Source organism: Tenebrio molitor, chromosome 9, assembly GCF_963966145.1.
Source record: "Tenebrio molitor chromosome 9, icTenMoli1.1, whole genome shotgun sequence".
NCBI classification, from domain to species: domain Eukaryota; kingdom Metazoa; phylum Arthropoda; class Insecta; order Coleoptera; family Tenebrionidae; genus Tenebrio; species Tenebrio molitor.
In genome coordinates, this window is record NC_091054.1 from 2921430 (window position 1) to 3353195 (window position 431766).

Sequence of the window (431766 nt, forward strand, 5' to 3'; positions counted from 1 at the left end):
ATCGAGAAGGTTGTGATTAATACGCTTCAGTTGGCAACACGTAAAAATGTAATTCAAATGCCAATGGCAATTGTCATTATTAATTATTGACTATTAAAATTTGCTATTACAATATGTTCACTTTAGAGCAAAAAATTTTCATTGTGACTTGAGAACGGCGAATGGTCCTATTCGGCACTTCGAGTTTTTGAGGAATTTCAACTAAAGTTTCCGGATTTTCAAGGCACTTACCAAAAACTTGCCCAGAAAGTCTACAAATGCGTAAACATGTTTTTGGAAACAGGTAATGTTCTGCGCAAAAAAGGCAGTGGACGACCGACAAAAAGAACACCTGAAAATATCCATCCGGAGATTAACTCAAGGAAGTAACCTCTCATTTGGTACAATTCAGCTTATCCTTAAAAAAGATTTGCACTTTTTTCCCCATCGTGTGTCTGTTGTGTATGAAATTAAACCCCTTGATAATAAGAGTCCCCACAAGATAACCTCTCTGAATATTGATCGTTGGATCGATTTATAAACAAGCGGCGTGCTCACCGTTGAATAAACGCGCGGGAGTTTTAAATCTCATTGTTTTATTGCACTAGCCGAGGAAAGTCTTTTACAACCGACAGACAGGTCACACATAATTCACACCTTTATGAAAATCAAAATTTCGACGTTCTCAAAATCACTAACCCAACTTTTAAACGAGCATTCAAAAATTGTGTGATTCTTTCCCTTTTTTTTGTACCAACGTCATCTTTTTAGATTTTGTGGTTTCCTTCAGGCATACCCCATTGCTTCATCGCTGAATAAGTGACGTCTGACATCCAGGATTCGGTAGCTGATTAAGCTACACCACAAGATGACAAAAACAAGCAACAGCCTGCTTAACCACGAATTTTAAACACTCTTTATGAGATGCCGCTTTCCATTTAATTTTATGTGCTTTTTCCCGGTATGATAAATGGAGAAATTCCAGTTGTGGAGGGAATTCCGAAAACTGGACTGAGAAATCTAGAAAATCTAGAGTCATGGAAACACATCTCTAAAGGTCACATTACTAAACACTAAACAGTAATGTGACCTTCAGTGACACATCTTCACGATGGATCGCAATATGCAGAGTTTTATCTTTTTGTAACACAAGATCAAAAAAGTAAAAAATTACTCAAAGTCAACTATGGATCAAGGTTTGTATTTCTTTCTTAATATGCAGTTATTTTCATATGAGTAGCGCTGTCAGATTATTACTGTTTTGCAACACTCGGCTGACGCCTCGTATTTCAAATTTCGGCCTCATACCTAAAAAGTGACAGCGCACGAATATTGAATAATGTTTTTCATGTTCGTTTGGGCAAATTCTTAAAAAACATTAATTAACTGAAAATTTTGAGGTTATCTTTGACAGATGTCAAGTTAGGTATATAACCGAGAAAGTTTATACATATATTTAGTTAAGTATATACCACCCGGTTATGTATCTCAAGAAACGAACATGGAATAGTTATTTACATTACAAATACGGTAGGCTATATTTTACAGCGCCAGGTTTTTAGATTGAAACACGACCGCGCAGCAACAAAAACCGAGCGATGTAAAATGCCTACCGCATTAGTAATGTATTAATCTTTTTGGCCGACGACCCATTACTTGTTTTCTCAAATTTGAAATTTCTTGTAACCAAAAATTTTGCAAAACCTGTCAAAGACTGACATTTAATTGATGAAATGGCAGAAAGTTATCTATTATACCGATAACTGACACACTTACGATTTACACCACAAAATGGCGCCATCAGACTTTAGACTCTGTTCATTTTTGAAAACTGAGCGGATTAATGGTAACGGTATCTTGTCTTAGTATAAATGGACTTTAGCTGTAATACACTAAACATTTTTTTGGAAGTTCCAGAAAATTTAAAATTTTCTTGTTATTTTACACACTCCGTGCGGTAAAATGACAGATAGTTTGGTTAGTGTGTAAAAATCAAGATACCGTAGCTGTTCACAATGTGTAAACATGTCATTTAGAGTTGAGGAGGCCAAAAATTTAATTGGGCGCTGCCCAAAATGACTTACGGCAATTTGAATTTTGTTGAAGAGGAAAGCGTTAGAACATTCTCGACTTAGTTCCCAAAATAGTTGTGTATTTTGCCCCGATCTCACGAACTCTCACCCCCCAACTGGTTAATAGTAACATTGTATAGATAAAAATCAGCGTAAATTTCTGAAACCAGGGCAAATTATCTCCCCCGTGTTCCATTTTCTTCACGGCAGGTCCCGGAATGAAGTGTCAGAATCACGAAGGAGCAATCTAACGCTACCCGGAAATTCACGGCGCTCCGGGCGCGGTGCGGCCCGGAACGTGTGCGTGTTCCACCTATCAACATCATTGATGAACGTGAGTACAGCAAAGATATCCACCGAATGGGTCTGGTGGTGATTTATGGACGTATTTTGTGTTCGTTCCGTCTGTGCGAATATCGCAATAATATAAATAAGATAGGAGGCACTTTTTATCGGCTAATATGGCCCACGTGGTGCATTTTAAAAACGCATTTACGACCGCCATTAAATCAGATAGCGTCGCCAATAAAACGTTTTATATTAAATCGGAAGCGCACACGATAAACCGCTCTCAAAACACACTATATTATGTTTATTGGCGCGAATTGGTGGCTCGTCGCCGGCATCTTTCCTTCTTTTTGGGGGCGGCGAGGAAGGCAGCCGCTGTTCGATTTCAAATTGTGGGCTAATATGCCAACGTAAATATTTGCTTAATCAATATCCAATTAATTGCAATACATACGTGTTGCCCGAACCGGTGCATTCAACGGCCTTTAGCTCCCGCGTCAATTATTTCGAAATTTTATTATGTTTGGTTAGTTAAAATGCAGAAGCCTGGCAAAAATTTCTAACGCTGATTTGACTTCACACCGTGTATTCTAACAATTATTACACTGATTAATGCGATATGCACAAAGCTCACCCCCTATTGATGACGGTGACATTTTTGCATTGTATCAAATAGTACGTTGCTATGCTGCTGCAACACTGGAACATTTCAATTAGTCGTCACAACAGCTCCTGCCAGTTTTTACTATTTTATTTTACTGTTAATTAATGCAGTTGCCTCGAAAAAAAAACAACAAAAGAGCTTTGAGTTACTAAATTTCATAATTGACACATGCATCGACAGAGAGATGCATTGTATTTATTTATACATTTAATACTTAATCGTAATTATTGCAGGGTTAAATCAAGCCAATTGAGATATTAAAATAAAAGTACATCTAACAGAAAATTTAATACGGGGTGTTTAAAAATGATTTAGGTGCATCTAGTAGGTAGTCTATGAATTTCCTTTGTAGAAATAGAAAAAGCCGCTCGATCGCAGGCGGTAGAGCTATTTGTCATATTGGATCACTTATCATGAACATAACCTCAAAATCCATTTGACACTCTGTCAAATACTGTTATATGTAAGCATTACACAAATGAGTCATGGTTTATGAAACTATTTATTTCTACCAACTGTAATATGTGCAGGGTGATCAAAAAGGAGTGTTTAAGTTGGCAGTATTGATTTTTACTTTCAAATGGTATAACTGGAGTAAGTTCCGGTTGTTGACGACTTCACACTGACATTGACAGTTCAAGTTGTTTCTTTGTACCGTTGATTTTTATACATACATAACCTACAATTTTTGTCGCTGTTGATTTCACGTAAAATATCTGTCAAAAGACGTATCTGGTTGCAGTATTACAAACAGCCGAACAACAAAATGCTCTTAATTGTATTGCCAACTTAAACAGTCCTTTTCGATCACCCGGTATTTAAATTTATCCTCAAAGTTGGTGTTGAAGAGACGATTGTGAACGCACCACGGATTACAGATTACGGATCACCACAATACGGCACTTTTCTCTATGTGGTTGTTTTTTACCAATCAATTTAAAAACCATTAATAACAGTTTTGACAGATGCATAAAACTTAATGTGTTTCTATAAGCTATTCGATTGATTCAGATTACTCCGGTTCAACTCTTGTTTAACAAGCTTTTAATTTTTTTGTATTCGCATTAGTTTCTGGGACCAATTAAACTTGAACATTTTTTTTTTACAAAAAACATTCGCTCTAAGCACTCGGTTTTTTTCGTCAATTTGTTCTCGTTTAGTTGCCAAGCAACCAGTGCTCATATTAAAATTAAAATCTTTCCGTGAAGAGCTGAGCTTTCGTGATCTTAAAATGTTGAAAATATACCTTTTCTGTTTCTATTGTTCAACAGAATTCACCAGCTCGTTGTTGTGTCAACAGCTAGGATAATTATTAAAATATTAAATATTTTTTCAAAAATTAGAATTCGTATTCCAAAGGACTTTTAGTATGAAAATTAGTTTTCAGTTGAAATAGACCATTTTTAGAGTATCGAGCTTCCCTTCAAATTAAAAAATGTGAGAGAAAAAGTAATATCCTAAGCGTTTTTTTACCATGTAGGTGAAGCTGAGGAATACGAAAAAGAATAAAAACAACTACTACATCGAGGAAATTGAAAAAAAAGGGTATTTCTCCTCTCTCAACAAACTACGACTTAATAACAATAATAAGCAACACAATGAATGCTTTGTAAACTGTATTTTGGGTTGCATTTTTACCTGTTCAGTCTCGTCATCTTACCTGAATAATCCTGAATATAATATACCGTGCGATCAACAATTTAGATGAAAGAAAGTTTTGAGATTTTGGCCGTACGTCGACAGATGTCTGTAATGTATTGATGTATTTTTGGTTGCATATACTTAAGTATTTCAATTTAAATTTCGAAATTTTTGTCGAAACACGGCCTCAAGCAACAATCCATTCTACGTTATTGAAAACACCATAACGAAAGAAAGATGGAATCTTTCATGTTTTGAAGCAAAAACAATTTTTGCCTTAAAATTTGATTCATAATGACAGTTATTTGACGTTTATTAGCTGAGCTGACAAAGATACGAAAAATCTGACACTGTCAAAGTCATGGCCGCCCCTTATCTAAGTAATTGTTTGGGGAGCAATCGATCGTGATTAAAAAATAAACATAAAATGATGACAACTGTCAAGAGGCACCAGGCAACTTGATAATTTTTTGTTGTCAGTACAAGGAGCACAATGCCTATGATGGTAAAAATAAGCTACCACAAAACATAATTGTTACAAAAAATTGTTCCAAGTTAATTGAAGAATCCGGGGAAAAAATAATTCATTGATTGATTATAGTAAATATGTACATATTAAATGTGATTATTTCCTTCACCTGTCAAATTTTAGTTTTTAACCAATAACGAATTAAAAGAGTCTTGAAAGTTACTGATCAAGACATGATGGTATCGAGAAATAGTCGCGTCCGGCGATAAATGCCCTCTTCCTGTTTTGCTACCAACTGAGGTTAGTCGGTCGACTGGATTTTACCGTGCGGTTAGCAATTAGTTCTGGTTTTGTTTCTAAGTAATAAAGCTTTTGTGTAAAATACAAACATATTGATAAAATTATAAGGTATTGGGATAAATACATACTAAGCAATGTTAATAAAAGTAGGATGAAAGGTAATTAGTAGACATACATTCACTAAGTAGGCGGTAGTGAAAACGTCAGAAGCTTAGGTACTTACTTACTTACTTATGTAAGTACTATTCCGGACACGGAATCTTGGTCACAACTGACATTTAACTGACAAATATGTGTGAACTGGCCTTTATTGAATATAACCCAACTTTTGACTCGATAATGCTATTTCCCTGCTTTTTTATGTCACAATAAAAACTTCAAAGTGATTTTTAATAATTGTCATTTATTAATGACACTAATGATTGGTTTACATAATTTTTTTTAGAAATGTCAAAAAAATATTGGCCAAGATTCCGTGTCCGGAATAGTACAATGGCGGACAAAAAATGTTGTCCACAACTGTCATTCCACTCACGTATGCTGTAAAACAGCCTTTGGGAACGCATAACCTCACTTCACATGTTGACATGTGTCAATCAAATTGTGTCTATGTTCTTATGGGTGACCCTAAATTTCAAATTTTAATTTGCAAACGTCAATCATAATGACAATAAAGGTTAAACTACACGCAATTTTTGTGAAATGACAGGAAAAGGGCGGACAAATTTTTTGGCTGGAATAGTATGTACCGGGTAAATAAAAAGGACTGTTTGAGTTGGCAATACAATTAAGAGCATTTTGTTATTCGGCTATTCGCTATAATGCAACCGGATACGTCTTTTGACAGATATTTGACGTGAAATCAACAACGACAAAGTTGTAGGCTATGTATGTAAAAAAATCAACGGTACAAAGAAACAACTTGAACTTTTAACTGTCAGTGTGAAGTCAACAACTGGAAATTACTCCAGTTGTACCATTTAATCACGCTGACAAGTGACTATTATTGTGTAATTCATAACAATTAGGTATTACACCAAATAAAGTTTCCTGTATTACTTCTTTTCTTAATTAAAAACGGTTGTATATTTTGACGTTAATATTGTTACTACAAGAATCTTTCACTTAAATGTTGCCCAAACAAGTAACAATTAAAGGCGGCCATGGGTTGACTGTCTGTACAGAAATGCAAACATTTGATTGGTGCTTTATTTTGAGTTAGGTTGTAGCTGTAAAGCCATATGGGTTCCTCGAATGCCGAGATTTGGTCGTCAAGGTCATTCTTTGACGCAACGGAAACTACTTTAATGTGAAACGGGCATAACCTCTAATAAATTCTATTTGTCTTGTCAAGATCTTGTCAACTTTTGGAAATCCCAACGGGGTTGCCATCCTAGATTCTGACAGATCCGTCTCCAACAACGAAATAATTTTTACTCTGTTAAAATACGATATTGGGGCCATAATTAAGAATAAAACTTGGACAATTTTTTTTATTGACGTTTAATTGACATTGGACCTAATTAAGCAGGCAAAATTTTTAATTTGTGACAGTAGTGACCTTGAAGACCAAGATTTAATGCTCGCGACTGTACATATTATGTTACAACATGACACATAATAAATATTAATTCTTGTTTAGTCGTGAAGAACCCCTCCAAAATCAGAATGGAAGAAATTCTGCAAAGCAGTGCAGCTACAGGACAAATGACATCGACTTCTTTTCATGTAAGGTACACAGGACTGGTAGAGTGGGTTACGTAGGAGGTGCACAAGAAACTCGAGTTCACTGCGGTGACTTTTGAACCACAACCCATGACAACAACAAATAAATAAAAACAAAAACTATAACTGCAGCAAAACAAATCATCTGAAAGAAAATGTTTCTAGGAATTCTAATAGTCATAGTGAGCATGACTCCTCAAATGTTTTTTTGTATGCACAGATCTCATATAAAGTTGTCAATTTTTTTATAAACTGACAGCAGTAAATTCCTAGTATGTATTCCAAGAAAGTCAACACGTGTCTTGCAGTGATTCAAAATGTGTCATAGAAAATACACGGGGAAATACCAACAAAACAAAATGATTTATACAAACCTCAAACCTGTTCTTCTTTTTAACGTGAACACGCAAGAAAAATCACACCGAGAACTTCTTCTCTAAGATCATTGTCCTCTGATAACTACTAATAGTTAATTGAATACCACGAAATATGACATACTCACATAGATTCTATTATTCATTTTATTTCTTCATTCCCACCATTGATATGATATGACAGTTAATGAGCATTCAAGCTGCACTACTTCTGGTATTACACAATGTTAGATTATATCATTAAGAGTAGAAGTGAGTCTTTTTGTGCTAAGCCCAGAGATTGAAGACCGAGACGAAGTCGGGGTCGGCACAAAAAGACCTACTCTGAATGATATATACAGGGTGTTATTGAAAGTTGTACAGATATTTTAACCACGAGCTACTGGCTTCGTGTAGAACTCGGAAAAAATATTTTAAAAATTCTATGTTAAAAAAATAAATGACGTTTATTTTTTGAGCTACAATTTTTTTAAATTGCTGTTAGTTTTCTACGTTGTCCTACAACCTCGTAGGTAAAATTTCGGCAAATTTTAAAAATACACCCTGTATATCATGTTGGTATCATAGATTGGTAAGAAAAATGAGTAGACCAAAATATGAAAACAAGAATACGATATTAAAATTAATTGACAACAACAACAGTACCAACAAAAAGATATTTTTATATGTGCATTGACAAACAACATATTGTTATCACGACGCAATTAGCTTCTTGAGATTGAATCCTTCTTGACCGTCAGTGTATCAGTTGCTGTTCGATTGTAGAGTGTCAATTAAAATTTAGAACGATCAGCACACAATGTACAGTTGGTTGCATTTTTGTTTTGTTTGCGCAATTGTAGTAGCTGTCGTGCGTACTTCACCTGTAGATCTAAATGGTAATTACTGTTCATTAAGCCAAGGAGTTTCCCATCAAGAAAAACCCTAATTTATCAAAGTTAGACTAACACAGAGCGCTCTGCGAATTTTGTGATAACTAAGGTTATCGCAAATTACGAAAGTGGGAAAAACCATCCTGGAATAAAACCATCACCACCTCAGTTTTGTACATCTGCGTCAAAATATTTTCATCTTTTTCAGAAAAGTGCAACGAGTATACGAGACAATTCCCCGGGTCTGCATCTTCGTTCCAATGGACCAACGACACCGAGGCTCATCTTACAGAGTTTCCTCACATAGCCGCTCTAGCTTACCCATCCGATAAGAAATACAGATTTAGATGCGGCGGCACTCTCATCTCCAACAAATACGTAATCTTACCAGCTCACTGCGTGGTCACTGCAGACAGAATCCAACCAAAATTTGTGAGACTGGGCGCAGTACGTTTTCCCATTGAGATCACAAGGATCGACCCACAAACAGACTACCACATCAAAACAATTAAAGTACATCCAAATTACAACATCAGAGAAAAAACCAACAACATCGCTTTGGCGGAACTCAAGGAGGAAGTTATTTTTACCAGTTCAATTCGCCCCGCGTGTCTGCACACAAGTACGGACCCTGAAGATGACCAGGATTTTGATTCGAAACTTATCCTAACCGAATGGACGCAACGAGATCCAAGTAACGTTCTTTTTCGATTTTTGCGTGTTGTTGTTTAGTATTGTGGTTACAGATAAAGGCAGCGAGTGTCAGCTGGTTCTCAACAAGACCAGGGCGATTTATGTTCCATCCATGGAGTGCTCTCTGGAGTATACTCTTAAGTACAACAAGACTCTTGGGGAAAATCAAATCTGTGCAAAATCTACACAAAACAGTGTTATAGCGGTGAGTATATTTGGTGTTTTTACATAGATGATGCTTTTGGTGGGTTTCTAGAGTGAGATTGGAGGACCTTTGCAAATTTATAATGGTAGATTGTTCACGGTGGTTGGGGTCCAGTCCCATGGTGGTCTAGCCGCCAATGCTATACCAACAGTGTATTCCTCGGTCCAGCGTTATTTTAAATGGATCAAGAATACAGTCTGGAATTAAAATCTTGTAAAATATTCATTGTTTTGACATTTTTTTTATTTCGGTTTTCTAAATTAGAAAGACTTGCAGGAAGATAATTCGCTAATTTTATTCTTAGATGTGAGAAAAAATTATATACCGTAATATTTTGTAAAACAAGTGAAAATATAGTTTTTGAAAAATTATTTTCTAGTAAATCAAATACATATCTGGTTTTATTACCTTTTTAATTTTTAATTAAATACTTCTGCTTAAAAAATACTGTCAATCATTTTTTGCAATACTGAAAAAATGTAGATGGTTCACTTGGACTTTTTTTTAATTAAATATTTCATTTTTTCTGAATGTAACTGTTGGAACGATTACACAAAAAAAAATATATAATATTTAATCAATGCACTTAGATTATTTACACATTTCTTTTCTTATCATAACTGTTATGCGACAAGTTGGAAATTCCAGTCGTTTTCTCCAAAATAATACATGAAGCAAAACAGAGTTTTTAAGAAATTATACAGGGTGATTTTGAAATGCGTGTACAAATTTTAACCACGAGCTACTGGCTTCATGTAAAACTCGGAAAAAATGTTTAAAAAATTCTATGTCAAAAAAATAAAATGACATTTATTTTTTGAGCTACAATTTTTAATTGCTTTTAGTCTTCTACGTTGTCAAATAACCTCGTAGGTAAAATTTCGGAACATTTTAAAAATACATCCTATTTATCATGTTTGTTTTAAAGCATATTTCCTAGAGGTTACTTCTCATTGGCGTACATTTTATAAAACATGATATACCAGTACAAGGGTGTATTTTTAAAATATAGAAGACTAAAAGCAATTAAAAAAATTGTACTAGAAATATCATTTTATTTTTTGACAGAATTTTTAAAATATTTTTTCCGAGTTCTAGATGAAGCCAGTAGCTCGTGGTTAAAATTTACACACGCATTTCAAAATCACCCTGTATATCACCTTAATTCATATTACCCAACATTTATGTTATTAAATGCATTTTAAACTGATCCCTGTATTTTTTGTTATAAATCGTAATTATGGAAAAATGAATGAAATGTTAGTGGAAAAAACCAGTTTGAGACCAAATTACTACCATTTCATTTTTTTTAGTTTTCTTTTTCAGAAGAACCAATTTCCTATCTCTTCTTATGAATGAAGAAATGACATTACCGCATATGTTGGGAAATTTTCTCACGTGGGAAGTAATCATTTCCTTGCTTCTACGAGATATGCAAATTTAGACGTACCGGCAATCTAATCTCAAAGAAATTCGTACACTTGCCAGCTCATTGCAAATTCGTGCAACTGGGTGCACCAATTAAAATGCACCAAAACCTCGATATTAAGCAATGTGGCAACAACATCCTGACAAAGAAGTCACTGTCACCAACGCAGTTTGCTCTGCATTTTAACAACCAAGGGAATCGTACTTTTCAATCTGATCGGGAAATTTATGCTCAGCAGGGCTAAGGCTGAATGTCCTTCATGCCCAGTGTTCAAAGGACTTCTCTTCTCTAGCGACAAGAAAAACATTGGTGTTGATCAAATTTTTTTATATTTATGCAAATACATAATATGTATAATAATTAATACAATTTCAAAATATAAATCAGCTGTTATGGTGTTCATTTTCTACTGTCATTGCATAACACAGCTAACCCGCTAATGCTCAAAAACTGTCGCCATGTTGAAATGTCCACATTTACATTATTTCCATAAAACTATTTAATACGATGGTGAAAGTGATAACTGATAAGTGATAATGAAGCACTACCAGATATTTTACCAGAAAATCGTTTTGTATTTTCTTTATTTACGTAGCAAATTAAGCAAAATTTGGTTAAGCGTGGGTGTACCAGGGTGCGAAACGAAGTTTCCCAAACTGTAAAATAATAGTATGTGTATTATTAAACTAGTTTGATAAGAAGGTCATTGTCGCACCAGAATATTTAGGGCAATAGAACGAATGCTACAATGCCTCTTATTAAACGAGTATAATAATTGGAATACGAAAATGATTTTTTTAAATGAACCCCTTAATATCTAGGGAATTTTGATTGCAATATGTGATAACACTGCCAAGCCATTGTGACTATCAATATTCACAAGAACTGCAATACTAGTCAAGCTTCCAAGGACACTTAAATTTTTTGTTTTCTTTACCGTTTCTTGAGAAAGCTTTATTTTCAAGATTGTTTTCATTTTTCCATTCAAATAATAGTTCAGGTGATGACCCAGTACTGTTGTCAAGTGCTTAGCTCGCCGCTTTGCTTCGGAAGTTGTCAGATTCGATTCTCAGGGCCACCTGACCTGCTCTGGGTTTTTCCGGGGATATTCCCACACCTTTACAAGGAAATATGTGCAGAAAAAAACGGATATCATGGATAATCCTAATGCTAATTCACTATCCCACAGTACCCTCCAGTGCCCTTTCGAACCCATCCCTAACCAGACCAGATTCCTTTCCAATGTGGCTGAAAAAAGAAGGAATGAAAAAATTGGTCTTTATCCTTTATTCATTTTGATCACGTTTGGTAATTTGACACATGAATAGATGCTGCCAAAAAGTCTAATAGAAATGTCGTACGGTAGGTATTTTACAGCGCTCCAACTAATCAGGCACTCGGCTTCGCCTCGTACATGAATTCTAGTTTTCGCGCTGTAAAATACCCCTACGGTACTCTAATGTAAATAACAATTTTGGTATTTTATGTGCAGAGTTACACAAGTTAGATGTTTTTATACTTTATGTTAAAAGTCACGTGTTAAAAAAATTTACAAGGTATCTGCATATATTAACAAGTTTCTCTTTATTGATTCTTATTTCCAGAAATTTTCTTTACGTAATTTCGTATTTTAATAATGAATTTAACTCAATCGAAACTTGTATTTTTAATACGATTCGTAATATCTTCGAATCAGAATATTACTATATTACCATGATTGGCACAAAACCTGTCTAAAGAATCTCACCTAAATAGTAAATTGATTGATACAAATTTTTTCACACCAAGCTGATTTATCATCAAAAATCCCATTTTATATAATGGATTATAATCAATTATAAATTGTTACTATGAACTGGTGACTACTACATACCGCAAATATTTGACAGTTAAGATCTTTTATTTAGTTTGAGTATTTTTTGCTCAAAAGTACGTAGGTCAGAATTGGAATATAAAAAGTTAAAAATATTCTGTTTCGGAGCAAATATAAAAAACATTAACAAGAAATTTTATTTTAAAGGATTCGCTCATAATTGTTCGTTTTCCAATAAATTAATTTACATTCTAAATATTTCTAACAATAAGATAGCAGACTTCCCATTATTATTATTTTTCTTTAATATTATGCAAAACACACATTTTTTTTAGAAATTTCCATTATTCCAAGTGTACTTATCTAAAATTTTCTAGATCTGAATTTTTATGTTTTTTGTATTTTTTGTCGAAAAGTAGGTTTACAATTTTCAAAAATAATAAATGTTTCAATACAGCCCATTTCTGAACCTTCAATAATTTTAGTAATTTATGACGGCCGACAGCAATCGGCTGTCCCAACAGTTCCAACCCTCATAAAAGTATTAGTACGCTATAAAGAGAAAGACCTGCATAAGTCATTCCCAATATTGTTTGGTACTGCTGTAAATTCTACTGGAATTGTAATCTAGAACGTTAAAAAAATGTGAAAAGAAAATTTTCTTTTAAAGGATTCGCTTATAACCAATGAGGGTTCCTTGTTTTAAAGCATATTTCCAATAGGTTACTTCGCATTGGCGTACATTTTATAAAACATGATATACAGAGCTCAAAAAATAAATGTCATTTTATTTTTTGACATGGAATTTTTTAGATATTTTTTCCGAGTTTTACATGAAGCCAGTAGCTCGTGGTTAAAATAATTTCAATAACACCCTGTATATACGTTAAAAGACGCAGAATTTTAAAAACTGCTTGACGTGTTTTTGAATTTTTTTCAAAAATTAATACTGTGCGTTTTATGAATTTTGTGTATTATGTACGTAATTTTTCGAAAAGTCTTTATTTAAGTCTGAATTTCAGATTTTAAGAAAAAAAATCCAATTTTATTTCATATTAACTTACATTAGACTAAAATAAAAGATTTACCGTTTTATGAAAGACACCTAGCAATTTAGAATAGTTTAATGACTGCTTGTTGCAATTGCATTTTTTTCACGAAGTGATTCATAACAACAGAAATGAATTAATTATAATAAATTGTCCCTCACCATCATTTTATCAAAACCAGTCGACAAATTATAAAATGTGGAAGAATCAACAATCGCAGTTCAGTCGAACCGCAACTCACGATCATTTCTGATATCAGTGTTAAAAAGACTAAGAGTGCGAAATGAAGACGTATTTTTATCTGTGTTTCGTCTTTGGTGAACTAATTGCTGGTCTATACTGCTCACCCTTATTTGGTAAATATACTTTTATTTTACTAACATTTACAACATTCTGGGTATTGTAGTAAGATAATTAATAGAAATACATTTTCGTCAAATCAACGATTCATGACCTTCCCTCTTGAACCATCGATGCGAAAAGGGATGGTCTTTAATCTCCGATCGGTTGTTTGCCTCGAAATTAATTAGTATCGAGATCGTGAAGAAGTTGAGACAAAAAGAATTGAAAAAGTGCTATAAATTCCATTAAGTTCCAGAACGAACATCTTAATGAAAGTAGCAAACATCAATTTCCATCGTCGTCAGTGCAGAAGACTGATAAAAATGTTTAATCTATTCCTTGTTCACCCCTCCTCTTATTTATTAATCGTTGAACCCGGCGAAGATAATCTCGTCGAGCTGGAATTGTACACTTTTGTTCTATTCCGAAAGGGCTAAAACCCTTTTGTTAAAATTGCGCCGCCCAATCGATAACACCACACTAATACGTAGATTGATAGTGACTTCATATGACACAACCACGTGTGTTAAATCCGGTCCTGTGTCAGCGTTCGCCCAATCATCGACGATTCGACCTATATCACACAATACGTTAATACGAGAATTATCATCAATTATAATCCGCTATAATGTATAGTGACAGTTTCAGCCGGTTCCATCTTCAATAATAATAATCACCAACGAGCACGAGTAATGTCTGGAAAATACATAGTTGATAATATTTTGATGTTTTACAAAGATATATTTATGTTTAGAAAATATTTAATAGCACTTGTGATAAACTCTATTCCTATTAAAAACATAGGAGTAAGTTGTAAACAAAATTTGTTTGTAATAAGTGCATCAAGATATTTGTTATCAGACGACGGCCAAATTTGAATTTTAGCGAGAATAAAATGCACTAGTGCAATACGCATTTGATTCTCAATCAGTGAAGACGTATTTTTTGGGCTCATGATAACACTAGTTGTCCGCGATAAGAGAGCGCCGTGATATCAGTGCAGTGATAAGATAACAAAAACAAAAGTAACGAAATAAAGGGAAAATGAACTTGGATGCAACATGCAGCAAAATGCTCGGACCGAAACGCGCGATTTCAGATTTTGACATCACATCTGACAGCATGGACACGCCCACGATAAATGACTTGTTAAATAGCACAGTGGCAACGGTTAAATACTGGATAATAATTTCGTTATTTGGGTTTTTTAGAGGCTCTATAGAGAGATGTTGACGGGGTTGGCAGAAACTAGGAAGGGAGAAATGATGATACAAAACAATAATCGCGCTGCTACTTTGAAAGTTTGAAAGGAGAGTTTGGCATTTTCAGAACATTATTATTTCACATCAGTCTTTATTAAAAACCTGTCATTAATTGCTTTACATGACCTCTGTTTTTCTTGATATACTAATACGTTCTTTTATAGACACTTTGCATATCTGTCAAGAAGTGTTGAATCACATTATCTTTTGAATTATTAATAACATAAGACAAATTGTCAATTTACAAAAGGTGTTGAAAAATGCTTAACAACTTTTGAAATAACGCGCTTACAAAACAATTTTTTTATTTCAGAATTTCCGTAGTTTTTTTGATTTGAAATAAATATTTTCTTGGCTAAAATCAAAGGCAACAATTATTAAAACGTATCTCTCACTACTTCACAATAATAATAATTTACACATTTAGAGAATTCCACCTGCTTTAATAACGGTGACAAAGAGGGCATCTGTAGACGAAAATCAAAATGTTTGAAGATCCACTACATCAACGAATACCACCACCACAACCTAACCCGGTGTGGTTTCCTTGGTAAGATGGAAGTCGTGTGCTGTCCTGTGGAAACCGACATACGACAGTTACCCTCGACCAGAAAGAGCGAAAAGGCTTGCGATTTTTACGCGAAAAAATTCCCCCCTAATTTGGGCCCCCAGATATGGGGAGGCGAGGACGCCGAGCAGGGAGAGTTTCCCTACATGGCTGCTCTAGGTCGGTACGACGTGAGACACGAGGAGTACAGTTTCGATTGTGGTGGAGTGCTCATCTCGGACTCGTACATACTGACAGCCGCCCATTGCCAAGTCACCTATGGGAACCTACCCATCAAAATTGCCAGACTAGGAACCGTCGATGTACCAAAAACTATCGATACAGTCAACTCCCAGTTCGACCACGCTGTCAAAAAAGTCTTCGTCCATCCGAAGTACCGACTTGCAAACAAGACCAACGACATTGCCTTGGTTCAATTGGAAAAACCTGTTACCTTTGGGCCATATGTACAACCAGCTTGTCTCTACACGAATGTCTTGACCTACCCCCAGGACTACTTGGTGGCTGGATGGGGTGAAGTCAACAGGCGTAATTGACTTGTAAACAACCTGATGAACAGAGACGCTACTGTAAATATTTTCAGATGGATCAAGGAAAGAGAGACTCCAGAAAGGTTACGTCAGGTTTGAATCTCTGGAACGGTGCGCAGAGAATCTACCTAGGGATGAGACGCAGCCCCCTCTTCGAAATACACAACTGTGCGCCGTGCACAAAAAAACTGACACCTGTCAAGTACGTGTAGAGAATTGTTTGTACTTCTTTTTAATGAGCTCAAATTTTAGGGAGATTCGGGAGGACCTCTACAAAAAAGATTCACTGCAACTACTGATCTTGCGGTCATTGTTGGTATCACTTCTTACGGATCGCCAACTTGTGGAAGCAATAATCCTACCGTTTATACAAGCGTTTCCATGTACTTAAACTGGATAGAGGGTATTGTCTGGCCTCAAGATTCGTTTCTTTAGGACGCGGTTTAATTGGGGAAGAATTGTACAAAAATTATTATAAACATACAGGGTGTCTTAAAATTATCGTATTCCGAGGTCGGGGACATCCTGTTGACCAAGTAAAAATGTTTTAAAAAAAATTGCTGTCACTTTGACAAAAAAATAACAAAGTTGCCAATATTTGTTGAACAAAAATTGGAAAAATAAAACTTTTATTTTTTCGAGATAAAGCTGTCTTTTCAAGAAATGTCTTTTCATTTATGTCAACCATTTATATTTTTTATTTGAAGAAAACATGATGAAAAGTTTGAACCTTCAGACTCATATATCTTTGTAAAGATCCCCCTATATTTTTTATTTTATTTTTTCGAGATTCCTGACATTTTTCCCTACAAGACCCTCGACTTGGAATACGTTAATTTTGTGACACCCTGTATTTGCTAATTTATGACGTAACTTAATTGAAGAAATATTTTGTAGATTACACAAGAAATAAAATATTTATATATGTATTTATAATGAATTTCTCATTTTTTGGGTTTGCGTAAAGTAATCGTTGCCATTTTGAAAAACCTTCTGCTGCCTGATTTGTTTAACAGCTAAGAAATCATTCTTAAAGTGTCATCCCTTATTTCGTAAAACATACATTTTCCATAAATTTAAAGATCTGTTAATTATTACGTAAAGCATTATTTTTGAAGTGTGAAGCATTTTTCAGCATTGCATGACATTTTACAGACAAATATTTTTTGTAATATTAAGATGGTAGATCAACATTTGTCCTGCCTACTAATAATATTTTTATAATAATACAAAATGTTCCAAAATGATTGGGGTATTGGAAAAATAGTTTGCCACCTTTCGATGATAAGGCCCCGCACTACACTACATCCAACATAACCTCTAAATCTCCGCAAAGTGTCACATATCATTTTACTTTTTGATTAACAAACCTAACCTCTCTTATACTTGTCATTTTGACGGCTCTTGACAGTATCATTTTTCTAGCATGCGTCAAAATTATAAACACTCAAACTGTCAAAAGCTACTACCATACCACACGCGTTTTGGTATTTGTATTTTTTTAAATAACTGTTTGCCCAAAAAAGACAAAAATCCCAAATCAAAACAAAATGTTATTAGTGACTATGATTCATCTTCTTTAATTGATTACTAATAATCTTCAACATTTTCTTTCTTTTCCATGAAAGCCAAAACAGAACCGTTTTGCAAAAGATTATTTTAGATTATTTCGAACGACTCTAAAGAGGCAATTGTTTAATGTGATAAGACTGAACTTTGGCAATGATTGGAATAAATGAACACATTTCAACAGAAATCTGTATGTTAATTTTTTTTAACGCTATCGACTAATCAAAAGGAAATGATGTAAACATCGCACTATTTTTGGATCTACAGAGAGTGTGGATTTAACACGATAGATACCCAAGCTTACAAGGTCAAAACATAATTATTATGTGTAATCTTTTTCTCACGATAGCGTTCAAATGAAAATCTGGGCTGAGTAGGCGTTGAAAAAAGAAAACCATTTGGAAGAGTGTAAAGTTTGAATTTCCCGCCATTTGACGTGAATGACATTTGTTTTATATTTTATATTAAATCCGTTTTTTATAATCAATTCTCAATGTCAAAATACAGTAAAAGACCAAACTGTATATTAAAAAAGCACTGACATTCGATCCAGTTCTATCTCAGACTTACCCTAAATTTCCCCTAGATCATTATTGAGGTTATGTTGCATATGTTTATGAGTTTGAGACATGTGTTTAATTTAAATTGAAATTGTCAAATGTGGGAATCGGTGACAATTTCAAAAATCAATGTTCCAAACGTGATTTATAAAATTCACTGTTTCGAATTATAGTGTTGCCGTTATAACTTTTTATCTGCTCCGCCCACATAAATTAACCAATGAGAATCTGTATAATTTTTCATCACATTTGCCACGTAAAAAAGTTAAGGTTAGAATTTTGCTGTCACGTCCACAATTATTGTTTTAGGCTTTAAAAAACAAAATGTCATTAAGACAATTCGAATGTCAGAATATTTTTTCTGTGTAAATCATATCGTTTTAATAACCTATTTGATTGGTAACTAAGAAAATGTAATGGGCGGAGCAGATAAAATGTTACGTTGTCCTTAGTAAAAAAAACAGGCTTAGATATTTGCCTCGAAAATGGGAATCGTTAGTTATTCTATTTTTAATGTAAAAAATGCAAAAAAGAAAAAAATTGAAAACATTTCCTTTACAAATTTTAGAAGATTAGTGGGGTATCATAATGAGCAGAATACACGTTGATTTTTTATTAAAAAATATTTAAAAATCTATGGGAAAAGTCAATTGAAATACTTAAATGATGTTATCTCTATTTAAAACATGATTTACTTCCTGTAAAGTCAGGGATCCAACGCGTGTGCTTTGAAATGATCGGCAAATTAATTTGTGAGCCAAACTCAAGCGTAAAACATCGTTTCACGGTCTCTTAAATCCCTTAATTGGTTTAAAAAACCGTAAACTTGACCGTGGCTGACAGTCCCCTACTTTTAATATCGTTTATCCTGCGAAACTCCGTAACAAGCCGACAAATGTATCGTTTAAAAGAGACAAAATGCAAGTTTACTCCAGAGAGAACTTTATCCCAACTCTAACTAAGAGAGCTTGTAAACTTTCCGAGATATTTGAATCTTAATTCCAAACTTCCAATTGAAGAGGACTAACAGGCTTCAGAGTTGTTCTTTGTTGAAAGATATGGGAACGCATCTGAAGTCCCTCCACAATCGCTTTTATGGGCCTCTCCCTGATTTAATGGGCCGCGATAAGCACCTGAATTGCCAAACAACAGCCATCGGGAAAAAGACCATCCCGTGCCGCATCTGAGCGGCGGCGGCGGCGCCACTTGTCGGCACCTCCACCACAACATCTGGTTACACCGCGAGGTGTCGCCCGTCTGATGAGCCACGCCAGTAACCGCAAGCCCGATGATGACGCATTCCTGTACGAAACCGGTCCCTCTTTCTCCCAAACAGCAGAAGGGGATTTACTACTACGCTCTTTCGTAGAAACACACCGAAAAGCAGAAGAGCTTGCGCGTTTTGTTGCAACAATCAACAGTTCCACAAGCCAGTTAGTGTCGAGTTGTTGTCATGACATCATCGACGATCACAACACCACGTGATTGTGTCCTGTGCTAGAAAATGCAGCAGATCCGCATCCTTCGCTTCTTCCTAACGGCAGGATTTTTCTTTGTAACGGTGCAGAGTCGAGAACTGTTCGGTAATTATTTTCCTTCTTTCACTACAAGTAGGTAAATAGCTAATCGCTTCTTGACCGATTTCTCTACATCCCAAGAAGGTAAACAATAAACACTACGGTACTCGTGCGTGCTCGTGTCATTGACAATCTCCGCTCAACCTTCTTCGCCTTGACCCCTCGACATTGATCATCACAAAGAGCCGTTCGTTGCGCACCGATCTGTAATTTTTTAACCGTTGTTGATGTTCACCGCACCGACCTTAATTAGGTAGACGGAGATAAAGGAAAAAGAAACATCAAAACAAGAAGTATCTCGAAAGCCATGAATCTAATACCGCAAGATCTCTTTATTGTTTACACGCCGTTAATCATTGAACTTTATGACCCGAACCACGAAGAGAACTGATAATTATTTTTGATAAACCTCAATTACACGGAATTCCTTATCAACTTTTCGACACTACTAAGTTACGGAAAAACCGAGCGGCGATTATTTGTTCGTAGAAAAACAATCCAAGTTGTCACTTTCTACTACTTAGGTGATGGCTTGTTTGCTAACGTGACTTACGGGAATAATCCGATGAAAACTCTTGGAAAGTTTCCGTTTCAGGCTGGTATTCTCTATCAAATATTTGCTTCCTTTGCTTTTTTCAATTCTCTCTCATATTTGCTATTTTTTCTTCTGTTTCTACACAGCAAAAAGAAATATCAACAATTGGATAAACTAAATCAGTATTCAGGGTGTCGCAAAATTAGCGTATTCCAAGTCTGGGGTGTGGTAGGGAAAAATCCCAGGAATCTCGAAAAAATAAAATAAAAAATATCATACCATAACCATAGACCATACCATATATCTTTACAAAGATATATGGGTCTGAAGGTTCAAACTTTTCATGTTTTCTCCAAATAAAAAATATAAATGGTTGACATTCATTTTGAAATATGGTGGGGATGATTATGTAAAATATTAAAGTAAAAATGTAGACATTTCTTGAAAAAACAAAAGTTTGATTTTTTCAATTTTTGTTCAAAAGGGAAGTACAACATGGCTAGAATATTAATCAGGTGCTTTTGAACAAATATTGGCAACTTTGATATTTTTTTCAAAGTGACAGCAATTTTTTTTAAACATTTTTACTTGGTCAACAGAATGTCCCCTACTAAGCCCCGAACTCGGAATACGCTAATTTTGCGACACCCTGTAGAATTACTTCGTAATAAAACATTCTTCCCAATATATTAATTTTAATAGATTCGTCATTAATTATACCTCTGGTAAGCACAAACATATTCATAATTACGTGGAAAAGATATTTAACAAAACATCGTTTCCGGTGGTATGACTTCGCTAATAATAAAGCATCACAGGCATAAAATAAAGTCCATTTTTTAATTATAGTCCATAATGTAAACAAACTATTAAATTCTTGTACGTATTGTATTAAGCGTGTCCCACTAGGCATCTCGCTTTAGCATGTGTGATTCGAGCAAGACACGAGTTGTACGTTTATTACATTAGCGACGTCAAATTTTTAGGTTATGTTTTAACCACATTATTTGTGATAATTTTGTTTAATTTTGCTTGAAATGTCCTCCGTATGATGTCAACGAAAAGCATGTGGACAGATTCATTTACAGAATCTGTAAATTGCAAAAATAATATTGGAATTGCGCGGAAACTTGCAAGACTAGAAGTTAACAGGTAAGGGGGTAAACTAATTCATGGCGTTGCCGAAACAAAATCTAGGAAGAAAGAAAGATAGTCTAAACGTGGTTGTTTAGTGCTGTTTTCAACAATTTTTAATATATTTGACCTATTAGTTGATAAGTATGTAAATACAGTGTGGAATAAAATGATTTACTTCTAGTTACCTTTGCATTACCCTTGTAAAAATACGAAATGCCGCTCTACAAAAAAATTAAAGCCTAACCTCGAAATATTCCAAAATTCCTAATGTAATTTATTGCGAAAGGATGATATGAATACAAAGTAGAGATTGAAATTAAAAAGGAGCTAACAAAAGCAAGTCACAGCTAGTGTTGAAAGTGGCCACCAACGTTTGTTAATTCAATTTAGTAAATTGTAACAATTGTCAATTCGATTGATGACATTTATTGACAGAACTAATAGTTCGGCACTTCAAAAAAAAAAGTAGAGCGGTACAGGAAAATTTACATGTGCAAAAATTCCAAAGGTAACTAGATGTAAATCATTTTATTCCACACTGTAGTTATCAAAAGAGTTCTGAAGGGAGCGGTTTTTTGAAAGACAAAATTAAAACGGAGGAATGAATTTGCAGAAAAACCAAGAAAGCACGAAAGAACACAACTCAAAATCTTAAAAACTGAAATTTGTAATGATATCTGTCTCATGTTGCCTAAATAAATTTTCAAATATTGGTAGAACCATGCACTGCTGTCAAATGTCGAAAGCAGACGCAGGTCATGTCGACTTCTTGATTCGGGTTAAGCTCATCGGACTATAATAAAAAAATAGACATATAATTTGTTTCAAAATCAAAAATCCACCAACACTGCATTCTACCTCGAAAATACAACCGACAACATCGCCAACTTTTGTTTTTAGTGTGTTTGAAAGTGTCAGAAAAACGTGGGGTTATGAAATAAAACTGTTGACAGTCGTTTTGGTCGTAGTTCATCGTGTTTTTTAAATTCTTCGAAGCGGTTAAAAGATTCCTTGGTTGGGTTGGGCCAATCCAGAAAAATGAAACTTATTCTAGGGATTTCTTTTTTCTGCCAACATAATTCAACAGGTGGTGGATTTTTGATTTTGAAACAGATTATATCTACAATGTTTGAAATAGTATAGTATATCATTGAGAGTGGAAGTGAGTCTTTTTGTGGTGAGACGAAGTTGAGGTTGCCAACTGGTTACCTTGTCCGATGAAGGCTTTTTCTTTTATTGTGTCCTTCTGTAAACCTTGTGTTTGATGTTGCTTCCACTTCGTTTCATCAATATGTCCAGGAAAATCAATTTTCCATTTTCTTCTCTTCCATAGTGAATTTTGTTGACTGATGAAAGACATGTAGATTTTCAAAAATTCATTATCTCCTGTCGATGCTATCAAAGGATGAAAGCGTCATCAACGAACTGTCTGAGTCCAGGCGTCATCTTTGAAGGCTTCCTTGAAAGTGAGCCTGATGGCTGTTGAAAACGGACATCTCAATGCTGCTCCATTTTACTTTTTGCAGGAGTTTGTGCGTGCCAAAGGAAATATGCTAATGTCAACATGCTGTTTCTTGCTGACCACATTTTGTTCTTCCCTTTCAGCTGGCTCCAAGTGCCACAACTCCAACGCACGTGGAGTATGCACCCCCATCACTGACTGTCCCACCGCTTTGTCTTCAGTCCGCAACGAAGGTTTCCACACCTTGAAACGTTGCGGTTTCGACCGCTTCACCGAAATCGTCTGCTGTCCCGACAAGGACACCATCGACCCCACCACGTCGTTACCATCACACAAGGAAGATGAACCCGGCGAAGACTACGACCCCGAGACCAGAACCACCGGTGTGAGCAAGAGCAAAAAAGCCTGCGACAAATACACCGCGAACTTACCCATCGTCCTCACTTACCACATAGTGGGTGGCGAGAATGCCGACGTAGGGGAATTTCCTCACATGGCGGCACTGGGCTTCTACAACGTGCGGGAGGAAGAGTACCGGTTTGATTGCGGCGGTACTCTCATCTCGGAGTATTATATTGTGACAGCTGCACACTGCGTTGTCAATATACAACAGAACGAACTGAAGATAGCGAGACTCGGGGTGATAGACATACCGGAAACCATCAAGAAGCCAGATTCGAAATTGGACTTCAATGTGGTCAATGTTACTGTCCACAAGAAGTATAACTGGACAGAGAAGTTCAATGATATTGCTTTGGTCAAACTGGAGAAGAAAGTCACTTTCACGGACAAGATACGGCCGGCGTGTTTGTATACAAAGAACGACGACCCCGAGAAGCTCATTGTAACGGGCTGGGGAGCCACCAATCTAGGTGAGTCATCGCAGATGAGGTTTGCAAAATCTACTCTCAGTTTTTTTGCATTCCGGTAGAACAGTTAAACCTATGTTTAGAATGTCCTTGATGCAGAAAACGTTTACCAAAAAGGTTCATATCAAAACATAGATACTCTTCAGCTCTACAACTTTTCCGCTTCCTTCTTAGAAGAAAGCAATTTGTAAATAAGCTGCAAAAAACTCTAACCTTGCAGAAGATATTATTAGATATTTGTTATTGGACATCGCCACGAGTCATGGAAAAGTAACGAAATTCCACTTATTCTTCAAGATTTTTTTTCATTAATTAAAACGTCAATCTTACAGTCGCGACTTGATGACCTCGAATTTTTGTTAATTTCAAAAAAGAGGATGTTATGAGTTCAAGAAGGTGTGGAGAAATATTTTGTAAGTTTGTCAATGTATTTTTGAAGGAGGAAACAATCCGTTAACAATTTAGAATGTGGTAAAAAAAAGTAATGCAAAAAAGGAGGTCAAGTCTTAGTCTTTATTTCTACTGATTTCTACTAAGCATGATGGAACACTCGCTCTTGGGTTGCAATAGCGGCAAAAAGGTCATTTCGGCAAACTAGGTTTTTGTCCAGGAGCAAAAAGATTAGATTACCAAATAGCAAAAGAAATCGCTATTCCGTGCTACGCTTCCATAACAACGGGAATTGTAAATGCATTTATCTTAAAACGTGTCTTTTACCGTTGTGGTATTATTACAGCCAATGAGAGATATCTGCTGGGGTTCAATGACAAGCCACAGACTACCTACATTAAGTTTTTACAACAGACAAGAGTGGCTTGCAGAATACAGACACATTATTTAATAGCAACAACGTAATCTTTCAAAGCAATTTTTTCAGAATTTCAAAAAATCATTATTCTTTTCACTTAATTTTTTTCACACATGGTGAACCGAATGACATGTCTTAGATTTTCAACAGAGAAATAGAATCTTTTGGTAAAATACACTGGCTAACTCTGTAATAACTCAATGTCACTTTTTATTGGTTTTCTTAAAAGATGCATTGTGTTTACTAAAAGGCCACAAAAAAATTCTTGGCTTTTATCCAATTGACCTCCAACATTTTCTTCCTCCCTTGGCATGACTTGTTGGTTAGACTATAGCTTCTTGCGACTTTTCCCTTAAGTATAAATATCTAGCGCATTCGTGATAGAAAGTGTTTTAGAATATTCGATCTGTTTTTGAAGTGAAAACTTCGAGTTTTTTAGCGTAGCGAGCGAAAAACAATCAACTGTGCGTCACTTGTCAATTTTAAATTTCCATTGTCCTATTCCGGACACGGAATCTTGGCCAACATTTTTTTGACATGTCTAAAAAAATTATGTAAACCAACCATTAGTGTCATTAAAAATTGACAATTATTAAAAATCACTTTGAAGTTTTTCTTGTGACATCAAAAAAGCATGGAAATGGTATTATCGAGTCAAAAGTTGGGTTATATTCAATAAAGACCAGTTTACACATATTTGACAGTTAAATGTCAGTTGTGGCCAAGATTCCATGTCCGGAATAGTACGTTGTACTGACCTCAGTGCAGATCTGCAGGAGTAATGGGATATACCAACATACAGGATATTTCACGAGTGATAATGAGCCTGACGTAATTTAAAATCCAACCTACATTCTATTTCCGAAAAAGCTGGCTACTGTCATTAAAATGCCCGGCTTTTTTTGAAAATGTATTGTGGGTTGAATTTATTATTCCGTCAGGCTCATTATCACTCGTGAAACACCCTGTATAGTTTTATATAATATAAACGATAAAGACACGACAAATATTGTAAGTTTACAGATGAATGTAGGATTTAATACGTAATTCTCAATTATATGGCTTTTCAACAATTCATCTATTGGAAATATTTGTGTAACAAAATGTGAAGAGGAAAATGGACAAATTATCATAATACAGGGTATTGGTATTGCTAGGAAAACTTGTGTTGTATTCAAAATCATCGTCAAGAAAATAAAACTTAAAAATCCAAACCTAACCTCACAAATTTTGCTAGAGTGTACCTCTAAAAGCGGACGTATTTGCAGTTTCTATTGAAAAATACAGATTTTTGATGTTTATTTAAAAACAGCATTGGATTTAAATAATATTAATTATTTATGCCTTGCTCCTTATTCCTCCAAGTCATTCATAATGACTAGAATAGGTACCTACATATTTTACTTAAAATCAGTAACGAGCATCATACCGAGTGACTATAAATGATTGAAAATTATTTTGTTATGTTGGTAACACATTTGAAATCTTTAGTTGGCAACATCGTTGGCATGACACACTTAATTTTTAAAATTGAAACAAACGTCAAAAAAATCTAAATCGACAATGTACTATTGCGGGCAAAAAAAGTGGGACATCAACGTCATTGTCTTGACTTTTAATGTGAAATAACCCTTACCTGATTCTAACCCTACTTTGAATTGATTGACGTTGTCATTAAGTATTGTAGGTTGTAGGGAATGATTGTAAGTAAGCACGTAGTGAATATTTATTTAAAGCAAAGTTCCAATCAAGATCTACCTTTATCAAAAGAAGAGGGCATTTGGAAAGGGAAAATAGGAGTATAAAATAAATTTTTAAACTGTCAGCTGGAATAGTGTCAAAAAAAATGACAATAAAGCTTAAACTACATCGAATTTTTCAAAACTGAGAGAAATTTGATGTCCCACTTTTTTTGCCCGCAATAGTACTTCGTGACTTAACCTAACCTAAATAGAAATGATTGACAGATGATGCACGAGAAGACTTGCACTACCAACTGCATCAGTGTTGCCAATCCACTATTTTCCTTCAATCATTTATAGTCACTCGGTAGAAGTTTTCACTTCTGTCGTGCGGTCTTACGCACACACTCCTTTTTTTTTGTTTGTTCTTCAATTTCCTTTTGCGTATTTGCAGGAGGAGATAGGAGCAGCATTCTTCAGAAAGCCACCCTGAACGCCGTCTCTCTGAACGAGTGCCAGAAGTCTTATCGAAACAGGACTCAAAAGACCGTGACAAAGCGTCAAATATGCGCTTCTCATAACAGGAGCGACGCTTGCCAAGGAGACTCTGGTGGCCCTCTACAGACCGAAGGCAACAGCACCATTTTCTCCATTGTCGGGATAACGTCGTATGGTATCGGCTGCGGCAGCAAGTACCCAGGGATTTACACCAGGATCAGCAGTTATCTAAACTGGATCGAAGGAATAGTTTGGTCTTGAGTTTCAAGTATTCGCCGAGATGTGCCAGTACTGACAGCTATTGTGATAATTCTCTTCCTACGAAAGCCATTTCTTCGTAGTCAAACGACTTCATTATTTATTGTAATTACTTGAACACATAGTAAATGATTTCTAACAAAAATCGATTCATTTTATTTACGAAAATTGATGCGAAGAGCTTTTTCCTAGTCCTAAAATGAATTGCAACCAGATATGAGGTGGTGATAATACAAAATAGAACAAAAAATAAAACAAGAAATTGATATAAAATGAGTTCTTAGATAATAGGTAAGTCTGGTAAATGTACAAAGTGATAAAAAAGAAAACAAATCAAGAGCTTTATCGAAACGTTTGTCTTACGTTGTTCGTACGCAGAATTAGACTTGCACGGTGGTTTTATTGGTTGCCTATTCGCCCCTTTTCGAAATTAGCATTCGAACAAAAATGCTTTGTCTTCAATTGTAAAACCCATTTTACCAGTTATTCTGGGATAATTCTTGCTTACAATTAGAGTAAACGTCTGTAAACTTTGCCGAAATCAAAACATTATTTTCTAGGTTAGCACAGCACACCGTTGCTTTAAAATTGACGTTTCTTTGATATGTCACCGTGGCGTCACGTTTGGCAATAAACCTGGTAAATTACCCAGTCTTACAAATTAAAAATGTTACTTTTCTCATTGCACGCTTATTTGCATAGAATCCGCTACGACATGAAGCATGTAGAAAAGCCTTGACTTCAGCCACTAACGGAAAGTATTCGCGTAATTCACTTTTACTGGTTGGGTAATAGTGAAAATTTATTGAGTAGTTTGAGCCAGATGACACGAAAAGAATTATTTGCTCAATATTTTTAAAAAGCAATTTAAATGTAAAATTAATTTTTGTTTGACCGATACAGATTTCTGAAACATGAAATACATACTTTGCCGCGGCGTCCTGCTGCAGCAGGAAACGATAAAACATTCGCTATTGTAATAAAAGATGTCGCTAAGTGTTCTAATTTTGCGATGTCGTAATACAATAAAAAGTATCATTTAAAAGTTAAATTCAAAGTTTACTCCCCTTTTAGAAATGATTAAAAGCGAAAGTGTTTTCAATTGTCAAAAGTCTGAATATACGGGGTGATCAAGAAGGACTGTTTAAGTTGGCAATACAATTATGAAAATTTTTTTTATTTGACTATTTGCAACACTGAAACCAAATATGTTTTGTTGGTTTATTTGACAGATATCTGACGTAATAGCGATAAAATGGTAGGTTACGAAAGTAAAAACTACCGGTAAAAAGAAATTAAATTTGAAATGGAGAGCAATAATGATCTAAAAATTAAATAAAAGAAATGCGCGAAGTGCCCCCATTTGCCTTTAAACATAAATTAACACTTTTTTTAGGCTTTTGAGCAGATTCACCAGGATGTTAACCTCAATCGGAAATGTCAAACGGTACTTGTCAATGATGGGGCTGTCAGTGTTAAGCCGTCAACAACCGGAAGTTACTCCAATTGTACCATTTATAAATTAAATTTAGTATTACCAACTCAAACAGTCCTTCTTGATTAAAATTAGTATAATTGATTTCATATAAATGTTCATCAAGTGAGCTGTGCATTTGTAAAAGCACCTTTAATTTAGTTACATTACAAAAGTCACATTTATGAAGGTCATGTCCAATAAATCTTTATTTGGTAAAAATACAAAGACAAAAACAAATAAGGATTACTTTAATTTAATCAGTAAAAAGACGTAACACTGCTTTTGAAATCAGCAGTGTTAAAATGGACAAAAACTGAAAAATTAGTCAAATCGAGTTCGCGCAGAGCAAGCAACTTTGAAAGTCAAAGTCACTAGCTTTAGCTTTAATACCAACAGAAAATCAGATTTTCATGGCTTGCTTAGATGCACATTTATATGAAACTGAGTATATATTAAATAGAGTTAATTGCGCATACTTTCTTCATTTTTTAGTGCATATAATCCGAGCTTTATCGAAGACAATTGAAAAAAATTAATACACAGAGTTGCGAAAAAGCTCCATAACTTGTTTGTTATTAAAGATATCAACTTTTTATTTTATCTAGAATAGATGATAGCTACGCTTCTACTGCATATTCGGAAAATATTGCGGTATATACATATATACAGGGTGTTCCAATATTATAAAAACACTAAAGTTATGTTTTTTTAAATGGAACCTACCCAGTTTGATTTCATTTTTGGATTCTATGCTAAATTATTAATCAAATCAACAGAGGTCGTTTTTACTTAAAGTCTGTCTCAATTCTAAAGTTCCACCAACAATGCGTTCTGCCTTAGAAATACAACCGGCAACACTGTTTGGTGAAAAATGTGTCAGGTTGTATTTGTGAGAATGTCATTCTCTGTGTCGTTTTTACAACTCAAGATTTTAGAATAAAGAAAAAGAAAGGTGCCAACGTTTTTACCTCTTCGAAACATTTTACTAGAGCATTTTTCATTTTAGCGTAAATTACGTTGTTTTCGAATCATGTTTATAAAATAATTATAAATTATTATAATTATATTGCCAACTTTGGTTATAACAATCCCCAATTTAGAAATATTTTTATTTTGCCAACATAATTCAACAGGTGGTGGAAATTTAGAATTTAGACAGACTATATCTGCCATCGTTTTTGATCAGTGGCGCTTTTTTACCAGAATTCCGAATTGCAGGGGTCCCTGTTGGAAAGCTTGTCAAAAAAGCTTTCGACCAGTGTAATAATAAATGCGGGGTGACATTTGAAAAAAATGAGTTTTTGACATTTTTAGTTTGTTATATCTAAAAAATCGCAGTAGACATATGCGACTAAGCACGTTATTGAGTAAACACTTAACAGATGCTGCAAACATTCAGGAATCAAACAGCGTCAATTATTTTAATTTATTTGCAACTATTTGGAAAGTACGAATTTTCGAAGGAACCCCTGCAATTCGAAATTCTGGTAAAAAAAGCGTCACTGATCAAAAACGATAGCAGATAAGTAAAAACGACTTGTATAAATATAAATTTGATCCATAATTTAGCATAGAATTCAAAAATAAAATCAAACTGGGTAGGTTCCGTTTAAAAAAGCATGACTTTAGTGTTTTTATAATATTGAGACACGCTGTATATATACCACAATATTTTCCGAATGTGCAGTAGAAGCGTAGCTATCATCTAGAAAAAAGTAAAACTTGATATTTTTAATAACAAACAAGTTATGGAGCTTTTTCGCAACTCTGGCACACCTGTATACCTACCTATTAGAGATGACCACAACAGGAAGTTGTAGTAGAAAAAAAAATGGAAACTCATTTAGCAGCATTTTTATTTTTGAAAAAATAAAGATTACTTATTTATGTGTCTAAACTTAACATTTACTTGTTGTACTAATTACGTATCCATAGCCTGAGGGACCTGAGAGATGGAAAATCCTAAATTGTTTATACCAGTTTTCTTATGCTTTTACCTTGAACGTTCCTCGGCGGCGGCAGTATAAACAAAAGTGCGTAATGCGTAAATCAGTTGGCTTTAGTAGTCTGACGGTAGTGCACCCCATGACCATGGAAAACTATTATAGCAAAGATAACGATCGCGAAGAAGACAAAGTAAGTGATGAACCAAAACAAATGTACTTGTTGCATGTTTTTTTCAGATGTTATTAGAGCCCCTTTTAAATTTCTATCAAATTGGTCACGCGCGTGCAAAATATGCCGCAAAAATAGCTTGGTGTTTTAACCATTGGCTCAAAGTTCCCGAAGAAAAAGTTAATAAAATGATAAGTCTCATTGAACCACTGTACGACAGTTTTATGATGTACGTATGAGATTTGCTAGCTTTGTTAGATTGAGAAAATCGAGCTTTAGGATTGATGATATCTACGACGATTCAGTAACAAGAGGTGGTATTCCCGTTATGCATTCGATTTATGGCTTTGCTCACACAATTAATTCGATCAATTATACAATGGCCAATTGTATTGAAAAAATGCTCGACATGGAAGAGCCTCGGGTATTGTTTTATCAGATCACCCAGATGAAACTTTGTTGTAAGCTCAGTTTTACAGATTATTGATATTTACATTGAACTTGGTCTGGACATGCATGGTGGTAACGGCATGGAAATCTACTGGAGAAATAATTCCATATGTCCTACTGAAAAAGAATATCTTGATGTAATTGTCCCAAGTAAGCCTGCCGGAAATAACATTTCTTTCTTGAATTTTCCATAATTCATTTCTAAATGTAATGTTTTTATTTATTTCAGAAACAAGTAGTGCCGTTTTGTTGGGAGTAAGAGTACTGCAATTGTACAGTGACTTTTCCGAAAACCTAGACAGGCTGGCGATATTACTGGGCCAGATTTTTCAACTTTGGAACGACTTCGTGAATCTCAAATCGGACAAGGTAAATGTTAAATATTTTTATTCGACAACAATTTTCTCACCTTATTGTAGCAAGCTCAAGCCAAAGGCTATTGTCAAGACATTAGCGAAGGAAAATTTAATTTTCCTATTATTCATGCCATTCAGACCCATCCAAATGACGATCAAATTATGAGTATCCTTTCCAGGAATATTTACACAATTTTGAAATTATACAGGGTGTTTTTTAAATAAGTGCAGAGATTTCAACCACGAGCTACTGGCTTCATGTAGAACGCGGAAAAAATATCCAAAAAATTCTATGTCAAAAAATAAATGTGATTTATTTTATACATATTTTTATACAATTTTTTTTAATTGCTTTTAGTCTTCTACGTTATCAAACAACCTCGTAGGTAAAATTTCGGCACATTTTAAAAATACACCTGTATATCATATTTTATAAAACGAACACCAATGCGGTTTCCTTGTTTTAAAGCATATTTTCTATAGGTTATTTCGCATTATTGGCGTACATTTTATAAAACATGATATACAGGGTGTATTTTTAAAATGTACCGAAATTTTACCTACCTACGAGGTTGCAGGGCAACGTAGAAAACTAAAAGCAATTTAATAAAAATTTCATTTTATTTTTTGATATAGAATATTTTAAAAATTCTACATGAAGCCAGTAGCTCGTGATTAAAATTTGTGGACGCATTTCAAAAACATATATATTAATTAATTCAAAATTGACATCTTATTATTAAAATCATTTTCTTCGCAAGCTAAAATATGCACGTATTTAACCTTAACCAATAATCTCAGACATACTGAAACAGAGAACTACTAATAATGAATTGAAAAAGTATTGCGTTTCCTTGATGGAAGAATACGGAAGTTTTGATTATACCTTGCAGACACTGGATAGACTGAGAAATGAAGCATTTGAAGAAATCGAAAGACTTGGTGGAAATCCCTATATTGATCATCTCATCGAATATTTTTTTGATAAAATTGAAATTTCTTAAGTTCTATTTTACTAAAAGGTATATGTATACGGATCACAATAAAATATTTAAACTTTTATTAGCATTTTTTAAATTTTACTTAATTGTATTTTATATACAGGGTGTGTCAGAATTCCATCCACAAACTTTCAGGGCGGTTTCTATGATCAAAAATAAGCATAATAGTGTTGTCAAAAATGATTATTTTCTCGATAAATGACTATATCTTTTGTGGTCTTGGTACATTATTTTGTGTTTTTTATAATCTAGATAATATTATCTCGTCGACTAATTAAATAATTACACTCTATAATATGTTTTTCTCTAGATAATTTCCTGTTTTAACCACCTAATCTTGCTTGCAAAAAATTAGTTAGAAAAACGATCTGCTGGCAAAATCGCTAGACCTTCGGTCTTGCGATTTAGTGACAGTTCTTCTCCCTAGATTTCTAAATTCCATTTTGTTGAAAACAGAATATTATCCGATTAAAACTAAACCCCTGTGAGGCAATAACATTTCAATTACTGCTGCTTTAAAATGTGAAAATTGTAAATAACTGCAAGAAAAAAATTAATGAGTTCATGTTGTTCGATTGTTTTTTGTGATCCGCACGAAGATAAAATAATATGTATATCATTCAGAGCAGAAGGTCTTTTTGTGCCTCGCCCAGTGCCGCAACTGCGTCTCGGTCTTCAATCTCTGGGCTTGCCACAAAAAGACTCACTTTCACTCTTTATGGTATAATATACTATTACCTGTGTTTTGCTTCAATGGGTGATACAGACAAAAAAGGTGTGTCCTTGGACATTCAGCCATTGACACTTGTGCGATGACATAATCTCAGACATACTGAAACAAAGAACTACTAATATGTAATGAATTGAAAAAGTATTGCGTTTCCTTGATGGAAGAATACGGAAGATTTGAAGAAATCGAAAAACTTGGTAGGTAGGTATATACGGTTGACAATAAAGTATGTAGGCTTTTATTAGCATTTTTTTCTTATTGTACTTAATTGTAGGAGATAATTATTATTTTTTATATAAAACCGATTATCTTTTTAATAGTATATTATTCAATTAGCCGATAATGATGGCTATTACTCGTGAGGATGATTTTGAGTCACGAGCCGCAGGCGAGTGCCGTAATTTATCCCAGCGAGTAACAGCAATTATCCGCGAATGAATACTATACTTTTTCTACGAGATCTTGGAATGAGCGCGAACCGCTATCTTGAATGAAAAGTGTAAAAAACAAAACACGTTTTCAAAGAATAATTCGATAACTGTTATTGTTCTTGAAAGGTTTATACAGGCACGTGTACACAAAAGATGTGGTAACAGTTTTCTCGAATTTTGATGACACAAGACCTTCGAGTTCATGGTTACTATGAAATCAATTAAAAACATTTCAACAGTTCTTACTCAACAGATCAAAGCCCTAGTAATTACTGCTTTTTCCCAATGTCAACTAGACGCACGCACTCGCACCGGCAATTAAGAAATAATGAATAGCTTGAGGCCAAATAATTTTTTTCACGAACATTTTTTCACTTCAGCTTCCTTACAGTGAATGTGTTGTGTTTTAGTTGACCATACACTTTTTTTTCAGTTAATAACACTCATGTGACTACGTGAAAATTAATGTAATTCTATCGAGAATCCGCGCAAAAAGTTACGGTGGGTTTATGGGTTCTGGTGTTTTTAAAGTAACAAATTTGAAATTTAAGGAAATTTAGTACAATTCTTACTAGCTTGCTCTCAGCCAACCCCACTTTTTAATAAAAATATAAAGCAGCATAATATGAGATAAATTACTAAAGTGGTGCTCTTCTAAAAAAGATTAAATTAATACATATTCGTATAAAATATAAAGTCGTTGTGTGTCCTTGTGTTTAAGATAATTGACTAAACGTAAAATTATTTGACGTCAACAATTAAAATGACGTAAGTGAATCATAAAAAAATTTACCGGCCTAGGGCGTAAAAGCTGTTTTTTTGGTTTGAGAATTAGATCTAAAATATGCCCATTATTGACATATCGTACGTAAACATTTTCATCTTTATCACGGTTTTGCGTCAATGGATGATACAGAAGAAAAACAAAAATTGAGTACGCCACTGATATCACGTTAGAAAAAATAGTAAGATTAAAAGGTTATCGAGTGCAACGCAAAAAAGGTGCAGAAGGTTTTCCTTTCATTTGGTTTTCATGCATTGTATTCTTACACGTTTTTGCGGGTATTCAAGTTTCGATTTATTAGAGCTTCCAGAAGCGTCTCTTTGGGATGGCACTAAGTTAAATCGGACTTTATTTATTTCAAATGTTTAACAACATTTTCGGTTTATTCACTTATTGAAGATACTATAGTGTACACATTATGATGCATTTCAATTTCACCCTGTAAAAACGGTAAAACCGACATGGAACAGAAAAAAAGATATAGTATTCCAGAAAATAAATTAGTTAAAGAATAGTAAAAAAAAATAGATCGTACTATGGAAACGGATGGAACGTGAAGGGAACATATGTGGCTGGAGGGCTCAATGCTAGAAGAGTGGAAGGAGCGTTTTGATTAATTACTAAACGAGGGAGAGATAGAAGAAGAAGAGAAACGACTCTCAGTGCTCAAACTAATCAGGTACTCGACTTCACCTCGTGCCTGAAACCTAGTTTTTGCGCCGTAAAATACCACACCCTAATGTAAATAACTATTTAATGGTTTGAAATTAAATTAAACTTAAAAACTTACTTAACTATCATGTTCATTTATATCATACTTTACTTGGTAAGATAAGGAAACACGAAAATAGCTTGTTAAAATGAAGAAATATTTTAAGAAAAACAGATAATATGCCTATTGTACAATCAAGATCTACTAGTGATAGATGCTGCGAGTTTTAAAAAAGGTACTGAAGTATCTTAATTAAAAACAAAAAAATCAAAAATTTGTGCAGCCGAAATATGGTGTTTGATATTCCAAATGCAAAAAAAAACTACGCAACGTTTTTATTTTGATTTTTGGAAGAATGAATTTGTGTTAACTGGATGACTTGGTTAACTGGACTTTCTGAGTTATTTTTTCAATGTACAGGGTGAGCGAAACTCGATGTCTCAGCTCTATTCATCGATTTTTTTTCCCAAAAACATACCTATATTTTGGCATATTTAATTATTATTTAATTTTTCTGAACAAATTTTTTAAAGAAAAAAATTTGCTATCTTTTTCCGTTAAAAAATTATAAGCAAGTTTGTAAAAAAAAAGTATTATCAAAAATTCTCGATCGTCACGATTTAAACACGATAGCGAATTTTTTTCGTTACAAAATTTGTTCAGAAAAATTAGCTCTTTTTAAATATACCAAAATATAGGTATGTTTCTGGGAAAAAAAATCGATGACGTCATTACTTCAGTTTCCAAATACATATGGAAAAATATGCAAATTTGATTTAAAATGGACATTACTTAATCCCACTTAAGAACCTCTTTTCAGATTTTTTCTATTGTCTTTCTTTTTTTTTATAGAGCTGAGGCATCGAGTTTCGCTCACCCTGTACAAACAGTAGTTAAAAACATTTTTCTAACACTAATATCTTATACTGTTTCTATGGTGCATTTGAGCTCACACCTTATGTTTCCCATAAAATACGTAGAGCAATTGACTTTCGAGCAGCTGATTTCGAGCAATTCGTTTTCGAGCAATTGCATTCGAGCAATTTACCTAGATTAAGGACAGTAAATAACAAATCGTTAAATTTTAAACGAAGAATGAACGAACTCACGCAACTGTAGTCCCGTCTGATGATTTTAATTTCATCTTAAAATTAAATTTAAATTATTACAGTTTACGTAAGTAACACAACTGACCTAATTTACGACAACATTTTTGTCTCATTAATGATGACCACCAAATCGGACCACCTGATTGGCTCTTCATTTCCCTTTTTCCACGTAGCGTGTAGCCCCTCTCCAAATTTTCCCTATATTTGTAAACAATGTTGAGGTATATTAGTAACCTAGCAGCCGAACCAACTCTACAAATCTTCAAGATGTCGAAAACTGAAGAAGAGGTATACTTGACTCAAGTTGCAAAAAAACACTTTGCATTTGCAGCAGCACTTTTAGGGCATTAGTCATTTGAAATTACTTTAAAACTGTAGTTATATGGAAAATATTCAATCCAAACTATGATTTTCTGGTCCCTTTGTGTCTTTATTTGGTTCAAAAATATTGAAAAAATGCTGTTGCAAATAACAAGTGGTTTTTTGCAACTTGAGTCAACTATACAAGTGTGTAGGTATGTGCTTTTCTATTATTTTTGATGATTCATTTTTAGATATTATTTATACCCTACACTCACATAAAGGAAGCTCCAAAAATAAACGCCATCAGCATGACGAAGTTAATGCAAGCTTTTAATTTCTGGTTGAAAATTCCCAAAGACAAATTTCAAATAATAAAGGAAATATCGGAGTTGACAAACACGGGATGTTTTATGTATTTCCCTATTACAATTTATTTATTCTTTTTAATATTTGCTGTTCTTAGGCTAGACGAGTTGCAAAATCTAGGCGAACCCCGAAAGGCAATCGGAATGCATCAAGCTGACAGCATTGCCAGTACAATAAATGCGGCTAATTACGCCGGCTGCAACGCTTTGGAGAAGTGTCTCGAGCTGGACCATTCAAAGGTAATTATTTTTTTATCTTGCGCAACAGTTTTAAATTAATATTTCAGGCTGGTTCTATCTACATTGAACAAATGATGCAATTTTATAGAGGCCAAGGGTCAGAAATTTACTGGAGAGATAATTATGTGTGTCCCACCGAAGAAGAATATAAGAAAATGTGTATTCGCAGTAGGTCTTGTATTTATTGTCTTTAATTTGTTAAAGAGTCTCTGTCGTAGAAAAAGGGAGTAACTATCAAATCGCAGTTCAACTGATGCAGTTATTTAGCAGCAATACATGTGATTTTACCAAATTAACAGATATTCTGGCCCAATTTTTCCAAATATATGAAGATTATGTCCTTTTGTGCACAAAGGAGGTAATCGGATAATAATAGTAATAAGCAGTATTACATTTTTTTATTTACTTTGTTATTAGCAAGTATGGGGTGGCAATTGTTTTGAAGAAGGAACTTTTAGTTTTCCAATTATCCACGCGATACGAGGTCACCCTGGTGACAACCAAATTGTCAGTATCCTTAGGTGAAAATATCGCGCGTTCAAATGAAATCCTGAGCTGGGAAGGCGTTGGAAACCGTCAATTGTTGTGCTTTTTTAAAGCGTAGATTAATTGGAGCATGTTGACAGCTAACCTAAAATTATAGCCAAGAAAATCTTTCTTTTTTTCTTTCTCTGCAATGTTTTACATTAAAAATAGAATAACCTAACAATTCCTATTCTCGAAGCAAATATCTAAGGACACCCTTTGCTGAAAACAAACATGTTCAGTTATGTCCCGATTAAACATAAACAAATCTCATTCTTGTCAAACGGCGGGAAATTCAAACTTTACACTGTTCTAAACGCTTTAAATTTTCCAACGCCTACTCAGCCCAGGATTTCATTTGAACACTCGATATTTTTTCCTTGGTAAGCAGTAATGCAACCTTAACTTAAATATAGATATCTTGAAACAAAAACCCAAAGGAAATGAGATGAAACTGTATATAAAAACTCTCTTGGAAAAATTTGGTAGTTTTGAATATACCAAGCAAGAAATACTCCGACTTAGAGATGAAATTGAAGAGGAAATGAGAAAGTTTGACGAAAACCCTTACATGATTCAACTTATTGAAAGTGTTATTTCTGAATTAGATAAAGTTCTGTAAAATGTATGAAACGTGACAGCTTATATGATAAATAACAATCCCACTAACGATTGTTTTTTTATTTTTATGTGACATAACAAATCATTCAAAGTACAAAGTCTTTTTGTGCTTCGCCCAGTTGTCGACCTCAACTGCGTTTCGGCCTTCAATCTCAGTTATTTGTTGATTTCGCATCTGCAATCTGCTACAAAATCCCTAATTGTGTGGAAACTGATGGCATGTACACTTACTTAACATGCCAGATTTAACGTAGTTTAAACGTACTTAGTAGAAATCCATCTAGAAAATCAAATTTAATTAAGTATGTGGCGCAATTGCGACAAGTGAATATTAATTGAGCGCTCCCTAATACTCGTAAACCACAAAAAATATTTACATGAAATTAACGATATAAGAACCAGTTATACATTCACTAACGTGAAAAGTGGAAAATTTTAAATAATTTATAGTAGTTCCGTTGTAAATTGTCCTTGAAAACGCTCGCGCTTTAATCAGATCACATCAACAAAAGTCAATTAGTTGGTCTTGGTTGCTGGATGGTAGTGGATAGATAACCATGGAAAACTGTTACAGCAATGACAACGATCGCGAAGAAGACAAAGTAAGTAAGAACAACAAAGACAAATGTATTTGTTACTTTTTTTTCAGATGTTGTTAAAACCGTTATTACACTATCATCAAATTAGCCACGCGCGTTCCAAAACTATGCCAAAATTATTTCGCAGCTTTAACTATTGGCTCAAAGTGCCTGAAGAAAAACTCAGTAAAATATTAAACATCATTGAACCAATGTACAACGGTTTTGTAATGTACGAGTATTTATGAATTTTGATAGTTTTGCTGGATTATGAAAATTGTGCTTCAGGGTGGATGATATCTATGACGACTCAGTAACAAGAAGTGGTGTCCCTGTTATGCATTCCATTTATGGTGTTGCTCACACAGTTAATTCGCTGAACTACACAATGGCCAATACTTTGGAAAAATTTCTCGACTTGGAAGAGCCTCGGGTATTGTTTTATCACCCAGATAAAGTTTTGTTCTAAGCTCATTGTTACAGATTATCGAACCTTACATAAAGTATAGTCTGGAAATGCATAGTGGTAACGGCATGGAAATCTATTGGAGAGATAATTTCATATGTCCTACTGAAAAAGAATACCTAGATGTAATTTGCCCAAGTAAGCTTGATGATATTGTTTGCAAAAATCTCTTTAACATTTTTATCTACTTTAGAAACTAGCAGCGCCATTTTGTTTGGAGTAAAAGTAATGCAATTGTTCAGTAATTATACGGAAAATCTGGATACGTTGGTAATATTGCTGGGTCAGATTTGTCAGATTCAGAACGACTTCTCAAGTCTTCAGTTAAACAAGGTAAATGTCAAAACATTTTACTGACAAAAATGTTCTCAATGTATTGCAGCAAGTCAAAGTGAAAACTTTCTGTGAAGACATCGGCGAAGGAAAATTTAGTTTTCCGATCATTCATGCCATTCAGAGCCACCCAGATGATAATGAAATAATGGGTATCCTTTCCAGCATTTACAAAATTTGTTTTTAATTTTTTATTAATATTTACGCTTAACCAATAATCTTAGACATACTGAAGCAAAGAACTACCAACAATGATTTGAAAAAATATTGTGTCTCCTTATTGGAAAAATATGGAAGCTTTGCTTATACCTTGCAAACAATGGACAGACTGAAAAATGAAATCTTCAGAGAAGTTTGTAGGCTCGGTGGAAATCCATATTTCGAGGAGGTCATGAAGCATGTTCTTGATATAATTGGCGTTGAAGGATAAAAAAATAGTGTTGTAATTACAGTTGGTTATATTTTTTTGAAAGTGTGACAATAAAGTTTGGAAACTTCTATTAGCATTTTTTCCTCACTCCAGTTAATTGCAAGAGATAAATATTTGACATACATAAAGTAAAGCGCTTTTCAAAATAATTCTCAATTTTTTTTCTTGTCTCGTAACCCTAGCAGAGACTTTTCACGGCTGGTTTATAGTTATCAGATTGTACTAGTTTTGAATAACTCAAACTTGCCAAATAAATCCATAAAAAAGGCTTGTCTTAACACGTTATTTTAATTTGAATAAATTGATAAATAAGCGGAGAATTTATTCATTTATGGTTTCTATTACATATTTTTTATTGACTATCATTGATTTATTCATTTATTTATTATCTGGGACACCGTAAACGGTAGACAAATAACGATTATGTGTGTACTGTTTCCTCAATTTGGTTGTAGGTCGTAAAATTGTATGGTACTTTAAGTTAAAGATCTTGCAGGGCTTATAAATCCTAGTAGGTAATATTTTAAGCAGGGTTGTATTGTACCTTTTGCATGTTTACATTGTACGGCAAATGGCACACGCCGGTTCCCAACCATTGTGCCCGTTAATCGCTCATAATATGCAATAAAATTTTACGACCCACAATTAAATTGCGAAAACAAATTACATTACATAATAAAAAGTAAACAACTGGTTCCGATTTTATTGGAAATATGCAAATACATACATAAAACCGGATTCGAAAAGATGACGTCTCTTGTAAATTGGAGACATTAAAACTTAATCACATTTTGATTTAGTGGGTAGTATCTTGTTGGTCTGCAATGACGGACGAAGTTTTATCAAAAATTTTCGAAAGCAAGTATATCGAAAAAGAAAGAAATGAGGTCTGTAATTAAAGCAACAACAATAGTTAATTGCAGTTTTGTGGATTTACTGTTTTGTAGATTTTACTTCAATCGATCATTTATGTGGCAAAAATACCTGACAAAAGCATTCGTCCACAATTTATGCGAGCACTAAATTATTGGTTCAAAACGCCGAAAGATAAATTTGATGTCATAAACAACATAATGCTAATAAAGCAGTCAAGACGCGCTGTGTACGTTAGTTCACATATTTTGGAATTATTTAGAAAGTGTTATTTTTTTAGTTGTGTTGATTTAGAAGAGAAGCGCCAGTTTCGACAAAATATAGCCACAGCTAATGCCACGTATAGTGTTGCAGATGCGCTTGGTGCATGTGTGTATGGCACATATATTGAAATGGAAAACATGGCGAAAATTTGGCCCTTTGAAGATTTCAATGTGAGTTTGACAAATAAGGAATCGCCGAAATGATGTATTGTGTGTTTTTTAGAAAACTAAATTAATTGTAAAACCTGAAGTAGAATTTTATAGAGGAAGAGGAATGGAAATTGATTGGATGAATAATGCAGAATGTCCCACCGAAGAAGAGTATTTTAAAGCTGCAGTTCGCAGTAAATAATACAGAGTTACTATAAATGATTGTCCTATCGCAGGTGGCGTTGGTGGCGTAGGTAAAATGGTTAAATGTACCGCAAACCTCATAACATGGGTCAGACTAATATCGCCGATAGGTGGGGATACTCGCCGTAGATTTTACCGCCGGAAATCTGTCTACTAGTCTGTCTCATGTTGCGAGGCTGGCGGCACATTCAAAATTTATGCCAACTGCGATGGGACAATCATTTATGATAACCCTGTATTTGTTCAAAACAGAATACAGTGTAAAGAAATGAATTAGTTTTTCGTTTGGCCGTTGGCGCTGTACAATCTCTGCTTTAGTCATTTGCCACTTGAAAACTGCCACATTATAGAGACTTATCTTAGTGCCATTTACTTCTTTGTGTTTGCTTTTAGTTATGGAACTTTTCAAAGATCTGTTTGTATTTTTGTTCATAAAATACTAAAAATTTAAAAAAAGAAGTTTGCTTAACACCAACAAAAGCAAAATTGGACCCTTATTCTATGTGCGCTGGGCCCCACGTATAAATTTTTCGAATTAAGTTTTTATTTCAGAAACTGGTAGCACCATCGAATTTATAATACAAATGATGCAACTCTTCAGCACTAACCAAGCAGACTTCACGCGTTTGGCTCAAATATTAGGCAAATTCTTTCATGTTTATGATGATTACATAAATTTAAAATCCATGGATGGGGTGAGCATTTTTGGAATTGCTTAAACTAAGTAACATGTGATAACAAAATAATCGATTTTTTTATTGCAGTATCTGATGACAGAAAATAACTGCAACACCATCAGTCAGGGAAAATTTAGTTTTCCAGTGATTCATGCTATTCGCAGTCATCAAGATGATGTCCAAATGATTAGTATCCTTTGTTATTATTATTAAAATTATTATCTCCAGAAAAATGTTTTGCAATAAAGCCTTCACACAACATTTAGATATTTTACGACAAAAACCAACAAATGAGGAAATTTTAAAGTACTCCTTACATTTATTAGAACAATTTGGAAGTTTTGAATACACGAAGCAAACTTTGAGAATGTTGAAAAATGAAGCCGAAGAAGAAATGAACAAATTTGAAGAGAATCCATATATTTTGCAACTTTTTGAAGATATCTTTTTCAAACTTAAAATAGACTAATCCGTGCCATATTTTATTGTTTATATTTTGGTTACCACATTCGGTTCGTCCAAAAGACAAATTATAATTAAAATACTCATGTAAATTACTCGTAGCATGGTTGTTCGGAATGTTTGTTTTAATTATAAGGAAAACATGTTTTCATTAAGAAACTTGTATTATGTAATTCTTTGATTCATTATTTTCTCGAATATATCTTTTTTTCTGTTCTAGTCGAGTCAATGAAAGTTTTTACTTCTTAATCCTCAAGAACAGGTCCGATTTTGATGATTTTTTTTTTGAATATTTGTTTTCATATATTATTTGAAATTAGAAACATTTTGGTAGGGGCCCATAAATATTTCTATTGTTTAAACAATAATTTTGATTTTGCTATTTATGAAAAAAATTCAGTTTTTCACGATATTTATTCCAAAGGGAATATTTTATATAAAAAGTAGTTGTTAAGTTAACATTTCTAGTAAAAATTCAATTTTTACAACATAAAAATGCGGATAGAGAATTGTACTATTTAAAACTACGAAGAAATAATGTCTTACAGCGAGTTTAATCAATGAAAACAAATTTAAACCAGTTTTTAAATATCAATAAGGAGTATTTTCGGAAACAATTATAAATAAAGACAACAGAAAGAGTGAAGTAATACGAGTAGTTTATGATCGATATAATAAACAATGGACCTTTCCTATAGGTACAAATATTCAGAGATTAGATTTTCTCTTCCTTCTTGTCGCGGGACGTTATAACGCGCTGTTGCCAAATGGTCACCTCCGTGATTGCCACATCTGCAACGCTACGTATCATAAAATTCTCGTTTCGAAATGAAATGACAAAATATTCGCTGGCTTTCCGACTTACAGAACTCTGATTTTTAAAAAGTTCGTGGCAAAAAGCTGACACCTTGCTAAATCGATTGTTCATGTATAGGTGAACTTCCAAAAAAAAAATTTCAAAAATTGTGGTGTGCAAAAGGGCGTTATTCAAAAATTTCGACTTACGTAGCGTGTCCGATAGCCGATGTTCAAAATATCTTTTTGGTGGAAACTTTGTAATATTTTCTGTAGCCGTTTGGTTGTAAAAAAATAAACAATTTTCAAAGAAGCATTGCGTTTTATGGGAAGAACAAAATTGAAATGGCTGTATCTCTGTTCGACGCTCGCCAAAAATTCGTTCATTTTGCCGTATTTTTACGTTTCTCACTGCATTGCTCGAGAACTAAGCCTCAAATCGAAAAAAATTGTTCTTTAAGAACTAAAGACCGATATTCTCTGATTACGACGGTGTTATTATAATTTTGACGGAATATTAGTCAAGTTATGATTAAAAAACTAACGTAACAACAAAATCTCTAAGCGATTAGAAATGCAAACGTCGATCACCCTCCCGAACCCCCCTACTCCCGGGGTGACCTGATCCACCAACCAAAACAAACTATCATCACTTCATCACGATAATAATAATTAATAAATAATTTCCACCGCTTGTAATTGCATAAATAATATTATAATTTTCCAGAGTTCTGAAAAGAACAGCTTTTTGAAAGACAAAATGAAAACGGAGAAATGAATTCGCAGAAAAACCAAGAAAGCACGAAAGAAGACAGCTCAAAACTTAAAAATTGAAATTTGTAATGACATTTGTGCTAAGTTGCCAACATAAGTTTTCAAATATTGGTAGGGCAATGCACTACTGTTAAAGCAGTCCCAGGTCATATCGAATTCTTGATTCGGACTATAATCGTGTCAAAAATAAATTACTCCCTAGTATTTAGGATATTCGTTACTAGGTTGCCATAAATTGGGTTAGGTTGGAGGTTATGTGGTTTCTGGTGACAAACAAAAGATATCGTAACCATATCAAAAATGTAAGGCTGCGAATTCCTTGTAACAGTTGCAAATGCCTAATTTCTCGCTAAGTGATGTTTTTTCGTTTTACAATTAATTGTAGTTTCTGGCGGCATATCTGGTTGGACTTAATCTCTTAATTCATAGTAACCAACCTTCAAAATTACTTTTGACAATTGTCAAATTGTTGCGCTTCATTGACTCGACTATAATATTCGATGTCCAACTTTCATCCTTAATTATTAGCTTAAATCTTAAATCTTTAACCCTTTCTTGGCCTTTTTTCTTATTTTCCCTGTATCTCCCCGTTCCTCCTTGCCATCATTTACAAATACTTTCGTATTTCTCAGTCTGTTTTGCCTTTTCCTGTTCTTGGAATGTTGGAAGACTGTAGAACTCACATCAACATATCTTTTGCACTTTGTTTCGAAGATAACAAGAAGTCATCAATCTCTGAATATATTATTAATAAAAAAACTACATCGTAAAAGTAAATTGAGCACGACACAGACAGAAGAAGAAAACGAAATTAATGTTGCAGAATGAAAGATAGGCAACCAATAAAACGACCGTGCATAATAAGTATAATTATCGGACCGCTCAAACCAAGAACAACGTTACAAAAGATGAGGTAGCACTCTTGATTTGTTTTCTTTTTTATCGCTTTGTATTAGCAAAAGGAGTCATTCTTTTACAAGCACTTAACTAACTTTCACACTAATAATGCATTGACACAATTAAGTATCGTATTAATTTATATCATATTTTATTTGGTAAGATAAGGAAACACGTAAATAGCTTGCTTCACCCAATCTCCACAAAGTGAAGAAATATTTTAAGAAAAACACATAATATACCTAGTATACAATCAATATCTACTAGTAATACAGGGTTATTCACATAAGAGTACGAGCTGTACTATCCTAACATGCAACCCAAATTACATTTACATTACAAAAACCATGGTGCCGGTAGTGTAATGTGGGTTGCATGCATGTTAGGCTCGTACTCTTATGTGAATAACCTGTAGATGCTGCGAATTTAAAAAAAGGTCCTGACATTTTTTCAAAATTTAAAGTATGTATCTTAATTAAGAACAAAAAAATCAAAAATGTGTAAAGCCGACATAAGGTGTTTGATATTCCAAATGCAAAATGCAATACAAGAATTAATACAAAAAAGTAGGTTAACTGAGCTTTCTGAGTTATTTTTACAATGTACAATCAATAGTTAAAAACATTTTATTAGCTTGCTTAAATGCAAAATGGCTTTTTTAAAAGATAGGTATTATAGATTCTTAACGTACTAGTTCCCAAATCAAGCAAATTGAGGGTATGGTGTCATTAACGTCAGTAAACGACAAATTCTTGTCAAATTTTAAATGTTATCCTTGAATGAACAAACTGACGCAAATGTAGCCCAGTTTAATGATTTTAATTTCATCTTAAAATTAAATTTAATTATTAGAGGTTACGTAAGTAACACAATTAACGTCATTTACAACAACATTTTTGTCTCATTAAGGGAAACCACCTTAAAAAACCTAATTAAATAATCTAATCATCTTAGAACAAGGACTAATAAAGTGCGTTACCTACTTTTAAATGTTATAAAGCTTGTGAAAATACTTTTTGAAAACTATAAGTTATAAGTGCAGTCTACTTGTCAAACATTTGCTGATTAATTTGTTTTGTACTGTTTAAAAAAATCTCAACAGTAGTAAATCATATTAGCAAAAGTCAATTTTAAATTTAAGTTTGTCGTAAGGAAAATTGTCGAATTATTTTTGCTCATAACTTACCTTGACACAAAAATTTTATTTCGTCTGTAAATCTGTTAATTTGTTCGATCGCAAGACTAGTTTTTATATTTAGAGATCAACTATGAAATACCCTCATTCAGGTTCGGAATTACAAAATGTCAATATAAAAATTGAATTTTAAATCTGACGATACGTACCTTTCTCCAATCGGACCACCTGATTGGCTCTTAAATTCCCTTTCATCGCGTAGAGGGTGGCCCCTCTACAATTTTTTCATTATCGACATTTGTAAAGAATTTTTAGTTATATTAGTAACCTAGCAGCCGAAGCCAACTATGCAAACTTCGAAGATGTCGAAAACTGAAGAAGAGGTACAAGTGTGTATGTACTATTTTATTCTTTTTAATGTTTCATTTTTAGATATTATTTATACCCTACACTCACATAAAGGAAGCTCCAAAAATAAACGTCATCAGCATGGCGAAGTTAATGCAAGCTTACAACTTCTGGTTGAGAATTCCCAAAGACAAATTTCAGATAATAAAGGAAATATCGGAGTTGACAGACACGGGATGTTTTATGTATTCTCTTATTACAATTATTAATTTATTGTTTTTTCATATTTGCTGGTTTTAGGTTAGACGAGTTGCAAAGTCTATGCGAACCCCGCAAAGCAATCGGAATGCATCAAGCTGTTGACAGCATTGCCAGTACAATAAATGCGGCTAATTACGCCGGCTGCAACGCCTTGGAGAAGTGCCTCGAGCTGGATCATTCAAAGGTAATTATTTTTTATCTTGCGCAACAGTTTTAAATTAATATTTCAGGCTGGTTCTATCTACATTGAACAAATGATGCAATTTTATAGAGGCCTAGGGTCAGAAATTTACTGGAGAGATAATTATGTGTGTCCCACCGAAGAAGAATATAGGAAAATGTGTATTCGCAGTACGTCTTGTAATTGTTGTCTTTAATTTGTTAAGAGTTTCTGTCGTAGAAAAAGGGAGTAACTATCAAATCGCAGTTCAACTGATGCAGTTATTTAGCACCAATACATGCGATTTTACCAAATTAACAGATATTCTGGCCCAATTTTTCCAAATATATGAAGATTATATCCATTTGTGTACAAAGGAGGTAATAGGATAATAATAGTAATAAAGCGGTATAAATTTTTTTTAAATTTTCTTTGTTATTAGCAAGTATGGGGTGGCAATTGTTTTGAAGAAGGAACTTTTAGTTTTCCAATTATCCACGCGATACGAAGTCACCCTGGTGACAACCACATTGTCAGTATCCTTAGGTGAAAATATTTTTTTAAAGGTTTTTTCCTTGGTAAGCAGTAAGTAGTGCAACCTTAACTTAAATATAGATGTCTTGAAACAAAAACCCAAAGGAAATCAGATGAAACTGTATGTTACAACTCTCTTGGAAAATTTTGGTAGTTTTGAATATACCAAGCAAGAAATACTTCGACTTAGAGATGAAATTGAAGAGGAAATGGGAAAGTTTGACGAAAACCCCTACATGATACAACTTACTGAAAGTGTTATTTCTCAATTAGTTAAAGTTTTGTAAAATGTAGGAGACATGAAAGCTATAAAAAATGTAATAAAAATCCCAAGAAAACGATTTGTTTCGTCTCTTTATAATAGATTGAAATTTATTAGATTATGTAATTTTTTTGTTCGATACCTCCCTAGAAAGTAAGTCTGTATCCATAATTACCAGTGGGTGAAGGTTTGTCTTTCGTTCACTTCACTTTCGCTCATGGTTTTTCGCTCACTGGTAAATTTTTCCAATTCTTTCTGATAACGTAATTTTAATTTTTAGGCAACATTTGATACCTCGCGGCACTTGCCTCTTCCACAACGTGCACACAATCACTTTATTGACGTTACACAACTTTCTTTATTTTGTATTTAATTTTTTAAATGTGATTTATTTTTATTTAAAATTTTGAATACAAAATTAATGACTCACCTTCTAAGGAGGAACCGAACAAAACCAAATACAGCACTCGCTTTCGTTCACTGCATCGTCCATTCAGCTCCACTTCCTGGACGAACACCAACGAAAACTTTGCTTTCCTCACTCTTACTATAAATAACTATTGTTTTTCCAAATGGCACGGAAATATTAGCTCCAGAAATTGAAAATGTACAACAGCGAAAATAAAATTGTAAAATTTGTAAATAGAAAAACATTTTTAACAGAATTAACATTGACTCTTGATAGAATCCTGATAACACATACCAAACGAAACCAATGGCAACTCAAAATCCCTATTTTTTGCCGGACTAGGCAGGTTCTGGACAATTTCGAGATCAACAAACTATCAAATTCCAGCCGGGGGCACAAAAATATATAGTTATTTTTTTTATTCGTTTTGATTTCGCGAGGATTAATAGTGACGTCAATGCGTAAATTATTTTTTTGTTGTGACACAGAACTGATTATTATCAAACTGGTAGAATGTGTGACGTCAATGTAGTGTTTTATTAAAAAAAAATCACTTACACCTATATTTGCATGCGTAATTTTGTTTTTCTGGCATTTATCAATGTCATATTGTAACACTTAACTTATTCAAAAATGCTAATAGGAACCAAAAGTTTCTGAACAAGAAAAATCCTTTAAGACAAACTCCTTTTTGAATGCGGCTTTCATACCCATTTTCCTGGATCCCAGCCAATGGTATCACGTAGAATTAAAGAATCGGAGCTAAGAATTGCATCAGGCGAAAAAAAAAAACAATTTTAACAGCTCAACAAAAACAAGGGCGAATAATTTTTTGTCTCAATTACATTTATCACCCCTTAGAATTTTGGTAACGAGTTGTTTTTTCAGACGAAAACATTTTTCAATCTTAACTTTAGAAATGTATTGTTGGTTGCATTTTCAATTCTGCCGAGTTCATTTTCGCTCGGGAAATACCCTGTACTGTAATAGTTATTTACCTACCGTATGCGGGAAGAGAAGTTTCCCTTGTTCCCTGTGGTCGTGCTGCATTTGTCTGAAGCCTTGCAGCCCTTGGGGCGAAACGTGATTTTATTAGGTCACTTTGTAGCCAATTCCCAACCATTTGTGTATAGATAATTAAAATATTCCGATAAATATGGGAGGTCGGACTCGTCTTTTTTTTTACACTGTTTGTATATTCATAATTTTAATAATTTATATTGAGTTATAAACAATTTTTTCATATGAACGATTCTGGGTTTTCCAAAATCCTTGATCACCTGAAACTTAAATTTTTCAATTTTTTATAACATGTGTTGACATGGTATCAAGGCCGCATTTTAAATATCATTACAGATATTTTTATGTTATTCCCAATACTGTTGTTTCTCCACCGACTCTTCTGAACTAATTCCACCACCATTTTTATACGATTTAAAAATTCAAAGTGATTCCCCACATTTATACCTCACATTTACGTCCTTCCAAGGTCCAAAAGTACAGAACGCCACTCGCTCAGTAACAACTTGATTCCGATCCGGTTAGTTGAGACGAATAACATCACCGCAAAGTATCCACACTTTATTTTTCATTAGTTCACGAAAGCAACCACTGACAGCCATGGTGGGCCTAAATAATCGAAGTAAATATTACAGCAAACACAATGACGAAGCAGAAGACGAGGTGGGCTTGTACTAATTGCATTGCAATTACTTTAATTTGTGGTAAAATTGCAGTCACTGCTTCAGCCCTTTGTCCACATTGCCAGGATCCCTGGAAAGAAGGTCAGATCGAAGTTGTGCCAAGCTCTCAACAACTGGATGCACATCTCTGAAGAAAAACTGCGACAAATCGAAGATGTTTTAGAGATGCTCCACAACGCCAGCCTCCTGTGAGTGCAATTTTATTAGTATTTTTTATTATTGCAAAGCTTTTGGGTTTTAGACTAGACGACATCCAAGACGACTCTATTCTTCGTCGAAGTGTCCCAACAGCTCATTCGATTTACGGAGTTTCTCGCACTGTTAATTCCGCGAATTACGCAGCTTTCGTAACTTTTGAGAAAGTCCTTGATATTGGCGATCCCAAGGTACGACGGAATTTGTGTGCGAGAAGAACCTAAAACCTTGACAATTTTAGGGCATCCAAATTACAATTGAAAAATGCCTTGACCTGTACAGAGGTCAAGGTATGGAGCTTTACTGGAGAGACAATTTCATTTGTCCTACTTTGGACGAATACAAACTGATGTGCATTCGAAGTAAGTTGTTTCAATTTCAATAAAACAATCAAACAAAAATCGTACCTTAGAAACCGGCGGTTTATTCTTATTGGCAATCCAATTAATTCAATTGTTCAGCGATGTCAAAGACGATTTTACCAAATTTGGCGAATCGGTTGGACTTTTCTTCCAAATACGCGACGACTACATGAATTTGTGTTCCAAGGAAGTAAGTACTACACTTTATTTTGATTTTTTCATTATTCTATAATTATACAGGGTGATTTATAATAGGTGTAAAAAACAATCACATCGTGTTCGGGACGTCATTTTAAGAAAAAAATGTTATATAAATATAGGTCCTAATTTTTTTATTTACAGAATAAATAAACAATATCTGCATATCTAGCTACACTAAACTTATTCATTTTGACAATTATAACTGTTTACAAATTATGTTGTTTATTTCCATGGCTATTAGATTTTAAAGTTGTACTTGAATAATTTATTTCAATCAACTTTAAATCTGTTGTAGTTCTGTAAATAAACAAAATAGCACCTATATTAATATAACATTTTTTTCTTAAAATGACCTCCCGGACACGTTGACAAAGTTTTTTACACTTATTATAAATCACCCTGTATTTTAGTACACCATAAGCAAAACGTTCTGTGATGACCTGACCGAAGGCAAGTTCAGTTTTCCTGTTATTCACGCCATCCAGACCCACCCGGAGGATAAGCGAGTAATTAGTATCCTTTCCTAAGAGCAATGTACAGTTTTGTACCAGAATTATCATGACCTTAACACCTTGCACAGATATATTAAAGCAGAAAACGAGAGATGTTGCAGTGAAGAAGCAGTGTTTGTCAATTTTGAAGAAGTTCGGAAGTTTGGATTATACTAAAGAAGTACTTCTGAAACTGAAGGAAGAAATAATCCATGAAGTGAGCTTGTTGCCAGAAAATCCCATGATAATACATCTTTTAGATCACGTTCTTAAGTTAGACTAGCTCTAATTTCTTTATCATATATTTTGTATGTAAGTGGATATTAAATAAATAATTAATTAGCTAATTTAAATTTTTCCTTAGATGTCCTTATACAATTTTTAAATTATACAGGGTGTCTTAAAATTATCGTATTACGAGTTCGGGGCTTAGTAGGGGACATCCTGTCCAAGTAAAAATGTTAAAAAAAAATTGCTGTCACTTTGAAAAAAAATATCAAAGTTGCTAATTTGTTCAAAAATACCTGATTAATATTCTAGCTATGTTGGACTTCCCTTTTGAATAAAACTTATTTTTTTGAGATAAAGCTGCTTTTTCAAGAAATGTCTTTTCATTTATATTTTAATATTTTACATAATCATCCTCACCATATTTCAAAATGAATATCAACCATTTATATTTTTTATTTGAAGAAAAGTTTGAACCTTCAGACCCATATATCTTTGTAAAGACCCCCCCTATATTTTTTATTTTATTTTTTCGAGATTCCTGAGATCTTTCCCTACAAAACCCCAGACTTGGAACACATTAATTTTTCGACACCCTGTATAATCGTTTTTTTTTTTAATTATTTGACAGTTATTGGTGCAGTTCAATCGGGATTATTGAGTCGAATAAATGAATAATTTTAAAGGATAAAACACTGGTGATGACACATTTTAGCAAAAATTTGAATGTGTAAACAGGTTCAGAATATTTCAAGAGCAACATTACGTTAGTGACCATGACTTCCACATTAAATATTTGGTAGGATTTCTGTCAAGAATGAGATCAATGTTATTGACTTAATTAAAAACTGACTGGATCAAATTGTTAACAAAATTTATACAATTTCTAATCAACAATAGAAATGATTAAGGTTTCTTTCTGGCAAGGTTAATACAATTTCAAACTATCTATAATTACTCGTCTCTAGATTCTTGTTACTCTTACAGTCAAAACTTGCAGACCCTGAACCACAATTTCTCACGTAGGTCTGACTTCCTAAATTAGTTTCTAAATAGCCTTATGAAAAACTCTACATCTTATGAAACACAAAGTAGTAGTTTCCTCCTTGGCGTTGAGAATAAATTGAAGATGATTTTTTTAATTTTTTTTGTGTACCAGATTCCTTTAATGTTTCGTTTATGTTCTAGTCGGTGGCTGGTTTTAGACCAAGGGCAGTAAACATGAACCACTCTCGCGATAAAGATAAAATTCTGAAAAAAAAATTGCAGTATGTCACGGACAACTAAACTAGTTTGTCGTCTATTTTTTATTTTGGAAATTTCCAGAAAAGGTAAATGCTAATCAGGAGGTGCTTCTTACTTTTCGTCCTTTCGGCAAATAATAATTCTTACTATACATTCGAGGTCCAATTTAATAATGATCTCGGTAAGCAATCTCTAATCATATGAAATTTAAACTAATCAAAAAAATTAATAATCTTCAAAAAAAACACAGTTTTCTAAACCTTGAAAAGTGTTTATTCTAAATGCGTCAAATTTTGCACTTTTTTGTCTTCGGTGAAACATACTTTGGGTTTTATTCGTTGTAATTATCACCTTCAAAATGTGTGCAATATTTTTAAATAATCGAATGCATTCGAAAATGTTTTCGGGTTTTTAGATGAAGCTTTTACTACTTGTTTTGTTATACAAGAATTTGCATAAACAAACACTTAATAACGTACTTCTAAGCTGTTCCGCCAATTACAAGTTTTTTTTATGTTTGTTTTGATTGTTTACAAGATTTTATTATCCAAACGCTTTACATTGTTAAAATTTAAAAAAAAAATCTAAAAAAGTTTTATACAGGGTGTCTTAAAATTATCGTATTTCGAGTTCGGGGCTTAGTAGGGGACATCCTGTTGACCAAGTAAAAATGATTAAAAAAAAGGCTCACTTTGAAAAAAATATCAAAGTTGCCAATATTTGTTCAAAACTACCTGATTAATATTCTAGCTATGTTATACTTCCCTTTTGAACAAAAATTGGAAATATAAAACTTTTATTTTTTCGAGATAAAGCTGTTTTTTCAAGAAATGTCTTTTCATTTATATTTCAATATTTTACATAATCATCCTCACCATATTTCAAAATGAATGTCAACCATTTATATTTTTATTTTATTTTTTCGGTCAAAAGCTTTAATTTGTTTTCGTTTAGTCTTACTAAATTGAAAAAAATATTGAAGATATTAAGTTGTTATTATGAAATTATAAACGGTTGTGCAGTCGTTAAAGTGACGCAACACCGGATTAGGAAGGACGACCGCTTTATATTTTCTCCACACGAAAAATTGAACGAACTCTTTTGATCCAGTGGTTTAGTTAGTTGTTGACTATGACGGACGCAGCTTTACGCCATATTTTCGAAAGCAAGTATGTTGACAAGGAAAAAAATGAGGTCTGTATTTAAAGCACCAATAACAATGAATTACGATGTAATTGTTTTGTAGATTTTACTCCAGTCGATCATCCATACGGCAAAAACACTCGAGAAAAGTATCCGTCTGAAATTTATGAGAGCTTTGAATTATTGGTTCAAAGTGCCAAAAGATAAATTTGAGGTTATAAACGATGTCATGCTGATAAAGCAGTCGAGAGTGGCTCTGTATGTCGTTTTTATATATCGAGATGATTTCTAAAAATGATTTTTAGTTGTGCCGATGTAGACGAGAATTGCCAGTTTCGCCAAAATTTGGCCACAGCTAATGCAGTTTATGGTCCTGCAGATGCCCTTAACGCCTGTACCTACAGCTCTTTTATCGACATGGAAAAAATTTGGAGCTTTAAAAATATCGAAGTAGGTTTGAGATTTTTGAAACTGTCAAAATTGTGTATTGTTTGTGTTTTAGATGGTGAAACTAGCGGCAAAATCTGGCGTACAATTCTACAGAGGCAAAGGAATGGAAATTTCTTGGACGAATAGTCTAAAATGTCCCACGGAGGAAGAATACTTTAAAGTAGCAGTGCGCAGTAAGTAGAATACACACAGTAGAATATACAGGGTGTTTTTTAAATGTTAGTAGAAAAAAGGCTGGTAATAGGTGAGGATGAGTAGAACTCATACACAAAATATTATCTAAAAAAGTCTTTTCGTTTTCGAGATAAAAATAAATTAAATTTTGGTTGAAATTGTCAGTATGCTACTGAATTAACGGTAGTTAGAGTTGTCAAGCAACAATAATCATTTTGTTGTATTTTTGTTCATAGTATTGTGGAGTTGCAATGGTTTAACTTATTATTTACTATTCAGAACACCCTGTATTTTAGTCTTAGTTATAAAAAATGTCAAGATATAACTTTTTTTCAGAAACTGGCAGCGCTATTCAATTTATGATGCGAATGATGCAGCTCTCCAGTTCGAATCAAGCAGATTTTACGCATTTAGCAGAAATATTCGGCAAATTCTTTCATGTTTATGACGACTACATCAATTTACAATCCATGGATGAGGTGAGAACTTTTGAAACTAGTTAAAGGTTTAATATATCGCGTTGAAGAGTCGATTGTGAACGCACCACCGGTTCTCTGATGAGCTGTGTAAATCTGACTTCACTTTTTGCGCGTTTTTAATATGAAGCTTGAAAATCAGTGTATAAATCAGTGGTATAATTGTTTTTCTTTGCTGCAGTATCTAATAGCAGAGAATAGCTCCAACAATATTAGCCAGGGGAAATTTAGTTTCCCAGTAATACACGCTGTTCGCAGTCATCCAGAAGACATCCAGCTGATTAGTATCCTTTTACAACGTAACACATTATTATCTTTTACAATTAGTAACAAATACAACCTTGACCCCACATTTAGATATTTTACGTCAAAAAACAACCAACAAGGAAGTTTTAAAGTATTGCGTACATTTGTTAGAACAATTTGGAAGTTTTGAATACACAAAGCAAACTTTAGCAAAGTTAAGGGATGAAGCTGAAGAGGAAATGGAGAAGTTTGAAGAGAATCCGTATATGTTGCAACTTTTTGAAGATATCTTTTCCAAGCTAAAAATTAATTAATCTTTGTTATTGTTTACAGATTTCTTCCTGCATTTGTTTTCTGTTTAGATATAAATAAAATTTTAATGCCTGTCTCATTGTTTTTAATTATCTAAAAAATTAGTGCTTCCTTAAAATTTTAAGTTTTCTTTTTGGAACTCCCTTCTTTCACTTTTTGTAAAAAACTGATAGATAATACTCAGAGCTGCAGCGACATTTTACGATATAATTCTCATTGAGGGATACCCTAATAATAAAACTGTCTATACAGGGTGTTATTGAAATGCGTGGACAAATTTTAACCACGAGCTACTGGCTTCATGTATAACTCGGAAAAAATATTTAAAAAATTCTTTGGCGAAAAATAAAATGACATTTATTTTTAATTGCTTTTAGTCTTCTACGTTGTCCCACAACCGCGTAGGTAAAATTTCGGCACATTTTAAAAATACACCCTGTACATTATATTTTATAAAACGTACACCAATGCGGTTTCCTTGTTTTAAAGCATATTTCCTAGAGGTTACTTACAATTAGTATAGTGAAAAATAATGAGTAAATGAGCAAAAAAATACGTAAAAGAAAGTAACAGACTGGAGACATTTTTTCACTTCCGCCACCAGAAAAATCAAGAAAGTATTTTCTCGGAGATGAAGATTGCAGTAAATGTTTCTGTTGCAATTCTGTTACCAATGAAATCACGACAAAGTTACAAAAATTGTACCCTGCACTTTACTACACGAGTACAGTTCCACCCTAATACCATACGTGCGGTAAAGTAAGTATTTCGACATTCTAAAGAAGATTATAAAGTTTGACTGTACGTATTGATAATAGATAGGTAATTGACATTTATCAATGCATAAAGTCAAATTTCATAACATTAACCTGAATGTTGTAATGGCACTAGTGTGGTAGTAGATGGGAAAGAATATTAAACATATTAATATGAAATATTTACTGTAATATTAAATAAGAGAAATAACAATAAGAAGAGCCATCCGAAAATGATGACATTAGGTCTCAATAAGCGGGTACCGTTTTTTTTTTGGTACCAGATCAATTTTGAATTTTATCTTCTAAAGCAAGACTTCTTCAAAAAATTGTTAAGTTAAGAAAAGTTACTCAAATTGGTGAATTCGATTACCGATTAAAATATTCGCATTGATTTGTAAAAAACCTGTATAGTCGACTTTCATTCTTATTCCACAACTTGTTCTGAATTTAAAGTAGGGTAAGTTCAAGACTTTGTTATTGAAATAAATATAAAAATATTTATGGCATAAAATTGAAAACATCAGTGTGTCAAATCAGTTGAATTTAGCAAGTGAACAGTGATGGACCTAATAACCACGGGGAGCTGTTACAGCAAGGACAACGATCGTGAAGAAGACGAAGTAAATAAGAGTATAACACCCGCCAATACACTCGTTAAAAAAATCTCTTGCAGGTGTTGTTGCAACCCTACTTACAATTCACTCAAGTCGGCCATGCACGTGCGCAATATATGTCAAACATGTTTCACTGCTTCAACTATTGGCTCAAAGTTCCTCAAGAGAAATTCAAGCAAATTATTAATATCTTTGAAACACTATACAACAGTTTCGTAATGTATGTACGAGCTCTGGTGAGTTTGTAAGATTATGGGAGTTGTACTTTAGGTTGGATGATATGTGCGATGACTCAGTGGTGAGAAGTGGTGTTCCTGTTGTGCATTCCATCTATGGCCTTCCTCACACGCTCAATTCTGTCAACTATGCAAATTCCAATGCTCTGGAAAAACTTCTCGATTTGGGAGACCCACGAGTATTTTCTTTCGTCCACGCAAAATATTGTTTTAAACTTGTTTTTGCAGATTATGTCTCTGTACATAGAACATGGTCAGAAAACGCATGGTGGTAATGGTATGGAAATCTATTGGAGAGATAATGTTATATGTCCGACCGAAGAAGAATATTTGGAACTGGCTGTCGCAAGTGAGTTTGAAAATCAAGCAATATCTTTCCATATTTTTCTAATTTGGGAAAGTCTCTCTTTTCTAAATCAATTTTAATCTGTTTTAGAAACCAGCAGTGCTTTTTGCTTCGGAATAAAAGTGTTGCAATTGTTCAGCGATAATACCGAAAACCTGGATAAATTGGTGACAGCACTAGGTCAGCTTTTTCAGATTTGGAATGACCTTGTCAATCTTAAGTCGGATAAGGTGAATATCAAATGTTTTTGGATTGATGGATATTTTCTTCTCTTATTGTAGCAAACTCTTGTCAGGTCTTATTGTGCCGACATTACAGAAGGAAAATTTACTTTTCCGATCATTCACGCCATTCAAACCCACCCAGATGACGATCAAATTATAAGTATCCTTTTTAACATTTATGAAATTAATAAAATATATATTTGATATTTTATAAAAATCGGCCAAAGTGCAAAATAGCACATTTGGTCAGCCGAAAAGTCTGATACAAATGTCGCTTAAACTAATCTGGTACTCGGCCTCGCCTCGTGCCTGAAACCCAGTTTTCGCACTGTAAAATATCCCTACCGTACTCTAATGTGAATAACTATTTACTTTACAACCATTATTAAAGCAGCGCTCTGAGAAACAACATACGTAGTTACTTTTTGGAACGGTTGTTCAAAAAAACATTTTTTTATATATTTTTTTGCAGTGTAAATACCTATTAACGTACATGACCTTAATCAATTATCTCAGACATACTGAAGCAACGAACGACTAGTTATGAATTAAAAAAGTATTTTGTGTCCATATTGGAAAAATACGGAAGTTTTGATTATACACTAGAGGTACTCAACAAACTGAAAAATGAAGCTGTACAGGAAGTAGAGAGACTTGGCGGAAATCCGTACATTGATAATGTTGTGGAGTATATTCTCGATAAACTTGAAACTGTAGGATAGGTTTGTTCTGTAATTAATCTGTTAATAAAAAAAATTAAAAATAATTGTTTTTATTTGTTTTAATATAACACACCATATTATTCCATCGTTTTTACAACAATTGAGAGGGCATAGATTTAATAATAATTGATAAAAATAATTTGTGTTAGAAAACATAAAACAATTTTTCCGTAGTACAATCGAAGAAAATTAAGTGAATAATTTTAGGTATTTTTAACAAACTTGGACAACTATTATGATTTGATTGGAATAGTAACAATAATGACAACTCAATTTTCCAACTACTTTTTTCAAAAGTAAACTACCTAGTAAAATATCTTCTTCAAAACGTTAACATTTTAAGAGGTTTTTATTGTTTAAATAATGTTTAATCTTCTCAACTCTTGACCACATTAAAATGTTTTCTTAATTTTTTTTATTCTTTAATTTATAAATGGTTAAAATACTGCATGATGTGTCAAGGTAGTATTATTATTTTATTCACGATCTCAGAGAATTTCGGAACAAAACTGATTTCTTATCGAGCATTTAAATATCAACAAAGTTTTAAAAATTGAGTTAATGTTTGTGTCATTTAATTGCCAAAATTTTTTATATTTTTGGTAAGTTTTGTGCAATAAAATGGCACTACTAACTATAATTCTTGTCAATTTTGTATTTTAACATTGCAAACGCGGTTACATTGTATTTACACTAGATTTATCGCGGGGTGAACCATTTGCAACTAACTAACCAATTCGGCAACAACAATAACTAAGCATAGTGATTTCTGGATGCATATCCCAAAAAAAAAAACCAGTTTTTGGGCACCCTAATGAAAATGGCAATTTTACGTATTCACAAGCGGACGAAAAGTAACTCTTTTTCGGACGCACTTTTTCGAACGCTGACCGTGACGCCATCTGTTGGACTGTTTAGTAAGTTAGCAATGATAATTGTCGTGTCACCATAAATTATGTAAATAAGTAATTATGTATATCGCAAATATGTTGTAAATTTCTAGTTTTGTTGGCAAGCTGATAACAAATACTATAAAAAAATTGTTAATATGTAGGTATGTAGTACTTAATAAATGTATCTATTTGAAAAAGGTAGATACAAAATAAATTTGTAATTTTTCCAATGACTTAATGTGCACCTCTGCCAAAAAGTGCTGCTTATTGTAGCAAAAGTTTTTTCACCAAAACATATATATATTTCATTGCAATAAAGACATGTGAAACGTGTTTTTGTCATAAATTTCACGACAACGCGATGGCTCCAAGGTTAGACAAATGTCTGGTTTCGTTTTTGTACAAAAATGAAATATAAATATTCAAATACAAAAAAATTATGTTGTTTATAAGTATCGTTATGTTTCAGTTAGCCGAAAAACCTTGACTTTGATTAAAAAAAAATGTATAGGTAATTCCACTTGTAAAAAATGGGTTTAATTATAGCAGAATGTTTTTGGACTCTGATTATATTATTTTATTTTTAATATACTCGTACTGCTCACCAAAGTCATCTTCAAATGATCATAAACCATTGATATCCTTTAAAAAAATAAAAGGATAACTAAATCAATGTGTGCAAATGAAGTAGACTGTTATAAAGCCCTAATATTTTCGATACTTACAATGCTGTAATGCTGTCTTTTTACTAAAAATAATAACTAACAGACTTCGAAATTCTCAACATATTTTATGTCTTTTTTAGAAATTCCTGCTGTCTACCTGCTCTTTCTTCCACCTATACCTTGATGCTGAGCTAGTAACTGTGTTTGTGTTTTCCTTCTTTTGTATTAAAAAATCTTAAAATTTCCTAGTCTACGTTTAAAGCGGAAATGTAAAAAATTATTAAAAATTTTTTTTTCAAGTTTTATTACTATATTTACTGTTTAATTTGTTGCCTTCCATTATGGTGCTTACAATATGTTAGACATATACATAAAAAAAATTGTACAAACGATCATACGATATTAAATTGTGAAAGAGCATCATCCAAAAGCTCAATTATGAATGGGTTATATTCGAATTTCTTCATCTCTTCTTCTGCTTCATTTCTTAAGATTATCAAGGTTTCCTTGGTATATTCCAAGCTTCCAAATTGCTCCAATAAAGACATCATATACTTGTGGATTTTCTTATCTGCTGATCTCTGCTTTATGAGATCTGTTCGTTATGTTAAGGATTTATACATCAAGTAAATAAATTTAAAAAATACATATTTTTGAAAAGATACTCATCAGTTGAACATCTTCAGGGTACTTGTTAATAGCATGGACCACTGCAAAATTAAATTTTCCCAGGCTAAAGTTTTTGCAATACTGAAAGTAGAATCAGAAATACTTAACATGGAAGGATGCAGATGCCTAAGAAGATGTCCCTAAGTGTGGTATTAGATTAGAAATAGATTAGAATTAGATCAGCAGACTACGACAAATTCCCATTTTATTAAATGATATTGAATATTTTTTTCAAGGGGAATTTATTTTTTGCTGGTTTTGATTCCCGAAGAAGTCTTAAGCACTTACTAGATTACCTATGCAGGGTTATTATAAATGATTGTCCCATCGCAGTTGGCCCTGAAAACCATACAAATGTTGGATGTGCCGTCAGCCTCGTAACATGAGACAGACTAGTAGACAGATTTCCGGCGGTAAAAGCTACCGCTAGTAACGGCACTCACCGGCGATACTAGTCTGACTCGTGTTATGAGGCTTGCGGCACATTCAACGACACACTGCGATGGGACAATCATTTATAATAATTAATAACTCTGTACATATGATAAGCAGAAAGAACTAAATATAAGGTAAAGTACTTACCTCGCTGCTACTTTGTGTTAGATCGATATAATCTTCATATATTCGGAAAAATTGCGCTAGAATTTCCGTTATTTTAACAAAGTTAGATTTATCGTTGCTAAACAGTTGCATCAAACGAACTGAATTGTAATAAAAACTTCCAGTCTCTTAAATTAAAAACGTACAGTTATTGTTACTGAGAAAATATTCAGTATTTACTGCGAATACACATTCTTCTATATTCATCTTCAGTTGGACATTTGAGATTCTCTCTCCAATCATATTCCATAGCCTGACCCCTGTAAGACTCCAACATTTGTTCAACATAAATCCCAATTGCCTAAAAGTATCATTTGATATGTTTCAATAATTGTTAAATCTTTAACGACCTCTGGATGATCCAACTCAAAAGATTTGTTTACAGCGATGCATCCTGCAAAGTTGGCAGCATTGAGAGTGGCAGCGAGGCCATCGTTTCGATATCCTGAACAATTTGTTGTATTGGACCAAATAGGTTTGCTGTCCAAATCATCTAACCTAAAACAATCATGTTCACAAGAATTTACACACTTTTTTGCAAACGTACATAACAACTGAAGTGTCCAGTAATTTGTGCGCATCTTTAATTATTTTCAATTTGTTTTTTGGAATTCTCAACCAAAAATCAAAACCGTCAATTAATTTAAGAATAACTCTGACCTTCAGATCGAGTGTTTGGCTTTGATCGGTATGCGGTCCAAGTATTATCTAAAAAAAATAACTGATAGACCCTTAAAACAGAACTACTTACATTTCTTCACCTCGTCTTCCGCTTTTGAAATCTTCAACTGCTGCAAAGACACCATTTTTAGATTTACTCGAATTTCTCACAACGCGGAAGTTTAAAATTATGGTTTCAATTGTAGACTGGCTTCGGATTGAATGTTTTTTTTCTTTTAAGGCAGCTTAACATCGCAAAATTAGTACATTAAAGTTAATAGGCTTGACTATAAAAAACTTGCTTCTAATCGCAAAAAAACAGGTTTTTGTTGATGAATAATTTGTCTACTTATAAAAAAAAGAGTAACAACATGTAAGGTTCCTCCATTGAGGAAATAAGGAGGTCAAGTTGGTATGACCTTTTTGGTGAAACAAGTGCTTTTACAACATATACTCATATAGAATTTACCGTGTATATTTTTTTCTAGTGCCTTAAACGTTCCGTGATAAATCTGAATCCAATATAATTGAAAACAGCAAATTAATTTTTTTGACACACGACCAAATGCGATTTCCACAACGATTTAGAAAAATAATAACGAATAATAATCAATAGATCCCTGTAAAGAGCCTCAAATGATTTTAATTATTTTATTCCTCAGCGAATCAAATGTGTTTGGTCAGTAAACACATAGTGCTAAACCAGTATTTAAGGCTGATTTTTTCAAGGTCTTTGTGTTTTTTGAACACATTGTGTTTGCATCTCATTTAGCTTCTTTCCAGAACCCTAGACTTAGAAGATGTGTCTGATAAAACTTTTTTTTGTCATTTTAAAGTGATTAATTCCCGCGTACATCAAACATGTGTGTTCAGCCAATCAGAGCGCTTGCTTCATCCAATCAAAAATGTTTATCGCGGTAAAAACGTCCTACTACTCTGTCATCTGTCAAAAGTGTATAAAATTCCATGCTACTCCTATCAGATTCTCAAATTGTTTTTAATAATTGTGCTTTTAATAACTGTATTATAAATAAATAATTACCTAATGTTTTCATATTTCACATAGGTATTCTGCAGAAATAGGCCCAAGAAAAATGTTCAAGAGAATTTTGTTCTCTTCAATTTTAATTTAATCTTAAATTCCTAACATGAAATTTATCGAAATTATTTTTTATCATTTTTTGCCAACATAATACATACAAGATATTTCACGAGTGATAATGAGCCCGACGGAATTAAAAATGCAACCCGCAATACATTTGCAGAGCAGACCTGGATGTTGTCTGCGTCCATATCCAGCTTTGCTTTGCAAATGTATTGTATACAGGGTTTGTCAAAAATGATGCATAATAATTATGTCACGCTAATCTACATTAAATAGCAGACAAAATATTCTAATGTGAATTTGGTCTTAGACGAATAATACATATTTAAATTATTATTACATATTATCAAAAATGACATTTATGACAGCCCTTGTTACTTTCTGACTTTACTCAAGTTCGAAACATCACTCTTGCTTAGTTTATTAATACACCCTGTATATTTAACAATTAATAATCGGACTAATTAATTTTAATCACCCACAAAAATCCTTTGAGGACGTAGTAGGTAAACACAGAAAGCAATTATTTATGTTTTGTAGTAACTTAGGTACCTGTTTAATGAATTATTTGTGAGTTATGATTCTCCATATGACACAGTCAAAATTAATTTTATATAGTATAGATTTTTAATTGGTCTTGATTGATATCAACGTAGTTAGTAAAACGAAATTAACCAAAATCGAGCCAGATGGTCCCATTAAGTAAGCATTTTTAATAATGCTGCAATTGTCTTTTATCTATGCCAGTACCGCCACCGCGTCTTTCGTGTACCAACCGTACGCAATCAAATGTACCAACCGAAAACAATTAAAATTAAAAAGACCTGTTCTCTCGCTGTCTTGATCTTTACGGTGGGCAAGTGCGCCTTTTCCTGGTTTCTTTTGGTGTTTGTTTCTGCGGCGGCAGTTTGAATTCAAACTGGGTTTCACAACCCTTATATTTTTAGTCATTTTTATTATTCACAATATTTCTAACTTACTTTTCAGAACATTAAGGGCCGGTTGCACTAACGCCAGTTAAAGTTAACTGTAGATTAAAATGCTTGGTTACTTCAGTTGTTTATAGTTTTCTGTTTTCTCGGCACAATGTACTGAGCTAGTAACTGTGTTTGTGTTTTCCTTCTTTTGTATTTAAAAATCTTAAAATTTCCGAGTCTACATTTAAAACGGAAATGTCAAAATTTATTTTAAAATTTTCTTTTTCAAGTTTTATTACAATATTTACTGTTTTATTGTTGCATTACATCATGTTGGTTACAATATGTTAGACAGATACATAAGAATTTTTGTACAAACCATCATACGCTATTAAATTTTGAAAGAGCATCATCCAAAAATTTTATTATGAATGGGTTATATTCGAATTTCTTCATCTCTTCTTCTGCTTCATTTCTCAAGATTATCAAGGTTTCCTTCGTATGTTCCAAGCTTCCAAATTGCTCCAATAAAGACATCATATACTTGTAGATTTTCTTATCTGTTGATTTCTGCTTTATGAGATCTGTTCGTTATATTAAGGATTTATACATCAAGTAAATAAATTTAAAAAATACATATTTTTGAAAAGATACTCATCAGTTGAACATCTTCAGGGTACTTGTTAATAGCATGGACCACTGCAAAATTAAATTTTCCCAGGCTAAAGCTTTTGCAATACTGAAAGTAGAATCAGAAACACTTAACATGGAAGGATGCAGATGCCTAAGAAGATGTTCCTAAGTGTCATATTAGATTAGAATTAGATTAGCAGACTGTCAAAACTAGAAAGTAGTTTCTCACTAATGTCACTTATCGTCTACGACAAATTCTCATTTTATTAAATGAGATGGAACATTTTTTTGGGGGGGAATTTATTTTTTGCTGGTTTTGATTCCCGAAGAAGTCTTAAGCACTTACTAGATTACCTATACAGGCTTATTATAACTGGTTGTCCCATCGCAACATGAGACAGACTAGTAGATGAATTTCCGGCGGTAAAAACTACCGCCAGTATCGCCACCTACCGGCGATACTAATCTGACTCATGTTATGAGGCTTGCGGCACAACGCCAACTGCGATGGGACAATTATTTGTAATAACTCTGTACATATGATAAGCAGAAAGAAGTAAATAAAAGGTAAAGTACTTACCTCGCTGCTATTTTGTGTTAGATCGATATAATCTTCATATATTCGGAAAAATTGCGCTAGAATTTCCGTTATTTTAACAAAGTTAGATTTATCGTCACTAAATAGTTGCATCAAACGAACTGAATTGTAATAAAAACTTCCAGTCTCTTAAATTAAAAACGTACAGTTATTGTTACTGAGAAAATATTCCGTATTTACTGCGAATACACATTCTTCTATATTCATCTTCAGTTGGACATTTGAGATTCTCTCTCCAATCATATTCCATAGCCTGACCCCTGTAAGACTCCAACGTTTGTTCAACACAAATCCCAATTGCCTAAAAGTATCATTAGATATGTTTCAATAATTGTTAAATCTTTAACGACCTCTGGGTGATCCAACTCAAAAGATTTGTTTACAGCGATGCATCCTGCAAAGTTGGCAGCATTGAGTGTGGCAGCGAGGCTATCGTTTCGATATCCTGAACAATTTGTTGTGTTGGAGCAAATAGGTTTGCTGTCCAAATCATCTAACCTAAAACAATCACATTCACAAGAATTTACTCACTTCGTTGCAAACATACATAACACTTGTGTCCATTATTTTATGCGCATCTTTAATTATTTTCAGTTTGTTTTTTGGAATTCTCAACCAAAAATCAAAACCGTCAATTAATTTCAGAATAACTCTGACCTTCTGATCGAGTATTTGGCTTTGATTGGTATGGGGTTCAAGTATTATCTAAAAAAAATTACTGATACACCCTTAAAACAGAACTACTTACATTTCTTCACCTCGTCTTCAGTTTTTGAAATCTTCAACTGCTGCAAAGACACCATTTTTAGATTTTACTCGAAGTTTAAAATTATGGTTTCAACTGTAGACTGGCTTCGGATTGAATGCTTTTTCTTTTAAGGCAGCTTAACATCGCAAAATTAGTACATCAAACTTAATTGACGAGACTAGGAAAAACATGCTCCTAACCGCAAGAAACAGGTTTTACTTGATGAAGAACTTGTCTATTTATACAAAAGAGTAACAATATGTAATTTTCCTCCATTGATGAAGTATGGAGGTGAACTTGGTATGACCTTTTTGGTGAAACAAGTGCTTTTACAACATATACTCGTTCTCATCAATTTTAATTTAATCTTAAATTCCTAACATGAAATTTATCGAAAATATTTTTGATAATTTTTTGCCAACATAATACAGGGTGATTTTGAAAGTTGTGCAGATATTTTACTCACGAGCTACTGGCTTCATGTAGAACTCGGAAAAAATACGCCAATGCGAAGTAACCTACAGGAAATATGCTTTAAAACAAGGAAACCGCATTGGTGTACGTTTTATAAAATATGATATACAGGGTGTATTTTTAAAATGTGCCGAAATTTTACCTACGAGGTTGTTTGACAACGTAGAAGACTAAAAGCAATTAAAAAAAATTATAGCTCAAAAAATAAATGTCATTTTATTTTTTGACATAATTTTTTAAACATTTTTTCCCAGTTATACATGAAGCCAGTAGCTCGTTATTAAAATATCTGCACAACTTTCAAAATCACCCTTTATGTACAAGGTATTTCACGAGTGATAATGAGCCTGACGCAATTGAAAATGCAACCCACAATACTTTGCAGAGCAGACCTGGATGTTGTCAGCGTCCATATCCAGCTTTGCTTTGCAAATGTATCGTATACAGGGTGTATCAGAAATGGTGCACAATAATTATGTCACGCTAATCTACATTGAATAGTAAACAAAAAATTCTAATGTGAATTTGGTCTTAGACGAGTAATATTTAAATCATATTACATATAATCAAAAATGACATTAATGACAGCCCTTGTTACTTTCGGACTTTACTCAAGTTCGAAACATCACTCTAGCTTAGTTTTTTAATACACCCTGTATAACTAACAATTAATCATCATACTACTTAATTTTAATCACCCACAAAAAATCCTTTAAGGACGTAGTTGGTAAACACAGAAAGCAATTATTTATGTTTTGTAGTAACTTAGGTACATGTTTAATAAATGTTATGATTCTTCATTTTACAGTCAAAATTAATTTTAGATAGGTAGTATAAATGTTTAATTGGTCTTGATTGATATCAACGTAGTTAGTAAAATGAAATTAACCAAAATATCCCATGGAGCCAGATGGTCCCATTGAGTAAGCATTTCTAATAATGCTGCAAGTGAGAGTGAAGTTAAGAATAGTTACTCAAATTGGTGAATTCGATTACCGAATAGAATATTCGCATTGATTTGCAAAAAACCTGTAGAGTCGACTTTGATTCTTGTTGCACAATTTGTTCTGAAGTTCCAGACATTGTTATTGTAATAAATATCAGATGTCCTAGAACTCGCGCGTCAGCCGCAAACCACAACCTACCTTCAGAAAGGCGTGTGTGATTGGTGATCTTAAAATCATTTTCATTTCAAAATATGCTTTTGGAGTTTTTTGTAGTCAAATCCTTGTCCTTGACGCGCGAGTTCTGAGACATCTGTATAAAAAAAATTAATGGAATGAAATTGAAAACATCAGTGTGTCAAATCAGTTGAATTTAGCAAGTGAACAGTGATGGACCTAGTAACCACGGAGAGCTGTTACAGCAAGGACAACGATCGTGAAGAAGATGAAGTAAGAGTATAACACCCGCGAATACACTCGTTATTTTTTTTCTCTTGCAGGTGTTGTTGCAACCCTACTTACAGTTCACTCAAATCGGCCATGCACGTGCGAAATATATCTCAAGCATGTTTCATTGCTTCAACTATTGGCTAAAAGTTCCTCAAGAGCAACTCAAGCAAATTATAAATATCTTTGAAACACAGTACAACAGTTTCGTAATGTATGTATGAGCTCTGCTGAGGTTGTAAGATTATGGAAGTTGTACTTTAGGTTGGATGATATCTACGATGGCTCAGTGGCGAGAAGTGGTGTTCCTGTTATGCATTCCATCTATGGCCTTCCTCACACACTCAATTCCGTCAACTATGCAACTTCCAATGCTTTGGAAAAACTCCTCGATTTGGGAGACCCACGAGTATTTTTCTTTCGCTCACGCAAAATATTGTTTTAAGCTAATTTTTGCAGATTATGCCTCTGTACATAGAACATGGTCAGAAAATGCATGCTGGTAATGGTATGGAAATCTATTGGAGAGATAATATTATATGTCCAACCGAAAAAGAATATTTGGAAATAGCTGTCCCAAGTGAGTTTGAAAATCAAGCAATATCTTTCCATAGTTTTCTAATTTTGAAAAGTCTCTCTTTTCTAAATCAATTTTAATCTGTTTTAGAAACCAGCAGTGCCTTTTGCTTCGGAATAAAAGTGATGCAATTGTTCAGCGATAATTCCGAAAACCTGGATAAATTGGTGACAACACTAGGTCAGCTTTTTCAGATTTGGAATGACCTTGTCACTCTTAAGTCGGAGAAGGTGAATATCAAATGTTTTTGGATTGATGGATTTTTTCTTCTCTTATTGTAGCAAACTCTTGTCAGGTCTTATTGTGCCGACATTACAGAAGGAAAATTTACTTTTCCGATCATTCACGCCATTCAAACCCACCCACATGACGATAAAATTATAAGTATCCTTTTTAACATTTATAAAATTTAAAAAATATATATTTTTTAATTGTTCGAGAGATCTCCTGGTACGCGAGACTAATAATATTTTCTATTTTACAAAAATCTGCCAAAATGCAAAATAGAACATTTGATCAGCCGAAAAGTCTGATAAGAATGTCGCTTAAACTAATCTGGTACTCGGCCTCGTCTCGTGCCTGCAACCTAGTTTTCGCAATGTAAAATAGCCCTACCGTACTCTAATGTGAATAACTAAGTATTTACTTTACAACCATTATTAAAGCAGCGCTCTGAGAAACAACATACGTAGTTGTTACTTTTGGAAAGGTTGTTAAAAAAAAAACCAAATTTTAATTATTTTTTTGCAGTGTACGTACATGACCTTAATCAATTATCTCAGACATACTGAAGCAACGAACGACTAGTTATGAATTAAAAAAGTATTTTGTGTCCATATTGGAAAAATACGGAAGTTTTGATTATACACTAGAGGTACTCAACAAACTGAAAAATGAAGCTGTACAGGAAGTAGAGAGACTTGGCGGAAATCCGTACATTGATAATGTTGTGGAGTATATTCTCGATAAACTTGAAACTGTAGGATAGGTTTGTTCTGTAATTAATCTGTTAATAAAAAAAAAATTAAAAATAATTGTTTTTATTTATTTTAATATAACACACCATATTATTCCATCGTTTCTACAACAATTGAGAGGGCATAGATTTAATAATAATTAATAAAAATAATTTGTGTTAGAAAACCTAAAACAATTTTTCAGTAGTAAAATCGAAGAAAATTAAGTGAATAATTTTAGGTATTTTTAACAAACTGGGACAACTATTATGATTTGATTGGAATAATAACAATAATGACAACTCAATTTTCCAACTACTTTTTTCAAAAGTAAACTACCTAGTAAAATATCCTCTTCAAAACGTTGACATTTTAAGAGGTTTTTATTGTTTAAATAATGTTTAATCTTCTCACCTCTTGACCACATTAAAATGTTTTCTTAATTTTTTTGATTCTTTAATTTATAAATGGTTAAAATACTGCATAATGTGTCAAGATAATATTATTGATTTCGGAACAAAACTGATTTCTTATCGAGTACAAAAATAAAATATTCAAATACAAAAAATCTATGTTGTTTCTAAGTATCGTTATGTTTCAGTTAGCCGAAAAACCTTGACTTTAATTTAAAAAAATTGTATTAATTCCAGTTGTAAAAAATGGGTTTAATTAAATCAGAATGTTTTTGGACTTTGATTATATTATTTTATTTTTAATATACTCGTACTGCTCACCAAAATCATCTTCAAATGATCATAAACCATTGAAATCCTTTAAAAAAATAAAAGGATAACTAAATTAATGTATGCAAATGAAGTAGACTGTTATAAAGTCCTAATACTTTCGATACTTACAACGCTGTAATGCTGTTTTAGAGTCTTTCTACTAAAAATAATAACTAACAACTTCAAAATTCTCAACATATTTTATGTCTTTTTTAGAAATTCCTGCTGTCTATCTGCTCTTTCTTCTACCTATATCTTGATGCTTAAGTTTTTTTTTGTTACACATTTTTATTTCTTACCTTCTGGCATTGGTACCTATTTTTCTCTTTTTAACAGATCTTATTTAAATAATATTTCTTTTTCAATAAACTTTATTTTTGTCATATTTTCTTTCCTCAGGACAATACAAGTCATACAACAATTTTTTGAACCAGCTAGGAATTATTTTGCTAGTTTACTTTACAGCCGCTCATCAGCGGAGATAATAACTTCACGGACGCCCTCAGCGGAGATAATAACTTCACGGACGCTGGTCAGCTCGTTAGATGCCATGACAATGAAGTGACACTTAAGCATTATCAATGCAGCAGTGCAATGACATATTTTACGGACGTTTGAGGAAAAAATTTAAAAAAATAATATTTTTTTCTACTTTTATTACTATATTTACTGTTTTATTGTTGCCTTCCATTATGGTGCTTGCAATATGTTAGACAGATACATAAGAATTTTTGTACAAACCATCATACGATATTAAATTTTGAAAGAGCATCATCCAAAAGCTCAATTATGAATGGGTTATATTCGAATTTCTTCATCTCTTCTTCTGCTTCATTTCTTAAGATTATCAAGGTTTCCTTCGTATATTCCAAGCTTCCAAATTGCTCCAATAAAGACATCATATACTTGTGGATTGTCTTATCTGCTGATTTCTGCTTTATGAGATCTGTTCGTTATGTTAAGGATTTATACATCAAGTAAATAAATTTAAAAAATACATATTTTTGAAAAGATACTCATCAGTTGAACATCCTCAGGGTACTTGTTAATAGCATGGACCACTGCAAAATTAAATTTTCCCAGGCTAAAGTTTTTGCAATACTGAAAGTAGAATCAGAAACACTTAACATGGAAGGATGCAGATGCCTAAGAAGATGTTCCTAAGTGTCGTATTAGATTAGAATTAGATTGGCAGACTGTCAAAATTCTAGGGGAATTTATTTTTGCTGGTTTTGATTCCCGAAGCACTTTCTAGATTACCTATACAGGGTTATTATAAATGATTGTCTCATCGCAATTGGCCCTGAAAACCATACAAATGTTGGATGTGCCGCCAGCTTCGCAACATGAGACAGACTAGTAGATAGATTTCCGGCGGTAAAACCTACCGCCAGTATTGCCACCTATCGGCGATACTAATCTGACTCATGTTATGAGGCTTGCGGCACAACGCCAACTGCGATGGGACAATCATTTATAATAACCCTGTACATATGATAATCAGAAAGAAGTAAATAGAAGGTAAAGTACTTACCTCGCTGCTATTTTGTGTTAGATCGATATAATCTTCATATATTCGGAAAAACTGCGCTAGAATTTCCGTTATTTTAACAAAGTTAGATTTATCGTCACTAAATAGTTGCATCAAACGAACTGAATTGTAATAAAAACTTCCGGTCTCTTAAATTAAAAACGTACAGTTATTGTTACTGAGAAAATATTCAGTATTTACTGCGAATACACATTCTTCTATATTCATCTTCAGTTGGACATTTGACATTCTCTTTCCAATCATATTCCATACCTTGACCCCTGTAAGACTCCAACACTTGTTCAATACAAATCCCAATTGCCTAAAAGTATCATTTGATATGTTTCAATAATTGTTAAATCTTTAACGACCTCTGGATGATCCAACTCAAAAGATTTGTTTACAGCGATGCATCTTGTAAAGTTAGCAGCATTGAGAGTGGCAGCGAAGCCATCGTTTCGATATCCTGAACAATTTGTTGTATTGGACCAAATAGGTTTGCTGTCCAAATCATCTAACCTAAAACAATCATGCTCACAAGAATTTACTCACTTCTTTGCAAACGTACATAACAACTGAAGTGTCCATTATTTTGTGGGCATCTTTAATTATTTTCAATTTGTTTTTTGGAATTCTCAACCAAAAATCAAAACCGTCAATTAATTTCAGAATAACTCTCACCTTCTGATCGAGTATTTGGCTTTGATTGGTAAAGGGTTCAAGTACTATCTAAAAAAATTAACTGATAAACCCTTAAAACAGAACTGCTTAAATTTCTTCACCTCGTCTTCCGCTTTTGAAATCTTCATGTGCTGCAAAGACACCATTTTTAGATTTTACTTGGATTTCTCACAACGCGGAAGTTTAAAATTATGGTTTCAATTGTAGACTGGCTTCGGATTGGATGTTTTTTTTCTTTTAAGGCAGCTAACATCGCAAAATTAATACATTAAATTTAATTGGCAAGACTATAAAAATCATGCTCCTAACGGCGGGAAACAGGTTTTACTTGATGAACAGCTTGTCTACTTATTAAAAAAAAAATACAATATGTAAAGTTTCTGCATTGAGGAAGTATTTAAAGCTGTTTTTTTCAAGGTCTTTGTGTTTTTTGAACAATTGTGTTTTCATCCCATTTAGCTTCTTTCCAGATAATCAACATAGTCTATGACCCTAGACTTGCAAGATGTGTCTGATAAAACTTTTTTTTGTCATTTTCAAGTGATTAATTCCCGCGTACATCAAACATGTGTGTTCAGCCAATCAGAGCGCTTGCTTCATCCAATCAAAAATATTTATAGCCGTAAAAGCGTCCTATTACTCTGTCATCTGTCAAAAGTGATTAAAATTCCATGCTACTCCTGTCAGATTCTCAAATTGTTTTTAATAATTGTGTTTTTAATAACTGTATTATAAAAAAATAATTACCTAATGTTTTCATATTTCACATATTCAACAGCATGTCTTATTTTGCAGAATTAGGCCTAAGAAAAATTGTATAATCTTAGCAATTCTACGTTTATACCTGAAAGGGTCGTTACCTCTCTCCCTTGCAATTGTAAGCTTAGTTATTTAGGCCTCTCCACCTTTTTAACCAGAATTCGACATCTGTACCTCAACCTTCAACAAAGTGAGCTGGTCAAACATTTAATAAACTGTTATTATTGTTAACAAGTTTTTATTCACATACATTCGACCTACCTCACCGGGTCAAACATTGGTCCTTCGAGCCGGATCTAGTGCGAACAAGTAGTATCATTCACGAAATCAAACCGCGAGTTCTATCGATAAACGTGATTGGAAACTCCAACTTACGGTTCAAAACAACAACAACTATTACATGGACGACCTGTTGACAGGAGCCGATTCTTTAGAGGAATTAATGGTCACTGTTCACTTTAGCTACTTCTGGAATTTTCCCGTTTTTTCTGGCTCAGGGCGTCCTCCTACATCGTTTTCCACCACTCAAACCTTGTGCAAATGAATGTTCCTTGCCCTTTAGTTATGCGTCCTTGACGCGACCTTGAAACACAACAAGAGAGAAAAAAGGCATTTGCACAAGGTTTGAATGGTGGGAAACGATCTAGGAGGACGCCCTGAAGCTATCTAGCCAGAAAAAACGCCAAAATTCTAGAAGTAGCGAAAGAAAACAATTATTACCAAATCAATAGAACTCAGAGATCAAATCATAAAAATAGATACTTAAACAAGGTCAAATTGAATTGCATAAATTTCAATCAAATAATATCACAGCTTTACCCACGAATCAAAACGACGAACCAAATTAAAACAGAAACGAGCAAACCAAAACGTTAGGCTTATATTGGAACCCTAAATTACATGTATAATCTTAGCAATTCTATGTTTATACCTGAAAGGGTCGTTACCTCCCTCCCTTGCAACTGTAAGCTTAGTTAGGCCTTTCCAACTTTTTAACCAGAACTGTTATTATTGTTAACAAGTTTTTATTCCCAAACATTCGACCTCACCGGCTCAAACAAAAATGTTCAAGAGAATTTTATTCTCTTCAATTTTAATTTAATCTTAAATTCCTAACATGAAATTTATCGAAATTAATTTTAATAATTTTTTGCCAACATAATACATATGTACAAGGTATTTCACGAGTGATAATGAGCCTGACGCAATTAAAAATGCAACCCACAATACATTTGCAGAGCAGACCTGGTTGTTGTCCGCGTCCATATCCAGCTTTGCTTTGCAAATCTATTGTATACAGGGTGTATAAAAAATGGTGCACAATAATTATGTCACGCTAATCTACATTGAATAACAAACAAAAAATTCTAATGTGAATTTGGTCTTAGACGAATAATATTTAAATTATTATTACATATTATCAAAAATGACATTAATGACAGCCCTTGTTACTTTCTGACTTTACTCAAGTTCGAAACATCACTCTAGCTTAGTTTATTAATACACCCTGTATAATTAATAATTCATCATCGGACTAATTAATTTTAATCACCCACAAAAAATCCTTTAAGGACGTAGTTGGTAAACACAGAAAGCAATTATATATGTTTTGTAGTAACTTAGGTACATGTTTAATAAATTATTTGTGGGTTATGTTATGATTCTTCATTTTACAGTCAAAATTAATTTTAGATAGCTAGTATAAATTTTTAATTGGTCTTGAGTGCTATCAACGTAGTTAGTAAAATGGAATTAACCAAAATATCTCATTGAGCCAGATGGTCCCATTAACTAAGCATTTCTAATAATGCTGCAAGTGAGAATTTAGTAATAATGATAATAATAATTTTTCGTTTTTCAAATTAATTACAATAATTAGGTATATTAATTATCTGACGTAAATACCTAACAACTCATCAAGACTACTTAGGTTAGTTACGTTATTCTTTAGCCAGCAATGGCCGATACATCGTCAGATCAGATCTTTTACAGCAATCATGCTGACAAAAAAAGAGAGCAGGTTAGTAGACTTGGTTAAAATAAAACTAAGACTTTATCTGTTGTGTTTGCAGATTTTATTACAATCAATTGTACATACCGCAAAAATGCCCGACAAGAATATTTGGTCATCGCTGATGCAAGCTCTAAATTATTGGTTCAAAATCCCAAATGAAAAATTCGAGGCGATCAGCAACATAATCAAGTTATGGCGAGTTACCAATTATGTGTATGACGATTGTAACAAATGGTGAATACCTCATAACAGTTAGTTTCAGCCTCATTGATGTGGAAGAAAATGCACTTCTTCGTGACGGTGCAGCTACAGCGAATTCATTGTATGGTAATTCGCATGCTATTAATTCTGCTTACTATGGCTTGTTCATCATATTGGAAAAAATTCACGATCTTGGAAAATATGATGTAGATTTTATAATATTTGGGTCAACTCTTATAACAACTTCTTTTCCAGGCTGTGAAACTGGCCACTGAGAATTTTCTTGATTTCCACAAAGGGAAAGGTATGGAATTTAACTGGAGAGACTTTTTGAAATGTCCCACTGAAGAGGAATACGTCAAAATGGCGATACGCAGTAAGTGTATTAATTATGTAATTGGTTATCGTAAACAAATTTGTTTTAGAAACTGGAAGCATCGTACTTCTAACCATTCAATTAATGCAGTTGTTCAGTGAAAATAAGTCAGACTTTTCTGCATTTGCAAAAATTTTGGGAAAATTCTTCCACATATATGATGACTATGCAAATCTATATTCCATAGATGAGGTAAGAACTTCACGTCATAACTAATGAAACCCGTTATTTATAAATTTTAGCACTTGATTAACAAAAATGGCTGTGACAATCTTACTGAAGGCAAGTTTAGCTTCCCAATCGTTCACGCTGTTCAAAATCACTTAAAGGATCATCAGTTAATGAGTATCCTTTTTAAATAAAATATTGAACACCATGGGAATTTAAAAAAAAAATCAGTATTGATATGGTATTATTTGTTAACAATATGCAGATATTTTACGCAGAAAGGTAAGAAATCCAGAGCACTTCAAATACTGTCGGAAATTGTTGGAACAGGTCGGAAGTATTGAATATACGAAACAAACCTTAAGGAATCTAAGAAGTGAAGCTGAAGAAGAAATGAAGAAATTTGAAGAGAATCCGTGCATGATACAGCTTTTAGATGATATTTTTTCAAAACTGGACATTAACTGAAAATGTAGATATCTATTTTACGCTGAAAACATATTATTTATGAAATGTAGGTACAATGGTTCAAAGGTACAAAGGTTTTCCGCAAATTAAATTATCTAAAGGGGAAAATGTTTGTGTGCCTCAAATAATGCGCTCAAGCGCGAAAAAAGTATTGTCACACTCGGTTCGTAAATAACTGTTTCATCACGAGTTGCGAAATTTTTTATTTCTTAACCAGTTAAATTACGAAATAACAGAAATAAACTAAAAAATATTAATTTAATACTATCTAATAAATCTTTGCACTCCTACTTTATTTTCATGGATATTACACAACCCTAGTGCATCATAAACCCTGTGCCCTATAACCAGCTGTCAAAATATTACAGTTTCCAAGAAAATGATTTTGCAATTGGTTACAATTGTATATTTGTGGATCAGCAATCACAATAAACTTCACTTTCCAAGTCATTCAAAACGATTTTGAAAATTTCCTCCATCCGTGGATTCTTACCAATCTTATTCATTTCGTCAATGGCTTCATCTCTCAGTTTTTCTAACGTTTTTCTTGTGTATTCGAAACTTCCAAATTTTTCAAGTAGACTTACAAAACGCTTTTTAATCTCAATATCTGTAGTTTTTTGCCTCAGTATATCTAAATTTGTTAGTTAAGGATACATATACAGGGTTATTGATACAAGAGTACGAGCCTAACATGCACGCAACCCAAATTACATTTCAGGCGCCATGATTTTTGTAACGTAAATGTAATTTGAGTTAGGTACTCTTTCGTGAATAACTCTGCATGATGTAATTTTAGAAAAAATAAGAACAATTACTTAATTACTAGAATGCGTCAAAAACTATACAGGGTATTTCACGAGTGGTAATAAGCCCGGCGGAATAAAAAATGCAACCCACAATACATTGGACATGGACACGATAAATATCCGGCTTTTCCGCCTGATGTATTGTGGGTTGCATTTTCTATCACTCGTGAAATAGCCTGTATAAAGTTGTTACAACCTTAAGGATACTCAGGATCTGGTCGTCGTTGGGTTGACTCTGAATGGCGTGGATTATCGGGAAGCTGAATTTTCCTTCAGTAACATCGTCGCAAAATGTCTTAAGTGTTGAATACTAAGTAAAATGCGAAGGTCAAGAAACTTTGACTATAAAAAGTTGTAGATTTTACCTTCTTGGAGTGAAGACTTAAGTAGTCGTTGTAAATTTGACAAAATAGAGATAGTTTCTGTATTAGTAGACTAAAATCTGTTGCTTTGTTGTCGCTAAATAATTGCAATAATTGTACTGAAAATGTAAAAATACTAATAAATTCTGAAAATAAATGACATAAATCACAATAGCACGGTGGAATGTTGTTTTATCTTACTTCCCCCAGCAAATTCAATATAATCGTTTTCTGTCGGACAGATAAACTGATCCCTGTAATAGATGTCCATTCCTTGGCTTCGAAACAATTCAAGTCCTACTTCTACAAAATAATCAATAACCTGAAACAGTTTGACTGTGAAACCTGACGAACAATTACCCTAGTACCTTTGGTTCTTGAAGATCAAGAAGCTTCTTCACTTCAATAAATGTAACATAATTAGCGGCGTTAAAGGTCCTTGCCGTACCATATATTAAATGGGCAGTTGGAATTCCTCCACGAAGTTCTGAATCATCCTCCGCATCATCCGTTCTGGAATTTGGTAAAAATAATTATGTGTTCTATCATTTGATAAATACTTTTGTGTACAAAAGAGCAGCACTGAACATTCTCTCCAAAACACTTGCTATTTGTTTGAATTTATCTCTTGGAACGTTTAACCAGTGGTTAAAAGCGCGCCACATTCTTGCCGATACACTTTTTCTTTCGAATCCTTTTTGGGTGATGTGTGAAAATGGCAACAACAAAACCTGTAAAAAGCATTGATGTAAGTACTTCCAGGAAAAGAAAATTATCTTTATAGCTACTTCATATTCATCTCGGTAAATTTTCTTCTTATGGAAACTTTCATCTGCTTCTTGTTCAATCATTTTGTAAGAACTGAGATACAATAACCCAAATGTGCAACAGTACTAACTGAATGTGGAAAATTTAAAGAGAACTGGAATTATATAGGAGAATTTAGAACCGGTTGGTTACTTAAGCGATGACTTCGTGAAATTACTCTAAATTATTACAAGGATCAGATATGCGTCCTTTACCTTTATACATCCGTTTAAAGCGTTTTTGGGCACGGTTTTATAGAAGAAGGTATATATTATTCAATTATTTTTAAGTATAGTCGACTCAAGTTGCAAAAAACCACTTGTCATTTGCAACAGCATTTTTTCAATATTTTTGAACCAAATAAAGCCACAAAGGGACCTGAAAATCATAGTTTGGATTGAATATTTTCCATATAAGTACAGTTTTAAAGTAATTTCAAACGACTAATGCCATAAAATTGCTGTTGCAAATCCAATTTGGTTTTTTGCAACTTGAGTCAACTTTGGATCATTGTGAGTGTAATAATGCAATTAAATTAAACAAACATAAAAGCACTTATGCTTGGAACATTGTTGTCTTATAATTGTATACATGACACAATGCGGTAATAGATTTTTTGCTATAATACATTAAATTGTTGTTCCTCTAAACTGTGAAACATTATATCGTGTGATCAAAAAAATCTACAATAGAGTTAGAAACAATATCACTAATCAGTATCTGTATCTTTCCGTTATGAAGTATCAGAAAAGGTTAATTTATCATTTCAGTCAATTAAAAACAATGTGCTGAACCTTTACAAACTCTTCAATAGCTCAGAATTTTTTTTGTATATTTCACCCTGTATGTGCAGAAATTACATTCTATATAATTTTTTTGGCGTTAATTTATTATTTTTGTAGGATTCTTGATGTAACTTGAACCACAACTGCCAACATGATTACAAGAAACGTTAGCAAACATCTTTATAACCTCACTTTGTCACTTTGTTTGCCACAGGAAGAAAGAAAGTTTTTGAAAGTTCTGCCACAATTTTACAGAAACACAATAATGATGGACAGATTATAATGAATGACATTTTGAGCATGAAAAATGTTGTTTAACTTGACAAAACTTCTATTTAAAGATACATTTTTTGCAGAATAAATGATAGCATTTGTCTTCCCTTGTCATAAAAACTACAGATTTACTAAATAAGTTTAACAATTTGAGGGATTTGGTGAAACCAATACAAATTGACCAATACTACCAGTTTTTACATTTTAGGTTAGATAAAAACTAGTTTCTAATTTTTTTTGTCAGATAACAACAAAATAAAAAACTTGTTTGTTTCATAATTTGAAATACCGCCTGCTTAATATGAGAGATTTGAAATAACAATCCTTGTGAATATAAAAAATAGGATTACGGTAGGTACTATTGGGGACACGGAAAACTGGGCAAATGTGTCATTCACTTGTCAAAATTTCTAAACCATACCTTAGCTACTCATAACCAAGTTTAAGTTAATTTGACAGTTTTTTTGAAAATATCAATCATAATGACAGTAAAGGTGCATTTACATTGACACTTTTTAAAATGACAATAGCAGACTGCCCAGGATTCCATGTCCCTCATTGTACCAGTAGTGAAAAAAATTGAGTTTAGTATAGTCCAATTTTTAGCCTTTTGCGATGACGTCATTATCTAGTAACTTTACGTATGTTTGAGCTAGGATCAGAAACAAATTTGAATTGATCGTAAACAACTATAAATGTGTCAAATTTGTTGACAATTGCTTCGAAAGGTTATGTTTGTAATCAATGTAATAAGTGAAAGAAATTAAAAATTGTCAAATTGACAGGAGCATAAAATAACCTCAAAGGACCATCAATAAATAAACATGGCTTTTTTTTTGTTTTTTTCTGTTTCTGTCGTTTCAATAAAGACAAAGCGAGGAAGGAAATCGTGACGTCACCTTAAAAGGGTAAAAATTGGACTATAGGTACAATATTTTTTTAATAAATTCTTTAACTATCGATTATTTCTAGTTATAAGCGTTGAACAAAAAACGAATGCAAGAAAACTTCTACTTTTTTTTACTTTAGATGTGTAGTATATTTTTTCCTGGTAGGCGGTTCCGCGCGCCATTTACGAAATCCTGCAACGAAATGCGACCTCCCTATTGGTTAGTGGAATAGAGTAACCAATAGGGAGGTCGCAGTTCGTTGCAAGATTCTGTAAATGGCGCGCGCAACTGCCTACCAGGAAAAAATATACTATAGCAGATAATTGTTGCCGCCATTATTGTTATGATATGATGCTAAATTTGGAAGAGTAAAATGGAAACAAAGGTAGTAAATGAAAAGAGTTTCGGTACTGCAGGTGTCACTACAAAAAAAAAAGCAAAAACGTCACTTGTAACTACATTTCTTTATTGGTTATTAACTTATTACAATAATTTACAAATTCGAAGAAGATTTGAACAAAAGGCTCGATAGTGCAAGTGGTTCTTATTGGCTTCACTGATCGGATTATGATTTATATTTAAATTATTATAATTTTATTTAAATTTCCGTAAAAAAATAATAATAAATTATTTCTTATTGTTAATAAGGCAACATTAACTCAGTTTGAATTATTCCATAATGAGTTTAAGTAATTACTATAAGTGTTTTGTTATGGCGTTGTATTATTTAATTTAAAAACTGTTATTAATTTAAAGCGATGATTTTGTAAAAATATAATAATTTAATGTAGGCATCAGCCATGTGTTCTTGGTGGCATTATAAAATACAGAAAACACGCCTTTATTGAAGATATTATTTATGAGATTGTTCTTACATACATTCGGCAACAATTAATCGAAAACAACCACAGTTACGCTATTAGGAAAATTTTGAACCAATAATAAGTAGGTACATGGAATTTCCTAAACTATTATTATTTTAAAACTGTGTTAAAGTCCAAGACTCGGACCGACCATCGTGGCCAAGCGCCTAGCGCGCCACTTTGCACTGGGGAGGTCCCGGGTTCTAATCCGGGGGCCGCCGCCTGACTTGGTGTGGGTTTTTTCAGGAGTTTTCCCACATCACATCGTGGTATGAGCACAGGTCAGGTCAGGTCAGGTCAGGTCTCATATCACAGACAAAGGCGAGAAAAACCTACTACCATCTTCCTTCCCACCCATCCTCACTGTACCATCCCGAAGCTTCCCGTCAGTGTCGCGGAAAACGCTCTGGAAAGCCTCAGCAGCCAGCTCTCCCTCGGAGATGCTTTTTTTTTCTTTCAAGACTAGAGAAACTAATGATAATTTTGTCCAAGCCTTCCCCAAAAACTAAAAGCGTCACTCTGGTTAGATCTCTGGAGTGAAATTTTCAAAAACAGAAAAATTTCAACTAGATACGGATTTATGTCTTTTTTTTTACTTTTTTTAGTTTTTTTTTTAAGGAAAACATTATTTTGCTATCACGTACTATTTGCCTAGGTGTCACTTTCTCACTTCCCGCATATCAAAATTTGTCATTGTAACATTTCCATGTATTTCCATGTTAAGAGAATTCAATTGCTTTACAAAAAACACAACATTAAAACAATTTTGTTTACATTTATTTTACATTTGCGGAAAACCTTTGCACCTTTAAGATATTGCACATTTGATAAACAACATGTTTACTTTGTACCTAATCAGCGTACAATTCACATTTTCACTTAATGTCCAATTTCAAAAAAATATTATGTAAAAGCTGCAACATGTACGGATTCTCTTCAAATTTCTTCATTTCTTCTTCAGCTTCATTTATTAGATTCTTTAAGGTTTGTTTGGTATATTCAGCACTACCGACCTGTTCCAACAATGCCAGGCAGTATTTGAAGACCTCTGGATTTGTCACGTTTCTGCGTAAAATATCTGCATATTGTTAAGACTTAATACCATATCTAACAATGCCAACAGTTTTTTTATATTTCCATTTGATTTAAAAAGGATACTCATTAACTGATGATCCTTCAAGTGATTTTGAATAGCGTGAACAATTGGGAAGCTAAACTTGCCTTCAGTAAGATTGTCACAGCCATTTTTGTTAATCAAGTGCTAAAATTGATAAATAACTGGTTTCATTAGTTATGACGTGAAGTTCTTACCTCATCTATGGAATATAGATTTGCATAGTCATCATATATGTGGAAGAATTTTCCCAAAATTTTTGCAAATTCAGAAAAGTCTGACTTATTTTCACTGAACAACTGCATTAATTGAATGGTTAGAAGTACGATGCTTCCAGTTTCTAAAACAAATTGGTGTATGATAACCAATTAATTAATACACTTTAGCTTACTGCGTATCGCCATTTTGAGATATTCCTCTTCAGTTGGACATTTCAAAAAATCTCTCCAATTAAGTTCCATACCTTTACCTTTGTGGAATTCTATAAGATGTTCAGTGGCCAGTTTTATAGCCTGAAAATATGAAGTTGTTACAAGAGTTAACCCAAGTTGCCAAATCTACATCATATTTTCCAAGATCACGAATTTTTTCCAATATGATGAACAAGCTGTAGTAGATGGAATTGATCGCATCCGAATTACCATACAACGAATTAGCTGTAGCTGCACCATCACGAAGAAGTGCATTTTCTTCGACATCGATTTGGCTAAAATTAACCGTTAGGCAATATTTTCATCATTTGTCAAAATCATCATACACATAATTGGTAACTCGCCATAACTTGATTATGTTGTTGATCGCCTCGAATTTTTCATTTGGGATTTTGAACCAATAATTCAGAGCTTGCAGTAGCGACGGCCAAATATTCTTGTCGGGCATTTTTGCGGTATGTACAATTGATTGTAGTAAAATCTGCAAACACAACAGATAAAGTCTGACTCTTATTTTAACCAAGTGTACTCACCTGGTCCCTTTTTTTGTCAGCATGATTGCTGTAAAAGATCTGATCTGACGTTACATCAGCCATCGCTTGCTAAAGAATAATACAACTAAATCTGATAAGTTGTTAAATGAATTGCATCAAGCAATAAATACACATATTATTACTAAGTTGGAAGACGTCACTTTCAACAAAAGAACAAAACAAGTCAAAAATCAACGAAAATAAATAATATTCAAAGTGAATCTTGGTCTAAAATATTTTTTTTATTTATACTTTATTTTAGAAAAGTCACTTTTTGTCTACTACTTCCTTTGGTTCGTTTGTTTTAAAACAGACTGTATTAAATTTAACACAAAATAGACAAAAATTAATAAAAAAAGTACCTGGTAAAGTAAAGCTCGCGGATTCTCTGTGATGGTTTTAACACTTATGATACCGAAAGTGTACTAATTATGTGATCCTGATTGTCATGCCAATGCCTTGAGACACCCCACTCTTCCTATCCTTTCACAGCTTGACCAATGGGTGTTGGTTAGCAGCGCCAGGCGATTCTGCTAAGGGTCTAACGCCCAATCAACAATATAGTGTTTTCATGTGACTCTGAGGGTCCACTCACAAAACTACAATATTCTCCAAATTAACAAAGCGGCATTTTGAATTATTTTAAACAAAATGGCCCTTCTGTTTAGATATATTTCAGATAAATTTACTAAGCATATAAAAATCAACGAAACCTACCCAGTTTGATTTTATTTTTTAATTCCATGCTAAATAATGAATCAAATTTATACAGGTCGTTTTTACTTATCTGTCATCGTTTTTGATCAGTGACGCTTCTTTTACCAAAATTCCGAATTACAGCGGTCCTTTCGAAAATTCGTACCTTCCAAATCGTTGCACATAAATTCAAATGATTGACGGTGTTTGATTTCTCAATGTTTGCCGCCTCTGCTGAGTGTTTACTCAACAACCTGCTCAGTCGCATATGCCTACTACGATTTTTTAAACATAACGAAATAAAAATGTCAAAAACTCATTTTTTTCAAATGGCACCCCGTATTTATTATTGCACTGGTCGAAAGCTTTTTTGACAAGCTTTTGAACAATATCAGGTTTGTATAGTCGAATCTGAAAATCTAGGGTGCTATCGCTAAATTTGGTGCAATTTTTCCGTTAAAAAGACAATACAAAAATCTAGTAGGCCTAACAAAAGATAATCACACAATATGGTCACTCCATAAAGATGAATCAACCAACAAAACAATGTTTAACAATTAAACATTTAATTATTTTAGTCATTTTTAGTGATTTTAAGATAGCACCCTAGATTTTCACATTCACTATACAAACCCCATACCGTTGGAAAGCTTGTCAAAAAAGCTTTCAACGAGTGCAATAATAAATGCGGAGTGCCATTTGAAAAAAATGAATTTTTGACATTTTTAATTTGTTATATTTAAAAAATCGCAGTAGGCATATGCGACTAAGTACGTTATTGAGTAAACACTTAAAAGATGCTGCAAACATTCAGGAATCAAACAGCGTCAATTATTTTAACTTATGTGCAACTATTTGGAAGGTACGAATTTTCGAAAGGACCCCTGAAATTCGGAATTCTGGTAAAAAAGCGCCACTGATCAAAAACAATGGCAGATAAGTAAAAACGACTCGTGTAGATTTGATTCACAATTTAGCATAGAATCCAAAAATGAAATCAAACTGGGTAGGTTCCATTTAAAAAAACATAACTTTAGTGTTTTTGTAATATTGGGACAGCCTGTATATATACCGCAATATTTTCCGAATGTGCAGTAGAAGCGTAGCTGTCATCTAGAAAAAAGAAAAAGTTGATATCTTTAATAACAAACAAGTTATGGAGCTTTTTCGCAGCTCTGGGACACCCTTTATAAAGGGATTTTTATTTTTTTTATTTTTCACACTCTGTTGGTGTCACAGAAAAGCACATAAATACTTACGTAAACTTAGTAAATAATCTGTTCAAACAGAATTGTTGAATATATGGTACAGGCTGTTTGATAAAAAACACCTCAACCCATAACTTTTTTATTTATTATCCTAGTTCAATGAACAAAAAAACCAAAGATATGGTTTTTCATGCGCTACGAAGCAGCCATAAAATATTTGTTTTTTGGCGTTATTTTCAATAGCTAACGATAGTCAACTTTTTTTTTTTAAATGGGCACCTGTAGTTTTTTAGGCTTAGTCTAGTAAAGTATTTTTTTCTGAATCTAATGATGTATTAAAAGTTATCGTTTGGTTCATAGCTGACTGAAAAAAAAATTAAATAATTTGTAATTGTGGTTCAGCTTATTATGAAATTTTCGAGTGTGCCGTGAAAAACAACTGGAATACAAATAGCAACAAATGTCAAGTGTGAGTTTGAAAAATTTCAGATGCAATCTTGAAGAGTTTTATTATTATTTTCTTGGAAAACATGAATAATAATAATCATTATTATTATTTTTTCTATTAAATTTTTGTTTTTGACTAATTACGATTTTTATTACACTCGAACATAAAATAATAGTCAAATGCATGACTGACAACGTTGTTATTTTATACTTAAATAAAAAAAGTTTAAAAAAGCAGATGAAAATTTCTAAGTTGACGTTTAGATGACATTTATCGTACTTTGTATTCCAATTGTTTTTCACGGCACTCTTAAAAATTTTATAATAAGCTGAACCACAAAAAATTGTTTTATTTTTTTTTCAGTTAGCTATGAACCAAATGATAACTTTCAATACATCATTAGATTCAGAAAAAAATACCTTGCCAGACCAAGCCTAAAAAACTACATATGTCCATTAAAAAAAAAAGTTGACTATCGTTAGCTATTGAAGATAACGCCAAAAAAAAATATATTTTATAGCTGTTTTATAGCGCTTGAAAAACCATATCTTTGATTTTTTTGTTCATTGAAATCGGGTAATAAATAAAAAAGTTATGAGTTGAGGCGTTTTTCATCAAACAGCCTGTATATCTTATAAGAAAAGGAAAGGTTTGACCTCCGAAAATGTATGTCATCATATACCACAAACGGGTTATTAAATAAAATATGGAATTCAAGCTGTTGTATTTTAAGAAGTGAAGACGCATTGGTACAGTCAGTTCTAACAGAATGGTCGACCAAACTGTACACGCATCTTCACATAGTGAAACCAAACATAACCTAGATGAAGATGAAGTACGAAATAGTTATGTATGTATCAAGGGCATTATGAAGATGTTTATGTTCGAGGGCAACCAGTGTAAAAGGTCGAGGGCCGCCAGGCCCGAGAGTTTTTAAGGTGCCCAAGAGCATAAACATCGAATAATGCCCGTGGTGCATACAACGTTTTATGTTTCACTGCATTTGAATTTGTAAATTGTGAACTTGATTTTGCTAAATTTCCTAGTTTGCGGTGGCTCGTATCTATGACGACTTGTTTGAGCGGGCGTAATAAGCGGGCATTATGATTTATACGCCCTAGGGCATTATAGCCTACTTAATATATTTCGATGTCAAGGTATAAAAAACAAATAATGATTCAGTGAAACATAAATAATTTTCTTGTCTTGAAACTTACATCTAATTTTGTTTGTAGATTGTATTATTGCCCTTTTCCTACATCAAACAAGAAAAATTCGAAAATAAAAGTATATTAGCAAAAATATGGTGTGCTTTTGACCACTGGTTCAACGTCCCTAAGAATAAATTTATTAAAATAACAGGTGTATCGGAGAAAATCTACACTGTGGGCCTTTTGTACAATAAGTTATTACACAGTTGTATACATAATAATTTTTATCAAATTTCAGAACGGACGATGTGACGGATGATTCAGAACTTCGTGGAGGAATTCCAACCGCCCATTTAATATATGGTGTCGCAAGAACATGTAACGTCACGAATTATGTTTTATTGACTGAAATGGACAAGCTTCTTGATCTTCAAGAACCAAAGGTACTACAACAGTAATTGTTCGTGAAGTCTCACATTCAGTCTGTTTTAGGTTATTGACTATTTTATAGAAATGGGACTTGAGCTTGTTAGAAGTCAAGGACTTGACATTTATTACAGGAATAAATGTATCTGTCCAACTGAAAGCGAATATGTTGAATTTGCACGTGGCAGTAAATTACAACAACTTTGCATCATTATAAAATAATTTGTGGCATTCTTTTACAGAATTTACTCCTTTGGTTACATTTGTAGTTCGTCTACTGCAACTATTTAGCAATAATAAAACGACAGACTTCAGCGTACTGATTGAGAAATTATCTCTATTTTGCCAAATCTATAACGACTACTTGAGTCTTCACTCCAAGAAGGTAAACTCTACAACTTTTTATATTTGGTCAAAGTTTCTTGAGCTTCATCTTTTGCTTAGTATTCAACACTTAAAACGTTTTGCGATGATGTCAGTGAAGGAAAATTCAGCTTTCCAATAATCCACGCTATTCGGAGCCAACCCAATGATGTACGAATACTGAGTATCCTTTACATAGTTGAAGATATTGGTAATTCATGTAATTTAAATAGCTTCTCTACGTGTTTTCAAAAATTGCAAACTTAACTGATAAAATTAGATATTCTGAAGCAGAAAACCAGAGATATTGAAATTAAGAAACATTTTGTGTGCTTACTTGAAAAATTTGGAAGCTTCGAATACACAAGAAAGAAATTAGAAAAACTGAGGGACGAAGCCATCGAAGAAATGAATAGGATAGGTAAGAATCCAAGAATGGAAGAAATTTTCAAAATCATGTTGAACAATTTGGAAAATGAAGTTAATTGCGATTGAAAAGATCAAGAAAAATATACTTTTGGTAAATTGTAAATTGACATTTTTAGATTATCTTATAACAAGAGTTTTTTTCCAATTAATAACCATTTGTAACTATGAAATTTATATTTAAGATTAAATAAATTAAAAAATAATTAAAAAAAAATAAATAAATAAATAAATTAAAAATTCATTTTTTTTTAAATCTTTTTAATTTATTTAATATTTACCTGTTAATTACATACAAATTGAGGAAAAAGAAAAGGAATCAGAGCAGGCGTTGAGGCGTTGCAAATTATCGGTCATGTCGCAGCGGAATTTTGTGCAAATAAGCGTTCAGTGCATGTGCGTAGACAATTTGTGGTCTCTTTATAATAAATTTTTATAATGAATTTTAGGCGTCGGAATTATAATTGTGCATTTTATTATTATTATCTGATGATGGAGAAAATTTATAAAATAAACATGAGCAACATTTTACATTCGTAAAAATGGATAGGCTGTGATATGACATTTGGTGGGGGTGTGCATAGATGGAAAATAGTCAGTCGAGTCCATTCTTCGCAAAATAGGGGTGTTCAAAAAAATTAACAATCAGCTGATTGTAATTTGTCACGCCACTGGAATATTTTGTCCGCGCAGATTTCCACACCAAATGTCATATCTCAGACCGGCGTTACTCTAATTTACCAGCTTTATTGTCAAACGCGACGCCACTGCTAAGCAGATTTTTCAGTGTGTAAACGATTTATAAGACAAATAAAACCACATGTCTGACCTCAACAATTAATTAATTTCAAAATGTATGTCATCATGTCAATAACAACAACCACAGGTTTATACAGGGTGGTCCCGATATAACCTGCCAAAAAAATTTTGGGTCATTAGAAGGATCTAACAAGTCCAAAAAACCCCTTTTCATTAGGTCCAAAATTATGGGGATAAATTAACCCCTATCGACACCCATTCGACGCAGCTGACCATAAAAATACGTACCTGAATCGTTTATGACAAATCTGACAAACTAAATCAAATTAATGATATTTATTGAAAACGCTGTACACTGTGTGCGTTAATTCACCAGCTTATTTAGGTACAAAAGCTGATTTTGTAGACTGAGATGAATGAGTAATAAATAAAGTGGTGTTCTTCAATGTGTAAATAAATGTAGAGGTAGAGTGTGCAAGATTGTGGAAAAACTGTGTAATAAGAGTATCGTCTTAATTGTGATTAAATAGCCAAAATAATGTATTCAATAAATTTATTTTCCGACGACCACTATGAAAAATGCGTAAATTCGCACAAATGACTATTATTGAAAGTTGGCTATTGCATGCAAATAGCGAACCCGTGTGCAATGAAACTGGTTAGGCAATCAGATACCTTCTAGCCTGTGCACAATGAAATTATTGCACACAGTTGTAGTAACCATGGCCACCAATGTATGTTTTGTCCGCAGCTCTGTCGAATAATATTTGAAGTTTGAAGGAATACCGAATATTAGCGTTTTTTTTTCGTGATCGTCGGAAAAATATCGTGTATACCACGTGTTGAAAATTTTTCGAAAAAAAACATGTACCCCTTCTATATATATATATAGCTCCCTTATTAAGCAACATATGGCAATGAATTTCGCACTGTTGGATTGCCCTTGTCAAGGCGCTTCTTCTGAGTCGAAAAAAATTTACCTGGATTTTTTCATTTTAGAGAAAATCGCAAAAAACCAAAAAATGCATATTTTTGGCTCCCACAGCAAAAAATGGGTTCAATGGCCGGAACTTTTACTATACCTGAATTCAACTGACCCTATACAATAACTGACAGCAATTTGGTTCGAATCGGCAACAAAAAATTTTTCGAAAAAAACCATGTACTCCCCCCCTCCCCTTCTATATAATTTTCACTTCAGAAAATCATTTAAACGCCCATAGCTCCCTTATTAAGCAACATATGGCAATGAATTTTGCACCGTTGGATTGCCCTTGTCAAGGCGCTTCTTCTGAGTCGAAAAAAATTGACCTGGATTTTTTCATTTTAGAGAAAATCGCAAAAAACAAAAAAATGCATATTTTTGGCTCCGACAGCAAAAAATGGGTTCAATGGCCGGAACTTTTACTATACCTGAATTCAACTGACCCTATACAATAACTGACAGCAATTTGGTTCGAATCGGCGACAAAAAAATTTTCGAAAAAAACCATGTACTCCCGCCTTCTATATAATTTTCACTTCGGAAAATCATTTAAACGCCCATAGCTCCCTTATTAAGCAACATATGGCAATGAATTTTGCACCGTTGGATTGCCCTTGTCAAAGCGCTTCTTCTGAGTCGAAAAAAGTTTACCTGGATTTTTTCATTTTAGAGAAAATCGCAAAAAACCAAAAAATGCATATTTTTGGCTCCCACAGCAAAAAATGGGTTCAATGGCCGGAACTTTTACTATACCTGAATTCAACTTACCCTATACAATAACTGACAGCAATTTGGTTCGAATCGGCGACAAAAAATTTTTCGAAAAACATCATTACTCCCCCCTTCTATATAATTTTCACTTCGGAAAATCATTTAAACGCCCATAGCTCCCTTATTAAGCAACATATGGCAATGAATTTTGCACCGTTGGATTGCCCTTGTCAAGGCGCTTCTTCTGAGTCGAAAAAAATTGACCTGGATTTTTTCATTTTAGAGAAAATCGCAAAAAACCAAAAAATGCATATTTTTGGCTCCGACAGCAAAAAATGGGTTCAATGGCCGGAACTTTTACTATACCTGAATTCAACTGACCCTATACAATAACTGACAGCAATTTGGTTCGAATCGGCGACAAAAAAATTTTCGAAAAAAACCATGTACTCCCCCCTTCTATATAATTTTCACTTCGGAAAATCATTTAAACGCCCATAGCTCCCTTATTAAGCAACATATGGCAATGAATTTTGCACCGTTGGATTGCCCTTGTCAAAGCGCTTCTTCTGAGTCGAAAAAAGTTTACCTGGATTTTTTCATTTTAGAGAAAATCGCAAAAAACCAAAAAATGCATATTTTTGGCTCCCACAGCAAAAAATGGGTTCAATGGCCGGAACTTTTACTATACCTGAATTCAACTGACCCTATACTATAACTGACAGCAATTTGGTTCGAATCGGCGACAAAAAATTTTTCGAAAAAAACCATGTACTCCCCCCTTCTATATAATTTTTACTTCGGAAAATCATTTAAATGCCCATAGCTCCCTTATTAAGCAACATATGGCAATGAATTTTGCACCGTTGGATTGCCCTTGTCAAGGCGCTTCTTCTGAGTCGAAAAAAATTGACCTGGATTTTTTCATTTTAGAGAAAATCGCAAAAAACCAAAAAATGCATATTTTTGGCTCCGACAGCAAAAAATGGGTTCAATGGCCGGAACTTTTACTATACCTGAATTCAACTTACCCCATACAATAACTGACAGCAATTTGGTTCGAATCGGCGACAAAAAATTTTTCGAAAAAAACCATGTACTCCCCCCTTCTATATAATTTTCACTTCGGAAAATCATTTAAACGCCCATAGCTCCCTTATTAAGCAACATATGGCAATGAATTTTGCACCGTTGGATTGCCCTTGTCAAGGCGCTTTTTCTGAGTCGAAAAAAATTGACCTGGATTTTTTCATTTTAGAGAAAATCGCCAAAAACCAAAAAATGCATATTTTTGGCTCCGACAGCAAAAAATGGGTTCAATGGCCGGAACTTTTACTATACCTGAATTCAACTTACCCCATACAATAACTGACAGCAATTTGGTTCGAATCGGCGACAAAAAATTTTTCGAAAAAAACCATGTACTCCCCCCTTCTATATAATTTTTACTTCGGAAAATCATTTAAACGCTCATAGCTCCCTTATTAAGCCACATATGGCAATGAATTTTGCACCGTTGGATTGCCCTTGTCAAAGCGCTTCTTCTGAGTCGAAAAAAGTTTACCTGGATTTTTTCATTTTAGAGAAAATCGCAAAAAACCAAAAAATGCATATTTTTGGCTCCCACAGCAAAAAATGGGTTCAATGGCCGGAACTTTTACTATACCTGAATTCAACTTACCCTATACAATAACTGACAGCAATTTGGTTCGAATCGGCGACAAAAAATTTTTCGAAAAAAATCATGTACTCCCCCCTTCTATATAATTTTCACTTCGGAAAATCATTTAAACGCCCATAGCTCCCTTATTAAGCAACATATGGCAATGAATTTTGCACCGTTGGATTGCCCTTGTCAAAGCGCTTCTTCTGAGTCGAAAAAAGTTTACCTGGATTTTTTCATTTTAGAGAAAATCGCAAAAAACCAAAAAATGCATATTTTTGCCTCCCACAGCAAAAAATGGGTTCAATGGCCGGAACTTTTACTATACCTGAATTCAACTTACCCTATACAATAACTGACAGCAATTTGGTTCGAATCGGCGACAAAAAATTTTTCGAAAAAAACCATGTACTCCCCCCTTCTATATAATTTTTACTTCGGAAAATCATTTAAACGCTCATAGCTCCCTTATTAAGCCACATATGGCAATGAATTTTGCACCGTTGGATTGCCCTTGTCAAAGCGCTTCTTCTGAGTCGAAAAAAGTTTACCTGGATTTTTTCATTTTAGAGAAAATCGCAAAAAACCAAAAAATGCATATTTTTGGCTCCCACAGCAAAAAATGGGTTCAATGGCCGGAACTTTTACTATACCTGAATTCAACTGACCCTATACTATAACTGACAGCAATTTGGTTCGAATCGGCAACAAAAAATTTTTCGAAAAAAACCATGTACTCCCCCCTTCTATATAATTTTCACTTCGGAAAATCATTTAAATGCCCATAGCTCCCTTATTAAGCAACATATGGCAATGAATTTTGCACCGTTGGATTGCCCTTGTCAAGGCGCTTCTTCTGAGTCGAAAAAAATTGACCTGGATTTTTTCATTTTAGAGAAAATCGCAAAAAACCAAAAAATGCATATTTTTGGCTCCGACAGCAAAAAATGGGTTCAATGGCCGGAACTTTTACTATACCTGAATTCAACTTACCCCATACAATAACTGACAGCAATTTGGTTCGAATCGGCGACAAAAAATTTTTCGAAAAAAACCATGTACTCCCCCCTTCTATATAATTTTCACTTCGGAAAATCATTTAAACGCCCATAGCTCCCTTATTAAGCAACATATGGCAATGAATTTTGCACCGTTGGATTGCCCTTGTCAAGGCGCTTCTTCTGAGTCGAAAAAAATTGACCTGGATTTTTTCATTTTAGAGAAAATCGCAAAAAACCAAAAAATGCATATTTTTGGCTCCGACAGCAAAAAATGGGTTCAATGGCCGGAACTTTTACTATACCTGAATTCAACTTACCCCATACAATAACTGACAGCAATTTGGTTCGAATCGGCGACAAAAAATTTTTCGAAAAAAACCATGTACTCCCCCCTTCTATATAATTTTTACTTCGGAAAATCATTTAAACGCTCATAGCTCCCTTATTAAGCCACATATGGCAATGAATTTTGCACCGTTGGATTGCCCTTGTCAAAGCGCTTCTTCTGAGTCGAAAAAAGTTTACCTGGATTTTTTCATTTTAGAGAAAATCGCAAAAAACCAAAAAATGCATATTTTTGGCTCCCACAGCAAAAAATGGGTTCAATGGCCGGAACTTTTACTATACCTGAATTCAACTTACCCTATACAATAACTGACAGCAATTTGGTTCGAATCGGCGACAAAAAATTTTTCGAAAAAAATCATGTACTCCCCCCTTCTATATAATTTTCACTTCGGAAAATCATTTAAACGCCCATAGCTCCCTTATTAAGCAACATATGGCAATGAATTTTGCACCGTTGGATTGCCCTTGTCAAGGCGCTTCTTCTGAGTCGAAAAAAATTGACCTGGATTTTTTCATTTTAGAGAAAATCGCAAAAAACCAAAAAATGCATATTTTTGGCTCCGACAGCAAAAAATGGGTTCAATGGCCGGAACTTTTACTATACCTGAATTCAACTTACCCCATACAATAACTGACAGCAATTTGGTTCGAATCGGCGACAAAAAATTTTTCGAAAAAAACCATGTACTCCCCCCTTCTATATAATTTTTACTTCGGAAAATCATTTAAACGCTCATAGCTCCCTTATTAAGCCACATATGGCAATGAATTTTGCACCGTTGGATTGCCCTTGTCAAAGCGCTTCTTCTGAGTCGAAAAAAGTTTACCTGGATTTTTTCATTTTAGAGAAAATCGCAAAAAACCAAAAAATGCATATTTTTGGCTCCCACAGCAAAAAATGGGTTCAATGACCGGAACTTTTACTATACCTGAATTCAACTGACCCTATACTATAACTGACAGCAATTTGGTTCGAATCGGCGACAAAAAATTTTTCGAAAAAAACCATGTACTCCCCCCTTCTATATAATTTTCACTTCGGAAAATCATTTAAATGCCCATAGCTCCCTTATTAAGCAACATATGGCAATGAATTTTGCACCGTTGGATTGCCCTTGTCTAGGCGCTTCTTCTGAGTCGAAAAAAATTGACCTGGATTTTTTCATTTTAGAGAAAATCGCAAAAAACCAAAAAATGCATATTTTTGGCTCCGACAGCAAAAAATGGGTTCAATGGCCGGAACTTTTACTATACCTGAATTCAACTTACCCCATACAATAACTGACAGCAATTTGGTTCGAATCGGCGACAAAAAATTTTTCGAAAAAAACCATGTACTCCCCCCTTCTATATAATTTTCACTTCGGAAAATCATTTAAATGCCCATAGCTCCCTTATTAAGCCACATATGGCAATGAATTTTGCACCGTTGGATTGCCCTTGTCAAAGCGCTTCTTCTGAGTCGAAAAAAGTTTACCTGGATTTTTTCATTTTAGAGAAAATCGCAAAAAACCAAAAAATGCATATTTTTGGCTCCGACAGCAAAAAATGGGTTCAATGGCCGGAACTTTTACTATACCTGAATTCAACTTACCCCATACAATAACTGACAGCAATTTGGTTCGAATCGGCGACAAAAAATTTTTCGAAAAAAACCATGTACTCCCCCCCTTCTATATAATTTTCACTTCGGAAAATCATTTAAATGCCCATAGCTCCCTTATTAAGCAACATATGGCAATGAATTTTGCACCGTTGGATTGCCCTTGTCAAGGCGCTTCTTCTGAGTCGAAAAAAATTGACCTGGATTTTTTCATTTTAGAGAAAATCGCAAAAAACCAAAAACTGCATATTTTTGGCTCCGACAGCAAAAAATGGGTTCAATGGCCGGAACTTTTACTATACCTGAATTCAACTTACCCCATACAATAACTGACAGCAATTTGGTTCGAATCGGCGACAAAAAATTTTTCGAAAAAAATCATGTACTCCCCCCTTCTATATAATTTTCACTTCGGAAAATCATTTAAACGCCCATAGCTCCCTTATTAAGCAACATATGGCAATGAATTTTGCACCGTTGGATTGCCCTTGTCAAGGCGCTTCTTCTGAGTCGAAGAAAATTGACCTGGATTTTTTCATTTTAGAGAAAATCGCAAAAAACCAAAAAATGCATATTTTTGGCTCCGACAGCAAAAAATGGGTTCAATGGCCGGAACTTTTACTATACCTGAATTCAACTGACCCTATACTATAACTGACAGCAATTTGGTTCGAATCGGCGACAAAAAATTTTTCGAAAAAAACCATATACTCCCCCCTTCTATATAATTTTCACTTCGGAAAATCATTTAAATGCCCATAGCTCCCTTATTAAGCAACATATGGCAATGAATTTTGCACCGTTGGATTGCCCTTGTCAAGGCGCTTTTTCTGAGTCGAAAAAAATTGACCTGGATTTTTTCATTTTAGAGAAAATCGCAAAAAACCAAAAAATGCATATTTTTGGCTCCGACAGCAAAAAATGGGTTCAATGGCCGGAACTTTTACTATACCTGAATTCAACTTACCCCATACAATAACTGACAGCAATTTGGTTCGAATCGGCGACAAAAAATTTTTTCCCCCCTTCTATATAATTTTCACTTCGGAAAATCATTTAAACGCTCATAGCTCCCTTATTAAGCCACATATGGCAATGAATTTTGCACCGTTGGATTGCCCTTGTCAAAGCGCTTCTTCTGAGTCGAAAAAAGTTTACCTGGATTTTTTCATTTTAGAGAAAATCGCAAAAAACCAAAAAATGCATATTTTTGGCTCCGACAGCAAAAAATGGGTTCAATGGCCGGAACTTTTACTATACCTGAATTCAACTGACCCTATACTATAACTGACAGCAATTTGGTTCGAATCGGCGACAAAAAATTTTTCGAAAAAAACCATGTACTCCCCCCTTCTATATAATTTTCACTTCGGAAAATCATTTAAATGCCCATAGCTCCCTTATTAAGCAACATATGGCAATGAATTTTGCACCGTTGGATTGCCCTTGTCAAAGCGCTTCTTCTGAGTCGAAGAAAATTGACCTGGATTTTTTCATTTTAGAGAAAATCGCAAAAAACCAAAAAATGCATATTTTTGGCTCCGACAGCAAAAAATGGGTTCAATGGCCGGAACTTTTACTATACCTGAATTCAACTGACCCTATACTATAACTGACAGCAATTTGGTTCGAATCGGCGACAAAAAATTTTTCGAAAAAAACCATATACTCCCCCCTTCTATATAATTTTCACTTCGGAAAATCATTTAAATGCCCATAGCTCCCTTATTAAGCAACATATGGCAATGAATTTTGCACCGTTGGATTGCCCTTGTCTAGGCGCTTCTTCTGAGTCGAAAAAAATTGACCTGGATTTTTTCATTTTAGAGAAAATCGCAAAAAACCAAAAAATGCATATTTTTGGCTCCGACAGCAAAAAATGGGTTCAATGGCCGGAACTTTTACTATACCTGAATTCAACTTACCCCATACAATAACTGACAGCAATTTGGTTCGAATCGGCGACAAAAAATTTTTCGAAAAAAACCATGTACTCCCCCCTTCTATATAATTTTTACTTCGGAAAATCATTTAAACGCTCATAGCTCCCTTATTAAGCCACATATGGCAATGAATTTTGCACCGTTGGATTGCCCTTGTCAAAGCGCTTCTTCTGAGTCGAAAAAAGTTTACCTGGATTTTTTCATTTTAGAGAAAATCGCAAAAAACCAAAAAATGCATATTTTTGGCTCCGACAGCAAAAAATGGGTTCAATGGCCGGAACTTTTACTATACCTGAATTCAACTGACCCTATACTATAACTGACAGCAATTTGGTTCGAATCGGCGACAAAAAATTTTTCGAAAAAAACCATGTACTCCCCCCTTCTATATAATTTTCACTTCGGAAAATCATTTAAATGCCCATAGCTCCCTTATTAAGCAACATATGGCAATGAATTTTGCACCGTTGGATTGCCCTTGTCTAGGCGCTTCTTCTGAGTCGAAAAAAATTGACCTGGATTTTTTCATTTTAGAGAAAATCGCAAAAAACCAAAAAATGCATATTTTTGGCTCCCACAGCAAAAAATGGGTTCAATGGCCGGAACTTTTACTATACCTGAATTCAACTGACCCTATACTATAACTGACAGCAATTTGGTTCGAATCGGCGACAAAAAATTTTTCGAAAAAAACCATGTACTCCCCCCTTCTATATAATTTTCACTTCGGAAAATCATTTAAATGCCCATAGCTCCCTTATTAAGCAACATATGGCAATGAATTTTGCACCGTTGGATTGCCCTTGTCAAGGCGCTTCTTCTGAGTCGAAAAAAATTGACCTGGATTTTTTCATTTTAGAGAAAATCTCAAAAAACCAAAAAATGCATATTTTTGGCTCCGACAGCAAAAAAATGGGTTCAATGGCCGGAACTTTTACTATACCTGAATTCAACTTACCCCATACAATAACTGACAGCAATTTGGTTCGAATCGGCGACAAAAAATTTTTTCCCCCCTTCTATATAATTTTCACTTCGGAAAATCATTTAAACGCCCATAGCTCCCTTATTAAGCAACATATGGCAATGAATTTTGCACCGTTGGATTGCCCTTGTCAAGGCGCTTCTTCTGAGTCGAAAAAAATTGACCTGGATTTTTTCATTTTAGAGAAAATCGCAAAAAACCAAAAAATGCATATTTTTGGCTCCGACAGCAAAAAATGGGTTCAATGGCCGGAACTTTTACTATACCTGAATTCAACTTACCCCATACAATAACTGACAGCAATTTGGTTCGAATCGGCGACAAAAAATTTTTCGAAAAAAACCATGTACTCCCCCCTTCTATATAATTTTTACTTCGGAAAATCATTTAAACGCTCATAGCTCCCTTATTAAGCCACATATGGCAATGAATTTTGCACCGTTGGATTGCCCTTGTCAAAGCGCTTCTTCTGAGTCGAAAAAAGTTTACCTGGATTTTTTCATTTTAGAGAAAATCGCAAAAAACCAAAAAATGCATATTTTTGGCTCCCACAGCAAAAAATGGGTTCAATGGCCGGAACTTTTACTATACCTGAATTCAACTTACCCTATACAATAACTGACAGCAATTTGGTTCGAATCGGCGACAAAAAATTTTTCGAAAAAAATCATGTACTCCCCCCTTCTATATAATTTTCACTTCGGAAAATCATTTAAACGCCCATAGCTCCCTTATTAAGCAACATATGGCAATGAATTTTGCACCGTTGGATTGCCCTTGTCAAGGCGCTTCTTCTGAGTCGAAAAAAATTGACCTGGATTTTTTCATTTTAGAGAAAATCGCAAAAAACCAAAAAATGCATATTTTTGGCTCCGACAGCAAAAAATGGGTTCAATGGCCGGAACTTTTACTATACCTGAATTCAACTTACCCCATACAATAACTGACAGCAATTTGGTTCGAATCGGCGACAAAAAATTTTTCGAAAAAAACCATGTACTCCCCCCTTCTATATAATTTTTACTTCGGAAAATCATTTAAACGCTCATAGCTCCCTTATTAAGCCACATATGGCAATGAATTTTGCACCGTTGGATTGCCCTTGTCAAAGCGCTTCTTCTGAGTCGAAAAAAGTTTACCTGGATTTTTTCATTTTAGAGAAAATCGCAAAAAACCAAAAAATGCATATTTTTGGCTCCCACAGCAAAAAATGGGTTCAATGGCCGGAACTTTTACTATACCTGAATTCAACTTACCCTATACAATAACTGACAGCAATTTGGTTCGAATCGGCGACAAAAAATTTTTCGAAAAAAACCATGTACTCCCCCCTTCTATATAATTTTTACTTCGGAAAATCATTTAAACGCTCATAGCTCCCTTATTAAGCCACATATGGCAATGAATTTTGCACCGTTGGATTGCCCTTGTCAAAGCGCTTCTTCTGAGTCGAAAAAAGTTTACCTGGATTTTTTCATTTTAGAGAAAATCGCAAAAAACCAAAAAATGCATATTTTTGGCTCCCACAGCAAAAAATGGGTTCAATGGCCGGAACTTTTACTATACCTGAATTCAACTTACCCTATACAATAACTGACAGCAATTTGGTTCGAATCGGCGACAAAAAATTTTTCGAAAAAAACCATGTACTCCCCCCTTCTATATAATTTTTACTTCGGAAAATCATTTAAACGCTCATAGCTCCCTTATTAAGCCACATATGGCAATGAATTTTGCACCGTTGGATTGCCCTTGTCAAAGCGCTTCTTCTGAGTCGAAAAAAGTTTACCTGGATTTTTTCATTTTAGAGAAAATCGCAAAAAACCAAAAAATGCATATTTTTGGCTCCCACAGCAAAAAATGGGTTCAATGGCCGACTGACCCTATACTATAACTGACAGCAATTTGGTTCGAATCGGCAACAAAAAATTTTTCGAAAAAAACCATGTACTCCCCCCTTCTATATAATTTTCACTTCGGAAAATCATTTAAATGCCCATAGCTCCCTTATTAAGCAACATATGGCAATGAATTTTGCACCGTTGGATTGCCCTTGTCAAGGCGCTTCTTCTGAGTCGAAAAAAATTGACCTGGATTTTTTCATTTTAGAGAAAATCGCAAAAAACCAAAAAATGCATATTTTTGGCTCCGACAGCAAAAAATGGGTTCAATGGCCGGAACTTTTACTATACCTGAATTCAACTTACCCCATACAATAACTGACAGCAATTTGGTTCGAATCGGCGACAAAAAATTTTTCGAAAAAAACCATGTACTCCCCCCTTCTATATAATTTTCACTTCGGAAAATCATTTAAACGCCCATAGCTCCCTTATTAAGCAACATATGGCAATGAATTTTGCACCGTTGGATTGCCCTTGTCAAGGCGCTTCTTCTGAGTCGAAAAAAATTGACCTGGATTTTTTCATTTTAGAGAAAATCGCAAAAAACCAAAAAATGCATATTTTTGGCTCCGACAGCAAAAAATGGGTTCAATGGCCGGAACTTTTACTATACCTGAATTCAACTTACCCCATACAATAACTGACAGCAATTTGGTTCGAATCGGCGACAAAAAATTTTTCGAAAAAAACCATGTACTCCCCCCTTCTATATAATTTTTACTTCGGAAAATCATTTAAACGCTCATAGCTCCCTTATTAAGCCACATATGGCAATGAATTTTGCACCGTTGGATTGCCCTTGTCAAAGCGCTTCTTCTGAGTCGAAAAAAGTTTACCTGGATTTTTTCATTTTAGAGAAAATCGCAAAAAACCAAAAAATGCATATTTTTGGCTCCCACAGCAAAAAATGGGTTCAATGGCCGGAACTTTTACTATACCTGAATTCAACTTACCCTATACAATAACTGACAGCAATTTGGTTCGAATCGGCGACAAAAAATTTTTCGAAAAAAACCATGTACTCCCCCCTTCTATATAATTTTTACTTCGGAAAATCATTTAAACGCTCATAGCTCCCTTATTAAGCCACATATGGCAATGAATTTTGCACCGTTGGATTGCCCTTGTCAAAGCGCTTCTTCTGAGTCGAAAAAAGTTTACCTGGATTTTTTCATTTTAGAGAAAATCGCAAAAAACCAAAAAATGCATATTTTTGGCTCCCACAGCAAAAAATGGGTTCAATGGCCGGAACTTTTACTATACCTGAATTCAACTGACCCTATACTATAACTGACAGCAATTTGGTTCGAATCGGCAACAAAAAATTTTTCGAAAAAAACCATGTACTCCCCCCTTCTATATAATTTTCACTTCGGAAAATCATTTAAATGCCCATAGCTCCCTTATTAAGCAACATATGGCAATGAATTTTGCACCGTTGAATTGCCCTTGTCAAGGCGCTTCTTCTGAGTCGAAAAAAATTGACCTGGATTTTTTCATTTTAGAGAAAATCGCAAAAAACCAAAAAATGCATATTTTTGGCTCCGACAGCAAAAAATGGGTTCAATGGCCGGAACTTTTACTATACCTGAATTCAACTTACCCCATACAATAACTGACAGCAATTTGGTTCGAATCGGCGACAAAAAATTTTTCGAAAAAAACCATGTACTCCCCCCTTCTATATAATTTTCACTTCGGAAAATCATTTAAACGCCCATAGCTCCCTTATTAAGCAACATATGGCAATGAATTTTGCACCGTTGGATTGCCCTTGTCAAGGCGCTTCTTCTGAGTCGAAAAAAATTGACCTGGATTTTTTCATTTTAGAGAAAATCGCAAAAAACCAAAAAATGCATATTTTTGGCTCCGACAGCAAAAAATGGGTTCAATGGCAGGAACTTTTACTATACCTGAATTCAACTTACCCCATACAATAACTGACAGCAATTTGGTTCGAATCGGCGACAAAAAATTTTTCGAAAAAAACCATGTACTCCCCCCTTCTATATAATTTTTACTTCGGAAAATCATTTAAACGCTCATAGCTCCCTTATTAAGCCACATATGGCAATGAATTTTGGACCGTTGGATTGCCCTTGTCAAGGCGCTTCTTCTGAGTCGAAAAAAATTGACCTGGATTTTTTCATTTTAGAGAAAATCGCAAAAAACCAAAAAATGCATATTTTTGGCTCCGACAGCAAAAAATGGGTTCAATGGCCGGAACTTTTACTATACCTGAATTCAACTTACCCCATACAATAACTGACAGCAATTTGGTTCGAATCGGCGACAAAAAATTTTTCGAAAAAAACCATGTACTCCCCCCTTCTATATAATTTTTACTTCGGAAAATCATTTAAACGCTCATAGCTCCCTTATTAAGCCACATATGGCAATGAATTTTGCACCGTTGGATTGCCCTTGTCAAAGCGCTTCTTCTGAGTCGAAAAAAGTTTACCTGGATTTTTTCATTTTAGAGAAAATCGCAAAAAACCAAAAAATGCATATTTTTGGCTCCCACAGCAAAAAATGGGTTCAATGGCCGGAACTTTTACTATACCTGAATTCAACTTACCCCATACAATAACTGACAGCAATTTGGTTCGAATCGGCGACAAAAAATTTTTCGAAAAAAACCATGTACTCCCCCCTTCTATATAATTTTCACTTCGGAAAATCATTTAAATGCCCATAGCTCCCTTATTAAGCAACATATGGCAATGAATTTTGGACCGTTGGATTGCCCTTGTCAAGGCGCTTCTTCTGAGTCGAAAAAAATTGACCTGGATTTTTTCATTTTAGAGAAAATCGCAAAAAACCAAAAAATGCATATTTTTGGCTCCGACAGCAAAAAATGGGTTCAATGGCCGGAACTTTTACTATACCTGAATTCAACTTACCCCATACAATAACTGACAGCAATTTGGTTCGAATCGGCGACAAAAAATTTTTCGAAAAAAACCATGTACTCCCCCCTTCTATATAATTTTCACTTCGGAAAATCATTTAAATGCCCATAGCTCCCTTATTAACCAACATATGGCAATGAATTTTGCACCGTTGGATTGCCCTTGTCAAGGCGCTTCTTCTGAGTCGAAAAAAATTGACCTGGATTTTTTCATTTTAGAGAAAATCGCAAAAAACCAAAAAATGCATATTTTTGGCTCCGACAGCAAAAAATGGGTTCAATGGCCGGAACTTTTACTATACCTGAATTCAACTTACCCCATACAATAACTGACAGCAATTTGGTTCGAATCGGCGACAAAAAATTTTTCGAAAAAAACCATGTACTCCCCCCTTCTATATAATTTTCACTTCGGAAAATCATTTAAACGCCCATAGCTCCCTTATTAAGCAACATATGGCAATGAATTTTGCACCGTTGGATTGCCCTTGTCAAGGCGCTTCTTCTGAGTCGAAAAAAATTGACCTGGATTTTTTCATTTTAGAGAAAATCGCAAAAAACCAAAAAATGCATATTTTTGGCTCCGACAGCAAAAAATGGGTTCAATGGCAGGAACTTTTACTATACCTGAATTCAACTTACCCCATACAATAACTGACAGCAATTTGGTTCGAATCGGCGACAAAAAATTTTTCGAAAAAAACCATGTACTCCCCCCTTCTATATAATTTTTACTTCGGAAAATCATTTAAACGCTCATAGCTCCCTTATTAAGCCACATATGGCAATGAATTTTGGACCGTTGGATTGCCCTTGTCAAGGCGCTTCTTCTGAGTCGAAAAAAATTGACCTGGATTTTTTCATTTTAGAGAAAATCGCAAAAAACCAAAAAATGCATATTTTTGGCTCCGACAGCAAAAAATGGGTTCAATGGCCGGAACTTTTACTATACCTGAATTCAACTTACCCCATACAATAACTGACAGCAATTTGGTTCGAATCGGCGACAAAAAATTTTTCGAAAAAAACCATGTACTCCCCCCTTCTATATAATTTTTACTTCGGAAAATCATTTAAACGCTCATAGCTCCCTTATTAAGCCACATATGGCAATGAATTTTGCACCGTTGGATTGCCCTTGTCAAAGCGCTTCTTCTGAGTCGAAAAAAGTTTACCTGGATTTTTTCATTTTAGAGAAAATCGCAAAAAACCAAAAAATGCATATTTTTGGCTCCCACAGCAAAAAATGGGTTCAATGGCCGGAACTTTTACTATACCTGAATTCAACTTACCCCATACAATAACTGACAGCAATTTGGTTCGAATCGGCGACAAAAAATTTTTCGAAAAAAACCATGTACTCCCCCCTTCTATATAATTTTCACTTCGGAAAATCATTTAAATGCCCATAGCTCCCTTATTAAGCAACATATGGCAATGAATTTTGGACCGTTGGATTGCCCTTGTCAAGGCGCTTCTTCTGAGTCGAAAAAAATTGACCTGGATTTTTTCATTTTAGAGAAAATCGCAAAAAACCAAAAAATGCATATTTTTGGCTCCGACAGCAAAAAATGGGTTCAATGGCCGGAACTTTTACTATACCTGAATTCAACTTACCCCATACAATAACTGACAGCAATTTGGTTCGAATCGGCGACAAAAAATTTTTCGAAAAAAACCATGTACTCCCCCCTTCTATATAATTTTCACTTCGGAAAATCATTTAAATGCCCATAGCTCCCTTATTAACCAACATATGGCAATGAATTTTGCACCGTTGGATTGCCCTTGTCAAGGCGCTTCTTCTGAGTCGAAAAAAATTGACCTGGATTTTTTCATTTTAGAGAAAATCGCAAAAAACCAAAAAATGCATATTTTTGGCTCCGACAGCAAAAAATGGGTTCAATGGCCGGAACTTTTACTATACCTGAATTCAACTTACCCCATACAATAACTGACAGCAATTTGGTTCGAATCGGCGACAAAAAATTTTTCGAAAAAAACCATGTACTCCCCCCTTCTATATAATTTTTACTTCGGAAAATCATTTAAACGCTCATAGCTCCCTTATTAAGCCACATATGGCAATGAATTTTGCACCGTTGGATTGCCCTTGTCAAAGCGCTTCTTCTGAGTCGAAAAAAGTTTACCTGGATTTTTTCATTTTAGAGAAAATCGCAAAAAACCAAAAAATGCATATTTTTGGCTCCCACAGCAAAAAATGGGTTCAATGGCCGGAACTTTTACTATACCTGAATTCAACTTACCCTATACAATAACTGACAGCAATTTGGTTCGAATCGGCGACAAAAAATTTTTCGAAAAAAATCATGTACTCCCCCCTTCTATATAATTTTCACTTCGGAAAATCATTTAAACGCCCATAGCTCCCTTATTAAGCAACATATGGCAATGAATTTTGCACCGTTGGATTGCCCTTGTCAAGGCGCTTCTTCTGAGTCGAAAAAAATTGACCTGGATTTTTTCATTTTAGAGAAAATCGCAAAAAACCAAAAAATGCATATTTTTGGCTCCCACAGCAAAAAATGGGTTCAATGGCCGGAACTTTTACTATACCTGAATTCAACTGACCCTATACAATAACTGACAGCAATTTGGTTCGAATCGGCGACAAAAAATTTTTAGAAAAAAACCATGTACTCCCCCCTTCTATATAATTGTTACTTCGGAAAATCATTTAAACGCCCATAGCTCCCTTATTAAGCAACATATGGCAATGAATTTTGCACCGTTGGATTGCCCTTGTCAAGGCGCTTCTTCTGAGTCGAAAAAAATTGACCTGGATTTTTTCATTTTAGAGAAAATCGCAAAAAACCAAAAAATGCATATTTTTGGCTCCGACAGCAAAAAATGGGTTCAATGGCCGGAACTTTTACTATACCTGAATTCAACTGACCCTATACTATAACTGACAGCAATTTGGTTCGAATCGGCGACAAAAAATTTTTCGAAAAACATCATGTACTCCCCCCTTCTATATAATTTTCACTTCGGAAAATCATTTAAACGCCCATAGCTCCCTTATTAAGCAACATATGGCAATGAATTTTGCACCGTTGGATTGCCCTTGTCAAAGCGCTTCTTCTGAGTCGAAAAAAGTTTACCTGGATTTTTTCATTTTAGAGAAAATCGCAAAAAAACAAAAAATGCATATTTTTGGCTCCCACAGCAAAAAATGGGTTCAATGGCCGGAACTTTTACTATACCTGAATTCAACTGACCCTATACAATAACTGACAGCAATTTGGTTCGAATCGGCGACAAAAAATTTTTCGAAAAAAACCATGTACTCCCCCCTTCTATATAATTTTTACTTCGGAAAATCATTTAAACGCTCATAGCTCCCTTATTAAGCCACATATGGCAATGAATTTTGCACCGTTGGATTGCCCTTGTCAAAGCGCTTCTTCTGAGTCGAAAAAAGTTTACCTGGATTTTTTCATTTTAGAGAAAATCGCAAAAAACCAAAAAATGCATATTTTTGGCTCCCACAGCAAAAAATGGGTTCAATGGCCGGAACTTTTACTATACCTGAATTCAACTGACCCTATACAATAACTGACAGCAATTTGGTTCGAATCGGCGACAAAAAATTTTTAGAAAAAAACCATGTACTCCCCCCTTCTATATAATTTTTACTTCGGAAAATCATTTAAACGCCCATAGCTCCCTTATTAAGCAACATATGGCAATGAATTTTGCACCGTTGGATTGCCCTTGTCAAGGCGCTTCTTCTGAGTCGAAAAAAATTGACCTGGATTTTTTCATTTTAGAGAAAATCGCAAAAAACCAAAAAATGCATATTTTTGGCTCCGACAGCAAAAAATGGGTTCAATGGCCGGAACTTTTACTATACCTGAATTCAACTTACCCCATACAATAACTGACAGCAATTTGGTTCGAATCGGCGACAAAAAATTTTTCGAAAAAAACCATGTACCTACTCCCCCCTTCTATATAATTTTCACTTCGGAAAATCATTTAAACTCCCATAGCTCCCTTATTAAGCAACATATGGCAATGAATTTTGCACCGTTGGATTGCCCTTGTCAAGGTGCTTTTTCTGAGTCGAAAAAAATTGACCTGGATTTTTTCATTTTAGAGAAAATCGCCAAAAACCAAAAAATGCATATTTTTGGCTCCGACAGCAAAAAATGGGTTCAATGGCCGGAACTTTTACTATACCTGAATTCAACTTACCCTATACAATAACTGACAGCAATTTGGTTCGAATCGGCGACAAAAAATTTTTCGAAAAAAATCATGTACTCCCCCCTTCTATATAATTTTCACTTCGGAAAATCATTTAAATGCCCATAGCTCCCTTATTAAGCAACATATGGCAATGAATTTTGCACCGTTGGATTGCCCTTGTCAAGGCGCTTCTTCTGAGTCGAAAAAGGTTTACCTGGATTTTTTCATTTTAGAGAAAATCGCAAAAAACCAAAAAATGCATATTTTTGGCTCCCACAGCAAAAAATGGGTTCAATGGCCGGAACTTTTACTATACCTGAATTCAACTGACCCTATACAATAACTGACAGCAATTTGGTTCGAATCGGCGACAAAAAAATTTTCCAAAAAAACCATGTACTCCCCCCTTCTATATAATTTTTACTTCGGAAAATCATTTAAACGCCCATAGCTCCCTTATTAAGCAACATATGGCAATGAATTTTACACCGTTGGATTGCCCTTGTCAAGGCGCTTCTTCTGAGTCGAAAAAAATTGACCTGGATTTTTTCATTTTAGAGAAAATCGCAAAAAACCAAAAAATGCATATTTTTGGCTCCCACAGCAAAAAATGGGTTCAATGGCCGGAACTTTTACTATCCCTGAATTCAACTGACCTTATACAATAACTGACAGCAATTTGGTTCGAATCGGCGACAAAAAATTTTTCGAAAAAAACCATGTACTCCCCCCTTCTATATAATTTTCACTTCGGAAAATCATTTAAACGCCCATAGCTCCCTTATTAAGCAACATATGGCAATCAATTTTGCACCGTTGGATTGACCTTGTCAAGGCGCTACTTCTGAGTGGAAAATAATTGACCTGGATTTTTTCATTTTAGAGAAAATCGCAAAAAACCAAAAAATGCATATTTTTGGCTCCCACAGCAAAAAATGGGTTCAATGGCCGGAACTTTTACTATACCTGAATTCAACTGACCCTATACAATAACTGACAGCAATTTGGTTCGAATCGGCGACAAAAAATTTTTAGAAAAAAACCATGTACTCCCCCCTTCTATATAATTTTTACTTCGGAAAATCATTTAAACGCCCATAGCTCCCTTATTAAGCAACATATGGCAATGAATTTTGCACCGTTGGATTGCCCTTGTCAAGGCGCTTCTTCTGAGTCGAAAAAAATTGACCTGGATTTTTTCATTTTAGAGAAAATCGCAAAAAACCAAAAAATGCATATTTTTGGCTCCCACAGCAAAAAATGGGTTCAATGGCCGGAACTTTTACTATACCTGAATTCAACTGACCCTATACAATAACTGACAGCAATTTGGTTCGAATCGGCGACAAAAAATTTTTCGAAAAAAACCATGTACTCCCCATGACCAACTTCATTCATATTCGCTTCGCTTCTATATGGCCGTCTCAATTTAGCAAAAATTTGTTCCTGCAAAGTAGTCCATGAAACGTGCATCATGTGTCGCCATCTTCCGTCAAGTTGACAACTTATTCATTCTAAAGTTTAAATAAATTCGGGACTGTTAAGTTGTTTTTTTAACAAAATGGGCAGAAAGTGTTTTATTTGTGGAAATTTGAAACCTTTTTTCCAATTTCCAAGCGATCCCGATCAGAGAAACAAATTGTTAGTCTCTTAAAAGATTTTGTAGTATTTTTTGAATAATAAAATTTCTTATAGAAGGTAATTTATTAAATGGTATTATAAATCTCAACAAAATTACAGATCATCTTCAAAAAAAGTGACACTCACTAAAGATGCTGTCCCATTCGTATTTGTAGGAATTCAGATCTCAAATGTACAACATGCAAAATGTTTTCTTTAGTTATTTTAGAACCTTGTTGTTGTTTGTACGAATTCATATCCTGACCTTCCCTCGATGAAAATGAACCTGCTTCTTCCCTGCAAAACAATACATATACAATACATATTTGTCAAAGTGATCTTTTATGTCACTTTTATCCACCACCATATTAGGATCTTTGTTAAGATTAATAGCCCTTCAAAATCGGAGTCAATTGCTGTATCCCAGTGATTCATTTGTAGGCATTATTGAGAATTGCGAATATAGTACAAAAACTGTTAGGTACCATTTCTACAATATCAGAAACCATGTATTCATTTGCATGACTTGCTGTATGATCACCTCCTTCAAAATTCAGAGTTTTCCTGTGCAGACCATAAAGCTGCAGTATGCAATGTTATTATTAAAATGGCTGCGAAAGCAGTCCTTAGTAATATTTGTGTAGAATAAATGGATTCTTTGAAGACTAAGCTTGAACTATTACACAAATTCTTCATTGTGGAATTGTAAAAGCATCTTCATCAGCAAATACTGCTCAAAACATTAATTTCATTAGTCAAGCAAAGATTCCTTCTAAAACTTACGGAGAATGTGTGACTACAAATATTGAAGAACTAATATTGCTTATTGATGTTAGAACCAGCATACACAGTCTCAGCCAAAATATTACACCTGCAAGTAATATTTTTTCTGCATCAGTAGCATTTCTCTCAGGATACATAAGAAGTTAGAAGATCAATTTCACTGTGATGAATGTCTTGTTCCACTCTTATCTACCACCATACCAGGACCATTATTAAGATTAATAGCCCTTCAAGATCGGGGTCGATTGATATATCCCAATAATGCATTTGTGGGCATTATTCAAAGAATTGCAAATATAGCACAAAAACTGTTACCATTTTTACAGTATGAGAAACCATATCTTCAGTTGCATGACTTGCTATATGATCACCTCTTTCAAAATTCTGTGTTTTCCTGTTCACAACACTAAGCTGCAGTCTGCAAGATTATTATTAAAACGGCTGTGAAACCAGTCCTCAATAATATTTGTGTAGAAAAAACGGATTCTTTGAAGACTGAGCTTAAACAGTAAACCACTGAGCCGAAAAGTGTTGAAGTTATAAATGGTTATAAATTTTGCTCTTACCTTTAAAAATGTGTTTTGTTAGTGTTGTCATCTAGGTAGTTAAATTAAACCAAACATTTTCGTCTTCGTGTTTTCGTTAAATGGGCTAATAACAGTAATAACATAAAAATGAGGTCATTGACCTTGATGTTAATGTCAAATTCATAATTTGTAGTTTGGTTGTTTGTTGAGTGGAGGTCGCTAGTAGATGTCCATCAAACGGGAACATTTGATTGCATGTAAAATTCAAAATTGAGACGGCCATATAGAAGCGAAGCGGATATGAATGAAGTTGGTCATGGTACTCCCCCCTTCTATATAATTTTCACTTCGGAAAATCATTTAAACGCCCATAGCTCCCTTATTAAGCAACATATGGCAATCAATTTTGCACCGTTGGATTGACCTTGTCAAGGCGCTACTTCTGAGTGGAAAAAAATTGACCTGGATTTTTTCATTTTAGAGAAAATCGCAAAAAACCAAAAAATGCATATTTTTGGCTCCCACAGCAAAAAATGGGTTCAATGGCCGGAACTTTTACTATACCTGAATTCAACTGACCCTATACAATAACTGACAGCAATTTGGTTCGAATCGGCAACAAAAAATTTTTCGAAAAAAACCATGTACTCCCCCCTTCTATATAATTTTTACTTCGGAAAATCATTTAAACGCCCATAGCTCCCTTATTAAGCAACATATGGCAATGAATTTTGCACCGTTGGATTGCCCTTGTCAAGGCGCTTTTTCTGAGTCGAAAAAGGTTTACCTGGATTTTTTCATTTTAGAGAAAATCGCAAAAAACCAAAAAATGCATATTTTTGGCTCCCACAGCAAAAAATGGGTTCAATGGCCGGAACTTTTACTATACCTGAATTCAACTTACCCCATACAATCACTGACAGCAATTTGGTTCGAATCGGCGACAAAAAATTTTTCGAAAAAAACCATGTACTCCCCCCTTCTATATAATTTTCACTTCAGAAAATCATTTAAACGCCCATAGCTCCCTTATTAAGCAACATATGGCAATCAATTTTGCACCGTTGGATTGACCTTGTCAAGGCGCTACTTCTGAGTGGAAAAAAATTGACCTGGATTTTTTCATTTTAGAGAAAATCGCAAAAAACCAAAAAATGCATATTTTTGGCTCCCACAGCAAAAAATGGGTTCAATGGCCGGAACTTTTACTATACCTGAATTCAACTGACCCTATACAATAACTGACAGCAATTTGGTTCGAATCGGCAACAAAAAATTTTTCGAAAAAAACCATGTACTCCCCCCTTCTATATAATTTTTACTTCGGAAAATCATTTAAACGCCCATAGCTCCCTTATTAAGCAACATATGGCAATGAATTTTGCACCGTTGGATTGCCCTTGTCAAGGCGCTTTTTCTGAGTCGAAAAAGGTTTACCTGGATTTTTTCATTTTAGAGAAAATCGCAAAAAACCAAAAAATGCATATTTTTGGCTCCCACAGCAAAAAATGGGTTCAATGGCCGGAACTTTTACTATACCTGAATTCAACTTACCCCATACAATCACTGACAGCAATTTGGTTCGAATCGGCGACAAAAAATTTTTCGAAAAAAACCATGTACTCCCCCCTTCTATATAATTTTCACTTCAGAAAATCATTTAAACGCCCATAGCTCCCTTATTAAGCAACATATGGCAATGAATTTTGCACCGTTGGATTGCCCTTGTCAAGGCGCTTTTTCTGAGTCGAAAAAGGTTTACCTGGATTTTTTCATTTTAGAGAAAATCGCAAAAAACCAAAAAATGCATATTTTTGGCTCCCACAGCAAAAAATGGGTTCAATGGCCGGAACTTTTACTATACCTGAATTCAACTGACCCTATACAATAACTGACAGCAATTTGGTTCGAATCGGCGACAAAAAATTTTTCGAAAAAAACCATGTACTCCCCCCTTCTATATAATTTTTACTTCGGAAAATCATTTAAACGCCCATAGCTCCCTTATTAAGCAACATATGGCAATGAATTTTGCACCGTTGGATTGCCCTTGTCAAGGCGCTTCTTCTGAGTCGAAAAAAATTGACCTGGATTTTTTCATTTTAGAGAAAATCGCAAAAAACCAAAAAATGCATATTTTTGGCTCCGACAGCAAAAAATGGGTTCAATGGCCGGAACTTTTACTATACCTGAATTCAACTGACCCTATACAATAACTGACAGCAATTTGGTTCGAATCGGCGACAAAACATTTTTCGAAAAAAACCATGTACTCCCCCCTTCTATATAATTTTCACTTCAGAAAATCATTTAAACGCCCATAGCTCCCTTATTAAGCAACATATGGCAATGAATTTTGCACCGTTGGATTGCCCTTGTCAAGGCGCTTTTTCTGAGTCGAAAAAGGTTTACCTGGATTTTTTCATTTTAGAGAAAATCGCAAAAAACCAAAAAATGCATATTTTTGGCTCCCACAGCAAAAAATGGGTTCAATGGCCGGAACTTTTACTATACCTGAATTCAACTTACCCCATACAATCACTGACAGCAATTTGGTTCGAATCGGCGACAAAAAATTTTTCGAAAAAAACCATGTACTCCCCCCTTCTATATAATTTTTACTTCGGAAAATCATTTAAACGCCCATAGCTCCCTTATTAAGCAACATATGGCAATGAATTTTGCACCGTTGGATTGCCCTTGTCAAGGCGCTTCTTCTGAGTCGAAAAAAATTGACCTGGATTTTTTCATTTTAGAGAAAATCGCAAAAAACCAAAAAATGCATATTTTTGGCTCCGACAGCAAAAAATGGGTTCAATGGCCGGAACTTTTACTATACCTGAATTCAACTGACCCTATACAATAACTGACAGCAATTTGGTTCGAATCGGCGACAAAAAATTTTTCGAAAAAAACCATGTACTCCCCCCTTCTATATAATTTTCACTTCAGAAAATCATTTAAACGCCCATAGCTCCCTTATTAAGCAACATATGGCAATGAATTTTGCACCGTTGGATTGCCCTTGTCAAGGCGCTTCTTCTGAGTCGAAAAAAATTGACCTGGATTTTTTCATTTTAGAGAAAATCGCAAAAAACCAAAAAATGCATATTTTTGGCTCCGACAGCAAAAAATGGGTTCAATGGCCGGAACTTTTACTATACCTGAATTCAACTGACCCTATACAATAACTGACAGCAATTTGGTTCGAATCGGCGACAAAACATTTTTCGAAAAAAACCATGTACTCCCCCCTTCTATATAATTTTCACTTCAGAAAATCATTTAAACGCCCATAGCTCCCTTATTAAGCAACATATGGCAATGAATTTTGCACCGTTGGATTGCCCTTGTCAAGGCGCTTTTTCTGAGTCGAAAAAGGTTTACCTGGATTTTTTCATTTTAGAGAAAATCGCAAAAAACCAAAAAATGCATATTTTTGGCTCCGACAGCAAAAAATGGGTTCAATGGCCGGAACTTTTACTATACCTGAATTCAACTGACCCTATACAATAACTGACAGCAATTTGGTTCGAATCGGCGACAAAACATTTTTCGAAAAAAACCATGTACTCCCCCCTTCTATATAATTTTCACTTCAGAAAATCATTTAAACGCCCATAGCTCCCTTATTAAGCAACATATGGCAATGAATTTTGCACCGTTGGATTGCCCTTGTCAAGGCGCTTTTTCTGAGTCGAAAAAGGTTTACCTGGATTTTTTCATTTTAGAGAAAATCGCAAAAAACCAAAAAATGCATATTTTTGGCTCCCACAGCAAAAAATGGGTTCAATGGCCGGAACTTTTACTATACCTGAATTCAACTTACCCCATACAATCACTGACAGCAATTTGGTTCGAATCGGCGACAAAAAATTTTTCGAAAAAAACCATGTACTCCCCCCTTCTATATAATTTTTACTTCGGAAAATCATTTAAACGCCCATAGCTCCCTTATTAAGCAACATATGGCAATGAATTTTGCACCGTTGGATTGCCCTTGTCAAGGCGCTTCTTCTGAGTCGAAAAAAATTGACCTGGATTTTTTCATTTTAGAGAAAATCGCAAAAAACCAAAAAATGCATATTTTTGGCTCCCACAGCAAAAAATGGGTTCAATGGCCGGAACTTTTACTATCCCTGAATTCAACCGACCTTATACAATAACTGACAGCAATTTGGTTCGAATCGGCGACAAAAAATTTTTCGAAAAAAACCATGTACTCTCCCCCCTTCTATATAATTTTTACTTCGGAAAATCATTTAAACGCCCATAGCTCCCTTATTAAGCAACATATGGCAATCAATTTTGCACCGTTGGATTGACCTTGTCAAGGCGCTACTTCTGAGTGGAAAAAAATTGACCTGGATTTTTTCATTTTAGAGAAAATCGCAAAAAACCAAAAAATGCATATTTTTGGCTCCCACAGCAAAAAATGGGTTCAATGGCCGGAACTTTTACTATACCTGAATTCAACTGACCCTATACAATAACTGACAGCAATTTGGTTCGAATCGGCGACAAAAAAATTTTCGAAAAAAACCATGTACTCCCCCCTTCTATATAATTTTTACTTCGGAAAATCATTTAAACGCCCATAGCTCCCTTATTAAGCAACATATGGCAATGAATTTTGCACCGTTGGATTGCCCTTGTCAAGGCGCTTCGTCTGAGTCGAAAAAAATTGACCTGGATTTTTTCATTTTAGAGAAAATCGCAAAAAACCAAAAAATGCATATTTTTGGCTCCGACAGCAAAAAATGGGTTCAATGGCCGGAACTTTTACTATACCTGAATTCAACTGACCCTATACAATAACTGACAGCAATTTGGTTCGAATCGGCGACAAAACATTTTTCGAAAAAAACCATGTACTCCCCCCTTCTATAAAATTTTCACTTCAGAAAATCATTTAAACGCCCATAGCTCCCTTATTAAGCAACATATGGCAATGAATTTTGCACCGTTGGATTGCCCTTGTCAAGGCGCTTTTTCTGAGTCGAAAAAGGTTTACCTGGATTTTTTCATTTTAGAGAAAATCGCAAAAAACCAAAAAATGCATATTTTTGGCTCCCACAGCAAAAAATGGGTTCAATGGCCGGAACTTTTACTATCCCTGAATTCAACTGACCTTATACAATAACTGACAGCAATTTGGTTCGAATCGGCGACAAAATTTTTTTCGAAAAAAACCATGTACTCCCCCCTTCTATATAATTTTCACTTCAGAAAATCATTTAAACGCCCATAGCTCCCTTATTAAGCAACATATGGCAATCAATTTTGCACCGTTGGATTGACCTTGTCAAGGCGCTACTTCTGAGTGGAAAAAAATTGACCTGGATTTTTTCATTTTAGAGAAAATCGCAAAAAACCAAAAAATGCATATTTTTGGCTCCCACAGCAAAAAATGGGTTCAATGGCCGGAACTTTTACTATACCTGAATTCAACTGACCCTATACAATAACTGACAGCAATTTGGTTCGAATCGGCGACAAAAAATTTTTCGAAAAAAACCATGTACTCCCTTCTATATAATTTTTACTTCGGAAAATCATTTAAACGCCCATAGCTCCCTTATTAAGCAACATATGGCAATGAATTTTGCACCGTTGGATTGCCCTTGTCAAGGCGCTTCTTCTGAGTCGAAAAAAATTGACCTGGATTTTTTCATTTTAGAGAAAATCGCAAAAAACCAAAAAATGCATATTTTTGGCCCCGACAGCAAAAAATGGGTTCAATGGCCGGAACTTTTACTATACCTGAATTCAACTGACCCTATACAATAACTGACAGCAATTTGGTTCGAATCGGCGACAAAAAATTTTTCGAAAAAAAACATGTACTCCCCCCTTCTATATAATTTTTACTTAGGAAAATCATTTAAACGCCCATAGCTCCGTTATTAAGCAACATATGGCAATGAATTTTGCACCGTTGGATTGCCCTTGTCAAGGCGCTTTTTCTGAGTCGAAAAAAATTGACCTGGATTTTTTCATTTTAGAGAAAATCGCAAAAAACCAAAAAATGCATATTTTTGGCTCCCACAGCAAAAAATGGGTTCAATGGCCGGAACTTTTACTATCCCTGAATTCAACTGACCTTATACAATAACTGACAGCAATTTGGTTCGAATCGGCGACAAAAAAATTTTCGAAAAAAACCATGTACTCCCCCCTTCTATATAATTTTCACTTCAGAAAATCATTTAAACGCCCATAGCTCCCTTATTAAGCAACATATGGCAATGAATTTTGCACCGTTGGATTGCCCTTGTCAAGGCGCTTTTTCTGAGTCGAAAAAGGTTTACCTGGATTTTTTCATTTTAGAGAAAATCGCAAAAAACCAAAAAATGCATATTTTTGGCTCCCACAGCAAAAAATGGGTTCAATGGCCGGAACTTTTACTATCCCTGAATTCAACTGACCTTATACAATCACTGACAGCAATTTGGTTCGAATCGGCGACAAAAATTTTTTCGAAAAAAACCATGTACTCCCTTCTATATAATTTTCACTTCAGAAAATCATTTAAACGCCCATAGCTCCCTTATTAAGCAACATATGGCAATGAATTTTGCACCGTTGGATTGCCCTTGTCAAGGCGCTTCTTCTGAGTCGAAAAAAATTGACCTGAATTTTTTCATTTTAGAGAAAATCGCAAAAAAACAAAAAATGCATATTTTTGGCTCCCATAGCAAAAAATGGGTTCAATGGCCGGAACTTTTACTATCCCTGAATTCAACTGACCCTATACAATAACTGACAGCAATTTGGTTCGAATCGGCGACAAAAAATTTTTCGAAAAAAACCATGTACTCCCCCCTTCTATATAATTTTTACTTCGGAAAATCATTTAAACGCCCATAGCTCCCTTATTAAGCAACATATGGCAATGAATTTTGCACCGTTGGATTGCCCTTGTCAAGGCGCTTTTTCTGAGTCGAAAAAGGTTTACCTGGATTTTTTCATTTTAGAGAAAATCGCAAAAAACCAAAAAATGCATATTTTTGGCTCCCACAGCAAAAAATGGGTTCAATGGCCGGAACTTTTACTATCCCTGAATTCAACTGACCTTATACAATCACTGACAGCAATTTGGTTCGAATCGGCGACAAAAATTTTTTCGAAAAAAACCATGTACTCCCTTCTATATAATTTTCACTTCAGAAAATCATTTAAACGCCCATAGCTCCCTTATTAAGCAACATATGGCAATGAATTTTGCACCGTTGGATTGCCCTTGTCAAGGCGCTTCTTCTGAGTCGAAAAAAATTGACCTGAATTTTTTCATTTTAGAGAAAATCGCAAAAAACCAAAAAATGCATATTTTTGGCTCCCACAGCAAAAAATGGGTTCAATGGCCGGAACTTTTACTATCCCTGAATTCAACTGACCTTATACAATCACTGACAGCAATTTGGTTCGAATCGGCGACAAAAATTTTTTTGAAAAAAACCATGTACTCCCCCCTTCTATATAATTTTCACTTCAGAAAATCATTTAAACGCCCATAGCTCCCTTATTAAGCAACATATGGCAATGAATTTTGCACCGTTGGATTGCCCTTGTCAAGGCGCTTCTTCTGAGTCGAAAAAAATTGACCTGAATTTTTTCATTTTAGAGAAAATCGCAAAAAACCAAAAAATGCATATTTTTGGCTCCCACAGCAAAAAATGGGTTCAATGGCCGGAACTTTTACTATCCCTGAATTCAACTGACCTTATACAATAACTGACAGCAATTTGGTTCGAATCGGCGACAAAAAATTTTTCGAAAAAAACCATGTACTCCCTTCTATATAATTTTTACTTCGGAAAATCATTTAAACGCCCATAGCTCCCTTATTAAGCAACATATGGCAATGAATTTTGCACCGTTGGATTGCCCTTGTCAAGGCGCTTTTTCTGAGTCGAAAAAGGTTTACCTGGATTTTTTCATTTTAGAGAAAATCGCAAAAAACCAAAAAATGCATATTTTTGGCTCCCACAGCAAAAAATGGGTTCAATGGCCGGAACTTTTACTATCCCTGAATTCAACTGACCTTATACAATCACTGACAGCAATTTGGTTCGAATCGGCGACAAAAATTTTTTCGAAAAAAACCATGTACTCCCTTCTATATAATTTTCACTTCAGAAAATCATTTAAACGCCCATAGCTCCCTTATTAAGCAACATATGGCAATGAATTTTGCACCGTTGGATTGCCCTTGTCAAGGCGCTTCTTCTGAGTCGAAAAAAATTGACCTGAATTTTTTCATTTTAGAGAAAATCGCAAAAAAACAAAAAATGCATATTTTTGGCTCCCACAGCAAAAAATGGGTTCAATGGCCGGAACTTTTACTATCCCTGAATTCAACTGACCCTATACAATAACTGACAGCAATTTGGTTCGAATCGGCGACAAAAAAATTTTCGAAAAAAACCATGTACTTCCCCCCTTCTATATAATTTTTACTTCGGAAAATCATTTAAACGCCCATAGCTCCCTTATTAAGCAACATATGGCAATGAATTTTGCACCGTTGGATTGCCCTTGTCAAGGCGCTTTTTCTGAGTCGAAAAAGGTTTACCTGGATTTTTTCATTTTAGAGAAAATCGCAAAAAACCAAAAAATGCATATTTTTGGCTCCCACAGCAAAAAATGGGTTCAATGGCCGGAACTTTTACTATACCTGAATTCAACTTACCCCATACAATCACTGACAGCAATTTGGTTCGAATCGGCGACAAAAATTTTTTCGAAAAAAACCATGTACTCCCCCCTTCTATATAATTTTCACTTCAGAAAATCATTTAAACGCCCATAGCTCCCTTATTAAGCAACATATGGCAATGAATTTTGCACCGTTGGATTGCCCTTGTCAAGGCGCTTCTTCTGAGTCGAAAAAAATTGACCTGGATTTTTTCATTTTAGAGAAAATCGCAAAAAACCAAAAAATGCATATTTTTGGCTCCCACAGCAAAAAATGGGTTCAATGGCCGGAACTTTTACTATCCCTGAATTCAACTGACCTTATACAATAACTGACAGCAATTTGGTTCGAATCGGCGACAAAAATTTTTTCGAAAAAAACCATGTACTATATAATTATAATACTATATAATTTTCACTTCGGAAAATCATTTAAACGCCCATAGCTCCCTTATTAAGCAACATATGGCAATCAATTTTGCACCGTTGGATTGACCTTGTCAAGGCGCTACTTCTGAGTGGAAAAAAATTGACCTGGATTTTTTCATTTTAGAGAAAATCGCAAAAAAACAAAAAATGCATATTTTTGGCTCCCACAGCAAAAAATGGGTTAAATGGCCGAAACTTTTACTATACCTGAATTCAACTGACCGTATACAATAACTGACAGCAATTTGGTTCGAATCGGCGACAAAAAATTTTTCGAAAAAAACCATACCTTCTATTAAATTTGCACCCCGAAAAAACATTTAAACGGCCATAGCTCCCTTATTAAACATAATATGACAATGAATTCTACACCGCTGGCTTCCATTTTTCAATGCGCTTCTTTTGAGTCGAGAAAATTTTACATCGCTTTTTTCGTTTAAGAGAAATTCTCAAAAAACTAAAAAACTCATATTTTTGGCTATTTTTGGCTCCCACACTAACAAATGGGGTCTATGACCGGAACTCTCCCTATGGCTGAACACAATAAGTGACAGCAATTTAGTTCGAATCGGCGACATGAAATTTTTTCGTAAAAACCATATTTGATCTATTAAAATGAACCTTCAGTTTTAAATAAACCTATAGAATCAAAATATTTGCTTTGCGTAAATATTTTATAAGAAAATTGTGGCCTCTGAAGTGTATTGATAATAAAATAGAAGTGATCGTGTTAACAACGAAACTTACGGCCGGTTTCATAATCCGACCCTAAAGACTCCTTTAATAAAATGCGCCTTTAAGGTAAATGCGACTTTAAATCTAAAATAAAGGAGACTGCATTTCATAAACACGGACTATCGAAACATTAGTTAAAATTTGCATTAGTTCGAAAACGAATCATTCACCGTGTGTACGTAGTCATTTTCCTAGGGAATTCTAGGGAATTTTACAGTAAACGTTTGAAAGTTTTGGTAACTCGCAACTGTTTCCCTCGGACTTTGAATTGTATTTCGAGTAGGTATTTTAATTTTTGTTTACATTCTGCATTTTACATTTTTCTAGTGGAGCAGCGCCAAATTAAAACATCCGATTAATAAATGATTGGGACCAAAAATGCCAAATCCAACCTTTCAAGTGAAGGAGCAATTTTATAAATCTAAAACAAAACTTGTATAAAATAAGATCCTACACTTAAAGAGAAGAGAGGAAAGAGAAGAACATGAAAGGAAAAAACTGTTACCTATTAGACTTAGATTGAATTAGCAAGAAAACAATTGAGCAATAAAAACTAATGAATTCATGGAATATCTTTATTTTCTGAATACCTATAAGTTTCCGAAATGTTGATTTAATTATTCGGTAAGTACCTACTAATTCACAAAAAAAAAAACAGCAATTTGTGGCAATGCACTAGCCTAGCGAAATGTCACTTGTCATGTAATTGAGGTTATGTTCCCCATTTAAATCCACCTTTAACGAGATAAAAGGCCGACAACGAGCTTTTAAAGTTAAAGGGGGTTTTAAGGATTTAAAGACGCCTTTAATGAATATGAAACACAATTTTTAGTTAAAGGTGGTTTTAAATTTAAAACCGCTTTTAAAATACATTATGAAACCGGCCGTTACTTTAACAAGTACCTGCAGTAATGCATCATTTACGTAAATTTATTTCAAATCGGTGCGAACAGAATGGTTGAACAAGAAGCACATAAATCTTTTCGCGACAAGAACCTTGATCCAGATGAAGACGAAGTCGATAATAAAGTTAAATCTCTTATCATGAGAAATTCAATCAACTTGGTTTCAGATTTTGGTACTCCCATTTTCGTACCTCACACAAAAAGGATTCAATTCTAAAAATATTGCGTCACAATTGTGGCGCTCTTTTAACCAGTGGTTAAATGTTCCAAAGGATAAACTAAGACCTGTAGCCAGCATTTTGGATAGATTGTACAGTGCTGCCCTTTTGTACAAGTCTTTGATAAATTGTAATTTGTGCAATTATCTTTGTTAAATTTTAGAGTGGACGACGTGGAAGATGATTCAGAACTTCGTGGTGGTATTCCAACTGCCCATTTAATACATAGTACTGCAAGGACGTTTAACGCCGCGAATTATGTTCTACTGAATGAAATGAAGAATCTTCTTGATATTCAAGAACAAAAGGTACTGCGCTAATTCCTCATAAATATTTTTAATGAATCTGTTTAAGGTTATTGACTATTTCATAGAACTGGGACTTGAATTGTTTAGAGGGCAAGGAATAGAGATTTATTACAGGGATCAATTTATCTGTCCCACAGAAAGCGAGTACATTGAATTTATTGGTGGAAGTACGTTGCAGGAACATCCTTTTATTTCAATGACACTTAAACTATTCTTTTGCAGAATCTACCAGTACCTTAATATTTGCTGTTCGACTCTTGCAACTATTTAGCAACAATAAAACAGATTTCAGCGTTCTGATACAAAAATTGTCAGTATTTTGTCAAGTTTACAACGACTACTTAAGTCTCCATTCCAAGAAGGTAAAATCTACAACACTCTATAATCTATGTTTCTTCACCTTTCCATTTTATTTAGTATTCAACACTTAAAACTTTTTGCGACGATGTCACCGAAGGAAAATTCAGCTTCCCAGTAATCCACGCCATTCAGAGTCAACCCGACGATGATGAAGTACTAAGTATCCTTCAAGCTGTTGAGAATTTCTGGAGCTTTAGAATAATTGTAAAAATTGTGTGATTGTTCTTCTGCATGTTTCTAAAAATTGTGTTATTCTTGTAAACTTAACTAACAAAATTAGATATACTGAAGCAGAGACCTACAGATATTGAGATTAAAAAGCGTTTTGTAAGTCTACTTGAAAAATTTGAAAGCTTCAAATATACCAGAAAAACATTAGAAAAACTGAGGGATGAAGCCGTCGAAGAAATGAATAAGTTTGGAGGAAACTCACGCATGGAAGACATTTTAACAATTGTTCTGAATAATTTGGAAACCGAAATTTATTACGAATGCTTTTAATTCGAATTGTGGATATTGTTGTTTTGGATATTATATGTATTTTCTTTTATAAGAACATTATATTGTTAGATTGGGATTAATTACATGAGAAAGGAGTCTCTTGTACATAATCTGCTAAAAATATGTCTTTATACGTCATCAAGATAGATTTGATAGATTCTGTAGATTCCCTTCATGAAAGATTACTTTATATCATCGACGACAACAATCAGAAGCGTAAGGTTAATAACATTTGGCACTCACTGACACTTTGTACACTCCGCTCAATAATGTCAGGGTTTACTTGTTCCATTTCAGCGCGAATTCTCTGCCATAAATCTTCTAAATTGTTTGGTCTATTAAATTGAACCTTCGATTTTAAATAAACGCCAAAAAAAATATTTGCTTTGCGTAAATAAAGTGTATTGATAATAAAATAGAAGTCATCGTGTTAACAACGAAACTTACTTTAACAAGTACCTGCGTAATGCGTCATTTACGTAAATTTATTTCAAATCAGTGCCAACAGAATGGTTGAACAAGAAGTACATACATCTTTTCCTGCCAAAAACGTTGATCCAGATGAAGACGAAGTCGTTAATAAAGTTAATTCTTTTATTTTAACAACTTCATACAACTTTTTTTCAGATTTTGGTACACCCATTTTCGCACCTCACGCAAAAAGGATTCGATTCTAAAAATGTATTGTCAAAATTGTGGCGCGCTTTTAACCAGTGGTTAAATGTACCAAAGGATAAATTAAGACCTGTAGCCAACATTTTGGATAGATTGTACTGTGCTTCCCTTTTGTATAAGTCTTTGATAAACGGTAATTTGTATAATTATCTTTGTTAAATTTTAGAGGGGACGACGTGGAGGATGATTCAGAACTTCGTGGTGGTATTCCAACTGCCCATTTAATATATGGTACCGCAAAGACGCTTAACACCGCAAATTACATTGCATTAGTTGAAATGAAAAAGCTTCTTGGTGTTCAAGAACCAAAGGTACTAGTGTAATTGTTCATAAATATTTCTAACGAATCTGTTTTAGGTTATTGATTATATTATAGAACTAGGACTTGAATTGTTTAGAAGCCAAGGAATGGAGGTTTATTACAAGGATCGATTTATCTGTCCCACAGAAAGCGAGTATATTGAGTTTACTGGTGGAAGTAGGTTACAGAAACATCATCACATTATTGCAATATCACTTATACCACTCTTTTGCAGAATTTGGTAGTCTTTTAACATTTTCAGTGCGACTCCTGCAACTATTTAGCAACAATAAAACAGATTTCAGCGTACTGATACAGAAATTGTCACTCTTTTGTCAAATTTACAACGACTACTTAAGTCTCCATTCCAAGAAGGTAAAATCTACGACACTCTATAATCTTTGTTTCTTCACCTTTCCATTTTATTTAGTATTCAACACTTAAAACTTTTTGCGACGATGTTACTGAAGGAAAATTCAGCTTCCCAATTGTCCACGCCATTCAGAGTCAACCCGACGATGATGAAGTACTGAGTATCCTTCAAACTGTTGAAAATTTCTGTAGCTTTAGATTAATTGTAAAAATTGAGTGATTGTTCTTCTGCATGTTTCTGAAAATTGTCTTATTCTTGTAAACTTAACTAACAAAATTAGATATACTGAAGCAGAGGACTACAGATATTGAGATTAAAAAGCGTTTTGTAAGTCTACTTGAAAAATTTGGAAGCTTCAGATATACCAGAAAAACATTAGAAAAACTGAGGGATGAAGCCGTCGAAGAAATGAATAAGTTTGGAGGAAACTCACGCATTGAAGACATTTTAAGAATCGTTTTGAATAATTTGGAAACTGAAGTTTATTACGAATGCTTTTAATTCGAATTGGGGATATTGTTGTTTTGGATATTATATTTTGTTTGAAGGTGTAGTACATATCATGTACAGGGTGTTTTTTAGATGCTTGTACAAAAAAAGACTGGTAATAGGTGAGGATGAGTAGAACTCGTACACAAAAAAATGATCTAACAAAAGTCTTCGTTTTCGAGATAAAAATTAAAAAAATTAAATTTTGATTAAAATTATCAGTACGCTACTGAATTAAAAGTAATTAAACAATTTTGTTGAATTTTTTTCATAGCATTGTTGGGTTGCTATGTTTTACCTTATTGGTTACAATTGTTGTATCTGTGGCGTAGAATGTGCATGGACAGGGTTAGTTTATCGGTTTTATATTAAAAAAAAATGGTTTTCTGAACTCTTTAGAATCTCCTGATGGTCCAGGTTTTTTTTTGTACTAACATTTAAAAAACACCCTGTATATTGTTAGATTGGGATTAGTTACATTGGGAAGAATATAAAAACTTGTTCCGGACATTTTGTTGATTTTCTCTTGTCTGTATTTTTTCTATTATTGTCCTATTTTACACCACACCACAAGAAACATTACTTTTTAATACTATTATAATGATGGTTTGGTAAGAAATCGATATAATTATTTATACAAGACAAAATAAATGATTAGTGAGATTTTTATTAAACAAGTCATTAAATTTATACATTTTACAAAAATGTATCCATTTGAGAAAGGGCACTTTCGATGAGTTGCAACATGTAGGGATTTTCGTCAAACTTCTTCATTTCTTCATAAATTTCATCTCTAAGTTGCAATATCTTTTGCTTGGTATATTCAAAACTACCGAATTCTTCCAACAAAGTTATTACATACATTCTCATCTCTTTTCCAACACATTTTTGTTTCAATATATCTAAATTTATGTCAAGGCTGAATTATTATTCACTCAGAGAAAATTAACCAAAGGATACTGATAATTTGGGTGTCACCAGGATGACTTTGAATAGCATGGATAATTGGAAATGTGAAATTTAGTGGCTTGCTGCTCAATACGTTCTAAAAACGAAAAAAAAAAAAAGTTATTTAACAGCTTATTATACTTTTTGTCTAAACACCGTTCACGTTGTTTTGGCATAATGGGAGGCCATGAGTTATTTTTTTAACGTTGGACACACTGTTTGATTTCCGTCACTAAAGTGCCTGACATGCGGACTGATCAAAATGAACATAATATGTTGCGCGATGTCTTCTATTGCAAACTAGTAAAACTGACAACAATGCGCTAGATATGGACGCTATTTATAACCTCAAACTTGGAAAAACATAACATAATTAAACAGACAGCTTCTTTACTACCAAATTAAATGCAGAATGCCAAAACAACGTGAATGCATTTTAATTACCTCATTTGTAGACAGTACAACATAATCTTCATATATTTGAAAAAACTGAGCAAGAATATCTGATAATTTGCTAAAATTCCATGTAATACTGCTAAATAACTGCATTAATTGAACTGTAAGTTGATAGATACTTCCTCTTTCTACGATCCAAACTCTTAAAGAATTAAAAACAGCACTTACCATACTTACTGCGAACACACATTTGTTTATATTCTTCTTCTGTAGGACACTGACAAAAGTCTCTCCAGTAAATCTCCAACCCTTGACCTCTATGAAACTGCAGCGTTTGTTTTATGTAAATGGGGGCAGCCTAAAACCTGAACTGAACAAGATTCTTTACAAAATAACATAATTAATTACCTTGGAATAATCCAGGTCAAAACACTTCTCCAAGGCGGTGCAAATTGCATAATTGGCTGCATTTATGTCAGCAGCAACAGTGTCGTCTTGATGTATTTTAGTTCTGGAGGACCCGGACAAATTTTGTAACTCGTCTAACCTAGATCCAAATATTTGTAAATAATAAATAAATACATTCTAATGAAAGAATACATGAAGCGAGACGTATCTACCAACTTCCATATTTCTTCAGTTGCGATACATTTTTCTTTGGGAATTTTCATCCAGAAATTGTAAGCTTGGATCACTTTTCTCATGACGTTGGTGACGTTTACTCTTGGGACTTCATTTGCGCGAGTATAGGATAAGAACAGTATCTAAAGAATAATAATAGAGAATAATCGAAACATTTTTACTTGTACCTCTTCTTCGGTTTTCGACATCGTGCGAGTTTTCACAGTGGTTTTGACTGCTAAGTGAATTATTTTATAAATATGTAAGTGTTGTAGAGGGGAAAAACAAATCAGAGCAGGCGTTGCAAATTATTATCAGTCATGACGTAGCGTCTTGTTCGGGATGAAATTAAATTAAACTGGGTGAATTTAAAATGTTTAACCACATCTTCGGTTTCTTCACTTATTGAAGATACTATGGCTTAGATTTTATGATGCATTTCAATTTCACCCTGTATAAACGCCATGAATAATTGTGTTTATTTGTTGTTTCAGAATTGAATTTTGGTAAAAAAGTAGATGTCCGTGGTGTCTGCACCTCGTTGTAACAAGTTATTAAATATTGATAAAAAATTGTTTGCAACATCAAATGTCATTTAATAATTATTCGTCGAGACCAAATTCACATTAAAATTTTTTGCTTTCTTTTCAACGTAGATTGGCCTGACATAAATATTATGGGTCCTAGGTACTTAGGTACCTAGAAGGACTCGGAAAATCCAATAATCCATTTGTTATTGAATGAGTAAAAATTCCTGGTACACATTACAAAATTTTCACTAGGGACCATCAAGCTGCAAACGTTAGGAACGTGACCAACAGACCAAAATCAGGTATTTTATTTACGGCATCTTCACGGACAAGACATAAACGGTCATAAACCGTTGTAAGGGGCAATCGGCATCTAATGACCTTCTCATTTGGTCATTATGTTTTTGAGCAGTTTAAAAATCGCGGTGAAATTTGCAGCGCTGCCAATACCATCAACCTTAAAAACGCAAATAACACTAAAGTAGTTCAAGTAGTTCCAGGGGGGTATAACTGAGATACATGACCTTGAACATTAATTGACGCAAGCTCCATCTATACCTAGTCCACGAAACTTACGTATTGTTTAGTCAAGATACAGTTTGGCCTTGCAGTTTTGGTTCAGCAAACAAAAGCTGGCTCAAGGGTCATGCGCACGGGTTATGCGTCCCACGCCTAGATGTCCAACGTCCGTGATAAATAGCCAGTCGTCATTATTTGTGTAATTTTATTATAATATTAAAACAGTGTTTGTAATAATCATTATTTCAAAAATCATAGGCGTTGTTAGTTAATAGTCCTAATACACATTGTTGCTACATTATTACCACATGAACCTTGGTACTTTATAATTAATCGTTAGAAAAATAATTCTTATGATTTTATAAGGAATATAGGTATATATGCCTTAAGATCATAAGATTTTTTTAAGGATTAGTTATTAAGTATCAAGATTTATGTGGTAATAATTAGTAAATTGAACTTAAAATTTTACTTTTATTCGAAAAAGGTACCTACAGGGTTCGGTGTGTTTCCTAACTAATTATTTCTCGGGACTAAAAATAGATGGCGTCGCAAACGCAGTTTTTATTTCAAGTAAAGAGTGGGACATCCGTATCATCCGTGAGTAGTTCACTTGCAAATGTCAATATTATGCTAGAATTCGAACACAAACATCGAATTTACGTATTGCAACTTTGTCTTAAATAACGATTAGGAAAAGCGTTTTTTCGAATCGGACAATGTACTCCAATAACGTCGTCACCGAAAGCGGTACATTTATCTAGTTAAAGTCAACATAACCTCAATGTTTTCTTTGTAGGCGACACTTTTATTCCCGCTTCTCAAAGACCTGACGGCACTTGGCGAAAAGCCCGTCGAGTCAAAGAGGGCTACGTGCCTCAGGAGGAAGTTCCCCTGTACGAAAGTAAAGGCAAACAGTTTATGAGCAGAAATACCAAACCTGAACCTGTGAGGCTATCGACAGGAGAAACAGCGCATCGCCCCATTCCTGGTCTTATTATCATTGACGACAAAGAAAAAAAACAAGCGAAAAAGAAGAATAAAAACAGTAAATTGCTGAAGTATGTATGTTTTTGCAACTAATTATGTTGTAATTGTAGAAGTGGAAGAAGTTACAAAACAAATACAAAATGTCACAATATGTGAAAAAGCTAAAGAGGCACCTGTACAGACAGATCCTGCTAAAAAATTAAAGAACCTGAAAAAAAGGTTGAGAGAAGTTGAGACATTAGAGGAGAAATTGAAAAGTGGGTTGATACCAAAACCTGAACCTGAACAACTTGCCAAAATACAAAGAAAAAATGACTTGTTGATGCAGATTAGAGAATTAGAAAAACAGATTGTGTAACTTAAGTTGAAAAGTACAAGTCATGTAATTCTTAAATTATGACATTTTACCCTGTTTATTGAGTGAGGGCGTCAGTTTGTAATGATAGTGTCACACTGCCCACAAAACTCTATTTAGAACCTTTTCAAGCCTTGCAATGCCATAACTTCAGTGCAATATGTACAGCAGGGCTTCAAACGGTTGAAAATCCACCCACTGTGATAGTCACGTTCTATCCTCTCATTTAAACACGAAAATAAATGTCGATTTTATTTAACACTTTATTCTCTACCAAAGTTTACAAGACTGGGCAGAACCACAATTGTACGCGCGCCTAAAGTCCTGGTTGTTGCTCAAACTCTGGACCCGATCCCAAACCGGCGGGTGCTCCTCTCCATTAAAAATGTCCGTGTTTCCGGAAGTTTCACACCACATCTAAAAAATCTGTTATGAAAAAACGAGTCGAACCAACTGTTATGTATACTTGGGCAAAAGACATAAAAAATCTGCGTAGTTTTTCCCTGGGGGCAACTTTTTTAACAGCAGTTACGCTAATTCGCAGTCCGTTACTGTCCGAGATCATTTCCGCAAGTGTGTTGGCCCCGGTAAAGCACCGAATGCGATTTTTATAGAGGTCAAGGTCTCGGTCCGGCCACCATTTGGTGATTTTTCCGGTCGGATCGGCCAAAATGCCCGCAGGGTCGAGAGAGTGAGATAATTCGTGACCGATCAGAGAACCCAAAGCTCCGTAGTTGAGAGTGTCGTCTCCAAACAAATGAAAAAACGGGGGTTCCAACAATCCTAAAGGGATAACTACAAGGAAATATTGATTTTAGCGTGTTCTCTACTCACAGATCGAGTTTTGGAGAATACTGTAGAAAGCATTGACTTCAAAAGGAGTCGAAGGCCATCTGAAACGAATCATGACTTTGGAGCAACTGAAATCAAAGCACTCACCTCGTCCTCGGTTGTTTCTCAGCGAGCCGGAACAACTCCTGAGTCGTCTTAAAATATCTCAGCTTGATCACGTTCATGAAGTGGTCGTCGGTCATTTCCAACTGAAATCAGACTTGTAAGCGTCAACTTAACGACTCGTGCTGAGTTCTTACTTTATGATAAAGGCGTAGAGGAGCTCCCGTTAAGTGCCACTTCGAGTACCCCAAATACAGTTGAACATTCTTCACTTTCTCAACACTCAAAAGTTTCGCCTCTTTGCTCAGCCAGTCGCTCCTGAGTAACGTCTCGATAAAAGCAGTTTTGATAGAGGCAACCATTGCAGTCACTTTCGGAAAAACTTTAGGGCTGACGTAAGAGTTGAGGTACTGAGGCACTAACGAGGGGCTAAAGTACTCGATGATTTTATTGAGGCACTCGTGCTCTCGAGAGAGATCGTCCTGAACACCTAGAACCGCTTGGTCGATTAAAAAATTTAAATTCCTCATGTGGGGAGTGGTGTCCCTCGACAAATCTTTAATTACGGCCCATGTGATGTAATCATTGGCTACCCTGCGTCCCTTTTTGTCTATCAAAAGAAACAGATTTTTCAGATAGTCGTAATTTCTAATCGTAATTACTGTGTTGGGGGTTATTTTAGCAAAACCTTTGAAAATCAAGTCGAAAACTCGAGACCAGTCTGTGGAGAATTTCTTGGAGAGCTTTAAGACCGTAGTTCGTTCATTTTTTGGCTTGTTTTCCATCAGTTTGGCCAAATGCATTTCAAATTTGACTATTTCCTTGACCACATCTTCGTCCACGTGACTCTTGTTGTACATGTGCTTGGCTGTCCCCAGAATCCACTGCTCGTACGCTTCCAATTCAGTATTATAACCAGAACTGGTCAAGACGTGTTGAGGGAAAATCAGGTTTCCTGGTTCCACATATATCATGAAACGTTTGGGGTTTTTGTAGTCCAAGTCGGCGTGGATCCTAAGGATCGGGTGGGTTCCCAGAGCTCGAGTGACCTTGGATATGTGTCGCAACCAATCATTGGTGTTCGCTTCGTTGTCGATCAGAGGCCAGCCCCCCAAATCATCGACCAATGAGGTCAGTTCGTTCAAATACTTGTTCGCGTCATTATCTGTCAAGCAGGATCGATAGAAGATTTGCGCTTTTGTTAGTGTGGGGTCGTGCCGAGACAAGATCTTCGATAAGCGGTGCTTGATTTCGTGACTGACTGCAATCCAGGGGCTCCATGTCGGTTCGTAAGGGGGCCTTTTCGAGCGAGTAATCCATGTGGAGCAACTGTAGCCGTAAAAATCGGTGCAGGGGTTGGAGGTGGTGTTGACCGGGGCGAGATTATCTGAAGGGACACAAACCAATGGAAATAAGTGTAGTGGGCAACTGTTCTCTAACAATGCGCAGATCTCCTGCGCATATTTTCAATCTCTTATAAATGTAAAAATGTTAAAACGACCTTTATGTATTCATAACCTTAATTTGGATTGTTGTGTCAATTTTGAAAATGTCAATGTCAGATTTACCGACAAAACATTCAAGAAGTTTTAAAAATCAGACACATGGAATAGAACGTGGTTTTAATTAATAAAAAATGGAAAATAAAGAAATAAAGTTAATATTTTGTAATGACTCATATTGACATATTGTAGATAAATTTGACAATTTCATCAATCATGTGTCACAATTTCAATAAAGCATGATTTAGAGTAATTTTTCTTATGACAGAAAAATGATGTCCAAAATTTAATGATCGCAATAGAGGTTTACATTATGTGACGTCACACCTGACGTCGTAAGGTTTCACAAATTCAGTAAACTGGTCACCGAGGTGTTTACTCTGTGTGTTTACTGGTGGAGTAAAAAAATTGCAAAGAAAATAAAATTAGGAAAGTGATTTTATAACATAATTATGTCATCCGGGCGCCATTGCGTCGCGGTTTTGTTCTGGGAGCTCTGCTCTCTCATTGGCCGACCAATGAATGGACTCCGTTGGTTCCTACCACCCAATTTTCTGATAAATAGGCGACGCCGGCCGAAACTCGTTCAGTTTCGTTCACACGCTAGACGTGTTCGTTTCTACAAAAAAGACTGCTGCTCCGTAAAAGCGAGCTGGACAAAAAGAGCACTCCATCGACACAAATTTTAGGCCACGTTTCATGAGCGCATCACACAATAATTTCTCAAAGCGTTTTACCACGTTATGACTCCATAACATAAGGAAAATAAAGCCTTTATGAAATCGTATGGAAAATTGTTGCGCGTTTAATATTTTTTTAGAACCGCTGCTAAATGATTTGCTTTTAACTGTTGCGTAAGTGGAGCCACTAGCTAATCAGAATGTTATTGCCTTAAAATTAAATATTATATCGCGAATGCCAAGGAATATTATCCCTAAATAAATAAATTTATCTTCTGCTATTGATTATTCCTAATCCTTTTGCCAGACCCATCGAGTGACATTTCGGTAGATCAACTCGGAACTTTTCGGTAGGTTTCGTAAAAAATCGGTAGATTTTTTTATTTCTCGGCACTGGACGTATTTCTTGTAATAAGACGATTGAATTTTACATAAATAAAAGCTACGCTCTTTCACACCCTCATCATGGCGTAATTTAAACAGAACACAAAAAAAAAATAACGGCACATCAACCAGTCCAAAACAAAACGCCTTCCAGATTGAAAAAACTAAAAAGCAATATTTCTGTGAAGTATAACGTTGGAAAAACTTGCAAGAACTTCACGGTTTTTACGTAAACAAAATCGCTGTTTTCCATTTAACGCGAAAATTCCAGAAGTAGTTAAAGTGAACAATTACCAATCCTAGAAATATTGTCATAAAACAATACATATACAGTGTGGAATAAAATGATTTACATCTAAAATAAATTTATAAATTGTGAAACACAATTGGCAAAAGGAGAAAAACAAAAAAAAGAACAACAAAACAGCTACAGTCATATAATTCTAAAGAAATACGTTCAAGTCCGTAACATGTAGAAAATAACTAAACATAAAAGCTTTGCCATTTCTATTGAAACACCACCTGTTGATTGTCAGTTTGGCAATGCTGCAAATATGTTTAGTAATTTTTTGACTATTATTGCCAATCTTGATTTTTGTTGAATGTCATGTCATATTTGACTTAACGCGTCTTTCATTCAATTATAAACCAATAATTATCAAGAATTTATTGTTTTTTCGCGAAAATAGAGCAAAATAGAAAAAAAAAACACGAGTCCTTATGGGTGCTGACATGAAGAGAGCTCTTATTAAATTATATGATAAACTGCATTTAAGTCACCCAATGTGGTCAGTCAGAAAAATTTGTGTTGAAATTTCAGAAATCTTTTCCGTAAGTTAAAAAAAAGCGTCTTTCTATCATTCTAAAAAGCGTCAGCTTAGAACGTATTTACATTTGCTAACATTTAGGTATAACATCAAAATTAAATCCCGCACTTTTTATCACACGCCACTTGGCACATGCGCCTTGAGGGGACATCTTAAATTATTGTTCTAAAATCTAAATTGTAACTTTGATTGTCATCTCTTCAGCTAAGCTTTCAGCGAGTGCAGTTTTATTCGTTATTAATTATTATAACTCATTTAACTTTAACAGCAGAAAAGCGAGGTTACGTGTAAGTTTGGTTCATCCTCTGTGGTTTCACCATATTTTAAGAAAAATTCAATAAAAAAAAGCATTTCAGCAAGTGTAGTTTATTAAAATACTTAATACATATAAGTACATTGAAATAAACCAAAATAATTATTTTAAATTTTTCCCCAAGTTATTCAATATTCAATTATGAGTTTTGAGTTCCTCAAACTCCTGATTTTTTTTAATCCTTACAATCTTACCCCACATTACCAACATACCCCCATAACACCAATTTCTTTTTCCAGATATCTGATATTACTGTCTACAGAATTATCCAATCACACCTGAGAGGCGAAATCCTTCAAGATTCCAAAACTGGCGCCAATCCTTTGATTTTGTAATTTCCTTATTCATTGATTAAAATTCTTTGAGTTTCCCTTGGGTTTTACCTTCCAGCAGGAACACTAACAACGACAGATAACCACGCTAAAAACCACTCACTCACATTTGTAGTGGTAGGATTCGCAGGCGTAAAATTTTTAGATTTCTATTAACATTTATATTAAATTATATGCACGATGCGTCGACGAGATCAATAATTGCTCAATGTGTAGTTAGATCATTGATTTATCAATTTATCACACTTATTTTGACCGTGATTTGCTTTGACATTTTAGGAACTAGAAAATGTCAAAATTTCAAATTTCTCACTAAAAGCCGTTTTACAACCAACCGAACCTGTTACACATTGCTAAATTTTAGGAAAAATCCAACAGGTGGTGTTTCAATAGAAATGGCAGAGCCTATAAATAAAAGCTAGACACTTTCACACCCTCTACAACAGAACACAAAGAAAGCGGGGTAATTAACGGGATCACCCTTTCGACTCCAGGAATGACGGCACATCAACCAGTCCAAAACAAAACGCCTTAGATGTTCTCTTATGCAAATGAAGTAAAAATGTTAGATTATGAAAATTTTTTGAGTAACTTTTCGGTAGATTTGAAGTTTAAATCGGTAGATCGGTAGATTTTATGCGAATTCGATAGATCTACCGAAAATTCGGTAGATCTGGCAACACTGGTCGGATTGACCGACGACGAACGCCGATAATTTTCATATCGAGAACGGTTAAATTTAAGAATCGATGTGTACGGCTTACACATTTACATTTCGCAACATAAGATCGTGAGATTTGGACATGAATGCTTGACGAAGATTCTGAATCTGAATGACAGCGATGACAGTTAATATTTGATTTACACGACACACAAATTTGGTGGAAAAAGTAAAACTTACAAAGCTACCCATGGCTTGCTTGATCGCATCGACCACTCACCAAGATAAAGAATGGAGTATACAAAATTGTGAACCATTATAATACAGGGTGAGCAACAATAACTGTTTCAGTTGGCAATACAAAATTTTACATAAAATTTTCAAGACTGAATTGTACCTATTTCGGTTTGTTTTATTGACATTATTGACAGCTGCTATACATTTCAATCATTTTGTAATCTTTTATTAATAAAATGGTTTTCTATTTGGAACATGACATAAAAGTCACCAAAAATCACCAGAATTTATTGCCAACTCAACCAGTACTTGTTGCTCTCACGGTACATTGTTTACATGAAATGTTTTCAGCTATATTAATCAGTTCCATGCCTTCACAATAGGTACTATGCCGGCCAAAAAATTTTGGCCGTCATTGTCTGTCAATTCAAAAAAAAATAATTGTAATCCGTACTTTATTGTCATCATAATTACCGTCTTGATTATGAACGTTATTTTTTGGGTGATAAATTTCAAAACTCAAAATTATTTTGTCATTTCTACTACACAGAACGTTTACCTCACGTTGTCTATGTACGATTGCTCTAATTTTGTTTATTCATGTCGGATTTTTGGAATATCTGAGCTTCAAACAGTTTAAATTGATTGTCAAAATGACAAGAATCGAAAGTGAGGTTACGATTCCTAAAGGTCTATTTACACTTTACTTGAATGTCAAGAAAGTGACGGCCAAAATTTTTTGGCCGCCATAGTACAGCTAAAATGTCTCATATAACATAAATAAATATGCTACAATGTGTCTCACAAAATAAGTAGGTACATTAATTTTAACCCGTGCCAGATCTCGTCAAGAACAACAAAATTGTTATGTACCATTTTTTCGAAATCTAATTTTCTTTTCAGTATTTTACCCGCCCACAAATTAACGAGCTGTCTATTCTAGTTATATGAGCAATGACAGTGACCGTGAAATAATAGTTTTTGTAAAATCAGCGCAAAACATTGTGTTTTTAGAATGAAGTTTTTTCGCTCTGCGGCCGAGGTAGAGGATTACATTTTCAGTTAGTTTTATCCGACCGCGAAAGGCAGATGTTTACGTGTTGATTCTGTGATTTGTGCTAAATTTTTGTGAAAATGGTGCGTTTATTTTCGAGTAGTGAATACATAGATATTGTGTTGGTGTGTGGTGAAGCGTGCGGGAGTGCTCCTCGAGCCCGGAGAGTTTCCGTGCGACTTCTTCACGTGGGGGTACATGAAGGATTTGGAACGGGTGGAAAATGCTGCCACAACAATTCCCAATAACAGAGGTGTGTTGGAAAGAGTGGAAAAATCATTTCGTCGGTGCCTTCATTATTGTATCGACAGTAACGGCGGTCACTTTGAAAATTTCGTGTAATGATTAGTGATTACTCTGATTACTTCGTGAGAATATTTACGGATTAATACACTAATTTTAGGTGACGGGCGATTCATTAGTGTCGGTTTATAGTAGTTTATTTGACGAGTTTGTGTGTAAATTGGGCCTTTTTTGGCACGCGTGGGCCATTTTAAAACGCGAGTGAAACGAGCGAGTGCCAAAAAAGGCCAAATTTACACACGAACGAGTTGAATACAACGTTTTTTTGTTCGACGAGCCCCTTACAGGCTTCAAATCGCTTAAAACCTTTATAATAATAATAATAATAATTTTTATTCGTACACCACCCAATAGGTATCGCACACGTCAAACATATACAAGAACAAAATATGTACAACAAAATATGTACAACAAAATAGCAAAACACAATACACGATGCTTCAACAACTTAACACACAATAAAAGTAGGTCAAACCAATCCAATTATATCTATTTTAATTTAATGTATCAATCGTGTCCCTCAGAAAATCCTCGAAATTGTAGTAGGCTTTCTTTAGAAGAAATTTTTTAATGTTTATTTTAAAATTGTCTACACTAGCATTCCTGACCACCTCTGGCAATTTGTTGTAAAACTTAATACCATAGAACAAGACTCCAGTTTGAGACTTATTAAGTCTAAGTTCTTTTAAACATAGATTTGATTTTTTTCGGGTTCCATAAGTATGAATCTCGCGATGAGAAGTGTATTCATCCAGGTGAGTTTTAATATAAATTAAACAGACCAATATATAAAGTGATGGTAAGGTAAGTATGTTTAATGATGTAAAATAAACTTTGCAGTCGTCAGTATAGCCTAAACCTGCTAAGATGCGTATCGCTTTTCTCTGCAAGCCAAATAGCCGATGGCGAATAGTAGTGTGTCCCCATACTAAGAGGCCATATACTAGGTGTGATTCGCAAATTCCGAAATAGATACTTCTCAGATATTCAGGAGAAAGTTGATTTTTGAGATTTCTTAGGAGAAAGATATTTTTACTTACTTTTTCTGCAACTGAATCTCCATGTATACTCCAACAAAGCTTAGGGTCAATATGAAGACCCAGGAAGTTTGCTGAGGTTTGAAAATTTTCTGGCGTCTCAGTTTTTCGTAGAGAGAATAACATGTTTTGTGTTTTGTGCACATTAAGGCACAGTTTGTTAGCCTGAAACCATTCCAAGGCTTCATTTAAGGCTGACTCATGAATTATTGGTATCGACTCGTAGGTCGTTACTTTATTTTTAACAGTTGTATCGTCTGCGTATAACCCACTTGACGATTTCAGAGATAGTGGTAAGTCGTTTATAAATATAATGAAAAGTAATGGACCCAGTATTGACCCTTGCGGAACCCCTTGATTAATTGGTAAGCAATTTGATGTTTTGTTTTTAAACTTTACGACTTGGCTTCGATCTGCTAAATATGACTTCAGCATTTTACAGCTATTTGGGTGTAGGTTATACGATGGGAGTTTCTTTGCTAAAATACTGTGAGAAACACAGTCGAATGCCTTGGAGAGGTCAAGGAAAGAAACAAGAGCCATATCACCGCTCTCAAAGCATGAAGTTACAAAGCTATAAAGATTTAACACAGCATCCACTGTTGACTTTTTTTTTCTAAAACCAAATTGATATTTTGATATTAAATTGTTTGATTCTAAGTACTCTGAGAGCTGCATAGACAGTACTTTTTCCAGAAGTTTCGAAAATATCGGTAAAAGCGCAATGGGTCTAAAGTTTGACGGGTTGTTTTTATCCCCTTTTTTATAGATAGGTATCACTTTCGCTCTTTTCAAGCACTCTGGAAAAGTACTATCGCGAATACATAGATTAACTAGCTTAGTTAATGGGGAGATTATTACATTTTTGATGGTTTTAATTAGATTAACATTAAGATCGTAGATGTCGTTGCAATTACTATTTTTTAGACCGTCAATTAAATCCCTTACAATCACACATGACACCTCTCTAAATTGAAAATTAGTCGAATTTGGTGGATTCAGTTGCTCCCTGATAAAACTCATAGGATTTTTAGTGTTAGCATTAGAATTAGAATAGCAGGAGGTAGTCTGAGAAGCAATGCTCGTAAAAAAAGTATTAAAAGAATTAGATGTTATGTCACAGGTTTCATCACAAGTGTTTGAATATGTATTTCGATTTTGATTTACTATATTCCACATTGCCTTTGTTTTATTTTTGGCTGTTTCAATGCTTTTCTTATTGTAGTTCATTTTTTTGAGCTTGATTTTTTCTCTATATAATTTACGAAAACTATTTCTTGCTTCTCTTGAGTGATCAGATTTAGAGGCTTTATATACAACATCTAAAGACTGCAAAGTCTTCCTCATAGATTTTAATTCATGGTCAAACCATTTAATTTTGTTCACTTTATAGCAGTTGTTGGTTTTTACTACTACTTCGGGAAAATTTATACAAGCATGATGGCTTATTAGATCAATGAAAGAAGAAAATTTAGGGGAGAGAGGGGTAAAATGATCCTATCAGGTGAAATGATCCCTCTCAATGACGACAGAATGGTTAGCGCAATCTAGCGGAAATTGATTACAACATCACTTACAGATGCAGTTGCAGTCAGGGCACCCAGTATTGTTCCAAAGCTAGCACGCATAGCGTCAGCAGAGTGAAGTATTTATTTTTTGTGACATTGATATAAGGCCAACCGGCTTTTGTTACCATTGTAAGTACACTTACTGCGACGTAGTTGTAAAATTGCATTCATTTGTGATTAGAGCATTTTGTAAACTTTCGATATACTGCAATATCATCACATTTTTTCGCAAATTTAACCTAAAAAAAAATAAGTAAATGTGAGACATGCGGTGTGGGGTAAAATGATCCTGCATAGTAGGGTGTAAAATGATCCCGGGGATCATTTTACCCTCCTCAACGATTTCTAAGTAAATAAGTTTTGTTTCAGTCTACACAATGCCTCGTACGTATATACGAAAGACCACAAGGCAAAATTGGTCAGAGCGGAGCATGGAAAGTGCAATTAACGCAGTCAAGAACCAAGGAATGCCAATAAAAACCGCTAGCAGAAATTTTGGAGTTCCTGTAATGTCCTTAAAACGTCGAGTGAGGAGTAGGAATGTTATTACTAACACTCACAAAAAAATATTGGGCAGCAGAAAGACAGTCTTCTCTGCTGAACAGGAAGAAGAATTGGTAAATTACATTTTGGACATGGAAGTGAGAATGTATGGTTTAACTACCCATGATGTTCGAAGTTTAGCATATCAACTTGCTGAACGAAATGGTATTGCTAATCACCCATTTTCACTTGAAAATAAAATTGCTGGTCGAGACTGGTTATTTGGTTTCCAAAAGAGACATCCTGGATTATCACTGCGTGTCCCAGAAGCAACATCGGTTGCTCGAGCAAAAGCTTTTAATAAACCGGTTGTTTCAAAATTCTTTGATTTATTAAAAGCTGAATACCAAAAGCACAACTATCCAGCTCATAGAATATACAATGTGGACGAAACTTCATTGTCCACCGTTCCCGGACGCAATTCGAAAACTTTTGCAAAAAAAGGTCGCAAGCAAGTTGGCCGTGTTACTTCCGCAGAACGTGGACAATCATCAACTGCAGTGATATGTATGTCAGCTGGTGGCATGTTTCTTCCACCAATGATTATTTTTAGTAGAAAGAGAATGAAACCTGAATTAAAAGATGGAGCTCCTCCAGGTACCATCTTTGCATGCAATGAATCTGGCTGGATGAAAGAAGAAGTGTTTTCCTTATGGTTTGAACATTTTTTGTCTTTTGCAAAACCTTCGCCAGAAGATCCAGTTCTTCTAATTTTAGATGGGCATCTGTCCCATACAAAAAATTTAAATGTCATCGTTAAAGCAAAGGACAATTTTGTTTCTATCTTATGTTTACCTCCACACTGTACGCACAAGCTCCAGCCACTAGATGTAGGAATTATGTTTCCACTTAGTACAGCTGTAGATCATGCACTTGAAAGATGGCTAAACAACAACCCTGGCAGGACTATAACAACCTTTCAAATAAGTAAAATTTTTTGTGAGGGATATCTAAAGGCTTGCACTCCAGCCAATGCGATTAATGCATTTAAAAAAACAGGGATTGTGCCTTACAACAGTGGTATTTTTAATGATTTAGATTTTATAGCGGCTGAAACCACGGATGAAAAAGAAACAACTGAGATTGAGTTATCTGAAAATGTTGAAGCAAATGCCACTGATTTAGGTGAAGCCAGTACAAGTAACACTAGTCCAAATAAGACTGAGGATGTTGAAATTGATAAGACTCACGATACGTCGTTTACCAAAGCCGGTCCTATCACACTTAGGCCCTTACCTAAAATAAGTGGACCCCGAGCACAGAGGAAAAGGAAATCTGTAGGTACCGTATTGTTAACCAGTACGCCTTACAAAGATAATTTAACAGAAGAAAAAAAACAAAAAGCTGCTAAGGAAGAAACAAGAAAAAACAAGAAAGGAAAATGCAACCCAAAAAAATCAAAAAAAGGGCCTCCCAAAAAGCTTGCAGAAAGTAGCAGCGAAGAATCAGAACAGGAAAATGGTGCACTCTGTATTTATTGTTCTGAACCCTATGGAAATTCTATCGAAGGCGAAGGGTGGATACAATGCTCACGGTGTCGTCAATGGGCTCATGACGCTTGTGCAGGAATAGATGAAAACGCCTGGGATGACTTCATCTGCGACCTTTGTCTAACAAATTCATCTCATAATGCTAATTCATCCAAACGCCTATTAAAATTTTGAAGATTTGGTATTTTTTTAACTTTTGTTCATCCAATATAACTTTTTTGTGCATTTATTAGTGTGGGATCATTTTACCCAAACCTGTGTACAAAATGATCCTTTTGCAACTACCCAATTATTTATACATATATATAAATTCAGAAGCTTGAAGGCGCCAATAAAAATATTTTTGAGTAGCTAAATGATGGATAAAAGCGATGTATATAGTTACGCACAAATTCACTCAACACGTTAAGAAAAATCAATTTTTCTTTCTTAGAGGGATTATTTTACCCCTCTCTCCCTAGTATTTGCATCACAAGACTCACCTATGAAACTCCAGTTTATGTTACTTAATGAGTTATAAAATAAAAATTTACCAATGTTGGTAATAGGTTTAAAATTCTGGAGTCCAGTCGAGTGGTTAAGTTTAGATTTGGGTAGTTTTAATTGAAGCTTAATGGCCAGGTGGTCAGATAAATGCGTATCGAATTGATTTACTGAACAACACGATGAGTGAAATTAAAATTAGCTTGACGTTTCGTTTTGACATGTTGTGACATTTATTAAAATCCGTTCACATAGGAGAAAATTCTCAAATTCTGACAGTGTCGAACAAAAAAAATATTTATTATTAAAATTGTTTTCATTTAATATCGATCATATATTTCTCATTTTTCTCTTCCACCCTTATCATTATAGGTCAAGGTCACAGTAACAGGCCCAGCAATTAGCCGCTGTGCAAAAGTTAGCAAAAATCAAGTGCAAGTTTTCTTGCATTTGTTTTTTCTTTTTCGCTTATCAGCATCGACGAAGCAAATAATCCCCATAGGCGGGTAACGAAATGTGTGCCAAATCTTACAATAATTTTAATTGGATAACTTCAAGGCCAAAAAATGACGTTAAGAAATGTCACAATGTATTTATTATTCGATTACAAAGAACCAAATAATTCAAAGAATTTTATCGTATTATGAAAATCCATGGAAAAATAAAGTAATGAGCTTACCTAAAAAAGCAATTAACAAAGGTCTTATGATTGGTGAGCGAAAATCGCTTGCGGCATAGACACTATAGGACCCTCGACATTTTTTCATTCCAGAATACGCTATTAAAATATCATGCGGCAGTTCTGGGACACCCGGTATATGTATTAATAAATGTATTTATTGGAAAAATGTAGATACAAAATAAATTTGTTATTTTTTCAATAATGTCTTTTGCTTTGTAGTTCGTGCGGTCGCCAAAAAAATTTAATGTGCACCTCTGCCAAAAAGTGCCTTTTATCCTCGCCTGTTTCAAGCCTCGGCTGCGCCTCGGCCAAAAAACTCAGACTCGAACGAAAAAAATGCACTTTGTGTCCTTGATACACACATAACTATTTTTTAACAGTTTAAGAAAACACCCCTCTTTCGAGCGTTCCCGCTGACGTTCCCCTTAACACAATATCTCACCTGAGTAATTTTGCGCCCTCAAAAACGGAGGTAGTTTCACCCCTGCCTCCGCACGCAGGGTTAGTAAAAGGAGACCCAACAGCCGACTCACCAACATGTTAATAAACTCAACTGGACGGTTTATTAACCTTTTAGCGACAAATGTTATCTAACTAGACAAAATGTGGGTGCTTGTGATAGGACACCGGTCGAGATTCGGTCAGAATTGAAACATTCCTGGATTAAATCGATTTATTCCTGTGTAACACTAGTAACAAATTCAAACGTAGTTATTCATGCACAAAGAACCAAAAAAAAGGCTTCGAAAATTTCAACGAGTCGATCTAATTGCATCATATTGTTTGATAAATTACAAAAAATTCATATACACTTATAATATTAAAAGATTTGAACGAATACTATACATGCTGAGACTGAGTCCCTCACTGCCACCTGCTCTTCTTCCTCGTCGACGCCGAGGGCTGATGCGCTTGTTGCGTGGGCTCAGAACTCGCCGTGAACTGAAATATCTTTGGATCAAATCAAACTCCAACCGAGAACCTCGACGTACCTGATTCATGTATTGAGTCTTGAACGCCGCCTTCATCGCCGACAACCTGTCCGTTGCCGGTCCCCTCGATTGTTGGCTCTGCTGAGTCGGGGCTTCCCCCGAGACGAACCCTTTCGGCGCGCTCCCCACCTTCTCCTTAAAACCTAACCCCACGCCTCCCACATTTGGATTGCCGCCTTTACTCTTGTACCGCTGCTTCCGGTACCAGGAGCTCTGCAACGCCAGATCGAGCACTTCTTGCGGCACTTCTTGATGCGCAGCTTCCAGATTCTTGACGATGTGCCCGACGAACTCCTTATCTCGGGGGGTGATCAACGTGAAAGCTGTACCCTGGTTGCCGGCGCGCCCCGTCCGACCGATCCTGTGGGTGTGAGTGTCGATGTCTCTGGCTATGTCGTAGTTCACCACTGTGCGAATGTGGGGGATGTCCAGGCCTCGAGCTGCCACGTCCGTGGCCACCAACAAACCGCACTCCTTCTTCTTGAACGCGGTTATGACTTTGTTCCTCTCCGCCTGCTCGATGTCGCCGTGCAGCAGCAAACAGTCGAATTCTTTCACTTTGAGGTCGGCGGCGAGCTGCTCCGCATCCACTTTTTTTGTCACGAAGACTAGCACCGAGCCCGCGGACAACATCTCCACCAGATTGTTCACCAACCAGTCCCTCTTCAACTGTTGATTCTCCATCAGCAACACCTTCTGGGTGACGTCTTCGTTGGCTTGGCCCGTGATCCCCTGCGAAATCCTCACCGGATCGATCAACGCGTCTTTCGCGAGCTTCTCGATTCTCTTCCTGAAGGTGGCGCTGAACAACAGCGTCTGTCTGTCGGGTCTGACGTGATTGCAGACGGACCTGACCTGGGGCTCGAACCCCAATTCGAACATCCTGTCGGCCTCGTCCAACACAAGAAACGTGACTCGTTGCAAATTAGTCGCGCCCCCTTTCACGTGATCGATTATCCTCCCCGGAGTTGCCACCACGATGTCCGCTCCTTCCTTCAAGGCCAGGCTTTGCTCCCACTTAGAGCCCCCACCGTAGGCGCATACCACCGTCAGGTCGTACACTCTCGCGAATTTCTTGGCCTCGTTGTATATCTGAATCGCCAATTCTCTCGTGGGGGCTAAAATCAGTGCCGCGGGACCCTCCCCTTCGACCACGGGAGGCTGCGCCGACACGTGTTTGAGAAGAGGCCACAAGAAAGCGGCAGTTTTGCCGCTTCCGGTCTGAGCAATACCCAAAACATCGCGACCTTGAATAGAACAAGGGACAGCTTGCGCTTGAATCGGGGTAGGCGAAATGTACTCGGCTTTAATTATCGCTTTTAAAAGTTTATCGTCGAAATTAAAATGAGCAAAAGACGAGACCGGTTTCGGCGGATTCGTCCCCGAAACTGTGAGATCAAAAGTCTTCCTCAACTCCGCGACTTGCTTGTTAGTCAGACTTGTAATCTCGGGGTGCTCCTTGTAAAAATTCTTTTCAAACGGTTTGTATTCTATAGTGGAGTGGTCGATCGGGGGTAACGGATCGATAATTTTTTTCTTATCAGGTGGAATCGGATTTCCGTCTTCGTCATATTCCAAATCGGGATTCTCGTCTTCAACTGGTGCTAAACCCGCAGTCGGATTCTCCTCCATGTAACGATAATACGACTCTTCAACGTCCTCCTCTTCCAAATCGTTACGCACGCCCCCTTGCGACGAACTACCTGGTTTCTCTGTTTCCATCTACAACACTTTGTTGACAAACTGAGTCTTTTAAATTTCAATACCGACCTGTTTCTCGATCCCCGCCATGTAAGCGTCGAGAGGATCATCGTCGTCATCAGCAGTCACTGGTTGTTGCTTTTTCGTCATTTCCACTCGAGTCGGACTCCCGGGGGCCGGTATGTACGCTAAATCTGGTACCGCTTCTTCTTCGTCGTCTTCAAAATACCTATAAAACACAAATTCAGGCCGTCCTTCACTTCATACTCCGCTCGCGTACTCATCCTCGGTAGCGGCTCGTTTGCGACTGCCACCCCACGCGGCAGACAACGCGTTTTGACTGATGGCGTTCATCGTCGAGTAACCCTGCTTGCTGACGCCGCTTAACGGGGGCGGAGGCACCGCGTTGTGCCTCTTTTGGTTCATCTGGAACCCCGAGTAGTTAAAACCGCTCATGATGGCCGAAGAGTGCGGTTAGAAAGTCCGACGTCACTTGAACAACCACATGGAAACTTTATCACTAACGGAGTAATTTCACAAGCGCACGACACTGAACTCAAATAACTCGTGCCAGGACTAAATTGGCAAAGACGTAAACACGAACTTTCAAGAAGAAGACGTATGAAACCACATTAGTGATTGCTGACAGCCGCTGTCGCCAACCGTTCACTAACACATTCCCTACATCGCACAATTTTGATATGAGTTTAAACACTTCAAATGATAAAATTTATCGTGCAAGTTGCGTTATTTAGATTTTTCTTTCCTTATATGCGCGATATGCGAGAGTAAACAACAATAAATCACACAAGAACCTGCTGATTTCCATTGACACAAGTTCAAATTTGTCGCCCATAATACAAATCGCCCGCAGTTTCTCCACAAATTCAACAAATAAAATAAATAAACAATCGTGCCATTGCAACAATCGGGTGCCTCGAATTTACTCCTCCCATTTTATTTCAAGTTTTCCACGCCGATGATTCATTTCAATCTTTAAATACAACAGGTTTGACACACTAGTCTATTTGTATTTAGTTTGTCACTTGACTTGATAACGTTATCACATTTTTATTTTTTTTGGTGCCCCGTACATGTATTCAGGTATAATATATAGCGGTGTGATGAAAACAAATCTATGGATTCCGACGAATTGTTATTTCTGCGTCCAAGGGTGTACCGCTGCGGCTGCAGACGTCGGGTATTTACCATTTCACTTTCCTAAATATACTAAAACAAATCTAAAGTTTCCCTTGCAGCGTGAATCCAACCCCCTTTTCCGCGCCGTCTTGTCGAGCAATTTAAAGGACTTGATGAACTTGGTAGAATCAGGCTCCCCCATCAACATACAGAATGAGAAGGGCAGTTCACTCTTAAATTTTACAATGCGGCGCAAAAGGTAATTCAAACCCCACTTGTCCCCCAAGTTTTATGGTATTTCTTTCGCAGAGTCGAGATTTTCGATTACTTGCTAAGCTTGGATCAACTCGACGTCAATTTTCGCGACCGCCTCGAACAAACTCCCTTGCTTTACCTGGCAGGAGTATGTTTTGATGAATATTTCGCCTTGAAGTTGCTCAGGAAAGGTGCCGACGTACACTTGACCGACGATTCCGGCAACTCGTTTTTACATTTAGCTGCCAGGTGCGACACTGACGATAACGTGAAGGTGGGACAGATGATTATAGAAAAGGGCGCGGATATTAACGCTCGAGGATCTTATGGAATAACACCTCTCTATGCTGCATGCGAAATAGGCAACGTTGATTGGATCCATATGCTACTGTATTATGGAGCTGATGTTACAATTCCCAGCCATAAAGGAATCCTGCCCTTAGCTATCCTGGCCCAAGATATTGAACAAAAAGAACTGATTCCCCTGCAAGAAATTCTTTTCAATTATACTTTCAGTGATGGAAGAATTCCGATTAGGCTTCCAACGCTAGTCTCTGCGATGACGCTGGATCCAGCATTATTCGAAAGAATTCTCCAACAATCTGACGTTTCTTACAATTTATCTGACTTACAATACATGATAAGTTATTTGATACATTTGAGGCCAGAAAATTTAAAATTGTTTATTAACAAGTTTGGCCACATCGTGAAGGAAATGATTGAAAATTTTTCGCCGTTAGACGTGATGAACAAAATTCCAGTGGATGGAATATTTTCTGGAATGGAAGGAATTATCGACATTTTTTTAAATAGTGAATACGTCTCTGAATTCATTCAAGTTGCCGATCCTACATTTCCAACAATTTCTCGCCTTCTTAAACTCTATAATAATCGATACCATTTCGTAAAAGAGGAACAAGTAACTGAAATCATCTGTCTCATGCTTTCCTATGGCCTTGGCGTCACCTCATGTGATTTAGAGATGGTGTACAGTTACTACAACTACTGCGAATTATTTAGAATATTGCTTCGAATGGAGATAACAATGATAGATAGTAATACTGACTGTCGGTCGATGGCTGTTTTATACTACGATGTAAACTCCACTATTGACGATTTTCTTAATGATGTTTCAGTACCTCCAAACTTATTGTATTATTACAACCATCCAAAGCTTAAAGAGATTTGTGTAGCTAATCATCACCATGACGAGGAAATCATTGAACAAGTAAAAAACATGCCTGAAGTAGCCTCTTTAGTTGAACTAAGCAGAAACGCTGCTCGAAAGTTTATCGTAAAAAGCTACAACATTAAGAATTCTTCGCAATTTTATACCGCGCTGGACGAGCTTCCAATTGGGAAAATGAACAAAAATATTATTGCCTTAGAGAAGAAACTGTACTAGGCAAGTTTCACGAACTGAACTGATTACAAATTTTGAGACTTAGTGGCCAATCATGCTAAGCCTTTGGTTTGAAGTAGGAATTTAATTTGGGCCGAAGACACATTTGTGCCTTTACCATGTTACCAATTAGGTCGTAAGAGTATGACAAATTTAGATGTGGCAACATCTACAAAAGTGTATTTTAATCAATAAATAATATCTGTGATGTAATCGATCGTTTTCAATTGAAATTCCCACTTCGGGCAACAACCGATTCTTATCGGTCAATGCGAAAAAAATAGGCAATTTTGTTTTGTAAACAGACGCTCTCTCTACTTTCGGCTGTCGAACCTCACGATTGTTTTTCTAACCAGTTGGTTCAGTTGAAAAAATTGAATGTGTAATACCCCAATTTGGATTCAAATTGCCGCCGCCGAAACAAAAGAAACGGAACTAGGAAAAAACGCGAAGACGTACTAAAATCACCGAAGAGTTCCGACCTCTAGGTGGTGGGGGTCATTTTTTACATTTTTGTCTCTCTAGTCAGTCTAGTCTGCTTTCGGGTCTCGTATCTCGAATTTAACGGTTGTGTTTTTCTAACCAGTTGGTTTAGTTGAAAATTGAGTACGATTCTTTTAGTGGTTCATTTTGTGTACTTACTGTCAAAATAAAATCAAAATCAAAGGCGCGACTCGATTTTAACGAATCGCACACAGCCACGTGTCTGCCGCGTATAAGTGTAAAACCACGTGTGACGCTAACGTATTGCGCAGTTTAATCCAGATAGTACGGCGTCATAAATGATTGTACCATCGTAGGATTTGGAGGTTGCTGTGCGCTATGCTTTAGCTTTAGGTGCGCCGCTACGCCCACTAGTTGTTACAAACATTTATAATAACCCCGTATTAACTACCTACGGTACGTGTTCACAGGTAAGGTTTTTTTACACGCGACGATGAATAAAGTAGGGTCTATTTCGGGAACGGCTACTCATTTGCCACAAGGAAAACCATGAGCACGTGTTTGGGCCGAAATTAGGTTGTTGTTGTCGACGAGGGGGTAAACTAACACTAAGAATCGGGAAGGAAAAGAAGGGGACACGCTACGGGACCCGACGTGTTCTCAACCAACGTGGGGAGTTAGGTTAGGTCTCTTAGGGCCAAATACGCCACGAGTGCAAGAAATAACGAACAGGGGGGCGAAAGCTAGAATAACGTCGCGTTCGCGGACCACGTGTTATCCAGAAGAAAGTGCAGAAATTATGGTGTGCCATCGTTTGTGGATGATTTTTGGAATAATACCTGTGATTACTACGGAAATCTACAGTGTGGAAACCACTTATGGAATAAATTCAGTAATTTCAAAACTAATGACATGTGGCAAAAACGCTGAAACAGGTCGATTTTTATTTCTCATGGTGCTTATTTTAAATTGCTTCACTTGTTCATGACGTCATCCATTTTTGAGGTATGACGTCATCACCACTTTTTTTAAATGACAATACTGACTTTTTTATTCTTTTTCTGATTGACCTTACTACTACCTAAACGATTAATGAAAAAAATTGGTACCTTAGAGAACAATTTTTTTGAGAAAATGACAAATTTTACTTCAAAAATGTAATTTAATTTTTAATGTAAAAATTTTAATTGACCTTAAACAGAAACAAACATCTAAGGTTAACAATAAAATGTAACGCAAATGTTGAAAATATCCCCCACCAACTTTTGGCACTGTACACCGCGCTCAATAATGTCAGGGCTAATTTGTTCCATTTCAGCGCGAATTCTCTGTCACAAATCTTCTAAATTGTTTGGTCTGTTAAAGTAAACCCTCAATTTTAAATAACCACATAGAAAAAAAATAAGTGCATTAAAAATTAAATTTAATTTTTGAAATAAAAATTTATTATTTTCTCAAAAAAATTGTTATGTAAGGTACCAATTTTTTTCATTCATCGTTTAGGGAGTAGGAAGCTCTATCAGAAAGAGAAGAAAAAAGTGGGGGTTGTCATTTAAAAAAATTGGTGATGACGTCTTAGCTCAAAAATGGATGACGTCATGAATAAGTGAAGTAACTTAAAATAAGCATTATTAAAAACAAAAATTGACCTGTTTCAGCGTTTTCAGCAAATGTCATTAGTTTTGACATTACTGAATTTATTCCATAAGTAATTTCCACACTGTATAATAATTTGTTTGTCACACGTCGAGTTGTGTACCTTTTTAAACTTGGCGCCGTTCGAAAAGCAACCAAAATCCCCTAAACACTGCGGGGTTTCCGACAAAACACCGACAACTGTCATTTAAATTTAGGTTATGAATGAGTTGATTGTTTGAGTTGAGTTTACTGTTTTTCGAGGTGCAACGTTAGTTATTATTTGTTAAGTGCCTTTTCTTTAAGAATCTCAGCTAATGACGTAAGCGACATAATTTTATTTTCCCTAATAGTAAAAGTCTTCCTGTGGTGACTAATAACCCTAACGTGCCTGAAGCGTGACTAAAATCATTAATTGTTCCAGACCAGTAACAAAAATGCCAACATTAGACAACGCCAACGAAATTCGGGCAAAAATCGCGTACAACGGCGAAGTCTTGATCACGTACATTGACCACAATGTACAATTCCATGAGTTTATATGTGAAATTATGGGGATATGTCGCTTTGGCCCCAACCAGTTGTTCACAGTGAAATGGATTGATGAAGAAGGAGATCCATGCATACTATCATCAGAAGCTGAATTTAATGAAGCGCTAAGATTATACGCGCTAAATCAAGACAACGAACTGATTATTCATGGTAAGTGTAATTGTCCCAATTTTATTATGCACTGGGAGAATATTGCATAGTTGATGTGCATCAGTGCATTAAAGTATAACTATTAGTGTTTACTTTTGTTGGGAAAAGTCAAGTAGAGGGCGCTGAATCCTAAAGAGGTCACCATATAAAACAGTATTGTTAAACTACACATAGGAAAATTGTTTATTTTTACTGCAAAGTACATGAAAATTTACAATCTCTCTAAATCAACAGGGTGCACAAGAAAACATAATGTTTTGGCCTTATCACCATAAACATTTTAGTAAACACTAAAATGTTTTTTTCTTCAAGTTTTACGACGCATTTTCTTATCAACCGTCGACTTTCCAATATTATGTAAAATGTGGCTTGCAATGACATTCAGTTTTTTTAAGTTGTTCTTACCTTCAATACCATTTATTTCTGGTTCTGGTTCAAAAAATTGAATGACTTAACTAATCGTAATACCAAACAATAAGAGTTTTACTTGAGAGTTTTTTTTTTCAAGTTAGGTGACAAATTTTCCTTGAGACTCAGTGTCAATGTAGACAGGGGCGTATTTTATGGAAAGATTTATTTCCCGCCGCTAACCATTTACAACAAGTAATCATACTTACGTAATGAAAAAGTCTCTAAATTTTAATGGAAAATTTGAGTTTACTGCTTCATAAAAAAATTTTACTTGGCCGTAAAAGTGTTACGACTGACTTATCGGGGCAGACCTTGAAGAACAACGGTGGAAACATCTGTCGATAGGTTTGTTTAACATTTTTCCCCGCATAATTTCGATGGAACTCGATATGATATGTGTGTAATTTTTTATCAAATCACCGTGTCCTTCCGATCGAGGGGCCATCTAGCTTTGGCAGCGTGTAGTGTCCTGTGCGTTCGGGCTGGACCGTATCGATTCGACGGCGCCACCGTAGCGTCCCGGCCTGACGGCGGCGTCATTGCCACATCGACGTCGTCTCGTCGGTGTTGAGCAAACGGCGGCGTCGCGACGTCCGTCTTATCGTCGACGTAGCGGCAACACTGTCGCACGTCTCCCGTCGTTAGTTTTCAGTACCTGTCCGCTTATTCGCAAAATCAACCCAAGAACCGGACCCTCGATTAATTTAAAAAACGAACGAAACAGTCCGGTGGCGTCGCGCCGCGTTCTTCCGCAACGATCGACCGTCGCCTCTTCGGATTTCCTCCCCTTTAGCTGGTCTTTATTTAACCCCAATCGCCAGTAGGTGAGTTGTTCGGCAGGCGGGGTGAGGGCGAATTGTTTTTCAGGCGGGTCCTACATGATTTAATAACCTCTCTAATAATAGCCCACCGACAATTACGTCATTTACGATTAAAGATCATTAAGGAGATCGGTCGAGGGATTTAATGAGTGGAGGGTGGCCTGAATTGTCGTCGTTTTTTTCCGGGAGCGGAGTTTGAGCGCGGCTGTCGCTTGCAGAGTGCGATGCTCCTGTTGTAAGTCCGGTGGTGGAGGTTTCCCGTCATGGCCTGGGGTTACTGGAGCGCCACGACGGTGTCGGACCGCGGGCGCAGCCCCCGACGCAACCAAAACGGCACCGCCAACCACCAGCAGACGATGCCGGTGACGATAGAGGACCGCCCGTCCGTCTCCCAGACCTACGCCGGGGCCCCAGTCAACTCCAACAATAACACGACGTCGAACACGTCGCTCCAGGGCGACTTCGAGGAGGTGGCGACCTTCTCGAGGAGGCCGTCGCTGGATTTGACGCTGGTCGGTCCCCAGGGTGCCCTGGCTGGGATACTGTGTGCGGCACACAGCAGCAAACAAGGCGGCACCCTCTCGGCGGGCAACACGTTGACGAGGGTGGGCAGCAAGCACACGGCGGTGGAGTATGCGGTGCCGCATCATCTCTACCACCATCATCCTACCTACATAGAGTACCATCACAAGCAGTTGTCGTTCTCCGACGATGACAGCAGCTCGGAACCGGGATATGCTACAGGTAAAGGGAGGCGCTGGCGAGGTGCCTTCCCCTCTACGTAAAAACATTTTAAACGAATTGACCCAGTTTATTAAATACTCGCATATTATTTTGCTCAAATCTGGAAGGATATTGAAGATCTGGATAATTCAGTAATTCTTCCTTGTTATGTCGCAAATAATTTCCCCTTATTTTTCTGATCCTGGGTCAAATCAGTTCTTTAAGAAAAAAAAATGTGTTCTATCAATTCCGTGATATGGTTAATACATAATTCTTTTAAACATGACGTCGGTTCATTTATTCGAATACAATAAGTGATAGGGAAAAATATTTACATGCGAAATATACAAAATGTTTCACGTTTTGATTCAAAAACCCTTTTACTGAAGAGCTTCGATCCCAAGTTCTTGTTAGTTCGTATTTTATATTTCAAAAACTCAAAAAATATTTACCGAAATTATAAATTCAGCTGAGGAGTTAAAAGAATTCTGGTCCGTCGTTTGGCTTGTTCTTTGCGAACGTTTAGCCCCAGGATAAGCGGAACGGGTGGATGTAAATTATAAATTTAAATGTTGGAAGTTTTAAGTACGGTCCCTTTCTTGCTTTAATTTATAACTTGAAGAATTCTTAACAATTTTTAATGTACTTATTATACGCGGTTTTAAAACGTAACATTTCAATTACGTTGCGTTCTGACAAGCCCAAATCGCTTCGAGTTATGAAGACTAACTGAAAAAATGCAATTAATTCATTTTTCTCATGTAGGCAGCTGTGAAATAGTTATTTTCATATGAGTAGCGCTGTCAGATCACTTTTCAGGTATGAGGCCGAAATTTGAAGCACGAGGCGTTAGCCGAGTGCTGAAAAACCGGCCGAATACCTGATAACTGACAGCTCACGAATATTGAATAACATTTTTCGTGTTTGTTTGGGCAAAGTTTTAAAAAATATTAATTAATTGTAAATTTTGGGGTTATCTTTGACAGATGTCAAGTTAGGTATATAACCGGGAAAGTTTATATATTTAGTTATATACCACTTTCCCGGTTATGTATTTCTGGAAACGAACACGAAAACTACATTTTTCCGTTGTGTCGGTTTAGACGAAAGTTTCGACTGATAAGGCTAAAATTTTAAAAAATTGTTACTCTGTTTTGTAACAAGAAAATTAAAAAAAAATCGACTTTATATTAACAAACACAATACAGACCTTTTAGATACATATTTTAAGACGTAACTCAAAGGAAAGTCGTTATTAAATCTTATTTCAGTTGAAGAAAAAAACATTATTAGGTAACATTTAATGCATATTTACCAGAAAAGGTTGAATTGGCAGTACAACCCCTTGGGATTTTATTCATTATAATATATGTACTTGTTTTTTTAAAGGAAAATTTCTCAGTAGATATTTTTATTTATTATTGCAAGATATTTCAGAGACTCCAGTTTAGATGCTTTTTAAGACTGAATTGTTTCTAGTTTATTTTGTTACAGTTTGTTTTTTTCCACTACTACGTTATGGAATACACAATAAAAAAGCATACCTTTTTTACCAAAAGCTATAAAAACAACGCGTACTATTCTAGTATAAACCAAGCACCAAACATTGTGTTTTTTAGAATAAAGTTTTTTCTCTGTGCGGCCGAGGTAGACACATATTCAGTTAGTTTTATCCGACCACAAAAGGCAGGTGTTTACGTGTTGATTCGGTGATTGAAGCTAAAATTTTGTGAAAATAGCGCGTTTATTTTCGAATAGTGAATACATAGATGTTGTGTTGGCGTGTGGTGAAGCGTGCGGGAGTGCTCCTCGAGCCTGTAGGGTTTGCGTGCGACTTCTTCATGTGCGGGTACATGAAGGATTTGGTATATTCGTTCCCAATTGAAGTTTTAAGAGAACGCAGTAACAGAGGTGTGTTGGAAAGAGTGGAAGAATCATTTCGTGGGTGCCTTCGTTATGTACTTATTCCTGAGACACGTTATATATTTGGCAATAGAATTACGTACACATTAAATTATTTGGGAAATTACTACTTGCATCTAATTCGGTTTAAATTTTCAGCCACATAAATGCAACATGTATTGTGCCTTTTTAATTTACATTAATTAAACTTCATGAAAAGGTACACATTTTGTGTTTATCTAACCCATCGACTTGTTTATCAAATAACATTGTATTGTTATGTCATAACTTGCCGATAACTGCGTACAATTTCAAATCAAGACAAATGAACTAAACAATATTGTTAAACATCGTTTCAAATAACTTTCCTGTAAACACTCGTTGTTTTTTATTTATATTTCCATTAACGACGGCTTTTTGTTAGTGGTGATTTGTTAACTGCGAAACGTGCAAAGTATTTTTTTATTGAATGGTTTAACTGAATATATTACTAAATATAGCGTTGTAATGCACAAATGTCCAAAACGACATATATTTTTTGATATTATCACAAATATTTGCAATTTTGAGTTTTTATCATCACCTATGTAATAACCAAAATGTTTTTCACTGTATAACTTTAGATCCAGTTTAAAAATTGATTTCTTTGCTCTTCAAAAACTGCAAAAGGGTTGACATTTGATGTCATTAAAAAGTTTCGTAACAAAATGAATTCAAAAGAAATTGCAATGAAGGAACGTTACGTTCACCGAGAAAGTTTTTAATAAATTTTATTACACATTTATGAAGAAATATTTTTACACTTTTATAATATTTTATACGTAGGCTTTATGCGTGAAAAGTTAGGATGCATTTATTTCTAGTACATATTATGAACATTTTCTCCTCAAAGTTGGCGTTGAAGAGTCGATTGTGAACGCACCACTCATGGAGGTAGGCACCACTCTTCAGTCTGCAGAATAAAAACGCAAACAACGCAAAAAGTGGGGTTAGTTTTAAACAGGTTATCCGTAATCCGTGGTGCGTTCACAATCGACTCTTTAATGCCAACTTTGAGGATTTAATTTTTGTTTTATGACATTTCACACCATCATAAATTTAATATGAATGAAAATGTCAAAAACCCTGAAAATCTGGCAACTTTTTTTGTATTTAATGGTTTGTAAGTTTATGTCGGCTTTTTCAGCCAAATCAAAAAAGAGCAATTTTTAATAATTCACCATCGAAATAATTGATGAATTATCGATTTACAAGAAAACCCGACACATTATGGTATTAGAATCGGCGATTTGACAGGGCATTACCCAAATTAAAAAATAACATTTTTCCAAATTATCAATTATTTAAATTTCATTAAGCACTTCCATTAAGGCTGGTTTTGCAAATTTACATTTGATTTCTAGATCCCATTAATTCATTGTTTCATTTGTGCTAATGGGGCAGAATAAAAATGTGTTAGTTTAAAAAAAAAATAATAATTAACAATTAATCGGAATGTTACTCTCATGTGACCAAAAAAATTGCAAATGAACTGATTTACCTACGTCTAGCTTGTCTTAGTTGTTAGGACGTGAGATCGTTGCAAGGAACTCGTTGAGTTGCTCTCTAACTCTTCCATTTTGTTCGCAGACATTTTTGTATTTATTTTTGGTAGGGGTTAATTATTTTAATCGACATTTACGAATTGCCGTTTCAAACATGTCTACAATTCACTGACGAGGGATGAAACCTCAGAATACCGTTGTAGGTTTTTTTTTTGCGACCCAATCCTTCCTCCTAGCTCTGCTTTATCGAACATCGTGCCCCGATAGGACTGTGTAATTAGTGCGGGCTCCTAATGGAGCTATTAATAATCCAGAAAATTCCGACAATATCTAATGGATATCGGTACTTCCTCAATCTGATATTGTGAAATTTTAATCGACTCGAGAGGGTTCAAATTCCAAGCGTCCGCCACGGGTAACTACACATTGTTCACGTCTCCCTTTGGTGGAGGAGCATGTTTTCGCTAGTTGTGGGTCCTTAGATTTAATTTCAGATTAGACGGCACCGCGACGTCGGAATTATTGCGATTAAGGGACGAAATTAGGCAGTAAAATGTCGAACAGACGTCGCGGTTAAATCGACTAGCGAGAGTCGGCTCCTGTTCGAAAGCAATTTCCGTTTTTTGACGACGGCCACGCCATTAATAGTGAACTTGTTCAGGTTAATAAAATTGCACTAATTGGCGACGCGAAAAGGAGATTCGAAAGCAGTTCACAATTTATCTGGAGGGTGAGACGTGTTGTCAAATAAGGGTGCCCATCGTCTTAAAGAGGACCTGTTTGTTGTTTCTCTGTTCGGAATGCGGAGGCATTTGCAGTTACCACGAAGCAAATTGCATTTCGTAGGTGTTGACATGTTTGTCTTGTAATGTGCTGTTGAATAAACGCGAATCAGTGGATAGAGTTGCCATTTTAAGATTGTGTACAGTGCGTTCAAATTCAAATATGTACATACAGGGTGTTATTGAAAGTTGTACAGATATTTTAACCACGAGCTACTGGCTTCATGCAGAACTCGGAAAAAATATTTAAAAAATTCATTGTCAAAAAATAAAATGACATTTATTTTTTGAGCTACAATTTTTTTTAAATTGCTTTTAGTTTTCTACGTTGTCCTACAACCTCGGAGGTAAAATTTCGGCACATTTTAAAAAATACACCCTGTATATCATGTTTGTTCAAGCAATTAAAAAAAATTGTAACTCAAAAAATAAATGTCATTTTATTTTTTGACATAGAATTTTTTAGATATTTTTTCCGAGTTCTACATGAAGCCAGTAGCTCGTGGTTAAAATATCTGTACAACTTTCAATGACACCCTGTGTAACAAATAAGAAAAAGTACTAAAATAATAATTTAAAGAAAATAAAATTTCGACAGTATGCTGAGGCTTTCACGGTCGGTGTTTCTGGGTTGATGGGCCGTGAAATTGCTTCCCGACGTTTCGCCGGCTGGTGTGGCATCATCAGGGGCGCGGTGGTCTCGGTCGAAGCTGCCTTCTCGGTGACGCGACAGTCGCGGTGATTCAAAAAAAATGCTTTCACTGTTGCGTAGAGGACACCTTTCAAAAAATGTAACATTTGACCCCTGTTGCCATTAACTTTTTTTTATTTAACGTCTTTAAAATGACGTAACTTTAGATCCCACAATTAAGCATACCTATCAAGACATACGGATTCAAATCCATGGATAACTCGATTGCAAATTAATTTGTTCGCTCGATATAATAGATATTAGCAACCATCATCAATTGTTTTTTTATTTTTTACGCCTACAGGTTTTTTTTATCAAATCTGAAGAGTTCTGTGTTTAATGATGTAATACTTCACTCTAAAATAATCAAAAAAATCAATATTGATAGTGATGAAACTACTTTGATGATTTCGCAATTGTGTACTTGCGCAGGTGGCTTTGGCTTCGTAAACGTTACACCTGTCAGTGCATTTTTTTTTTAGGTTAAGCTTATTAGGATCAAATTTGCTTCGAAGAGGTTCGTTTCAAAATACTAAAACAAATCTTGATCTAGATACCTATTCTGGCTGTAGCTCATTTGATTTGTCTTATTTTTCATGGTGCAGTCACATAATGATTAACACAAATTTTGGATAAAACTGGATAGCAACGTACAGACCGACCCGTTGGCCTGCAGAATCACCAGATCTAACCCTGTGCGACTTTTTATGGGGTTAGTTAAAAGTCAAAGTTTACATAACTCCATCAGAAACTGTTAAGATTTGCATTAATCGAATCTCAACCGCATGTCGACAAATTCCTTCCGACGTAATTCCCAATGCAACAACGAGCGTTCAGCGAAGAACTGCAATACTCGTAATGTGCCTTGAAAGTAGTGAACGGCAGTTTGAACATTCCAGGAACGTATACATTTTTATCAATAATTCAATATTAAATATAAATTGAACCTTTTCTGTATGTTTTTATAACTTATTGTTTTACCATGCATGAGTGAGTCACAAAGTATTGCATTTAATGTGCGAGGTAAGTTATTCAAATTTAACTGACACTGACAATTTAATTTACATAGAAGTGTCACGTTGACACACTTAAAATTTATGAACTTAGCCTACTGTTTCAGTTAACTGAAAAATAATTATTTAAACTGTGTGGTTTTTTAAATAGGTACTGTTACGATTTAAATCGCCGCGCGATTGTAAATCTTCGCGATTTTTCTAGAATGTTCTAGAATCCATCGCGACGGAAACGTACTCGGACTTCCGCCGAAAAATCTGCGCACAGAGGGGGTGGAAGCTATAAATCGGGGGAACCAGAGACAGAACGGGGATTTTTTCACGACCTTTTGCCGGGAGTGTTGTCAGTGCCTGGGGAGAGTCAAGGGGACAGTGATCGAGTGAATTTGCAGGGCCGACGAGACGACGTAGTGGAGTTCACGAGGGCCGTTGGAGACGATTCGTCTAAGTACCACCGCCCACATCGCCAAGCGGATCACGGACTTCACTACGGAAGGTTCCAGACCGAACGCTTTTGCGGATCAGGATCTCGTCGAGTTCTGTCAGTCCAGGTCGTCCCCGGACTCACCGGAAGGTGCCGGATCTACCCACCAGCAAGTCGGGAGCAGTGGTGACACCCCAATTTTTACAGGCCGTAGCTTCTCAAAGTTTTCGGTTGTATTTTGTCACTCCGTCGAACTAATTGAGCGTTTGTATTTAACTATAGTCAAATTTCCATTGTCACTCATTATTTCGACGGGTGAAAAGTTCCATCAAATTCATTAATTTGTATATCGCGTTTAGGATTATAATTTGTTCCACTGTTAAAGTTGCAGTTTTATAATAAGGCGCGTCATTTCATTAATCGTACTAACTTAAGAAAAAAATTTCCTTATCAAGTCCGTCGGGTTTTTATATTCACGAACGATTATCAATCGGTGAGTGACCTCGCCAGGAATTGTGTATCGCGCTCACCGAACATTTTTTTGCGCGTGGTTCTTCACCGGTCCGTACCGGAGAAAAACATCTTAACTTCAATTTTTTTTTGGAGCGAAGGAAGACTTGGAGGACCTCCCCGCTTATGCGGGCGGCGTAGCCGAATAGCGACGTTACGTAGGACGAGTCGGCCTTCCTCCTTCGCTAAAGAAGGGAATTTTTTTTTACTGTTTCGCCGGTACTCGTTCGTTGAATATCTGGGACCCGGAGGACCCTCCGAGGAGTTAGGGTTATTCAATTTTGTACACGCCATAGGGCTAGTCAGGCTTCGTTGTTTTTCTCTTTCATTATATCATTATTTTCATTGTTGACATCTGAATAAACGATTAGTTGGAAGATTGTGTATCATTTCCCGTACTCCGGGCTGTTCTCACCAATTTTTCAGCTTCAGTCGGCGTTTCTCGTGGTTCGCATTGTAAACCGAGTCGAAGCCACGACTTGTTCGTTATACCCCTGAACATTCCGGATTCGTAACCGGTAACAGGGTTGCCCAGTTTCGGGAGCGTAATTTATAACGTAACAGTACATACTTCTGTTTTTCTAAAAAAAAAAAAAACGAATTTTGAATTTTTACTCTTTAATTATTATTATTATAACAAGCGTTCAAATAAATGTGTGATCAACAGACTGTACTTTTTTCTCTTTTTAGTTGCAACGTTTAAAAAAAAATCAGCAGATCCATCACTTTGTGATCACACTTTCATTTGTTGCGATAAATGACGCATTGAAGATTGCAGCGTATTTTGTTACGCCCCTAACTCTTTCAACGATTTTTGAAATAACTTTTGATGATCGCCCATTTCCACTTTTTCCTCTTACACGCCTTGTTTCACAGCTGATGACGTCATGCGTTAACGGAAACAAAAGCAATTACAAGGCCACTCGATGACATATTTTTTTTTTTTGAAGACACGGTAGTAATTATTTATTGCTCATAGATATTTTTTATATGTCAATACATTATTAAGTACATATCTAGTTCACCGAACTTTGAAATCTTATCCATCTGTGAAAATAAGAGAGATAAGATTATCTTTTTTTTTGCGTGAAATAATCAGTGAATATCAGTTGACCCACCGGTGCTTTTTTAACATTACGTAATTCAGTACTGGCTTCACATAATACTTTTTAATTCGCCGACTACGTATATTAAATTTTGTAAGACCTTTTTTACCTAATTGGCAGTATTGTTTTCTTTGTTTTAAATGGGATTTAAAACTTTTTAACTCTGGAACTGCAAATCTCTTCCGACATTTTTACGATTACATATTTACAAAATAAATTGTTTTATTTATGTCATTTCTATAGCAACATTAAATCTTGATCGTCAAGGTCATTTTGACATTTCCCGCTAATGTCACAAATGACAAATTTTGCCTGCTTAATTAGGGCCAATGTCAATAAAACATCAATAAAAAAAATTTTGCCAAAGTTTTATTCTAAACATTCAAAATTATGGCCCCAATATCGTATTTTAACAGAGTAAAAATTATTTCGCTGATAGAGACGGATGTGTCAGAAGTTAGGGTGGCAACCCAGTTGGGATTTCCAAAAAATTTATAAGATCTTGACAAGACAAAAGACAAATAGAATTTATTAGAGGTTATGTCCGTTTCACATTAGAGTACTTTCCATTGTATCAAAGAATGACCTTGACGACCAAAATTTATTGCTCACAACAGTACATATTTATTGACAGTGAAGTAAATTTTACTTGTTCATTTTATAATAATTACAAATTTTCGGTTGCACAAAAAATGTTGTGTAAGTAAAGTACACCTTTGCCGCAAGCAGCCTCGGCGACAATTTTTCTCTCGGTAGGTACATTAAAGAACGATTTCGCGGCCTTGATATACAAATTACTACTATTTTTTGTCTTATCTTTTGATCCTAACGAAAAATATGAGACATCGAATCTAATCCCATCAAATTAAGAAAATGTATTTCAGAGGAAAACAATGACAAATATGTGATTGTAGTAATACAAATCCATCATTGTGTAATTTCCATTTCCAGTGATAAAAATGCTTGGTTTAACCTTAATCACTTTGGATATTTCTAAATTTGGCAAGGCGTGTTGAAAAAAATTTTGAAAGCCATTTAAAGTTTCTTGTTTTGTGTTGTGTTACGTTGAGCCGATTTGTAATTTTCGACGTGTCCGCACCATTAGCTGTCCAATTATTACGATTTTGCTTCTTCTTCTCCAAGGATTTTGAGTGTGTTGATGTTAGACGACCGTTTCGATGGAATTATAGATTTTCTAATCAAGGTATTGTAACGTCGGTCTGATTAAGAAACAAGAGCAGTCCGGGGCGGCGACGGAGCGTCAATCACCGCCCCGACGATTCCGGGACGCGCTTGAAAAGCACCTGTCCGTCCGTTCCGGTCGACAAAAAGACGATAGAATCCGGGACAATGCGCCAGACCGCATTCGAGCACGTCGCCCCGCCGTCAGGATTCCGGGTTACATCGTCCGGAAAGATAAGAAAAACGAAACGGTTTTTTCGAAGGGAGACGTGCATGTGGCTTCGGAGGAAAGCTGAAAAGGGGAAAATCGCCACCGGTCGTGGCATCTTATCGGCAGTTTGACCTCGATCCTGACGTCACCTCCGACAATCGATAAGCCCATATGACGATGGGTGGTTTTTTCTCATTGTTTTTAATAATATTCGCGTAATCGCGATAATCGATCTCGCCAGTCGGCGCTAATGAGACATTCCATTCACAAAAAAATCTCGATACCTCCCACCAAACAGATTTCAAACATTGTTATCACGTTCGTTCGAGATAACGTTTTATCAGGTTTCACCTGTGATGTTTCTTAATTGTAACGTGCGTGTGGTGAAGATGGACCGTGTTACGTGACCATTCGCCCCCGTCATAATAATGGGTGATGGTAAACAGTGGTGGAGCAACATCAGAGTGTGGAAGGACATGTGTGAGGCCGCTATCCTTTACTCATTATATCCGACGTTAAGTTACGATGCCTCTTCGGTAGTGTCTGCAACGTACACCGGAGGTTGGTTGTTCAAAAAGCATCCCGCGTTTCGGACCGATTGTTGTTTCCATTTTTAATATTTTCATGCATGGCGAGTCGGACAAACGCGAGGCGCCCAAATGCGATTGCGTTATTTAAAGAATTTTCATTATTTTCGTTTCGCCACAGCCACGGTATACCTGTCGGGCCTGATAAGGTATTTTTATTTTATCTTATCAGCTCGTATTGGTTAATTCTTGCGATTCGATTTTTCTCCAATTAGAACTGTCATGGACGAGACGAATTATTTATTTGCATCTATTCTGTCCGCAGTTTTCCCAAATGTGCCGCCGCAGCCGGGAATGCCCTGCCAAGGGGAGGACCGTGAGTATTTTCCTTTTTTAGAACAAATTGTGGGGGCGCAAACCACGCTCGCCAATTTAACAAAAAATACGTTGGCAACAACAAAGGTGTCACTTCAATTACTGAACAACGTGCACGACGTAAACTAGATTTTTTTACCAATTTCCAAGAGCATTTAATGTTTTGTGAAGGTAATTGATAGTCATTAACTCCTGGCACCGTTGTGTTGGCAACAGTTCCGATCCAAATTCAATGGCGCGACTTTCAAACGATATCACCGACCGCGCACCCGATAACTTTTTTGGCGATTATATTTTTGCAATGAATTTAAAATGGCGTTGCCGCAACGACGATGCTGCCACTCTTGCAATGCATACTGTTGTGCAAAAGACAGCACAAACAAAAATTTGGTAATTTGAACCACCAGTGATTTGTTGAAAACTGAAATTGTCGTGTTTGTATGTCCGCAGGGAGTATATATAGAAGAGGTGCCAGACGTTGGAGGAAACTCTACCGCGTCAACGGACACATCTTTCAGGCCAAACGATTCAATCGAGTGAGTACATAAAGTGGTGGCATTCAAGTGGAAATTTCTTGTGTGTGTTTTGTAGAGAGCCTTTTGCGCTTTCTGCAATGACAGGATCTGGGGCTTGGGCCGTCAAGGTTTCAAGTGCATACAATGCAAACTCCTCGTCCATAAAAAATGCCACAAATTAGTACAAATTCCCTGCGCGGTAGAATTAGTTGAACCGTCTATCAGAGAAGAACATAACGGTGAATCACCTTTAGTAACTCAAACCTCCAATAATGAACTTATATCGGAAATACGCGATAGAGAATATCCGGAACCGCCTCCAGACGTGACAGGTAAACAAGTCCCCAAGAACATTATATAACATAACCTCACTCCTAACCTTGATTTTTACCTCTTCTCAATTATATGTACTTATTTACGGCAGAATGTTTTCAAATTAGGTTAATTTAACACGAATTACTTGTAAATGTAAACATTTTTATTGTTGCTTTATCTTAAAACATAACCTCATTTCGCTTTTTTAATATTTTTCATCTGTAACCGTCAGTCTGCGAAAAGTGCAGATCAAGTGATTTGTTATCTGGAATTTATTTAAATTTTTCGCATTTCACGCATAATTAACTTCGATATTTGCAGTTTTTTTGTAAATTCCAACGCGACATAACCTCAAATTTGTGTTTTTCTTTGATGTGAATTTTATGTTGGATGCAGGTGAATCGGTGCCTGTTGAGGATCCGAATCGACAATCGGACGACCTGGAGGCCGGTTCTCAGCGTCAGTATTCCTTGAACGACTTCGATTTGATTCGAGTGATCGGTCGAGGTTCCTACGCTAAAGTGCTGATGGTGGAATTGAAAAAAACCAAACGCATTTACGCCATGAAAGTGATCAAGAAAGCTTTAGTGACCGACGACGAGGACATCGATTGGGTGCAGACGGAGAAACACGTGTTCGAAACGGCCTCAAACCACCCGTTCCTGGTCGGTTTGCATTCATGCTTCCAAACCCCGTCGAGGTTGTTTTTTGTCATCGAATTCGTGAGAGGTGGCGATTTGATGTTCCACATGCAAAGACAGAGACGTCTGCCCGAGGAGCACGCTCGTTTCTACGCGGCAGAGATTTCGTTAGCGTTAAATTTTTTGCACTGTAAAGGGATCATTTATAGAGATTTGAAATTGGATAACGTCCTTCTGGATCACGAGGGACACATCAAACTGACTGATTATGGTATGTGTAAGGAGGGAATCAGGCCGGGCGACACGACCTCGACATTCTGCGGGACGCCTAACTACATAGCACCGGAAATTCTAAGAGGGGAAGATTACGGATTCTCCGTGGATTGGTGGGCATTAGGGGTGCTGTTATACGAGATGCTGGCAGGCCGATCACCTTTTGATATTGCGGGAGCTTCTGAGAATCCCGATCAAAATACTGAAGACTACTTATTCCAAGTTATATTAGAGAAAACAATCCGTATCCCGAGATCACTCAGTGTCAAAGCCGCCAATGTCCTAAAAGGGTTCCTCAACAAGAATCCCGCCGATAGATTGGGGTGTACCAGTCACGACTCCTTCGTGGAAATCACCAGTCATCCATTCTTTAAAAGCATCGACTGGGACATGGTAAGTTGGAGGGGTGGTTATTGTTACAACTCCAACAGAGCTGTTGAAGTTGAAACAGGAACAAATGAATTATTGTTTTTTTGTTGTTGGGAGTCTGTGTTAACTTGACGAAACGATAGTTGACACGGAGGTGCCTCAGTCCGCCGTTTTTGTCAGAAACGGAAGACGTTTTGCAGAATTTCGACCCTCGGTTCACTCTGGAGGCACTCTCTTTCACACCGTGCGATCCGTAAGTCGTAAGCTGGCTAATCTAGTTTTGTCGCTTTTAGCTAGAGCAGAAACAGATCCCGCCCCCGTACCGACCCCGTCTCGATTCCGACAGAGACCTGGCCAACTTCCCTCCAGAATTTACCGACGAACCCGTACATCTCACCCCCGACGATCCGTAAGCAGCCGATCAGACCTGCCGATAAAAAAACAATCTTTACGTATCTGATTTTTAGGCACGTGATCGAGAAGATCGACCAATCAGAATTCGAAGGTTTTGAATACGTGAATCCCCTACTGATGTCGCTGGAGGATTGCGTGTGACATAACGTCCTTTGCGCTTTACACCCCAACAATTTACCCCCACCCCCGTTACATCGCCATCCTCCACCACTGTTCCCGCCGCCGCCGCCTCCTCCCGATATCGACGATTATGACGACGCCGGGTTTTTGCAAGTTGATATGAGGCCAAGTAAGTCCATCTTGCAAAATATTTTCTGCCTTCCTCTCAATTAAATCACACGCTATAAATGAATAAAACAATTGTAACAAGGAGCAGCAGCAACGGCAGCGCTACCATTCGTTGGTTCTTCCATATTTAAAACAAATAAATGAGAGTGGGGGTAGAAAATGTTCCTCCACCATATTTTTTTTGTTGCTAGCACAGAATGCAGTAGGTATTGAAGCCTCTAAAAGAGTTAATATTGTTGCAAAAAAAAAATCATAAGTTTGTATTACAGTACTAGAAAAATAATTGCCAACGAAGCTTTATAATTATAATCATAGGGAAATTTTCTGCACTCAGACTTGATAGTTGTAAATACAGAGAAAGATTTGATGGGAGACTAGGTACGTTGGAATTGATTGTTTTCTTTGTTTTTCTTTTTTTTCCGATTGAAGTTATTACTACTGTTCGTGTTTCGTAAAGTTTTTTGAGATTTTCGGAGGTTGAAAAATAGGCAATTGTTTTTATTAAGATAATTTGTTTTAGAGACGATTCCGTTGACAACTTGCACATTCCTCTAATGTATTATTGAATTTAGTATTAAAAATTGAAATAAATCATTGACTGATGACGTCACAGCTAACCATTTGTGGTGGTTACTAGAATTTTGTATAATATATACAGATTGAGAATGACTATATAATATTTAGAGTAGCCACAAAGTATATATCTCGCTTTACAACTTTATTATAACCATTGGTATTCCTTCCATTATTATTACTTTTTTTAAGAATACAGCGTTAAGTATTAATTTATATGGAGTTTAAGTATTATTTTTTACATTCCGCAGTACTTGGGAACTGTCCAACAGATCATATGTTAGCGTTATTTTTTAGGTTCCATAATGATTCTTGTTTGTATAATTTAATAAAGAACTATTCAAAAAGGTCCGTAGTATGACTGCCAACCTCTCAATTCAAAAATAATTTATTGAGCACAGTTACATTTATCACAACTTTGACTAGACCGGTTAAAATTTGAGCAAATCAATCAGTTTTGGTCTTCAAATTCTTCATGTAGTCTTGGACCGAAGCCGACTTAAATATGAGCACGGACAAGACCGATCCGATCGTCGCTCCAATCCAGTAGACGATCAGGTGCTCCACGAACGTGTTGCCTTCACATCCCAGCTTCAACGAGGTGGCCAAGGCCGGATTGTAATAACCCCCCGAAAAATTGAACGCTAGACAAAATCAAATGTTTACACTGTGTCATCGGCACAATGATTTCTTTCAGGGATGAACTGTCGGTCCTCGACCACTTCCGTGGCCGATTACTCTTTAATTTGAGCCGACAAATGCTCTCATCCAGCTAACATTTGCCGCTGGACGAGTCTCAAGCGGCTACTCGAGAAACGTTGACTCAAGTTCGACTTAAGTCAGTGTTTCTTGAGATTGTGAAATTTACTCACCAGCAACCACCATCATTGTAGCGAAGAAAGCGTCCAATATGTTTGCGAATTTGGCGTTAGTGTCGCTCAGGAATTTGGAAGTGAGACGGCAAAGACAAGTGCCGGTGGCCTCGATGATAGCCCCCGCGATCACGTGGACCTGCAGATCGGCGACGCACTCTTCGAACGCCTTGCTCCGGTGCGTTTCCACCAGTTCCATGGCCCACAAAATTTGGACGTACCGAAAGGTAACCAGAGCTCCCAGGATTTGGGAAAAAATCAACAAAGCAGCATTGCTAACGTCTTGCGCCCCCTCGAGAATCTCTTCGACGGGACTGTAAGGACACGCCGTGGCGGTGTCCCAGTTTTTGCTCCACCATATCGTGAGCAGGAAGAGGTAAAGGGCGTAAGCCCAGATTCCCCAATTGTCCGCAACTGTTGAACGGTACTGTTTTATAAACGCAACGTGGGTGTGGTGTTGTTAAATTTCTTAATCGAGCAACGACGTGCGTTGCACGATTCTTACGTTTAACGTTGATCTAGGCCCGAGTACTCAGGACCGGAATCACGATCGGACTCTGGTCCAGTCTGGACAGGCCGAAAACTTTGCAAAGCTTACCTACGATTAATTCGAAACAGGCGGCGCACAATTCCAAGGTCGCGATGAACTCCAGTATCATCCGCTTGAAGATGTTGTCGCCCAGAAGCGCGTTCACGATTTTGCGGGTCAGCGTGGCCCAGAACAGGGCCAGGAGGATGTAAGTGGTGGAGACCAGGAGAGGGTGGACGCCGAATATGTTCCGACGTTTGCTGAGAGAAAGAAGTGATATCACAACAGCCGAAGATTACCGGTTACATAATCGGGTTTGTTTCGGCTGGCGTCTTTGCGTAAGCAGCTTTATTTTGTCCTCACCTGTAGCCCACCAAACCCATTCTCTTGAAGAACCGGGAGACCTTCCGGGCGAAACTCGCCGCCATTATTGAGGGCTTTTGGCGATTAATTACCGGGAAATATTAATTTATTCACTCGGATAATACTATGGACTTCGCGACATCTCGGACCACATAATAATCAAACCCAGCTGTTCACCGAATGGTGTTATAATTAGTACAATTTCTAGGCTTGGGGTCTAATTTTAAGCCATACGCACGCACATGCCCTACACTCAAAAAGACAGAGCGTTATGGAGGAAATAGAAAAAATTAATCGTCGTCGCTAACATCTGTTTATAAATAGAAGTGGGGTCTGTAACGAAAGACCTTGATTGCTCGAATTACCATCAACGCTGTTACTGTCAAATGAGAGACATCGGTTTGGGTCTTACTTGGAGTTTTCCGCCGCCATGCAGTCTTCAGTTGCCCCCACATTAACAAAAATTTTGGCACCGAGCCGTCAATGTTGACACTTATAATTTAATTGTTTTGACCCACGTGACCTACTCGATCGGAAAATAAAAAACGTGTCAAGCCTTCAATGGTTTTATTTTTTTACGTTTCATTTTTATAAAAGCAGGTACCAGTTTGGTTTTAATCAAAACAATCGCCGCTTCGATCAAGAAGAAGAGAAAACCGAAACTGTACCCCATGAACAAAATGGAAAAAGCCCCCTGGAGGTGGTCCAGCGACAACGGTTGCACAAAATTGTCATCGTCTCTCATTGCGTTTATTTTATCCAGAGCGCGTGTGTACTTGAGTGCCATGGCTTTCACCAGGCCGAAAGTGCTCATCAAGCCTATGACGTGGTTGATCCGGTCCAAGAAGGGGAATCCTGATTTGGTAACGATCACCACAGAGTACGAGAAGATTTTGTCTTCCAGGATGTAGATCTTGGGTTTGCCGTTGTCGTCGGTCAAAACCTCGTCCTGTTGGGCTAGCATGTAGTTGATGAAGAAGTCGCTGCTGATGGTGCAGGTGTCGCGGTCGTTGGCCACGCTCGTCATCCAAACGTGCAGCGACGTGTTCGACTGGAAAATCTCGAAAATTCGCATCGACCTCTCGTCCTCCGTCACGTTGAAGATGCTTTCGTACACCGGTAAACCCCCGATGTCCCAGCCTTTGTTCAACACGCCCTCTATCGAGTCGACTTGGTGCTCCCTCTGGGGCCTCGTCAGGAAGTTGATGAGGGAGCTGGTGTACACCGAGCTGATCACAATGCTGAAAACGGCCAACGCCACGAAAACCACTCTGGTCCAGTCGGAGCGAGGGGGTTTAGCCGCCACGACGGTTATGATCACCTGGAAGGCCACCAGAAGGTCGTCTCCGAAGTGTTTGTACGAACGACTTTCTTTCGTTGATAACGACGAAGTGAACTTGAGAAGGCCGGCGCATGTTAGGATGAGGACAAGGCACAGGATCCACAAGTACCAGCTGAAGATGACGGTGAGGACCCGCCACTTGGGCACGTACTGGGCCACGGGGACGACCCAGACCAGATCGGAGACAAAGTGAGGATTGGTGAAGCTGAAGTCTTTGCCGTATTCCGGGACGACGTAGAAGTTTCCAACACCGAGACAGTCGTCGTCGTAGACTCGTCCCAAGCCGTCGGTCCAGCGACCGTCTTCGTCTTTCATCCCCCACGAGTCCTCCCCGGTGAGGGTGACGTTGAAGAAGACGTTGAGAGTCTCTCCGATTTGCTTGATCAGGCTAATCTCGAAACCGTCGCTCTCGCTTATCACAAAAGGGTCAATCTTGTTAGCGACTACATCGAGCGTACAGTTCTTAAAACTCTTCCCAGCTTTGATTTCGTAGTACTTTTTGGAGGTTTTCATCACCCCATCGATGCATCGGTCCAAGTTTCGCACCCCCGCGCTGTCGAGACAGTGGTGAGAAGGTTTCAGATCGAATCTCATCGAGTAAAGATCGAACTCTCGGAGACTCACCGGAACAAGCACGATCGCGTTGTTTATAGATTTTTCCCAAAGTTCTTCCAAGATGAGCGACGCCGCACTCTTAGGGTCCTTCTCCAAGTTGGAGTAGTAGACCAAGAACAAGGCGTTGGAGTTGTAACTGTTCAACTGCGTCAGCACTTCGAGTTTTCTTTCGAACGCTGCAACGCCATCCACGACGAGCAGATAAAAACTCGTCACCAGCTCCACACCAAACTCTCTTCTGTCGTCGTCGATGACTTCGATGTTGAATCTGAGCAGAGTGTTTAGTCTTTTAATGAGATTCCTCTGGATCTCGTACGCCGGTGAGGTCATATTGGCTGTTGTCATGATGGTCAGGAGTTGGACGTCGACGTCGATGGTGCTTTGCAAGCCCTGGACGTCGATGTATTTGAATTGTTTGGTGGCTAATTCTTGCAAACAGTTGACGGCGTAGCTCTCGTGGACGGGACCTGTCGGGTTTAAGTCAGGGCGACTTAAGCTAATTACCGATATGGCGAATATGAAGCGATTAATCATGGTGTCTGGACGATCATCGTCGAACTAATGGTCTTTTCTGTTGTAGATGCCCTAATTGATGCTTGGCATGTGTTGTTATGTGGCAAGATACCCGTTTGTTGCGTGCCACAGGTGATGATTCCTACTAGAAGATAGGAGAACACGAATAACATTTTAAATGAGACGGTTTGAGGTTCACGAAATCACGTTCCTTTCAAATGAAAGGGGACACTAATGGGGAAGACGTGTGACGGTGCCCGTTCCAGGAACTCATTAATTTGTCTGGACAAAAAACCCAATTACTTTCCACTTGCCGTTCATTCGCTGAAGTAAATTATTTTGTATCCACTCTTCAGTTTTCAAGTTCCTTAAATACATATTTAATTGTGCAAAAAATGTCATTGTTGGTATAGTTTTCATAAAGGAAAAAACAGAACAATGCCACAATAAAACACAGATTTTTTTGTTGAAGGTGATTAGATTAAACGAGGCGACTGTTCTCAATTTTGCACATTTATTATAATAATCGTTTGAATATTAGATAAAAATACACAGTACATTTAAATCATCGGAAAAGAAATTTTTGTGGGTCTTACACATCTAGACTAGTCTTCATTTTTGTAATGACTCTTAAACCCACTTATGCAGTCTAATAATCCGGGATCTACTTAAGCTGCATCTTTGGAGGCGATATACTTGATCAAATCAACGACTCTGCTGGAATAGCCGTACTCGTTGTCGTACCAAGAAATCAACTTGACGAAAGTGGGACTGAGCTGAATGCCGGCTGCGGCGTCAAAAATAGACGAGTGAGTGTCCCCGACGAAGTCCGTCGACACGACCTCCTCCTCTGTGTATCCCAAAATGCCTTTCAATGGTCCCTCGGAAGCGGCCTTGATCTTGGCCTTGATGTCCTCGTACGAGGCCGGTTTGCCCAGACGAACGGTCAAGTCGACGACCGACACGTTAGGAACAGGAACTCGGAACGCCATCCCTGTCAGTTTCCCGTTCAGAGAGGGAATGACCTTGCCGACAGCTTTGGCGGCTCCGGTGGCCGCCGGGATGATGTTTTGTCCGGCACCGCGACCGTCGCGCCACAGTTTCCCTGACGGACCGTCGACGGTCTTCTGCGTGGCCGTCGTGGCGTGGACTGTGGTCATCAAACCTTCGACGATCTCGAAATTGTCATGGATGACTTTGGCCAACGGGGCCAAGCAGTTTGTGGTACAGGAAGCGTTGGAGATGACTTTGGCAGAGGGGTCGTAGGCGTCGAGGTTCACGCCGCACACGTACATCGGAGCGTCGGCCGAAGGGGCGGAGATGATGACCTTTTTAGCCCCGCCTTCGATGTGAGCGGAGGCTTTCTCGATGGTGGTGAAGACACCGGTCGATTCGACCACGTAATCGGCGCCGACTTTGCCCCACGGGATAATCTGCAACCAAAACAGGAGATATAGCTACATTTGCGCTGTGTGTGTCCAGTCTTACCTTGGGGTCGCGTTCGCAGAACACGCTGATTTTGTGACCGTTCACGACTAATTGTCCTCCTTCGGCTTTGACTTCGCCCTTAAAACGTCCGTGGGTGGAGTCGTACTTGAAGAGGTACACCATGTAATCGAGCCCGATGAAAGGGTCATTTACGGCCACGACGCTGGCTCCACGCTCGAGGGAAGTACGAAGGACGAGACGGCCAATGCGTCCGAAACCGTTAATACCAATTTTAGCCATTTTCGCTGAAAATAATTCGGAAATGTAAATGACGTTTAAAAAATGACATTCTGTGAAACAATTGAAAAAAATTGTGCAGGTTTCTGTAATCGCATTTGACAGGGCATAATCTCTGTGGTTTTTTTTTGAAAAAAGTAATTGATGATGGTGAAGGTCAAGGAGGTCACCAATACGCCGGCATCGACTAGAGCACGCTCATCAAACCGGATAATTTTGATCTTATCGACGTTCGTATAATTTCGTAATTCCAGAACGCGGTGAATTTAGTCAAAACCGGCATTTTTCAATGTTACGTGACATGCCATACGATTTAAGATACGATCCAAATTCCATAAAAACTGCTCCCAGTACGGTTGCAGGAATTCAAGAAAATTAGCCAAAAGTTCGCGTAAAGTGTCCAAATTCAACTCCACATTATTCAAGCTCATTTCCTCTATGGAATTAGTGATTCATAAGTACGAAGGTATTTGTAATTCAGAATACTTACAGTTGTAAGAACGACCTGCGATTTTCACACGACAACCGACAATATCAAAATGTCATTTGAAGGGCGAACGTCACGTATAAAAATCGAACTGTTACATCACGTGACCAATGACTCATGCGCACTCTACACGTCGCCATCAACAACGCCTTTTAGTTGCTTTTGAATTGAATTCACATCTACAGCGTGGACAAGTAAAGTGAAACAAGCCAAACTGAAATTTTTCAATTTATTCAAAATTGTTCATAGATGCGCAATGTTATGAAACGTTGCGTAACAAAAAAATTCTAGTTTTCAATAAAATACATTTTATAAAATATTTGTATTGCAAATGTGTGGACAAAATTAATTAACACAACAATAATAACAAAAATTCTTCATAAAAATATAAAAACTATAAAAAGCGACGAAAATCACAAATTATTACAGTATAAACGATAAATCTGAAAATTGCAGTAAAAAGGAAATATAAAAAAATACAATGTGTGACATGATAAATTATACAATGGGAACAAAAAAAAAGATGAGGAGTGGCTATGGAAAATATTTCTGAAAGCGTGTGGCTTTGATCACACAAACAGCAGTGATGAAGGGAGGTTTTGGCGAAATGTCAAAATGGACAACTGACAGTTTCGGCACACGTTTTCAGAGATTTTGTTTTGCACAACAGTCTCTTACTCTTGTTTAACCGATCACATTGTACAAATAATTTAATCACATTAAAAATGTCGACTAAGAAAAACTTTTCACAAAATTAAACATTTTTTAGGAGAGCATAGAATAACAATTATTTGCTTAACGTCTACTGACTTTTCCACTTAATTTAAATTTAAAATGACATGATTTATCAACTTAAAATTAACGAGATCTTTGTAACTTTCTGATGCGCTGCAGAAGAATCTGTCCCACATCCTTGTACTTATCATTTTCGTTCTTATCTAGAAAAAAATGTCTGTAACGTGAACATCTGCCAACAAATCAATATTTACCGTCATAGAAAATCAGTTCACAAAAATCCGTACAGTTTTCATGCTCCTTGAGTACTTTCTGCAGAGTCAAATAAAAATGTAATACAATCTCATTTTTATGTTTTTTGTAGTACTCTAAAAAAAAAATTGTTTTAATGGATACATTAAATAAATACAAATGATACCGACTTGAATGTTCTCCGTTGAAGTTGACCACATCTTTAAATGTTTTTAATGGAGTGGCGTATTCAGCACAGACGTACACCTTCCTGCCGTCATCAGATTTGATCTTGTAGACGGAATTTTTGTAGACTCGATTCTGTACCCCAGCTACTGTCATCACTTTTTCTTCTAAAGACTAAAGTTGGTAACATTGCGTGAAAAGTTCAACTCAAATGTGGAATATACATACTGTACTCTCCTCAATACTTGGAGAAATCTCGTCGTTTTTCAAACTAACGGGACAATATAAAGATTTAGGTATTAGGATAAAAAGTTTGTGAAAAACTAGTTTTACACCATGTGTATCTTCATAATCCTTCATGACTTCCTCTAAATGTTTCTCTTTGGTTCCTGTTTTGGGAATTATCAGTTTCAAGTAACCATGGAAAAAGGAGTGGGCCATTCCAGAACCATAGTCAAGACCATTTGAATTTTCTATCCACAAAGAGTTGTACAAAGGTCCACATTTCTGAATTGAGAAACTTGATGATTGTTGTTACAATTTTTTTGATGATCTTACCAAATTTGCGTTGCGTTGAAGAACAAGAGCGCTTAATAGCGACGACGTTAGAGAAACAACTCCCAAATCATACCACAATCTGTGTGGCACTTCACCATGTTTCATGTACATAAAGAGACAAGTAAAAAGTGAAACTATGAAAATAAAACCGATAGTGGGGGAAAAGTAAAACGTATCTTTAAATAGAGTCCAGTAACTATTTTCATAACGTGTGACCAGATGATGGTACTCTTCTGCAATGTACAAGGTACGAAAAACCAACTCCAAAAGAAATAAGAGTGGGATAAGAACACTTATTAAAACAACTGGAAAGGGATAAAAAATAAACTAAAATATTATTAAAGAAAATACTTACAGATTACATCTGTGTAAGGCAAGTCAGTTTTACTGGTTGCTAGACTCACTGAGATATGCAAAAGAAAAATGTACAGAATGAAGAAATAACATTTTATGAATAATTACCAATGAAGAAAAATAAACCGACAAAATAAATTAAGATTTGGCTAAGGCTTGAGCGTAATTTGGGGAGGGTTTTTCTTCGTCTGGTACGGCCCTGCGTCACAAAAATAGAAGATTTTTTGGTAAAATATTTTACAAAACTTACGGGCGCAGATGTGTTCGTGTTTGGCATCATCTTCTTTGGTCAATTATTTATAATGGCACTGTTGCATTCATTGCATTTATCACATTTGGACTTTGCTGATATTTCGATCACAGAACAACTCAACAACTCTTTCGATAATCTCGAAGGAACAAGCTGTGATGCCAAATTGTGCAGCGATTACATTCTTCATTTCATATCACGTTTTTGCTCGAATTTGAGAATTATAGTTGATACCAGAAATCCAAATAATCCACTGTTTGTTACGTGGTCCTCGTTTCGCAAGCGAGTTTTCTTCTTTTGAATTTTGAAAAATGCCGGAGCTGGCAACGTCTACGATGAGTCATATGGAAAATCGTCAACAAATATTACAAATGTCAAAATTTTCGTGTAGTTGTAAACTGTCAAAATCATGGATGATGTGGTGAAACGAAGAGAGGCCAGAAGACGCAAAATTTTGGAAAACACGCAAAACCGCTTAAACAGAATCATAGGAATAGAACAGAAGACAATTCGTACGTGGCTGTTTGGGTAAAGAGTGAGGTTATGTCATATCTGCGTTGTAGGAGCCCCAACATGCGAAATTCACACAGACAAAGAAGTAGAATATCCCTCCAGTAATACGGTCACTGAGCCGAATGCAATCGAGCAGCAACCGCCGGTGGTGACGCAACAACAGGTGCCGCAGCAACAACAAGAACAACCTGTACAAAAACAGTACAGGTCGACGGTCATTAGCGGTTTGGCCGTTTTCATAAATATATTGTTGCTCATCCTGGATAAGTTTTTAAAGTTCGATTCAAATTCCTCACATATTAATAAGATTTTTCTTCCATTGTTAGTATATGAAGTTACGGAGTTCATGGCCTTGAGTAAGCACAGAACAGAGAATAAGAGTTTTATCTATCTGCTTATAATTGCAAACGCCAAAAACAATCACATAGTCAATATAATTAAACATCTTGAAATTATTACAAGCATATTGCATGACGTGATGATTTATTTTTTTGCTTATGTGTGTTGTGATTTTGTTAAGTATTTAATGTGGACGCTGAGTTGACTGTTATCTTAGTTGGGAAGTGCCTTACATTAATTTGCATTCCTTATTGTGGGTATGGGAGTTGTACATAAAACGTTTACATAACAAAGATCTCATTTTTTGCGGGTTTTTTTTTAACCCAATATTTATTATGGAAATCAAACAACAGATACCTAAATATTTTAAAAGTAAAATTCCGAAAAACTAATAGTAAAAAAAAGTTTAACCCTTAAAAAAATTTTTCAGTTTGGTAAAAATTGTTTTAGCAGTGTCCTTGTCTTCTTTTTTACTATTACTTTTATCCACCTCTTCTACAAAATAATCCTCCTTTTGAGATTCTCCACTGCTTAATGTGCCTTCACCTGAACAGGTGGAAGGTGAAGGTTGAAGACACACGTATCCCTATTCTATTTTAGAACTGTTGTTCAATAATGTACTTTGGCGAACAACATCCAGGTTACCCTCTTCTATCATTTTCAATTCCCACTCTACCAGCTCCTTATCATACTTTGCTTTAGCTATTGCTGCAGCTTCTGTATATTTTGCCTTTTCAGATTTTGACATATCAGCCCATTTGCCCTTTAAATCTGCCAATAATTGGCTATACATTTTATCAGGATTAGATTTTGCCTGATCCATCACAAACAACATGTAGGCTCCTATTGGTCTCTTTGGTTTGTGAGTGTCACGCAACTTTTTCCTCTTTTGGCGCTTCACTCTTGATCTCTTCACTTCATTACTGTATTCCTCCAAAGCTACTTTCTGTTCATCTGTTAAATTTTTTAAATACTGCACATGCTTAGCTGCATACTTTTCCATTTCTGCTTTGTAGTCTTTTTCATATTTTTCTTTAGCACTTGAGTCAATCATTTTCCAGTCTGAGGCGCACTGTACACTAATTTGGGTAACTTTCCAGTTAGGATGTTGTTTAATTAGTGACTCCCTGTGGTCTTGAATAAATCGAAAATAAGGAGTCAATGGCCTCTTTGGTTTGTCTGGAACTTTCAACTCCTTCAACCTGTCTTTAATTCTCTGCTTCAAGCCTGACACTTGGCTCACTTGAGGTAATCTGGAAGTTACTGATTCAATACTGATTAGGACCCCCTTCAAGCTCTGACGCTACATTACCTAGTAGTGTTAAATAACAAACGGCAGTTAGATACTAAACTGATAGTTCTAAATAAAAGACCTTGACCCGCCATTATATCGGGAGGCCTAGACGACTAAAGCAAAAAATATTGGAGTATCGATAAAAAAGAAGTAATATTTGAGGTTAGGTAACATACACAACCGCCATTAGCTTGAGATTATCACCTAAGCAGTTGTGCCAACCCATTTGACAAAAACTATCCAAATAGAAATTCTCAATTATAAAATAAATGCTGATTATTGTGATCATGTAATTTTAACTTATCAAAAAATATACGATCTTTGAAACCGCTTTTTAGAGTTATTATGTGAATAAAACAGTAAAAGGACTAGAGAATTGATAATTGTGATCGTGTCCTATTTTAAGACCTTGGTGAGATCACGTCCTGAAACGACATTTTCAAAGTGAAATGTGATGAGTGCAATTTAGAACAAAGTTTAAGAATTTTAGAAGAATCGTCGCGTGATTCGGTACGTATTTTCTTACTCTTTATTTTCTGAATAGTTCGATTATTGTTTTGTGGGAGCATGTATAGTTTCAGGAAACTGTTAAATTCAATGTCAATCTTTATAACCTAAAAATTTGTGTTTCGTAGTTTTAATTGTAGTCGGTGCTAAAAATAGGGTTGATTGTGTGTTGTATCGTCCTTTTCAATCTAGGCGCATTCCTTGCCAATTTGTATGAGAATGGGTTATTTTTGTAGTTTTTTCCGATGCAAATTAACGGTGTTACAATGTCAGGGCCATTGAGGTCATTAGACCTGGTATCGGTACATAAATCGAAAGTAAACAAGAATAGTTGTTCCTTGACCGTTGTGCAGAGTGGACGTCTGATCGGTGCACTTTTTCTTGAAATTATCACTTCCAATTAAAAGTCGTCGTTCTAAAGTTCAACAAAAATTCACACAATGTTAGTTTCTGATTGTTGTTACGAACTTTCAGAGCGAAACGCGTAAGAGGATGCACCAAGAGAAAGTCACGAGTTATCCCGTAATTCTGTTTCACCTGTCCTAGTCACCTTTTTATTGTTAAGCTGAAAATATCGTCGTCAACACGATGGCTTTGAAGACTGAAAATAAAAATGTAGACTTTGTCCTGAAGAATTTGTTGGCCGGGGGTGAGTCCAGTCTGAATTTTTCTGCGAACTTTTTTTTTGAAAAATCCCGACGTAGGGATCGCCGGTATGGTGTCGAAAACAACGGTGGCACCTCTGGATCGCATCAAAATCCTCCTCCAGGCCCACAGCAAGCACCACGAATTCCACGGGGTGTTCTCGGGGCTGCGCCACATCGTCAAAACGGAGTCACCGTGGGCGATGTACAAGGGTAACGGAGCTCAAATGGTCCGGATTTTTCCGTACGCCGCCACCCAGTTCACCGCATTCGAGGTGTACAAGAGATATCTGGACGGTGTGTTTGGGGCCACTTCGCACATCGACAAGTTCATCGCGGGGGCTGGAGCGGGACTTACGGCCGTCACCTTGACCTACCCGTTGGACACGATTCGGGCTCGCTTGGCCTTCCAGGTCAGTACTGTATGATATGGCGAGAGAAAATTTTAAATCCGCTTTGATTTCACCAAGCGATCGGAGAAATCGGGCCGCCGTTTTTCGCTCGTAATTAAATCTAATCAAACGATGGCAAGAGGTGGTAGAAAATGTCGGAATTTTTCACGGTTTCTGAAAAAATAAAACAAGTTTTTAACGTGTTGCGTTGTCGTAATTGATGGAGAAAAAAGTTAATTGTTGAAGGTAATTGAGTTTATAGTTTCGTTTCAGTTTTTGTGCCTTTTTCTTGGGATTCATATTGGTGGGTTGACGTAATTTAGAGCTAAAAATTTAACACACATAATTAGATGGACCAGTTCCTCAATAAAAAATTAAATATTGAAAGCTTATTATTTTTAAAGATGTAAGAGTCGAGATGATGACTTTCTAAACAGCAAACGAGAAGGCTTTATTATGTAACAAATTGTTTTTAGACGGGGGAAATAAACTCAAGCAGCTTTTAATAAATATTTTGCGTTTATTTTAGTGAGCGCACAATTACAGCCAATTTACAGTAAAAAGTTCGTTATAAATGTAAAAAGACGGAGAAAGTTACATATTTAAAAATAGAAAAAACAGTAGGAGAATGAGAGTTTAATGTGTTGGATCAAAAAATCTGTGATTTCTGAATAAACTGTAGCGAAAGCTGTAATTTCTTATTATCTTTATTATAAAGGAATTTATGAAACCTTTATATTTTCCATCAATAATGGCAAGGTGTAATTATTTTTTTTGGTCAACAAAAAAAGAATTGGAAACTTACGTACGTCTAGTTCACAATCATTTATTATTTAAGTAACAAACAACGTCATGGTTTTTTTAATTTTTATTCAAAACATCAATTAGTTTAAAAAGGAAAACATGATATAAAAATAAATACAAGCAGTGTTTTTCAAACACATCGCAAATCGGAGATTGTTTTATGTACCTCAAATTTGAGATCCAAAAATAGAGTTTACGTTAAATAAGTATGCTACAACGTGTCTCACAAAATAAGTACATTAATTTTAACCAGTGACAGATCTCGTCAAGAACAACAAAATTGTTATGTACAATTTTTTCGAAATCTAATTTTCTTTTCAGTATTTTACCCACCCATAAATTAACGAGCTGTCTATTCTAGTTATATGACCAATGACAGTGACCGTGAAATAATAGTTTTTGTAAAATCAGCGCAAAACATTGTGTTCTTAGAATGAAGTTTTTTCGCTCTGTGGCCGAGGTAGAGGATTACATTTTCAGTTAGTTTTATTCGACGGCGAAAGGCAGATGTTTACGTGTTGATTTTGTGATGTAACCTAAAATTTTGTGAAAATAGCGCGTTTATTTTCGAATTTTGAATACATAGATATTGTGTTGGTGTATGGTGAAGCGTGCGGGAGTGCTCCTCGAACACGATACAATTGAAGTTTTAAGAGAACGGATGGAAAACGCTGCCACAACAATTCGCAATAACAGAGGTATCGTTGGAAAGAGTGGAAAATTCATTTCGTCGGTGCCTTCATTATTGTATCGACAATAACGCCGGTCACTTTGAACACTTCGTGTAATGATTAGTGATCACTCTGATTACTTCGTGAGAATTTTTACGGATTAATACACTAATTTTAGGTGACATTTTATCATTATTTTAAGTACGGGCGATTCATTAGGGTCAGTTTAAAATATTTATTATTAAAATTGTTTTCATTTAATATCTATCATATAATCCCTTTAGGCGAAACGTGTGCCAAATCTTTCAATAATTTTAATTGGTTTAGGAAAAAAAATATATACATAAATATATTGTTTCTATTAAGGAGTTTTATTACCATTAATGTATTTATTTCTGAGACACGTTGTATAGGCAAAGGTTAATTCTGTTGAGATTTTATGCCCATGTGCAAATTTTTAGGACAAAAATCGAAAAAAAAAGTCCCAACTTCTAACGATTGTCGTAATAACATTTTTGACGAAGTCAGTGAATAAAAAAACTGTCGCATGTGGTGCGAACTTTTTGGTAAGCACTGCATTGCATTGTATAAGCTCCCAAAATAATTATTTTTATTTAACATTTCACATAACCAAAGAAATCTTTTGGACGGAATGCGTATAAAAACTAATTTGTATGTTGGGAATTTATTTTGTTGAATTTAATTTAGAAATTTCTAAATAATTGGCGAATTTCAACGGACAATAAAAGTGTTAGAAACCACAATTTGATTGTTCTCATTGCGATATTTGAAAAATGTTTACAAGACCGCACCGTGTGTAATAGTGAAGTGATGTCCAGGATCCGCTTGTAACCTTACTTTTACAACATTTTATTGTTTTAAGAATTACGTAAAGAAACTTTCACCTTAATAGATAATATTTATCTACCTGCTTCTCTCCATGTCTAATTTGTTCAACTTTATTAACTACAGTTAAAATGGGGACACACGATGCACTTCGAATATGTTGGAAAAGTTTTAAATCATTACTGCTTAAATTTTGGTAATGGGAAAACGTGATCTACAAATTCATCGTAATTTGCAAGAATCATTGAAATAATTCACATTGGGCCGGTTGCACCAACGTGAGTTAAATTTAACTACAGATTAAAATATACGAGAACATTGTTATAATAATATAATTTTCGTAGCATTATGTTTTGATTTTTTTTTTAATTTAAGGGGCAAAATAGAAAAAATGTATTATACTTGTTTTATAAGCCATTTTGTCTCACTTGTTTGCTTTATAGCACTCGTCGCTGCGCTCCTCGTGCTCTAAAAAACACGTGCCACAAAATGGTGTCTTATAAAACTCGTATAATAAATTACTATTATTTGTTTATTGTAAATGAAAGTAATTAATACTTATTTGCTGCGTTTAATATGAAATACACGGATTTAACGTATCTTAATATTTCTCCAAATCATACAATTTTTTTGTTTTTTTTTTAATATTCTGCCTATAAATTCCGATGGAATTTTACGTCACTTGAGTTTTTATACAATTTTTTAAATGAAGTCTACGTCAATCTGCTACAAATACATACGTAATTGGAAGTGATAAAGTTGTGTTACTGCTTTTACGATTTTGTTTCATTTTGCAATATCTTTATTTCATGGTCACCTTCCACGATGAACAGATCGTTAGCAACAAAATACTCCTTCAGCATTAATACATTTATTCTTTTTTTTTTATTAAACAATAATTGTTGATATTTTACATTAAACAGTTTTGCATTGTTTCTTCCGAATACGTCTAACCAATAAAACAGAAAACTTTTTTAATTTTAGATGACCACCTTTTTTAATCACCACAAGAACAATTTACACTTTGTTTACCTAATTAGACTAGTATTTAAATATGTTACATATTATAAAACTGATTTGATGGAAAATACCAATAAATGTAATAAAGTATCAAAGAGATTACGAAATTGCGTGTATCTAGCTCTTATTGCCGATTAATTCCAATTTACATCAAACGTGCGTGTTCAGCCAATCAGAGCCTTTGCTTTCATCCAATCAAAAATGTTTATCTCGGTTAAAACGTTCTGCCACTCTGTCATCTGTCAAAAGTGATTAAAATTGCATGCTACTCCTGTCAGATTTTCAAATTGTTTTTAAGGACTCTAAGTATTATAAATAAATAATTAACGTTAAAGTTTGTATTCTGGAATTAATCTTGCCAAAAATAACACGACGTAATTTTTTATATCTGATAAATTTCCCAATTTGCTTTAGACAATTTTACTCGTTGAATTTGGGCATTTTTATTCAAAGATTAAACCCTCGAGCTAAAGCTCTCGGGCCTAACCAGAATAAAAATGCTGTATATAATGATTGTCCCATCGCAGTAGGCGTTGGTGACGTAGTTGAAAGTGCCCCAAGCTTCATAACATGAGTGAGACTAGTATCGCCGATAGGTGGCGCTACTGGCGGTAGTGGAAATCTGTCTATTAGTTACGAGGCTAGCGGCACATCCTAAATTTGTGTGGGTTTTCAACGCCCACTGCGATGGAACAATCATTTATAATGACCCTGTACTCGAAATATTATTCGCGAATTTTGAATTTTGAGACACCCTGTATTTAGTACAGTTGGTTGCAAAAAAAAAACGGGAACTATCAGAATAAAATTGATACATTTTCTCATAGTGTAAAACCTTCTTAAAGAGAGAAATACCACGTAATAAATTTAATCACCAGTAGAACTCTTCAAAATAAACATTTTTCACATCGATTTTTTTAATCGAATATTTTTTTTACATTTTTCTAACCGCTAATTTGACACTTCGCTCATGGGATAATCATCAATTGAAATGAAAGAGTGAGTGAAAATGTTTTTGTGCGGTAAAAACTTTACAGTTTTTTGAAGAAAGACCGACCACCTGGTTTTTTTTTGTAATTTTTCATAAATCCTTTTAGACCAAATTTCTCAACTTTTTTCGATATGCAAAAAAATAGTGTGTACAACACGTTATGAAAGTCTCTTTTTTCACTTATTTGCTTGATTAACTCGGGCCACGCCCTCGTTAATCAATCTGCAAATTCGTGAAAAAAAGTATGACTTTCATAACTAGTTGTACAAATAAATATTCCAATTTATTGATAAATTACATTTTCTAGAAACCCCTTGTTTTTAGGCAACCAATTAATCATGCATTTTTGCCAATTTGCAGGACTCATTGCGATGTTCAAAATATTAAAATAACTGAATAATTACGCCATATGGAAATCTTTTTCATCTTTGAATAATAGTTATTTATGGTATAAGTGGGTTATTTAAGATATTACCCACGAGAGGTATTTGTAACCTACGAGGGCTTGCCCGAGTAGGTTATTACCTCATGTGGGTAATACTTAATAACCCACGTATGCCATACAACGTTTTATCCAATATTCCAAAAAATTTTAGATAATAACATTATTAACGAAAATCTGCTCCCGTGTTCGGTTATGATGATTAATGAATCTAGTGTGTATTTTAAGTCAAACATGACAACCGTTGCGATGTTATTTGTTTATAAACAACAAACAAGGCATGAAAATGGAAATATTTGTGCCAGAAGATGTGTTAGAAGAGGCTCAAGAAGTGGCTGGTAATTTACTACCGGCAAAGTCGCATGAAAAGTATGAAAAGCAATTTGCCCACTTTGTTACCTGGAGAAAAGCAAGAGGAGTTCGTGGAACAAACGAGGACATTCTTCTGACTTATTTTCGAACCCTTTCTGATACCTGTGTGGGGTCCTCTTTATGGTGTAAGTACTCTATGCTAAAAAGTACTTTCAAGATTGAGGAAAAAGAGGATATATCGAGGTAAGTGATTCTGTTAGAAGCAGTGCTTTCTTTAAGCCATAAAACATTTCAGATTTTCCAAGCTACAAGCGTTTTTGAAGAGAAAATCTTCCAATCATAGAGCAAAAAAAGCAAATGTTCTTGAAATTACACATATTGATAAGTTTTTGGGTGAAGCTGATAACAACAAGTACCTAATGATGAAGATTGTTTTAATAATGGGCATATTTGGAGCGTGTCGATGCGACGAGTTGGTAAAAATTAGTGTAGATGATGTTAAAGAGGTTGGTACATATTTAAGCATAGGTATACCGATGACGAAAACGGACAAACCTCGTCGGTTCGTCATTGTTAAAGAAGGTTGTTCAGCAGATCCCATTGCTTTATATCAGAAGTATATTTCTCTTCGTCCAGCCAACATCAAACATAATAGACTCTTTCTACGTTATGCAAATGGCAAATGCATCGTTCAATCAGTAGGAATTAATAAAATTGCAAGCATTCCCAATGTTATCGCATCGTACCTGAAATTAGAGCACCCTGAAACCTACACAGGTCATAGCTTAAGGCGATCCTCCACTACGTTACTTGCAGAAGGTGGAGCAGATATCATTAATCTTAAAAGACATGGTGGATGGCGATCTTCTAAAACAGCTGAAGAATATGTTGCCGATTCAAACAACAGTAAAATAAAGATAGCAAAGACAATTATAGGAATCAATAGATCTTTCAATGATTTGCCAGGTTAGCTATATTTTCTATTTTAAATTTTAAAATTAAGATTACATAAAACTTTAACCAAAACATTTGTTTCAAGGTGAAAAATATACCATGAGAATTCGGTGGCCAGCACAAGTACAGGTGATTCTGTAATATTAAAACATGAAGCTTCTGATTCGCAAGTCGTTGAGTCCAGAGAGATTGCTGGAATTCACTTTCAAATGTTCATTTTTATTTTGCACAGAATTCTGAAAAATAATTTCAAATTTGATGTATCTTTAATAAAGTGTTCAGAATATGTACCTAAATTTTATTTCATCCTATAAGATAAACAATGGGTTATGGATGTTAATAACCCACGGAGCTAATGACAACGTGGGTTATAACAAACAGACTAGTTATAGCCCAGTTTACTTAATTAAAACTAACTAGTAAAACACGATATTACTATTGAATATTGGATAAAATACTTTTTTAAATGTTTTTAAATTATTCATTGACTGAAAATGTGAATTTTGTTTTTTTTTTAACTGATTGAAATTGCGATCAGAGAATTTTTTTTTACATGTTTCGCTCTAAGAAAGTCATAATGATATAACAACCAAAGAGTCTGATCTAGAGGTTTAAATTTGTCAGCAAGCAATGATCTAGCTCACGATATAACTTTTCACAAGACCAGAAAAAAAAACAATCCTTACATGCTGAGAATTTTGTTGAAATTATCTGTGTACTCATTCCGGTTACTGATTGACCGCATTTTATCGTCAATCACGTGACATAAAATATTGGTGCATATTGCACAGTTAGATGTAACGTTATGTTAAATAAATATAAGTAAAAATGATCAACAAGACATTAATGTTCTTTGAATTATTGTAAAATCTGAATAAATTCACAGAATTTTGCATCGTTTCATGCGATCCGATTCTGCGTAAACATTTCATCACCTCTCGCCACAAATTCCTCGTAGTGGCCGCGATCCACGTGGAGCGTACGTTTCCCGCCACACGTAAACATTACTCATTCAAGCAACACACGTTGGTCGCAGATCAGCGGCGAGCACGTCTACACAGGAATCGTCCACGCCGCCGTCACCATCTTCAAGGAAGAAGGCGGCACCCGAGCCCTCTACCGCGGCTTCATCCCCACCCTGATGGGCATGGTGCCCTACGCCGGCCTCTCCTTCTACTGCTTCGAGTACCTGAAGTACGGCTGCATGAAGTACCTGCCGGCGCTCACGTGCCACCCGTGCGAGAAAAACACAGGCGGTCTGGTGTTGGCACTTCCCGCCAAACTCATCTGCGGCGGTCTGGCGGGGGCGGTGGCGCAGAGCGTAAGTTATCCCCTGGACGTGACGAGGAGGCGGATGCAACTAGCTTTCATGAACCCCCAAACGCACAAGTTCGCCCAAGGGATGTTCAACACGCTGAAACTGATCTACAAGGAGAACGGAGTGATGAAAGGGTGGTACAGGGGGATGTCGATCAATTACTTGAGAGCGATACCGATGGTGGCGGTGTCGTTCACCACGTACGAGATGTGCAAGCAGTTGCTCAATCTCGACACAGGGTTGCAAGTTAAGTAGGGGCAAGGGAGGACGTGTTGCAAGAAGGGTGGGTGCACCCTGGATTTTTAATCTCTCTATTTTACTAGACAAAGTCAATTTTGTACCAGTCGAAACCGAAGAGGACACATTCCATTCGTTATTTAATTTGTAGTATTATTTTAGGAAGGGCGTGGCTCGCTCAGTCTCTCTAGATTTCTAGAGTTTACGAAGAAAATGTTAAGTTAAGCATGACTCGGTTTCTTGATATTCTGACAATTTTATAGTCGTATTTTTACTGTCATATTTCATTCAAGTTACCACGATTACAGATGCAGTACAAAAACTATTTATTTTGAAAATAAAGACGAGAGTTTTATTTGGTCGTTTCTGTAAGTTCCTACAACTTTCATTTCAAACAGGTCGCCGGAACAAGAGGTCAGTATTGATCAAAAAAAATATTTATACAATATTGCCCAAGATTTAATTGGTTGGAGTAGTAGAGGACTCAGTGTTGACCCCTGTGGAGCATCAGAGATTTGTTTTTCCATTTTGTTCTCAGGTTACCACGGTTACCGACAACCCGCGATGTAAAATGAATCTCATTTAAAAAATTCAATGCAAAAGTATTAATTTGTTTCTGTTAAGTTCCCAAAAGTCCCATCCCGAGTCCCATATGTGTGATGGCCCTTATTTCGCAACATTACCAAAATGCGCATCTGTCAGAAGATGGGGATACGGTCGATGATCGTGCTTAGGTCACCTTGGCGTCAAGCTCAGTTCAGTGAGTGACAAAACTCCGTCCCATCCTCACGCAGTTTCCAAAGCGCGCCTTTTATGAATGAAAAGTGCAATCATCTCAGTTTGAAGTTTCGCCGCGAAATAGTTCGACTTTGACAGCTGTAAGTATTTTGGAGTTTCTGCTTTTCCAGCTTGAAGTCCGGTGTTGTCTCATTTATGCGAAATGTTTGCCGCTTTTATTTATTTTCGTGTCATAACTTTTGCAAATATTATTTTCAGTTTTTTTATGCGTTGCAAAAAATGTTTTCTTTCCTAATTAAGTATGACGCCCATTGTGTGTTCTTCATATTTATTTCCCACCGGGATTTGTTCAACTGATTGGCGAATCGACCAAAATTTATTGAACGCGACAGTGTAGGTTGTGCTGTTTTATGCAAATCCTCCATCTGCCGCATCAGTTTTTGATATAATCACATCAGGGCAATAATTCGGGTAGTGTGATTGACAGGGCAACAGGTGGACCTCGTTGAGGCGAAATGGAAGAAGAAGTCCCAGCCAAAGGAAGCATATGCGGTCGTAAGTCCCCCCAAAATCCCCCACAAGCTATTTTCGGATTTATTGCAAATGCTAACTTTAGCCCCCGACACAGTTTATTATCTTGCAGTTCCGAAAATAGCCCAAATTCTCCCGATTAACCGATTTCGTTGACAGCGCGATGCAAAGCTCGCTACGTCATGGCCATCCTGGCCTCCGTCGGCATGGGCATCATCTACGGCCTCAAAGTGGGACTTCACGTGGTCATCGTAACGATGGTGAACAACACAGCGATCCACCAGGACCGCAACGAGTCCGAGCACGTTTCGGGCCCCAAATGCGACTACGGAGATGTGGCGAACGTGAGCAGCAAAGCAGCCGAAGACGGACCTTTCGTGTGGAGTTCAGAGGTGCAAGGCTTGCTCTTGTCGTCGTACTTCTTCGGGTACTTGGTGGCGCAGATTCCTGGAGGGCGACTCGCCGAGCTTTTCAGCGCCAAGTGGGTGTTCCTCTTCGCTGTGGCCATCAACGTCGTTTGCGTCCTCCTCAGTCCTGTCATGTCCAAGCTGCATTATGGGGGGTTATTGGCCATGAGGGTGTTGCAGGGAATCGGGGGCGGCGTCACGTTTCCCGCGTGTCATGTTTTGCTGGCGGAGTGGGCGCCGCCTACTGAACGCAGCGTGATGAGCAGCATTGTCTACGCGGGGACCTCGTTAGGCACTGTTGTAAGTATAATAAAAGGGCAAATTTTATCGCAAACGGGAATTTAAGGGGGTTGTTATTTCAATTAATTTGGTGGGTGCGTCAGTTTCGCTTAATTTGTATCGTTTTTTTAGTGGCAAATCTGATAACTAAGCGCGGAACATACTGTGCCATCCAGAATTAATCAATTCCAGCTTGATTATTTTAATCGTTGTAATGCATTTGTCAATACAAATAATTAAGATAAATCAGTCAATGGTTGACTGAACGTGTTGCATTACAGAGTGAATGAGATCCATATGTTACATAATTTAATATTCAAGTTTCGAATGAGAATGACATATGTACATATTTAAATATCCTCATTTCGTTTAGATAATTTATAATTTAATTTACACATTTTACGGTATATTTAGACCTATACATATTATGTGATAGAAGAGATTTATTTTTCAGAAGCAACCTGTAATTTTTGTTGAAGAAAATGTTTCATAAACTTTGTTTGTGGTTGTTATCTAATTGATAAAGAAATCCTTCGCCGCTCGGTTCATTTCCAGCGTGAAGAACGTAATCATACAATATTTTATACAGTTGAAAATGCAGTCCACAATACATTTGCAAAGTCAACGTGAATATTTGTTTTTAGATTTAAAAAACATAAAACATAAAAGTCCATTCAAAAAACATCTGGGCTGTCAAAATCAAAATTGCAGTTGTTAGGTTGGTTAAATCACTAGTTATTTTCATATTGCCCAGTTGTCATCTGTGATTTTTTAATTTTTCAAACTATTCATTTGTTTAAATTGACATTGTCAAATAAATTGCAAAATTATTGAAGTGTATTTTGTAAAAAGGTTAAAATGGAAAGTTCAAAACGAACTAGGGTGGTTCTATTGGCGCGAGAGAAGAGGGCCCTAAGAAATTATTATGAGGAACAAACAAAAAAGTGATAACGGCAAGAAATTACAAATTTGTGCCAAAGCCGCTCCGGTATTGTTAACTAATAATTGGTGTTTGTTCTTGTGATTCACAGATCAAAATTTTGCAGATAAGTGTTAATCAAATGTTAATTTAAATAATTTTCTTCCGATTCTGAATAAATGAAACAGGTTAGTTTATTTTGGATGATTTTGGTTGTTGTTTAATTTGTTACCTGTTTTCAGTTTGTCGTGTGTTTTTTATAAACTTTATTAAATTGCTCCAAGTCATTTAGTTGCTGCATTTCACTTAAGTGTTCGAAGCAATGAATGATTCAAGACATTTTTAGTTCAATAATTAAAAATGAAAACATAACCTAAATATATTTTGATGTTGGTACACTCTAGCGAGAATTTTTTATACCCGAGTACAGTCAAAACAAGCATTTTACCCATTTAAAATTTAATTTTGACAGTCCAGGAGACGAGTCTCTTATGAATCTAGGAGGCCGTGGTTAAAATACAGTTTCGTAAATTTTGACATAAAAGTCATTCGCTTGGTTAAATGAAATTCTGAAAAAACGAAGAGTTTTTGGGAAAATGTTTATTGTCTGCATAAACGCACAACGCCAGAGGCATTTTTATTACATTATCAACGTTTTTGTTATCCATTTTTCAGATTGTTTTTATCTTTCTGTTTAACGAACTTCCTGATAGAGATCTCCCAAAAATTATGGGATTTACTCTGCCGTAATTCCCGATACTGTGTATCGACAATTCCCTAGAGAAAGTATTTTAATACATCAGTCTTTGTCAAACTACTTTTACGATCTCCTAATGAGACACTAATTGGTTGAAAAACGTATTCAAGTCCTAAAAAGGCAATTAAAAAATGACTTTGTCCATTCACTCAAAACAGCCGCAGTTTGTGTGATGTAACACTTTGTTTCATTTATTTTTCCACGTTTGAAATAAAAAAAAAATAAAAAAATGTCGAGTCTCGTTTTTCGGCTTGATATGATTTTTTCGACACATGACAGTGCAGATTACACCTTCGTTGGTCTTATTTGCATAGCTTAAAGCTTTCTCCTTGAGATTTTCCGCCACAGAAAGCAAACATTACCTACTAAGAAACTCACAATTCGGATGCACCTCCTGAAAAGACGATTTTTTTTTTAGAACTGATAGTAAATATAATAAAACCCCGATAAGAATTTATCTTTTCCCCTCTAAATAAATATGCAATCTTTTTTATCTTGTTGATAACTTTTTAAACATACGTCTCAATAAAATTATGTATTCAGAATTTATTTAAACCCCTTTACGACAGTTACGACTTCTTTTAAAATTTACAAAACTTGATAGGTATCAATAATTGTGTTCAAAGTTCTGACGTTGTGAAAGACCTTCATTTCACCTTCACTTGGAAACTGTTGAATTTCAAATGACTTACTCCCTGCATATCTTTGTTTACATTTTCATAAAATGGGATCGCTTGTTTGACATTTTGAGCACAGCATTTATTTTTAAGCCGGTCGAAGATCAGTCCGGCCCGTTGAAATCTTCTGGACATAACTGTTTTAAAAATAAATTCAGGTTAATTTTCCTTGCTTGTTATCCTTCTTTATTTTCTCCCGCACATTTTTTTTTTACAATTCGCAGATTTTCATGCTGCTCTCTGGCGTGATCGCCGGGGCTCTAGGCTGGGAAGCAGTCTTCTACATAGAAGGTGGGTTTTCGGCGATTTGGCTGATCCTCTGGATATGGCTGATCGCCGACTCCCCCCAAAAACAAACCCTCATAACCCCCGAAGAGCGCGCCTTCATCACCAGCAGCCTCGGTAACCAAAGCGGCGGTTCAAAATCGGCAAGTAAACCCTGGCAACGCTCTCGTCTCTTCTAACTGTCTCCTGCAGGAGCATCCTCCTATGCCGTGGAAAGCCGCCTTCACCTCCCCCGCCTTCCTGGCGATCTTGGTGGCGCACACTTGCAGCAACTGGGGCTGGTACATGGTCCTGATCGAGCTGCCCCAATACATGAAGAACGTGCTGGAATTCGAAATAAGCCAGAACGCGCTCCTGACCGCGATCCCCTTCTTCACTATGTGGCTGTTCAGCATGATCCTCAGCAAAATTCTCGACACTCTGCTGGCGAAGCACAAGATAACGGCGACGACGGCGAGGAAGGTCGCCACGTGGATCGCCAGCGTCATCCCGATGGTCTGTTTCATTATTTTGTGTTTCATAGAGTGTCAGCGGGAATTGGCGGTGACGCTGATGACGGTCGCCATTACCAGCATTGGGGGGATGTTCTGCGGATTCTTGTCGAATCACATCGACATTGCTCCCAAATACGCAGGGACTTTGATGGCAGTGACCAACACTGTTGCCACCATACCGGGGATTGTTGTTCCTATTATTGTGGGGAAACTGACTCACGTTGACGTAAGTTGAAACAAAGAAGGACCCCCCTAAATGATAATTGTCTGAATTTTTAGCCAACCATTGCGTCTTGGAGAATTATCTTTTACATCACTATTGCCCTTTACATTATCGAAATTCTGGTATATGGGATTTTTGGATCAGGGGAAGTACAGAAATGGAACCAAACACCCGCCAAACCACTCACTGAAGGCCAACCCTTACAAGACAAATAAACAATCTCAATTTAATGTATTTTTATTCACGTGTAAATAATCTATTTTTTCTTTGTTTTGAATTTTTCAATTTTCCGTTTGGTCCTATTCTTATTTCCTTTCACTCTCTTCACTGTTAGGGAGTGATACTCTATTTTCATTTTTTCAACATTGTTGACACTAGAAGTTGTCCCAAAACTACTTTCCAATTCTATAAAACTTTCCACCTCTCCTGCTTTTGACTTTTCAGGTACAAAAGCTCTCTTTTTATCTTTTTCTCGTTTCAGGAGGTAACTCTTGACTTCAGTTACTTCATCACCAGATTCATTCACCTCTTCATTTTTCTCATCCTCTGAGTCAGAAATTGTGACAGTGCCCAATTGCCTATGGTAGTTGATGTGAGTCTTTGGCACTGGATAGTTTTCATAAATGTTACTAATAGTTTGCTGAATCAAGCCCAATTTGGAATCAGATTTAATTGTTTGTCTCAAAGCTATAGTAACTGCACTCAGGCCACATTTACTTTTGAAGATGTCTCTTAAATCTTGCACTACTAAAACTGGCACATTGTATAACACAGCTTGATCTAAAATGTGTTGTACAAGGAGCCTGGGTAGCACATCACTTGCCACCAAAACAGAACAAGCCTCGCGATTCTCCAAGAGCTTTGAAACATCATTGACGCCAAAAACTAAGCCTTGCCTGCAATCACTAATTAAAACGAGATCATTTTGGTTTACGTAATTTACCGATCCATTTCGCTAACTTCCACGGGAACGTGTTTGGAGAATCCCTCTCGAAATTTCTTGCGTTCATCCCTTGGAATCCGTGAAATTTCATTGTAATGGATATTGATTTTGTCATTTTTTAGTCTAGGGAGAAGCTTCTCGAGGGTTTCTTTTAACTGATTATTGTCTTCCGGGGTTAAAAGAGGCCTAGCATTTTTTTGAGGTTATGTCGGTTCATTTTATTTCACCGCATGTATACTCACCAATACTTTTGATACGGCTTCGCCAACACATTTTTAATCACTTCTGTCTTCTTCTTTTTATTAGAAAGAGCCTTTTTTGCTTGTTTTTTGGTAATTGTTGGGACTTCCATTGAATATAAAAGTGAGGTTACGACACCCCGATTAAAAATACTTTTACCACAAAACAATCAAATTATCGTCACAATTTAAACTTTACTCTGCATGATGACACAAATGCGTTTTTTCATTCACATTTTTACTTTCGGAAAAAATCCGCATTAAAAATGTCTAGTTACTTTTCGTATTTTTTATTTCTAGTTGGCCAACCTGGTACGCGACTCAGTATTTAAAATGTCCAATTTATTAAATTCAATTTATTCGTTTCAGTTTACAAAAATACATCGGCCCGTAATTTTGAAGTAAGTACGGCACTACAAGATGTCCATATTTCATTAAATTTCTTTTTGCTAACTTGAACACACTTTTTGTCTGCATAAGCGCTGGCGCCAAATCCCTACAACAATTCTTATTACTCCAAACAACTCATAACTACTTTTTTCATATTTACATAACTACTACATCTATTTTCGTCTCTTCCCATATCTGTTTTAACGCCATGTGAACCACCCCGTCATTTTGAATGGGACTGAGCGAACACGTTGAGTATACAACAACACCCCCTTTTTTGACTAATTTTAACGCATTTACCAACAATTCGCATTGCAATTCGGGCAATTTCAACCTTTCTTTAACACGTGAAGGTTTAAAAATATTATTATCATTTTCTACAACAGAATGACGGTCTGTTGTGCAAGGAACATCCACCTACAAATCTTCAAACTGTTGAAACAAATTAAATGACCAAACTGCCAATTACCAAAATGCGGTCAAAATTGTCGTGAGAGAAATATCGCCCATCAATGTTGGTTATTTGAAGCTTTTTGGGCGCAATCCATCTCTCCTTTAAATCATAAAGGAACTGTCTAGAAACCTGGTGGATGCGGTTACACCTAGACCCAGACGCGTCATTAGCCACCACACTATCAGGGTACAAGGTTTGTATTGCTAGCAAGGTTTTACCACCTGGGGCTGCACACAAATCAAGAATTTTATTACCAGGTTGTATGTCAAGAGCCAAAACTGGTAAAATTGAGCCCCCATCCATCAGATAATAATTCAGAACTCCTGTAGAACCACTAGGGGAAGGCTCAAACTCACTTTCATTACCCTCCTCAAAACAATAAATATTCAAATGTTCAGGAAAGTGGAAATCATATTCTGTTTCAATTTTAACATTAAACTGCTCAGTGTTATAAAACTGGTAATGAGTAGATTCAGGTATGAAGTCTTCTTTGCCTTTGATTTTAGTTGCTGGGACAAACTCATGCAAAATTTCGCCTGACAGAGCATTTCTAGCATCTACTAAGCGCCTCTCATCAATTTCCGCGTTTTCCAGACTTGCTTCAAGAGATAAATTGCGTTTTGTTTCTTTCAACTCCATTTCCTGGTCCAGCTTTTGGATCTGTTTGAGCGTGCGTCGCTTTTCCAGTCTGGTGCGTTTTTCACTTATGTACTGCTTCTCTAGTTTGAACAAAGTCCTAACATTTAGAGCCCCCTGAAGCTCAAGCTTGGCCATGGTCTCTTCACAGTCTGAGTAATTGTTAACAACGGCGACATATTTTCGTTTACCTAACAGCCCCTCGCGCATCCATTCCCAATTGTTTTTGAACACTTGCTTGTAGAAGTCGTCGAAATGGTCCAGAGCTTTGTCAACCGGTTGGTTTTTTTTCCGTAACACTGACTTAAAATCGTTGATTATGGAATAATTTGGGTACAAACTGACTTACCCAATGATCGGAGGCATGTTTGTGCCTCACAAATTGTCTGAAAAGCCGAGCCGACAACATTTGTTTGTGCACCTCACAATCCTCACATAACCTACAAACAATAATGTGACAGCCGTCAATTTGACAGCGCGCCAATTTTAAAATTTGATCTTTGACTGTGACGAATTAATGCCAATTAAAGCGTGAAAGAAATGCCATAAATTGTGTCGGAATTTGAATTGGCGTAAATATGATGATCTCATTTCGTCTCTGGACGCAAATAAATTCGTGTCAAGTGCGCATATGTGGATAAGTTGGCATCTGGCCCTAGTAGGAGCTGCTGTTTCACATTCAATGTCGTTTTTGCGCTTTCGAAGGGTTGTCATCCCTTATTTTCGCCTGGAACACTTAATATCGACCTTGTCGCTGATTCCAGAACATGATTTTTACGGTTTTATCGCGAAATAAGTGCGCAATCTACGAAAAACTCCAATATTAATTATACGGTCCGATTCTAGTGCACTCCCGCTGTGCACAGTCCGTCTCTTTTCATTTCATAGCGACAACCGGTGGGAAGTGCGTCTGTGATCGCTCGTTAATTCCCGGGGTTGTACAAAATCCAAGGGTGAGTATTGATTGTAATGTTTCAGTTTGAAAACAGATTGTAATAATTAGCGGTGCGTTTTTCTTCGCAACGATTGATCTGTTTGTTAGTTACGTAACTGGAAATGTTTCAGTTCGGGTTGGTTTCGTGGAAAACTTAGACGATGGTGAAAATGGATGTGTTTAGTCGAAGATGGATTTTGGGGGGGCATTGTCTAAACAAGGACCATGTCTGGATACTGTAAGAGCCTTACATCAGACTGTTGTAGCTTTAAGGGCGGCTCTAGAACAGAGTCGGACTGAGATATTAGAACTGAAGACTAAGAGTTTCCCTATTGAATCGGTCGAACAATCACTGAGAGCGCTGACGCTCGAAAATCACTTTCTCAAGAATAAAATCGTAGATGAACAAGCTCAAAAAACAGTATTAGAAGAAAATCGTGACAATCCGACGGTCAAGAATGACGACAGAAAATTAGAAAGCGAACGCACCAAGGCGCGCAAGAAGAAAAAAAGTAAATTCGAGGCGAAGATCTCGATAAAATCCGTGGGAAAATCTTCGGCTTCTTTAGAAAGTCTTCTCGTGTTGAAATCGCCGACTACAAAAAAATTATCCGTTTCGAAAACCGTCAGTTTTTCTAATTTGAACACTCTGGTCGATTCTCCGGCCAATAAGGACTTGTCCTTTTCGAAAACTGTAAGTTCCTCAAATCTGAACACTTTAATCGACGGTGAAAAGACAATGAACAATAACGAATCTCGAGATGAAGAGCAAAGTCCGCAGAACGATCTGGAGCAAGACCAAGACCAAGAAGTCGACGATATAGAACTGATCTTCACCACAGACGAGACCAAAGACTCCGATTTCAAAGAACAATTGGTCTCCATCGACGCGGGAGATTCTCACGCAGATGCGAACTTGCTCCAGTGTCCCGACCTGGACCAAAACCTCGACATCTCCGACAGAGAACTCGACGACGACGTCTTCAACGACGGCGCCGAGGTCGACTTCAGACGCGAAAACTCTCAACTCTACAACTCCAAATCCGACAACTCCATCAACCAGGAGAAGAGCTTGAAGAGCTGCTACTCCTACCAAGATTCCAGCTTCGAGAACAAGTCTCTGGAGAAGGACGAGAGTTTCGATCGGTTCGACGAACGCGTGAGGATCGTCGAAACGGATATCTCGAAATGCGGGATACAGGATGTGGAGTACGGGGGTCTTAGGAGGAACACTTGTCCTAATCCTCTTCAGTATAGGCCGCTGCTGCACAGGTAATCCCCTCGGAGGTTTGACCGTCGCTTTTATTTTGCCGGTTGCAGAGAGGCTTTGGCGAAAGGGACGCGCAAGACTCGACCCATCCTGGCACATTCCAACGCGGTGAGGAAGGACTCGGGGGCGCAGACTGACATCTCGGCTCTGCCCGGTTCGTCGTGGTTGTCCGAAAGCAACCTAGTCAATAAGGTCTGGATTTCCGCCGGTTATTCGCCCACTAAATCGGGGAATTTTAGGCCAAAGCTGGCGACCATTTTACCACTTTACCGTCGAAATTCCCGATGCCTGGATCAAGACTGAGACTGTCGGAAAAGACCGTCGAGGCTCGGCGAGTCCTTCTTTCCGACATAGGCTTCACCAGCATGGTGCCGGAGTTGTCAAGGTCAGCGGACCATCTTTTTCCGGCGAACATTAAGGCCCCAGTGGTGACAACTTACGGCCAGTTTCTCAAAACTAGCGACTACCACTCTCCTGGGTTCACCGTAAGTGACGTCTTCGTGCAGATGCGACCAACCAATTTTGCTCGTTAATGTCATTTATGTGTCAAATAATGACCTTGACGTCCAAAATTCATTAGTCATTACTCGCTGCTGTAAAAAGGAGACAAAAAGTCGGCAGGCCATGGAAAACAAAATTTATGAAAACTGTCAATTGTGACATTTCTGTCAATTTTATTTTTAATAATAGTTTTCACACGAGAACACAATATTCATGAAATAATCGTGAGTATTTTCGAAATGGGAACGAAGAAAACGGCCATTCACAACCTTGTGTGTTGGAGTTTGGGCAAAACCTCTCTTCATCAACGATTGCAACTACGCCGGCGTAGGTTTTCAGTTTTCATTTCTACGGTCGCTTTTTGTCTGTTTTTTTGTTGCATTGTCTTGATGATCTCCCTTGTCAGTCCCAGAAATTCACTTGGACCACCACCACAGCGACTCCAAGTGAGGGGAGCTACACGCAGTCGCGTTACAACAGTTACTATCCCTTGTCTTCGCCCCCTATACCATCGAGGAGGTGTTCGGCCCCGGTGTCTCCTTCCAGACGAGCCATGATGAGACCCACCCCTTCCAAGGTGAGATTTGCGAACGGGTCCCTCCCGGAACTGAGAGGTTCGTGGACCATGACCATGGACAGTGGCGACTCCACTGACAGTCTGGTGGAGGAAGCGGAGAACTATCTGAGGCGCTCCATCGACTGCATAATGACAACGAGAGATCACGGGTACGGAAGTTGTGTTATGCGACGTGTCGTGATTGACAGTTTTCAGAAACGAGAGCAAAAAGAGTGTCCCCAGGAGAGCCTCAGCTCCGGAACCTTCCGGGGATAACGTGCCGCCTCAGGGGTGGCAACCGTTTCTACCGAGGGTGCCGCGTGACTTAAAACCGGACCATTGGGTCAAGGTTATCACTCCGGAAGGGCGCGTCAGAGGAGGAAGGGTTAGGTATATAGGTCACGTCGTGTCACAAAGCGATCAATTTGTTGGGGTGCAGCTGGGGACCCCGGATGGACACTCGGACGGTACTTTCAACACTAGGAGATATTTTCAATGGTACTAGTCCGGGTCTGGTGTGGGGTTGGTTTTGATTTTGTTGAATTTGCAGCGAACCCTACCACGGGATTTTCGTACCGTTCAAGAAGGTGATCATGGGCTGGAGACCATAATAGCGGGAACACATAAATTTTTCTTTATTCAATGTGCCATAATAATGTTATTGTTTAAGCAATATTTATTGAATTTAGGCCAATTTGTGTTCAATTGGGTTAATTCATCGTTCAGAAAATTCCAAAACTGATCGCTTCCTATGACTATGAAGAGGAAAATAAAAGACAGAGATGTGCCTTCATCCTAATTTTATGGCTTAATCGCTCTCCGGAGGATTCAAACGAGGAATTGTTTTCTTTCAGTCTGTCACTTCAAAACTATAGCCGAAATGTACTCTTTAAGCAAGTAGAAACTCTTAATACTAGCCGGCAGATTTAAATCCGACGAGTTCCAAGTTGGATTTTTATAATTGTTACTCTTAGACGATATATTGTGTTTTACTGATTATCGAGACCAAGAGATGAGGCGGCCTAAACTTGTTGAATTGTTTAAGAATTATGAAAGTGGTCAATTTTCTGATGTATCGCGGTTAGAAGCAGTATTACAAGAAAAATGGTGTACAGGGCAACCACAAAGTAATAATAAATAAACATATCTATGTCAGTAACAAGTCTTTTATTTTTTTTGGTAAAGTAAGAAAACAGTGTACAAAAAATAACAGTTGCGATTAAGAAATAAATACAGAGGGGAAGAGATTAGAGTGAGAGAAAGACGAAGAGTCAGAGGAAGAGAAGACTAAGAAAGAGAAGAAGAAGAGAGAAAAGAGTCGAGAGGAAAAAGGAGTTAGTGTCCGCCGTGTCCGTGGACGGGGAAGTCCGCGTACCACCCGAACGATCCGTGTTCGCCTTTATGTGCCCCGAAGTCTACGGAGTCGTGATGGTGGCCACCTCCGGCTTGTCGCTGCGCCCTCAAGACGCTCTCCGCCGGCAAGGGCACTTGGTTCTCAGTGGGATTCGCCATGGCGAAGGCGACGATGACGGTCAAAGCCAACAACAATCCGGATAACTGCAAAGAAGAGAGATGTTAATCAGCGACGGAGATCCAGTCAAACTTACCAGTTTCATCTTTGCGTCTTGGACTCGTTGTCGGTATGCAATGTGGACTCTGTTGTGAAATTTTCTATTTATATTAATAAGTTGTACTTTCACCGGTACCGCAAAAAGGCATTTTTAATCTGACAATTCGAGCGTTTCGTTTAAATTTGAAATTTGTGCGTTGGCTGATCAAGTGTGACGCGTTTTTAGTCTTGCAACGATATTGTTCGAGTCGGTGCGCTCTGAATTGTCATTTTGTTTTGTACAACGGTTAACGAATGGCCTAGAAAAGTCGCAGTACAGATATCTCTTCGGTTTTTATGCCAAGAAGAAATTGCCGGTCGTTCAACTCAAAATGGGTTTTTGGAAATAAAAGTTACTAAAAAATCAAATTCAACGGTCTTTCTTACGCGTACAGGAGGTGTTATTCCATTTCTGGTGATCTAAAAACCACACTTTCAAGTTCCAATAGATTTTAATAAAGTCTTACATCACCTCAATCTTACGTGAATCTTTTTTCAAATGTTTTGAGATGAATACAATACATAATACAATATATTTTTGTCCTGTACATTTTTGTAATTACTTACTTGCTTCAATTGCAAGAACAAAACCAGATAAATTTTTACAAGTGGTTCAATTACTGTTGAATTTAAATTTCGCGCGCCCCCTAGTGCGGAAACTCGTCCATGTTGTTGAAGTGTCAACGCAAATTCTCCACCACTTTCTTTACATCCGTCGGCTGTCGGATCGGTGTATAAAATGGTACGTTTAATGATTTATTCCCTTAAAATTTAATATTTGAATGAACTGAAGTATAGATAAGTCACGTATTAGTGATTCTAAGCCGCCGATTCATAAAAATGCGACTTGAAATTTGTTTAATAAACGACAGTCGTCAACATAACCTTAAACATGACCTCATGGCTGTTGTAGACTTGCAAAAGGCGCAACGGAGGCCGTTCCAAGCACGGACGCGGGCACGTGAAGCCCGTCCGTTGCACCAACTGCGCCAGATGCGTCCCCAAGGACAAAGCGATCAAAAAGTTTGTTATCCGTAACATCGTCGAAGCTGCCGCTGTCAGGGATATCACCGAGGCGTCCGTTTACTCCCGTAAGATCCGTTTTTCGTGTGGTATTTCCAGTTTGACCGTTTGTTCGTAGAATACGTCCTTCCCAAACTGTATGCCAAGCTGCATTACTGTGTCTCGTGCGCTATTCACAGTAAAGTTGTGCGCAACAGGAGCAAGAAGGACCGCAGGATTAGAGTGCCACCCCAGCGCAATTTCCCGGGACGTGACAACACGCGAGCGCAACAACCTCAAAGGAAGTAAATGTAATTTCTAATAAAGTGGAAAATCAATTTTCACGAGTGTTTATTTTTTTTCCTCCGTACAATTCATATAAATTAAATCAATAAATTATTGCAATAACAGAGAAGTCAGGTAACTGTGCTGATGAAGTTATTTGTCTGTTGGTGTGCCGTCAACGGAATCTTTTATGTTCTTCTCGAATAGTTTTTTAGAATCGGAAAATCCTTGCTTGGTCTTTCCAAACGAATTGGGCCCCGATGACGTCGGCGTGTCCCTGGAAACTCAGTTCAAGCACTGTTTTTACCATGCTGTGTCCACCCACCTCCCAATGTTCCTCATTCGCATTCGAGCCTCAGGCGGCATCTCCTCTGGCTCTTCGTCGCTTTCTTGATTGAAAGCCGACGCTATTGTCAGTTTAGGTTTAACGATTTGTTTCTGTGAGCTCAACTTCATCTGTATTCCAATGTTCTTGAGTCTTTTTTTAGCGTCAAGTGAAACATTTTCAGGTTTTTTGTCGTCTTTTCTTTGGGGCGACCTTGATCTGTCCCTGGATGAATCTTTGCCTAACAAACACTGACGAATTTAAAGATTTAAATTAAAACGCCGAGACGATATTTTATATCGACACATCGCAACAATACTGTTAGGTTATGTTTGTCAAACACAATTACCATGGTCATTGCGGTGGTCCCGCTTCTTGTCGCTCATCGCCACAGAATTATCCTAACCCTAATACTCGAATTTCTGTTTTTGTCGCACTTTCACGGTTTTGTCCTGTTTTCGCCAAACAGGTACATTTTTTCCTAGCTAAAATGACATGTCGGTAATTTGTCCGTATTGTCGGTGCGACAGGAATCTCACCTGTCAATGCACAATGGCGGTAGAATTTGATTCAAAATCGGTTGCCATGCCTTCGCGAGATTTGCACAACGTTATCAAATTTTTGAAATTACAGTGTCAGCTTTAACAAATTCAAAATTATGGGTTACATCGCAATAATTCCGATTCTCTTGTCTGCAGTGACCTTGATCAGGTGAGTGGATCTCGATGTTAAAGTTTGATGACTTAAGGGTCTGTGAAGTTGTCACGTAGAACCAATTGTGTTAGTCCATGGAGGAGCGGACAATATCCACAGTCTTCGAGTGGAAGGACGAAGAGATGCGGTGAAGAAAGCTGCAACTGTTGGATACAAAGTGTTGAAGAAGAGCGGAAACGTCCTGGACGCCGTCGAAGAAGCCATCAAGATAATGGAAGCCAATGAGTACTTCAACGCAGGCTACGGCTCGGCTCTGAACGTCGAAGGCGAAGCAGAAATGGACGCGGCCATCATGCTCGGCTGGAATCTCAGTTCTGGGGGTGTGACCGTGGTCAAGAACATCGCTCACCCGATCAGGTGACCCAAGAGCTTGTCCCTCTCGTAGTCAGTAATTTGTCGATAGCCTAGCGCGAATGGTGATGGAGAAGTCGCCCCATTTTCTCCTAGCCGGAGAGGGCGCCAAGAAATTCGCCAGAGACCAACGAGTCCCTCTGATCGCCGCCAACAACTTGATAAGCAAACACGCCAAACAAGACCTCGACGACTACCTCCACATCCTGACGGTCAACAAAACGGCACCCGAAATGGGCGGTTGCGGCGGCGTCGGAGCCATCGCCATCAACTCGGACGGTCACCTGGCTGCGGGAACGTCGACCGGGGGGCGGCTTGGCAAGATGGTAGGGCGGTGCAGCGACGCCTCCATCATCGGCGCCGGAGTTTACGCGGACGACGAAGTCGGAGCCGCTGTGGTCACAGGTGGGGTTTCAACCAGTTTGCAAGAAATCTTCCATTGAGATTGTAGGGTCGGGGGAAAGCATCGCCCGCTTCGTTCTGGCGCACGAAATCATCAACACCATGAAGAGAGGCTTTGAGGCGGGGGTCGCCACGAGAAACGCCGTGAAAGGGATAACGCAGCGGTTTCACAAACCCACAGGTTCGCTCGTGGCGAGATGTCTTCGTAACGGAAAATCGAAAATTTGTTAACAGGGGCGATAACTTTGTCCAAGAGCGGACAAGTGGGGATCAGCTTCACCACCGACAAGATGGCCTGGGCCTACCAGATTCGAGACGACGTCCACTCGGGTATCGACGATTACGATCACTTCAGCGAAAAAATTGTTCTCTGAGATCAGCAAACAAAGAAATAAACCATTCAGCGGAAATGTAGTTATTTATTCAAATTACCCCGACGGCCTAAGCAAGCGAATGTCGCAACACGGAATTAACAGTTAACTTAAACCAGTTCTTAATTCCTTGCCGCGTGCACCAGTTTAAATCAGTACAATGAAAGATTTCCATCTAATTTTAGTTTTGTCTCTATTTGCACAAACTAGGTCAGTCTCATCCTATCGTATCATATCTCGCTGATAAAACACTTTTTCAACTCGACAAGTGCTTCTAGATGTAAAATGGAGCCGATCGTGTTGGTTCACGGCGGCGCCGGCGACATCCCCGACTCGCGAGTGCCTTTGAAGCTGACCGGAGTGAAAAAAGCAGCGTCTCTGGGTTACCAAATTCTCAAAAACGGTGGAAGCGTGGTGGACGCTGTCGAAGAAGCTGTCAAATCGATGGAAAACGACGAGGCCTTCAACGCCGGTAAACCACTCGTCCTCGCCGAAACCTCCCCAGTTAATCTCTTTTATGTGCAGGTTACGGTTCCGTCCTAAATTTAGACGGAAATGTGGAGATGGACGCGTCTATCATGATTGGGGCCACCTTGAACTCCGGGGCCGTGACCGTGGTCAAAGACATCGCCCACCCCATCACTCTGGCTCGCCGCGTCATGGAGAAAACCCCCCATTTCTTGTTGGCAGGAGAAGGAGCGAATCGTTTCGCCAAAGAACAAGGCTTCCCCACCGTCCCTGCAGGTGCTCTGGTGTCGAAATACGCCGAAGAGGCGCTGGAAAATTTCAAGAAGTATGGGGACAACCGGACGGAAATCGGGGAGGTGGGGACTGTGGGGGCGGTGGCGATTGACAGCAAAGGGCGGTTGGCTGCGGCGACGTCTACTGGCGGGATCAACGGGAAGATGGTGGGGAGAAGTAGCGATACTTCTATTGTGGGGAGCGGGACTTACGCGGATGACGAGGTGGGGGCGGTTTCCACCACCGGACACGGAGAAAGTATAGCGAGGTTCTGTCTGGCACATGCCGTTATTTATGAGATGCGGAATGGAAGCAGTGCTAGTGCGGCTACTAGCAAAGCGTTGAAAGGTATGACGCAAAGATTGCATAATACTGCGGGGGCCATTACGATTGCGAAAAATGGAGAGTTGGGCATCGATTTTACCAGCAGGAGAATGGCGTGGGCTTATCAGATTAAAGATGAAATACATTTTGGTATTGAGCATGGGCAACATACCAAGGAAAAGGCCAACTGAAATGTTTTTTACAATAAAGTGTACATCCCATAAAATTTGTTCTTGTACAATTCTTTGCAATAACCAAAATTAATCATCAGTAAAATCTGCCAGCTGTCGATGTACCTATATTTGAAAATTGAAGTCTTTTTTTGAGCTTGTCCATTTAACACGAAGGATGACCAGAATTGAGTAGTACCAACATAATGTGATAAAACATTCCAACCCATATTGCACATTTATTTTACAATTTAGTGTACCCGTTATTCATGAGCGAATCAACTATTCACCATTGATTTTTTTATGTATCGTTTAACGATTAAACCATCTGGAGTGCGACGAGAATAAAATAAAACGGCCATATGTGCCAATCTGTCGTGTCAACTTGTCGGGGGAATTTGCTTGGATCACGTTGGTACCTCCGAGGTAGCGCTGGCGTCGCCATTTTGCGTTTTACTGTCTTGGTGAAATCGCTGTGATTGAATTCTTCAAATCCAACGAAATTTAAGTGAATTCGGTGGAGGAATTTAAAAGAATCAGTCAGGATGACGGCCCACGATCAGATGAGGGCGATGCTAGACCAGCTGATGGGCACCGGACGTAACGGTAAGTGGTGGTCGTTTTGGAGCTCATCGTCATCGATTTTCCTTCATATTTACGACCTCGTTAAAGCAATTATGCGCGTATTGTAGGTGAAACGACAAAATACCAAGTGAAATTTAACGATCCAAAGGTGTGCAAGTCATTTTTACTCGGATGTTGCCCCCACGAAATCCTCACGTCCACGGTAAGTGTCCTTGGTGCTCTGAAACCTTTTTGATAAAAAGACCGTTGAGTTTCCGCACAATTTTAGCGAGCCCTTTTCATTGTTTTTATTTTTTTCTGCAAAAAGAGATGATGTGTTCGGTCAACTAATATTCGCACTGTATTTTCAGAAACTTCAATTTTCTAAATAATGATGAGGAAATAGGTGTTAGTTTTGTATGTAAGTACTATGACGTACGTATAAAATTAAGAATTTATTAGGTTTAATGTTGATAGTAACTTGCGGCTGGATTTGTTGCCGCGGCAATCGGGGCTTCGGCGTGGGGCCCCATTTCCGCGTCAACATTGACTTAATTGTATTTGTTTTGGTAAGTAATAAAGGGGGGTTATAGTACAAGCTGCATGTACTACATACAAAACCACTAATTAAGGATGTTGTGAGTATTTAAAAAAAAAAAAAACGAGAAAAATAAAACGAGATGAAAATTTGCTCAAGTCCGATCGATAGCACTGTGGCTTTTTTCGTGAGTATTATAACAGTTTTTGGATCTTAGCCGATCTAATCATCAAAATTGGTGCGTTTAAAAACACGATTTTTAACGGATAATCGGGCTGCGCTTTAGGAATTAATTTTCATATGGAAATTGCCATAATTGTAAGTTTATTTATTATATTTATTTTACTCAAGTCATCAGATGGCTTACACTTTCCACAATCCCAACTCTCGTCACTAACCATTTTCACTTGACTTGATTTCACCTCGAGTTGCGATTGTCGAACACTGGCCTGAATTATTGTGTAGAATATGATTTTTGGAGCTGTGATAGTTGTTGTTTAATGTTGAAAATCCAGAAAGGTCACCGCTGATTTCTTTCATTAATAGGAAAGTCACTGGTTTTATGTTGGTATCAATGTCTAATTGAATTTTTTGACAGCGCATGGACTTGGGGGAATGCCCGAGAATCCATGATTTGGCCCTGAGGGCCGATTTCGAGAAGGCCCAAGCCACAAAGGACTACTTCTACGATTTGGACGTGAGTAAATATTTGTACAATTCGTTTTCGCAATTAGTAATTTTACGTAAAGGCAATGGAGCATCTCCAAGCCTTCATCAGCGACTGCGACCGGCGCACCGAAGCCGCCAAACAGCGTCTGGCCGAGACCCAGGAAGAACTCTCCGCCGAAGTCGCGGTCAAAGCCAACAGCGTCCACGAACTGGCGGAACAAATAGGTCAGAAGCTCGCCAAAGCGGAACAGCTGGGAGAAGAGGGCTTCGTCGACGAGAGCATGAAGTTGATGGAGGAGGTCGACGAGTTGAGGAAGCGGAAACTCGAAGCCGAGCAGGAATATCGCAATTCAATGCCCGCGAGCAGTTACCAACAGCAGAAGCTGCGAGTCTGCGAGGTTTGTTCAGCCTACCTCGGCATACACGATAACGATAGACGCCTCGCGGATCATTTCGGAGGAAAGTTGCACCTCGGCTTCATCAAGATCCGCGAGAAGTTGGCAGAATTGGAGGTGAGTATGCGTCCGGGGAAGTACCTTCGTGGATAAGGAGTGGTTTGCAGAAAACTGCCGACAAAAGGAAGGAGGAAAAGCGCAAGACTAGGGACAGGGATCGCGATGATAGTAGGGATGACAGGTACAGGGAGAGGCACCGTGAACAGTACGTGGGGGGCCGCGAGCTCGACAGAAGGTCGAAACGGCACCGCTCCAGGTCTAGGGATCGCAAGGAACGGGAGCAGCGGAGCGACCGCGATCGGGACAACAGGTTTGTATGAAAACGAACGGTGGGAAGAGGATTAATGGGTTTTTCAGGAGCCGCTCCCATCGCTCAAGATCGAGGAGTCGCGACCGTCGCTCACACTCGCGCCACTCGAGTTCTAGTGACAAAAGGAGGGACCGCGATAGGGATTAAAACGTTGTTTGTTTTATTTTTTCTTAAGTAATATATTTTTGTAATATATTATTTTAGTGCAAAGTAGTTTTAATGTAAGTTGTGGTTCATGAATTATGGATTATTTCAAAGAATATTATTTGTCAATAATTAAGTAACTTGTTTTTCTTGTCTATTATTTAGCTTAATAAAATTTTTGAACAAAGTACTCTGATTACAAATCCATTTCCGGTCCTCGTCTGTCGTTTTTCACTTGAGACCTCATCCTTTTAAGCGCTAATCGTTCTCTAACCGCTTTTTCGTTACTGTAACAAAAAAATTAACTTGACGCGGTAACTCGCATAAGAATTACCGTCTCCTAATTTTTTCCGCCGTTTCTTCAGATGGTTCCGTGTCTTCCACTAAACAGGCTCTTACCGACGCCCTGATTTTCTCCAAGCAATCCGCCAAATTTAACTGTTGGTGCCTAGTTAAATCTGACCGAAAAATAACAAAACCATCTTTGGTGATTTTATTTTTGAACTAAAAAAAAACCCCAAATAATTGCTGTCTCAATTAAACAGTTCTTAAGGCACCTTTTCTAATAATTTACTTTTAACGTCTTCACTAATCCAAGTCGCTGAATTTAGCTGAAAACGCACCTCCACTTTGGTATTGACTTTGTTGACATTTTGACCCCCTGGTCCAGAACTTCGACTGTACGTAATATCTAGCTGGTCCATAGGTATATAACCCGTAAACTTGTCATCATTCGGGGGCTATAACGGTGACCCTCGAGCCAAGTATCACTTAAATTGTAAACTTACCTTTGACGGAGTCGTTAATTTTAAACTACTGTTGGGGTACAAGTTCTCCAACGAAATTGCGCTTTTGTACGGAGTCGACGAATAGAAACGACCTTGCGGTGCTTCGGTTACAACTTTTAACAAATTTCGGTAAATATTCAACATTTTAATGAATTAAAATTTTGAGGTTATGTCGCGTAGCAGGATTGCCAACCACCCATGCTCTCAGTCAATATTATTAATAGAATTATTATAAATCGTCATAACTGCTTCTTGGACTCTATTATTACTTTATTAAACCAATAAACACAATTTTATCACCCGCCCGGTTGTTTAATTTCGCAATTTTGCTCTCGAAGTGCTTGACCTAACCTCACTTTCGAGTTATCAAGCGAGTGCCCCAAAATGAGTGTCTGACGATTTGGTTATAACCGTCGATAAAATGACCGCAATTATCGCCAACAAACAATGTGGTCAACGGCTTTCATCCGCTTCATAAGACGCCGCGTAATCCTAGGCTTGATCCTCACCGTTTCGTTGTTGTACTGCATCTTGAGCTATGTGAGCAAGGTGGGCCCCCTCCCGACGGTGACTTCACGCCTACAGCACAGCGATTTTTCAGGGCGACTTCCTGGACACCGACGAGGTGGTACCCGTGCGGCGCACCCAACCGTTCATCTGGCGCACTTTGCAGCAACACAACTCCACCAACGACGCCGAAACCTGTCGCAATTCCGTGCAGGGCAAAGTCTTGATAGTCGACGACAGGGGCTTCGTCTGTCCCCGTCACGAGATCTTGCCGTCGGGCTGCTGCAACGACACTCCGCAAACCAACCCGCAATATTCGTGCGAGACGTGCAAGAGCAACAACTGCTGCGCTATCTACGAGTTCTGCATATCGTGCTGTCTGCACCCGGATAAGGTAAGCTCACGTGTAAACTCGGCGCGAGTCAGTTTGTTGATTTTAGAAAGATATGTTGGAGAACGTTTTGGGGAAGGCCACCGAACAGAACAACGTGTTGTTTGCGTCGGTAACCGATCATTTCGAGCTGTGTCTAGCGAAATGCCGGACTAACTCGCAGAGTGTGCAACACGAGAATTCCTACAAGGACCCCAAAGCCAAACACTGCTACGGGGAGTCGGCCCCGGGGACCCACAGCATCGAAAACGAGGTCTAGTTTAGTGATTCATGACTAACACACAACTTTCTGCTTCATATAATTTGTGATAATTACTATTATGTATTAATAAAGATTTTATTTCGATTAAGGGAGGGGGCACTGTTCCATACTTTTTATTTAAAACTAGAGTTACAATAAACCTTAATTAATATAATACAACTTCAGAAACTATATCTAATTACATAATCTAAATACCTTAATACATAAATAGCATGATCACCCAACAACATTATTACATTACATACGTCGTACAATTAACAATAATATTATGTTTGCTTCGAGAGAAATTTCCAGAGTGCGACAGTAAATGAAAACGGCAACGTGTCTTGTCTATGGGCGGAAATTAAGAGCTAATTGTACTATCTTTGACATGTCTAAGACAACTCAAATAAATAAGAAATTCCATTAAAAAAATATAATTGCTCCTTGGGGACACTGACATAAGAATTCGACCGAGGAGGTAACACTTATAATTTACATATCAGCTGGCGGCGGTGATCCTGACACTGTCTTGACATTTTTGCTCTTTCGCGCCCCTTGAATTTGCCCCGGAGGACTGTACGGAGTCCTAGCCGACGACAATGAGCTGAAATTAATAACACGTTTTGAACGAGTGCGCCTTTACAGAAACAAACTGAAATGAATAAATCGGAAAATATGGGTTATGCTATGAAAAAGCACTACAATAAAAATAAATTACAGAAACCGACTTACTTTTATGAAAGTTCACGAATATTTCTTATTTACATTCTAATACTGATGATACCTGTAATGAGACACCAAAATCCCATGATTATTAGATTTTACAAAATAAAACATAAATGATGATAGGCTATGGTCTATGATGGGTTAGTCTCTGATTAGTGCGTTTGGTGTGAACAGGCTATACCTACCTAGATGACGGCTGTGGTAGCGTCAGCGGAGACGATCTTATACTTCTACGTGGAGAAACCAACGGTGTCGTAGTTGTTGCCTGTCTTTGCCGACGTCTACTACATGCGCAAACATTTAACACGACATTGAAAAAAAAAAAGAGAATGGTGCAAAATAAAGCTAAGTGTATACACATGATAGAAAAAGATAAACTAGCACCAATAAAGAGTCTCGCACTGTCATACAACAGAGAATCATCACTAGTTACTAGTTTGTTACCTTGGGCCTCCAGTGATAGCGAGCATGCTCCCTGGCCCCCCATACGCGTGTCGATTCCTCATCGAGCCTGAACTGATCCTGGGAATCTCTGAGCGACTCCTAGCCTTGTTCTCCCACTCCCTGTTGAAGTCGTCAGCGTCGTCCTCCTCCAGGTTGATAAAATCTTGTCTCTCCTCCTGATCACCGGTGTGTACATTTTGTTCTTTTTCTATGATGTGCGCGCGCTCGCCGATGTGATGGCCTATCGCCATTTTCTTGGTGCCAGATCTTGTGTCAGTCACACTTCTTTGTGTCTCTTTGATGCCCCCAGGAGCCACGCGCGTGCTCGACGTGGCTTTGTACACTTGGGGGCGGCCATCGGGCCCCGACGACATACTGACCACGGTGCTGGAGCTGTAACTGTGCCCCCCGAGAGAGTCCAACGAGCCGCTCAACAAACGATTGAAGTTGGGCATCATTGGCATGGAGAAAGGCATGAGAGAGTTGTGCATGTTGCGGTGGCCCCGGTCGTAGTCGCCGTAGCCCCCGATCGCGAACGGGTCGCTAAAGAATGAGTTCATCATCGTGTTCATCTGGCGCATCATGTTCATGTGAGATCTGTGGAGAAAATGGGATTTTGAACGGATGTTGGGGCCGTTTTCTAGAACAGCATGGCGGATTGTTTATTGGGTTTTGGCGGACTATTTTCACCGAGTGCTTCGATTTGACTCACCCGAAAAACGGATCTTCCTCCATATCGCCCATCAGAGAGCCGAACAGAGACATCCTCACTGATTATTTAGCGCTTTCTTCCGTAATAATCGCGAAAACGGGAAACACCACACAAACAATTGCTTGACGGGACAAGAATATCTCGATCTGATTGACAGTTGGTGAGTGAATCCACAGCCGCCAGGGTGCGCCCTCTCTCTGGAAACTTCCACCACTTCCACGCCAATTGCGATAAAAATTCAATTCAATAATCAACAACGACAGGAGTAAAGCAATAAAAGACTAAACATGTGTTAAAATATTGATAACAGCTTAAACTGGCGATAAAACAAAGCCGGCATAATAAATACACCGGCAGTGCAGTGACCGACAATACCGACCCAATTTTGCAACAAGTCACAAGTTTTAATTAATTTTCGTTATTAGTGCCCTAAAATTTTTATTTCCGGCCCCGACTCATCTTCATGTTCTATTTTCTCATCTGAGACCTCGTCGAACACCTGTGTAAATAATCAAAGGGACATTCAGTTAGGTTGTGTTGACGTGTTCCTGTCATCTGGTTGTCAAACTAAAAAAATAATTCCGAGCCACGTTGGAAGTGTTTTCTGTGGTACATGGTGGTCGCAGTGGTCGATAGTGTAGTGAAACAAGTAATTTAGGATCGAAGAATGAAAGTGAAAGATGTGGAGCGTACGGCCAACGTGGCCTGGTCGCCGAAAGCCCATACCCCCATTCTGTTGGCTGCCGGTACAGCCGCTCAACAACTCGATGCCTCCTTTAACACGAACGCCTCCCTGGAGATCTACTCTCTGAATTTGAGCGAGCCGGGCCCCGACATGGTCCTGAAAGCGAGCGCTTCTAGCGACCACCGGTTTCACAAGATCATATGGGGGGCTCACGGGGGAGATCAGACGAGCGGAACGATCGTCGGCGGCTGCGACGGAGGTCTAATTCAGATCTACAGTGCTTCCAAGTTGCTGAATGGTGAGAATGGGATTATCTGCCATCAGGACAAACACTCAGGACCGGTGCATGCTCTCGACTTTAATCCCTTCCAACAGAACTTGTTTGCCACGGGGGCCGGGGAATCGGAGATTTTTATTTGGGATTTGAACAATACCAACACCCCAATGAGCCCCGGGGCGAAGTCTCAGCCGTTGGAGGATGTGCTCTCAATCGCGTGGAACCGACAAGTCCAACATATTCTCGCGTCGACTTTTGCCTCGAAATGTGTCATTTGGGATTTGAGAAAAAACGAGCCAATCATCAAATTGACAGACACAGTTTCAAGGGTTCGGTGGAAAATGGTCGCCTGGCATCCTGAAGTTGCCACTCAGCTGTGTCTAGCTTCTGGTAACAACTTCACTTACCACTATCTTATTACACAGTCTTCAATTTGAATTTGCAGAGGAAGACCATTCCCCCATAATCCAGTTGTGGGACTTGCGCTTTGCTACTTCCCCCTTGAAAACCTTAGAGAATCACCAAAGGGGAGTCATGTCCATAGCGTGGTGCTCTCAAGACCCTGATTTGTTAGTTAGTTGTGGCAAAGACAATCGTATCATTGCTTGGAACCCCAATTCCAATGAGCCCAATGGAGAAATCTTGTCAGAAATAGCAAAGACTAACCAGTGGAATTTTGACATCCAGTGGTGTCCCAGAAATCCCGCCATAATAGCGTGTCCGAGCTTTGACGGTCACGTGTCGGTGTACTCCTTAATGGGGGGCAAGACTCAACAGATCCAGACCACCAATAAAATCGCTGACAGTTTTCCAGGGATGGACGGCTACGTCCAAGCTCCCGTGCCGCAACAGAGCACAGCACCAACCAGTGTGGACCTCAGTAAGGCCCCGAAATGGCTGAAGAGGCCTGTGGGGGCAAAATTCGGGGTGCGTAAAAAAAATTGTACATTGTTATTGGAGTTGCACAAAACAGCTATTGTCGAACTCGTTCCTTTAGAGCACTCCTCGCTACGCTCGTCGTGTCCTAAAGTTCGACAACATGTCTCGTGAAACGAGTGTAACATGCTATTTTTTCTATTTCGGTTTCATGAGTTTAATTTTTTTAAATATAAAATAACTATCTAGTGACTTTTATTAATTGAATTGGGTTGGTATTGATGAAGCAATGTCATTTAATTGAAAATTAAATTTCAGATTGTCTGTTTTCAGTGTCATTAAAAGCTCATTGTGACTCTGAAATAGAAAAAATATACATATTTTGCTTGAATAATCGATTAAAGCGAGAAATTGTGAATTCAGAAATATAACAGGCGTAGATTGCGTTAATTTTATTTTTTATTGTTTTTTTATTGATTCTAGTTTGGCGGAAAATTGATCACGTTCGATAATACCAAATTGCAAATCGATCAAAATCAAGCTCCCGTTCCGGTACACAGATCGGTGCAGATTAGTCAGGTTATAACCGAACCGGAACTGGTGCAAAAGTCGACGGAGCTCGAGCAAGCCCTAGAATACGGAAATTTCACCGAATACTGTTCGAGGAAAGCCGATAGCGCCGACGACCAACACAAGAAGTACATCTGGTACTTTTTGAAAGCCAATTTTGAAGATAATCCACGCGCGGAACTGTTAAATCTTCTTGGTTATCGGATCGAGGACGTCAACAATAAACTGAATCAGTACATAAATAAGAACAGCGCAGACAGTTTAACGAATCGTTTGTCAAATCTTAATAAGGTGAGCGTTAGAGATCTAACGTTGGGAGTTGTGTATGAATTGTACAAAAAATTTAGGACCCCTTCGACGCCATCGCCGAGACTAAACCGACAAGTCCGTTCAAGATAAAGACAGGTGACGACACCGAAGGCTTGATAACGCAGGCTCTGTTGCTGGGGAACGTCGAAGCGGCGGTGGAGTTGTGTCTGGATTCTAAGCGTTTCGCCGATGCTATCATCATAGCAATGACAGGTAGGAGGTATTTGGTAAATGGCTAAAAACATAGGTTTGTTAAGGTGGGAAAGGTATTTGGTAAATTAATGGAGTGTTTAAAGCTGTGTGGGTTAACAAAAATCGATTAGAGAGCAAACCAATACAAGAAATGTTGATAATGTTGTGTGACATAATATTTATTTAAAGATGGCGGATGTGCGTTTTCTCATACAATATGATCAACAAAAAAATAGAGAACGGCAGTGGAAAATCATTTCTGAAACTGTCACTTGTCAATCGCATTTACGTGAATTTTATTTAAAAGATGATTTTCACCGGCCTCTTCTAAAGTGTAGTTTGAGTGATCCCCGCAGAGCGCTAATGTACGGGCGTTTTTGGGGATATTATCCATCTTAAGTTTTTGTCACTGAGATTTCTTGTTCAAATGACATTTTGATTTTGAAGTCAAAAAACTCGCTGTTTTTTGCTGCTTTGCAATTAAATTCGTGAATCTTTTTCTTATTGTTCGTTGTTTTTGTGTTTAGTGTTGTTATAATTGTTACATTGATTATTATTTAAGCGTGACGTGGCGCCCTAATCGGCGCAAATTGGCTTTTTCTCGGAATCTCGGAAACATTTTCTAATGAACAGACCGGTTATAACTTATAATACAGCAGTCGTGGTTTTCACGTGAGAATAGAAAACGTTCAAGCCAGAATCCTATTTTCGAAATGGAAACGAAGAAATTGGTAACAGTTTACTACACACAACTTGCATAAAACCCTTTTACATTTCCTAGTATTTACTTGCGGTCAACATTCGATCTATACAACACCTGAGTATCTCTTTTATCCGATTATTGACAATATTAATCGGATGAATATGTTCACAGGCGGTTCTGATTTGCTGGCGAGGACCCAACACGCGTACTTGGACCAGTGCGAGGGTTACGTTTCTTCCTTGATTTCGGCCCTGGTGTCCGAAGACTGGGCTTCCGTCATCAACAACTGCGACCTGGGCAGCTGGAAGGAAGCCCTCGCCGCCACCTTGACCCATTCCACCGACGAAACGTTGCCGATCTTGTGCGAGCAACTCGGCAACCGACTAGAAGCGGAAGGTCGAGGCGATCCCAAACTCCAACAGGACTCGCAACTCTGCTACATCTGCTCGGGCAGTTTCGAAAATTTGGTAAACTCGTGGAGCGGAAATGCCCGAAACTCCACGACCGATCTGCAAGAGCTGGTGGAGTTGGTGGTGTTTCTGCAGAAGTCGGTCGAGCGACAGGGGCGTCAGGTGCAGATCTCGGGGGCGTTGGCGGACGTGTTGACGCATTACGCGTCGATTTTGGCCTCGCAGGGTAGTCTGTCGACGGCGTTGAGTTATTTGGGGAGCAGTCAGGACGAGAAGGTGGCTTCGTTGAGGGATCGCTTGTACATTAGTCTGGGGCAGAAGCCGGCGTACGGACGACAGCCATCGCAGAGCAGGAGGCAGAGTCAAAGACAGTCGATTTCGGGCTATTCTAACGTGGGGGCGCAGTTCAACACGGGACTGCCAAGCGCGCCGGTTTCGGCGGGTCAACCTTGGCAAACTATGCCGCAAGTTCAGGTGTTCAATCAGCCACAGAGGACGTTCTCGCCGGCGCCCGCCGTAGCGCCGCCGACCCACCCCCCGAGGCCAACAAGCGTCGGCTCCAACCACGGTACGACCACCAATAAAAAGTTGTGGATCTCTAGTGGGCCGTTACACACAAAACACTCGAACGACTTTAATTGTCAAAATTAAACACTCAAATGTATTTTCCAAAGAAAATTAAGTACAAATCGCTTCAAAAAGAACTGTTTGAGCCACTAGAAAGTAAACAATTAAGACGCGTAATTATTTTTGACAGATATGTCAGTTAAAATAATTTGGCTTTTGTTTTCCGCGACCAACTAGATTTCCATATTAATTGGTCGTGCGGCGACCTAACCTCAAATAATGTTTGCAGGCGGATCCGGCTTGCCTCCTCGTAAATATGTATTGGATCCTTCCGTGAGTTCCAGTCCCTACGGAGCCCCCGCGAGGAACATGTACCAGCCGCTACCGCCGCAACCTGTCCCTACGTTCCAGAATAATAATTACGGTGTGCCCGCCCCAGTGACGCCTCTGGTTCCATCCAATAACAATTACGTACCCAATCCACCCATGAATCCGACTCCCATGATGCCCAATATTCAGCCGCCGCCGATGACGAACGAGATCGCCCAACCGGCGACAGAAAGGTTCGTCCATCCAAGCGCCCCCGGCTGGAACGACCCACCTCCACTGAACAGGACCTCAAGGTCACAGGTAAACACGTCTCAATCAGTGCCCAGTCCGAGTCTATAGTCTTTTTCTCTTAAAAGTCGTATGGTGATAATGTTAAAATGTCAGCAGTGCATGCTGGGACGAAATTCTGGAAACAGGGAATGGGTCATTCGAAGGTATTTGTTTTGTTAGCCGACACCCACAACTAAACCACTTAATTTTCGTGTGCCTGTGACGTGTGTGTCTTTATGTTTTTATTTTAATAAATCGTGTACAGGAGTCGCGTTGTTTTGTTTTGAAAGATTGTTATTTTCAGCCTAAGGCGGAGACGCAGTTGTCGTCTTCTCAACCGATAACTCATCCGTTGTACGGATCAGCGTCAACGAACAACGGTTACGGACAAGAAGCGCCGCCGCCTCAAGTGTTCCAACCGACCCCGGCAACCAATTACGGACAAGCGAACAGTTATGGACAAACCAACAGTTACGGACAATTACCGACGACTTTCAATCCGACCGGATTCAAACCGAACGCAGTCAATTTTAATCAGGCCCAAAATCAAGCGAACGTAGTTCCAGAAAAGCCGCAACCGATTCAGAAACCGCCGATTCCGGAAGAACACATTCACATGCAAACAGTGTTCGACGAGTTGAAGTACCAGTGCAGTTGCGCCGCGAACAATCCGGTGAGTAATTGCGTCGTGATTGGGCGAGTCTCGACTGTTTTCTTTCAGCAAACTAAACGTAAGTTGGAGGATGTGGGAAGGAAGTTGGAGACGTTGTACGACCTGCTGAGGGACCACACGTTGTCGCCAAATACGCTAGCTTCGTTACACCAAATGGTGCAGTTAGTGCAAAACGGCGACTACATGGGGGGATTGAACTTACACACTCAACTAGTATCGGGGCCGGACTTCGCTCAAATCGCCAGTTTCATGCCGGGACTCAAAGTTTTGTTACAATGTGCTTTACAGTTGCAGGTTTATGTAAGATAAGGTCAAAATCGTTATTCAGATTGTATTATTTATGCTCTTTATATAATTCATTTTATGCGTTGAGTTTTAGATGTTTATTTTTTTCTAATAACTAGATAAATCGTAAATAATCTAACTGTATCAAGCAAATGCTTTTTTAAAATAAAAACTAAAAGGTTGGTCTGGTGGTTTTATTACGACGGTTGGTACCTTTCCTGATTTTTGACAGTAATAAAAGATGGTGGAAGAGACAATAAACAACACAAACAAACCGAAAGTAATTCTCGGATGGTACGAAGTGTTTCATCCAGGATTAATTAAATTTGGTTGCAGGTAAAGGCGGCGAATAATAAACCAAAGTCTGTGTATTCTTGGACCGTGGTAGATGTGCAAAAATGGCTGCGAAGACACTGTAGTGATTATTACGCATTGTACGTAGATAAATTCATCCAGAACGATGTTACGGGGCGCACTCTTATCAGAATTAACGACAATTCGCTCTTAAGATTAGGAATTACGGATGTGGACCACCGTGAGGCAATATGGCGAGAAATTTTGAAATTGAGGTTAAAAACAGACATCATGGAAATTAGGGATCTGCAAAGGAGAAACACCAACAACATGTTCTATGAATATTCAATTGCTTAATTTAATCAATTATTCTAGAGAAATAAATTACTAACAAACTAAAGGAATGTTTCTTGGAATGGCACAAAAAAACTCATGACTACTTTCTGCTAGCATTGCTGTCATCATTGTGAGTACTACTGTCTTCATTCTCGCTGTCTTCATCACCCATCATGCACTTTTTAATCCCTTCACTCAGCAACGTCTTCAAGATTTTGCTCTCCTTCAACATGTCAATATCACAAGAGTTTCGCCTCTTCATCCTGCTCTTGTCATTACATTCGGGATTTTCTTCAGCGGCGAACGCGAATCGCTGAAACAAGCTACCGATAACGGGGCCCATGGCCAGTAGCTGCGAGCCGACGAAGCGTTCAAACTCGAGCCTTTGCTTTTCGAGCTCTAGGCGCTGCCGCTCGATGTCCAGATTCTCCTTCTGGACCTCCAGAATCTCCTTCAGGATGTGGGTCATGTCTGGGAGGGAAAAAATGAATAAAACGTGTTTATTTGTGCGTATTTTTTTACCTGCGTCGACTTTTGGACCGTCGGTGTTCTTCATGAGGTCTTTCTTGTCGACGGACGCGTTGTTCGGCGCTTGGACCCCATTCAGGATGAGTAACGGGAACGGTAGAGACGGAATCGGGCCTTGCTTGTTTTGGCCTCCGTTTGGCTGGCCTTGAGACGGCATCGTCAGATTGGGTAAAATCTTTGGTAGGTTTTTGTGTTGGTACGTTTTTGCGTCGGTTTTTTTGCCGTCCTTGTTTGGGGCGGGCGTGAGGGGGGGCAGCTGGACGTGTTCGTCTTCAAATTCGGACCTAAAAAAATTGTAGAATGATCGATTCATCGATTGGTCGTTTGGTTTTGTACCCTGCCATGCTGTTGGTGGTGTAGGACTCCATGTCGTCGTTGATGTCTATGTCGTCGATTTCCTGCTTGATGTCCTCGCATCGCGGCCCTTCAAACACGTTATCCTTATACAGATTCTCCTTCTTCTGGTTCTGTTTGCTCAGAATGTTATCCATGGCCTTGTAGTGCGGCCAATCTGGATCGACCGTGCCAATGCCGGATCCCGATTGGACCGTCCTTTTGATCCTGTGATACAGGCACTTCAGATTTCTTATCCTTGTCTTGATCTCATCGGGAGTTCTGTAAAAACCACGCTGTTGCATGTTGGCAGCCAAAAGACGCATTACTGGTTCTTTTCGGTGGGTCAGGTAGAGTTTGTTTTGTATCTGGGGACTTCCCCACAATTGTATTAATAATTTCGTTTCGTCCTCGCGGAAATTCGTGGTACGCTTCTTTTGAAGCGAACGAAAACTTTGCGTCTCCATCTCACACACGGCTAACAGTATCTGAAGAATAGAGAAAATACCACGACCAGTTAGCGATGGTACGTCACGAGGTTTAGGTTAGCATACGCAAATTTTAACAACACCCCAAAAACTAACTAAAAAGTAGTACAGAGAAGGAAGCTAGACCACGTGATGACACGTAAGAAGAACAGAGCTGTTGGGAGTTGACTCAAAAACGTGAAAAATAATTTCTGTAAAGAGTATTATGGTAGACTTCAAAAGAAGTGCCATTGTTGCTGTAATAAAAGAACAACAGAGATCTGTAAATATGTGGTGATATCTAACGTGTGTTGTCAAACATTATTATGCAATTGTTTGACAGTTAAAAATTATCTTTCACTTTTCCTTCTGACTACATTAACTTAAAAGTTAAAACAGATCCAGATTAGTAACTGTCAGTTGATTGACATTTCAAACTGTCAAAATTTTATATTTTAGCAAGTTAATTCGATTCCGGATTAACTAATAATTCTCAAATTGTTTAAAAAAGTTGACAGCAGTTTTATTTATTTATGACGAGATGAGACAGTTCGTTACTGGTTAAAAAAGGGTTATGGTTGACACAAAAGATAAAAAAATAGTTGACATTTAATACATCTGTGTTAATCATTGACATATGTCACCACCATTGTCACAGACCAGGTGGTCTGCTGAATGGTATGTACTCGTTGTATCATCAACTGATACTATCTTTGGAACTGTTGCATAATTTATAAAACAAATTTTAATATTCATTGCACAACTATTCACCAACCCTTTTGTTAAGTTGGCACAACCTCAGGACGTTTGTACAGTTGCGGAAATAAAATTTCGGGCAGTATTGTCAATGTCATAACATAAACTCTAAAACAACCTTTACGTTAATAACCTCATTTTTATCTTGTCATGTTTTTGCTTTTTGACTTATTTAAATTCAAAAATTGTGTTTTGTGACAATAACGGGTGGATGAAAGCGATGATTTAATTACACTCAGTGCAATTAACTCAAACCAGACACAGAAAAGTCATGATGGTACAGTTGGTTGCAAAAAAATCGGAAAACGAAAATTTTCCTAATGAAAATTTGATTTTGTCCATTTGTCAATTAATTGTCTACTTGACAATACCTATCAAATAATTTTAAAAAATGTCATTGAATTTTGACGTTAATTCTAACCTATCTCTCGTAAGAAGGTTTCACACTATGGAAAATTTGTAAAAATGTGTCAATTTTATTCTGACAGTTCCCGTTTTTTTCTGCAACCAACTGTAGTAAAAGGTGGTTTACAGAGATTTTGTGACAGAAAAATGCTGTCCGAAATTCTGTTTCCGTAACCGTACACTAATTTTTAAAAGAGAATTTGTACGAGGTGTCCATTAAAATGCGTAAATAGGACACGCCAATGCTTTTTGCGTAGGTAATTAAAGTAAAAGCAACAGAATTAAAATTCCCTCGCGTTTGGTATAAATTTTAAATAGGAATTGAACCGAAGTGATACTCTGTTGTTATGACATCTGTCATAATGAAAATGAAACTGAATAAATTCTAATCTTAAGCTAAGTGAAATTAATTTCTTTTCAGTTTTCTAATTAATACACGAGCAGGATAAGACCAATTCGTTTCTGTTCGTTTCCAATTCGTCTGAGAACAATATGGAAAAAAGCGGGAAATGTTTGAATTTGTCTGTTATTAAAAAGTGGTTGCATTCAACGATTGTGTTAAGAACAGTTTTTTGAATAAAAAATCTCATGTAACGAGTCCATTTAAATCTTTTTTGCGCATTGAAGGAAGAGTTGGATTGATTAAAGATGAGTTTGGGGGTGTATCCTTTCTGTGCGTCCAGTGGCGTACACTTCAGCAGTTAGTTATCATTACTTTGAAATTGATGATGGAAAAGTGTACTACAGCAAATCAATACACGCAAAACAAATTCAAACACACTACAAAAGTACAAAACATTTGAAAAACATACTACTTTGTTGACTAAACCAAATTGCGACATGCAACACGGCATGCGCGCATGTTAGATACGCCACTGAAAAACCAATTTCCTTTATTCTTTAGTTTTGTTGTGAAACGTTAACTACCGTGCGATCGAAAATAAAAAAAATCGAAATGCCATAACCATGATTGATACACTTCAGTTGGCAGCAAGTAAAAATGTCACGTTCAAATGTCATCAGATGTCATTAATTACAATAGTGAATAGTAACTGTCATTTCTGACTTTCAAGGCACTTGCCTTGATTATTTTGTTTTTCCATACCTGAAAAACAACGTGTTCAAAAATTAATGCAAGTAATTACTGATAACCGCAATTTAATTGATGTCCCGATTTTGCGAAGGTCATTTGAAAACATGAAGCGAAGAGAGTGACATTATGTTTGGAAGATGAAGGCAGACATTTAGAACATTAAATTTACTCTAGTTCGTAAATACAATTGGAGCTCCCCATGATTCTTTTACAACCGACAGGTCACACATAATGCACACCTTTATGAGAATCAAAATTTCAACGTTCTCAAAATCACTAACCTAACTTTTAAGACTGACATCTGATAATTGAAATTTTAACGAATTGCCAACTGAAATTTTTGGTCACAGCCAACTCAATTTTTTTTTTCGATCTCACGGTACAATGTAGAGACTTTCTGTCAAATGGCAAAACAAAAGTGAAGATTCAAGGTTACGTGACGGCTGTTTGCCTATAAGGCAAAACTAGGCATAGGGACCAATGACTCATTTACCTACTATTCCGGCCAAAAAATTTCGTCCACTCTTTTCCTGTCATTTCACGTAGTTTAACCTATGATTGACGTTTGCAAATTAAAATTAGAAATTTATTACTGTCACCCATAAAAACATGTGAAGAACATAGACACAATTTGATTAACACATGTCAACATCTGAAGTGAGGTTATTCGTTCCTAAAGGCTGCTTTACAGCATACGTGAGTGGAATGACAGTTGTGGACGAAATTTTTTGTCCGCGATTGTACATTATGATTGATTTTTTTGATAAGTAATTATCAAAAGATATAGATATAGACAGATAAATAAATTCCAACTTAAAAATGATTTATTTTAAACAATGTTATTACTGATTTTTTTTTTATAAACCATTGTCAAAACGTTGTCATGTTGGTATGCGCCAAACAGTGATTATCATGATAATAGGATTGGTCACATTGAGTGTCAACATTTTTTTAATGTCATTGAGCCTGCGCCGTGACGAGCGAAAGTTTATTTCAAATTTGAAAAAGATTTCTCCTGATTCCGCAGTAAATTTGTTTTGAAAACGAATTCACGGAAGAAAGGTAGGTACGGAAAGTGAAGTGAACATAACCTCAACTATGATTTGGGGTAAAATTGTTATACAGCTGGTCCATATGCGCACATTTTAGGCTGGTACAGTATGGTTTTTTATTTAATTTTGACACTGACAATTGTTTATTTAATAAATTTCACTATCGAACTTTAAGTCTGGATCTACAGTGAGTTTTGTTCGAAAAGTTTTTCATATTCTGCAATATGGAAACAGGAAAATAAACGAAGACAGTAGTCACGTGTTGTTTTATTTTCACCCGGTACACCTATAAATTAGATTTGCTGAAAATATGTGGGGAAAATGTTTCCCTTTCGACAAAGATTTGACCTTGAAGCATGTCTTTGTTGTGTAGTATCAGTTTTTTGTAAGGTGTAAAATAAATTGGAAAGACATACATAAAGGGTGTTTTTTTAAATTTGGCGTCGAAGTAGGCGTTGGAGAGTCGATTGAGATCGCACCACTCGTGTAAAGCGTAGGATTTAAACAGCTGATCCGTGATCCGTAACCTGTGTAGTGCGTTCACAATCGACCGTTCAACGCCTACTTCGACGCCAAATTTAAAAAAACACCCGTTATAATGGTAACTGAAGTTAAGTTTCACAGCCTGTAATAATAGGTTTCAGGGCCAAATAAATCCATAGAAACCTTTGATATAATATTGTTTGTTATCTCACTTATCGAACATGAAACCTAAGTAATAGGTATACCAAAAAAAAAGATAAATTAAAAGAACGCAGAAAGAAGTATCCCCTGACCACTGTTAATAGAAAATAAATAGTGTCGCGTACATCCCCTGTTAAATCCAGTGCGCCTCCGCGTCTGCACCCAGAGAGGCAAAAATGGCAAAAACGATCTATACACAAAACAACGAATTAAACAGAATCGGCGGTGGTGGGGAGAGACACGTACAAGAACCAATCACAAAAAAGCGCCGAAGGTCGAACGGTATTATTGTTACAACAATCGGGCCCTTCTGTAAAACCCTTCAGGTGTTATCTATCAGTTCAATGCGGAAAACTTAACCACCGGCATCTGTCAATGCAAGTGACAGCTGAACCTTCACTCTTTCCGGCACTTTTTCGCCCCCGATAACCAACCGTCCGCGCCATTCGCAACCCCCAGACATAAAACTACCCCATTATGTGTACTGACCGTGTTTCGTCCCTTATTGAACACTTCGCGCCAAAAACGTCACTAATTATCACTTGTCTGACTGAGCATCGTTGCACTGAGCGCGACTCGACGCGATTGGTCGCGCTGTCTGCGACTTTTTGACGGACCGTCTTGTCTTTTTCCTTTTGTTTTTTGGTAGTGCGTTAAGCAGGTGACGGCTTAAATCTGCTAAGTTGAGTGACTAACTGAGTAGGTAAGGGCGACGAGGGAACTAAACCACCCTACTGAAATGGGATCGATACTTGGATTTGCACAAGCGCAATTCGTGTGACACTTAAGTAGACCGTAAGGGGTAAAAACGCGTTGTTCCATTGTTTTTCATATCGACAACGGGGAGGGATGGGAGGTTGTTGATGGCGGTGTCTCAGATCACGGCTTCTTGCGGTTCCGTGGAAAGTGGGATTCGAATGCGGAGCAGATGCACACGTAACGGTTTCGTAACGGCTGCGAAGGGCTGAGCAATGGATTTATTCAAATTCGAAGGCTGAGTATGATGGGCTCTCTCTTCAACGCAATGAGGGGGCAATGAGTCAATCTTTGTCTAATTGCGTGTACGAGGGCTGTTAGCGAACTTGTCGTGGTCAGGTACTGTCGCGAGCAATAAATTTTGGTCGTCAATGTCATTTTAAAATTTAGTTAGATTGTCACAAATTTAAAAAAATTCCCTGCCTGATTATGCCCATGTCAACAAAGTGTCAACAAAATGACAATTAATGTCATACAACATGATGATAGGTTATGATATTTATGACTGTTTTACAATGGAGCATTTTCGATTGCGTCAAAGAATGACCTTGACGACCAAAATTTATTGCTCGCGACCGTAGATGGACAGAAAGAGGTAATCAAGTGAACTCAAAATATAATTGATTGATTGAAATATTTTTCAGAGGGGTGTTCCACACAAGAGAAAATCATGGAAAATTTTTTTCTCTTAATTTTAAACAAAGCAGCGTATGATATGTATCGGGCGTTCAAATGAAATCCCGGGTTGGGAAAGTGTAGGAAATCGTCAATTGTTTTGCTTTTTTAAAGTGGTAGTTGACAGTTGTAATTAGAGCATCGTGACAGCTAACCAAAAACTTATAAACAAAAAATCTTCCTGTTCTCGTTGCAAATATCTAAAGGCACCCTTTATTGTCATTCGTATCGAACGGCGGGAAATTCAAACTTTACACCGTTCCAAATGGTTTACTTTTTCCAACGCTTACTCAGCCCAGGTTTTCATTTGAACGCATGATATATTGTACCTTATTGTTTAATATTGTTAAATTATTGGACATTTGGAGTAGTATGATCAGTTAAAAAATATTTTTTTTTTTGAAAAATAATGTGTATTTATCATCTTTTAGAAATGCATAGATTAGCAAATAACAAAAATAATTACCTAAATTTATTTATAGCGGCAGGCTTAAGTCAATGAGTAATATTTCAACGCTGCAGAGTTAAATTTATACAATTGCCCCATTTAGAAGATATACTGCGTTTGTAGCATTGACTTTTAACAAATATCCTGTTCCAATAATTCACCGTCGTATTTATTAGTCCTTGTGTATTAATTCAATAAAGAAATCTGAAAACACTTACTTAAACAGAGTTAATAGCATAAAAATATATTCAAGATTTTAATTACAAAAATAAAATGTATTTAAGTCTTGAGAACATCAAAAACAAATTTACAAAAACATCAAGAACAATCTATGACTTCCCTTGTAATCACAATAACAATTTAATAAATTGATTCAAAACTTCCCCAGAATCTTCTCCCAGTCCCTGATCCGCACGAGCGCATCTCTGGCAGCCACCCCCATCATCCCCTCAGGCGACGTTTCCGGTTCGTAACTCAATATCGTACTGGCTTCGTCTAGACACTTCACCACCTTCTTCAACTTACTCCTCAGCTCGCTCTTCGTGCAGTGACTCTCGAACTGCCTCGTCAGGAGAATCATCAAAGGCGCGTGCATCTCGTATAAAGTGACTCCTCTGAGCCGCGTGTACCCTGGTTCAATCACATTGAAGATCTTCATGATTTCTTCGCAAATCTCCTGCTTCCGCATCAACATCTGTTCGCTCAGTTCGTCGATGAGGTATCCGCTGATCCTGCCGTAGAGCTGACTCAGCGAGAGCTTGACGCTCAAGCTGAGGTAATGCGTGGGGTGGAGGACGTTGCGGTACTTCTGCAAGAAGGCCTCCATGGCGACGACGTCGTTGCAGTCGATGCGCTCCACTTCTTGGGATATTCGGTCGATGAGGAGTTGCATGGATCTGGAGGTGATCTTGTAGCCTGGGCATGTACTGGAGTTGGTGCATTTCCAGTCAGCTTCTGAGTTGAGAGGGTTGGTGGAGAGGACGTCACCGGTTCTGCATTTGGGGCAAATTAGGGCGCCGGTGTATGTGCCTAGTTCGGTGGGGTCGCTGCACCTCTTGCATCTACACTCGAAGAACTTGTTCTCCAAGAGATGCTCTCTCCTCTTCAAGGTGCTCTGCAGAGTGTAGGCGTAGCTCAAGGTGATCATCTCCCCCGGAGCTATTTCCGTAGATGCCCTGACAGTCAATCTGAAGGTATTCTCTTCGTCGATGTGGTTCGTGTTGGGGACGCAATCGTGCGACATCAGAAACGCAGTTGGGTACAACCCCCGAATGTTCACTCCTTGTTGGCCAATCTCGAACGAGTTGACCTCCAAGATCCCACAAATGCTGTGGACTTCCTCTTCGGTGTACTCTTTCAACCCCCAGTCCTCGACGATTCTGTTGACGACGGTGATCTGATTGGTCCTCCACAAGTCTGGAATGTTCCTCCTGATCTCGTTGTGCGTCTCCATCTTCATCAACCCTTCGTAGGCTTGGGGGTCAGTCTCTTTGAGCAGGAGACACCTCAAAGGTACTATCGCGTTGAAATGGGGGCGCATCTTTTCCAATTCGTTGTACTCCAGCATCTGTGCAGACCTCGTGGTCTTGAGCACAGCACACTCGACATCGCTGTGGCCGTACTTCTTCCCCAACCCTCTACATTTGTGGGAGCACAGAGGCCAGCCGCATCCCTTGCACCTGTCAACAAATCGCGTTATTTTCGTTACCGACTGAGTGGAGGGAGATTTACTTGACGTATGGAGTTGATTCCAGGATCCGGTAACATCCCAGACATTGGACTCTGGATGCTGTACAAGGCCCCACCACCAGTGGTGCTTCGCTTAAAATTATATCACTCGGTTTTAGATTCTTCCTCGAAACCATGTATCTGGAAAAAAGCGCGATGCGTAATGCTTTGGGGGTGATTAATTGTTGGATAAACTGGGAAACACGAAAATAAATTCGCTAGTTTAGAATATAAATTTTCCAAGGAGTAAACATGATTGTAGTGTTTAATCGAACGGGTTGTTTTTTATTGGAATTGTGAAATCAAGGTGATGACGCAGAGGCCAATTGCTGGACTTTTGCAGAAGTAGTTCAAAGCCGAGAAAAGTGTGGCAGGATCTAGGTTATCATAAACAACATTTATTTAGATGAGCTTGAAAATTGTCTGGGAAACGCGAGGGTCATTCAAACATAAATTTTACACGAAGTTGGTAATTCTCAGGTTACAGCGTTGCCTTTTTTAGATTTTAAAATTGCGTATATTTCCTAAATGGAGGGTCAGGATTTTTTAAAAATATTTTTCCAGCACTCTACCACATCTCTAGATGACGTACCCCCAAGAAAAGGAGGTACTTTTGGGACACCCTGTATACAAGTGATTTTGAAAGTTGTGCGATATTTTAACCAGAATAGGTAACAATTGAGCCAATAATGCCTTCTACAAATGTTGATATTTTTCGAGAAGAACGGGCTAAAAGTTATTCAAAAAAATGTTGGGAACCACTGAATTTTATGAAAAAATAGGTGGAAAAAAATCATAGTAGAGTTTTTTTTTTGTTTTTGACAAGAACCTGGAGAAAACCGATATGGTTTGGATCTGTGGCGAAAGATTTCCTCGATACTTCGAACCTTTGTAAACGTTGTGCAGCATCTTCGCGATTTCGGAAGCTTCGAAATGAATAAGCACGATCTTGGCCGCTAACGAGATCGCATTTTAGGATAAAATGTAATAATTTTGGAAGTGGAAGCTGGTGAAAAACTGGTACATTTTTATAATTAATTATAAAAAAAAAAGAATCTACTCGTGTAACTAATTTACTCGGTTTGACTTTCCGTCGATTAACTGCCTTTCCAATGTCAAAACAGGACGTCAAAGTAATAAAACCGGAAAAAATACCGTTTCGACTATTATTAATCGTTTTTTTCAGCCGGTGATCGCGTGCCAAATTACAACAAATCAGCTACTGTCAAGAAATAAAGTTGTGCCATCGGTGCCAGATTTAATTACCTGCCCATGAGTTGCGACGTTTTCACTTCGAAGATGGGCCCCTCGGAGAGGTCCTCCAGGTTCTCCGACGAGGTCGTCGACTGCGACCGCCTCGTGCACCTCTGGACACGATAAATTGGCAATTGTTGAAACCAACACACCACTTACCTTTCTCTTGGAGTGTCTGCTCATCTCGCTGGTGGTAAATCACTTCGGGGGCTAGAACGGTGGTGTTAATTTTGTTAAGTGACTAGGGTGTCAAGCCGTGGAGTATCTCGGCCCGTTTATTTTGGTCAACTCATCTAAACCGACTAATCTGTTGTGGGAGGAATTATTGTGGACGCCGCCAAAGTTATTTTTAACTAAATCTTCTTTATTTCTGGATAGTGTTGCCAAACGGCATGCAACGAAATGACAATAAAAACGCAAACTTGTTTACGTTATCCTAGTCCAAGAATCGCATGGGAAATATTCGTTTGTTATGAAAATTAAACACAGGCTCGGTTATGAGTTTATAATGTTTGCTGTGTAAACAGAAGGAGCTTCCTAAATTACCAAACGTTTCTTGTCAGTTGGGAGATCCGCGCACAGCGAAAGTCTCACAGGTGGCGATGTTTAGACTGACGACAATAAAAAATCTGGTAAAAAGGATGATTTGATGATGATTAAAGTCTGAACTGGTGCGAAGTAGCAAAAGATTTCACCGTGAAGAGTTAATTGCCCAAAATAGAACAAAGACTACAATTTGAGAATTATCAAAAATATCAAAAAAGTATCCACCCTATAATTTTATTCTTTTACCAAAAATGTGTGACGTCTCCTTTAAATTTTTGAGAAATATTTGTGATGTCATTAAAACTTTTTTCGAAAATTTATTTTTGTACGGGAGTCACAATTTTATTTTTATTTAGACCTCTCGACCTTCACTCGTCGAATCAACAGATGATACGAAGATATAAAACTACACCGAGACAACTTCAGAGCTTTCCCGAAAATTAGTCACTTTGTTAAATATTTACCGAAGTCTTAAAGATATATTCTGATTAAACTAATTTGTGTGTTATCAGCTTTTGCAACAGAGTGTTTTTCTTTGGAACAACTCCTTTTAGACTTCCTGGAAAGTTTTCGAAAGTACTATAGTTGTAAAGTAGATTAACCCCTCTATGTTTACTATGTTTGTCAAACAGAACTGCGAAAAGAATGAATTGTCATTATTCACGATCTATTTTCACCGCGATTGTGCTTTGGCAAATATAATTTATGCAGATGAGCTAAGAAAAAGATGCCATACGGCCCCCACGGGGTCACTGTTTCGGAGAAAATTTATTTTCAAACTGGATCATCTACAGTGAAAAAACAGGTTATCACAACTATGATTAAGTTTCCAGAATAAAAATAACTTGAACAGTTAATACAAAGACGCTACAAAGTGTCTATAATAGAACGTATGTCAAGAGTGCTGTGGAATTGAGCCGATCTATAATTTTATTGTGTTGAGCCGTTAAAGCTGTCAAATCAGATGTCAACTGTCAAATGTAAAATTATTAAATCTAGCGTCAGTTGTGATTTCGATGTCTTAGTTGTTTTGTTTCTGAGTTTTTTCAGTTTTTCTATATTCTAATTACTTTCCATCTTACAACAGTCTTTATTAAAAACGTGTCTGTTTTTCTATTGGGTACCACAATCTGCTACAGAGCGGCATATTCGAATTGTACAGGACTCGTGATATACCTACGTTCTTTTATAGACATTTTGTACGGAGTCATTATAAATGATTGTAGCATCGTAGTTAGCGTTGAAAACCGAGACAAATTTTGGATGTGCCGCCAGTCTCACAACGTTAGACAAACTAGTAGACAGATTTCCACTACCGCCAGTAGCGCCACCTATGGGCAATACTAGTCTCACTCATATTATGAAGCTTGCGGCACCAATAAAAGGAATTTTTCCATTAAAATCGATTTAATTCGAAACTATCAAACATTTTTCGAAACGGATTGCAGATATTGATTTTATACGCCATTAGCCACATTCTGATGCAAAAATTTAAACATGTTTTTTTTTTTAAACAGTTTTTTAGAAATACAGTCGCGGACAAAAAAAAGTAGGACAAGTCTTATTAAGAAATTTAACCAAAATTGAGCTGAGTAAACCGGGGTTACTATAATAAATAAATAAATATTTTCATCGTAACTATAGAAACGGCAAGCAAATTTATATTAGCGAAATAACATTCTCCTACTTTTTTTGTCCGCGACTGTATCTGCTCATAACAAAAAATTTTTAAAATAAATTATACCGGAAAGTAAATGTTTCGACAAATCAAATCTGTAAATTTCATAAATTTTCCTCAATTCTTAAGGGTCATTTTGCCACCGGCGGTAAAAGATGAATCACCCTATATTTTTCTATTAAGCGATCGTACGACATTATGGATGTCCTTATTTTTTATAAAATATACAGGATATTTCACGAGGGATAATGAGCCCGACGGAATTGAAAATGCAACCCACAATACATTTCCAAAGTTACCGTAAATATTTACAACATCGATAGCAGGCACGGATAATTTTCTCTTTTTACAGTTACTTTAAAATTAAAGTGTTCCTACGTTACTTTAATTTTTATTGACTATTAAATAATCATAATCAAATAGGAAAAATAGAAATCGGGTTGGCAGCTCTGTACGTGAAAAAGTTTGAGATTCGTTATTTCATAAAAATCTGCAAAACTGCAAAATGAAATATTTGGTCAGCTGAAAAGTCTCGGCTTCGCCTCGAGTCTGAAACCTAGTTCTCGCACTGGAAAATACACCTACCGTACTATAATTTTCTGGTAGCATCACCTATGGAAATCTTTTATTTTGAAAAACGGATGTCGCAGCGTTAAATAGTTATTTATGGAACGAGTTTCTGTGTAAATTGGGCTTTTCTAATTGCCCGAGGGATAATATTAAAACACGAGCGTAGCGAGGGTTTTAAGGCCTCGACGGCAATTAGAAAAGCCCAATTTACCCAGAAACGAGTTGCATACAAAATTTTATTGTTTGAAACGACGTCCCTGAAGCTTCCAAATCTTTTAAAAATGGTTTCGCATTTGCTTTTGACAGTTTTGACAAATTTTTCAAGACCTGTCAGAAATGTAACGTTGAATGTGTTGTCTAGGGCAACGGCTCGTTATCTGCTCATTTTGCTTTAGGGCAGTTAAGAGGCAGTTTACAAAGGAGAAAAACGAGAATTTATGACAGTTGAAAACAATAAATACAACATAACCTCACTATAAAATAACAGCATGACACGATTGTGGTTCTGTATCTATTTGATCAGTGCGACGCATTCTACTCACAATCTACTTCTGGAAGAAATAAAAACAAATCAAAAAATGTATTCTTGCAAGTTAAAAAAAAACTGATCTAGTTCTCTGCAATTTGCGATGGGCCACTTTAATATCCGCACGTACTTACCATCTCAAAACTGCCTGCTATGTGAAAATACGATAAAATTATTTATTTTTCAATATTTTCATTGCTCAAATGTTTGTTTTCTTTAAAATTTTACTGGTTCAACTTCTGGCCATTACTATTGATTTACAACTGAGTGAGGCTTTCATGATATAGCGATGTAATGATCAACGAGAGTGGACAAAAAAAAATGAAAACGGACATTAATTTTACACTAAACATCAACAATAGTTATTTATGCAACGAGTTTCTGTGTAAATTGGGCTTTTCTAATTGCCCGAGTGACAAGATTAAAACAGGAGCGTAGCGAGGGTTTTAAGGCCTCGACGGCAATTAGAAAAGCCCAATTTACCCAGAAACGAGTTGCATACAAAATTTTATTGTTTGAAACGACGTCCCCGAAGCTTCCAAATCTTTTAAAAATGGTTTCGCATTTGCTTTTGACAGTTTTGACAAATTTTTCCAGACCTGTCAAAAATGTGACGTTGAATGTGTTGTCTAGGGCAACGGTTCGTTATCTGCTCATTTTGCTTTAGGGCAGTTAAGAGGCAGTTTACAAAGGAGAAAAATGAAAATTTATGACAATAAATTAATTTTATTATTCACAAATGTGTCTTCATTTTGTTTCTTGATTTTTCCGACCTCACGTGATAATTACAGTTTATAAAAATAAATAAAAAATAATTCGGTACACTTGTTTATGAAAAAAACTTTACTTATCAAAAGAGCAAATTCCGACTCGTTGGCGTCTAGAATATTTTTGCTCGAAATATATAGTTTTGTTTATCAATACCGGTGCAAAACAGCCGGCGCTCCTGCTCAAATTACACACAAAAAAATCAATTATAACTGGAATACGCTAATTACATGACCGTGACCAAGATCCTTCTGAGACTAAAATGATGGATGTTTCCAAATGAACCAAAAATAAATTCACTTTACGACCTGTCATCAACTGCGTCGAACTGCTACAGTAAAAGCCTGTAAAAAAAGATTTGCATCAACAAGACAGTTACCGGGTTTCAGTGAAATAACTAACAAGCGTAGACGCTTTCTCAGGTATCACATCAAAGCTCGAGCTTTTATCTTGATACAGATTTAGACCCACTAAATTGACAGTTAACTGAGAGATTTCCGGCTCTGTGAAAGATTGGATTTTAATATAAAGTGAACAACTTGCGGTGTGAACCTGGTAGAGATCTGAAATCATGTAAATAGCATAAATTCCACACTTTGAGTGAAGTGAAAATAATAGTAGTAGAGATCACACCAGCAGCACCACCGCACACGTTTCAAATGGCCGCTCACCCGTTTAAGGTAAAGCGAATATGGCTAAATATAAGTGTGACGACAATATTTTGTAGATTTGTGATGACAACATCTTGGGACGTCACTTGGTGACGACTCGACCCATCGAATCCGGTGCTGTGATCCTGCAGGAAGCTCCACTAGTGAGAGGTCCTTTTTTGCACACGGTTCCAGTGTGTCTAAGTTGCGGCAAAATTTTAGACGCGAGCTGTTGGCGTCCTTGCAGCAAGTGCGGCTGGCCCGTTTGTGACAAGAACTGCGAACAATCCCCAACCCACCAATCAGAATGCATTCTAACAGCTGCCAAAGGGAGCCAGGTGGGTCCCAAAGAATGTGACAATCTTCACTGAAGTCTTTTCTCTAGATCACTATCAAAAATTTTGGAATTCCTAATCCCAACTACCAGTTTGTCTCGATTCTGCGAGCACTTTATTTAAAACAAACCTCCCCAGAAAAATGGAAGAAACTGTTAAGCTTCCAGTCACATTCAATCGAGGTTAGTACTCTTCCTCCAAGCTTCATCCGGAATTTCTTCAAGTTGGAGGACTGGTCCGAAGAAGAAATTGCACAAGTCTTGGGGGTTTTGCTAGTAAATGGACACGAATTGCCCTTGACGCAACCCTCCCAACTGGTCGTTTACGACGAAGCGTCGTTTTTGGAACACAACTGTAGAGCTAACTGCACCAAGACCTTCACCGACGAAGGAGAGCTTCTGGTGGTGGCTTCGAGATCGATCGAACCAGGAGATCACTTGAGCATTTGCTACACCGATCCATTCTGGGGGGTGCAAAATCGCCGCCAACACTTGCACCAAACCAAGCACTTTTGGTGCGTGTGCTCAAGATGCGAAGACCCGGCAGAGCTTGACACTCACCTCAACTCCATCAAATGCCCTAAATCGTAAGTCCAAGAAAAGTTGAGACACTTTTACAAAATCTCTTGTAGTACTTGCGACGGTTTGCTGCTCCCCAAGAGCTTCCTGCAAGAGGTATCCGTGTGGATTTGTGACAAATGCGACGGACTTTTCTCCAACGACAATGTGAGCGTCCTGTTGGGAAAAATTGGAGGGGAGTTGTCGGAAATGCCCAAAGGGGATGCGCAAGTGTGCAGGGAGTTTCTTCAAAAGTACGAGAAAGTCCTAGCCCCCAATCACTTCTACTTACTGGATGTGAAGATGGCGTTGAGCCACATCTTAGCCAGTCAGAATTTCGAGGATTTGAGTGACGGCGATTTGGGGCTGCTTTTGAAGATGAGCGAAGATTTGAAGATTGTGGCTGAGAGAGTGGCTCCTGCTGAGAGACGCCTCCTTGGATTGATCTTGTACAGGACTGCCAAAAGCAAGATCGAGATGGCAAGACGTCAAGACAATCTGAGTGAATTTCGTGCAGTTTTGGCCGTAAGTGGAGCTGGTAAGCTTGACAGGCTAGTTCTTGTTTTGGTTGCAGAACTCGAAGGCGACGATGTCAGAGGCGCGCCTCCTCCTCGCCAACGAACCCAGCTCCCTCCCCGAAGGCCGCTTGCACCGCCAGATCGGCCTCGAGCTCCGCCTGCTCGACGACTTGTTAAAAAATAAATAAAACCGCTTTGCACAGTGACATCTTTCGGTTTAATTTGTACCGTTTGTGACACTTCCTTTTTCTATTTAAATCTATTTGGGACGGACGACATTTTATTAATAGCCGCCGCAAGTCACTTGATTGCAGTGTGCTTTCAATTGCAGCCGTGGGCGGCGACGTTACGCAACTTTTTTATTGCTGTTTGTTTGGATTCTGTTCAAGTATTTAACGATGGATGGTAAAAGTGACGGAAAGTTGCAGATTTTGGAAGCCAACCGGTGCGAGGTGTGCCAACAGCCGGCCCTGCACAAGTGCGGGGGATGTCGCAGGGTCTGCTATTGCAGTAAACATCAGAGAGACCATTGGAGGCAACACAAAACTGTCTGCAAGCCGTTCAAGGTGGGTGAAACATAACCTACAAAGTCTAAAATTAAAGACTTCGAGAAAAAAATTCGAAAAATACACGAATTACACAAAAATGAAACGGTGTGCGTGGCTCAAAGATTGCTGCGTACTGCGCACCAAATAATCAGAACACAGTATACTAGTGCAAATGGCTTTTATAAATAGCCAACAATACCTCTCCTGGGCTGAAAAATGTGATCAGCAAACTTGGAACTGTATTTTCTTCAAAACTCGTTGATAACTGTGCTATCTGGTATTAGGAGTTAAATGATACGGGGTCAGTGTTGTTTCATTAATGATAATTATTCAAACGATTTAAATAAATATGTAGCATGCGATAGGTATAATGTTTATCGGTTTACTACCTACTCACATTTTTTTATTTTTGTTTGAATTTATCAGATTTTTTTTGTATGCATAGATCTGTGGAAAAACACTTTAGTTCAAAGCGCAATAAACAATAAACAAATGCAAATGTGCGTTCATGGTTTGTTAACACAGCAAATTATTATGGAATGTTACTCAGGTTTGTAGTCAGGCGCGCCTAATTAGTTAAAAATTTGTGCTGGAAAATTTCTTTAGTGCCGTACAAAGTGATAAAAAAGAAAACTACTCTAACTTTTCTTCTGTTTTATCGAAACGTTTGTCTTACTTTGATCGTACGCAGAATAAATAGGTACTTATTGCCATGCACAGTCGTTTTATTGGTTGCCTATTCGCTTCGTTTCGGAAGTAACATTTCACCGAAAAATATGCATACCAGTGAGAGGTGAAAAACAGAAGGCAGCGGGCAAGACACGAACCCATTCAGAAAAAGTTCCGGAAACGGAAAGATCCCAAAGTAGACGCGAAGAAGGAAGTAAAAGAAGGGAAATGGATAAGGAAATGAAAACCATGATTAGAGAGATAAGAGAGGAGAACAAAGTACTAAGAAAAGAATTAGCGGTAGTTAGAGAGGAGAAGGGGGAGCTAGGAAAGAAGTAGCGACAGGGAGAGAGGAGATGAGAGGAAGAGAAGAAAAATGGCAGGCGGAGGAGGCAGATTGGATGAGAAGGATGAAAATGAAATGAGGGATTAAAGAAAAGCGAAAAGAAAAGGGAGAAGAGAAGGATTCATGGAAAGAAAAGTTCATATACATTACATTTTATAAAACATAATATACAGGGTGTATTTTGAAAATGTGCTGAAATTTTACCTGCGAGGTTATTTGACAACGTAGAAGACTAAAAGCAATTAAAAAAAATTGTAGCTCAAAAAATAAATGTGACAGAATTTTTTAGATATTTTTGCGAATTCTACATGAAGCCAGTAGCTCGTGGTTAAAATATCTGTACAACTTTCAATAACACCCTGTACAGTAAAGAGGTGAAGACAACAAGAAGACGTGTCGAAGACCGAATGAAAGAAAACAGGGAGGATCGTATACTTTTGGGAGGCAACTTCAACGGAAGAATAGGAGAAAGAGGAGCAAGAAATTGGGAAGAGGAGAAGGGGGATGGGAAAAGAAAATCCAAAGATAAGGTGGAAAATGCAGAGGGGAAGGGATCGAAGAAAATGAATGGGAGGGTTGAAGGGGAACAAACAAGAGGACGAGAAAGGGGAATGGACCTATATAGGTAGCCGGAGGGAAACAGTGATAGATTACGGAATAGTGAACGAAGAAGCATGGGAAAGAGAATAAAAGAGAGAGCAGAGTCGAACTATCTCTAAATAGCTGTGAAGAAGCGAAGGGCAAGGAAAGAACAGAGAAGGAAAGGGATGGGGAATAGGAATAAAACTGTTTATTTTCATTTTTTTGGAATTGCTGTTTTATGTTTATACAAAATGTAATCAGGAATCGGAAAGTCCGTAGGACAAAATAAAACATTTTATCTATCGTAATATTATTGAATGCTTATTTGCATAGAATTCCGCTAAGACATGACCGATAATTTGCAACGCCTGCTCTGATTTGTTTTCTTTTTAATCACCTTGTACATGACTTACTGAAAGTAGACACCTTGAAGGAGAAATCGTGGGTGCAATAACTTAAGTATTTTGAGTAAGTTAAGAGGTATCTTAAAAGTAAAGATTGTGTAATCAAAAAAATTGCAGAAAATATGGAACACTAAAGTACAAATAGAAAAAACAAAGAACATCATCTTATAGGGTGACAATACTTAGGTTATGTTCACTTGTTCGTGTTCCATTTTCACTACCTAATTAACATTCTTCATATTTTCAGAAAAAGGTCTCACAGTGACTTAAGAACATTGTTGTTGCAACAAGTAAGGTGAAAGGTTTGAAAAATAACTTTCAGCATTGTTGATACATATTAACTTGCTATTGTGTCGTCAAAAAAATTGCTAAACACCTGCACCGTATGTTCATGATTTATTTGCTAAGTTTCTTTTTTGTTGCTCCATAATAGCAATTTATGCAACAAGTGCATAAAGTAGTACTTTTTTCACGAATAAACCATTTCACGAGTGAAAAAGAGACTCTTTGTGCATGAGTTTCATACAATATATTTTCTACGACTGTCTAATCTAAAACTTGATGTTTCTAAAGATAAGATCGCGAGACAAGTTCAGTTATCTTGATTGCATTTTTTTGATTCGCCTATTTCGGTGCATGTATCGGGTGTTCAATTAAATTTCTCCTCAAAGTAGGCGTTGAAGAGTCGATAGTGAACACACCACGGATTATAGATCACGGATTAGCTGTTTAAATCTAACCTCACTTTTTGTGTTTTTTGGACAGACTGACGAGTGAAGTGGTGCGTTCACAATCGACTCTTCAACGCCCACTTTGAGGAGAAATTTAAATGAACACCCAATAACGGCGAAGTGAAACAATGAAACACTACAGCACTTTTTTTCACGTTTTCCATTTATTATTAGATTTCACTGTTACCATAAGCAGATGTTTTACGCACTAAAATTAGTGAAATAGTGAAATCAGTTTTTAACAGTCGTAGAAAAAAAAATCGGTTGGCTTTGTCTCATTTTTGTGAAACATGTTTAAGGGATTTGAAACCTTCATCTCCACGATTCATTCTCTTGACAAAATGTTTCTTGATTCTGATTTTCCCGAGATGTGATAGATATTATTTATTACCCTTGACACTGAAGCAAAAGACTAAGAAAATTTAGAATAGGAAAAATTTGGAAAAAAATCTTGTTTTTTTACTAGGACAAAGATTTTTTTGGGAAGAATCTTTAGTTGCTATAGTGAATATGGGGGTTGCAATTGCTATTAGATTTCAAACATTTCATATTCGTAAAACAAAATATAATTCATTATTAATACAACGTGTAACAGAAATAAGTACATTAATTTTAACTGGTAATAGACTCGTCAAAAGGAACAACTTTTCTTTACCATTTTGCCGAAAAATGATGTTTAATTCCAAAAAAAAATTGGAGAGATTTTTCACTAAAATAACCCTACGCCACTAAATACTGCAATGGCTAGTTGAGATCAGCGCTAATATGAAAAAAACATCCATTTTCATCCAGAAAAGGTGTTTTAACGCCGAAATCGAAATTCAAATAAATCTACCCGTATAGCAAAAAATCCACTTCGTAAGAATCTGGTTGTTTCACGTTTTTAGGTAGCTTAGTTTTGGAGATATGAACGGTTTTAGGAAAATCTTTCCTATTTTTTTAAGCCACTACGCAACGTTTTTCGCCAAAATGGCAGAGAGAAAAGTTGTTCCTTTTGATGAGTTCTATTACCAGTTAAAATTAATGCACCTATTTCAGAAACACCCTGTATATGTATACAGGGTGTATCCTTATGCGACCGACAAACTTTCAGGACAGATTCTACGGTCAAAAATAAGCATAAAACTCTTAATACATATGGGGTCAAAAACGCTTAGTTTGCGAGAAATCAACAAAAACGTAAAAACAATTATAATCTGAATTCCTTGGATTTTATGGGGTTATCTGTGCATTGAATAGGGGGGGGATTTTGACGATTTTTGTAAATTGTACCTAGCTCCTTTTTATTTTTGTACGTTTCATCAAAAAATTCCACCCGATTCCTTTTGTCCCTGGTAGAACTTTTTAGTCGATTATCTCGCAAACTAAACATTTTTGACCCCATATGTATTAAGAGTTTTATGCTTATTTTTAATCATAGAATCTGCCCTGAAAGTTTGTCGGTCGAATTCGGATGCACCCTGTATACTATTTACCTAGATTGATACCAACTTCTCATCTATAAAAACGCCTGTAACATGTTCCAGATCTGCGAGAGCGACATTTTAGGCCGCCACCTGATAGCCACACGTAATATTTCTGCCGGAGAATGCATGATCCAGGAATCCCCCCTAGTCTGGGGTCCCTCCTCCAACACAATCCCCATTTGCCTAGGTTGCGGTAAAGGTATCACCACAGAAACCAGCAGACCTTGTAACAAATGCGGATGGCCCGTCTGCGGAGACTTGTGCGAAAAAGCTCCAGGACATCTCCCCGAATGCAGATACACCATCCAGCGAGGCGACAAAGTCGCAATAAAAAATTTCGGCATACCCCATCCCATTTACAATTGCATCACAGTCCTGCGCTGCTTATACCAGAAACAGTTTTTACCGAAACACTGGAAGAAACTGGAGAGCCTCGAGGGGCACTGGGAGGAGCGCAAATCGACACCAAACTACGAAAACGAGCGAGTGACGGTGGCCGAGTTCATCCGACGGTTCTTCAAGCTGTCTTCGGCGTTCTCCGAAGAAGACATCATGAAAGTCTGTGGCATCGTGATGGTACTAACCTCGCCAACTCGTCACAGAAAAGTGTAGTCTGGTTTGTAGATCAACAGTCACGAAGTTCCGTTGACGGAACCAGCGCACGTCGCCATTTACGGTACCACTTCGATGATGGAGCACAGCTGTACCGCCAATTGTACCAAAAGCTTCACAAATCGAGGCGACATCATTATCGCCGCTGCCAGATCTATCGAAGAGGGTGAGCACTTGAGTATCTGCTACGCTGATCCTCTGTGGGGTACTCCGAATCGCCGGTACTTCCTCAACGAAACAAAGTTCTTCTGGTGTTACTGTCTCCGATGCAAAGACCCAACGGAATTCGGTACCAATTTCAGCGCTCTCAAGTGTTCCACGATGTAACTAATTCCCTCGTATAGATTTCACCTGTATTGTTGTTTTTGTAGCGATTGCGATGGGTACCTCCTCCCAGAAACCTTCACAGACATCCAGAAACTACCCGAGTGGATCTGCACCAAATGCCACCGATCTATGTCTTCCTATTCAGTTCACGACATCTTGGAAAGGATCGGACGTGACCTCTACGACCTCGACAAAACTAACATCGAAGCTTGTAAGAGCTTTTTGACAACCTATGAGAGTTATCTACCAAACAACCACTTCTACTGTACTGATGTTAAATATGTTTTGTCTCAATTAATGGGACAAGTGGATGCTTTGACAGACGACGATTTGGAACTAAAATTGCAATACTGCACGAGTTTAGAAAATTTGCTGAAGATCGTAGCTCCGGCAGAAAGAAGAACTCTTGGAACTGTTCTCTTCGAAAAGCACGCAGCTGTTGCCGAAGTTGCCAGAAGAAATCCAGTGAAGATGGTAGATGATCTAGAGGTGAGTGTGATTTGTTGTTGATTTGTCCTACACAGATTGTCTCAAAGGAATCGAAAAGAATTCTTCTGGAGGCGTTGGAGGTGCTCAAAAACGAACCGGATTGTCTACCAGAGGGCAAAATCTATCAACAAGCCAAGCAAAATTTGAAGAACATGAACGTTCTGCTGAAGAAACTGTCGACTAGCTTTTGACCCTCAGCTCACTAAGTTCTAGTTCTTGTTTTGAATGATAACTAAAATGTATTGTTTTCGTTTTATTAAATGTTCTAACCCTACTTTTCAACTAAAATTATTTCGAATTGTAAAACATATCCCAGGTTTCCACCCACTGTCGGTCAGATTTCCCACTCCGTGTCCTTCACATCTGTCAAATCTTTTAGTTTGTGCTGGTTTGAACACACTGTCTGGATTCTTGGCACCTGTTCCAAATTTATGTGCCGAGAAGTAATCCCTACAATCCACGATACCATCACAATTGACGTCCTGTAAATCACATTCGTTAGTCGCAGCATGGCACCATTCCAGATTCAGTCACATTGATGTGGCGCAGAATTTTTTTGGTGTAGCTATCTATGGTTTCCAGTACGCAAGATTCGTCTTGGATGCATTCTGCATACGCGTCGTCACTTTGGTCATTCACAACCCCGCCTGTCACAACTAAAGCCCCGGCTTGTCTCCAATAATCGACACTGATACCCTTTTTGGCGCATTCTAGTATGCTAAAACAGGCGGTGGATGCTTCGCAGATGCATCTGACGCATTGTTCGTCTTCTGGTGATAATCTAAAATGATCTCGACTTATGATGAAACTAATAAATATTTATTTCTTACCGACAGTGAATGTTACTGCAAAGGAAATATATCAATACTAGTGAAGTTCTCACCATTGCGGTTTTTTTGTTATTAACGCATACCTACTCATCAATTCATTTTTAACATTCTAACTGCTTATCAACGTTTGACCTTTTTATCTCAAAGATACACAGTACAGAAGGTCCTTCAAGCACTCATTTGTTCCTCAATTCGCCGCTGAGATTCGATTGCGCAATGGTAACGGTAGGAGTGGGGACGTCACTTACTCACTTCTCACTTCTCACTTGTTCGAGTGTCGCAGCAGTGGAAACACTAGTACACTCCAAACCATGGCTTTTAAAAGCACAGTGAAACATATTTATCGCGGAATCAGGCGATTCAAAATCAAAGAAATTCCTTTTCGAGAGGATTTCCCTTGCTATTCAACGTGGAAACGCTGCAAGCATTCGGGGCACTTTTCCAGATTCCGCAATATTATCGGAAATTTTTGTATTAAATATAAAACAAAAATGTTATGTAATTATGTAATTAATATTTTAAATTTAAACGATTAATATGACATTATGAATTAGGTATATGGAATAATGTCTTTGATTTCGTAATACATAACAGTTTATTAAAATAATGAAGAATTCTTTGTGCCTCATCTTACCGTATTCGAATTCTGGGAAATTGTTTACGGCATTATGTAAAAGTGGCTGAAGCGCTGCGAATAACAACATCTGTTTGTAATTGTATGTAATTTAAGCGAACGGTCCAATCGACTCGTCCACCGACAAAATAGCAAGAACAGGTACTTCAATAAAATTTACAGTGCTTTATGATTTTGAAATTTAAGGAGACGTAATTATCAAAATGTACAACGTGTGTTAACAATAAGAGCAACTTTATGTGTGTCATTTTCTAAAAAGGAGAAATGTAAAAATTACAATGCCGTCGGAAATTTAGTGGGAAAGGTACTGTTACGTTATAAATTACGCTCCCGAAACTGGGCAACCCTGTTACCGGTTACAAATCCGGAATGTTCAGGGGTATAACGAACAAGTCGTGGCTTCGACTCGGTTTACAATGCGACCACGAGAAACGCCGACTGAAGCTGAAAAATTGGTGAAAACAGCCCGGAGTACGAAAAATGATACACAATCTTCCAACTAATCGTTTATTCAGATTTCAACAATGAAAATAATGATATAAATGAAAAAGAAAACAACGAAGCCTGACTAGCCTTATGGCGTGTACAAAATTGAATAACCCTAACTCCTCGGAGGGTCCTCCGGGTCCCAGATATTCAACGAACGAGTACCGACGAAACAGTAAAAAAAATTCCTTCTTTAGCGAAGGAGGAAGGCCGACTGGTCCTACGTAACGTCGCTATTCGGCTACGCCGCCCGCATAAGCGGGGAGGTCCTCCAAGTCTTCCTTCGCTCCCAAAAAAAATTGAAGTTAAGATGTTTTTCTCCGGTACGAACCACGCGCAAAAAAATGTTCGATGAGCGCGATACACAATTCCTGGCGAGGTCACTCACGGATTGATAATGGTTCGTGAATATAAAAACCCGACGGACTTGATAAGGAAATTTTTTCTTAAGTTAGTACGATTACTGAAATGACGCGTCTTATGACAAAACTGCAACTTTAACAGTGGAACAAATTATAAATCCTAAACGCGATATACAAATTAAGGAATTTGATAGAACTTTTCACCCGTCGAAATAATGAGTGACAATGGAAATTTGACTATAGTTAAATACAAAACGCTCAATTAGTTCGACGGAGTGACAAAATACAACCGAAAACTTTGAGAAGCTACGGCCTGTGGAAATTGGGGTGTCACCACTGCTCCGGACTTGCTGGAGGGTAGATCCGGCACCTTCCGGTGAGTCCGGGGACGACCTGGACTGACAGGACCCGACGAGATCCTGATCCGCAAAAGCGTTCGGTCTGGAACCTTCCGTAGTGAAGTCCGTGATCCGCTTGGCGATGTGGGCGGTGGTACTTAGACGAATCGTCTCCAACGGCCCTCGTGAACTCCACTACGTCGTCTCGTCGGCCCTGCAAATTCACTCGATCACTGTCCCCTTGACTCTCCCCAGGCACTGACAACACTCCCCGGCAAAAGGTCGTGAAAAATCCCCGTTCTGTCTCTGGTTCCCCCGATTTATAGCTTCCACCCCCTCTGTGCGCAGATTTTTCGGCGGAAGTCCGAGTACGTTTCCGTCGCGATGGATTCTAGAACATTCTAGAAAAATCGCGAAGATTTACAATCGGGCGGCGATTTAAATCGTAACAGTACCTGTACTTAAGTTTCCATCAAATGAGGAAACAAAGCCAATTTGGAAAGACATTTTAATAATCGAAAAGTGAAGAAATCGCAAAAGCAGGGGAACAGATATAAATGGGGACAAAATGAAGCGACTTCTACCAAACGCGGTGCAAATAACTTCTAATTACGAAGAAATTACATTTTGGGAAGAAATAATCAAAATTAGTAATGACCAAACAATCACTGGGGAAAATCTTTTGGCTTTAAAAAGGAATATTGAAATGAGACTGGGAAGCAAGTTACAAGAAATGGGGTGGGATTTAGGCAATGGTGAGAACAAAATTGTTATATTTAAGTTGGAAATGCCCACCTCGCGTTAGTTTATAACCAAACAGTTTCAATAGCCCGGAACATAGCAGAACATCTGAAATATTATCAGTAATGAGCACCGTTATTTTTCTGTCCCCAAGGTGGATTTAAACTGTATATTACAATGCGATAATACATTTTTGAACTGTCGCAAAATTAGATCACTCATATTTGACAAATGCAAATTCAATGACAGGTTTAGTGGATTTCGAATTTTTTCACCAAATGTTGGTGAAGCAATGTTGCCAGACTGTGGTAGGCCATTCCATAGCACACTGTCTTTGGTCAGTGTCATGGCCTGGTAAATGAAGATCGCCTTGATCTGATGGATTACAAAATATAAAAAATCGACAGTGCCATGCAAAGCGCCTATTTTGTTTATGATGACACCCTGTGTATCAACTGATCGCCAATACAAGGTGATTTAGGAGTAATAACTCCGACGGAGTTGAAAATGCAACCCACAATACAGCTGGAAGGTAGTAAAGGTCTACGTTCAAGTGTATTGTGGGTTGCATTTTCAATTCCGGCTGGCTCATTATTACTAGTAAATCACCTTGTATAATATGAAACAAGTAATTCAATGTATTAAAATCTTTGTCTGCTACAACTTGAAATATTTCCAATTGCTTTTCGTCTATCCGTTAATTATAAATAGTTCCCAAATTACAGAATTTGTGGTCAAATAGTACCGTCATTTTTTTATTCAGAACTGAAGCAAGCTCCTGCTCTTTTGGCAATTGTATTATGTCAAAACAAGTAGACGTTAGGACACAGATATATTTTTGCTTTTTTCGTCCTGTCCCAACAATCTAAAAGGAGCTGGACACATGATGAAGGAAAAGTTTAGTTTTTATTACAAATATTTGATACTTTCCTGGTGTGGTCACTACATAGCAACTCATACATTTGCGGTGACATTTCTTATCACGGTTTGATATTCAGTTCTCAAGCGTCCGAAACATTATTTATTCATTTGTAGTTGCAGCGGCGATTAGTCAAAATGAAAACTGTTCTGTTCTTCGCTGCTTTCCTCTTCTTCACTTCGTGTGACGGTAAGAAATACGACACCAATCTGTCGATCCGATAAAACCTTTTAACAATACCTACCTGCTTGGTCTCTTAGTACAAACAAAACCTCTAAATATTATTTTTTCAGGTATCAAAAACTACATGGGAACAGAGCTGCAAAATTGTTTCAACTGTTTTTGCCATGCCAGAACCGGTTGCTTCAGCCGTTTCAACTGCGCAAGTTATTCCATCAGTTTCGATTACTGGAAAACTGCGAAGAGTCCTGTCGTCGACGTAGATGACGATCCTGATAGTCAGACAAGCTACAGAAACTGCATGAAGAACGAAAATTGCATTTTGGCCACTCTTGACCAATATGCAGATGTTATTGGACATATGGTAGGTAACTGATCAAATTGGTAAAAAAAGAATGCTAAATTTGAATATTGTAGGATTGCAACTGTGATGGTGTGTTCGATTGCAAGGACAGATTCGCCATACACTTGCACGGATCTGACTGTACAAATCCACAGTTCACCAGGAAATATACCCAAAGATATAACACCTGTGCTAAAAGTGTGGGAACAACTGATATGAAAACTGAGGAAGGATATGAAGGGTGCGATCCAGAAGTTTTCTGATTTCGATTAATATTATATTTGTATAACATTTGCTTAAGAATTGCTTGTTTTTCCATGATAATATAAGTTGATAATCAGTTATCAGAGGATTTATTTTGATGCATTCATCTTTGGAAATCGCAATCGGTCAAGGTCTTGACATTTTATTAACACTCCTTGGACTATTACGAGTATGTTGTCTATCATCACTCGGATGCGAAAAAAATTAATGTGTATGGTTTTTGAGAGGTCAAAGCGTCAAAGTTTCACAACTTAACAATTACCTATCTTTTTATTTAAGAATATTGAAGGAGTTTAGTTGTTTTATCCATTTCTGTAGTCGATAGTACAGGTTTCGGTGTACATTTGGGGCTGTTGCCGTCTGAGGGAGCCAAGCTGCAATCCAGTAACGATTTTCTGGGGCACCATATGGATAAAGTATTTTAAAATTTTAATGAGAAATGTTACGTGCCTGCTTTTGAATGGCTCAAAGTTTGGCAATTGTATTTTTATTTATTATATTTCGGTCTGGAAAGAGAGTTTCAAACGAAAAACTTTCTGCATAAACGAAAATAATGTCAGCTTCCGTTATTTCGAAATTCGAGACAAATAAATTCAGCATGGTTGACGTTTTAAATCACAAATCTACATTTTCGAAAATGAACAACCAGAAATTTTATTCCACCAGAAACAAAATGTTGCACCAGATTACGGGTTCCACTATTATCGTCTCATTTTTATTGTTTAACAACCTAACAGACGTTTCCAATAACAATATTTTTGCAATTTTTTCTTTTGCCTGAGATTATTATAAAGGGTGATTCAAAATGATTGTGGATAAGTATGGCACCTAACTAAAAAAATTGAATTATTCTTATTATTATTACTTAAACATGCCCAGAATAGAATTCACACGAACCCCCGATATATTTGAGTAATTTGACACTTAATAAACACTTAACCTCAAAATTACAATTCCTACCAAATTTTACACTAGATAGCGTTGCCTCTAATTATCCAAGAAAATGTGACGTTGGTGATTTTTTGATTTTTGAATGGACTTTAGTTGCCGAGTTAAGTGACCTCGAAATTAATTTTGACATTCCTTGACGTTTAACGTGTTACATAAAATTACGTCCTATGGAACTTTTGCAATTTTGCAATTTTTTGCTGTTAGCAGAAAAACAAATCTGTCTCAAGGTTGTCACCTTATTTACTGCCATATTACGAAAATTGATTCGGAGTATATCTTTCAATAAAAATTATTGCGAGTGTAAGATTTTTAAGTTCAGATTTGTCCCCTCACCCACTCAGTCAAGTTGAAAACCAAGTTCCTAATTTAAATTTGTTTGTTAAAATGAGTGATTTTTTTTGAAGTTTCTTCTGACAATTTATACATAGGCCTAAAAATTTCGTTGCAACCACAATTTCCAAATAACTTTTTTTAACTTATTTTCAATGAAATGACATTGCTTCATCAATACCAACCCAATTCCTTTAAAATAAAAGTCACTAGCTAATTATTTTATATTTTTTTTCAATTAAATTAATGAAGCCGAAATAGAAAAAAATAGCTTGTTACACTCGTTTCACAAGACATTTTGTCAAACATTTTTAGTCTTTTACAAGCAACAACGATTTGCCTGCTAAAATTATTATTAAATCAATGAAAAAAAATCCATATGGTACGAGCTTTTGGTAAGCGCACTGTGTAGGTAGTTTGAAATTTATACAACAATGCTGAAAAAAAAACATTTTTTACCTCAAAATATGACAGTGGCGGATACTGATGTTTGGATATTGTTTTTCCATAGATTACTTATTTGAAACTTTTTTTTTCGATGTAGGTTGATAGCTGAGGTCACTTAAAAATGTTGATAGACTACGTCCACTGATATAATGCATTTTTTTAAATATCCTTAGATAACAAAATTCCCAAACCATAACATTAAAATATTAAGAAAGTATCATAGATTGTGTTGGTAATATCTTGAAGCATTCGCGCCACTGATTCTCATTGGTTGTTATGAAACCCACGCGAAAAATAAATTATATGACATTTCAGATTTGAAATTGTCAGTTCTGTCAAAGTGGTTTAAGCATTTAGATTTGCGATTTTTCATCTTTAGAGCTTTGTTTTGCGATTCTCTGGTTTTAAAAGTTATTAGTTTTGATCATGTTGCTGTTTTGATCTGTTCCGTTGCGATATTTTGTTGATTTTTTTTTTATTTGTGAAGTGCCTCAAGAATCTAATTACAACAAACATCGAAAAGGATACAGAGGTAATTTTTGTTCATGCATTAAATAGGAGTACATATTAAATAATCTCTTGCTTGTGTTTAGCCATTTCCGAAAAAAGCTGGATATTTTAATTTCAGTAGCCAGCTTTTTCGGAAATTCGAAAATGTATTGTGGGTTGCATTTTTTATTCCGTCGGGCACATTATTACTCGTGAAATACCCTGCATTAATAAAACCTAATATATTACTCCTACTGTACTGAAGTTTCCTTTCGTCTTTCCTAAGTGCAAGCATGCAGAATAATAATAAACGTGTAAACCTGCTCTTTCCTTTTTTTTTTTAATTTCGCGCCGGATCTATTTGTTGTAGCGTAGAGTGAACATTTTTAGTAACATTTATGTCAAGCAATCTATGAGTGGACAGAGTTTACCAAATTGCAATTTAAGGCAATTGTGACTAAGCTAATCTAAGCTTCATTTAAAATTCACAAAAATTATTTTTGTATGTTGATTTTGTGTAGAACGATCGGTGGCAATACATAAAGATTACTTTAATGACATAGTTCCTTAGGTAAAGTAAAATCATTATAGATGTGAAATGTCAAAATGACGTTTGGTTGGTATCAACTAAAATTACTAGGCGCGCTTCTCGGGATTTTTTAATTTAAGTTTTTCTTCTGGCGCCAATCGTCAAACGTGACAGGTAGATTTATGCAAGTTATAAATTCAAACATTTTATTGAAAGAAGAATGCGTTCACAAAAGAAACGAACATTGCTTTCCGCAAAAGAAAAAGTGTGGGTGGTTAACTGCTACAATGAATTGCAATTTAATAATTATTATAATCTTTTAACAATGTTTTCCATTTTTTCGAGTATAACCTCACTCTTAGCATTTGACATTGACTTCTTGCGAATTAATTCTGGTTTTTGAGAGCCGATAGGAAACGTAAAATATGCATAAAATGTCTGTTTGCTGTGTCGATTTTTGTCGTCGTTCGTAAGTGGTGGCTTTAACTCAATCAAAAACCCGTTCCGACCTAGCGCAAACCCCGTAAAGCGCCTTAATTAGCTTTTTAGTTTAATAAATAATTAACGTGCACTTGATGAATTTTCAAAGTTTTATCTTGTTAACTCTTCATTTGCTTTACGACGTTCTTCCCCGGGTTGAACTTTATTTAATTACAAGTCGTTATAAGTCGGGCGGAGCTTTAACCTTCGGTCAATTCCGCCAGTTGACGGAACGGCCAAACAACAAAGTCTCTTCAAGGTACATCTCCGTGACTTATGGTCCATTAAGCCCAAAGCTCGTTTACTTGAGCATTCATAACGAGGAATAGCGACGGCGCTTAACCCCCCTCTTACCTGAACACCGAGAAAAGCTTATGAACCAGTAAAACATCGCCGGCGAGGTATTAAATTATACACCACGTAATAATGAGAGTAATTAGGGCATTTCGCGCTGGCGTTTCTTCAAGAATTACGAATAATCCCGACTCCGGTCCTGGGCCCCCGTTGGAAATGGGTCGAGTTAATCTGGAGTACGTGCGCGACTATGTCTAAACCCTAGACTCCTTTGTGTTTAATTGTAAACAATCCAAAGCCCGACGCGGTCCTATGCGAGTGCGGTTTCGAAACTCCGGGGATTTCCCATTTCTATACATGTGTATCTGAGTATAAGACAATTGAAGCGGTAATAACCAAAAATTGCTCCCTTGTCTCGTCGACGACGCAAAACCGCAGGTGTTGAAATCTCATTTTAAAATCTAATTAATTTTCGGCGATGCAACGTTTCCTGTCGCATTATTATGGAATTAGTTTTATCGAATTGGGGGCGTGAAAAAGCCAGAGAACTGAGAAAATTCCACTGAAATTAATTAGATTTGATTTTTTTTAATGAGGTGTCTTCGAGAGTTATGCAACCAACAATACGCATCGAAAATTTATTTGGCCTAATGAGGGTTTTATTTTTATCAATTGATAACCAGAATAAATAGGTCAATAAAAAAATCAAAGTCTGCAAGATTATCTTGAAGATTCAAGATTCTCATATTTTGCACCAGTTGTCAAAGTGTTGTCAGGTTGGCAGAAAATTCGAAACAGTGAATTTTATAAATCACGTTTGGAACATTGACTTTTGAAGTTGTCACCGATTGTCACATTTGACAATTTAAATTAAACACGTGTCTCACTCATAGACATATGCAACATAACCTCAATAATGATCTAGGGGAAATCTAGGGTGAAATTGAGATACAACTGGACCAAATGTCAATGTTTTTTAATATACAGTTTGTTCTTTTTCTGTATTTTGACACTGACGATTGATTATAAAAAAAACGGACTATAAATATGTATAGTTGGAACCGCTCATGTGTTATCCACATCCATTGATGTGGAGGCACGAAAAAAAAAATTACTCGATTAAAATATTCGAATGAATAACAGTAAAAACTGTTAGTATTAGAACAGCGATCGTCTTTTCTTCAAAAAAACTGTAAAGATTTTAACGCACAAAAACACTTTCACTCACTCTGTGTTTCAATTGATGATTATCCCATGAGCGAAGTATCAAATTAGGGGTTAGGAAAAAAAATATTCGATTAAAAAAAGACCAACATGTACCTAATAGTTATTTATGCAACGAGTTTCTGTGTAAATTGGGCTTTTCTAATTGCCCGAGGGACAAGATTAAAACACGAGCGTAGCGAGGGTTTTAAGGCCTCGAGGGCAATTAGAAAAGCCCAATTTACCCAGAAACGAGTTGCATACAACATTTTATTGTTTGAAACAACGTCCTGAAGCTTCCAAATCTTTTAAAAATGGTTTCGCATTTGCTTTTGACAGTTTTGACAAATTTTTCAAGACCTGTCAGAAATGTGACGTTGAATGTGTTGTCTAGGGCAACGGTTCGCTATCTGTTCATTTTGTTTTAAGGCAGTTAAGAGGCAGTTTACAAAGGAGAAAAATGAAAATTTATGACAGTTGAAAACAATAAAAAATATATAGTTCTATTATTGGTCATTAAATTTATTACGTGGACTTCCATAACACTAGTTTCAGCAAAGTGTAATCGTGATTTTTTTCAGTAACTCTTTTATTAAATCCTCATCTCTGAATAAAATTGTTTTCAAATTTGTAACAACTGTTTCCTTCCACTAGAAATATTATTTTTTATCACTACTTTACCCTGAATGTACTATTATTCAGATGTTATGAAATACGTGCTTTTATGAAAGCAGTGTGACAGAAATCACCAAATCACTCCAATTTTCCACTTGGATTTTTCGCGAAATCGGAATGATTTTTAACCATTTTTCCACCGACGATTTTCCAGACCGTTGAATTTGAAACTTTCGATAAATACATAGTAACAAAAAATGGTACACGATTCCCCTTCATCTATTTACAATGAAACATTTTTCCCGAATTATTACGAAAAAAGATGAACCACATTTTACATAACTTAAAGTTTCTTAAGGTGGAATTCGTATTAAATAGTGGATTTTATTCTTTCATTCAATAGTTTTTACTTTTATACTTTTCAAGGTTGACACCAATACACATATTATTGTAAATATTTCTTAATGCTCCAGGTGTGTTCCGGGTGGGCTCCGGTTGGTTTCCGGGTGGATTCCGGGTCGGCTCCGGGTGCTTTCCAGACCCGTTCCGGGTCGGCAGATATATCTTTCAAACTAATAGAATATCTACTTGGATTCTTGACTTAATCTTTAAATACCAAAACACAATGAATTCTTTGTAAAATGTATTTTGGGTTGCATTTGTATAAATCTAAATCTGAATGGCATCTACAACATGTTCTAACTAATAATTCACACTGAATTAACTCGACGTTACAGAAATCAACTTAAATTTGCGCAACACTCGATTCTTATTCGCTGTCGTTCGTTGATAATTCTTACTAACTCCCTACGCTGTCACCTTTTATCTGATCCGACACTGTTCTCCTTCCGGAGTTCTCTGGATGATGAGTCGATCGTCTCGAAACCTGTGTCATCACCTCCGTTCGAGACACAGGTGCGGATTTGGGAGTTTCAAACGCGTGTCGACCATTCCACCATTTTGTCCAAATCTTGGTTAAGGAAATGCAAAAATTACGAACTCAAACTTTCCTAATTCTGTATCGAATCTCAAGGAATTTCGATGAAGCGTTTTCAAAATATTTATTGAGTGTTTCCATATTTTTTAGCGGCGTGAGTAATAAATTACAATGAAAATGTAATCCATTTCAAAGAAATGCCGTGCTGTGTAGCAGAAAGAACTGCTTATCAAGGTTAAAGTCAGTTTGCATTAACTTATAAAACAAAATGATGTTATAATAGGTTACATCTCTTTTGTTGTTGTCAGTGTGCACAAAGCTAGTGGTCTGTGTAACAAAGTTGGAAAGAAAATTCAGTTTTGTAAACGGTGAGTTTCCAAATAATTGCATCTTCGCATTTTGTAGGTGAATTTATTGGATAATTTGTGCCGTTTCATTAAACCTCAACGACTTTTTCAAGTGATCGGTAGCGTTCTGAAATAATTTCGAAAAAATTTCCGCAATTAATAATAACAGTGTCAGCGCCAAAAAAAGTCAAAGTGACCGCAGCCACACACGCTACATTAAAATGCGGATGTTTACACGGCGATGTAAATCTAAAAGAAAAATTAATTCTATATATCACAGCATTTAAATATTACACCCAATTACCGTCCGTACAATACCTCGACCTTGTAGGTAAAAAAATGCCACGTTTTCCTGCTAAACACCTGGGCGAGGAAACGATTTTTGGAATAAATTTTTATAATTAAAAATCCGATCGTTAAATCACAGAACGTTTTCTACTTGAGGTGCTTCAATGTTTATAATTAGCCTCGACAACCTTGGACCTGGGACGTCGTAATTGCCATTATGTAACATCGAATTAGTGGACGTTAGTTTCGTCCGGAGCGGACTTTTTCGGCTTTCAATTAGTCCCGGAGTGCGCCACGAGGGCATTCCGGTAAAATATGATCGAAGCAATCGGGGTGGCTCCCGATCCGTCTAATCTGTGACGACGTCGGCCATTGTCGGATATGAAATTGGGGAAATATTAATAGAAACCCACCCCACCATCCATCCTCCATTAAGCCCGGAATAAACCATTAAAGGGACCCGGGGCTTTGCAAACACCCCATAACATTCCATATATGTGGTGTTCATATTATGCGCGAAGCCTCACTTTATTAGTACCTCTCCAAATTATCGCCACCCTCTAATTAAAACGATAAACAACAATGTCCTTAGCGTCACGCATTCTTGTCGCCATCACGGGACTGATGGACGGAGGGGTTGGAAAAAAATGTCACATCAAAGACGCAAGTTGTGCGAGTTACGAATTGCGGGCCCTTTGTCGCAAGGCTTATACCAATCAGGGGTTGTTAACGAGTTGCCGGGTTAAATGCGGAATTATGTCAACGACAGGGACGGCGGATTTATAAATATGGTGGCAACGTGGTATATTGTGGCGAATAATCAATGACGACCGGTCGCGATTTATGCTTGCTACGCCATTTGGTAAAATATTGGGTTTTTCCTGTACCATAGGCGCCCACGAGGTGCTCCCCAGGTCGTGATTTATCGCTTCTCGGCGACGGCGCGCATTCGCGATTTTGCCCAAACGGATTAAAGCTAGAAATTGTGCGTAAATGCCCACAGATTTTTTCTAATTACTCGTTTCAAATTTAGCGACGAAAAAACCAAATTGACTTTATTAAATTTTATTAAGGAAGTTTAATTAGTTTTTAAAGCCTCATATACGTCTTTCTTTCCTTGGGAATCCTTATAGAGAAAATCCAACAAGAAGTTTTCTCGACAGATTGTCCATCAAGGGATGCAGATCAAGATTTCATTTTTCCAACAAAATTCAATTCAAATTTTCTTTGACTACAATAAAAAGAAGATTTGTTACAACACCTCTAACCCACGCAACATCGAGTATTTGCAGGAAAACATTTTTATTGGAAGCTTTCGAAATCATTTTACTGGTTTGAATTTGAATTGCACTTCGTGGTTTGATTTTATTTATGGTCCTTTGGAGCGTGTAACGGTAGGAATTACCCACAAGAATGACGTTTGTGGCAGAAGGTAGGAGAGTGCCCTAATAATGGGTAATATCCATTCCACGCGAGCAGAGCATGATACTGTTTCCATGAGTAAAAAATTTGTTCATTTTTACTAGCAGAATTAATTTATAGCTTTTTTTTTATAATCGAAGACGTCCACAGACTCGTAAATTATGACGTTAAAAATTATTGACATAGCATCATGTCATAGCAACTTTATGGTTTCTATGCCATGACCTTAACTAAAGGTGCAATTTTTCATTCCCTCCCGAGGGAGAGGCAAGCTCCTGAAGCTTTCCTCGCCTTTTCAGCCACGACGGGAAGATTAAGGAAGGAAGGTGGTAGATAGGTGGTACTGAGGGGTCAGTACTGACCCAGCATTCGCCTTTTCTTTGATATGAGACCTGTGCTGATATCAAGATGTGGTAGTGTGGGAAAACAACTGAAAAAAACCTTCATTAGGTTTAGCCTCTGCCCTGGGATTTGAACCCGGTACCTCCCTAATGCAAAACTGCGCGCTAAGCGCTTGGCCACAGTGCTCTTTCTTTACTCAATAGCAAAAACATATGCCATTTGATCAACAAAAAAGGGGCTGCTGAGAAAAATAAAACTTCTGAAAACATGTGTCGCGTCTTAATGAATTGTCACTAATGTTAATTATGACATTTATGTGCAATTTGTTACAAACATAGTTTTCATTGGAGAACATTAAATAAACAGATAAAAAGCAAAACAACAGCAAAGATTTTTCAGATATTAATATTAAAATATCTCTTGTGTGTTATGCAAGTACTGCTTGTTTCAGTTGTAAAATTAAATTCATATTAACAGACAAGGTTAACTTTTTCAGAATTTCTGTCCATGAACCTCACAGTCCACAAACAATGAGTGGAGTTTTATTGCAGTAGAGTATGAGATTAATTTAACTTTTTTAATTGAATTCCCAACATTGATGAATTATTTAAATTTTATATTAAAATCGACACACCACAATTAATTTTCTGGTTTAATTAACCGTTGCGTTCTCAGCAGTTAGATTTTAATACACAAATCACCACATCACTCAAAAGTTAGTTATGTATTATGTATTATTATAATATTTTGCATCACTAATTAGCTATACCAAAATTGGACCACGAGAACAAAAAATTGTGTAATTTTAGTAAAACTGCTTCTGTATTTTATTTGTGATAAAAACTACTATTTTCTACTAGCTCAGTAGAAAGTAGACATTACCTCCCTTGTTTTAGAGTTGAAATAGCTATTTACACAACAAGAGGTAAAAGCGATACTTTTTTCACCAAACGAGATGAGCAACACGCCGTGTGATAAAAAGAAAGAATAATATCAATTCCACGCCCTGTGTTAGAATATACTGAAATCCATGGTTGTCGGCCAATCACATCCCTCGTATTTTTATTCTACAACGGCAGACCGCCAATCGGATGCGTCAAAGATTGTTTCTTCTTGGAGAAAGTATAGTCGTCAACTCGCGTATAATGGCTATTATTCACTCGGATGATTCCAACACTCGCCTCGGCTCGTGTTGCAATTTCCATCCTCTTGAATAATAGCGATTATTATACGCTCATTGAAGAATGTACTATGTATTAATTTATTCGAATTAAATGATCCTTTTCTCTCGAGTTTTCTTGCTATGAGTCATGAAAGGAATTTATAACAAACCAACAATGACTAATTGTAATTAAAACTCAAAAAAATAAACAAACTGAAATAAATTAATTCGTTATCAGGGGATTTATATCAGAAATACGTATAATCCTGTTGTTTTATTATGTTATGTAATGTTTCCATTTTGACGGTTTAAATCGTGTCACATCCTTTTTCAACAACCAACGATTCCTATTCCACTTTTCTATTCCGTTTGTTTTCAACGACATCTTGACGTAACAACGACAACAATCACGTTTGTACCAATTACGATTAGTCCTTAATGAAATAATTAAAATTCAAAGGACGCAGTCTGATAACATTCAAATCAATTTGATTATGTTGCGTTATGCCATATCATTTACATAAGTATTTCTCTGTTCAGTTTTGTCAAGATCCCTTCCGGTGTTGTATCGCTTGTGTGTATAGACATGGAAGACGAGTCTTCTATCTTGTTACTGAAATACGTTCGATGTCCTCTTCAATCTCTTGTAAATTATCTGTTTGATATTTTCTTTGCTTTCTTACACGTACAAAACAGTCGTCTGGGCCACAGCAGGACTTTTATATATTTCAGAAATGCAATCCAATTTTATCCGATCAAACAAACTGTAAATATGGGGTAGGTGAAAGGTCACGAACTGGCAGTCGACGGTGAAGATAAAATTCAAATCGGGGAACGCTTTTATCAAGTGAAAATGAACGTACCTAATTAGCTGAAATTTTTGCTAGTGGATGTTTTATGATAATTCAAAATATGCACGCCATGTTGTTGTGCATGTAATATATAATTATACATAATTATAAATCTTGAGATTTATACAACTACCTAAACGCATTAATTAGTTGGAATATATTAATTAATATTGTAATAAAAAGAGACAAGAAAAGATGCAGAACGAACAAATAAAATTAAAAAATACGAGGGTAGTTTGAAAAGTTAGTGGATCGGTCTACAGCAATACAGTAATGTCGTTGTCTCAAGGCCATATTTTTTAAGGCTTCAGGATTTGGTTCAAGGATGTTGTTGCCATGTTTATTGTCTCTTACCACTAACTCATTCAAGAAAAATGTATATAACAGAAATCGGGTCATGAAGTTTTTAAGCAACCCTCGTACATTAATTAGGCCTTGAAGGAAGACATGTTTCGCGATTAAAATAAAGGAAATCACAATCTTAATGTAAAAAAAGATAAATGAAAATTTCCAATTTTTTTGGGAATATGTATAATTTTTGATTTAAGATTTTTTTCTGCTTAATGAATTTTTTCGAGTGAAATTTTGAGAGGTTTAGCTGACCGGAAATCGGCTTATTGAAATGTGATTTCCTCTGAAATAAATTGATTTTTTGGTAGCTTTCATTCGTGAAAAATGGTGCATTTCAAGTTTCAAATGTTTGGTGACTGGAGGCAAAATATCGGTTATTTCCTTCTTTGCAGTTCTCATATTGCAGTTCAACGTCGTCAGTACTTTTATGAAAAATTGTTTTAAAAGTTTCAAGGTGTAGAATTTCAGGTATGAAATGATGCAAAATATATAACACACTTTTATGGTTTTATTTTAGTTGTGTCAGATCATGTGGCATGAGAGGCGTTTGATAAAGAAAACGCAGCTGTCAGTGATTCAAATATCCCTAAAAATAAACGTTTGTGTGTTTAAACAAATTTAATCTAAAATATGACTATAGTGACTCACTGGATTGGTATTTATAAAGAAAATCAAGAGGAAAAGTTGGTGTAATTTATAAAATTCCACTGTTTGCTTCTGACAATTAAATCTTGTTTCACAAGATTTTGTTAATCTTTTTAAATTTATTGCAAGTGTTTTCTCTTAATTTATACAAAACAGAAAAATATTAATTGATTTATCCATTCTAATAATGACACAAATTACAAAATTGGGCAAACTTGAAAACAAACATTAAGATGTAAATGACCCATTCAAGAACGAATGTACAATGGGTTTCAGATGTAATCACCTCTGATAATTTTTAACGAATGTTTCTAGTTCTTGTACACAATAAAAAACTAAAAAAACAAACACATTTTCTGTGTGCTTCGCTCTTTTTTTTAATGGCAACGTGTAGTGAAAAAATTGGTGCAGTGGATGGAAGCCTAAATAAGATATCTCAATAATCTCTTTACTTCAATTAGTTGTTTAAAAAAAAAAAAAATTCAGAAAAGAAAAACTGCATTCTGCTGTTGCAGTTTATTGCAAATATTTCGAAAGAAACAGAAACGTATACCAATGCGGATTTCTTGTTTTAAAATACATTTCCTAGAGGTTACTTCGCATTGGCGTACATTTTATGAAATATGATATACAGGGTGTATTTTTAAAATGTGCCGAAATTTTACCTGCGAGGTTGTAGGACAACGTAGAAGACTAAAAGCAATTTAAAAAAATTGTTGTTAAAAAAATAAATGTACCATTTTATTTTTTGACATTGATTTTTTAACATATTTTTTCCGAGTTCTACATGAAACCAGTAGCTCGTGGTTAAAATTTGTCCACGCATTTCAATAACACCCGGTATAATTATATGAAAAGACAATATACATATTATGAAGTAGGTATAGTAAAAACGTTTTAGATGTGAATTATCAAACTCAAGGTCGCTTAAAACTTATGATTGAACTGTACATAAATAAAAAAAAAAACAGAATGTGTCGTAAAGACGCACGATAGAAGTGAAACTTTTGTATTACAGGGAAACATTGTAATTATTCATCAATCACTTTTAAATAGCATATTCACAACAAAATTGTATATTTTAATGAAGAAAATAAATGATAAACAACGATAACACTAAACAATATCGAAATGCGTAACTCATTGTTCATTTTTAAGCCTCCAAATTAAAGAGAGGACATTATCGATAAATGCCGTGAGTGTGACAAAGACAGAGACACTGAATGTGTGAATAGTGTTTATCCAGATGGGGTTTCTGCAATGACTGGCAAAGCAAACAGTTTTGTGATTGTTGAAAAACTATTTAAAGCAAACAATTTGAAAATATCGTTGCATCATTCAAGAAGAAGATCATTGTGCTAGTTGTCTTGGATGCTTTTTCTAAATTTTTCAATTTCAAAAATTTGGCACCTTTTAAAAACTTTTTCAGTTGGCTGCTTTGAAACACAAGGTCACGAGAAATAGCTTGGTGTAAGTTTGTAAAAAAAATGCGAATTAGGTAAATCATTTTGAATTTTTTTTTGTCAATCAAATTGTTGTTTATGCAACAGGCCACATTACTTTTTTTTACAAGCGGGAAGTTTACATACAGGAGCGCAGCGTGAAATTCTTTGGCACCATAGTGCAGTAGTACTGATACATGGTGGCCATCCTTGGTCCAAAAGATAATCTAGCTGAACATCTTTTCGTTTTAATAAAATATCCAAAAAATAATTAAAATTGTTAAAATCTTCATGAGATTCTCTTTCAAGACGTCATTATGTTCAACAGGTCATAAGATATTCTTGTTAAATAATGTCTTTTCAAAGGACCGAGGTTAATAGATGATTGCTTACCACAAATACAATTGGTACTAAATTTCTTGAAATCCAGTTTTTAGGTCATGACAATTTAATCAGTTAATCACTAATACTACGTTTCCTCACTGCTTTCTGACTTGTGTAAGCAACGTCAACCAGATTGCAATTGAAATGACATAATCGACAAGAACTTCCCATTTACAAATACACAATGAAGCAAAATTATTTATTGGGTAAAGTATTCTAAAGTATTTAACATGTTGGAGTCTTAAGCAAGAAAGGCTATTGTTATTACATATTTATATTTAAAAATTAATATTAATTGATTTTTAAGATGATCAAATGACAAAATCATTGAATAACCTAACTAGAAAATATGAGCTCTATTGAATTATCTAAAAATGACTAAAACTTTTACTTAATTTTTCTTCAGATATTTTTTACAGAAAGAGAAATGTCAACAGAAAAGAATTTTCTTCGTCATATATTTAATTAAAAAAATTTTACTTCTTAGGTTAGCTTAACATATTATGAAAGATAATATTTGTATCTATGTATGTATTTCTTGGGCGCTTATAACTACAAAACTACCAGACATATTTTAATGGAATCTTCACCAATAGTTGTATTGTTGCTTTAACTTTTATTATAGTGAATAACCTACCTTCCGAAGGGGCTGGGTGGTATAATATACAGTGTGGAAACTACTTATGGAATAAATTCAGTCATTTCAAAACTAACGATGTTTGTCGAAAACACTGAAACAGGTCAATTTTTATTTCTCATAATGTTTACGAGTATTTTAAGTTGTTTCACTTGTTCATGACCTCATCCATTTTTGAGCTATGACATCACACTAATTTTTTGAAAAGACAACCTCCACTTTTTTCTTCTCTTTCTGATCTTAGCTTTTGTGCAAATTCAAGCGGTTGTTTATTAAAGCATATCGTTCAGAATTTGTGTATGTATGAAAAAATCCTCGTGATAAAGTTGGTAAATAGAAGGTATCAGGGCGACAAATGTGAACATATTGGTATAAAGGTGGGATGCGACACGAGATGAGAATATTAATTAAACATCTGCAAAAGCGTAGCTGAAAGCATCAGATATATCACGAGCCACGGAGCATTCAATTAATTTGTAGTCGACTGAATATGCAATTTTTCAATATTCTCACTTCATTATGTGTTCGGAATTGTAATGAAACGAAGGGTACGTTATTTGGAGCGATGACACATCTCAAACAAAATCGATACTCCAAATCTCCAATGCAGCCTAAACGCGGAGTATTCTCAGTTTACTTAAAGTATGTCAATTATTTTAAATCTAAAGTCAACTTAAATTCTACGTGAATAGTGTGTTTGTGAAAGAAAATCTCAGTAACTGTGACAGTTGTAGACTTCTCATTTTCTTATGTTAATCATGAAGTATTCTCACTTCGCATACCTACTTAATTAAGTTCAGTGTCCACAATATTTAGAACAATAAATTATGATTCAATTTTAAGAAAAACTTTACTTTAATCGTGAAAGTAATTAAACTGTGCTCTTGTTAATGTACATTCCAGTAATAGTGAACTTAACAAGTGAAGACCCTCATTCCTGTTTGTACAAGAAATGCACAGGATCTCAGGCATTGCTATTGCAATACCACTCGCTTTAATGGATTCCGCTGAGGAATGTGTTCTGATAATAAGGATAACCACGATGAGAGTAATTAAAGATCACGTGACAATAATATCCTCAACATCAAGTTGACGAAATGTAAAAAAAAAAACAGCGAACATTGTGTCATCTATGTCAGGGACAAGGATAATGTCACACTCGACCAACTACAAGAGACAACAGCGGTCTGAATAGAGCTGTTGTTGTGTCAACATCCACCACGGCACGCTTGACGCATTTTTCCTTTCGATTTTCCTTTTGTTTTATCTGTCCAGGTCCTGCCGTTACAAATCCTCGTCGATTGCCTAATCGTGACGTCTATAAAGAAAAAACAAAATGTATCCGCCTTTAGACACCAAATAAAGGGACGATTTAATGAAATCGAAGTCAAACGCACAATCGGGGGAAAGTGAAGAATCACTCGCTGGCTGAAACTCCCGTTTGAAACGAATCGAATCATCGAATTCTATCACGGTCAACACACACTTTCTATTAGGCGAGCATTATCGCACCCGACAAAATAGAAGAATCGCCGTCAAATGATCAATTAACAATGCGAACACGCCGTCGATAGCGCTCCTTTGTAATTAGAGAGCCAGGGCCGGAATGAGTAAAATGCGGGGTGATTAATATGTCATGGTTTCGAGCGAGGCTGTTCTCTCTCAGAGAGAGATATTGTCTAGGATGCATCTTGCAGTATTGAACATGGATAATGTGCAGTCAGTCGCACAAGTCTAGGTACACTCTAAAACGTACACTGCCGAACATAAATTAAGCACCTTCATATGCAAAAAACACAGTTACCTATCAGATAATTTTTAAGATACACACATAAGTAATTTTTTAGGCACCCTTAATGAAAACGATAATTTTACGTACTCACAGGCGGACGAAAAGTAACTCTTTTTCGGACGTACTTTTTCGTACGCACTTTTTCGGACGCACTTTTGTGACCGTGGACCGTGGCGCCATCTGTTGGTATATTTAGTAAATTAACAACGAAACCGACAAAGTCGAGTAAACCGACTGAAAACAAACGAATATTTAACAGTTAAATTTGACCAAAGTATTTAATTTGCCCAAAAAGTGTTGTATCGTTTAATTCTGGAGTTCATATAATCGATAACAACAGGGTGATGTAGAAATGTCTAATACAACAGCGAAAGTGAGGAATAAATCAATAAATGTCTAATACGCCGTCGGACATCGCAGATGATAATCACAATAATTGTTCTGTCACCATAAATTATGTAAAAAAGTAATTGCATTGCAGATAGTAAATTTCTAGTTTTGTTGATAAGCTGATAACAAATACTAGAAAAAAATTGTTAATATGTATTAATAAATTTATCTACATATTTGAAAAGGGTAAATAAAAAATAAATTTGTAATTTTGCCAATGATGACTTTTGCTTTGTAGTTCCTGCGGTTGCCTAAAAAATTTAATGTTCACTTCTGCCAAAACGTGCCTTTTGTCCTTGCCTGTTTTCAAGCCTCGGCTGCGCCTCGGCCAGAAAACCAGACTCGGACAAAAAATATGCACTTTTTGGCCTTGATACACAAATAACTATACAGCGTGTCTACAATTGTGTTTACAATAACCGCGACATTATTATCTTGGTGTTGATTCTTCATTATCTAATTTTAAAAAAATTATTGACACGTTTATCAGCTCAACAGCAATTGGAATTTAATCTATATTTTTATTATAAAACAATTTCCGTCAATTCTGTTTATGAAATACATAGATAAAAAAAAGGCAAACATGTTTTTGTTAAGAACAATAATAATTGTGGAAAGCTTTGCTTGAAAAAAACTTTGAAATAATTGAATTTTGTAGACAGGCATATTTCTGGGTCATTAAAATATTATTTTCTTGAAAAAAATACGTAGATTTTCTTGTAAGGAGCGACTTCTCTCATCATCCATTCGAAACCTCAATAAATGCACTTTGTGGGGCAGCAGATAATTAATAAAGCTTTCGTAACGAATCCGCAACTGGGAAAACATACAGCTTTGCTCGCAGCAATCCGTAATTCCTGCAATTTTGAGATGCGCTCGCAGGACGAGTTTCATCAAAGCCCTAATAGAACTGTTAACGCGATGCTATTATGTTGTAGTTTCCTGTAATTTGTCGTTGCAACAACACCAACACAAGCTCGGGGATGCATAATGCACCGTTGCATCCCGCTCCAGGACCGTCTGCGCCAGAACTTGGCAACAGGTAGGGCCAGATCGATGTCCTTTGTCCCTTCGTTGTAAAAAAGCGCGTCCGAACCTGCTAATTGTATTCCTGCAGCGGCAGGACCTTCGTTGCATCCAATAAACACGGCGAGCCGATCCTAGCCGAGCGAGAACGGCGTCGTTTGCCCACTATTATTGTTGACATCGAGCTTGAGCGCTAGTCAGTCTTCGTCGCGTCCTTCCAGCAGGCGCTCCGAGTCGCAGGACTAGCGTCGCGGCGCTCACGTAACCATCCTGTTGTCAGAGACGGACGTTGCCTAGTTACCGGACATTTTATTCTTCGCCACCTGTTCCATCGACCTGTGTGTTAATGTTAAAGTTGTAGTGCTCGAAAAAGTCCGCGGAGGAAACGCCGTGTCTATTTGAAGGTAAGCAACACTTACTCTTGAGGATTTTTTTGCAGCCATTAGGTGTGTTCGTTTTCAATGCACAATGGCCGAGGGATCGCTTCAATAAAAGATTTTTATGGCCGTTTAACGTAAGCGTCCCGGGGGTGTTACGTGACGGCGGCACAAAAATTATAACCGCGATCGTAACAACCCCCGTAAAATTATTTTTGATTGGGGGAACCACCCGGGTTACGACCATGAACTTTTTTTTTGGATAATTATCCCGCGTCGATTAATCGATGCGGACGTCGCTCGCATCGATCTTCGTCGTCTAATTACGCCGGTAACACGGCATTAAAAACGCATTTAAAATGACTTTACAGTCAGAGGCGAGATTTCGCACCATTAAGATAAGGATTTAATGTCTTCGTCGACGTCCGAATCTTCGAAATTTGGCGGCGGAAAGTTGTGTCGCAATGTAGGGGTCTTTTTAATTTTGTCCCCAAATATTTAGCCAAGATGAAATATTAATGAGGGCTCGAATGAAGTTTTCATGTCAACATTATTACCTGGCACTGTTATTTTTGCTGTTGTTCTCTTTACTTTGCCCCGTTTTGGGTGATCTTTAATTAAAACGGCAAATTAAAAGTGGCACCTGGTGCAAAAACGTTGACAACCGGTGGGAAAATATTTTTGTTATATAACCCCCGAAGAAACATGGAATGAAGTTATTATGTCAACGTTTAGTGGCGACCTTTCACTTTACCTATCCTCGTTGACATTGTAACCGATTCGAAACTAAATCAGAACGGTGAAGAAAAAGCACCACAAACCGAAATGAAGCACCAATTTAATCACGCCCGCAAGAAATTTAGGTCGGAGTCGTTAGGTCCGAGAGGCGCTTCATTTTTTCTTTGGCTAAATATTTGAATTACAAATAAGACCTCCTGGATATCTTATTCGGGGACCTTTGACTTGTCGGTGTTAGCATTGTAACCAAGTTATAAATACCAAGCGAAATGTAAAAAGATGATCCAATTACATTAGTAAGTGAAAGCAGCTTTTTGCGGCACTCTCGATATACGGAACGCTGCCGAGATTTACATAAACTGAATGAAGTGCGCTTGTGGAATCGTAAAAAAAATACGCCGAAGAATGCAAAATCCTAAATGACGATGAGGTCCGTTGTGTGGTGGCTGCGTATTCTCAGTTGTTCAAATTTTACAGCTGTCAAGTGTAAAAAACGAAAAGCAATGCTGCGTAGTAAAAGTAGGCTGAGTCACAATATTCTCACTTTTATTTGACTTCGATTGTGTTCAGCGAGCGCATCTCAGGTCGTCCAAGGTCGCTTGAGTTGTAGTATTCAAATACAAAATATTCTGTGTGCTTAAACAAAAGAAACGGTTCGAATACACAAAATTGAATAACCAAAACAGTGAGAATATTGTCATTTTGATTGGTTAGGTAAAATCTTCAGTTAGTGCATCTCAGATAATCTAACATACATAACATAATAGTTTAATTAACTAATGTTTGGGAGGCTTTGATAGAGTATTCTCATAATATCTATTATACAGGGTGTCTCAAAATTCGCGAATTCTGAATTCAGAGCGTTGTAGGGGATCACTTCAGTAGTCCAAATATGGAAATTTAAAAAAAATCGGGACTCCCCCCAAAAAGATACATTGGTCTGAAGGTGCACTCTTTGAATTGCGTTTTCTTCAACAAATATAGGCCGAAAAGTTCAGTATTTATTATTATTTATGGTGTAGATGATTGTGGAAAATTATAACGTAATACAATTTCTTGAGAAATAGCTTTACTTTGGAGTAAAAAAATCTTAAATTTTTGTAATTTTTCTTAAAAATGGAATGGCAAGATAGCTAGAATAGTATTTTGTGACTGTGGATATGAAGGCTGCTATGTATTGAACAAAATTAAAGTGCTTATATCTTCTTCAGGAAGAGCGAATTTTTTTTTCTAAGTATTTTTCGAGCTCAACTGGGTCCTTCCCTACCACGTTCTGAATTCGGAATTCGCGAATTTTGAGACACCCTGTACACTCCATCGACATAATTATTATATAGTTCATCTAAATATTATATGTACATACATATATTTGAACGTAATTATTCTAGTACATTATAACAACAGAATGGAAATATTCTCACTTTTCGCGAATTTTGAGACACCCTGTACACTTTATCTAAATATTATATACTTCATCTAAATATTATATGTACATATATTTGAACGTAATTATTCCAGTACATAATAACAACAGAATGGAAATATTCTCACTTTTTATCCTCTTTTGACTAGATAATTAATACACTCGTTAAGAGAATCTCCGCTAATTGGCCCTTCTGATTTGTAGCATTTTACTTTTTAATGAGTTGCCAGTTACCGGCACTACATTATACAGTAGAATAAGAAATAAATATGATGAGATATTTTTCTACACTACGTCATATAAATTCAAATATGATAAACTTGTTACGATATACAAATGAGATGAGGTTATCGTAGCCATGAAAATATTCTCACTTGTTGTTTCTCTGATAAGTATTCGTCCAACACATCTCCGTTAATTAAGCACAGATTTACAGAATAGTTAGTTTTCAGAGAGTTCACTGGAGTATTCTCATAATCTCAGCAATATACTGAAAGAGAGTGAGATATACTCACAGACATAACATACAAGTCATAAAAGTAACTCCGACTGCCTTTCAGGTGCAGCCAACGAAATAGAATGAGACTAAGAATATTCTCACTTTTTTCTGTTTTCGTGATATTATACATATACACTTAGCATCATTTAAATTTCAACGTAATGAACTATAAAATAATTTATTGTAGCAATACGAGTAGACTTGCAGTATTCTCATTTTTTACTTTTTTCATCAATAACCAATATGCGTAATTTATGCATCACAGACACTCCTGATCTTGAATTATGCAGTATCAATAAATATAATGGAACGTATTTAAATATGTACATATTGTGCAGCATATAAATTCCTAGCTCATTTTGAATATTTTAGTTGTTTAATCAAAATTTGCTACAATAATATCAGATTAGAGTTTTATTCAAAGAAAAATGTTTTCGCACAGTAGTATTGTATTTTTTCCTACAGAAATATGCGGAATTGGAACTATTCCAGGAATGCACTTCACTGTAATTTGGGTAACTTCAGACCGAGCACTATCTTGTTAAAAGAAGCCATTACAAGAATGCAAATTTATGGCAGTGAATCGAAGGAAAAATGTTCAGATACTCAAAGTGAGACATTATGACAAATATTAAGATACTCTGCAAGTAATGCGACATTTTTTGTTTGATTTTCAAACCCATAATATTCAGTGTTAGAGGTATTGGATTCTCTCATGGGCTGTGACCTTGGAAATATTTGCGCCTAGGCGGAGCGATAAACCAGTGAAAAATCTGTAAATGAAAACGTCGATTACTTTACTTTGGTTCTATTTTTGATTAACATTTGCCCAATGGAGAATTTTTGAGCGAGAGCGGCAAAAGTAGTTGGGTAGAAACTTAGTCTAAGCCTTGAGATTTTAAAATGGCTTTTACTTCGCGGTGATAAGCGGCGAAGAAAGCATATTCGCGCTTACATGTCAATCTTTCGTTTGCATACGGATGAGCTTTCGACGTAAGCTCCACTCTTTTAATATTCATAAAGCGCTCGAAAGATCATTTCGCTCAATTGTAACGACAGTTAAGCCATCGCACCGAGTCCGAATGAGCTGGTGAAGTCAATCAATTCGGCACAGTTTTCCGGTTCCTCGAGGATACGTGAGCAAATTGAAAAAAAAAACCCTCCCGCGCCGTAAAATCAACGCGTTTGACGTGACAACTTCATCCCAACCCTCTTAGCGTTTGAAAACCGTATTGTCATGCAAATTCGTGTCGTTGGCGAATGCATGAAACAACGTGTTTTCAGGGCCCGGAGCAGATTCTCCGTTCCGTTGGTTGCGTAAAATAACCTCCTGTATTGTTTCCCACCTGGGAAAAGTGGGGAACTAGCCGAATTATTTAATTATTAAGTAATTTGTGCGCAGTTGCGGCCCACTTGATCGATTTCGGTTAAGTCGAGAGCGGCTGTACACGCGGCTCCACTTAGAACGTCAAGCGGAGTTGACCCTGATCAATCTTAGTTAATCTAAAGAATTAACCAGGTGTTAGGTCGGGGCTATCAAGGGGATTTTTCACACCAACGTGCAAAATAGCAAGGACCTACTTATTTATTTTAGACAGGCAAATTACACGTTGGTTGCCAGATCTGAATCATATTGAGGATTTATGGTTGATATGGATTTATGGAAGGTGTCCCAACCCCACGAGAAGAAAATTTCCGGTTCGATGGACCACGAAATTTCGGTCTCAAGGAGACTCCTTTTAAAAATCAAGGTGACGGTAAAATGTGCGTATTTTTTCAGCGCGCTTGCTCGAAAGAAATTTATGTAATTGTTACAGAGCGCGGCCTTGAACAGTTGCAACAGTTGCAACAGCGCAAACATGTCAAGTGCACCTGCGATCGTTTCCTTCAAGGATGTTCTCCTGAAAGTTGCCGTGCGGCGATAATTGTCTTTTTACGGGAATGGTTCTTTTTCTCTTCCGGAATTAATTTTAATTTTGGAAGTTCGACGAAACGAGCAAAGTTTAATGCAAAAGGAGGAGCGCAGCGATTAAAATTATGACCCGGGAAAGTGGGTGCGCGAGTGAATCATGTTGCCCCGTGAAAAATACCTCGACATGTGGATAAATAAAAAAAGTGTGTCCCTTGGAGATTTGGGGGGCTTTTAGAAAAAAATTGCGTCCTAAATAAGTAACGATGGGGTTAGACGTAACATTATTTTTAAATTTTCACGTTGGCAACGAGCACGTCAATCCCTAGACGTGTTGCATAATTCAAGGATGACGGTTCGAATGGAGTCCCCCGGCAAGGGGTAAAAATCCGGAAAGGTGCGAGTCAAAGACGGCCTAAACTCCGGTAATAGACGGGTGTTAAATTAATTAAGGACTTAAAATTCCGCCCGGATTCTTCCGGAGCGACTCTGCCGTCATTATGAATTTATAATTATCATCCGAAAAGTTTCACAGTTGGGTATGTTAATTCCTCCCCCAGTTGCACAACCGCCTAATCCGAGAAAGCTAAACACGACAATTAATTTTTTCGCAAAACAACAAAACCGCTCTTACTCAATAATTACATTTTGAGCAATCTCGGGTAAAAAACCGCCTGCAACAACTCAATCGTTGAAAATTTCGTTATCCGGAATAATCCGGGTTTCCGACGATGTTCCGCTCGCATCGCTACATATTAATTAGGATTGGAAGCCGGGCCCCTCTAGTCTCATTAATAATCGCATCACCCCTTACGGCGGTCCTGGATCTTTCGCCGGCCTTCGATCAACTCAACCTTGAAATTGACATTGGGATTGGATCGGCGTTCCTTTGTCTCTCCTTTTGACATTACCGGGTCACTCAATGAATGATGCTCGTGTTTTTTTTTTTCGCGAATTGATGATCTAGTGACCTGGGGTTTCTCCCACGTGACCAGATCCACAGTTAACTTGATCTCGACGGTTTTTTGTGGATTGTCCGAATTTGCGCCTGAAATACGGTTCGCGAGTGCCCTTTTCGTACCATTTGGGGCGTCTTGGCTCCGTATCGACGTCCATCTCTATTGTAAGGCTTTGTTCTATTTAGTTCGGTTCCCTTGATATCTATCTTTTCATCGCTATTGTGTTCATTTCATACCGTCTTTATTGTTTCTATTTGGTTTTTATCATTTCGGGTCCTTCAGACTCAGGGGTTTCTGCAAAGGCGAAATTGATCAGGCTCTTCGCCCCTTTGCTGTTACGTAGATAACCGAGAAATGGATCTGCGAATTTCTATGAAATCTCTTATGCGATCTCCGTTTGCTCGGGAATAAGAGATTGATGACAAATAGAACAAAAACTTCTCTAAAAAAATAGGCAATGATAACGGAACACTTGAACAGTGAGGTTATGATCCATTTAATTTACAAATACCAATTAACAAAATATCACGAATATGTTTTATCGAAACGTCTGTCTTAGCTTAATTGTACACATACAGGGTGTTACTGAAAGTTGTACAGATATGTACATGTAGAACTCGGAAAAAATATCTAAAAAATTCTATGTGAAAAAATAAAATGACATTTATTTTTTGAGCTACAATTTTTTTTAATTGCTTTTAGTCTTCTACGTTGTCGTAGGTAAAATTTCGGCACATTTTAAAAATACACCCTGTATATCATGTTTTATAAAATGTACGCCAATGCGAAGTAACCTATAGGAAATATGCTTTAGAACAAGGAAACCGCATAGGTGTACGTTGTATAAAATATGATATACAGGGTGTATTTTTAAAATGTGCCGAAATTTTGCCTACGAGGTTGTTTGACAACGTAGAAGACTAAAAGCAATTAAAAAACATTTTAGCTCAAAAAATAAATATTTTTTCCGAGTTCTACATGAAGCCAGTAGCTCGTGGTTAAAATATCTGTACAACTTTCAATAATACCCTGTATGTATACTTGCTATGCACAGTCGTTTTATTGGTTGCCTATCTCACGAAAAATCTATTAAAAATTAAATGCATTCAAAGATGAAAGCTCATTTGCACAGAATTCCGCTACGACATGACCGATGATTTGCAACGCCTGCTCTGATTTGTTTTCTTCACTTTGTAGCATAAGATTTGCAAAAGTATGTTTTTCATTTTAGATCTAACTATGAAACAATGAGGGATACTTTCCAATTGTCTAGACTTTCTGCAGATAAATCCATAAGATTTATCGCATGACCTTTAGCCATTGTTCATTAAAAATAAATTTATTGGATCGTCCTATACATAATGCAGGTTTTCTAAAGAAACAGCAAGTGCACGAGTCATAGCTGGTAGGAGGTTGGTAGGAGAATATGAATACATGTATGAAATACATTTGATCCTCAATCTAGCAGGTGCTGTTTCAGGAAGTTGTCTTGATTTAAATTCACATTAGCGTTATTTAATAACAAATGTATCATCATATCGAGAATGTTTTGCTGTGAGAGTTTTCAAAAGAAAAAATATTTGTCTGAGTAAAGGACAAAATCTGCGAGAGAGTCATAAGTGAAAGCAGGAAACAACAGATCGGAGGCTAGATCTAGACGACATGAAGATTTAGATGATGACCTCTTGAAGATCGTGATGGATCACGATTTTATTGTAAATTTTGAAGGAGCAACAAATTATTTTGTTCGATACCTCCCTTTGAAAGTGAGTCCCAGTGGGTAAAGGTTTCTTTTTTCGTTCACTTTACTTTCGCTCATCGTTTTTCGCTCACTGTCTTTCACTCACTTGTTTTCATTCACTCGTAAATTTTTCCAATAATTCTTTTTGATTTTTTAGGCAACATTTGGTAACTCGCGGCACTTTCCTCTTCCAGGACATCATCTCACTCTTACTCTAAATAACTAATAAATAGTTATAAAAATGAGAACAAGTAGCGGAATTCGAAATAAGAGTTAACCATACATAATTTAAGTGCTTCTACTTAAGTAATTAATTCGAATCGTTTCCAGGTATTTTTGCTTCACGATTGTGCAATGCAATTACCAATAAAATTATAAATAATTACTTTCGTCTTTTGTACTTACCAAAGATCTATTGTTAATGACGTTAAAAATTAGTAAAGGTTTATTAAGTTTTTACCTCGACAATTTGACATTTATTTAGAGTTTCATGTTTCGATTAGTAAATCAGATTTCGTTGTATTTATTATATCAAGCAGTCGCTAGTAATTATGCATAATTACTAATAAAAAAATGTAAGTATTGTTGAAATGTAGAATGAAAAGCAGCTCTAATTATTATAACAAAACATTCAGACCTGTTTTTACTGAATTTAGCACAGTTAAAAAAGTGCGCATTTTCTGTAATTGCTCTCAAAAAAAATTCTTGTTTTGTTCTGTTAATCGCCATCTTAATGAAGATCTTGACGTGTCCGAGTTTATACACGCAAAACAAAAGAGAATTAAACCAAACATCTATTCTTCTCCAGTAGCGTGCACGTTCACGTTTTATCAAAGGCAACATCTCCAACTGGCTTATTCCTTCTTGCATATGATATGATCTTCATTTATTTGCCCAAGCACATCATCAGACTTCTTTAGCTTCACAGATGCCCCATATCGTGGCACACATAAACCTCCTAATGAGCCGCGTGTCGGCAGATTTTTACATTTACGACGGAATTATTGTAAATACTATTAAGATTTTTTCCCTCAACAAAAACCAAATTAACGTCGACATTCTTACGTGTGGAAAATTTCGTAGTTACGTGTGTCGCAATTGCGGTTTTGGACCTAAACAAATTTCCGAGGCCGATGAAAACGAAAGAAAGAAAAAACTAGCAAAATTGAAAGTAGTCCAGTAAACTTCATAATCGCCGATAAATATTTACACAATTCGTACTTGTTCGACACCTTGAAAATTTAGCAAGCACTGTTTGTTCTTTGTTTTTTATCCTCCGAGTCCCGTCTTGTGTTATTTGTTGTGTCGCGCCAACAAACAATTGCCGTTGCATAATGGGGCATCGATGACTTAACGCCGTCCTTAACACGGTCCGTTCTAATTTGCTCCTTAAACATCCGAACCAGTCCATGATGCAAAAAAGGTGATCTCAGCAGGACCGTACTGGAAGAGCAAGGCCGATGTTGCAACTGTCAAGGCCTGGAAAAATTAATTAGCGAGGTGTGCTCTTGAAATCCATCTACACAATAAAAATTTGCATCGACACGCCTTGAACTGAATCATGCAGGATTCGCTGCGCTTAAGGAAAAAAATCGATCCTTTCGACCCAGGAAATTCACGCTTTCGCAACGGTTGGAGAATGCTAGTTTCCGCCGGCTAAGGCTGCGGACGCACGAGCGCTACCAGTGGCGGCGCGTGTTATTCTGAGATGGGTAAGGACGTAGCTGCTTGGGTGGTCTCGCCGAATCAGGGCTCCGTGGCCCTGAAAAGTAGCTAAATGAATTTTTTATGGTGTTTTTACACTTTCTATATTTGGCAAGTGTCGTAAATCATTTACACCTTGCGATGGTCTTAAAAGTACCAATAAGGAGACACATGAAACAAAACACTTTTGTACGTCCCACACCAAAGAAAATTTACCATAAACGTTGCTTCTAATAAAGTATCTATCTTTCCTTGATCCTTACTAAGTCCTCTGCAGCTGAAGCTCGACCTTACACCTACGCTGTAAAACATTCCTTTACGTCAGAAGTATTGAACTGGCTACACGCAAGCATATTGTCGGATAGCCCCAGGAAAGCTTGTGACAAAATCATTTCATTTCTTGATAGCCCCAATGAAGATTTATTTTCTACTATTACACTTAATGTGCTGGTGTTGGAGTTAAGGGGCACGCGGTACCAGCCGCCGCCACTAATTCCTGCGACAATGTATTTGTAGATTGGACGCAAAAACGTCCGTCAGAAGCAAGCTCGTGCGCCCCAGCAGGGGCATAAATCCGATTCGAGTGGTCATTGCTCGTTCAGGGGTTGTGGAGAATGTAGCGAGGCCATCTGGATGTTGGGAGTGGGCCAAGGTGGCGTTCTTTGGCCCACGTTGTTTAGTCTGGTGTCAAAGACTGGAACGGAACGTAAACAGATCGTGTGCAAATGGCTGTCGTAAAGTAAAAACACGAGGCGCAATTTGGTGTTTAAATATTTGTGCAGGATGGAGTTTAATGAGTCCTTTGTTTTAGTTTTTTTTAATGTGATGTTCCCATCGTGTATTGTACGGTTGGAAAATTCGAATTGAATTGGGCCCGAGGCTCAGGAATATGTTAATAAATCGTCCATTCAAGGTGAAACGAATTATATCATGCTCATTTTTGATCATCTTGATTTTATGAGGACTTCCGAGGGTTTAATAAGGTTATTGCTTTGTTTCAAAATCACAACGTCAAGGTCGGTCGGTTAATTTGGAATATAAACGCTTAGCGTGATACTTGTTACAAAATATTTCGTTGCAAACAGCTGTTAATAAATTAATAAATATGTTTAAAATTGTGTGTAATTATTGAAATGCGAATACAGTTTGGAAAAATACGACGGATAAACGCTCGTGACATGATTTTTGAATGTAACGTCCATTGTTAGGCACTTGCTAAAATGATTCTACATATTTATCTATTTCATTTTATTTAAGCAAGATGTTTGATTTAAAATTTTTTGGAATATTTATGTATAATGGGAAAGGTGATGTAATTTAATCGGGAGTCAACTCTTCTAAGAGGCTGATTTCAAGTTGACCTGCGACGGTCGCAACTTCTATTGTCATGGTAACGGCGCAAAATTGCAAGTTTGAGAAAGATGACGCATATTGGTAATTAATGTGTAGGACAAAGATAGCTACACATTTGCGCTGCACCACCTATTTGCGACCATGATTAAGGGTCCTTCTGGAGTTGGCTTTTAAGGAGGGGGTAGCAATACCCAATTTGTAGAAATAAAACTGCTACTATTAAAAATTAATATAACAGAAAAAATATCGCAAAAAATTGGAATCCCATGAAAATGGTTCGAGTTTCTGCATTTTGAAATGTTGTCCAGAAAAGCTCCGTTGTTCTAAAAATGCATGTATTTGCTACATGTTTTATCAAATAATTTTGTGCTTAAAAATAAAATTTCTTGCCAAGAGTTAATTGGCTAAATTGAGTTACCTGTAATAAACTTGTTTGGGCTTAATTTTGTTGAATGAGAATGAGCACAATCCTTGGAAATTATTTAATTTAAATCTTTTAGAGTGACGACGTGCAAGTCATCAAGCGCGTAAATTTTTCGCAATTATGTTGACCACTTATGTAAGTTTATTTATAGAACAATCAGTCGCTGCAGTTAATAACATCCTTTTCTGTTGATCTACAGGAACTGACTATAAAGTTCGCTTTTTTAAATTTAAAATAGATATAAAAAGTAATTTAATTAATTTAAGAAATTATTACTTTACATATTTTTCTCCACGACTATTAAAGAGCGAATGCATTCTTGTTGGAAAGAATAATATCAATTCCACACCCAGTGATAGAAAATACTAAAACCCACGGCTGTCGGCCAATCACATCCCTCATATTTATATTCTATCAATCGCCAATCGGATGCGTTTGTAAACAATAAGTGGCGCATCGCGTAGCAACCGCTACGCGATTTTAAAGATTGTTTTTTCCTTCTGTAGTCGTGGGGAAAGTATAGTCTTCAACTCGCGTATAATGGCTATTATTACTCGGACGATTCCACCACTCGCCTACGGCTCGTCTTGGAATTTTCATCCTCTTCAGTAATAGCCATCATTATACGCTCGTTGAAGAATGTACTATTCTATTTCGAATAAAGCGACATGGAATTTTTTTTAATTGTTAGGTTTAATAAAATAAACAATTTTCAAATACTTGATGTCTGCATCGTTTCGTCATTATTATCTTCGTGTGACTGCTTTAAGCTTTGAGTGAGGTGAAATTAGTTTTTCTTTAGTAAAATAATGTTCGACGCCTTCGTAATCTTATGGGCTAAAAGGCCTAGTTCAGGAGCGCCCAAGTTAGAAGGGCATCAAAAGTTAACTCAAGCTTCAAAACCCTCAAATGCTTCAGATATTTATTTAAAATTGCCAACAAGGGTTTTCACATTTCCTCTTGTTATTTATCCCATTCCTCCCTTCTTTCTGTTTGAACTGTAAAATATCATAACATTTCTTCAAGCCTTCACCCTTTCAGGTGAATACGTCTTTTTATTTCTTCTGATATAGGATCTTTTTTGAAAACTTTTTTATTGTTGGTACTATTTGTAAGTAAGTCTCACAAAGACTTAAATCTTGCGACCTTTAGAAAAAGCTTTGACTTGACAGATGTGTATAAGTACATTTATACAGAGTGACAGGGGCTTTGTAAATGATTGTAGATTGTAAAATTTATGATGATTGCCGCTCCATATGAAAATGCACAAAATTATGCAAAGAATACACAACGTTCACACAATTGACGCTATTGACAGTTCACGATATGTTTGTATAGAGCGGCAAAAATTTTATAACATGGGCATGGCTTGCTTCGACTATCGTAAATTATAATGACCTGTAGTTATATAAAATTCACTACATACAAATCAAAAACATATTTACCATTCTACGAATACTCACCGTGATTGATCCATTTAATATTTAACGTTAATCACAATAACACAACGCTTTGACCTATATTTAATATAAAGTTCATCAAATAATCTTTAAGCATTACTTCACTCCTTCAAAGATTTGACACAATTTGTTGTAATTTTGGCCTTTAATTAAATCAATAGTTCTGTCCTACATATTTTCTGTCAGGCTTAAATCAGGAGACTGTGAAGGCCAACGCCTAACATCTGTTCTTTAGAATGATTAGGTTTTCATTTAGTTAAGAGTTAACTATAATAACATTGTACACTGTGAGCAGTTTTTATTTTGATACATTTACGTTGAATTAAATTAGTAGTATATTATTTTACGAGCTAATAATGCTTATCATAATCCACGAGGGTGAAAGTTAAAAAACGAGCGGCAGGCGAGTTTTTTAATGACCAGAGTGGATTATAGGCATTATTCACGAGTTAAATACGACGTTTTGTCTACGACCTACTACTTTTTTTTCATGAAACACTTAGCTTACAAAATTACAAGTGACTTATAATAAGTCACGGGTGTAATTTATGACTGGCATAATGTATCTATAGTTACGTAAATAATAAACGTATTATTTAATGGTCGTAGATAAATGAATTAATTTACGTTGAATTAAATAATTTAAATAAAATGTTGTAAATAGTACAGTAAATACTTAGGTGCAATTGTGTAACTTTCGAGACCTTTTTACACTTCTGTCTCGATTTTTCTATCGTTAGTTAACAACATACTGTTGAGTTTTTTTTGTGTGTATTTTGGAACACCATGTATAAACGTCATGAGAGCACATTTTAAATGTCAATTGAGTAAAGTTAATTCTAATTCAAGAAGTAATGAATACAATCATCGCAAACAATAGAAGAAATTGAATTTGTAAAATTTTAATAAAAATGTCTAATAAGCACATCTTTCCATAAGGAAAAAAGTTTTCGATTTTGCATGTCTGCATTATGCAGGTTTCACTCTATTTATATTTCAAATTCCATCGAATTGGATCGGGCACTAATAAGGCATCAAATTGGACGAGAAAAAGTCCCTAGACTGAACCGTAAGAGGAGATAAATTAAAAATCATTTAAATTTGAAATTGTAACGGAATGAAAGTTATGAAGTTCACTACGGCGAGTAAACTGAAATGAAATTAATTTCAGTGAAAAAATAAATGAAAAAAGTTTAATCCCTAATTTTTGATGAATTAACTTTCAGTTATCTTCACGGTCTAAATTATGAAACTTGATTTTTAATTTATTACACGCCGTCTCGTTCCCACTTTTTGTTAAAAATAACATAATTAACTTGTGCACTATTTTACACAAGTAGTAGAGGCTTCGTGAAATGTACAGTGTGTTACACTTAAGATGCAACTGATGTTTTCGTTATCTCTAGGAATACCAACTTGTGTCATCTTATTAGGTTCTTACTCAACCGTATCTTGTAAGCTCAGAGTACTGCGAGATGTTGGATTTTCTCATGGGCTATGGGTCATTTGTATTTGAATTTGAAAGTAGTCGACGTTTTCAGTTTTCATTTACAGATTTTCCACTGGTTTATCGCTCCGCCTTCGCGCACATATTTCCAAGGTCACAGCCCATGAGAGAATCCAAAACCTCTCCCAATAGAGTCAGTTGTCAATATTTTGCGTCGCGTTGGAGATATCGAAAAACGTTATAATAAAAAGTTGTTCAGAATACAAAATTAATAAGTACTTTTCAATAGTTCATTGTTTCTGAATCACTTGCTAGTCTGGGGAAAAATTCCTCTCCTATGCTCATCTATTTTCTTAATTAAAAGAAAAATTGTGCATTGTTGAGGTTTTAGCTGCAGCCCAAGCTTCAGACAAAACGTCCGCTAATAAAATTCTTTCAGATCCATTTCCGGTAGCCTCGCATAAAGAATTAAAAACCACTCAGTCGTCCAAGTTTTCCTGGATTTCGTCTCTCACTTCCAACAACAAAAGAGCTACACCCTGCACAACCAGCCTTGACTTTCTTTTGTTTTCTTCTCGTCCCGCATCATTTTAATTGGCCTCTGATCTCGGCGTCCACCTCTTCGCTCCTTGCTGTGAAGAGTCACTCGTTTCGGTTCAGTTGCACCGTTGATTGCTCCTAATTGAATTTGTTCGCTTTATATGACACAACAATCCAAATGGCTAAATTAACTTATAAACACCACTTAGTTATTTGTGTTGGCTTCCCTTGATGTCTCTTTGGCCGTGGTTAATGCAGAAATCTGTAATATCGGTGATTAAAGCGGAAATAGTAAACTGTAGAGGATAATCAGTTTAGCGTGGTGTCCCCAGCTCCGAGATGAAACGTGGTCAATCAACAACATGTTCTAATGGAATTACGACGTCATACACGCCGGCTTATAATGAAGTTGACATTAGACGAACAACAAAGAGCGCTGCTTAATTGGTTCCTTTCACCGTTGCCAACTTATGCGCACAAAGGGCCCCAACAAGTCAAAACTCTTCGTTCTTCGGCGTCTGCTGAGGGAACACACACTGCACCCACTTTCGCATTCTTAAGCGGTCACGAACGTTCTGCACAGACCGAATTAATTCATTATTAAATTACTGCAACAATAAAAACCGATTGAATGTTAAATTGCTGGAAACAATATGGCAAAATGGGACACACACGCCACCAACACGGTTTTCCTTCTAAAAGGAAAGTAGATTATTTAAAGCAAGTTTCCCTTTTGTCTGCGACGAGTCTACTAATTAAATCGACAATTTTCCAAGCGGTTATGGCAACACAAAGAGCCGACAGGACTCAACTATCTCACTAATGTCCTTTTTTTTTGTTTCAGGTTCGGACGCCATCACAGGTATGTATCCTGTCCTGAAGAGAATTTCTTTTCCCAAATAAGAATGTACAGATGTGGTTCAATAGTTGCAGCGTGGATATTTGTAAATATGTATTGAACCAATTTTGTCTGTTTTCGCTTGGGTAAAATATTGCAGTGGCGACAAACTGTGATTTCAAATTTAAAATTTATATTGCAGAATTGCTGATGTATCGTGTAGGTTTATAAACGGCGTATCAGGTATGAAACAGTAACAGAAAAAATCTGATAAATAATGTGTTTGTGCATGAATGACAGATTGCCCGATAAAATTGAATTTTGGATTAATTGCTCGCTCATTCTATCTGACCGCGATGAAATGCTCTTCAAAAATGAATGACTGAAGGGAGAAGAATTTTCATTGGTATTAATCGATTACAAAAACTGCACTTAAGTACAATTTAGAACTTAAGCACTGTTTAAGTGTTCGTTGTAGAAAGTACACGAGATAAATTATAAAAGAATTACTACTAGCTTTAGGACTCTGGACTGATGATTGCAATAAAAATAATTGCAACAAATCAATCAATGTAATAGAACAAAACGAATGAGTTCTTAACTTGTTGAATTTGGAATTAAAATATCTGGAGTCTGACAGTTGGTTTCCAACTTATTGCGGCATCCCGAGATAATTCTAATCTTTGTTTGAAATTGGTGGCTGCGAACTTCTTCATAATCGTGAGTTAAATCGAGTGAAAAGTGTTCAACCTCCATTGAAAATTTCAAAAGGCGCAAATGAAAGAAACTCCAAACAAAATAAAATTTTCTTTTCATTAAGAAATGTATGCTAATAGTTATTTACATTAGAGTACGGTAGGTGGATTTTACAGCGCGACAACCAGATTTCAGGCGCGAGGCAAAGCCGAGAGCCTGATTAGTTTGAGCGCTGGAAAATAGGTATTTGTATTAGAGTTTTCGGCTGACCATGTTTTGTTTTGCACTTTTGCAGTGTCCCATCAATTAGAAAACCTAATTTCATAAATAAATTTCCAAAAATTAAAAATATTAGAACAGTTTTATAAATATGTTACAAGGCACATTTATGGAACAAACGGCGCCTCGTATAAAGATTTTTTATTAAGTATGTAATAATCTATTTATTAATGAACAAAGCAGTTGAAGTTAGTCCCTCGTAAAGATATTACAGTCTGCAGAAAACTTTCTCTACTATCTTCTTACTATTTCAAAACGTGCCACAATTCTAGCCGCCCATCCTTAAAGAATTAGAATGGGAGAGTGTTCTCATAGTAAAATTCTTACCGTTCTTTAGCTCTGGGCAAAGCAAATTAACTAAACAACTGTATTAATAGCAGTGTCATCACTGTAAAGCAATGTATCAAATGAGAACAAGTTATTAGCATAGATGAGAAACAAGATGGGCCATAGAATAGAACCTTGAGGTACACTGTTGTTTCGAATTGCATAATACAAACTTGAGTAATACTTTCTAGTAGTACCTATGTATTTCTATGACAAACGAGACATGACAAGCGTAATTTGCTTAATAATAATACGTTTCAGTTTTAACAAGTTCTTTCGGAAACCAAATATAACCAATAATTTGCTGATATTGTTGTTTTGAAAGGTTTTAGTATGGTCTGGATCAAAATTAACCTGTTGAATTAAGTTTTTTAATAAAAGAAATACAAAGTGTCTATAAAAGAACGTAAGTATGTATATCAAGAATCCTGTGGAATTCGAACAGATTTGATTTTTGCGGCTCTGTAACATATTGTGGTATTAAATAGAAAAACAAAGGTTATAAGTCCATTGATGACAGGTTTTTATTAAAAAAAACTGAAGTTTTCCAAAAAAGAATTCTTTTTGTATTTTCTTAAATTGTGAAAATTAATATTAAGAAACAATAAAGATCCTTTTCCTACTTGTAGAAAATGTTCTCAAGGAATGATGAAAAATCAAAGACAGATATTTAATTTAAATTCAATTAAGATTGTTGACTCGCCTGACAAAAAGTATCACCTATTGCTTTAAACTTTTCATCCGTGGATCGTGTTTTTCAAATAATATTTTTGTACCCATGTTCTTTTCATAAAGTCTCGTCATTGCAATTTTTCAATAAATTAGATAAAAAATAAAAACCAACTGTAACAAGCCTTATAAAGTATGTTTTATATGTTGTTGTTTGTCAGTGAATGATTTTATTTCAAACGCCATATCTGAAAATAACACTGCCAAAAAATTATTATTGTTACTGAAAACAATAAACATCCTTGTTGAAAAATAATATCATTAATTAATTCAAACATAAATCATAAACAAGTAACTGGAAAACATGTACTGCGTACTTTATTTGAGTTACTTTGAAACACGTTTTAAATATTTAAAAAGGTGGATAAATATGAGATTATGGCACTCATCTCAACACTTTTACACAAATTCCTGAAGCAACCAAATTTCAGTAATAAAGTTAAAAGTACGTCTAGAAGGCGTAAGGTAATTTGTCCTTAACTGCTGATTTAAATAATTAATTCCATCACACTCAACTTGACGTATCGTTACTTGAATCGACTAATTGTAAAATTCAATTGTTTATTGTTTTGTGTCCGATAAACTCATTAAAACGACAAACGGAACAAATTATTATGATACATAAATTGCCCAAAGCAGAAAAGGAAGTCCAATACTTGAAAGGCAAAGTGCGTCTGTACAAGACAACAACAAAGAAAACCTCTGTCCTTTTATAGGTCGAATCCTTTTGACATTCATGTTATCAAAGCAAATTTGGATACGTTATAATAACTGTCACACCTGTTGATAAAGACGCGATAAAATTTTGGTCACGCAGTCTATTAGGACTGTCCATCTTGAAATTAATGTCGCATTTACGAGTTACTTTATACTTAATACTAACTCACGCACCCTGGGTCTTAATATCCCCTTCCCAGTTCTATTATGTGCGCAAAGCTGTCCCGCAACCCTCCAACCTGTGGCGGCTGGTGCTTGGGGGCACAAGAGCACACGCCCCCGAACTGCAACACCAACAAGTAAAACAATTCAGTGTCAGAGTGTCACAACCCTCGAAATCGGTTTCGTTGGGATTTGCGACAACATGCTCGCGTGTAGCCAGTTCCACTACGAGCACCTGGTACGAGGTGACGTAGTCACGGTACACGTGAACAGCGGGAGACTCGCGCGCCGGATCGAACAACATTATTTGCAGCGTTACTACGGCAACGGCATGTTGAGACAGCCAATTAGGCAGCGTTCGGTCACATTTTGTTGTGTATAGGTGTGAGACATAACCACTCGAGGTCGGTTTTAAAGAACTGCATAATATGCAACTCCGTTAGTTATGCATGCACGTGTCGCGATAACGAATGTCGCAGCAGCCCCCGGGGCTACATTTGTACCATTGTACCATACGGATTACGCATTGCCCCTTGACACACTTACGCAAATAAGGATTTTTTCCACTCCAGTGACCTACGCATTTGTATGCGCGAATCGAACGTTTTGACCGATCGACATTCCTTGCCTTAATGGGGGAGCCCCCGCGGAACTTCAAAAAGAGTTGTTTCTGGCCCGCCAGTTTTGTTTGCATCATTTGAAATTCATTAATCGGCGGATACACATCGGAATTGGTGTTAAATTACGTTAATTCGGTTCGAATCGATCGGGATTTGAACGGTGGCTTGTTTTTTACGGATCAGCCAACTCGACTTGCCAACGGAAATGTCAATTTTCACGGCGCACTTGATGCGCCGTTTTCAGAGCCAATTTTTCGAATGGATCCAACAAGTTTCGGTGTTTACGATTGAAATCGTTCGCAATAAAACATATTAAGTTGTTTGAAGCGCCACTCACTGTTTCGCCACTTTTATTTTTTATTGAGATTTGTTTGGTTGCGGTCGTAATAATCTTGGGAACATTTTTAAAGGGGAGGGAAAAGCCAAGACTTTTGCCTCGATCAAATTAAGATTTAATAACGTGGTCTTCTAATTGGATTTAGATTAAAGCTCAGAGTGGGTTTTTATTTTACCAACCACTTGTCTCATTCTCATTTGTTAATTGTCGTTTGCAAATAGGAAACTGTCAATTGTCAATCCCTCACTCCGCTTAATCACACAGTCTGTGACAGTGGCGTAATGATACCTCTCCCAATTTAATTGTTCATTACAATCTAATTCGTCTGCACTTACAACAAATTTACTTCTTTTTCTTCTCTGAACACAGCAACGAAACAGAAGCAGCACCTACAAATAAAATATCTCCTAAATTAGAATTTGCGTCTCTAATAGGTCTATTATTGTATTCAATATTAAAGCACTCGTGGTTTAATAGACCTCTAAGAAATTTTTTATCAATATTTCAGTGTTTTATTGTGATTTACACCAAAAAACTTCCAGTATTAATGTTCAAACTCTACTTTTTAACATCTGTTGCAGATGTAGTTGCATCCGTTACCTTGAATTATCAATTAATACAAAATTCCCTAGAATTTGAAAATTTAATTTTTTTATTTAAAAATTAAAATAAGGGTGCAAATTCTAAAAAATTACATAAAAAACTCGTTTTATAAGGGCATTGGCGCACTCGTCCCATAGAAAACTCCCCCTACGGCTCGTTTTCTACACAAATCAACCTTTATAAAACTCGTTCTTTAATATACTATTTCGGCACAAGTTTCTAGAATTGCATTTCGTGTGCAAGTTCACCTGTAGAATGTTTTGAAGGTTTGCAAAAATCCTTCTGTATTTACTTCAATTGTAGATTTTTTTCAAGTTTAAAAAATATTTAAAAAACTTGATGAAGTTGCTGCTCCAGTTGCCAAAGAGTAGACAAGTGATTTTTTGATAAAAGAATTGTTTCTTCAAGACCCTTCCAAGACGTTTTAGAAGGTTCCGGAGGTTTGTTTAATGCAGCTGTTGACACTCTTACGGTTTCACAAAATTGCAATGCAAACACATTTTCTAGAACAATTCTTTTTCTAAGAACTCTGCAAACCATACACTGTCAAAAGCATACATTTTGAGTAGAGAAGAATTAAACAAAATGAACATCAAGGTAAGAAGCAAACACTAGACAACGTGACAGATGCGAATTACAAACAAGTTTCGGTAATTGAATCTTAAATATTTGTTTTAATTTATTTCATTTGCGATTTCGTGCAAAATGGGTTAGTTTAATATGACCCGGGCAGTACAGGCGTGGAATGGAATATGGCCTATATTTAAAGAGGTATTCATTAATAATTATTACGTAATTAAGTTCTGTTTTAGTATGTTACAGTTTGTGTAAAATTTGAAGCTCTGGAGATGAAACGTTAAATATTTTACTAAACTTGAAACACGTTTCCCTGAACAGGATATTATATTTTCTTAACTATTTCTTTATAGACTTGTCAATTTTAATCTACGGCGTTATGAAAAGTAGAAGGTGTTTTTGTGCTCCGCCCAGTTTACGACCTCGACTTCGTCTCGGTCTTCAATCTCTGAGCTCACCACAAAAAGACTCACTTCTACTCTTAATGATATAATTTGCTATTATTTGAATCGCTTAACAATTCCAACGAATTGTGACTCATGAAGCCAAGATTTTTTGAATGATTGATAAGCAGAAAATCTTTCTAAATCACGGTCTTGAATATTGCAGCACGTTAGCACTGTTGTCTCTTTTGAAACATTGAAATACTACACAGTCGAATAAATGGGTTTAATCAGAAGTGTAAAACAAACGGAATTATTGATAGGTCGTTTGTGTAGTAAGTTTTGAGATAGCAGCAACGTTGGCGCAGAGCCAGATATTAAAATTTTGTTGCTGACGTACATACAGTGTGTCCAAAAAGTCTGGAAACACCCCAATAAAATAGAAACGAATGATTTTCGAGAAAAACGCAAAAACAAATGAACTAACGTTTTCAACAAGCTTTCTGTTGATGGTATCTGTTTGCTGTTTTTGATGGCCTTGAAAGAGTTATGATGTCATCAGAGGTTTTTTTAAATGGCAACGTGGCATTTTTACTACTAGATCTTTTAATTGTCTACCGAGGGTCAAAAAATTTTTCAATTTACATAAGAAATTTCCTGAAGAAACCTATTTTTTTTAATAACATGACTTTTTCAAGGTCATCGAAAAGACCAAAAAGAAAATATCAGCAGAAATCTTTTTTAAAACACCAATTGACCTGTCTTTAGATTTTTTTCAAAAATTATGCGTTACGTTTTCATTTGGGTGTTTCCAGATTTTTTGGACACACTGTACTTCATTTGATAACTGTAAGAGCCAATCTACCAGTCAACTTGTCTTTTACACAGCTAATTGAGCTTGCAGTATCTGTTAGAAAAAAAGATGAAAAATGAAGATTAAAAAAAAAAAAATTGTCTTGTACTGTTAAATTTATTTGACAATATATTTCACGTGTCACGATTCCTTTTCAATTATGTTAATTGGTTGAAATAGGGTGGTACGAGGATTTCACAGAGATAATACAAAACACAAGAATCTATCACCTGTTTTTTCAAATTGCGATGATATGACTCGTGAAACCGGAGCGGCACATTTAACTAGTTAATATCTTGTAAACTTTCAGCCGACATAAATTTCTTTGTTGAGATATTCACTAACAAAAATAATGCTGTTCGTCCTTGATATGTCAATATACTGGGTGTAAAATTTAATTCAAATCAATTCAGTTCTAGGATTAGGCGGGGTCACTACTTTGCGACGACAGCAGTGATCACAATGATAAAAATAGAAGACAATCGTACTTATAGTGTATATTGTTAATGTGAAAAGTTTAGAATTCATTTATTACCTCAAAAGTTTTAATAAAATGAAAACATTTCGTTACTAAACACGTGTATTTTTTAAATACAATTTGTTAATGTAGGAAATACTAGTTTTGCTAATAAATTTGCAAAACTGGATCACCCGGAACTATTTCTGCAACCATAATGAATTAAAGAAAACGATTAAATTATCTAAACGATGTTGACACTCGTTTTTTATTGATAACAAACTTAAAAAAGATGGAGAGTAAATACTTGAACAGAAAATCGACTGTTCATTCATCCTTATTGATTTTAGGAAAGAAGTAAAGTTGTATAAAATGAAACAATGTGGTCGGTTGGTTGAAAAGCTTTTTATTTTTTAACAACGCACGAGCAAAATGCCCATTTTTCAGAGATAAGTTGCTCTCATTTACAATTGTTCGGTTTGTGGCAATAAATAAAGGACTCTCTGTAAATACATTCTTGATAGCCCCTATGGGTATTGTGCCTATTGTCCTATCTACTAACATAATTTCCCAATCGAAATCGATGTTGAAATATTTTGTTAAGTTATCAGCCTCACGTGATATGAGGCAATCATAGAATTTCGAAAGTTTGTAAACGAGAAATGCATCAATGACAAGTTGACAATGACATGTCAGGAGCATTTACATAAAAATCGCAATTACAGGGTGTCTTAAAATTAAGCTGTTTTTTCAAGAAATGCCTTTTCATTTATATTTTAACATTATACATAATCATGCTCACCATATTTCAAAATGAATGTCAACCATTTATATTTTTTATTTGAAGAAAACATGATGAAAATTTGAACCTTCAAACCCATATATATTTGTAAAAACCCCCCCTATATTTTTTATTTTCTTTATTCGAGATTCCTGAGATTTTTCCTTACAAGACCCCCGACTTGGAATACGTTAATTTTGCGACACCCTGTATATTAAAATAACATAGCGTTTTCCACTAATAGGCTACAATAGGATGAAGAATAGGCTTAATAACACTACCACAGTGTTCCGCTATATTTCCTTAATCTTTTTATAAACATTCTTTCCTTCTTTAAAGAATTGAATGAAATTGATGTAATTGGCCCTCAATTAAATCATTAGTATTAACCCACATGTTTTCTACCAGGAGATTCTTGAGACCACTTCGTAACATTTCTTCTTTCTTTGAACAGCATTTTAACATGGTAGATCATTGTTTTATGATATTGTCACGTTGAAATTAAAAACATGGAAATTGTAAACCAACAAGCACAATTTATAGAATACAAATTTGACCAAGAGAGACGTACTTTATGAAATCTCTAAAATGAAAGAAAAATATTTAGGGATGCAATAACTTAATACGAACATTTAGAAAATACCATTTTACCAAAAATATACAGGTATTTCATGAGTGAAGAGCCCGACGGAATTGAAAACGCAACCCACAATACATGCCCCAAAAGGCTTCCAATCTCTTGCTTCAATTTATTTGTGGTCTGATGGATTTCGGAAAGTCATTCCTAATCTGGAATCCTTTTTAAAAATGTTGACAGTTTTAATTTTGTTTTAGCTTTTGGTGTGGAAATATTTCTTTAGTTTTTATTTTCTTCGAGAAACTAGGTACGATCGATTCCTTGCAGGAAACGTTCTGGTTCTACATGAAGTTCACTTAATATTGAATAGATTTCTAGTTTACTCTCGGCGTTAAGTATTAATTCGTAAGAGGTATAGTCTTGAACAGATGAATTAGAGTGTTTGGATAAATCGTCGACGTGAACCCCCAGCGGGCCCTAATTTTAAACGAGATCGTCAAAATGTTCGCAGTTCGACATTTAGTGCCAGTTGCGCACGTAACAAGTGTAAGATAATCCTGACATGACGAATATACCTACCTCCTGAAACTTGTAGATTTACATTTGCAATTACCAACACTTCAGATTCGAGTCGCATTTTCATTCCGTGAGTTATTTGCGCTGTGGCTGCACTAAAGTGGAAGTTTGCGCTTGTATGAGTCTTTAAACACAAACAGAAAGTTTAATCAGTTTTGGGAGCCCCACTCCCGGAAAAAACACGTGCAAAGCAAACAGCACCCATCAGATCCACCTTTCCCGCTGACTTCATCGTCAATGTAATTACCTTGAAGGCTGGCCGGCGCGATCGCCATTTTTTCCCTAATCGAATGTCAATTTTGACGTTTACGAAGCGTCACGTGACGCGTCGAGTTTGTTGTTTTATGCAAATGGCGGCGGACCTGATTCGAGCAAGTCCAAGAGCAGAAATTCCTCGTGTCGATTGCTCGAAGCTATAATCCAAGAACTTCTTGGAGAAGTTATCCTTGGTTCAGGTCAATCGTACGCCCGTATATTGCGATATGTATTTTTCAGCACCGTCCGGGTGTTTAGAATATTCCGCGGAAGTTTTTATTGGGAGATTCGTTAGGAGGGTCTTTTCTCGCTGGCGGATTGTTGAATTTATGATGGTCGGGGAGTGAAAGGGCCGAAAGAAGAAGAAGTGGCGGACAAAAGGGAAAACGTCAATATAAGCCCGGTTCCGGATCTCCGTCACGCCGACCCCGGAAACAGCGAAATGTTTTGTCGGCACATGTTGCGGACGAAAAATCCGCCCCGCACGCATAATTTTTTCATCTTATATTGAAATCGGACCGTTCTGACGCCCCACAAGAAACAGGCTCCTTCGATTATTGGGGCGCCGTTGCGGAACACCAATTAGTGGTGGTTGACGCTTGATTTGTCGACGAGAAATTACGCTGACCGCCATAATTAACTCTTTTCCGAAATGACGACACACAAAAAGGAGATCTGCTTTACTGATCTAGAACTTATTAAAAGTTCACTGAAACATTTCTGGCTCTCTTTAAGTTGTCGGTTGCAAAACAAAAACTGACCCCTTGATTGATTCACGAGAGTTGTAATTGTGAGGTTATGACATCCAAGCCACCGTGATAACAAACGATAACAATCTTCTTAGTGTTGTTTGCTGCTCTTTCTCGATTCAGAAATTAACCGACGTTTGAGATTTATTATGAAAATGCGGATAAGACATTCTACGAGTCGGTTTTGTCCTTCACTGTTAATTTGGTTTCTAGACTTATTGAATCGCATCGCATAAAGTTAGCGAAACACATGGCAAGATGTTTCAAAGCACTAAAAGAATTTCTTCGAACAAGCTTTTTTTGTGTTGAAATATCCTTTGACTCATCCTTTCATGTTTGGATGATCTTGGCACAAGTTATTCCCCCAATGACATAATATGTATAAATATTAACTAGTTTTTGCAGTACCGTGAATGTTTTGGTTTTTATGGCAAAATAAATATTTCAAGACAAACACTGGAAATTTGCTTCTTCTTTTCCAGTTTTAAATCATGACTTGGACTACTGTTTTCATGGCATAAATTTAGCTAGTTAGTAAGTTAGAAATTTAAATTTTTGTTTGTCATCACGAATTTGTTATGCTAACGAAATAATAATTAAGAGATTTTCAGTTTTCTGTCGCAACAAGTTAGGTTTGGTTTGAGTTGTGAATTATGTAAGTAAATTAAAGTAATGACTGTTTAAAATTCCAAATGCAAATGCAATTAATTATTGTTTTTTTGAGGTTATGTTAACGTAAACTGTACATACCTATAATTATTATCTATCTGCATCACTACATAACTGTTAAAATCACTGGAACAATAACTTCTACAAAATTAGCCCAAGAGGGAACTCACAAAAACAGTTTTTCACAACAAAATGTGAATCAACAAAATTCCAAACAAAAGAGGTTATGTTGTTAGGCTTTGCGTGTTTGTGATTGGTTTACTGATTTGAGTTTAATCAGTGATACCAACACATAATGCATTTAGCATGAATTTTTCCAGAAGTCTACCCCAAGCAAATTCACGTTTTTTCGTCAATTGAAATCTAAATAACAGGTTACAAATTGAAATAAGTCAAAAATAAGACAATCTTTAGTTACTAATATTCAGAAAGTATTTTAAAAACAGATTAAAAAAACTTTCAGTACAACCTTATTCAGTATTAAGGTTTTAGATTATAAAAGGTAACGACAACGGTTCCGCCAATATTTCCATTTCACTTAATTTGGAGTCTATGCAAGTTAATCTGTTCGACACAATACAAACATCCCGTAAAAGTGTGTATACTTCTGTCTTTGTCACACTCACGGCATTTATCGAGAATGTTCTCTCTTTTAATTTGGAGTCTCAAAAATGAACAATGAGTTGTCTACCTTATTTATCATCGAGAACCTTAATTCAGTACAACATATTTGCGTCCTCTATCGACAAACTCGCAAAACATTACCCTTTGCTCATTAGTGCGAAAATATTTTTTCCTCACTAGTGATTCAATTGTCATCTTTGCTCACTATTTTCTATTAATGCGTCTTAAATGTTGACCACAAAATTAAAAATACCTATCACAGTTAAAAATTATACCTGTTTTTAGTTTATTATGTAATCTTACCTGACGTCTTCTAATATTTCAAACAAGTTTTATTAAAAATAAAAACAGCATTTTAGTCATTCTTTCGGAAAAATTTCGTAGATATAATTTATGTAGATGTAATATATTTAAATATAATTTAAGTTAAGAAAAAATTGTTATTGTTTAACTTGAAATAAGAAAACTAATAAATGATTTAATATTGTCCTAAATTGTATATCAATTCTGTAAAGTATCTCAAATATATGTCAAAATTTTGACATTTGTTATTTCATAAAAATCTGCAAAAGTGTACTGTAGGTATTTTACAGCGCTCCGATTAATCAGGCACTCGGCCTTGCCTCGTGCCTGAAACCTAGTTGTCGCGCTGTAAAATACACCTACCGTCCTCTACCGTAAATAACTATTAATTCAGTAACGAAGTAATTGTAAATCTCTTTACAAAATTAGTCAGTATTAAAAGAACTGCGTAATTGTTGTCACCGAAGCGTTGTTGAGCTCAATAAAGAAACGACGTTGCTTGTTCACTTAAGAAAAAAAAATGATGATGGGATAATTTTCGCGGTCACTCTGCGAGCCTTCAATAATCGTGTCGTCTCGTCGTCGGGAAAACAATAGAAGACCGAAAGAAAGCTCCAACTTTCGCCTTTATCTTCGGACAAAAATTGCGCCGTGTTACAGCAACAAAACAGATTAATTACGACAACAAAAGCCGAGCCCACCCTTAATTCTGCTTGCGTTTTATTACGTTTCCTAGCATTCGATGTGAATTATATCCCCGGACGTCTAATCCTCGGAGACTTATCGTTAAGGTGTTCCCAGATTAAAAATTATTGATGACCTCCTGGCGGCTGAACCGCCGCCGTCTTACAGTTAAAGATCGCGAGGGGTTGTAAAAGACAGGGGGCGGGAATACTAGTAAATTCACTTTTGATGTTTTCAATTTCACGGCTTTCTTACCAATTTCACCTGCAAAATTGCTAGATGCGGAATCGATAGAGTGGAAAAAAGGCAAACCGCGACACAGGGCCGTATTAAAGTGTTTCCAATCAATTCCCATTAGGGAGATGGCCCCTCTTGCGGTGCAAAACGCCCGGACCGCGATCCATCAAATCTAAATCTCTTAAATCGACTCGCTAGGGAGATTTACACACACTATTAGCTCTATATCTTCGAGCTGGATTCTATGACTAATGGGGAAACACATAAACTTGCACGAATGGGATTGGGAAGGGGCTCAATATCCCGCTATCGCTAGCAACGGCTCTTCATTTCGTTCCATTTTGAAATTATGATTTTAAATGAAGAGGTTTCATGTCGTCAAAGTCAATCCAATAATACGAAAGAAGAAACTGTAGTCTTTCGCTCACTGTCTTTCGCTCACGCAAGCTGCGCGTCGTGGACGAACCAGCAATTCGCGTGAACGAAAGCTTTGCCTTCCTCTCTCGTACGGTAAATAAGTATTAATTTTAATTTTCCTTTTCTCTTTGTAACTTTTCGTTGCTTCGTTGTCCATATTTAAGATAGACTGAAATCTCATTATTATTGCATAGTCCAGCAATCAGTAAATAATTAATACAATATTTATTGATCAGCGGAACAACCTGTCCATTTTGAGCTTTGAAGGCTTTTAATTATTAATTTTCGCAAGAGCTCCTTCTGATTGGGCCAGGGAGAAGGCGTCCATTAGTTAAACGAATCAGAACGAGCCCCTTCGGTCTCTACAAAATTAATCCGCAGTCGTATGAAATGATTTCACGTAGAAATTTTGAATAGAAAAGAGTGGAACACAAAGCGTCCTAAACACGAAAGATATGAATCGATTGGAGAGCGTGGCCGCTTGAAAAGCCCACGGTGTTTACAGAGATGACTTCGGGTAAGACACCCTCCGGGAATACAACCCCTGTCCTGCGGAAAAACAATGGATACAGTGCAGCAACAATGGCAGTGTTGATTATTTTCGGATTGTCGGGTCTGTTCTGATGTTCTCTGCGCTTTGGGAGATTTGAAGCCCCTGAACGCTTTTTAAAAATACCAAATCAAAGAACATCAGCGAAACAGAGCGGCAAAATTAAAATACGTCTGGGGAAATGACATTGCGCAAGATGAAAGACGGCAAGAGCTCCACATGTGGAAGTTAAATGTCTCATGAAATCCAGAAAGAATTCTCTCCCGTGATCGAAATTTCCAAATAATACGAAATCTCAACAGGCGCATATAAATTAACAGTGTTGCCGCCATTCGGCCATTTTTCTTACATCGATGGCAATATGGCGTCGGATCGCCATTAGCGATGCAAATGTAGTCGGAGCACGTGGCAATAGACCGTGTTTCGTGTAATGAATAATTCTGTGGTGCAAGACGGGCTTTGCGGTGGTTTAATTGAAAAAAAATCGCGCTGCTTGGCCCGTTTCAAGAATCCAGAACGTGTCGGATTAAAATCCAACAATCGAATTGTTTCCTCTTAATCGATAGTTTGATGGAAATCGGCGGAGGGAGCGTGCCCAAAGAAGGAACGCTAACTGTTAATTAATTCGGGTTTCAGGTGGTCCGATGTAGATAATGGCTGAAATTTCATGGACGAGCACGTTTTTTACTCGTTAGCGTAACTAAAACGGACGGAATAATCGGATGTGTCAAGGGGTTGATGATTATATCGTAGATTTCTGGTCAAGAGGGGCTGCGAAAAATAAAATATCGAGAGCGAATGGCGCAGCTCTATAGTATTATCTAGAGCCACAGATTAAGACTCACACAACTTAACTTTTGTTTTGCGAATTACGTTGTTTTAGAGCGTGAACGAAAGTGAACGAAATTCGCCCCGCATCACCTATTTATCGACACGGTCAAATGTTTGTAATAGTTTCTCATTAATCTCATTCATATGGGAACTTCAATTTAAACTAAGTTTTCAAATGTTTTTTACCGTCACTCTGGACCAGAAATTTTCTAAAACTTAGTTAGTTGAAGCTGCGTTTTTTTCACAAGCAAATTACATCGACTTTTAGTTTTCATAGACGCAGAAAGTCTCAACATTTTTTAATGAAGAACATGGTTTCCTTTCAAAACAGTGAACTGAAGAGTGTCGAGTGAAAAGCTCTCGAGTCTAGACACTGCGAAACAATTATTACTACTTCAACTTAATTCTGGATAAATCTCCAACTTAATTCTGAATAAATGTTTTATGAAAAGCAAGAAATTATTGTATTGTGGCACCTGAAAATATATTTATTTTTGTGAAAGCTCTACTTTGGAATAAAAAAATTGAAAGAAAGTGGTTTAATGATATTTATCCACTATTTATGAATATACAGGGTGTCACAGAACGACCTCCCCAGAAAACAAAGGGAGTATTTGGATAAACGTGATAATCTGAATTTTAAAGAAAAAAAGGCCTATCTCAAGCGATAATCGAGAAAAAACATCCTAAATTTGGCCAATCAGAGTTGAGCCCCATCAAGGTAGGATGACTGCAATTTTGCGTTGCCAGGGTTTAATTATTTTTGCTGTCTAACAACCTGTCCGATTTTTTACGACGAGCTACTGGGATTGGTGAAATTGAAAACTTCATAACTAGGTTATGTGAGCTACAGGAACATTTATTTTGGTAATCTTGGAGTCTCTTTTGCTGTCGGCACATGCCTGTTTTATATAGGGAGGCTGTTCTGGGACAGGCTGTATAATGTTAAACTTTACACCACTAGTGTGGTAATGTGACACTTCACACTCGATGGGATTATTATTTAAGAATATCTTTTGTTAATGTTGCTCTTGCCATTTTTAATTTGTTTTTAAAGTGTGTTCAGTGTTGGCGACTTCTTTATAAAGTCGAAGTCGAATGATAATTACAGAGCAAAGAGAAGAAAAAGAAAAAAATTAGAGGAAAAATTGTAAGTAGCAGATTATTAATTTAGAGTTATAATAATAGTGTTGAGAAATGACAAATTAACATAGAAACAAGTAAAGTAATGGTTGATTGTGGGACTATGGTTTTATGAGGTGGAGGAAGATATGTGTGACGCTAAAATTTGGTCATATTTTGTTTAATATAGCAGTGTAATGTCTTTGCGGGGTGCTAATAGGGATGCTGTAAACTTAATTGCCTTGAACTGGCCGACAAACAAGCAGGACCGTATTTAACAAATTTTAGGTGTTCATATTTTATTAAAACTTGTGAGGGCAGTTGAAATTTACTTTTTCACCCATGACGTCTTTGATATTTTCATAAAAATAAAATCCTTGAAGAGACGACTGCTATAAATATCTTGGAGTTTATTAATAATTTCTAGTACTTAACTGGTTTTTTATGAAAAATAAATAAGTATCAAGATAAACGCAAGAGAACCTGTTTTTGGTCTAACAAATAAAAAGTAGAAACAGGCAATATCAAATATTGCCATGAGCATCTGACAGATCTAAAATGTATCAATTTTGACAGTTCATAGTTACCCGGTCGTAGAAAAAATAGTACATTTAATGGTTATTAAGACACTCGTATTCATTACGGCACGAGCCGGAGGCGACTCGTGTCTTAATAGCCATTATTAAATGTTCGTTGCATAATATACTATTATTGTCCAAACAGATACACGATCGATAAAATGACAAATCGGTCATAAACTAAAAACTAACTAACTAATAAGATAAAAATAGAACAACTTTTTGTAAATTTAGTCAATATACGACGATGAGCGAGGCACTACACAAAAAAGCTGAATAATTGAATAAAATCAGATTGAAAAAGGTTGACTTTCATTTTGTGCAAGATGAAGAGGGTTCAGAAAAGACTACAGAAATTACAGGAGGAGCTATTGCAGTTTCGATATGAATTAAAGATTTTTATATGTCCCTTAAGTCTCGCTTCTTGCGAATAGATCTTGTACTTTTTGTTTCATTTATTTCTTATTAAATTATAAAATTTCATTACTTCAAACTCATTCGCCAGATCAAATAAGATTTTTTGCTTTGACTAAATCCAATATATTTTTTTAAGTAATTAAATTATAAGTGATGGTAATGGAAGCAAATCATGGCCCATATTATGACATTTTGCCGCTTCATACAAACATAATTGTAGTATGGCGACATTTTTCAAGTGAACTGTCAATAGTGTCATATTATAAAACGTGTTCAAAATAATCGCCGTTATTGTCTATACAATAATGAAGGCGCCGAGGAAATGATTCTTCCATTTTTTCCAGCATACCTCTGGTATTGCGAATTGTTGTGACAGCATTTTCCACCCGTTCTCTTAAAACTTACATTTGCTTCTTGTACCCCCACAAGAAGAAGTCGCACGGACATTTTCTGGGCTCGAGGAGTACTCCCGCACGCTTCACCATCCGACAACATAACATATATGTATTCACTATCTATTATTTCACGGTCACTGTCATTGGTCACATAACTAGAAAATAGACAGCTCTCGATATTCTGTGGTAGTAAAACAGTGTTTTAATTATTAAAAAAAAACATAAAACTGCCTCAAGAAAGGATATGAAAACTGATGCATCTGTTATAAAACACAATATATGCCTTGTCTACATGTTTGAGTTAATAAAGTAAATCTGAAAAAGAACAGCCGGAAGCTCTACTTTGCTGGCTGACTTTTGCACACAGGAAAGCTTGGACAAATGTTGAGGCGCGTCATTCATAAAATGAAATACATGAAAAGTAGAGCAAAAAATAAATGTCCTGAACTGGCTTTGCAAGTAGAGAATATTAAAACAAAAAACACTTCGAGGTTTTTTTAGTTTTTGACAGAGCTTTCAAATCAGACATCGGCATTTTGTGGCATTGGCAATGTTAACTGAGAAAGCAGAGAACGTGGGGCTTGTTGATTGTTGGGTTCGACATTTAAAAAGCTTCTTGAAAATTTCAAACGTCTAATTTCAGTTTCAGTTCTTAAATTTTTCAAGTTCCACTCTCGTGCCGAGTTCCATTGTGTGCGGCCTCTCCAGTGCGGTTAAAAGCTCTCCTTTTAAAGCACAGCCATAAATTATTATACCTGCAACAAGAACACTCGCTCCCACCGCACACACAATGTTTGTTTCATCCCCCTTTTATGACATGTTTATAGGTTTTTCTCGTTGTACAACACCCGCCGCAGCTAATTCCTCCAAGACACAAACCGGATTTTAATAATAAAATCCGGAAGAATTCCCGCCGTGGTCGGACTCGCAGGATTTACGCCCCCGCCCCCGATAACTTTAAAGTTATGGCCGATGTTGTAAGGGAGATAATGAGGGAGTAGGGTTGAATTTACGGACTATCGTGTTACTTAGGTGAACGAGAGTTCGGAGCTTTTTCATCCCTTTTACAAACTACCCCTAATTAGGTACGGAGACATTCTGCTCCGACAACGGTTAATTAAGGGGCGGCTTTCGTTACGTTTTTTAATTATCTTTAATGACAGGACGATCATGACACGATTATGTTTAACGGTAGCGGACGACCCGTTTTCCGATTTGCATATTTTTTTCACAGTTTATTTTTTTTTTACTGAACGACATTCCTTAGGTCGTTGCCTCGGCAATGTCTTACCCTGTTATGTTGCCAATATTTTTATGTGGCGATGACCTTAACTGACTTCTCTGGAGCGCGCTTCGGACTATTTTCTAAATGGTCCACAGACACGTTTTCGCTAATTCCCGTAAGACCTAACGGCAAACTAAATTAATGTATTAATTATACACTGGGATCAATTAAATTTGAAGCTTTGGCCGCACATTATTGATCAATAATCCGGTCACTACTCTCGCCTTGGCGAATTTGTCTCGGATTTCCGAACAAAACAGATTAAATATAAATAAGGATTCACTTTAATCAGCAGTTTCAACAAATCAAGAATATCCTGGATCAACTGAAGTCCTTGTGTTTTTTGTATTATGTTAATAAAGCATCTTTTATTCAGCAGCTAAGTACACAGCTTTTTCAAATTAATGCAAATCTTACGATCCAATTCACAATTTCTCGATTAAATCTTTTTAAGAGTTTCCACAAGATTTTTTTGACAGTTAATTTAAATAATTTTTGACAACATAACGACTTAGATCAATTCCATTGCAGTGAGCAATAAACGTCAAGATATAAGCTATTCAGAATGGCTCCTTTTTTCCTTCTGCTCATCTAACAATTCCAAAAAATAACCTTTATATTTCTAAACCCTCGAGCTAAAGCTCTCGGGCCTAACCAGAATAAAAATGCCCAAATTCAACTCGTAAAATTGTCGAAGCAAAAAGTTTTTGTAAAATTGAAAAATTTATCCGAAAAAAAATTAGGTTTTTTTATTTTACCTTCGATTATCTCGCAAACTAATCATTTTTAACCCCATATGTATTAAGAGTTTTATGCTTATTTTTGATCATAGAATCCGCCCTGGAAGTTTGTTTTTGGAATTCTGACACACCCTGTATATAAATTTTGAATAAAAAAACTGAAAATTACTTTGTAAAAATTTTAAAAATTCATAAAAACTCTCGTGGCATTAATTACAGCGTGTCCCAAAACTCGCGTACTAACTACTTACTACGAGTATCTTATATCGAGGATGTTTAAATGTACATGAAAAAAATATGGAAAAATTTTTCAAACAAAAAAAATATTTTTCTGACGTTTACGGTAATCTCTTCTACACCGTAGTGCGCCGTTAGTAGGCCATTTTTGGGACACCCTGTATATCTACAAAATTATTAACGTCACGACGATTTTGCTAAATTTCCACTCTAGTTGTTTACTCCTGTTTGAGATGGAAGTTTATACTGTGTGTATCAATTTTAACTGTGACACCCGGTATAATTTTGTTCCTTGTTCAAGGTTCTCTAAACTGCAACTCGTTGGAGAGGAAGAAGCTCCAACGTGGTCCACGGAATAGGATAGATAGAGCAGAACAGGATAACCTTAGTGGACCGAGGAAACTGTAAGTTTGTATTGAAATTGTAATAAATCAGATAAGCACTGGTACAAAGGTGGATCTACGATGTTACCTCTCTATTTAATTGAAAGTCAGAATTTTCCTTATCTTGTTCAGAAAAACTTTGCAAATGTATTGTGGGTTGCATTTTTAATTCCCTCACTTGCTGCTCCTGGTGTGACCCTTCCCTTTCCTTCCTCTTTTTCACTTGTACTCCAGTTAGAACATAAAAGATTCCCAACAGGACCAGGATTTTGCAAGGATCCTGGCGTATGTGTACACATCATCAGTGACAGTTTGCTTACCTGAACCGCAGCGCATTCGCACCCCTGAATCCGGAATGTAAAAGTGAGAAAATAGGTTCCTTTCGGAGATTGTTGTGGGTCCCGTCGTATCGACCGTCCCGGAAAAATCGTCCCTTTCGTCCGGGAAAATCCCGGATCATAATCAAAAGTAACGATAATGCGATTGGTTGGCCGCGTGTTGCGTGTCGAAGTCGTCCTGATTTATGTGAACATATCAGGTCGCGGAACTGGAGCCGAGAGACTGAATTACTTTAAGGATCGGCCACCGAATGGCTCTCCAGTCGGTCGTGAAATATTGCCTTCGATAACGAGGAAGTCTTACATACGACACGCGTCGTCGGCGGGGGTGAAATATGCCGGCAGGGGGGGCGGCATTAACCGAGCGACTTAATTACAAGTCACCGCAACGTCAAGACCGGAGTAATGCCGACCGGAATTGTTTATGACCGGAATTCCGGGAATAGCTAACGGGACGCTTCGATTTTTCATAACGAGTTAAGGAGGAGTCGAAGGTCCAAGCTTTGGGAACCTTATGAGGAATGTGCAGCTTTTTCCGGAGAACCGCCGGAAACGGAGCTTATTTGGTGTAATGGAGTAGCGCCGGCCTCTCCGGGCCCGGAACGTGACGACAATGCGACCGATTGTCCGGGAGTAGCGGATTTGGAATTTGGGGCGCGCGGTGATTGTTTCCAAGCAAAGAGATGGAGAGTTTTGGATTTGCAGACCTGTTTTTATGGCCGTTCGGCTGCATTTATTTCGGGGAAAAAATTAAAATTAATCGCAGACAAGAATCCCGGTTCGGCTTTGTGGCTACCTGAATCCAGGCACGTACTGGAAATAAATTCCACTAATATTAACGGTCACAAGTTTACAGACAGCACACATGATGGCTATCGCTAATCATTGTTGTTGGTTGGAAATTATTATCACAATTAGATATTAGTAACATAAATTGCCCATTTGGGAAATTTGGTACAATTTTTGAAGTGAAAACGTCACGCCGTCACGCGTCACGTCTCACGCTCCGAGGTGAAAGGCTTATTCGAGTTTTTTGTTATCACACAATAAACGCAAAATTTTCCTAATTGCTCTTAATTTTAATAACTTTTTGGAATATTTTAGCCAAGATTTTTTTGGCCAACTTTGACATGTCTGTGAATTACTCAATTTCAAAAAGATTTCAAGTAATTTTTTGTCAGTTAAATAACTGAAATTTTAATTTGATGTTCCTTTTTGAGAAACGAAGAAATAATGACTTGCAGCTCTGTTTGACAGCTGCGTCCTCGAATTGTAATTTACATCGAACCATTTATCTTATGATTTACACCGAATGGGCTTTAGCTGCGATTACTGGGTGATCATGTTGCTACTGTAAACGCATTATTTTAAATTTAATTCTGACTGGTCATTAAAATATAAATGCGTCAAAAGCCATAGCGATCAAGTTCTTTCCATAATTACTCACATCGCTAATAACTGGTTATAATTAGTGATGTGTATGATTACGGTTGGTATAAATAACTGACTGAAATAATAATATGTATTAGATTTTCCTCAATTGTATTTTACATTTTTTTAGTCTTTTAGTCATGAGAATATTTTTTTCTTAATTTAAATCTCAAAATAGTGATAAAATACAAATTTACAAATTCCTTGTTCCAAAGCTTCAATTTTATCGTTTGTAAATTTTTTCAAAAATTATACAGGGTGTCTTAAAATTATCGTATTCCGAGTTCGGGGCTTAGTAGGGGACATCCTGTTGACCAAGTAAAAATGTTTTAAAAAAAATTACTGTCACTGAAAAAAATATCCAAGTTGCCAATATTTGTTCAAAAGTACCTGATTAATATTCTAGCTATATTGTACTTCCCTTTTGAATAAAAATTGGAAAAATGAAACTTTTATTTTTTCGAGATAAAGCTGTTTTTTCATTTATATTTTAATATTTTACATAATCATCCTCACCATATTTCAAAATGAATGTCAACCATTTATATTTTTTATTTGAAGAAAACATGATGAAAAGTTTGAACCTTCAGACCCATATATCTTTGTAAAGACCCCCCCTATATTTTTTATTTTATTTTTTCGAGATTTCTGAGATTTTTCCCTACAAGACCCCCGACTTGTAATACGTTAATTTTGCGACACCCTATATATGTACATTTTTATTTGGAGAAGTGACATCTGTGTTTAACTTTATAGTTTGTAAAATAGAATTGTTGGAGTGAAAACTTCTCTAGGCGCACTACACGAACACTGAATTAGTTTCATGCGACACGCTAAAATCGTCACGCGACACGGTAAAATCGTCACGCTCAAATCGTCATAGAAGTTTTCATTTCTGTTGTGCGGTCTTAAGCACACTCTTTTCTTTTTCTATTCTTCACTTCACGTTGTGATTAATGAAACAAAGCAAAATAACAGCTTGGAACGATTCCCACAAAAACGAAAAATTGTATTATCCGGAGATAAATCCTTTTTTAATTTATTTTTTTATACTTGGGGTCCCGACCCTGCTCTGACATTTACTGAACGTGACGCGTCTTCTCCACAAAAGGTTCAACAGATTAACGAAATCATTGTTGATTTTATCACTCCCTGTTAGAACTTCTTTGAATTTCTTTGTAGACTTTTGCCTTTACGCCGTCTGGTGCATGGTAAACCAACCTTATCGTAACACATTTCACGTGGTGGAAATAAATTTCCTACATTCTCTCATGCCAGAGATAGAGCGTTCCATTTAATACATAGTCTGCAAAGAAATTAACGAATTCCAAATTAATTACAGAAACACGATCATTATTCATCTCTGTTTTAATAGAAATCACGATCTTAAAATAGATCTCTCGGCGGAACCATTTGACAGAAATACAATCATAATTGGTTGTAATTCTCGACTGTCTATGAATTATATTAAAAAATATTTGTAGAAGGCATAACTAACCAAAAGGAAATTACATAAATACGAAACAAATAATCAATGTCAAGCTTGTTTCTGTTTTGGTTGTACATTCACTGACGCTTTTGGCAAGACGTGCCACATTAAAATTGCCTCTTTCGATCAACGAAACTGGTTTGTTATATGATAATCATCTCATCACGAGCAATACATCCGTAATGCAAATTATCGTAACGGACTGAGCACTTTACTAAGGCCTGTATGTCGCAACACTTACTCTTATAAACCTGTCCACTGCTAAATTATTCACGTGTTATACAAACTGTAGTAAAAGTCTTTAATTATAGTTAGTGGGGGTTAGTAAAAATTTAGAGGAAATTAGAAAACCAAAATTAAATTATAAAACATGTATCACTTGTTCAAGTTTCACCAACTACGTACAAACTTTTTCTTAATACGTAATACTAGAGGGAAGGAAGCGACAACTAAAATTATTTTTAAAAATGTGTAGCTGCTAGATTCTCTTCAGAAGTAGAAGAAGGGAAGTTGGTACACACTGTAGCAGTGGCGTGCGGATTGCGTACGCCAGTGACGATCGGAATGGCCACGCCCACAGGGCCATCTCAATTGAATCATACTCTACCATATTTACATTTGTCAGGTGTAACAATTTTTGTGAACGTTTAATTTTTTCTCTAAGAAAAATAAATCCCACTATTACTCCTAGTTGTTTGCTGAACAAATGACGTATCTATAATTTGACAGTGGGTGAGGGACGCTACGCCTGACGTAAGCAGAAATGAAAGCAAACAGCAGACCCCTTTATTACAAATATTTTGAACGCTCGGGACATTCTGTTTTTTGTTTTATTTTTAGAAATATGTTTGTTGTTATTTTCATTCGTGCTGTGTAAAAACAGATTTTCCTCTAATCATATTTAAATTAATTTCCTCGGAAGAATGTCTTGTTGGGAATTAATTAACACAGCCTACTCTGTACACGCGAGTTTTCCTTTAATTACTTTTTTAACAACTGCATTTAACACTATTTACTGCGCTGGAAATTAACTGAATAGGAAATAATAACAACTGCGTCACAAATGTGTTGTTTTTAAAGAGGAATTCTTTACAATTGTAATAAAAACTTCCATAGAATTGAAGCCGAGCGAGATAATCAACATTCACAATATATAATTTACTATGTGATCAACAAAAAAAAATGTTCGTATGATAATAATCCAATGAAGGATATTGAAAAACGTGATTTGTTTTTTCTACTGTTTCCTTACTTATTTGATTTTCATTAGCATGGTTTATTTCTGAATGTGGTAAATCAATCGGAACATCTACTAAAGAGTCGATTAAAAATTGAAAAAGCACTCACTATTGAGATTATTCGAGAGAAACAAGACCATCTCATTCTGTTGTCTTCGAAAATTGAGTGCTTTAACAAGATTGAAATCCAAACCATCGACCTGTCCGCTAGAAGTCTAGACTTGAATCTCATTGAAAATTTATGGGGCGTGCTGAACCCTCAGCCAATCCTGATCAATCTAAACATTTTACAGACAAACAACTGTTGTCGTTTTTGCAGCGTCGAAATTATAAAGCAATGATTTAATAGGTGATGTAATTTGTAATTGGTCACAATCCGTGAAGAATAAATCATTACTCACGGTCGTGACTAATTAATATCATTACTAACCAGATAGCGCGTATGTAATGAATAGGGCTAGGAAGAGTATTTTATTTTACGCTGTGCATTTCAGATGCAGAGAGAGACACAAGCGGACGAAAAGTAACTCTTTTACGGACGCTCGTTTTCGGACGCTGACCGTGGCGCCGTCTCTTGGTCCGTTTACCAAGTTAACAATATGTATATGTACATTTTTCTCGTTTTGTTGGAAAGCTAATAAAAAATACTATAAAAAAATTGTTAATATGTATCTATTAATAAATGTATCTGTTTGAAAAAGGTAGATACAAAATAAATTTGTAATTTTTCTAACGATGTTTTTACTTGTGCACCTCTGCCAAAAAGTGCCTTTTTGTCCTCGCCTGTTTTCAAACCTCGGCTGCGCCTCGGCCAGAAAACTCAGACTCGGACTCTTTTCGGCCTTGACACACAAAATTTATTGAAGTAATTTATGCAACAAATAAATCCTCGATGACACTGAATTCCAGATATTTTTTTTAGTTTTAGCGAGTTCTTTTCCGAGGCGGAACAAACATGTAGGAGTTTTCAAACAAAGATTTCAGTTTTTCTTTTTGCCCCGTTGGTAGAATTTTAAACTAGTGAAGCTGGATAGTTTAGTCTGAGGTAAATTGGCTTGAAAACTCGTGTAGCACTTTTAATTCCGTGACTTTGGTGGTCCCATCTCGTTAAGCCCCGAAACGTGACGATAGGTGGGTCATCATCCAGAAATAATCCCAATCGATGGTTGCTAATCAAAATTGATGGAAGGCTGAAACCGCGAGCTTACCACCCCTAACTTCGTCAAGATCCGTGTTTGTTAAATGAGCGTGCGCCGGTGAAATCCCGAGCTCATTTTTATATAGCTCGAACGTAATTTGTCAAAACTTTGAAATCATATTAAATTTAGATTGCTTTGTTCCATTAAAAAGTGCGCTGCAGTAAATTACGGCGGAACAGCGAAAGCAGACGGACGAGGGAAAAAGAACTCCTTCCTATTGTCACAACAGCAATAATTGGACGAATCAAGTGAAACGGAATTCTCGCTACGTTGTAATTAATAGAGTCAAGTATAAGAGGATTTCCAGGGGCGTCATCTCCACGCAAAAATAATGACGACGTGCCTGTGCCGTGTTAAGGGCGCCGCCAGGAATTACACGGGTATAAAAAATAAATCTTCTCCAACAATTTGCCTCACGAACAGGCCGGAGAGTCTAAATTAATTTTCATGAAAGTCATCAGGAGGCGGCCGTGTGAAAAAGGCAATAAAGCAGACAATAAAACATGAGAGGGCATTGTTGGCCCTTATTGTCCCTTAAAACCGGCCAGAGACGCCAGATAAGTGACACAGATTGCTTCTCCGGCCGCCCTTAACGCGCATTTTTAAACCCGAACACGCCCACTTTGCCCTTTCTTAGCCTTTTTGGTGCTCCTGCACCTCTGAGTCCAGCTGAACCACTAGTTTCTCTCTTCTGACAACTGACAGGTGAATTACATTAAAATCCCCCAGAATTAACTGACGTCTATCCATTACTGGTGCTGTCAGCGACAACGTGATAAATTTGTAGCGACAAATTCAAAATTTAAATATCATCAACTTGTGATAAATTCACAACAGACCAAAATTGGGTTAGATGTCAAGTGTCAATTTCGGTGACGAGAAAATAAGTGGGGCTGGCGCAGGCCGATAAAAATCTCGTTATAAATAACAGGGTGAGCTGAAGTGGGTTGTTTTTGAGTTATTATTTGGCGACGTGAAGTTTTTAACTACAGTATGAAACGGAAAAGGAGTCTCTCTGGCAGAGTATTACGGACAAAACCGCGGTACGAGGTACCGAGGGTCGTGGCCAAGCGCTTAGCGCGCCGGTTTGCATTCGCGAGGTGCCAGGTTCAAATCCCGGGGCCGCCTGCCTAACCTTGATAGGTTTTTTTCAGGGGTTTTCCCACACCATCACCTCTTGATGTGACCACAGGGCTCATATCACAGATAAGGCGAATGCTGGGTCAGTATTCAGTACCTACCACCTCCATTGCGCACCCATTCTCACCTTACCCATACCGAATCTTCCCGTCATCGTGGCTGAAAAGCCACTTTGGAGAGAATCAGCTGTTTAAATCTAACCTGACGAGTGGTTCATTCACGATCGACTCTTCAACGGCAAATGAAAAAAAAACCTTTACCCCTGATCTTTGTTGCTTATTTTCTTTCGGTGTGTAACGTTTTGAAAATTTGTGTCCGCTTGGGGGTTGCCACCGGCGCTTATCCAGCCTCCCTGATGGCAAATGCTCCACTTCCGGCCGCCATCAGCTAGCGGATGTGACAAATTGAAAAATCAAACATGCACGTACCAAAAAAAGCAACATTTAGCTTAAGTTTCCGTCGTCGGTGTCCCTAAACAGAACGATTTATCTGAGTGGAACATCCGGCGCGCCAACCCTCATGCGTCCTCCTGATAAGCGGAAGCGCATTTCGAAACAATAACTCCACATGACTTGTTCCATTCAGCCGGGGAAAAAGTGCCAATTGAACGAGTCAATTGACGTGATAAGTGTTGGACGGGGGAGGTTATATTTTTGTCTGTTGTTGTTCCGCGTCTTGTGTTTCGTGGGGGTGGCGCCCGTTTGCATAATGAGTTCGCTCGGTATGAATGCGCCAACGTTCCACCAGGGTCGCGGTGTTAAGTACACCATCATCTTGATATCTTTCTTGTTAGACGTTTTAACATGATGAAAGGGGTGAATAAGACAAGCAGTTATCGTCTAGAATGGTGTAGAAATTTACCGGATGATATTGCAGACATGATGGCTGCGCCCCTACAACCCCTCGGGTCTCCTGACGGTCCTCCTATTTTCCACCGGTGTTCCGCTGGAGTTTCAAATTTTAAACTCGCCTTGACGTGCAGACGTCTAATTAAAATATCGCGAGTGGGGATGCCGGAGGGGTTTTTCCTACTGCGTCATGTTTTACGAAAGGGTTGGACTTTCAGAATTAGTTTTGACAGCTAGACAAGCCGCAGACCGGTTTCACCCCACCAACGAAGAGGCCTAAGTGGACCTAAGTGACAAAGTTAAAAAAGTCGGCCGTTGTAAAATTGAATGTAATTTGTAAAATTTGAATGGCAACGAGGGAGTCTCGCGCGCCGATTGGTCTGTCGACCCAAGGGGCGGTCCCAGCGTTGGTACTAAATATTGGCCAATCATATTGCTTGATAATTCTATTGAGACGCTTTACATGCACCGAGTATTGTGGCCAAGCGCCTAGCGCGCCACTTTACATTCGGGAGGTCCCGGGTTCTAACCCCGGTGCAGCCTGACCAGGTGTGGGTTTTTTTTCAGAGATTTCCCCACACCATCACATCGTGGTATGTCTCATATCACAGATAAGGCGATGCTGGGTCAGTACCAACATCCTAGTACCCATCCTCACCGTACCCATCCCGAATCTTCTATAAATCATGAACGAAACAAGATGTTGATGGGATAATTCGGTATTGTCCTCGTAGAGCTTCATCATCTTGTCTTCTAATTGTTCCCACTCACCCCAAAGTCACACAAGTTTGTTACCCTCATAACGGTGACACTTGTCATCCATCTTGACTGGCGACATTGATATTGCACGCGCCGCATCCACCTGCCCACGTGCGAATATCGCATCACCCCGCGTGAATCCTCCCTCACAAAAAAAAATCATCCCCCACGTCTGTCTCCGCATTCGGATGAAATATATGCACGACTTCGAATCGCTTAAATGCAAGCTCACGATTTATGTTTGGCGTAATGGAAAAGCCGAGCGATGTCTCGACGCCCTTTTTTTCCAAAACATGTGTGTATAAGGGGGTGCGAGTGTTTTATCGAGTCCGACGCTCCAGGGACGGACTCCACCAACAGGTCGGGGGCTGTTAATACAGAAGACTCGGCTAATCCGACGTGGGAAACGCCTAATCCGATAACTGCTCGCTTGAATCTGTATAAAGACGACGTGTATCCCTTCGGTGGAAGGCATTGATCATCGAATAAAGACCCGTTTTGGACGGATTACGGCGCCTCGCAGCGTCCCGGCTAATCCATCGACGCCGACCCCCAAGAAATCTGTTAAACAGCGGCGCCTCCATAACGCTTATCTTCTTCTTCCCGTTATTTGTCGTTATTTAGCCCGGCGTGGTATCAAAAGGCGAAAGTAGGAATGTGCTTTCTCGGTTTGTTACGAGCGTTGTAAACTAGGAGAAATGTGTGATGTGTGCAGATCAGGCCAATAAATTCTACTCCAATCAAGTTTTTACGTTGCTGTTACGATCGAACAGGCGATTTATGGGATATGTATGTGTAAACCTTTAACTGCCTGGAATGATACAATTAGTCTTGAAAATGTATCAACTGTGACACGTTTTAGTTACAAAAAATACTATTTTTTGGCCTCCTCTACTGTAAATTTACACATTTTGAACAGCTACGGTATCTTGATTTTTACACACTAACCAAACTACATATCTGTCATTTTACCGCACGGGGTGTGTAAACTAGCACGAAAATTTTAAGCTTTCAGGGAAAAAAACTGTTAGCTGATCATAAATAAAGTCCATTTGTCCAAATGTCGATCTTTGACAGGTTTTGCAAAATGATTGCTTACAATTTGAGAACACGAGTAACGGATCGTCGGCCAAAAAGATTAATAAATTACTAAAATGCGGTAGGCATTTTACACCGCTCGGTTTTTGTTAAAACCCTCCCGCTTCGCGGTCGTGTTTCAATCTCCAAACCTCGCGCTGTAAAATGTAGCCTACCGCATTTGTAATGTAAATAACTATTTCTACAACAAGACTAATCCAGATGAACTTCATCTTCGAAATTATATTATTAAGTCGGATATTCTCTGATTGACAGATGAGATCCATTTATTTGATTGCCAGTCATTTATTAAATGTCAGAATGTGTTCAAGAGGAATAGCAACCTGGGCTGTACGATTTAACTGATTTATCTAACTATCGGGTGTTCATTTAAATTTCTACTCAAAATTACCTTTAAAGAGTCGATTGTGACCGCGCCATTGCACAATAAAAAGACAAACAAGGCAAAAAGTGAGGTTAGATTTAAAGAGCTGATCCGTGATCCGTGGTGCGTTCACAATCGCCTCTTCAACGCCAACTTTAACGGGAAATTTAAATGAACACCCGATACAATTATGTGTACCAATTTTGGTTAATTTTTTAAATTATAAATTATTATTTAATGGAAGTAAATCTTACTTGAACTAATAATAATGTTTGAACCGGATTTGATCAAGGATATTTGTATTGTCTTGATATTATCTTTATTAAAATTTTTTTAGGAAGTGCCAATCCAATAACGTGGGTGTTGTTGTTTTTATGATCTCCTTCTTATCCATTTTATTTTAAAATTTCTGTTACATCCACTGTGTAAACATTTTATATTTAATAAATTCGTACGTTGGTTTATTTCGTTAAGCTCCTGTTGCCAATCACAAACGCGAAGTGATTTGCTTGTTGTTTCACTGCTCAAACCAATAAGACACTGAGATAGATTTTATTTTATTTTATTAGTCCTGTTGGTTGTTTTTTGCATTTTCTTTTTATTTCTTAACCTTTGTAGCGTATTTGAAATATTACTTAAAGCATCTTGGGGGAATTACACACGCAATCCTGTCTTAATTTTATAATGGCCTATTGAATTCCCAGATTTGATACACATTGAAAATTAATGGAAAATCTACATAATAAATTCTAAACGTGACTTAATGGATGAAATCTAAAACAATTTCTAATTTACCTTTATTTCCACATTAATGATTAAATGGATTTCAGTCAAACATGTTTATTTGGGACTACATTAACTAAAAAGGCCAATGACAGATGGACACAACGTTTAAGCGTAGCTAGGAGTTTCGTAATGCATTTTTAAGTAGGTACATTATTCTCAATATCTAATTTGTTAATGGTTATAAATGCATGGTTTACAGTCTGTCACTTATACTAATTAGTATTTAATAGGTATGTTGACATCATATCGTTTGAACCCTATTTGGTTCCACCTTGTTCTAATTTTGCTTTGTTCTTCATTTTAAGTATTAATTTTTGGGAAATACCAACAAAAGTACCAAGTTTACAAAAAAAAAACCTTGAATTTGTTTTGCAGTGGAGAGAAAAAAATTGCTTTTGACCAAGGAATGTTATTAAACCTATACAAGATATCGGGTGTTCATTAAATTTATCCTCAAAGTTGATTGTGAACGCATCACACGTCCGTCTGCAGAGTAAATCGCAAATCTAGATAGTTATTCGACATGAAGCAACTTGCCTTGAACTGGGCCATTTAGATAAAAAATTAATTCTCACTATACAGGGTGTTATTGAAATACGCGGAAAAATTTTAACCACGAGCTACATGTAGAACTCGGAAAAAATATTAAAAAAATAAAATGACATTTATTTTTTGAGCTACAATTTTTTTAATTGCTTTTAGTCTTCTACGTGATCCCACAACCTCGTAGGTAAAATTTCGGCACATTGTAAAAATACACCCTGTATATCATATTTTATACGCTTATTTGCATAGGATTCCGCTACGACATGCCCGATTATTTGCAACGCCTGCTCTGACTTGTTTTCTTTTTGGTGACACAATTTGACACAATTTTCGTTAAGAACGCCTCGGTATAAAACAATTCCTTGTGATTGCCACAATTTTGCGTCGACACCAGCCCCTGAAGAAACCGTCGAAACGGCCCACCCGGCGCGCCCTAATGTTTATCTTTTTTCCGATCGGGTTTCGATGGGGTTTATAGTTATTTCGGTCCACATCAACCCGACTGGCAAAATTTACAACTAGCGATCGTGCTTTTTCCGTTCTGTTGGTGAAGTGAAACGCAGCATAAAAACAACGCCATGTTATAAATCAGGTTGCAATAATTCCGCTCGTTAGGATCGTCGGGATCAGGTCTCGCCAAACTAAAAACACGAGTTGAAATATTTTGATTTTGGCAATTTGTTGCCGAATAATTGTAATAATTAGCGCCGTAATTTATCAGCGGAAAAACCGCAGGTTTGTCGATTTTAACGAGGTGATTTATCGGACGGCTCCGTGGGGTGCAGAGAGGGTGATTCATTCAGTAATAGAACACCGACGCTCTATATTGATTACTGGGGCGCAAACTGCAACCGTGCATTTTACCACGGCGTCCAAAAAATACACAAGGACAGAGTCATCTTCATCAAATGCCAAAATAATTACAGTTACAACGTTTTTTGGCGGCGGCCATTAGGAAGCAGCCTTGTCCGAGTATAATGATGGTAAAACTCACACCGAAGAGGATTTACCAGGACTAACAAATGAATAAATTTAAATAACAAACACGACAATCCGACGATTTGCCAAAACGCAAACAAGTCAACAGTTGCGGCAGAGTCAATTAGGGATTTCCATTAGTCCCCGGTGATTATTTTGAAACACATACCACATAATAGGTTATTTAAGGTAGTAAATATGTTGCGGTTTGCCACAGTTAAAATTCACCACGGAAAAATTTAAAAGCGCTGTCAGTTTTTTTGGCTGGACGCAGGAAAATTTATATTTGCATCATTTAAAAAATATTGTGTAACGAAATATCCAATTATACCATACTTTTTCTATGTTACCGCAACAAAACAACAACAGCGCTTTGTGCCAACGAAATTGGGTCTACAATGTTGACTATGTACGAGGAACAAACCAAAAATCGAAGGAAAGCTCGTGGCGTTAAATGATATCAGTGTATGTATTTAACATTCCAGGTAGGCCTCAGTACTTCTGGGTGGATCATGACTCATTTCGAACTCTTCTGGACCAAATTATTCTTCACACAATGATCTTGAAAGATAAAAAGAAATCATGAATGACACTTTGTTACTGTTCTTTGTTAATACTTGTTTTAAAATATAATCAGATATCATAAGATGTTACAACAGGTTTTATTAAAATTCGTTTTTTTCTTCAGTGTTTCTTACGAATTTTTAACCTTCCAAATCAACAAAGTGTTAAAAACTTGTCTTTGCGTGATAAGGAAGCATTACATTTTATTATTTCTATTTACATTAATGAGTAAAGGAATTTATAATTTAACAAGATTTTCCCGTTATAAATGAAGAATGTCGAAAAATTTAGCTAACCTTAATTTGATTATGAAGTTGACCATGATGGTAGGTATGTTATTATAAAAAATGAAATGTTGTTTCCATTACGAGTACAGAAACTTAAAAGCATAATTTCAGGACATTCAGAAAAAAAATTAACAATTGTTTTTTGAAATAAAATGAGATAAACCTCATTTTCCAATTGCATGCAAGTTTTTAGTAATTACCTGATTTTATTTTATTGATATTTTATACATTCCTAGGTGTGTTTATCTATTATCAGTACATAATGTCGAACATTATGACATTCATTTGAGTGGCGTAATGAGATACTTTACCGCACTAGTGTGATAAAGTATCATGCAAGATTTTTGTATTTTTGTGGTGATTTGGCTGATGTCAAAGATGCAATAGCTGTCATTTGTTGCAACCTCGATCTTTTAGCAAATACTTTCTTTATCTGTTATCAGTTTATCACATTATTTAAAACCCTCAACTTCAAGATGAACATCTTTAGTAGGTTATTTCGAAAGAAATTTTTTGTAAGAACTTGTGACGTTATTTTCACTAGATCTCTTCAGATCCGAGTGACTGTCTACTATTTTTGGAACATCTATAGATACTTTGGAATTCAACCCCTTTTTTATTAGGTCAGGACCCGATTTCAAGTCATGGTCGCAAATAGGTGGTGCAGCGCAAATCTGTAGCTATCTTTGTCCTACACATTAATTACCAATATGCGTCATCTTTTTCAAACTTGCAATTTTGCGCCGTTACCATGACAATACAAGTTGCGACCGTCGCAGGTCAGTTTGAAATCGGCCTCTCAGTCCTGTTCATTACTTTTCTTTCTGCTCTCCAGCATCAAAAGCCAGTTCTGCAACTATGGAAGAACACAAGTTCGTCATAAATAAAAAATGTTGGTTTCCCATTCATTGTCTCGGTTAGAACTCCCATCGATTGCATCTTTCATCAGCGATGCACTTCCAGCAACTCCACCACCTCATCAATCAACTTCTTTGTGGTGAATTCGTAAATACAGAAATTGAAAAGCAACACACACGCGTCTGGAATACAGAGTATAAGAAACGCCATTCCGAATAGATGATATCGTCGGCTTTATTCCCCCCGTCAGAACGATAGCATTCATGGTAATTTTGATAAATGCGTTCATTTCGGACGAATTTTATTGGATAAAGAGGGGAGAGATTTACGAATTTATACATTCCAACAATTCTAAAAGATACACGTTCGCCGATACCGTCGCTACATTCATCACTTTTTATTCGATATGAATAATTCCGAATTGGGGTAATTACGCAGGGGTGGCGCCCAAAAGCGACAATAGAAATTTTAACAACGAGTCACGTGGCCAAATATATTTCCGGCGGTGCGAATCGATCATTGTCGTTTTTTGGCGGAGGGTTTGTTTGAGGAGGCAGTGTTTACAGAAGTGTCGGGGTAAGACCAGCCTGGGGGAGAACGCGATTTCGGCAAGACAATGGACGCGTTGTTGCTACAATGGCCATGTTGATTGTGTTAAAATTGTCGGGTTTTGACCCCAACGAAAATCTCCTTTCAGCCTTTTAGGCCGACACGAATTAGACGGGACCATCTGCAGAGTAATGGCGCTATTGAGAGGTCCGATTGTTTGCGACCCCCCAAAAATTAGTCGCCCAAATAATTTAATGCCAACTAAAACGTAGGGGAGTCAGGTTTAATGAGGCAGATATTCTAATTGAGGCCCTTGCGTGTGAAAAAGTGAAATCTAGATAGTTATTCGACATGAAGCAACTTGCCTTGAATTGGGCCATTTAGATAAAAGGTAATTCACACTATACAGGGTGTTATTGAAATGCGCGGACAAATTTTAACCACGAGCTACCGGCTTCAAATGATATTTATTTTTTGAGCTACAATTTTTTTTAATTGCTTTTAGTCTTCTACGTTGTCCCACAACCCCGTGGGTAAAATTTCAGCACATTTTAAAAATACACCCTGTATATTATATTTTATAAAATGTACCCCAATGCGAAGTAACCTCTAAGAAATATGCTATAAAACAAGGAAATCGCATTGGTGAACGTTTTATAAAATATGATATACAGGGTGTATTTTTAAAATGTCCCGAAATTTTACCTACGAGGTCGTGGGAAACGTAGAAGACTAAAATCAATTTAAAAAATTTTTAGCTCAAAAAATCAAAAAGACATCAACTTTTTTCTCACGACAAAAATGTTATATCTCTTGTACTTCAGATCTTGTTATATCCTAGATTTACGTTATCCTGTTGATACAAGAAAGTTTACACTTTTCTCAGGATGTGAGCTCCAAGCTCGTTATCCTGGCAAATTCGTTCGGCAAAGTTTATTCAGATGTAGTTCTTGCAACAATTTTAATAACTCTAATTATAAAGTTATGTCTGGCAATGTTTGTTCTTAGTAAAAGAAAGCGCAATTAGTGTTGCAAATTATTCACCTAGACGCGTGTTATTGTTAAAACTAGTGAAATTAATTTAAGTTTGATATAACAATTACTACATTAACAATCTAAATGTTTTGACCAACTTTCAAACTAGTTAAATTAATTTTAAATCAAGGCGCTTTAATTAAACTTTAATATTAAATGAACGAATCTTGGATTAAAACTTGGGAGCCAGTCTAAATACGTATTGTTGTTCTATTATGGAAGTGATTTTCAATAAGAAATATTTATTAGACGAACCAATTAATAGGATATTATTCAATGAGCGGATAATGAGGTGAGGATGATTTTGTGTCACGAGCCGCAGGCGAGTGGCATGATTTATCCGAGCGAGTAGTACCCAATAGAATACTATACTTTTTCTACGACTATGAAGAGAAATTGATAAACAAGTTTCATTACGAGACATTGGATTTGATAAACTAGTTGCCATGATATTTGCAGTATTCAACGGGCCGTGGGTAATGAATCCTGTTATCCAATCGAAGACGCTTTAGTTACAGTATTGTCCAATAGGAGTAGAAAAAATTTGAGCAGTCGATGTTAAAATTTTGTATGACACACGTGGGATAGGGTATTATTATAGCACTTGTGTGATTACTACAAGTACTTTGCAACTTTCACACTCGTACTATAATAACGCCTTTATCTCATTAGTAATATAAATAACTTTGACCGATCATAGCCAGTACCACGTAATTAAATCATTAATTTGCAATGAAGCCAACCGCGACAAAATTAATTAACGATATTATGATTGCGTTAAAACCGCAACGGTCAATAACAGCATCGAGTTTATGATGCGCTTTGGGTAAATCGCAGGAATTAATCGTAATTACGTCGAAAATCTCTTTGTTTGTTTTGCTCTTGATCGGTCATCCTCGGAGCGCTTATCGCGAGCGCGCTTTCGACGAGAAAGCTTTCGTGCTTTAACTGCCGCAAGGGTGATTATCGTAAGTAGGTTGACAAGTGCGGCTCTCTCTCTCCGAACGAAACAAAAACACGAAACGATTTGCATCAGTCTGGAACGTCCCGGAAAAAAATATCCCTCCCGGATTTCTCGGCGTTCTTGAACCAACCCCCCGTCCGTATTGTCCCCCAAATTAATCGGAATTTTGCGGCTGGTATTCAAACAGCCATCTGTTGATGTTCCCGCTAATATAAACACAAACTAATTCGGCGAGGAACAAACGCCGTCGACGACCGTCTATTGCATTAATAACGTCTCTGCGAATTTGATTGTGACATCCGTCTGCGCCGCCCCCAACAAAAATAAACCCCGATTTCCGCCCCGTCGTAAATGCTTCCATAATCACACATAGCGGTGCCGTCACGTGACACGGCATATAAGTCCACGGATTGTTGAACAGATCCAGCCGTAACAGTTGTCTTCATTCGAGCGTGTCCTGTTTAGAAATGCGCATCTAAGGGGCAGGATACCTCATTTCCACGATGAGAAAGCTTAATTGCGCCGTTTTTCTGCGTTGCATTAGCATAAGTTGCTACTTGTTGGTGCAAATATTTAAAATGTTGTTTTGAAATTGATGCAATACAAAAAGGAGAACTTTCGAAATGGTGGATGCGCCGGGAAAATAATCTAAAATAATTTCTTTGTTGTTAGAGAATTGAAAATGCAACCCACAATACATTTCCAAAGAAAAGCTGGATCAAAATATGCGGGATATTGAAATAAAAAATCCAGCTGTGCTTTGGAAATATATTGTGGGTTGCATTTTCAATTCCGTCGAGCTCATTATCACTTGTGAGACTCAAATGTCGTCAGAAATGGACCAAATTAAGATGATAGGTTCTATTGATTTATATTATTGCTGTGATATTCTCTTGCAATCATATTTCGACCAATTGAAATCGTTGAAAAGGGATCATGTAACACATGAATTATACAGGGTGTTATTGAAAGTTGTACAGATATTTTAACCATGAGCTACTGGCTTCATGTAGAACTCGGAAAAAATATTTAAAAAATTCTGTCAAAAAATAAAATGACATTTTTTTTGAGCTACAATTTTTTTAAATTGGTCTTAGTTTTCTACGTTGTCCTACAACCTCGTAGGTAAAATTTCGGCACATTTTAAATATACACCCTGTAAAATATGATATACAGGGTGTATTTTTAAAATGTGCGGAAATTTTACCTACGAGGTTGTTTGACAACGTAGAAGACTAAAAGCAATTAAAAAAAATTGTAGCTCAAGAAATAAATGTCATTTTATTTTTTGACATAGAATTTTTTAGATGAAGCCATTAGCTCATGGTTAAAATATCTGTACTTTCAATAACACCCTGTATTTTCTTGAATTTATCTTCATATAAATTGAAGAAAAAAAAGAAAAAACCTGACAATTATTTGAAAATCTCTTTATTGTTGTCACATTTCAATAGACGAAATGTCGCCTTTTTGATGGAAGGATGATTCAATTTGCGGGGAAATATCTGCAAGAGAAAAACATCCAACACTTGTTGATGCGACGTTGCCAGCAAACAGCGCTGGCAAGCGATTAGCCAGGATTTTATTGAAAGAAGCGTCACCCAAAATGGTGGATGCGCCGGGCAAACAGAAGAATCATCCGCTTCGGCAGTTATTACCATCGGATGCAGTTTTAATGGCACTCTATTCGCCATTCAGGCACACCTGGCGTGCCATTGATGCAAATAACTAACGCATCTGAAATTATCCTGGATTGGAATGAACGCCAAAAAGTAGTGTCGAACATATTGAAAATATAATTGGAAGTCGGCAATATTTTATGTAAATTCAGCGTGTGTTGCTAATTGAACCGTTTCAACAAACAGAATGAACGGGCTTTGTGTTTTTCACTCGTTCCCTACGGCCCCGCCAAGTTTTGATTTGTAAATAAAACGCGCCGCCCTCGGGCTCGAGGATATACAATAGATGTATGGATTGTCGGGGCCGCTTCTGTTTGCTGATAGTTACGTGCTTCGGACGCTTCCGGGTATGAACGAAAACCGACAATGGAGTAACTAACTTCTGCCAGCACCTGCGGGAGTTGGGGGCCTCGGGGGCGGAAAATGGGGACCAGTCCTGGATTCAATGATTAGCGATTAAGTATTACACAATGCAAGAAACAACAACCGACAGATGTTAATTTAGGCGAACATTCTAACAACAGGTTTAGAGAATCGAGAAGAGGTCTATTTTAGGAAGTGTTGTGGAAGGTTCAATTTCTGCTGTTTCATTCCAAATCCGCTCCATAACAAAAACACAAATACTAAATAGCGAGTTAATTTACAATGCCAATTACTCCGCAAGAGAAATTTGTGATGTTAACAGTACAGAGTACAGTTAGCTAAAAAGTAATTGTCCAAAACACCTTCGCTTGTGATTTTTGTAGAGCTAAATTTCATTACTAGTGAATGCGACGTTAAAAACGATTAAAAAGGATCCTAAAAAAAGCTTGGGTACTTTATAACTGATTCTTAAACTAGTTATTTGTATATCAAGTCCAAAAAGAGCATCTTTTTCGTCCGAGTTTGAGTTTTCTGGCCGAGGCGCAGCCGAGGCTTCACAACAGGCGATTTTTCAAGCGACCTCATGAGCTACAAAGCAAAAGACATCATTGGAATAATTATAAATTAATTTTGTATCTAGCTTTCTCAATTAGACACATCGATTAATACATATTAACAATTTTCCTTTTTATCAGCTTGCCAACAAAACTAGAAATTTACGGCAATACAATTACCTATTTAGATAATTTATGGTAACAGGACAATTATCGGTTTTGTCGGTTTCGTTGTTAACTTACCGAACAGATCAACAGATGGCGCCACGGTTAGCGTCCGAAAAAGTGCGTCCTAAAAAAGTTACTTTTCGTCCGCTTGCGAATACGTAATATTACCGTTGTTAAAAAATCTATTTTTAAGCTGATCAATACTCGCATGCTCCTGGAATTCAAACTTCCATGCATGTTTTTTCAGGTTCAATTGGTTAACAATCTCATTAAAATGTTAATTAAATGTACTCCATTTTGTTTACGTTTAATGCTAAATTGGTGTATCCATTTTAGCGACAAACTAGATAGTTTCATTACCATTTTTCCAATTTGTAAATTTAATTGGTTGAAGGAACAATTGGATTGTTATAGAGGAGAGAATGTCCAAACATGTGACAGTAAGTGTTGATGGAAAATTGTCAATAGCTGGTAAATATTTGAAATGTACCGTCAATACCTTTCAGAGAACATCAACGTTCTCGCAGTAATTTTTTCCGGATTGTTGGAATTATTAGTGGCAAAAAATATCTGACTTGTAGAATATTCTTTCCAGGAGCTTGTTTGGTTACTGAACTCAGATTTCATTGAAAATTTATGAAAAAATAAACCGACAAGGAAGGAGCTCGCATTACGCGTCCAAACTAGGTAGAAAACTCTTGTCGGAGTGAATTATGTTTACAGTTAGTGGAAAGTATAAGACTCCACTTTGAAAACATTTTTTCCGGTATACCAGATATTAGCAGACTTACTTTCCTGGAATAATCGTATATTTTTTTAAAGGACCAAAATTACGTTGCATTCACAAAGTTACAACAATACGACTCCTGCATAAAAAATTAGACAATCAAGTTTAAATTCGCTTTAGTTCTTTTTTCCTTGTATAAAAATAATATAAACAAAGGCTGAAAGTGAGCGCTCGACCGTTTTATTGATGATAGGTTCATAAATTTCTTAAAAAAATATGCCAAGACAGGCAGAAACACAAAGAACAATGCAAAATAACAACAAACATCCACCAGGGGCTGGTATCGACAGCGAAATATACGAAACCAGATATTTGAAATACATAGACTTTTTAGAAAAATATGTTAGCACCAGAAAGTACTAAATCATTCGTTTAAAACTGTTACAGTCAAAGAAAATTATCAGTTTTAATATTTCTTGTGCATGAATTATGAATTATTTCCGAAAATTTTACCAAACTCACGAATGCTTTACATTTATCATCCTACAAATGAAAGTATGGCCAAAATGAGGTTATGTAAACACCGTCACGTTGTTGTGGCATAATGGGAGGCCATGATTTTTTAACGTTGGGCACACTGTTTAATTTCCGTCACTAAATTGCCTGACATGCGGACCTATCAAAATTCACTTTGCTCACTAGTGAGAAAATATTTTTTCCTCACTAGTGATTCAATTGCCATTTTTGCTCACTATTTTCAGTGAGCAAAGACCACTAAAATTCAATGATCATGGAGAAAGTATTTTTCCAAATTGTTTAAAGAATAGAATTAATTAAAAATTGGCTTCTTAAGAATTAAAGAAGACAGATATAATGAGGAAAATGGAGAACAATCTGTTGGCAGGCTTGACTTAAGCTTACACTTTTGTTGTGATTATCTTATCATGTTCGGTGATCCCAGTATAAATTAATTTAGCCGAAAAATTCATTTGTCACGCCTTATGGCCATCAGTTATATCTGAGTCGCCATAAAAAGAAAGATCCTTTTAAAAAATATTTTTTGCCCAGCCCCTGTCGAGCTTTTTACGAAACCTCATATATCTAACTGGCCCTGTGTGAGCTTCGCGTTCTGCTCCCCATAAATTCCCAAATTAATTTATTCCCCTAATTCCAAAAATAATTAGGCCAAAATTCCAACATCACCCCGTTAACCCCACCTTAATTACCACCAACTAATTCCAAGAAAACACACAACACGCTTTTGCTCAGCACCGGTCATCTTCATGAACCGCAACCGGCTGAATCGGCCGAAGTCTAATCCTCTTAAATTCCTGTTCCAGTCCTGAAAAGCTGTTCCTAAATAACGTTTGTAAATTAATACTCCAAGGCCGAGTCTTCCCATGAGTCCTTCACACTTTCCGCCGCACTAAATCAGCATCTGCTCCACCTTCGAGCGGCGGGATTTTTTCGGCTGGTTCTTGCAGTCTCGGGTGGATACTTGGTGCTGAAATATATATTACGGTTGACCGTTCGTTTCCACCACTAAATCGTCGAAATCCAGATCGAATCGGAGCGGATTGAATGTTTTCGAGACGGTTGTGTTTATCTTCGTGACCGGAAGGTGGTATGGGACGCATACGAACACGGGCGATTTAAAAATGCTCCGGAAACCCCCGGAGAATGTATCAACAGATGTCCCGCGGAATTGTCCGGGGATTTCCCGGAGCTGGGCTGACAGCCGAGAATGACGAATAGACCGGGTGCGGGTTGGGGTCTTCGGAAAGGCAGGAATGGCGGCGGGTATAAGTGAAATTTAACCAATTGGGGCAGCTATTACAACATTAAAATAAAGACCCTCATGATGTGAATTATGAGGGAGGAATTACGACCGGTGCAGTTTCGGACATTTAAATGTGCTTTTATAACCGTTTAACAGCAGATCCGTATTGTTGAGAAATTCCTGCGACGGTGGAATCTTCCATTCATTCAGCTAGTTGACGTAGAGCAGAAAAGCATTTTTGAGGTTATGTTGTGTAGTAAATTAGATTCGGAGGTGGCTATTGTGGATCTGTCAAAGATGGAACTAACCTCAAATAAACCACCGAAATATATTGTCTACTATATTTTTATTACATTTGTTTACATTCTGTAAGTCGCATTTTAATCATTTCAACGGTATCAACAAATCGAAATAATGGGGGAATTCTATTTGAAAATGTTTCCATTTGTCAGTGAAATAGTAAAGCGTTTTGTCGACATTTGAGGAAATGTGACCAATAACAATGTTTCAAGAGAATCAAAACAAGGAAGCACTTTGGAATTGTTTATACAGTCATCTCTCGTGGTTAGAAAAAAAGATAACCTCAAAATATTTTCAGTTCTTGCGATTTGTTTTTCGATGAAGCTCCTGATAAATCAGTGAAACTACTAAATTGACTGGTGCTTGTCACGAGACCGAGTACTGTGGCCAAGCGCTTAGCGCGACACTTTACATTCGGAAGGTCCGGGGTTCTAACCCCGGTAATGCCTGACCAGGTGTGGGTTTTTTTTCCGAGGTTTCTCCAAACCCTCACATCGTGGTATGTCTCATATCACAGATGGGTCAGTATCAACCATCCCCAGGGCTCTGGAAAGCGTCAGCAGCCCGCCCCCCCTTCGGGGGAATGAGAGATGTATCCTTTCCTTGTCACGAGGTTTCAGGGTGTGATGTTCTTGTTCAATATAGTTGCGATGGCGCTGCCGTCGCAATGTCAGAATTGAATTTAACCTAATTTAGTGTTATTTTGTATTTCTTAGAATGTTGACAGAAAAAAACATTTATGAAACGAAAATGCTTGCAAATATTATTTTACTTGTTAATGTTAATGTATTTAATAATATTTGATACCTTGATTTACAATGTTATTTAGACTAGGATACAGTATTTGACATGTTGAGACATAATTAAACTTTGATCAGGATGTTCAAATATCAGAAATTATACATAATGATATAATAAAAAATTGAACGTCATGCAATCGTAACTCAGCCAATTATAGAATTCTATTTACATATTGTGAATCAACGACAATCTAATTAAATTTAAAATGTTGATATAGTAATGAAATTTCGAATAAAAAATAATATCCAACAACCCAAAAATATAAAAATGTGCATGACAGAGTTTTCTCTTTGTGGGCTTAGATAACTTCACTTTATAAGCTGTACCATATTAAATTTCTCAATTATGTGTGTGTTATTCGTTTCATGTGTCTGAAAAATGGGTGGATTTTACTAAAAACGTATCATTTATGGCTACAATGTTTTATTTTTATTGTTTTTGCAATTGTAATTCTTTTAGCAAAAATGTTTACGAACGCAGTTTTTAGCAAAAATCAAATAAAACAAGCAAAAAATCGAAAATCATTGCAGAAACTGGACATGTACTGATTGTGGCATTTTACTTGTACAGTTTATTTAAAAATTGTAAATCGATTCCTTTTCAATATACTGTATACCGGGTGTCCGCGCAAAACATTCAGAGGCGTTTATTTATAGTGGCATAGTTTATTTATAGTGCTTTCAGAACTATAAAAGGTATTAGAGTTGTTGGATTTTCTCATGGGCTATCAGGCGGAGATATTTCCAAGGTCACAGCCCATGAGAAAATCCAACACCTCTACCCTTAAAGCTTTATGTTACTTTAACTTATTTATTCAAGAACTTGTTCTATATTTTAATTTATTTTTTCAACTCCTTTGTTTAAAACGCCATTTACAGCATATGTTTCCATGACGCTAATTTATAAAATAAACAAGCGTAACATTTTACATTTGTAAGAATAGGTAATTTACCAGATTTATTGCCAAACGCGACGCCACTGGTAAATAGATTTTTCAGTAAAATGTCAAAAAAACGTCAGTTTTAAAGCAACGGTGTTGATGTTAACCTTGAGCAAAGTTTTTCGAAAGGTAGGCAACCAATAAAACGACTATGTATAGCTACGTCTACGATTAAGCTAAGACAGACGTTTTGATAAAACAAAATATGAGGTGGCACTATCTGCATTGTCGTTTCTGGATTACAGTCGTAGCATTTCTCCTAGCGCTACTTCAAATCTAATTTGCCAAGTCTTATTTATCCTATTCAAAAATGCTTTGTGCTACGAATACGTACGGAGCTGCTTTTGATACGCGAAATATTGCAAGAAACATTTTTCCAATGCAGGGCAACAACGTTTGCGACACAAATCATGAATCCAGTGCTTGGCCTGGCTTTTACAATGTTTTTTTTTGTGTTTCAGGAGCGACCAGCTGCCATGTTGCCGACGGTGGTGGTGTTCGCAGCCGCCCTAGGCCTGATCTCCGGTAAGCGCCACCTTATAAATTATTCGAAATCCGGAGGCTCACACTGGGATTTAAATAGTTGACGGACGAGGTGACAAATTCGGGATCCTAGTGGACCGGAAACTTTATTTGTCCCCGGGGCGGATGCAGATTAGTGGTAACATCGGCTTGCTCGTTCTTGTTTGACAATGGAAGTGTGAAAATAACAGGTGGAGAAAGCCACCCCGAAATAGCCTCCGGAGGACGCGCCCTAATATCCTTGTGATTTGATTTCTTATTTACTCAAACAAATTGGAGGAGCTTGTGCAAATTAAGACCCACTTGATCCGGGCTATTTGCACGTGCCTTTTCGGCACAAAAGCTCCAGATCGAAGATAAACATCAACAGAGTTTGAATCTTCAGGTGCACAGTCATTTTTCCAATGCATCTCTCCTGATTAAAGTGAAATATTCAGCGCGCATCCGCTCCGGAACTTGCCTCCATCTCCAGGTGAGATAATTCGGCATAATCCGGGTCCCTTCTGCTCTATAACTCCGGGCGGAGCGAGATCTGTTAAGCACCTCCGGTACGGACTGCATTAATAAAATTTTTACGACGCTATAATCAACTCCGGGGATTGTGCGTGCAGCCGGGAAGCTTTTTAAATAAAATTTGATCTACCGTCGCGGATTTTTTTGTTAACATTTTTGATTAAATCGCGTCGAGTTGGTTGCTTTACTCGAGAGGACCGAACACAAAAGAACCGCTTAAATTAATTCCGCCGTCAATTGGTTGATTGAAAAAAAATTGCGATTGAATTTAATTGGCGCTTTCGTTTAACTAATCGACGAGTTATTGCGCTAGTGACGCCCTAACTGCCTACTTTATACATACAGGTGTTATTGAAAGTTGTACAGATATTTTAACCACGAGCTACTGGCTTCATGTAGAACTCGTAGGTAAAATTTCGGCACATTTTAAAAATACGCCCTGTATATTATATTTTATAAAACGTACACCAATGCGGTTTCCTTGTTTTAAAGCATATTTCCTATAGGTAACTTCGCATTGGCGTTCATTTTATAAAACATGATATACAGGGTGTATTTTTAAAATGTGCCGAAATTTTACCTACGAGGTTGTAGGACAACATAGAAAACTAAAATCAATTTAAAAAAATTGTAGCTCAAAAAATAAATGTCATTTTATTTTTTGACATAGAATTTTTTAGATATTTTTTCCGAGTTGTACATGAAGCCAGTAGCTCGTGGTTAAAATATCTGTGCAACTTTCAATGACACCCTGTATATCAAAGATTAAAATTCAAATGCAGCCAAGATATCCCCGAACTTTTCTAAATTTATTCTTTACTCTAAACAGTTGCGATTTTATCGGGCGCCTGTTCTTTATTTACTGGTTCTCAAAGTTGCGAACTTAAATCTAGATTAAAAGTTACCAGATTTAAACTCTATAACGGATTGCATGTAAATTTCACTGAGCTATATTACAATATTCCATGCTTATAGTTAGATAACTATTTCAAACATAATGTGTATACTGAATACTGCTGTGAATAAACAAATCTCGGATTTATGCAATAATTTCGCTCTGATAATTCCAATAATGTTGTTAATCATTAATAAGTACGTTACACGCTTTATCAATTTATCCCTGTTATTCCAACTATTTTATGCCTGGCATCGTAATAAGATATTTAGCAGAATAATGTTGTCAATAATGATGTAGATAATTAGAATTTTCGCTTCAGGTGGTTAACCCCTAAATAAACTTATTTGGTAATAAAACTTCACATTAAAACTCTGCCACGCAGATTATAGTAGATTATATACAGGGTGTCAGGGTGTATTCCAAGTCGGGTGTCTTGTAGGTAAAAATCTCAGGAATCTCGAAAAAATAAAGTAAAAAATATACGGGGGGTCTTTCCAAAGACATATGAGTCTGAAATATACGTAAATGGGTGACATTCATTTTGAAATATGGTGAGGATGATTATGTAAAATATTAAAATATTAATGAAAAGATATTTCTTGAAAAAATATTGGCAACTTTGATATTTTTTTCAAAGTGATGGCTATTTTTTTTTAACATTTTTACTTGGTCAACAGGATGTTCCCTACGAAGCCCCGAACTCGGAATACTATAATTTTAAGACACCCTGTATCATTAAGAGTAGAAGTGAGTATTTTTGTGGTAAGCCCAGAGATTGAAGACCGAGACGGAGTTGAGGTCGGCAATTGGGCGAAGCACTAAAAGACCTTCTACTCTGAATAATACATACTATTTTATCTTCAAAAAAAAATTCGGACATCACAAAAATATCTTACCCCAATTTTATTAGAATTAAGAATTTGTAATTTTTTATTTTCAATAAATCGAATGAAGTTAATATTATTAATTTTGGAAACTGTGGCAACATTGTTCAATATGAATTTTTATAAAAAGTATTTAACGATAAATTTTCACCAGTGTTTGCCAACTTAAAACAAAAAATCATTTTTTGTTGGTACAAACTTTTCCCGAGCGTACTTTAAATGCCAATGTAAATTTGTTTAATTTTAGTGGAGCGTGTAATTAAATTAAAATTTGCGATTTCGCTCTGAAAATGTCAGTTAATTAAAGAACAATTTTTACAGAAATTTAATTAATTTTATTTTATTTATTTTTATGAAAACGAAAAATAAAATAATGAATGTCGTTTGTACAAATTGCAAATATGCTGGATCTCGTAAAAAACGAAACACCTAGAAGCTGTTAACCGATTTTGTGGAAATTTTCGCGAAAGCTGGATTGTTGTGCGTTACAAATAATAGAAGTTTTATTAAAAAATCAACTGAAGATATTAATTAAATAATGAGTGCCTCCTGAAGACTCATCTATTCTCTTATATTCTTATCCTTTTACCGACAATTATTTATATTTCTTTTTTTCTTCGATTCTGTATTCTTTTACTGTTTTATCAATTTGGTTGTAGGTCGTAAAATTGTAAAATTTTACGACCTACAACCAAATTGAGAAAACAGTATATCTTGTATGCTATCTTTTTATTTCTATTAAAATATTTTTTTTTAGTTTTTATCATTCCATTTACGTTTTCGCTTATCTAAGTCAACGTTCTATTCACTAACGAATTACCCTCCTATGAAAGCTATTCATTAAATATGCTTTTTCGTCATACGCTCTTTGAAAACAATACGCCAGGTATTTACACTCTGTTATAACTTCCCTTGTCAAAGAGCATTTTGTTCTCGAAATAGATCCGGTTTTAATAGACAACCTGGCCTGCTCCAGCCTCATTGAAATTTCCCTCTTGCGATTTATATTCCACAATTGTCATTTCCTTTCACAGTTCTTGTTGTGTCTCGTGTAATTGTTGAATCTGAATGGAAGAAAAAAAAAGCGTACACAGTTTTTTCCCATAAAACAGTTAAAAATTTAATAAGGCGTCCTTCGTTATTTTTGAGGGCAGCCATCAGAGGAGAGTGTCGTTGTGGCAAATAAAGCATCGGGAAAGTTTCGAACTTGAATAAGAGAAACTCGCCGAAACAGCGAAATGATAAATGATTAAAACTTCCTCTCGACAATAATTACTTCACACTATTTGATCAAAACTTCACAGCAATTTGTTTGTATAAGGAAAGTTTCCGGCGAGGCATGCGGGACACATGCAGGAGTGGTGCTTTGGAAAAAAGAAAAAGAAAACAAACGGCCATAACGGTGTCGTCCTTCCGCAGGAATTCAATAACGACGAATAATAGCCATCCCCGGAGCCAATAAATACGTTTCGAATTGTGACGAGGATGGATTTAATCGTTCGAATTTTACCATCCATATAAATAACGACGAAATAATTTATTCCATGCATATTTAAGGGTGGATCGATGCGGGAGCAGCTTTTGACGTTTCCAAACTTCTCCGAATAAATGCGATAAAAGCTCTATACCCATCTAATTAAGCTTGTATGTGTGACACCATCTCCCCCCACCATTCTAATTACCAACACCGCCATCTCGTTGCGATAGAATTAGTTGCGGGCTTATTCTATATAGCGCCGCCTTGATTAATCTTCAAGTTTAAATTAAGGAACCCATTTGTAAAACAATGAATCATTTAGATTAGTGTCTTCGTTTTGGCGAACCTACGCGTGTGTTATGCGGGGGATATTTTTCCCAAATGTAACAGATGGCGCCGTGTTCATGGATAATTAATGCGTACGTGCCCCCCGGCTCTGGATCCCGTTTCACTTTTTCCGTATTCCTGTTTTACATGTGTGATATGAAACCGCAGCTTTTAAGCTCTAATTTGTAACTTATGTTTTTTGCCGGCGCAATTACCCCTCTATCTTTTTGACCTTTTTGCATCAATTCTTCTCGCATTTTATGAATATTTTGTCAGTGACACCTTGATATATTTTTTGCTGTAACAATAATGATTCATAAGAAGGCTCTAAAGACACAAACTGTACAATTCCAACTGTCAAATTATAGAGAAGAGACCAAAGTGAATTGTTTCCTCCCGCGGGAAAAGTTTGAAGCACGAGACGTAAGCAAGCGCAGTAATCACCTAAGGGAGGAACTGACACTTTACTCCAGAGGTATACTTATAATTTTTTCTACCACCTTGTTATACAGGGTGTTATTGAAAGTTGTACAGATATTTTAACCACGAGTTACTGGCTTCATGTAGAACTCGGAAAAAATATTTAAAAAATTCTACGTCCAAAAATAAAATGACATTTATTTTTTGAGCTACAATTTTTTTTAATTGCTTTTAGTCTTCTACGTTGTCAAACAACCTGTAGGTAAAATTTCGGCACATTTCAAAAATACACCCTGTATATCATATTTTATAAAACATACACCAATGCGGTTTCCTTGTTTTAAAGCATATTTCCTATAGGTTACTTCGCATTGGCGTACATTTTATAAAACATGATATACAGGGTGTATTTTTAAAATGTGCCGAAATTTTACCTACAAGGTTGTAGGACAAGGTAGAAAACTAAAAGCAATTTTAAAAAAAATGTAGATATTTTTTCCGAGTTCTACATGATGCCAGTAGTTCGTTGTTAAAATATCTGGCAACTGGGCGAAGCACTAGAAGACCTTCTCTCATCCACTCCAACTATATTCTCTACCCTCTTATCGCATTTTTAGATTCCACCCTTCTCTTCGTTTGAACCACTTTTTGTGTTCATTTTTGTAGTTTTCACATTTTCTTTATTCCACCAGAAACTAACCAAGTTTTGACGATCAGCAGCTGTTCACTTGCATCAATTTGTAACGTTAACAGTTTGAAAATGTTCCAAACAAACTTTAAAAGTAGAACTCGATATCCACATTTGCTTTAATGATATTAACAGAAGCAAACTGAGGTTCCAGAGTCATGTATTAAAAGTTCAGCTATAAATTTTAATATCTGAAACTGCATTAATTATATCCGTTGCTTTTCAACATCAAAACTAACTGTGCAGAATTCATTTAAATTAATAATTGTGTGCAGAGACTCAAACTCGGACCAGGAGATTATTCCAATTATTTTTTTGAACTGAAAATTGATTTAATTAAAAATGTTCCGACTGCAACAAGTCGGATCTCTGCGACAGTAATTAGTTCTGAAACTAGTTCTTGCATGTCGATAGTTTAGTAAAAATGTGTGAACTTTTACAGAGTTTAATAACTTTACCTAAATGTAAATAAGTACACGGCATTTTAATAAACGGCAACACAACACGTTTAAAAAGGATCCGAGACGGAGTCGGAATTTGAAATGAAATTATTTGTTTTTCTCCTGTCTCTGTGCTTCGGTAATCCCAGCACTATCTTACTTTTTTTCCATCTTTGCCAGAATTTAACGTCTTTGGAACAGACGTGCCTCGCGACTCGGATTCTAGTCGAATAATAAACTTTTAATTGCTCACCTAATCCGACTAGGATCTGTTATTAGTGCCGTCATGTAATAAAGTTGGCAGGACTGATCGTCCCGGCGCAACTTCGCCGACAAAAACTAAAAATGTCTCAATTTAAGGCAAGCTCGTTCCGTAAATAATCCACGTCCCGAGTTATTTATTATGATCTGTTACATCTATATTTTTTTCGGACAGGTTACGTGTCGTAAATTAGGATTGCTCCGCTGCGTATCCGCGCCATCTATTCTCCATTTTGCGACGTCGAAACTAACTAGATTTAGGGATTTCGCAGGTAAATGTTGGCTAAGAAGCGAAGCGAGCGCGTAAAAATATGAAACAGAAAAAAATTCTTGCAACGAATGCTACAGCAACGCTTTTCCAGAAAGTGTTGGTTTTTTCTTGTTGGAAACTAAGATTGTTGTGACTTTCTGGCTTTGAAAGGAAAGCCTGAAAGAGAAATCTCATTGAAATAATTATTATGCAACAAGTGCGTAAAGTACTACTTTTTGGCAACTGTGAGCCCGAGCCGTAGGCGAGCGCGGCAATCCCATGAGTACCAGTTTTGATGCAGCAAAACTATCTAGTACGTCACTAAGATACATTGGTGACACCAATTTCGCAACTTAATCAAGTTATCAGGCATGCTGGAGCCGCCATCTAGATCGTTGTTTGAATTGGGTAAAAATAGTTGAACGTGTCGGGTCGCCAATTATGATAATATAATGCCCGTCTGCTCCTGCAACGATGGTTAATTTATAACGGAATAATTGCATACGTGCCATAGCCAAGTATGGCGGTTATGACATACCGATGTGCATATTCCGGACATTGATCGTGTAAAATCCGATGTTGGATTCAGCATTTCTGGCCGGAGTTGCCAAGATTCCATCGCCGGTCGCGCTTTCCACCCCGCATAAAATGCACCCCGGTTATAACTTACGATGCAATAAGGATCTCGGGAACACAGTCGGCTGCGCTTTGTTCCTCTTAAATGAACTATGTGTGTAATGGTTGCACCGGAAAGTGTCGTTGCAAGTTTAAATTGTGACATGGATTGCATCTCGGGTTGCAACCGGCGTCTGAAAGTTATTGCTTTGCGAAAGAGGAGATGTTCGATGGCAAAGAAAAATTCAAGATATTTGAAAACCTGAAACCGACTCAGATGTGGTCGTTATTGGAAATACTGTTTTTCCTCGAACAATGGAAGATGATTATTATTATTGTAACCGGTAGCTTGTCTAGACGGCTGTAACTATACTTTACTGCACTCGTACGTTTTGATGGCGCTTTTTAAATAAAATCTTCAAGTGTGTATTTCTGCTGCAGTCATTAAATTAAGTCAAATACGCGACCCTTACTGCGTAGTGGGTTAACAAGAGGTTTTAACTGACGAATAATGCTGCACAATCCCTTGTTCAACGCTCCAGACCTTATCTACAAATTCAGTTGCTGTGAAACCTGTTTACACTGGTTCATGCTATTGAGTGTCAACAGAGTTGCAATTCATTTTCAATTTTTAAACGTCGCCGTTACATTTAATGGACAAAGGATTACCTTTATAAACAATTCAGATAAATGAGCTAGCTACAATTTGTAATTTAATAATGAATTTTGATGAAGCAATTTTTTACATAAATTATAGTCGACAGCTGTGCCTTAAGACTTGAAGGAATTAAGAAGAATTCTCTATTTTGTTAAAGATGAAAGACTGCAAGTAAAATGGTAAAAAAGTTACAACGAAAACCTTCGCGTAGTTATTCCAGGATTTGCTTCGACTGCTTCTAAAATCTGGGAACGATCTCTGCCACGATCTTGGATGGAACTTTCCTGTGTCTCTCAATTGTTGCACGGTTTTTGAATTAAGTAAAACGCTGTCCGGAAACTGTTCCCGGTAATCCCGGCCGCGTTACCATCCACCGCACCGACCGCGAGCCCCATATCCATAATTCCACGTTTGTAAAATTTGGCATTTTAAACGATTTAATAACAAATACACGATTATTCATAACCTGCTTTGTTTTATTTGTCCAAATTGCCATGCCATTTGTTCACGTATCCTTATGTTTTCCAAAAAACGTGTATTTTGATTACAGGCTGTGTAATATTAAAAATAGAAAAAGGGGAAAACTCTTAACGAAGCCTGACGTTGGTAACATGTTACATAAAAGATGTAGCTTAAGAGTCAAAGAGAATTTAAGGTTTTACTGTATACAAAGAGTTTCTATGAAAGCAGGTAAGGGGTTTAGTAAGAAATAAAATATCAAAATCAATCAGCATATGATATCAAATACAAGAAATAGAGGGAACAGTTCAAAAACTGAAGAATAGGAAACCAGACGGTGAAGACAATATAAATAACGAATTAATAAAATACGGAAGGACAAAACTAAAAGAAATCAATGAGTTTATGAACAAATAGTGAAAATTACAGAAGAAGAAAAAGAAGAACAGAGAAACCGGAATAGAGCTACAGAAAAAATGAATTCATGATTATATGAAAAAGTACTGGAAGACAAGGAATGCGTAAATCGCATTAATTCCATCACCAGACTTGAATCCCATTGAGCACTTGTGGTACGGGTTAGGAAGTGTCTCATTTGAAAGAAATACATATTCCCAAAGACTCAGTCTTCATGGAAAGTGATAAGTGAAGAAACTATTAAGAAAAACAAAATAGATATTCCTTAAAATATTGCTTTTTTATTTTTTGTAGCGAAAAATTTAGTTTGCTGATTTAAAATGATTTCACAGTTTTTAATTTGGTCGAAGAATTAAAATATTTAAATTTATTTTAACTACTTAGTTGAACCGTTCTAATTTAGCACTCTTGGGATTTTGAAAACTTAATGGAGCACTTTAGAATTTCCTATCTTCATACTGAATTGTATTTTGCATTCAAAATCACACTTTATTTACTTTCCATAATATTTTTCGCCCTTCAAAACTAAATTATCTTGGCAATATTTTCCTTTAATTTAATTCTGAGATCACCTTTTTAGCGTCGAGTTAAAATCGTATTTATCTCGGTTGTCCTTATTTCGTCACTTCCTTATTATTCGCCACATAAAATCCAGCGTGCTTTTATTTCCTTTAGAAAATCATCCCAACTGTCATTTTCCTCCAGAGAAAAATATAAAATTAAACAGCATAATCTTAATTGCCATATTTTAAACTTTCATTACATCGAATCATCTCTGCTACGATTTCTTCTCAGACAAACTTGACATATTTAAACGGAATCCTTGTCTTGCCACGAGCTAATCTAATTCGAATAATTCTCGAGCCGCTGATTTATTCTCATTTAAATGCTTTATCCATTACCTCTTCACCCTCCATTCACAAACCAACTTACAAAGCAATTTTCTTTATTTTTCTAATTTCGTAAATTCACCATGTCACCTGTCCAATTATATCCAATCGTACCAACATTATTTAACGCTGCATTTAGCTTTAACTGAAGGGTGTTGTTTTAAATTTGGCGTCGAAGCCGAAGAGTCAACTGTAAATGAACCACTCGTCTTAAAAACACAAACAACTGAAAAAGTGAGGTTAGGTTTAAACCGCTGATGAACCACTCGTCTTAAAAGCCTGATTTTTCAAACTGTACACAAAAAGTGAGGTTAGATCGAGTTGTAATCCGGTGGTGCGCTCACAATCGACTCTTCAATGCCAACTTCGACGCCAAATTAAATAAACATCCGTTATAGGTGTAGTGATCGACTAAAATGGAACCAAATTATTAACCGCTAATCAATAACTACTGAAAAATGTATTTCAAGAGAAAAGTACTTGTGTGGTGACGCTGAACAAAGCTCAGACACAGCTTCGCGCAGTCACGGCTGAATGGTAAAGTTTTAATTGCGTTGAACCATTGTTAAAAGTTGCGTACGCGACCTCGAACATGCTTCTTAGCTTAAACCGGTCTCTCTTTGAGACTGTATTGAGTTTGGGGTCGAGTTAGCGAGTTGATTCCTTGAGAGACCCCGTTCGGAGACAATGGGGCGCACTTTTAAGCTACTTGAACGTAATTCGCCTGGAATAATAAGCGACTAAAGCAAAATTCCCCGTCACAAATCGACTTTCCACGTAACGTATTACATTAATCCGGCTGGCGCTGGCTCTTTCTCATACATTTTCATATTTTAATTCTTGGGGCGCTCTCGGGCTTAATTCAAATGGCTCCCTCAAACAACTCGAAAGAATTTTCGCACATTTAATTGCACAGCTTTCCACTCCTTGTCGCTTTACATTAATTACATTCAGATACGTTGTGGTCGGCGGCGCGACAATGCCACCGCCGCCGGCCCTAATTGCGCCAGTTTTTGAGGATAATTAGGGAGGGCGAACAGCGCCGCCAATTATTAACTAGGTGAGGATAACGCAAGGATTTAATCGTCTTAGCGAGGATTGTAGTGTTCCAGACACTCCATCTTTCATTGTTCACCCATTAGTCGACGTCCGCCAGGCGCATCCTCCAGGATCAGAACCGCGTGTCTGATACGAAAAACTAATTTTATTTAGATCGGTCCGGGAGATATGGGTGCGCTTAAATAAATTAATACGAGCAGGTGGTGGATTTGCGCAGACTAAATGTTTGCTTGGCGACTTCTCTGTTTGATTAAGTTTAAGGGAGGCGCGCCTCCATTTGCATGGCTCGACGCAAATAAAGATTAGCTCGGGATGGGTTTTTCCCTCCGCGATTGACTCGGAAGTGTCAAATTGTCCATGAAAATTTGATTTCTTGCACAACTATTCTTCCATAATATAAGTTTTTATGGGAAGCTTCAGGCGAGGTCTGGAACTTTTCGAAGATAATAAACGCCGACCGTATCACATATAAAAAAAAACTTCGACAAGATTTAACACCGGAGCGGAGAAGTTGTTTAATTTGTGCAATTTTTTCTTTGTTGAGGGGCTTAGACGGATGGTTTGGTCGATCAGTGCTTTTTCAGGAATTTCGCCTGAATGTTCATTAAACTAAATTGGTTGGGGAGGTTTTGTGAAACTTTTGACTCGTTAGGGCTAGATGTTATTATGTGCATTATCTCATGTAATTTACTCGACTGTCACTCCTGAAATATATCGAAACATTCTTCATAACTTTTCACATTTTTCCGACAGCAAATCAATAACGAACATAAAATATGGAAATAAATGTAATGTGAACTGCAGCAAAAATACGCATTGAAGAATACATTATCTGAGGTCGAATTCCGTTAATTTTTTAAAGGGTCACGTCAATATTTAAACGGTGCCACTGTGGTGTAACACGAGTCGCTCGTTGTGGGCGTGTCCATGGAGTCAAGTACAGTAGAAAAATAGTAAAGGCTACGCTCGGTGCAAAGATCGTTTCAGAAATTTAATACAGTAATTCCGGAAACAAGCCCAACAATTTTTAAGAATTTTAATTAACCGAAAACGCTTGAATGAAATTTTAAAGTTATAATTTGCTCGAAATTGGCTATCCCGGCGCATCCACCATTTGTGACTACGCTTTTTTTATTTATTGCATGCCCGACGATTGGATTTAATGGGACTACTTAATACAAAAGAAACAAAACAAATTGTGTTTTATTAAAAAATTTCAAAAGAAATAATCCCACTTGAAGGAAACAAGAAGACAATCCGATATTAAAAAGAAGTAATTAATCTGATTCCTTTTGTATTCGTTCAGCGCCGCTGTTGGAAATGAAAACTGTAAAGGTCGTCGGGTGTCCTGTTGACCTCTCATTTTCACTCGGACAAATAATACAAAATCAATCGAAAAGAAACGGCAGTGTTAAAAACCCGGGGTCTCGGTTTGGGATTATTCCGGCTCTTTGATTGGGTATTAATGCGGCGCGACCCCTTGAGCGGACAGGGGTTTGACAGCTGTCATTTTAGTCGAGATATCGGCAGCGCGTTCCGGTCGTCCATTTTTAATTAAGCGGCGAAACTAAGCGCAAGGATAATCAAGGATAACAGTTAACGAGTCACATTTCCGTTGTCGGTGGAGTTTGGCAAGTGCGTCCCCGCAGATACTCGATAACGAGGCACAATTGGCACTAAACAATGGAGCAGCCACTCGAGTGGGGCTGTTGCGATTAAAATAACTAAGCCCGGAGCCTTACTAGCAATTTGTCAGCGCCTGCGAGACCCATCGATTATGGCGGCGCTCCCGGAGGGCCACCTTGCGGCGTACCGTGTTTTTTTCGGGGGTAATTGCGCGCCCCAGGAGAAAAGGTCCGGCCGCAAAGTGGCGGCTTGCATAAATTTCCTCGGTTAAAACCGGTCCTTTTAGTGTGTGTTAGTTTCCAGTCGGCGGTCATTATAAATACGGTTCGGGCTTAAAAACATCGCGACGGGCTAAATCCTGGACTCGTTAGCGGTCCCGGGAAGCTCCGGTAATCTCCTGCCTGCCTTTTGAATAGATTAATCCGGATAACTCTTCGGATCCGACTGCGTACACTACTCTTCACGTACACACGACCTGTCCGGCCTTTCTAAGCTCGCACTGGTAACCCCCACGATGGGGCACGTGTTGATTTATACACCAAGAGTCCGACGTCGCCGGCCGGAACCAGCACGATTCTTCAGCGAGCTGGACGGAAAAAGGGTTTCTGGAAAGTGTAAAGTGTTTTTTCAATTAAACTGACATTTCTCGCCACTTCAAACAAGCAAAAGACAAACGAAACACCAACAAGAAGACTATTATTACGTCGCGAAATCATGTCCGATTAGAGCAAGACGCGAATTGTACGTTTATTCCACTAACGCCGTCAGATTTTTAGGTTATGTCGTAAATACATTTGTGATAATTTTGTTGAATTTTGCTTGCATTTTCCGCCGTATGATGCCAAGGAAAAGCTACGCAACTCTTTCTTGAACACCCACTGGCAGAAGTGGATCATTATTATGTAAAATACATTAACAAATTTCTTATTAGCGTGTAAGGGCGTTGACCTTACGTGGCATTGCCGAAACAAAATCTAGGAAGGAAGAAAGACAGTCCAAACCTAGTTGTTTATGTCGTTTTCAACAACTTTTAATATATTTTACCTCTTAGTTGATAAATAGTTAACAAATATTGGTAGCACTATGCACTGCTGTCAAATGTCAAAAGCAGACAATAAATCAGTTAATATTTCTATTGCGATTTGTCTAACTATTCTGTGCTGAACTTGATGAATTCTTTCAATCGGACTAAGTATGGAGTTTTGCAAATATTAAGAGCGTAAAAACAATGCCATCTGTTGTTTCTGTGACTCATTACTGTTGTTGAACTTGTTTGGATTGTCCTCTAATTGAAAACGTTCCATTTTTTTACATTGAAATGCTTTAATTTGTCGAATCAAAACACTGAAAAGAACGTATACACTTCCTATACAGTTTGTTCACTTAAATAAATAACAAAAATCGACTGGTATCAAAGATGTGATTTTATCAGAATCCGAGTCATGCCGTCTCCAATGAAATAAATCGGAAATTCTCTTGGTTTGTCGCAGATCACAATTACGACTCGTTTTTCACTTAGGAGTAAATATGAGTTTTCATTTGTTCGCTTTAATTAGTTACAGACAGTACCTTTTGTGTTTGTAATCTGAATTAGATTCCACACCGATGACTTCCAAACTAGATGTTACTGCAAACGTATTTGCTTTAGTTTTACACAAGAAGTGGTTGTTAGCGTACGTCATTATACTAATTTTTATTGTTCTGGAATATTCTCACGCACATTTATAATTCCTCGAGACTGCAAATCATGTTTACAAACAAGAACAACGAAGAGATTTCATAAATGGAAGACAGAATTTTCAAGATATTTTTCATCGCACCAAAAGCACAAGCGATTGTTATACAGGGTTATTCACGAGAGGGGTATTTCTGAATTTCTTTTTGCCGCAACCCATTATACACATTGCAACAATGTCTTGATTTCAAATTTTGAAAATAATTATAACTGAATCCACGATGGCTCTTAGTCCTGTCTCTTTGACGTTAAAGCAAAAAATCTTTGTCAATTCGAAATATTTGTTTTTACAATAACGACGAAAAGATTGACATGCTTCTCATTTATGGAGAATGTGGAAAGAATTCTGTCGCCATTGCGGATGTTTACAAGGCGATGGTTAACTTAATTTTGATTAAATACAGGTTATCTGTCAATCTGACATTTTTCACAAATCTATCCAACTTACTTTGATCTCTAATTTTAAAGAAATACCACATTTGATTTAGTAATTACTGCCATTGGTATTGTTGGTTGCGGCAAAATAAAAATTCAGAAGTACCCCTCTCGTGAATAACCCTGTACAGACATAAAGCATTCTTTATTAATTTAATTTTTTGTTTGTGATGAAATGTTGGGTTTTATTTGTTGTTTTTTCGGAGCCATTAATTTTTTAATCTGACTTACATATTTTCAGTGAAAACATTAAATCTGTAAATAAAGGACATTCCACTATTGCAAATGTGCTACGTTAAAATTACTCAACTCTTCCATAGCGGCAAGAAGTGTAAACGAACGGGATTTCCGCACCATAAAATGGTGATAAATGGAAGCGAAAAACATTCTATAGTCTTACCGTCTCGAGTAAATTAAAAACGTTTCCCAAATGTATAACTTTCAAGATTTGTTCAAATCAATATTGTGTCCATTTTAAAATCTGTTCGTTGTTTTATAAAAAATAACTCTTGCCACATCTCAAACAATAAATTTATTTATCTGCTTAAATATCTTGGCTTAAACAAGATGAAATTTGGTTGAATTCCTTTCATGTAGTCTTTTATTACAGCGACTAGAGCGCACCCGGACTCGTAATCTGCCAATTTTTTCCTTTTCTCATATCCAGGACCCACATCCTTCAGTCGCATCTAATCTGGCAATATTTTTGGGGACACCGCTACAGCCGAGACTAATGCACTGTTTCCGGACGGACGAACATTTGCGACGAATGCGACTCTGTTTGAATATCGTTTCGCAACTGCAACAAGTGTCGTTTGATTTTATTGGGAGTCGTTTCCTCGGACTTAAATTGGAAAACGACTATGGTAACGGCCGCGACACGCTGAGATTATGGCTTGATTTGAATAGAAACGGCGGCGGATATGCCAGAACGACACGTCGGTGTATAATTGGTTGCATGGTTTTGTCGTAATTCCTACGACAAAGCGGAACTGGTTCCGGAAGCACCGCCGATTTTCTTCAACGTACATGGCTGAACTTGAGTCGTTACATTACTTGATTGAAATAGGAGTTCACGTCTTTGTCTGTTACTTATGGTTATCGCATCATCTGGTTGTTTGTTTTTCCAAGTAGTAAATCCAGTTGTCTGAACGTCCAAGATGCTTTCTGTATTTGCACAACTTTTGTATCTTTCAAAAATCAAAAGTGAAAACGAAACAAGTTTATCAAAATAGTACTACATCTTCCTAAAAGCTTTGAAAAGGGAACATTCATCTCTTGTGTTCTTTGTGCTTCTTTCTGCTTCGTTCTGCTTCGTTCTGCTTTTATCAATAAATGTTTGGTAAAAAAAGGAAAGGATACATTTTTCATAGCCACTGACGGGAAGATTCGGGATGGGTACCGTGAGGATGGGTGCGGAAGGTAGGTACTGAGAGGTTGATACTGACCCAGCATTCGCCTTATCTGTGATATTAGACATACCACGATGTGATGGTGTGGGAGAACCTCTGAAAAAAAACCACACCTGGTCAGGCTGCACCGGGGTTAGAACCCGGGACCTCCCGAATGTAATGTGGCGCGCTAGGCGCTTGGCCACAGTACTCGGTGCATTTAAAGCTTGTCAATAGAATTATCAATCAATATGACAATTGTTATCGTTTGAAAGAAATCTCTTCTCCAATTCCTCTAACATCTGCGTCAACATAATACATTATTTGACGTACTCATTTATTTTCCACTGTTGTGCTCCATTTGCTGGTGATGCTGCTTGCACTTTATTACTGAGTATTCCTTCAGCTTTAGGCCATTTTCTAAAGACCTGTTCTGACACTTTCATTGCACGGAATAACCACAAAACACTAACAACTCAAGATAATTAATCAAAGCTGTTATTGGCAATAGCTTGACACTTCTTCATTTGTTTCAAATCTTGCCACCCTATTTAAAAAATCACCATGGAACAAGAACGTAAGTGATTTATTGATGTTGCTGACAAAACTTTTTTTAACTAGCGACATCGTTTCATCGTTTAAATTGTTATCTGCTGGAAAAGAGAACAGTGTTTTTTAAAGAAGGATTTTTTTTGTTTAATGAAAATGAGGTCTAACAGATTCATTAACACTTTCGACCTACTCTTCTCGTTTGATGTTGGATATCGATTTGCATCTAATTAATTCACGCATTTCCCCTTTCTTTCTGTTTAAAATCTCGTAAAATGAGTAATGGAATTTCGTGCAAATTTTCCGGAAGGCTAATTAATATTCGCATTAAACTTTTACTTGAAGAATACTAATATTCAAAAATAAAATGGGATTTGTAATTAAAGTTGTCCAACCGGAATTAATATAATTCAACAAGTCTCTACCAAAATTCTTGTGACAATATCAAAAATTAAATTCATGCAAATGAAAAGTAAGTTCTTGTGGGGCTCTTAATAACACTAACAGTATTATTTTTGTTGGTACGATAGAAAAGAGAATAAATAATCTCAATATTAAGTGGTAAATAAAAATAAATATGCACTCTGCGACCAGAAATATATTTTTTGAAATTTGTCTTTGTTCAAAACCTGACAGGCAGAGATTTAAAGCAATCATGACGACTTGCATTAATTGTACAAGCATTTACTTAAGTAATCAAGTACACTCAGTAGTGCATTTAATGACCTTCACTGCAATGTTTCGGTGCTCTCAACATAAAGTTCATCGATCGTTCCCAAGCATTCTTTACTCGTTCTAAGAACTGATCTCACTTGATGTAATTCTGGCCTTTAATTAAACCATCAATATTATCCCACCTGTTTTCTATCGGGTTTAAATCTAGAGACTGCGAAGGCCAACACATGACATTATCGTGCTAAAACCGGCAGTGTAGAGGCATTACTTGTCGAGATGTGTTACCGGATAATTCCCTATAACGCTCTTGCACATACACATTTATTTTCCTTCGGGTTTGACAAAGTAGTTTCACTAGACTGCCAACCATTATGTGTGTTTAGCAATAGTCATCAGTTTGAAGCAATTTAAATTTTGTTCATTCTCCAAGCTTCTGGAATCCAGTGTTTCTAAATAATTTGTTTTCAGACAAAAGTCGTTGGTGTATCAAAATTTTAACTTCGTTGCTATTGCTTTGGATGCAATGAAATTTTAATTAGGAAATCGATACAACAAAAACATGAGTGAAAATTGAGGAATTGATTTTTTATTTAATTTACATACACGTGGGAGATTCTTCAAAAAATCACACGCCTACACCAAATAATTATCTGAGATTTATTTATATTAAATCTTCAACCTTCAATGTTTGGTTTTTCGTGGTAAAAATAATGCAAACAATTTTTAACGAAAGAATTATCCAAATATTTATTTTAAACAACGGCCAACATTTTCCGGAAATTTTTGTTATTGCTAACTTGCTAAGACAACTGAATCAAATGCAAGGATTTCTGTTAAATATTTCGCCTTTTTCTTTCAAAAAATTTAGTTCAATCAGATTTCTATCACATTTAAGCCAATGAAAAAATACTTGGCAACAAATTTACTGCATTAGATAAATAATTACACAACTAATTGCATTAATTCGTCAACGTCTGCAGAGTAAAAACACAAACACGCAGAAAGTGAGGTTAGATTTAAACAGCTGATCTGTGATCTGTAATCCGGGGTGCGTTCACATTCACAATCCACTCTTCAACGTCTACTTTGACAAGAAATTTACAGATTTAAATAAATAAATCACATAAATAAATAAATTTGTTTTTTGTTCGATACTGTCAGAATTTGAGAACAGATTTTGATAAATGTGACAACTTGTCAAAATGAAACGTCAAGTTAATTTTAAAGATTTTAAGCGATTTGGAGCCTTTACCGGGGTCGCCGAACAAAAAAACGTTGTATTCAACTCGTTCTTGTGTAAATTGGACTTTTTTTGGCAAGAAAACCCAATTTACAAACGAACTCGTTAAATAAAATAACTATTTTCAGAATCCCCTAAACTAAATTATCGAATTCATTATTATTATTAATAACAACCAGTTTTCAAATGTTGTAATGCTGCAAACTTGTTTGTCTTGTCGGGCTAATAATATTCCTATTGTAATACCCCTTAACAAGGTAATACACTACCCCTTCCGGTGAAGTTTTACCTAATTTACAATCTAGATCGGATAAGATTCTTTTCTCTTTAGCAATTTCTTTGACTTCCTTGAATTCACTTTTAATTTTCCAGCATAGTTGATAATGTCATTTTTGGTAATAACTCTTGTCAAAATTATGTCTTTCCTTTGATTTGCAAGTTCAAAGCTTTCTCAGTCAGTGAGTCAGCTATATTTACTTCATAATTGAGAAAAGATACTCTATAAGTTTATTTTCACATCAACCTACCTCTTGAAAATATTTTCTTTTACCTTGACTAGAGAGACGCAAACAAAGTCTCTTATAACAAATGTATGAAATATTTTCTTAAGGAATTCAAGATCTGTACACAACATATTTTTCCTTCTTTTCAATCAGATTTTTTTGACTCATCAGTAACTTTAGCTGTAGTGCTTTCCTTTTGTTCTTTTCCTCGCCACCTTCTAAATTCTGATTCGCTGTCAATAATAAAATATTACAGTTATCTACTACATAATTATTTTTTATGTCAATTTGGAGCCTAATAGGATTTTTATGTAAACCTAAATCTCTCATTTGGTCGAATTCATATGGAAAAAAAACCATCGTAACAGTTATTTGTGTATCAAGGCCAAAAAGTGCATCTTTTTCGTCCGAGTCTGACTTTTCTGGCCGAGGCGCAGCCGATGCTTAAAAACAGGCGAGGACAAAAGGCTCTTTTTGAAAGGACAATTATGGGTTTTGTCGGTTTCGTTGCTAATTTTCTAAACAGCTCAACAAATGGCGCCACGGTCAGCGTCCGAAAAAGTGCGTCCGAAAAAGAGTTACTTTTCGTCCGCTTTCATTAAAAGTGCGTAAAAAATAAATGCACGGTCTTATATATCTTTTTAAAGTATTTGAATTAGAAAACGATACATCTGTGATAACTGCGAAATAGATAAAGTCCTGGGTCTGATTTTTGCGGCACACCTGTAGGAATGACGGTTGAGATAAAACTTTCCACAGCATTGTTTTAATGTTATTTATTTATTAGGACATTTTTAAACGGAAGATGGTATCGACCTTGTCAGCAGCAAACATTTAACAAATGAAAAAGATTTTTCCAGGGAATTTTGGTGTTCGTGGGCGTGAGAGAATCGTGCATTTAAAATGAATTGTGTATCTGAATAAGAATCGTCGTGACAGCAAATAAACGGCGCAACCCCAAAGTTTGCGGAATTTTGCGACATCCGCGCCTCGGGGATACTCCGCCCCCACCTCCGACTAGATTAACCGAGTTATCAACAGTTGTCGTCTGTGCGAAAGAGTTGCGGTCGGGCAGACATCCCTGGGGAGTCCCGAGTCGCCGCCGCCGCCGTGTCATGTTTCGAACCCTAATAATGGGGTCGTATCCGTTGACCGATAAAAATGATCGTGTGCCGCCGCCGCCGGCCCCACAAAAGCAAATTAAAGCATCCACGTCGGCCGGATTGATTCGAACAGGCTTTTTCACTCAAGTTCATTGCTGGGGCCACAAATTAAACAGATCGTATTAGTCGGTGCGACAACTTAAATTAAGAACTGAGCACGCCCCAAAGAATAAATCTCTCTTTCTTCTTATTATTTCTCTTTGCGAATCGACAAAAATTCTGTTGATTCCACCTGGCGCACCCAACACTTTAATTAAAGACCTTCACGACGTTGGATAATTAATAATGGGACGAGGCTCACAATTAGATGAACGACTGATTGCTCTTAGTTTAATAAAATACCGATCAAACGGGCCTTAATTTGCTTTGGCTTCGTGTAAAAGAGCGATTAAAGAAACAGGGCCTTTAATTATCATTGCTCTATTGCGGGAACGGCTAAATGACTGAGGGCGGGGACGACACGGTTTCCTACCCGGAGGACCTATTTGCTTCGAATACCCAGAGATACATTATTTATAACTGATTTAACTACCGTTACCGAGCTCACCTCACACTTTCCACCTCGCTTTCCACTGCCTATCTGCTACAGTTCGCGCGGCGAACCAGTGGAGTAGTCACGAGGTGTTCACGTGATAGTTCGTGCCTCGCGGGAAAATTGAATCTTACTAACTTTCAGAATGGTTGGAAATTTCGGCTGCACTACACTTTCTACCCCTTGAAAATTACGTGAAGATCACGCCATTTTCATTCTTCATTGAGTCGCCGCGCGAGTTTAAGACTGCTGTTTGTTTCTAAGTATACAGGATGTATCCGAATTCGACCGACAAACTCCCAGGGCAGATTCTACGGTCAAAAATAAGAATAAAACTCTTAATACATATGGAGTCAAAAACGCTTAATTTGCGAGATAATCAACAAAAACGAAAAAACAATTACGATCTGAATTCCTTGGATTTTATGGGGTTATCTGTGCATTGAACCGGGGGGGCAAAATTTTGACAATTTTGACCCGATTTCTTTTGTTGCTGGTAGAACTTTTTAGTCGTTTATCTCGCAAACTAAGCATTTTTGACCCCATGTGTATTAAGAGTTTTATGTTTATTTTTGATCATAGAATCTGCCCTGACAGTTTGTCGGTCGAATTCGGATACACCCTGTATATAATTTCAAATAGAAATTATTTTTTTTTTATAATTTAAAATTAATTTTTAAAATGTTCGTTACAATCTACGCACCCTTTGGTCCATTTCAGTTAGCCCCAAGTGAAATAAAGAAAAAATGAAATTAAAACTTTGAGAAAGTTTGTCTCTCGACAGCAGGAACTAGTGAGTACATTCATTCATAACGAGCCGACCCCAAACCGTCTTTAAAGGCTTGAAAATTCCAAGTTAAATCACTCTCCCATTTAACCCTTCACGCCCCACGAATTTACAAAATCGTATAAATTATTTCCCATTGATGTCCCAATAAAAGACGGAGGGACCATCGCCTCGGCAATTTCCTCCCGACTTTATTAACTGATCGCGTCTGCTAAATAAACTCATTACCTGTCGGAAATTGTAGTTGCGAATGAAATTAGAATCAGGATGATCTCCCTTTTTTATTAAATAAATCCGCCGCCGCCCGCCCTCTTACTGGTAATTACAGGAGAGCGTCCCCTCCGCGCAATCTCCACAGCGTAAATTTGTAATGCTGAATCAAGATAGCTGACGGGGGCGGCGTCTACATATCATTGCGGCGGCGGTATTAAATACCCGAGCTCCGGGGAATATTTATGGGTGACGTTATGTTGGTAACACTGCTGAAACGCGCACGTGAACGATCCATCTTGCCGGCGCGCTCTTGGCAATATGTGCTACATTTAAAACTGGGATTCGTCCTGTGTTTTATTATTAAAAAAATGTCCCGGATAAAAAGGGTGTTGGTCGACCGGAACTGGTCAACGACTAATCGATCTGGCACTTGCTTTTTACGTTTTTCCGTGGAAAGCGCGGAAGCTGCGAGTCGAGATTAAATCAGGACTAATATGGATTTTTTTTTAATAAATTACGTTTGCACAGGATCCGATCCAGGAAGATTTCGTTTCAAAGAAATCCTATTTAGTGCATAAACGCTCCGTAATGGAGTCTTATTCTCATCAAAAATTAAGTCTTCTTGAGGAAATTTACAACATTCGAGAGAGGGGAATATTAATCATCAGTTCGCAGAATTCTACATTTTTAAATGATTAAAAGGTTTCCTGTAATGTCATACTTTCCCAACTTGTAGGCTTTCATCCTGAGTAAAAAAGGAAGCGCTCTTCATAAAAAATTACTTTATTCAAATTTAATATTACACCTGTAAAATTATTCTACAACAACAGAAAAGAATAAACAGGATCGTACTAGCTGTATTAGCTCTTCAGATACGCTTCTCGAAAGCTATCGAGGTCATTAATGTGTTTTATATCAACAAAATGCGATTGTTTTCTCTGAACAAGAAGAACAAAGCAGCTTTCAAACTTAAAAAGCTCTAAAAACAATTCCTTTCGGATTTACCTTCCTGAGAGGATAGAAATGAACCATTTTAGTTAAGTACGAGGATTCGGTTATGGCACATAATTTATGGAAATTGTTCCAATCATGATAAATTACGCAACTCATCCACCCACATAAGTGATAGAGATTCAACCTTCACAAGATTGTAAAGTTATGCAATAAACGTAACTAATCAGGTACCTACTTTTATTCCAAAGATTTTCCGTATATTACCAGAAATATCTGATCTTGATGATCACATGTCAGATCATAAAAACGGTATTTACGACGACCTTCAAAAAGATTTAATGACAAATTAATGGAACTTTTATGACGTCATATTTGATAACATTCATAACTTCTTCCTCAATATAAATACAGGATAGTTTTGAAATGCGTGCACAAATTTTAACCACGAGCTACAATGTAATGCAAAATGACATTTATTTTTTGAGCTACAAGTTTTTTAAATTGCTTTTAGTTTTCGACGTTGTCCTACAACCTCGCAGGTAAAATTTCGGCACATTTTAAAAATACACCCTGTATATCATGTTTTATAAAATGTACGCCCCTGCGAAGTAACCTATAGGAAATATGCTTTAAAACAAGGAAACCGCATTGGTGTACGTTTTATAAAATATGATATACAGGGTGTATTTTTAAAATGTGCCGAAATTTTACCTACGAGGTTGTTTGACAACGTAGAAGACTCAAAGCAATTAAAAAAATTTGGGCACGTATTTCAAAAACACCCTGTATTTATAATAAGTAGAAAAACGCATTTGTGACGATAAAATGGAGTTAAAATACAAGTTTTTTATTACAGGAATAAATTCTGACTAAATTGATTTTTAATTTGCCGTACACAATCTCCCCCCAATCGTGTGGTAGTTTTTCGTTACTTTTGTTATAAATTCTCTTGAGACAAGCACACGAAAATTATCTTTCACATGGGTAATAGCCCGAGGTTTTCCTTGACCGGCACGACCGTTTATTTCTCTAAAGTGTTAGACCACACCAGAATTTGTTGTATCATTTGTTGGGACTCAAACTGCACAAGCCATTAAGTCTTGTCGAGATGGACTGCACGAATTTAACAAATTTACTGCACCCTCCTCAAAAATAAAATATCTGGTTAGTTAGTTGCAAAGATCTCTTCCATAAAATAATTCAGTAAAACGAAATAAAAACAAAGTTGCAAAGCTTTGTAATTCCAGATAAAACAAGCTATCGTAGAGGTGTTGGATTCTCTCGTGGGCTGTGGCCTTGGAAGTATGTGCGCGAGGGCGGAGCGACTACTTTACATGCAAATAGACGAGAGAGAGAGAGAGACGAAAGTAACGTAACGAATGACGATGTTTTCCGGTCGGTTTGTAGAGCCTACGCCTTCGTCGTTTGCAGATATGACTCATAGCCCATGAGAAAATCCAAGCCCTCTAACATGAATTCAGTTTCCGTTAGATTTTTTATAAAACGATTGCTCAACAGCTGAGCATTTTTGCTTGAATATATTTTTGTATAAATTAAAGATTTAATTGCTTGACCCATTTACAAAACAACAACTCCTCAGACCTTGATCATTCTACCGTGTCTTCAGTTTTTAACAAAGTGTAATGATGTCACACGATATTTCAATTAATTTAAAGTTCATTCATGTTGGATTTTCCTCGTCAAAGTCAAATTATTTAATTTTTTGGCAGTGTGACTTTTACTTCAATAATATGTTAGCTGTGTATGTCGCCAATGCGGGCTGATAAAGTAACCATGTCATGCGTAGACTGCAGAGGTTAGGTTGGGATAGGCATATTTCAGTTCTTGACTACATTTAATAAACGCAATTTTCAAATTACCTGTTAATGAAACCTTCATTTTTCTTTCCTCCATCGTAAAATTAACCAGGATTAGGATAGGAATAGAATTTTATGAAGAAATCTGTAACTTTATTTCACACGTCAAACTAACATTCAAAATTAAAAACGTCAAATCGCTCTAACACGATAATGTGAAAATTACTAGAAAAGGAGGTGCAGGTTTGCAACATGACAACAATTTGACAGGGAAAATCCAACGTGAATGAACTTTACAACAAGGAAAAATACTTAATTTCTTTGAAAGGAACAAAATTATTATAATGCAAGAATGTGTAAAAAAATAATGACTCGAGAGAGAGATAATCTCGAAGTAATTTGTAGTCATCAGTTATTTTTTTATCACTCGTAATTTACAGTTCTCTGAAGATGTCATTGAAGATATCATTAAAGTGTTACTCTTCCACGTTAACAATAATGACTCATCAATTTATCTTATTTGTAATCCTGAAAAATATTTTTTTAATTTTCTTTGAGATTTTTTCCGCCGGAGAAAATGTCTGCAAGGTTGAAGTTCCATACGTCAAATTTTAGGCCCAACTCTGTCAAATTCCTGTGTCAATTTGCAGGGGGAAGCCGACGGGAGCATTTGATTACCGTCAAATTTTTGACGTTCGCTCCGGTCTGGAGCGTTGCCGGAGTTTTCTCGGTTCCGGAAATGAAAACGCGTCCTTACAAGAACAAGACAAATGGAAAAGCGTAACTGTAAATACTATTATTATGATGGATGTCCCCCGTTGACAGGTCCATAAACTGAAAAGTAGGAGTGTTTAGGAACGTGGAAAGATACAAATGGTCGGGCACGTCATAAATTTTTATGAAGCCCTTTTCGGGACATAATAAGGATATTTATTCATTTTTCTTTCTCTTCTCACACGTGGATGTTTGTTGCAGGATTGCCCTCGATGCGAGACAGCCTGACTAATCCCGTACACGTATACGAGGGCGACGATGCCCTTATTACGTGCGTGGTTAGGGATATTGGGGAGAACACCATCATGTGGAAGAAGGAGGACAGGGAGAGGCACAGCACCAGAGTATTGACGGCTGTAGATAAGAGGGTTACTGCTGATAAGAGATTCGCTGTCTTGCACGATTCATGTAAGAATAATATTAAGGTCTTTCTGCGGCACCTGTCGAACCAGGCGACGAAAAGAACTCAATTCTCGTACAAAAATGACAGAGGGAGGGGCTCGAAGCCCAAAGATAAATCGCGAACTAACCGCTTTCCAGCGTACAGAAAAATTGAGTTCTTTTCCGATCCTGAAACTAATTTATTAAATCTGTAACCTCATTGTTACACCCACACTATAGTTTCCTCAATTTGGTTGTAGGTCGTAAAATTTTATTGCATAGTATGAGCGATTAACGGTTGGGTAACTATTTCTTTACTTTTGACACGGATCAGCTGTTCTAACCTCACTTTTTGCGTTTTGCTTAGATTGAGAAAACCTTTTCCGTGAACAAATTGAATTTTTTAATTTCCCTTCAAGAGTTTGATAGAATTTTCTCGATCTGAGTTATTGCAGCGGTTGCTACGGCGTAAATGCGCAAATCCAATATCGGCAATTTAGGGGAGCGTTGTTTACATTAGCCTCGATCTTCGACCGTTCTGCAAATACTCAAATTGATTTAATTTGTTATTTGTGCATTGAATATTGAACGGTTACCTCTGCGAGCCGGGTGAGGACCTTCAAGAGTCTAGCGATAACATCGCCCCCTAATACGATTATTTGCAAAGAGCGAGAAAGAGAGAAGAAAGTTGAGGGAATTGTATTAAAATCCTTTATATAAAATTTTCTACATGAAAAATTCTTATGGTCTAGTTTTCCAACGCAACCGGATATTGAATTTTCTATATGGATACAAATTTCCATTTATTTTACATTGTGGAGGTTCACCGTGACGTCACACTTTTAAATTGGCTAGCAAAATGTACTAGGATTCTAACGGAGAGATTCGGGAGGTGGTGGATATTGTCTCATTTAATTTTCATGGATACACACACGCCTTGAAGACGTCGACGGTATCATTACATAAGTATGAGAAATTTATTGATTTATACCCTCTTTTCACCCTCTATTTTGGGGCGAGGGAAACATGAAGCCCACGTTTTTATACTACCCAATTACCCTAAAAGATTCTTACAGTTTCAACTTCGAGAGCATCGCATTTATATTTATGATGAACAAAAACCTTAAGGTCATTCCAAACATAAAAGTGTCAAATTTTATGAAATGATAAATTCTCACACGCGGGTCTTTTCCATTTCGACCAAAAACGCTACCAAAACACAAACAAGAGGTGTGGCATCTTCAATGTTTGCTAAAAATAACATCTAATACATTTTCTCGTCAAGACCTGAGACGACAACTATTAGGAAATTGCTGGCAATAACTGGAAGCTACGTTTGTATGTTTTATGTCAAGTGATATTGGGTTAGTAAATTGTGCAGCGTCCTCTGGCTTTAATTACAAGAACTTCCTAGCGGTTATCTACCTTCATCTGTTCTCTGCACAGACCGCACTTTACTGATCACCAGAGCGGCACTTCGTGCAAGACTATTAGCTTATTTTGTGTTATTTATGCAAAGTTGGCGCATTTGTTAGTTCTCGTTGGGGCGGAATGACATGTCTGGCCTTGAAATGTCTGGATTCAGACTTGGGGCGTAATGTCAAAGAACGTCTGAAGGAAGTTTTTGCAAGGGTACAAGTAAATTTAACAAACACTCTCGTTATAAATATACAGGGTGTTTTTGAAAGTTGTGCAGACATTTTAACCACGAGCTACTGGCTTCATGTAGAACTCGGAAAAAATATTTAAAAAATTCTTTGTCAAAAAATAAATTGACATTGAGCTACAATTTTTGTTAATTGCTTTTAGTTTTCTACGTTGTCCTACAATCTGGTAGGTAAACTTTGGGCACATTTTAAAAATACACTCTTGTATAGAGGTGACAAATTCAAATTCCACGACCATCTGCGATCCTACATTCTTTTATAGACAGTCTATACTTTCAAGCCAATACGTTATTTGTTGTTTTCTTTTCTTTTCATTCTATTTTCCTACTTATTTTTCTTATTCTTTAATTTATAGTTCATTATTATTTTTTTGTAATCACCTTTTGTACTTTTTATTCGCCACATTTTTTGTCTAGTATTTTATACTTCATTTTTCATTCTCTTAAACTTTTACCCATTATTTATTGATTTCTTTCTTTTGTTGTTCTTCTTTGTTTCAATTGCTTGCAAAGACGAGAAAATGTAGAAAACGACAGAAAACGAGGAAAATGCTGATTTAAAGGCAACAGCAGTCTTAAACCTATTAAGGCGACAAGACACCTGGTGAATGGCGTGTCACACACCGGCCCATTGTACATTTATTCTTGTCAAATTCCATCCACCCTTAATGCTTCGAAGGTGTCTGAAACGTCGAGCCAGGATCTTTCCTTGAAAGGACAAAAATATCATTTGTCAATTTCCGGTGCAATAAAAAATATAAGTAAATTTATCATGCGGCGACAAGGTCCTTGTGCAAATTTCCCGAGGAAACGGTCAATTCCGCCGAGTGGGGTGCCCATCCGGAGCGATCTCTTACTTCTTCGGTCAAATTCAATCGTTTTAATCTCGAGAATCAATTTGTGGGTTATAAATTTCCGATTGAACTTTCTTCCCTGAAGTTTCAAATAATTGACTGTCGCAATTGGAACTTTTCAAAAGGTTTCAGATATTGCCTTTTACCGCCGAAAAGAGTAATGCTATCGTTCTTGCTCCTGGTCCGGCCAACCATAAACTTTTTAGCAACTTCCATCGATCCCGATTCGAATTTTGTTCCCGCCTGATTTAATCTCGTCAGAGCTGGGACCGAATTTTATTTTTTTGTTTTCGTCGATTATTGGTTATTTTAATTCTTTCGATGTAGAACAAGCACTTTGCATTTTTACGACTCCGCCGGCGGATTTTTATTAAAACCGCTGCCACACGGCAGCACACTTGAAACTTTTCCTCCCACTGTGGAAACTGACAAAGTCGTTATATTTTAGCGAAATGAAATAATGTCGGGGATTGGTTTTTGCGGGAACGACGGGGGCGAAAAAATATTCAATAAGTTAAGGAAGCGGCCATTTATAAGATCATTTAATGGGAGTAAATCGAACGCAATATAAATTCCACGGCGATTGGAATTCAGTTCGCTTATGAAGCGCCATATTACTAAAAGTTTTCAAATAAAAGGGCGGTGCGTAACGACATTAAGGAACAGGAAGGTACGAGGGTCCGGGCTACATTCATCCAGATCTCGTTTTACTTCCAAATCTATCAAATTTCTAACGTTCAATTCCGGCTAACAATCAGGACTGTGCTTCGTTATGCTCCGGTGATTTTTTAATTGGGCGCAAATCCCATTCTGTTTGATTGGTGACGTATCAGTTACCCGGAAGAAAGGGGCTCTCGCAGGATTTTAATGTCCGGATCGATGGCGACCACAGAACTGGGGACTCTGATCAAATGCCGAAGGAAATTGGGCGATTGTCATACTAATCCTCGTCCTTAGAGAGTTGTCTTACCGCAAGCAGCAATAAGAAGAAGATATTTTGCTTGCGCTGGATAATAATGATGCAAATCTAAACAACAGTTTTTCACTGATGAAGCCTGGTTTTCTGAGACAAGATATGTGAATTCACAAACCACGCGTATACAAGGTGTCTCAAAATTCGCGAATTACGAATTCAGAGCGTGATAGGCAAGAAGCCAGTGGAGCTCTAAAATACTTAGAAAAAATTTTTACAAAAATTTAAAATTTTTTTACTCCAAAGTAAAAATATTTTTCAAAAATTTTTATTACGTTATAATTTTCCACAATCATCTACACCATAAATAACAATAAACACTGAACTTTTCAGCCTGTATTTGAAGAAAACGCAGTTCAAAGAGTGCACCTTCAGACCAATGTATCTTTGTGGGGGGAGTCCCGATTTTTTTTTTATTTCCATACTTGGACTACTGAAGTGATCCCCTACAACGCTCTGAATTCAGAATTCGCGAATTTTGAGACACCCTGTATAAAGAACTGCTCATTTAATAATTTTTTAAAAGCACATCAATGAAAACCGAAATGGTATTTGTGCCAGAATATTATTCGACAAAAGTTGTGTTTCTATTTAGACCAAACTAGTAAATTCATTTAAAGCATCCATTACACTAATTGGAATAAACAGTTGGTAATTATTATTATTAAATTTCACCAAAACAACTAAACTAGTTAATTTGGGAAAATAAATATCTCTTCGTAACCTTTACAGAAATAATTTCCTGCTCGTTTTCATTTTTCACTTGATCCAGATTCGAATAAACACAGTTTTTAAGGGTCGCATTTATTCCCCTACAAATATGTTCTTAATTTCACATCTAGGGTCCCCGTGGTGGTAATATAGGCACATCGCTTGTAACTAATACACAACCATTCCAATAAAACTCCCCCATTTCGACGCCATTTTGATTTTATGGCGTCGTAAAATTTTAACAGCGCCACAGGTGAGTCTCTCGCCGTCTGGAACGCGCGCCTCCTGTTGGGCGCCAGTTTCGTTCCAATTCGGGCGCCGAAATGATACATCACTTCCTTCGACTCCCCAGGTCCGTATTGTTTTCGTCCCATTTATAAACCGATCGCTTTTATATAGAGACCCGCACACTGTTTTATGGAGCTTTAAAGCTGGATCCCCTCATTTCCAAGGCAAATTCGTCGAAGGCGGCCACTACTGTGGTGGGAAAACAAAATACATTTTTCCAAAAGCAACACTGAAGACAAACAGACTCAATGTTGTTCCTTGAAGTGATACAATTTGGCCAACAACGTCTACACACTGTGTAACAAGTTTTTTTTATATACAGGGTGTAGCAAAAATACATGTGTTAATTTTAACCAGTGAGAGAACTCGCCAATTTATGAAACTTTTCTCTATAACATTTTGCAAAATTCGCAATAGTTTTCAAGATTTTATGACATTTTTTTGACAAGGCTTCGTTAATAATTTTCCAAAATTTGTAGACATTTCTCGTAAAAAATGCATATAGAAAAAACGTTTTATTTAACAAGCTCTGCTATGTGTTAAAATTAAAACACATATTTCAGATACACCCTGTATATTATTTCCCAATTTCAATTAAATTTACTTTTTGAACTCTCGATGCTACGACGATCACTCATTAATATAATTTATTTTAAGACTCTAAATGTGATATATTGTTGCAGCCGCCTCGTCCGACGAGGCCGCCGACGTCCCTTCTGGCGGCGACGTCTGGGTCCTGGTGATAAAAAACGCCAAACCGGCCGATTCGGGGGTGTACGTGTGCGAGGTGAACAGCAACCCCATCGTGAGAAGCTTCCACAAGCTGAGCGGTCAGTTGGACGTTTTATCCTGAATTCAAACACTTTACCAGATTTATCGCTTCCGCAGTTTTATCGAAGGCCCTCCAGCCTCCCAACAACACGACGGATGCCTCCCAGTACGAGGAACAAAAACAGACGTTCAACAGCAGGAACCACAACTACACCGACTGCTGCATCGGCAAAAATGTGTCCTCGAACTGTCTGGGATTCTGCAACATACAGAGCATACTCGAAGGTAAATAGCGGCGGGACTAGTCGCAATCCTTGCGGACTGCCAATGCTGCAATCTCAAAGTCCAACACATCATAAAGTAGACTTGCTTTCACAAGTGTCGACAAACTTGTTATAAGTGTTGGATTTTCTCATGGGCTATGAGTCATATCGGGCTCCAGTAAGCGCTACAAACCGAGCGGAAAACATCGGCATTCGTTACGTTGATTTTTCATTGGTTTATCGCTCCGCCTTCGCGCAGATATTTCCAAGGTCACAGCCCATGAGAGAATCCAGTACTTGTTTACACGAATAGAGGTTTCTCATTAGTGTACTTTACGCACCGAATAAATGGAAGGTACCTGAATTTTTAATTTATTGCCAAAACAGTTTACAACTTATCCCCACCGGTAGAGAAGGCAAAGTTTATCTGAAATTAGCTCACAAACTGGCATTTTACGGCAATCCTCTGGACCGTATTCTCACATTTCTGGATATTAAAATGATTGTCTTGAAATGTACATAAAATTTTATCGCTGACTTGTTTACTTTTATGTTGTGTAAGTCTGAGGAAGTTAAATTTTAATTAGAAAAATTGTTTTCTTAAAAACTAAATTACTTACGCATTCCTCGTGAAAATAGGTTATTTTCTGCAACGGAAGAGGAAGTATCCAGTTATTAAAATACTTGCGAATAGACTTACTGAATGTGGAGTGGAGGGAGCACCGTATCAACTTCCAAACTAATATAAAAGTCTATTCTACCGTATAAAAATGTACCAACAGATGTTTACCTTTACGGAAGAACGCAATATTTCAATCAATGGAAATTAAGGAAATTAGATATGTCCAACAGTTATCACTTATCAAAAAAAGGAATACATTCCGACATACCTAGAAGATATTGCGCCGTCAATTGTGATTTTTTAAAGCGTAGATTAATTGGAGCGTGTTGACAGCTAACCTAAAATTTAGAGCCAAAACATGCTTTCTTTTTTTCTTTCTTTGCAATGTTTTACATTAAAAATAGAATATCTTAACGATTCCTATTGTCGAAGCAAATAGCTAAGGGCACCCTTTGCTGAAAACAAACATGTTCAATTAAAAATAAACGGCGGGAAATTCAAACTTTACACTGTTCTAAACGGTTTAATTTTTCCAACTGGGAAGTGTTAAACACATTTTTTTTTCTTGTTATACGATAAGACTCTTGAGCCTGGAAGAAAAGAAATCAAATCCTTTTTAATCGATATCTCGTTGTAGGTAGTACCGGCCAAGACCCGGAGAACTGCGAAGTAGACTTCCCCTCGATCGTCCGCTGCATGGCCGACGGTCGCAACCACGTCCCTTGTTGCATCCAGGAGAGAGTCCCTGACATCTGCCAGGACGTCTGCCGCGGCGAGTACACCGCCATCACCGACAACATCAAGACCCACTTCTCTTGCTCCTCCTACACCGAGCAAACCCTGGCTTGCATCGTCGAAGGCATCGGTAACGCTTCCGACACTCCCCTTTTACCAAATCTTCACTCTCTTGATTCGCAGAGCTGCTGCCCAGCCCTCCACAAACCGTGGAGGTCGAGGCCCTCACCGAGAAATCGCTCAAGGTGTCTTGGTCATTCCCGATGTCCAACTCCGAGAGCGTCACCAACTACGCCATCAACGTGACGTCGTTGCGGTCCTTCGACGAGCACCTGCTCGAGAGCGTCTCCACACCCAAGCCGACCATCACCGCCCACACCATCCAAGTCAAGGTCCCACCTTCGGAGAACAGTACGACCTTGAACAACCTCAACCCGTTCACGATGTACGAGGTTACGGTGACAGCTGTCAACACCCACGGATCCAGTCTGCCGAGCTACAGCGTGCGATCCTTGACTTTGACTCCTGGAAATATGAAAACGACGAAAGTGGGAGAAGCTCCACAACTCCCGGATATCAAGAGTTGCTGCGCCAGGAAGGGGATCGCTCACAAGACTTGCGTGAACAAGTTGTGCGATCCAGCTCTGGCCGATACTGCGGAGATTACCGATTTGATGATTTGCGCCCCTTGGGCCACGGATACTTTCAGCTGTCTGACAAATGGACTTGACCACACGCCTTGCTGCAAAGCTCGAGGGTTGCCGGAGTTGTGTCAACAGTTGTGCACAGGAAATGTCTCCAGTATCGATTTCAACTACTTCAAGTGTCTTCGGTACATGGGGGAGTACACTAATTGTCTTCTCCAAGGCTACGGAGTACTCCCAAGCGCTCCCACTCAAGTGCACATCACTAACGTCGAAACCGAGTTCGCTATTGTTCATTGGTCGCCTCCCAAGACTCTCGGAGATACGGTACTGCACTACAACGTCCACTACAGGAGTGTCGCCACTTACGACAACGACTACAAAGCTGTTCCAAAGGTGCAAAGTCCGTACATTTTGGAGGACTTGGAGAGCGACACCGACTACGAGGTCTACGTGGAGGCGGTCAACACCCACGGTGTAGGAATGCCAAGCAGTCGCATCACTTTCCGAACAGAAAGCAAAGTGAGTCCCCCACGAAATCCCGTTTTTCCTCATTACTCAAAAATTTCTAGATCGTCGAAGAAAAAATCGAAGAAGCTGCCGCGTACAACGTGACGGCTTGCTGCGTCGATGCTGAGCTCAGCAGCGTGTGTCTTCCTCTCTGTTCGTACAACGCCAACATGAGCGACATCAAGCTCTTGGCGGGGGTTTGCGGAGCCGAGTTCCACAAGCTGCTGCGTTGCGGTGCCGGAGGTCGCAACCACGGGACTTGCTGCAGCCGACGCGGTGTCCCACCAGCGTGTCTTTCCCTGTGCTCGGGAGTCATAGTCGACTCTCTCCTAGTCACCGCAACGACTTGCGTACCCTACATTGGAAACATCGCCCAATGCTTCGAAGAGGGCACGGGACGCCTTCCTGGACCCATTTCGGAACTCCACGCGACCGTAGTCGACGAACACTCGGTACTGCTCGAGTGGGAACCATCAAGCGAAGGTGTGAACGTGACAGACTACGTGGTGCACTACCAGAAAGTCGACAACACCTCGATGCACGAGACTCTATTGAAACTAGACAACGTGAGTAGTACTAGATTTTTTTCCAGTTTTTAGTACCGCGTTGGTTGTAGCAAGTCAACGTGACCGGAACCACCACTACTCTCACTGGTTTGGAAACCGACTCGACGTACCATATATTTGTGGTGTCGCGGAACCAAGAAGGTACTTCACTACCTTCGTCGATCATTGTTATCAAACTGACAAAATCAGGTACTTGGTAGAAATGTTTTGTGGTTTGTGGTTTGACAGTTTTTTGGTTAGATGGACAATGGGTGAAAGCTGTCACTTCGCCTCCACACTCTCTCGCCGTCGCTGCTCACAGCGCCACCTGGGTCACAATTTCGTGGCAACCTCCTGAATTCAGTCACCCGTCCGAGCAAATCACCTACCAGCTCTACCACAAATCTACCGCGGAAGAGAAGTACCACATTATCAACGTCACTCTCACGTCGCACATGATCACCAATCTTAATCCCAACACTCAGTACATTATCTACGTCACGGCGATCACAGAAAAGGGTGCTAGTATGCCTTCGGAGACCCTTATAGCTTGGACTGATCCCGCGTATCCTGCTTTCGTCGAGGTAAGTTCTGTTTTGTCTTGAAGCGTCACTGCAATCACTGTTTTAGCCTCCAACGGTGCATCCCATCAATTTGGTGATAGAAGGAAGCAGCATGACCATATTGTGTATTGCTATGGGTACTCCCATGCCCACAATATCGCTGTACATCTCAGGAAGACTAGTACGACAGGATACCACGAGGCATATGGTGACTGTTATCCATAACGTGACGAGGGATATGGATCAGATATCTTGTTATGCTGATAATGGTTATGGTACTCCGATGCAAGCATCCAGGAAGATTACGATCAGTCGTAAGTGTTCGGGGGGGTTTCGCAAGCCTAAAGGCATTCTTCGGAGGTTAACGAGAGCGCTGTAAATGCGCCTGGATGATACGAGTATTTAAGTAAAAAATAGGAAAGAATAAAGATGGATTCTTCTGATTGGTTCTTTGATTTGTGTCGTGGAATAAAATTTCATTGTATTTTTTTTACGTAGATCCTCCTCACATCCAAGCAAGCGGCATAACAATGGCGGCCCTCGGCGACTCCGTCACGCTGGAATGCAAAGTAGACGCCCAGCCGGAGCCCAAGATGATCTTCTGGAAGAACCACCAAGAGCGCACTCCCGTGATCCAAGGGGGTAAATACGACATCACCACCATGCCCATGAAAGACGAAGAAGATAAATACGTGATGCACTTGACCATCAAGCAGATCACCGACATGGACGTGGGCGACTACTTCTGTCACGCGGAGAACGCGTTCGGCAGCGCAACGCAAGCCGTATCCGTCCGCATAAGAAACGTGGCCGCAACGCATAACGTGACGCAGTGTTGCATCGAGCAAAACGTGACGTCATCGTGCATGGACGCCTGCTCCTTCTATCTAGACATGGACGCCGTGATCGACAAGCCCGAGTGCATCAACGACTTCGACAAATTGATGAAGTGCGCAGCGGATGGGTCCGACCACAGGTCCTGCTGCACCCAATGGGGAGTCCCCAGGAGGTGTCTGGATTGGTGCAGAGGCGAACCCATTCTCAACAGCAAGATTTGCGTCTTGTCGTACACCAAACAGATAATGAGTTGCTTCCACGAAGGGCGCGAGAAGCTTCCAGGACCTCCACAGAATGTCCGAGTGGAGTATATCGACTCCCACTCGGTGAACATCCTGTGGGATCCCCCTATCAAGAACCCCCACACCGTCGAGATGTACAGAGTGTTCTGGAGACTAATCGACTCTCAGGGAAAGTCCGGCCAAAAGGGAGACACCTCAGAGACTCACTTGAAGATCAGCGACTTAAAAGATGGCGCCTCTTACGAGTGTGTGGTCAAGGCTGGAAACAGCAAAGGCACGTCGACTCTCACCGAACCCGTCAAATTCACGGTGGGTGAGAAGTACATAACGTCGGCGGCCAGTCACAGCGAGGACGGGGGTCACGTGGGAGTGGCCATAGCAGTGGTATTGGCGCTGGTCGTGGTGGCGGCCATTGTGGTCGCTGCGATTTGGTTCATGCGGACTAAGAAGATGCTTGGGGTGAAGAACTCCAACGGGGTAGCCTTCGAGAATCCGAGTTATCTGCGAGAAGTCAACATGGACCACATCCAGGTGGGTCACAATTCAATCGTATTCTCAATATAATACGTACACTCGGCTCAACAACTCTACACACTGGTGTACTTATTGTTTTCAGGTGCCTCAGGGTCAGGGAGACGCCGCCACCGTGTCGAACGGCGCCGCCAACGGCATCTCCGTTTCGTCCGCGTCCGGAGTGCAAGGATGGAAAAACGAAGCCCTCCACGTACCTGCCGCGACCGAAGTGAACCCCACCCTCTACGAGGAACTGAAATTGGGCCAAGATGGCGCCGGCTTCAAGCGACTTAAGCCCTAGTATGAGGCCAGAGCAGGGGACGAGTCCAGGTTTTAGAGAATTCGGTCACGTTTTTGTGATATAGTAATAAAAAAATAATAGTGAAATACTCGTACCACCAGCAGGTATTTTGCTCGAATACCTCATGTCTTAGCATAACATTATTTTTCTCTCCTAGTTGATAAGGTTGTAAAATGTGATTGAGGATAGGTCGGGAGGGGGAGATTTGTACAATTTCTTAGTTATTGTTAGTGAAAACGACAAAAAAAAAGATGTAAAATAGAAAAAATTTTGTAAATGCACTTTTAGATTGTAAAATAGCTAAAAACCAGTCCAAATATTTGTATTACTGCTAGAATAATATCTAATCGTTAATAATATCTACATGACTGAATGTGTAGTAAACGTTCAATCACAGCGAGTTGGTTGCATAAGCACCGGGCGCGTCCAGTGATATTTGACATTCCGAAATTATTAACTCCGTCAATGTTTTGTTTCTCTGATCAAGGAACTTGGTCTTAATGTAGAATCATCAACATCAGCACGCACGAATTATGGGAAAAAATAAAATAAACAGTAAACGTTAAAATAAGATAGTCTCTAGTCTTATGTAATTTAATTGTTATGTAATAGAGATAAAGCCATGTTTCTTGATTATCATAGGTGTTATTATTGCTGATGAATGAGGAAGAGAGGATCTAATATGTTTAAAAAACACGTATTGTGCCTTTTTCACAAATCTTGTAAGGATATCTGGTTTTAAAATGATGTGTAGAGATTTTTAGATATTTCTTTGTACATAATTTTTAAGGATTTGTAAAAATAATAAGATGTCTCAAATAGTGAAGGCAATAGAACTAAAATATAACATCCCAAAGAGATTCTTACTTTTATTAACCCGTCTCAAACTTTCAAAGGAATAACCAATGTTGTTCTAAAATGAAAAAACTTAAAAAAATGAATTCAGCAAAATATTTCATAATAAGAAAAAATATTTTTAATTTTTTAGCATCTACAAGGTGATTCACGAGTAATAATGAACCCGACAGAATTGAAAATGCAACCCACAATACATTTGGAGCGTAAATCTGGATCAGCGTAAAGTTGGATATGGATCCAGCTTTACCTTCCAAATGTATTGTGGGTTGCATTTTCAATTCCGTCAGGGTCATTATTGCTCGTGAATGACCTTGTATAATAGAATCGTAAGAGAAACTATAATGTGGAGCGAATTGAAGAGAATTTTATTGCGACAAAAAGTATGATATGTAGTTAAATAGTTACTTTTTATTTTCATAATTCTCTCTTTATAGGTACAACGCTTTTCAATTTTTTTAAACCTGTGAAGATTAGTAAAGCATTGAGTAATTTACAGACGCGACTAAAAGGAAGACATGAAAATAAGCCGCAGGCGTAGGGGCTTAAGATTATTAAAATCATCAAGGATGAAAGTTACTCATGCTAATTATTACAAGCAGTGAATTACAGAAATGGTTATCCTGCTTTATGTGTTGTAAACAATATCCAGTAGATGGTGCTTCATGCTATCAAGGAAGAAGACGCTTAAGTATACACATATTTAAATTAAGTCATTTATAAAGTATGTTTATAACAATTTTAGCAAAGAAGTGAAAATCTAGAATGAATCTAAATAATAATTAAAACGTATCGATGTGTATCTACTTTGTTACTGGACAAAATCCAAAAAGCAATAGGTACAAATTATCAGTAATGTATTAATACTTGTTAAATTTTAATTAGTGTCTTTTTTATATTTTCCCCAGTCCATAAAAGTTTTGGACCTGTTTTGCAAAAGATCTAATTTATTATTAATTTAAAAAAATATTAAAAATAATAAACTAGATAATGAAACCCATGTCCATATCTTGCTGTTCATAAACTTGCTTCTCCATTCCACTCTTTATTTTCTCGTTTTCTACTTACATCATCTAAATCCACCCACATAACCTCACAATCTACTTTAAATCGCTTTTTGTGTTCAGCTTCATTTATTCCTATTAGATAACGATTTAAACTTCGACGTAGGTGTTGATAAAGTTTTTGCCAATTATATAAATTTTTGTTGTCCAATTTTTGGCAAATGGCATGTTACTGGCATCGTTATAATCATTAAGGAAGGCATTTCCAATCGCCATTCACACCGAAATGGTTTTATTCGAAAAACTCGTCCCATTTCGAAAAAGACGAAACAAGTTTATAATTTTGGAAGTCGATGAATATATAAATAAATAAATGATTATCCACAATCTACAGATAATTTTATCGTGATCACTGACACAATAATTCTTGTCTCGAAACTGCAATCCCTGCAATAAAATAAATTAATTTTAATTTTTCACTTTCTCCAAAAAAAAAGGAAAAAAGTTAAGACCATTCTACGTGGAAACATATTTTTTATTAAATTTTTGTTGACAAATATACCGTCGAGAGATTTTGTTTTCAAATGTAACTCTTGTAATTGTGTATGCTTCCAAAAATTTAACATATACATGGTGATCTTGAAAAGTACGAATAAAATTCAGATATTGGTTGCAAACCTCACACAATGACACATTTCAAAGATTAAAAAATTACATCACGTCTACTTTTTCCAAAAAAAAAATTGAAACAATAATTGTAAAAAAATTATTTTTGAGTTTTCGCCTGATATTTCTCAGTGAAAAAAAATTGATTGGTTCCTGTGCACCCTTGACTCCCCAAACAACAATGTCAATTTTTTTTTGCTCTTTTAACACCACCTGTTGCGCCCCGTCACGCCATCGGTTGGCTCTCACCCTCTTGATGGTCCGAAAATTCGGTCGTTCCGCCCCTGTAACCACCGTTCAACAGGTGTCCGTCGATTTCCGGCTCTAGTCGAGGAAACTCGGACACTCCTAGACCAGGCATCGCCGGTGCATTTTCCTCTTCCATCCAGTGATGCTCCGTCCGTTTGACATTTCGCTGCTCACACGCTAGCGCAGAGTAGAGAGCGACGATCACGTGCGTCGTTGCGTATACAGTGCGTCCCGAATAAAATTCTTTTTTCCGGAAAAGTGTGTCCCAGTGCGTGCGCCCGCCATCTCCAAAAGTCATTCGGTACGTATTTTTGTAATAATCGCGCAAAATACCAGCGGAGCGCGGATTTGTTCCAGTCGCGATTTTCGATAACGGCGCCGGATTTTTTTGATCGGTGCGTTTTTTTCAGAGGTCGCGGCATGATTTCATAATGTGAAGCTTACCGGCGAAATGCCTCACACGATCTTACGGCCCCATCATCCCGTCAATGGTTATGCCCATCATTACACCCAGAATGGACATGTCAAGAGTAATGGGCACGGTGGTGAGTGCATTGTTGGTTTCTTTTGTACGGAAGTCGTGACCCACTTTGTGGGACTCCGGGTCGGTGGATGTTTTCTTATCATTATTATTATTTTTTATTTTATTTTGCCTCGTCGGATGATTAAGGCGCATTCACATGACGGTTAATTATCAACAATAGCGCGAGCAACGATAATCAAGGTCTTGAGTAATGAGGGACGATGTATGATTGCGTCTGAAGAGGGCTTAATAACACTCCAAATCATTATTATTTTTTAAACAATGTGCAATTACGTACAGTCAAGTTCATGAATGACGCGCCGACTGTCACAGTTATGGACGACGCCGTTTAGGGACAACAATTACGCTGACAGTTGTAACAGTCATTGAATTGGCACTTTTGAATGAAACCGTTTTGCGCTAACAGGTTCTCCAAAGAATTAAAATGCTAATTTATTTAATTCATTTAATTAATGAAGATATGTAGCAGTTTGGCAAGGTGGAAGCCAAGGCCGGTCTTTTTTATCTGGAATTATTTTAACATTTGCACATTGTAGTGGCCAAGTCGCGAACATTTATCTGACTGAAGAATTTTCCATTTGACATTCTCTGTATTGTACAGGATTATTTAACGTTTCAGGTTTACGACGACGTAAATCTCGATGTATAAACACCGTTCGGTGTAGCTTTTCACGTTTTAGTATTCTGAAAATGTGCGAAAGTGTAAATTCAAGAAAAGAATTTCGCATTCTTCGCTTTATCGAGTAACGGTGCTTCAATGGAACATTTTTATTTAAACTATAATGTTTAAAGCGTGTCGCCGGAAACTGACTCTTTCTACTCAATCAAAGGTCGCTGTGAATTTGTTTTCGATCAATGTGATCAACACAAAAAGAAATGAGGAGAGCGGCGGCGGTGGAAAACAAAACTCTTGAAAGCAAAGCTTCCTCATCTTCCAAACTTGGGTGCTTTGTTGAACCTTGCTTTCACAATCCCAGGTTCGCTGCTGGTGACCCTGGGTAGACTGCACTACCCTAACATTCGCCAATCGGGGTTGTTGAACAACCTAGGCGTCAGTTGAAGAAGAAAAAACTCCAACCGAGACACCTTGGCGGCAGCGGGATTCGAACCCACTACCTCCCGACTGGCAATCGAGCGCGCAAGGGACTGAGCTACAAGGGTCGGTCACAACAGCTCTATTTTAAGCATTATTGATGTTAGTTGTTACTTCTATTTGGTTTTATGTCTTTTAAAGACCATTTAGCGAGCTACTGTTGCTGTTGTTATTTATAGAGAACAAAAAAAAAAAGAAAAAAAAAGACGTAGATGAGTTAGTTGAAGTCTTGCATATTTTCTTGACATTTCAGTCTGTTGACACCGCATAATGAGTTCACCCGAGATCGGAAAGAGCCTTTAATATCAGATTTTATCTGAGCAATTTGAGATATGCTGGCAAAACAATCTCCCACATCCTGTCCTTTCAAGCCGAAAATTTTTTCATCTTCCTCCGACCATCAACTTTTTATCAATCGAATCTTTTCGGGTACCTCGGAATGAAGACAGTCAACAATCGATCACGATTAATATTTCAATTATGCTTTAATGACGTCTGCAATCTTCCCATCGCTGTAGCACAAACGCCGTCCTTGACGCAACTCCTTCGGCGTCGATAATGAAGGTGATGACCCGCCATTTTTCCGATCGACCTTGACACAAATTCAATCAAAGCAAGCCGAGAACAATCGCCACATGTGACACTCTTCTTGCTCGTCCTTCCGGAACGGAGAAGCTCCAGTCGGGTGCAAAAAGCGGGTTCGCCCGGATTAAGCCGAGTTCGTTGACGTTTTCCGATCGTCGGCGGAAAATCGCCCAAAAGAATTAATTAACATGTCGAGGGGCAATTATGTCGAGCGGATCATAACAATCATGGCCAATAAAGAACCGAGAACGTGACGGTTCCGCCGGTCGAAAAGCCCGCCAAAAAACCTTCATTAATAATTACAATATAAATAAACACACGCGTTACGTCTACAAGGTTGTTATTTAATAATAATAATAATAATAATAGCGCACTAATAAATCATCGCGGTGGATATTACACGGCTAAAATTAAATTTCGGCTTACGAAATTTAATGTAATTATGATTTATGGACGAAGAATGTATTATTTGCCGATAAATTATCGTGGTACCAGTGCTGCCCTCCTACTGGTTCGCTGTTCGCGGAGGATTTTATAATAACAAATTTATTTCCAGTCGAATTGGAAATAATATAAAATTAATAAAGAAACCAAGGACAACTCTAGTAAAAGTTGTAAAATGTCGATTTGGAGAACCATATTTGACTTCCACGCTCCAAAAAAAAAAAAAAAGCTTTGAGAGTGGAATTTAGCGCAAAATTAATATGTCTTACGGACTGCGAACATTTTGCATAAAGAAAAATTCAAATCTGTGGATTTTTGCAAAAGTTAGCGTCAACAAAAAAAATGACAAAATATTTTTCCAAAATCACTGATTTCGTTGACATCAAAATGTGTATCAAAAACTTTATGAGCGGCTGTGAAAAGCAAAAGCGTCGAAAACGTGTGGCGCAGCTTGCCCCACAATCATTGAACTGTCACAAACGTCATCAGTCGTTACAATGATTTGGTTCATAAAATTTTATTCTTTCATGGTATTCACTCCTGAACAAAGATATTTATGTCTTGTTTTTGCAAAAGGCACCAAGATTAAAATGGACCGTGGGTGTATTCAATTCATTTTCAAGAAGTCAGAGAAAGATTCCCAAATGTTGTTGCTCCTTTTAAACAATTTTCAACTCCTTGAACCGTACGGTCAACCTGTTTCTGGAAAGTGAAGACTATTGGGAACTTAAGCAGGTTTTTATGACGTACTAATACTTTTATGAGGGTTGGAACGGTTGGGACAGCCCATTGCTGTCGGCCGTGAAGGTTCAGAAATGGGTCGTATTTAAATATTTCTTACTGAGGCTCTCCAAAGAATTTCTGCTCTGCAATTTTTGGCGAAATAATAAAAAATAAGTCGCACCCATCAGGATTGTCATAATATTGGTAATAATAATTTGATAATTATTCGTCTAGGTCCTGATGGATTTCTAGAATGATTTATCAGGATAGATGGAATTCTGATCCAGAATCAACAAGTTCAAATTGAAAAGCACAAAGATTTGTCACTTACACGAAAATTTTTTGCAACCCCTTCGGTGGGAAAAACTTGACAACGGTTTTTAGGAATTTTTATTTAGTGCTTTTGCTTGATTGTTTGCTTAGTTCAGAAAGTGTAATAAAGGAGTATTGTGGTAAAGTGTACTACAGGGTGATTATGAAATAAATTTGGAAAAAAATGTGGAGTATCCTTGACACAAATTAATTCTGCGTAAATGACTTTTGGAGGTGAAATCAAAAGGACGGAATTACCCTATATTCTTGTATTTTCAACGCCTATATTAACTCAGCAGCGTACTAGCAATTCTGACCAAATTTTCAATCATTTGTATCTCGAAAACGAAAAAACTTTTATAAGATGTTTTTTTTGTCTATCATCTCATCATCGCCAATTACCGGTTTTTTTTCCAAACTTATTTCAGAATCACCCTTTATACTATCAAAGGAAAAGAAAGTGTTCAGATCCTTGTGACGGAAAGCTTAACTAAAGAGATGAACAGGGAACTTTTAGAAAAGGAATTTCCAGATCAGAAGAAAGCGTTGCTGATGATGATTTCTCATTTTATTTTTTCGTTTTTCTTTTGTACAGTTCTTTTATTCAGTTCTGCTTTATGATGAAAAAATGAAACAAATCAAAGGCATTGTCTTTTCAAAAGTATTACCTGGCTAGAATGAGAAAAAAGTGTTTAAATTTTTCTAATTTTTTGCATCTACTATATCAAGTAATTTGGATTTTTTGAACGCTCGTTACTTTTGAATAAGCGCAAAATGACTTTTTTTGAGATTTTTTTCAAATAATTTAAATTACGTAGGAAAAATTATGAAATTAGAATTAAAACTCTTTCAAACGGTTTGTATAGAACAAACAAATAGTGTAAATGTCGGATGGTTTACAACATTTATAATATATGGTAAGCTCCTTAAACAAGATAATAAAAATACGAATCTGTATTTATGAGATCATCACCAGAAGCTAAGAGATTTAGATCTGTTTGGAAATAAGTTTATTAAAATGAAACATTAATTTTCTAGTCATTTGTAAAACAAAATCTTGTTGTTTGTTGTGAGTGTTGTGACACGTGCCTTTCTTAAATCTGTTCAGAATCGATTCTCAAAGCGTCTTTGTGTAAGTATTACGGTTAGTAAAAAAACAATAATTAATCGCCTTAAGCCATTAACAATGAATCATTTATTTGCATCTATTCTTGTAGTAATTTATTCAATTTAACGTATGAATGGGATGATACCGTCGTTAATTACCCCGATAGCATCTGCTAACGACGATTGCTTTAACATTGAAGCTTCCTTACCAGCAACAATAAAAATTCGTCCTTTACAAGGACCGATAGCGATCTGCACAAATCGCTTCGAACAAAGCTGCGAGAAGAGAAAGCTTCCAATTTTTGATTGATAGTTTCCTTGATTTTATCAATTAATCTCGCTTATTAAAGCCGGTACGGGGCCAGCTCGCCCAACTCCTCCCGAACCATCCACTTGTTCCGTGAAGTGTATTAATCAAAACGTCAAGATGACAACTGTTAAATAAACCTCGACTTTGGGTAAACTCCTAGAAACCATAAAAACAAGTAACGGAAGCATTAACTGTACAACAAGCATAAAGGTGTACAACCTCCTCTCACCGTCGTCGAAATCGAAATTAATTCGGCCAACATTTTATTATGATTCTGGAATGGCTCCGGTTAATGCTGCTTCACACCGCTCCGCTTTTGGACAGTGCGGATCGACGAACAATGAGTTCAATTAAAGTGTTAAATTTCCGAGGATTATCTGCACGGACATCGATCGGCTCTTACCGGAGTAATTAGCCAAGAATGGTATTTTACGATACGTCAAACGATAACGAACGCAGCGGAGATGTTATCGGAACGCGGTTTTAATTAACTGAAAAACAAAACGCGAATTTAGGTTAGATTGACAATTGTGAAGTCGGCTTAAGGAAATCATGAACCTTTACATTTGGAGATTGGGCAACGCAGTTGTTATTTATTATTTATGATTGTGTTATTATTGTAACTATAAACAAAATTTATTATTTGTTTTTATTTATTTAAATTGTTGCCGTTCGCATAAACCGGTTACGTTTCGTAGTTTTATCAATTGATTCATCTTTGTTAAGTGTTTCTTTATTGCTGTTGTTTACATTCATTATTATTACTTCGAAATGTGTAATTCTATTTTATTTCTTTTCTACACCACCAAGGACACGCTTATAAAGTACAGTCACTGTAGTTTTATTTAAAAAACAAATAGAATTCTGTTATGAAAAGTCATTTACACGGAGGAACTAACTGAAGATAATGTGTGAATTTCGTTGCAAGATCTCTGAATTAGCAAGACGAAATAATTTTTACAATTATTTTGTAACAATTTTTTTTATCTGTCTAAACAATTTTCCATTTGACATTCTTCATATTGTGCCGTACTACTTAACGTTTCAGATTTATGACGACGTAAATCTCTATGTGTAAACACTAGTAGATGCCTACAATGTTTTGCAAATTTTATTATCCCTGAAATGTGCGAAAGAAAAATTGAAATTTTTGAAGAGCGAGCTCTGTTCGTGCTGCGTTTGGTCCCACCTTTCGGATAAATAGGTGACGCCAGCCGAGATTGGTTCACTTTCGTTCACGCCACAAACGTGTCCGTTTCGTTCACTCCTCTCCTCTCCCTCTAAAAAAAAAACTACGGTTTCGTGGACAAAAAGACGATGCTCTTCTTCGACATCGGCCCCGAAGGTGGATTCGACAGTTCGACCGCTCCAAAGAGCCGGTGGTAACACCTTGCAGTTCTTTGTTTATCGAAGTAGGCTGCAAAAGCAAAGAAATGCATTTTAAGTAATCGTATTTCCACAGGTTTGTACAAACGGAATCACACATTGCCTATGATAATAATAGGGAAATGTAATGGAACATTTTATGTTTGACAAACCGAAGAAAAGCAGTCTTGAGTTCTCTGCTAATGGTTGCGATAATTTGAGGTAAATTATTATTTCACCATTACCGCATAAATATTTACTTTTTTAATAGAAAAAGTAAAAGTATGCGACGTTAAGTAGGTGGTTTGTACTTTGCTGCGGGAGTAATTTAGGTTAGCCATCTTGTTTATGTTTATTTAAATGAACGGTGTTATTTTTTAGTTTTAATAATCAACGAATTAATGAGTTAGATTGGGGCCAAAAGCACATTTCTACCGTTTTGTTTGGTAAAAAGTTAAAGGTGAAATAGAGGTTCCTCAAGCTAATTATACAGAGTCAATAGTTGACATTTATAGAAGAAAAATCTTGAAAACCACTTAAATAGTAAGAATATCTGTTGGTTCAATAAACCTCTCGATTCGCGAGAAATTTAACATAAACATTACCCACAGGGAAAGTAGGAAAAGCGATTAATGAATTAATGATTTGGAAGGTTTCATAAAGCTGTGTTGTTAAATATTATCGTACCAATAATAAAATAAAACCTACAATCTTTGTTTATTTTTAGTTTTTATCGAATTTTGTTTTCACCGAAACAGGTACCTTCATGTGATTAACAACAATATCAGGTTGAAACATTAATGCTACAAATACCGTGATTGATACGCTTCAGTTGGCAACACGTAAAATTAGACCCCTTGACAATAAGAGCCCCCACATCGTGTGTCTGTTGTACATGAAATTAAACCCCTTGACAATAAGAGCCCCCACAACATAACCTCTCTGAATATTGATTGTTGGATCGATTTATAAACAAGCGGCGTGCTCACCGTTGAATAAAGGCGCGGGAATTTTAAATCTTATTGTTTCATTGCACTACTACCGACAGGTCACACATAATTCACACCTTTATGAAAATCAAAACGCCAATGCGAAGTAACTTATAGGAAATATGCTTTAAAACAAGGAAACCGCATTGGTGTACGTTTTATAAAATATGATATACAGGGTGTATTTTTAAAATGTGCCGAAATTTTACCTACGAGGTTGTTTGACAACGTAAAAGACTAAAAGCAATTAAAAAAATTGTAGCTCAAAAAATAAATGTCATTTTATTTTTTGACATAAAGTTTTTTAGATATTTTTTCCGAGTTCTACATGAAGCCAGTAGCTCGTGGTTAAAATATCTGTACAACTTTCAATAACACCCTGTATTATCCCCGTATTGAAAAGAAATTTTACATATTTAGCAAGTACCTACTTCTGTTACAAAATTGGTTGTTTTAACCGTCTTAACTGTTCACGTTAAAACAACACGATTTTCGTGTAAGAATAAGGTACTACCTTTTATCTGAAGTAGCACCTTCGATAGGTTCGATTTATCTACTGGACTAACCATACGAGTACGTATTTATTCTTCCACAACATTGAAGATGTTGCAATGTTTGAAGTAGTACCTTCATCGCCTGGTTTAATTATGCCAAGGTATCGGAATACATATTCTTTAAGTAGAATTGATAATTTGAGAGGAAATTTTCCAAAATTAGGAAGTACTGTTGAAAATTTGGTACTCATCAATAATCTTGTCTGTTTATATGTCCGTTCTTTTTGTAAAAATATATTACACAGTACCCTTTCTTATACAGTCTAAAGTAGTACCATCGGTGGTACTACGGTGTATAATAACTACAATATCTACCTACCAAAATACATTTACATATTTGCAAAAATAACATCAAACTATAACTGAGTCATCAGTACGTTGTAAATACCCTTGAGCATTTGGTACTAACCAAAAGTTAATATTGTAATAATTAATCAATTACTACTACATATGTACTTACTTTTGACTTTTTTTTAGCACTTTAGCAATATTACACTACACTCTAGTATATTTTAATAATGTTTGTTAAAAAAAATTGAGGTAGTACCTTCAGTCGGTTAATTAATCGCGACATATTCTCTCTTTTTTTTCACTTTAATGTCAGGGTTCCTGCTTAAAAATCACATAGCACATCTTTTAGATAGTTCGAAGTAGTACTTTTTGTGGTACTTGTGCTACACCTGCTGACTTACTCCCAGAAAATATACATGTTGTTTAAAAAAAATGTATTTACAAAAATGCTTAAGTATTTCGAATGAATTTGTCGTATTTAGCGAGTACCCTTGAGAGGTCAGTACTGACTAGTAATCCTAAAAATCGTACTAGTTTTAGTAAAGAAAACATGTTTCATAAAGCTCTAAGGGATAAATAACATGTTTACGATATTAAGAAACAGCCTAGTAGGTACTCCTCATTATACCTACACTATTTGACGAAGCAGTACCCTCAGCAAGTTCCATTTATCTGTTCGTCTAATTAGGTATCTGCTAAATGTATACCTCAATATGACGAGTACGAAGTCTTCTTGGGAATTCAGTGGTACTTATTAGGTAATCTTGTCTGGTAGTACTGTTACCAGATGGTCTTTCTGCAAAATTAAAATGTACTTTAGGCAAAATCTAGTTCTTCTGGTCTAGTTCATCTAGTATAATATGTAAAAAAAAACTTCTTCTGTGGTTAAAAACAAGTGAATAAATGTTATCTACTTGACGAGAAGTCTTAACAGCTTGGTACTAATTGCCAATCTTGCCTGTGTACATTTCCGTTGTGGGTTTTCTTGTAGAAATAACACTACTGCAACTTTTTTTGCAAAATCGAGCTCCGCAAGCCTTTTTTTTTTTGTTTGCTTTGCAATTTAGTATTAGTTAACCTGACTGTAGCTTATGGGAAATTATGACGAATAAATTTAAATCCAAACAAGCAACACTGTAAAAAACCCATGTCTCGTTAGTCTGGTTCATTAACTACAGTGTCCCATTTATGCGTTAAAAATAAACGAGACGTAAAAAAATAAGAGTACGAAACGCGGCCGCCATTCACCCAAATCCCGGTGCGGAGAGCAAGAATTTTTCCGCATTCTTTCCTCGGTGTCATAGTTATTATTGATCGCTGTCACAATCTGTTAATAATATGGCACTGATGATTTGTGGAGGTGACGGAATGGGCTACGAAAAATCACCGTAGGCGTTCAAACACTCTCCATTGTTATTACAGATGACGTCGCACTAATTCCACCACCCACTATCCGATTTATAATATCGGCCAATTCGGTTCGTCGTGTCATCGACCGTTGAAGTCACCGTTGCTAGATGCCGCGAAAATCGAGCAAATCGACATGTGTGACAGTTTTCGAAAAAACGTAAATGACACGTCCGTAGAGAAAATGACGGACCTGATGGCGCGGGCACTTCCTTTTTGTTGTTTTTACAGAGAGGGGATAATTGGCTCCGGCGTATTCGCATCAAAATTAACACACTGCCCTGAGCAGAGATAGGTTGTCAAAAGGGGGTTGGACGGGATAGGGAGAGCTGTTGGATTCTCTCATGGGCTGTGACCTTGGAAATATCTGCGCGAAGGCGGAGCGATAAACCAGTGAAAATCTGTAAATCAAAAGGTCTAGGTTGCGCAGATATGACTCATAGCCCATGAGAAAATCCAAAACCTCTACCCAGTAGATATTAAGTGAAAATCACTTCAGCGAACTTCACTATTCAGTTACAAAACGGCAACTTAATCAACAATTTATTATTTAGATATATTATTATTATTCACAACAGCTTGGCACTTCCTTTTTTCTTATTCCATAATTGTTTTTATTTATTTTTTTTTGGGCAAAAAGGTAGTCTGCAACGTTTCCTGAATTATCCCCCCACTGAGTGTGCTAGACGCTGTTGGTCACACACGTCAAGAATTATCGCTATCTCTCATGATCAGATAAGATCAGCTGAGAACAAGCATCAAACATGATTCGAATAATTTATTATATCTGAACATCTGATTTAAACTGAACCTTATTAAATTGCAATAGTTAGTTTTTCTTCTGCTGATGAAGAGGTGCCGTAAAAAAATGAAACAAATCAATATTGTTGGTCTCTCTTTTTTAATGACGAAGCTTGGTTTTTCTCTTTCAGTTCTAATTTTTTAGTATTTGTCACTCTAGCTTAGATGGACCTGGGATGACATTTCAGCGTGGCTGAAATACATCCTTTTCATGAAAAATCCTTCGGAATCGCGTGCACACACTGGATAATGTTTGGTATGCGTGCCTTTTCCATATTCGGGACAATTTATACGCGGAGACCTAGTTTCATGCCCTGTCACTTGCTCGCACCACAAATACAGAGGGAGACTTTATTGTGGTGTGGAGGACCGTAAACAAAGCGTTGCGCAAAATGGGTGCATTGCAACTTGGCCGTGCCTTTCTTTGGAAGTCCCACAAGCTGGAATAATTAGCGAAAAGCCTGGGAGGAGCATTCTTTGGAATATACACGCAAAAAGACAAAACCACCATCGTAATATAACCCAAGTTTTTTTCTGACAAGGCACATTTGAAACGCCGGACATTTAAAAAATGCATTGTACGTTATATTGCTTCTTATTTTATACAATTAGGACCGAGCGCCGTGGATGCGTGTCAAGCGCGCCCGGTTTCAATTCGGCAGGTCTGGGGTTCAAATCCCTGACCGGAATTTTCCTAGCAAGTGGTTTTTTTCAGAGATTTTCCTCTCTAGTCATGTGGACTGATACACAAGTAAGCAAATGCTGCTACAGTGACCAATCCTGTCAAAGCACTCGCCTTGACAGTGTCGTCCCCACCCTACGGATCGGTCAGGGGTTATAAGAGCGAATTTTAACAACGGTCTTCTAGTCCAAAAAGCCCCCAAGTCATTACAGAGTCCAGTGTTTTTTTTATATACTTCGCGAGTGTTTTTTCCTGCAAATAATCCCCTACCGTTTGTTGCAAATTTTGAAACCTATAGCGATATCGAAAAATAAATCTGACCTGAATATCGTGTACTCTGAAACTGGTAAGCGCAACATATGTAATAATAACATGTCAGCAACAGGTAACAGTAGCAGTGTGATATTAAAAACCCCGCAAAAAATCGTCGCTATAGCATTACGATTGGCTACTGTGCCACATTCTTGTTGCTCAAGAACCCGGGAAAAATCTGCCTCCACGTCGGTGAGGGGTAATCAGGATTTCGTTACGCCCCTGCGTCGACGGGATTACATAGTTAAGAAGTAACGTTACATAACGTTACCACGAGCGGAAAACGCTAATTACCGACAATTTATTTAATTACAATAATACCGCGTTTGCAGTAAATGATTAATAACTGAAATGGAATCGCGTTTTGCATAAATGTCACACGTGCAGCATCTACGGGGTGGATGCGCAAAATGTTCTGCGGCCAGAATCTCGACGAGAAATTCGTGATTAGAGGTGGGTGTTGGTTACACAACAACAATAACAGCGGGCAAGAATTTTTAACATGCACAGGTGAGCTCATATTCCTGGCAGTGCATATAAGTGTATTCAATGATAAAAGGGAAACCTTGAGGATATGTCCGATGTATAATTACACACACCAACTGGTTATTAAACAGTCCTCACACGCACTTAAGGCACGTGTGCACTCGCCATTGTCTCTTTGGGTCTCTGTACATTTTTCCAATCGATCGACAAATGTGTAATTGCACCGTTTCCGGTTGATTATGTTGGCCTTGGCGACGCCTCTTGATTTTTATTTATTGGAACCATCGGCAAAAGTGAAGAGGCGTTCAGCCATTACGTAACGGTACAGCAGGGAAATCAATTGTGCGTTGAAAAACGAAATTTATCGTCTAATTAGTTGGATGTTTTCGGTGTGAAGTCGTTTAATTGGGTGTTTTGCGATGGGCGAAGAGCGCCTCTCGACCTCGAAACTATTGTTTTTTAACGGCAAGTTTAAAGGAATTTCGCTGGACGTTCAAGGTTTGGCAGTTATGTAGTAATTGAATATCTAATTGTTATTATCGCCGTGACACTGCGGCTCTGACAGATTTTTTTGCATTATTTATGTGGGACCATTAAGTATTCAAATCAAGCTGGGCGGAGGAGAGATCTTCGCGGTTTGGAATCATCGCTATGTGCTGGGAACGGGACTCTAATGGTCCAGATCGCTAACCGAATAAATAACTGACAGGCCTCACACAGCATGTCATTTTTTTGCTCAAATTCAAAATCTCACCATTCGAAGCATCCTCACACATGTTTTGGTCACAGATATCGTCTCAAAAATTATCTCAATAAACCACATCTTCCACCGACTACCAGTCCTGGCTCAACATAGGTGTCGTCTCAAAGGTGGTCTTTAATGAACCACGTCCTCAATCGAGGACCAATCTTCGCTCAATCTTTAACTGTTTTCTCATTATTATTTTGAACCTTAAAATTTTCAAAATTTGAGAGTCTTTTAGACAGGTTTTGAACATGACTGGTTCGTAAGTGTTGTCTCAAAGGTGGTCTTTAATGAACCACGTCCTCAATTGGGTACCAATCTTGGCTCAATGTTTCTTGTTCTTATTTTGAATCTGAAAAGGAACAGTATTGTACCATCAGTTACAAGGAAGGAACCTTTGAAATAAAATACAATATCATGGCAGTACTAATGTAGATATACAGGGTGTATCTAAATTCGACTGACAAACTTTCGGGGTAGATTCTACAATCAAAAATAAGCATAAAACTTTTAATACATGTGGGGTCAAAAACGCTTAGTTTGCGAGATAATCAACAAAAACATAAAAACAATTACGATCTGAATTCCTTGGATTTCATGGGGTTATCTGTGCATTGAACAGGGGGGCGAAATTTTGACAATTTTTGTAAATTGAAGATACGAGTAGCTCCTTTTTATTTTTGTACGTTTCATAAAAAAACTCGACCTGATTTCTTTTGTAGCTGGTAGAACTTTTAAGTAGATTATTTCGCAAACCAAGCATTTTTGGCCCCATATGTATTAAGAGTTTTATGCTTATTTTTGATCATAGAATCTGTCCTGAAAGTTTGTCGGTCGAATTCGGATACACCCTGTATGTATATGAACCAGAATCTAAAAGGTACATTCCCTAATTTAGTCAAAATTTAGCATCACAGATGATTATTTCTCTTTTTCCAAAATCTAGGTAATCAATAAATCAACACAAATGGTACACTGCAATATTCTTCTCAAAAATGTCAGAAAATTACAACTTACGCCTTTTTTGTCGAAGGTGATTTTACATCATGACAACACTTCATCGACGCTGCGCAACAAATAAGGCACTTACTGGAGGCCGCAGGAGCAAAGTTATTACCTGCTCGCGTTGAATAATTTTACTTGAGCTTTCTGTTAGGTTTAGGAGAAAGAGCTTTTTAGAGATCTAGGTACTTAGATTTGGAACAACTGTCATAAATCGTAATTTCTTAGGCACTTTATCCGTATTTCAACAGTTTTGTTCCAGAGATGAAAGACTTCGCTTGGGAGGTTTCTCCAGCTTTGGTGTTATTACTAATTTGGGTACCCACAGGAAACAAGTCTCACTTAGCAAGAAATCAAGAATCACACTTAATAGTTTTATCGAAGAGATAAACAACAACAATTGAGTTTAGGTTATTGTTGTAAACAAAACAATTTAAATGTATAAGTACCTTGATACTTCTTTGATAATGTGGAGTACTGCCTACAAGAGCAATATTCAAGAAGGTGTAGATGTAATTCTGAAAGGTACGACAACATTTTATGTGCTGTTAAATAAACTAAATGTAAATGGAAAGTAATAATGGGGGCTGGATTTTGTTCTGTCGGTTTTAAATGAAGAGCATACAAAGTGCTGATCGTGAGACAATTTCTTGAAAAAAATACATTTTTTTATAAAAGAGAACGATAAAACCATATTGTGTAATCAAATAAGTTTCAAATAAAGAGTGTTTTGGAATGTCATTTGTTTCATTTAGAACGAAATGCAAGAAGAAACTGGTTGAATGTGCCGCAACCTCATAACATGAGTCAGACTAGTATCGCCGGTAGGTGACGATACTGGCGGTGATTTTTATCGCCGGAAATTTGTCTACTAGTCAGTCTCATGTTGCTAGGCTGCGGCACATCCAACATTTGCATGGTTTTCAGCGCCAACTGCGATGCGACAATCATTTATAATAACCCTGTATAAAAATTAGAAATTAATTTCAGACGAAACAATTTCAGTACTTATCTAAAACGAAAGAAGTATAAAAATGAGAAACTCATGAATTTAGCTGCTCTAATATTTTTGCGAATCTATAATTATTCCATCCCACTCCATAAAAAATGTCTGTCAATTTTTTTTTAATGTTTGCAGGGATGAGCCAAATAAAACAACTTATCAAAAGGTTACTTCAGTAAAAATCCAAGCTTCTGAGATAAACATATTAGAGAGTAGAAGTAAGATTTTAAAACGAATATGCCAACAAGGAGACAAATTTTAAAGAGTGTCAAAGTAATTATAAATTTCTGAAACCGTTTGTCTCGAATTTTCGTATTAATTTCAGAGCTATAAAACTTGAAAAAGTGAAATGAATCTGCAGATTTTTACAACTGAAAGTTCTTTATACCTCTTAAGACTATTAAACAGACTTTAACTGTGATATGTCGATCCGTTATATCCTGAACAGATGGCATTATGAATGAATACTTAAAAAGTGAACTGATAAATCTGAGTAAAGCGAAACCAGTTTACTGTTTGCTTCCTGAACAATTGGATCTTCTATGTTTTATCTGGAAACGCAGAGAAGTACCACAACTGGTACAATTAAGCATTTACATAATTCACAAACACTTCAATTTCTAACATACACAAATCAATCTGACAGCTAACTGCCATATTTTTGCACCACTCACTGAAACAAAACTTGCACTACCAGGGTGGTTCACCATGTTTATGACCAAAGCAAAGTACATATACAATTTTTAAAAATTTTGTCATCAGATATCTTCAAAAACCAATATTTGCTACGTCTAAAAAATTAGTACGCCAAGGTGTTCTTTCCATTTTCAGCAGTGATCACTGGGGGCTAAATCTGATGAAATGGGAGGGCTCAAGATTTTGAAACAGTTATTATTGAGAGTGTAGTGAAGATGCAGCTCACTCTTGAACCAGAGCGTTATCTTCTTGTCCTGATCTCAAATTCCCTTCCTTTTCCTTAGTTTTTGAAGGAGCTGTCCCCACAGTACTCCCAAAGGTGTTTCTGATCTGGTAATAACTACTACCTTTTTTTGGCTCATTTTAGAAGCAGATCTCTCTACTTTCAATTTATAACTTGTCAATCGTCGAGAACCAAATATTTCCTTCAAGCAAATAGGATTCAGCAGTCTGGTACTTCTGGTACTACTAATAATGGTACTCTAAATCGCAACTTTACTAACTCTTATTTTAGTCTTTGCTTCCTCCTAATTTTTATTATTTTCGTTGTTGCAATATTTTACTTCTTCGTTCCGTTTCAAAAAATTGATCTAGGTATTTTCTTATCACTCATTTATCTCTTGACTTTTTCCATCATTATTTTTGGAGGACACCAACAGGTCGACAGTAAACAACAAACTGGGAATATAACTCGTTTGAAGTCACTTTAATTGATTTCATTTACCTAATTGCGCGTAATTACCATAAGGAGTGCTATCATTGATAGATTCCTCTATTGCGATCCTGCCTTGAATAATAATGTATTGCTTGGTAAAAGCGGACGCTGTTTAGAAAAATCGCTTTAGAAGAAGTAGATTCGTGAAGAACCCAGTCGATTGGACCAATTCTTGGTACTGTTCACTCTTCTGGCGCTTCTTCTACGACAAGCCTTTGTCAGCACAATTCGGCTCGCTCGAGCTTCCAGATCTTTTCCCATGTCGTCTCCGCCAGTAAAACGTCTTCGCTTAGAAAAAGTCTAATTGCACGTTAAAATAATGGGCTAGTAAACCCTATAACGAAATTGCACAATAAAACTGGCCGCGAACGGATTTTCTAGACTGGGTGCGTTATAAGTGAGATGAACTCTGCAGATATTGTATACAGTGGGAAGTGTTTGTTGCACACCGTCTCGTCGTTGTGAATATTTTTTTCTTTCTTTCTCGTCTTCCGTTCCTCCTCCTTTCCGTGATGGTGCGCGCGGGAGAACGACGGAACCGTCATAAATTATTTTTATAATGTCATAATGCAGCACTAAACTGTTCTGAACGAGATACCGTGAAATACGGCTCCGGTTAGAGATGCGTTGTAAAATCGGACGGCGGTGTCTACCGTCACAAAAAAAATACATCATATGATCGGATGTCAAATGGTCGATGATTTAATGGGCGTCCATAAACAACAGCAGAATTAAATCGTTGACCATTGTGCCATAAATATCGATGCCGCGGGCGCGATTGTATCTGTTTAATTAACATCGGTGTTAAATTTGATCGGGAACGATTTATTGAGCGGGTTCGCCATTTTTACCACTTCCTTGTTGTTAGATTGTGAATGTGTGCCGACATATCACGAGGAAAAAAAACAAACAATTGTCAGAAAAAAATCTTGCTAAACATAATATGGAATGAAGAGAACCGAGCAAAATGCATTGGAATGAAAGATTCTTGCAGATGAAATTTAATGGTAATTTGAACGCAGAGACCGCCTTTATGGGAGAGCTGGAATACATCATATGAAGGACGTATGTGAAGAATGTTAAGAATATCGGCAGAGATGTAGGTGTACTCGTACTTGTCAGTTAGGAAATACAATGGGATAAGACAAATTAAAAAAGAAAGAAAGAAAGATCATCACAGTCTGTTTTAATATTAAATGGGAAAGGAAATAAAACTAGAAATAATGCAAAAAAAACATTGTGCAATTTTCCAAACAAGGCATTTATTAGAGGTGTTGGATTCTCTCATGGTCTGTGACCTTGGAAATATCTGCGCGAAGGCGGAGCGGTAAACCAGTGAAAAACCTGTAACTGAAAACTGAAAACGTCGACTACTTTACATGAAAATAGACGAGAGTGAGAGAGAGAAAGTGAGTGAGTGAGTGAGAGAGAGAAGAGAGAGAGAGAGAGAGAGAGAGGGAGAGAGAGAGAGAGGAGAGAGAGAGAGAGAGAGAGAGAGAGAGAGAGAGAGAGAGAGAGAGAGAGAGAGAGAGAGAGAGAGAGAGAGAGAGAGAGAGGGGACACTAACGTAACGAATGGGTGGGTTTGTAGCGCCTACTTGAGCCCGATATTCGGAGTTTGCGCAGATATGACTCATAGCCCATGAGAAAATCCAAAACCTCTACTTAGTAGTATTCAGGAGGATTCAGAGTGGCGATAAGTGATACAAAGGTTACGTCAATTTTAGAAGGAAATCAAAAACGCGAAGAAAACTTCTTCCCGATGTTTGATGCAGTAGAAAAGATTTGAAAAAGGAAAAAAAGAAAGGGAAAAAAAAAAATTTTCAACCAAAGTAAATTTTGCGAAAATCAGAGTTTAATGTTTTTTTTTACCAAAGTGTCTGTCAGTAATGGTAAAATTCGAATAGAAAAGTGAAATATATTAAACAGGGAATAAAAAATCTTAATAATGAAGGAAAGGTAGAGAGAAAGTAAATAGCAAAAAACAGAAGACTTGAATCAAAATTGAATTGATTGATAAAAATAAGTGTTCAATGCAATAAAGAATAGAATAGTTTTAAATGGAAGCAGCAAGGATGCGAAAGAAAGCATCTGATGGAAATTTTAATCTTCAGAGCACCAGAAAAGGAGGAAACAAAAAATAAGGATGTAAAAGATAATAATTTTAAGCGAGCATTATCAGTATCTGTTATCATAATAAAGAGTAATTTGAATTAAATAACAGACAAGACTATCTTGCTAGAATGGTTCAAATCAGATTAAAGTGCCACTGATGACTTCTACAATTGTACCTATTTGGTCTATTTTCCATCCTACATTTATTTAATTAAAATCCGTGGCAATTTGTCAGTTTTTTGTGCTCCCAAAATTCTCTTCTATTAGTTGCTACTCATCTACTTCTGTGGCCACAATAAGGTAAGTGGTTACGAAATAAAATAACTGTTATGTCATCCAACGTAATAGCTGCATTTATTCCCCATTAACACTTCAATCACCTGTCATGAAGGTTTTTTCAGTGATTTTTTGCTGCCAACACGTAGTTAATACGACTACTACAACTCTTCCATAGTTGGTGAAATATGCTAAAAATTTCATTCATGCAAATGACTTTTTTGTTGTGGGAGAAAAAATTAAACAAATAAAACATGAGTAAAAAATGAACACAACTATATACATATACCCACTGTTCAAATACTAAAGAGCAAGGTCAACTAGGTGAATAATTACTGATGTCCCAACGATTATTGCAAAATATGCAAAAGATAAATAAGTAGTTGACAACGTAAACAAAACTAAGGTTTTATGACTTTTTTCCAATTTCAAAATGAAAATCCAATGAAACTGTTTGCACGAAAAGAATTGATCAAACAATTTTGCTGTGATGTCAATTAAATGGTCATGCTTCACCAAGCATTTCTCCGATGAAGCTCTTTTTTGGATTGTTTCTTTTGCAAGTGACAATTGATAATTACTTAGGTGTACATTAATCACTGCCTAAAAGAGATGTCATCGTTTATCCTTTTTGACTTCTTTTCAAAGAGAGCACTATTGTAAAAATAAGAACTTTGAAAACTTTCCCAAAAAGTACTCAAAGAAGTGTACCTAATTATTGGAATTATAAATTTTCGTCACGTGATAGATGGTCACGATCTGTGTGTATTCATATTAGGGTTCTATAAAATTATTTTTACGACATTTAACATAATAGTACAATCACTACAACTAATCGTGACGTGGAAGTGTAAATACTGGAATTATTATAATGCCATTAAATTTACAGCCTTCAACCCTGTAGAATATTAACGATTATTCCACTTTCCACCTTGCCAGATCAAAGTGAGGTGTCGCGACCTTTCTGCTGCTCTACTTCCTCTTAGTTGATAATAGTAAATTAATACATTTAATTTTTGAGGTACAATTTTTTTAAATTACTTTTAGTCTTCTACGTTGTCCCACAACCTCGTAGATAAAATTGCAGCAGATTTTAAAAATACACCCTGTATATCATATTTTATAAAACGTACACCAATGCGGTTTTCTTGTTTTAAAGCATATTTCCTAGAGGTTACTTCGCATTGGAGTACGTTTTATAAAATATGATATACAGGGTGTATTTTAAAAATATGCCGAAATTTTACCTACGAGGTTGTGGGACAACGTAGAAGACTAAAAGCAGTTAAAAAAAAGTTTACCACAAAAATTAAATGTCAATTTATTTTTTGACATATAATTTTTTAAACATTTTTTCCGAGTTCTGCATGAAGCCAGTAGCTCGCGGTTAAAGTTTGGCAGGACATTTACCTAACACCCTGTATACTATTTTCTTTTCTTTTGGTGCATAGAATCTCCATAGAGCTTTAGGATTATTTTCGTTTCCTTTAACAAATCCTTGATTACTTTTAATTCTTGCGTTTGCCGCAACATACCCAAGGATCGATAAACGAAAAGCAAAGAACTCTGACAGCATTATGACAGATGAAGAAAAAGAACTCCCCATCACCATTCCAATACATCATCGCTGATTTAGTTCACAGCCTGATCGATCCCATCATCTCGTACTAATTACGGAAGTAAAAGAGAGAGAATTTCCATTATTGATGGTTTCGCCTCTCGTGTTTTTCCCCCTTCGTCCGATACACAATCGCAATATTTTATAGTTTTCAAAGAGAGTCGGTCGGCTCCGATCAATAAATGATGGATAATAAATCATGAATACGTGCATCTTCATCTCGGCCGAGATGCTTCCTGGCTGTCAAAAAACGACCAGAAAAAAAGAACAACACACATGCGCGCGCGGTAATTGTGGAAAACACAATTATCATGTATATTACGAGCGCGCATAACATCAAAGAAACTAAACGAATTGAGATATTTATTAATGCGGAGCGATTTAATTTGCATGAAATTACGCCGTGCTATCAACGAGTAGGTGTGTAATGCCAGAAGTGGCAAGCCAGGATCAAGTCTAGTTGGATGACGGGTGCTGTCATAATAGGGGAAGAACCGGAGCGGCGGAGGCAGTAGGTTACACTGAATAAATGTCTTAATTGACATCCGCCGCATATCAAAAGATTGCTCCAGTTGAGATTTTATCTTCCAACCAATTTAGGAAGCATCGGAAAATTGAAAATCTTGTCTGATTCAGTTTTCAAATTGGCCTTGAAGAGCTCCGACGTTTCTTCTGAAATTCTTACAACTAAGAAGCTTTTAAAATTAAGTGTTTGAATGGGTTTATTATACAGAAAAGGTAATTGTTTCACGAAGAAAAGCATCATTTCGAGGTAATAAACCTCATTTGGAAATAATTCCTTTTCGTTTTAAATAATGTGCTGCTAGTTAGCCTAAATTCTATTTCCCGTGGGTATTTGGACACTACAAAAATGTAAAATTTTTAAATTGATATTGTTGTTAAGCAGGATTGTGAACAGTGCACTGGTAGAGTGGGAAACGTGCTTAAAAAGAAATAAAATTAGTATTAAATTTACATTGACTGTTGTATAGTTAATGTAAAAAGAACTCAAAAAAATATTGTTAATGTGAAATTTATTTACCTTCAAAAAAGATCGTTTTTATCTAATTTGCAAGTATATGGTCAATGCTTCTGTATAGCATTGATGTGATTTAGAATATTAGTTTAAGCTTCATAAGTAAATCTTCAAATGATTCTTACATCCGTAAGCGCTGAAGATTTTCTTTGTGGATTAGACAGATCCCTACATAACTATTATCAAATTACAACTGGTCATGTACATCCAAATATGATATAGCAATTTACTTTAACATATACAGGTGGAAAAGTACTTCTTCTTCTCAAGATTTTTAAAATAATAAATGACTATGCAAATATTTTTCTTTTCTTGAAGACACCTACTGTACACATTGTTTTGTAGCCTATAACAAATAAAGACAACAAAGCTGGACAAATAATTATTTGGATAAACCGCCAGTGCTTGATACGTCAACGTCTGAAAGGTGTTAGTTAACGCCACGCCACGCGGGCACTATGTGATATTTTATGCCTAAATAATGTCTGAATAAAATAAGGTTTATTATTATTAAATTATTCAAAATCAAAGAAATTCCTTTTTGAGAAGATTTCCCTTGCCATTCAACGTGGAAACGCTCCAAGCATTCGGGGCACTTTTTCAGATTCCGCATTATTATCGGAAATTTTTCTATTATAAAACAAAAATGTTATGTACTTAAGTTGATTAATTATATTTTTTTTATTTTTTATTATTAAATTAAATGTATGTATTATACAGGTGTCCTTGAAATGCACGGCAAAATTTTAACCACAAGCTACTGGCTTCATGTAGAACTCGGAAAAAATTCTATGTCAAAAAATAAAATGACATTTCATTTTTGAGGTACTTTTTTTTTTAATTGCTTTTAGTCTTCTATTTGTCCCACAACCTCGCCAATGCGAAGTAACCTCTAGGAAATATACTTTAAAACAAATAAACCGCATTGGTGTACATTTTATAAAATATGATATACAAGGTGTGTTTTTAAAATGTGCCGAAATTTTACCTACGAGGTTGTGGGACAACCTAAAAGACTAAAAGCGATTTAAAAAAATTGTACCTCAAAAATTAAATGTCATTTTATTTTTTCCCATAGAATTTTTTAAATATTTTTTCCCAATTCTACATGAATCCAGTAGCTCGTGGTTAAAATTTTGCCGTGCATTTCACGGACACCCTGTATTGTTCCACAATATGTTTTCTCAGCTTTCATATTAACAAAAACGAAATCTGCTAGCTACAAGAATACTAGAACAGGATTTTGTTTAAATTCCTAGTTTCACGTTTGTTACTCGATATGTCGGTATTTTCTAATAAAATAAATACTGTTTTTATAATGAAGTAATAGTGCACTGGTCAGTTTCTTCTCGCCGTGCATGTGTACCATCGTTTCACAGTTGGTGCCAACACTTAGTTATTATTTCCTCAAATCACGCCATTCTTAGAGAAATAATAGTCATCAATCATCATAATCTGAGATACTAGAATCGTACCATTTACAAAAATTATTGAAATGTGTACGTGTTTGAAATTATCTAATGACCACTCCGTAACTCATAACAAAGTTATTGTCATCGACTTTTGACGGAGTCGTAGCCTTTTTTGTAGAGGGAGAGCAGTGAACGAAATGAACACGTTTGGAGCGTGAACGAAAGTGAACGAATTTCGACCGGCGTCACCTATTTATCGGAAAGTGCATTTTTCATGTGACAAAAACTTTGTTAATCAGTGTTATTTTACTTTAGAACAATGAACTACTTAAAAGAGTTTTTTCAATAAATATTGTGACAATATTTTACCAATATTAGCAACATATTTCGCGTCGACGTGTTGTACTTGGCAGATTTCCGTGGTTAATATTCAGATGATGAGATAACGTCAGTAATTCATTAATCATGATGGGTCGGCTTGATGCGCTCCGGGAGATAGGAAGTTAAGGTGGCTTCACATAACTTGACATTGATTTTGATAAGCTAGAGCGGGGAACACACACGCGAAACTTATCGTGGGATCGATCGCCTCATTGACGACTTATCCGAGGCGGATCGATCGCACAAACATAAAAAAATAACTGTGTGTGTGTGAAACGTGGGGGCGTTGCACTCGTTGAGAAAAGCGTCAAATCAGATGTCGATCTTGCAAGTGACGTATTGACCACCGGTGGCGACGGTTGACGTTATCGCAAGGAGTTCTGCAAGGTTTCGGTGTGCTGCCTAAAGCACAGTCATTCAAAACTTTCATTAGCTGTTGGTTTTTTCTGCTTATTGATTGCAGTGAACTTGTTTTTTAGTGTGTGAACAAGAACACGGTTGCCTGTTGCATGTGTAGTGAATGGATTTAGAATTTGTAAAATATGTGTTATTAATGGCTTCCCTCCTTGTAAACACGTTTCCAAATTTCTCTGTGAATAATAAGCAAAATATTACGAGTATTTTGTAAATTTTGAATTTGTCACAACTGACAGTTTTGCAGCTTCAATCATAGACACGCAAATTATTTCAACTGTTTTAGTAGAAAAAACCGTGCTGACACAATCTTCATTCCATGAAGCAAAAAAGATAATTGGAAGATAAAAGAACGTTCCATTTATCTTCCAAAATTTATCTTAATAGCGAAATTTTATGGGAGTTAGTGGTTATGGAAAGATAATTATATGATTATAATTATAGAACATTTTTTTAGCATACTTTAAATAAAAAGATTATTATCAATATTTTTTGTGCACAAAAAAACTTGAATGAAAAATTGTTGCTCCATTGACCACTAAAAACTAAAACTAAATTCCAAAACTGTTTTTCTAACAGTGCTTAGCCTGTTTCATAATTTTTTAAATACAGGGTGTTATTGAAAGTTGTACACATATTTTAACCACGAGCCACTGGCGTCATGTAGAACTCGGAAAAAATATTTAAAAAATCCTGTCAAAAAATAAAATGACATTTATTTTTTGAGCTACAATTTTTTTTTATTGCTTTTAGTCTTCTACGTTGTCAAACAGCCTCATAGGTAAAATTTCGGTTCATTTTAAAAATACACCCTGTATATCATGTTTTATAAAATGTACGCCAATGCGAAGTAACCTATAGGAAATATGCTTTAAAACAAGGAAACCGCATTGGTGTACGTTTTATAAAATATGATATACAGGGTGTATTTTTAAAATGTGCCGAAATTTTACCTACGAGGTTGTTTGACAACGTAGAATACTAGAAGCAATTAAAAACAATTGTAGCTTAAAAAATAAATGTCATTTTATTTTTTGACATAGAATTTTTTAGATATTTTTTCCGAGTTCTGCAGTAGCTCGTGGTTAAAATATCTATACAACTTTCAATAACATCCTGTATGTAGTACATATTATGTAAAATGCATTCACGTTATTTTGGCATAATGGGAGGCCATGGAAAGTTTGAGGTTATAAATAGCGTCAATGTGTAGTGCATTGGTGTCAGGTGACAGTGTGTCCAACGTTAAAAAAATAAATCATGGTGTTCCATCATGCCAAAACAACGTGAACGGTGTTTAGACTGAAACTGCATAATGCACGGATTTAACAAGACGCTCCGAGGTTCTCCATCGCTTCCCTCTCGAGAACGCTCTTCTTCTTCATAACCTTCACCATCACCATCATCTCGGAAATGTAGCGTTCGTGTGGCAAGTGCGGGGACGCATCGGGACACAGTTATAAAAAGCGGAAACATTTCTAACGTGTATACACTCAACTAAAATATGACGGAGGCAGTCTCCGTGTATAAGAAATAACATTAACATTGCACGGCCGACATATTTCTATCATTGCTGGCCGAGCAAAGAGAGCCGGCCGGATCAATTTAATGGTAATAGAGACGGGAACGTGTACTTCATAATTTAGATAACGTTATTGGATCATTTCTCTATGACTTCAGCCGGTTTACGGACATGTAACGGCCATCCATACTTCAGCAAATCGTATAATCGCTAATAACTTCGATCATATCCGTTCCTGACGCACCGGTCTGCTGTCCTCAAAAGCCAACGGTCAACACACTACCACGAAGACACCTAGAAGAATCGAATCATTAGGTACGTTTGAATGAGAGATGCGTCAAACAAAAAGGAACTAGATTTAGGAAAAACTCCCCCAGATCTAGGGAATTTTTGATGTGTCATCTTTGACAGTTTCGAAAAAAACTTCCTGCTTCGCACAATCCATGTGTGTTGATGAAGAGGAGGTTCGCTGTTGAGCCGCGAGGCGATGATGCTTCTTGCAGCGTTTTGCTAAATCATGAAACCCTATTCTTCGGAGACCGACAACCTCGCGCCCGCGTCGGCGATCCCTTTGTCGACGATGGCGTAAAAATGTCCGAACGCACTTTTATACAAAACTGCAACTTACAATGCGCTCATTAACATAAATATGCGGACAGCTCTGTGCTATACTTTCGACACGCCCTGCCTCTTGACTGACAGACGTAATTAAAATAAATATCAATGTCACCGCCAGATGGCGCGAGGGTGGATTTCTCGCCGGAGGGCCGTACGCTGCTGCATTTTTATTCGACACCTGAATCGGACGCGTGAACGCGGCCTAACGTCGACGTTAATGCGCGCTTTACACGCGGAACAAGCTCGAGTAATATGTGAGCTGTCGTTTTTTGAAATATCGGGACTGACCCGACCTTTCTCTTCACTCGTTAGCCCCAGGATGAGACAGATCTGTAATATATAATAAAGCGAGGTTTCGAAACGCTCAACGTTCAAATATATCAACGAGATTACAACAAAAAAAACGGAAACAAACTAGACACATAAGCAAACAATAATTAACGCTTTGTTAATTCAAAATTAACTTGTGACGTTTAGGATTGTAACGGAAAAGAGCATAAGATATGACATGACGCGACCGTGTGCTCGTTAGATTACATATGCGAGGCGAGCTCACTACACCGCAATATACTCGGCAACACTTTGTGCAATTGAAATCTTTTAGCTTCAAGTCTCAACAGGTAAAACTACAACTTAGCATATTACCTAATATTTTTATTTACCAAACGATGCATGGTTCATGTGTGAATCCAATCAATTTGCTTGTCATAAATTATGATAATTTCCGTTATGTTACTATGTTGTAGTACTCTCCGCGTCATAAATCTGCACTTGCAATTTCTGTGTCTTCTCAACAAGAAAAATTTATTTCATTGGTACGAAATTTACCTCGGAAGTAATGTAGAACAATTACATATAATTACGTTGGGGACTTCAATAAAAATGTTTTTGATCGTTAGATTTTCTCCAGGTGCAAGGCACTTCCCTATTAATTATGTTATCTGTTGGATGTACACAATTGTGGGCGGTTTCTGTGAAATTTTCCTGTGAAGACAGTTAATCGTAAGTACATGTGTGAGGAGCTATCATGGATTTGCATTTAAATAAGGATTGTCCCATCCTGGCGTGAAGAGAACAATTAATTAATAGCTAATTGTACAAGTGTCAGGGTGTACAATCTAAAAAATTAAAAATCTTTTGAAAAAAATTTAGAATGAAGCAAAAAAGCCTTTCTGTTTTTTCCACTGCAATAATCGTCTTCTCAAAATGTTTCTTTGCCCATTAATAGGAACATAATGTCATTTTCTCTATTTGTTGAAACAATGAAAATATTCTCATTGGCACAGCTGTACTCAAAATATTACTATAGTCGGCGCGACGGCACAATGGAGTAATAAACTGGCGTGATCTTTACGTGATTTTCGGGGGATTCCTATTGGCTAACGATCGCCTGTTAAGAAGTATGGTGCAGCCCACTGCACGCAGCCGAAATTTTCAAGCTTCCATAATTTCGTTGCAAAGCGCGTTGGTGTCTCATTGTAAGAATCGTGCTTTTCTGTTTTTCTGTGTTTTATTTAAATTTATTCTCGACTGATGCATAAATTCATTCTTAAAGTAGTAAGATTTAAATTTCCCGCACAAAACTCAAATTTGCGAGGCAGTGTAAATCATGCTTTTCATTATGTCGCTGCGAAATATCACGTGAATACTCCACTAGTTCACCGCGCTAACTATAGAATTAATGCCAGTTACTTCGACTGTTGTTGCATAAAGTAACAAGAAAGAAATTTGCCTACAGAAAATTAGAAGAAGAAGAAGAATAAATTTAAAAAAAGTTTTGTATTTTGTGTTAAGGGCGTATTTTTGTCAACCAAAAAAGTTTTCTTTAGAACAACTTCCGAAGTGCATTTTGTTACTCATTATGCAAAATAAAGTGCTTGCAATACAAAATAACGTACCAGCATACAAAATTATATTTAACTTTTGATCAAAATGCTACTATGATTTTTTAAATTAAGTGATGAAGCAGGAAGAGGGTATTTATCGCAGGAAGAGAGCATTTATCGATGTAACTAATAATAATTTCAACAGTCTTTTAATTCGTGATTGGTTAAAAATTCAAATTTAACAGGTAAGGGAAATAATCACTTTAATATACAGGGTGAAGTCGATATACATCAAAATACTAAAACCCCAGGATCCTCACACCATTTGTGAAAATCATGTTCATTCTTTTTGTCCTATATCTCCTCCATGTACAAAAGTTGAGTACGCCACTGGTATCACGTCAGGAAGAATAATAAAATTAAGAAGTTATCCAGTTCAACGCAGAAAATGTGCAAAAAGTTTTTAGTTTTCATTCATATTTAAAGCGTAAATTAATTGGAGCATGTTGACAGCTAACCTAAAATTTAGAGCCAAAAAAATCTTTTTTTTTTGCAATGGTTGACATTAAAAATAGAATAACTTAACGTTCCTATTCCCAAAGCAAATATCTAAGGGCATCCTTTACTGAAAACAAACATGTTCAATCATGCACCGATTAAACTTTAACAAATAGCATTTGTGTCAAACAGCGGGAAATTCAAATTTTACACTGTTCCAAATGATTTACTTTTTTCAACGCCTGCTTAGCCCAGGTTTTCATTTGAACACACGGCATGTTTTTGGGGCTCTATGTATGTTTTTAAAGCTTCGAAATATTCATGTTTCGATTTATTAAAGCTTCCAGAAGCGTCTCGTTCGGGATAGAATTAAGTTAAATTAGATTTGTACATACTGTAGTTTACATATTATGATACATTTCAATTTCACCCCGTATATTTCATCTGTTTTAGATATGTTTAGTTTAATTAATAATTAGGCATTTAAAGTATATCAAATTGAATTCATGATCATAACCTTATTTTCTAAATAACAGAAAGTGAGCCACATGACCTTATCTTCCTGTTTTTCGGTGCTTTTTTTTAAAACATTTTTTTTCCCTCTCTAACTTCTTTTTTTTTAGCAAAATTCATCTTTGACGGACCTTTTCCAAAATAGATCTTTTTTCCTTTTTTTTATGCCGTTCTAAATTTTCTTTACCGACAAACATTTATTCTCCTAATTTATCGAAGGTAAAATAATAATAAGATCTAATTTTTTTATCGGATAAGTTTTTCAATTTTACGAAAACTTTTTGCTTTGACAATTTTACGAGTTGAATTTGGACATTTTTATTCTGGTTAGGCCCGAGAGCTTTAGCTCGAGGGTTTAGCCTTTGAATAAAAATGCCCAAATATAAACGAGTAAAATTGTCTAAAGCAAAAATGTCTAAGTGAAAATTGGGAAATTTATCAGATATAAAAAATTAGGTCGTGTTATTTTTGGGAAAATTAATTCCAGAATAGAAACTTTAACGTTGGTAATTATTTATTTATAATACAGTTATTAAAAATACAATCAAAAACAATTTAAGAATCTGACAGGAGTAGCATGTATGTAATTTTAATCACTTTTGGCAGGAGTAGTAGGACGTTTTTATCGCGATAAACATTTTTGATTGGATGAAAGCAAGCGCTCTGATTCGCTGAACACGCATCTGGGAATTACATAATCGTAAATAAAAATAAAATAAAAAAAGATGTCACTTTCTGTTTAAAGGTGATCAAATCTCTCGTCCTTGTCACAGCCAGGAACTAACATAAATGAAGATCATTAATTAATTTCTCGTCTTGGTCCTTGCTCTTTTGACTGTGGCAACCTTTTCGTCTGCAGAAACTAGTGTCCCATCCCGTTACTCCATCAATTAAATGCCCATCGTCCAGCTGTAATACTGACTAATAACACCATTAACAAATGTAAAACAGTAAGTTAATAACCGTCTCACTCTGTCGGACTGAAAAATAAGCAATTTTCCTTGCCAACTTACGCATTCGATTTTATCTCTCCATCGATAAATTAGATTCGACCAAACAGATTACAGTAATATTCGACTTGCAACAAAGTTGTACGAGGCGAAATCAGTGGCGTAACATCCACCGGTGCTAATTAATGCGATCTAGCGGCGGGGTGGACGAGACGAAGCACCCGGAGTTTTCGAAATTAAAACATCAACAATACCCTGACAGTATTATAAAGCGTGTCCGGATTGTTATGCATGGCTCGGGTTTTATACCGTCGACATTTGACAAATTCAAATAATTATTTACTGACAAGTTTAATGGAGGCGAGCTTGCCGTAACATAATTGTAAATACGCTCCTGTCGTACGACTTAATCAAAAACAACATCCATATTTGCCACACGATCAAATTGCACCGCCTCCCGCTCTCCCCGTCCAGGCACCCCGTCCATAATAATATTATTTAAAATATGTATTGATGGACGCCCTGTGTGGTCGCCATATAATTCCGAATGAAGAAAATTGCCATGGGAACCGAAGGAGAAGGAGATGAAGAGACCGGTTTCGTCATCAATTTGCACTCTCTTTTACTACAAAATAATAATAATAATGGGGTCAGGAATAACACAACAATAAATAAAGTGAGTTGAGGAGATGCATTAACATAAGAAACTGTAACAGCGCGCCGCTTTTAATTAAAATACAATCACTTACAGTAATTAAATATGTCGGAATTAAAAAAAGTTGTACAGTTACCACTCTTCCGTAGTTGTACACGTGACCTTAAAAACAATCAGAGCAGATGTTGCATGGGAAGATGAACAAGAGTAACCTGCCAACTCGATTAATTAGCGAATTTGCACTTGTCGACGCGTCTTTTCAAGAGAACTCGGAGGCGGTTTGGGCGGAGGAATTTTTAAGAGTCGGGCAATAAGCGATAGTAATTGTATTACAGAGCGATAACAACTGTTTGAGCAGCAGGAGGCTAACGGTGACCACCAACCAAGTAATAGTGAGAGAATTGAATAGGTTTGCTCCCAAAATTGTAGCTAACAGATTTGGAAGAGAACAAATTGCGAAGAATTTTTTACTTTGACGATTTATTCACACTCCAGTAGATGCACAACAGTATTAACAGTATTTCTGGCATTATTTATATTTTCTTAATCGAATAATAAATATATGCTGTGGTATCTCTAGCGAACCACCCTGCATAACATTCAACTTTCTAATATAATATTCTCGAACCCTTTTGATTTTCTGAGCTGACAGCATGATGATAATAGTTATTTGTGTATCAAAGGCAAAAAGTGCATTTTTTTCGTTCGAGTTTGGGTTTTCTGTCCAAGGCGCAGCCGAGGCTTCAAAACAGGCAAGGAGAAAAGGCACTTTTTGTGACAATAATAAAGAACATAAAAGTAACACACAGAGACATTTTGATTGTAAGCAATTAATTTCATTAAAAAATGTCACTTTTTCTTATCTCGTTTTTCTGGTGCCCTATGCAAAGTCCGGGCTCCGGGAGCTTTGAACACGCTGCGCTCCTCCTATAGTCAGTTCTGCTCAGAATCACGTGCTTCAGTAGCCATACCAATGTACTACAAAAGTAAAAACTAAAACACTTATTCAGTTTATTTAATATTTCTTCATGTTTATTTTGCTCTTCTTCGAATTGTATAATAACAGCACGGGATTAGATCTATTTGCTCACAACAGCTGATGTGCGGATCCTTGCAAACATACGTTTCATTTGTGTTTTTCTACTTACTAATAAAAAATAAATACACCGAAGTGTCAATATTTTGATACATGCGTGAAATTCATTCTCATCTAACAACGATCTAATCGTTTCAAAGATGATTTATGTGACCGTTGAAGGATAAACTACTGGCTGCAAACAAGACAGATAATTTTCTGATAATAACATTTTTTCTAACTACGCTATGGTTAAGTGTTGCGGAAATTATACAGCGATGCATTGGCGGCTCGTGTGCAAACTTTGCGGACTTTATTTATGGCGAAATAATTATTCACTTTTTTCTGATTAATTTTTATAATTACTTCCTGAACTAGATCACAATCTATTTAATCAGGAAAAGAATTGTTTTCGAAGCACAGATTAATTAGCTATATCGTACCGTCCTAAAAGTAAAAGCTCTGGGTGGGTTTATCGCCATTAAAGATCTTCGTCATCTGTGTCCTGGTGATTACTGTAATAATTTCTTCCTCGCTGGTAATTTTACAAAAGAATGTTTAATGGTACAATTACAAATAAAGCTCATTGGAGCATAAATCTTTTAGACTTTCTTTCACACCTTTCCTCAAAATTAATGCAATTCAAGATGTAACGGGCCTTCAAATAAATTTATAGTTAGACCAAACTATGGAAATTCAATTGTTTGCAGCGTAGAAAATGACACAAGAAATGTCTGACATTTTAACGAAATAAAATTAGGTTAGAAAATATTTTTAATTTTTGTAGTGCATTCTCCCTATTTCCCCTCCACGGAATATGACAATATGAAATTGGAAAAAAGCTTACTATGTAACCTGTGTAACTCCGGAGAATAATTGGTTACCTACAAAAATTACTTTACACTGTTAACAGAATTAGAATGTCACCTACGCCTACTCTAAATATATATTTATTTGAAGGCCCGATATTTGCAATAGTAAAAATATTAAATAATCTCTAATCTACTTTCTTCGGGCCCAGACATTTACAGAAGATTCAGCGACAAAACCGAGGGATCTTGTTGCGAATTCATCGATAACCGCACCCAAGAGACACTTTATTCCAGAGGCGTATAAAAAAAAATGTCTACTGCCCTTCAAAAAATTCTTAAAATTAAAGCATCAGAGTAAGCACATTTACCGTTATCAAGGTTACGTTTTTCAAACAGTACCAGGCGAGAAATCGCAACTTCTTATTAAATAAAATTGTCGAAAATTTTCACACTTACCTGGGTATTGGTAAAGTACATTTCATAATTTTTTGATAATTTTTCACTTGCAAACAAAGCCAAAAAAAAAAGTAAAGTTCAACCAAAAAGTCAAATTCTGATTTTTATGTTGACTACCCAGAGTCACTTTCTATAATTATTTATGAAATCAGCGGAAAAAATACCAATTAAATTTTGAATTAAAGGCAATTTTACATTTTAACTTTGAAAATCATTTTTATTTATGATCTGCCACTTGTGCTGTCGTAAATTTATGGCAAAGCTGTAAATAAGAGGCTTCAAAACGGTCGGCTACTAGTGAATGATCCTTTTGTTGGCAAATTATACCTATCTACCATTATAGTCCAGAAATAAATAATTTCTTAATTTTATGGTAGCAACAATAATTCTCGTCGTTTTGAAACCCTCCCATAAGATTTTGCGAACTAGGCTTTGTAACGATATGTAATGGATATTTCCGATATTCTGTGCTCCACTCGGTTCATTAAATGCCACTACAAGTTGCAAAATTTCCGGTGGCACCAAACGAGGCCCCATAGAATATTAAAACCGTCAAATGAAGAGCATGATGTAACACTTATCGCCTTGATTAGCATCTCCAACATGGAAGCGCGTGATCTCGAAGGTGACTTCCTCGACGATTTGGCTGTTCGCCACCCTAATCGTCACATTTACACAACAATTATCACCATTAGAGCCAATTCCGCGTCGACATCAGCAATTTGCGTTTCGTATCATCCGCAAATAATGACCCTCCACCGCAAACTTCGCACAATACCCTCCGCCGCGTCCAATCACGAAGTGAAAGTAAAACGGTTAGAAATGCATTCCCATGCATACGTTATTTCAGTTCGCGAATTTGAATACAATTATAGCCGAGATAACTGTTCCACCGACTTTTCTCCGGGTCGAGCACGCCGAACGGTTTCCGCCATTAAGATAAGCGCAAATTAGTCGAGACTGTCGATTTTTTTCTTAATTGAATGTGCGTTTTCATTTGTTGCAGGCGTGAACGGTAACGGGAGGCCGTGGATGAACGGACACGCCACCAAACCGGAGGACAAGCAGTCGACTCTATCGAGGTAATGATACGGACAGACTTAATGGCGTCGAAAATATTCGAGTGTTTGTGTGGTTTTTGGTCGTTAATCAGGGTTGGCGATGCTATTGTGGGTAATGCACCGAGGAGGTCGCGTCATAAAGGTCGGCTTATATGGCGAAAATTGCGATGCTTGGCTTCTTCTCTTCTCATTAAGGCCACAAGAAAATGGACAGACACCGCTTGATTGCCTGCTGAAGAAAAATCTCAACAAACATTCCTAGTGCACTCACGTTCTCTTTATCGCCAATTGACTGGTTGACAACCGTTATCTTCACTTTTCATTTTACTTTCTCACCAAGAAATGTCATTTCGTGTTCTAGCCCCAATCTATCTATTTCATTTTTTTCTAAATTTTCATTAATAGTAAATAATGGTAGTATAAAATATAAGAACATATTAAGAAAATAAGTTCAACGAAATTGTTAGGGACTGTTATGAAAAAGTTTATACTTACAGAATTTTTTTAACCATTCATAAAGTCCTTTTTTAACAATTATTGTCAATGTCAAAATGCCCTCAAAAACCAGACTGTTGTACCACCCAGACTGTACCACCCTAAAACCCTTAGTTTCGTAAAATCTCCCTCGATCAGGTTTGAGGTTATGTCAATAATTTTCTTTCATTAGCGTGGTCGGTTTTTCTAGCTGCATGTCTTCACATAATCTAATCATACCATTTTTCTCGTTGTGTTGGGGCCGTCCAGACCCTCGTTTTCGGAAACCCATTTTACTTTTTATTTTAAATTTTACACTAATTGCGGCTTCAGTAGCGCAAGCGCCTCACATCAAAATGGCTATGTGGCTAACATTCAATTGACATTTTACGTTGCCAACCTAATAACTAGTGGCTCATACCAACATAACAACACTTTGACACTTTACACTGATTTTTTCGAACAATTTTTTTATTATCTATGATAGTGTTTGAACTGTCAAGATGCGCTAGACGTTTTGCAACGAGGTCATATGTTCAAAAAGTTCCCTGACCTGTTCATAGAGGCGCTGTCAACATGACACTTTTGACTCCACGACTCCAGCGACTAACGAAACAGCAGACTTTGCTTAAGTGCTTTGCAATTACATTAAATGAGTACTAAAAATTATTTTTTGTTGATGCTCATACCAAAGGTTTGCCATTTAGGTTATAATTATAAGACATTTACTAATTGTGACTAATAAGCGTTTTCAGCTTTAATGATCATTGAGTGGAATCGCAGATTTCCGTTAGATGGCGTGATCGCGCTCGGAATGTAAAAATGAAAATGAGGGATATATTTTTAAAAAACTGTAAATCGGTTCTTATTTGAAAGGACGTGTTAATAAAATTAGAAATTTTTCAGGATTTCATAATTTATTTGTTGAAAACTAGCAATTGGAAGTGACATTTCTGTTTACAAAAAAATTGAACATTTTGAAAATTAAGAAAGTAAACACCGTTCGTGTTGTTTTGACTTAATGGAGGTCATGACTTATTTTTTTAACGTTGGACACACTGTTTGATTTCCGCCACTAAAGTGACTGACATGCGGACCTATCAAAATGAAGATAACATGTTGCCGAATTTCCCGCGATGTCTGAGTAATCTTCTTTTGCAAACTGGTAAAACTGACAACGCACTAGCATTGACGCTATTTATAACCTCAAACTTGGAAAAACATAACCTAATAAAACAGTCAGCTTTACTATTACATAGTTGTTTTCTTTGTCAATAATAATACTTAGATACCTGTTTTATTTTTGTGATTTAATCCATATACTCGAAGTAAGATAATTAACCGTCCCCGTCCTTATTTCATCGACATATTTTCCCAATCTTTAGTAGTTAATCGATTTCGATTAAGCCTCGCTTAACGTCCCCGTTCGAGCGTGAAACCTTTTCGCCGGCACTTCCCATCGAGGAAGTGTCTCCGCTATCGACAAGGAAGCGAATACCATCACGTGTGTTGATCGAAACGTGCGTTATGGGAATCGCGCGCGCTCCATCCCAAACCATCTGGAAATCGAGCCCAGTTAATATCACATTATGGTTAAATTAGCTCCGTCGAGTGTGGGATGATTGCCCAGTGATTCCTCACGCTCGTACAACACAAACCATCTTTAATTATTTTCCAACTGGAATTTGATTGCGCTTTCGTATGTTTCCGGAAAACCATACACACTCTCAAACGTAATTCCACCAACGACCACTAATGGCGCTATTTTAAATTGATAGAGTTGCATTCCTGACTTTCAGCGGCACCCGAGGCACTTCCGCCCTTTAAATTGTGAAGGAAAAATCAAGACCAGTGGCGTGCGAACCAGTCGTGACCACCTCTAATGATTAATTAGACGGTGTAATGATGAAAGTAAAGGCGAGGAACTAGGCTAGAGGTGATTCGGTATTTACCATTGGGTCATGGTAATATCTATGGGAAAATTCCCCATTCCACACACACCACTTTCACGTCTAATAACTGTAATTAAATCATTGAACAATTTCAGGACACACCAAATACACAATTTTTAATTACAATTTATTTCAATTAGATAATTCCTCGAACCGCACTACTTATCCAGTCTGCATCCCCTAGGACTCCCACCCCCGGGCCCAGATCCTGCTGCACCCTCATCTGCACCTTCTTGAAGTACTCAATCTTCTTTTGAAGATCGTTGCACTCTTCTTCAATTTTGATAAGATTGGCCTGCATCTCAAAGCATCCTCTCTTGTAGTTGTCAAACTTCTGCAGATTGTCCATCCTGCTGTGCACCTTCATCTTGAAATTTTCAAACTCTTGGTACTTCTCCCTCAAACGACTCTTCAACCCCGCCAGGTGAAAATCCAACTCTTGGGAGGAACTGATCAGGTCGCCGTATCTGGAGATCAAGGGGAGAATGGAAGGTCTAGTTGGGGGCTTGTGGATGCTCTTGAATTTCGCCATGTCCCCAGCGGAGACAATGAGGAAGGCGACAATGCACAAAGAAATCGAGGCTAAAATCGCCAAAAAATACAGCACCAGTGACATTTTCGAAATTTTGATTTGACGTTTGGCGCAGTTCACTCTGTTTTGATGATGATGGCAGAGTATTATGTCATAAATCAAAGCGCGTGTTCCAGATCATTTAATCCACGGAAAGTCAAAGTTTATATGGGCGAGTTGAAATTTTCATGCAATAAATCACGATAAAAGGATCGGAACGGGCGTAATTATATGCGAGGTTAATTGAATACACGCAAGACCACACCACGAGGTGGAGGAAAAAATCTTTAATGATGCTTCCTGCACGGCTTGAGCCGGGCCTGACGGAAATTATGGAACGTTGAATTATTAGGAATAATTTCGGGGCAATTTATAGAGGAACGGAGGAATTTAAAAAAAAGAAGAAAAAGCGGACGAGCGGCAATGAGAAAGCGGAAATGTAGTCCGATTGCTCTGAATGACAACATAAAAGCGGAGCCAGATGCCGGCACTAATTAAAATAAAAAACTGATTGAAGAAAAAAGTACTCAAACAACTCGATCAAGTTTGAGGTTTTTTGAGTAAGCGTAAAGCGTGTAGAATGAAAAATGAGCCAAGGCAGCTTGCCTTAGTCTCTTTCGTCTATTTTCATGTAAAATAGACGAGTTTTCAGTTTTCATTGGTTTATCGCTCCGCCTTTGTGCAGATATTTCCAAGGTCACAGCCCATAAGAAAATCTAATACCTCTAAAATGTTTAAAATATTGTGACGATTTGTTTCCTTGCGCGTGTCTAAGAGTATCAAAGCTCTGAAAGCTCGTTTGGTTTTGTTTCAGGTATTGCACCACCGAGCGCCAGCGCCACTCCACCAACTACCAAGCCATCCGACGGGCATGCCGCGAGCGGGGTTCGCTATTCGAAGATCCCGATTTTCCCGCAGGACCTCGCGCCCTCTACCACCACAAGAAACCGCCCCTGCACCCGATCGTGTGGATGCGGCCTCACGTAAGAACCATTAAATCATTGTTTTTAACGGGCCCACAAGAAAACCCACACATCGACGACAGGATAAAATAATTTAGTGGCGTGCGCGCCAAACGCCATAAATAAGCAATTAAAGGGAAAAACTAGTCTCAAATTACATCGAACAGGCTGCGAAAACGGCCGTATATTACCTGTGACTATTTTAACGATTGCTCACCGCATAAAGTGACTCTAAGAGTGTTTTTTTTTTCGAGTATAGACAGAGATGGTATCTAACGATTTTTTTTAACGACCAAGAGAAAGATTATCTGTGTACAGCAGCGACGAGTTTCAATTCCGACGATGCTATCGACAAAGTGGCCGTTTCCGACGTTTATTAAGGAAAAATAACGACAGACGCGAAGAATTCGCACTTGAGAAGCTTAACGATCATCACGGGATATTTTAATTGGTCGCTTCGTGGCGCGCCTACTACACAAATTGTAACCACTTAGTTTCAATCTAGTGGCCGTGTGTCAACTTGCTCCTTATCAAGGATAACTCCACGAGGATGTCTATCGATCGAACAGTGGAGTAGGTTTCGGTGCAAGGAAGAGAAAGTGATTTTATTCAAAAGAAAGATTTCTTTTTTGATACAAAAGTTACAAAATTATTTCATGGAATTACACTCGAAAATGTTTTTTTTATTTTTTATTTCGTATAGCACCGATTTTCAGTGGTTGATTTCAATTTTCTGCTGCTTCTTTGGACTGCATTTCTTGAAAAAATTGTGCCACAAAACATGCCTGTTGTGTTTTCCATGAGCCACCCTGTTTATTTATATACTCATGTTATAAATAACAGAACCATCACAAAGTAATAAATAATGTGTAACTCTTATTATAATCAACAAATAATAGTCATAATTAGTAATATACAAGGTGATTCACAAGTAATAATGAACCTAACAAAATTTGTGATGCAACCAACAATACACGTCCCCCATAGTTTTTTAGTTTGTTTTTGTTGATTATTTCACATAATAATTTGGATTAAATTTGAGAAATGTAATATTCGTTACAATGCTGAATATGTTTTATAAAATTAAATTTGTTGGCTGTATCACAAATTTCGTTAGGTTCATATTTCTTGTGAATCACCCTGTATTTGATAAAGATGGATTTACAATATTTCCAATACTAACAATGTTTAAATATTAATAAAATTTGACAAATAATATTGTCGAATACTCTTAATGCACGGAAAATATATCACAAAAATGTTAGGTTATAAAATGTGTGTATTCTTCTTCTAAAATCCTTGGATTTTGACTTTGTAAATTAGCTTGCAGTATTTTACATCTAAACACTTTCATGAATTATTTATAGCAACTAATAATGGTTATTACTAGTGGCGTAATTGTTTTACACAGCACTTACAATACTTACATTATTTTACTGCGTAGTTCAGAAAAGATTTTATTTTTTGCAATAAACATAAACCTTTTCTACTTGGAAAAAGAGTTTAACGGATTTCAATGTATCGTGTATTTCTTTTCACCCCTGTTTTCTACTTTCCTTAATTAATTCATCACAAATCTTTCTTATTGACAATCTGCTTAATCTAGTTTTGTATTTTCAAGAAGAATATGAGAATTATAGCTATTCTGTTGGCTCACAATAATTTTACAGTGGGTCTCCACTTTGGAAGTGTATTGTGGGTTGCATTTTCAATTCCTTCGGGCTCATGATCACTCATGAAATACTTTGTAAAAAAATAAAATATCGGGTGTTCATTTAAATTTAACCTTAGAGTTGGCGTTGAAGAGTCGATTGTGAACGCACCACGGATTACAGATCACAGATCAACTGTTTAAATATAACCTCACTTTTTGTGTTGTTTGTCGTTTTACTATGCAGACGGACGAGTGGTGCGTTCACAATCGACTCTTCAACGCCAACAATAAACACCCGATACAACTTATTACCAGAAATCATTTTTCCTTCAAAAATTAACACTGCCTCTGTACATACTGTCGCGAGCAATAAATTTTGGTCGTCAATGTAATTTCAAAATTTGGTTAGATTGTCACAAATTTTAAAAAATTCCCTGCCTGATTATGCCCACGCCAACAAAATGTCAAAAAATTGAGAAAAAAATGACAATTAATGTCATACAACATGATGATAGGTTATGGTATTTACGACTGTTTTACAATGGAGCATTTTCGATTGTGTCAAAGATTGACCTTGACGACCAAAATTTATTGCTCGCGACTGTACATGGTTATTCACGAGAGGAGACTTCTGAATTTCTTTTTGCCGCAACCCATTATACACATTGCAACAATTCCTAGTTTTGGCTAGTTTTGTATCTTTGACACTAAAGCAAAAAATCTTTGTCAATTCGAAAAATGTATTTTTACAATAACGACGAAAAGACTGACATGATCCTCATTTGTGGGGGTGCGGATAGACACTTCGAACACCTTTTACATTAACTTAATTTGGTAATTTATTTGTTAAATTTTGACTAAATATAGGTTATCTTCCAATCTGACATTTCTAACAAATCTATCCAACTTACTTTGATTTCTAATTTAAAAGAAATAAGAGTGTAGTAGTTAGTGCCATTGGTATTGTTGGTTGCGGCAAAAAAAAATTCAGAAGTACCCCTCTCGTGAATAACCCTGTATTTATTGTTTCATTTACGATAAAAATCCAGGTGGTCTTTGCCATCATTTTGCCCAAGCTTGATCTCGAAACATTAAAAGTTTATTTTCCAAATTGAAAGCTCATTTTCTTTCGTTTATAACACTTCTCCTACTTCTCACGACATCGTTCGTGTCTTGCGAAATTTTTAGCAATTTCTCTGCAACAGTTAATGTTTGTTTTATAGCAAATCACTTACCATAACTGTTTAAAAAACTAAATGAACCCATTTTTTAAAATGAACGCTCACATTACATGCTTTGATTTACTTAAGTTTTTAGTGAAAGTCCACAAAAAAATCTTAAGTTATTCTGTCAGATATCCTCTCTCATCTTGTTGATCTCATTAGCTTGAGGCATTTTGAACAAATCAAACTAAATTGAAACTAGTTATCTGGCTTTCCTAAACAATACTGATTGAAAACTCTTGGCTCGTAGAATGCATAAATAGCCAGCCGAAACTACCAAATGTTTATATCTACTTCAGCTTCGCCGTTAGCTAAATTAACAAGAAGTTTATCCCGACTGAATCACGAGATACAATTTAAACCAAAACCTGAATCGAGCAAACTAAATTAGAAGTGATCCTTTTGGCCTAGAAGCGCAGACCCATTAGCCCACCAATTCGGCTAATAACTCTCGAGCCCATTTCGTGTAATCTCGATGGTTAGCTGATGGATCGATCTCTGCGGCAAACATCCTGCGAGTGTCAACATCTCAAGTCTGAGGTTAATTACCAGCGGTGCAATTAGCAACGATGTAGCACGCACGTCTGAGTGTCCTGTTGACCTCGCAAAGACACGAAACAAGTGTCCTGTCCAACTTTGACCCGACATGATGACCAACTAACGAGCACGGCAGCCGTCGATTAGCTGAGTTTTTTGTTGCAGGAAATGTGTCAGAGGCCGAGATTCGTGAGCGAGAACTCCGGCGAGACGCGCTTCGCCGTGGAGGCGGGCGAGCTGGGGGACCAGTGGCTGCTGGCGGCGGTGGCGTCCCTCGCCCTGACGCCCCGCTTCCTCGACAGGATCGTGCCCCCGGATCAAGGATTCGACAACTCGCACTCGTACTGCGGTGTCTTTAGGTATGTTGCACGCCGGTCGAGCGGCCTTTATCAGCGCAAATACCTAATAAATCTAATTAAGTGGCTGCAGGAGCGTTTGCATGCAGCTCTTCTAAGAAACACACAACGGAATATCATAAACAATCATTTTTTACTAATGATAAAATGCATGAAATTATCTAGATCGTTGCGCGCTTTAATTTGTTTAACAGGATTCAAATAACGATCTCTGCACCAGTGGCGTGGTCAGAGGACGAGACGGGATCGCGAACGGTAAAGGCCACCGTTACGCAAATTCACGATTTTTTGGTGAGACTGTTTTCGGCAGATTAAAAAAGATGACTTCATGCCCGGTAGCCAACGAGATTAAGTGATGGCTCCGAACTAGAAACAACCATTTTCGGATTCTACACTTGATATATCTTCACTCAAGTAACTGTAACCGCCCAGAATTTTGCGAATGTTGAATCAGGCTTAATTGTTTTTGGGATAACGGGACAATGTTCACATTTATGACTGCTTCTATAAATCAACTTGCACGCCACTGTTTTATTCGTTAATAATCTCGGTACGTACCCTCAAAGTAGGCGTCGAAGAATGGATCGTGAACGCACCCCGGATCAGCTGTTTAAATGTAACCTCACTTTTGCGTTGTTTATATTTTCGTTGTGATGATTTTTATTGATTTTGAGGAGAGCGCCACCCCCTGCGAATTCCAGCATCGTGACAGATGGAGTGGATGCCGAGTCCGGACCAACGAGGCATTCCATACCTCCGGAATCGTTGTAAAAATGGTCGTCCGCGTCCCGGAGCGCGCTTTAATTAGTACCGAGCCAACGTGCCCCATTGTTATCTCAGCATTTTTTCAAAATCGTGCTCACAATGCATAAATAATTCATAAGCTGGCGTCCTGTGAGATACTGCAGGCCATGACAAATATATTAAGGCAAATTAACATTAAATCGACTACAAATAAACATTTAATTTGGTATTCAATGCGATGGCAAGGCCGATTTCCGTTCGCGAACTGAATGGGAGGAAAGAAAGAGGAGTCGCTTCGGCGGAGAGATTTCCTCGTTAGAGTACTCCGAGGCGAAACAATAATAAGACCGGGGTGGGTGTACGCGTTCATTGTGTTCGCTTTGTGGTAGGCGTTGAAATAATATCCAACCATTGCCATTAAATTGAAAATCAATATTATTTACTTGTTCTTTGTGAGCAACAATCGAATTTTATCCGAAGACCGGATGGTCGGAACCGAATTATAACGTGGCTCGGGGGCCGACAGATTTACTTAGGGAACGGTCGGGTGTTAATTTAACGTCGGCACCCCCGCATTGCATTCCTCGAGGCGGTTCTCGCCTCCTGAATGTCATTCCTGATGTAATCCCCTGATAAATTCCGTTATTAACGACGCGATTTTGTAATTGGGCGGCGAACTACAAACGCCGGCCGGGAGGAAGGAGGAGGCGAATGTTTATCAATGATGATTGGTGCTCGTTTTTGACCCTAAATGAGTTCTAATCTGATGGAAGTGTGTACGTCGTGAAAACTGATTGCAAAACGGACAATCTTAATCTCATTTGTGGCGAGAACGAGAGGAGAGTTCGCAACCGTTAATGGTTCGTTCTCACGGTCGCGTTTTTTTTCTGCTTCTGAAACGAAAAAACTACAAAGCGGCACATCCCCAACTTCCGCATCTCGAACGCATCTTTACACACTGACACTTTTCTTGGAGCTTTTTCTGCTTCCGTTGCCACTTTGACATTGTTTTTGTCGGACTCGTCTTACCAAGCCGTGGCAGAAGGACTTGATCCAACACGAATCACAAAAAAATACAATCATTTCGGTGTGAGCTTAACGAGGAACAGAAAAACAAAAAGTCAAAGCTCGACCGAGAAGAGCTATTGTTGTTTGTTGCCTCAGAACTAGTTTTCAATTATGTTGACCTAACCTAATCACAATACGTAAATCTGCAAATCACTGTTTTCTTTTAATTAAAAAATCGAAGAGTCTTTTAACATCGCACAATGATCTTCACTTGACGATACACTTTGTGAAAAACGCTATTGAATGTTAGAAGCTCTGATGAAGAAGAAAAAGAGGTGGACAGTGAGTTATTGTTAGAAGAAAATCTTGTTGGTGATGAATCAACGCACCGACAAGTAGAGTTGTCCAAGAAGTCTAACGTTATATGGCAGTATAATATATGAAGTACAATATAACGTTAGAATTCTTGAGCAACTATACACATTTCTTTAAGAATCATCAATTCAAATTTTGAATTTATGAAAATTGTTTAGAAGGAAACTGATTTATTTAGGTAGAAAAATTGGTTTGTACTGTATGAAAAATCTTCCAACATGAAAAAGCAATCTTACAGTTTGAAAAATTAGTAATCTGACCTTTTACATGGTGGTTCAATCATTTATTGTCAAATTGAAATCATTATCCCTATTAGGTATACAAAAAAATTGAAAGTTATTTAACAATAGTTTGTTAAAGTTAATCGGTCACGCTTTTCTATGAGAACTGGTAATATCTAGTAAAATATTGTGTTAAGGGGCATGACCCCAACAAAAATTAAAACCGATATGGATAGTGTATTAGGTGAGTCTTCATTTTTACATAGTGTTCAAACATTGGGTAAATCTCTTTAAACGTGGCAACGAGGTCATTTAAGATGATCCCCACAACGACAGGTCAACAACTAAAATCGAAATTTCATCTCAAAAGTGTGTACAAGATGTTAAACATCTTTTATGGAAAATTGCAAAGGACAAGTTAGAAGCATTCAGACTTTTGGGATTTCAGAAGAATCACAATGATTATCTGTCGAGAAGTGAAACCAACACCTAAGAGTACTAATAATCTTCTAGATCAGCTTGACAGAAAAATTCGTAAAAGCAGATCAGAACTGAAAAAGATGGTCTTATGATCTGCTCAGAGCAATATTGAGAGAACAGAATCAACAGAAAGAAATTGAAAATTTGGTCGAAAATAATACACGACCAGATACTCGAATTTTAGAGCCTTGAACAAAATTCTAAACTTGATTCAACTTACAGATCAAAATTAGTTATTTACAGTAAGAGCGAAGAAGGCAAAGCTTTCGCTCACGCGAATTGCGTGTTCGTCCACGAAGCGGAGCTGAGTGGACGATGTAGTTCAAGTGAACGAAAGCAGTCTTACTGTCGAGTGCTATATTTGGTTTTGTTCGATACCTCCTTAGAAAGTCAGTCTGTAACTTTGCGAAAAAAAACCGCTGAGTGAAAGGGAGTGAGCGAAAGTGAAGTGAGCGAAAGAGAAACCTTCACCCACTGGTGACTATGGATACAGACTCACTTTCTAAGGAGGAATCGAACAAAACATATTTAAAAGAAAATTGTGACAAAAAAAGCAGAACATTTTCACAGCGAACTTTTTCTTTATTTGGAAATGGACATTTTCTCGCCGAGAATTTAAATCTGGATAGATTTGAGAAAGAAGTCTGTTCTGACAAGATTTTTGATGCTTTAATGAAGTACAGTTATTTTAGCTGTTGTAAGATCATTTTCACTTGTAGATAAGTCACTCTTGCGTGATAACTCTTATTGTTTTAAATACCGAAAAATTTGTTGTATGTTCTGTATGTTCCGGTATCCGAACGAAAAAGAAAGTTTTCTCAATTGATGGGCTACCCACCATGAAAGCATCTACTAGGGTATACCATAACAAAGAAAAATGGAAAACTTTAAATGTAAACGGTGCTTCTTAAATAATTTTAATGAAGAAATCAGGAAACTTGAAAACATATAAGAAACAAAGTTAATGAAAGGTAGAAAGTATGATACTAATTTTAAAATATGTATTTTAAAGAAGATAGGATGAAGCTGTTTTCTGTCCAACTTTTAGACCGAGCACCGTGGATGCGCGTCAAGCGATCCCGGTTTGAATTCGGGGGGTTTGAGGTTCAAATCCTGGTCGGGCTATAGTTGGAAGAAGTTTTTTTCAAAGCTTTTCCTCTTTAGTCCTGTGGACTCGCACTACAGGGACCACATCCTCTGAAAGCACTCGACTTTGACGGTATCCCACCCGCGGGTATAGGGTTTTTATAGTCGAATGTGAAAATCTAGGGTGTTATCCTAAAATCACTAAATTTGGAGCAATTTTTCCGCTAAAGGCAAGCTTCTCAAAAAAGTTTTCGACCAGTGCAATAATAAAATGAGTTTTTGACATTTTTACTTTGTTATGTTTAAAAAATCGCAGTAGGCATATGCGACTGAGCAGGTTGTTGAGTAAACACTCAGCAGATGCGGCAAACATTCATGAATCAAACAGCGTCATTTATTTTAATTTGTGTGGAACGATTTGGAAGGTACGAATTTTCGAACAGACCCCTGGAATTCGAAATTCTGGTAAAGAAAGCGCCATAGATAAAAAACGATGGCAGACAAGTAAAAACGACCTCTATAGATTTGATTCATAATTTAGCATAGAATCGAAAAATGAAAGCACATTGGGTAGGTTCCATTTAAAAAAACCTAACTTTAGGGTTTTTATAATATTGAGACACCTGCATTTACAGGCCGTTTCAAAATTGTATATACAGGGTGTTTAAAAATTGGCGAATTCCGAATTCAAAGCGTGGTAGAGAAAGACCCAGTGGAGATCGTAAATACTTAGAAGAAAAAAATCGCTCTTCGTGAAGAAGATATAGGCACCTTGAGACCAATGTATCTTTGTGGGGGGAGTCCCGATTTTTTTTTTATTTCCATATTTGGACTACTGAAATGACCCCCTACAACGCTCTGAATTCGGAATTCGCGAATTTTGAGACACCCTGTATATAGCAATATTTTCCGAATGTGCAGTAGAAGCGTAGCTATCATCTAGAAAAAAGAAAAAGTTAACATTGAGCTTTTTCGCAACTCTGGGACACCTTGGAACTCTCCAGGAGTTAATTGAGGGATAATTGTCACATTATACGAAAAACAAAAAATCTGTGCATTTTCAAAAGAAATACCCCACGACATTTATTTTATTAAATATGTAGTAGCACTACGTATTGCACAAAGGACTGCCAGAAAACACGAATGCAAGAAAGTAAGGTTAGGAAGTTGTTTGTTGACGTTTCATGTGTGATTCGATTACAAATGTTCTTGATCACACTTGACAATAAAAAATTGACTTAGGTATCTCCGTTACTCTAACACAACCTTCCTTATTAGCGAATCTTGTAAGAGAAAAAAATATAAAACAGAAACATTTTTATACTTTTCAAACTCTCTGATAGAAAAACCGGTATCTTTACGTCCTTATAACTGTAAGAAGAAGCTTTTTCGGAGAACCGATCAGGTGCAAGTGTCACAACGGTAAAGTGCGAAAATTGGAGTAGGACGCGACCGCCGCTGGTCCCTCGTCCGTTTTGCCATAAATAAGTCAATTACTGCACGTGAAACGTTCAACTGCGTGCCATCAGTGGACAATAGTCCCTAGAACAGGACAGGATCGAGTCTTGGCACGCGGTAAAAATGATGAGATATCTGCCATTGTAACAGTCCTCGGCTTTACTTAGACCGTCCTGATGTCTAACTCAATCTCGTTTGTAATTCCAATGAGAAATAACTTGTGCTGTAGGTAATTGGCTCACTTTTATAAAATGTCGAGCGTTTATGGAATGGCCGCATGTGGAAAGGTATCCAGAAGAGCGGCGTCCAGTGGCGTGCCCGCCAACTAATGGTTTGTTTACAAAGCGATGATCTCTGGACAAAACGACCAACAATGATAATATTAATGACCCGTCCGAAAGAGGGCGGACGCGCACACGATCCAACTCCCATTCACTCGCCTCTCTCTTCCAGATTCCGTTTCTGGCATTTCGGCGAATGGAAGGACATCATCGTCGACGACAAACTCCCAACCTTCAAAGGTCGCCTCGTCCATCTCCATTGTTCCAACACGACGGAATTCTGGGCGGCCTTGCTCGAAAAGGCGTACGCAAAGTAAGTACCCAACCAGATCTGACCCCAATTGAATTGTCTTGGTCGCAGGTTCTACGGCTGCTACGAGAATCTCTCGCAAGGGTCGACAACCAGAGCCCTGCAGGACCTCACCGGAGGCATCGTACAGAGTTTCGGCCTCACCCATCAAGACCGCTTCTTGACCTTCCAAGTGTTGAACAGCGCCGTTCCTAGATCTAGTCTCCTGATAGCCACTGTGACTCAGGAAAAGGAGAACAAAAGACAGCTGCGCTTGAGAAACGGGTTGATCACTCAGCACGCTTACAGCGTGACAGGATTGGCGAGGGTTCGAGGACCACAAGGAGAGACACCGTTGGTAAGACTGAGAAACCCGTGGGCTAGAGGGGAGTGGACGGGACCGTGGAGCGAGAGGTCGTGGGAGTGGGATGGACTCTCCAACAGGGACAAGGAGTTGTTAAGTGTAAGAGTGGCCAACGACGGCGAGTTCTGGATGTCTTTCGAAGACTTCTCCAAGCACTTCACCCAACTGGATTTGGTCCATATCGGGCCTGACGACTGGATGATGGAGAGTGCCTTACATTCGAAACAGCCGTGGAGGGCGGTCTTGGCTAGGAGGAGGTGGAGGGCAGGGTACAATGCTGGAGGGGGACCCACCTATATCGACACCACCTCCATGAATCCACAATTTCACGTCCAGATTCCCAGGACTTCAAGCAACAAATGTCACGTGGTGGTTTCCATAACGCAGTGTTACGAAACCAACGTCTTGGATGTGAAGAAGAAGAAACCTTTGTACGCGATTGGGTTTGCTGTGTATGAAGTACCTCACTCCATGCAAAGGCTGACACCTCATTTCGTCGCAGAACAAGTTAGTACTGGATGAAAGCAATACAACTGTCTTTAATCATCCTCTTGTAGAAACCTCTAGACGTGACCAATCATTCTGTAGCTAGGGAAGTGGTAACTTTCTTCACTTTACCTCCTGGTGATTACATAGTTGTCCCCCAAACTAACATTCCTAATTTGGACGGAAAATTCCTACTGAGAGTCTTCACCGATGAGCAAAGCAACATATGGGAAGTCAACGAAGACAATATGATCATCAGGAACATTTCTTCAGAGTTTATGGAAGAAACGTCACCCAATACGGTAACAGCAATAGTTTTTGGCTGTAAAAAACACACATATCTTTTTTTGGTTGCAGCCAGAAGCCAAGACAATTTTGACAAAACTCCTGACCAAATTCCCCCCAGAAATCGATGCTAGTCAATTACAAAAAATCCTGAGGGCCCACTGGAAATCGTACTTATCCGAGAAACCCTCCCTGGAGCTGTGCAAGAGTTTGATCATGTTAAGAGACTTCAACATTAGCGGACGCATCAATCTCATGGACATTCCGGTGTTGATGCACATGCTCCAGTTCTGGCGGGTATGGTGGCCTCCCGTCGTCACTCTCCATAATGACACTCGCGTTTCCAGGTGGCATTCCAAAAATTCGAGCGGGGCCACGGCAACGGCAAAACCTCCAGCTACCACCTGCGAGCCCTCTTGTGGGAGGCCGGGTGTACTGTTAGCAACAAAGTGTTGGAATGCTTAGTCCTCAGGTTCGCCAAGAACCGAATCTTGACCACGGAGAACTACGTGATGGCTTTAGTGCGTCTACATTTGGCCCACGAGAGATACCACAATATAGACACGAAGATGAAGAGCAATCCGTTGTCTTTGGAAGAAGTAAGATGGCGGCAGGTTTTGACAGGATGATGACAAGGTTGTTTCAGATGATCCTGATGACTATCTACTCATGATATCTTTCCTGGTGATGCGTCTAAAAGCCAAAGAACTCTCTCAATTCCCTCCAGTCTGATTGTAAATAATGAAAATGCAACAACATATTTATTAATAATTTAAGTACAGTAATGTAAAAATTCAACTAATATATGTTTCTCTAGGAGTGATTTATGTTTATTTTCCTTGAATGACAGTGATATATTTAGAAAATTATATCAAGCTGCGCTGACGGTTTGACTAGTTCGTCGTTTAGCCGCTGGCGCTGTACGACCTTGATGCTGTCACTTTTGCCACAATCTCCAAAAATACCAGACAAGAATTTAAAAAAAATTACTCTTTCTTAGGAAAAAGCAACAAGATGAAGAGTTTTTAGAAATATCTATTTTACTTTATTTCAGAATCTTTCGTTGCTACTAACCTTACCTTTTCTTTCTTATTTTGCGCAACAGAAGTGTAAATAACAAAAACCCAAAAGAAAAATATCTAATTGTATTAAAAATTCAAATACAACAAAGTAAAAAATACAGCTAACATAGTTTTCAACAGCAATGGTAACTGTTTTATCAACATAGTGGCATTTTACAACAATCTAGGAAATTAAAATGGATGACAGAACAAGGTTACAAATACGTATTCTCGTTGATTTCTGATGGCGGCGCTAGTGCTGCTCTTAGTTTCTCCCAAAAAACTTTCTGCTTCTTCTCTTCGCCGCTCCACTGCAAATAAATCCTAGTTTTGAGAAGATACTTAAGAGTAGGCGTCAAATGGCTCTCACTGACAGGTCCCAACTTGATCAGTATCAAACTGTCATCAACGTACTCCCCATTTTCATTCTGAAAGAAAATCCGGTGATGTTCAGCTATCTGACTTTCCCATCTGCACCACTGCGACTTAGCGTAGGAGTCGCTTATGACCAAAAGAGTTTTCCGGCTTTTCGCGACACTTTCCAGCACGCTTTCTGAGATCATGCTTCCAATTTCAAAGTCCCTCTCGTAGACGCACAATTTGATAAACGGCGAATAGTTCTCGAGCATCGTCACCAATCTGATCACAAAATTTCTGTCTTCGCTGCTGTAGGAAACAAAAGCGTCGTACATGTAGTTAGTGTAAGCATTGGCGTTGCTGTTGTTTCTGATTTTGCGATTTCTGCTCAAATAGAGGCGAGTCAAGAACAACCAATATCGCAGGTGCCACCGGAAGTGGTAGGTCAAGAAGAGAATGACAATTAAACACAGAAATAGGATGACTAGAGGTACCACGAGAGTCAAGTGTTGGCAGCGAGGGTTCTGCTCGATGAATTCCTTGACTGTTAGACTTGTGGTGGAGTCCGGAAAGGCGCAGAAGACGGACTGGTTGTCAATCAACCTCATAAGCTTCTTGTTGTTCCAAGAAAAAGAACAATCGCAGGTGAATGGGTTGTTCCTCAAATCCAGTTTTTTCAAATTGCTGAAATCTTGAATCATCGCAGTTGTCAAGTATGCAATTCGGTTGTTGCTCACCGCTACGTCTACTAGATGGTAGTTCTTGTCCAAAACTGGGTGGTACCATGGGTGCAAACCATTCTCGGACAAATCCAGTGTTCTCAGATTGACGAGAACCTCGAAATTTGGAAGAGTGGTCATTTGGTTTCTTTCCAAACCCAAATGTGTCAACTTCTTCAGGGTCTTGAACGGATTCGCATCTTTGCCGATGAATTTGATCCCACATCCTCCCAACAGGAGTACGCGGAGGTTGTCCAAACCCTCCAGAAGTCCGTCTTCAAGAGTTGAAGGGTGGTTCTTGAGAAAAATGTTATTTTCAAGGTTCAGAAACACCAACTTTGACAACATTGCAAACGCCCCATTTGCGATATGGTAGATGGTTGCATTTTTGAGCCCCAAAACTGTCAAACTCCCCAAACCGAAGAAACTCGAATTGTAGATTGCGTGAACTGCGTTGAAGCTCAAATTGAGCTGTTGCAAATTCTTCATGTTGGTGAACTTCTCACCATAGATAGAGAAATAGGAGGATGAGAAGCGGTTGCCAGAGTTTTGCTGCAGATCCAGACACCTCAGTTGCTCCAAAAGAACTCCTTCGGGAATTGACGCAAGTTTGTTATCGTTCAAGAGCAGCGTGTTCAGTTTGGGCAGACCAACGAAAGCGTCATTGGTGATGTTCAAAGCCAGCACACTTCTGAGATCCAAAACTTCCAGATTTGGCATCTTGGGGAACATTTCTGACGTGATTTCTTCGAACTGGTTCCTGGCGAGGCAAAGAATCGTGATGTTGCTGTTTCCAATTGCTCGTAGTAATTCTTTTGCAGTGTTTTTCCGAAGACCCACTGAGTACAAATTGAGCGATCTGAGAGGAACGTGCTTGACTGCTTCCTCGACAACTCTAGTGATCGTGGTGGAGTTGAAATTGTTCTCACCTAACCTCAATGCTGTCAGGTTTGTTAATGAATTGAAAGCTCCAGGTTCCATGTTTTCAATCTGGCACAACACTAGATCCAGCTCTTGGAGGGGGCTGTCGCGCATCACGTCAAACTCCCGTTTGATTGTTTTAAAGTTGTTCTCACTTAGTACCACTTTGATCAATTTGGGCAAAGTGCGCAGTGCTGATGTCACTTCTGACAACGTAACAAACGCGTTTTTCACTAAATAGAGTCGTTCGAGATTATCCAAACCATCAAAACATCCCTCTTCTAAAGTTTTGAAGTTTGGGTTGTGAGAAATTGACAAGAGTTTCAACATTGTCATGTTGACGAAACTCCTTTTCACAACACGAGTCAAATTGTAGTTTCCCTCAAACGACAGTGCCTCCAGATGAGTAAAGTTGCCGAAACTTCCTGGTTTGATCGTTGTTATTTGCGACGACTTCAATTGGAAGTTGTTGGTGGTGATTCTGACGTTTTTGGGAAATGATCGACAAGTGTCTCGCCCAAAACAAAACGAGTAACTTGCAGGGAATTCTCGACAGACGCACCCACTTTCTTTGTCTTCTCCGATCAAAACAGAACCTCCCTGGCTCACACCATTTGCGTTTACAGTTCTCCAAATCGGGGGGTACAAGTTTTCGGAGCAGGCTTCGAACGAGAGGGTTCTTGCGACCAGACCCACCACTAGCAAAACGATGATGGTGTCCATCATGGGTCATGCTACAAGAAACTGTTATTTTTATTTGCGACTCAGAACCGGATCCAAGCCATCACTGAATTATTTACTTTTCACTGAGCAAATATTGTTTTAGGTTTTTTTGGAAAATTGTCAAAAATTGTCTCACCTCCGAGTGGAGCCGTCTTGTCATGTCTGCACTGTTTTGGTCACATAATCACACAAATCCACGATGCAAATTTACGTCCGACCGCTAAAACTATTAGAACATGTATGTTAAATAAATAAGTTTCTCTTCTCTCCTTCGACAATCTCCGGTGCGACCAGGGACGGCCTTGTCGACCGTTCGAAGTACCGCAACTTAATTGAATATGATTTGAATGTGGTTGGATGGTTCCTGTGTGTGCGGAACGTATATGGAAATGGATCGAGGCCGGATCTGGATAAAGACAGCGGTTCGTCGTACCAACTTCCTATAACATTGGTTGAGGCCGCATTTTCGACGTGGAAGGAATCGTGAATTTGTTTTGACGGACAACAATGGATTCGCACAAAGAACAACAATTTCAGATTTTTTTAAAATCTCTTCGGGAACTTTTTCAGTACTAAGCACGAGAGTGGTTTTTGAAAAATGTTGATGCCCAAGATTTCAATCCAAATCTACTTTTAATTCAGTTTTTTGCTCTAATAGTCAGGTCTTTCCAGTTTGACGCACAGATTAGAGTAACTGTTAACAGATCATTGATGTATTTGTCTACACAACACTATAATAATTGTAAAAATAAACCAACAAAGTGCAAATAAAAAATCCTGTTTAAATTAAAATTTAATTCGAGTTTAATATCGGTTCCTGTTACTTTTGTTCAATAAAAGCTTTAATAACCTACAAATTTTCTAGGTGTCAGTTAAATGGTCCATCTGGTTTTGCCAGTGGCCACCATATTACATAGGTAAAATATCGCGCTCTCAATTGTTTTGCTTTTTTAAAGCGTAGATTAATTGGAGCATGTTGACAGCTAACCTAAAATTTAGAACCAAAAATCTTTCTTTTTTTCTTTCTTTGCTATGTTTTACATTAAAATTAGAATAACTTAACGATTCCTATTCTTGAAGCAAATATCTAAGGGCACCCTTTGCTGAAAACAAACATGGTCAATTAAGTCACCACGATTAAACATAAACAAATATCATTCGTGTCGAACAGCGGGAAATTCAAACTTTACACTGTTCTAAACGGTTTAATCTTTCCAACGCCTACTCAGCCCAGGGTTTCATTTGAATGCGCGATATTAAAAGCGCAAATTAAATATTTTTGTTCATAAACAAAATTTTAGTTGTGGTTATATAAGGTATAAATAAATTTAGATTATTGATAAAACAAACATAAAAACAATGACATGTTTTTAGTCTTAACTTATAATAATCAAAATATTTAGAGCGATGTAAAAAGGAAAATAAAATGGTCGATGTAGATAAGATTAGTGTTAATCCTAATTCAATTTGACTGTTTTTTAAAAAACTCATTAGTTTTGCTTATTTTTATCAGATTTTCTATTGTTAAATATTTGTGGTTCACTTTGTGGTCCCCTTCAATAATAGTAGTTTATTTAACGAGTTCGTGTGTAAATTGGGCTCAATTTACACACGAACGAGTTGAATACAACCAACGTTTTTTTGTTCGTTTGCTCCAAATCGCTTGAAATCTTTAAAATTAGCTTGAGGTTTCGTTTTGACAAGTTGTGACATTTATCAAAATCCGTTCACACAGGAGAAAATTCTCAAATTCTGACAGTGTCGAATAAAAAATAATTCATGCCTTACTTGCAATTTCATTCTAAAAATATTATTCTGTGTTGAAAATCTTTTAATTTCTTTAAAAATATGGACATGATACAGACTTGTTTGACGAGGGGTGATTTTTATGTTATTTACCTAGCTACAGCTGAATTCAGAAAAAACGGGAAATTAAATTTTTCCTAATGTAAATTTGGTTTTAAATATTTGTCAATTAATTGTCTACTTGACGGTACCTATCAAATAATATTTTTTTAAATGTCACTGAATTATTTATTTCGAAAGTGACATACCGTCAAATAATTCTAACCTATGTATTTCTAAAAGCCATTTTCAAACCATCACAAAAGTGAAAAGAAACGTGTCATTTTTTTAAATTATTTTCTTTATTAATAATTAATTTATTAACTAGTTAGTACCGAAAGGTATTGCTATTATTAGGTTAGTATCATTTGGAATTGTAAAGGGTTAAAATCTTTATACTGTCATGTTGACAGTTAAAAGACCCATCAAAATGATCACGAATAAATACAGGGTTATTCACATATTAAGCATTCACGATTGTTTTAAATTCGCACTGTCTATGAAAAGCTGACATTTTAGTTGGCAGTATTGTGATTTGTCATAACAAATCAATTTTAGGTTATAACTGAACCGAACACTGCTGCCAGTTTGCTAAATTTTTTAAATAATTAAACGGATTAGGAACAATGATCTAAAACTTTAGTTGAAATAAAAGTTACATCTTTGTAGCACAGTTCTAGTTTGAGAACATTCCTAATACATATTTTAAAATGTGTATTTTATTATTAACTAAATTAATGACGGAATTGACAACAAGGCGAATATTTAAAAACGAAACGTCATATGACAGGACCTGACGCCAATCTAACAAAAAAATATCTTGGCCTGTTGCGTGTTTAAAAACAATCGTGAACAACATATAAGAGTACGAGCCTAACATGCACACAACCCACATTACACTACCGGCACTAAGGTTTTGTAATTTGAATGTAATTTGGGTTGCATTTTAGGCTAGCACCGCTCGTACTTTTATGTAAATAGTCTTGTATAGGTTGCTATTTAAGAAAATAGATGACGACGTCATTACTTTGACAAGGAACACCTTGTATAGAAAAATGTTACGTCAATAAACGTGAAATTGAAATTAAAAATCGACCTGTTTTTGTTCTTTTTTCAAAACTCAACAGTTTATGATTTATAGAATTGTTGCGTTACTTTTGGCCCCTCAGTGTACAGATACTGTAATAATAGCGCGAAAACCATTTTTTTTTTTGGAAAACGAATTGCACAGAAACTGTTCACGATTTGCCATTTTGTAGCAATTTCATTCTTGACATTTTATTTAGTGGCGCATTTTCTGTCGGTGATTCTGAAATATTCATTTGACCAACAATTTTATCTTCCATTTGAAATTGTTGTACAATTGTATACTTAATTAATAATTAGAATTGAAGATGTAATAAACCAACAGTGTAATTCTGCGAGATTGAAAATTATATTTTGTGTTTTGTCAAAATATTTTTTTTACGAATGAAGGGCAAAAGTCTAAACCAATTGGATGTCACCAATCCTGGAAAAATTTTAATTCCCCACACAGCATCTAGCGCCCCGCTCATAGGATTAATAGAAACAGTCTTAAATTATTTCGTTTGCAAATATTCCACACGTACGATTATATAATTCACGCAATTTGAACAAAAACATTAAAGCGACGTAAAATATATAAATATATTTTTATTTAAGATAAACGGGTCAGATAGGAGAAAAAGAAAATCTAGAAAAAGTGTCAGTTCCACTATTTATTAATTACGTAGCTACAACAAAAAAACTTATGCGATGATTATATTGTGTGCAGGTGGTTAGTAGTTTCTCGCTCGCATTGAAGTGTACACTATCATCTCACTCATCCCTCTCAGAAAACGTGCCAGTTTTGGGAAATTTTGCCTGCGACGATGGATTGTTAATCTTAAGGTACTGTGCTACACTTTGACATATAAATTTCGTAGAGGATAATTTTTTCTGCACTAACATTTATTAGAAAACTTGCTCATCCTATAGCAGGAGATTTGCGAACGATAAATGTATATTTTTTGATTGGTACATTGAGTATTTAGCAAATTGTGTGGCAGTAGTAAATTTTTGGCGTGCTGAATTTAATTTCCTAGTTATGCAAATAAAATAAATCTTCTCCTCTTTTACATATCTTTGCAACAATTTCTAATGAAACCAAACAGTTCAAAAGTACATAATTTAAACAAATGGTAAAAGAATTTTGTTTAAAAGTTTCGTTAGAAGTGTTTGTCTCCGACAAGGGTAAAGGTGCACCTTAAAGTAAAATCTTTTTATTTCAATTCGCTTTTAAAAATATTGCTCATGGTCATGATCATGAATTTGAAGTTGAATTTTCATTTAAATGAAAAAGTGACAGTGTCAATTTTTCGTATCTTTGCTAACTCAGCTAATAAACGTCAAACAACTGTCACTATGAATCAAATTTTAACGCAAAAATGGTTTTTACTTCAGAACATAAAAAATGAATCGTACTTTCGTAATGGTGTTTTCAATAACTAAGAATGGACGTACATATAGCGCTGTTGCCTGTTTGGCCGGGTTTCGGTAAACATTTCGAAATTTAAATTGCAACGGGTATATGCAACCAAAAATACTTCTATCCCCGTCGACATACGGCCGAGATTTGAACGCATTCTGCGATCTAAATAATTGTTGATCGCCGGCTACTTCTCAAAAAATATTGCCGAATTATAGTTTGAATTAAATCAAAGAAAATAACAAAATTTCATGGAATTTTTTTTATTCTTTAAACTTCATCACTTGGTAAAATTTTCAGTAAAACAAGTTTAGATTTGTTGTTTTCTGATCTCTCACTCATCGTTACTCATTATTTCCATTGTTGAAAATTGTTATTCGGGAGATTTGCAAGAAAATTAATTCCCAACTAAATAAATAAACCTTAGGCAACCAGATATACTCCAGCCGGACAACTTATATTAATTTGGTTTTATACTTTGCTATAAGTATAGTACAGTATAAGTATTTTTATTGTTTATTCAATACGCAAAACTTCCAAAGAAATGAAAAATTATTAAAAAGTTCGTCGGGCTCATTATCACTCGTAAACGTAAAATTATATTCTTTTTATTAAAGATAAACGAGTCAGGTAGGAGAAAAAGAAAATCTACAAAAAGTGTTAGTACAACAAAAAAGCATTATGCGATGGTTATATTGTGTCCAGGTGATTAGTAGTTTCTCGCTCACAGTTAAGTGGACACCATCATCTCACTCATTCCTCTCAGAAAACGTGCCAGTTTTGTGCAATTTTAAATCTTGTGTCTGTGACGATGGATTGTTAATCTAAAGGTACTGTGCTACACTTTGACATACAAATTTCGTAGAGGATATTTTTTTCTGCACTAACATTTATTAGAAAACTTGGTCATCCTATTAGATTTTGATGAAATTTCCTTCTATAACAGGGAATTTGCGAACAATAAATGTATATTTTTTTCTTGGTACATTGAGTATTGCAGTTAATATCTTTTTATTTAGCAAATTGTGCGGAAATTAGTACATTTTAGGCGTGCTTAGTTTAATTTCATAGTTATGCAAGTAAAATAAATCTTCTCCTGTGTTACCTACATATCTTTGCAACAAATTCTAATGAATCCAAACAGTTCAAAAGAAATTTAAACAAATGCTAAAAGAATTTTGATTAAAAGTTTCGTTTGAATTGTTTGACAAGAATAAAGTAAAATCTTTTTATTTTAAATGAAAAAGTGATGGTAACGAAAGATGTTTTTTTCAACCAGATTAACTACCCTTATTTGCCTAAATAAGCTATGCTATAAATTTGCCATCCATTCAGACTACTCACTCATTTAATCTCAACATAAAAGCTAGATATCTTCAGTCGCCGCTGTGTGCAGTGTCCCCATATTTTTTCTATTATAATTTATAACCCGACCTACCCCATATTCACATACCTATTATACAGGGTGATTTACGAGGAATAATGAGCCCGACGAAATAGAAAATGCAACCCACAATACATTGCAACAAAAAACCGGACATCGAAGCGGTAAATGTCCGGGTTTTTCTCCTGATGAATTGCGGGTTGCATTTTCTATTCCGTCGGGCTCATTATTCCTCGTAAATCACCTTGTATATTTAACTATTAATTATAATTTTTTTGAAAATATACGGAGCGATCAACAATTACATACTTAGATAAGGGGCGGCTATGATTTTGACAGTGTCAAAATTTTCGTATCTTTGCCTAACTCTAATAAACGTTAAACAACTGTCTCTGAATAAAATTTTAACGCAAAAATGGTTTTTACTTCAGGACATAAAATATTAATCGTACTTTCGTAATGATGTTTTCAATAACTAAGAATGGGGACATACAGCGCTGTTGCCTGTTTGGCCGAATTTCGGCAAAAAATTAAATTGCAACGGGTATATGCAACCAGAAATACTTCTATCCCGTCGACACGCCAGAGATTTCAATGCCTTCTTTGATCTAAACAATCGTTGATGGCACGGCTACTTCTCAAAAAATATTGCCAAATTATAGTTTAAATTAAACCAAGGAATGTAACAAAATTTCATAAAAATTTTTTGATTCTTTAAACTTTATCACTTGGTAAAATTTTCAGTAAAACAAGTTTAGATTTGTTGTTTTCTGATCTCTCACTCATCGTTACTCATTATTTCCATTGTTGAAAATTGTTATTCGGGAGATTTGCAAGAAAATTAATTCCCAACTAAATAAATAAACCTTAGGCAACCAGATATACTCAAGCCGGACAACTTATATTAATTTGGTTTTATACTTTGCTATAAGTATAGTACAGTATAAGTATTTTTATTGTTTATTCAATACGCAAAACTTCCAAAGAAATGAAAAATTATTAAAAAGTTCGTCGGGCTCATTATCACTCGTAAACGTAACGTAAAATTATATTCTTTTTATTAAAGATTAACGAGACAGGTAGGAGAAAAAGAAAATCTACAAAAAGTGTTAGTACAACAAAAAAGCATTATGCGATGGTTATATTGTGTCCAGCTGATTAGTAGTTTCTCGCTTACAGTTAAGTGAACACCATCACTCACCCCTCTCAGAAAACGTGCCAGTTTTGGGAAATTTTAGCAAGATCTTGTGTCTGCGACGCTAGATTGTTAATCTAAAGGTACTGTGCTATACTTTGACATATAAATTTCGTAGAGGATATTTTTTTCTGAACTAACATTTATTAGAAAACTTGCCCATCTATGAGATGGGGATGCAGTTAATATCTTTTATTTTTTTATTTCACAAATTAGTAAAGTTTTGGCGTGCTTAGTTTAATTTTGTAGTTATGCAAATAAAATAAATCTTCTTCTCATGTACATATCTTTGCAAGAATCTTTAATGAAACCAAACGGTTCAAAAGTAATTCACTCTTAATCATGATCTTGAATTTGAAGATTTCATTTAAATAAAAAAGTGATGGTAACGAAAGATGTACCTACTTTTTTTTATCAACCACATTAACTACCCTTATTTGCCTAAATAAGTCCCTTTCAACATGCAACTAAAATATTATATGTAGTAAATTAACACTGTCACTCTTAGCAACCATTTCTTTTGTTTGTTTTTATTTAAAACTAGAGAATTTAACTATTGATTATAATTTTTCACTGAAGCATTTGAAAATATACTTCTCAAAAAATATTGCGGAATTATAGTTTGAATTAAACCGGAGAATGTAACAAAATTTCATGAGAAAATGTTGATTCTTTAAACTTTATCACTTGGTAAATTCTTCAGTAAAACAAGTTCTAGATTTGTTGTTTTTTGATGTCTCACTCATCGTTACTCATTGTTTGTATTGGAGAATAAAAACATTTTTATTCTAGAGATTTGTAACAAAACTAATTGAGTCAATAAATAAATCTCAGGCAACCAGACATACTCCAGCAGTATAATTTATATTAAGTTGATTTTATGTTCGACTGTGACAAATGTAGATGGTTTATGACGTTATTTTGAGGCCATAAACTACCACTTTATCGGACTAGTCCGATATTTATTATTCCAAATAATAAATACTACTACCGGGTGATCAAGAAGGACTGTTTAAGTTGGCAGTACAATTAAGAAATTTTTTTAATTCGGTTATTTATAACACTGCAACTGGATATGTTTCGTTGGTTTATTTTACAAATATCTAATATAGGTATAGCATTAACAACGACAAGCCACCAACAACCGGAAGTTACTCCTGTTATACGATTTAAAATACAATTCAGTGTTACCAACTTAAACAGTCCTTCTTGATCACCCCGTATAATAAATAAAGTCGCAAATCTGCTGTCATTCAATATTTACCTCATAGATGTCACTGTTATTTTTTTTTGTAATTTGAACAAATAATGCAGTCAAACATAAAATATTGTATGCAACTCGTCCATAATGATGCTGTATTGGACTTTTCTATTTATGGCCCCGCTCGCTGCGCTCGCTCGTCCACAAACTCGACTCGTCCAATAAAGCATTACATTATGGGCTTGTTACATTAATAGCTATTTAAGTGTTCCGTATTTACGTTTTTAACGGTTTATTATACACTTTTTTGCAAATTGAAGGATCTCTAGTATTTTATTTTTAGAAAGATTTAAATTTTTGGCATGTATAAATTTCATTGCATTTTGTTTAGTGTTTAAAAATCGCTATAACATTAAATGCAAGATTGCCACATTTTCTAAATACATGTTTTGTCCCTGAAAATTTTAAATTAACATCTAACGCATCGTTCGGTGAATCTGAAATATTCATTTGACAAATTGCATCATTAGAATTGAAGTTTTATTTAATAAATCATTTCCAGCAAGCAACATTTAATTCTGCTACTTTAAAAATTATATTTTTTGTTTTGGTAAAATATTTTTTACGAATAAAGGTCCAGACCAATTGTGATGTCACTAACCCCGGGAAAAATTAAAATCCCTCAATATTGAATCTCGCGCCCCGATCACAGAAACATGAAAACAGAAGAAACTACGACGGATTCAAATATTGCAGACGTTTTAATTACACAATTTTAAAAACCGCAGTTTCATTAAAACAACGTAAAACATATTTTTTATTTAAGATATATGAGTCACAAGGGGACAAAGAAAATCTAGAAAAAGTGTCAATCCTATAATTTATTAATTACGTTAATTAAAAGAACAAAAAAACGTACGCGACGGTTACATTGTGTGCGCCGTAGGTGATTTGATTTGGTGGTACTTGCGTACTGTCCAGTTTCCCGGTAACGCTTACATTGACATCATCATCTCTCGTGGAAAATGGACCAATTTTGTGAAATATTGTGTCTGTGACTAGTGAATTGTGAATCTAAAGGTAATTTGCTTCACTTTGATATATAAATTTCGTAGAGGGCAATTTTTTCTGCACTTATTAGCTCGGTACCACAAATCTCTCATGGATTCGCTTTTTCAATTTCGGTTAAATTCTACATTAATTTGTTAGAAAACTTGTTCATCGTATTAAATTTTCACGAAATTTACGTTTATAACAGGGGTTGGATGCACAATCAATCGATATTTCTTGATTATTGCTGTTAATTTCTCTCTTAACCTTAACTTTGAAATATCTTTGCAACAAATCCTAATGAAAGTAAGGGCCGGTTGCATCAACGTGAATTAAATTTAACTACAAATTAAACTATAAGAGAACATTGTTATAACAATAGGTAACACTGCCGTTGGTGCAACCGGCTCTAAATGGTTAAAAAATAATTCAAACAAATGCTAAAAGTACTTTGTTTCAAAACTTCCATTGAATTGTTTATCTCCGACAGGGATAAAGGTGCAAAACCATCACTACTCATTACATATTTATATTCTAGAAAAAAAATATCCTAGACAAATTTTATTTGAACATTTTTCTCATACATACATGTAATGAACGGTTCTCGAGCTATCTCGTGTGAAAACGTGTTTTTTGCACCTATCATTCAAGACGGCGGCTTGCGCTCACCACCCCCAAGGTCGAAAACTTGTTTTTTTCATCGGGATCACTACTAAACAACATGTTTAAAAAAAAATCATTACTACCCCACCTTTTGTAGGACAACGACCATTTTTATTTTGAATTTGCAATACCTTATCGAGCCTTACCGGGTTCCGTGAATGACCCCCTTAATCAATAAACTTCAGGCAAACCGATATAATTCCAGCTGAACAATTTATTTGATTTTATATTCGAGTACCTATAAATAGTAAGATAGTAATTATCGAGTATCTACCGTGCGATCCAAAAGTCTTTCTATCAAGTGGGTCATGATGACAGTGGAAACGAATGCCGTTGGGCTGCAATATATTTGGCACATACAGGTGTCCCAAAATATGGGATACAAACTACTTACTACCTTATTGAGGATGTTGTACATGGAAAAAATGTTTCCGACAAAAAAAATCAATTATTTTTATTATTATTATTAACGGTAATACAATGTAAACAAAGATATATTCGTACATCATTACCTTGCAATCATTTTTCTGCCACATTAAAAAAAATACTCTAAATCGTGCTTTATTGAAATTGTCACATGAATGTTTAAGATATTAAGTTTTTGATTTTTATTTATTCGTCCTATCCATTTGTCTGATTTTTAAAACTTCTTCAACGTTTTCTCGGTTAATCTGACATTCACATTTTCAATTGACACAACAATCAAAATTGAGGTTGTTTACACATAAGGGTGGTTTTAGAATGTATGACAGCGCGATGACACTAGTGTCCAAAATTTATTATTAATCACGACCGTACCTATAGTAAATTCAAAAAAACTCCTGGACTGTCAAAATTAAATTTTAAATAAATTGCTTGTTTTGACTGTACTTGGGTATAAAATATTTTCGATAGAGTGTACCGACATCAAAATCTAGTTACAAAATATATTTAGGTTATGTTTTCATTTTTAATTATTGAACTAAAAATGTTTAGAATCATTCATTGCTTCGAACACTTGAAGTGAAATGCAGCAACTAATGAATTGGAGCAATTTAATAAAGTTTATAAAAAACACACGACACACTGAAAACAGGTAACAAATTAAACAACAACCAAAATCATCCAAAATAAACTATGTAATCTGTTTAATTTATTCAGAATCGGAAGAAAATTATTTAAGATTTGATTAACACTTATACATCTGCAAAATTTTATTTGTGAATCACAACAACGAACACCAATTATTAGTTAACAATACTGGAGGGGCTTTGGCACAAATTTGTAATTTCTTCCCGTTATTATGACTTTTTTGTTTATTCTTCATAATAATTTCTTTTGGCCCTCTTCTCTCGCGCCAATAGAACCACTCTAGTTCGTTTTCAACTTTCCATTTTAACCGTTTTACAAAATACACTTAAATAATTCTGAAATTTATTTGACAATGTGAATTTAAACAAATGAATAGTTTGAAAAATTAAAAAATCATAGATGACAACTGGGCAATATGAAAATAACTAGTGATTTAACCAACCTAACAACTGCAATTTTGGTTTTAACAGTGCAGATGTTTTTTGAATGGACTTTATCTACAGGCTGTTTTTAAAATACGTGTGTTAATTTTAACCAGTGGAAGAACGCGCCAAATCATGGAACTTTTCTCTATAACATTTTTACGAAAAAGCAATACAAATTGATTTAAAATTTGGAATGAATTAACTATCAAAGTGTATACCCGCCTATGGATAAGGGCGAAAATTTTCTGTTGTGATAGAAACAGAGCTTTGTTAAAAAGTACCATTGTTATAGAAAAAAATAAATAATTAAAATGTAGATTCTCATGGTTACAAAAATAGAAACTAGTTAATCACACAAAATGACTCGTTTGGTAAAAATTGAGGGGCAAAAAATCTTGGAATACTTTTACGAATTTTACAAATTGTTATAGAGAAAAGTTTCATAAATTGGCGAGTTCTTTCACTGGTTAAAATTAACACAGGTAATTCAGAAACATCCTGTATAAGTTTATGGAAAATCTTGTTAGGACTTTTAATAAAAACACAAGGGAAATTTAATTTTTGTTCATTTTTCAGTTTCTTTCAATATAAATTATATCCGAAGAATTTATTCTATTTTATATTAATTTTGTACAATGAGGGACATGGAATCCTGGGCAGTCTGTTATTGTCATTTCAAAAAGTGTCAATGTAAATGCACCTTTACCGTCATTATGATTGATATTTTCAAAAAAACTGTCAAATTAACTCAAGCTTGGTTATGAGTAGCTAAGGTATGGTTTAGAAATTTTGACAACTGAATGACACATCTGCCCAGTTTTCCGTGTCCCCAATAGTAATTCTTGAAACTATCAAATGGGCAGAAAAAACGTAAGCTACAATATGTTTTTCTTTTGTTACAGTAGGTTCGTTACTTTGAAGAAGAGGGGACTCGTCGCAAATTGCGACAGAAGTAGAAGCCACAAAGGTCAGACACTTTATTTTACTGTGATTATTTATTTAACAAAATTTTCACCCCCGCAATTGAGAAACAATGTTTCTGGGGTGAGAAAAAACCGCGTTACAAAATTTTCGAAGCAGTTAAGGACTTAACACAGCTGCTTTTAAACAAATCATTTAATAATTGATTTATCAACAGTTTCCATCTCGCGTTTCACGTATCAGATGTGAGCTAATAAGGCACCGTTGCCATTTGAACTAGCAACTACTTGTAACTGCTGTTGTAAATACATATATTTTAATAATAATAATATATATTGACGGAGACCTTTAGAAATTATTTAATTACAATATGAAAATATTCTTCAAATATTTAAAGTTTTCTTTTTGATCAGTGATCTGACACAAAAATGATGTCAGCAATCAATTTCCCAAGAGGAGGTTGTTTTTTTTTTTTAACAGGATTAGGTTTCGTCAACTGGTGGGGGTCGGCGCGGATCGCCTGTGGACTGGATTTAAAGGGTAATTTAATTTTCACTCATTTTTTTTTTTTTTTTTAAGTTTCTTTCAATATTTATTACTCAGAGAATTTATTTTAATTTATATTAATTTAATAATTCTTGAATCTTTCAAACAAGCAGAAAAAATGTAAGCTACAATATGTTTTTCTTTTGTTACAGTAGGTCCGTTACTTCGAAGAAGAGGGGACTCGTCGCAAATTGCGACAGAAGTAGAAGCCCCAAAGGTCAGACACTTTATTTTACTGTGATTATTTATTTAACAAAATTTTCACCCGCGCAATTGAGAAACAATGTTTCTGGGGTGAGAAAAAACCGCGTTACAAAATTTTCGAAGCAGTTAAGGACTTAACACAGCTGCTTTTAAACAAATCATTTAATAATTGATTTATCAACAGTTTCCATCTCGCGTTTCACGTATCAGATGTGAGCTAATAAGGCACCGTTGCCATTTGAACTAGCAACTACTTGTAACTGCTGTTGTAAATACATATATTTTAATAATAATAATATATATTGACGGAGACCTTTAGAAATTATTTAATTACAATATGAAAAAATTCTTGAGATATTTAAAGTTTTCTTTTTGATCAGTGATCTGACACAAAAATGATGTCAGCAATCAATTTCCCAAGAGGAGGTTGTTTTTTTTTTTTTAACAGGACTAGGTTTCGTCAACTGGTGGGGGTCGGCGCGGATCGCCTGTGGACTGGATTTAAAGGGTAATTTAATTTTCACTCTTTGTTTTTTTTTTTTTTAAGTTTCTTTCAATATTTATTACTCTCAGAGAATTTATTTTAATTTATATTAATTTAATAATTCTTGAATCTTTCAAACAAGCAGAAAAAATGTAAGCTACAATATGTTTTTCTTTTGTTACAGTAGGTCCGTTACTTCGAAGAAGAGGGGACTCGTCGCAAATTGCGACAGAAGTAGAAGCCCCAAAGGTCAGACACTTTATTTTACTGTGATTATTTATTTAACAAAATTTTGACCCCCGCAATTGAGAAACAATGTTTCTGGGGTGAGAAAAAACCGCGTTACAAAATTTTCGAAGCAGTTAAGGACTTAACACAGCTGCTTTTAAACAAATCATTTAATAATTGATTTATCAACAGTTTCCATCTCGCGTTTCACGTATCAGATGTGAGCTAATAAGGCACCGTTGCCATTTGAACTAGCAACTACTTGTAACTGCTGTTGTAAATACATATATTTTAATAATAATAATATATATTGACGGAGACCTTTAGAAATTATTTAATTACAATATGAAAAAATTCTTCAGATATTTAAAGTTTTCTTTTTGATCAGTGATCTGACACAAAAATGATGTCAGCAATCAATTTCCCAAGAGGAGGTTGTTTTTTTTTTTTTAACAGGACTAGGTTTCGTCAACTGGTGGGGGTCGGCGCGGATCGCCTGTGGACTGGATTTAAAGGGTAATTTAATTTTCACTCATTTTTTTTTTTTTTTTTTTAAGTTTCTTTCAATATTTATTACTCAGAATTTATTTTAATTTATATTAATTTAATAATTCTTGAATCTTTCAAACAAGCAGAAAAAATGTAAACTACAATATGTTTTTCTTTTGTTACAGTAGGTCCGTTACTTCGAAGAAGAGGGGACTCGTCGCAAATTGCGACAGAAGTAGAAGCCCCAAAGGTCAGACACTTTATTTTACTGTGATTATTTATTTAACAAAATTTTCACCCCCGCAATTGAGAAACAATGTTTCTGGGGTGAGAAAAAACCGCGTTACAAAATTTTCGAAGCAGTTAAGGACTTAACACAGCTGCTTTTAAACAAATCATTTAATAATTGATTTATCAACAGTTTCCATCTCGCGTTTCACGTATCAGATGTGAGCTAATAAGGCACCGTTGCCATTTGAACTAGCAACTACTTGTAACTGCTGTTGTAAATACATATATTTTAATAATAATAATATATATTGACGGAGACCTTTAGAAATTATTTAATTACAATATGAAAAAATTCTTCAGATATTTAAAGTTTTCTTTTTGATCAGTGATCTGACACAAAAATGATGTCAGCAATCAATTTCCCAAGAGGAGGTTGTTTTTTTTTTTTAACAGGATTAGGTTTCGTCAACTGGTGGGGGTCGGCGCGGATCGCCTGTGGACTGGATTTAAAGGGTAATTTAATTTTCACTCTTTTTTTTTTTTTAAGGTTCTTTCAATATTTATTACTCAGAGAATTTATTTTAATTTATATTAATTTAATAATTCTTGAATCTTTCAAACAAGCAGAAAAAATGTAAGCTACAATATGTTTTTCTTTTGTTACAGTAGGTCCGTTACTTCGAAGAAGAGGGGACTCGTCGCAAATTGCGACAGAAGTAGAAGCCCCAAAGGTCAGACACTTTATTTTACTGTGATTATTTATTTAACAAAATTTTCACCCGCGCAATTGAGAAACAATGTTTCTGGGGTGAGAAAAAACCGCATTACAAAATTTTCGAAGCAGTTAAGGACTTAACACAGCTGCTTTTAAACAAATCATTTAATAATTGATTTATCAACAGTTTCCATCTCGCGTTTCACGTATCAGATGTGAGCTAATAAGGCACCGTTGCCATTTGAACTAGCAACTACTTGTAACTGCTGTTGTAAATACATATATTTTAATAATAATAATATATATTGACGGAGACCTTTAGAAATTATTTAATTACAATATGAAAATATTCTTCAGATATTTAAAGTTTTCTTTTTGATCAGTGATCTGACACAAAAATGATGTCAGCAATCAATTTCCCAAGAGGAGGTTGTTTTTTTTTTTTTTAACAGGACTAGGTTTCGTCAACTGGTGGGGGTCGGCGCGGATCGCCTGTGGACTGGATTTAAAGGGTAATTTAATTTTCACTCTTTGTTTTTTTTTTTTTAAGTTTCTTTCAATATTTATTACTCTCAGAGAATTTATTTTAATTTATATTAATTTAATAATTCTTGAATCTTTCAAACAAGCAGAAAAATGTAAGCTACAATATGTTTTTCTTTTGTTACAGTAGGTCCGTTACTTCGAAGAAGAGGGGACTCGTCGCAAATTGCGACAGAAGTAGAAGCCCCAAAGGTCAGACACTTTATTTTACTGTGATTATTTATTTAACAAAATTTTGACCCCCGCAATTGAGAAACAATGTTTCTGGGGTGAGAAAAAACCGCGTTACAAAATTTTCGAAGCAGTTAAGGACTTAACACAGCTGCTTTTAAACAAATCATTTAATAATTGATTTATCAACAGTTTCCATCTCGCGTTTCACGTATCAGATGTGAGCTAATAAGGCACCGTTGCTATTTGAACTAGCAACTACTTGTAACTGCTGTTGTAAATACATTTATTTTAATAATAATAATATATATTGACGGAGACCTTTAGAAATTATTTAATTACAATATGAAAAAATTCTTCAGATATTTAAAGTTTTCTTTTTGATCAGTGATCTGACACAAAAATGATGTCAGCAATCAATTTCCCAAGAGGAGGTTGTTTTTTTTTTTTTAACAGGACTAGGTTTCGTCAACTGGTGGGGGTCGGCGCGGATCGCCTGTGGACTGGATTTAAAGGGTAATTTAATTTTCACTCTTTTTTTTTTTTTTTTTAAGTTTCTTTCAATATTTATTACTCAGAGAATTTATTTTAATTTATATTAATTTAATAATTCTTGAATCTTTCAAACAAGCAGAAAAAATGTAAACTACAATATGTTTTTCTTTTGTTACAGTAGGTCCGTTACTTCGAAGAAGAGGGGACTCGTCGCAAATTGCGACAGAAGTAGAAGCCCCAAAGGTCAGACACTTTATTTTACTGTGATTATTTATTTAACAAAATTTTCACCCCCGCAATTGAGAAACAATGTTTCTGGGGTGAGAAAAAACCGCGTTACCAAATTTTCGAAGCAGTTAAGGACTTAACACAGCTGCTTTTAAACAAATCATTTAATAATTGATTTATCAACAGTTTCCATCTCGCGTTTCACGTATCAGATGTGAGCTAATAAGGCACCGTTGCCATTTGAACTAGCAACTACTTGTAACTGCTGTTGTAAATACATATATTTTAATAATAATAATATATATTGACGGAGACCTTTAGAAATTATTTAATTACAATATGAAAAAATTCTTCAGATATTTAAAGTTTTATTTTGATCAGTGATCTGACACAAAAATGATGTCAGCAATCAATTTCCCAAGAGGAGGTTGTTTTTTTTTTTTAACAGGACTAGGTTTCGTCAACTGGTGGGGGTCGGCGCGGATCGCCTGTGGACTGGATTTAAAGGGTAATTTAATTTTCACTCTTTTTTTTTTTTAAGTTTCTTTCAATATTTATTACTCTCAGAGAATTTATTTTAATTTATATTAATTTAATAATTCTTGAATCTTTCAAACAAGCAGAAAAAATGTAAGCTACAATATGTTTTTCTTTTGTTACAGTAGGTCCGTTACTTCGAAGAAGAGGGGACTCGTCGCAAATTGCGACAGAAGTAGAAGCCCCAAAGGTCAGACACTTTATTTTACTGTGATTATTTATTTAACAAAATTTTCACCCCCGCAATTGAGAAACAATGTTTCTGGGGTGAGAAAAAACCGCGTTACAAAATTTTCGAAGCAGTTAAGGACTTAACACAGCTGCTTTTAAACAAATCATTTAATAATTGATTTATCAACAGTTTCCATCTCGCGTTTCACGTATCAGATGTGAGCTAATAAGGCACCGTTGCCATTTGAACTAGCAACTACTTGTAACTGCTGTTGTAAATACATATATTTTAATAATAATAATATATATTGACGGAGACCTTTAGAAATTATTTAATTACAATATGAAAAAATTCTTCAGATATTTAAAGTTTTCTTTTTGATCAGTGATCTGACACAAAAATGATGTCAGCAATCAATTTCCCAAGAGGAGGTTGTTTTTTTTTTTTAACAGGACTAGGTTTCGTCAACTGGTGGGGGTCGGCGCGGATCGCCTGTGGACTGGATTTAAAGGGTAATTTAATTTTCACTCTTTTTTTTTTTTTTAAGTTTCTTTCAATATTTATTACTCTCAGAGAATTTATTTTAATTTATATTAATTTAATAATTCTTGAATCTTTCAAACAAGCAGAAAAATGTAAGCTACAATATGTTTTTCTTTTGTTACAGTAGGTCCGTTACTTCGAAGAAGAGGGGACTCGTCGCAAATTGCGACAGAAGTAGAAGCCCCAAAGGTCAGACACTTTATTTTACTGTGATTATTTATTTAACAAAATTTTCACCCCCGCAATTGAGAAACAATGTTTCTGGGGTGAGAAAAAACCGCGTTACAAAATTTTCGAAGCAGTTAAGGACTTAACACAGCTGCTTTTAAACAAATCATTTAATAATTGATTTATCAACAGTTTCCATCTCGCGTTTCACGTATCAGATGTGAGCTAATAAGGCACCGTTGCCATTTGAACTAGCAACTACTTGTAACTGCTGTTGTAAATACATATATTTTAATAATAATAATATATATTGACGGAGACCTTTAGAAATTATTTAATTACAATATGAAAAAATTCTTCAGATATTTAAAGTTTTCTTTTTGATCAGTGATCTGACACAAAAATGATGTCAGCAATCAATTTCCCAAGAGGAGGTTGTTTTTTTTTTTAACAGGACTAGGTTTCGTCAACTGGTGGGGGTCGGCGCGGATCGCCTGTGGACTGGATTTAAAGGGTAATTTAATTTTCACTCATTTTTTTTTTTTTTTTTAAGTTTCTTTTAATATTTATTACTCAGAGAATTTATTTTAATTTATATTAATTTAATAATTCTTGAATCTTTCAAACAAGCAGAAAAATGTAAGCTACAATATGTTTTTCTTTTGTTACAGTAGGTCCGTTACTTCGAAGAAGAGGGGACTCGTCGCAAATTGCGACAGAAGTAGAAGCCCCAAAGGTCAGACACTTTATTTTACTGTGATTATTTATTTAACAAAATTTTCACCCCCGCAATTGAGAAACAATGTTTCTGGGGTGAGAAAAAACCGCGTTACAAAATTTTCGAAGCAGTTAAGGACTTAACACAGCTGCTTTTAAACAAATCATTTAATAATTGATTTATCAACAGTTTCCATCTCGCGTTTCACGTATCAGATGTGAGCTAATAAGGCACCGTTGCCATTTGAACTAGCAACTACTTGTAACTGCTGTTGTAAATACATATATTTTAATAATAATAATATATATTGACGGAGACCTTTAGAAATTATTTAATTACAATATGAAAAAATTCTTCAGATATTTAAAGTTTTCTTTTTGATCAGTGATCTGACACAAAAATGATGTCAGCAATCAATTTCCCAAGAGGAGGTTGTTTTTTTTTTTTTAACAGGACTAGGTTTCGTCAACTGGTGGGGGTCGGCGCGGATCGCCTGTGGACTGGATTTAAAGGGTAATTTAATTTTCACTCATTTTTTTTTTTTTTTTTTTTTAAGTTTCTTTCAATATTTATTACTCAGAATTTATTTTAATTTATATTAATTTAATAATTCTTGAATCTTTCAAACAAGCAGAAAAAATGTAAACTACAATATGTTTTTCTTTTGTTACAGTAGGTCCGTTACTTCGAAGAAGAGGGGACTCGTCGCAAATTGCGACAGAAGTAGAAGCCCCAAAGGTCAGACACTTTATTTTACTGTGATTATTTATTTAACAAAATTTTCACCCCCGCAATTGAGAAACAATGTTTCTGGGGTGAGAAAAAACCGCGTTACAAAATTTTCGAAGCAGTTAAGGACTTAACACAGCTGCTTTTAAACAAATCATTTAATAATTGATTTATCAACAGTTTCCATCTCGCGTTTCACGTATCAGATGTGAGCTAATAAGGCACCGTTGCCATTTGAACTAGCAACTACTTGTAACTGCTGTTGTAAATACATATATTTTGATAATAATAATATATATTGACGGAGACCTTTAGAAATTATTTAATTACAATATGAAAAAATTCTTCAGATATTTAAAGTTTTCTTTTTGATCAGTGATCTGACACAAAAATGATGTCAGCAATCAATTTCCCAAGAGGAGGTTGTTTTTTTTTTTTTTTAACAGGACTAGGTTTCGTCAACTGGTGGGGGTCGGCGCGGATCGCCTGTGGACTGGATTTAAAGGGTAATTTAATTTTCACTCTTTGTTTTTTTTTAAGTTTCTTTCAATATTTATTACTCTCAGAGAATTTATTTTAATTTATATTAATTTAATAATTCTTGAATCTTTCAAACAAGCAGAAAAAATGTAAACTACAATATGTTTTTCTTTTGTTACAGTAGGTCCGTTACTTCGAAGAAGAGGGGACTCGTCGCAAATTGCGACAGAAGTAGAAGCCCCAAAGGTCAGACACTTTATTTTACTGTGATTATTTATTTAACAAAATTTTCACCCCCGCAATTGAGAAACAATGTTTCTGGGGTGAGAAAAAACCGCGTTACAAAATTTTCGAAGCAGTTAAGGACTTAACACAGCTGCTTTTAAACAAATCATTTAATAATTGATTTATCAACAGTTTCCATCTCGCGTTTCACGTATCAGATGTGAGCTAATAAGGCACCGTTGCCATTTGAACTAGCAACTACTTGTAACTGCTGTTGTAAATACATATATTTTAATAATAATAATATATATTGACGGAGACCTTTAGAAATTATTTAATTACAATATGAAAAAATTCTTCAGATATTTAAAGTTTTCTTTTTGATCAGTGATCTGACACAAAAATGATGTCAGCAATCAATTTCCCAAGAGGAGGTTGTTTTTTTTTTTTTAACAGGACTAGGTTTCGTCAACTGGTGGGGGTCGGCGCGGATCGCCTGTGGACTGGATTTAAAGGGTAATTTAATTTTCACTCATTTTTTTTTTTTTTTTTTTTTAAGTTTCTTTCAATATTTATTACTCAGAATTTATTTTAATTTATATTAATTTAATAATTCTTGAATCTTTCAAACAAGCAGAAAAAATGTAAACTACAATATGTTTTTCTTTTGTTACAGTAGGTCCGTTACTTCGAAGAAGAGGGGACTCGTCGCAAATTGCGACAGAAGTAGAAGCCCCAAAGGTCAGACACTTTATTTTACTGTGATTATTTATTTAACAAAATTTTCACCCCCGCAATTGAGAAACAATGTTTCTGGGGTGAGAAAAAACCGCGTTACAAAATTTTCGAAGCAGTTAAGGACTTAACACAGCTGCTTTTAAACAAATCATTTAATAATTGATTTATCAACAGTTTCCATCTCGCGTTTCACGTATCAGATGTGAGCTAATAAGGCACCGTTGCCATT

At 36.7% G+C, this 431766-nt stretch overlaps 53 protein-coding genes and 3 long non-coding RNA genes across 90 annotated transcripts; 32 read left to right on the forward strand and 24 right to left on the reverse strand.

Annotated features, from left to right (window-relative positions):
- Positions 1 to 8227: 8227 nt before the first annotated feature.
- LOC138138335 (serine protease persephone-like) lies at positions 8228 to 9651 on the forward strand. Its single transcript, XM_069058177.1, has 4 exons — positions 8228 to 8390; positions 8593 to 9078; positions 9131 to 9282; positions 9334 to 9651. The coding sequence occupies exons 1-4, from the start codon at positions 8312 to 8314 to the stop codon at positions 9487 to 9489; spliced, it is 873 nt and encodes a 290-aa protein (XP_068914278.1). The 5' UTR covers positions 8228 to 8311; the 3' UTR covers positions 9490 to 9651.
- A 4121-nt stretch (positions 9652 to 13772) lies between these two features.
- Positions 13773 to 27375, forward strand: LOC138137988 (venom protease-like). 3 transcript variants are annotated; one of them, XM_069057632.1, is made up of 4 exons: positions 13773 to 13929; positions 15605 to 16273; positions 16329 to 16477; positions 16528 to 17204. In XM_069057632.1, the coding sequence occupies exons 1-4, from the start codon at positions 13857 to 13859 to the stop codon at positions 16708 to 16710; spliced, it is 1074 nt and encodes a 357-aa protein (XP_068913733.1). In that variant the 5' UTR covers positions 13773 to 13856; the 3' UTR covers positions 16711 to 17204. The 3 variants fall into 3 exon arrangements, with proteins under 3 accessions (XP_068913733.1, XP_068913732.1, XP_068913731.1); XM_069057631.1 differs by lacking the exons at positions 15605 to 16273; positions 16329 to 16477; positions 16528 to 17204 and adding exons at positions 23259 to 23987; positions 26929 to 27375 and having other exon boundaries at positions 13775 to 13929; XM_069057630.1 differs by lacking the exons at positions 13773 to 13929; positions 15605 to 16273; positions 16329 to 16477; positions 16528 to 17204 and adding exons at positions 19703 to 19987; positions 23259 to 23987; positions 26929 to 27375.
- Positions 27376 to 30716: 3341 nt separating this feature from the next.
- LOC138138714 (terpene synthase-like) lies at positions 30717 to 32684 on the forward strand. The gene is made up of 7 exons (XM_069058715.1): positions 30717 to 30843; positions 30891 to 31051; positions 31102 to 31246; positions 31302 to 31422; positions 31502 to 31641; positions 31692 to 31794; positions 32430 to 32684. Exons 1-7 carry the CDS (start codon positions 30748 to 30750, stop codon positions 32630 to 32632), a joined length of 969 nt encoding a protein of 322 aa, XP_068914816.1. The 5' UTR covers positions 30717 to 30747; the 3' UTR covers positions 32633 to 32684.
- Positions 32685 to 36604: 3920 nt separating this feature from the next.
- On the forward strand, positions 36605 to 40324 carry LOC138138525 (uncharacterized). Its single transcript, XM_069058500.1, has 14 exons — positions 36605 to 36683; positions 36950 to 37110; positions 37162 to 37303; positions 37351 to 37471; positions 37522 to 37661; positions 37721 to 37814; positions 38245 to 38449; positions 39024 to 39051; positions 39099 to 39259; positions 39316 to 39460; positions 39511 to 39631; positions 39687 to 39826; positions 39876 to 39978; positions 40051 to 40324. Exons 1-14 carry the CDS (start codon positions 36609 to 36611, stop codon positions 40254 to 40256), a joined length of 1842 nt encoding a protein of 613 aa, XP_068914601.1. The 5' UTR covers positions 36605 to 36608; the 3' UTR covers positions 40257 to 40324.
- Positions 40325 to 41029: 705 nt separating this feature from the next.
- LOC138139204 (terpene synthase-like) lies at positions 41030 to 43109 on the forward strand. The gene is made up of 7 exons (XM_069059400.1): positions 41030 to 41143; positions 41204 to 41358; positions 41410 to 41563; positions 41616 to 41736; positions 42299 to 42441; positions 42511 to 42613; positions 42690 to 43109. The coding sequence occupies exons 1-7, from the start codon at positions 41081 to 41083 to the stop codon at positions 42890 to 42892; spliced, it is 942 nt and encodes a 313-aa protein (XP_068915501.1). The 5' UTR covers positions 41030 to 41080; the 3' UTR covers positions 42893 to 43109.
- A 3521-nt stretch (positions 43110 to 46630) lies between these two features.
- On the forward strand, positions 46631 to 48662 carry LOC138138903 (terpene synthase-like). 2 transcript variants are annotated; one of them, XM_069059018.1, is made up of 7 exons: positions 46645 to 46869; positions 46919 to 47079; positions 47135 to 47279; positions 47326 to 47446; positions 47496 to 47635; positions 47698 to 47791; positions 47871 to 48662. In XM_069059018.1, exons 1-7 carry the CDS (start codon positions 46834 to 46836, stop codon positions 48074 to 48076), a joined length of 903 nt encoding a protein of 300 aa, XP_068915119.1. In that variant the 5' UTR covers positions 46645 to 46833; the 3' UTR covers positions 48077 to 48662. The 2 variants fall into 2 exon arrangements, with proteins under 2 accessions (XP_068915121.1, XP_068915119.1); XM_069059020.1 differs by lacking the exons at positions 47496 to 47635; positions 47698 to 47791; positions 47871 to 48662 and having other exon boundaries at positions 46631 to 46869; positions 47367 to 47446.
- Positions 48663 to 49921: 1259 nt separating this feature from the next.
- Positions 49922 to 51759, forward strand: LOC138138219 (terpene synthase-like). The gene is made up of 7 exons (XM_069058016.1): positions 49922 to 50143; positions 50197 to 50351; positions 50405 to 50549; positions 50600 to 50720; positions 50771 to 50910; positions 51332 to 51434; positions 51502 to 51759. Exons 1-7 carry the CDS (start codon positions 50081 to 50083, stop codon positions 51693 to 51695), a joined length of 921 nt encoding a protein of 306 aa, XP_068914117.1. The 5' UTR covers positions 49922 to 50080; the 3' UTR covers positions 51696 to 51759.
- A 2152-nt stretch (positions 51760 to 53911) lies between these two features.
- On the forward strand, positions 53912 to 55762 carry LOC138139222 (terpene synthase-like). Its single transcript, XM_069059425.1, has 7 exons — positions 53912 to 54079; positions 54132 to 54286; positions 54334 to 54478; positions 54531 to 54651; positions 54989 to 55131; positions 55310 to 55412; positions 55486 to 55762. The coding sequence occupies exons 1-7, from the start codon at positions 54017 to 54019 to the stop codon at positions 55686 to 55688; spliced, it is 933 nt and encodes a 310-aa protein (XP_068915526.1). The 5' UTR covers positions 53912 to 54016; the 3' UTR covers positions 55689 to 55762.
- Positions 55763 to 56963: 1201 nt separating this feature from the next.
- On the forward strand, positions 56964 to 58621 carry LOC138139046 (terpene synthase-like). Its single transcript, XM_069059201.1, has 7 exons — positions 56964 to 57064; positions 57118 to 57278; positions 57329 to 57473; positions 57523 to 57643; positions 57731 to 57870; positions 57922 to 58024; positions 58381 to 58621. Exons 1-7 carry the CDS (start codon positions 57005 to 57007, stop codon positions 58584 to 58586), a joined length of 936 nt encoding a protein of 311 aa, XP_068915302.1. The 5' UTR covers positions 56964 to 57004; the 3' UTR covers positions 58587 to 58621.
- A 1848-nt stretch (positions 58622 to 60469) lies between these two features.
- LOC138139012 (terpene synthase-like) lies at positions 60470 to 62340 on the reverse strand. The gene is made up of 7 exons (XM_069059166.1): positions 62175 to 62340; positions 61961 to 62121; positions 61764 to 61911; positions 61594 to 61714; positions 61396 to 61541; positions 60810 to 60894; positions 60470 to 60739 (listed from the first exon to the last, which is right to left on the reverse strand). Exons 1-7 carry the CDS (start codon positions 62217 to 62219, stop codon positions 60537 to 60539), a joined length of 909 nt encoding a protein of 302 aa, XP_068915267.1. The 5' UTR covers positions 62220 to 62340; the 3' UTR covers positions 60470 to 60536.
- Positions 62341 to 64378: 2038 nt separating this feature from the next.
- Positions 64379 to 66545, reverse strand: LOC138139013 (terpene synthase-like). Its single transcript, XM_069059168.1, has 7 exons — positions 66085 to 66545; positions 65874 to 66031; positions 65677 to 65824; positions 65507 to 65627; positions 65309 to 65454; positions 64750 to 64834; positions 64379 to 64679 (listed from the first exon to the last, which is right to left on the reverse strand). The coding sequence occupies exons 1-7, from the start codon at positions 66127 to 66129 to the stop codon at positions 64477 to 64479; spliced, it is 906 nt and encodes a 301-aa protein (XP_068915269.1). The 5' UTR covers positions 66130 to 66545; the 3' UTR covers positions 64379 to 64476.
- A 1083-nt stretch (positions 66546 to 67628) lies between these two features.
- LOC138138685 (terpene synthase-like) lies at positions 67629 to 69553 on the forward strand. Its single transcript, XM_069058689.1, has 7 exons — positions 67629 to 67942; positions 67993 to 68153; positions 68204 to 68348; positions 68399 to 68519; positions 68607 to 68746; positions 68798 to 68900; positions 69299 to 69553. The coding sequence occupies exons 1-7, from the start codon at positions 67883 to 67885 to the stop codon at positions 69502 to 69504; spliced, it is 936 nt and encodes a 311-aa protein (XP_068914790.1). The 5' UTR covers positions 67629 to 67882; the 3' UTR covers positions 69505 to 69553.
- A 1285-nt stretch (positions 69554 to 70838) lies between these two features.
- Positions 70839 to 73546, reverse strand: LOC138139011 (terpene synthase-like). Of its 2 annotated transcripts, XM_069059164.1 has the most exons (9): positions 73430 to 73546; positions 73270 to 73348; positions 72511 to 73212; positions 72297 to 72457; positions 72100 to 72247; positions 71930 to 72050; positions 71732 to 71877; positions 71214 to 71298; positions 70839 to 71143 (listed from the first exon to the last, which is right to left on the reverse strand). In XM_069059164.1, the coding sequence occupies exons 3-9, from the start codon at positions 72553 to 72555 to the stop codon at positions 70941 to 70943; spliced, it is 909 nt and encodes a 302-aa protein (XP_068915265.1). In that variant the 5' UTR covers positions 72556 to 73212; positions 73270 to 73348; positions 73430 to 73546; the 3' UTR covers positions 70839 to 70940. The 2 variants fall into 2 exon arrangements, with proteins under 2 accessions (XP_068915265.1, XP_068915266.1); XM_069059165.1 differs by lacking the exon at positions 73430 to 73546 and having other exon boundaries at positions 73270 to 73352.
- Positions 73547 to 74888: 1342 nt separating this feature from the next.
- LOC138139110 (terpene synthase-like) lies at positions 74889 to 76582 on the forward strand. The gene is made up of 7 exons (XM_069059274.1): positions 74889 to 75188; positions 75241 to 75395; positions 75445 to 75589; positions 75639 to 75759; positions 75809 to 75951; positions 76002 to 76104; positions 76193 to 76582. The coding sequence occupies exons 1-7, from the start codon at positions 75126 to 75128 to the stop codon at positions 76393 to 76395; spliced, it is 933 nt and encodes a 310-aa protein (XP_068915375.1). The 5' UTR covers positions 74889 to 75125; the 3' UTR covers positions 76396 to 76582.
- A 76-nt stretch (positions 76583 to 76658) lies between these two features.
- LOC138139109 (terpene synthase-like) lies at positions 76659 to 78501 on the reverse strand. The gene is made up of 7 exons (XM_069059273.1): positions 78355 to 78501; positions 78137 to 78297; positions 77935 to 78079; positions 77768 to 77888; positions 77570 to 77712; positions 77412 to 77514; positions 76659 to 77029 (listed from the first exon to the last, which is right to left on the reverse strand). The coding sequence occupies exons 1-7, from the start codon at positions 78415 to 78417 to the stop codon at positions 76812 to 76814; spliced, it is 954 nt and encodes a 317-aa protein (XP_068915374.1). The 5' UTR covers positions 78418 to 78501; the 3' UTR covers positions 76659 to 76811.
- Positions 78502 to 81939: 3438 nt separating this feature from the next.
- LOC138139119 (terpene synthase-like) lies at positions 81940 to 83784 on the reverse strand. 2 transcript variants are annotated; one of them, XM_069059291.1, is made up of 8 exons: positions 83625 to 83784; positions 83263 to 83331; positions 83056 to 83210; positions 82860 to 83004; positions 82690 to 82810; positions 82496 to 82638; positions 82343 to 82445; positions 81940 to 82262 (listed from the first exon to the last, which is right to left on the reverse strand). In XM_069059291.1, exons 2-8 carry the CDS (start codon positions 83323 to 83325, stop codon positions 82060 to 82062), a joined length of 933 nt encoding a protein of 310 aa, XP_068915392.1. In that variant the 5' UTR covers positions 83326 to 83331; positions 83625 to 83784; the 3' UTR covers positions 81940 to 82059. The 2 variants fall into 2 exon arrangements, with proteins under 2 accessions (XP_068915392.1, XP_068915393.1); XM_069059292.1 differs by having other exon boundaries at positions 83263 to 83347; positions 83625 to 83719.
- Positions 83785 to 86329: 2545 nt separating this feature from the next.
- LOC138139410 (terpene synthase-like) lies at positions 86330 to 88887 on the forward strand. Of its 2 annotated transcripts, none has more exons than XM_069059670.1 (7): positions 86330 to 86449; positions 86850 to 87010; positions 87064 to 87208; positions 87258 to 87378; positions 87434 to 87576; positions 87636 to 87738; positions 87835 to 88878. In XM_069059670.1, the coding sequence occupies exons 1-7, from the start codon at positions 86384 to 86386 to the stop codon at positions 88047 to 88049; spliced, it is 954 nt and encodes a 317-aa protein (XP_068915771.1). In that variant the 5' UTR covers positions 86330 to 86383; the 3' UTR covers positions 88050 to 88878. The 2 variants fall into 2 exon arrangements, with proteins under 2 accessions (XP_068915771.1, XP_068915770.1); XM_069059669.1 differs by having other exon boundaries at positions 86336 to 86464; positions 87835 to 88887.
- A 19504-nt stretch (positions 88888 to 108391) lies between these two features.
- Positions 108392 to 110256, reverse strand: LOC138138486 (uncharacterized). 4 transcript variants are annotated; one of them, XR_011162044.1, is made up of 3 exons: positions 109978 to 110256; positions 108776 to 109927; positions 108392 to 108522 (listed from the first exon to the last, which is right to left on the reverse strand). It is a non-coding gene; the product is annotated as an uncharacterized lncRNA (long non-coding RNA). The 4 variants fall into 4 exon arrangements; XR_011162045.1 differs by having other exon boundaries at positions 108440 to 108454; XR_011162043.1 differs by lacking the exon at positions 108392 to 108522 and having other exon boundaries at positions 108694 to 109829.
- A 12276-nt stretch (positions 110257 to 122532) lies between these two features.
- LOC138138775 (terpene synthase-like) lies at positions 122533 to 124437 on the forward strand. 2 transcript variants are annotated; one of them, XM_069058828.1, is made up of 7 exons: positions 122533 to 122663; positions 122719 to 122879; positions 122933 to 123077; positions 123124 to 123244; positions 123303 to 123442; positions 123498 to 123600; positions 123721 to 124437. In XM_069058828.1, the coding sequence occupies exons 1-7, from the start codon at positions 122601 to 122603 to the stop codon at positions 123939 to 123941; spliced, it is 954 nt and encodes a 317-aa protein (XP_068914929.1). In that variant the 5' UTR covers positions 122533 to 122600; the 3' UTR covers positions 123942 to 124437. The 2 variants fall into 2 exon arrangements, with proteins under 2 accessions (XP_068914929.1, XP_068914928.1); XM_069058827.1 differs by having other exon boundaries at positions 122563 to 122666.
- Positions 124438 to 124578: 141 nt separating this feature from the next.
- Positions 124579 to 126719, reverse strand: LOC138138776 (terpene synthase-like). The gene is made up of 7 exons (XM_069058829.1): positions 126083 to 126719; positions 125874 to 126037; positions 125682 to 125820; positions 125511 to 125631; positions 125322 to 125461; positions 124890 to 124974; positions 124579 to 124831 (listed from the first exon to the last, which is right to left on the reverse strand). Exons 1-7 carry the CDS (start codon positions 126101 to 126103, stop codon positions 124626 to 124628), a joined length of 876 nt encoding a protein of 291 aa, XP_068914930.1. The 5' UTR covers positions 126104 to 126719; the 3' UTR covers positions 124579 to 124625.
- A 573-nt stretch (positions 126720 to 127292) lies between these two features.
- On the forward strand, positions 127293 to 128547 carry Pym (partner of Y14 and mago). The gene is made up of 3 exons (XM_069057171.1): positions 127293 to 127693; positions 127743 to 127991; positions 128044 to 128547. The coding sequence occupies exons 1-3, from the start codon at positions 127663 to 127665 to the stop codon at positions 128289 to 128291; spliced, it is 528 nt and encodes a 175-aa protein (XP_068913272.1). The 5' UTR covers positions 127293 to 127662; the 3' UTR covers positions 128292 to 128547.
- Positions 128532 to 141850, reverse strand: LOC138137633 (neprilysin-1-like). Its single transcript, XM_069057136.1, has 6 exons — positions 141721 to 141850; positions 129380 to 130569; positions 129228 to 129328; positions 129123 to 129181; positions 128755 to 129083; positions 128532 to 128705 (listed from the first exon to the last, which is right to left on the reverse strand). The coding sequence occupies exons 1-6, from the start codon at positions 141815 to 141817 to the stop codon at positions 128559 to 128561; spliced, it is 1923 nt and encodes a 640-aa protein (XP_068913237.1). The 5' UTR covers positions 141818 to 141850; the 3' UTR covers positions 128532 to 128558.
- LOC138137660 (uncharacterized) lies at positions 137725 to 140342 on the forward strand. Of its 2 annotated transcripts, XR_011161815.1 has the most exons (3): positions 137978 to 138048; positions 138104 to 138209; positions 138450 to 140342. It is a non-coding gene; the product is annotated as an uncharacterized lncRNA (long non-coding RNA). The 2 variants fall into 2 exon arrangements; XR_011161814.1 differs by having other exon boundaries at positions 137725 to 138209.
- An 87-nt stretch (positions 141851 to 141937) lies between the features above and the next one.
- LOC138137628 (ATP-dependent RNA helicase DDX42) lies at positions 141938 to 144608 on the reverse strand. Its single transcript, XM_069057129.1, has 4 exons — positions 144252 to 144608; positions 144041 to 144200; positions 142271 to 143992; positions 141938 to 142220 (listed from the first exon to the last, which is right to left on the reverse strand). The coding sequence occupies exons 1-4, from the start codon at positions 144425 to 144427 to the stop codon at positions 142143 to 142145; spliced, it is 2136 nt and encodes a 711-aa protein (XP_068913230.1). The 5' UTR covers positions 144428 to 144608; the 3' UTR covers positions 141938 to 142142.
- A 245-nt stretch (positions 144609 to 144853) lies between these two features.
- On the forward strand, positions 144854 to 146981 carry LOC138137636 (nuclear factor NF-kappa-B p105 subunit-like). The gene is made up of 4 exons (XM_069057142.1): positions 144854 to 144980; positions 145076 to 145172; positions 145219 to 145370; positions 145421 to 146981. Exons 2-4 carry the CDS (start codon positions 145110 to 145112, stop codon positions 146769 to 146771), a joined length of 1566 nt encoding a protein of 521 aa, XP_068913243.1. The 5' UTR covers positions 144854 to 144980; positions 145076 to 145109; the 3' UTR covers positions 146772 to 146981.
- Positions 146982 to 149008: 2027 nt separating this feature from the next.
- On the forward strand, positions 149009 to 165507 carry aPKC (protein kinase C iota type). 2 transcript variants are annotated; one of them, XM_069057133.1, is made up of 8 exons: positions 149009 to 149169; positions 149272 to 149549; positions 161722 to 161772; positions 162222 to 162307; positions 162363 to 162618; positions 162998 to 163908; positions 164178 to 164293; positions 164352 to 165507. In XM_069057133.1, exons 1-8 carry the CDS (start codon positions 149165 to 149167, stop codon positions 164437 to 164439), a joined length of 1791 nt encoding a protein of 596 aa, XP_068913234.1. In that variant the 5' UTR covers positions 149009 to 149164; the 3' UTR covers positions 164440 to 165507. The 2 variants fall into 2 exon arrangements, with proteins under 2 accessions (XP_068913234.1, XP_068913233.1); XM_069057132.1 differs by lacking the exons at positions 149009 to 149169; positions 149272 to 149549 and adding exons at positions 150443 to 150784; positions 151000 to 151525.
- A 24-nt stretch (positions 165508 to 165531) lies between these two features.
- Positions 165532 to 167439, reverse strand: AQP (aquaporin). Of its 2 annotated transcripts, none has more exons than XM_069057162.1 (4): positions 167336 to 167439; positions 166630 to 166820; positions 166032 to 166445; positions 165532 to 165803 (listed from the first exon to the last, which is right to left on the reverse strand). In XM_069057162.1, exons 1-4 carry the CDS (start codon positions 167353 to 167355, stop codon positions 165607 to 165609), a joined length of 822 nt encoding a protein of 273 aa, XP_068913263.1. In that variant the 5' UTR covers positions 167356 to 167439; the 3' UTR covers positions 165532 to 165606. The 2 variants fall into 2 exon arrangements, with proteins under 2 accessions (XP_068913263.1, XP_068913262.1); XM_069057161.1 differs by lacking the exon at positions 167336 to 167439 and adding an exon at positions 166924 to 167144.
- Positions 167440 to 167473: 34 nt separating this feature from the next.
- Positions 167474 to 169748, reverse strand: LOC138137632 (ionotropic receptor 21a-like). The gene has a single exon (XM_069057134.1). The coding sequence runs from the start codon at positions 169412 to 169414 to the stop codon at positions 167474 to 167476; it is 1941 nt and encodes a 646-aa protein (XP_068913235.1). The 5' UTR covers positions 169415 to 169748.
- A 140-nt stretch (positions 169749 to 169888) lies between these two features.
- LOC138137643 (glyceraldehyde-3-phosphate dehydrogenase 2-like) lies at positions 169889 to 171759 on the reverse strand. The gene is made up of 3 exons (XM_069057153.1): positions 171609 to 171759; positions 170882 to 171126; positions 169889 to 170826 (listed from the first exon to the last, which is right to left on the reverse strand). The coding sequence occupies exons 2-3, from the start codon at positions 171119 to 171121 to the stop codon at positions 170062 to 170064; spliced, it is 1005 nt and encodes a 334-aa protein (XP_068913254.1). The 5' UTR covers positions 171122 to 171126; positions 171609 to 171759; the 3' UTR covers positions 169889 to 170061.
- Positions 171760 to 171820: 61 nt separating this feature from the next.
- Positions 171821 to 174079, reverse strand: Sting (sting). Its single transcript, XM_069057152.1, has 8 exons — positions 173920 to 174079; positions 173778 to 173868; positions 173671 to 173718; positions 173316 to 173620; positions 172986 to 173264; positions 172763 to 172931; positions 172595 to 172708; positions 171821 to 172543 (listed from the first exon to the last, which is right to left on the reverse strand). Exons 1-8 carry the CDS (start codon positions 173947 to 173949, stop codon positions 172464 to 172466), a joined length of 1116 nt encoding a protein of 371 aa, XP_068913253.1. The 5' UTR covers positions 173950 to 174079; the 3' UTR covers positions 171821 to 172463.
- A 989-nt stretch (positions 174080 to 175068) lies between these two features.
- On the reverse strand, positions 175069 to 176226 carry LOC138137650 (transcription factor A, mitochondrial-like). The gene is made up of 2 exons (XM_069057168.1): positions 176084 to 176226; positions 175069 to 176024 (listed from the first exon to the last, which is right to left on the reverse strand). Exons 1-2 carry the CDS (start codon positions 176155 to 176157, stop codon positions 175358 to 175360), a joined length of 741 nt encoding a protein of 246 aa, XP_068913269.1. The 5' UTR covers positions 176158 to 176226; the 3' UTR covers positions 175069 to 175357.
- Positions 176227 to 176433: 207 nt separating this feature from the next.
- Positions 176434 to 185558, forward strand: LOC138137646 (solute carrier family 25 member 16-like). 3 transcript variants are annotated; one of them, XM_069057157.1, is made up of 4 exons: positions 176434 to 176575; positions 177047 to 177221; positions 177277 to 177629; positions 184666 to 185558. In XM_069057157.1, the coding sequence occupies exons 2-4, from the start codon at positions 177161 to 177163 to the stop codon at positions 185215 to 185217; spliced, it is 966 nt and encodes a 321-aa protein (XP_068913258.1). In that variant the 5' UTR covers positions 176434 to 176575; positions 177047 to 177160; the 3' UTR covers positions 185218 to 185558. The 3 variants fall into 3 exon arrangements, with proteins under 3 accessions (XP_068913258.1, XP_068913260.1, XP_068913259.1); XM_069057159.1 differs by having other exon boundaries at positions 184685 to 185558; XM_069057158.1 differs by lacking the exon at positions 176434 to 176575 and having other exon boundaries at positions 176639 to 177221.
- Positions 177637 to 183936, forward strand: LOC138137661 (uncharacterized). Its single transcript, XR_011161816.1, has 3 exons — positions 177637 to 182937; positions 182990 to 183660; positions 183734 to 183936. It is a non-coding gene; the product is annotated as an uncharacterized lncRNA (long non-coding RNA).
- Positions 185559 to 185700: 142 nt separating the features above from the next.
- MFS3 (major facilitator superfamily transporter 3) lies at positions 185701 to 190790 on the forward strand. Of its 3 annotated transcripts, none has more exons than XM_069057143.1 (6): positions 185701 to 186081; positions 186417 to 186496; positions 186632 to 187179; positions 189736 to 189939; positions 189989 to 190516; positions 190570 to 190790. In XM_069057143.1, exons 2-6 carry the CDS (start codon positions 186457 to 186459, stop codon positions 190726 to 190728), a joined length of 1479 nt encoding a protein of 492 aa, XP_068913244.1. In that variant the 5' UTR covers positions 185701 to 186081; positions 186417 to 186456; the 3' UTR covers positions 190729 to 190790. The 3 variants fall into 3 exon arrangements, with proteins under 3 accessions (XP_068913244.1, XP_068913246.1, XP_068913245.1); XM_069057145.1 differs by having other exon boundaries at positions 186429 to 186496; XM_069057144.1 differs by lacking the exon at positions 185701 to 186081 and having other exon boundaries at positions 186102 to 186496.
- Positions 190735 to 191955, reverse strand: LOC138137647 (ribonuclease P protein subunit p38). The gene is made up of 3 exons (XM_069057160.1): positions 191699 to 191955; positions 191457 to 191642; positions 190735 to 191409 (listed from the first exon to the last, which is right to left on the reverse strand). The coding sequence occupies exons 1-3, from the start codon at positions 191806 to 191808 to the stop codon at positions 190770 to 190772; spliced, it is 936 nt and encodes a 311-aa protein (XP_068913261.1). The 5' UTR covers positions 191809 to 191955; the 3' UTR covers positions 190735 to 190769.
- Positions 191956 to 192036: 81 nt separating this feature from the next.
- On the reverse strand, positions 192037 to 193683 carry l(2)10685 (5-methylcytosine rRNA methyltransferase l(2)10685). Of its 2 annotated transcripts, none has more exons than XM_069057147.1 (4): positions 193525 to 193683; positions 192555 to 193478; positions 192246 to 192502; positions 192037 to 192191 (listed from the first exon to the last, which is right to left on the reverse strand). In XM_069057147.1, exons 1-4 carry the CDS (start codon positions 193582 to 193584, stop codon positions 192047 to 192049), a joined length of 1386 nt encoding a protein of 461 aa, XP_068913248.1. In that variant the 5' UTR covers positions 193585 to 193683; the 3' UTR covers positions 192037 to 192046. The 2 variants fall into 2 exon arrangements, with proteins under 2 accessions (XP_068913248.1, XP_068913249.1); XM_069057148.1 differs by having other exon boundaries at positions 192555 to 193474; positions 193525 to 193667.
- Positions 193684 to 193761: 78 nt separating this feature from the next.
- Positions 193762 to 197290, forward strand: LOC138137629 (uncharacterized). 2 transcript variants are annotated; one of them, XM_069057130.1, is made up of 7 exons: positions 193762 to 194128; positions 194241 to 195381; positions 195430 to 195571; positions 195619 to 195864; positions 196287 to 196606; positions 196653 to 196934; positions 196987 to 197290. In XM_069057130.1, exons 2-7 carry the CDS (start codon positions 194300 to 194302, stop codon positions 197045 to 197047), a joined length of 2133 nt encoding a protein of 710 aa, XP_068913231.1. In that variant the 5' UTR covers positions 193762 to 194128; positions 194241 to 194299; the 3' UTR covers positions 197048 to 197290. The 2 variants fall into 2 exon arrangements, with proteins under 2 accessions (XP_068913231.1, XP_068913232.1); XM_069057131.1 differs by lacking the exon at positions 193762 to 194128 and having other exon boundaries at positions 194141 to 195381.
- Positions 197291 to 197584: 294 nt separating this feature from the next.
- On the reverse strand, positions 197585 to 198348 carry LOC138137658 (uncharacterized). The gene is made up of 2 exons (XM_069057176.1): positions 198044 to 198348; positions 197585 to 197993 (listed from the first exon to the last, which is right to left on the reverse strand). The coding sequence occupies exons 1-2, from the start codon at positions 198050 to 198052 to the stop codon at positions 197772 to 197774; spliced, it is 231 nt and encodes a 76-aa protein (XP_068913277.1). The 5' UTR covers positions 198053 to 198348; the 3' UTR covers positions 197585 to 197771.
- Positions 198349 to 198637: 289 nt separating this feature from the next.
- Positions 198638 to 199391, forward strand: RpS26 (ribosomal protein S26). The gene is made up of 3 exons (XM_069057175.1): positions 198638 to 198787; positions 198959 to 199136; positions 199187 to 199391. Exons 1-3 carry the CDS (start codon positions 198785 to 198787, stop codon positions 199354 to 199356), a joined length of 351 nt encoding a protein of 116 aa, XP_068913276.1. The 5' UTR covers positions 198638 to 198784; the 3' UTR covers positions 199357 to 199391.
- Positions 199382 to 200190, reverse strand: LOC138137654 (PEST proteolytic signal-containing nuclear protein-like). 2 transcript variants are annotated; one of them, XM_069057172.1, is made up of 3 exons: positions 200007 to 200190; positions 199658 to 199898; positions 199382 to 199609 (listed from the first exon to the last, which is right to left on the reverse strand). In XM_069057172.1, exons 1-3 carry the CDS (start codon positions 200041 to 200043, stop codon positions 199486 to 199488), a joined length of 402 nt encoding a protein of 133 aa, XP_068913273.1. In that variant the 5' UTR covers positions 200044 to 200190; the 3' UTR covers positions 199382 to 199485. The 2 variants fall into 2 exon arrangements, with proteins under 2 accessions (XP_068913273.1, XP_068913274.1); XM_069057173.1 differs by having other exon boundaries at positions 199658 to 199908; positions 200007 to 200154.
- A 32-nt stretch (positions 200191 to 200222) lies between these two features.
- LOC138138527 (uncharacterized) lies at positions 200223 to 202786 on the forward strand. Its single transcript, XM_069058501.1, has 8 exons — positions 200223 to 200368; positions 200417 to 200728; positions 200775 to 201127; positions 201174 to 201305; positions 201359 to 201497; positions 201652 to 201705; positions 201774 to 201967; positions 202021 to 202786. Exons 1-8 carry the CDS (start codon positions 200316 to 200318, stop codon positions 202749 to 202751), a joined length of 1968 nt encoding a protein of 655 aa, XP_068914602.1. The 5' UTR covers positions 200223 to 200315; the 3' UTR covers positions 202752 to 202786.
- Positions 202787 to 203144: 358 nt separating this feature from the next.
- On the forward strand, positions 203145 to 205600 carry LOC138137644 (putative RNA-binding protein Luc7-like 1). Of its 3 annotated transcripts, none has more exons than XM_069057155.1 (7): positions 203291 to 203336; positions 203423 to 203517; positions 203666 to 203715; positions 203772 to 204529; positions 204582 to 205013; positions 205064 to 205266; positions 205314 to 205600. In XM_069057155.1, exons 4-7 carry the CDS (start codon positions 204434 to 204436, stop codon positions 205411 to 205413), a joined length of 831 nt encoding a protein of 276 aa, XP_068913256.1. In that variant the 5' UTR covers positions 203291 to 203336; positions 203423 to 203517; positions 203666 to 203715; positions 203772 to 204433; the 3' UTR covers positions 205414 to 205600. The 3 variants fall into 3 exon arrangements, with proteins under 3 accessions (XP_068913255.1, XP_068913256.1, XP_068913257.1); XM_069057156.1 differs by having other exon boundaries at positions 204431 to 204529; XM_069057154.1 differs by lacking the exon at positions 203666 to 203715 and having other exon boundaries at positions 203145 to 203336; positions 204431 to 204529.
- Positions 205542 to 206342, reverse strand: LOC138137652 (large ribosomal subunit protein mL62). The gene is made up of 4 exons (XM_069057170.1): positions 206199 to 206342; positions 205968 to 206150; positions 205745 to 205914; positions 205542 to 205697 (listed from the first exon to the last, which is right to left on the reverse strand). Exons 1-4 carry the CDS (start codon positions 206340 to 206342, stop codon positions 205607 to 205609), a joined length of 588 nt encoding a protein of 195 aa, XP_068913271.1. The 3' UTR covers positions 205542 to 205606.
- A 263-nt stretch (positions 206343 to 206605) lies between these two features.
- Positions 206606 to 207446, forward strand: LOC138137651 (SREBP regulating gene protein). The gene is made up of 3 exons (XM_069057169.1): positions 206606 to 206747; positions 206800 to 207099; positions 207146 to 207446. Exons 1-3 carry the CDS (start codon positions 206646 to 206648, stop codon positions 207353 to 207355), a joined length of 612 nt encoding a protein of 203 aa, XP_068913270.1. The 5' UTR covers positions 206606 to 206645; the 3' UTR covers positions 207356 to 207446.
- Positions 207447 to 207455: 9 nt separating this feature from the next.
- Mlf (myeloid leukemia factor) lies at positions 207456 to 209432 on the reverse strand. Of its 5 annotated transcripts, none has more exons than XM_069057166.1 (5): positions 209223 to 209432; positions 208511 to 209107; positions 208252 to 208347; positions 208073 to 208124; positions 207456 to 207944 (listed from the first exon to the last, which is right to left on the reverse strand). In XM_069057166.1, exons 1-4 carry the CDS (start codon positions 209273 to 209275, stop codon positions 208109 to 208111), a joined length of 762 nt encoding a protein of 253 aa, XP_068913267.1. In that variant the 5' UTR covers positions 209276 to 209432; the 3' UTR covers positions 207456 to 207944; positions 208073 to 208108. The 5 variants fall into 5 exon arrangements, with proteins under 5 accessions (XP_068913267.1, XP_068913266.1, XP_068913265.1 ...); XM_069057165.1 differs by having other exon boundaries at positions 208252 to 208350; XM_069057164.1 differs by lacking the exon at positions 208073 to 208124.
- Positions 209433 to 209584: 152 nt separating this feature from the next.
- Positions 209585 to 215551, forward strand: Sec31 (secretory 31). 2 transcript variants are annotated; one of them, XM_069057127.1, is made up of 9 exons: positions 209585 to 210574; positions 210630 to 211111; positions 211544 to 211921; positions 211978 to 212152; positions 213006 to 213812; positions 214101 to 214441; positions 214498 to 214575; positions 214716 to 215084; positions 215133 to 215551. In XM_069057127.1, the coding sequence occupies exons 1-9, from the start codon at positions 209890 to 209892 to the stop codon at positions 215391 to 215393; spliced, it is 3576 nt and encodes a 1191-aa protein (XP_068913228.1). In that variant the 5' UTR covers positions 209585 to 209889; the 3' UTR covers positions 215394 to 215551. The 2 variants fall into 2 exon arrangements, with proteins under 2 accessions (XP_068913228.1, XP_068913229.1); XM_069057128.1 differs by lacking the exon at positions 214498 to 214575 and having other exon boundaries at positions 209589 to 210574.
- Positions 215550 to 216063, forward strand: LOC138137655 (protein aveugle-like). The gene is made up of 2 exons (XM_069057174.1): positions 215550 to 215649; positions 215706 to 216063. The coding sequence occupies exons 1-2, from the start codon at positions 215611 to 215613 to the stop codon at positions 216018 to 216020; spliced, it is 354 nt and encodes a 117-aa protein (XP_068913275.1). The 5' UTR covers positions 215550 to 215610; the 3' UTR covers positions 216021 to 216063.
- A 36-nt stretch (positions 216064 to 216099) lies between these two features.
- On the reverse strand, positions 216100 to 222249 carry LOC138137641 (myb/SANT-like DNA-binding domain-containing protein 4). 3 transcript variants are annotated; one of them, XM_069057149.1, is made up of 4 exons: positions 221807 to 222249; positions 216864 to 217348; positions 216522 to 216811; positions 216100 to 216470 (listed from the first exon to the last, which is right to left on the reverse strand). In XM_069057149.1, exons 2-4 carry the CDS (start codon positions 217325 to 217327, stop codon positions 216100 to 216102), a joined length of 1125 nt encoding a protein of 374 aa, XP_068913250.1. In that variant the 5' UTR covers positions 217328 to 217348; positions 221807 to 222249. The 3 variants fall into 3 exon arrangements, with proteins under 3 accessions (XP_068913250.1, XP_068913252.1, XP_068913251.1); XM_069057151.1 differs by lacking the exon at positions 221807 to 222249 and adding an exon at positions 220075 to 220319; XM_069057150.1 differs by lacking the exon at positions 221807 to 222249 and having other exon boundaries at positions 216864 to 217740.
- Positions 222250 to 223424: 1175 nt separating this feature from the next.
- On the reverse strand, positions 223425 to 226605 carry LOC138137635 (SET domain-containing protein SmydA-8-like). Of its 2 annotated transcripts, XM_069057140.1 has the most exons (4): positions 226338 to 226576; positions 226191 to 226291; positions 224928 to 225065; positions 223425 to 224875 (listed from the first exon to the last, which is right to left on the reverse strand). In XM_069057140.1, the coding sequence occupies exons 1-4, from the start codon at positions 226359 to 226361 to the stop codon at positions 223570 to 223572; spliced, it is 1569 nt and encodes a 522-aa protein (XP_068913241.1). In that variant the 5' UTR covers positions 226362 to 226576; the 3' UTR covers positions 223425 to 223569. The 2 variants fall into 2 exon arrangements, with proteins under 2 accessions (XP_068913241.1, XP_068913242.1); XM_069057141.1 differs by lacking the exon at positions 226191 to 226291 and having other exon boundaries at positions 226338 to 226605.
- Positions 226606 to 230646: 4041 nt separating this feature from the next.
- On the forward strand, positions 230647 to 232532 carry LOC138137639 (SET domain-containing protein SmydA-8-like). The gene is made up of 5 exons (XM_069057146.1): positions 230647 to 230946; positions 230994 to 231254; positions 231302 to 231837; positions 231883 to 232333; positions 232383 to 232532. The coding sequence occupies exons 1-5, from the start codon at positions 230926 to 230928 to the stop codon at positions 232512 to 232514; spliced, it is 1401 nt and encodes a 466-aa protein (XP_068913247.1). The 5' UTR covers positions 230647 to 230925; the 3' UTR covers positions 232515 to 232532.
- A 46-nt stretch (positions 232533 to 232578) lies between these two features.
- LOC138137634 (SET domain-containing protein SmydA-8-like) lies at positions 232579 to 238774 on the forward strand. Of its 3 annotated transcripts, none has more exons than XM_069057137.1 (6): positions 232579 to 232892; positions 235123 to 235165; positions 237133 to 237648; positions 237697 to 238007; positions 238056 to 238500; positions 238548 to 238774. In XM_069057137.1, exons 1-6 carry the CDS (start codon positions 232729 to 232731, stop codon positions 238689 to 238691), a joined length of 1623 nt encoding a protein of 540 aa, XP_068913238.1. In that variant the 5' UTR covers positions 232579 to 232728; the 3' UTR covers positions 238692 to 238774. The 3 variants fall into 3 exon arrangements, with proteins under 3 accessions (XP_068913238.1, XP_068913239.1, XP_068913240.1); XM_069057139.1 differs by having other exon boundaries at positions 232802 to 232892; positions 235123 to 235170; XM_069057138.1 differs by lacking the exon at positions 235123 to 235165.
- LOC138137659 (uncharacterized) lies at positions 238741 to 239448 on the reverse strand. The gene is made up of 3 exons (XM_069057177.1): positions 239331 to 239448; positions 239035 to 239281; positions 238741 to 238982 (listed from the first exon to the last, which is right to left on the reverse strand). Exons 1-3 carry the CDS (start codon positions 239384 to 239386, stop codon positions 238779 to 238781), a joined length of 507 nt encoding a protein of 168 aa, XP_068913278.1. The 5' UTR covers positions 239387 to 239448; the 3' UTR covers positions 238741 to 238778.
- A 3400-nt stretch (positions 239449 to 242848) lies between these two features.
- Positions 242849 to 243677, forward strand: LOC138138980 (uncharacterized). Its single transcript, XM_069059131.1, has 3 exons — positions 242849 to 242999; positions 243104 to 243354; positions 243408 to 243677. The coding sequence occupies exons 1-3, from the start codon at positions 242948 to 242950 to the stop codon at positions 243594 to 243596; spliced, it is 492 nt and encodes a 163-aa protein (XP_068915232.1). The 5' UTR covers positions 242849 to 242947; the 3' UTR covers positions 243597 to 243677.
- A 17456-nt stretch (positions 243678 to 261133) lies between these two features.
- LOC138137971 (Ig-like and fibronectin type-III domain-containing protein 1) lies at positions 261134 to 356746 on the forward strand. Its single transcript, XM_069057598.1, has 15 exons — positions 261134 to 261355; positions 276370 to 276387; positions 295431 to 295533; positions 319757 to 319820; positions 344669 to 344875; positions 350024 to 350170; positions 350229 to 350396; positions 351634 to 351861; positions 351915 to 352897; positions 352948 to 353451; positions 353502 to 353640; positions 353692 to 354014; positions 354061 to 354307; positions 354492 to 355603; positions 355689 to 356746. The coding sequence occupies exons 4-15, from the start codon at positions 319772 to 319774 to the stop codon at positions 355884 to 355886; spliced, it is 4305 nt and encodes a 1434-aa protein (XP_068913699.1). The 5' UTR covers positions 261134 to 261355; positions 276370 to 276387; positions 295431 to 295533; positions 319757 to 319771; the 3' UTR covers positions 355887 to 356746.
- A 2035-nt stretch (positions 356747 to 358781) lies between these two features.
- LOC138138202 (calpain-9-like) lies at positions 358782 to 407688 on the forward strand. 2 transcript variants are annotated; one of them, XM_069057992.1, is made up of 11 exons: positions 358782 to 358961; positions 359071 to 359205; positions 392009 to 392084; positions 395875 to 396043; positions 399602 to 399795; positions 405618 to 405758; positions 405807 to 406605; positions 406656 to 406886; positions 406942 to 407166; positions 407217 to 407468; positions 407516 to 407688. In XM_069057992.1, exons 2-11 carry the CDS (start codon positions 359112 to 359114, stop codon positions 407540 to 407542), a joined length of 2208 nt encoding a protein of 735 aa, XP_068914093.1. In that variant the 5' UTR covers positions 358782 to 358961; positions 359071 to 359111; the 3' UTR covers positions 407543 to 407688. The 2 variants fall into 2 exon arrangements, with proteins under 2 accessions (XP_068914093.1, XP_068914094.1); XM_069057993.1 differs by lacking the exons at positions 358782 to 358961; positions 392009 to 392084 and having other exon boundaries at positions 359082 to 359205.
- Positions 407689 to 407997: 309 nt separating this feature from the next.
- LOC138138324 (toll-like receptor 2) lies at positions 407998 to 410974 on the reverse strand. 2 transcript variants are annotated; one of them, XM_069058164.1, is made up of 2 exons: positions 410787 to 410974; positions 407998 to 410661 (listed from the first exon to the last, which is right to left on the reverse strand). In XM_069058164.1, exon 2 carries the CDS (start codon positions 410651 to 410653, stop codon positions 408146 to 408148), a length of 2508 nt encoding a protein of 835 aa, XP_068914265.1. In that variant the 5' UTR covers positions 410654 to 410661; positions 410787 to 410974; the 3' UTR covers positions 407998 to 408145. The 2 variants fall into 2 exon arrangements, with proteins under 2 accessions (XP_068914265.1, XP_068914266.1); XM_069058165.1 differs by having other exon boundaries at positions 407998 to 410671.
- Between the last annotated feature and the right edge of the window lie 20792 nt (positions 410975 to 431766).

Excerpts from the sequence above, each read along its gene's own strand:
- LOC138138335 (XM_069058177.1), top strand. The coding sequence starts at position 8,312 with ATGTACAGTTGGTTGCATTTTTGTTTTGTTTGCGCAATTGTAGTAGCT. Across the intron at positions 8,391-8,592 it reads TTCACCTGTAGATCTAAATG|AAAAGTGCAACGAGTATACG; the intron begins GTAATTACTGTT and ends CATCTTTTTCAG. Across the intron at positions 9,283-9,333 it reads CACAAAACAGTGTTATAGCG|AGTGAGATTGGAGGACCTTT; the intron begins GTGAGTATATTT and ends GTGGGTTTCTAG.
- LOC138137988 (XM_069057630.1), top strand. The coding sequence starts at position 19,909 with ATGCAGCAGATCCGCATCCTTCGCTTCTTCCTAACGGCAGGATTTTTC. Across the intron at positions 19,988-23,258 it reads GCAGAGTCGAGAACTGTTCG|CTGGCTCCAAGTGCCACAAC; the intron begins GTAATTATTTTC and ends CTTCCCTTTCAG. Across the intron at positions 23,988-26,928 it reads CTGGGGAGCCACCAATCTAG|GAGGAGATAGGAGCAGCATT; the intron begins GTGAGTCATCGC and ends GCGTATTTGCAG.
- LOC138138714 (XM_069058715.1), top strand. The coding sequence starts at position 30,748 with ATGCGTAAATCAGTTGGCTTTAGTAGTCTGACGGTAGTGCACCCCATG. Across the intron at positions 30,844-30,890 it reads ACGATCGCGAAGAAGACAAA|ATGTTATTAGAGCCCCTTTT; the intron begins GTAAGTGATGAA and ends TGTTTTTTTCAG. Across the intron at positions 31,052-31,101 it reads CTGTACGACAGTTTTATGAT|GATTGATGATATCTACGACG; the intron begins GTACGTATGAGA and ends ATCGAGCTTTAG.
- LOC138138525 (XM_069058500.1), top strand. The coding sequence starts at position 36,609 with ATGTTGAGGTATATTAGTAACCTAGCAGCCGAACCAACTCTACAAATC. Across the intron at positions 38,450-39,023 it reads GAATTAGATAAAGTTCTGTA|CAATGACAACGATCGCGAAG; the intron begins AAATGTATGAAA and ends AAACTGTTACAG. Across the intron at positions 39,979-40,050 it reads AGATGATAATGAAATAATGG|ACATACTGAAGCAAAGAACT; the intron begins GTATCCTTTCCA and ends CAATAATCTTAG.
- LOC138139204 (XM_069059400.1), top strand. The coding sequence starts at position 41,081 with ATGACGGACGAAGTTTTATCAAAAATTTTCGAAAGCAAGTATATCGAA. Across the intron at positions 41,564-41,615 it reads GGCCCTTTGAAGATTTCAAT|AAAACTAAATTAATTGTAAA; the intron begins GTGAGTTTGACA and ends TGTGTTTTTTAG. Across the intron at positions 41,737-42,298 it reads TTTTAAAGCTGCAGTTCGCA|AAACTGGTAGCACCATCGAA; the intron begins GTAAATAATACA and ends TTTTTATTTCAG.
- LOC138138903 (XM_069059018.1), top strand. The coding sequence starts at position 46,834 with ATGCAAACTTCGAAGATGTCGAAAACTGAAGAAGAG. Across the intron at positions 47,447-47,495 it reads TAGGAAAATGTGTATTCGCA|AAAAAGGGAGTAACTATCAA; the intron begins GTACGTCTTGTA and ends TTTCTGTCGTAG. Across the intron at positions 47,792-47,870 it reads TGGTGACAACCACATTGTCA|ATGTCTTGAAACAAAAACCC; the intron begins GTATCCTTAGGT and ends ACTTAAATATAG.
- LOC138138219 (XM_069058016.1), top strand. The coding sequence starts at position 50,081 with ATGGTGGGCCTAAATAATCGAAGTAAATATTACAGCAAACACAATGAC. Across the intron at positions 50,911-51,331 it reads TGAATTTGTGTTCCAAGGAA|TACACCATAAGCAAAACGTT; the intron begins GTAAGTACTACA and ends CCTGTATTTTAG. Across the intron at positions 51,435-51,501 it reads GGAGGATAAGCGAGTAATTA|ATATATTAAAGCAGAAAACG; the intron begins GTATCCTTTCCT and ends CACCTTGCACAG.
- LOC138139222 (XM_069059425.1), top strand. The coding sequence starts at position 54,017 with ATGACGGACGCAGCTTTACGCCATATTTTCGAAAGCAAGTATGTTGAC. Across the intron at positions 54,287-54,333 it reads AAGCAGTCGAGAGTGGCTCT|TTGTGCCGATGTAGACGAGA; the intron begins GTATGTCGTTTT and ends AATGATTTTTAG. Across the intron at positions 54,652-54,988 it reads CTTTAAAGTAGCAGTGCGCA|AAACTGGCAGCGCTATTCAA; the intron begins GTAAGTAGAATA and ends ACTTTTTTTCAG.
- LOC138139046 (XM_069059201.1), top strand. The coding sequence starts at position 57,005 with ATGGACCTAATAACCACGGGGAGCTGTTACAGCAAGGACAACGATCGT. Across the intron at positions 57,279-57,328 it reads CTATACAACAGTTTCGTAAT|GTTGGATGATATGTGCGATG; the intron begins GTATGTACGAGC and ends GTTGTACTTTAG. Across the intron at positions 58,025-58,380 it reads AGATGACGATCAAATTATAA|ACATACTGAAGCAACGAACG; the intron begins GTATCCTTTTTA and ends CAATTATCTCAG.
- LOC138139012 (XM_069059166.1), bottom strand. The coding sequence starts at position 62,219 with ATGGTGTCTTTGCAGCAGTTGAAGATTTCAAAAGCGGAAGACGAG. Across the intron at positions 61,912-61,960 it reads CTGGACACTTCAGTTGTTAT|GTTAGATGATTTGGACAGCA; the intron begins GTACGTTTGCAA and ends TGATTGTTTTAG. Across the intron at positions 61,715-61,763 it reads TTGAGTTGGATCATCCAGAG|GCAATTGGGATTTATGTTGA; the intron begins GTCGTTAAAGAT and ends TGATACTTTTAG.
- LOC138139013 (XM_069059168.1), bottom strand. The coding sequence starts at position 66,129 with ATGGTGTCTTTGCAGCAGTTGAAGATTTCAAAAACTGAAGACGAG. Across the intron at positions 65,628-65,676 it reads TTGAGTTGGATCACCCAGAG|GCAATTGGGATTTGTGTTGA; the intron begins GTCGTTAAAGAT and ends TGATACTTTTAG. Across the intron at positions 64,680-64,749 it reads TGAAGATGTTCAACTGATGA|ATCTCATAAAGCAGAAATCA; the intron begins GTATCTTTTCAA and ends TATAACGAACAG.
- LOC138138685 (XM_069058689.1), top strand. The coding sequence starts at position 67,883 with ATGGACCTAGTAACCACGGAGAGCTGTTACAGCAAGGACAACGATCGT. Across the intron at positions 68,747-68,797 it reads TCACTCTTAAGTCGGAGAAG|CAAACTCTTGTCAGGTCTTA; the intron begins GTGAATATCAAA and ends CTCTTATTGTAG. Across the intron at positions 68,901-69,298 it reads ACATGACGATAAAATTATAA|ACATACTGAAGCAACGAACG; the intron begins GTATCCTTTTTA and ends CAATTATCTCAG.
- LOC138139011 (XM_069059164.1), bottom strand. The coding sequence starts at position 72,555 with ATGGTGTCTTTGCAGCACATGAAGATTTCAAAAGCGGAAGACGAG. Across the intron at positions 71,878-71,929 it reads TAGAAGAATGTGTATTCGCA|AGACCGGAAGTTTTTATTAC; the intron begins GTAAATACTGAA and ends TTTTAATTTAAG. Across the intron at positions 71,144-71,213 it reads TGAGGATGTTCAACTGATGA|ATCTCATAAAGCAGAAATCA; the intron begins GTATCTTTTCAA and ends CATAACGAACAG.
- LOC138139110 (XM_069059274.1), top strand. The coding sequence starts at position 75,126 with ATGGCCGATACATCGTCAGATCAGATCTTTTACAGCAATCATGCTGAC. Across the intron at positions 75,396-75,444 it reads TGGCGAGTTACCAATTATGT|CCTCATTGATGTGGAAGAAA; the intron begins GTATGACGATTG and ends AGTTAGTTTCAG. Across the intron at positions 76,105-76,192 it reads AAAGGATCATCAGTTAATGA|ATATTTTACGCAGAAAGGTA; the intron begins GTATCCTTTTTA and ends AACAATATGCAG.
- LOC138139109 (XM_069059273.1), bottom strand. The coding sequence starts at position 78,417 with ATGATTGAACAAGAAGCAGATGAAAGTTTCCATAAGAAGAAAATTTAC. Across the intron at positions 77,515-77,569 it reads TAAGTCTTCACTCCAAGAAG|TATTCAACACTTAAGACATT; the intron begins GTAAAATCTACA and ends CATTTTACTTAG. Across the intron at positions 77,030-77,411 it reads CAACGACGACCAGATCCTGA|ATATACTGAGGCAAAAAACT; the intron begins GTATCCTTAAGG and ends TAACAAATTTAG.
- LOC138139119 (XM_069059291.1), bottom strand. The coding sequence starts at position 83,325 with ATGGCTGATGTAACGTCAGATCAGATCTTTTACAGCAATCATGCTGAC. Across the intron at positions 82,811-82,859 it reads GTGATCTTGGAAAATATGAT|GCTATAAAACTGGCCACTGA; the intron begins GTAGATTTGGCA and ends TCATATTTTCAG. Across the intron at positions 82,446-82,495 it reads ATCTATATTCCATAGATGAG|CACTTGATTAACAAAAATGG; the intron begins GTAAGAACTTCA and ends TATCAATTTTAG.
- LOC138139410 (XM_069059669.1), top strand. The coding sequence starts at position 86,384 with ATGGTCGACCAAACTGTACACGCATCTTCACATAGTGAAACCAAACAT. Across the intron at positions 87,011-87,063 it reads ATCTACACTGTGGGCCTTTT|AACGGACGATGTGACGGATG; the intron begins GTACAATAAGTT and ends ATCAAATTTCAG. Across the intron at positions 87,209-87,257 it reads TTGATCTTCAAGAACCAAAG|GTTATTGACTATTTTATAGA; the intron begins GTACTACAACAG and ends AGTCTGTTTTAG.
- LOC138138775 (XM_069058827.1), top strand. The coding sequence starts at position 122,601 with ATGGTTGAACAAGAAGTACATACATCTTTTCCTGCCAAAAACGTTGAT. Across the intron at positions 123,078-123,123 it reads TTGGTGTTCAAGAACCAAAG|GTTATTGATTATATTATAGA; the intron begins GTACTAGTGTAA and ends AATCTGTTTTAG. Across the intron at positions 123,443-123,497 it reads TAAGTCTCCATTCCAAGAAG|TATTCAACACTTAAAACTTT; the intron begins GTAAAATCTACG and ends CATTTTATTTAG.
- LOC138138776 (XM_069058829.1), bottom strand. The coding sequence starts at position 126,103 with ATGTCGAAAACCGAAGAAGAG. Across the intron at positions 125,821-125,873 it reads GTAGATACGTCTCGCTTCAT|GTTAGACGAGTTACAAAATT; the intron begins GTATTCTTTCAT and ends ATTTGGATCTAG. Across the intron at positions 125,632-125,681 it reads TTGACCTGGATTATTCCAAG|GCTGCCCCCATTTACATAAA; the intron begins GTAATTAATTAT and ends TTCAGGTTTTAG.
- Pym (XM_069057171.1), top strand. The coding sequence starts at position 127,663 with ATGTACTCCAATAACGTCGTCACCGAAAGCG. Across the intron at positions 127,694-127,742 it reads TAACGTCGTCACCGAAAGCG|GCGACACTTTTATTCCCGCT; the intron begins GTACATTTATCT and ends TTTTCTTTGTAG. Across the intron at positions 127,992-128,043 it reads GAAAAAGAAGAATAAAAACA|AAGTGGAAGAAGTTACAAAA; the intron begins GTAAATTGCTGA and ends TTGTAATTGTAG.
- LOC138137633 (XM_069057136.1), bottom strand. The coding sequence starts at position 141,817 with ATGTTGGTGAGTCGGCTGTTGGGTCTCCTTTTACTAACCCTGCGTGCG. Across the intron at positions 129,329-129,379 it reads CTCTACGCCTTTATCATAAA|TTGGAAATGACCGACGACCA; the intron begins GTAAGAACTCAG and ends GTCTGATTTCAG. Across the intron at positions 128,706-128,754 it reads TTTTTATGTCTTTTGCCCAA|ATGTGGTGTGAAACTTCCGG; the intron begins GTATACATAACA and ends CAGATTTTTTAG.
- LOC138137628 (XM_069057129.1), bottom strand. The coding sequence starts at position 144,427 with ATGAGCGGTTTTAACTACTCGGGGTTCCAGATGAACCAAAAGAGGCAC. Across the intron at positions 144,201-144,251 it reads CGAGCCGCTACCGAGGATGA|GTATTTTGAAGACGACGAAG; the intron begins GTACGCGAGCGG and ends TGTGTTTTATAG. Across the intron at positions 142,221-142,270 it reads AGACTCAATACATGAATCAG|TTCACGGCGAGTTCTGAGCC; the intron begins GTACGTCGAGGT and ends AAGATATTTCAG.
- LOC138137636 (XM_069057142.1), top strand. The coding sequence starts at position 145,110 with ATGGATTCCGACGAATTGTTATTTCTGCGTCCAAGGGTGTACCGCTGC. Across the intron at positions 145,173-145,218 it reads GCTGCGGCTGCAGACGTCGG|TTTCCCTTGCAGCGTGAATC; the intron begins GTATTTACCATT and ends ACAAATCTAAAG. Across the intron at positions 145,371-145,420 it reads TTTACAATGCGGCGCAAAAG|AGTCGAGATTTTCGATTACT; the intron begins GTAATTCAAACC and ends TTTCTTTCGCAG.
- aPKC (XM_069057132.1), top strand. The coding sequence starts at position 151,045 with ATGGCCTGGGGTTACTGGAGCGCCACGACGGTGTCGGACCGCGGGCGC. Across the intron at positions 162,619-162,997 it reads ACCGCCTCCAGACGTGACAG|GTGAATCGGTGCCTGTTGAG; the intron begins GTAAACAAGTCC and ends TGTTGGATGCAG. Across the intron at positions 164,294-164,351 it reads CATCTCACCCCCGACGATCC|GCACGTGATCGAGAAGATCG; the intron begins GTAAGCAGCCGA and ends TCTGATTTTTAG.
- AQP (XM_069057161.1), bottom strand. The coding sequence starts at position 166,988 with ATGGCGGCGAGTTTCGCCCGGAAGGTCTCCCGGTTCTTCAAGAGAATG. Across the intron at positions 166,821-166,923 it reads ATGGGTTTGGTGGGCTACAG|CAAACGTCGGAACATATTCG; the intron begins GTGAGGACAAAA and ends TCTTTCTCTCAG. Across the intron at positions 165,804-166,031 it reads TACAATGATGGTGGTTGCTG|CGTTCAATTTTTCGGGGGGT; the intron begins GTGAGTAAATTT and ends GATTTTGTCTAG.
- LOC138137632 (XM_069057134.1), bottom strand. The coding sequence starts at position 169,414 with ATGATTAATCGCTTCATATTCGCCATATCGGTAATTAGCTTAAGTCGC.
- LOC138137643 (XM_069057153.1), bottom strand. The coding sequence starts at position 171,121 with ATGGCTAAAATTGGTATTAACGGTTTCGGACGCATTGGCCGTCTCGTC. Across the intron at positions 170,827-170,881 it reads TCTGCGAACGCGACCCCAAG|ATTATCCCGTGGGGCAAAGT; the intron begins GTAAGACTGGAC and ends TTTTGGTTGCAG.
- Sting (XM_069057152.1), bottom strand. The coding sequence starts at position 173,949 with ATGATGCCAAACACGAACACATCTGCGCCC. Across the intron at positions 172,932-172,985 it reads CAAGTATTGAGGAGAGTACA|TCTTTAGAAGAAAAAGTGAT; the intron begins GTATGTATATTC and ends TACCAACTTTAG. Across the intron at positions 172,709-172,762 it reads CTTCAACGGAGAACATTCAA|AGTACTACAAAAAACATAAA; the intron begins GTCGGTATCATT and ends TTTTTTTTTTAG.
- LOC138137650 (XM_069057168.1), bottom strand. The coding sequence starts at position 176,157 with ATGGCGGGTCAAGGTCTTTTATTTAGAACTATCAGTTTAGTATCTAAC. Across the intron at positions 176,025-176,083 it reads TTGTTATTTAACACTACTAG|ATTACCTCAAGTGAGCCAAG; the intron begins GTAATGTAGCGT and ends AGTAACTTCCAG.
- LOC138137646 (XM_069057157.1), top strand. The coding sequence starts at position 177,161 with ATGGCTTTGAAGACTGAAAATAAAAATGTAGACTTTGTCCTGAAGAAT. Across the intron at positions 177,222-177,276 it reads GAAGAATTTGTTGGCCGGGG|GGATCGCCGGTATGGTGTCG; the intron begins GTGAGTCCAGTC and ends ATCCCGACGTAG. Across the intron at positions 177,630-184,665 it reads GGGCTCGCTTGGCCTTCCAG|CAACACACGTTGGTCGCAGA; the intron begins GTCAGTACTGTA and ends TACTCATTCAAG.
- MFS3 (XM_069057143.1), top strand. The coding sequence starts at position 186,457 with ATGGAAGAAGAAGTCCCAGCCAAAGGAAGCATATGCGGTC. Across the intron at positions 187,180-189,735 it reads GGACCTCGTTAGGCACTGTT|ATTTTCATGCTGCTCTCTGG; the intron begins GTAAGTATAATA and ends TACAATTCGCAG. Across the intron at positions 189,940-189,988 it reads AAAGCGGCGGTTCAAAATCG|GAGCATCCTCCTATGCCGTG; the intron begins GCAAGTAAACCC and ends TGTCTCCTGCAG.
- LOC138137647 (XM_069057160.1), bottom strand. The coding sequence starts at position 191,808 with ATGGAAGTCCCAACAATTACCAAAAAACAAGCAAAAAAGGCTCTTTCT. Across the intron at positions 191,643-191,698 it reads AAGCCGTATCAAAAGTATTG|GCCTCTTTTAACCCCGGAAG; the intron begins GTGAGTATACAT and ends AAAAAATGCTAG. Across the intron at positions 191,410-191,456 it reads GAAGTTAGCGAAATGGATCG|GCAAGGCTTAGTTTTTGGCG; the intron begins GTAAATTACGTA and ends TAGTGATTGCAG.
- LOC138137629 (XM_069057130.1), top strand. The coding sequence starts at position 194,300 with ATGGATTTTGGGGGGGCATTGTCTAAACAAGGACCATGTCTGGATACT. Across the intron at positions 195,382-195,429 it reads TATAGGCCGCTGCTGCACAG|AGAGGCTTTGGCGAAAGGGA; the intron begins GTAATCCCCTCG and ends TGCCGGTTGCAG. Across the intron at positions 195,572-195,618 it reads AAAGCAACCTAGTCAATAAG|GCCAAAGCTGGCGACCATTT; the intron begins GTCTGGATTTCC and ends GGGGAATTTTAG.
- RpS26 (XM_069057175.1), top strand. Across the intron at positions 199,137-199,186 it reads CGAGGCGTCCGTTTACTCCC|AATACGTCCTTCCCAAACTG; the intron begins GTAAGATCCGTT and ends GTTTGTTCGTAG.
- LOC138137654 (XM_069057172.1), bottom strand. The coding sequence starts at position 200,043 with ATGAGCGACAAGAAGCGGGACCACCGCAATGACCATG. Across the intron at positions 199,899-200,006 it reads GGACCACCGCAATGACCATG|GCAAAGATTCATCCAGGGAC; the intron begins GTAATTGTGTTT and ends AGTGTTTGTTAG. Across the intron at positions 199,610-199,657 it reads CGAATGAGGAACATTGGGAG|GGACACGCCGACGTCATCGG; the intron begins GTGGGTGGACAC and ends CTGAGTTTCCAG.
- LOC138138527 (XM_069058501.1), top strand. The coding sequence starts at position 200,316 with ATGGGTTACATCGCAATAATTCCGATTCTCTTGTCTGCAGTGACCTTG. Across the intron at positions 200,369-200,416 it reads TCTGCAGTGACCTTGATCAG|TTGTCACGTAGAACCAATTG; the intron begins GTGAGTGGATCT and ends GGGTCTGTGAAG. Across the intron at positions 201,306-201,358 it reads GCGGTTTCACAAACCCACAG|GGGCGATAACTTTGTCCAAG; the intron begins GTTCGCTCGTGG and ends ATTTGTTAACAG.
- LOC138137644 (XM_069057154.1), top strand. The coding sequence starts at position 203,276 with ATGACGGCCCACGATCAGATGAGGGCGATGCTAGACCAGCTGATGGGC. Across the intron at positions 204,530-204,581 it reads ACTACTTCTACGATTTGGAC|GCAATGGAGCATCTCCAAGC; the intron begins GTGAGTAAATAT and ends TTTTACGTAAAG. Across the intron at positions 205,014-205,063 it reads AGAAGTTGGCAGAATTGGAG|AAAACTGCCGACAAAAGGAA; the intron begins GTGAGTATGCGT and ends AGTGGTTTGCAG.
- LOC138137652 (XM_069057170.1), bottom strand. The coding sequence starts at position 206,342 with ATGTTGAATATTTACCGAAATTTGTTAAAAGTTGTAACCGAAGCACCG. Across the intron at positions 205,915-205,967 it reads AAAGTAAATTATTAGAAAAG|TTCAAAAATAAAATCACCAA; the intron begins GTGCCTTAAGAA and ends GTTTTTTTTTAG. Across the intron at positions 205,698-205,744 it reads GCGGAAAAAATTAGGAGACG|TAACGAAAAAGCGGTTAGAG; the intron begins GTAATTCTTATG and ends TTTTTGTTACAG.
- LOC138137651 (XM_069057169.1), top strand. The coding sequence starts at position 206,646 with ATGTGGTCAACGGCTTTCATCCGCTTCATAAGACGCCGCGTAATCCTA. Across the intron at positions 206,748-206,799 it reads TCTTGAGCTATGTGAGCAAG|GGCGACTTCCTGGACACCGA; the intron begins GTGGGCCCCCTC and ends GCGATTTTTCAG. Across the intron at positions 207,100-207,145 it reads GCTGTCTGCACCCGGATAAG|AAAGATATGTTGGAGAACGT; the intron begins GTAAGCTCACGT and ends TGTTGATTTTAG.
- Mlf (XM_069057163.1), bottom strand. The coding sequence starts at position 209,275 with ATGTCTCTGTTCGGCTCTCTGATGGGCGATATGGAGGAAGATCCGTTT. Across the intron at positions 209,108-209,222 it reads GAGGAAGATCCGTTTTTCGG|ATCTCACATGAACATGATGC; the intron begins GTGAGTCAAATC and ends TTTTCTCCACAG. Across the intron at positions 208,351-208,510 it reads GCTATCACTGGAGGCCCAAG|TAGACGTCGGCAAAGACAGG; the intron begins GTAACAAACTAG and ends TTGCGCATGTAG.
- Sec31 (XM_069057127.1), top strand. The coding sequence starts at position 209,890 with ATGAAAGTGAAAGATGTGGAGCGTACGGCCAACGTGGCCTGGTCGCCG. Across the intron at positions 214,442-214,497 it reads ACAGGACCTCAAGGTCACAG|TCGTATGGTGATAATGTTAA; the intron begins GTAAACACGTCT and ends TTCTCTTAAAAG. Across the intron at positions 215,085-215,132 it reads GTTGCGCCGCGAACAATCCG|CAAACTAAACGTAAGTTGGA; the intron begins GTGAGTAATTGC and ends GTTTTCTTTCAG.
- LOC138137655 (XM_069057174.1), top strand. The coding sequence starts at position 215,611 with ATGGTGGAAGAGACAATAAACAACACAAACAAACCGAAA. Across the intron at positions 215,650-215,705 it reads ACAACACAAACAAACCGAAA|GTAAAGGCGGCGAATAATAA; the intron begins GTAATTCTCGGA and ends ATTTGGTTGCAG.
- LOC138137641 (XM_069057149.1), bottom strand. The coding sequence starts at position 217,327 with ATGGAGACGCAAAGTTTTCGTTCGCTTCAAAAGAAGCGTACCACGAAT. Across the intron at positions 216,812-216,863 it reads ACCACCAACAGCATGGCAGG|GTCCGAATTTGAAGACGAAC; the intron begins GTACAAAACCAA and ends CAATTTTTTTAG. Across the intron at positions 216,471-216,521 it reads CGGTCCAAAAGTCGACGCAG|ACATGACCCACATCCTGAAG; the intron begins GTAAAAAAATAC and ends TTTCCCTCCCAG.
- LOC138137635 (XM_069057140.1), bottom strand. The coding sequence starts at position 226,361 with ATGAGCAGACACTCCAAGAGAAAG. Across the intron at positions 226,292-226,337 it reads GCAGACACTCCAAGAGAAAG|AGGTGCACGAGGCGGTCGCA; the intron begins GTAAGTGGTGTG and ends TATCGTGTCCAG. Across the intron at positions 224,876-224,927 it reads GAATCAACTCCATACGTCAA|GTGCAAGGGATGCGGCTGGC; the intron begins GTAAATCTCCCT and ends ATTTGTTGACAG.
- LOC138137639 (XM_069057146.1), top strand. The coding sequence starts at position 230,926 with ATGGCCGCTCACCCGTTTAAG. Across the intron at positions 230,947-230,993 it reads TGGCCGCTCACCCGTTTAAG|ATTTGTGATGACAACATCTT; the intron begins GTAAAGCGAATA and ends AATATTTTGTAG. Across the intron at positions 231,255-231,301 it reads CAGCTGCCAAAGGGAGCCAG|ATCACTATCAAAAATTTTGG; the intron begins GTGGGTCCCAAA and ends TCTTTTCTCTAG.
- LOC138137634 (XM_069057137.1), top strand. The coding sequence starts at position 232,729 with ATGGTAAAAGTGACGGAAAGTTGCAGATTTTGGAAGCCAACCGGTGCG. Across the intron at positions 235,166-237,132 it reads GAACATTGTTGTTGCAACAA|ATCTGCGAGAGCGACATTTT; the intron begins GTAAGGTGAAAG and ends AACATGTTCCAG. Across the intron at positions 237,649-237,696 it reads AAGTCTGTGGCATCGTGATG|ATCAACAGTCACGAAGTTCC; the intron begins GTACTAACCTCG and ends TCTGGTTTGTAG.
- LOC138137659 (XM_069057177.1), bottom strand. The coding sequence starts at position 239,386 with ATGGTGAGAACTTCACTAGTATTGATATATTTCCTTTGCAGTAACATT. Across the intron at positions 239,282-239,330 it reads TGCAGTAACATTCACTGTCG|ATTATCACCAGAAGACGAAC; the intron begins GTAAGAAATAAA and ends AGATCATTTTAG. Across the intron at positions 238,983-239,034 it reads AAATTCTGCGCCACATCAAT|GACGTCAATTGTGATGGTAT; the intron begins GTGACTGAATCT and ends TGTGATTTACAG.
- LOC138138980 (XM_069059131.1), top strand. The coding sequence starts at position 242,948 with ATGAAAACTGTTCTGTTCTTCGCTGCTTTCCTCTTCTTCACTTCGTGT. Across the intron at positions 243,000-243,103 it reads CTTCTTCACTTCGTGTGACG|GTATCAAAAACTACATGGGA; the intron begins GTAAGAAATACG and ends TTATTTTTTCAG. Across the intron at positions 243,355-243,407 it reads CAGATGTTATTGGACATATG|GATTGCAACTGTGATGGTGT; the intron begins GTAGGTAACTGA and ends TGAATATTGTAG.
- LOC138137971 (XM_069057598.1), top strand. The coding sequence starts at position 319,772 with ATGTTGCCGACGGTGGTGGTGTTCGCAGCCGCCCTAGGCCTGATCTCC. Across the intron at positions 319,821-344,668 it reads CGCCCTAGGCCTGATCTCCG|GATTGCCCTCGATGCGAGAC; the intron begins GTAAGCGCCACC and ends TGTTTGTTGCAG. Across the intron at positions 353,452-353,501 it reads CTCTATTGAAACTAGACAAC|CAAGTCAACGTGACCGGAAC; the intron begins GTGAGTAGTACT and ends CGTTGGTTGTAG.
- LOC138138202 (XM_069057992.1), top strand. The coding sequence starts at position 359,112 with ATGCCTCACACGATCTTACGGCCCCATCATCCCGTCAATGGTTATGCC. Across the intron at positions 359,206-392,008 it reads CAAGAGTAATGGGCACGGTG|GCGTGAACGGTAACGGGAGG; the intron begins GTGAGTGCATTG and ends CATTTGTTGCAG. Across the intron at positions 406,606-406,655 it reads CTCATTTCGTCGCAGAACAA|AAACCTCTAGACGTGACCAA; the intron begins GTTAGTACTGGA and ends ATCCTCTTGTAG.
- LOC138138324 (XM_069058164.1), bottom strand. The coding sequence starts at position 410,653 with ATGATGGACACCATCATCGTTTTGCTAGTGGTGGGTCTGGTCGCAAGA.